Below are 576,716 nucleotides of genomic sequence, written 5' to 3' on the forward strand. Positions count from 1 at the left end.
GAGAAAGGGAGCGCACACACTAACCTCTTGCAGCTGCAGCAGGCAACCCATCAACTGTTCTGATGGGGCAGGCACTTCACTGCGGCGGGGCTTCCATACAGCCACTGTCGGGTGAATCTCAGAGGCAGTGAGACTGTCACTGCTGTGAAGCTCCCGGGACCGGAAGCTGGCCAGGGAGAGTAGCCAGGTTCCAGTCATTATACAGGTCAGTGTGGGGGCCCCCAAGGTGTGGGGGCCCCTGGACAACCGCCCCGATCGCCCCTCCCATAATCCGGCCCTGGTACTAAAAACATATAAGTGGGAATGAAAATGCTTGGTTCCTATGACCCCATACCCAATAGCATTTGCATTTCCATGCCATTATTGATGCTGTCTGCTTTATTTATATGTGTGCACTGTTAGCAAACACATTAGGGCCATACATGCCTACCCTCCTGGAATGTCCCAGGAGGCTCCCAAAAATCGAGTGGTGCTTCACGGCTGCCCAGACAAGTTTCCCGGGGCTGGAGCCACCCAGCTGCTGCCGACCACGAAATGGCACAGGAGGCGATGACGCGTTGAATTGTGTCATCTTGGCTCCACCCCCAGCTTCACAATGCCAGTAGTCGTGGCATTGCATATCGGGGTGGGGCTATGATGACACGATTGCATCATCACACCCCCAGACCCGCCTACCTCCACTGAGCCCCGCTGCCCGCAGTGCCGACCTGACTGCCTCCTCACAGAGGAAGTAGCCAAAAGGTCGGCAAGTATAATTGGGGCTGATTTTGAGTTGGGTGCAAAGCAAAAAAATACAAGTAACATTGTACCTGGGTTATACCGTGTTACACTGAAGGTGGTGCAGATGTAACATGTACAGAGAGATTTAGATTATTGTCCAAACTGAAATCTAAATTGTGTAAAAATAAAGCTGTCCAGCATATGTGGGCTACATGCAGAAACAGTCAGTATTTGCCCTGCATGCAAAATAAATAAATGTATGTGCACCCCTTACATGGCAACTTAGTTTGCTCAGGTACACAGTTTTTTGCTTTTTTTTCCCTTTGCACCCACCTTGGAATCAGGCTCATTCTATTCATGGAAGCGTCCTGTGTTGGCACGCCTCTGAAACAAGTACAGGTTACAGCCGCCTGATGTCAAACATGTGCTGTCTCTGGATTTTAATCAAATTCCATTGAGTAACCAGCATAAGGCAGCGAAATGGGAGATGGAGGAGCCCAGCCAATAGCATGGGAGGGTTAGAGGGCTGCCTGTGATCAAGCTCTGGACCTCATTCAGAGTCCCTCGCTAAATGCGATTGCTCGCCCCCAGCGTATGCAAATTTGTCAAAGTGACGCCACGGGAAGCGATCGCTCGCCAAGGCATAAGTACGCCCACCATGTCTTAGCGAGCGGCCAGCGTACGCCCAATCGCACAGGCAGAGCCGCCCACCAGTGCACGTCATCTCCAGGAAGTGTATTAAAACATTGGTACATCGTGGACAATCGGAAGCGATCGCAGCGCTTGTGGTTGCCTTATCCTACCGCAAGCACTGCGAGGACTTCAGTGTAAAAACCAGGCATGTGACGTGTACTATGACACTGCGTGTTAATTATGCACACCTCTAAAAGAGCGTTGAAACACTCAGGCACGCCTGCGTTCGCACCTCCACTCCCCCGTTATTAGTGTCCTGCCCCTGTTACCACCCACAAACGGCCTATCCTGTCACTCATTGCACTGGGCTGTCTTTGCTGGGCGAGTGAGCGGCCTGCGATCGCACAGAGTAGTTTGCGCACGCTCAGAACAAAGCGTACGCATGCGCGTACGCAAACCATTGGAATGCTTGCGAGCGCACAGCGCTAGCGAGAGACTCTGAATGAGGTCCTGTGTCTTATAACATGTGTGAGCGCAGTGCTGTCTGATCAAAGAAACAGAGAAAAAAATTTCAAAATATAATTTCTGGTTTCAAAAATGCTTTCTCTTCACTCCTGGTATTATACTGACACTCAGTGGCATGATGTGGGAAAGGACAGTTAATTTTCTCAGTTCCAAACTGCCATCGGATTTGGTTTCAAACCCTAATCACAATTTTTATTAATCAGGTTTTAATAGTGCGTCCAATGTGTGCGGGTTTTTACAAATTCAAATCTCATGCAGATTCCTGGTCTCTCCTCCTCTATTTCACCTGATTATTTTCCCTTTGAATGTTCAACAAGTCCAACCAATTACACATCTCCGCTCTACATTCTGACTAGCTTTTATTGGCTTAGCCTTAGCAGGTCCGTCAGGGGTTCTCAACTCCAGTCCTTAAGTACCACCAACAGATCATGTTTTGTGGATTTCTTTAATGATGCACAGTTAAGTTAATCTAGTTTTCTGAGTCAGTAATTATCCCACCTGTTTCCACAGAAAGAAATCCTCAAAACATGACCTGTTGGAAAAACTTGAGGGTTGAGGTTGAGAAACACTGGTGCAGACTGTCTATCTCACGTCTGCTTGTTATTTTATATTTTGTATTATTTATCATTCTGACTCTCTGGTTAATAGGATTATAGTGGCACCTTGTAAATAAACAATGCTGATGTTGTTATGCAAACTGAACATCAATCTCACATAGTTTTTATTTTACATAGTATGTTAAATATATTTTAAGTAGAGATGTGCATTGACCCCTGTGTTTTGGTTTGGGTTTTGGATCTGGATCTCCACTGGTTTTGGATTTTTTTCCTTGGTGTTTTGTTTTTAGATTTTGGTTTTGGATCTGTATTTTTTCCAAAAAATGATATAAACAGCTAAAACCACATAATTTGGGCCTATTTTTGTTCCTACAGTATTATTAACCTTAATAACAATCATTTTCAGGCATTTCTAGGCATTTTTAACCACCTCACAGCTCACAATATTGATTTCACTATTTTTCACCAATACAGGCCAAAGGCTGCAGCGAGCTGGCTGGCTAAAGTAAGCAACAGAGCAGCAGCACAAACGCACGGCAGTTTAAAAAAATATCAATCTATGAAACATTGCCACACAGCAGGGGCAGACAGGATGGCAGCTTAATAAACTATAATAATGTCAGTCGGTAATGCCCCAAATTGTGCCAAATGTAAAGGAAAAACGTGCAAGATTGAATTGTCCATCCCACCCACTCTTATGTGGGATTTTAAAAAGGACATGCACAATTTAACAAACCAAGCACTTTAGCCACTAGGACTGACACTTTCGTGGCTGAACTCCTTGGTTTGTTTGGGCCCCCACAAAACACTTTTTGGAAGGACTACCTTCAATTATTAAGGAGGAGGTTGATGATGAGGGTGTTGGTGGTGGAGATTACATGTTATGGTCCAAACTGCTGGTAGCTGATACTGGACTGCTTGTTATTAATTTACAAATTATAATTTTGTTAAACAAATTGCATGAACTCGCTGCAAATGACGTAACAGGGAGGAGGTGCCTAGATGGTTAACGTCCCTTCCTCTACTCATTTTGGCTTTACAAATGGAACAGATGCCTTCACAACTGTTGTCAGAATTTAGATTAAATTATTCCACACGTTGCTTTTCTGGCTTTCTTTTTATCATTAGCAAGAACTGCTGCCACCGGTGGCTGATTTACGCAAACCACATCCTTATCATCAACATCCACATTAGCGTCAGATAGGACACAAATTTCCCCCTCATCCTCCTTCTGCACTTCCTCCACACTATCATCCTCATTTTTTTTTATTTCCCCATCTAATACTAGCACAGCCGCCATGGCATCAGTGATCCGCTGTGAAACTGGGTGAGAGCTGTTATACTTACTTCCTCTATCAAAGGACTGTTTAATAGTCAATAGTTTTTTTAAATTACTTCCGATCACGATTGAGGATGTTGATGATGATGCAAGTGTTGGAGATCGAAGGCGCTTCGATCTAACAGAGAGGGAGCAGGTAGGTGACACTAGACTTGTTACGTTTTGAGTTTTGGAACTTGGCGACATACACTTTGATATTTGATGAATGCGCTCCAAGTGACGTAACAAGGATGAGGTTCCTAGGTGGTTTAGGTCTCTCCCTCTACTCACTCTTACATATGGCTTGACAACTGTTGTCCGGATTGGGGTGGAAATAATTCCACACGTGAGAAGTGGATTTTTTTGTCTTTTGCTCCGGCATGACAACAATGGGCTTTGGCTTTTTCAATCCATGGGCAACAGCTGTTGCCTTACTTACACAAAGGACATCCTCGGCATCAACATCCTCATCACCAACATCTTCATCATCAACATCCTCATCATCCTTAGCACCTTCAACTACCAAAATATCCTCCTCCTCCATGTGCAATTCCACAGAAGCATCCTTACTGACTACGTCTGCAAGATGTTGACTGTTCTTCCCCATATTTACAGAGGGCACACAAATATTGGAACTTGGAGGATCCTCCAGTACACTAGTATTTAGGTCTGGCTCACACATGGCAACCGCAGATACACTTGCACTCTCCTCGGGGATTTGTGATTTAGTTTTCTCAGGGCACACAGTTGTTTTTTTCCAAAGGGCTATCAGAATCAGAACCAGCAGTCTTCATAAAGAAAGGCCAACGCCGTATCCTTTCCTTGCCACTTTGTGTACTGAATGGCATATTGCCAATTTTTTGTTTATCTAAAGGCAAATTTCCTTTCAATTTTTTTTCTTAACTTCAGTAAAAGTAGCTTTACCATATCGATGGTGTGACTTAAGCCTTGGGGAATGGGCCTTCATAGAGGACGAGGAAGTTGATGGCCTTGCACTGCTGGTGGCAGCTACAACATGTGGTTCTTGGCCTTGCTCTCCCGTCATGTGACAGCCCTCCATAATTTCTGCGATCTTGGAGCAGTGTCACAAGCACCAATAGTGTAGCCAAGGTACGGTTAAAAAATTCACACATGTGCAGTCGTGCGTACACAGAATTTTTTTTTACAAAAGAGCACAGATTGATGATGACTGGAGTCGGGCAGCACTAGTTTGCGTTGCCGACTTGCTAGATCTTGTGCAGCTAAGCCTAACACGCACAGACACACAGACAATTATTTGGAAAAAAAAGACAATATGTTTTTATTTTTTTTCCAGCTCCAGAACTTGGGCTCAGAGCACAGATTGATGACAACTGGAGTCGGGCAGCACTAGTTTGCGTTGCCGACTTGCTAGATCTTGTGCAGCTAAGCCTAACACGCACAGACACACAGACAATTATTTGGAAAAAAAAGACAATATGTTTTTATTTTTTTTCCAGCTCCAGAACTTGGGCTCAGAGCACAGATTGATGACAACTGGAGTCGGGCAGCACTAGGTTGCGTTGCCGACTTACTAGATCTTGTGCGGCTAAGCCTAACACGCACAGACACACAGACAATTATTTGAAATAAAAAGACAATATGTTTTTCTTTTTTTCCAGCTTCAGAACTTGGGCCCAGAGCACATATTGATGATGACTGGAGTTGGGCAGCACTAGGTTTCGTTGCCGACTTGCTAGATCTTGTGCGGTTAAGCCTAACACACACACACAGACAAATATATATTACACAAAAAAAAATATTTAAATTTTTTTGTGCGGTCCAGAACGGGCCCAGATGGACGCAGCAGACAGCACCAGCCCAGATGGATCAGCAACAGCCCAGATGGACACAGCAGACAGCACAGTGACAGCAGTAGCACCAGACCTGATGGATCAGCAACAGCCCAGATGGACACAGCAGACAGCACAACAACACCAGCCCAGAATGGATCAGCACCAGCCCAGCACACAGCAGATAGAACAGGACACAGACAGAAGAGCACATCACCTCTCCCTAGCCCTACACTACCCACCCTCCCTGTTCAGTCTCCACAGCTGGAGTGAAATGGCGCCCGCCACGTCCCTTATATATAGAGATGAAAGCTTGCGACAGGATTTCTTCTCTATGGTTTTGCCTCGATTTGAGAGATCCGAGTAAGGCGGGAACATCCGAGCTGGCTTGGATCCAACTCGGATCTGCTAAATTCGGGTGGGTTCGGATCTCTGAAAACCGAACCCGCTCATCTCTAATTTTAAGCAATCACCTGATAGTCATTTGTCTGAACTATCTTCCTACAAATCTTTTTTTTATTTTAAATCTCTCTGGATTGCATACATGTATGGTTATCAGACACAGATACCATCAGCTTGGTGCAAAAACATGCTCACACTCAGAATGTCATGTGATGGAAAGGGGGAGAAGTGGAGCGCATGTTCCAGTGAAGATAGAGCTCAGAGGGGCGTTCCAAAATCTCTCTTCTCACTGAATCATGAGCCATGTGTCTGTGGTTGCCATGGTAGTCTACATTACTTTTGTAAAATTATAAATTATTAATAGCGGCCTGAGAAAGGAAACCAAGGAGTAATTATGGATAGGCCTTCTACGACTGGCTAAAGAATGTATTCTACTACTCATTCAGGCATCACCCACAAATCAAATGGAAATATGGAAAATGTTAACCAATCAAATTGATTCTACATATTGTATGCCCAGGAAAACATTTACTATATTTTTGTATGGGGGAATTGTCACAGAACAACCTGGTCAAAAAACAACAGTAGTATCCCTTTTATGTTTTGACTATGTTTTCACGCGGCTGTCATGCTGTTTTGCTATGCACCCTGGGGTCTTTTTACAGACAAGCATGTACTGAATCTGCAGGGACTGTGGAAGAGGCTGCCGGAGCAGCTAAAGATGTTGGTAGCTAATCAAAAAAAGTTTGTAGAGCAGCGGTAATGGGATGAGGCAGTGATTTGTCTTCTGGATCATTTTTTTTGCATAAGGCCCAAGTTTGAATGAGGACATCTTCAAGGTGAATTTTGAGGGTGGTATTGCCAAAACCAAAACACAACGATGATTAGTACCAAAACACTGGGATCTGTATACATTTCTATGTAACATAAAACTACTACATTACTTCTGGATGCTCCTGGTATATCAAATCTCCCTTCTGAAGCCAGTGGTGAAGAAAACTTTACCAAGACAAAATATGGTTCCTCCTCCTGCAGTAGAGTTAGCACTGGGTGGATCTATCAAATACAACTACAGTTGGCAGTTCATTATCTACACTGACAACTGAAATATGTGTAGATCCACTGCTGCTAACAAATAACCCAAGCCCAATACCTGCAGGTTCCAGGGGCTACAGTAGAGAAAATGCTGATATCAAAACAGATGCTCAGAAAGTCTTCTTCCACTATCACAATGGCTGACCTGATGGATAAAGAGGACGTGACCAGATGTGAAGCCTTTAACTATTAAGGAGCAAAATGTTATGAAATAAGGAGGACAGACAGATGTATCAGATTATAGTGTCATTCAAATTCTTTAGAGAAGACTCATTAGCAATGAAGTTAAGGTGATTGACCAGAAAGAAGTTATACCAAGTCCTAACTGTCATTGTTACCATTCCAAGTAACCTAAGAGGAAAGTGATGGAGACTAGAAGTGCTTCCATGGAAAATTCAAAACCTTACTCCAAGTCAACATCAGAGCATCCCAGCAGAGTATTACCCTCTACTCCAGGACTTGGGGAAAGTTGAAGCTAGCTGGCCTACCAAGAGGGCCAGTTCTAGTCAGAGTGAATGGTTCTACTAGATGGTAATGAGGAAAATGCTGGACAAACTAGGTAGAACTACTAGTGAGAGGGTACACTTTCCACCTGGGATGGGGTATCTTTTACCGCTTTCACATCGCAATGCCGGGTCGCACCCGGGATTTTGCACATGGGTCCACCCGACTGACACACCTTTCAGATTGGCAGCCTGACCCGGCTTATTGCTGGGTCAATGACATCACCAAAGGCATGTGCCGAGCCGGGGCTTAGAGATGAGATCATCTCCAAGTGCCGGCTCTTCCAATGCTGTGGGTCGCATCGACCCGGCTCACCTGTTCAAACTGCTCTGCGAGCCGTGTTGAACATATGTTCAACCCTGCTAGTTTCAAGTTCAACTGGGCCCTTTTACACTGCACAGTAACCCGGGTTGCTGCACGTTCACATGCAATAACAATAGGTTATTGCTGGCAGTGTGACGGGTATTTTACTCAGAGACCAAACCCCATCAAAGCTGGACAAGAGGTATATGAGTCTTGGACACAGGATTAGCAATTTTTTAAGCTGACAAAGAATTGAGGAACTCATGTAATGGAGATAAGACAGTTGGTACGGCAACAAGAAGTGCTACTTTGCAAGACAACATCAGCCAATGGAAGATGTGATAGATTTGGTGTATCAGCGGAGAACCATGCCCCAATAAAAGTAGTGACATTTTGGGACTTGTTAGGACTGCATATAGATTATCAAACCCATACATGCAGAATTTAAACTGTCTCTAAAATTTAAACCCTACAAGAGAAAAATTAATTCTGGTGGCAAGTGCACATTCTCGACTCTTTCCTTTCATTTCTGTGTTTATGCTGTCTACCTTGTATGTCCTTATGTAGTACTGAGGTATCTCACAAATCAACAACAATAATAATATACAGCCTGTGCAAGTGACTAGTATGTAGTACAGAAACCATTTGGTGAAAAGCTTACAAAACAACCCCATTCCAGTGACTAGTATACAACAAAGAGCTCATTCATATGAATATAGTATACAAAGTAGAGTTTATTCTGGGAGCACAGTGTATAATAGAGAGACAATCTTCAACTTGATGGCTAGTGTGCAAAGAAGAGAAACCGAATGATTGCATAAGAAAATAGGTGTTTTAAACCTCTAGGATGGGGGCTGGCATGTATGCAAATCACTGGTTGTAGATAGCCTATGGCAAGCAGGGGCAGGTTTTTAATAGGGACATTATATAAGGGGCTAAAAGTGTGGACCAAAGCCTCTTTGTTCCAGATTTCTGGTCAGTAACAGCGATTAGCATTGTATAGTGTGTGCTGATTGCATTGGTACTGTTTATTGCTTTTCTTTTCTTTCCCTCTTACTGCATATCTCTCTCCCTACTGCATATCTCTTTCCCTATTCTTCTGTCATATTCTTTCTTCCCATTCTATTCTTTTTCCCTCACTTTCCTTGGTGTCATTTTTGCAGTAAAAATTGTCCCTGTTGCTGGCCCCGTCCCTCTTACCTGGGATCAGCTGTGCGTGCCCTCCTGCCCGCTTTGCGCATCCTAGTGAGTCAGGTGCCTCCGTAGCGGTGCTGGCCGAGGAGCAAAGCCCACGCCGCCATCGTGGAGCGGCCCCTGCCGCGGACGTGGCGGATGCTGCTTCCGGCACCGTAGTAGCTGGGGTGTGGGGTCCACGCCAGCGTCGTGGAGTGGCCCTTGCCACGGCGGATACCGCTTCCAGCGCTGCAGCGGCTGCGGAGCAGAGTCCGCGCCAGAGCCCGGCAATGCTGAGACCGGGTCCGGCCGTGGCTGCCGCTGGCGCAGTTGGTCGCGGGTGGGAGCGTGCCACGTCAGCTGCCCGCGGGCACGCTCTCTCGTCCAACCCACAGGGCACAGCCTCTGGTAAAAGGAGGAGGTCCCGACGGGGACAAAGCACCATCCAGGGTACCTGATGGTCTAGACCATCGCGACCATCATCCTGGCCGCTCGCATTAGCTGTGGGTGGCAACCAGGAGGCCGCTCCATAAAAAAAAAAGACGCCCTGATTCAGAGCGAGCGCTCTGTCAGAGCGTCCGGCTCTGAATCAGGGCCTCTGTTCAACCATTCACATATGTTTAACAGACACAATTTCCCAGACTATACCCTTCCAGCACCTGAGAAAATCTTGTTCTTATAATATACCCCTCGGTAGGTCAAGTTGTGAGACCCCTATTCTCCTGTGAGTACAGTTTTGGGTATTCCTTTGGCGCATTACATACAGTACGTTTTGATTTGACTCATTTTATATAATGCCATCCATAATATGGGTAACTCATTGGTTAGCATTGTGTAAACTTTAGGATTTCTTTCTCTGAAGCTCAAAGGGTAAAAAGTTCCACTGAAATACGTAATAGGGTGGAAAGGTCACACAGATCTTTTATGTAATGGCACATATACCTGTCAGGTTGCCGCCTAGGATCGGCCGTTACTCACCACAGCACCGGCTTCCCCTGATCCCTTGGGTGGTCAGACGTCAGGTGTGGCGGCGGGGGACGTGCTGAGCATTAGACTTAAGGCCATGTGCTGTGCCTTGGTTGCTGCGGTTGTGACAGTTCACACCACCTGACTACCCTTTGCCCAATGGTAGCATGGTGCTGGTCAGCTGAAGCTGTCCACCAATGATCTGCTACTGTACCTTAGGGTATAAAGCCAGGCTCCGGACAGAAGATAGTTGCTACCTTGTGTATACTTGCTGTTACCTCGTTCCAGGTTCCCTGCGTGATTTCCTAGAGTCTCAAGTGCCAACTCCTTGTGCAACAGTGCCTCCGAACATCTTGCCTGTGTGCGATACAAATGCCAACTCCTTGTGCAACAGTGCGTCTGAACATCTTGCCTGTGTGTGATACAAGTGCCAACTCCTTGTGCAACAGTGCGTCCAAACATCTTGCCTGTGTGCGATACAAGTGCCAACTCCTTTTGCAACAGTGCGTCCGAACACCTTGCCTATGTGCAATACAAGTGCCAACTCCTTGTGCGATAGTGCGTCCGAACATCTTGCCTGTGTGTGATACTCCTGTCGCAACATTGCGTCAAGTACCCCTTTCCAGTGTACAGTTACAAGTGCCACTCCTTGGCACAACAGTGCTTCCAGGCACTTGCCTACATACCAGTACAAGTACCAGTTTCCTGTGCAAACGTACTTCTTTTAGAAGTATGGCCCTCATTCAGACCCACTCGCTATTTGCGGTCGTTCGTTCTAAAACAAGGGGTGGCTATTCAAATGAACCGTTCGCTGTTTGCGGTCTGTTCACGCCTCTAGGTCTGAACGAGCGAACAAAACTTGCGTTCGTTTTTTGGGAAACTACGCCCCCTGGCCGCCCGCATCCTACGTCATGTCCGCTATTTATTAGATTAATCGAGTACATCGACCAGGGTATGAACTGCTCGCTATTCTTGTGGTTGGTTTTTGCTACCACAATTTTGCGAGCAGTTCTGGCTATAAAATAACCCAGTGACGTGGTCAATGACGCTGCTGTTTTAACTATGCACACCCATAAAACGCCCGTTTTGACCTTTAAGCACGCCTGCGATCGGATCTCCACTCCCCGTTTTCAAGCACCTTCCCCTGTTACCACCCACAAACGCCTCTTTCTGTCACTCAAATTATCAGGCATTCGCTATTTTGCGAGCACATGAATTTCGGCCGCACTGACTGGTTCGCGCATGCGTATAACGATCCGTACGCATGCGCAGATGTGCGAACATCGCTCTGAACGAGCGTACTGCCGCTAGCGAGTGGCTCTGAATGAGGGCCTATATCTCTTGGGCCATTGTTATATTGTCTCTATCCCACGGTATCAGACACCTGTTCAAAGGGCTGCGACCTGCCTGCTGGGTGCAGCTTAAACCCATATCCAGCTTGGAGGGGTCACTGGTGAACACCTCCCAGCTGGTTAGACTCCGCGCCTTTGGACAGGTCTCGACAACGTTTGATATTCGTGGATGAGGAGATCATATATACGCCTCCGACTTCTCTCTCCTCCAGGGACCTCAGCTTCCCAGTAGAGGATTTCATTAAGCCAAACATGACAATACCTACCATTATAAGAACAGTGGCAAGTACCGTTCAGCCATGCGAGGGAGATATCCCAGAGGGGGGAAAAAATTACATCCATGTCTCTGCAGTCACAAAACAGAGATTGCAATTTCATCTAATTAATCATTGATGTTATAGTTTTGTTCTGCAATTGCTAAGTCATGTGTTTTCTGCAGTTGTCATTTAAAGGACAGAATAGTACTTTACTCATTACTTTCGTACAGTACATCAAGAACATTTGGGCTGCCAGATGTACAGTACCTGGTTTAGACACTCATGTGTATTACAGGCAAGGCTGCCAAGAGTTGCAACATGCCCCAATATTGGGTGCATGTTGGAATAGGCAAGACCAAGCGGGGAGTGTGGCAACATGCCGTCTGGTGCAAAGTGCCCCAAGGAGGGTGTGCCCCATTTTAGGAGGTGTGGCTATACCTCCCTGCAAGGTTGGGCCCGATTATATATATATATATATATATATATATATATATATATATATATATATATAATCTTCTAGAAGGTGCAACAGTAGATAAATGATTGGTTGCTATGGGCAACAATTCCACTTATTAAAACCCGCACATTAGTAAATATACCCCGTATGGTCAGTGGAAATAGACATATTTATAGTTTGTTTTTCTTTCATTTGTCACCCGGAAAGAAGTGAACATTTATATAGTACTTTTTATTACATGTAGCTGTTATTTCTGCATGTTTGCTTCAACTGTGGCGTTTGATTGTGGATTAGCATGTATTACATCTTATGTAACATTTAACATAACTCATCTCCATAAAATATGTAAAAACTCAGAATGTGGTATTAATATACAGGTTTTCTGCTGATCAGGAATGGTGCTGTCCCCAGAGCTGTAAAGGCCTGTTATTATGAGACCTGTGAGTTCACAAGAGAATAATATTCAGCTTCTTTTGCCAGTAGCTGGTTATGAGTGCCATGTTCTACCACTTTCCCATTCTTCATTACGACAATGACATCAGCATTCTGTACTGTGGTTAGCCGGTGAGCAATCACTATGCAAGTCCTGCCATGCCTTGCCTCTTCCAGGGCTTCCTGCACAGCCTGTTTAAAATGAAAGTTTCACAATATGACATTAGAGCATTGTTTATAACTGTAAGAAGGTCACACCAGAATGTAAGGTTCTGTGTTATATAGTCCAATTGCATGTTCTGCATTGATAGCAAATAAATACAAACATTGAAAGTACTGTATCTTCTTAAAGCATTAGTCATTTTATGTAAAAAATAGGAAAATATAAAGAATATAGCAGCTCTGTTCTTCCTGTTTAGATTTCTTTACCAAAGCTTCCAAACGATTTCTAGGAAAAGGGTGTTTATATATCTATCCAAATAAATGCAGATCCAAAAAATACTCCGTATTAACAATCCTTTTATTATTTCCAAATCATTGTATAATAAAAAAAAATCTTTATTAAAAAGCATTTCTTCTTAAAAAGGTGCATGTGCTGTATATTGACCAGTGTTTATATCAATCAAAAAGATGGTATATGGAGCTCACTGGACCTTCTAGGAAGCCGACTTCATGCGTTGAAGTGCATCCGCCTGTTTATGGATGTTACTCAAGACCCTCTATAGTGTGGTTGACCGCTGTATTCACCCACCCATAGGTAGCTGTCCTCCCAGAGTTTCTATGCAACTCCCACCTCTGGTCTTCCTGTGGTCCCGCTCCTGGCATATAACCTGGCATATAACGCACCACTAACTCTGCTGTTCCCCCGGCTCGATAATACAACACCCAGCACCACCTTCTGTTAAAGCATTCTGTCGCTTACACCTGCTGACTAGTCATTTTATGTCTGTCTGTCTTACATTCATCCATTACTCATTCATCCCTTTTCCACTCAACTATCCATTTAATGTCCATTCATCTCATATACAATAACCTACTATCTATCTATCTATCTATCTATCTATCTATCTATCTATCTATCTATCTATCTATCTATCTATCCAATGTCCATCCATATCATATACAATCATCTACTATACATCCATCCATCTCATATACAATCATCTACTATTTATCCATCCAATGTCCATCCATCTCATATACAATAATCTATTATCTATAATTCCAATGTCCATTCATACTGTATCATATACAGTCATCTTCTATCTATACATTAAATGTCCATCCATATCATATACAATCATCTACTATCCATCCAATGTCCATCCATTTCATATACAATAATCTAATATCCATCCAATGTCCATTCATCTCATATACAATCATCTACTATCTATCCATCCAATGTCCATCCATCTCATATACAATCATCTACTATCCATCCATCCAATGTCCATCCATTTCATATACAATCATCTACAATCCATCCAATGTCCATCCATCTCATATACAGTCATCTATCCATCCATCCATCCAATGTCCATCCAGGTCATATACAATCCATCCAATGTCCATCCATCCATCTCATATATAGTCATCTATCCATCCATCCAATGTCCATCCATTTCATATACAATCATCTACTATCCATCCAATGTCCATCCATCTCATATACAATCATCTACTATCCATACAATGTCCATCCATCTCATATACTGTACAGTCATCTACTATCCATCCATTCAATGTCCATCGGTCTCATATACATTCATCTACTGTCCATCCAATGTCCATCGATCTCATTGGAAATAATCTACTATCTATAGCTATACATTCACTGTCCATTCATCTCATATACAGTCATCTATCTATCCATCCAATGTCATCCATCTCATACGCAATCATCTACTATCTAGGCATCCAATGTCCATCCATGTCATACGCAATCATCTACTATCTAGGCATTTAATGTCCATCCATTTCATATACAATCATCTACTTTCCATCCAATGTCCATCCATTTCATATACAATCATCTACTATCCATCCAATGTCCATCCATCTCATATACAGTCATCTACTATATATCCATCTAATGTCCATCTCATACGCAATCATCTACTATCTAGTCATCCAATGTCCATCCATCCATATACAGTCATCTACTATCTATCCATCCAATATCCATCCATCTCATATACAATCATCTACTATCTATCCAATGTCCATCCATTTCATATACAGTCATCTACTATATATCCATCCAATGTCCATCCATCTCATATACAATTATCTGCTATCTATCCGTTCAATGTTCATCTATCTTCTTCGTTGCCAATCATGCACTATTATATCTATTAACTGTACACCCATCAACCAATAACTATCCAACTCATAATCATGCAGTTATCCCTCTATCCAGTCAGTGTCCATCCAACCTATATTACCATATTTTTCATTCAACCATTCCATATCAATTCATCCATACCATATACCTATCAACTAACTATCTTTGATTAGTTATCCATCCAATGACTACCAGGAACTAATCTAGCTGCTTTCTATATCAGCAGTTTCTGACACCTTGGGTTACAGTGTGGGATTTAAGAAGTGGAGATGTTGCCCATAGCAGCCAATCAGATTCTAGCTATTATCTTCTATAAGGTGCTAGATGAATGTTAAGTAGAATCTGATTGGTTGCTATGGGGAACACCTCTAATTCTATAGACCTGTACTTTAGTAAATATACCCCCTTTAGTTTTGGTATTTCACCAATATCAAGGATAGTGTCAGGAGCGGTGTTTATATTTAGAGGCAGCAACAGACTCAATCATAATGTGCTCTCACCGTGGTAACTTTAGTCTAATTGAGGAGCTGTTCTTTGCCTGGCCAGATACTGACTTCTGTAGTCTAACCCACAAAGGACAGATATTGATCTTATAACTGCTCATTTCCCATCCATCTGCCCATTTCACAATTCTTCATCCCTATTCATCCATCCAGTGCTGTCCATTTTATATCTTCATATTATATCATCTATTTGCCCAATGCCAATCTATCTTGTATCAATTAATCCTATATCTATCAATCAATTTAACCAAAGTTCATTCATTCCATATTCATTCATACATTCCACATCTCTTTATGTATCTCATAATTAATTTTCAACAATCTATACATCCAGTGCTACATTATTTTTCATCAGGAACAAGTAGGAACTCAGGGCCTGATTTAGAGTATGAAAGAGCGCTCGCTCTGAATCAGGGCGTTTTTTTTTGAGAGGCCTCCTGGCTGCTCGCATAGCTGTGGGTGACCACCCACAGCTATTGCGAGCGGCCAGGATGATGGTCGTGATGGTCAAGACCATCGCGACCATCGGGGCTTGCGACGAGACCCTTGTGGTAGGGTCTCGTGGCCACAAGCCCCAGAGAGCTTCTAGCTCTAATAGAGCCGGAAGCTCTCCCACTGACATCACTGGTGATGTCAGTGGGGCTGCCCACATAAACGGCAGGCGTTCGCATGGGAACGCCTCAGTTTGTGAAGCCACCCCCCCGCCACGTCTACAAAATGGGGCGAGCTGTCGATCAAAATCGACAGCCGCCCCTTTTGTAGTGAGCCACGGAGCGAGTGCTTTTTGCGCTCGCTCCGGGGCTCACGCACGCCGCGCGTGCCTACTGGGCCACCATCGACCCGCTTGCGAGCGCTATGCGCTTGCGAGCGGGTCTGAATCAGGTCCTCAGTTCTTGAATCTCTCATCAACTATGACGTAATGTCCTGGGCCAAAATGTATTTTCCATAAGATAAGTTTTATTTTAAAAGCCCTTTGAGTGCCTTATTTTCAAAATACAATATATATATATATATATGTAATTATGATATATATATATATCATTGTTTTTCTATAGCTCTACCCACAGTTCCTGAACCTCTTTTTCCAGAAAAATAGCCCAATGCATCCAACATATGTCCGAAATGTATTAATCCCACAACAATCTGCTCTTACTGTAACATATTAATTAGTCCAATTTCTAAATGTTTTAATGTTACTCCAAATCACATAGATTAATTACTTTATATTGATACAACTCTGTTAATCTCCTGTCCATTGATCCCACATCTAGTCATACAATGACAATTGATTCTATTTTGAGTTATCCCATATTTACCTGTTTGATGTCCATCCATTCCAAAATCATTCTTCCTCAACCCACACATCTATCATATAGCATTGCTTATTCATATATTCTAAAGCCATTCCATGTCCTTCCAACTTCATCCAATATCATTCTATCCATCACTACCATATGTAGTTACCCCATGTACATTACTACATCCAAATCTTTCCACCTGTAAAAAAGCCATTAAATATATTATTTATATAATAACCATTGTTCATACAGAGCTTTACAGAGAACATCTAGGGGTCTATTTACTAAGTAGTGTTAGGAGACAGAGTGAAAAGTGATAAGGTGCCAGCCAATCAGCTCCCAACTGTCTCTTTTCAAACACAGCCTGTGAGATGACAGTTAGGAGCTGATTGGCTGGCACCTTATCACTTTTAACTCTGTCTCCTAACACTGCTTAGTAAATAGACCACCTAATCATTCACATTAGTCCCTGCACCAGTGGAACTTACAATCTACTTCCCCACCACATGGACACACACTAGTGTTAATCTTGTCTGAAGTCATTCAACCTACACGTATGTCTTTGGATTGTGGGAGGAAACTGGAGAACCCAGAGGAAATCCCCACATACATGCTTAGAACATATGTAAAAATTACAACAAATACAGTATTACACTGAATATTTAATTGATCTTCTTCATTAGCTATATTGCATTTATTGTTAATCAGGCTTGGACTGGGCCACTGAGGATTCAGTGAAAACCCCGGAGGGCTCCACTGATTTGTAGCCACATCCCCTATCGCAGGAGGCCGTGGCCTACGGTGCCATTTGTAATTGTATGGCAGGCTGCAGTGCAGCTGCTTGCTGGGCAGTCATCAAGGCTTTGACTGACCTGGCCGGCAGCTACACGCAGGGGACTGGAGCACAGTGCAGTCACTCAGACACTGCTGTGCACTACTGGGTAATAAGTCCCAGTAGTCTCTGCAGTGGGGTCAGAGGAACATGTGCTGAGCTCTGATTGGAGGAGCTCATCACATGCTCCTCTGACCTGGAGTATAGCAGCAACGCAGCATCATGGGTGTGTCATTGTGAGGCCAGGGCCGCAACTAGGGGGGGGCTGGAGGCAGGGCCGGATTAAGACCCACATGGGCCTGGAGCTGAAAATGTTCAAGGGCCTATACTGAGAAGGGGAAGAGCTGTGATCGGTGCTGTGTGGGTGTAGTCAGAGTCACCCTGGTTTATACACCCCCTAAACTATGAACCCAATTTCTCCCTAACTACATAGAAATAGAAAAATTTCCTAATTTATTTATTTTTGGAAGGAGGGGGGACTAGAAAAACTATTTTAATACTTAAAATGTGTGGCCAGTTAGGCAGCTGGTAATCATGCTGTCATGTTGATGTGCCTATTTTTGTGTGAAGGCCTGGAGCTGTAGCTCCATCCGCCCCATTGTTAATCTGGCCCTGGCTGGAGGTGCACGTGCACCGGGTGCGCCGCTGCACCCGGCGCCAGTGTCCTCCAGCCCGTCGCCGCAGGGAGACTCCAAACCGGACGCCCGCTGAGATGTTATTATCAGCGGGAGCCCGGCTCCTTCTCTGCAGCGCCGTGCTAGCTGGAGGCTGGAGTTCTCTCCTGAACTCTAGCTTCCGGCTCTCCCCACAGGCACTATGGGAGAGACATAGTGACGTCTCTCCCATAGTTCAGAGGAGCAGCCGGGCGGACCCGACGGCGGCAGTCACGGGAGCGGGGTTTAAGATAAGTATTTATTTTGTGTGTGTGTGTGTATGTGGCACTACGGGAGCATTAATGGGGCACTACAGGGAGACTACAGTGGCATTACCTACAGGGGCATTACCAGTGGGCTCTACAGGGGCATTACCAGGGGGCACTACAGGAACATCACCAGGGGGCTCTACAGGGGCATTACCAGGGGGCTCTACAGGGGCATCATCAGGGGGCACTACAGGTGGCATTACCAGGGGTCTCTACAGGGGGACTACAGTGGCATTACCAGGGGGCTCTACAGGGGCATTACCAGGGGGCACTACAGGTGGCATTACCAGGGGGCTCTACAGGGGCATTACTAGGGGCCATTACTATTGGGTCACTACAGGGGCATTATCATATGGGAACTACAGGGGCATTACTGTCGGGACATTACCATATGGCCACTAGTACAGGGGCATTACTATAGGTGCACTGCTGAAGGGGGCATTACTATGGGGGCACTGCTGCAGGGGGCATTACTATGGGGGAATTACCGGAGGGGGGGGTATGCACCAAATTACTGTCTTGCCCTGGGTGACAAAAACCCTAGTTTCGGCCCTGGTGAGACTGTGACTGCTGCTCTGACGGCTGCCTCAGGATGCTGTTGGTGAGAACACTGTTTGGAGACTACAGGTGGCATAATGTGTGGGGATTACAGTGTGACATAATGTGTGGGCAATACAGGTGGCATAATGTGTGGGGACTGCAGGTGGCATAATGTGTGGAGACTATAGTGTAGCACAGTGGCAGATTCAGGGGGGGCACCCAGGCACGTGCCCCCCCTGTCGTTTAGGAGAAGTTTCTTTTTTTACTGTACCTGCTTCACAATGTGTGGGAACATCGGGTGGCATAATGTGTGGAGACTACAGTGTAGCATAATATGTGGGGACTACAGTGCAGCATAATGTGTGGGCACTACATGTGGTATAATGTGTTGGGACTACAGTGTAGCATAAAGTATTTGCACTACAGGTGGCATAATGTGTGGGGACTACAGTGTAGCATAATGTGTGGTCACTACAAGTGGCTTAATGTGTGGAGACTACAGTGTAGCATGTTGTATGACATAAGTGGCATAATGTGCGGAGACTACAGTGTAGCATAATGTGTGGGCATTACAGTGTAGCAAATGGATGGGCACTACAGGTGGCATTATGTGTGGGCACTACAGGTGGCATAGTGTGTGGGTACTACAGGTGGTGTAATGTGTGGGGACTACAGTGTAGCATAATGTGGGCACTACAGTGTGGCATAATGTGTGGACACTACAGGCGGCATAATGTCTGGGGCACTACAGTGTGGTATAATTTGTGGGCACTACTGGTGGCATACTGTGTGGGGACTACAGTGTAACATAATGTGTGGGCACTACAGGTGGCATAATGTGTGGGGACTACAGTGTAGCATAATGTGGGCACTACAGATGGCATAATGGGTGTCAACTACAGTGTAGCATGATGTTTGGGCACTACAAGTGGAATAATGTGCGGGGACTACAATGTAGCATAATGGGTGGGCACTATAGGTGGCAATGCGTGGGCACTACAGGTGGCATAGTGTGTGGGTACCACAGGTGGTAATAATGTGTGGGGACTACAGTGTAGCATAATGTGATGGTACTACAGTGTGGCATAATGTGTGGACACTACAGGTGGCATAATGTGTGGGCACTACAGATGGCATAATGTGTGGGGCACTGCAATGTGGCATAATGTGTGGGCACTACAGGTGGCATAATGTGTGGTGACTACAGTGTAGCATAATGTGTGGACACTACAGGTGGCATAATGGGAGGGGACTACAGCGTAGCATAATGTGTGGGCACTACAGTGTAGCATAATATGTGGGCACTAGAGGTAGCATAATGTGTGGGAACTACAAGTGGCATAATGTGTGGGGACTACAGTATAGCATAATGTGTGGGAACTACAGTGTGGCATAATGTGTGGACACTACTGGTCACGGCATAATGTGTGGGCACTACAGGTGGCATAATGTGTGCAGCCCTACAGTGTGGCATAATGTGTGGGACACTACAGTGTGACATAATGTGGGGGGCACTACAGTGTGGTGTAATGTGTCAGGCACTATAGTATGGCGTAATATGTGGGCACTACAAGTGGTATAATGTGTGGTGCACTACAGTATGGCATGTTGGAGGCCTTATAGTGTGGTATAATGTAGATGCACTACACTGTGGCATAATATGACGGGCACTACAGTGTGGCATAATGTTAGTACATGTGTAGTGGTCTCATTTACCCACAACTAATCAGCATTGCAAAGGTTACTGGGTGGCTTACCACTACCTCTCTAATGCATTTGTGCTTACCACTACCAACCTGACACCTCCATACTCACCACTACCAATCTGCACTACCTCCCTGATCCCTTGAAACTCACCACTACCTATCTCAGGGCCGGATTAAGGGGGGGGCGACAGGGGCGGTCGTCCCTGGACCCCCACACACAGAGAGGCCCCCACTACCAGCGGTGCAGCCGGTAGCTTCACCCGCCGCTAGTGTAGTGTACACCGCGCAGTGAGCGCGGCCACACTACACAGTGACAAACACACAGCCGCCGGCGGCAGCTGTGTGTTTGTTACAGCAGCCGATGAGAGTCACACAGACTCCCATTGGCTGCTGCTTCAACGGAGGGAGCCGGCTGGAGCTCACTTTTGAGCTCCGTCTTCCGGCTCCTCCCCGGGTGATGATGGGAGTGACGTCATGACGCTGACGTCTCTCCCATACTGCAGGAGAAGAGGAGCCGGAGCGGACAGCTGTGGTCGCGTCAGGAGCGTGGATTCAGGTAAGTTGTGTTTTTTTTTGTGTGTGTAAGGGGCACTGCATAGGGTGGGCTGCTTCATGGGGGCACTGGGGGCAATGCATAGGACAACTACTGGCGGCACTGAAAAGGGGTGGGCTACTACTGGGGGCAGTGTATAGGGGGGGACTACTTCTGGGGGCAATGCATAAGGGGGGACTACTGGGGGCACTATAAAAGGGGCATTGCATGGGGGGGACCACTACTGGGTCTTTGGGCACTGTATAGGGGGACCACTACTGGGGCATTATATAAGGGGCACTTCATAGGGGGGACCTCTAGTGGGTCTGGGGGCACTATATAAGGGGCACTACTGGGGGTACTGAATAGGGGGACCACTACTGGGGGTACTGCATAAGGGGCATTACTACAGGGGACGGTGGTATATAGGGGCCCCCACAAGTTTGTTGCCCAGGGGCCCCCACAGACCTTAATCCGGCCCTGACCTATCTGCACTACCTCCCTGATCCCTCGATACTCACCACTACCTATCTGCACTACCTTGCTGATCCCTCCATACTCACCACTACCCAGTGGCGTAACTATGGACGGTGCAGGGGTGCAGTTGCTATGGGGCCCAGCAGCTTAAGGGGCCCGCCGGCCCAGCAATCGCACCCCCTGCACCCTCATCCCGCATCAATTTGCTGGGCACCCGCTGAGATTGTGTTACCAGCGGTCGTCCGGCTTCTTCTCTCCCCCCCCCTCCGGCGCCAGTAGCAGCGACAGCCGAAGGACGGAGCTCACTCCCGAGAGCTCCAGCTTCTGAGTCCCGCAGTGCACTATGGGAGTGACATCATGACGTCACTCGCATCGTTCCAAGGAGCGGGCGCCGGGGACGGACGGACAGCAGCAGGCACTGGAGCGGGGTTTAAGGTAAGTATTGTTGTTGTTTTTTGTGTGTATGTCGGTGTGAGGTGGCTTACTATTGGGGGTATAATATGGGGGCATTACAGGGGCCTGCCTTACTACTGGGGGCATAATATGGGGGCACTACAGGGGGGCATTACAGGGGCCTGCCTTACTACTGGGGGCATAATATGGGGACACTACAGGGGGGCATTACAGGGGCCTGCCTTACTACTGGGGGCATAATATGGGGGAACTACAGGGGGGAATTACAGGGGCCTGCCTTACTACTCGGGGCATAATATGGGGACATTACAGGGGCCTTACTACTGGGGGCACTACAGGGGGCATTACAGGAGCCTTTCTACTGGGGGCATCATATGGGGGCATTACAGGGACCTTACTACTGGGGGCATCATATGGGGGCACTACAGGGGCCTTACTCCTGGGGGTGTCATATGGGGGCACTACAGGGGCCATACTACTGGGGTCACTATTGGGAGCATTACAACTGGGGGCACTACAGGTGCAATTACTACTGGGGGCACTTCAAGGGGCATTACAGGGAGCATTACTACTGGGGGCACTACAGGGGCCCTTACTACTGGTGTCACTGCAGGGGGCATTTCTACTGGGGGCACTACTACAGGGGTCATTACTTTTAGGTGCATTATTACCAGGGGGCATTGTTACCAGGCGCATTACTATAGGGGGTATTATTACTACTGGGGGCACTGCGTAAGGGGCACCATTACAGTGGGCATTGCATAAGGGGCACCATTACTTTGGGCATTTAATATTTTAGGGGAACTACTATGGGTATTGTGTAAGACCTAAGTTAGGGGGGCCCCCTAAAAATGTTGCTATGGGGCCCAAACAGTTCTAGTTACCTATCTGCCACTACCTATCTGCACTCAGGGCTGCCATCAGAAATCGTGGGGCCCGGTACTGACAAAATAGGCAGGGCCCCCCTGGGGGATGGCGCAGAGGTGGGCGGAGCTGTGTATAATGTGGGTGGAGTTACACTGGGGGTGGGTGGGACGTCAATTGGTGATTAAACCAGTTTAAAAATTCTCAAAGTATGGGGTCATGAAGGAAAGATGGACATGTGGACACACGGCTGCGAAGCCTGGACTGGGAGGGCACAGAAAAGGCTGAACTGGGGGTGCACAGGGCAGGGAAGGCTGGATCTTAATTGGGGAGCACAGGGCAGGGAAAGCTGGCTGGACTAGAGGGGGGCAGAGCTGGGAAGGCTAGGTGTACTAGGGGGAGGCAGAGGGCAGGGAAGGCTAGGTGTACTAGGGGGGAGGCACAGGGCAGGGAAGGCTGGCTGGACTAGAGGGGGGACAGGGCACGGAAGGCTAGGTGTACTAGGGGGAGGCAGAGGGCAGGGAAAGCTGCACTGGGAAGGGGGGACAAGGCAGAAATGACTGGCTGGATTAGAGGGCACAGGGCAGGGAAGGATGGCTGGTTTAGGGTGAGCACAGGGTAGGGAAGGCTGGCTTGATTAGGGGAGCACAGGGAAGGCTGGTTTGATTAGAGGGAGCACAGGGCAGGAAAGGATGGCTGGAGGGGGGGGGCACAGGGCAGATAAGGCTGACTGGACAAGGGGAGCACAGGGCAGTCGAAGGCTGGCTGGAGTAGGGGGTTAGAATAGGGGGTTAGGGTAGGGAAGGCCAGCTGCACTAGGTGGAGGGACATACGGCAGGGACTCAGAGTCCTACCTGGTTTCTCAGCGCCAGTGGGCCCGACCCCGGGAGACAGTGGCGCAGATATACAACGGCAGCCTTGGAGAAACAGCACAGCGTTGCCGGCGGTATTTCAAATATGTTGTTGGCCACGAGCCAATCACAGCTCACGTACCAGCAGCCAATCAGGAGCAGCCATCGCAGCCACTCCTGATTGGTCGCCGGTCAGCGAGCTGTAATGCTCGCGGATGGTGCCATTTTTCAAATACAGTCGGTGGCACTGCGCTGTTTCTCCCAGGCTGCCGAAGCACGATTCATATCTTCTGCCCTGCTGTCACCGGGCCCCCCGCTCTCTTCGGGCCTGGGACTCCAGGCACGGCAGACCCCACCTGATGGCGGCCCTGTCTGCACTACTTCGCTGATCCCTCCATACTCACCACTACATATCTGCACTACCTCGCTGATCCCTCGATACTCACCACTACCTATCTGCACTACCTAGCTGATCCCTCGATACTCACCACTACCTATCTGCACTACCTCGCTGATCCCTCGATACTCACCACTACCTATCTGCACTACCTTGCTGATCCCTCGATACTCACCACTACCTATCTGCACAACTTCGCTATCCCCTCCAAACTCACCACTACCTATCTGCACAACCTCGCTAACCCCTCCATACTCACTACCGATCTGCACTACCTCCCTGATCCCTCGATACTCACCACTACCTATCTGCACTACCCCAGTCCCCTCCATACTCACCACTACCTATCTTTACTACCCCCTGACCACTCCATACTCACCCCTACCTATCTGCACTATCCCCGACCCCTCCATACTAACCACTACCTATTTGCATTACCCCCTGACCTCTCCATACGGGATGTAATCGGGAGACCGGCTGTCTTTATCCCAACAGCCGGCTTCCCGACTGCTTTATCCTGGCGAGGGTTAAATGAAAGGCGTATATATCTAGACACATGTCATTTTCCCGATCGAAGGGATGCAGGGCGCCGTGAGAGGACAGCCGCAGGGGGGGGGAGGGTTAGGTTTAGGGCACCCGGTGGGGACTTAGGGTTAGGCTAGGGGGAGGGAGGGTTAGGGTTAGGCACTCCCCGGGGTACTTAGGTATAGGCAGCGGGGAAGGGGGGGGGGGTTAGGCACTTAGGGGGGGATGTTAGGGTTAGGCACCCCTAAGGAGGGTTAGGTTAGTTTTTACTTACCTACGGACGATCGGGCTTTCCAGCGCTGTTGGCTTTCTGCTGCCGGGATCTCTGCTTCTGTCGCCCTGCCGCTGCCGGAATTCGAACTGCCGGCCAGAGGGCCGGCGGTATTTCATACTGATTCCCTCCATACTCACCACTACCTCTCTGCACTAGCCTATCTCTGCATTTTCATTCTAAGATGCCATGAGTGCCACACCTTTACACTGTATGTTCTTTATGTGAGGGCACCGGCAGCAGTTAAACTATCGTTATTGGGAGTTCCAGGCCAAGGACGGATTTATATATATAGATAGATACACCCCTCCAGTGACTGGCCACACCCCTTTGTGGGCCTCTATTATTGCGTCCTCCTGTGGGCCCTTCGTGATCCAGTCCGCCACTGTTGTTAATGCATTTCCAGTACCCTCTATTGCACTTTCTGATAAATGCCTATAGATAGATACTTTTACTCCTCCCCATTCTTTGTATTTATTAGGGGTGAGCGGGTTCGGATTTCTGAAATCCGAACCCCCCCGAACCCCCCCCGATCCGAGTCTGATCCGAGTCAGGCTCGACTTTTCCCGCCTGACTCGGATCTGAAATCGAGGCAAAACGTCATCATCCCGCCTTCCGAGTCTCGCGGGTTTTGGATCCTATATAAGGTACCCGCGTCGGCGCCATTTTCTCACTCGGCTGTGGACAGTGAAGAGGGAGGGTGGGAGTTAGGGCTGTGTAGTGTAGTGTAGTGTAGTGCTGCTGTTGTCCACTACTTCAAAGTCCATAGGGGCTGGCTGTGTTGTGCTGTGCTGCTGTTGTTAATAGGGGCTGTGTCCACTACTTCAAAGTCCATAGGGGCTGGCTGGACTGTGTTGTGCAGTCAGTTCTCCATAGGGGCTGTGTCCACTCCAAAGTCCTGTGCAGTGTCCCAGTCCTAAAGGAGTGCTGTAGTGTTGTCCAGGGGGTGCTCTGTCCATCAGGGGTGCTCCCCCCAAGTGCTAAAAAAATAATATATTTTCTGTGTTTGTGAATTGTGTGCGCAGTAGCCGCACGTGCATCAACAAAGTAGTGCCAAGCGTGCGCCTGTGTCATAAGTAAAGGGCCGGCTGGCTTGACCGTTAAAGGGTGCTGTAACCCCCGAAAGTACACTCCAGTCCAAACCAAAAAAAAATTATTTCCTGTGTTTGTGAATTGTGTGCGCAGTAGCCGCACGTGCATCAACAAAGTAGTGCCAAGCGTGCGCCTGTGTCATAAGTAAAGGGCCGGCTGGCTTGACCGTTAAGGGTGCTGTAACCCCCGAAAGTACACTCCAGTCCAAACCAAAAAAAAAATTATTTTCTGTGTTTGGGAATTGTGTGCGCAGTAGCCGCACGTGCATCAACAAAGTAGTGCCAAGCGTGCGCCTGTGTCATAAGTAAAGGGCCGGCTGGCTTGACCGTTAAGGGTGCTGTAACCCCCGAAAGTACACTCCAGTCCAAACCAAAAAAAAAATTATTTTCTGTGTTTGTGAATTGTGTGCGCAGTAGCCGCACGTGCATCAACAAAGTAGTGCCAAGCGTGCGCCTGTGTCATAAGTAAAGGGCCGGCTGGCTTGACCGTTAAGGGTGCTGTAACCCCCGAAAGTACACTCCAGTCCAAACCAAAAAAAAAATTATTTTCTGTGTTTGTGAATTGTGTGCGCAGTAGCCGCACGTGCATCAACAAAGTAGTGCCAAGCGTGCGCCTGTGTCATAAGTAAAGGGCCGGCTGGCTTGACCGTTAAGGGTGCTGTAACCCCCGAAAGTACACTCCAGTCCAAACCAAAAAAAAAATTATTTTCTGTGTTTGTGAATTGTGTGCGCAGTAGCCGCACGTGCATCAACAAAGTAGTGCCAAGCGTGCGCCTGTGTCATAAGTAAAGGGCCGGCTGGCTTGACCGTTAAGGGTGCTGTAACCCCCGAAAGTACACTCCAGTCCAAACCAAAAAAAAAATTATTTTCTGTGTTTGTGAATTGTGTGCGCAGTAGCCGCACGTGCATCAACAAAGTAGTGCCAAGCGTGCGCCTGTGTCATAAGTAAAGGGCCGGCTGGCTTGACCGTTAAGGGTGCTGTAACCCCCGAAAGTACACTCCAGTCCAAACCAAAAAAAAAATTATTTTCTGTGTTTGTGAATTGTGTGCGCAGTAGCCGCACGTGCATCAACAAAGTAGTGCCAAGCGTGCGCCTGTGTCATAAGTAAAGGGCCGGCTGGGCTTGACCGTTAAGGGTGCTGTAACCCCCGAAAGTACACTCCAGTCCAAACCAAAAAAAAAATTATTTTCTGTGTTTGTGAATTGTGTGCGCAGTAGCCGCACGTGCATCAACAAAGTAGTGCCAAGCGTGCGCCTGTGTCATAAGTAAAGGGCCGGCTGGCTTGACCGTTAAGGGTGCTGTAACCCCCGAAAGTACACTCCAGTCCAAACCAAAAAAAAAATTATTTTCTGTGTTTGTGAATTGTGTGCGCAGTAGCCGCACGTGCATCAACAAAGTAGTGCCAAGCGTGCGCCTGTGTCATAAGTAAAGGGCCGGCTGGCTTGACCGTTAAAGGGTGCTGTAACCCCTGAAAGTACACTCCAGTCCAAACCAAAAAAAAAATTATTTTCTGTGTTTAGCCGCACGTATATATCAAATCGATATAACATAAATGGAGGACCAAACTTTCTCCGATAAAAATAAAATAGAGAAAGATCAAGAACCACTTCCTCCTAGTGCTGAAGCTGCTGCCACTAGTCATGACATAGACGATAACATGCCATCAACGTCGTCTGCCAAGGCCGATGCCCAATGTCATAGTAGAGGGCACATACAATCCCAAATGGCAAAGTTCAGGAAAATGACCTTGAAAAAGACATTTAAATCAGCTGAAGAGAAACGTAAACTTGCCAATATGCCATTTACGACACGGAGTGGCAAGGAACGGTTAAGGTCGATCCCTAGTATGTTCATGACTAGTGGTTCAGCTTCACATGACGATGGAAGCCCTCCTCCCACTAAAAAAATCAAAAGAGTTAAGCTGGCAAAAGCACAGCGAAGAACTGTGCTTTCTAAGAAGATATCACAAATCCCCAAGGAGAGTCCAAGTGTGGTGGTGGTTGCGATGCCTGACCTTCCCAGCACTGGACGGGAAGAGGTGGCTCTTTCCACCATTTGCACGCCCCCTGCAAGTGCTGAGAGGAGCACCCACAGTCCACTTGCTGATATGCAAATTGAAGATGTCACTGTTGAAGTACAACAGGATGAGGATACTGGTGTAGCTGGCGCTGAGGAGGAAGTTGGCGAGGAGGATTCTGATGGTGATGTGGTTTGTTTAAATCAGGCTCCGGGGGAGACAGTTGTTGTCCGTGGGATGAAAAAGCCCATCACGGTCATGCCTGGGCAGAAGACCAAACATTCCACCTCTTTGGTCTGGCAATATTTCTATCCAAATCCGGACAACAACTGTCTTGCCATATGTACCATATGTAAAGGTGAAATAAGTAGGGGTAGGGACGTCAACCACCTAGGAACATCCTCCCTTATACGGCACCTGCAGCGCGTTCATAAAAAGTTACTGTCAAGTTCAGAAACTTTGGCTAAGACCGTAAGCAGTCCAGGGACACCTAAATCCCGTTGTCCTGTTGTATCCAAGCGCCTGCAAACCACACCGTCAACTCCCTCCTCGTCAATTTCCTCCTTAGTCAGGATCGGAAGTAGTCCTGCAGGCCATGTCACTGGCATGACTGACTCTCCTATCCGGGATTCCTCTGGAGGATCCTGCATTGCTACGCCTACTGCTGCCGCTGCTGCTGTTGCTGCTGCTGGGAGTCGTTCATCATCCCAGAGAGGAAGTAGGAACACCACTACTTTTACTAAACAATTGACCCTCCAACAGTCCTTAGCGAGGAGGATGAAGTACGACAGCAGTCATCCTGAAGCAAAACGTATAACTGAGGCCTTGACTGCTATGTTGGTGTTAGACGTGCGTCCGGTATCCGCCATTAGTGCAGTGGGATTTAGACAATTGATGGAGGTAGTGTGTCCCCGGTTCCAAATCCCGTCTAGATTCCACTTCACTAGGCAGGCGATACCGAGACTGTACAGAAACGTCAGAAAAAGTGTCCTCAGTGTCCTGAAAAATGCCGTTGTACACAATGTCCACTTAACCACGGACATGTGGACAAGTGGAACAGGGCAGACTAAGGACTATATGACTGTGACAGCCCACTGGGTAGATGTATCACCTTACGCAGCAACAGCAGCAGCGTCACCAGTAGCAGCATCTCAGAAACGCCAGCTCGTTACAAGGCAGGCTACGCTGTGTATCACCGGTTTCAGTAAGAGGCACACCGCCGACAACCTCTTAGAGAAACTGAGGGAAATCATCGCCCAGTGGCTTACCCCACTTAGACTCTCCTGGGGATTTGTGATATCTGACAACGCCACCAATATTGTGCGGGCATTACATCTGGGCAAATTCCAGCACGTCCCATGTTTTGCTCACACAATAAACTTGGTGGTGCAGAATTTCCTGAAAAGCGACAGGGGCGTGCAGGAGACGCTTTGGGTGGCCCGAAAAATTTCTGGCCACTTTCGCCATTCAGCGACTGCGTGCCGAAGACTGGAGCGCCAGCAAACACTCTTGAACCTACCCCGCCATCACCTGAAGCAAGAGGTTGTGACGCGGTGGAACTCAACCCTCTATATGCTTCAGAGGATGGAGGAGCAGCAAAAGGCCATACAAGCCTATACATCCACCTATGACATAGGCAAAGGAGGGGGTATGCACCTGACTCAAGCGCAGTGGAGAATGATTTCCGTGTTGTGCAAGGTTCTCCAGCCCTTCGAACTTGCCACACGTGAAGTCAGTTCAGACACAGCCAGCTTGAGTCAGGTCATTCCCCTCATCAGGCTTTTGCAGAAGCAGCTGGAGAAAGTGAAGGAGGAGCTAAGACGGAGCGATTCCGCTCGGCATGTGGGACTTGTGGATGAAGCCCTTCATTCGCTTTGCCAGGATTCCAGGGTGGTCAATCTGTTGAAATCAGACCACTACATTTTGGCCACCGTGCTTGATCCTAGGTTTAAAGCCTATGTGGTGTCTCTCTTTCCGGCCGACACAAGCCTGCAGAGGTGCAAAGACCTGCTGGTGAACACACTGTCAGCTGAAGCGGAACGTGACACGTCAACGGCTCCTTCTTCATTTTCTCCCGCAACTGGGGCTGCCAGGAAAAAACTTAGGTATCCTAAGCAACCCGCTGGCGGTGATGCAGGGCAGGCAGGACCAAGTTTGGACATCTGGTCCGGACTGAAGGACCTGGCAACAATTTCTGACATGTCTACTGTCACTGCATATGATACTGTCACCATTGACAGAATGGTGGAGGATTACATCGGTGACAGCATCCAAGTAGGCATGTCAGACAGTCCATACCTGTACTGGCAGGAAAAAGAGGCAATTTGGAGGCCCCTGTACAAGCTGGCTCTATTTTACCTGAGTTGCCCCCCCTCCAGTGTGTACTCCGAAAGAGTGTTTAGTGCAGCCGGGAACCTTGTCAGCGAAAGGCGTAGGAGGTTGCTTCCACAGAATGTGGAGAAGATGATGTTCATCAAAATGAATTATCAGCTCTTCCAGGGAGACCAGCCTCCAGAAGGTACAGAGGGACCTGTGGTGGTGGATTCAAGTGGGGACGAGTTAATACTTTGTGAGGATGAGGATGTACACACTGAAGAGGGTGAGGAATCGGTGGATGAGGAGGATGAGGATGACATCTTGCCTCCGTAGAGCCAGTTTGTGCAGGGACACATTAATTGCCAGCTTGTTTTGTGGGGGCCCAAACGAACCAATCATTTCAGCCACAGTTGTGTGGCAGACCCTGGCGCTGAAATGATTGATTTGTTAAAGTGTGCATGTCCTGTTTATACAACATAAGGGTGGGTGGGAGGGCCCAAGGACAATTCCATCTTGCACTTCTTTTTTTTCTTTGCATTATGTACAGTTTGGGGCCTAGTTTTTCTAACTGCCATCCTGTCTGCCACTGCAGTGTCACTCCTAGATGGGTCACGTGTTTGTGCCGCCCACTCGTGTCACTTAGCATAGTCATCCAGCTACCTCGGTGCAACCTTTTGGACATGAAAACACTATTGTGAGGTGTGAGGTGTTCAGAATAGACTGGAAATGAGTGGAAATTAAGGTTATTGAGGTTAATAATAGCATAGGAGCAGAGAAACCAACAAATTCTGTGATTTTAGCTGTTTTTATGCTTTTTTAAAAAAAAATACAGATCCAAAACACAAAACCCAGAACCCAAAACACGGAAGGGTGGTTTTGGCAAAACCAATCCAGATCCAAAACACGAAGAAAGATCCAGATCCAAAACCAAAACACAAAACACGAAAAGTGGCCGGTGCACACCCCTAGTATTTATTATAATATTGTGTAATGCATATTCAATATAATTTTTTTATATCATAGTGATAATTTCCACTTTATAATCAACTATCAATTATGTTTATATACCTTTGGAATTGCTCTTTATATGGTTAGATATGCTTTGTTTTAATTTGTCATGGCGGTTCATTATGTTTTACTGTATTAGTTTTGCTAAATGTTTTGTACAATATACTTAATATAATAGAACTTTTTTGAGACTATGAGGCTCATGGTGGTTTGGAAGGAATTTGCTTCTAAATCACAAGAAAAGAGGCCCATTTTGCTTAGCCTGCAATGGAGACTGCGGGCCTGATTCAGCATGGAACGCACGAATGCAGATGCACGCACCCGTCCGCTGCGAGTATATGCTAATAAATGCATACGCACGCAGAATAAGCAGACGCCTAGTACTACACAATACCACCCACTTCCCGTAACGTGCGTCCTGTTATACCTCGCAAGACAGCAGAAACATCGGTGACATCGAGAACCATTGAACACATTAGTATAATAGTGTTTGTCCTGACTCCACGCAGGATTTGTGCCGCTTCTTGCAGGCAACTAGACCTCAGGCCACGTCTGTCGCCGCAAGGGATTAACTATGCAAGCTCCTAAAACGCTGTCCAAATGCACAGGCATGCCTGCGTTTGCCAGCCCCCCCCAAAAAAAACGTCACTTCCTGTCAAACACTTTACTCTGTGTCTGCGTAGCTTCTGCACACGCAGTTCGCATCGCAATAGCTGTTTCGTGCACGCGCATTGCGATGCATACGCATAGCTAAAACATTGACCGATTGCGTGCATCTGCATCTGTGCGTTCCTTGATGAATCAGGCCCTGTATCACAAGATATACTCAGCTCGGCAACAGTAGCATATGCGCCTGCTTTATACCTGGAGTAGACAGTAGTCTATGCATCTAGTTTACTCCAAGAGAGAACAGTAGTATATGTGCCAGGGTTACTCCAGGAGTGGACAGTAGTATAATTGGGTGGGGTACTGGATGCTGGTGCTCAGGATCCCGGTGGTCAGAATCCCGATGCTGGCATCCCTACAGGGTTAGGATACTGACACCTGTCGGGTAAGTATCCTCACCCTACCCCTGCTCCTACCCCTTACCCTAACCCTCCCTAAACTAAACCTCCCCCCTAGTGCCTAAACCTAACCCTCCTCTCCTAGTGCCTAACCCTTCCTCCTGGTGCCTAACCCTAACCCTCCCCCTAGCGTCTAACCTTAACCCTCCCCCTAACCCCACCACTTACCATCTGGATGCCGGTGGTCGGCATGATGGCACCAGGATTCTGATTAGTGTCGGGATTCCGGTGCCAGCATTCTGAGTGCTGCATCCCGTATATGCACCTGCTTTATTCCAGGAGAGAACAGTAGTATATGCACCTGCTTTGCTCCAGGAGAGAACAGTAGTATATGTACCTGGTTTACTCCAGGAGAGAACATTAGTATATGTGCCTGGTTTACTCCAAGAGAGAACAGTAGTATATTCACCTGCTTTACTCCAGGAGAGAACAGTAGTATATGTGCCTGGTTTACTCCAGGAGAGAACAGTAGTATATGTGCCTGTTTACTCCAGGAGAGAACAGTAGTAAATGTGCCTGGTTTACCCCAGGAGAGAACATTAGTATATGTGACTGGTTTACTCCAGGAGAGAACAGTAGTATATGTGCCTGGTTTACTCCAGGAGAGAACAGTAGTATATGCGCCTGGTTTACTCCAGGAGAGAGCAGTATATATGTGCCTGGTTTACTCCAGGAGAGAACAGTAGTATATGTGCCTGGTTTACTCCAGGAGAGAACAGTATATATGTGCCTGTTTACTCCAGGAAAGAACAGTAGTAAATGTGTCTGGTTTACCCCAGGAGAGAACATTAGTATATGCGACTGGTTTACTCCAGGAGAGAACATTAGTATATGCGCCTTGTTTACCCCAGGAGAGAACAGTAGCATATGTGCCTGGTTTACTCCAGGAGAGAACAGTAGTATATGCGCCTGGTTTACGGCTGTAGATTTGGCTTCACAGCGGCAGTAGCACTTTAGTCCAGTAAATGCCAAAATTTAAGTACGCTATTCATAAGCAATATACTGTAGTACATGTTTGGACAGTGTTTTTAATAACTGTTAAGGTAAATTAGATCAAGACACAGACTGAAACCATTAACTTCAAATGAATGCACATACTTCTCTTTTAAAAGATACATTTGAATCTGCTGGTTTGCTGCTTACTTATTGTAATTTGCAAATATCACTGTAATAATGCAAACAGATTACAGTAACAACATTACAATCAGCTCACAGTTAGTACCAGGGTTCAAGCACCCACAAGTGATCTGCCTCTAAACAGATGCAAATGTATTATGCGCAAATACTCCCTTACTATATATTGGCCGTGTTTACCTGCACCTTCCAACCACAGTTCAGCTTCAGTAAGCCCTATAGATGGGTAACAGTGGTGTGTGATGGAGGTCAGTCGACACAATGAATAACAGGTTTTGGTTTATTAACCAGCAAGAATGGGTTGCTGAATAATACAGTGTTAATGCAGTAGGCATATATTCTACAGTACATAGGTTCAACAGCTACAGCTGAAATTTGCGGGGCTTTTATACAGGTGGTGTGCTGCTTAGTGGGGCACACAGCTGCACTAACACACACTGGTGGCAGTGTCAAAGGTTGTCAAAGGTCTCGCAGAAGACCCTAAGATGCATCATAGGGTCTTCTGCGAGACCTTTGACAATCTGAGTAACCCTGACGGTTACTCATATTGACCCTCGCAGCTCCGTAGCTGAGGCCAGAAAGTCTGCACTGGCAGACGCAGACCCTGTTCTCGGCCCTCCCAGAAAATGGGGGCGACACGCCATCGTTTTCTGGAATGGAAGCCGGTCCCACGCAAACCCTGCCCCCAAACTGACACAGTATGTCATTCAGGCTACGGCTTGGGGGAACTGCTAGCAATCTTGCAGAGGGAGACCTCCACATGCACAGTACAGATCCTGTGCATGCAATGCTTAAAGTGGTCCTAGCGAGGTGGTGGAAATGGAATCGGTATGATTCAAATCCCAACAGCGGCTGCCTGAACAGGCTGAAAATCCTGATCGTCCCAGGTAAGTACTTACTAACCTAATTCTACCCCCTAACCCTCCCTTAGGGGTGCCTAACCTTAACTTTCCCCCCCAGTGCCTAACCCTAATCCCCCCTCTAAGTGCCTAAACCTCACCCCCCCTTCCCCACCGCCTAAACCTAAGTTCCATGGGGGTGCCTAACCCTAAGTCCCCCAGGGGGTGCCTAACCCTTCCTCTCCCTAGCCTAACCCTAACCTCCCGGGGGGGTGCCTAACCCTAAATCCCCCCCGGAGCCCTAAACCTAACCCTCCCCACCCGCAGCTGTCCGCAGCGGCGCCCGGCATCACTACGATCAGGATGCCAGGCACCGGGCTCCCGGCGTCGGTAAAATGACAGGCGTCTAGATATAGACGCCGGTAATTTAACCCTCGCCGGGATTAATCAGTTGGGAAGACGGCTGTCGGGATTTGGTCCGCCGGCTTCCCGACTGCATACCGGTGGAACTCATTCCCCCCCCATTCTCTGTGCTATCTAAATAAAGGGACAGCGCGCGCCATTGGAATGGGCTGCAAAAAGGGGGCATGGTCTCAAAGAATGAGGCGTGGTCACACAATAGTATCCCCAATTCAAATTACGCCACACAGTAGCACAATCTTATTCACATTACACTGCACATAGTGCCACTGATTCACATTACACCACATAGTAGTGTTCCTTATTCATGTTATGACACACAGTAGTGCCCTTTTACACAATGCCCACATTAGTGCCCCCTATATACATAATGCCCACAGTAGTAGTGCCCCTTATACACATAATGCCCACAGTAGTAGTGCCCCTTATACAATGTCCATATCAGTAGTGCCCCTTATGTAATGCCCACTGTAGTGGTGCCCCTTATGCACTTTCACCCCGTTCTGGCCCACTTTAACCCATGTGTGTATGTGCAGGTCTCTCACAATCAGTGCTGTACGCAAACCATCGGGCCCACAGTGGCACTTGCAACACTGAATCAGGCCCACAGTGGGACAGTTTCTCTGGTGTAACTCACGCTCTCCGCACCGGGAAGACCCACATCAGCGCGTCCTCCAACAATGGAGGACGGAGCTGAAGACGCATGGATAAGCCACTCATGCACATTAGCACATCTAGCTGGCCTGGTTGGAGGTCACGGTGACGTGGCTCTGGCAGTACAAGGTCTCGGAGGTTCAGAGGAGACAGGGCAGAGCGCTCTCCTGTAACAAGCTCACATGGTCGTAAGCGATAAAAAGTTTTACCAGATGGCATGGAAAATTCTGTAGTGAAACTGTGTTTGCCTCCAACTCTGCATGAGCCCTTATTTATGTTGATCGTTTATTATTTTCAATTTAGCTTGTCTTAGAAAATAATACAATGTTAGATTTATTTACAATTTAAATATTTCTGTGAAAGTGAATAAAATCTTTTTCTGGTAACTTTTTTTTGTGCTCACCTGTGTGATTCTCCAGTGACTCCAACCATAAACTCAGTAATGCTTATTTTCTAGCATTGTTCAAATGTAAAAGTGCATAGTAATCTATAAACACATAAAAGCTAACTGCCAATTGGGTTACTGAACATTTTTTTTGTTAGCAAATAACCCACCGACAGATGTTATCTTCTTGTCATGTTGATACATTTTTTGATGTTGTCAATTTATATATGGTTTAGGCTTTTGTAATTAACACAAATATAAAAATTAACTAAAATGTTATGGAGAGGAGAATTTTTGGCAATTACAGACGCAAAAGGTTAAGTGGAAAATTGTTTTTTTCTTGCTGCAGATCTCTGATTAATTTAAATGTGTTTGTGCTGAAACATAAATTATAGCAAATAACATCACGTTCCATAGTGTGCTGTTTTGGGTTGAGGATGTATGTTAATTGGAATGAGTTTTGGGCATTTTTGAACATATTTGAAAAGTATACCCTAGTACTGTCTGTTACGTATATAAAAGTGTGGCTGTAACCGAGCATTGTGAGGTTCTGGCACTCAGGATCCCGGCTATCAGAATCCCGGCGCCGGCATCCCGACAGAGTTAGGATGCCGACACCTGTCGGTAAGTATCCTATCCTTACCCTTCCCCTCCCTTACCTCCCTGTAGCCTAAACCTAACCTCCTCCCTGCAGCCTAAACCTAACCCTCCCCATAGTGCCTAACCCTGACCCCTAATCCTCCCCCTAACCCCACTACTTACTGCTGGGATGCCGATGCCAGGATTCTGACCAGTACCAGGATTCTGACCGGTGCCAGGATTTCAGCTTCAGCATTCAGAGCGCTGGCATCCTGACAGCCGGAATTTACAGTACATCCTGTTCCTGCTACTCCGAGGTACCAAGACTTCCAGTAGACCCAGGAGGGACATGACTACAGGGTATCCGGATTAAAGATCGACATGGTCTAGATAGACACTTAATAGGTCGACACCATATGGTTGGCAGGCAATAGGTCAACAGGGACAAAAGGTTGACTGACAAATGGTTGACAATGCAATAGGCAGACAGTGCCAAATGGTCGACAGGGACAAATGGTTGACACACAAATGGTCGACACAAACATGGGGAACACGTTTTTTCATGTTTTAAGGTTAGAGTTAGGGTTATACACTTGCTGAAGTTTTAGGGTTAGGCTGCGGAAGGGGACAGTTAAGGTTAGGCACTAGTGGGAGGATTAGGGTCAGGTTAGGGTTAGGTTTAGGCACTTGGGGGACAGTTATGGATAGGCACCAAGGGGAGGGTTAGGGTTAAGCACTAGGGCAAGGGTCAGGGTGAAGAGTAGGTTTAAATTACAAAAAACAATGTATCTTTATGTTGACCATTTGTCCCTGTTGACCTTTTTGTACCTGTCAACCATTTGCATTATCGACCATATGTGTGTCGACCATTTGTACATGTTGATCTTTTGTCCCTGTCAACCTATTGTCTTCTACCATCTGTTGTTGATCTATTTAGTGTCTATCTAGACACTGTTGATCTTCTATACCACACCCTGACCACAGGCAACTGGTTCAGTATGTATAGGCGTGGTCATGGCATAGTGGGAGCATGGTCATGCCACCCTTGCTATCTCGGGCTGTACCTTCTTAGCGCTCCTGCTGCTACTGGCATCACACCACTACAGACCATCAATGTTCAAGACCCAGGACTATTAATTATCACACTGGGATGCCAGCATCCGGAAATGCTCAGAATCCTACTTGTAAATCAGTCCCTCCTTTTGTGATGGTACAGTTTTACCAGGCGCATGAACAATGCCGGGTAAAGGTGTTCCTGAGGAGAGTTACCCACAATGGTGCATATTAAAAAAGAATGTCAAGGTGGCAGAATTATCCTAAGTGTTACTCATGTTTGTAGATCATCCTCAATTGCTTTTGTTCTGTTTTTATGTATGACATGTAATATGTATAATTTGTTTATACAGCTGGTAACTGTGGGGTTTTGTGGCACCTTACAAGTTAATGATGATTATGTTAAAACTGTATAAGCTTTTACCTTCTCGCATTCAGTATCAAGAGCAGAGGTGGCTTCATCCAGGAGTAGCACTTTTGGCTTGCGTACGAGAGCGCGGGCAATGGCGATCCTCTGCTTTTGTCCTCCTGAGAGTTGGGTTCCCTTATCCCCAACAGGTGTGTTATATCCCTGGGTTGAGACAATTAAAGAGGTTTGACTGTGAAAAGTCAAATGGTTTCTATTTCACTGATAAATGCTAAATAAATTACTTCTGGCAAACTCTCGATGAAGGTGTGAATGTTGGCTAATGTAGCAGCTTCTATGACCTCCTCCTGTGTAACGAGTCTACTGTTGTCACCATACTGGATGTTTTCACCGATGCTGCAATCAAAAAGCATTGGCTCCTGCAACACAATGCCTAGTTGCGACCTCAGCCACTTCAAATGGAGAGTCTTGGTATCAATCCCGTCTGCAAGCTGAAATATAGCAAGATAGAATCTCTTGTTCACTATGCATTTTAAATATATAGAAAATGAACGGGTTTAGCGCTAATTTGATGTATATAAAAATTATATAATAATGCTATTTACTACTATTACCAAATTTGTCAGGACCAAATAAGATCAAGACGCCAGAATAGTTTTAAATATATTTATAGTAAATAATCTAATCCATAAAAAACATAAAAAGCACACATATTCAGGTGTACTATACACTATAAATGCTAAACTATCTGCACAATTTTAGGTAGAGGTGGGTGCATCCAATAGCCGGTTCTTTTCCGCAATACAATGTTAATGGAGCAAAGTATGTCCCTTTAAAATTTTTATATACATCAAATTAGCGCAAAACCCATTCATTTTCCAGTGATTGGCTTTGTAGTTTTTTTTTTTGTGAACTTACACAGGTTCACATGTGGGTTTCCAGCTTCATAAAATTAATTTGTGCACTAAATATATTGGTATACATTATTTTAAGTATTAGCGCCCTGCTAATTAGTGTGTTATTTTAAATATATAGTAGCGTAAAACAAGCAGAGGTAGGAAAAGCATGCCTGGAAAATAGAAAATTGTACTGCTCAGTTGAAAATAGGTTTAAAAGATGAAATAGCAAAGCATGGTATGTTGGTCGTTCTTGTTATAATTAGAGATGTATGTGGACCCCCGTGTTTTGGTTATGGTTCTAATTCATCACATGTTTTGGTTTTGTCAAAAATCTGGTTTCGCTTTTAGTTTTGGATTCCTTAAAAATCGATAAACAAATCGATAAAACAGCTAACTTGTAATTTGGACCGGTTTACATGCAATCCAAAACCCAAGTTCGTTTTTAAATCAGAGTTCTGATCTGACAGCAGACCCGAGACGGGACTTGGATCCACTTGGAACCCCAAAGTGATTTCGAACTGGGACTCGATTCGACTCGGATCCCCTAAGTTCGGGTGTTTTTCGTATTTCAGGAAAACCGAACTACACATCTCTAGTTATTAAGGGGGAGATCTATCAAACCTTTGAATGAGTACAAGTGGAGGTGTGGACTGTAGCAACCAAACCTATTCTACCTATCATTTATGTAGTGTATTTTATAAACAAGATAAGTATATTTTATGACTGGTTGACAACTATCACTCTCACGGTCTTGTCTGCAGTTTTTAAAAAAAATATTTATGGAACTAATGAGTTTATAATTAACTCTTTTTACCTCCCCAACTTCCTCCCTATGGCAGATTAGAAAGGAGATTGTAGAGGAATATGAAAATATGATTGGCATACCAACATACAAAAGTAAACAATGCTGGAATAAATGTCTTGTATAAAATGTACTTGTCTTGTGTGATGTTTTAAAGATGTAAGATCCAGTAAATAGTAATTTTCTACATGTATAAAATAAATATAGTTTACCACTTGTCCATGCACAGGGTCATAAAACCTTTCCAGGAGCTGAATCACTGTACTTTTTCCACAACCACTGCTGCCCACCAGCGCGAGGGTCTGACCTTTAGATACTTTAATGTTGAGTCCCTGTAGAACCTGAGCATTTGGTCTCGTTGGGTAAACAAATTTGACGTTTTTAAATTCGATATTTCCTTCCATTTCATTCTTTAAAGACATGAACAGAGATGCAGAGTATATTAAGATATTATATGTATCAATCATTTGATTGTGAAAAATTGATACATGGAACCTGTATCTGATTTGTTTGGAACCAGTTGGTTTCGAGGTTCAATGGTAGATGAAAATGGTGTATGTTACTTATCCCAATGTATAGCAGGAAAAGACACAATTCCTCTGGCTGTAGTTAAAATACAGCTACTGAAACAAGCTAAATAGGGTTTTAGCTGCCTACAAATTAAAATTCTACCAATTGTCTATTTACTCCACTCAAAGACTAGCTAGCTTCTTCTCCTCAAAAGCCGTAGGTAGGGACACTGAAAGACACTTGTCAAACCCCTTTCTTTTACAGGATATTACAAGGCTAGATAAAACATTCATAGACGAGAGAATGGAAGGTCAAATATGGCACAGCATTTCACCATTTTGTCCAAAATACCCCATAAAGAGTAAATAAGAGTTGCCAAAATATCCACTTTTATTTACTCTTTTTGGGGTATTGGACAAAATGGTGAAATACTGTGCCGTATTTCACCTTCCATTCTCCCGTCTATGAATTCTTGATCTCTCTCCACTAATATCAAATTTAAGCTTAACTAATTAATCTATCCAAGGCATAACCCCAATATATGTATCTGGAAGCAACATTGGTTACCACAATTCTCTACCAAATATCTAGCAGAGAATGCTAGGAATTATAGCTGAGCAGTGTTGAGAGTTTAAGGTTGCCTACCAAATATATCAAATGTATTTTAATATGAATGGCATTATGCTTATTACATTCTCTAAGGGTGAAGGAACATGATCTTTTAGATGAAAAGCCATGAGAATTGGTGCTACTATGGACAGGGAAATTCTGTTTGCTGACTGAGCTAAAACAAAAGCACAACCAACACCACAGGACATGGAAAGCATCTGGTGTCACCTTAGAAGTTATGCTCCTCTATGTTATGTACTGTTCTTGTCATGAAAAATAATGATCATATTGATAGTTAAACACTTTTCTCTTCCCTGTGACAGAATTTAAAACTTTCTTGTCTGTAATCACCACTTAAATTATATGAACTTGTAGTTCAATGAGAATAAATGTCTGTTCCCAGAAAGTGCTTTATTAATTTAATTTTTCTTTAGAAATATTTTTATTATTTTTATCATATAGTTCAAATATATATATAGGTACAATGAATAAATGTCAACCTTCCTATCTCGTTTAACTTCTTCTTGCCAGGTCAATGAAGGAGTCTGAGGGAGATCCTAAAAAGCTGTAGCGGCGGGTTGCAGGTACATATTGAAAACGGAACCCGAAGTCAGCGTAAAGCACGCCGGGATTTACACTGACTGCGGGTGCCGTTTTAAATATGTACCTGCAAACCGCCGGGAAGTAGCTGCTTACAGAAACCTCTTTTCACCAAGAAACCATATTTCACCAATTCATAAAATTATTGGTGCCAAATTAGCTGAGTTTGTATTATTATTTATTGTTTTTTAAACGGTGCCTTATGGAAGAAATAAAGCACTTGTTAAAGCAGTTTATCATTAGGTTTCCTGGCAGTGTAGCACCTGTCTGCCTACTGTCCAGCCACTTTCCCTGGTTATGCAGGCATAGACAGCATGTGAAATACAAGAAATAGAACAGTGCGCTCCACTGATGGGATATTTGATATACTTATAGTCCTCAATGTCTGTATTTCTTTCTTCAGTTCTAAGGTTCTTCTTTAGATGTCGTTTCAAACACTCTCTCCGTGCATATGAAGGGAGAAACAGAAGAAACAGAATAGTGTAGTATGTATATAACTATATTGTCTATACACTATTATATGGGGTCGAAATAGTCCAATCCACAAAATAATGGGATATGTGTCAATCTATTGGTAACAGGTCACCCACGTGTGAAGGCATATAGTAGGATGCTGACAATATTGCTTACATCCATCAATATTCACCATACATATAATGGTATCTTTAAGCTTCTTTTTTCCTTGGTATTTGAATAAATAGCTCTCTTTGGGGGTCATTCAGACCCACTCGCAAGCGGCAGTACGCTCGCAAGTGGGTCGATGGTCCCCACTGCACATGCGCACGACGGAGGGAGCTCCGTCGTGCGCATGCGCGAGACCCGGGCTGCGACAGCCAAGCTGACGCTCCGGGTCTCGCACCAAAGGGGGCGTGCTGTCGATGGTGACTGACAGCACGCCCCCTTTGGTGGGCGTGCCTGCCAGACGGAGGCGTTCCCATGGGAAAGCCTACCATCTGAAGCCGGCCCCACTGACATCACTAGTGATGTCAGTGGGAGTGATTTTGGCTCTGATAGAGCCAAAATCACTCCAGGGCTTGTGGCAGGGAGACCCTACCGCAGGGTCTCCGTCGCAAGTCCGATGGTCGCGATGGTCAAGACCATCGCGACCATCATCATGGCCGCTCGCATATGCTGTGGGTGGTGACCCACAGCTATACGAGCGTCCAGGAGGACGCTCCATTTTAATGGAGGAGGGCCCTGATTCAGAGCGAACGCTCTGGTCAGAGCGTCCGGCTCCGAATCAGGCCCTTTATCCTTAAACACCACGTGCAATTCGTACTTTTATAACGTGCTTACATGCATGCTTACACGTATATTGTAGTGGAGCCTCATATAGCAGTTTCTTTTAGTAGTAATCCCTTTAACTTTGTTTATTAGATGGATAACGACTTCTTAGTAAAAAATGTTGATAATAGTGTATGAACAATATAGTTATATACATACTACACTATCAGCTATTCTGTTTCTTCTGTTTCTCCCTTCATATAGACGGAAAGAGTGTTAGAAACGACATCTAAAGAAGAACCTTAGAACTGAAGAAAGAAATACAGACATTGAGGACTATAAGTATATCTAATATCCCATCAGTGGAGCGCACTGTTCTATTTCTTATATTTCATTGTGATTTGTTTAGGTATTGATAACACCTATTTTTAACCTGTAGCTGCTCCTCTTCTGCGCACGGGGGTGTCATTTATATCTATATATAGACAGCGTGTGACCTGAAGAACTAGGAAGTAGAGTAAGGTGCGGGCATTGGCATGGAGGGGAGGAAGTAGTGATGTGGATGGCTGCATAACAGGCAAGGGCCTCCTGTAAAAGCCTCATTGTCACTACAAAGAGTGTGCCATGCCCATGCTACATAGGACACTCCACTTTAGTGTGTTGCAGGCATCACCAAAGCATTCACAGCAGTCTTGGGTTTTGCTACACAAAATACTGAAATTAAAATGCTTTCAATTAAGTATAAGTATATTTACTAGTTGGCGCATCCCTGACCAATTCACTACACCAGACCTTGGCAGTATGTCTAGTATCGCATAACTAATTTAATTCTAGATCACACTTACAATATGCTGGGTACACACTGACTGATATATCGGCTGCTCAACTGTACGGCCGATATAACTGGGGCTTGTTGGCTTGTGTGTTCCAGCGATATGTCTGTGAGCGACGTCGTTCACAGACATATTGCATCGGCTGTGTAGCACAGGCAATGGCTGGTATATCTGCAGATACTGTATATCGGCACATTGTGTTGTGTGTACGGGTGGGCAGCCGACCACCCGTATACTTGCTACAGAGGCTGCGGAAGACTGACATCACAACTGGGAGGGCACATGGAAATGTCTGCCCAGTTGTGAAGCCAGGCATGACACATCGGGTCAATGAGTGGTAACTGTGTACGCACTTACCAATCGTCAGAAAGGATGGCGGATCGTCATCCTAATGTGTACCAAGTTTTAGATATCCTCTTATTAAACACTGGATTACACTGGATATTGCATCTCACTGCTGTTAAGGTCTGAAAGCCATATCCAATGTGCGGCAGCTTGCAAACTGCATATAAGTATAGTAAATCTCCTTTCAGGACTTTCTTTTTTTCAATCATTTGAGCTAAAATATTTCTATTGCATGAAAATCTTCAATCAATATCTGTTTATGTAGTTCAAGGACCACTGCATCTATGAAGTAGCCATAGAAGAGGGAGTACAAAGGAGCCTAATCATGATTTTGATAAAAATGGAGGTTAGGTTAGTAGCGTCATTTAAGTTGGTGACATCCAGTGTGACACTTACTGACCCCGTCTCTTGCGTGCGCCAAAGGCCACGCCCCCTGGTGTGCCATTTTGGGGGCCTGACCACGTGTCATGTCCCATTTTCATCACAATGGGGGGCTTGCCCAGCGCTGCAGGGAAGACCAAGAGCACAGTGTGAATGACGTGTGCATGTGTGCGTTGACCATCACTTCTGCAACACTGTTCGGTGACACCATCCGACGGGATGACACCAGGGACGTAACTAAGTATTTGAAGGTCCCATAGCAGAAGTTTGTGAGGGCCCCTATGTACCCAATGGTGAAAAATTTATATTACACATGTAACTTTGATAAGGAAGCTGCCCCCCCTCTGGGCCCCATAGCAGCTGCACACCTTGCACCTATGGTAGTTACGCCCATGGGTGACACCCAGATAGCAGAGCAGCTCCGCTATTTTGGTGTCACTTACTTGGATGGTGTGACCCAGTGTAGCCCGCACCCCCCTAGTGATGCCACTATGTGATTATTTTTATTTTGCTTATTTTATTTATACATATTGAAAGTATATCAAAAAGTAATGTCAGTGTCTTATTAGGTCAGTATCCAGGTACCGTATTGCCATAGAGATTCCTCCCCCAGGGCTGTAACTTGTGGTGTGTGAGCGGTTCAAGGCCGAGGGGGCAGCCCTGTTGCTTCCCCATGGCACCGGTATTTGGCTTGCAGGGTGCCTGGAATGGCAATCTGTAAATCCGCCAGAGTGTTACCCTGCTCATCCTCAGCATCCTGGTGCATGGCGTGGTGGGGACACCTAGCTACGGCTCTACCCTCACCACTTCACTACCCAAAATGCTCCAAAGTAAAGAAAACCCATTGCACAAACACTAATGGTAATTTCCAAAAATTGATTAACATGCAGTCAAAAAAACAGTTTGCGCTTTGGAGCATGGGTACATCCAGCAAACACTTTCTAGTTTAGGAAGTTGACCTGTGGAACAGCACATTTAAAATACAGCTGTTCATTTAACACTTATGACTAGATGCATCTTTTACAATCTAATTAGTGTGTAGCATACAGTGGCGGAAGTTCATCACAGACGTCCGGTGGCAAGTTATAATTTGGTGCCCCCCCACTCCTCCCCGTCACAGCCGCTGATACTGTAATTTAGCAATTTGTATGCAGACAGGCTATAGATAGATGAAGGCAGCAGCTGATGGTCTGACATGGAGCTCTCCACTAATATATGGTGGCTTCTCAGGTGCCGGGAAGGGGTGCCATGTATTGGGCGGCTGTGACATTATACTCCTGGTACATAATTACAGCCCTAAGTGCGGTGAATATGTTGTGGACAATGGAGGAGGTGCCCATTCAGAGCTGGAGCCCGGGGGCAGGCACCTCAATTGTCTCCCATAGTTCTGCCCCTGGTAGCATAAGTAGTGATATGATAGAAAAAAGCAAAACAAATAAATTGTTTACCAAAGTTTCTCCTTCTTCGCTGTAGCTGTCAATAACTGGATTTTTGTCCAAAAGCTTAAATATACGCTGAGCTGAGACCTTTGCTGTTCCGAAATCTTGTGCAGTGGTATTGGACCGTCCCACATTATTAGCAGATAAAACAATGACAGAAACTATTCTAAAACAAGATATAAGTGTTAAAAAATATATATCATTAAGCAATAGTGATGGTGAAATAATTGTTATCACTGTATTATAGTACTGGTAGCAGGCATCCATCTACATTTTACCAGTTCTGCTAACCCCAACTGGCCACCGGTCAACTACAATCAGAATTTATTTTGGGGGGGAGAAATCAGTATTTGTCTTGTACATATGAAATTATCTACAGTATACAATTAATGTTACTGGGAATAAAACAGTGTCAGTGTGCAATCAAGTGATGTTACAGTAAGTGCAGAATATATAATGAGAAAGCAGATCACCTAAAAACAATGATATTACAAATAGTTCTGGGAGTGTACATGGTGGTGGCCTCGGAGCTACCACTCTATCAGAACCACAAATTGTGCTCCACATTAAGATCACAGACTATAGGGGAAATGTACTAAACTTTGGAGAGTGATAAAGTGGAGAGAGATAAAGTACCAACTAATCAGCTCCTAGCTGTCATTTTTCAAACACAGCCTGTACAGTGACAGGAGCTGATTGGTTGGTACTTTATCTATCAAAACTTTATCACTCACCAAGACTTAGTACATCTCTCCCAAAATGAGAACAGAGGCTTTGAAGAGCCTTTATGGTCCCTGTAGACCAACCATATACCTGACATTGACTGCATTGGCCATAAAGCAAAACATCCACATGGGATCACAATAGTCTATAATGCGCAGACTAGCGAATGTTCCCTCCATAGCCAGGGGCAATAGAGAAGCACGTCTACCAGGGGCATATCTAGGAATTTGTGTTTCTCATAGTAAGGGATGCCCATTGTGAGGGACAGGAGAGACACATGTTTGGGGGGAGGTGTGCATGGAGGGACTCATATTAATTGCTCTGATTTATAAAGTATTGGGGGGGCTGCTTAGTCATTCAATTACCAGATCCTTCAATGAATATCAATGTACAATTAGACTGTGAGATATAAACATTTTCAAACTTTTCTATCAAGGAGAGGGGAACCAATTCTGATGAGTGGCCCTGCTCTTAGCTCTTTTTTGAATGGCCTTTGAAGAGTGACACAGATGGGGCATGAGTAGGGTTTCCTTCCCCTCTGTGTAGAATGTAAGTTTGGAGACCCAGAATGCTGACTCGTGCATCACCAATTCCCTGTTGTTTCAGGGTCACACATCAGGGAAGTCATCATTAAGCTCCCTCCTGACCATTGTGAAATCCTATTCTAAATCTCTGTATGACTGTTGATGCTATGTGGATGCAGCTTGCGTATGGTGATACGCATATGTGAATGCACGGTGTACGCAACGTGTGATGCATGCACAATACTTTCCTATACTGTAACACTAACAGTATGCATAATAATTGCTATTCACATCAAAATACAATATGAATTACAGTGCAATATATATCACAGCATAATAACCTTATGTGAAAGCAAGTGAACACACACACACAGTTTCTGTGGTCCAACGCAGAAAAGTAATTATTGTATTGAAAGAATATATGACATTATTATTACAAGTAATACAGTGGTACAATACAGTTCAAGAAAAGGGTCAGAGTTACAAACCAGTATACATACATTCACATGCGCGTCCCTGGATCCAGAGAGTGCAGTCATCACCAGATGACAGGTAGAATACTGCTACTGGTCTCTGGATCAGGGGACGCCATTCTTATACAGTTAAATTATGGGTGTGCATAATGGCAAGTTGTGTCTCTTTCCATTGGACCATGGGCGGGATGTCTCCAGTTCACTGGGGGTCATTTGCTGGCTCAAACAGTGGGCGATGCCTAAGCTTCAGGTTGCAGTTTCATGATCTTTCTTCTGGGGTCCCTCCAAAAACTAGCTCAAGATCTACCATTGGTATATGCTATTATTAAACAAAAACCTGACATTGCTAATAACTGCTTGCCGCAATGTTCCGACAATCTATTCGCCTCCATCGGATTACTGCTACCATAATTCTGCACAATATGATCCTAAATATGATCTTAATATGTGGTTCCATTCCTGGACTATGGTCCTCATTCAGACCCGGTCGCAAGCGCTAAGCGCTCGCAACCGGGTCGATGGTTAGGCCCTGCGCATGTGCAGCGGCCGCACTGAGCGTGCGCAAGCCCCGCAGCAAGAAACTCTCTCGCTCTGGAGCTCACTACAAAAGGGCCGCCTGTCGATGTTGATCGACAGCTCGGCCCATTTTGTAGGCAGGGCAGGGGGGTGGTTTCACAAATGGAGGCGTTCCCTAAGGAACGCCTGCCATTTTGTGGGCGGTCGCACTGACATCAGCAGTGATTTCAGTGGGGAGCTTTCTGCTCGATCAGAGCAGGAAGCTCCCTGGGGCTTGCGGCTGCCGAGACCCAACCTTAGGGTCTCGTCGCAAGCCCCGATGGTAGCGATGGTCAAGACCATCAACCTGGTCGGTCGCTAAAGCTGTGGGTGGTAACCCACAGCTTAGCTAGCGACCAGGAGGCCGCACTTAAAAGTAGAAGCGGCCACCCTCATTCAGAACCAGGCCTCTGAATGAGGGCCTATATGTATTGTGTGAGCCCCGAACGCTGGGATATATATAATACATTGGACATGTAATATAAATGTCTAATTCATCCTATATACATATATACTGAAATTACTAAAGGGTTAGATAAAATTAAGTTTGGTTTGGAGAAATGTCTCAAAGAAGATTAATGTGTAATCAAACCAATCTCTCACGGCCACAAGGGGGAGCATTGTTACTGCAGCTAGCAATCAACTGCAAAATTAAATATACTTGAATAACACTAGGATTAAAAGAGAAATTGTTTAAATTAATATACCATAATGATTAAAAGTGGTTTTCACCAAGTATATATATATTTTGTAGCAAGAAGTTCATATGTGTTTGTATGTATGCATGTATCAAATAGGGAATAATATATTAGTTTGTTAGGGAGGCAGTTTGAACAAGTTTTCCTGCTTATGTCCTAAAACAATGGGCTGAGCACTCGTGTGCACAGGTGTGTGTAGGCGATACATATAATTAAGATCAAATCTCAGTGCAGCAGACCTGGGGAGGTCATTAAACCAGTTCATCCATTGTCCAGTGAGGGTCAGATAAGGAGTCATATATATATATATTGGTGCCAAGAGACCTCAGGCATCACATGCTTGTTTGTACATCAAACACAGGCAAATGTTGGTGAATAGAAATTCTACATTTTATGACACCATGCTTGTTTGAGCAGACCTATTCAACCTGGGCCAGCAAATATGATTTACATCTCCTTGGAGGTTACTGGCTAACCTATAATTATCTATTGCATTTGGAATCTGTGAGACCATGGCAGCCATTGCATAAGATTTGGGACATAAGGCATTATATTTGTATTTAATATATATCTGACTTTGACACCTTGGACACTGCACTGTTTTCTTATGAGTGCAGGAGGAGCCAAAGCTTCATGGTGGCAGCTACACCCAGTCTGGCAGCTGAGGGGCCCCGCAAAACCATCATACAAGTTGGGCCCCGTAGCAGCTGCTACCGCAGCAGCTATTCCCATGACAGCTACCGTTTAGGAAATAATTGCTGGACATTATTGGCAAGAAAGTACCAAAGTTGATAAATCAAATACTTACATAAATATATTTTCAAAGTGCGTGTAACAATGTGCAATGAGCCAGGCCCCGAACTTAAAGATAGCTGCATTCAGAAAGTAGTTTATTGACTGAGCCACTGCATATGTCAGTGCATAAATAGGTGCTTTCCTAAGGGCAACCCTAACAGAAACAAAAAAATATTAAATTTACTGTATTTTGGTGGCATTTGATATCACAATAAATGAGAATAAATAAATAAAATAATTAACTCATATAGTAGGTAATTCATTCACAAACCTTTTCTTAAATGGGTCAAACAAAAAGTTATTTTAAAACCATTTACAATGGTATAATTTATAAATTTTTGTACGCTTTTTTATAAATTTTTTAATTTTTTTCCCCCCAACTTCAATTTTTTTATTTTTAAAACCAGTCCCTTTCAATGTCTAGAAACATTTGGATGAATACCATAGTCTTCTTAGATTACCTCCCTGATGTTGACTGCTTTCCTAACACCACAGTACTTCTAGAACAACTCCATAAATGTTTTGTGTGAATCGCAACTGATGACCTTTATAAAGAGTCAATAGTCCACAACAAGCTTTACCCGTTAGGTTTTCCTGGAACTACTTATTTTTTTTTTTTTTAAATCTGTTTATTAAGATTTTTTTCTATTTTTACAGTGAACATTTAAACATAGAGAATATAATAGAAAAATTGCATTGGGAGATAGGGCATTGGTATCGATATATGAGATACAAAGAAGCCATGACCTAAGGAGGTAGTTAGATAAACATAAAACATCAAAATATTTGAAAATAGATTATTCGCAAAGTTATGTCAGCATATTGTAAATAAACCAAGCAATCTTATCTATAACTCGGAGTGAGAATACATATTTCTATTAATACAGGACGAGGCTGGGGTGTAACTAAGTATTTGAACGCCCCATTAGAAACAGTTTTTAAGGGACCCTGTGTACCACCCAATGGTGAAAAATGTATGTAACACATGTAACTTTGACAAGGAAGATTGTTCGCCCTAAGCTCTAGGCCCCATAGCAGCTGCACCCCTTGCACCTATTGTAGTTACGCCCAAAAGAGGAGGAGGAAGTAAATGACAAATGTATATATAAGGGGAGGGGAGAATTCCTGCAACTTCTTCAACCGATACGTGAAACAATGTGCTCTGCTATCTGCTGTTACAGTAGGTCAGTAGGAGGAATGGAGCCGGTGTTTGATGGAAAGAAAATTGAGGTGACCATTGCGATCGCTGGGAGCATTCACAAGACCACTAAAAATTATTAAATCTATCCCTACAGATTTTTATGCCGTCACATCCAATTTCATTCTGCTGGGCATTTTATTTATCCAAATTATTGAAGTGTATAAACATAGTAACCTGTGTGGTCCTCTTAAGCTGGCGTCGTATTTTTCATAAAATGTATCTTCTTTTGTTAACGACACCAATGTCCTGATATTTTCAACAGCCTCTGTTGATATCTGGTGAACAAGTGGGAAAATGAATATTAAACTGATCAATGAAAATTAGATATTGTGAGATATGATGTAAATGACTAAAAATTTTCTGTAAAGCGCTGTGGTATATGTGTGCACTATATAAATAACTGGTAAAAAATAAATAAATAATATTCTAACTGGACAGTCACAAAATTAATGATCAGCTCACATAAGTTACATAAAGGCTCATTTCTATTAAGTTAGGGCCTGATTCAGAGCCGGACGCTCTGACCAGAGCGCTTGCTCTGAATCAGGGCCCTCCTCCATGAAAATGGAGCGGCCTCCTGGCCGCTCGCATAGCTGTGGATGAACACCCACAGCATATGCGAGCGGCCATGATGATGGTCGCGATGGTCTTGACCATCGCGACCATCGGACTTGCGACGGAGACCCTGTGGTAGAGTCTCCCTGCCACAAGCCCTGGAGTGATTTTGGCTCTATCAGAGCCAAAATCACTCCCACTGACATCACTAGTGATGTCAGTGGGGCCGGCTCCAGATGGTAGGCGTTCCCATGGGAATGCCTCCGTCTGGCAGGCACGCCCCCAGCACGCCCACCAAAGGGGGCATGCTGTCAATCAACATCGACAGCACGCCCCCTTTGGTGCGAGACCCGGAGCGATGGAAAGCCTGTCGCTCCCCGGGTCTCGCACATGCGCACGACAGAGCTCCCTCCATCGTGCGCATGCGCAGTGGGGAACATCGACCCGCTTGCGAGCGTACTGCTGCTCGCGAGCGGGTCTGAATGACCCCCTTAGTCTCTAAGGGGTATATTTACTAAATGTCAATTTTGATCGATTTAAAATCAATGAAAATCGATCAACATCGACATTGTGTTCCTGGGGCTAAATCACACATTTACTAACAGAAAATTTTTTATTTGTTTTTTGAAGTATTAGTAAATGTGTGATTTAACTCCGGAAACACAACATCAATGTTGATTGAAATCGACCTTTAGTAAATAATATAAATTAGCCATAAGGGGCCTGAATCAGAGTTGCATGCGATTCCGAATATGGATGGATCTCATGACACTTAGAAAACTGCGCTATGCGTCACGGCCTGTATGCGCAACTTAGAGCAATTATGAGTCATTCGGAGTCATCTTGGTCACTTCTCACATACTTTTGAATAGGCTTTATCGGGTGGCAATAGGGCACTGTGGGGCGCTCACACACAGATGAAGCTTCTCGTGGGCATGTAGATGCATGCTAATGAGAGGTGAACATATGCAGAGATCTTTTACCAATAAATGTAAAATTCGGACGCAATAACCAGCACTGATCAGCTTAGAGTAATAAACAAGCAGCTCCCATATGATAACCTGGATTGTTATCCTTTCAAAACTACTAATTAATAACAATATTGCTATTATTACGAAAAGGGAGTGCTTAGAAGTATCAAGTAAAATATTATTTCATTACATATTGCAATTTACAATTAAAACACAAACATTCATATGAAATATTATGCTGCTCAGGTATATTACCTTAAGGTCACAATTAAGTGAGGACGTGGGACGATTTCTTAAGCAATTAATTGTGACACTAATGTAATATACCTGACCAGCATAATATTTTGTATGATTTTTTGTGTTTCTATTAATGTTTGTGCACATTGCAATAATATGCAGGGCTATTTTTCAGCAGGAACAAGCAGTAACTCAGTTCCTGAACCTCTCAGTAACTATGACGTAATGTCCTGGGCCAAAATGTATGTTCCATAAGATAAGTTTAATTTTAAAGGCCCTTTTGAGTGCCTTCTTTTCTAAATACTATATATTTATATATATATATATTTATATATATATATATATATATATTTATATATACAGTCGGGTGCATAAATATTGGGACATTGACAGAATTTTCATATTTTGGCCTCTATTCACCACCACAATGGTTTTGAAATGAAACAAACAAGATGTGATTTAACTGCAGACTTTCAGATTTAATTTGTGGGTAATTACATCCAAATCAGGTGAACGGTGTAGGAATTACAATGGTTTCTATATGTGCCTCAAACTTTTTAAGGGGCCAAAAGTAATGGGACTATCAACTCAAAAGCTATATATATTTATATCATTGATTTTCTATAGCTCCAACCACAGTAGCTTCGCCCACAGGGCCTGATTCAGAGCCGCACGTAAGTGGCCGCTCGTTCGCTCCGAGCGATGTTCGCACATCTGCGCATGCGTATGGGTTGTAGTACGCATGCGTGAACCAGTCAGTGCGGTCGAAAATCGTGTGCTCGCAAAATAGCGAATGCCTGCTAATTTGAGTGACAGGATGAGGCGTTTGTTGGTGGTAACAGGGGAAGGTGCTTGAAAACGGGGAGTGGAGATCTGAACGCAGGCGTGCTAAACGGTCAAAACAGGCGTTTTAAGGGTGTGCATAATTAAAAAAGCAGCGTCATTGACCACGTCACTTGGTTGTCTTTTAGCCTGAACTGCTCGCATGTTTGCGGTAGGAAAATGCTACCACAAGCACTGCGAGCAGTTCATACGCCTTTCGATGTACTCGATTAATCAAATAAATAGCGGAGATGACGTATGATGCGAGCGGCCAGGGGGCGTTTTTTCCAAAATAGCGAGCGCATGTTTCGTTCGCTCGTTCAGATATAGAGGCATCAACAGACCGCAAAGAGCGAGCGCTTAATTTAAATAGCCAGCCCCTTTTTCTGAACGAGCGTCCGCAAATAGCGTCCGGCTCTGAATCAGGCCCACAGTTCCTGAACCTATTTTTCCAGAAAGATAGCCCTGATGATATGTGATTAAATACAATTTTACTTGATAATTTTAAGTGATCCTTTTTGCATTAATAGAAATAATGTTACTAATTAGTAGTAATATGCAGAGGTCTGTCTGATTACAGTCACATCTCTTACAGCAAAGATGGGGCTGGTGCAATTGCAGATAATAGTGATGGCAGCTACTATTTTTTTTTAACACTAGTACAAGCATGTACATTGTATGTGAATGGAATCCATTGGTTCTTATGACCCCAAACCCACTTAGCATTTACACTTGTGTTCGGGAGCTTTTGCATTTAAAGGGTGTTTCTTAAATTCTGTCCTGTCTATTTACTCACATGCAACTGAATGCCTTAGGACCACTGTAGTATTCACCTTTGACCAGGACCATCTCTTCCATTGGGCTTGTTGGGCAGTTGCCCAAGGGCCCGAAGCTTGTAGGGGCCTGCCAACCCACCCCCCTGCAGCCGCGGCCAGTTGGTAAATTTGTGATATTTTTATAAGCCGGCCGCCGGTGCACTGTATTCTGATCTAACCTCCCCCACCCCATCCCCCCCACGGTGACGAGTACTCACCTCAGTCCCAATTTCACTTCATCTGCCAGCGTCAGACAGAGTCTCTCTGCATGTGTGGGAGGTCTGATGGGCATGCAGGAGGGTTTAATTTTATTGACCATTTAAATTTTTTTCCCGTGAATGGGTGGGTAGGGGCCCCAGTGCATTGCTTTGCCCAGGGCCCACACTGCTGTTAAGACAACCCTACCTTTGACCCGTTTCTCTCCCAACCGCAAAAGCTCATTAACCACCGCATGTAAAATGTGATCATATCTGATATATGGGCTCACGGACTTTTAACAGAGCACCAAGGGTTAATCAGACTAATGAACGTATTTGGGATTTGATAACTCCAATTTTTATGTTTTCAAACTTGCTGGATTGAAGTCTGTTTCAGCTCACAACTAAATAGATTAGGTGTTACTTTACTATATGTTTATCTTTCTGTAACAAAGCAAAACAACAATTAATAATTTGAATTCATTTCATAATTTTGGGGAAATTGGCGGCTATGAGTCAAAACATTTTTTTTCAGAATTCTCTTTAACAAGCAAGACACAAAATAAATATTTACATTTCCAAATGCTTAATTGTAGAGTAAAGGTGCCTACACATGGTACGCTATTTTAAATGATATTGGCGTTTTTGACCGATTTGAACGACAAATCGTTTAAAAGTGCCGTGTGTAGGCATGATAACATGCAGAAAAATCACGACTTGTCTTTAATGATTTGCCATACATCGAACGATTTGTCGTCACTTTTCCTGGCCACGCCACTCCACTCCACCATTTTGTGCCAGCACTCGAAGAGACAGAAGATGCATCATGAGGTTGTTTACTACCAAACGATATATCGTTTACTATTTGCGAGTTGTTAACGACCCACCTATAACGTTTGAATGTTTGTACAATCATTCCATGTGTATGCACAATATCGTTTGTCCGAGAGTGTTCAGGAGTATTAATGAGATCTTATTGTTACCTACATCGTTCCGTGTGTAGGGGCCTTTAGTGAAACCAGTCCATAATTAGTTAGCACTTAACAAGCTATAGGGCGGGTTTGACTGCATTTCTCATATGCACCAAGCCCCAGAATGCGATGCACTCTGGTGTTTGGTTTGCGATGGGTAACGCCATCTTCCTGATGGTGTTACTCATAGAAGCCTATGGGCTTCTATCGGGACGAGTGCTGAGAGACGGATCCAATCTGCATGCGCAGAAGGAGCCTTATAGACCCAGAAGTCCCTCCATCGCAAAGGGACGCTCTTACCGGGAGAGCAGTCCTTTGTAGTGCATCCCTCCCATTGTCTGCTTCATAAATAGTGCAGTGTATGTAATACTGCAGACACCTACACGTCCAGCAAACACATTAAGCCAGAGATTCCCAATCTCCGCCATTACAGTCCAGGTTTAAAGGCTATCCATGCTTCAGTCCAGATTGTTAAATCAAATTGACTGAGGTACAGTACTTGATTAAGTTACCTTTGCTGAAGCATGGATATCCTTAAAACCTGAACTGTAACGGCTAGAGATGTGTGGTTCAGGTTTCCAAAAATACGAACACACCTGAACTAAGGGGTCCCGAGTTGAATTGAGTCCCGGCACGGGTCTGCTGTCAGTTCAGAACTTGGATTTAAAAACTGGACTCGGGTTTTGGATTGCACGTAAACAGGTCCTTTTAGTTGTTTTTATAAAGGAATCCAAAGTCAAATCTGAACCAAAACACTTGAGGATGGTTTTGTCAAAATCAAAACACAATTATGAATTAAAACCAAAACCAAAACACGGGGGTCCGCCCACATCTCTAGTAGATGCGGATTTTGGAAACATCTGCCTTAAGTCATTAGATGTGGCAGTGGAGCCAGCCTGTCTTACCTGGACATATGCAACAGCTTTATTCCATCCCTTATACTGTACGTTGTACCTGCAGCTCTAGTAAAATCGCATTTCATATACTGTATTACTAGCTGATGTACCCAGTTTTACTCAAGTAGACCTTAGATATTTCCATTTCCTTCATCTCATCTAAACATATGTTATTTATTTTTATGCCTTTGGGGTAATGTCACTTTAACTCCCCTATTTGAATATTTTGGACTGCACTGCAGCCCCACCTCTGGAGCCGCTACTCATCCCAGACAATGAGCTTGACAGCTCCTGCAGCACTTGGGCCATGATGCTTTGTCACCCAATCACCTCAATGGGGAGGAAACATTTTAGCCCTTTTCACCCCCTTAGGGGTCCAATTTAAAAAAATCCCTGGTTAGTGGGTGCTTATGTCATGGAAGGAATATATTACCCGAATTACATGTTCCTAGGTCCAGGGGTTTGGGCTAGGTGTGGATGAATCAGTCAGGACATTGCACAGGGGGATTAAACATTTTAGCCCTTTTCACCGTCTTAGTAGTCAAATTTTGAAAAATCCCTGCTTAGCGGGAACCTACGTCATGGAAGGCATATGCTCCTTGTATGTCATGTTTCTAGGTCAAGGGGTGTGGGCAGGGTGTTGATGAGTCAGGCAGGACATTGGACACGGAAGGAAACATTTTAGCCCTTTTCACCCCATTAGGAGTCAAATTAAAAAAATATCCCTGCCTAGTGGGTGCCGATGTCATGGAAGGCATATACTCCAGGGGTTTGGGCTGGGCGTTGATGAGCCAATGAGTCCGTCACTCAGGACATTCTTTTTATATATATAGATTGCTATTGTGATCATGATTTGAGCTGCTGACCAGGCCCGGGAAAGGGGGGTTTCTGGGCTATTGGAAACCCCTGAGTTGGCCTATGCTAACATTACTAGGATAAACTCAAACTGACCATAGACATGGTTCTGAAATTAGGAACTTTAAAAATATGTTACTGGTTAAATCATGATAAAATAAAATACAGACACTATGTAGAAAACTGAGAATATTATTATTGTCATTCTAGCACGTCCGTAGCTAGGGTAGTGCGGCCGGTGCCATCGCACAGGGCACCACAGGTCAGGGGGCGCTGTTTGGGCCTGTCAAATTTCTGTTTATTATCATTCTTGCTTGTAGTTTCCTCTTATTTCATCCCCAGCATCTCCTGGCCTCTCCTATCTCTTCCCTGGCCCTTCCCCCATGAAGCCATGGCCCTTTTTTGGGTGCATTATGTCCCTTTGAAAAATGAGGGGGGTGCCAATGCTTTTTCTGGCACAGGGCACCAAAAAGTCTAGTTACGGCTCTGCATTCTAGTTGTAATTCAGGAGTATATCCAGTTATACAGTTACACAATAATGAGATTCCTTTGGTTCAAGTTATTTTTATTACACAACTTGGGAAAACACCTATGTGGGACAGTATAATCTGTCATCACATTGGGGCCTATGTATCAAAGCTGGGAGAGAGATAAAATTGTAACAAATAAATTACCAATCAACTCCTCATTTTATAAACACAGCCTGCAAAATGTCAATTGGAAGCTGATTGGTTAGTACTTTAACTCTCACAATTTTATCTCTGCCCAGCTGTGATACATACAGTAGGCCCCATTATATGGTCAATTTAGGGGTATATTTACTAAAGTGAGAATTTTAGAGAAAAGTGGAGATGTTGCCCATAGCAACCTATCAGATTTTACTTAACTTTTAACTAGCACCTTCTAGAAGATAATAGCTAGAATCTGAAGGGTTGCTATGGGCAACATCTCCACTTCTAAAAACTCTCACTTTAGTAAATATACCCCTAAGTGTTAACAAGTGTATGTATGTGTGTGTATGCCTGTGTGTGGATGCCTGTATGTAATCCTGCTTGTATGTGTATGTATGTATGAATCTATTATTTATGTACATCATGTAATTCTGACTTTATAGCTTACATTCTGGTTTAACTGGGAGATATTTAACTGGGAGCTATTTAAATAGTTATGTAGTCATTATGTTGACATTCAGATTATCGAAACCAGAATTTCAAAATGGTCTGAATCAGAGGCGTCACTTACCTGGGTGACACACGGTGCGGCAGCTCTGCTGGTCGGAGGTTTTCCATGCGCCAAAGAGCCGTGGCTTAGCAAAAGAGGCGTGGTGTTGCTTCGTGAAGCCACACCACCTTATGTGTACCGATCTTGGGGGCGTTACGGCCCCCCCATTCTTGGCACACAGTGGGCTTACCCAGTGCTCCAGCAGCTGCTGGGGCAGCCCACAGTCTATCTGCCTCTCTCGGAGTTCTGGCTTTTCGGTGACACCATTCGACGGAGTGACACCAAAATAGCAGAGCAGCTCTGCTATTTTGTTGTCACCCCCTCGGATGGTGTCACCAGGTGCGGCGCGCACCCCCCTAGTGTAGACAGTGGTCGGAATGTCGACATGGTGGAAATGTTGATGGTGAACAAGCTGACATTCACAATGTTAACCTGAACATAACATCAACACATTCTGCATACCTCCCAACATGACCCTCTCCAGGAGGGACACAATGCTCTGGTCCTGGACTTCTCTGGTAATTTATGATTGGTGGCGGCTCCAGGGGTGGGGCTGCAGTACAGTCCAAAATTCAAATAGGGGAGTCACACCAACTGCCAGTGAGTCCCAGCCAGTGATGTTTGGCAGCGTGTGAAATGACAGTTGGTGTGGTTCCCCTCTTTGAATTTTGAACTGCGCTGCAGCCCCGCCTCTTACCAGGGAAGTCCAGGACCAGAGCATTGTGTCCCTCCTGGAGAGGGTCATGTTGAGAGGTATGCATACTTGCCAACTCTCCCTGATTGTCAGGGCAGGGGCGTAGGGAGGGTGGTTCCACCGGAGCATGAGCTCAAGGCGCCTTAGTTGCCAGAGGGCGCCCTGAAGTCGTATTCCGGAAGCAGCTGTCAAGTAGGTGCTGTGGATACAGAGCAGCAGCAGCATCCTGTCCTGCCTTCCTGCTGCTCTAGTGAGAGACTCCGTGGTCAGAGGAGCTTATGCTGAGCCCTGATTGGTGGAGCTCAGCACATGTTCATCTGACCACAGCAGAGGGCGGGGCTACAGCAGCATGTCGAGGAAGAAGCTGCAGGGTCCACATTAAGGTGAGAGAGGTTATACCCCAGTTATGTCTATCACCCTCCCTGCCTGTATGTGTGTATGTGTAACACTTTATGTATGTATGTATGAATGTGACCCTGCCTGTATGTGTGTGTGTATGTATGTATGCAGACCCTCCAACATGACCCATTCCATTAGGTACAAAATGCTCTGCTCCTGGACTTCCCACCTAATTTATGATTGCAGACACCTGTGTTGAAACACACCTTCTCATCAATTTACTAGTTCAACACAGCTGACTGCAATCATACATTAAGTGGGAAGTCCAGGAGCAGAGTGTTTTGTACCTAATGGAATGAGTCATGTTGGAGGGTATGATGTATGCCTACCCTCCAACATGACCCCTTCCATCTGGTACAAAATGCTCTGCTCCTGGACTTCCTTCTTAATTAATGATTGCAGACACCTGTGTTGGGCTAGGTAAAAGATGAGACAGGTGTATCACCACAAGTGTCTGCAATCATCAATTAAGAAGGAAGTCCAGGAGCAGAGCATTTTGTACCGGATGGAAGGTGTCATGTTGGAGGGTCTGTGTATGTATGTATGTGTGACCCTGCCTGTATGTATGTGTGTGTATGTATGTACATTATGTATGTATGAATGTGTGATCCTGCCTGTATGTGTATGTATGTATGAATGTATGTGTGAACTTGCCTGTATGTATGTATGTATGTATGTGTATGTATGTGAATGCATGTATGTGTGATCCTGCCTGTATGTATGAATGTATGTGTGAACTTGCCTGTATGTATGTATGTACGTGCAACCCAGACATGCATGTATGTGTATATATAAATATATATAACTATATATATATATATATATATAGCGGTTATATTGTATAGCACACTCTTTTTTTTGGGGGGGGTGCCATAGCACGCTCGTGCTCCGAGCGCCATGGCCACATGCTACACCTCTGTGTCAGGGAGACTCCCTGAAGTAGCAGCAATCTCTGTGACTCCCTGAAGAATCTAGCAATCTCTCTGACTGTACCATACCCACATTATGAAGCTGTTATATATATATATATAAAATTGTGCTATATATATATATATTATATACATTTAAATAGGATAATCCCATTTCCGTGCATTGGCTATAAGGCACAATGATCCCTATGGCCACGTGTTTTCAAATAAGGTTTTCATGGCCACTAATATGGAACATACTTGCCTACTTTTGAAACATACTTTCAGGGAGATTGCAGCAGAATGCGCCGCACGGTGCGTCGTTGAGGGGGCATGGCCTGCCCAAAGGGCGTGTCTAGCTCCACCCATAGGTGTATATATTCCTATAAACTGACACCCTAGCTCCCCCACTGACATTAATATATCTCTGCCCTACCACATTCACATTACTAGATGCCCTACACACACATTCACACACACATACATTCACACACATACATTCACACACACACACATCCACACACATACATTCACACACACACACATTCACACATACACACACACACACACATTCACACATACGTTCACACACACACATTCACACACACACACACACACACACACACACACACACACACACACACACACACACACGCACACACACACATTCACACATACATTCACACACACACACACACACACATTCACACATACATTCACACACACACACACATTCACACATACATTCACACACTCACACATTCACACATACATTCACACACTCACAGGTTAGTGCACTCACCTTGGGCCCGTGCACTTCTCCAGCCTCTCCACCGAACAGCGCTGTCTCCACCAGACCAGAGCTACAGGCTCCGCCCGCCACCGCTGTCGTGCCCAAGCACACTCTGTGTGCGCACTTCTCACTAGCGCCGGCCACCGCTACCCATAACCCCGCGGTGGCCGGCTTTTAAGTAAAATATTGTGCCGTAATGACGTCCCCCCGCAGGTCCCGCCCCCAAACCAGGAGTTCAAGTATACTTTGCGGGGGAGAAGGAGGCTTCATTAAAAACCGGGAGCCTCCCGCTAAAATCGGGAGGGTAGGCAACTATGATATGTAACCACTTGTAAAACACAATACATGAGTAAGCCCTGAAAACAATCAGTGTGTTTTCATCAACGAGAAGATCTTACACGCTGCGCTCATAGTTGCTGCTTTCATAATCTCCCTGAAATGCTTTTTCAAAAGTAGGCAAGTGTGCATTTACATGTTTATTATGCTGATATTGTGATTGTTTACAGTCACAATGTCAACAGCGGAGGTTGGCTGGCAACTTATAGCCCGAGGAGCAGACGCAAGCAAGTGGCCGGATTTTCTGCCAGCACATGGTTTGCCAAATGTCAGTGTGGATTACATAGCAATTGAAATATATGAAAAATTGTTATGACAAAGAGCTATGAACAAATACATCCCCTACCAGCCCCATCTGACTAAGCTGAGACTATCCAATGCATGAACAATTATAATACAATGCATGAATCATTATAATATAATGCAGGAACCATTTTAATACAATGCAGGGATCATTTAATACAATGCAGGGACCAGTCTACTCCATATGCAAAACACATATAAACTGACTCGACTGCTTACCGCTGCAGTTGTTTCTATAGGTCAGAGCACTCCTATCTGACAGGGCACATCTGAGTCATTCTACATGACTGAAGGAATATATATATATATATATATATATATATATTGTGACACAGTCAGATTAGGGGTTCCCTCTCCTGGGTAGAAGGACTCCTTTCTTACACACACCCACAGCAGCAGGGAAGCAGCACACCAGTCTGGATGCGAGTACAAGCTGGTCGGCGCCAGTCTTTATTGTACAATGTCAGAAATAACATAAAGAAAACATAAACATAAACCCTAGCCCTGTCGGGGCACTAACTTCACAGGTGGTTCCCTCACTACCAGAACCTGGCAGGGCCTAATGCCCTCACCAGCAACAAAGGCACAGCACAACACTCACAGTTTAGGTTTTCAAGTGTCTCTGAGCAAACTCCCTGCCTGCTTTCTCAGGTGAGACACTCAGCCCTAAACACACTAGGCTTATATTGGCCACTCTCAGGTGGAAACCCTAACAAGCCTGTTACCAGGCTGCGAGAACCAAAACCTGGAGTGGCCGTGGGTGGAGCCCTCCCTCTCCTCTCACCCACAACCCCCAGGTCCCAAACCGGCTTTTCAAAAAGCCGAGACTCAAGCCTGCTACACTGCAGACTTTCTCCTGGGGGTTTTAAAACACATAAGACAGGAATCTGGGACAAATGTACCTGCCACAGACCACTTTACCAGTGATCCTATCACATATCCCCCCCTTTGTTTCGACCTGTGGGGCGGAACAACTGAAGCCCCCAAACAATGAACGCGTGACAACGCGTCTGCATTGGCCAGCTGGCTTCCTGGCCTGTGTTCCACTGAAAATTTAAAAGTTTGTAACGCCAAGAACCATCTCGTAATTCTCGCATTACTGTCCTTATTTTCGGACATCCACTTCAAAGGGGCATGGTCAGTGATCAATTTGAACTTTCTTCCGACCAAGTAGTACCTGAGAGCCTCTAACGCCCACTTTATGGCCAACGCCTCCTTCTCCACTGTGGCATAGTTTCTCTCATGTATATTCAACTTTCTGCTTAGATAGAAAATAGGGTGTTCCTCACCCTCCTTGTTCTGGGACAGGACCGCTCCTATACCTACTTCTGATGCATCGGTTTGTACTATGAATTCCCTGTCAAAATTCGGAGTCATCAGGACTGATTGGGAACACAACGCTACTTTCAACTCCTGAAAAGCTTTTTCTGCCTCAGGACTCCATTCCACCATGACTTTTTGTTTGCTTTTGGTCAGGTCAGTCAGTGGGACTGCCATGGTGGCAAAGTTGGGTATAAACCTCCTGTAGTACCCCGTAATTCCCAAGAAGGCTCTCACCTGCTTCTTATTCAGAGGCCGTGGCCAGTTTTGTATGGCATCAACCTTATTGAGCTGAGGCTTTATCAGGCCTCTGCCAATGGTGTATCCCAGATATTTTACTTCCTCCATGCCTAGACAACACTTTTTCGGGTTGGCTGTCAAACCTGCCTTATAGATGGAGTCCAACACTGCTTGTACCCTGGGTAAGTGAGACTGCCAATCAGGACTATGAATGACCACGTCATCCAGATAAGCAGCCGCATACCATCTATGGGGCCTTAGAATCCTGTCCATCATTCTTTGGAAGGTAGCAGGTGCCCCATGTAGCCCGAAGGGCAACATCTTGTACTGAAACAAGCCCTCTGGCGCTGAAAAAGCTGTCTTTTGTTTGGCGCTCTCGGTTAACGGTACTTGCCAATACCCTTTGGTTAGGTCAAGAGTGGTTAAATACCTTGCCGTCCCTAGTCTCTCAATCAGTTCATCCACTCTTGGCATCGGGTAGGCATCGAATTTTGAAACTCTGTTCAACTTTCGGAAGTCATTGCAGAAACGCACACTCCCGTCGGCTTTGGAATCAACACAATGGGACTTGACCATTCACTATGTGATTCTTCAATAACCCCTAACTCTAGCATATTTTTAATTTCTTTCGACACCGACTCTCTTTGTGCTTCTGGTAACCTATAGGGCTTTAGATTAACTTTAACCCCTGGGTCAGTGATTATGTCGTGTTTAATGACCGAGTTTTTCCCAGGTACGTCAGAGAACAGCACCCTATTTCTAACCAGAAACTCCTTGACCTCTTGTTGTTGAATTGCTGACAGAGTTTTTGCCACTGTCACTTTGGGAATTAAGGGCCCTGGATTTACTGGAGGGGCTCGGACGGCCGACAGTACCGTTCTATCTTTCCAGGGTTTTAACAGATTTATATGGTATATCTGTTCCGGCTTTCTTTTTCCCGGCTGGTAAACTTTGTAATTGACCTGTCCCACTCTTTCTAAGATTTCAAAGGGCCCTTGCCATTTAGCCAAAAGTTTATTTTCCACAGTGGGAACCAACACTAACACTCTGTCCCCAGGAGCAAAGCTGCGTAACCGAGCATTGCGGTTGTATACCCTCTGCTGTGCCTGTTGAGCCTGTTCCAGGTGCTCTCTCACTATCGGCACTACCGCAGCAATTCTCTCCTGCATTTGAGAAACATACTCAATCACCGTTTTGTAAGGACTAGACTGCCCCTCCCAGGTCTCTTTGGCAATGTCTAGTAACCCCCTTGGGTGTCTCCCATACAACAAGTCGAAGGGTGAAATCCTGGTGGAGGACTGGGGAACCTCTCTTATGGCCAACAATAAATACGGAAATAAGTAATCCCAATCCCTACCATCCTTGTCGACCACTTTCCTAAGCATGTGTTTTAACGTCTTGTTAAACCTCTCGACCAGCCCATCAGTTTGGGGGTGATAAACCGAAGTTCTTAACTGTTCAATTTTGAACAGGCGGCATAACTCTTTCATGACTTTTGACATAAACGGTGTACCCTGGTCAGTTAGTATCTCCTTAGGTATACCCAGCCTGCTAAAGACATGAACTAGCTCTCTGGCAATGGTCTTGGTTGACGTATTGCGCAACGGGATCGCTTCCGGGTACCTGGTAGCGTAATCCATTATGACCAGAATATACTGGTGTCCCCTGGCAGACTTCATTAAGGGTCCAACCAAATCCATCTCTATTCTTTCTAATGGCACCTCTATAATAGGCAATGGAACTAGTGGATCCTTAAAATGTGGCCTGGGAGCATGATACTGACACTCAGGGCAGATTGCGCAAAAGTCAGATACCTCTTTATGAAGCCCGGGCCAGAAAAACCTCTGCATTATTCGCTCAGTGGTTTTCTCTACCCCTAGATGGCCTGCCGTTATATGACCATGGGCCAGATCCAACACTGTTCTTCTGTAGGCTTTGGGAACTATTAGTTGTTCCACAACATCTTCCCCCTTCTTAGTCACCTGATATAACAAATCCTGACACATTGCAATGTGGGGATAGGACAAAGGACTATCGGGGTCTATGGGTTTACCATCAACTACTTTTACATTCTCCCTGGCTTTTACCAAAGTAGGGTCATTCAACTGCTCCACGGCAAAGACCTCTCTTCTGACCTCTAAATCAGGCAGACGATCAACTGGCCCAACAACACTTCCCACCTCAATGGGAGGCACATCAGTTGGCGGGCCACCGTCATGCTCCGCATTCTCTAGTTCGCCAATCATAGTAGAAAAAGGGAATAACTCTGCCTCAGAAGAAACTCCCTCCTCCACTACATCGACAACCTTCTCAAATGGATCGGGGTTGTTCACTTCTGGAACAAAACGGCTTTCCCACAACTTCCAGAAGTGAGCAAAGTCTCTCCTCAATATTGCATCGTACATCAGACCATGCACCAAACCCACAGAAACTATAGCAGAGCCACATGGTGTCTCGATGTTCACCTCGGCAGTAACATAATATCGAGTATCCCCATGTATGCAGGTCACACCAACAGTTTTCCCCTTACGCCTCAAGGGGTTCACCAGCTCAGCTTTTATAAGTGTCACCAAGCTACCAGAGTCTAACAGTGCCTCTACTCGATTGCCATCTACAGTGAGTACACACATGTGCTTATCAGTCTCAGCCTGCCGGTCAGCCGTACAGGCTGTCTGTGCAAAGAAAGACCCCCTGCGGTAGACATGAGCAGTATCACATTGCATAGGTTCAGTTGTAAGTGAACAATTAGCGGCAATATGGCCGAAGCCACCACATCGGAAACACTGAGTCATATTAATGTCTAGTCGTTTACGGGGCAAGAACCTTCCTGGCCTGGCAGGCCTGTCTCCAGGTTCTACACCCTCAGTCTTTGGTACATTCCACCGCCCACCACTCTTCTCCCCTGGAACAGTCTTACCAGTGTCTGTGGGAGTTCGCCGGTGCGCCAGGGGCATACTCCTCAGCTGCCACGTACCTCTCCACCAGCTCGACCAACTGGTCCGCGGTCTTAGGGTCTGTATGGCTCACCCACTTGCGCAGAGTCGCAGGTAACGATCGCAGGTACCGGTCCATCACGACCCTTTCCACGATCTGTGGTCCCGTCAGCGTCTCGGGCTGTAGCCATTTTGAGGACAGATGGACGAGGTCATGCATCTGCGAACGTGGAGGCTTGTCCATATGGAACTCCCAGCGGTGGACCCGTTGGGCACGAACAAAGGTGGAGACTCCCAAGCGAGTTAGGATCTCCTGTTTTAGTTTTTTATAGTCCTTGGCATCAGCCAGGCATAAGTCGAAATAGGCCTTTTGTGGCTCCCCAGACAAAAAAGGTGCCACCAGACTTGCCCACTGCTCCTTGGGCCAACTCTCCCTTTCGGCCGTTATTTCAAATGCGGTGAGATAGGCCTCCACATCATCGCCCGAAGTCATCTTTTGGAGGAAGTGACTGGCTCGTACGGAGTGAGTGGTGGTGGGAGGACCCGTATTAACATCTCTGGGCCGGGCGACCAGGTGCTGTACCACCTCTTTTATGGCCTGGCTGTTTTCCGCTAAGGCCTGGCGGGTTTCCTCGATGGCAACCTGTTGTTGCCTCTGGGCTGTCTCCAAGGCCAACAGTTGCACCCTGGTGGATTCCTGCAGAGCCCTGGTAGATTCCTGCTGAGCTGCTGTAGCTTGGAGCAAGGCCTTAATAATGTCCTCCATTTTGTCCTGGGGTGTAGGTTGGAAGCTGAACCTTGCCTCTCTGAGCATTGGCTGACGCCTCCTCTATGGGACTCCAAGGACACAGCGTTATTTCCACACTCACAAATTGGGTGTCTGTCCCTTTAATTTTTAAACGGAAAGTTTTCCTCTTGCTGCAACTTCAGTGTGTGTGGGTGCCCGCATTCTCCACCATATTGTGCCACAGTCAGATTAGGGGTTCCCTCTCCTGGGTAGAAGGACTCCTTTCTTACACACACCCACAGCAGCAGGGAAGCAGCACACCAGTCTGGATGCGAGTACAAGCTGGTCGGCGCCAGTCTTTATTGTACAATGTCAGAAATAACATAAAGAAAACATAAACATAAACCCTAGCCCTGTCGGGGCACTAACTTCACAGGTGGTTCTCTCACTACCAGAACCTGGCAGGGCCTAATGCCCTCACCAGCAACAAAGGCACAGCACAACACTCACAGTTTAGGTTTTCAAGTGTCTCTGAGCAAACTCCCTGCCTGCTCTCCCAGGTGAGACACTCAGCCCTAAACACACTAGGCTTATATTGGCCACTCTCAGGTGGAAACCCTAACAAGCCTGTTACCAGGCTGCGAGAACCAAAACCTGGAGTGGCCGTGGGTGGAGCCCTCCCTCTCCTCTCACCCACAACCCCCAGGTCCCAAACCGGCTTTTCAAAAAGCCGAGACTCAAGCCTGCTACACTGCAGACTTTCTCCTGGGGGTTTTAAAACACATAAGACAGGAATCTGGGACAAATGTACCTGCCACAGACCACTTTACCAGTGATCCTATCACAATATATATATATATATATATATATATATATATATATATAAAATCTCCCTGGTGTACATCCATTCATGTGGTAGGGCTAAAACTATTGATCACACCATCGACATTTGCACCAGCCCCATGATAGGTGCAGATTCTCCGTCTGAGTATGGCATTAAATATGAGCAATTAAGCACCTGAGTTTGCAACCAGTTCAGTGACACTCTCATAACATGCCTATAAGATGGACCATCATTGGCAGAAACCAGTGGGACCCAGGTGCACCCATATACTGTTTGGAGAAATCTGTCCAGAAGTGGTCTTCATGGAATAATTGTAGCCAAAAGCCAGACCTTCCATGTGGAAACAAGGCCAAGCTACTCAATTATGCACGAAAACATAGGAACTGAGGTGCAGAAAAATGGCAGCAGGTGCTCTGGACTTATGAGTCAAATGTGAAATATTTGGCTGTAACAGAAGGCAGTTTGTTCGCTGAAGGGCTGGAGAGCGGTACAATAATGAGTGTCTGCAGGCAACAGTGAAGCATGGTGGAGGTTCCTTGCATGTTTGGGGTTGCATTTTAGCAAATGGAGTTGGGGATTTAGTCAGGATTAATGGTGTCCTCAATGCAGAAAAATACAGGCATGTACTTATCCATCATACAATACCATCAGAGAGGCATCTGATTGGTTCCAAATGTATTCTGCAGCAGGACAACGACCCCAAACATACAGCCAATGTCATTGAGAACTATCTTCAGCGTAAAGTAAAACAAGGAGTCCTGGAAGTAATGATATGGCCCCCACAGAGCCCTGATTTCAACATCATCAAGTCTGACTGGGATTACATGAAGAGACAGAAGGATTTGAGCAAGTCTACATCCACAGAAGATCTGTGGTTAGTTCTCAAAGATGTTTGGAACAACCTCCTTGCCGAGTTCCTTTAAAACTGTGTGCAAGTGTACCTAGAAGACTTGAAGAATTGATGCTGTTTTGAAGGGTGGTCGCATCAAATATTGATTTGATTTAGACTCCTGTTCTGATCCCTTGAAGATGGATGTTCGCCATTACTGACATGACATTCGTGAAAACACGTGGAGCTGTCGATAGACCAAACAGTAAGGGTTGAAATGATAAGAGAAAATGTCAAAACTGTGTATGGTCCTCATGAATGGGAATATGTAAATAGATATCCTTAATATTCAGGGATGCCATGAAATCCCTCTGCCCAAAAGCATGTATTATAGACTGGAAGGACTACATTGTGATCTTGGGAACTCTGAGAAAGATGCTGAGTCAATGCTTCTGCCAGGAAATTCGCAGTGGTGGAAGGTAAGGAAATAGACTCCTTCTGATTTGTGCTTGAAAAAGGACGAATCTTGACGAGGGGTACAATCTGAATCTTTAATAAGTAAAATGGATTTAACTAAAGCGAGCAATGCTCCACATTTACTGGGGTAGGCTGTTCATCACCCTAATTGGGAGATGACTCTAGATCTGAGTTCTGTGGAAAAAAAAATTCTGAGAAGGATGAAATCTCTGAGTCTGATTCATTTATACCCTGACTGTAGAAGAGTAGAGCTCAGATGCTTGGAAGATGTCTGAGTGGCCAAATGTTTAAGCATCTGCTGAAGATGTAGAAACTTGTACCAGGCCCTGTACAGACTGGGACAAACCCTGTACCCATGGAGATTAAACCAGTGTTAGATGGACTGCTATCAACATGTTGTAGGGTCAGCAGAAGGTTCATACCCAGGGGAAGACCTGGAACAGGCTAAACCTTTTGCAACCTACAACATGGTCTGGGACAGGTTGAATACTCACGATGGTTCCTGCAGGGGTCCGCCACCAGGGAAACCAGTTGTTGTTCTGTGAAAGCACTGCCCACAATGCCCCATGTGATCCTGTGCTGAACTAGACAATCTTTCATGACAGTTTCTGCAAGAATTTACCCTCAGCACAGAAGCACCCCTCACCACCTGTGAGAGGCTGATAAAAGGTGTGTCAGTTTCTCTGGGCAGTCTCTCAATACCTGGGGAGCAGGCTGACAGCCCTGTTAAGATACAAGTGCTGTATTTAAATGATGTTTTGTGCGAGTTGGACATTAGGTCCTCTCACCCTTAGAGGGAGACTTGTACAGAATATAGGTAGTTCTGGATAGGCCAGGTTCTATATTTATGTTTTGTTTATTTTGTGCTGTGAAATAAAACTGGCTGCGGATACTTGTACAATAACACTGGACTGGTGTGCTATTAATCGGCTGCTGTGCTACTGTTTTCTTCAGGAGATGACACCTTTTGATGTGATCTTGTGAAAATGGGCCTGATTCAGAGACGGACGCTAATACGATCGCAGCTGCGATTTCATACACGTTGCAGCTGTGAATAAAGCTCACCGCTCACTGCTGCCTTCTCATATGCATGCAACATCACTTACATGAGTAAATATCGGTAACATTGACACACATCAAGCAGCCATCTCGCTTTTGCGGTAGCCTTGGGAGCTCTCCTGATATGCAGAGCTGCGTAGGAGATTGCATGGGCTAATTTATGCATGCCACCCCCCCAAACGCTGATAGCCTGTCACTCACTTTGCAATGGATTCCTTTGTGCATCCTTAGTTGCAATGCGATCGCTGCTCACGCGTAGTGCGATTTATACACATGCGCAATGGCAAACAATCGCTCATTCTGATATATATACTGAAGAAAACAAAACTATGACAGCCTAAAACCTGACACTCTGACATGCATGCAACAACGAGCACACAAGAAAAAGTTCAAGTGCTTAATATAATATTATTGTTAATATTAACAGAAACTTACAACTACACTATCACTAAAGGTGAGGTAGGGAAGGTAAATTATAACCTGACACCCGGCTGTGAGGTATAGGGGAGGCAGGAGTAAAGTCCTATTAGGTAGGCTGTGCAGCAGAGAGTTGTAGAATGGCTGCCTGGCGTCCGTGAGGAGAGATGTAGAATTTGCTGGGCAGTCTAAGAAGGGGTGCATCATATGTTAGGGAGTACTAGTCAAAGGATTCCCCCATGACTGACCCGACATTGTAAATTATGTTTCTGGTAGTCCACTGGCAGTGGGGGAGCAGAGAACCAGGCCGCTACAGAGTCATCTTCCAGCAGCCTCCCCTGCCAGGAGTGATATCACTGCTGTGTCTTGGCTGCCCCAATACTCCAGGGGGAACCGCCGCTTACCTGCTGTCCCAATGTACCAGCTGTGTCCCCACTTTGAGCTACGTGGAACAGCTGATGTCACTGACCCAGTCGCCAGTGCTCCTGTCACTGGAGCAGGGTCCTGGTGAAGCAACCAGTGAGAGCCTGGCAACTGCAGCTGCACCGACGGCCGCTCAAGAGAAAGTACAATTTTTAAAAATTAAAAATACAGCTGCATAATTGCAGCTAAGAATAATGTACCCAGCTCCTTGGGCACCAAAGAAAAACTGGCTGTGCAGGCAGGGGTGTGGTATAGGGGAGGAGGAGCCTGCGCTGTTTCAGATGTCAACACTTTGGTGCCCTGACTCCTCTAGCTCCAGCTATAACTCACGGTTCTAGTGTCCCCATGAATGAAAGAGAAATATTATGAAGTTTTGTATTTTACCAGAAACTGTTATTTCCAATGTGAGATTGCAATAAACATACTCTTCCAGCTTCTTCCAAGGCCTTCTGATCTTTGGATGCATGACCAGCAACAGCCTTGATTTTAATGAAGTTGGCTCCAGCCAGTAATGGAATACACGCCAAGATAACCAACGTCAGCTGCCAGCCATATATAAAAGCAATGATGACCGCGGAAAGCAGAGTGCACACTGTCATTGCGAGTAATCCCAGTTGACTTCCAGTAGCCTAGAAGGGGGAAGGGGAAACGATTTTAATGCAAAGTCTATAAATCTCCAAAGAGTACGTTACTTCTTATATCAACTGCCAAAGACACATCAGAACTCTAATATCCCAATATTTTTTTCAGTAGCTGTATCACTGTCATAACAAACAGAAAACTTGATTTGATCAACATGTGTTAAAGGCATAGGTGGCACTATACATATGTCATATGTATAAGATTAAAAACAAAAATCTTCAGTTGAATATGAAATCCATAAATAATGACTTTAAATAAACCAGAGGATATGTAATGCAGGTAATATAAAAGAAGCCTACTGTGTCACACATATCCCTCATCACTAGACCATGAGCCTAAACAATTGTATTTTAAGAAGATTTTCATACTTCAATAAAATTGGACAGGAGAGCTATGGCAGGAGATAATGTGAATATAAAAAGAGAAAACCACCAGTGGCACCTGCCAGGAATGGTTGGCTCTGCTAGCAGAGTTACTATAACACAAGCTAGGTAAAGTTCTTGACCTTAGTATATTTGGTACTCAGGGTCCCGCGGAGAGTGATTAGAGATCGGGTACTAATTACCCTAGCTTAGTAGAGGAGCCCGGCGGGGGCCTGGGTCAGCCGCCCACCCCCCCCCTTACCTGTCAGCGGCATGATGCTATGTGCTGGGCTGGGGTGGAACAGGGAGGCTGCCTATCATAAACATGTTTCAGCAACATTCTTTATAAACATGATGCTTGCGGCAGCCACGGATCTTAGTAGCCGCAGCCGCTACTATGAGCACGGTAGTGGATAGATCCCCTTCAGTATTTTTACCCTGATGTCATCAGTTTCTATCCAACATCATTCCTTACTATCCATGTGAACATGGTGGGGGAATATAAACTGTGGCGAGCAAAGCAAGCCACCATTCTTTATGGGCATGGAAACGCACTTCTGCCCTCACTCCACATCACTTCCAGGTACAAATACTGAAGGGGATCTATACACAACCCTACTAGCACACATTACCTCTGCTTCCGGGGCCACCACAGCACTGACAGTCACATGACTGACATGGCATGTGCTGTGATGCAGCCATAAATGGACTCTGCTAGCTCCTTCCCTTCCTTGCCCAAGTTGCATAGTCTTATTGGCTGCTGCTTCAGCTCCCCACATTGAACATCTTCATGATGGCTGGTCTATCCCCTGGGATCAGTTATATAATCAAATGTGCTGACACATCCATCCCCTAAATCTCCTCACCTCCCTCCATAATCTCTCTTCTCAGTCCCCGTTCCCTACACACACATCCATCTGTTTGGACATCCACCAGCCCCTATGACCATGAGAAGAGACAAAAGAATGGGATGGCAAAGGGATCTCCCATATATTCAAGAGGGGTATTTCCGGTGGTCTTTCTTCCTCACAAGCCTGGAAGGGCTTGTTTTATGTTGCTGCTGAACTGGCAAATGCACAGGGTAATAGTGGTGACACTACAGAGAAGATCAACAACAGGTAAGGAACTGGGAGGGCAGGGGTGGTCGTAGTTCAGGAATATAATATAAGTATAACATGTAAGCTAAATGTACTTACTGTAATTATGAGAATGAAAGGGGTTTATGATGTAGTATAGAGAAGATGAATAATGGGTTAAGAAGTGGTTGAAAGGCTTAACAAATATATATGTAATTAGACAAAGATGTGGAGGTTAATGAATATAAAGGGGCTAATAATGTTGAATGTACTTATTACAATGATGCGGAAAGAGAAGTGGTGTACTAGGGGGGTGCGGACCACCGTGGGGCGGGACACCAAAATTCCAGTTCCTCTGTGACGGGAGCCGATTGATGCACACTAATATCACAGTGAAGAGAGAATCTCTGTGGGCAGCCTAGCATCTCCAGGAGTGCTGGGCACCCCCCCAGAGTGATGAAATGATGGGGGGTATTGCGTGGCACACCTTCATTTTGGGCTCACTCGGGGGGATTTCTGGCTGCCCTGGGTGTCAACAACCCCAATGCCACCACTGTGAAAGAGTTAATGATTTTTGTGGAGGGTTATTTAATGATGACATGATATTGTATGGCGGTCACAAAAATGCACTCTGTATTGTAAGGCGTTCACAGAAATGTTCTTGGTATTTAATGGTGATCACAAAAGTTTTCTCTGTATTATACTGTGAAAAAACAAATTGTCTTTGCATTGTATGGAGGTCATTAGTATGTTCTCGGTGTATAGCAGGCTCAAAATGCTGTTTGTACTGTGTGTCGGTCACAAAATGTCCTTTGTATAGTGTGGCCAAAACAATATTATATCTTGGTCAAATCAACTAAAATATGTCCTGATGGACTGTACATTTGCTTTAATGTTAGCAGACTAATAGGATTATGTCACATTGCAGACTATGAAGAGGAGCCAAAAGGAGACAGAGAAACGCAGATGAAGACAAAGAAACAAAGAAGTCAAGATGTAGAGCCTCAGGGAAAGTCAGTAAGTACAGTACTGCTGAAAAGTTATCAAAGAGAATGAGAGAAGAGGGATGGGGATGGTCCCAGGGGGTGGGAGGTATTTTGTGAGAGCGCATTGTGCTGGTGCCCCCATCATATTTTTTTCTGGATCTGCTAGAAAAAAATGTCAGTGTATGCGTACAGTGAGAAAAGTTAAAATTTAGCAGACTGAGGGGTAAATTTACTAAGAATCGAGTCTGATCGAGATGACAATCTCTGGTGAGTTTAGGCATGTTTTTCATCTCGCAAATTTACTAAAGGCAAACTGGTGAGTTTGGGAGAGAGCTCTCTTTTCTCACTTGTAAAACTCAGGTGAGATCGCAAACTCGAATCTTATCACCATCGGGCAAACTCGGAAGTACTTTTCACCTAACATATACATCTCGCAAAATTACCAAGAATCAAGATGACAATCTCGGGTGAGATGACAGCAAACTCTCTGCCAAATTGAAGTTTTAAACACTCACCTCCGGAGCTGCGAGTTTTGCCAGAAACATACACAGACCAGTGTGATTTGTGTATGTTTCTGCCTGTAAATATAAAAAATATGGTTCATTTTTTTTTCTAAATGATGTAGGGTTTCCCCCAAAAGCATAACCAGCCTCAGACTGGTCAGACAGTCCTGGTTCCAAAAATTACGGGGAACAAAATGAGTAGGGTTCCTCCGTAATTTAGGAACTAGCACCAGGCTGCAGGGCCAGTCCTGGTTTTAAATATAGGGGAAACAAATTGCGTAGGGGACCCCCTATATTTAAAACCAGCACCGTACCCAAACCAACTGGGGTGTAATGCCACAGCCAGGAGACCCTATCACTGGGGCTCCATGGCTAAAGCATTAACACCCCAAGCCGGTCAGGCCAACCCGGGGATCTCAGGGGAGGTGGGGACCAACTGTAAAATAGTTAAATAAAGACACAACACACACACCATATACAGCAAAATTTTATTACATACCTACCTATCCCATTCACACATACTTACCTGCTGCCAGATGTTCACGTCCACTTGTCCCATGTAGAAATCCATTTGGATGTACCTGCAAAAAAGATCCTATACTCACCTCCATCCTTGCACTGGTCTCCGTAGCATCCAGGGGGGTCTTTGCAAAAAAACAAACCTGCACCCGATCCATATACTTACCATTAGCGGTGTACTGTATGTGTGTGACCACATACACCACTAACCGGCTCCCGATTGATCAGTGAGTCAATGAGAAAACACTGCAATCTCGGGTGAGTAAGCTCCTCTAAACTTGCTACTCAGGGGAGATATCTCGATCTGCTTCACCATCGGGAAACTTACTTTTACCTAAACTCACTTATTAGTAAATTTGAGAGATGAAAAACGGGGAAAATCGCCTGTTTTTTTTAATCTTAAATCGAAATTGAAAAAAACAAAACTCGACCAAACTCGATTCTTAGTAAATTTACCTCCGACAGTGACACATACTGATCATTCTGAGCTAGGCAACCTATGTCTGGTTCTCTTATTCAAGCACTCATGCTTGAATAAGAGAAGCACAGAAATAAAAATTTAATTTCTTGTGTGCAATTCTTCAAGAATGTCCAATACAAAGTGTAAATGTTGCTACTTTGTTTTAGTGTTGTTGATAATTGTAAAAATAAATCTAATGATATTTTAAGCAGTCACGTTTGTATGTGAGGGACTGGGTGGAGGGTAAGGGCCAGGAGCGTATCTATAATGGGTGCAGGGTGTGCGGGGAACACGGGCCCCTGGGTCCAGGGAGCCCCCGCACCGCACACCCTGCACCCAAAATATTACTTACCTCTCCGGAGTCCCACATCGGCGTGGGCATCCAGCGCTGTAAAATGACTGGAAAATGGCTGCGGCGGCCATTTTCCCGTCGTTTGCGCATGCGTAGTACAGGGAAGATGGCCGCCGCGGCCGTTTTCCCGGTGACCTGTGCATATACTATAGACTCTGGGCACACTGTAGTGCCCAGACTCTGGGCACACTCTAGTGGCCAGAGTCTATAACTCCGGAGCTGGCTGCGCACAGCTCAGTGCTCTGCCGGCCGCCGGGCGGAGAGGAGGGGGCTCGTGTTGGAGACTGCACACGGGCCCCCTCCTCTCTAGAAACGCCCCTGGTATGGGCGGTATTATGTAGCTTTGCCTAGGGTGCTTAGAAACCTTGCAACCCTGCCCACTGTGCACACACACACACACAGAAAACCAGAATCTATGCTAAATATATAGGGAAAGCAATGTTGATACTACATAAATATAAACTGGAACCACATAAAATACATTGAAAAAACGGATCCTCATAAAATACATTGAAAAAGCAGGATCCTCTTTAAATACAATGAAATAGCCAGATCCATGTAAAATACACTGAAATAGCCAGATACACCTAAAATACATGGAGAAAAGCCAGAACCACATAAAATACAGTGAAAAAGCCAGATCCACCTTAAATACATTGAAAAAGCCAGACCCACATAATATACAGTGAAAAAGTCAGACACACAATAAATACACTGGAAAAGGAAGGGGAAGTGCTGGACAGGGAGGGTTAGATCTTTTGGGGGCACAGGGATGGCTAGACATAGTGAGGGGACAGAACAGGGCAGGACAGGCTGGAACTTATTGGGGGGCAAAGGATAAGGAGGCTGGCTGGATATGAGGGGCACAGGACTGGGAAGGGCACAGGGCAGGGAAGGTTGGCTGAACTAAGGGGTGGGCACAGGGCAGGGAAAGCTGGCTGAACTAGGGGGGCACAGGGCAGTGGAGACTGGCTGTACTAGGTGGCACAGGGCAGGGAAGGCTGGGGGGCACAGGGCAGGGCTGGCTGGACTAGGGGGTTGGAACAGGGCAGGGAAGGTTGACTGAACTAGGAGGAGCACAGGGCAGGGCCAGGAACTATTTACCTGGTTTCGGCGGCTGGCTCAGCCAGCCAGGCAAGGAGAAACATATTACAAATATGGCACAAACTAATTACAGCTCGCGCACCGACAGCCAATCAAAAGTGACTACTGCAGCCGCTCCCGATTTGCTGCCGCTCCGTGAACTTTGATTGGCTCGCAGCCGGCACCATATTTGAAATGCCACTGGCGCGGCTTCTCCCTGGCTGCTGGTGCAATTCGCACTGCTGTAATCCGTGCCCTCCTCTCTCTCCGGGCCCAGAACTCCAATATTGGCAGCCCCCCCTGATGGTGTCCCTGTTGAGAATAATAATGAGCTTGTCTAGATTAACCAGATAAATGACTACTACGTACCCCTTTAACCTGAGAAGCATCTGACGCAAGTCTTGTCAGCAGGACGCCAACTGCATTTTCATTAGCATCAAAATAGCCAATATCCTGTAAGAATTTTATTACACAAATGTTAAACTGAATTTTGTTTTATAAGTTGATGGTCTGTGAATGACAGCCTGGTGTATATACGGTATAGAGAAAATGATTTAAGGATCATGATTATTTCTCTTTTGTGATCACTTTATTTAATGCTGTCTTTATTTTTGCTGTTTGCATTTCACCACAGAGATAACCATAATCAAAAAAAAGAGGGTCAATATTAGTATTTAGGCTACACAATGCCCCAACCTGGATATCCTGTATTTATATAGGATGATCTGTTTACATTCCTATGAGTTTAGAAATCTATAAATAATAGCATTTACTATATACAATAATTATCATAATCCTGCAATCCACTGATGATTGATTGTGGATGGGACAAAGTTGTTTATATTTAAACTAATTTTCTATTACATTTTTCTATTACAATTTTATCTCTTAAAAATAAAATAAAAAAACAATGTTTTGCTAAATCAAGACCAAGGGGTAAATGTAATAGAGTGCGACTTTTAAAAACGTGCGAGTTTGCAGCAAAAAACACGCGAGTTTGCTATCCCTGGATGTAATAGAGGAGCTAATTCAGCATTGCATGTATGTGCAATGTTGAACGCAGATTCACGATTATCGAATGCGCATGAGCTGTTCTACGATTGTGCAGAACGGGTCCTGCTTGATTGCCAGACAGAAGCAGTTAAGGGGCGATGCGAGGACGGGGACAGCCAGCTTTCCCAGACACGGGGGCATGTCCACGGACACAGTTTCCTGGCCTCGCAAGCCGCCCAGCCTGAGTAAGCTGACGGCCTGGTGCCGTCCATCATCGCGGTGATCCCAGACGGGATCACAAATGCAGCAGGGGGTGTCATGCACCTCCTGCTGTATTTGCATATTAGCAAGGAGGGAATTGCAAAGCTGCCTGCGTGCAGCTTTACAATTCTGTCCTAAGCTGAATCACCCCCAGAGTGCAAGAAGGTGCAAAGTCACATAAAACTTACATCAAGCATTCTGAACTCGTCCAAAGTCGCATCTAGATGTTTTCCTATGTAAAACATAAAACTCGCACAATGTAATAGGGTGTAAGTTTAAAACTCACACACAACTAGTTAAAAAAACACAAACTAATAGACCTGCTTCAGGCTAGCGAGTTTAGCCTGAGCAGCAGCTTGTATAGCAGAAGTCTGCACAGATCAGTGAGATCCGTGCAGGCTTCTCTGTGTTAAAGGTGTATGAAACTGTAAAACAAAAAAAAAGAAAGAAAAAATTATGTGGGGTCCCCCCAAAAGCACAACCAGCACCACCGGGCTGTGTGAGCTGGTATTGGATGTGAAAATGCAGGGGAAAAAGCTGAAGTGGTCCCCTATATGTTCATTAGCCAGCACAGCTGGTTGTGGAAATACGGGGGACAAAATGAGTATGGGCCCCTCGTATTATCCATAACCAGCACCGCTCTTACTAGTAGAGGTATAATGCTGCATCCGGGGGACACACTTCACGGGATGCCCTGGCCAAAGAATTCATCACCCCATACTAGTGAGCTCAGGACAAAGATCCCTGGGGAAATGGGAACCCCACCAATAAAGGGTGTCCCCACCTCCCCAGTCTCTCTCCAGGGTCACCCCAGCTCTCTCAGCCAATAAACGCTTCGTCCATAGACTTCAATGGTAGGAATGAACTAGAATAACCATGCGCTTCCCACCATTGAAGTCTATGGGGGAAGAGTTGAATGGTGAGTATGAATTTTTTTTACAGCAATCAGGGATTCTACTGGACAAGGGAACAGAACAGTGCAATGGACAAGGTAAGTATGTAGTGTGAGTGCGGGTGAGAGTGACTGAATGAGTGAGTGTATGGGTCATAAAATAAATCAACCTACAGAGTGTGTCATGTCATTATTTCAATATTTCTTTTGCAGGGGGACTAGAGGTACCACCGGGCCCTTAATGCCCCACATGCTGGTACTTTTGGTTCTCCATATACCGGCATGCGGGGAGGGGGGGGGGGCTTGCTGGGACCTCTTGTCCCCCTGTAAAAGACAATATTAGTTTATAACTATTATTTAACACCATTAACCCTGCCAGGGATGCGGGAGATAGCTCCGGGCTACTGAATAAGTGCCCCAGGCTGGGGCTGGCTGACTAGTGTGGGGTGAGCAAAGCTTTGGCGGAAGACCTTGCTAAGCATGACCCTCGGCTGTGATACTACAACTCCGCTGGTAAGAGCTGGTGCTGATTGTGGATAACATGAGGGACCCCTACTCATTTTGTCCCCCATATTTCCAAAACCAGGATCGTCTCACAGAGGCTGGTGCATATTGACAAAAATATGTGGGACCCCTATGTCTTTATTCCTCTGTATTTTCACAACCAGGACTGGCTCACACAGCCTGATGGTGCTTGTGTTGTTGGGGGGAGGGGGGGGGGGGGGGCGTAATTTTTTTTTGTACTTTTTTTTTGTACACTTTCCTACACTTTTAACACACAGAAGCCTACATGGATCTCACTGATCTGTGTAGGCTTCTACTAAACTCTCACCTTGTAATGAAACTCACATTACAAGTTGTGAGTTTTCACACAGAAAAACTCTCATGGACTCGAATTTCTCAGACATTCGCACACTACAATTCACAAGCTATTACATAGTGTGAATTTAAGAACAAACTCGCGTCATAGTCTCTGCAGAATGATGCAAGTCCAAAGTCGCAGAAAACTCAAACTCTATTACATTTCTCCCCCAAGTATCAGTGATAGCAATAGTAATATCTTAAGGGCTAATTCAGCGTGCACTGCTGAACGCAGATTCCCGATTATCGTGAATCTGCGCATGCGCAAGACCAATTCTGCGAATATGCAGAATGGGTCCTGCTAACACGCACGCAAGCCCTTGAATACCTCTGCCTGATTGACATGCAGAGTAATTTAAGGGGCAGTGTGGGGGCGCTTGCCATTCCCGGAAATGGGGCGTATCCATCCTGTTTTCTGGGAGTGTTCCGTTGATCAACGCAGAATCCTGGGCTCACAAGCCGGCCAGGCTGAGTAAGCTGAGGGTTACTTAGCTGGCCGGCCGCCCGGCGCTGTCCACCATCGCGACCATCGACCATTGATGGTCGCGATGGTGATCCCAGCACTGCAACCTCCGTCACGGTACTGGGATGCAGCAGAAGGTGTCATACACCTCCTGCTGCATTTACATTATTGCAGGGACGCAATTGCAAAGCTGCCTGTGTGCAGCTTTGCAATTGCGTTTCTTGTTTAATCAGGGCCGTACGGCCTGATTCTGACAAGCGGGTCGATGTTTGGCCCCTGCGCATGCGCCGCCTCCGGCGTATGCATGCGGGAGCCACAACAAGCGACTGAAGTTCAGTCGCTCCGGGGCTCACTACAAGACGGGGTAGCTGTCGATGGTGAGTGACAGCTCACCCTGTTTTGTAGACGGGGAGGGGGGGTGGCTGCACAAATGCAGGCGTTCTCTTAGGAATGCCTGCCATGTGTGGGCGGCCCTACTGACATCACGAGTGATGTCAGTAGTGGACTTCCTGCTCTGTTAAAGCAGGAAGTCCACTTGGGCTTGCGGGAGCCGAGACCCTACCACAGGGTCTCGACGCAAGCTCGATGGTCGCGATAATCGTGACCATTGTCAGGCCACTCGCACTAGCTGTGGGTGGTCACCCACAGTTTTGCGAGCAGCCTGGAGGCCGAAACAAAACAAAAAAAAAAACGCCCTGATTCAGAGCGAGCGCTCGCAAACAGCGAGCACCTCTGAATCAGGCCCTTAGTCTGAAACTAATAAAGTAGATTATTTTAACAGCAGTTACAATCCTTGGTGCACTGCCATTAAGAATGATTTTTCTTTACTTTCCTTGGTTTAGTTAAGTGGTCATGTCAGATCATGATGCACCAGCATCCACTACAAGTGCAGAAAGGAGATGAATCCCTTATTTGCAAATGTGTGAAATATGGTTAGATTATGAAAGATGGACCGAAAGACTGCACTGGGGTACACAGGCCTCTACCAATGGCGTAAATATATTCTAGCTTATAAATCAGTAAGTACTGTAATGCACCTATAGTTTTATAGAACATTTGTTATTTAAGCTGATTTCCAAAATAGGCAGGGTAACTGAAATATCAAATAGGAAACTTTTACAATACCTGACGGAGCAATGCTTTAAATGAATGAGATCGTAGCCTCATGGTTACATTTTCTCCAGACATTCCAAACATGAATCCCTAAAGAGATACAAAGTAAGTAAAATGTGTATATTTAAACTCATTTAAATGGAAAGCCTTTATTAAATAATCAGATGTCTAATAGGAGGGACATATGACGGAAACAGAGTAGGATTATCCATTAGGCATGCTACACTTTTTTAAAGAAGGAAGCGGGCAAGGGGCCCTAAAACAGTATCTTGACTAGGGGCCCGATTCACTACCGATCGCAACTGCGATTAAGCACGCAATCGGCGATTGTTGCGTTCTGCGCATGTGTATGCATTGCAGTGCGCGTGCACGATCCAGCCACTGTGATCGGGACAGACCCACCGCAGAGTGATTGACAGGAAGTGCCATTTGTGGGAGGTGACGGGGGGCTTGGTCGGCAAAACGCAGATGTGCTAGTGCGTATGAACGCTGTTACAGGGGCGTGCAGAAATTATCCACTGCGATGCCTTACGCAGCCTGAGTACTCTTAGCGTGTGATGAGGTTAGCAATTCCTGTCTGAGGGCCTGATTCAGAACCGGACGTTCTGACCAGAGCGCTCGCTCTGAATCAGGGCCCTCCTACCTAAACTTGGAGCGGCCCCCTGGCCGCTCGCATAGCTGTGGGTGACCACCCACAGCATATGCGAGCGGCCAAAAAGATGGTCGCGATGGTCAAGACCATCGCGACCATCGGGCTTGCGACGAGTCCCTGCGGTAGGGTCTCGCTGCCGCAAGCCCTGGAGTGATTTTGGCTCTGTCAGAGCCAAAATCACTCCCACTGACATCACTAGTGATGTCAGAGGGGCTGGACACAGACGGTAGGCGTTCCCATGGGAACGCCTCCGTCTGGCAGCCACGCCCCCGGCACGCTCACCAAAAGGGGCGTGCTGTCACTCACCATCGACAGCACGCCCCCTTTGGTGCGAGACCCGGAGCGACGGCTTCCCCGTCGCTAGCCGGGTCTCGCGCATGCGCACTAGGGCACCATCAACCCGCTTGCGAGCGCCCAGCGCTCGCGAGCGGGTCTGAATCAGGCCCTAAGGTCAGAGCTTTTGCAAATGTGCGTGAGGCTGCGATGGTACTTGATGTTACCGATGGATTCGCAGTCTTACAAAGGATTACGGATGTGTGCAAGGTAAGGTGGGCGTCCTTATGTTGTATGGCATAGCGATCGCAATGGATTAGCATACTATTGCAGTGACACTGTGTGCGTAATCGCAATTGCGATCCGTAGTGAATCAGGCCCTAGGGCGCTACTGGGTCTTAAGCAGGCTTTGGTTTGAAATAATAACAGATTTATATCAGAAATACTACTTTATGTTTGTGGGTGCTTGGTGACGAACGAGGTCTTCAACAGTATTTTGATAATTTTATGAGATCTCCAGGAATGTCTCTAACATATTTTTTTTTGACTTAGGGTAAGGGTTCAAAGTAATGCTTGTCTTAAATTTTTAAGACAGGCATTGCATGAAATCTAAGCCAGGTTCAACTGTCTGGCTGCTTCATGGCCCATTAGGGAATACTGAAATTACATCATTGTTACTCTATAAAGTGAGCAGAGCAGAGGTGGCCATTTAGTGAATTGAATCAATAAATATGCTAGTGGCTAATAACAGTGTCTTGTCACGCCTGAGGGTTGGAGTTGGTTGAAACAGGCGTGAGATGCTGAAGTGGAGACTGAAGTGAAAAACTGAAGAGGCATGGATGATAGTGGGTGGTTTGAGCTAGGACTTCCTCATGCATTGAGGAGAGAGAGTGAATGCAGTGGAGCTGCTGGAGTTGATTGGCCCGAAGGCAAGAACAGATATAGAACAACTTTATTACTCAGTAGATTGAATTGAGAAATGTGGTAGATTATATCGGACTGGGACCTATGATACAGAATTGATGAGTAGAATCGGATTGGTTCGATGATGTAGAATTGATCAGTAGAATTGGATTGGACTGATGACAAAATATTGATGAGTAGAATCGGATTGGACCAGTGTTTGGAGATATCGGATGGAACCGATGTTTGGAGATATCAGATGGGACCGATATTTGGAGATATCGGATGGAACCGATGTTTGGAGGTAGGAACAAGTCTCTGTGGAAATCCAATCTGGAGTTGTTGGAGCCCCCAACCCTTCGCCCCTCAGCCTGGGGTAGATCCGGGGGTGGTGCGATCAGTGCAATTGCTCCCCCCCGCATCAGCATCTTACCTTCCTCTGGCAAGCTGGTCCTTCCCCCGTCACGGCACCATCTTCCCAGTAACATCTTCTGGAAGATGACACCGCACAGTGAAAGCAAAGCTCTCTAGTACACATGCACCATCTTCCCTAATATCACTGGGGACATGGTACCGCCAAGGAGGAGGGACCCACTTGCCGGAGGAAGGCAAGATGCTGATGCAGGGGGGAGCAATTGCACTAATCGCACCACCCCCGGATCTGCCCCAGGCTGAGGGGCGAATTGAGCCCGCCCTGTGCTGCGCATACTATTTTATGTGCTATTATTGATGATAATAAATCTATAGGTACAAAAACATTTTTTTTTGTAGGGGGCGTGACCATGGCCCGATCAGGCCAGGCCCCCTAGAGTACCCCGGTTTCCTGTGGCCCGCTTATCTGAGACACAGTTGATACATTGTAGTATTGGCCTAACACATTTAGGAAACAAACTGTTACTTATTTAACAATCAATGGATTGAGATAACCAAGAAACATTTTGTTACTTATTAACCACTTGTTTTAGAAATTAATATTCAGTCTCAGGATAGAGGATATACCAACAACAACATGATTATTATCTTCATAATAGTATATAACAAACATTAATGAGAGAAAGAAGATAATTTACTATATTCAGTGAATACGGATAGATTGTCACAATAATAGGTACATGTATAGACATGACAGCAAAATAATACAATATTATCATATTCAACTAATTTAAATTTTTCTTAAAGTTTACTATAAATTCATTTTTTTTTCTTTGTTCACTTAGGGTCTTTGGGTTTATATTTAGCTTTATTTTAGTGTTCATAATTATTGATGTCAGCAAGAATGAGTTCTTATTTTAAAGTACTCTATACCAATAAAATGTATGATTTTAACCAATTAATATAGAGAGTGCCCTTTATGGAATTTTCTTTTTTAGGGTTTGGAATCTTTTCCATTACAAGTATTTGTGGATAACACGCTTTATATATTCAAAATTACCTTTAGACTAAGGTCAGTGATTCATGATTTATTGGTACTTTTACTCAGTGTGGTTATAATCTTCTCCTGTGTACTTTTCTATAATATCCAGCAGTAACTTGTTTTCATCAATTTGTACTACAAATAGCCCATCTGTGGGATAAAACCAGACGGGGTAGCTAACGCTCCCCAAGCCCATCAAAGAGCCTTGGGCACTCATGACCTTGTCGCTGCTTCAGCAACTGGTAAAATGATATTATTACACATTAAAGGGCCACAGACAATAATTGAAAAAAATATTATATTACTTATAAAGGAGACACAGATATTATTAAAATTAATTCAGTTGTTGATATTTGAAACATATTAACACAGGGCCACAAATATGATTAAAAAAGTAAGAAGACCAGGGGCAGCTTAAAAAAGGAGGGGGCCTGTGTGCAGTTTCCTTGTGGCTCCCCTCCTCTCGCTGGTTTCCACAGTTGAGTAGGCTCTGTCACTGTGCCACAGTATACTGTGCATTTGCAGCTTTCTGGGAACATGGCACCTCGCATCATGTACCTGATGATTTTTCTGCTGTGCATGCACAAATATCTGGGAAAATGGCCACCAAACAAGATATATACTAATGATATATACCACATGATTTTTTATATCTTACCATGATAATATGTGTCATGCAATTAATTAATCCCAAAACAATCATTAGTATTGCAAATAATGAAGCTTTCTGGTTCCTTTTTATGATATCTTGTTCTTGAAATACCTGTAAAAGCCAAAAAAAACATACATTAAATTATGCAAGAGATGGTATCTTTTAATTGAATTTAATTTGCTACCATAAAACTTATAGGCTTGTCCATGACCACATAATTCAAATCTGCTAAGCCACTGCTTTCCAGCCAGTTACTGGGCACAGCATGGTGTAACTGCCCAGGTCAACATGTGTTGTGCCTAGACGCCATGTTCTTGGATTTCTCTGAGTCTGTCTTTATTAGAGATAAGTGGTTCGGTTTTGCTGAAAACCTGAACACACCCAGACTTTGGGGTTCCGAGTTGAACCGAGTCCCAGCTGGGATCACTTTGGAGTTCCCAGTAGAACAGAGTCAGACTCGGGTCTTCTTGCACGTTCGGAATTCAGATCTAAAAAATAGATCTTGCACATTTTGGATTGTATTTATGTCCCTTCCCCGTGATATCAGGTGCTGTGAGGTGGTCAAAATTGACAAGAAATGACTGGAAATGAATGTTATTGATGTTAATAATACTATAGGTACTGAAACAAGTCCAAGGTACATGATTTGAGCCGTTTTTATAAATTTTTAAAGAAAAACAAAACCAAAACACTTGAGAGTGGTTTTGTCAAAACCAAAACACAAAGATGATTTAGAACCAAAACACGGAGGTCTGCGCACATCTCTAGTCATTATAGAAAGCACTTCGCAGACAAATAATGTCTGAATGTGGGCTCCAAGCCCAATTGTCCAGGGACATTACTGGAAATACGAGCAGGTCCTTAAATATTTATAAATACATGTACATTCATTTTCAGATTAATGATTTTGTGTAATGAAATAATAAAAAAAATTGTAAAACTGTACAAATTATAACTTAAATAAATCAAGTCTGCAATGTATCACAGTTATATTAGACGTGAACAGATCCAATCTGATTTTTAAAAGAGCACAATACATAGGAAGAAAGCTAACCAGAAGAAAGGAAATACCTGATATGCAGTAAAGTAAGACAACCACAACCACTCATATGGTAAACATGGCGGTGGTTCCCAGAGCTGTAACTAGATTTTTTGGTGCCCTGTGCTAGAAAGAGCATTGGCGCCCCACTCATTTTTTAAAGGGACATAATGCACCCAAAAAAGGGCCATGGCTTCATGGGGAAGGGCCAGGGAAGAGATAGGTGAGGCCAGGAGATGCTGGGGATGAAATAATATTATAACCGGGATGTAATCAATATTATTGTCCAGGAGTTCAAACAGTTGGCGGCGTCCCGCACTGTTGATGGGATAGGCTTACCTACCAGTAGGTGAAGTGTGGTCCACGGTTGGAAGCAGTTGTTGCTCTGATCCCAATGGCTTGGCCAGGGGTGTGTGTTACATCCGTTGTCCTGCGGGGTACCTGGTGGATGGGCACCCGTTGGTGTTCAGCTGTTGAAGTTGCTGGGTGGCAGTAACTGTGCGGTATGATGATGCGGAGAGCCACGATGCGACCCCACGGTCCCGTGGGGTCAGTGTGGAGTCCCTAACAGGACGGACAGGGTCTGCCAAATGGGTGGGTGTACAGTGCATCCGGAAAGTATTCACAGCGCGTCACTTTTTCCACATTTTGTTATGTTACGGCCTTATTCCAAAATGGAATAAATTTATTTTTGTCCTCCAAAATTCTACACGCAATACCCCATAATGACAATGTGTAAAAAGTTTTTTTTGAGATTTTTGCAATTTTAATTAAAAAAAACATTAAGAAATCACATGTACATAAGTATTGCCATGAAGCTCAAAATTGAGCTCAGGTGCATCCTGTTTCCACTGATCATCCTTGAGATGTTTCTACAGCTTAATTGGAGTCCACCTGTGGTAAATTCAATTAATTCAACATAATTTTGAAAGGCATACACATGTCTATATAAGGTCCCACACTTGACAGTGCATGTCAGAGCACAAACCAAGCATGAAGTCCAAGGAATTGTCTGTAGACCTCCGAGACAGGATTATCTCGAGGCACAAATCTGGGAAAGGGTACAGAAAAATATCTGCTGCTTTGAAGGTCCCAATGAGCACAGTGGCCTCCATCATCCGTAAATGGAAAAAGTTCAGAACCACCAGGACTCTTCCTAGAGTTCCTAAACTAAGCGATCGGGGGAGAAGGGCCCTAGTCAGGGAAGTGACCAAGAACACGATAGTCACTCTGTCAAAGCTACAGCATTCCTCTGTGGAGAGAGGAGAAACTTCCAGAAGGACAACCATCTCTGCAGCAATCCACCAATCAGGCCTGTATGGTAGAGTGGCAGACGGAAGCCACTTCTTAGTAAAAAGCACATGGCAGCCCACCTGGAGTTTGCCAAAATGCACATGAAGGACTCTCAGACCATGATAAGACAAAGATTGAACTCTTAGGCGTGAATGCCAGGTGTTATGTTTGGTGGAAACCAAGCACCGCTCATCACCAGGCCAATACCATCCCTACAGTGAAGCACGGTGGTGGCAGCATCATGCTGTGGGGATGTTTTTCAGCGGCAGGAACTGGGAGACTAGTCAGGATAGAGGGAAAGATGAATGCAGCAATATACAGAGACATCCTAGATGAAAAACTTCTCCAGAGTGCTCTTGACCTCAGACTGGGGCGACGGTTCCTCTTTCAGCAGGACAATGACCCTAAGCACACAGCCAAGATATCAAAGGAGTGGCTTCAGGGCAACTCCCAGACTTGAATCCGGTTGAACATCTCTGGAGAGATTTGAAAATGGCTGTGCACCGACGCTTCCCATCCAACCTGATGGAGCTTGAGAGGTGCTGCAAAGAGGAATGGGCGAAACTGCCCAAAGATAGGTGTGCCAAGCTTGTGGCATCATATTCAAAAAGACTTGAGGCTGTAATTGCTGCCAAAGGTGCATCAACAAAGTATTGAGCAAAGGTTGTGAATACTTATGTACATGTGATTTCTTAGTTTCTTTTTTAATTCAATTTGCAAAAATCGCAAAAAACTTTTTACACGTTGTCATTATGGGGTATTGTGTGTAGAATTCTGAGAACAAAAATGAATTTATTCCATTTTGGAATAAGGCTATAATATAACAAATTGTGGAAAAAGTGACGCGCTGTGAATACTTTCCGGATGCACTGTAGGTCATCCCGGTTTCCTAAGTCTGTAGACCATAGGTCCAGCAGGGGAATGTGCAGAAGTAAGGACCGCATGTAAAGGAGCCCCCTGAAAGGGTCTACCCACTGCCCAACCGAGGTTTGTACAGAGACAGTATCTATACTATTCTACAAACTGAACTTATCCACATTCAACTGAACCACCTAGGGAAGCATTGTGTCTTGCCCAATAAATAGGCTTGGATTCTACAAGTTTTTGTAAGTCTCTTCATTCACTCACCCACATCCGCTGACTCAGACCTTCATACACCTCAACATCACAACCCTCCCCCCCATCCCCTCCCCCCCCTGCCCCCTCCTACACAAAACACAGGAGCGCACGTATACCCCCATCTATACTTATTTAAACCAGCAGTTCTTGGTACTCCTGCTATACGTTGCAGCACCCACCCATTCCCTCTGTCCCCCGCCACCCCCCCAAAACACATAGGATCTTGAATCCCACCCTTCACGACTTGAAGCGCAGCCCATATTTATCTTTCTATGTGTTAGGTGGCACATTACCCAATAAGTGGAATTTACAGCTCCTGAGTGCGCAGAAGCTCTTCTTCACATCTTACTTACAGTAGGATATAAGAAGGCAGCAGTGGGCGTCCCTATGCTCGGGAAGCTATAGAAGTCATTTCCATATTTTAGCAATTGCGATCAGTGAGAGATTCCAGTTGTGATTGCATCAACGGAAATTTGGGAATCAGGACCTGTGTTTGTAATAAATGTTCCAAAATAACTGTAACAAATCGGGATTTTAGTATCCCAGACAGATTGAAATACTAATTCATTTCTGTGTTCAAAACACCTCAGAGATGTTTTCCTGTAATTGCCTGATGCACCTGTGTGCTCACCTGCTTAGCCAGGCCAATGACATTTCACCACTCCTAATTTAATCCAGCCCCTGGATTCAACCCATGGCCTGAACAACATGTTCCTTCCCAGGATAGTTCTAGGCTCCAGGTCTCACTCCCTGTGTCCTGTTATCATGTCTCCAGTGACTTCTATTTGATCCATCTCGGGCTATGAACTGTTTACCATCCTCAGCTCTCCAGTGCTGCTCTCTATGAGCCATTACCTGGTTTCTATCTGCCGCTGTGTATCACCATCATCTGCCAGTGCTGCAGCTTCCACGCTGCATACAGGCTTGCCCTCCTGCTGCTCCATTACCGAGCCGGCATGTGCATCTGCGGCTCATCCCACCTGCTGCTGTTTCTCACCACTTGTACCATTTCCGTGGATCCCGCGCTACGTTGGTGCTGCTGGCTGCTACCATTGGGACAGTGCATGCAAGTTACCTGTACTCTATTACTCTGCGCATGTTGTTCACTTCAGGTTGTGCTATACTATTGTGCTGACCTTATATTGGTTTCCCTGTGCTGTGTACTATTGTCTTGGGCTGGTTCTGAGTAGGGTGCAGGTCCCAGGGCTAGGAGTCAGTGTGCAGTATACAGTCTGTACACTGAGGTGTCCAGTAAGCTGTATTACCTATCTTGACTCTCAGTACCTGAGTTCCTTACTGGGTTCCAGTTCTTGCGTTGGAACAATATCAGTGTTTTAGCTTCCTCAAGCTCTACCCTGATCACATAAGACTCTGATTCCTGGCCTGAGTTCAGAGTTCCGCTCTGCAGGTACTGTAATATATTGTTCTGTGTCCCAGAGGTCACCCTTGTCCCTGGAGTGTGTCTCTGGTCTTGCTGTCCTTCTTAGGTCACTAGGCTAGGGGTTGCTCAGAGGATCTGGACTGAGCACTCTGGTTCCAGTTCTGTATCCATGCATATCATCAGTCCGTGGATTCAACAGTCACTAGTCTGCCTATTCACCTGTGTAGTATCATGAGTCAGAGTATCATCAAGCCTCGACGTTTCAAAGAAGTTGTGTTTTTCCTGCGCGTCATAACATTTTTTAGCTCAAAAGTAGAGAAAGTCGAAAGCAAATTTGTACAGACATTTTGGAACAAATTCAAGTGGATTCACATTTTTTAGATAAAGCTATTATCTGTGATAAAACATGGATCTTGCTGTACGATCCTGAGACAAAACACCAGTCCATGCACTGGAAAATTATCACCAAGAATGAAGCACGTCAAAGTTAATCCAAATTTAAAGCCATGTTAATTGTTTCCTTTGATATCAAGAGTGTTATTTTGGGAGAGTGGGTACCAGAAGGCGAAACAGGGAATCAACATTACTACAAAAATGTTCTAGCAAATTTGCAGGAAAGAATCAGAATTAAGAGGCCAGAGTGGCAATATGGTTTCATCCTCTATCAGGACAACGCACCAGCCCACACAGCGCTCTCTGAGATGCAGTTTATTGCTGAGAAACCGATTGCAGTGCTAGAACACCCTCCATACTCGCCAGCCCTGGCACTGTATGACTAATGTATTTTCCCTAGCGTCAAATCTGTACTCAAGAGAACCCATTTTGCATCAGTTACTGAGGTAAAGAAGAAAATGATGGCGCTGTTGAAACAGCTGACAGATGAGCTACAGCACGGCATTGACCAATGGAAAATAAGAATGCAGCAGTGTGTGAATGCAGAAGGGGGGTACATAGAAGGGGAACAGAGTTAAAATGTACTTAATATAATTAAACATAAATTATAGCATCAGTCTCGTTATTTAGTAGCCACACCTCGTGTACATATATTGGTGTAAATATGTGATATTATTGTGAGAAGTGGTGGACCATTGAATTACAACAGTCACATTTTTATATTTCAGTAAACTGTTACATTATTTGTGAATTATATTTGTAAACATTTACTGATTGAATTTCTGTATTTGTTATAAAGTTGTTTATGTGAGTTTTACTATGCAAAACTATCCAAAGAATAATTTCCTTGAATAAAAGTGTCCTCATTACCTCTCTGGTGGACTAAGAAGACAAGGTGAACCGAAACAGCGCAGAGGAACTTTCTCCTAATCAGTACGTGAACAATTCACTTTCACACTCCAATACACCACCTGTCAGAGTAGTACATATACATATATATATATAGAGATAGAGAGAGAGAGAGAGAGAGAGAGAGAGAGAGAGAGAGAAAGGAGGGGGTCCAGACAGAGACTGCACACGGGCCCCCTCCTCTTTTAATACGCCCAGTATATATAAGACATCAGTTTTAGTTGACACCTACACCAACAAACTTTCCAAAAATGACCCCAAATGAGGGATATATCGCCCCATTGATTGCAGCAACTATTATTCCAATCATAATGTATGGCCATTCTGGTTTGTTTAGCTCCATAATTCTTCTCACAGATACTTCAGGAAGAACTTCAATCTCCTAGGGGGGGGAAATTGCATAATGAATTCAATGAAATAAATAAATACTGTAGTTCACTGGTTATGGTGTTGATTGACATTAAGATACTGTATGCACATATGGAATATCACTGCTAGTTATAGATCTTGGACAAGCAACCATTGGGTACATTTACAAAGCAGCAGCTATTGCGAGCCACTTTGTGGTGGGTTTATGCCCAGATGCTAAAATGGCAATCATAGTAAAAGCAGTCTAGTGTGTTTTATTTTTATTATCATTGTCATTTTAAGTTTCATGTTTAAACATGAGGAGAAGCTGCAGATTTTAAAATAGGATACTTAGTAAATTTGTCTCACTGTATTTCAGATATCAAAAACCATATTTTAAGCTCAATTGCAGAGAAAAGGTGATTTGGAATCGGATGCAGGTAAAACATGAGGCTCAAACACCCAAACCTTTCCCTCTGCGCATGCATCCGAGATGCATGGTACGTGCGTCCTGATGTTTACTGTCGGGGGCTGCAGATCGAGATTGCATGGAGATCCACACAATTTCAGTAGGCGTTTCTGGGTGGTAACGGGGTGGGTACAAGTCGCAAGAGTGTTGGGGGTGTGTTGGGAATGTCAGTGACACTGAAGGCCATGGTGAGTCGGATATTCTGCTCCTGGTAAAGTCATGTGCAATGTCTGAAGGCTAGACTGAAGGTCCTCCTTGTGTGCCCATTGCTTATTAGCAATGGTATTACCATAAAGATGCAGTAGAGGCTGCGCAAAAAAGACGCAGCTACTACGGCAACTACGTCCAGCCCCGAATCACCCTCTGTGTCTGAACAATTCTGTTTGTACATCTCCATATAAACTTATGTGTCCCTCAGTAAAATCAATAGACAGTGTTGCAGCTTATACGTCTGTGTATGCCAGGCCCGGCCAAAACGTCAATCACGATCTACCGGTAGCTCGTGGAGCTCCTGACGGTAGATCGAGACCAACTTACTTACAGTAACTGGGAACACTGGCCTTTTAAGCGATCAGTGGCTAAAGAAGCCACTGATCGCTTCAAAGCCAGCGTTCCCAGTGATGCAGTGCGCGGGTGTGGGGTGATGTGAGGAGCCTGTGTGCCTGCTGGATCCAGTTAGATCCAGTCAGCAGCAGTGGGAGTGACAGCGGGAGCCCTGACGGTATGGAGCGATGCCAGCGTCAAGTCAGGTTACTACTGTGTGGGGTCTGTTCTGCACTGGGAGGGGGAACTAGTGCATAAAGTAGTGCATAAGGGGCACTACTTTAGGGGGCACTGTTTAAAGAGCACTACTGGGGCATTTGCATAAGCAGCACTATTACTGAGGGCATTGCATAAGGGGCACTACTAAGGGCATTGCATAAGTAGCACTACAAGGGGCATTTTATAAGGGGCACTACCACTGGGGACATTGTATAAGGGGCATTACTACTAGTGACATTGCATAAGGGGCACTAATACTGGGGGCATTGCATAAGGGGCACTACTACTGGAGGCATTGCATAAGGTGCACTACTACAGTGGGAACTGCATAAGGGACACTACTACAGTGGACATTGTATAAGGTGCACTACTGTGGGCATTGTGTATAAGCGGCACTACTGTGTGTCGTAACATGAATAAGGGACACTACTATGTGGTGTAATGTGAATCATGGGCACTCCTGGCCGCTCGCTAAGCTGTGGGTGACCACCCACAGCTTTTGCGAGCGGCCAGGTGATGGTCGCGATCGTTGCGACCATCGGGCTTGCGACGAGACCCTTGTGGAAGGGTCTCATCCATCGCAAGCCCCAGTGGACTTCCTGCTCTAATAGAGCAGGAAGTCCACCTACTGACATCACTAGTGATGTCAGTAGGGCCGCTCACAAACGAAAGGTGTTCCCTCGGGAACGCCTCCGTTTGTCCAGCCACCCCTCCCCTGCCCGCCTCCAAAATGGGGTGAGCTGTCAATCACAATCGACAGCCACCCCATTTTGGTGCGAGACCCGTAGCTACGAAGCGTCCGTCGTTGGCCGGGTCTCGCGCATGCGTATGCCGGAGGCGACGCATGCGCAGGGGTTGAACATCGACTCGCTTGCGAGCGCATAGCGCTTACGAGTACTTCTAAATCAGCCCCTATGTGCGGTGTAAAGTGAATTCTGTGTGGCATCATTTGAATTGGGGATGCTATGTGTGATTTTGGCAGGACAGACCTCGCCCCTTGCTGCAAAGTTACACACCCTTTTTGCATGCCGCGTCCCCTTATTCGGGCTCAGTAGATCACAAAAGGTTTTTAGCTTTAAAAATAGATTACGGAGTAAAAAAAGTCTGGCCACCCCTGGTGTTCGCACAGAAACACACAAATCACAGGTGCACAACTCCAAATTACTGATTATATATAAATACATTATGCAATAAAATGTTGCAATCAATAGAGGTTTTTAGCATAATCATGGCCAAGGTTATGGGACTACCCACCATATCCAGATAGCCTCGGTAGGGTAGGTCCCTAACATACTAGGGTTCAAATCCAGAGCGCAGGATACGTGACCTGAGTTCATGCATGTGCACGGCCACAGTATGAAGGCGGCAGAGGGATCAGATTGGGTCCCTCTTCTCAACTCCGGACCTCCTTCCCAGTTTTCAGAATTTGCTGAATACTAAGCGGCCCCATCGGGCCCTAATAATTCATGAGCCCATTACTAAAAAACAAGAGATATGGTAAGAACTTACCTTTGTTATCTCTGTTTCTACAAAGTCCATAGGGTCCACAGGGTTGATCTTGTGGTATAGGTTGGAAACCAAATCCGGGCACCACGCAGTTAAAGCTTTTAGCTCCCAGGATGCACTTGGGTCCACTCTCCCTATAACCCCACCCCCAAGCCAGAGGCACCTCAGTTTGTAAGTAGCCAAAGGCCGGAGGAGGAGAGAAAAAGAGAGAGAAAACTGGAACACTCAATAACCATACTCACAGAAATGGGAGACGGAAAACCGGTGACCAGCCACACAGCCCATATGAAGCCAGGTGTGTCAGGGCGGGCGCCCTGTGGACCCTATGGACTTCGTAGAAACAGAGATAACAAAGGTAAGTTCTTACCATATCTCTTGTTTTCTACTTCAGGGTCCATAGGGGGTCCACAGGGTTGACCTTGGGGATGTCCCAAAGCAGTTCAATCAAGGGTGGGGATGCTCCTGTGCTGAGAGGAGAATCCGTTGCCAAAAAGGAAGCATCCTGAGAGGCAAAGGAAACCAATTCCTAGAACCTTAAAAAGGTGTGGACAGAAGACCATGTGGTCACCTAGTAAGGCAAAACAGCCGAGGCGCCACAGCGAGCCGCCCACGAGGGTTACGTGGCCCGTGAAAAAACAAGCCTCAATGACAGAAAGGCCTACCCATGGGTAGGCCCCTGAGGAAGACATACGAGGCCATCCAGCCAACATTTGATTATAGGCCGACCATCCTTTCCTGTGAAAACCAGAAACCGCAGACCACCAATAAGGAGTCCGATTTCCGTAAGGAACCTGAACGGATCACATAAATCCAAAGAAGCCGGACCACAGTCAATGAGGCCACACCAGCCGAGAGGACTGGGGACTGAATGGCCGTACCATAAGTTCCAGAATAATATGGAACCTAAAAACCACTTTAAGAGGAAACACAGGGCGAGAGCAACTCACACCCTGACATGATGCCCTCCAGAAGAGGGAGCCACATGAGAACGCTCCCAATTCAGACACTCTCCTGGTCGATATAAACACCCTGAGAGAAAGAGAGAGCCTAAACAATAGACCATGTAATGGCTATCACAACCAGCGGTTCCATTGACTGTCCCCGGAGGGAACGAAGAACCACTACTAACTCCCAAGGAGTCCCTAGGGAGGACAAATGGAGGCATAATCCAGAAAACACTCCAAAGGATGAACTGGATACCAGAGTGGAGCAATTCCATATCTTAACCATACTGACAGTGTAGAGATCCGCACTGTCAGGAAGGCCATGCCGAGGGTGAAACCCAAGCCAGCCAGAAGGAATGCCAGAATATCTGGAGATCCTGGACACCGGAGGATCGTATCGACAGGTACAATACCATAAGAATTATGGCTGCCACAGTTTGTGGTAGGTCCCAGCAAAAGCTGATCTATGTGCTCTAATCATTCCAACGATGACAAAGCCAGGGAAGCCGTAAGACCACTGTAGGGATGCAGTCAAAGACAAACGACCCAGGTCCAAGGCAAAACCAAGGACCCTGAGACAACAGGTCTGGGCAGTGAAGCATCAGGAATGGAGTATCGATGGAGAGACTCCGAAAATCCAAGTACCCCTGACATCTGGGGCAATCAGGAGCCACCAGCAGGAAAGCATCTCCGTCTCGATTGAAACACTTCCTTCGAGGAAGAAGGGAGACCAGAGAACACAAGTACGCAAAGTGGAAGGACCACTTCACCGACAAAGAGTCACTGAAGGTTGCTTCAGAATCCCCAGAGCGTGATATCACACCATAGTGTGATAAAGTCAGAAGGCCATGAGGGTCACCTCAGGGGGGCCCCCCCTGCTCACCAGGAGATGAAACCTCTCTTGGGGAAGAGACTAGTCCCCGGGATGCACGTCGTGACGGCTGAGGACTCCCGCTTCCCAATGGAGAGCTCCTGAAATGACCGCTGCCGAGATGGTCGGGAGGAGACCCTCGGACTATGTCCGAATGTGTGACATACTTGTCATTGCCACCCAACGAACAGTGTTGCTAAAAAGGAAGCCACTGTCCTGACCCTGTCGGACTGAACCTTTTCAGGTTCACCGGGAAACAAGAGTTATGCCAGAGTGAAGGCCCAAGACAGGCTAAAGTTCCAACAAGTTAATTGACAGGGTGGAATCGACAGACGTCCAACTGCACTGAAATGGATGCGAACCAGACACTGCCCATAGCAAAGAATACCCTGGACGAGATGGCCATAGCCACCCGGAAAGGGACCGACTTGCCTCCGGAGAGAGCATCATCGTTTGAACAGTGATCCGACAGAAAAACTCGTTCCATCTGGAGATAAGCCAATTATGGAAAGGCCTGGAATGGAACTGAGCCCGTTCCACCCTTCCAAAGGTAGACACTGAATATTTGACCATGCATCCCAGAGTGTAAAGACATATGTCGACTGCGTAGACATCCATATACTCCTAATGGAAGAGTGGAGATTCCGTCTTACGCCAGAAGAATTCTCAGATTCTGAGAATCCAGCAGGGCTCCTAGATGAAGAATACCCAGAGAGGGATGCAGGGAGGACTTTTTCCCCGTTGATTAAACGTCTGCACCCTGAAGAAGCCACGGTCATCCTGACCTGGCTGTAAAGTACCCCGGTGATCCTGCTAAGAGCAGGAGGCCGTCCAGGTACAGGAGCATTGGGATATACTGAACAGGAGAACTGTCAGAAAATCCAAAATGCTGGTAAACCCCTGTGGGGCTGAGGACAGTCCCAACAGGTAGAGCCCGAAAAATTGTAAGTGTTGCTGTGATACAGCAAACCTCAGTCCATGCTGAGGAAAGGTCTCTGTAAGTACCCGTAGGCACACGTCCTGTATATCCAGTGATACCATAAAGTCCCCAGGTTCCAAACATAGTATGATGGAGCATAGGGATTGCCTCCTGAGCCCAGGTAGCTTTAGGAACTGGTTCAGGGAATTGAGACAGAGAATAGGCCAAAGAGGACCATTCAGCCACCGCACCAGAAAGAAAGCAGAACAACCAGTCCCTCGCTGCGAAAGTGGGGATGGCCTAATTAGCTCCACTTACCGCAACAACTGTATAGCTTTCTGGATTTGTAAGGCCCTGTTCGGGTCTGAATAAGGGCCCGCGTACCATCACATGTAAAGAGGCCGCCTGAGCAAAGAGAGGGCGTACCCTCCTACCCACGTAGCCACGGCAACTTGACACTAGTACCGGGCGAACTGAGAAAATCGATATCTCCCAGTGGTAGGCCTGTCTCGTCAGGCTGAAGATATATCCGTAGGTTCAGAAGCAGGATCGGCTGGCAGTCCAGGCCTGCTCGGTACTGGATATGTGGGCCCTTGTAGAGGCCGACAGTCTATGAAGAAACCGAACCGACCTTTAGGCTGACCCAGAGGACAAAAAGACTTAACAGACTTAGTCTGAGGCCTTGTAGTGGGCATAGCTGAAGGCGGTAAACTTGTCGTTAGTAATACTACCAATGTTACTACAATCTTGTCAAGGTCAGGACCAAACAAGATCTACCCTATAGATGGTATCTGCACCTCTGCATTCCCAGAGCGCAGCCATAGGGTTATTACGGAGGATACCGTCGCAGCCGGAACTCTAAAAGTTAGGAGACTGGTATCCAATATAGGCATTTCCACCTATGACAACTGCATATATTACGTGAGCGACCAAATACATTTGAACCCCAGACGTGTTGGAAGGGAAAAAACATTACAAATGCATCAGCTCAGTATGCAATAGTATTAACCAACCATGCTATAGCCATGGTAGGATGGGTAACAACCCCTGAAAGCGAGTATACTGATTACCACCTACGGATCCGAAGAATCCGACCACGCAGGAATGGGAGGCGTAGTAACGTCTGTAATGAGACGAGTAACACGCCCATCCATCCCAGGAGGGGCTCGTGATGACCCTCAGGGGATTTGGGACAAACACTGTTGTAATACCTCATATCTGGCAACAGCCAGAGTCCCGCCATGCGATCCACCCGCTAGTCAGCAACAGGGAACCCGAAGGCACGTAAGACTGAGGGTGTATGATACAGGCACAGGTCAACATTCAGTCTAACCAGAATGAACCTGCTACCAGCCCTAAAGCAGGGATAATAATACCTGAAATAGGCTTCCCCCCGTGTAAGAGGGAAAGAGCCCAAAACAGTATCCAGTTCACGGCAGAGCCAACTGGGAATTAACCACAGGGCGTCAACCATGCCACTTTGCGTTTCGTAGAAAACGACATCCACCCAGGGTGGCTGTGGTGATCCCTGTAAGGGGAATGACAGACAATTGTGGCACCAGGGGGAATTCATATACTGCGAAAAACCCCTGTAGGGAGTGGTAGTCTGTGTCACAGGGGAAGAGTGCAAGAAACTGCGAGATACCCTGAGATGAAAAGGGCAGTATGGTGAAGTAACCCCAAGTGAGGTACAACAATGGAGCCCGCCCGGCGATAAGCAATTGAGAGGATCCCGAGAAAACAAACCGCCCAAGGGGGTCGTGAAAGGAGCCGGCACCAGATGACGCCACATACAGAACCCTTTATGAGTCAAATCCTCCGCACTAACCCCTGCAGCACATGACTTGCAGGGTAGTAAAAATGGGTGCAGTATAACGCTCTATCTCCTGGTCAGACATATCTGACCAAGCTTGGCGGAAATATCAAGCAGCGCTATACTGATCCTGACTGATGCCAAAATTCGCTGCAGGGACCCATTTTCAGCGTATGCAACACACAGTTCCATCTAAAATATGGCAACGTGCAGCACGCAACAGTATGTGACAAACCTCACAAATATTAACAAGTATATAAATGTGAGGTCTCAGAACCACCCTAAGTACAGCTGAATTAGGTCAGATAAAGAAAAGGGATAGATATATACTGACAGGTGAGAGAATAAAGTACAGACAGTCAGCACTAGCATAAGTCACATACCATGCAGATATATACATATATACATAAACATGTCATATAATATACTGCACTATGTCACTGCATTCAACTTACCCAGATTCAGTGTCTGGGAAGGGTACAGCGCTGTGTACACTGACCCGATGGTGAGGTACGCAGGGGGACTGGACTCACTGCCATCTCCGGAGCTCTGCTGCTGCACATAGAAAATGGGCGTCTGGAGACCTCAGAAGAAGCGTGGCCCACGGAGGAGCAGCTCAGCAACGCCAGACTATAATACTGAAAGGCGCGCTGAGCTGAGGGGAGGAGCCGCTGTAACAGGGAAGGCTTGCTCCCCTGGCTGGCTATTAACCCCCTGGGACGCCGGCTCCCTGCGCCGATCGTTAAGTCCTTGGTGGTCTAGTGGACACACGGGGTATGGGGGGCCCGCCGCCACTGCCGGCGCCATCAGAGACCGGAGGCACAGGACTGCATTTGGAATGCGCGGATCACCGCTTGCCTGCTCCCCGTGGATCCGGCAGCAGTCCTGGGCGCCCACAGAGTCCGGCTAGTACAGACTCTGGGGACCCGCTGAGATCCCCAGATCTGTACTGGCGTCTCAGCACCAGCGGGGTGACAGAGCGGCAGCTTAGACGTCCTTTGGACAGTCCGACGCTGCCGCTCTGAAGAGTCCAAAGTTGAAAAAAACTTTGTCCCTAAAAAAAAAAATATAAATAAAATAAGCTTAGGGGCTGCTAATCAGCTCCCCCTGCGCTAACGGTGACCCAACTCCGGCCGGGCACCAACTTAAACTGAGGTGCCTCTGGCTTGGGGGTGGGGTTATAGGGAGAGTGGACCCAAGTGCATCCTGGGAGCTAAAAGCTTTAACTGCGTGGTGCCCGGATTTGGTTCCCAACTTATACCCCAAGGTCAACCCTGTGGACTCCCTATGGACCCTGAAGTAGAAACATGTGTAATGGACCCATAACGCATGATGAATAGCCCCCTTTGTGTTTTGCTAGGATATGTAAACATTCATTGCAGTTATGTCGACATCCTACCTCTTTTTTTACTTCAGATTTTTTCTTGCTAGATTTTGTCTTTGACTTTGTTTTTTTAATTTTTCTTTTAGATTCTTCTTGCAACTGTTGACGCCTAACTGACGTCATCCTGTTTTCAGCATCTTGTAAGGTCCGGCTGGCTTCTTCTACATATTGATTTCTGTCTTCCTCACTTTCTTCTTTAGAATCTGTATTACCATTGGAACTACTTTTACTCTCATCTTCTTTTCCATTTGTGTCTTGATACTATGGGTTATGCAGAACTTTATGAGATTTTACTGTAAAAGGCAACATAATTTTAAACAGTAATTGTTATCTGACACTTTGGGCCTGATTTCGAATAAGCTTACATTTTGACATCTGAATGTCAGCGTAAGTTGGAGCCTTATGTGTGGGCATATAAAGTTGCATGTAAAATACAGTGGATACAACTGCATCAAGATACTCACTGATGGGCTAATTTATACTTACGAGCAAATCCATGGGTGCAAAATCTGTACCTGGAAATAATATTTCAAACAACAAATAGACAACCTGATTTATATATGTCGGGGGTGGTGGGGGGGGGGGGTTGGCGTGTCATAGCCCGACTGTAAAATGGAATGTAATAATAGAGCTGTTAAGAGTGTGTGCAGCATGCAAAAGCATACCGTATTTGTCTTGTATCCAATCAACAAAAGTATAACATGGTTTGTTCTGCTCCAAAATCTAAACCCAATGAAAATTTGCACCCACAGTACGGCTAAATAAGCTCCTTGGCATAAGAGAAAAGATACAGAAAACTGATGATGATGACTGCTTTATCTATAGTGTGGGGTTATCCAGCAACTATGGGTTGTGTGCATACTGTGACAAAAACACTGGATAGATCTGTCAAGGGAAGGTATATATGCCCCAGGTTCTGGTAGACAGAAGCTGTTTATGTTGAAAATATTGTGTATAATGTTGGCAATGGTATGGCAGAGCAATAGTACACACCAGCAGATCTTCTAATCACAAGGCAGCCAATGTTTAACCAGTGGGGTGGTTTATTTAACAGTAATCTGGATGTACAGTTGTACACACAGTTTAGTATGTAACAGATTCTTAGTATGGAGCAGAGCATGAGCTGAATGTAAAAGCCTCAAGCAGAGACTGTACTGGGGTAGCGGCACAGGATACAAGTGATAACAACTGGTATGTAATGCAATAATGGCAGGATCTCACATTGCTAGGTGGAATACATCCGTGTTCCATTGTGGCGCTCTAACACAGTGACATGATGGTGCCGCTTATGCGCAGAAGACTAAACGGTGGTTATCTTGGTTAGGGAATGAATACTTCCAGATGGAACCAATATGGAGACTGCAGTGCAGTAGCCCCCTCCAAGTTCAACAATTAGCAGCCTTGATTGCCAGACTACCTGTGAGAGCCTGATAAAGGGTGTGTCAGTCTCTGTAGTCAAACTCTCACTGTCTGGGGAACAGGTCTGAGGTCTGCTGAGAAACACTGTGATAACTGAATGTAAGTGCTGTGCTAAAGACTTCTGTTTTGTGGTCCTTCCACTCTGAGAGATGTAATTATTTTGTGTAATTAGAGCCGGACAGGCCACAATTTACTATTATATTTTGTGCTGCTAATAAAACTAGCTGTAGATACTGGACTACTGTACTAGTACTTGGATTCTGCATGACAAATGCAACCATTTACACTAGAATATTGTACCCTTACCTTGATCTTGCTACCGGTGGTATATTTATTTGGAGAACAGCAACACGTTTCAGCCACTGCTGTGGCCTTTTTCAAGCTGGCGGACATGTGCTGACTATGTTCCCAAGGCTGACCGGGACTTGCTGACTATATCCCTAAGGCTTTTCGGGACTTCTGTAAAACGCGTCATTCCTTCATGCTGTTTCTGACCAAAAAGAGATCGGAGAGATGTGTGCCACTGGCCTCTATATACTACACGCGGCACCAGTCAGACACTCAGTGTAAGGCACACAGAGCTCCCAAATTAGCGGCCGCTGCAAGACGGAGCCTTTGACTAGCCGTCCTTCATCTTTCCATCGAGTCAGTGTCTGAGTAAGGGAGAGAAAGTGCCTATACCTAAAGAAGACCCTATACAAAAGGAAACCCAAAGGAGTGTTCGGGTCTGTGGGTAAATACAAGTGTGGTCATCGTTGTTTTAGTACAATCAAATCTCTATCTCAGCCTGCTAAATTGGACCATTTTTTAAGAGCTCTAATTACATTCTCAAGGGCTGGATAAGCATCATAACAAATGAAGATATTTCAAGCCCTCCACTATTAAAAGTGCTCTCAAATCACAGGACTTTGATTAGATAAATAAGACCGTTTGTAACTAAAGGCATTTTTATACCTCTATACAGTATATTCTAATGATTATGCTCTTACTGCATGTGAATTGTTAGTCAATGCAATTTTTGTGAGCAGCTATGAATGGAGGTAGAAGTGCAATAATACGGTACAATGCAACTGAATTGGATTATGAGTATATTACTTTGTACTGTATCTAATTGAAAGCTGGTACTGATATTATAATACAGATTTTTTAAATGCTAAACTTATATGAAGTTAGGATATAGTATTGGTATGTGTACAGTTATATGTGTATGATTTTTTTATTTATTAATTTAATAAATATTATAAAATATTTTCTATAAATATATACAACATATGAGTGGTATTTTTATCACACCAGCACTGTATTTATTTTATTAAGACTGTTCCAGGGGAAAAAGTGCTGGGCAGGGGAATGATCTTAAAAATCCAGACAGTTTTGGAACCTGCAGTCTGGCCAGCGGTGTCAAGAAGCATCCTCCCTTATTAAAGACTTGATAAAAATGTGATCAGGTGTTTTAGATGTGGTGGCCCGGGCTATGTTGCTGCTAATTGTCCAATTACCTCTGAACCTATGTAATGTGATGTTGCTTAGGTAAATAGCAGAGTATCTTTCTTTTCTGCAGACCGACAGTGTGAGCCAGAAATGGGTAGAGGCTCTGTTAGATTCCCAGTAGCCTGGTTACTTTAGTAAACGCCAGGTTGTTGAGCCCCTCCATACGTCAGTGAAAAACTGCTGGTGTAACCTGTATACATAAGGTTATTCAGTATTATGTTACTGCTGAATTGAACATACCAACACAATGTGGTCTACCTGTAGTTACTGTGGGATTATTTCTTGATTTTATGTACAGTGATGCTATAATGGTGAGAGAGGTTTTGCCACTTCTGGAAAATTCGGGAAACCCGATATGTTACAGAAGTAAATAACCCAGACCCGTTTGTTAATGCTACTGATACAGTACTAGTGGGCGTGTCCTCCACATTTTGTTAAGCATGATTAGGGCGTCAGAGAATGACGAAAGCAGCAATGGGGTGCAGAATGGTGTACCTCCTCCTGAAGTAGAAAATGTAATTGATCTAGTTGACTGTATCCTGATCTTGAAGGTAGAAAAGATATCTTCTGCAATGATTTCTGGACATTGAATAATGTGTCTAAGGTTGATACCTACCAAGGTCATGTGTGGATGAACTAATTGTAAGGCTGGGAACAGCACTCTATGTAATCACTCTAGGCTTAACCAAAGGGAACTTACAAGAGCCACTGACATACATTGCTAAAGAAAAGACTGCTTTTTCTGCACTAGAAGAATTGTTCTAATACAAGATGTTGCCATTTGGGTTACATGGGGCACCCACCACTTATAAGGGGATGATGGATAAAATTCTAAGGCCCCATGGACAGTATGCTACTGCTTATCTCCATAATGTAGTCATCTATAGTGCAGATTGGCAATCTCAATTATGTAGGGTACAAGCAGTGTTGGACTCCATCCGTGAGGCACGATTGAGAGCCAACCCTAAAAAGTGTTGCTAGGGATGGAAGTGTTAAAAGGGGAGTGCACTGCTGTGCAGACTCCATCTTAGTGTCCCTGCAGGGAGACTTCTTTCCCTATAGCGAGATGGTCGCTGTAGTTAGTACTGCACATGCACAGGAGCCATCCTGCCACTGTGTAGAGTGACAAGGTGGGAGACGGATGTCTCCTACTTAGCTCATGAGAGACCTGGTGTTATACCTTCATTAAACAATTCATTAAGCATTCTGCACAGCTACCCACGAGTGTCACACACTCACTGGCTGGTGAGCTGTATGAAACCCCGCTGTGCTCAGCTTCGCTCCATCACCCGTGTATATGTAACAGTGAATACGGTCGTACCTGCTACTTATCAATAATCCAACACAATTGGTTAAGTACAAGGGCTGCTCACAGTTTGAGTCAGCCGCAGGTGTGTGCGTAACAACTCTACATATTATATCACCTGTACATAATTTCTGACAGGAAGAGGTGAAGTGTCTGGGAAAAACCACAGTCAGAGGTTTGATAAAGCCTAAACTTGATCAAATTGAGGCAATACAAAATTGGCTATGACTCCTAAATAAGAAGCAGATGAAGGCTTTCTTTGGAATCATGGGATTTAAGATTCATACCCAAATTTTCCACCACTGCTGTCACTTTGACTGACCTTACCAAAGTTAAACAGTCAGTTATGGTTAAGTGTAAGAATGCTTTGTACAATGTCTTTTGTTTGGGGGCTACAGGTGTTCCCCACCACATGTCAAAACAGGAAGGGGGTGCGTATGTGTGACAAAACACTGGAAAGGTTGTTAAGAGCTAGACAGAACATGTTTAGCAGCCTTGATTGTCAGACTGCCTGTGAGAGGCTAATAAAGGGTGTGTCAGATTCTGTAGTCAGGCTCTCACTGCCTGGGGAACAGGCCAGAAACTTGTTGAAATACACTGTGATTATTGAATGTAATTTTGTGCTAAAGACTTCTGTTTTGTGGGAAGGACGTTAGGTCCTTCTTTTCAGAAAAATGAAATCATTTTGTTTAGTTAAAGCCGGAAAGGCCAGGATTTACTTTTATGTTTTGTTTATTTTTGTGCTGCAAATAAAATCTGTGGTGTACTAAGGCCCTGAACTGGTGTAATACTACTTGGCTGCTGCAATTGTTTACCACAGGAGACAGCACCCTTAGCCTGATCTTGCCACAATATCTTATATGGAATATTTGTAGTTCTCACAATATGATAGAGATGTTCTGTTGCTTGTTAATTCTACTGGCATTATATTTGCATTTTTACTTCTTGTCAATTACAGTACTAATTTCGTATGCTAGCTGTGATGAATAAATGTACAGTGGATGCTATATTATTTATTGCCATCCAATGCTGTAAGTCACATTTCAGATAGCCACCTGTCTTTCATAAGGGTCCTCAAAAAGTACAATGATTTGCTCATGCTTTCTCAGGTTGTATTCAACAACGTATTTTATTTGAAAAATGTTTTTGACAGTAGCAGTTTTTAACCCATCCCCTGAACCACGCTATTAGAGCTGTGACTAGACATTTCTGGGCCCCAGAGCAAAACTTGTAAGGCTGCCCATGTTACACTTTCATGCACCAATTCCTGAAGGAATCCCATTGAAATAACATGGTCCATTCTCGGATTCAGGCCAGTGTTCCTACCAACTCCATTCGTTGGATACCCATGATACTAGAGTACACGTAGAGCTTATTTTGAGTTCCATAGCTGGAATTTAAAATTCACTAAAGTAGAACTTTACAGATTGAAACTAAATAAAATATAGTCAGTTGTTCCAATAATGTGTTTGAACTTATTTCTTTCATTTAAATTTTTGATCAATTAAACTAAAATAAACTGTAGAGTTTCACCATATGACAATGTAAATGTGAAATACTCTTCCAAACCTCCCTGTAGGTGCTGCGCAGAAACCATTACCTGAAGCATCACAAGAGAATGGTAGATTCCCTCCTTACTCATGAGCTCATCATGTGTTCCTTGCTCCACAACCACACCTCCATGGATGGTGGCGATGATATCAGCTGTCCTGATAGTAGACAATCTATGGGCTATCATAATAGTGGTCCGGTTAGCTCTGGCCTTAAAAGTAATAACAAAACAAGAATGACTAATCCACTGTATTATACAATTTATCTGGAAGAGTATATTATAATGTTTATGTATTATGTTACCATATCTATGGCAGCTTGTACTATTGCTTCACTTTGTGTGTCCAAAGCTGATGTCGCTTCATCAAGAAGCAGAATTTTGGGATTTCTTATGAGAGCTCGGGCTATAGCGATCCTCTGCTTCTGTCCTCCACTCAGTTGGGCTCCTCTCTCACCCACCATTGTATTAAATTTCTGCAGAAAGAACTTTATTTAAATAGGTTTACTATTTCCTCTAGTATTACTCGGTAACATAGGACCAGAACTTACATATAAGCATTGGGATGCATCTTTAAAGTATTTTATACCAAACACAAATATAATGAACAGCATTTGTTTTAGTATGATTTTATTGTTAGACTACTTTTCTCTGAGAGACAACCTACTGTATATGATTATTACAGAATCATAATGGTGGTGGGTAACGATTCTGAATGACTCTTTTATGTTATAAGCTGCCGTCAAGGACGGTTATTGACCTGGCTGAGTCCAAGCCAAAAATGTGTGACCCTTTGACCAGTTTAAAAAAGTTTGGAGTCTGTGTAGCCCACTTTGGATCTGGCACTGGTGGGGCCCTTTAAGCAGCTAAAGTCTCATATTTTTATACAACATAAGCCTGTATCCAATTAGCCCCGATGCCTGCACTTTTCGGGGATTTTGTTTTGCCTGCCTCAGGAAGGCTAAACCAAATCCGTGATAAGAAGCCATTTTTCTCCCGATCGAAGCAGTGAAAATACAGAGGTCCTCAACTTTCGCGGATGCTATTTGTTTTCTTGAGAAAAACAGAAATTTTTTGCACGTAAAAAACGGGGTTTAATTGGATACCATGGAAAAAAATCATTGAAAAACCCTGAAAATTATCCAATACACCCACTTTTTTTGCATACGAAAATTTTTTGCTGCTAATTGGATATCGGCCATATACTTCATGTGAATATAATAAATTACTATATTCTAACTTCGAGTCTCATGGCGAAGAATACAAATTTTAATTAGTTAGAAATTTTGTGCACTTCAAAAGTTGGGGACCAAGGCAGCTGACTCCGGTGCCTAGGCTTAAAGCCTGGACCTGATCAGTCCTGGAAAGGGGACTAGTAAAGACTTATGCTGGCCATACACGCTGCAATTATCGTGACGATCCGCACGATATTGGCGGATCGCCGCGATAATTGTAGCGTGGGGGGGCCACCGAGGGTTAAATATTGCTCGGTCGGGCATGCTGGATTGTCCAGCATGCCCGTCCGATGCGATATTTACCCGGTAACCGTCGGCCACATCGGGCAGTGTATGCCCAGCGCGGCCGACAGACAGACATTACCTGTGTTCCTTCCTACGGAAGGAACAGGGAAATGTCTCCTCCCCTGGGGGCGGAGCGCAGATGTCGGGCTATACACTGTGAGATTTCTCTCACAGTGTATGCCGCGGACATCTGCGGCTGGCAGCCGGCCAGATAAAATGTCTGTCGGTCTGACAGACATTTTATCTTGCCGTGTATGCCCAGCATAAGGGACACAATAGTATTTGTGGAAATTGCCAGATACAGATCATCCTATATTGCCACATTTTGAAAAGAAAAAACTCCTTGGCCCTGTATCAACAGTGGTGAATTTCCCATTAGGCACATGCCTATGGATGCCAGTTGCTGAGGGCAGCGCTTGTTTTATTGCAGTCAGAAATTTACCAGTAACTGCTAAATATTTATGTTGTACCATACCATACACCATCTTGAATGAAGTGTGAACAACTAGGACATGCCCAGACTGCCCCTGTAATCTGTCCTACTAAACAAGTATGTATACATAATTAAAAATAAACAAACATGTCAAAGCTCATGGGATGCATTCAGGAAGCCGACGGTCGCAATGCCGACCGCCGGCTTCCCGACTGTCAAATCCCGGCAAGGTACTAATGACAGGCGTCGAAATCCTGATGCATGTCAATAGACCTATGCCGGGAGCCCGACACCCGGCATACCGATCGAAGGTAAGCCGGGCGCCGGGCACGGACATCCGTGGGAGGAGGGGGGGGGACTTAGAGTTAAGCAGCCCCCTGGGAGGGTTAGGCTAGGGGAAGGGGGGGTTAGGAACCCTCGGGGGGAGGCTAGGGTTAGGCACCCCCGCGGGAGACCTAGGTTTAGGCTGTGGGGAAGGGGGGTTAGGTTTATGCACTTCGAGGGGGCCAGCAGTATATCATACTGATTCCAAGCTCATGGCTTGTTTTATTATTATATTATATTAAACTGACATTCATCAAATATAGGCTTACTGTATATCCAAACAATGAAAATAATAAAATTGGGTGGTGGAGAGTGGGCATTACTGTTGTGTGTAGGGGCACCCTGACGCCTGAATACACCCGTGTATCAAGTATGAAGAACAAGGACAGTCATGAGAAAAACAGCTGTTTCAGCTAAGAAGTCCTTTGGGATCCCAAGTGGACCGCATGTCTTTCACAGATGCTGATAAGTTTCATCTTGCACTGCCCCATATCCGTTCAGATCTCTCTATCTCATGTGTAGTCTCCGTTAAAACGCCTGCAAAGCCTGCTAACGCCATCTGAAGATGAAGTTAGCTAGTGATCTCAAGCTCAGAAAAAAAATCTATTACTTATACTATGTGCTTCTGTAGGAAGCACTCAATTAGAGATTGTAAATGCCTTTACATAGGAGTCTCATATTAAACCGGGAATGACTGAGCACTTGATCTTCTAAGTCTAGCAGCCCTGAATAAAAACAGAATTATAGAAGGGATACATAAATTATGATGTATCTTATTCAAGTGATACTGTACATTCAATGCAAATGTGTAAGCAGTCCCAAAATTGACATATAAAAAATGTTTATAGGAACAATCTTACCATAAGAAGCAAGTGTGGTCTATAGTGATGTGTGTCCGTCCTTATTCTTAATGCATGGTGGTTGTAAATTAATGTAAAATACAGCGTCCGGCAGGGAAATGTATGTTTTTCAGTTGTTTAAAGACAGTAATGTTGTCTGCCAGCAGTACTCGATAGGTTCCCCATTTACAGTGCTGGGTAGAGATGGCTTGGAATGCTGATATATTGGCAGTAGTAGTGCCGTTCCTTGGGGGAGCAGGGGCTGGTAGATGTACCTGCCATAAGAGCTTGGCCAGGTAAGATGTATTCTGCAGTCAGCTGGATAAGGCTGTTACCGCCATTTGTATGAAAATATATTCACAGGTTGAAATGTTACAGTAGCAGCTGGTATTATAGCTACAGTATACTATGCAGACAAAAGTGAATGGACACCCCCCCACAAGTGAAATGGTCCAATGCATATCATTGCCCTCAAGTTCCAAAAGGCACTATCGTGGCAGTTTTAACAGATACACTTTACAGGGAGGCCCATGCACTTGCAGTTCTATGGAAACAACGAATGTTATCAGGATGACAATGACACCTGTCATGTTTCCACGGCGACGCTGGACTGGTATACAGAAAATTTGGTAACCCAGATGGACCGGCCAGCTCATAGTCCAGATCTTAACACCATTAATAACCTCTGGGACAAATTGAGTGACGGGTGCATTCGAGGCCAACTCGACCTTCTTCAGTGTCACAGTTGGTCACTGTACTTATTGTGGAATGGCAAAACATACCGCCTGCTATTGTCCAGGAACTTGTGGACAGTTTGCAAAGAAGGGTGTCTGCAGTAATCACTGCACGTGGTGGACCTACAAAGTACTGACGTCAATGAAATCTTGTTGATCTGTCAGTGTCCAATCACTTTTAAAAAGAAAGTAGAAAACACCTGGCACTAATCCTATACAGATTTAAAAAGGATTATATTGCTGATTCTGCAGCTCTTTACATTGGAGATCTACTCAAACATCTCCTATCATAAACCAGAGAATAGAAAAAAAGAGGAAAAGAGCGCTGAATACAGCAATAATATTTATTGACAATTTAATAGTATATGAAAATTATTAATATATAAAATCTCCAATATAGACAATTATGTACATATATAACAACAATTGCCGGGCAGCAAAATTTAAATCCTAATTGAATAATTCAACACACATATATTATCCACACAAAAAATACAATTGTATAAATGTAGCACATAAAAATAAAATTAAATAAAAAATCTCCCTTATGAGGAATACTGAGCAAATGGTTGGATTTAAAAGTCTCTCTTGTTATAGAAGATAGTATAGCTTTTCCAGGATTGACACCAATAAGATTGTATCAAGTATCAACAAAAGTTGCAAAAAACTATATAGCCCAATAAGGATTCTTTTTCATTCTAAAAACCCTTACGGCAGAGTTGTAGAATCCTGCAATTCTAATCAGGTGTAGATTTCTTTTGATAACGCTTGTTCTTTGTTTTGATTAGTTCAACTGCTTCACCTGTAATTAGCTCAAGGCAGCTTGTTGATTTTTATATAATGTTTATAATGCTGCTGCCCTTTAGATTTATAAATCTATTTTGTTGTTACATATGTACATAATACTTTATATTGTAGATTTTATATATTAATAATTTCCAATCACTTTTGTCTGCATAGCTTAGGAGTGTTCCGTATGCTGGATCGTGTGCTTGCGGCCAGGTGCATTCACCAAATCATCAGGACTGGAACCTGTGATTAGGTATATGGGACTGGAAAGCTGGTCGATGGTTTGAATAATGCATTTCAGCACATCTAGGCGCTTTCATCAGAAGCAGGCCGGATAGAAAACAGCAGTTTTCTGATGTTCAGCTCATGGTACTTGGGTAACAGAATTGAGTTAAGAATTAAGTCAGGCCTTAGGAAGGGAGTATTCTCCTTCCCGAGAGCAGAAATGAAGAAACCTAGTACATGGATCAGCAGCAAGAGAGGAATTCATAGATGCAGCTACCACTCACCAATGCTTATGCATGCAAGAGATATGGCTGATCTGATAGTTCTGGTAAGGCTCTCTTCCATATAGTAGATATAGTTGAAGTAGTCAACTATGAGTTGTTATAGTATGGATTGTTCTGGAAACTATATGTCAAGAATAGCCTTATAATCATGGTCAGGCTCCTGTGTTATATTGCAAAGTCTTAAATAAATGTTTATAACTGGTTTACCTGTCTACGGGAGGTGGATGCTATGCCGATGATCACTGCAGTTTCTTGCTACTGCACATGTGTGAAGAACCCAAAAAAGTCGCCCTGAGCATGCTTCCTGATGGTGTGTCTACAATTATGCAGAGGCACTTCAGGCGCATGCATGAGGAATTGTTTAGGCAATGTATGGGGCGGTACTGGACGGTGATTGGGAGGCTACAGGGAGAGGCAAATCCGGTGCACGCAGATATAGCATAATATGGGTGTGTTATGGGAGTGTCGCTGAATGTGACCGCGTACACAGACGATCAGATGCTTACATAGGAATCTATACTCTAGACTGAGAAACTGCACCTACTAAAGGTTTGGTGCAAGTTTCGATGATGTGACCAATATTTGCGTCTTTACACACCAGATGGTAATGCAGCATGTATAAACACTGAAAGTGGTCCTCCCAGTCCTTGCACAGTCACATGAACACTTGTACACCAGGGAAGGGATTTGTAGTGGCATTAGCATAAAACCGCAGGCGCGAATATGGCAAAATCCGATAAAGCAGGTGCTTCTGCGTTAGCCTCTGAATCAGGCCTTAGGTGTGAACTTTTGTTGCACATAGTGCGGTATCCAATGGGGGTGGCGGTTGTCACCATAATCCTCATACATGGAGTTCCTGAAACAGGGGTGTCCTACTATAATACTCCATGGTTGTGCAAACAGGGTTAGACAGAGCCTTTCTCTTGGCCTGTAGCACACAGTACAAACAATAATACTTACATCAGGTAATGTTATTATAAATTCATAGGCACTGGCTTCTCTGGCTGCCTGCTCAATCTCTTCTTCAGTTACTCCATCTCTGCCAAAGCGAATATTTTCACCAATGGTTGTCCCGAATAAGACAGGTTCTTGACTAACCACACCAATATTATCTCTCAGCCACTTGACATTGAGCGAACGTACATCGTGTCCATCCAATGTAATCTAAACATTGACAATTAGTACAATTAATATTGACACTAGTACAAAATCATATGTGACCACTTCCCAAGTCTATACACCCCTATTATTATCACTGGATCTAAATTGTTGTTTTTTTTCCCCTCAAAATGACTGAGATTATGTAGTATAAAATACAGCACCATGCTGAGAGCAGTATAGCCCCTTAGCCATCATTATTCCCTGCACAATAAAAAAGTGGTACCATCACATTGCTCCAATTATTTTTCCAGCCAATTGGAATTCTGTGAGCTTCTGTGAAATGTGATTTTCTGCTGGAGTTCATCAGGGACAGATTAAGGCTTGTGGGGTCCCCAGGGCAATTATGTTGTGGAGGTCCCCACCAATAATATTGACCCCCCCACCAACACACCTGCCGCCATGTACCAGGACCAGGAAGGCTGTAGTAGTTCTTCTTTTGGAATCGGTATGACATACCGCCGGACATGAGGATGTAATACCGATGCCGGAAGACAGAAGAGTGAAGATCCCGACAAGTGAAGTAACTATACTATCCCTAACATCCCCCCCCTAACCCTAACCCTCCCTTAGGGGTGTCTAACCGTAACCTTCCCCCCAAGTGCCTAACCCTGACCTCCCCCCAGGGGTGCCTAAACCTAACCCCCCCCTCCCCGCACCCTAAGCCTAACCCTCCCAGGGGGGTGCCTGACCCTAACTCACCCATCCCCTAGCCTAACCCCTCCGGGGGGGTGCCTAACCCTAAGTCCTCCCAGGAGCCCCTAAACCTAACCCTCCCCCCCTGTGGCTGCCCGCCTCCGACGCCCGGCTTACATTCGTTCGGTATGACGGGCGTCGGGATTTCAGCGGGTGGATAATGATAGGCGTCGGGATTTTGATGTGTCACATAGGTGTAGTAACAGCATGGTGCAGCTAGCCACTGATGCTGGTAATTGGCCGGCGGAAGTAGCCAGAGGGTAATATTTGGGGCAGTGTGTGAGCTCTTGAGTGATAGCACTGTATGCTCCTTCCATAATCCAGCCCTGGAGTTCATTAATTAAAGTAAGCAAGTAATGAAAATGCAACCAGTGTTGCACTTCCACAACACGTGTGCGTGTGCCATGCACAGAAGATAGGGCAAATAGATATCCATGTACTGTGTGTGTATATATATATATATATATATATATTTTTTTTTTAAATGAAAATATATATGAATAATAAAGGTAAAATAAGCTCCTACTAGTGTAATATATTAAAATACAATGTTATAGACCTTTAGCCCTTTACATATATGTGCGTACCAGACATACACTTATAGGAAAGCTTGTCACAAATATTTTAATCTTCAATCAGAAGTAGATTCTGGTGTTCAGATTTGCTGCCTAAAGATGGTTCAACCAAACTGCTCACTGGGCCTGATTCAGAGCCGGACGCTCTGACCACAGCGCTCTCTCTGAATCAGGGCCCTCCTACCTAAACTTGGAGCGGCCTCTTGGATGCTCGCATAGCTGTGGGTTACCACCCACAGCTTATGCGAGGCCCTGGAGTGATTTTGGCTCTATCAGAGCCAAAATCACTCCCACTGACATCCCATGGGAACGCCTCCGTCTGGGCAGCCACGCCCCCGGCACGCCCACCAAAGGGGGCATGCTGTCAATCACCATCGACAGCACGCCCCCTTTGGTGCGAGACCCCGAGCGATGGCTTCCCCGTCGTGCGCTTGCGAATATGGGTACCATCGACCTGCTTGCGAGCGTCCTGCGCTCGCGAGCAGGTCTGAATGAGACCCACTGTCTCTTAAAGGTAAGACATCCACCAAGCATATGTAGAAATGCTTGGTGGATGTCTTACCTTTAAAAGACAGAGGGCCTGATTCAGAGGCGCTCGCAAAAAGCGAGCGCTCACTCTGAATCAGGGCGGCCGCTTTTTTTTTTTAAACTGGCCTCCTGGCCGCTCGCTAAGCTGTGGGTGACCACCCACAGTTTTTGCGAGCGGCCAGGTGATGGTCTTGCGACGAGACCCTTGTGGTAGGGTCTCGTCCACCGCAAGCCCCAGTGAACTTCCTGCTCTAATAGAGCAGGAAGTTCACTACTGACATCACGTGTGATGTCAGTAGGGCCGCCCCCAAACGGCAGGCGTTCCTTCGGGAACGCCTCCGTTAGGCCAGCCACCCCCCCCGACCCGTCTACAAAACGGGGCGAGCTGTCGATCAACATTGACAGCCACCCTTTTTTGCTGCGAGCCCCGAGCGAGTGAAGTTCTCACTCGCTCCAGGGCTCGCGCACGCGCAGTGCACACTCCACGTGTGCGCACTGCCCGGCCATCGACCCGCTTGCGAGCACTATGCGCTTGCGAGCGGGTCTGAATCAGGCCCAGTGAGCAGTTTGGCTGAACCATCTTAAAGCAGCAAATCTGCCCAGAAGAATCTACTTCTGAGTGAAGATTTAAAGATTTGTGATAAACTTTCCTATAAGCATATGTCTGGTACGCACATATTTATAAGGGGCTGATGGTCAACTATAACATTGTATTTTAATATATTACACTAGTTGGCACTTGCTGTTATCTTTATTATTCATAGATTTTTATACTGAGTTATCAATGAGTTATTTGAAGAACGAGCAGACACCCAGAAACAAGAGATTGGGGTAGGGTGTTATTTTTCTCCCTTTTGGGGAACACTATTTATTGTATTTCACCTGATTGTAAATTATTGGACTTTTACACTTGAATTTGTTTTGTGTAGTGCTAAAACTGTTTTTTGAGGCCTATGTATCAAAGCTTAATGAGAGATAAAATTGTGAGAGAAAAAGTATTAACCTATCAGCTCCTAACTGTATTTTTTAAACATGTAAAGGTGCCCACACACATAGCGACATTTTAAACGATTTGGCCGATTTCGACGAATCGTGACGACGAATCGGGTAAGAAAAGTACAAATCGTGAGTTTATACTCACGAGCATGATGCCGATGCGCGTCCCCGCTCGTCGTACATCACATCTTCTGATCTGCCGTGCTGTAGGGCAGATTAGCCAATCTGGGATACAATGCATTGGCTGCAAGATAGATCTTTAGTCAGATTGGACATTTTTAACTCCAAATCATGATCACGACAGCAAGGGAGCTCCCGTGAAAGTTCATGAGGAAATTGGCCATAAAATCGTATCGTGAGGACATCGGTATGTGTGTGGGCACCTTAAGTTAGAAGCTGATTGGTTGGTGATTTATATCACACAATATTATCTCTCATCAAACTTTGATACATAGGCCCCATTATATTTATTCTTTGACTGCATATCTGCAACAATGTCATTTTATCCCTGACTCCTGTCTACATTACAATTCTAGAAAAAGGGAAAGAAAGTACTCTCTTTTTTGGGGCACAAGAATCTACCTTGGATAGTAAAACTTAACTTTAAATGTTTTGTCATAAAAGAATCATAGGAAACGAAAAACTTAAATTATAAACACACAATAATTAACGTTATATTAAAAAAGCGAACACTTGTATCATATCAAACAGCACATCAGAGAGTGGTCAAGATTTATGTAAATAGATTTAATAATCCAAGGTACCAATACCACAATACAAAATGTAAGGGAAACCACCCCTAATTGGTTCTGATGCAGCTGTAGCAAAGGTGAAGTTTTAAGTTTGTATATATATTTTATACAAGGGAAAAATATCCCAATATCTGTAAGACAAGCACAATCCAACTACATATGAATTAATAGCAGATGATTAACAGTTTATAATCTATAATCTTCTGAGGAGGAAAAAAAGCAAACAAATGAATATTCAGATCACAGCAATTTCCTCATATATCAATCATCTCAACATAGTATCTTTTTTATGCATCTGTAAAGTAAATATTCTTTCAGACTAAGGGGCATATTCAATTAGCCGCGAAAAGTTGGCCAAGTTTCCGCCTATATCGCGTGTTTTTGGAGAAAAGAATTTGCGCGCGCGTGGCTGCTTTTCGCCCTATTCAATTCCAAAGGATGCGAAAACGGGACCCGGCGAAACTCAAACAGACGAAAAGTGCTGTCAGATTTGGGGAAATCAACCTGACACCCCCCAGAAGATGCACTAACATTGGGGTTCACTATGGATACCCCCGAATAGCCCTGCTGAAGGTATTTGGGGTACTTAAATGCTCTCAATAGCTTCTAATTAGCGTCTTTGCACAAGTGGTGAAGAATAGCATTTAGAAGGTTTTTTGGAGAAAATAACTAGTCCCAGCAAATTGGGGTACATGAAAATGGGTGCTAGCATATTTTAAAGTTACTAATGTGAAGCTTTAAAAATCGTTAAAAATCCACCTGCCGCAACCACCTGCAATCTTAAAAACACCTGGGGCATACTTGGGGTCCCCCCTGGAGTCTATTTCGCTAATGTTTAAGTTTGTCCCCCAATTTTGTACTTTTTCGCCCCCAAAATGAAAGGACTTTTTTGGGGTGATCTTAAGTTTTTTTATGTTTTATTTTTTTTACACAGTTTACATTTGGGGGGCGGTCCCAAGGGTGCAGGGTGGTTCCCACAAGTTTGCACCCCAAAACCCCAATTCTGCACTTTTTTCTGCCTAGTTTCATAGGTAAATCTTTTTTGCCTATTCCAATGCGTTGACTTTCCGCACCGGCGAAAAGTCTTTGGAATTGAATACGGGGATAAGTTTTTACCTGGCGAATTGACGTTACCTGCGAAAACTTTTTGCCGAAAATGGCTTATTGTGGCTAATTGAATACGGGTCTAGGTGCAAAATATCTATGTAGGAGTCGAATTGTGGATCAATGTAGTTTCACTAGTCTGGATTGTTTAAGGCAGGGGAGGGGAACCTTTTTTCTTCTGAGGGCCATTTTGATAAATATAACATTATTTGCGGGCCTGGTTCAGGCCATACCCCCTCCGTATGACATCACACGGGGGCAGGGCCACAATCGCCGCTGATTACAGCAATGCCTGGAGCATCCTGAGGATGCTCCGTGGAGCTGTAAAGGCAGCGGTGTGACTGTCTGAAGTATCCTTAGGATGCTCCAGGTGGCAATGCTGCATAGATTCTGGCTGCAGTGTTCTATTCTAGACACCATGCTAGCCAAATAAGGCTAGTAGAAAAAAGCTCAGAGGGCCAGACCAAATGATTCCGAGGACCTTATAAGGCCTGCGAGCAGGAAGTTCCCCATCCCTGGTTTAAGGTGTGGTAAAGGCAGTATTTAAATACCACAGTAATTAGTATCAGGGGAGTACCAAAGGGATAGTGAAAAAAATATACTGTTCAGTATAGTATGGTGCAAGTGGCTGCTGTATCCCATATACAGGTGTAGTTAATGGGGTATGAGCGGACCTGCCTCCTATACCCTGGTAGTATGAAGAAAGATACTGCCATATGCTGTTTATCCGATCTACCTCACTGGGAGTCTGGTGCTATCAGTGCAGGCTCCCTGGTGCAGCGTTCAGTAAATGAGAGTGCCATATGTATAAGAAATAAACAGAAAATCATGAGGAGGAGGACATCCTGAATGCTGCTGCCCTATATGTGAGATATAATCTCAGAGAATATGAGGTGAGCGGTTCAGGAAGCTTCAATCCCAAAAGAAGATAGATATGGGGATAGAGCTGGTGTGTATAGGTCACTCTCACCCCACTGTTGTGGAGACAGCGCAGTGGGTGGCCCAAAATTAGTGAGGTGATAACACCCAGCGAGCCCCTGAAAAGAAAAAGGTACCTGGTGTTGAGTCTGCTATAGTGGTGGTGTGCTGTGCACGTGGGGACTCCATTGACAGCACACCACCACTATAGCAGACTCAACACCAGGTACCTTTTTCTTTTCAGGGACTCGCTGGGTGTTATCACCTCACTAATTTTGGGCCACCCACTGCGCTGTCTGGGTGAGAGTGAGCTATACACCCCAGCTCTCTCCCCATATCTTTCTTCTTTTGGGACTGGAGCTTCCTGATCCGCTCACCCAGTAGCGGAACTAGAGAGTGGTGAACCCAGGTGCAAGAATATGCTTTCTTATGCAGTGCCCCACGTAGTGATAACCCTATGCAGTGCCCCCAGTAGTGCTCCTTATATAGTGCCCCCAGTAGTAGTCCCCCCTATGTGCAGTAACCCCAGTAGTGCTCCTTATATAGTGCCCCCAGTACTGCTCCTTATATAGTGCCCCCAGTAGTAGCCCCCCCCTATGTACAGTAACCCCAGTAGTAGTCCCCGCTATGTGCAGTGCCCCCAGTAGTAGTTCCCCCTATGTGCACTGCGCCCAGTAGTAGTTCCCCCTAGGTGCCGTGCCCCCAGTATTAGTCCCCCCTATGTGCAGTGCCACCAGTAGTAGTTCCCCCTATGTGCAGTGCCCCCAGTAGTAGTTCCCTGTAGGTGCAGTGCCCCCAGTAGTAGTTTCACCTATGTGCAGTGCCCCCAGTAGTAGTTTCATCTATGTGCAGTGCCCCCAGTAGTAGTCCCCGCTATGTGCAGTTCCCCCAGTAGTAGTTCCCCTTATGTGCAGTGCCCCCAGTACTGGTTCTCCCTATGTGCAGTGCCCCCAGTAGTAGTCCCCGATATGTACAGTGCCCCCAGTAGTAGTTCCCCCTAGGTGCAGTGCCCCCTGTAGTAGTCCCCCCTAGGTGCAGTGCCCCCTGTAGTAGTCCCCCCTAGGTGCAGTGCTCCCTGTAGTAGTCCCCCCTAGGTGCAGTGCCCCTTCAGTGAGTGCTCATTTACTGAACACTGCACCAGGGAGCCTGCACTGATTTCACCAGACTCGCAGTGAGGTACTGTAGACCGGATAAACAGCAGATGCCAATATCTTTCTTTATACTGCCAGGGTATAGGAGGCAGGTCTTTAACTACACCTGTATATGGGATACAGCAGCCACTTGCACCATACTATACTGAACAGTTAATTTTTTTCCACTATCCCTTTTGGTACTCACCTGATACTGATTACTGTGGTATTTAATTACTGGCCGTTACCACACCATAAACAATCCAGACAAGTGAAACTACATTGATCCACAATTTGATTCTCACAGATGTGTCCACATACATCTAGCTTTGCGAATCTAGCTTTGCGAATAAGACACATTTTAAGGGAAAAACTCACATGAGGCGCTCAGCGCTACCGAGTCGCACCATGGCATAGACCTACTTGAAGGGCTGTTTTAAGCTGCATACACACATAAAGATTATCTGTCAAACCAACCAACTAGTTGATTGGTTGGAATGAAAATCTGGTAAGGTATGAAAGCAAATGACAATCAGCAATTTGCTCCCAAATGCCAGAAAATAGCCAAAAACTGTTGTTTGAACAAATTGTTTAGATCAAACATTTAACAAACTTGTCTGAATGACCATTTTCATCTATTTTCTGGCATTTAGGAGCAAATTGCTGATCATCATCTACTCCCATACATTACCAAATTTTCATTCCAACCAATCAATTAGTTGATTACTTTTTTTGTGTGCGACACCATATGCATATGCATGCAAAATGCTACGTTTCATTGTCAGCGCCTGTGACACTGTAAGGATCATTTTAATGAGCATAAACTGCTTTGTGTCTTATTCACATCGCTTTGCAAATAAGACACATTTTAAAAGAAAAAAGTTGCACAAAAGACGCTCTGCTCTACCAATGGCGCAACTAGAAGGACTGTTTAACGCGCATGGAGGCTAGATGTAAGTGGACACATCTGTACATAGATATTTTGCATCTAGGAGGGGGGGAATTCAATTAGAGGCGAAATCGGATGAAATTGGATGACCGATCGGGCGATATCACGGCTGATATCGGCTGCGACAGCGAAAAAACGGACGATTTTTGCCTAAAAAGTGGAGAAAACTTTCATCCTGCCTAGGGCAGGCGAAAAAAATTGGAAAAATGCCTATTTTGAGGTAAAAATATGGGGATTTCTTTCAGAACCCTTTGGACAGCCCCCCTAATGCTATTTTAGTGACAATATTTTTTCGCAAGTTGCGTACTTTGGCGAAAAATGAACGCTGAAATTTAGGTAAAAATATATATTTTTTCCATGAAAAATGCATTTAACATATTGGGTCTGGTATTTCGGAGGGCCATGTGAAGGTCTGGGTTTGTTGTGGACCCGGAGTGGTGACAGGAGCAGACACAGAAGCAGATTTAAATAAAAAGGTGGAGTTTTTAATACATGATTTAGCAGACATGGGAATGGCAAAAGAAAAAGTCCAGGTTTAGCACTAAAGTGCACTTGATAACTGTGGTGAAGCAAATGGGAGAATGTCCAGATAGTGACAGGCAGGAAATGTCCAGTATGCAGGTTTGGTGAGCTGTAAAGAAGTGCAAGCAGAGGTAATGAAGTCCAGCTGGGAGTTAGAGTGTGAGGCAAGGTACAGGGAAACAGCAGGTTCAGGTACTCAGGCAGGGGAAATGTAAATGGAGGATGCAGGGTGAGTCCAGCAGGTTTGGAGCAGGCAAGGTAACAGGCTAGTAGCGCTTCCAGGCAGACAGGTAAGGCACAGGTACTCTCTCTCAGCCGCAGCTGAGAAACACGTTGCACTGGCAATGAATGAAGGCTCTGGACCTTCCTAAATACCAGGTGCCACGCTGTGACTGGCTGGAAAGAGCACATGACCCACCAGGATTGGACAGCTTGAATCACATGACCTGAGGCAAGATGGCGGCGCACATGCCAAACAGAACGGAAACACCACCAGGCCTCAGTGACAATGTGCCCGCACAGAACCACGTACAGCCAATGCCCCTCGCCAAACGCCAGCACCCTGCCAGAGACCCCTCGCCACATTGACCTCACAGGTAATATCCGGTGACCGCCATGCCGAGAAACCCTGGCCGTGACAGGCTATAAGGATGCATCAAGTGTTTTATTGCACGTGGCTGGCGCAGGTCGTTTTTTAAAACCGCTAAAAAATTGCCTTCGCCAGCCATGAGCGATGTTTAAAACACATGACACTTCCTTATGGCCCTCCAAAATACCAGACCCAATACATTAAATGAATTTGTCACAAAAATAATAAAATTGGACCGAAATTTCAGAGATCGTTTTTCGCCAAAATACGCAACTTACAAAATTTTTTTTTGCTAAAGTATCATTAGTGGGGCTATCCAAAGGGTTCTGAAAGAAATCCCCACACTTTTACCCAAAAATAGGGATTTTGCTAATTTTTCACATTTCTCAAAATGGAGAAAAGTTTTCTCAATTTTTTCAATGAAAAATTGTCAATAAATTATCGCATGTGCTATAATATCGCCGGTATTTGAATCCGGCCCCTAGTCTGAAAGAATATTTACTTTACAGATACATAAAAAAGATACTATGTTGAGATACCAATTAGGGGTGGTTTCCCTTACATTTTGTATTGTGGTATTGGTACGGTACCTTGGATTATTAGTAAATCTATTTACATAAATCATGACCACTCTCTGATGTGCTGTTTGTTATGATACAAGTGTTCACTTTTTTTAATATAACGTTGCACAATTATTGTATGTATATTATTGTATGTTTATAATTTATGTTTTTAATTTCATATGATTCTTCTATGACAAAACATAAAAGTTAAGTTTTACTATCCAAGGTAGATTCTTGTGCCCCAAAAAGAGAGTACTTTCTTTCCCTTTTACTATATGCTGTTCTTACTCTAATGGGTGCACCTCATACTTGCCTACTTTTGAAAAGGCATTTCAGGGAGATTGTGAAAGCAGCACCTATGATCGCAGCAGTAAAGTGGGCGTGTACAGCTACATCTGAGAGGCGTGTCATAAATTGCTTTACATCCAAACGTAAACGAGCCCCAAAGCAGTTAGTAAGATTTTTTTGTTGATGAAAACACACTGATACTTCTCAGAAAATGCATGTAGCCATAGGGATTATTGTACCTTACAACCACTGCAGGGAAATGGTACTAATGATCCCATTTGAATGTAAATACCTCTGTTTTTTTTTATAATATAACAGATTCATAATGGGGGTAAGGTGCAATCAGGGACATTGCTGGACTCTTCAGGGAGACAGAGGGATTCAGTGGCGTAACTATGAATTTTGCTCTCCCCTGCCAAAAAATTTCTGGCGCCCCCTCCCTCCCCCCCTCCCCTCAAAAAAAAAAGAAGAAGACGACATATAAAGATTACATATTTGTTATGGTTAAGAACTAAGTACATTTAAAAACTTTGCAAGCCTCATACATTATGATGCTGCTCGTGGGAATAGCAGTGGGAAGCAGGGGGCAGGTTGGGAGTAGCAGTGGGAGGCAGGGGGCAGGATGGGAGTAGCAGTGGGAGGCAGGGGGCAGGATGGGAATAGCAGTGGGAAGCAGGGGGCAGGTTGGGAGTAGCAGTGGGAGGCAGGGGGCAGGATGGGAATAGCAGTGGGAGGCAGGATGGGAATAGCAGTGGGAGGCAGGGGGCAGGATGGGAATAGCAGTGGGAAGCATTGGAGTGGAAGGACTCGCTGGGAAGGTCACACACAGTATGCTGAAGGAAAAGCTATGGGGGTCACCTCATCTCTGCTGCTCCCAGATCCCAGCCGCTATCTCTCCATCCATGAACAGTGCTGACTGCAACAGCCGCCCTCACCCAGAACAGACAGTGTGACTGGAAAGCAGCACCTGGCGTTTCCTGCTTCTCCCATCCACACCGCAGCATGCCAGCTCCTACCCCTCTCCTGAGTCTGCTCCCCCACTGCTCCTTGCGTGGTTCAGCGGACCTCCAGGGAGCAGCTCTAGAGTACAGTGCGACCCATTACATAGGTGGGTAGGCAGGCAGTGGAGGCTGAGGGAGGGAGACACTGCTTAGGATAGCTATCGGGTTGTGCTCCACAGGCGAAAGCAAATCCCCGGAGCGCACTGGCTGATATAAGATCCAGCCTGTCATTGTGCCATGTAGAATGTACATTGCACTGGTGTAGCAACGGGCCTGCGCAGGGCCGGTGCTAGAGTTTTCGGCGCCCCCCTGCAAACTATAAATTTGCACCCTACCACCCATATTCTATAAAGGTACAGCGCGCCCTGAAGAACTGTGGTGTCACAAGTAAGGAGCTTGATGGCGCATTCGGACCCCCAATTTAAATTACGCCCCATGCAGCACAATCTTATTCACATTACTCCACGTAGTGCCCGACTCACATTACACCACATAGTAGTGTCCCTTATTCATGTTACGCTACACAGTAGTGCCCCTTATACATATGCCACAGTAGTAGTACCCCTTATACACATGCCACAGTAGTAGTGCCCCTTATTCATGTTACGCTACACAGTAGTGCCCCTTATACATATGCCACAGTATTAGTGCCCCTTATACACATGCCACAGTAGTAGTGCCCCTTATACACATGCCACAGTAGTAGTGCCCCTTATTCATGTTACGCTACACAGTAGTGCCCCTTATACACATGCCACAGTAGTAGTGCCCCTTATACACATGCCACAGTAGTAGTGCCCCTTATTCATGTTCCGCTACACAGTAGTGCCCCTTATACACATGCCACAGTAGTAGTGCCCCTTATACACATGCCACAGTGTACTTCCACAGCATTGCAGCCTTTCCTACCATTTACATGTTTGTTGCCCATGATGGCTAGATTACCAAATAAATATACTTAAAATAAATGTGTCAAAGCAATACAGGAGGACAATTTGGTAACATTGGTTAAAATATGTGACAGCAGGGTGTTTAGTGGTCAGTCTAGCAGAGTTTTACTGGGGCTCATAGACCTTCACTTACACCCCTAGGAAGCTACTTCCATTATCAGTAAAATAGGTTACAAATCGGTAATGGGGGATAGTCTACATTTGGATCTTCTATAAGAGCTTGACCTCCACCTACTCTGTGCCTGGTGGAATGGCTGCTACTTACAGTAACACAAACTACCAGGAACACTGTATCAGAAACACATACAAAAAATAACATAATGACAGCTGCATTATTCCATTTACCAACATGGCAGAAACCATTTAGCATTTAGCAGAAAATAAAGTAGAATATTTGAATGAAGTTACCGTCAGATAGTACAGGAGATATCCCAGTGATCACCATATAATGCAGGGAACATCGCAGTGACCGCCAGATAATGCAAAGAGCATCAGAGTGACTGCCAGATAATGCAGAGAGCATCGTAGTAACCGCCAGATAATCTAGAGAGAGTTGTAGTAACCGCCAAATAATGCAGAAAGCGTCATAGTAACTGCCAGATGATGCAGAGAGTCGCAGTGAATGCCAGATGATGCAGAGAGAGTCGCAGTGAATGCCAGATAATGCAGAGAGAGTCCCAGTAACCGTCAGATAATGCAGAGAGAGTCCTAGTAACTGCCAGATAATGCAGAGAGAGTCGTAGTAACCGCCAGATAATGTAGAGAGGGTCGCAGTGAATGCCAGATAATGCAGAGAGAGTCCTAGTAACCGCCAGAAAATACAGAGTCGTAGTAACCGCCAGATAATGCAGAGAGTCGCAGTGAATGCCAGATAATGCAGAGAGAGTCACAGTGAATGCCAGATAATGCAGAGAGAGTCGTAGGAACCGCCAGATAATGCAGAGAGTCGCAGTGAATGCCAGATAATGCAGAAAGAGTCGTAGTAACCGCCAGATAATGCAGAGAGTCCTAGTAACCGCCAGATAATGCAGAGAGAGTCGTAGTAACCGCCAGATAATGCAGAGAGAGTCGCAGTGAATGCCAGATAATGCAGAGAGAGTCGCAGTGAATGTCAGATAATGCAGAGACCATGATTGACCCACATATCACATATTACAGTTAATATGAATACACCCTTACACATACAGACACACAATAATTAAACCCACGCACATACATTAATACACTATCCCCAGCATAGACAGTATTACTTCCCCAAGTAAAAAACAAATACACTCTTCCCCATTGAATAAGTATACCATCCCGCTAGGTCTGATGGGCAATGTCGCTGACGAAGTGCAGGAGCCGATGTGCCCGATATGTACATATCTTCTAGTGTACTAGGCATTAAGTTTAGGGAGGGAGAGGTTAGGTTTAGGCACTACGGGGGAGGGTTAGGCACTAGGGGGGAGGGTTAGGGTGCGGGGAGGGGGAGGTTAGGTTTAGGCCCTAGGGGGAGGGTTAGGCACTAAGGGGGGAGGGTTAGGGTTAGGCACTATGGGAGAGGGTTAGGCACTAGGGGGAGGGTTAGGGAGCAGGGAGGGGGAGGTGAGATTTAGGCACTGGGGAGGAATGGTTAGGGGTAGGGAGAGGGAGGGTTTGGATACCGACTGGCAGGTGTAGGTATCCTATCCCTGTCGAGATGCTGGCGTCAAGATTTTGACCGCCAGAATCCTGAGAGCTGGCATCCCTTACCCGTCCCAAAGGAAATGCTAGGTTAGGTAAGCAAGACATAGTAAAGGAGAAAGGGAATGAAAACGAACTCTGCACAGACCAGGCAGTAAGGACAATGCGAATAAGCCATGAATTTTATATAAAAAACATAACTGACAATATTTATTCTCCAGGAGCAATTAAAAAGATTTAGTTTAGATAACTTGGTAAAACAATGCACCACTAAATAGGGCGACCCTGTGACTAAAGTTACACAGCCATCCGAGAGATAAAGCATAGGGCGAACACAGCCCCTGCGGGCACAGGTATAATGGACACACACACACAATGGGGCCCATTTATTAATGATCGCATTTTGCAATGCAATCAGGGCATCCAGTACCGCCCATGATCGCATTGCAAAATGCGATCATAGCGGCTGAATGTATGTACCGGCTCATGCAGGGAGACGGGCTCTGAAAGAAGCCCGTCCCTGCGATGTGGCGGGAGTGCATGCGGGGCTGCTGCGCATGCGCAGTCCCGCGGACTGCACATGAGTGGCGCCCAATGCCGGCGGAGGTATCTCGGAGATCCCTCCGCTGGCTGACATTTGGTAAGTCCCCATAGACTACAGCGGCTAACGCTATCTTCAGATGGCGTTAGCTACTGGGGCCAATATCGGGAATACTTCGCAAACCTATGGGGGAGGCGGCTACCGGCGGCAATGGAGGGATCGCAGCAGGTATTAGTATTTCAGGTAAACCCCCGAAAACAGGCGTTTTTGCCTGTTTTCTGGGAATTTACCTCAAATGAACTTTGGTAAATGGGCCCCAATGACAGGTAATGCTCCCCCCCCATCTCACCTCCTGCTCCCTGAATTATTTACTTTCCATTACACGGTCACCTATACATCCATAATAGACAATAGTTACTGTACTCACTGCAGTGCTGTCTCCCAGTCCCTTCTCTACATTTTCCATGACTGGGAGCCGGAGGTCAGTAGTCACGCTGGGAACAAGCAGGGACAGTGTATAAACTACTGGCCACTATTCAAGTGTAATCAACAGAGTGTTAAATTGAATACACTTGTAAACTGGCATATATTTTGCAGACTGTCTCTGCTAGTTCCCAGCGGCAGCCTAACGATCTTTCAAGCAGGGAACAGGAAGAGAGGGACTCACTGAAGAGAGAGAGAAGGAGCAGATGCTCAGCTGCCATCCAGGCATCCACCCCGGCGCTTCAGTTCAGGATGATCGTCTTACAGGTACTGTAAGCTAGTCAGCCCCCTGCCTCTGACGCCCCCTCCCATGGATGGGACTGTATGAAGAGCGCTGCTCAGCCGCACTTTTCTCCACAGTAGGCTGCCGCTGGCTGTTTCAGTGTGACAGGTGCAGTGGCAGCTGGCAGAAAACAAGAATTGTATCAGCAGCTGCTGCAGTGAGAGCTCCTCTCCAGCCTGGTGCCTCCCTGCAGTGCAGGACCTGCTGAGCGGTTTGCGCTGTCCCTGGCCCTGCGCCTCCCACCCTTAATCGCCCCCAAGCCACTGCAAGGTCTGCGTGGGCTGTTGTTACGCCACTGGGGAGATTGCTACTATTTCAGTGAGTCTCCCTGACACTGAGGGAGAGTTGGAAAGTATGGTGCACCTCCATAAGGATAATATATCCTTGATACTACTATCTGCATTTGCATTTTTATTTATTTGGAGTAATTCTACCTTCATCTTAATTTATTTGGCACCAGTGCTCAGAGTCTCCCTTTTCCCTTCCATAATATTACATACACTACAATTCTGTATTTTGTATATTTTTTTTCTTCGCCTTTTCTCTCCCTCCCCCATAGCCTTTCTTAATCTAACTTCATACTAACACACTGGGCCGAATGTAATAGGGTGAGAGTTTAGAAAATGTGGGAGTTTAGCAGTAAACTATCACACTGTTACATTGGTCGAGTTGTATTTTCAAAATGGGAAAACTTCTGGATGAGAGTTTAAATCGTGAGAGTTTTTTGAGTCTGAGTTTGCCTGTTGTCGGGATGGCAAATGTATCCCATGTATATATATTTAATATCACGACCATATATGTATATAACAGGTTAGCCCCTTACCAGGATGAAGGCAGCAGCAGGGAGCTGAGGTGATGTGGAGCGCTGGGATCCAATGAGAATTAGATGTATCTGCCTGAGGATGTCCCATCCCTGGGCAACACACTGGCTTTGGCTCTGGCAGGTCAATGCACATTGTGCTGGACAGACTGATCCGAGTGGGGGGGGTGGGTGAATGTCGCCAGCACCGCTACTTACCCCACTCTAGGTGCCCAGAGGAGCTTGTGGTTCACTGCATGCTGGGAATTGTAGTTTACATTTGAGTGCTGCACTATGAAGCGGCTGTGCTGCTTGTTTCAGCGCTGGACTGCTGTCCCTCTGGAGTCTGGAGATAAGTAGTGAGGAGCTGGGCGCATCACTAGTATAACATTGCAGCGGGCGCCCGGCAATATAGTTTGCAGCAGCGGGGGGTAAGAACAGTCAGTTTTGGCCGTGGGGCATTGATGGTGCCGCCCACAGAGCCAAGTGCTCTGTGCGGCGCACTGTTCACCCACTCCTAGTTATGGCCCTGGTGCTGGGTTCCTTCTATTCTCCTATAAACTCATTCCCTCTAATCCATCCCTCACATTCTCTACATTTGAGGCTCATGCTATATATGCCTCTTCCAACCTGTTCACCTTCAAGTAGCTGTCATATACCATCCCCCAGGCTCTTGCTACAAATTCCTTGACAACTTTTCTTCCTGGCTCCCTCACTTCCTCTCTTCAGATCTTCTCTCAATTATCTTAGGTGACTTTAATATCCCTATCGATATCCCCACAGAATCCTCTGCTTACCCTCACATCATTTGGTCTCTCCCAATGGACCTCCTCACCCTCCCATGTGAGAGGGCACTCATTTGACCTGATTTTCACTCACATTTGTGATATCCCTAATTACACAAATTCCCCATTCCCCTCTCTGACCATCACCTTTTTCTCTTTTCACTTATCCCTCTCACCTTCTCCACCTCTGCCTCCTAAGGCTACAATCGATAAATGTAACATTGAGGCTATCGACACCTTTGAGGCTTCCGTATCTTCCCTGCTCGACTCATTTCTCTCCCCTATTCTGGGTCTTTCCTGCCCTGAACATGGTGCTTCCCTATACAATGCCTCCCTTACTTCTGCTCATGACTCTGATCTGGCAATCACTACTCACCCTCGCAGCTCCACACCTCTACCCTGGCATTCTAAATGCACCAGATACCTACAAAAGTGTTCACAAACCGCCAAGCAACAGTGGAGAAAATTACACTCTAAGACAGACTTCCTCCACTTTAAATTTATGCTCTCATCCTGCCCTCTCAGTCTCTAAACAGTCATATTTCAAAAACATCATCTCCTTCCAGTCCTCAAACCCCAGGCATCTCTTTGCCACTTTCAACTCCCTCCTCGGCTCACACCGTCCTCGCTTCCCCTAATCACTCTCTGCCCTTGACTTTGCCACCTACTTTACATCTAAAATGTATTCCATATGTCTGGACATCATATACCACCAGACCCCCAACTCCCCACCCCTTCCTTTGCCAGCCTATCCCTCCCCATCCATCTTACCAACTCTGACCTTTTTCTCCCCTTTATCCATAGATTAAGTTATGGCCCTCATCCAATCTTCATCCCCTCCATCTCCCCCCTTGATACTATTCCCTTCGGCCTCCTCCACTACCTCTCTCCTGCCTGTTCTCATCTTGCCCACCTCAATCTTTCACCTCTCAGCAGGCACTGTCTCCTCTGCATTCAAACATGCCCTTTTTTACCCATTCTTAAAAAACCTACCCTTGATTCTGACACTCTCTCCTACCTTTTGCCTCCAAACTCCTTGAGCGCATTGTTTACAACTGCCTTACCACCTTTCTTTACTCTCACTTCCTGATTGACCCATTTCAGCCTGGCTTCTGTACTCTCCACTTCACTGAAACTGCCCTGACAAAAGTCAGCAATGACCTCCTTGCTGTCAAGAATATTGCTATCTGCTCATTCTTCTCAACTTCTCTGTTGCTTTTGACACTGTGGACCACCCTCTTATCCTTAAAATCCTTTGCTCCCTTGGTCTACATGATACTGCCCTCCTTACTACCTCTCCTTTCATGACTCTACTTCCCCTGCACTTACACCAACAGTAGGTGTCCTCCAAGGTTTTGGTCTTGGACCTCTCCTATTCTCCATCCTCATTGGGTGAGCTCACCAGTTGTTTTGGTCTCCAATATCATCTCGTTGTTGATGATACACAGATCTACCTTTGCTCCCCTGACCTCTACCCCTCTCTCCTCACTTGCATTTCTTGCTCCTCTAGCCCCCAAGTGTGCTGTCTTAGAGTTATCCTTGACTCCTCCCTCACCTTCAAACCTCACATTCAGCACCTCTCGCAGTCCTGTCTTTCCTATCTCAAAAATATTTCCAGGATCAGACCCTTTCTCTCCATTTATGCTAGCTACTAAGACCCTCAACCACTCACTGGTTATCTCCAGATTGGACTACTGTTACCTCCTCCTATCTGGCCACCCTGACTCCTGTCTTTCTCCACTTAAATCTGTCCTCAATGCTGCTGCCCGTCTCATCTTCCTCTCCAAACATACTACATCTGTCTCCTCTCTCCTACATGCCCTACATTGGCTCCCCTTCCCTTTCAGAATCCAATTCAAGCTTCTCACTCAGTTACAAAGCCCTCACCCATTCCTCTTGCAGGTACATCTCTGACCCAGTGGCATAACTAGGGCAGGGCGAGTGGGGCACGTGGCCTGGATGCCGTGGCAGGCCCAGCAGAGGAGGGTGCGGCTGGCCAGGACATTGTACCCGCACCGCCCCCCGCCACCATTGCACCCGGTCTGGATTGTGTGAAGACTACTGAACGAGCAGGCAAGTGTGCCTGCTGGTGCTGCTGGGGAATGTAGGGGGAGCTGCAGCAGAAGTGCGCAGCCCCTCCTAGGCAGTGTTGCCATTCAGAGCTGCTACCGGAGGCCGGGATGATTCTCTTTCCCCAGCGCTGTCTCTGCTCGGATCAGCCACTGCAGCCAGGTAAGTAAGAGGGGGTCGGACTGTCGGGGAGGAAGAGGGGGGGGTCGGACCTCTGGGAGGGGAGGGGGGGTTGGACTGCCGGGAGGGGGAGAGGGAGAGATGACATTCAATTGATGTCAGCCATATTTTTACTTGGCTGGCTGCATTTGTGTGAAAGGTGTGTGTGTCTGTGTCAGTGTGTGTATATGTGTGTCAGTGTGCATGTGTATGTATGTGTGTCAGTGTGTATGTGTATATGTGTGTCACTGTATGTGTATCTGTGTCAGTGTGCATGTGTCACTGTGTGTGTGTATCTGTGTCAGTGTGTGTGTCAGTATGCGTGTGTCAGTGTGTGTATGTGTGTCAGTGTGTGTGTTTGTGTGTCAGTGTGTGTGTCACTGTTTGTGTGTTTGTGTGTCAGTGTATCTGTCAGTGTGAGTGTGTCAGTGTCAGTGTGTCAGTATGTGTGTGTGTGTCAGTGTGTGTATGTGTGTCTGTGTCAGTGTGTGTATCTGTGTCATTGTATGTGTGTCTGTGTCAGTGTGTGTGTCTATCTGTGTCAGTGTGTGTGTGTGTATCTGTGATGGTGTGCTAAGAGACGGCATGGAGAGGAGGCGATGGTGTGGCTGAGAGATGATACAGTGGGAGGAGGCAATGGTGTGGCTGTGAGACGATGCGGGGGAGAGATGATGGTGTGCTGAGAGACAATGCTGGGGGGGAGATAATGGTGTGGTGAGAGACGACGCAGGGGGGTAGGCGGTGGTGTGGCTGAGAGTCGACGCAGGGGGAGGTGATGGTGTGCTGAGAGATGGCGCAGGAGGCAGGTGGTGGTGTGGCTGAGAGATGATGCAGGGGGGGAGGTGATGGTGTGCTGAGACGACGTAGGGAGGGGAGATGATGGTGTGTTGAGAGACGATGCAGGGGGGTAGGCGGTGGTGTGGCTGAGAGATGATGCAGGGGGAGGTGATGGTGTGCTAAGAGACGAAGCAAGGGGGGAGGCAATAGTGTTGCTGAGAGATGACGCGGTGGGGAGGTGATGGTGTGCTGAGAGATGACGCAGGGGGAGATTGTGTGACTGAGAGACGCTATTGTATGATGATGACCTTGTTAATATTCTTACACAAACAGGCATCTTTCGGACAATGTGACCTACAGTACATGAAAAGTGAATACCGACTGAAGACGCCATCGTCCCAGGGAGGATACATCTCTTCAGAGGTACCACATTGTGAGAAACCACCGTATAGGTAAGGTGCATATGGAATGTAAAAGAATGTTCCCAGAGTGACGCGAAAAGGGTGGCGTGTCATGTTGGCACATCCCATTTTCAGTGACCACACCCCTTCGGTTTGTTACCACGGCCATTTTTTTGCCGCGCAACATTTTTTTCCCTGTGTGTGTGTGTGTGGTGGGGGTGCCATTCTTAAACTTGCCCTGGGCTCCAAGAACCATAGTTACGCCACTGCTCTGACCTTATCTCCCTACACACTCATATCCGCCCTCTTTGCTTCACTAATGAAAGCTGCCTCTCCTGCCAGCTGATTACTTCTTCCCAAGACTACCTCCAAGATTGTGCAAGTGCTGCTCCCTACCTCTTCTCTACCTCTCCGTCAGACTCTCCACCTCTCTGAAAAACTTCAAACGGGCTCTCAAGACCCATTTCCTTATCAAAGCCTTCCATCTCTCATTCTAACATTTTGAACCATACTCACAACTACCTGGTCTGTTTCATACCTGTCTGTCTACCCTTACCCTTTAGCATGTAAGCTCTAAAGGGCAGGGCCATCTTTCCCATGTGCTTTTCCTTTCCTTACTATTACATTCAGCACATAACCCTTGACTTCTGCCACCATACTACTTATAAGTCACAGTTCTCTTGTTCTGCTCAATTGTTTATGTACTTTGTTAGGCACTGCGGAGCCCTTGTGGCACCCAGAGCCAGATTTAGACCTAATGGGGCCCTAGGCAAGATACAGTTTGCGGCCCCCCTCCCTCAAACAATCCATAGCACTTTATTTGCATTCCTGATTCATGCAAATCATCCCTACCCTAATCCTGACCCTAACTGAACCCTAAGCTCAAACCTGACCCTAACCATAACGTCTAAGCCTAATACCCTAACCGCTAAACCCTACATCATCCCTAATACCCCAACTCAAACACCTAATCTGACCCTAATACCTAATTTGACCCCAATACCCTAACCCAAACTGATACACCAACCCTAATATCTTATCCCTAATGCCATAACCCAAACTAAACCTAATACCCTAAGGTTTTACTCCTCATTATCCATTAAATATATGACATAAGCCTGCGGAGTGCTAAGGATTAGAAGGTAGCTGCGAGGTGGCATCTGCAGTGGGGGTTGTGGTGTGGCCATGCCCAGTATTGTGTGTGACTATTCTCAGCTTAGTGCAATGATGGGGATGAGTCATCATCATTACACCCCCCCTTTTTTTGTAAGTACACTACAGGATTTATTTTTTTAATGGTAGGTGGGGAGTGGACAGGACTGCGTTATAGTATAGTATATTACATACAAGTACCTAACATGAAAATACCATCATCCTGGATTGATGTACTAATAATACTAATAATATCATGATCATCATAATGTATATTACTATATGCTTGTAATATAAGGCAGTCCTGTTCACTTCCCAGACCCCACCTACCATAAAAAATAAATACTACATAATTCAATCTATATTAGAGTAGTTGAGAATAGCACAGTACTTGACCATACCTGTCTGGCTGCTGTGATTCCTTGAGATCTGGATCCTCGGGCACTGTCTCACTCGTCCAGACTGCCTTGGCCTGTCCCTCTGCTCATCGCTGGGTGCCACCGATGAGTGCTGCTGGTGGCAAGCTGCAAGCCTGGCAGTCAGTGGCAGAGGGTGCTGGGGTGGGCTGGAGCTAGATGGGGCTGGTCGGAGGACCCGTTGACCCTCCTCCTCCCTCTTATGCACAGTCACTCTGTGACAATGCAGACAGCGGTGCAGCAGCGGGACTTCTTAAGCGGATCCTCGTGACATCATGATGTCACACGGTACTTGTACAGTGCTCCTCTGGGACCATTTTGACCGGCCAGATTCCTTGGGGAAAAGGGGCCCATCTAGGGCCCGGCGAGTCAAAAGGGTCCCATTCAACGGGCCCCTTGGAACTCGTGGGGCCCTAGGCGAGCGCCTAGGTTGCCTTGTGGGAAATCCGGGCCTGGTGGTACCATGTAAATAAAAGATAATAACAATAACAACAATATTTATACATGAATGACCATCTAGTGATGGTCATCTAGCAGATAGTGAGTCCCATGAGAGGCACTATGGTGGGGTATTCAATAAGCAGCTATGTTAGTTCGCTTTGTGTGGTTGACCACATCACTGCTAATTATTGTAGCCCAACATCTCAGATATTCCTGTGCAGGTAATAATCTGTAATGTTGGTGGCCACAAGATGCAAAATGGTTGCATTTAGTGGCGTCTAGTCCTTTACTTTGCCAGGGGCCGGTTGCTGGGAGAAATGCATGTTCTGAGTCTCCCCCTCTATGGTAGGGAATGAGACCTTCAGGCAGCTGGACACACTCATTCGGATTAATAATGGGGCTGATGGAGCTACAGCTCCAGGCCCACCATCAGAATAGGCCCACTGCCTTCTGATGTGTGTGCGCTGCTGCAGAAAGGAATATTTATTTCATTCTGCAGCAGCCTGAGGGCCGACCATGCCCCCCCTTCGGCCGCGCATAATGCAAACCACCCCTCCCTCTCCTCTCCCCCCGCGCCGCCGTAACACCGGACCGCCGGTGAATAACCTAACCATAACGGAGCGCTATGGAGGGCTGTGCTTCTAATGCCCTCCCAGCGCTAGTAACAGCCAATTGGCAGCGGCGGAGCCTCCATGTCATGTGAATGCAGATGGACAATGACCCGAAGCATACTGCAAAAGCAACCAAAGAGTTTTTTTAAGGCTAAAAAGTGGAATGTTATGCAATGGCCAAGTCAATCCCCTGACCTGAATCCGATTGAGCATACATCTCACTTGATGAAGACAAAACTGAAGGGAAAATGCCCCAAGAACAAGCAGGAACTGAAGACATTTGCAGTAGAGGCCTGGCAGAGCATCACCAGGGATGAAACCCAGCGTCTGGTGATGTCTATGCGTTCCAGACTTCAGGCTGTAATTGCCTACAAAGGATTTGCAACAAAGTATTAAAAAGTGAAAGTTAGATTTAGGATTGTTTAGTTTGACCCATTACTTTTGGCCCCTTAAAAAGTGGGAGGCACATATAGAAACTGTTGTAATTCCTACACCGTTCACCTGATTTGGATGTAATTACCCTCAAATTAAATCTGAAAGTCTGCAGTTAAAGGACATCTTGTTTGTTTCATTTCAAAGCCATTGTGGTGGTGAATAGAGGCCAAAATATGAAAATTCTGTCAATGTCCCAATATTTATGCACCTGACTGTATATACATATATATATATATATATATATATATGTGTGTGTGTGTGTGTATATGCGCAGTTTGTATACATGGTCTATATATACACTGTGTGTGGACTACTCCTATTCCTGGGCCATAAGGAGGGCAGTGTGGCCGGTGCCTTTGCATAGGACGGGATGCCCAGGGGGCATAACCAGCCATACTCACCTGCCACCGCAGCCCGTGCCCTTCTCTGTATTCCAGTCTACCCCACTGTATTGTAACGGTGGGATATGTACTGCTGCTCAGAGTGCCCTTAGGAAACCCCAAGCAGCACCCTGGTTACCTGAAGTGGCATGGGGCGCAGAGTTATAGGTTATGATGGACTGGCACTCTGTTAAGGGGCTATTCATTTCTATAAAGTGATATCATAGACTGTGTTCTTATCCTATATGTTTACTATGCAGGTCAGTGCTGTTGTTGTCTTCTTGAAGTATGTCCCATACACATGCTGCTGCTATGCAGATAGTAATTAATCTACCTCATCCTTACATGCCGTATTTTGATCTCCATTAAAAAAAGACGGACCCCAATAATTAAGTATTCAACTTGCTGCAAGTTGCAGCGGTGAATATTTAACCACTGGAGCTGTCCTTACACACTGCATACTCTGACCACCCGATACAGTATGTCGTTCACCGGTACCATTGACCTTGCAGGCATCGGCAGCTGGGTTGCTTCACCGTCCCTGCACTAACGCAGGATTTCTAGAGGGGGGTTTCCAAATGCTTGATTGTAGAGTGAGTGTGGCCAGTCCATGAAGAGGGCAGAATTAGCACTTATCCAGCTTTAATATGTGTCATACAAAGTATATTGTGTGTCATAATTCCAGAATACACAGGACCAGCGATCACAGTAAGCTATTACATGCGGCAGTAAGGCCATCCTGCCTGAGCAGAATATTTTTATTTTAGAAGTAGGCACCATTCCAGAGCATTAGAGCAAGTCTGGCAGTCAGCAGGATAACCTAGCACTGCACTGCACTGCCCTGGACATATATGTACATAGTAGGCTCTATAGCAGCACATTCCTAATGCTGGCCATACACGCTACAATTATCGGGGCGATCCGCCTGATATCGGCGGATCGCCCCGATAATTGTAGCGTGTGGGGGGGGCGACCGAGGGTTAAATATTGCTTGGTCGGGCATGCCAGATTGTCCAGCATGCCCATCCGATGCGATATTTACCCGGTAAACTGTCGGCAGCATCGGGCAGTGTATGCCCAGCCGCGGCCGACAGACAGACATTTCCTGTGTTTCTTCCTACGGAAGAAACAGGGAAATGTCTCCTCCCCCAGGGGCGGAGCGCGGATGTCGAGCTGATACACTGTAAGAGATATCTCACAGTGTATGCCGGCGACATCTGCTGCTGGCAGGCTGCCAGATAAAATGTCTGTCGGTCTGACAGACATTTTATCTGGCCGTGTATGCCCAGCATTACAGTGAATGTTTTTCAGATCTCGTAGTTGGTGCACAGGTTATTTATTACTGGCTGATACATGTTAAAGAGCCACAGGTGGTGCTAATTATTTCATTTGTGATACTGAAAAGAACATGCAGCACTAGTAAAATTCTATTCTATTACTATTTCTATTGTGGTCATGGTCTGGGGTGGGGAGTTTCCAGGCAGATGGAAACCCCCCCTGCGTTTGCCTATGCTGCATGCATGGACAACGGGGGTGCACAAAATGGGTACACATTAAACAATGTGCCCGATATGTCAACCCACCTTTACACTACCCCGGTCAACCCAGCTGACTGCAGCTGTGACCTGAGGTCTTACAGTGCAGAGGCGGACTTGCTTCCCATGGGAAAGATCGGGCCTCCAGGAATCAACGCCATCGGAAGAGGTTGTTGCTTCCCACAAGTAAACAAAAGTTTGCTGAATACTAGGCGTACTAATAATAATGGGCTTGTTACAGAAAACATGCGGAAACTAGCGTTTCCACATGTGTAAAAGGTCTATAAGGGATAATGAATAGACCTCTAAACACCTTTTCAATTTTAAAGTTAAAGTCTGCCTTAAATGTGTATGCAGCTTCAATAATATAATACCAGTGTGGAAACTTTAGCAAAAGGCGCAAGACATTATAAACTAAGTGAAAACTGCTTTAGAACTAATCAGAGTTAAATAACACAAGCAGTCATTTAATTTGCACAAAATGCTGCTTATTGTAACATACCTCCATATTACATTGTGTTTAGACCCTAAAACAACTCAGTGGGATGAAAGCCATTTATATAAAATTCACCTTCATTGTACCTCCACTATGAACACATGCACATCTGCAAAGAAGTAGTTTAACCCTTACTGCCCTGATCCAGTATTGTGATTGTGGCTTTTTTTTTTTTTTTTTTTTTTAAAGGCTACAGCTAAGAAGGCAGATTATTTATTAATTTACTACAGTGGCTAGGGATGTGGGATGAACATTTAGAGAAACATGGCAAGACACAGTGAACAATAATTTATTCTTTAATAACTCAAACTATTCTAGCACTCAAGGAAAGGTAGACAATATGGGGCCTGATTCAGAGACAGTCGCAAATGGCGTTGCAGCTGCGATCCCGTACGCAACGGATGTGCAAAAATTTGCAAATGTAGCAGCCTCCAGGATTTTACTGAGACGCCCACAGTCGGCATCTCAGATCCACCGCTTGTGCATGAAGATGCAACAATCGGACACACATTGACCGATCATTGAACGTCCGAGTAATCCTATGGTCGCACAGAATGGCTGTAGGAAGAAGGACACCAGAGCCATTTTTAACTGTGTAGGGGATCACAGTCACAAGATGTGACACGCCATTGCCATCCTGTCTGTCATTTACTTTGCAAAAAAATCCTCACTGCGATCACAGGACCATATGACATATGCATGCGCAGTAGAAAAAGATCATCCATTTGCAAAAACATTGGCATTGCGACCGTCTCTGAATCAGTCGCAACCCTTTTACAAAAAAGACATTATTTTTGTTATAGCTCCACTATAAAATGGGTGAAAGGTAGGAGCTAGCTATGCCCTCTGTGAAGTTAGCCAGACCTCATGGCACAGGCCACACATCCTGTGCAAACCACACTTCTAGTTATGCACCATCATCAATAGTCACAATGCACAGCGCTGGTCACACCCCTGGTAGCAGCACACAATAGGCCCTAAATAAATGTCAGCTCCAGGCCCATTTGGACCTTAATCTGGCACTGGACACACTGCACATGTACCTCGATCATTGGGGATACAGGTACTCATGGCCCCATTTATGTATTATTTTCCTTATTCCTGATTAGGTCATAATAAAGTTATTATAATTACATAAAAAATATATCATACCTCCCCTTCTATTGAATCATAGAACCTCTGTAATAACTGAAGGGTTGTGCTTTTCCCACAGCCACTCATGCCAACTAGAGCGATGGTCTTTCCAGCCGGTACCTTTAGGTCCAGACCACTGAGAATCTAAAAATATTAATCAATGTAGACATTTGATGTCATCTTATAGTTCTTATTAATAAATGTGAAAATATTGTTTAAATACATACTTGTACATCTGGACGACTAGGGTAAGCAAAGTGAATGTTTTTAAATTCAATATGACCAATCAATTTGTCTGGCTTGTGTCCCTCTGTGGATTCACTATCGATTAGGCGAGACTGATATAAAAAAAAAGGGCAAAAAATGTATAAAATAATATGAAAAAGCCTATATAGAGTACTATGCTGTAAAGTAATACAGTAATATACTAATAATGACAAATTATACTTGACAACTCACAATGTAACACCTTTTTCTCTTTACCAAAGTTAGTTTTTTTTTTGCTGTATTATATGCTATGCTAATTTTCATTTTTGATTGTAAAGTACATTTTATATGCTCAGTATACTAAGTATGGTCTCTGAAATACATTGAGTAAAAACAATTGTGTTTCTGAAGCTTGTACAAGGTCATGTTCATAATGTAAGCATGTTTTGACTTAATCATTATTCTTTCCATGTAAATGCAAATCTATGTGACGAGCAATAACGGTTTTTCATCTTTAACAAAACACAGTTAAAAATAATTTTCTCTTTATGCAATATTAATTTGAGTAATTTCCTTTTTACTTTTTTGTAATTATAATATCTGGTGTATAATCTATAGCTATTTAAAAAGTTACAATTATTTCTCAACTCTACTTGGATAATGACCAATATTTCATAGAGACTGGCTCACATGAAGTTTGAGGAGACACCTACAAGGGATTGGCTAGTTGTGGCTCAGGTGCCCTCTTGTGCCACCTACTCCTGTGTCAGATTGCCATGATTTAAAATTTTACACAACATTTGACCTTTTACCACAACCAAAAATTCTCAATTAATCTATATATTTTTTATTTAGTGACACTGTCTCTAAGTACACTACAGTAACTTCATCATAATGCAATAATAGGAAAAATGAAGCAAGTATATATGTAGTCACCAGGGAGTAAAACCTGATTATTCAGTTCTGGATATGGAGAACACCCTTCCTGCTTGTAGTCCCTGAGAATGGCATAAAACAGTAACTTTGAGATTGTACATAGGAGTGGTGTAATTCAACAGCACCCAATGGTTTCCCTGTTAAGGCTGTTGGGGAGACCCTTTCATAAAACTTAACTTGTACGATAACCTGCATACAAGGCTGCTATTTAGTCCTTTCTTGGTTAAAGACATACATTTTGTGTCATCCCTACAAGACCGTAACAAGGGTTGTGCGAGTGGTGCCATCACCCGAAGTTCAGTACCCTGTGAGTGGCACCATCACTGCCCCATGGCACCTGCATTTGGATTACAGGGCACCTGGGATGGTACCCTGCTGACAGTAGTACTGCTGCAGAGTTAGCTGCAGCCTGTAGAGCTGCCTGAGGTGCCCTAAGGATGCTCTAGGCAGTGCTCTATTTCTTGGTGCTGGAAATCTCACCCCCTCTGTGTAACATCACACGTTCGGGGTTGGGGCTAGGACAGGGCAGCACAGAGCCCTGCTCCGGGAATTCATCCCCATAATTTACTGGGGCAAAGTTAAAATTATACCAGAGGTCCTAACTTTTGAATGTCTATAGTATACACTAGAGATAAGCGGTTTTGTTTTGGCTTGTATCTTTCCGCCAATTTCGGATCCCAGGCAAAACGTCATCTTTCAAGGACATCACAGCACAGATGTCCATGAAAAATGATGTTTTGTCCGTGAAAATAATGGTTTGTCTCGCTCTGAGATCCGAACTTGGCGGGAAGACCCGATCCAAAAGTGAACCGCTCATCTCTGCTATAAATAGTATCCAATAAAGTTTCACTAAGTCTTTCTCTTTTCAAGTCTTGTTATCATTATTATTATTATATTTATAAGGTGCCACAAAGACTACCTAGTTCCATAGAAGAGGATAAAACTGACAACAAGATACATAGGTGAAGTCTAGAGTTGAGCACTTTAAATTTGCTTGGAAAGGCTCAGGTCTAAAAACAAGGCAAAACATCATCTTTTTGCCATGGGAGTTCCAAAAGGTCCAAATCGTAACTTGCAATAAATTGGCGGAAAAAAACAAGTCAAATCTGAACCACTCATCTCTAATACAAACTAATACAGTATGTAAATTCACATAAATACATAATTACAGTATGCAGTAAGCATACTGTCATTTTAACATGTAGAGAGAAACAGGGTAAAGGGCATGTTTGAGTAGAGAGAAAGAGACTGCAGAGTTACGAGGGGGGCTGGTAAGCGAGAAACAATGATGAGTTTTAAGGGCACATTTGAAGGCTGAGAGGCTTGATGACTATCTAATGGAGAGAAACAGGACTTTACGGTGGTTAGAAGCAGCCTGGGAGATATCTTGAATGCGAGAGTGGGAAGTGGTGATCAGATAGGAAGTGAGGCAGCAGTCGGTAGCAGAATGAAGAGGGCAGGAGGGAGTATATGAGGAAATGGTATAGGGAGATAGTGGAGAGGCTGGAAGAGGGCAACAGAGGTAGAGCAATGAGAGGGAAAATGAGGGCAACAGAGGTGAGGATAAATAGGAGAGGGGAAAGCAGGAGTTAGGATGCCAGAGAGGAGCAGATTACAGTAATCATGGCGGGAAATAATGAGAGCTTGAAAGCAGTGGCATAAGTTCATCCCAGACGCCCGGAGGCAAGTTATAATTTGGTGCCCCCCTGACACAGCCACTGACACTACTGTAGCAATTTGCATGCAGAAAGTCTATAGATAGATGAAAGCAGCAGCTGATGGTCTGACATGGACCTCTCCACTAGTGTATGGTGGCTTCTCAGGTGCCGGGAAGGGGTGCCATATATTGGGCGGCTGTGAGGATACACTCCGAGTACATAGTTACAGCCATAAGTGGGGTGAATATGTTGTTGACAATGGAGGAGGTGCCCATTCAGAGCTGGAGCCCGGCGGCTGGTGCCTCCATTGTCTCCCATAGTTCTGCCCCTGCTTGAAAGACAGTTTTAGTAGCTTCCAGGGCCTGATCATGGAAATATTTTGCAGGTGGAAACAGCAGAATTACGAAATAAATAAACTATGTGGGGAAGAAATGAAAGGGCAGAGATAAGGGTGACACCTAGACATCGGACTTCAGGAACAGAGGGTATGGTTTTGAGTTCAGTTTTTGAACTTCTAATTTTTAAATGACTATAAATAGTATTTAATAAAGGTTCACCATGTTTTCCCTCTTCAAGTCCTTTACCTGCTATTACCTTGTCTATGATTTTGTATATCTCAAAAGCTGCTACACGCGCAGTGGTAATGCTTTCTAAGTTTGGAGATGCCAGTCCAAGTGAGAATGTGCCGATCAATACTGAATAAAAGACCTTGTGAGAAAAAGAAAAAACATGAAAAGAGCATTAAGTGTCACAGGTATGTAAAACAAATGCAAAATCTGTATTACTAACAAAATATGTTGTTATTGTTCCCAGTGGCGTATTAACAATGGCTGCAGGTAGGTATGCTGAAAGTGAGTACTAATTACATTAATTACATGGGCTCGGGGTTGTTTAAGGAGCCTGGTACAGCTGTATGGAAGATCACCCCCTCCTCGGGGGTGCACATAGTAGTTTTATTTTTTTCCAGGTGGCTATGGCCAGGCCCCCAGGATTTGGTCATTCCTTCCCATCTCCTGGGCACGTCATTGCTCTCTTTGGCCAGAGTACAGGGTGTGTAATGCACATGGGTACCTAAGCCTTGAGGGCCATGCTTCCCAACTTTTTTAAAACCCCTTCAGGGAGAATCTCGGAGAGGGCAACCTTGTACAATGGTTGGGGAGGCAGGGGGCCACAGTTGCGTCACCCTAACTTTGGTTTAAAGTCTTGATTTGAGGCATTTTACAGCGGGAGTGGAGATATCTACCATTAAGGCCCCCCCTTCATGGTTCAAAGCTGTGACTCACAACATTTTGGAGCTGGAGGCAAGGTTGCAATGGCGTGATCCAATGTGTATCACATCGCCTAACCTCCGGGCTACCCACCTCATTTGTCAGTTGGAAAGTGGACTGCAGCGGGAGACTGGCCAACTGTGTCAGGAGCCCAGGACAGCCCCCTCTAATCTCCCAGACATTTAGGGAGAGTTGGCAAGTATGGGGAGGTACCATGCTGACCACCCTGCAACCAGCATCTGCAGCAGACAAAAAGTAGTAGTGTTTAATGTGCAGAGGAGCAGCAGAAGAGCAGAAAGAGTTCTTTAGAATTGCTGTCCAGACTCCAGTACTCAACTGCATCGATGTGGCTTTTGGCTGTGCTGTGTCATTCTCTGTCACTCTCAGAGTTCTCTGACAGGACTTCATTCATAATTCATGTTTACACTACAGATAATATATAGCACAGTTGTTAAATTGATTAGGGATCTGGACACTTGATGTGATGCAGCGGGCTGGAATTGGTGACATAAGGTGTGAATGTGAAGTGCATTAAAACAATGGAGACATAAGTTGTTACTGCAGGCACTAGAACTGGTTCATAGGGTTGCACACCGTAGGGTCCACAGTAGGGTCCATGGTGTGCCCAGGCACACCCTAATGTCAGATGGCATATCCATGCTTGTCATCAAAATGACCAATAACACGAGCATTCTGATGAGATGAGAGTGTCAGTGAGTGAGTCACCCAATGACACAAAACGTAGCACTGCAGCATTCTCTTTCCTTCACTTCAAACAGCTAAAATCATGTTATTTGGAACTGTTTACATGCAATCTAAAATTGTTTTTTAAAACCGAGTTCCGAATTGTGAGGACCCGAGCCAGGTCTTGGTTCCACTCTGAACCCAAAAGTGATTCTGAACTAGGACTCTATTCGACTCGGAACCCCTACGTTTGGGTGTGTTCCTATTTCAGGAAAACCAAACCGCACATCTCTAATTGTGATATGATAATATGGGTGAAAATTGGGTGGTGCATGATGGATGGAGATTGAAATAGAGACAGACATGCTCTTTTCAATGGTGCTAGATGCGCCCCAAAGTGCAGACCATCACTCTCTAGATTTTCATTGTTGCTCACCCTAATTAATTGAGCTGTGCGCGCCAATGGGCCGAGTAATAAACTCATCTGATAACTTATTTCAGCTGCTGCAGTCAATGTTCTGGAATGAGGTTTCCCTTATTTAGCTGTGTGGTTGTTCCATGTACATACACACACCAATAGTAAACGTAAACATACGTAAGTAACGAAGAAAGTACATTCTTATGACTTCATCTTTAGGTTACATACTGTACAGGCAAACCCACATTTTCTCAAAGTTTTTAGTTTCCCAGATGTCACACAGAATATGTATATTATACTACTTTTCGTGGCAATAAGAAACTAAGCACCGCCTGAAAGTATCATTAAACACATGCAGGGACAGGGGTAGATATTGGAGCCTGTCCCTGCGATGTGGTCGCATTAGCGATCATTTTGCTTTCATTTTGTAGTGGCCACCACGCTCCTCTGTATTTGCAGTCTGCTGACTGCACATGTGTGAGTGGCGAGTGCTGATCCCTCGCCCCCTACCTTTTGCATACTGTGGCCTATAGGAAGCACTGGCTAATGCCAAGTTCAGATCGTGTTAGCCACCGAGGCCAAGCTTCAGAATGTGAAGCATGATATATTTGCCAATAAAACAACTCTGATTTTGCAGTCGAAAACGGGGGACAGCAGCAGATATCTCTGCCTATTATGTACAGTTATCCCACAAAAAAACACAAATATTAATTGGTAAATGGGCCCCATAGTATATTGTACTGTTTAGTTGTTTTTTATGTTGTGTATTATTGGAAGTGTTCAGTCTACTATAGTGAATAATGTATTAATAATATAAGAAAATCTTTCATAGTTAATAATGTGTCTGCAGAGAATCTTGCGACAGTGTGGATAATCAGTCTGGAATGACCTCACTGAGCACCATCATGGTGACAGAGCATGACGACAGTCCCTGGACTATAAATGTATGAATGCAGGAAAAGCAAGTTTATAAGCCCTCGTGTAAAGGGCTCCCACACTGCGAGGGGGTATGCGGTCAGGAAGCTGGCGGTCGAAATGCCAATCGCCGGCTTCCCGACTGTCAAATCCTGGGAAGGGACTAATGATAGGCGTCAAAATCCCAACGCCTAGCATCAGGCCCGCCAAGAGCCACGGCGGGCACGGTTAACAGGGCGCGTGGCCCAATTGTAGGGGCGTGGTCACGCCCCCTTCACAAAAAAATGAAGATTTCCAGCGCGCCGAAGCGATGCTGCACGCTGGCGAGGGGGCGCTCTAAGCCCCCTCAGACCGGCGCAAAGCCAGGGGGGGAGCGATCAGTGTGATTGCTCCCCCCCACAGGCATAGGAGACTGCTGCTCAGCAGCCACAAGCAGTCTCCACTGCAGCTCAGCACTCGCTGTGTGCTGGGCTGCGCTCCCCCCCCTCTCAGTGCCCCTGCCTAGCATTATCCACCCACCAAAATCCTGACACCCGGCATACCGAACGAAGGTAAGCCGGGCGTCGGGAGTGGACAGCCATGGGGGGGAGGGTTAGGTTTAGGGGCTTCTTGGGGGACTTAGGGTTAGGCATTCCCCTGGGAAGGTTAGGGTTAGGCTAGGGGAAGGGGGGGTTAGGTATCCCCGGGGGGAGGTTAGGGTTAGGCACCCCCCAGGAGGGTCAGGTTTAGGGTGTGGGGAGGCAGGTTAGGGTTAGGCACCCCTAAGGTAGGGTTAGGGGGGGAGAAAGTTAGGGATAGTATAGTTACTTACCTTGTCGGGATCTTCACTCTTCTGTCTTCCGGCGTCAGTATGACATCCGCCGGGCTCACGTCCGGTGATATGTCATACCGATTCCTGTGAGGGGGTAGGGTCACATCGTCACTGTGATATAGCAATTTAGGTACAGAATTGAGTTACTGGTTAGGGCAACCTTCCCAAATTGAGCATGACAGTCCTCATTTGAGCGATTGCTCGATTGCTGAGTTGGGCGATAAGTCCATTAATTGCTGCTCTGCACAACAGTGGCATAGTAAGGTATTTGGAGCCCAGGGCAAGTAAAAAAATGGAACCCCCCCTCAAGCAGGTGCGCACACCGTAGGTGGGCATGGTCACATGCCACAAGGGGCGTGGTCACTGGAAAATGGGGGCATTGCAACATGACACTACACGGTTTCTCGTCACTCTGGGAACATTCCTCTCCATTCCATATGCACTTTAATGCCCCAAGTAGTAGTGTGCCTCTTACAATGTCCACTGTAGTAGTGCCCCTTATGCAATGTACCTAGTAGTGCACTCTAATACAGTGCCCCTAGTAATTCACCCTTATACAGTGCCCCTTATGCAGTGTCCCCGTAGTGCTCCTTATGCAGTTCCCCCAGTAGTGCCACTTATACAGTGCCCCATATAGTGTCCCCAGTAGTACCACTTATACAGTGCCCCCAGTAATGCCCCTTATACAGTGCTGCTAGTAGTGGTCCCCCTATGCAGTGCCAGACAAAGACACACACAAAAAAAACAAAAAAAAACACTTACATGACTCCCCGCTCCTGCACCCGCCGCTGTCCGCTCCTCCGTCCTCCCGGGCCGGTTTACTCTGCATTATGGGAGAGATGTCATGACATCTCTCCCATCACCCACTGTGGGAGCCGGAAGATGGAGCTCATGAGTGAGCTCCAGACCAGCTTCGGCAATGGACGCAGAAGCCAATGAGAGTCTGTCTGACTCAAATTTGCTTGCAAAAACAAACACACTGCCGCCGGGTAGTACGAGTGTACTAGTCGGGCCGATGGTGGTGTTTGTTACTGAGTGTGTAGTCCAGCCCGCACTACACTGACCAGTGTTCTGGACCACGGATGGGGACGCCCCCCGCGCTGCCGGTCCGTTGGCGCCTAGGGCACGAGCCCAGCTCGACCCCCCCTTAGTTACGCCACTGCTGCACAACAGAGTAGTAGTGTAAAGGTGTTGCAGGCATCTGCCGTTTGTGCATGTGGCAGTGAAAGGTGGTAGGAGCGGACGGAAGAGGGATAAAAGCCAACCTAGTGTTTTCACCATATCCATACTTCCCTCACATCCAGTGTTGGGAAGTATGGCTTAGAAGATGAAAGTAAGAAGTTGTAAGCTACAAGAATATAGCATTTAACATCTGTTAAAGAGCTGTGCTGGTGGAGTTATAGTATTTATAATCTACATTTAATTATTTTGCTTGTGTAGAAGGAGATGGACATGAAGGACCATACAGTATGTAATAGTCTATGGCTAGATACACACCTAAAGCTGGGTACACACGTAAAGATTTTCTGTCCAACCATCCAACTAGTTGATTGGTTGGAATGAAAATCTGTTAACGTATGGGAGTAAATCATGATCAGCAATTTGCTCCTAAATGCCAGAAAACAGATGGAAATGGTCGTCAGACAAGTTTATTAAATGCTTGATCTAAACAATTTGTTCAAACAACAGTTTTTGACCATTTTCCGGCGTTTGGCAGCAAATTGCTGATTGTTATTTGCTTTCATACGTTACCAGATTTTCATTCCAGCCAATCAACTAGTTGGATGGTTGGACAGAAAATCTTTACGTGTGTATGCAGCTTGAGATTTGCAGGATTCCTGTGATTTAGCCCATAGATTTAAAGTGGCAATAAACCAGGTTGGGTTTGCCATTTAAATTGCTTCAGTTTTAAATCTATGGGCAACAGTAAATTGACGTAATTGTGCTGATCTTTTCTAACTCACAGCTATTTCTTATGTGCCTGAGAGTATAGTATGTTTGCTATTACAAACATTAAGATCTCTGTGCTGGAAGAGAATCATATAAATAAAACAGTTTAGTTTGCATAAAAGATTTAAAAATACAGCTGAGTCAACAGGACAAAAGACATATTGTGGGGAAAATGTGCATCTACCTTCTGAGGAAACCGTCAGACCAATTTGGACGGAGAAATGCATTAAGGGATTACAAACTTACCTGCTCTGTACTGCACAAGTGTTTTGGAAACCGGATTCCCCTATGCTAACTTCTAAGTGACGAGGCAAGTGTGATTTCAGCTATACAGCACAGCTAATTTGCACAAACAACTAAAGCTAACATTCAAGCAGAGATACTCTGCAACAGACCAGCTGCTGGCTAGTAGTCGCGGAGCAGAACGACCAAGCTGGTAAATATATCGGGACTGTCCATTAGCCCTATGTGGGCGCATGCAAATTACCTATTGAACTGCTACACAGTGCCACACTTGCAGACTACGTCCAGAAGTTTTGCTCTCTACATCTTTGGAGGGGACTATGGTAAATCATGGTAAATTATTTATATGTAATAAATTGTTCACCTGCTTTTACATATACATGTGATGTGTTCCTAATTTAAAGCGCCCCCTTAGACTTATCAGTCTAAAAAACTTTTTATTTAGCATTTTACATTTAAGTTCAACAGTGAAGGTCCTGTATGTCCTACTGTATGAGTGAAGGGCCTATATGTCCTACTGTATGAGTGAAGGTCCTGTATGTCCTACTGTATGAGTGAAGGTCCTGTATGTCCTACTGTATGAGTGAAGGTCCTGTATGTCCTACTGTATGAGTAAATGGCCTGTATGTCCTACTGTATAAGTAAAGGGCCTATATGTCCTACTGTATGAGTAAATGGCCAGTATATCCTACTGTATGAGTAAAGGGCCTATATGTCCAACTGTATAAGTAAAGGGCCTATATGTCCTACTGTATGAGTGAAGGCCTGTATGTCCTACTGTATGAGTGAAGGTCCTGTATGTCCTACTGTATGAGTGAAGGGCCTATATGTCCTACTGTATAAGTAAAGGGCCTATATGTCCTACTGTATGAGTGAAGGTCCTGTATGTCCTACTGTATGAGTAAATGGCCTGTATGTCCTACTGTATAAGTAAAGGGCCTATATGTCCTACTGTATGAGTGAAGGTCCTGTATGTCCTACTGTATGAGTGAAGGGCCTGTATGTCCTACTGTATAAGTAAAGGGCCTATATGTCCTACTGTATGAGTGAAGGTCCTGTATGTTCTACTGTATGAGTAAATGGCCAGTATATCCTACTGTATGAGTAAAGGGCCTGTATGTCCTACTGTATGAGTAAAGGGCCTATATGTCCTACTGTATGAGTAATGGTCCTGTATGTTCTACTGTATGAGTAAATGGCCAGTATATCCTACTGTATGAGTAAAGGGCCTATATGTCCAACTGTATGAGTGAAGGTCCTGTATGTCCTACTGTATGAGTGAAGGGCCTGAATCAGATATAGGGTTTGTGTACATCTCCAATTATCTGCGCATGAGCAGGACTTGTTATGTGCATGTGCAAAAGGGTCCTGCACCCTCACACGCTATGCTCCCAAGCCACAGCATGATTGACATGCTGCAGCCATTTGGGTGCAGAGCGTTGGCGTTGTTGACCTGTATTTCTGGAAATGGGGGCGTGTTGCCTCAGTTTCCTGGGAGGATCAGGGTGTGCGTCTTCCGACACTGACCTCATGACCCTGGCTGAGCAAGTATATTGTCCATATTGAGTAAGCTTCCATATGGGCGATTGCTGAGGCCCATTGTGATCCGAGGCTGAGTCTTCGGATGCAGCAAGAGGATCATAGATGCTGACAAGAGGTGTCTTTCTCCTACAGAGACCTCCTGCTGCCTTAGAATATTAGTTGGATTGTATTGCACAGTGGCTTTGTAATACCGTCCATCTCTGAATCAGGCCCTAAGTAAGAAGAACTACCGCTCACTAAGTCACAATTGACTTAGTACTCATGTTTTCTACTTATCTTAGTGATAATATCACAAAATAAAGATGTGTTATTAGTTAGCTTTGCTGAAATCACACTAAAAACTCCTCTGTCTTATGGTGGGTACACACTACACGATATGCTCCCTGAGCGATATCGTGTAGTATTGTCCCCGGCAGGCTGTGCTCAATGTCGTTCATGACATTGAGCACAGCCGCTGAACGATATCATTAACGATATCGTTCAGCGCCGGGCTCTCTCCCCCATTCCCTGACATGCAGCAACCTGACGAGATCGTCAGGTTGGCCTGCATGTCAGCCCGATGAACGATAATGACGAACGACCCGCGGGAACGCGCGTCGTCGTTATCGTTCATCTTTTTGGGGTTAAAAATGGGCGATAAAGTGGAAGACTGAACGATATCGATATCGTTCAGTCGTCCACTTTATCGCCCATTGTGTACGCACCTTTACGCCACAGTGATGGAAAACTGCAATGTATAATATAACCACAAGGTGGCCACAGTGTACTGCTCAGTCTGTTGATTCATTACTGCTAACACTCATAAATGCGAGTGTCGAGGGATGTTGAATCTTCTAGGTTCTCAGTTCTGCTTATACAGTTGGACAACACGGAGCAACATCTTAAATTAGATATAATAATAATAATTTTTTATTGTTTGTGGGCTCTTCTTATTGAGTTCTCTCTTTGTTAGGGGATAATACACAGAGAATAGTGTGAATTAATTTGTGGGCACTACCCTAGGAATGAACAGAAGTGCTGTGATTGATCAGAGCCCTATGATCTTACCAATCACAGTGCTTAGTTATTTTAATGTCAGTGTCTAGTAGTTCTCTATTAGAGAAATATTGCAGTGTTTGACTCTTTTTCCAAATGGATGTGGACTTCTTCAGTACCTTTGGAATAGGTAAGTATTTCTTAAAAAATAGCTGAAAGTAATTTGTCTTTAATTAAGTATTTCCATTTTCCTTGGTGAACTACATGTCCTAGATGGCCCTGGTGCAAGGACAAGCTGGCACTTTTAGTTCTCCAAGTGCCAATAGGCTGTGGCAACCATGTTTAGTAACGAGGCCATGCCGGGATTGGAAGTTCAAGTATGAAGTGACATTTTTACCAGTCTGGCAATGCCTAGTGCTGGCTAATGGAAAATCGAGGGGATCCCCAGCTCTTTGTCCCCCTGATCTCTTCACTACCAGCCCAGACTTAAAGGTCTTGGGCTGGTTAAGAATTTGGTGGCAACACCACAGATTTTTAATTTTTTTAATTATTTAATTGTATTTTTTGTTATGCAGTACAAATACTGTTGGCAGACATCAAGGCATTTATTTATTTTATTTAGCAATTTTGCGCATTATATTAAATATTTTAGTTACAGAGTCTGGATACATAAATATAAAGCAATTGACTGTGCATGCTGAATATCTTTCCATTTTGTTTTAGCCAGGTGCTAGTTTGCTTTTCATATTCAAAATGTCCACCTCATCTGCTTTACAGAAAGTGTCACTAAACTTAGCCAATGATAAAAGCACTGTACTAAACTAAGGAGAGTATTTTAAGTTTTATTTGATAGTCGCCAATAGTAAATAGAAAAATTTGTATTCACTGAAAAAATTGTATCCATATTAAATTACAACCAATCATAAAAAGCATAATTAGACTTAGATCTCAATGTATAAATATACTTACAGCTAATACTTTGCCAATGCTATAATTTTCAGGATCTTCTCCAATGAGCTTTGTTCCATACCAAAATCCTAGGCTATAGATTCCAAATATTATGCATTGGGTTGCTCCCACTGATAGGCTCAAAGTAACAGACTTTTTTAATCCAACATTTCTTGCCTCAATTAACTTGGCATCATAGCTGCAACAGAAGTATATATATTAGAAGGGTTCTCCTATGAGACCATGTACTGCATGACCCCATTTTTTTTTTTACAAAGATGTGCATGAATTTACTGGCCATAATGGTCAAATCTCAGATCTTAGGTGTTTTGGACTGCATTTAAGAGCTTTCGCTGATCAGGCGCCATTTCGCACAAGAGAACGCATGAAGGGGTGTGGGTTATTGTTGTGCTGCAAACAATACTAAAATTGCCATTAGAGAGAGTACATGGAGAGAGTGTGTGGGACATAATTGCCTACCCCCCTGAATGGCCGAAAGACTCAACAATCAAGTGCTGTTCCCAGCCACCCCGAAAGGCATACAAGTATCCCACAGTTCCCCCCATCCACCCGGTGCTGGCCACTTCCCCAAGTAAAGTGGGCAGACTGGGTGGCCGATGACACGATTCGTGCTGAATCGCATTGTCATAGCCGCAGCTCTCACTTTACAATGTCATTACTATTAGCATTGCAAAGTGGGTACATGGCCACGATGACGTAATCATGCTGGCACACCCCCCACACCACCCACCTGTGCTGCACCATGCCCACTTACTCTCCTTAGCTGTGCCTACCTGTCTGCCTCTCCCAGAGGGGGCAGCAAGAATGATGGTAAGTATGGTGTGGGCTGTAGTTGTCCTGCAAGCAGCAATACTATTTGCCATTAGAGAGAGTTGTAGGTAGACGGAGTGGGTGTAATAAGACTGAAGGCATGTTTGTCACTGTGTATGAGTTTATTAGCTAGCAACTGCAATCCAGTGCTGCAATCGGCAAACAGGTAACTATCACTGTGTACTGTATTTGTTTGTCAGACAGTAGAAGCACCTGCCATCTGCTGTAAGCTCTTGTGTATATTTGCTAGAAGTAAACTTAAACAAGTCAGCTGCACTTACAATTGTTATTTTTTTACAAGGATATCTATATACACTGTTGTATATGAGGGCAGAGACAGTTATTTTAAGCTTAGCTGTCCAAAATATACTGTGCTATGTCTGAGTGAGCTTCACCCCAAAGACATATTTTACTATTTAAAAGAAAAGCTCAAGTCTTTTATAATTCAATTTAAATCATATTTCAAGAGTAGATTGTGTTTTTGTGAGGCGGTGTATATGACTGTATTTTAATGGGTGTGGTATTCCCGTCAGCAGCACCCCAAAATAATCAAAGTGAAAAAAGGGTTTGTTTTTTTTCTGGTGTCAAAAAAACATTTTTAAGACTTTTATAATTTAATTTAAATCATATTACAAGAGGGCAAAATAAATATTTTTTTTTCCTGATGTCTAACCTCATCTTATATAATTCAATTTAAGAGTTTGGGATTTTGAGAGGCAGCGTATATTACTGCACTTACTGAGTATAGTCATGTCCAATTTAGCTGCACCCAAAAATAAAAAGTGCAAAAAAATAAGAAAATTTCTAGTGTCAAAAAAATATTAAGTCTTTAATAATTCAATTTAAATCAAATTTAAAAAATGTGTGTTGAGAGGCAAAGTATATTACTGTACTAACTGGATATGGTCGTGTCCCCGTCATCTGCACCCCAAAATAATAAGTGCAAAATAGATTTTTTTTTAAAATATGTCATAAAATATCTCACATCTTTTATAATTCAATTTAAATTATATTTTAAGAGTGTGGGTTTTTTTTTGTATTACTGTGCTTACTGAGTGTGGTTGTGTCCCTGTCAGTTGCACCCCCCCCCAAAAAAAAAGTGCAAAAAATACTTTTTTTTCTGGAGTCAAAAAACATCTGAAGTTTTTTAAAATTCAATTTAAATCACAAATGTGTTTTTGAGATTTTGAGAGACAATTTTTATTACAGTACTGGTGTCAAAAAACATAAGTCTTTATAATTCAATTTAAATAATATTTCAAAAGTGTGTTTTTGAGAGGCAAAGTATATTACTGTACATACTGGGTGTGGTCATGTCCCCATCAGCTGCACCCCAAAAAATAGAAATAAGTGCAAAAAATAAAAAAATGTCCTGATATCTAAAAAAATCTCAAGTCTTTTAATAAAACTGCATGGTACAGGTAAGAGTCCCTCCTTTCCCTATCTCATTGTATGTTCACTTGGTATAATGGCAGTTAAGTGCAACTACAGTAGCTTTACTCCTGTCCTGTTGTAAAACATAATATCAATCATGGTTCAGTCAATTGAAGTACAGGAGCAAAATAGAGTGCTAGTGCTGGCTATCATAGTACTTCCTCAACATCTAACTTTACAGAAGGTCAAGAAGAAGTTGTAAGAAAGGGTACATTGTTTGACAATCTTTAAGAAAACATCACCTCTAACAATGAAGAGAAAGTTACTGCTGAAAATGTAAAACTGCCAACATGCCACACACTACATGCAGTGGCAAGCAAAGGCTCAGACTATGGCCTTTCTTTGCTAGTGGGGGTCCTGCTAATGCTGTTTCATGCACTAGAATGCCATTTGCTAAAGCCGGGACCAAACAGTCAGGCATCTTCTGTAACCTCGCATGCACCACCTCCTTACTATGAGTTTAGATGTGTCACCTTTAAAACAGGTAAATTAGTGCACAAAAAGAACACTAAGGTGGAAGAGCAACTTCACAGATCCCTCAGAAGAGTCTAAGGGGTATATTTACTAAATTAGAGTTTTTAGAAGTGGAGTTGTTGCCCATAGCAACCAATCATATTCTACTTAACATTTAACTAGGACCTTCTAGAAGATAATAGCTAGAATTTGATTGGTTACTATGGGCAAAATATACACTTCTAAAATCTCTCATTTTAGGGTGTGAGTGCTATGTGGAAGTCTGATATTTCTGATTCTGGCAACTATAGTTATAAAGAACAAACCAGAAGGGTCTCTGGCGCTTCCTGTGATTCCCGTATATTAATGAGAGTGAAAACAGTGCAATATGTAAATACTATGTATAAGTAGATTTAATATGTATCACAGTAAATATACAATGAATGAATAATAATAAAAATGGCTATTACTATTAATCGGTAATTCTTGACTGGAATGTCTGCACAGGTTTTGTATTTGTTTTTTGGGGGGTTTTTTTGCAGCCAGGGCAGTTCAGACAAAAATAGAAACCTTTATTTGGTGGATTGGGTTTTTCTTGTAATGGAAGGTAGCTTCATGTGAGATGTTGTTTTAGGTTCTTCGCTTTTTGATGAATCACTTTTGGTTTTGACGGAATCTTCTTTTTCAATTCTTCATTGAGTAGCAGTATGTGCCAATGTGTGTTCAAATTTGTAAATTTTTCAAAAGTTCTTAAAGTTGCCATTATATTGGGTGATGAAAGGGACTTGATCGTCCAGTTGTGATGAATTCTTTGGTTTATAGGTGATTCGGTCTTTTCAGTTTAGTTTTGTGACTTTTTCCAGCGGTTCTTGTAGGAATGGTTCTCTGTAGCCCTTTTGTATGAACTTCTTAATTTCCTTGCTTTGTTCCTTGAAAATTGGGTCCTCTGTATAGTTTTGTCTTAGCCATTGAAATTGTCCTCCAGGTCTGTTATCTATCCAATGTCTGTGGTGGTTGCTGTTGTATGCCAACATGTATGCTACCATTTGCCTTTTTAATATGGGTTCTTGTGTTGATTTTCCTGTCTTTGATATATATTTCGAGGTCTAGGAATGCCACCATTTCTGCTTTGTGGGAGGTCGTAAATTCTAAGTTTAGGCAGTTATTATTCATGTGTGCAATAGTTTATTAATTCTTCCTCTGAGCGATTTCAAATAAAAAAGAGATCGTCAATGTAGTGATGCCAGCTGACAATTTGCGCGCTGTACCCGTCATTGTTCCAGATGTTGCAATCCTCCCACCATGCTACAAACAAGTTGGCACAGCTGGATGCGAAGGGCCTGCTCATTGCTGTGCCGCGTTTCAGCAGATAGAAATCTCCCCCATACCAAAAGTAATTGTGTTGTAAAATAAAATCTATATTGTCCATTATGAAGTTGATTTTACTTTTTGATAGGTTGGTTTGATTTGATAAATAATGATGAGTTGCTTTTTATCCTGCTACATGATCGATCACCGTATATAAGGATCTTATGTCGCTTGTGCAGAGAGTGTAGATGTCTTGCCATTCTATATTGTTCAGAACCTGTAAGATGCTTGTTTCCCAACCAGGTCTTGTAGAAAATAGATATATTTTGAAGAGTTTGCAGTGATTGATCCAATCCCCGAGACTATCGGTCTCCCCGGTGGATTATTTGTATCTTTATGTACCTTTGATAGATGGTATAATGTTGGATACTTGGATGTTCTATATGGATGTACTGGTATCCTGTTTTCGTTAGGATCCCCATTTCCAAGCCTTCTTGTACTTGTTGTGTTAGCATAGTTTGGAATTCATTTGTGGGGTCTTTCTTGAATTAGGTAAATCTTTTTGTCGCTTAGAAGTTTCAGTGCCTCTTGTTCATACTTCTCTTTGTCTTGGATGACAACTCCACCGCCTTTGTCTGCAAGCTTTATGACTATCGAGAGGTCATTCTTTAGATCATTTAGTGCTCTCTTTTCTCCTACCGTAAAGTTGTAACTCATTCAAACTATATTTATTCTACTAAATCATCCATGAGTTGTGACAGAATACTGTGGCATAAAAAAATGGATGCCACTGGTAACCCCTTGTCATGTGACCTGTTAGAGAATTTGATCAATCGAGTGGAGAAGAAAGAACAAGACTAGGCTCAAATCATGCAGTGCTTGCACACATTAATGCAACAAGTTGGCAATCTGCGATCTCCTCCTGCACAGCCGGAATTATCTCCTATGGTGCCTGTTCCAGCTGCTGGGTCATCCACACCATTGCAAATTCCAAACCCCACCAAACATAATGGAGATCCCAAAAGTTGTCAGGGTTTCTGAACCAGTGCTCAATTCAATTCGAGATTCAGGCTGCAAATTTTTCATCAGAAAAAACCAAGGTGGCCTACATCATTTCCTTTTTGTCCGGACAGGCTCTAGCCTGTGCTTCTTCATTGTGGGAAAGGAATGACTCCTTGGTCAATGACAACCCTACATTTTTAGAAGCCTTCAAAAGGGTTTTTGATGAGCCTGATAGGATATCATCAGCAGCATCTGCAACCCTGCAATTAAAACAAGGCAGCCAGACTGCAGGTCAATACGTGGTGCAATTTCGAACCCTTTGCTTTCGAACTGGGTGGAATAATGAAGCCCTGGTTTCTACCTTTATGCAAGGACTTTACAAGTAAATTAAATACGTCTTAGCATCCTGAGAGTTGCCCATGTCCTTGGACAATGTATTCTCCTTATGCATCCAGATAGACCTGTGCTACAGTGAGAGAGTACGAGAGCGGGAACAGTTTTGGCTCTTCAGCTTTAAGCTTTAATGGATTGGCTGTTACCTACAGCAGGAAGATTCCCAGTGAGCTGATTGGGTTGTGGGGCCGCTTGTCACCTGTGGCCCCGCCCCCTATACACGTCACCCGCCCAAAGCTTAGTAGTCTCTTTCTTGACAGGTAGCCCGCCGGCTGCCTGTCACAACTAGCAGTGCCGAGGCCCGGCCGCTGATAGTGTAAGAAGTGGAGAGGCCCAAGGACTGGCAGGAAAGGTAAGTTAAGCAGCAGCACGGGTTCGGTACATCGCCCCGCCCTCCTCCCCTACTCGTGCATTGTGCAAACAAGGCCAGCAGGTGCAGCAAGATGTCGGGAGGCTGCTCAAGCACCCCTGTGTGCCCCCCCTCTCTCTGAAGGGTCCCCCAGTCTTTGATCGCAGCTACAATCTGAAATTAATTGAGAATGGTGGAGGTGGAGTCAGAGTAGGGGCGGAGCTACATGGCACTGCCTGAAGCCAGGGTCAGGAGCAGCATGGATGGATGGGAGCACTGAGAGGAGGAGGAGCAGCAGCTGCAAAGTGTAAGGTAAGTGGGACACTATAGTATTGTCTAAGTGTATTTGTGACGTGTGTGACAGTATGTATATGTGTGTGATTGCATATGTGTGTGTATGTGACTGTGTGTCTGTATATATGTATGTATGAGTATATGTGTGTGACAGTATGTATGTGTACAATATGTGTGTGACAGTATGTATGTGTGACTGCATATGTGGGTGTCAGTATGTGTATGACAGTATGTATGTGGGTGACAGTATGTGTATGTGGGTGACAGTATGTATGTGTGACTGCATATGTGGGTGACAGTATGTGTATGACAGTAGGTATGTGTGACTGCATATGTGGGTGACAGTATGTATGTGTGTGACTGCATTTGTGGGTGGCAGTATGTGTATGTGGGTGACAGTATGTATGTGTGTGACTATATAGATGTGTATAAGTGTGACTATGTGTCTGTATATATGTATGAGTATATGTGTGACTGCATATTTGTGTGACAGTATCTATGTGTGTGATAGTATGTGTGAGACAGTATCTATGTGTGTGACAGTATGTATGTTTATGTGTGTGACAGTATCTATGTGTGTGACAGTATCTGTTTATGTGTGTGACAGTATGTATGTGTGTGACAGTATCTGTTTATGTGTGTGACAGTATGTATGTTTATGTGAGTGAGTATATGTGTGTCACTGCATATGTGTGTGACAGTATCTATGTGTGTGACAGTATCTATGTTTATGTGTGTGACAGTATCTATGTGTGTGACAGTATGGATGTTTATGTCTGTGACAGTATGTATGTTTATGTGTGTGACAGTATGTATGTGTGTGACAGTATCTGTTTATGTGTGTGACAGTATGTATGTTTATGTGAGTGAGTATATGTGTGTCACTGCATATGTGTGTGACAGTATCTATGTGTGTGACAGTATCTATGTTTATGTGTGTGACAGTATCTATGTGTGTGACAGTATGGATGTTTATGTCTGTGACAGTATGTATGTTTATGTGTGTGACAGTATGTATGTTTGTGTGTGTGACAGTATGTATGTTTGTGTGTGACAGTATGTATGTTTATGTGTGTGACTGCATATTTGTGTGACAGTATCTATGTTTGTGACAGTATGTATGTTTTTGTCTGTGACAGTATGTATATTTGTGTGTGACTGCATATGTGTGTGACAGTATGTGTGTTTATGTGTGTGACAGTATGTATGCTTATGTGTGTGACTGCATATGTGTGTGACAGTATCTATGTGTGTGACAGTATGTATGTTTTTGTGTGTGACTGCATATGTGTGTGACAGTATGTATGTGCCAGTATGTATGTTTTTGTGTGTGGCAGTATGTATGTGTGTGACAGTATCTGTTTATGTGTGTGACAGTATTATGTTTATGTGTGTGAGTATATGTGTGTGACTGCATATGTGTGTGGCAGTATCTATGTGTGTGATAGTATCTATGTTTATGTGTGTGACAGTATCTGTTTATGTGTGTGACAGTATGTATGTGTGTGACAGTATGTATGTTTATGTGTGTGACAGTATGTATGTTTATGTGTGTGAGTATATGTGTGTGACTGCATATGTGTGTGACAGTATCTATGTTTATGTGTGTGACAGTATCTATGTGTGTGACTGCATATGTGTATGACTGCATATGTGTGTGACAATATCTGTGTGACAGTATCTATGTGTGTGGCAGTATGTATGTTTATGTGTGTGACAGTATGTATGTTTATGTGTGTGACTGCATATGTGTGGGACAGTATCTATGTGTGACATTATCTGTGTGACAGTTTGTATGTTTATGCGTGTGACTGCATATGTGTGTGACAGTATGTATGTTTGTGTGTGATTGCATATAGGGGGCATATCCATCAGCTCATGTAGCAGTGGGCATGCCCCCAGCATAACAAAAATGGGGGGGAGCGGCCTTCAGGAATTTCACATAAGGCCACACCCCTTGCCACACCTACTTTTTCGGATGCGCACCTTCAGCGCGCACACATGGGGCCACTTTAAATTCCCAATCCGCCCCTGGCCATCCATCATCATCTACTCATCCAAACATATATATAACTACTCATCCATTTCCTGAAGCTTTTCTACAGATACAGAGTAGTATTATTAAATCATATAATTATTCATTATCGACTTCGACTAGGCTGTTACTCTGCTTTGAATCTTTTGTATTGTTCTAAGGCCTTTGATTTGCTGTTTGGATTCAGTTTCCAGTTTAAATATCTCACTGAGATTTTGCAAGCTTGTTTTTTAAGATTTGTGCCATGTCTCTGATTACATTTCTTTATTAGTATTAGTAATCAAACAATCAAAACTTTATCTGGCTTCCACTAAATACTCCACCTCCATATACATGTGCTGACCTCTGGCCTCTTATCTAGTTCTTGATTAATGAAAAAACATTCTATAGGATTGCATAGTTTTTTTAAAATGCCATCCTGTCTGCCACTGCAGTATCACTGTGTTTCGCAGATGTGCTACAGTATATTCTTTTAAACTGCCACATGTTTGTGTAGCTGTTCTGATACTTAGTTGAGCCAACCAGCTTACTGCAGTCTTTGGCCAAAATGGGTGAAAACAATATTGTGAGCTGTGAGATGGTGAAAGTTGACTGGAGATGACTACAAATGAATGCTAATGATGTTAATAATACTATAGAAAGATAAAAAGGTCCAAGTTACATGATTTTAGCTGTTTTTATAAATTTTCATTGAGACACTACTTGTCAAATTTGGAATGACAGGCACTAAACCACTCAGTACACAAAATTATAACAGTTTGAAAATATCAAAAGTTAAGTGTTCAGCAACAGAGGCACAGATAGAGGACATGAGAGGAGTTGCTTATCAAAGTGCCATTGGGATTATAATGTATGCAAGCCTCTCACTGACAACAGGTCTTAAAAACTGTCTCTTGACCCACATACTTTGGACTGCTGTCATTGTCATGATTCTTGATGTCTTTTGACTCCTACATCTTGAAAAGCCACTTTTCTTACTTTGGTTTTCCACTCACACAGATGAGAGACTCAGTTACATACAGATATACAAGTGTTGCATATCAAATTAATCAATGCAGTCTCCTAGTGCATCCTAGTCACATCACATTGTAATTAAGACACATTTCAGCAAAAATGCAAAAAAAGACGCCCAGCGCTAGCAGAGTAGCATGGAACCCAGCGCACGGAGAGGAGCTGTTTGGTGCGACTTGTTTGGTGCGACAGTGAGTATGAAAATACATCTGTATGCTTTACACCCATAGACAGGGACATGATAGACACTTAGCTTCTTCTTGGACCACACCTTTTAATGGTGTTTCAATTTTTGGGGTACACTGCAGTTAGGCCTGCCTCTGCCTAAAATCTCTCTTCCACACCCACATCACTTAGCATAGTCCGTGCTCTTCCAACAATTGTTCTATTTGAGCCTTTTTCTTACGCCGCTGTGTTCTGGTGTAGGCAATTGACAGTCATTTTTAGAAAGATAGGTACGTCTCTCATATTCTACACTGTTATCAGACCATAGGATCTTAGGTTTCGGGCCTGTTTGGACTTCCACCAGATTTTTGTGTTCTGCAATTTTACTGGTTACATCACTTTTGGCTTTAAAGAAGTGTAACTATGTCATCCTTGTAGTGTCATCTACTGTATAAGCGCCATTAAGTATTAATTTCCGCTCATTGACCACACTTTCATAGGTCCACACACATCTGTGTCTACTAATGTCAATTGTGTTTTAGCTGTAGACACTGACTTTGGAAAGGAGAAACCCATTTACACAACTTTCACACTCTGTTCTCTTTGGGTTGTTCATGAAGCTTCTGTACATTTTCATACCCTAGATGACCCAATCTCTTGTGCCACAGTTCCATGGACAGGTTGGAGTCAGAGGCCATCATCGCACAACACTCCTCAGTGTCTAGTGTATACAGCTGTTGGCATCAGGTTGATGTTGCTATAACAGGTCATCTTTTGTTGTGCACAATACACTGGCCCTCTGTGAATTTGTCCTTGTGTCCCTTCTTCTCCAGTACAGTGATGACATAATTATTCCTAGATCTGGCACAAATACTTATGATAAGTATTTGTTCTGACTTTTGTTGCATTTAGTACTTTATCTCCTATGTCCATGACATTTACAGGTTTACATGAATTTAATGACTTCAACAAACTTTTGTTTCTGCTGAAGTGTCCGGTAGCTCCTGAGTCCATGTACTAGCAATCTTTACAGTTCACTTGCTCTGCATTCTGAGGCCTTATGTTCTACCTTGTGACACTTTTACTTGCGTCTTATTGGCGCAAGTAAAAGTGCCTCAAGTACAATCTCTGCTGATAGCTTCATAGTGCAAAACTTCAAATCCACTACTAGGAAATCATATTCTCACATAAGATTTTGCAGTGTTGCCATTGCAACCTCCTCATTGGCTACTTGGATGCCTACTGATGTTAATTGCTGAGAGATATACAGCATTTTATATACAGTATGTAGTAATATTCTTGCACGCACTCATCTTACTGCCATATAAAGTATGCCTCAGGTTGATACTTCTTATTAAACCTTGTCTTCATAAGACATCTGCAAAGCCACCCACTTATCACATTTAGATGTTTTCCTGTGGATAATGGAATATATGTGCTGTTGCAAAGCTAAGCCTATGGTCCCGATGGCTTTATCTACATAATCTGGTTTGAAGGTGCTCCCCAGGGCCACTGGTAACTTATCTGGACAAAAATGTGGCCATTGATCATTAGCTACTAATTGATTGAAGTGCATGGTCCTAAAATTCTTTGAAGTGATGTTTTCAGTTTTTCTACTTTGTACAAATCCAGTCTGACCCCTAGTGATGTAAGAGTAGGTGCAGGTTGAATTTCTGAGAGAATTTCCCAATATCAGGATGTGGACATCAGACCGAAAATTAGGGGTGTGTGAGCTGTGCTGCAATCCACGATAACACAAAGCCACTTGGCACATCCTTAGGCCTGGGTGTACTATTGCCATCTTACGGCCCTGGTGGGCATACTCATTTATGTGCTAAGGGTAAAAGCAAGCTCTTTATCATGCCGCCAACTCATAATGAAGACACATAGGGCCTGATTCAGTGCTGCACATAATTGTAGTGCAAGTTCAATGTTCACGTAGTTGAGTGATTATTTGCAGAGTTCTGGAAACATCTGGAAACACCTACGACAGATACGTTACACAGAGTTTACACTCAAAGATGCTGTTACAATTGGGACAGTCAGTATCAGAAATGGGAAGGTTGCCTGAAGTGAACGCAAAAAAGTCTGTCTAATGGGCATGTTATGGGCATGTCAGTGAAAGCAGCTGCGATCCCAGATGCACAACGACAGCCACAGGGACCATGTTCAGACAGAGAAGCTGGACCTGCCATAGGGCAGGTATAAATGTCGATGGTGCACGTGAAAGTGACATTTCAACAATCACCAGCAGTGTTATAGTGTGCAGAGATGCTGAAAGTTGGCATCTCAGTGCTTGCACATTCAGATGCAGGCTACTACACCAGGGGTAGGCTGAAACTAGCTTTTGCATGTTTTCCCTGCCATAACTCCGGCACCAGATGCAAGAGTGGACACAGCCGCAACAGGCCTATAATACTGTATAGTTATCCATGCATTAACATAAGCCCCTAGTTTATAAGCTCTCACTCACAGCATGGTTGCCAACTTTCTGGCTGCCCCTTCCGGGAGGGAGCAGCCACATCGGCAGGGCAGGGGGGCGCATGGCCGGCACAAGTGGGCGTGGCTGTAAAGATGATGGCCATATGTGGGCGGGGTCACACAATCACGTCATTTTGGCCCCACCTCGCTACACAATGCCGATATTACAGGCACTGTGAAGCAGGGGGCGTGGCCAAAATGATGCGATTCAGCCCCCCCCACTGCGCCGGTTTCACAGGTAATTGCGTGGGGGGTCAGTGGGGGGCTGCGGCCGCAGGGAGGCTTGCCTGCCTTTCCGGGGGGCCGGCAGTGGGATCCGATTTTCGGGAGGCTCTCGGCCAAATCGGGAGGGTAGACGAGTATGACTCACAGCTCCCTCTTGGTGCTCATCTTGCACTATCATTGTCTCCAGTGTGTTCACACTCACAGTCAGCGACTATGATCCGTTCTGTCTGTTCTCCAAGCGCACTGAGTCATTGGGTGCTACTGATAAAAACTGTTTCTCAACTAGTTGTATAATTATCTGACTATTTTCTTTTTTCCCAGTATATTGTTTTTTTAAACCTATTTATATTGTATTATTTGTTTGTGCTATTGTATTTTCCCCTTTTTCAGCACTACACACACATGTAAATAAAATATAACAATAATAACTAATAATTAGAGATGTGCGCCGACCCTGTGTTTTTATTTTTTGTTTGATTTCGTCGTCCATTTTGATGTTGCCAAAATTGTCCTCACGTGTTTTGGTTTTGGAATTGTATATTTTACAAAAATTCATAAAAACACTAAAATCAGATCATTTGGGCCTGTTTTTGTTCCTTTGGTATTATTAACCTCAATAACATTAATTTCCAGCCATTTCCAGTCAATTTTGTCCACCTCACAGCTCACAATATTGTTTTCACTTTTCAGCAATATTGGCCAAAGGCTGCAATGAAATGTCTGGCTAAACTAAGCGACAAAACAGCGGCACAAAAAGGAAGTTTAAAAGAATATTCAGTAGGACATCTATGAAACATTGACACAGAGCAGTGGCAGACAGGTTGGCAAAAATTTTGTCGTCTATGCAAAAAGACTGTAATGTCCCACAAGGCGTAATAATGCAAAGAACAGAGGTGCAAGATGGATTTGTCCTTGGGCCTTCCCACCTGCCCTTATGTTAAACAGGACATACACAGTTTAACAAACCAAACACTTCAGTGACAGCCACTGGTGGCTGAAGTGATTGGTTTGCTTGGGCCCCCACAAATCAAGCTACCAATGAGTAGCTGACATTGATCTCTATGTACAGACTGGCTCTACAGAGGCAAGATGTCGACACCATTATCATCCTCACCCAGGGGCGTTTCTAGAGAGGAGGTGGCCAGTGTGCAGTCTCCTCTGTCCGGCGGCCGGCAGCGCACCGAGCTGTGCGTGGCCAGCGCCGGAGTTATAGACTCTGGGCACTAGAGTGTGCCCAGAGTCTATAGAGCATGCGGCGGCCATTTTCCCTGTACTGTGCATGTGCAAACGACGGGAAAATGGGCGCGGTGGCCATTTTCCAGTCATCTTTACAGCGCCGGACCACGGAGAGGTAAGTAATACTATACACCCTGCACCCATTATAGATACGCCCCTGTCCTCAGCCTCATCAGTGTGTACATCATCCAGAGGCTTCACTTGGCCTGGTGACACCTGGTGTGCACCCCATAGATGACCTTGGGCGTAAGAGACACGCACAACCGTAAAGGGGGAGTGACCTAACATAAGGGGGTGTGGCCTATCAGGAAATCCCGATTGCATCACTCCGGAGATGCTGAGCTGCCCCTGCAGGATAATGTCACACTTCAGCACCCGGCTCCAGTCACTGAGGAGGAGCCGGCATTTTGGTGTTGCCCCCTCAAAGGGTTACACTCTGGTGCGGCCCGCACCCTCCACACCCCCATTCTGACGCCACTGCTATCACAATATTAATTCATCTCCGCTGGAATCCACCATTACAGGCGCCTGTGGACTTTTACAAAATTGGCAGTAAAGATCTTCCTCATAGAATTTGTAGTTCATTTTGATGAACATCATCTTTTCCACATTTTGAGCAAGCAGTCTCCTACTCCAATCACTGACAAGGTTCCCGGCTGTACTGAAAAATCTTTCTGAGTACGCACGGGAGGGTGGGCAGCTTAAGTAAAGCAAAGCCAGTTTGTACAAGGGCCTCCAAATTGCATTTTTTTCTTGCCAGTAGTCAAAGGAATGGTCGCCAAAATGTATTGATCTGATTTCAAGATACTGACAACCCTTGGATCCTGGCAAAGCGAATAAAGGAGTTGATCTACAAGTCTGACATACTTAGTGGAATGGTTTCATTTCATCTCCTCCTTCATTTTCTCAAGCTGTTTCTCTAGTCTAACTAGGAATCACCTGACTGAAACTGGCATTGTATGAACTCACTTCACAGGTGACTACTTCAGAGGGTTTCAGCACCTTGCACAACACGGAAGGTATACTCCACTGTGCTGGAGTAAGGTACATTCTCCCTATGTCATGGCTCGTTGTGTACCTTTGGATTGCTTGTTGCTGTTCTTCCATACGCTGAAGGATATAAAGGGTTGAATTCCACTTTGTTATTACCTCTTGCTTTAGCTGGTGGCATGGTAAATTGAACTGTTCTTGCAAGTCCTGCAATCTTCTACATGCATCTCCTGAATGCCAAAAATGGCCTGAAATATTTCGGCCCACAGACAGCATCTTCCGCATGCCCCTGTCATTTAATAAAAAAAATTCTGCACCACCAAATTGATTGTGTGAGCAAAACATGGGACGTGTTCAAAATCTCTCAGCTGTAATGCTCTTTAATATTTGTGGCATTGTCAGGAATCACAAATCCTGAGGAGAGTCCAAGAGGAGTAAGCCATTTTTCAATGACATCCCTGAGATCTTTAAGAGGTTGACACTGGTATGCCTGTTAGTGAAGCTGGTCATATAGAGAGACGCCTTCCTCTGAATGAGCTGGCATTTGTTAGATGCTGCTGCTGTTCGTGCTGCTGAAGGCAAAACACCCACCCAGTGGTCTGTCACAGTCATGTAATCAATAGTTTGGCCTGTACCGCTTGTCTACATATCTGTGATTAAGTGGACAGTGTACAACGCCATTTTGTAGGCCACTAATTACATTTATTTTAACAACCATGTACAGGTGGGGAATTGTTTTTCTAATTAAATGGAATCTAGATAGGATTTGTTAGTGGGGCACAGGAACTCAATTAACTGTCTAAAACCTACTGCATTAAAGGCAGATAATACTTGCATAGCTGTTATGGTGTCAGTGATCTGCCGTGCAACTGGGTGACAGCTGTCATACTTGCTTCTATCAAAGGACTGTTTAACAGTCAGTTGTTTTTTTAAACTACTACTGGTAGTCTTCTTGGTCCCCTTCTGGGATAAAGCAGCAGCAGCAGGCCTAGTGTTCAAGGATTCCTCTGAGGAATACTAGATAAGGGAGGAGTCAGTTAGCTTTATCTAATTGGATGCAGGACTACTTCTGATCATTATTGAGGATATTTATGTTGAAGGCTTTGGTGGTGAATATTGCAAGTTTTTGGATCTAGCTCACGCTTTTTTAGCTTGCTGACGCTTTTTTAGCATAAGTTTCTGATTTTGCTGCAAATGACATAACAGGGAGAAGGTTCCTAGAAATAACCAAACGTGAATAAGAAACACTGGCCCTGATTCAGAGCCGGTCGCTCTGACAGAGTGCTCGCTCTGAATCAGGGCCGGGCTATTTTTTATTAGAACGGTCTCCTGGCCGCTCGCATAGCTGTGGGTGACTACCCACAGCTATAGCGAGCGGCCAGGAAGATGGTCGCGATGGTCAAGACCATCGCGACCATCGGGCTTGCGATGAGACCCTTGTGGTAGGGTCTCGTTGCCGAAGGCCCCAGAGAGATTTTGGCTCTAACAGAGCCAAAATCTTTCCCACTGAAATCACTCGTGATGTCAGTGGGGCCGCCCCCAAACGGAGGCGTTCACATGGGAACGCCTCCGTTTGGGCAGCCACTCCCCCGGCCCGCCCACCAAAGGGGGCGTGCTGTCACTCAACATCGACAGCATGCCCCCTTTGTTGCGAGACCCGGAGCGACGGAGTGACCGTCGCTATCCGGGTCTCGCGCATGCGCATGACGGAGCCGGCTCCGTCGTGTGCAGGCGCACTGGCCCACCATCGACCCGGTTGCGAGCGCACAGTGCTTGCGGCCAGGTCTGAATCAGGCCCACAGTCTTTGCATGCGCTCATATAGACAAAAATAAGGTAGAAGGTCCGTCTGAATACAAAGACAAATTCCTAGTCACAAATTTTTTCTCTCTTGTTCTTGTTGGTGATTTTCGTCCACTCTCCCGATATACATAAGAAAAGAATATAGAGAGAGGACACAATAGTGTAATATGTTTTTTTCAAAGTTCCTATTTTTTGTCTGTGGTTTTCTTTTTCATCTCTAAATATCGGAATATTTCGTACCATACTCATATCACTGTGGTATGTGTTCCGCCCATAAAGGTTTCTTTTCTTGTTCCCTTCTCGTTCTCTTTTGTTTGGGTGTTGTGTTGCTCTTCCAATGGGAGTCCAATGCAGACAGCTTACAGCAAGTGCAGGATGAAATAGGATCTGTCACTTGCGTTGGACTCCCATTGGAAGAACAACACAACACAAATCAAATCATTTATTAATATTACTAATAGTAATAATAATTACTTGTGTGTTGTTTTAAAAATTAAGTGTTTTGTTTGTTAAAAAAATTTCTGTCTGTGATACTGTGATAATACATAACAGTAATGGTCAGTAGGTCATGGGCCACCTCCTTAATAGTATCTGCGCAGTGTGTCGCAGACAGTGGGCAGGTTTTTTTTTTTGTTAAAAAAAGTTGTTTTTGTTGAAAAAAACCTTCAGGCCGTGATACTGTGACAGTATATAACAGTAACGGTCAGTAGGTCAAGGACTACCGCCTTAATATTATCTGGGGAGTGTGTCGCAGTCAGTGGTTGTTTTTTTTATTGACTTGCTGAATACCTATTCAAAAAACTAGCTTGGCCAATATTACCAGTAGGGGACTCATGTGGGTGGAACTGCTCATCAACGACATTGTTACTGAACCTGTCCTGAACTGTGCCTGTCTCACTCTCTACAGTATCCTAACTAACTACCCTAATCTCCTTCCCCTCCCGCGGTCCTGAGACAAATGGTACCGAATCACAGCGGGAGGGACTTAGGGCCTGATTTAGACCCGGATGCTATTTGCGGCCGCTTGCTGGCTAAAAGGGGCCGGCTATTTAAATCATGTGCCAGCACTGCGTCACGTAAAGCCGCCCACTAAGTAATAGCAAGCGGCCACACTATGCGCTCGCACCTGTATAAAGACGCCCCTTTGCCACTCGCAACACACATCATCTCTGGCAGTTGTAGGATTAATCGGGAACATCGAGAGCCATCGGAGCTGCTCCCAGCGCTTGTGGTAGCCTTTTCCCCCCACAACATTGCGAGCAGTTCTGGGTAAAATACAACCCAGTCATGTGTGTAATGACGTTACTTTGCTAATTATGCACACCCATTAAACGCCGTTCTGACGGTCGGGCACGCCTGCGTTCGCACATCCACACATCCGTTTACAAGCACCTTCCCCTGTTACCACCCACAGCACTATCTGTCACTCAAAATAGCGGCCCGACTGCGGGCTACAGGCGAACACTTTCCCATGGCAATGACTGGTTCGCGCATTAGCATTGCGACTCATACACATGCGCAGATTGCGTAAAATCGCTCAATGTGAGCGAGCGCAGCATAGCGTCCGGGTCTGAATCAGGCCCTTATATCGGATCCAAAACAGGTGAGATCCAACGCTGGGAAGATGACATGGTGCCTCGTTTTGTAATACAAAAATGGCGCGGAGATCCCAGCAGTGGTTCGGATCTGCTCGGTACAGGTAAGTTTGGGCAGGTTTGGTTCCAGGAAACCGAACCAGCTCATCTATACTAATAATAATAACACAGTGGATAAGATGAGTGTCATTGCTATAGGGAGTGCTGCCCCACGTAAACCAATTGTGGCTCTCCAGCTGCTCAGTGAACCAAATGTGGGCAAACAGTAGTTTGCTATGAATCAACTTGCCCTTCAGTGGATAAGATACAGTAGGTACATCAGAGTGCTCCATAAACAGTACCGGTTGGCTGAGCATGCTAGGCTTTGTCATTTCACAACAGCCAAAGACCTAAACTTTGAGGACACACATTTAATAAAACAAAATGTAGCACAAAAGTTCTATCAGCAGAGCAAGCATACTTATCCACTGCTTTCTGTTGTCCATTAAATGCAATAACTGTTCTAATGGCGGTCATAATGCTCTCGGCAAATGCACCAGCCTTTGCATATGCACGCGACTCTTTCAAGGCAAATGTTGCAAGAAGCTGGAAAATATGAGAACAACATTACTGCACTGTACTACTGATTAATTATAAAGACATACTGTACAGTAGGACAGGTTTTATTACCTTGGTACACATTGCTGTTGATACACCAAGCAGTGGACTGAGTGACAAGATCACTAGTGCCATCTTCCAGCCATTTAAAAATGCTGAGATTATGCCTGAGACAAAGGTGGAGAGAACATGTACAAATATGGCAAATTTATCACCCAGACCTTCATGTATAGTACTGATGTCACTGAAAAAAAAAAAAAAAATAATAATATTTTTCTCAACAAAACTCTCCAGACCGAAGTGTTGATCTTTCAAACACAACAAAAATAAGTACTGTACATTATACAATATGCTACATGTAATAAGGCCTGGACTTATCACTTGCACTCATCTGTGAAGTAGAACTGGGGGGATATTCACTGGAGAGTGATAAAGCATACCTCCCAACTATCCCGCATTCAGCGGGACAGTCCCGTTTTTTTGGAACTGTCCCGCTGTCCCACGCGCAGACCACAGTGTCCCGCGATGGGGGGAGGATAGGGGGAGAACGCACTGCTGCTCTGCATAGCAGAACAGCGGGTAAGCAGTGAGAGAATAGATGCCGTGCGCATGTGCACAGCATCTATTCACAGTGCAGGAAGGAATCCAGTGGGCAGCCCAACATCTTGGAGATGCTGGGCATGCCCATTAGTGATGCAAAAGGAGGCGTGCCACTAGACCATGCCCCCTTTTTGGGAGCTCGTGTATTCGGCACGCTGAAGTCCCTACCTCGAAGATTCAAATGTTGGGAGGTATGATAAAGTAGAAAGTGAAAAGTAGCAACCAATCAGCTACTAACTGTAATTTATGACTCTCCACTTCACAACATGTCTGGGGCTTTCTCCCTACAATATCTGTTGTATTTATATTATATTTATGTTTCTATGCTTTTTTATGTAGGGGTTCCTATTTATTAAACTGGATATCGTTGTTTGCATTATCTGGGGATGGCCTATCTAATGCTGGGCATACACTACCAGATAAAATGTCTGTCAGACCGACAGACATTTTATCTGGCCGGCTGCCAGCCACAGAAGTCGCCGGCATACACTGTGAGATTTCTCTCTCAGTGTATTCGGCGGATCGTCCCGATAATTGTAGCGTGTATGGCCAGCATAAGTAACAATAATAATAATAAATATTAAATATGTTAGATTAAAATACTATATTGTTACTGTTGCTATTTGATATACTAGACCTATATGAGCTATGATTCTATATAGGATTGCTATTAGCAAGTGGGACATACTTTACAGGGGTTTTTCTACTGGCAATTTGTGATTACTACTATATATTGGTTTTTCCACTACCTTTTCTTCTTTTTTCTCTTTTTTTTTCTCTTGTTCTCTTATTCTTTTATTATCTACCTCTGTTACAAAATTTTCATTTACTCTTTTCTACACCATTGAGCTGGTGTGTTTTAGAATAATAAACCCATTAGGAGCTATATAGATATATGTGAAACTAACCCTCTCTTTATAAATGTTATAGGTAACTATTTTGATAATGTTATGTCATATTTTTTGTTGGGACATTTGGTTAAAATAGCTATTATTTATATATGCTGTTTTTAATTTATATATATATTTAAAATATGTGGTATACTAATTAATCATTACACTAAAAGATTATCTATGTATAATTAATTTGTATGTTTTATTGCATACTGCTATGAGAGAGATATATACTGTCTGTTTAAAACAACTTAGATCAGTTGAACTATTGTGGTTTCAGGTTAAATTAGATTGATTAGGAGCTCTTCAGCTGAGTATTTCAGACCACTGGTGGTTAAGTCTGATTAACTAATTTTCCAATCATCTCTGTCCTTGTGCTATTTAAACTGCATAATGGATAGAGGTGAGCATTCCAGCTTGAAAAGGGCTACGGCGGTAGCTTAAACGCGTTGCTGCTCTCTGACAGGAACACCGGAGATTCGACCTGTGTCCAGCTGCCTACTACTTACTAATATTCGGCAATTGACAAGTGATCATCACAAGTTAACTACTCACTGCATAAGCTATACTGTCAGGCTGCTGTGAAGACAGGAGCCGACTGTGACAACAGCGTTGGTACACGTGGTCACTGACTGCTGGCCATTACCCGTTTCATCATCCACGTCACAGGCAAACACAGGAATTTTAAAGGGGGGTTTCCAAACTGTTGATTTTTTTTTCTTTTTAAAAAACAAATATATATATGCTGTATATATTGTATCCCCAGCAGCACATAATCTGAGATAGTGGCTAACTCGGACTTCAAGCAAGAGGCTTTTATTGCACATAAACAACAAATCAATAATATTCCCCACTACTTCTTTCCTCTGTCACATACAGCAGCAGCACACACACTGTGTCACACACGGCAGCAGCACACACACTGTGTCACACACGGCAGCATCACACACACTATGTCACACATGGCAGCAGCACACACCCTGTCACACACAGAAGCACACACCCTGTCACACACAGAAGCACACACCCTGTCACACATAGCAGCAGTGGCACACACACCCTGTCACACATAGCAGCAGCACACACTCCCTGTCACACACACAGAAGCACACACACCGTCACACATAGCAGCAGCACACACTCCCTGTCACACACACAAAAGCACACACACCGTCACACATAGCAGCAGCACACACTCCCTGTCACACACACAGCCACACACACAGAAGCACACACACTGTCACACATAGCAGCAGCACACACTCCCTGTCACACACACAGAAGCACACACACCGTCACACATAGCAGCAGCACACACTCCCTGTCACACACACAGCCACACACACAGAAGCACACACAGCCACACACACAGAAGCACATACACCCTGTCACACACAGAAGCACACACACCCTGTCACACACAGCCACACACACAGAAGCACACACACCTTGTCACTCACAGCAGCACACACACCTCTCTGTACAAGTGACTTACTTCCTGCATCCAAGGAGTTAATCATCAGGAGTCTGAGGCAGTAGAATAATATGGCACCTGCATTAAAAAAAAAAAAAATTGGGACTCCCAGCCCCCGCCGCCTGCCCGCCCTCCCCACAGCAGTAGAATAGCAGTAGCAGTAGAATATGGGAGGGGGAGGGGGGGACGGCGGGGGCTGGGAGTCCCAGTATTTATTTTTTTGAATGGTGCCGACCATTCAAAAAAAAAATACTCGGACTCCCAGCCCCCGCCGCCCGCCCGCCCTGAAGATCCCCGGCGCTCCCCCGACACATACTGCAGCTTGAACAATTCGGCGGCCACTTACATCTTGCAGCCCGGCCGAACTCAACAGCTCCGGAGCGCCGCTGACAGCTGCATGAGAGGCGCTGATGTCACGGTGCCTGCCTGGGAACTGGCTGGGAGGGGCTTGCGCGCTGCAGCTCCCCCTACAGCCAGCCCAGGCAGTGTCAGAATTTCTTTAAAAAAAAAATTGTTAAGCAGCGCTGCTCGCCGGGTCGAACAGGGGGGGTTTCCAGGGACTCGGAAACCCCCCATGCGTGCGCGGGTGCACGCAGCCCTAACAACTAAGAGTACAGGCCCGCCCTAGTCACTCAGTGTAGTGCAGACCACAGTGAGTGTGGTACGCACTACACCGTTACACACACATCGCCGCCGGCACTGGGTAGTACACTCGTACTACCTGGCGGCGATGTGTTTGTTTCAGCAACCAAAGAGAGTCAGACAGACGTCTCTCCCATAGTCAGGGCCGGATTAAGGTCTGTGGGGGCCCCTTGGCAACAAACTTGTGGGGGCCCCTATATACCACCGTCCCCTGTAGTAATGCCTCTTATGCAATACCCCCAGGAGTGGTCCACCTATCAGTGCCCGCAGTACTGCCCCTTATATAGTGCCCCCAGACCCAGTAGTGGTCCCCCCCTATGCAGTGCCCCTCATATAATGCCCCAGTAGTGGTCCCCTTATACAGTGCCCCCAGACCCAATAGTGGTCCCCCCCTATGCAGTGCCCCTTATATAACTCCCCAGTAGTGGTCCCCCTATACAGTGCCCTCAGTAGTGCCCCTTATATAGTGCCCCCAGACCCAGTAGTGGTCCCCCCATGCAGTGCACCTTATATAGTGCCCCCAGTAGTGCCCCCTTATGCAATGCCCCAGAAGTAGTCCTCCCCCCTATACATTGCCCCCAGTAGTAGCCCACCCCTATTCAGTGCCGCCAGTAGTTGTCCTATGCATTGTCCCACTCCTGACGCGACCGCCGCTGTCAGCTCCGGCTCCTCTTCTCCTGCAGTATGGGAGAGACGTCAGCGTCATGACGTCGCTCCCATCATCACCCGGGGAGGAGCCGGAAGACGGAGCTCATAAGTGAGCTCCAGCCAGCTCCCTCCGTTGAAGCAGCAGTCAATGGGAGTCTGTGTGACTCTCATCGGCTGCTGTAACATACACACAGCTGCCGCTGGTGGCTGTGTGTTTGTCACTGTGTAGTGTGGCCGCGCTCACTGCGCGGTCTACACTACACTAGCGGCGGGTGAAGCCACGACCGCCCCTGTCGCCCCCCCCCTTAATCCGGCCCTGCCCATAGTACCGAGCGGGACGAGAGGACGAAGGAGCAGACAGCGGTAGGAGTGGGGATTCAGGTAAGTCAGTGAGTGTATTGTGTGTGTATGTCATGTCTTTGTCTGTTTTGCAATACTGGCCAGGGGCACTGAATAGGGAGGACAACTATGGGGGCACTGCTTAGTGGGGGATCACTACTGGGGGCACTGCATAGGGGGGATCACTACTGGGGCACTGTATAAGGGGCACTACTGGGGGCCTGCATAAGGGGGACCACTACATGGGGTACTGTATAAGCTGCACTACTGGGGGCCTGCATAAGAGGGACCGCTACTGGGGGCCATGCATACTGGGGGTACTTTATAAGTGGCACTACTGGGGGCCTGCATAAGAGGGACCACTACTGGGGGCATGGCATAGGGGGAATCACTACTGTGGGCACTGTATAAGGGGCACTACTGGGGACCTGCATAAGGGGGACCACTACTGGGAGTACTGTATAAGGGGCACTACTGGGGGCCTGCATAAGAGGGACCACTACTGGAGGCACTGCATACTGGGGGCACTGCATAGGGGGAATCACTACTGGGGGCACTGTATAAGGGCCACTACTGGGGACCTGCATAAGGGGAACCACTAGTGGGGGTAATGTATAAGGGGCACTACTGCGGGCCTGCATAAGAGCGACCACTACTGGGGGCACTGCATACTGGGGGTACTGTATAAGGGGCACTACTGAGGGCCTGCATAAAAGGGATCATTACTGGGGGCACTGCATACTGGGTGTACTGTATAAGGGACACTACTGGGGACCTGCGTAAGAGGGGCCAGTACTGGGACACTGCATAGGGGGGGACTGTATAAGGGGCACTGCATAGGGGGGGCACAGGATAAGGTTGTACTACTGGAGGCACTGTATAAGGGTGCACTACTGGGGTAACTGTATAAAGGGCACTACTACATGGGGCACTGCTACTGGGGACATTGCATAAGGGGCACTACTACAGTGGGCATTGTAAGAGAGGCACTACTACTCAGGGCATTAAGGTGCATATGTAATGGAAAGGAATGTTCCCAGAGTGACGAGAAAGAGGTGTGTGTCATGTTGAGACGCCCCATTTTTCAGTGGCCATGCCCCTTGTGGCATGTGACCACGCCCATTTTTGCCTGCGCACATGGGGGGGCTCTGTTTTAATTTTGCCCTGGGCTCCAAATACCCTAGTTACGCCACTGATCAATAACATTAATTTCCAGTAATTTCCAGTCAATTTTGACCACCTCACAGCTCACAATGTTGTTTTCACCAATATTTGCCAAATGCTGCAGCAAACTGGCTGGCTAAAGTAAGACTATAGCAGAACAAAAAAACAATAATGGAAGTGCATAGTCAATAGGCATATGACAATTGATAAATAAATGGATTAATACATAGTTTTAAAAATTTTTATCAAAACATTTTTTAATACACTAAAAATGAATAAACATAAGATCAGAGATAGGAAAAGTAGTCAATGTAACATGTAAAAAAGTGATCATATATACATAATAAAACATATAATAAATGCATATAATGAATATGACAATAATCGAAAGAAACTTGCCGCCCACTTCTGGTGATGAAGTGGTTAGCCAAGGGCTACAAAATATCCTCCTAAATTGCAAGAGAGGGACCACATGTATCAACCTAGAAGTAAATGTAACTTCTTATGAAACAATTAATAACAAATACAGCAATTATTAAATTGTCTCTATTAGAGATCCTTATTGAAAAGTAATGAAGCTTGAGAAAGATGTAACTTATATTGTAGCAATTTAAAAAGTAGCAAAAATAGTGACAGATCTGAATTGTCTAATTGTCTCTAAATAGAAATCCTTAATTGAAGGCCCTCTAAATAGCAGCCAATAATTGGATAGTGGAAATTATCCCAAAAATCCTTAATGGTCTGAACACCCGGTGTGCCACAAAACACCGAAAGTAACCACCTTGGTAAGAATGAGGACCTCATTCAGAGTCGGTCGTTGCGGCCGCATGGTCGTACGCCACCGACGTTCGCTAAACTGCGCATGCGTAAAATTCACAATGCGCGTGCGCAAACTAGCTGTTACAATCGGAAATAACTCTCTCCTTGAACTTGGCCAGGTCGTTAGTGTGAGTGACAGGATGAGGCGTTTGTGGGTGGTAACAGGTGAAGGTGCTTGTGAACAGGGGAGTGGAGATCCGAACGCAGGCGTGCCTGACTATGCAAATGGCGTTTTATGGGAGTGCATAATTAACAAAGTAGTGTCATAGCACACGTGACATGGGAGGATTTTACACTGACTTGATCGTAGAGCTTAAGAGAGGGTATGGTCAACCTTAAGCTCTACGACCAGCTCCGATGGTTCCCGATGGTCTCGATTAATCCTTATATGCCCGGAGATGACGTGTAATGCAAACGAGAAGGGGGCGTAATTTTAGTCTTACGGCCGCATCCTCCTCTTGGTCGTCCAGCTAACGATCCCATCTTAACAACGCAACTTGCGAGTGCATCATTTGCATATCCGGCCCCTTTTCCCTTACGACCGTGCGGCCGCAACGACCGACTCTGAATAAGGTCCTCAGTCTCACAATGGTCTGTCAGTTTGAAAATCCCAACAGATGAAGTAAGAAAATTTGTATATATTGTACTCACAATTGGTGACAGTGAGAACTGCTCAAAATGGCTTGAAAGAGTCCTGGTGTTTAAATGATATATGCTCCTCAGGAGATAATGAGATCAGGTACCTGAGAGGAGACGGCATTTATTTGTCAGGTCTCCGGATCTGAAAAGCATGGATCATGTGGAGCCCGTGTGGATATAAGGCTGCTGGGACTCAGCGCTGGGCAGATGCACCTGGATGTGCGTGCTGCTAAGTGAGCGGACTGATCATGCTCATTTTGTGGAAGGAGCCACCGTAGTCAGAGCCGGCACCTAAAGTCCGTGTGCCCGGCAAAGAATCCACACAGTGGTGAGTGGCACTAGGTGGTGAGGTAATGGAGTCTCTGGAGTGGTGACAGCTTTGAAAAAACGTCTTGTGCCGAGAAACGCGTCAGTGACACACCCCCAGTGATTTCGGAGGCTCCAGCTGCACCACTCCAGAGACTCCATGTGAGTAGAATAGAGGTTTTGGTTCTAAATCTTTGTCATGTTTTGGTTTTCACAACATGTCTGGGGGTTTCTCCCTACAATATCTGTTGTATTTATATTATATTTATGTTTCTATGCTTTTTTATGTAGGGGTTCCAATTTATTAAACTGGATATCGTTGTTTGCATTATCTGGGGATGGTCTATCTAAGTAACAATAATAATAATAAATATTAAATATGTTAGATTAAAATACTATGTTGTTGCTGTTGCTATTGGATATACTAGACCTATATGAGCTATGATTCTATATAGGATTGCTATTAGCAAGGGGGACATACTTTACATGGGTTTTTCTACTGGCAATTTGTGATTACTACTATATATTGGTTTTTCCACTACCATTTTTTTCTTTTTTTCTCTTGTTCTCTTCTTCTTTTATTATCTACCTCTGTTATTAGAACGTTTTTTATAGTAAGGGTACCAAAACAAATAGTGGGTGCCCTTCAAATCGAGTCCTTAAGCTCCTTCTTGGTTGTTGAGGCTTATAATAATATTAGTACTGACCGCGCCCGCTCTGAATCAGGGCGGTTTTTTTTTGTTTTTGGTGCGTCCTCCTGGACACTCGCATAGCTGTGGGTTACCACCCACAGCTTATGTGAGCGTCCATGATGATGGTCGCGATGGTTAAGACCATCGCGACCATCGGGCTTGCGACGAGACCCTGCGGTAGGGTCTCGTTGCCGCAAGCCCTGGAGTGATTTTGGCTCTATCAGAGCCAAAATCACTCCCACTGACATCACTAGTGATGTCAGTGGGGCCGGCCCCAGACGGTAGGTGTTCCCTTGGGAACGCCTCCGTCTGGCAGCCACGCCCCCGGCACGCCCACCAAAGGGGGCGTGCTGTCACTCACCATCGACAGCACGCCCCCTTTGGTGCGAGACCCCGTCGCTCGCCGGGTCTCGCGCATGCGCACGACGGAGCTCCCTCCGTCGTGCGCATGCGCACTTGGGCACCATCGACCCGCTTGCGAGCACTCGCGAGCGGGTCAGAATCAGGCCCTATGTTAGTAGAAATTAAAAAGTTTTTATGTAAGGGGCACATCCACTAGATGATCTACTCCCTGTCCAATCTCTAAACGATTTTCCCTTGATTTTTTTCCCTTGAAATTTTATCTTTCAGTCTGAACGATTGCAAACGATCTTTAATAGATCAAGTGAAATTTACCTGCATGTTCGGTCGACTGACGAGACGATCAAACGACCAGCGGGAGTGTGCATCATTGATCGCTAACGACCAAACACTGCACGATTTATAAACGATTTTTAAACGATTGAACGATAACGACGTCGTTATCGTTCAATCGCCTGCTAAAATCGTGTAGTGGATGCCCCCCTTTACTCTCTTCTACACCATTGAGCTGGTGTGTTTTAGAATAATAAACCCATTAGGAGCTATATAGATATCTGTGAAACTAACCCTCTCTTTATAAATGTTATAGGTAACTATTTTGATAATGTTATGTCATATTTTTTTGTTGGGACATTTGGTTAAAATAGCTATTATTTATATATGCTGTTTTTAATTTATATATATATTTAAAATATGTGGTATACTAATTAATCATTACACTAAAAGATTATCTATGTATAATTAATTTGTATGTTTTATTGCATACTGCTATGAGAGAGATATTAAATCTCACACTAGTGTGATGCCATGGGACGGTTCTGCTGGGTTGGCCTGGGGGGTCCCGTGCCCTATATTTGTTCCATAGGAGTGTTAGGGACCTGCCTGATAGAGGTCACCTGGACGCGGTGGGCAGGCCCATAATTATGGCCATTATTATGCAAAGAACCTCTTTGATGCTATTTAGCAATTATATTATTAGGTTCCGCATGGTTAGAGTGTGCACTTGCATTTGTCTCTTTATGCTTGCAGCACTACAAGTCTCAGCAGGTAGCACCTCACACTGTGCTTAGGGTGTGCAATCTAGGGCCCCTCCCCCTATGTATTATGAGAGAGATATATACTGTCTGTTTAAAACAACTTACCGTATATACTCGAGTATAAGCCGAGTTTTTCAGCACATTTTTTGTGCTGAAAAAGCACCCCCTCGGCTTATACTCGAGTCATGCCCTCATGGTACGCAGCTGAGTAGCGTACCATGCGGGCCGCGGTGCAGACTGTGGCCCTGATTCAGAGCCGGACGCTATTTGCGCTCGCTCGTTAAGAAAAAGGGGTTGGATATTTAAATAGAGCGCTCGCTCTTTGCGGTCTGTTGACGCCTCTATGTCTGAACGAGCGAACGAAACATGCGCTCGCTATTTTGTAAAGACGCCCCCTGGCCGCTCGCATCATACGTCATCTCCGCTATATATTAGATTAATCGAGTACATCGAAAGGCGTATGAACTGCTCGCTATTCTTGTGGTAGCATTTTCCTACCGCAATCATGCGAGCAGTTCAGGCTAAAAGACAACCAAGTGACGTGGTCGATGACGCTGCTTTGTTAATTATGCACACCCTTAAAACGCCCGTTTTGACCGTTTGGCACGCCTGCGTTCGGATCTCCACTCCCCGTTTTCAAGCACCTTCCCCTGTTACCACCCACAAACGCCTCATTCTGTCACTCAAATTAGCAGGCATTCGCTATTTTGCGAGCACACGATTTCCGACCGCACTGACTGGTTGGCGCATGCGCATTACAACCCATACACATGCGCAGATGTGCGAACATCGCTCGGAGCGAATGAGCGGCCGCTTACGAGCGGCTCTGAATCAGGCCCAGTGTCTCTGTGACACAGCTGCAACGCGTGTGTAGCGCTGACCGGACGGAGTTCGGTCAGCACTACACACTGCCAAACACACAGCCGCCGGAGCCGGCAGCTGTGTGTTTGTTGTAATCAGCAGCCGATGAGAGTCTGTCAGACTCTCATCGGCTGCTGCTGCTCCCACTGCGGGAGCCATCTTCCGGCTCCCGCAGTGGGTAATGGGAGAGACGTCGTCATGACGACGTCTCTCCCATAATGCAAAGCGGCCGGAGGAGCCAGTAGCAGCGTCGGGACCAGGAGCGGGGTTTCAGGTAAGTGTTTTTTTTTTATTACATCTCTCTCTACTGGGGGGGCTACTACTGGGGGCAGTACCAGGGGGGGGATTACTACTGGGGGCAGTACCAGGGGGGGGATTACTACTGGGGGCAGTACCAGGGGGGGGATTACTACTGGGGGCAGTACCAGGGGGGGGATTACTACTGGGGGCAGTACCAGGGGGGGGATTACTACTGGGGGCACTACCAGGGGGGGGATTACTACTGGGGACACTACCAGGGGGGGATTACTACTGGGGACACTACCAGGGGGGGATTACTATTGGGGGCACTACCAGGGGAGGGATTACTACTGGGGACACTACCAGGGGGGTGGATTACTACTGGGGGCACTACCAGTGGGAGATATTACTACTGGGGCACTACCAGGGGGGATATTACTACTGGGGGCACTACCAGGGGGGATATTGCTACTGGGGGCACTGCTAGGGGGGTGGATTACTACTGGGGGCACTACCAGGGGGGGGTACTACTGGGGGCACTACCAGGGGGGATATTACTACTGGGGGCACTACCAGGGGGAATTACTTCTGGGGGCACTACCAGGGGGGATTACTACTGGGGGCACTACCAGCTGCTGCATTTTCCACCCTAGGCTTATACTCGAGTCAATAAGTTTTCCCAGTTTTTTGTGGTAAAATTAGGTACCTCGGCTTATATTCGGGTCGACTTATACGCGAGTATATACGGTAGATCAGTTGAACTATTGTGGTTTCAGGTTAAATTAGATTGATTAGGAGCTCTTCAGCTGAATATTTCAGACCACTGGTGGTTAAATCTGATTAACTAATTTTCCAATCATCTCTGTCCTTGTGCTATTTAAACTGCATAATGGATAGAGGTGAGCATTCCAGCTGGAAAAGGGCTACGGCGGTAGCTTAAACGCGTTGCTGCTCTCTGACAGGAACACCGGAGATTCGACCTGTGTCCAGCTGCCTACTACTTACTAATATTCGGCAATTGACAAGTGATCATCACAAGTTAACTACTCGCTGCATACTCTATACTCTCAGGCTGCTGTGAAGACGGGAGCCGACTGTGACAACAGCGTTGGTACACGTGGTCACTGACTGCTGGCCATTACCCGTTACATCATCCACGTAGCCCTAATAACTAAGCGTACAGGCCCGCCCTAGTCATTCAGTGTAGTGCAGACCATGGTGAGTGTGGTAGGCACTACACAGTTACACACACATCGCCGCCGGCGCTGGGTAGTACACTCGTACTACCCGGCGGCGATGTGTTTGTTTCAGCAACCAAAGAGAGTCAAACAGACTCTCATTGCTGTTGCGCCCACTGCCAAAGCCGGGCTGGAGCTCACTCATGAGCGCCGCCTTCCGACTCTGGCAGTGGGTGATGGGAGAGATGTCATGACGTCTCTCCCATAGTACCAAGTGGGACTGGATGACGAAGGAGCAGACAGCGGCAGGAGTGGGGATTCAGGTAAGTCAGTGAAAGTTTTGTGTATGTATGTCTTTGTCTGTTTTGCAATACTGGCCAGGGGCACTGAATAGGGAGGACCACTACGGGGGCACTGCTTAGGGGGGATCACTACTGGGGGCACTGCATAGGGGGGATCACTACTGGGGGCACTGTATAAGGGCACTACTGGGGGCCTGCATAAGGAGGACCTCTACTGGGTGCCTGCATAAGAGGGAACACTACTGGGGGCACTGCATACTGGGGGTACTTTATAAGGGGCACTACTGAGGGCCTGCATAAGGGGGACCACTACTGGGGGTCTGCATAAGGGGGACCACTACTGGGGGTACTGTATAAGGAGCAATACTGGGGGCCTGCATAAGAGGGACCACTATTGGGGGCACTGCATAGGGGGAATCACTACTGGGGACACTGTATAAGGGGCACTACTGGGGGCCTGCATAATGGGGACCACTACTGGGGGCACTGTATAAGGGGCACTACTGGGGGCCTTCATAGGAGGGACTACTACTGGGGGCACTGCATACTGGGGGTACTGTATAAGGGGCACTATTGGGGCCTGCATAAGAGGGACCACTACTGGGGGCACTGCATAGGGGGGATCACTACTGGGGGCACTGTATGAGGGGCACTACTGAGGGTCTGCATAAAGGGGACCACTACTGGGGGTCTGCATAAGGGGGACCACTACTTGGGGTACTGTATATTGGGCACTTCCGGTGGGCCTGCTTAAGGGTGTCCACTACTGGGGGCCTGCATAAGGGGGACCACTACTGGGGGTACTGTACAAGGAGCACTACTGGGGGTCTGCATAAGAGGGACCACTACTGGGGGCCTGCATACTGGGGGCACTGTATAGGGGGGTCACTACTGGGGGCATTGTATAAGGGCCACTACTGGGGACCTGCATAAGGGGGACCACTACTGGGGGCCTGCATAAGGGGGACCACTACTGGGAGTACTGTATAAGGGGCACTACTGGGGGCTTGCATCAGAGCGACCACTACTGGGGGCCTGCATAAGGGGGACCACTACTGGAGGTAATGTATAAGGGGCACTACTGGGGGCCTGCATAAGAGCGACCACTACTGGGGGCACTGCATACTGGGGGTACTGTATAAGGGGCACTACTGGGGGCCTGCGTAAGAGGGATCATTACTGGGGGCACTGCATACTGGGTGTACTGTATAAGGGACACTACTGGGGACCTGCATAAGAGGGACCACTACTGGGGACACTGCATAGGGGGGACTGTATAAGGGGCACTGCATAGGGGGGCACAGGATAAGGGTGCACTACTGGGGGCACTGTATAAGGGTGCACTACTGGGGGCACTGTATAAAGGGCACTACTACTCAGGGCATTAAGGTGCATATGTAATGGAAAGGAATGTTCCCAGAGTGACGAGAAAGAGGTGTGTGTCATGTTGAGACGCCCCATTTTTCAGTGGCCATGCCCCTTGTGGCATGTGACCACGCCCATTTTTGCCTGCGCACATGGGGGGGCTCTGTTTTAATTTTGCCCTGGGCTCCAAATACCTTAGTTACGCCACTGATCAATCACATTCATTTCCAGTAATTTCCAGTCAATTTTGACCACCTCACACCTCATGCTATATTTGTTATTTTTGTAATTGTTTCATAAGAAGTTACATTTACTTCTAGGTTGATACATGTGGTCCCTCTCTTGCAATTTAGGAGGATATTTTGTAGCCCTTGGCTATCCACTTCATCACCAGAAGTGGGCGGCAAGTTTCTTTTGATTATTGTCGTATTCATTATATGCATTTATTATATGTTTTTATTATGTATATATGATCACTTTTTTACATGTTACATTGACTACTTTTCCTATCTCTGATCTTATGTTTATTAATTTTTAGTGTATTAAAACATTTTTTTATATAATTTTTTAAAACTATGTATTAATCCATTTATTTATCATATGTCATATGCCTATTGACTCTGCACTTCCATTATTGTTTTTTTGTTCTGCATTATTTGTATGAGGTTCAGCTCCTCATTGGGAGCAGCGGGACTCTAGACATATCCAAAGACACTTTCTGCAAATACACTTATTTTAGATGATCAATTTTTATTATTATTTTACATCTACTCTGATTAGCGCCCTATTGTCTTTGTCTTCTTTTTGATTAAGACTATAGCACATCAATGACATGTAGTGGCACAGTAGTGGCAGACAGGATGGCAGTTTAATAAACTATACGACCCTATAGAATGTTTTCATTAATCAAGAATGAATAGCCTGAAGTAAAAGCATAGTGGAAAATATTACCAATACACTTCTCAAAACAGCAAATCACAGGCTTCTGGCCAGTACAGGTAAATGTAGATGTAGTAACAGGCTAGTAGTCTTTACATCAATACAACAAGGTGGGCAAAGCAGACAATGAAAAGTAGTGCATGATGAGATTGTCTTTGGGCCCTCCCATCCACCCTTAAGTTATATACAAAAAATAAAGATGTGCGCGGACCCCTGTGTTTGTTTTTGGTTAAACCACTCTTAAAGGTTTTGGATTTCTTTAAAAATGTATAAAAACAGCTAGGATCATGTACCTTGGACATGTTTTTGTTCCTACACTATGATTAACATCAATAACTGTCATTTCTAGTCAATTTTGACCACCTCATAGCACCTGAAATCATGAGAGAGGGACTTAAATGTAAAACACAATGGACCTGATTCAGACCCACTCGCAAGCGGCCGCTCGCTCGTTTGCGGACGATATTTCCAATCTGCGCATGCGTATGCATCCCAATGCGCGTGCGTGAACCACTGCGAGTGGTCTGGAAGGGCTTGTTCAACCAGCATAGACAGCCCATCTGAATGAGTGACAGGAGAGGCCGTTTGTGGGTGGTAACAGGGGCAGGGCTCTACTAACGGGGGAGTGGAGGTGCGAACGCAGGCGTGCCTGAGTGTTGCAATGCCTTTTCAGAGGCGTGCATAATTAAAAGGCAGCGTCATAGTTCACGTCACTTGGTGGAATTTCACACTTAAGTGCTTGCAGTGCTTGAAGCAGGGTATAGTCAACCTTAAGCGCTGCGATCGCATTTGATGGTGCTCAATGTACCAATGTTTTTAAGCACTTCCAGGAGATGACGTACGCAAGTGGGCGTTTTAAGAATGGATAGTGGGCGTCTACATACACAAAGTGATTGCACGCCAAGACATAGTGGGCGTGCTTATGTCTTGCCTTGCGATCGCTTGCCTTGCTGGGTGTGTGCCAGATATGCATAAGCTAGAAGCGGGCAATCGCATCTGGCGAGTGGGTCTGAATCAGGCCCAATATCCATGAGATCTCATTTCTTAATATGAATTGTGAGAAGACAAGAGTTGGGACTCAGTACTGCTCGGAACACCAAAGTAATTCCGAACTGGGACTCAGTTTGACTCTGAAATCCCCAAAGTAATTCCGAACTGGGACTCAGAACCCCAAAGTAATTCTGAACTGGGACTCAGTTTGACTCAGAACCCCAAAGTAATTCTGAACTGGGTCTCAGGGCCTGATTCAGGCCTGTTCGCTAGTTGCGGCCGCTCGCTCCCAGCATATGGAAATTCAGCTAAGTGACGTCAAGACAGCCGCTCGCACGGCAAGGCATAAGCACGCCCACTATGTCTCGGCGAGCGATCACTTTGTGTTTATGGACCCCCTTTAGCCTGTCTTTAGCCGCCCACTTGCGTACGTCATCTCCAAGAGGTATATACAACCATCGGTACATCGGGTTCCATCGAATCTGACAGCAGCACTTGCGGTTGACTGTACCCTACCACAAGCACTGCGAGCACTTCAGTGTAAAAATCAGCCAGGTGACGTGTACTATGATACTGCCTGTTAATTATGCATGCCACAGAAATGGCATGAAAACACTCTGGCACGCCTGCGTCCGCAACTACACTCCCCAGTTACTACTGGCCTGCCCCTGTTACCACCCACAAACGGCCTCTCCTGTCACTCATTCCACTGGGCTGTCTTTGCAGGGCGAGCGAGAAATTTCCGATCGCTCGTACAAGTTTGCGCACACGCACTACACGCATGCGCACATTAGTGAACATCGTCTGCAACGAGCGGCCGCTTGCTAGCGACCGGCTCTGAATAAGCTCCTCAGTTCGACTCGGAACCCCAAAGTACCTTTTATACAATATGCAATCTAATCCTCTCCTGAGTATATAACTATTACGGCCTAGCATACAACTGAGACCCCACAACCAATCATTGCTCATGCAACCACCATCGAGTACTGGTCTAAGATTACTCAATGGGGATGTTGGTTAGTTCAATTGCACATTTTTTATTTTTAAGTCATGCATACACAGTGTACACTATTATCTACCCTTTTCTCTTTTTTTCGATACAACATTTGAATCTCTTGAACTTCCACTCTCCGATAAGAAACTGATGTTCTACAAATTTGGAGAAGCACCAAGATCATCCCCTACAATTGCATTTATATGGAGAACTTTGTTTCTGGCTGCATACTTCTACATCCAGGAAATATATTTCCCTGGCATGGGTCACCATCCATTCCAATACATCTGTATTAACAACTGCATCCTTCTGCTATTTGGCAATGTCCCCATTTTAATCCATCTTAACTGCCACTATAAAACCAATCTTTCTTGCTTATTGCACCGCTTTACAAATCCTTACACTGAGTCATTGTGTCCTTCGGCATCCAATTTTAATTACTTACCCTTACCTACAAACCACTCAACAGCTCCAGCTGTTCATACATCTCAAATGTCATATAAATACTCTTCCTCCAGATCTCTTATTTGTACAACTGTCCTGCACCTTGCCACATCCCTGGTAACCAATCGCGTGCAAATTTTTCTGTGCTGCTACCCACTTATGGAATTCTCAACCGCACCAGACCAGACCCTCCGACAGCCGTCAAATCTTTAAATGCCTTCTGAAGACCCATCTATTTATTAGAGATTACTTTTCTTCAGTGCTATTTTTATAGAAAAATAGGTTCAGGAACGCCTGTGAGAAGGAGGGGGAGGGGCAGAGGTGGACGTCGATGTGAGTGATGTGGGCGGTGCTACAGCAGGGAAGGGGCATCAGTTGGTGCATAAAACAATTTTTTTTTTTTAAATTTCAAAGTTTGGGTTGTGGGGTGGTGTTGGGTGTTATTATGACATGTGAATCTTTAATATATAAAACTATACAAATACAGAAATATAAGAGAGAAAACTGCTGTAAATTTGTACGCACACACCAACAGCAAACCAGAACCCATACTAAATATTAGAGATGAACAGGTCCAGTTCTCCGAGAACCGGACCCACCCGAACATAGGGGATCAGAGTAGGATCCGAATCAGTCTTGGGTTTTCCCGCCTGATTCAGAATTCAAAATGAGGCAAAATGTCATCCTTCCACTGTCGGATGCTCGCGGGTCTTTGATTGTATATAAGTTCCTCCCCACTGTGATCAGCGCCATTTCCTTGCTGAGTCTCGGGTTGTTGGGCTGTGCTGTGCTCAGTCCAAGGGGGGCTATGTGACATGGGGACTGTTGCAAGGGGGCTGTTGTTCAATCAGGGGCTGTTGTCCAATGCATGGGTATGCTGTCGCTGTGCTCTGTCCAGGGGCTGCTTAAACAGGGGTGTGCTGTGCTCTGCCCAGGGAGGGTTGCGCAATCAGAGGCAGTGTGTCCAATCCAGTGGTGTGCTGTCACTGTGCTCTGACAGCGCTTCTGTCTAAAACAGGGGTGTGCTGTCAGTGTGCTCTGTCCAGGGGGCTGTTTAAAGAGGGGTGTGCTATGCTCTGCCCAGAGGGGGGGGGGGGCTGTTCAATCAAGGGCTGTGTGTCCAATCCAGGGGTGTGCAGTCACTGTGCTCTTGCATGCTGTGGTGCTGCTGGCCATAACGCAGTGTAATATTCATAAAAAATATTGTGACGCTGTAGGTCAATCATACCGCGGTGGAATATTCATAAAAATATGTTGGCGCTGCCATCCATACTGCAGTGTAAAATTCATGCAAGTATTCTTGTAGGCTGTAGGTTCATCATACCGCACTGTAAAATTCATACAAGTATTGTGAGTGACGCTGTAGATTCATCATACCGCAGTGTAAAATTCATAAAGTATTGTGAGTGACGCTGTAGGTTCATCATAGCGCAGTGTAAACTTCATAAAGTATTCACAGTTTAATAATATCAACAAATCACTATAATAAATATAAATATTGGGGACACGCATCGCATCGTGATCGTGAGTTAGGACTCACGATTTCCTCACGATTTGGCCATATTTTACACGATCTGTCGTCACGATTCGTCGGAATCGGCCAGATCGTGTAAAATATCGCTATGTGTGTGGGCACCTTAAGTGTAGTATAGGCTTAGGTCGGAATGGTATGCCGCATTCAATAAGTGTTTTAGAGGCGTGCATAATTAACAGGCAGCATCATTGTACACGTCAATTGCCATTTTTTTACACTGATTTCCTCGCAATGCTTGCGGTAGGGTAAAGCTACCTCAAGCATCCGATGGTGCTCGATGTACCAATGTTTTAATACACTTCCTGAAGATGACGTGTTGCTGGTGGGTGGCTCTGCCTGTGCGATTGGGCATATGCATACACAAAGTGGCTGCTCGCTAAGACATGGTAGGCGTGCTTATGCCTTGGCGAGCGATCACTTCCCGTGGCGTCACTTTGAAAAATTTGCATACGCATCTAGCGAGCGTACGCAGATAGCCAACGGGTATGAATCAGGCCCAAAGTTTGAAATGTGTGCTGTGTTGATATGGAGAACAATCAGTTGAGAGTAGAGCAGGAACCACATACTAGCGCTGGAGCTGCTGCCACCAGTGACGATAATAGTCCGTCAATGTAATCAACTAAAACCAATGCCCAAGGGGGCTTAAGTCAGGGCATCTAAAATCAAAGAATCAATCTTTTACAGTTGTAAAGAAAAAAAAATCAAAGAGAAAGTTAACTACAGAAAGAAATAAAATTGGCAAAATGCCTTTCACCACACAAAGTGGCAAGGAGAGGCTAAGCCCTTGACCTATATTTATTATGACTGGTGGTTCTCCCTCTTGTGATGATATAAGCCCTTCTTCCTTTAGAAGTTTCAAAAAAATTAAAATCATTAAGGCCCAGGAACCAACTATGTGCTCAGAAATGTCACAAATCCCTGAGGTAAGTCTAAGTGTGTCCACGGGTGCCATGTGTGAGCCTGACCTTTCCAATACTGTACTCGAAGAGGAGCCTCCTTCCACCATTTTTGCGCCCCCTGCAAATGTGGGGATGAGCAGCACAAGTCAAAATACTGACATAGAAATCGAGGATGTTGTTGTGGAAGTGCACCAGGAAGGGGCAGGATAATTGTGTAGTTGACGCTAATAAGGATGTCGATGATGAGGATGTTGAAGATGAGGATGTTGATGATGAGGATGTTGTTGATGAAGATGTTGTTTGTGTAAATTAGGCACCAGTGGAAACAGTTGTTGCCCATGATAAGGAAGAGCCCTGTCATGCCTGGACATAAGACAAAAAATCCACTTCTTATTCTTGGAATGATTTCTACCCAAATCCAGACAACAATTGTCAATCCATCTGTACCCTTTGTAAAGCCAGAGTAAGTAGAGGTAGGGACCAACCAAAGTTTTGCCAAATTCAGAAACTTTGGCTAAAAACGTAACAACAAGCAGTCCAGTGTCAGCTAACTCCCTTCATTCTGCTAGATCTAAGCACCTGCCATCTTCATCAACAATATCCTTAATCATGATTGGAAGTAGTCCTGCATCCAATTTGATTAGGCTAACTCAGTCCTCCCCTATCCAGGATTCCTCAGAAGAATCCTTGAGTGCTACGCCTGCTGCTGCTGTTAGTGGATCTTCATCCCAGAACGGGCCCAGGAAGACTACTAGTAGTAGTTTAAAAAAACAATTGACTGTTAAACAATCCTTTGCAAGGGGGAGCAAGTATGACAGCAGTCACCCAGTTGCACAGCAGATCACTGACACCATAACAACTAAGCTGCTATTAGATGTGCATCCAAAATCCACCATTAATGCAGGGGGTTTTAGACAGTTAATTGAGGTCCTGTGTCCCTGCTACCAAATCCCATCAAGATTCCACTTCACTATAAAAGCAATTCCCAGCCCGTAAAGGGACTTTTAAAAAAAACGTAATTAGTGTCCTCCAAAATGCCGTTGTACCCACTGTCCACTTAACCACAGATATGTGGAAAAGCGGAACATGGCAAACGCAAGATTACATGATTGTAACAGCCCACTGGGTGGGTGTATTGCCTTCAGCGGCACCAAAAGCAGCTTCGAAGAAACAGCAGCTCATTCAGAGGCAGGCTACTCTGTGTTTCACAGGTTTCACTAAAAGGTACACCACTGACAACCTTTTAGAAAACTCAGGGAAGTAATTGCAAAATGGCTTACCCTGCTTGCACTCTCTTCTGGATTTGTGTTTACTGACAATGCCACCAATATTGTGAGACCTTTGCAGCTGGGTGAATTCCAACACGTCTCATGTTTTGCTCATACAATTAACTTGGTGGTGCAGATTTTTATTTAAATGACAGAGCCATGCAGGAGATGCTCTCTGTGGCCCGAAAAATTTCTGGACATTTTCGCCATTCAGCAGGTGCATGTAGAAGATTGCAGCACCTGTAAGAAATTTTTAAATTGCCCTGCTACCAGCAGATGGAGGAACAGCAAAAAGCCATTTAAAGCTATAGAATGAACTATGATATAGGAAGAGGAGGGGGAATGTACCTTACTCAAGCTCACTGGAAAATACTTTCCATGTTGTGGGAAGTGATGAAACCTATCGAAGTAGTCACCTGTGAAGTGAGTTCAGACACTGCCAGCTTGAGTCAGGTAATTCCCCTAATCAGACGATTGGAAATGCAGCTATAGAGACTGAAGGAGGAGCTGAAACAAAGCGATTCTGCTAAGTATGTCGCACTTGTAGATCAAGTCCTTTATTCTCTTCACCAGGATCCAAGGTTTGTCAGGACCTTCCAGTTGGATCAATATATTTTGGCGACCGTGCTCGATCCTAGGATTAAGTCATATGTCATGCCTTTCTTCCCAGTGGACACAGATCTGAAGAGATGCAAAGATCTGTTGGTAAGCAAATTGTCAGCTCAAATGGCACGTGATGCAGCGATGGTTCCTCCTTCAGTTTCTCCAGCAAATGTGGCTGGCAAGAAAAAAACTAAACATTCCCCAAAAAATACCCACTGGTGATGCAGATGAGTCAACACAAGTTTTGACATCTGGTCGGATCTAAAAGAATTTCCTACACTTAATGAGACCTCTACCGTGACTCTGATATAGTTACCATTCAAAGAATGGTTGAGGACTATTTTATTGATAGCGTCCAATTAGGCACGTTTCACTACTGGCAGGAAAAAAAGGCATTTGGAGGCCCTTGCACAAACTGGCTTTGCTTTACTTCAGCTGCCCACCCTCCAGTGTGTACTCAGAAAGAGTTTTTAGCACAGCCGTGTACCTTGTCAGCGACCGGCGTAGGAGGCTACTTCCAGTGGCGTAACTATAAATTTTGCTCCCCCCTGCCAAAAAATTTGATGCTGGGGCGAGGTTGAGAGGAGTGTGAGAGGTCGAGAGGTTGATTTTTTATATATATATATATATATACAAACATTCATCCCACAATGTACTTCTACCTTTTACCTTCAGTCACACAGTATTATTCAGTAGATGTATATATTATCTAATATATCTATATATTATGTACACTGTATACAGTGTTAGTCAGTAAAAGTGAGATGTACATATGTATATGTGTGTATATATATATATATACAGTGTAAAAATTACTAACACATGTACATTACAAGTTGCATGTACAGTGAAGAGATTATATAGCTTATTTGTCCCTTACCGCCTCCTCCTTATCTGTTGCTGAGTGACACTGGTAGGAGCGGAATGGGTCTGGGCCCGGGATGCCAGCTGGACTCGGACCGATGGTGAGGTGAGGTGGCTCCGCAATGGCCCATGGGAGGAACTGCTGTAGCCTGGCATGCGCAGCAGCTCCTCCTTGGTCATTATCCTTTTGAAGGATTATTCAGACAGCATTCATCCAGCTGGCAGTCCTGTATCACTGCCAGTAATTAACCGGCTCGCGACTCCCACGCTCCTGCAGGTCGCCCGCAGTCCTCACCTCAGGATTGATTAGCACAGGTGCAGCCACTGCTGGCAGCCCTGTATCACTGCCAGCTCGCTGCTCCCACGTACCCGCGGCCCGCCTGTCAGTTACTCCGTGCAGGCACAGCAGACAGTGAGGCTGCCTCTCTCCCCTCACTTCATTGATGCCGGCACCTCCCTCATTCGGCATCGCCCCCAAGCCACCGCGGGGGCTGCAGGGGCAGTAGTTACGCCACTGGCTACTTCCTCAAAATGTTGAAAAGATGATGTTCATTAAAATTAACTACAAATTCCACAAGGTAGACCTTTACCACTAATTACGTTCAAAAATTACAGAGGCACCTGTAATGGTGGATTCCAGTGGGGACAAATAAATATTGTGTGATGATGATGTACACACTGATGAGGGTGAGGAATCGGATGATGATGGTGACAACATCTTGCCTCTGTAAAGCCAGTTTGTGCATGAAGAGATCATTGCCAGCAATGTCAGCTACCCATTGTTAGCTTGTTTTGTGGGGGCCCAAACAAACCAATCGCTTCAGCCACAATTGGCAGTCCCTGTCGCTGAAGTGATTGGTTTATTAAACTGTGTATGTCCTGTTTAATATATACAACATAAGAGTGGGTGGAAGGGCCCAAGCACAATTCCATCTACACCTCTGTTCTTTGCATTATGTGCTGTTTGGGGCATTGCTGCCTGACATTTTTAATTTTATGGTTTATTAAACTGCCATCCTGTCTGCCACTGCTGTGTGGCAAATGTTTCATAGATGTCCTATAATTTTTTAAACTGCCGTGCTTTTGTGCCACTGCTCTGATGCTTACTTTTTTTTTATTTGTTTTATACTGTATTTATTTCAACTAATATCACAAATAGGTATACTTGCAAATTTCTCTTATGCCATTTTTCAACCTTGATTTGTAGATACCAGCCTGGTGGGCTTGGCTTTCCTTCATCATAACAGCCATGTTTGGTGAGATGCAACTCAAGCACCAAATGGAGAGGCTATTTTGTGATGGTATCTGGAGATGTTCTCCCACCTCCCCTCGCAGCCTTCCTATACATAATCACAGAAGCACAATGATAACATATTTTTAGTACTAGACTTTTAAATCCCTCTGCCCCCTTCCTGTTCAGTGCTTCCATTATGTGTGCTGCCACAAACAGCATATCTTGCATGCCCCTCTTATTTTTTTTTTAAATGCGGATCCATCAAAGAGCTCAACTGGGGCAAGGACTGATGTTAATGAGTAAATTTTTTTTGTAAATGACTCCCCTCCAACCTCATAAATTTGCTTTGAAATCCAAAACTTAATTTAAATTTACTACGAATTAACCCTTCCTTTCCCTGCCTTTAACAACATATGTACTCCATCACCCTCAGGCCTTTTGATTAATGAAAGTCGTACTGCCACAGCCGCTGAAATCTTCTACCTGCGGTTGATACATCCCAAAAATGTCCAAAAATGTTATGGCCACAGACACCATCTCCTTTATGCACCTTTATTTTTAAAAAAATATCTGAACCACCAATTTAATCATGGGGTGGGCAAAACATTGTAGATTTTCAAATTTACCCAGTTTTTTTAATTGCTCCCCCCCAACTCCAACAGGTTGCCCCAGGACCCTGGTGAATTGATAGGCTATTTTTATAAATAACGGTTTAGCTCAATAAACACCTGCCTCCTTTGTATGTAGGTAATTCTAAATGGAACAATTGGATCATGTAGATGGTGGGTGTCATGCGAGAGAACAGAAATATGAGCAGCAACACTGAGCATATTCCTGCCAGGATATGTGCAATAAAGTGAAAATACGTTTAATACAAAACTTAGTTGTGTATATTGGTCACATACATACATATTTACATGTTACATACAGTGCGTATTGCAGGCTGAGGTAACCTGAGGCACGCCACCCATTGTTGACAAACAACTTTCAGTAAGCCCAGCACGGATGCTGGGAGTTGTAGTTCAGACGGAGAGCTACAGGCTGCTTTCCTCTGAAGTAAACAGCAAGTCTTGGTCCCATTATTCCTAACAACCTCCCTGAGCACAAAGAAAACATCTGTTTACAGTGTGTACTATTTAGCAGCACCACCACAAGCAAGGCCACCACATTTCTATTAGATGTATGAAAAACCTCCATATCAAAGATGTCTTTCAGGAACTGAAGTACTTGATCCTACATTAATTCTCCCTCATAAATTTTCTTAAGAATCAAAACATTAAAATAAATAAATTAAAAACTAATCAATCCTTCCGTCCTTTCCCTGTCTTCAGTCCACAAACATATTCCAACTCCCTCGGGTCTCTGACCTAGTTCTTGATTAATGAAAACATTCTTGGTTTTTAAACTTCCTATGGGGTTGTATAGTTTATTAAACTGCCATCCTGTCTATCACTGCAGTGCCACTCTGTACCATGTTGGAAGCTGAACTGCCACATGTTAGTGCCGCCCACTGCTGTCACTTATCTTAGTCTGCCAACTAGCTTGATGCAATATTTTGGCCTAAACTGAATTAAATCAATATTATGAGCTTTGAGGTGATCAAAAATTACTGGAAATGACTGCAAATAAATGTTATTGAGGTTAAAAATACCGTAGGAACAAAAACAGACCCAAATTATGTAATTTCAGCTGTTTTTATGATTTTGTAGAAGAAAATACAGATCCAAAACCAAAACCAATATACGGAAGGGTGGTTTTGGCAAAACCAAATCCAGATCCAAAACACGAAGGAGATACAGAACCAAAACCAAAATACCAGGATCGGCTCACATCCCTACTAAATATATAGGGAAAGCTACATTGATTCTACATATAGGAAAATCAGGATCCATATTAATATTGAAAAAGCCAGATCCATATAAAATACATTGAAAAAACAGTCCCACATAAAATACATTGAAAAAGCCAGATCCACATAAAAAAACATTGAAAAAGCCAGATCCACATAAAGTACATTAAAAAAGTATGATCCACATAAAATACATGTAAAAGTATGATACACATAAAATACATTGAAAAAGTATGAGCCACATAATATACATTGAAAATGCCAGATCCAGATAAAATACATTGAAAAAGCCAAATCCACATAAAATACTTTGAAAAAGCATGACCCACATAAAATACATTTTGAAGGGGCCTCAATGCTTTTAAAAAAGAAGGACAATTGAGCTTACCTGCCATTTGTATGTTCAGCTATGAGGTGTTTATGTTCAGTGTGGATGCCGCCTAGGGTTACCACAGGCAGTGTCCGGACAGCAAGGGACTATCTGGTCTATGTACTAAGCCTTGGAGAAAGATAAAGTGGACAGAGATAAAATACCAACCAATCAGCTCCTGTCACTTTACAGGGTGTGTTTGAAAATTGACAGTTAGGAGATGACTGGTTGGTACTTTGTGCCTGATTCAGACCCGGTCGCAAGCGCTGAGCGCTCGCAACCGGGTCGATGGTGGCCCAGAGCGCATGCGCACAATGGAGCCGGCTCCATCGTGCACATGCACGAGACCCGGATAGCGACGAGCACTCCGTCGCACCGGGTCTCGCAACAAAGGCAGCGAGCTGTCGATGTTGAGTGACAGCTCACCCCCTTTGGTGGGCGGGCCAGAGGGGTGGCTGCCCAAACGGAGGCATTCCCATGAGAACGCCTGCCGTTTGGGGGTGGCCCCACTGACAAGTGATGTCAGTGGAGAGATTCTGGCTCTGTTAGAGCCGAAATCTCTCTGGGGCTTGCGGCCACGAGACCCTACCACAAGAGTCTCGTCGCAAGCCCGATGGTCACAATGGTCTTGACCCACAGCTATGCGAGCGGCCAGGAGGCCGTTCTAAAAAAATAAAAACCTGGCCCTGATTCAGAGCGAGCGCTCTGTCAGAGCGACCGGGTCTGAATCAGGCTCTTTATCTCCAACAACTTTATCTCTCTCCAAAGCTTAGCATAGACCCATCTGTCTTGCAAAATGAACAGGTCCCGCAGGGTAGTGGCGCTGTAGTGGCTGTGTAACCGTGTCCCCATACCATCGTTTGGGGGACAGTGGAGGAGAAGTCAGGCTTTTGGCACCCTGTATTCAACTGCCGATGCAGTGCTGCTACTCACTGCTATTTTGACAGTGGCTGCTGCTATTGCTGTACAGTGCTTTTAAGTAGAAGTATGAAGCTGTTCGTCCCTCTGATAGCGGTGCCAGCATCGGGCTCTGTGTTACAAGGCAAAGCATTTTACCCACATCTGCTCCTGAACTCTCATCCAATGCCACCAAGCTATACATATCTAACTCTGGGCTCTATTCAAAATAAAAGCCCTGCTTTTGCGGTAAACAGGGATTTTCTCTGCTTGCTGCTATTCACAGAGCTGGTTTCCATGGAGAAGTTCCTGACGTGGCTGAATCGCATCACCATACTTTTGTATGGTGAGTGCGTTTCATAAAAGAACGAACAGCTCTGCTTTCTGTTCCGCTGCTGTGTTCAGATTTGCCATCTCAGGATAGCGTAATCTGAACTTCAGTGCGAAATGGGCAGGGCAGTTGCTTACTTCTCTGCCTTCTGCCCGTCACCCGTTCTGGCTCCACACCTTAATATCCCAGCAGCCACTGCAACCTCCCCTGAGATCAGCTGCCGGTGCATCCGCTGGAAGAACCTGCCTTCGCCTCCACACTTCTCACACCGGACCACAGCTGAAGACAGGACCGCCAGAACCGCCGGAAAAGTAAGTATTCATGAATTACTACATAACAAAGCTATATATCGCATTGAACCGATGCAATATATAGTGAAAAGTAACAATTTTGTTTTCATTTTCTTAATGAATAGACCCCATGCCGTGGGGCCCCTCTGATTGCCCTGTATGAGAGAAGGGGGCGGAGAGGATTGGGAAGAGGCAGGAAGACAGCTGTCTTTCTTCCCACAGGGAGATGGTGAATTTTTTTTTGAGAAGTGAAATGGAAATCTGAGCTTTCCGTGCTTCTATGAATCGCTCTCCCCATACTACTACATGGGGAAGTGATATCTCCACTAATCAGGGGCACCGCTGGAGAAATCTGAGCTTTCTCCACGGTAACCCCTTCTCTGAATGGGGTGAAGCAGTGAAAAGCCCTATTATCTCTGATAAAGGAGTTTTCACTGCTACTGTACATGAATAGACCCCTAAGCGTTTTCAAACATTCACACCTCTGCGCTGCCTGGAAATAGAGTTGAGCAGGTCTGTTCATTGGTGAACACTGTGAGCTAAATGCGCCTCAATTTGTGAAAAATGTTAGAAAATTTCAATAATTATGTAAGGCGTTGACAATAACTTAAAAATATAGATGGAACTACAGTTAAAATCCACAGCACACCCAATTCCCTTTTACCTCCCTCTTTTTCACCCATCAATCTCTGTTACCTCCTCAGCATTATATCACTGCTCACTTGTTTCCTTTCTCCAATCCATTGCCCTTTCATCACTATAAGTAACCCTTCCTCCCTGCATCTTAATAAACCCCTTCATTTTGCATCACTATTACCCCTTCTTCAGTAACCTACCCTGTACACTACCTCTATCATTAACCCCTCACCTTCCCACGTGCTTCTGTTCTGAATTTACTCAAAGTGCAACTGATCGCACATCGGTGACTCTGGGCCTGATTCAGAGCCGCTCGTAAGCGGCCGCTCGTTCGCTCTGAGCGATGTTCGCACAACTGCGCATGCGTATGGGTCGTAATGCGCATGCGCAAAAGTCATTGCGATCGGAAATCGTGCGCTCGCAAAACAGTGAGGGGCTGCTAATTTGATTGACATAATGTACCGTTTGTGGGTGGTAACAGGGGAAGGTGCTTGAAAACGGGGGAGTGGAGATCCGAACGCAGGCATGCCTAACGGTCAAAAGGGCGTTTAATGGGAGTGCATAATTAGTAAAGGAGCGTCATCGACCACGTCACTTGGTTGTCTTTTAGCCTGAACTGCTCGCAGTGATAGCAGTCAGAAAAACCTACCACAAGCACTGCGAGCAGTTCTGATGCCTTTCGATGTACCCGATTAATCAAATAAATACCGGCGATGACGTGTGATGCGATCGGCAAATGGGCGTCTTTACAAAATAGCAAGCGCATTTTTCGTTCACTCGCTCAGACATAGAAGCGTCAACAAACCGCAAAGAGCGAGCGCTCAAGTTTAATAGCCGGCCCCTTTTTTGGAACGACCGTCCGCAAATAGCGTCCGGGTCTAAATCAGGCCCTCTGTTCCGTGCCTCCAGCATGTGTTCGCCCAATTGATCAGAGAGGATCTGATATGTCAAATAGAGGCTGGTGATTAGTGCAGAGAGAGCATTATGTTTACAGTATTGGGCCATACTTGCGTCAGTCTGTGGTGGATGCTGCATGTGATACGAATCTGATATCATAAATTCGGGAAGCAGTCGGGAAGCCGACGGACGGAATCCCGACCGTCGGCTTCCCGACTGTCTAACCCAACTGTCTAATCCGGCAAGGGGTTAAATGACAGGCGTCGAGATCCCGACGCCTGTCATTTTCCCTACGCCGGGAGCCCAACACCTGACCTACCGATCGAAGGTAAGCCAGGCGCGGGCAGCCGCAGGGAGGGAAGGGTTAGGTTTAGGGTTCCCGGGGGGGACTTAGGGTTAGGCACCCCCCCGCGAGTTTAGGGTTAGGCTAGGGGAAGGGAGGGTTAGGCACCCCCGGGGGGAGGTTAGGGTGAGGCACCCTCCCGGGGGACAGGTTTAGGCGGCGGGGAAGAGGGGGTTAGGATTAGGCACTTAGAGGGGGGATTAGGGTTAGGCACTTGGGGGGGAGGTTAGGGTTAGGCACCCCTAAGGGAGGTTTAGGGTTAGGGTGTAGAATTAGGTTAGAAAATACTTACCTTAGACGATCAGGATTTTCACTGCTGTCGGGATGCCGCTGTCGGGAATTGAATTCAATCATACTGAATCCCATAAATTCATGTCTTATTTTTTGTACTGTGCAGACCAATGTGTGTTTTTTTTGTGTTCCAAAACATCTTGCACAGACCTGGGACTGGCCCTGCTGTGTGCCTCTTATTACAGTGTAACCAGCACTGCATGCTGCACTGTAAGGAAGTTCTAGAGTGCTGTTCCGGATTATATCATTTGTCAGAAGACCTTTCACAACGGTGTTCCGGTGCCTTTTACCTCCATGTGTACTACCACACTAATTCATCATCACAATAGTTAGAACCTCCAGTCCAAATGTCACTCGCTCCTCTTTTTCAACTATGTTCTCTCCCAATTAGAATGTAGGCTCTCTCATGAGCAGGGCCCACCTTAGTCTTTGCTGTCATGCCTGCATTTATTTTTGCCTTGTATGCCCTTGTGTTATGTATGGCCTCTACTGTCCGGTGTTGTGGAGCATTGTGACACCTTATAAATATACGATAATACATCTTATTCGATCCAATATGTGGATTCTACTTACTTTGTTAGTCTGTAATTCAAAGTCCCAATCTGGTTTGAATCAAAAAAAGACATATCCTGATGAAGTATAGCATTGAAAAACTTCTGCCGAATCCTCCTTATTTGTCTTGTTGCAGAGGCCAGAAATGTCCATATTTGTAAAACAGTCAAAACAAATACAGAAAAACCAATTCCAATAAAGCAATAGGCAAACCTATTAGAATGGAAAAAATAACATAATGAAAATATATTTAGGTCTCCATAATTTGCATAGATTGTACTGGATCACGCAGTCAAACACATCTATAATCCTGGCCAACTAGTAATGTTCCAAGACGTTTATTTTATTTTAAAAACCTGTAGCAATTAGTATAAATAAGTAAGGACTAGGGGCCTGATTCAGTACAGGACGGAATTGAGAAGTCGCATACAGTACAAGCAGCTTTGCAATTCCGTCCTTGTTATTATGGTAATGCAGCAGGAGGCATCCGTGCTGAGTCCGGCTCTACCATTAGGCAGCTTCCTAAGGGTCCTGGATACTGGAAGACGCCACTGAGTCCACAAATAAAATAAAAGAATCCGGGATGACTCTTTCAGTCCATGCAAGGCTCGTGATCTCCCCCAGGCACTGACACGGCACTCTCATGAATCAGAACCAGCAGTGGTGGCAGCCCTTTTTCCATACTTCCCAACATTTGGCGAGGAGGAATCTGGAACTACGGCGTGCGCGCCCAAAAAGGGTGTGGCGTGACTTGATGACACGCCCCCATTTCCATTACAAAGGGGCGTGCCCAGCAGCTCCGAGATGCTGGGCTGCCCCAAGGCTTCCCTGCCGTACGTGAATAGATGCTGTGCGCACAGCATCTATTCTCGCTCTGCATAGCAAAGCAGCGTGTGTATGCTTCCACCAACTTCCCTCCCACCGCGGGACACTGTGGCCCACGGGTGGGACAGTCCCAGAAAAACGGGACTGTCCAGCTGAATGCGGGACAGTTGGGAGGTATGCTTTTTCACATGTGCATTCCCCTCTTTCCCTCTGGTGCTGCTAGTCAGTCACCCACATAGGAAGATCCGCCCCCCTAAGCAACTCTAGGAACTGCTGCTGCAGCTGAAAGGAGCCAGGTAAGGTGTCTGCTATGCTTGTTTATGAGGGGATAGAGATGCAGAGACAGAGAGTGTGCGTGTTTGTGTGTGTGAGATTAATGAGTGCTGGCAGGGTTAATTTGGGTGTGGTTTAATGAATGCTGGAAGTGTGTGTATTTATGTGTGGATTAAGGAGTCCTGGCCAGGTGAGTGTGTGTGTGGTAGGGTGGTTAATGGGTGCTAACATACAGTATATTGGGGTAATTATTGCCCTTATATTTTGTATTTATTGCATGAGGCAACATCATACATTCTCCCGGAAGGAGGGAGCTGAATGTCTTCGCACAGCGGGGGGTGTGGGCAGGTAATGCCGCATTGGGGGTGGGGGCAGGGCCGCACACGTCATCGTAGCCACGCCCTCTCTTTACAATGCCAAAAATATTTATGAAGCAGGAGGCGGAGCCGCGATGATGTGATTCAGCGCGAATCGTGTCACCGGCCCCCTCACTACGGGGGGAGCGGGCACAAAATGGGTCCGCGGACAGTGGCTGCTGTTCCAGCCAGCGGGCCCCATAGCGGCCGCCCAGCCCCAAGTCCCATTGAAGCCTGGACCGGCAAGTGCTGGGCTCTTACAGGTGGCTCAGCTGCGGCCCAGGCCTGACCTTTAAGCAACGTAGTGGCGTGACGTCATAGGTCACATTGCCGTACGTCAGGCAAAAGCTGCAGTGTGGAGGGGTTGGTAGAAGAATAGGGGCTGCGGAAGGGGAAGATGTTGGGAGTGGGACCTGGATACGGATAGGGTGAAGAGGGCATAGGAAGCTGATAGGGGCTGGGGGCAGAGGAAGGTGATGGAGGCTGGAGGTAGAAGGTGACACGGGCTGGGGCAGAAGAAGGTGATGGAGGCTGAAGGTGACATGGCATGGGCTGGGGGCAGAGGAAGGTGAAGGGGGCTGGGGGCAAAAGGTGACATGGTCTGGGGGCAGAAGGTAATGGGAGCTGGGGACAGAGGAAGGTGATGGAGTTGGGGGTAGAAGGTGATGGGCTGGGTCAGAAGGTGACATGGGCTGGGGGCAGAGGGAGGGGAAGGGGGCTGGGGTCAAAAGGTGACATGGTCTGGGGGCAGAGTATGGTGACCAGAGGCTGAATTTGAGAAAGGTGATGAGGGACTGAGAATGGCTGGCTGCAGACACCATCCCTACTACCCCTGAGGCATCCACAGCACTGTCATCAAGAAGACCTTGCAAGAGATGGTAAACAAGAACTACAGCCTGCATCAAAAAGTGACAGAGAGACAGTGTGGTAAGTCATAGTGTATTTTTACTTTATGTAAAGGCTGGCATATCTTTCAGTTAACATTCTCATGCTTCACATATCACACATGCAGGGGAGGGATGTGCGGGATCCGGGGTGGTGGTGAGAAGGTGGGGCCCCAAGAGACATCAGTGTACTGGGCCCCGAGATTTCTGTTGCCGGCCTTGCTCTCCAGGACTGTGCATACATCATACATGCCTACCCTCCCGGGTTTCGCAGGAGGCTTCCGATTTTTTGGGTAACCCTCCACACCCCTGGAAGGGTAGGCACTTCTCCCGCATTCTGCCCACTTCCTAGTGAAGTGGGCAGAATGGAGAGAGTTTCCGCGGTGATCGCGAGTCCCCGTGTAGGGGGCGGGGTTTAATGTTGCGATTCTAAATTAATTGCATCATTTAGCCCCACCCATATTTAAATTTAAGCCAAATTGTGTCAATTTGCCGCAATAGGGGCGGAGCTTAATGACGCAAACCATCAGGCCCCGCCCCCATCACAGACCACCTACTTCTCCTACCAAGGCTTCTCCTGGGGAGAAGCCAAAGATAGGCAACTATGGCATACATCACCCTCTCACCTGTGGTCCAATGCTTTGTAAACCATAAGGGGTTTAAGGGTATAATTATTGAAATTCTATTTGTATTCATTGTTTATTGATATTATTGTCAAAGAGTGCCCCTGAAAGTGTTTTTTTTGTATTTCTATTTCATCTAATCTATGTAGTTCATGTCTACAAAACTTCTGGAAGCACCAAACATTGTGTATGGTCCAGCATTTATTTGCATGTGACACGTCTGTACATTGGTCTACATCAGGGGTTCCCAACCACGGTCCTCAAGGCACATTAACAGTCCAGGTTTTAAGGATAGCCATACTTGAGAACAGGTGTCCTAATTAGTTCCTCAGTTATTTTGTTTTAATCATCTGTGCTTAGACATGGATATCATTAAAACCTGGACTGTTAGTGTGCCTTGAGGACCGAGGTTGGGAAACACTGGTCTACATACTCAATTATTTTCCTACTTACTAGTCGGATCCAATTCCTTTGGAATAATATATTGGGGCACAGATACGTAGAATAAATATGTATTGTGGCACTGATGTGTGGCGTAGTGTATTGGGGGCACAGCTGCATGGCATATAAATAATTTGGGGCACATATATTGGGGCATTGTATGGCATAAATCACAGTTGAGTGGCATATAATGAATTTGTGGTACAGCTGTGTGGCATATTATGAATTGGCAGCAGGGAATCGGTATGATTTACCGCCGGACCTATGCCCGGCGGTTGGAATCCTGACACCAGCAGTCCGTCAGAGGAGGAAATCCTGATCGTCCTAAGGTAAGTATAAACTAACCTAATTCCCCCCCTAACTCTAACCCTCCCTTTGGGGTGCCTAACCTTAACCTTCCCCCCCAGTGCCTAACCCTAATCCCCCCTGTAAGTGCCTAAACCTAATCCCCCCTTCCCCGCTGCCTAAACCTAAGTCCCCCGGGAGGGTGCCTAACCCTAACTCCCCCTTCCCCAAGCCTAACCCTAAGCTCCCGAAGAGGTGCCTAACCCTTACTCCCCCCCGGGAACCCTAAACCTAACCCTCCCCCCTGCGACTATCCACGCTCGGCGTCCCTTTGATCGGGATGCCAGGCGCCGGTCTCTCGGTGTCGGTAAAATAACAGGCGTCTAGATTTAGATGCCTGTCATTTAACCCTCGTCGGGATTAAGCAGTCGGGAACCCGGCTGTCGGGATTAGATCTGCCGGCTTCCCGACTGCATACCGGCAGCAGTGTTATGAGGTACATTATGATTTTAGCGCTCTGCTATGTGGTATATTCTATATACTGTAGTATATTGTGAATTTGGGACACTGCTGTGTGGCATATTATAACCTGGAGACACTGATGCATGGCATATAATGAATTGGAGGGAGCAGGGATGGTTGGTGAAATGTTGCCTAGGACACCTGGAAACCTTGCACCGGCCCTGGACACAGCATCGGATCATTTGCGTGATCCTCGGCTGGCTGAGTGCCCATGAGGTCACGCAGGCCGAATATCGCAGTTTAGGAAAAGAGGGCAGGAAATCTCTGTCACCAGACGGAGATCCTGGTCTCTTCCCTCCCCCCCCCCCCCCCCCCAACGGCAGCGACACGCCTGTTTTGGGAAATGGAGGCTGCCGCCCCCCCTCCCCATTCAGAAAAGGCAGCAGACTGTCACTCACTGACAGTCTGCTGCCCGACTGCGATCATGCAGACCCGTATGCACATGTGCAGTATGGGTTTGGCGCATGCTCAGATTCCTGACCATCAGGAATCTGCAATCAGGAGCTCACTAACATGCTGAATTAGCCCCTAGGACAATTAGGTCACCATAATAATGGCTACTGGTGTGTACTCACTAACTGAGGATCCATGTGCAATAAGGCGCAAGACGCTCTGCATGACTGAGGCACACCGAGAGAAGTAACTTGCTGCATTTTACTTTATATTTTGCCTCTTAGTCGTATTGCAGGTGCAGTGTAAACAGACGCTAGCCTACGATTTTAACCACAACATGAATTGATTTTATACACATATAAAGTCACAAATGTCTCTCCCATAGTTCTGAGGAGCAGCCGGGCGGACCAGATGGCTGCGGACGTCAGAACGTGGTTTAAGGTAAGTAATGTTTTTTTTTTTCTGTAAGAGGCACTACAGGGGCATTTCTATATGGGCACTACAGGGGCATTACCATATGGGCACTACGGTGGCATTACTATATGGGCACTACAGGGGCATTACCATATGGGCACTACAGAGGCATTACCATATTGGCACTACAGGGGCATTACTTTATGGGCACTACTACAGGGGCATTACTATATGGGCACTACTACAGGGGCATTACTATATGGGCACTACTACAGGGGCATTACTATGGGAGAATTACTATATGGCCACTACTACAGGGGCATTACTATGCGGTCATTACTATATGGCCACTACTACCGGGGCATTACTATATGGGCACTACTGCAGGGGCATTACTATGGGAGCATTACTTTATGGGTACTACTACAGGGGCATTACTTTATGGGCACTACTACAGGGGCATTACCATATGGGCACTACTACAGGAGCATTACTATGGGGGCATTACTATATGGACAATACTACAGGGGAATTACCTCGGAATCAGTATGATTTACCGCCGGCCGCATGACCGGTGGTTCAAATCCCAACAGCGGAAGCCCGGCAGTGAAGATCCCGACAGGTGAGTATTTTTTCAATTTACTAGCCTAACCTCCCCCCTAACCCTAACCATCCCTTAGGGGTGCCTAACCCTAACCTTCCCCCAAGTGCCTAACCCTAACCCCCCTCTAAGTGCCTAAACCTAACCCCCCATTCCCTGCAACCTAACCCTAAGTTTCCCAGGGGGGTGCCTATCCCTAACCTCCCCCCGGGTGTGCCTAACCCTAACCCCCCTTCCCCTAGCCTAACCCTAACCTCCCGGGGGATGGCTAATGAGCCCCTAACTTAACCCTCCCCTCCGCGGCTGTCCGTGCCCGGCTTACCTTGGATCGGTAAGCCGGTTGTTGGGCTCCCGGCAGAGTCTAATGAAAGGTGTCGGGATTTCGACGCCTACCAGTAGACACTTGCCGGGATTAGACAGTCGGGATGCCGACGTTCGGCATTTAGACCGTCGGCATCCCGACTGCATACCATTACCTCAGGGGACATTACTATAGGTGCACTGCTGAAGGGGGCATTACTATGGGGGCGCCAAATTACTGTCTTGCCCCGGGTGACAAAAATCCTAGTTTCGGCCCTGGTAGGGATCCAGGAAACCAAATCCATAAAGAATCTGAAACAGGTGATCATGTCACTTAGTCATGTGCATTTTCAGCACCAGGAGAAAGCAGAAACTTGGGATCCTACTGTCAATAGCCCTCCAAGGACTTTATCACTGACAAAACCTTCCTAATACTCTCTACTGAATTGCAACCCAGGACGGGTGTGGATCATTAGGTCTACAGTAAAAAGGTAGACAATGTTTGGGTAGGCAATACAAGTAAAGCTGGGTACACACGTAAAGATTTTCTGTCCAACCATCCAACTAGTTGATTGGTTGGAATGAAAATCTGGTAACGTATGGGAGTAAATGATGATCAGCGTTTAGGAGCAAATTGCTGATTGTCATTTGCTTTCATACGTGTGTACCCAGCCTTAGACAGGAAATAGGCCGACAGGGTCTGAAGGTCGACACACTAAAGGCCGACTGGTAAGAAGGTCGACAGGGACAGAAGGTTGACAAGGTCATTAGGTCGACATACAAATGGTCGACATGTTTTTTTTCTAGCCCTAATCTTCACCCTAATCGTTACCTTGGTGCCTAACCCTAACCTTCCCTCCTGATGCCTAACCCTAACCGTCGGGGTAGGTGCCTGACCCTAACCGTCCCTTCTAGTGCCTAACCCTCTGGTAAGTGCCTAACCCTCCCTCCTGGTGCCTAACTCTAACCGTCGGGGTAAGTGCCTAACCCTAACCATCGGAGTAAGTGCCTAAACCTAACCCTCCAGTAAGTGCCCAACCCTAAAAAACATGTGTCGACCATGTCTGTGTTAACCATTTTTGTCGACCTAATGACCCTGTCGACATTCTGTCCCTGTCGACCTTCTTACTAGTCAACCTTTAGTGTGTCGACCTTCAGACCCTGTCAACCTTCAGGACCTGTCGACCTATTGCCTGTCTAACTTGTATTGTCTACCCAAACATTGTCAACCTTTGTACTGTAGACCTAATGACCGGATACCACCCAGGATGTATCCAGTTTGGTTGTGATAAATAATAGATGGAAGAATAAACCTGACCCATTTTTCTTCAGAATTAACTGACTTACTAAACATGCAGTGCCCCTAACTCTGCCCATGTCTCCAACATGGACTTAAATTGAAAAGAAGGTGCCAATTTAGAAGGAAACACCTACAGGTTCTACAGAAAACTCTAGGACTGCAGACAACCATGACTCAGAGAGTAGAAAATAATCCAATCTGGAAAGAGTCATCTGTGACTGAGTAACAGCTGTATTCTAGCTCAATTGGATGGCATGATTTCCATATAACCAAGAGCCCCAACTGAGAAGAAACATCAGCAATGCCAACATCAGCTTGTCTTGAGGTAGTGGCAGTAGAACCTTAGTAGTCAATCAAATTAGGTACGAATGGTGAGATGCAAGGTGCGAGTTGCTATTTTCACTTTGAATTCGCATAGCGTTGCAAACCAACTAGCAACTCACACTGAATTAGTCAGACTGACTTTGCAACTTTCCACTCGCACCTCCCTGAGAGGGTGAGAGATGGAAAGAAGGAAAATCTTTGTTTTAAGGTTAAAATGTGGGGATACTGTGCTGAACCCCCTGGACACCCCCCCCCCTAATGACTATTTAGGCATTTGGAAGTTTCCAATTAGCTTAATTAGTCCAATAATTACATGTCATTTTTGGGGGTAAAAAGAAACATCCTCATATTACCCCAAAATCAGCTTTATCGTTAGTTTAGGCACTCCAAATGTAATCGCAATAATTTTTTAGTTGAAAAATAGTTGTTTTTATCATTTTTTTTCAATTTTTCAAGGTGCCCTCAAAGTACCCCTTTTTCCTAGTTTTTTTTTGCATTTTTCATTTAGTTTGAGATTAAACGAAAAGTTTTTTTTAATCTTTTTGTTGCATTTAAATAAAAAACAAATCTGCCATTTGACACAATTAAAAACCTACAGTACCTTCCGAATGCCCACAAACAGCCTTCTATGCGATCCTGCTAAAGGAATTAGCCATTTTGGGGGGTCCAGGATGGTCTCCTCACATTTTCATGCATTTCTCGCAAATCTCATTTGCAATCAATTCACACCCCTCCGCTGTGAGTAGTGCGAATAGGGATTTTTAATTGGATTGGAGAATTCTCAGGAGCACGCTTCGGTGCAAAGTGTGCGATTTTCAAGAAACAAACTCGCTACTAGCCAATCGCACCTAATTGGATTGAGCCCTATATGTCCATCTACTGTAGGATTAGTGGCCCTGATTCAGAGCCGGGCGCTCTAACAGAGCGCTCGCTCTGAATCAGGGCCGTCCTTCTTAATTTTTAGAGCGGCCTCCTCGCCGCTCGTATAGCTGTGGGTGACCACCCACAGCTATAGCGAGCGGCCAGGAAGATGGTCGCGATGGTGAAGACCATCGGGCTTGCGACGAGACCCTTGTGGTAGGGTCTCGTTGCCACAAGCTCTGGAGTGCTTTCGGCTCTATCAGAGCCAAAAGCACTCCCACTGACATCACTTGTGATGTCAGTGGGGCCGGCCCCAGACGGTAGGCGTTCCCGTGGGAACGCCTCCGTCTGGCCAGCCACGCCCCTGGCACACCCACCAAAGGGGGCGTGCTGTCACTCACCATCGACAGCACGCCCCCTTTGGTACGAGACGCGGAGCGACGGCTTGCCCGTCGCTATCCGGGTCTCGCGCATGCGCACGACGTGCGGGTCTAAATCAGGCCCAGAGTTTATTTATAATTTCCAGAAAGAATTTATGTACATATTAGGGCCATTAATGTTATTCCTAGCAGCATCAATCATTACATCTATAAGGACATACCTGCCATAAGGACATACCTGCCATAAGGACATACCTGCCAAAAGAATGGATTTCATAGGGAGGGCCGCAAGGGCTGCATGGCTGATCGATGTTACCAATTTCTGCGCTGGCACGCGACATAGGACACAGATGAGAAGGTAGCGGTGGGCGTCCCTATTTTTGTATAACCTTTCAAACTATTAGCATATTTTTGCAGCTGCAATTTCGCATGGAATGCAGCTGCGAAAATATCACATTAGCGCCCATCTCTGAATCAGGCCCTCTGTTTGCTCACCCACTTATTGTGTGTGGGCTCACTCGACTGAATTAACTACCCCAGCCACTGTTCATTTGTCTGACGTGGGCCCATATTCAATCAGTCACAAAAAGTCAGAATCCGCTAAAAAGTATCGCCGATTGCGACTTTTTGCCAGGCGGAAACTTATCTCCGTATTCAATTGCAAACACTTTTCGCGTACGCGAAAACACAATGCAATGTAATAGACGAAAAATATTCGCCTATGAATAGGTGGAGAAAAAAAGTGCAAAATCGCTATTTTGGGGTGCAAAGGTGGGGAAACCACTCAGCACCCTTGGGACAGCCTCACAAAGGATAACTGCATAAAAAAAAAACCTTCAAAAAAATTAACACCCCAAAAAAGCACTTTAAAAATGGGGGCGAAAAAGTGCAAAGTGGGGGTATAAACTTAAAAACTAGTGAAATAAACTTTTGGGGGGTTTGCAAGTATGGGTGAGGTGTTTTTTTGATTGCAGGTGCTTGCTTCAGGTGCGTTTTTTAAAACTTTACTTTATCGACTTTAAACTATGCTTCCACCCATTCTCAAGTACACCAAATTGACAGGACTACTTATTTTCACAAAAAAAAACCTACTTAATGCTACTCTTCTCCACTTGTGCAAAGGCGCTAATTAGTAGAAATTGACACACCTTAAGTACCCCTAATAGCTTTATTAGGGCTATTCGGGGGCATGTACATTGATCCCCAATGTTAGGGCATCTTTTAGGGGGTGTCAGGCTGATTTGCCCAATTCTGACAGCACCTTTCGCTTGATTTGCATTCGCCGAATTGCGTTTTTGCGTCTTTTGGAAATGAATAGGGCGAATCGCGGGGACGCGCGCGATAAGTTTCTGCGGCTAAAATACGCAATGTAGGCGAAAAGTCCGGCAGGAAAAATGTATCGCAGTTGCAAAACTAATTGAATACAGGCCCTGATCTGTGATGTTTTTTTTTTTTTTGAGTCTGGCATTTTTGATTTGTGCTTATGTTATGGCTGACCTTATGTGCGGTATTTCTGTCTTGTTTCCATGCTCCTATTTTATTAGATCTCCTTGGTGCAGCGCTGTGTACTCTTTATGGCACCTTTACCAATAATCTTGATGATATTAATAATTCATTAGTTTCATATATTGGCTACGCTCCATTGTGTGCAGTTTTAGAGCGGACCTCAGTTGTTAGAACAGCGTAAGACAGCTGCAATCTGACTGAGCTAGGTTAAACCCCGAGGTTGTAGCAGCACCTTTAAGAATTATGTGTTGTTGGTGTCAGGCTTTTAGAGTTAGCTTATAGCAGAGGTTCCCAAATGCGGTCCTCAAGGCTCCCCAACAGTTCAGGCTTTAGAGCTATCCATGGTTAAGCACAGGTGGTTAAATCAAATTGACAGAGTACTAATTAAATCACCTGTGCTCAACCATGGATATCTCTAAAACCTGAACTGTTGGGGAGCCTAGAGGACTGTGATTGGGAACCTCTGGCCTATATCGTTCTTGGAAGGGAGGGGGGTGTATTTGTTCTAATATTAGAGCTGGAAAACCAGGAAATCAAGTTTATTTGATTCTGGAAAATTTCCAGCACGGGAGTCAGGGAAGTGACCTGTATATTTTGATTGTATAATCAGTGCATATTTCTCCTTTCTTGCCGCTATAACGCTTCCCGCTTCGCCTCTTTACCGAGGCGAAGCAGGAAGCACTACCGATGAGATGTATGAACATCTCATCAGCCGGAGAGGGGGAGCGTTAACTCCCCCCTCCGGCGCTACCCGCTAGTGACCACAGCGCATCAGCCTAGTGCTGATGCGCTGTGTGTCAGTCCCGGACGGCTCCATTAGGAATGCGCGGGATCTCGCAAGTATCGCGAGATCCCCGCGTGCAGCCTGGAGCCGCCACAGCAGGGACAGCGCTGTCCCTGTTGTGGGGATAGGTAAGCGCCAGGCTGTAGCTGTCGATAACGACAGCTACAGCCGGCCGAACGGTCATGCGTTATGACCGTTCATACATAGCCCTGGTTATCGGCACTGCTATCTTGTAGATAGCAGCGCCGATAATGACAGGGGCGTCATTTACCGCCCAGACCCCCGATCATACATCGGGGAGAAGTGGTATCAGCTCACATAACGTGCGCTGATACCGTTTCTGGGCTTCGTACATCTCCCCCCTTGTCTCCTAATCTGTTACTTCGTTCTGTACTAGTTTCCCTCTTCTTTATTTAAGCTTTATTATCTCTCCTTTTTTCGTTTGTTGATTTATTGCTCACCCCTCCTCCCCCTTTCTTTGCGCCCCATTTACCATTATGGCTCTACAATGCCCTGCCGTTCGAAGAAGCGGCCTTCCAGCTCGGCTTCTGCTGCCAGAGAAGGGCCTGATTACAGCCGTGCGCTGGCGGTCACGTGGGTCGCCGCTAGTGATGGCAACGCCAGGGCCAAAGGCTGCTTCAGCAGCCCTAGCTACCGGCAGTGTAATACAACGTCGTCGGCCCCCGTCGCGCCGGACACTCATGAGAGACGTGGGCCCGCAATAGCACAGCAGCGGCGTGTTCGGCGGTTTTTCCACTTGTCCCCGCCGCTAGTGCATGGCATGTTTATGTGTCCGTGGTCGCCGCTGACTCTGGCCAGGGTCAGCGGGGGTTCGGGGCGGGGCTTAATCGCGCGTCCATCTCGGTTCCCAGGGGCTCCAGGGCAGGGAGGAGGAGTAGTGATGCCTTACATGTCCCTGTGCAGCAGCATGCATGCCCAGCTGGCCTTGTTTCCCATGTGCAGCATGCTTCTGCTTTACCTGGGGGGGGGGGCAAGGTCCCTTTACAGTTGGTGGGCTTACACTGCCCTGCTGTATAGTGTGGTGGCATTTGTGGGGAGTGCAGCGTTTGGTGGGGGTCACTTGTCTCAGAAATATACGTACACTACACTGTTAGCGCGTGTGGCGGGCACACATGCATGATTCACGTGTTTTTTCCCAGACGGCTTTTGTTAGGTAATACTGCACCTGTAGTGCTTCAGGTTACCCCCCCCTGTAATACCAGATGCCGCGCATATGGTGGTCCCTCCTATGTTGCCACCTACCCTACCTTCGGCAGCCTTGGCAGGTGCTTTGACACCTCTGTTAGTGGCGCAGTCAGTGTTGGCACAGGCTTTCCTCCGCGACGACGCAGTTGCATGTACAATTGCTGGAAGCTATGCCCCCCTGACGGGGCAGCTTCTGCGCGCTTTAGATTTGCAGGGGTTTTCAAGCCCTGCTGCTGCGTCGTTGGCTTCGACTCTTACAACTGAGAATATGGCAATGGATTTTGTGCCTGTTATTCCTCTTTCCTCCTCTGCAGGTGTTGCTGTTGATATGTCATCAGCTTGCCAGATTGCTGACACAGTGACGCGGGAGGGCCGTGATCCACCTGGGAATTCAGGTAAGTCGGCAGTTGGGGCGGCCACGACAAAAGCGACTAGTTCCTCCTCCGCATCTTCTGGCGATGCTTCCTCTTCATCTGAGGTGGCGCCTAAGCGGGCGAAACATACCTGTAAGTCTCGGCGCAGGTCTCGTAAGTCCAGCTCTGACTCTTCTAGTGAGTCGGAGGCCAATACACAGCCTAAAGGTGGCGTGGTACATTGCGGCACTACGGCCATATTGCGCGGCTTGCGCAGGCGTGTACGTGACTGTATTACTAAACTAAAATACGTGGATGTATTGACGCTAATGTCTAAGTCGAAGAAGGAGTTTAGAGCCGCCAAGCGGAAAGGGGGGCATTGGGGAAGAAGTGTTTTCGTTCTTATACTAATTGGCTGGCAGGGATGCTATGTTTTTGCTTGCCATTTAGACACTAGGCCGACAGAGCACCCGAATGCACTTAAATATTTGCACATGATTCCTGGGATGTCTCTCCTCTATAAAGGGTCCATGTGGCGCACGTATGATGTGGAATTCCGAAAGAAACAATCAGATTGGCCATCATAGACTTTGTGTGTAAGGATGTTGAGGTTTGGATGGAGGTTACTCAGCCATATTCAGGATCCGCGGGAGGGGGGGCAGTGTCGATATTTCACCTTATGTTTAGCACCCAGCTAAATATTGCAGCAGGGCCCCGCCGGCCGACGGGTGGAGCTAAGTAGGGCGTCGTCCCCGATTCATTGCACCTTTGTTAAAGTTCTGGCGTTGTACCCAAACCGCAGCGAGGCAGGATTTTTGCGGTTTGGGTTTTTGGTAGGATTTCGTCTCCCTATCAGTCAGTGTAGTTCCGATGAGAGCTCAGGGTACATACTAGTTGATTCAGCATCTTTCTTTTCCTTACGGCAGCTCGGTCAACGACGCCATCCCGGAGGAACTGGCTAGTGTGAAGTATCAGTTTTTTGATGATGCCGTTGGGCTGGTTCGTTCATTCGGTGTCGCAGCCTTACTTGCAAGGATTGATGTTTAGTCAGCTTTCTGCCTGTTGCTCCTGCATCCGGGGGATGTTTTGTAGACATATGTTTGCCGATGGGATGCTCCATCTCCTGTTCCTTTTCAAACGTTGCAGCACATTTCTACATTCGTGCTTTCCTGCCGGCATAGGTGAAATGGGTCTGGTCCACTACCTGGATGATTTCTCCTGTATTGGTGCCCCCCCCCTGCCGTGTGTACATGGTTGGTGGGGGTGACTTTCTTCTCTAGCCTGCTTGGTCTGCCTGATCCCACACTGAGTTTTCTAGTTGCCAGGGCGCTTCAGGGATGGGCAAGGTCTGGGCCGGTTCGAGATGATCGTCAGCATCCCATTGATATTATTTGGTTGCCACATCTATTTACGGCGGTCGTAGGCGTGTGTTACTCGATGGTTTTTCAGGTTAGTGAGTTGGTAGCGCCGGCGTGTGATACTGCGGTGGCTCTTCTTCATCGGGACGTCTTGTGCGATTGTTAGGTTCTGTTGTGCTGTCCTGATTAGGCGGGGTCATTCAATATCTTTGCGCTAAATTTCTGGATAGCCGGTTCTGCTCAATGTCTTTAGCGCATGCATATTTGGTGTGGCGTCCTGCGCATGGGGTAGCGTGGCTTATGCAGACGGATGGTTCCCCAGTTACTACGTACCAATTTGGTCAGGTCTTGAAACTATGTATTGTGGCTCTCGACCTGCCATTGCATAGATATGGCATTCATTAATTTGAAATTGGGGATGCCACTTCTGCCGCGTAGTCCGGATTTTTCACCATCAAAGATTTGGGCTGGTGGTAATCTGGGGCTTTTTGTCATTATGTGCGACCCGGTAAGGTGATTGCTGGCACTTTTTCAGCATGCTAACCAGAGGTTTAGACTACTTGCTTTTTAGGGGTCTGGAGGGATTTTTGATTTTCCCTATGGAGGCATCAAGTAGATTTAATACACAAATATCGAAAAGATCCTAGTAGGTTTTGCTTTTTACCTCCAGTCTGGCTTTCATGCTTGTGTTTGTCACTAGCATTGTTCTTGTTGTCTTCATCTTCGTGGTGAATGTGGTTCCTGTGTGAGGATGGTGTGGAAGGGTGTGATGCAGGTTCAAACAATTTATTTGGCCTATTAGTACTTTGGTTTGGTCTGCGATTATTCCTCGCCATAATTGGCGTTCCGGCTACCTGTGTATGGTGATGGAGGAGACAAGGCGAAAGTGCATGCTGCAGTGGCTGATTTTTGTTATCAGTGGGTGACTGAGTTGTGGTCCATAGCACGATTCGGTTTAATGACGTGCATTTGTTTAGGCCTGATGGAGTACATTTGACGAACGCCGGTCTGTTTTTGTTTGTGGAGGTTTTGTTTGGGTGTTGGTGGAGTTTGTTTAGTTTGTTCTGGTGGTGGGCAGCGGCTTTAGTGGCCTTGCTTGACGGAAAGAACGGTGTGTGCTTTTTATTTAATATTAAGTTAGATGGGTGCGCTCTCCTGATTCAGATATAGGACATATCGTCCCTACAGGAAAATGACACAGCCCGTCCGGGTGTGCTTTGCTGGAGAGTTGCACACCAACGAGTGATGTGTTTAGTTTGCATGTGTTTGTTGGAGTGTCCATTCTTTGTTGTCCAACACCATACTAACTTTCAGTTCATAACAATTAATTTCAATTGGAAATACCTAATTCGATGATTAATTCAATAATCAATAAATTAATAATAACCTTATGTCAAAATAAAATTTGACCTTATTTAGATTCCAACTCCCGTTGTTCGTGTGTTTTATTTTAGATACATTTTAGTTGTGATAAGTCTTTAAGGTGTAATGCTGATATCAACCATTAGGGAGTTTATGGCTGCTCTGGTCATGATGTGGGTTCTTAGTAGGGAATAAAAAGTAGATAAAAAGTTTTAAAAACAGCTAAAATCGTGTAATTTATGCAATCCAAAACCCAAAATTTGGATTTAAAATCCGAATTTCGAACCGCAAAAAGATCAGAACTGCGATCCGGATTTACCCGGAGGTCCTCTGGAGATTAAAACCGTGACTCGGATTTACCTGGATTCATGAAATTCGGGTGGGTTCGGATTTCTGGAGAACCGAACCGCACATTTAGCCCGGGTCCAGCGCCGTTCCCCCCCCCCCCTCCCTCTTACATCAAAGCAGCCCAGCACATGCTGCTGTGTGCTGGGCTGCACTGGGAGACTGCTCGCAGCTGCTAAGTAGCAGCCACAGCAGTCTCCTATGTCTGATCGCGCCCCCCGCTGGCTATGCACTGGGCTGAGGGGCTCACAGCGAACGAGGTGTATCCGAGGCACCCTTAGTGTTAGCAGCGGGGGGGAGGCTTATGTTTAGGGAGTGTAGCGGGATTAGGTGTTGGAGGAGGGCGGTTAGGGTTAGGCACTAAGAGGGGAGGGTTAGGGTGCGGGGTGAGGTGGGTTAGGGGGGGAGGGTAAATATACTTACCCGACCCCTGTCGGGATACCAACCATCTGGATGCCGCTATTGGTATTCTGACAGGAGGCATCCTGCAGACGGCATTACATACCTATTCCGTCTAAAGATTGTCTGCATTTCGCATGTGGTTTAAGTATTGTGAGGATCTGGTATAGGCATGTGGTTGATTGTCTTCAGCTTGATGTAGTTTAATCCCCAGTCCTGCAATTTTTCCTCTTCAGGCTCACAGATGCTTCCTATAAGGTTTTCTTGACTCGTGTTTTTGCGCAGTTGAACTTTTCTCTGAACAGATTGGAGTTTAGCTGGGTTCTATTTCCAGGAGTTAACCCTAGTTACAGTAGCTGCATTTTGCTAATTGCTGTCTGACGTGGCACACATTACGTTATTCTGTTCATCTTTCCTTTGCAGTGTGCTGCATTTTTATTTAACTTTATTGTGGGTCAAGCTGGTATTTAGCCATTTTGCCAGTTTTAGCTATGTTTTCCCATGTCCATCCCTAGCACCTAAGCTGCTTCAACTTATTTCCTTGACTGATGTTGTGTCGGTAGCTACTGTTTTAACTAGTTCCATGGTTTCCTTGTGTTTACTTCTAAATTCACTTGGGTTCCGCTTGGCAGTTATGTAGACATTTTGACAGGAAGCTCATATACGGGTAGCATAGTGGTTTGTATTATCGCTGTTTTTTCTAATTTATCTTTTAGGTGTGGTTAATTGTCATGTCACTTGAGTATGGTTGAATTGTCATGCCAGTGAGGTTTTTAATTCAGGTATAGGAAATGTTAATGCGCTCATTTCTTGAGGCGTTGCAGGTGTACAGACATGGCCAAAAGTTTTGAGAATGATACAAGTTTTGGTTTTCACAAAGTTTGTGGCTTCAGTGTTTTTAGACCTTTTTGTCAGCTGTTACTATGGTATACTGAAGTAAAATTACAAGCATTTCTTAAGTGTCAAAGGCTTTTATTGACAATAAACTCACTAATGTGTATTATCGTGTTACCGATGAGCGACTGAGCTTCAGTTGCTGCTGGGCTCGCTACAAGACGGGGCGGCTGTCGATGGTGAGTGACAGCTCGCCCCGTTTTGTAGGTGGGGAGGGGGTTGGTTGGGCAAACGCAGGTGTTCCCAAAGGAACGCCTGCCGTTTGAGGGTAGTCCTACTGACATCACTAGAGCAGGAAGTCCACTATCTTGCGGGAGCCGAGACCCTACCACTGGGTCTCGTCGCAAGCCGTTGGTCGTGATAATCACGACGAACTCCAGGCCGCTTGCACAAGCTGTGGGTGGTCACCCACAGCTTTGCGAGCGGCCTGGAAACAAAAAACAAACACGCCCTGATTCAGAGCAAGCGCATGCCAGCAGCGAGCGGCTCTGAATCAGGCCCATAGACAACAGTGCTGGCGTTTGAAATTGTTTGTCAACTTTATTGCTGACAAGTATTACATTTGACTATAGTAATGATAATGGTGCTGGCACAAAAAGAACGCACAGGACATCAAACAAATCAAACAGACACACACAAGCCAAGCATTGGTGATCAACTCTTTACCACAACTACCCGGTCAGGTGTTATAGCCATTTCCTGTTCAGGACAATTGGCTGTCGCCTTACTCCACTTCAAGGAGAGCGCACACAGTAAGCCAATAAAAACTATTAATTAAAGCTGCCATTCTTTTCCGCCAAGCGAGGCCTAAACCAATGTGCCACGACCATAAAAAACACACACACCTTACAAAAACACCTCAACCAACAGAAAAATTCCTTCTAGGAAAATCGCCAAACCAGCAGGACTTAGATGCACTCCATCTCCGCGATACAAATGGGCATCATGGAATTGAATCAAGACATGCTCCACCACCACACCGCCAGTCTCCACCATGTACCTAGCCACTGCAGTATTGACTTTCCTCCTAGCCACATCCATCCACGCACCAGACCCAACATTCCTCCACACATGCCTGGGGACTATGGCCCTGATTCAGAGCCGCTCGCTCTGCCTCTTGGCCGCTCGCATAGCTGTGGGTGACCACCCCCAGCTATTGCGAGCGGCCATGATGATGGTCGCGATGGTCAAGACCATCGCGACCATCGGGCTTGCGACGACACCCTTGTGGTATGGTCTCGTGGTCGCAAGCCCCAGAGAGATTTCGGCTCTAACAGAGCCAGAATCTTTCCACTGACATCACTTGTGATGTCAGTGGGGCCGCCCCCAAACGGTAGGCGTTCTCATGGGAACGCCTCCGTTTGGGAAGCCACCCCCCCGGCCCGCCCATCAAAGGGGGCGAGCTGTTACTCAACATTGACAGCACGCCCCCTTTGGTGCGAGAGCCGGAGTGACAGATTGCCCGTCGCTATCCAGGTCTCGCGCATGCGCACGTCGGAGCCGGGTCCGTCGTGCGCATGCGCTCTGGGCCACCATCGACCGGTTGCGAGCGCTCAGCGCTTGCGACCGGGTCTGAATCAGGCCCAATATCAAACCACCCAAAATAACACAGCCAGAAACAGCAAGCCCATACACACCATACAACAAAGGGCAGGGGGGATTGGGACAACGTAGCCAACCGGACTTGAGGCAAATAACATAAAACCCCCAGTAAACTAATAATCACGCCATATAATATAATTAAGAAGCCAATTGGGCCCCCGGGGGGGAAATAAAAAATTCCTCATAGACTCCAATAGTATGTCTGTGAGTGGTTAGGCCTGCGGTGAGCTACCTCCTGGATAAAGGCTTAGGCTGAAACGCACTGGTGAAAAACACACACTACCAGCTACCTTCCCCACCCAGGCACCAGCACTCGACCCCCGGAGTCAGAGCTGACTGTTCCGTGACCCGCTCCCCTACCCAGCACCATGCCAATACTCACCATCAAGGGAGGTTGCCAACCAAGGGACGCTCACCTGTCAGGGTTACCTGCAGCACCTTCAGCCACTGATACAACCACCCTAAGCAGGCACCAGGGCACACCCCAGACAACCATCCTCTACATCGGTGATTTGACGTCCGGCACAAGCTATAAAGACAGCACATGCCCCCAGAGGAGAGGTCGCCACACACCGGACCCCAGTCGCTCACCACCAGCGAGCTACCACACCATTTCGTCCAGGTGAAGTGCGGACACCACACCCACCTTTGCTTCCACACGATCTGCATCACCTGTGTTCCAACCATCGAACCAGCAGACCGAGCCAACAAAGCGGAAGGGTACGTACCCATGACATTTCCGGCCACAACGTTAAACACACGAACAACCTAGCGGTAGGTATTTCAAGGAATTTGAGACATTATTTCCAAATCCACCGTGCGAGACGTCGCTGGCACGAACTGCCACCCCACACCAACCCATCCGATTTTACAATCTCAGCTGGCTCCCCAAGACTGTAGACCATAGGTCCAGCAGGGATAACGTGCTAGTGAAGAACCACACGGTAAGGAGCCCCCTGAAGAGGTCCCCCTACTTTCCCACCGGAGTTCAGCTCACCACACCCCTCCCACCATATTCACCCCTCCACCCCACTCCATCATCCACCTCCGAAACCCCCCCCCAGGACCACATTGGAGTAGCATTGTGCCTCAATAAATGATTTGGCCCCACCTCTTGGTTGTCTGTCATCTTTTACGGCACTACACACCCCACTCTTCGTCACACACATCTCACACAAGACTACCCCCGTTTCATTACACCTCAACTCTCAGCAAACGCACTACCCACAAGAAGAGCGCACCCGACCTATAACTAATGACTCTACCATTATCAGGACCTGGTACTCCTGTAAGATGGTGCAGCACTTTACATACCCTCAACCAAACTACCCCACTCACAATACACACATTCCCTCACCCACCTTTCTGCTCCCCAACCGCCCCCACCCCACATACCCTCCCCATTATACTTTGTACATTGGAGCAAACACAGATAAACCCAGACGAATGTAGCGACTGAAAGCAGCAGAATGGATAAGCCCGCAAAAGCCGCAGACATAGCAGCCCCAATCCGAAACAAATGAGTACCAAACTCACCCGGCAAACTGGTATTTTGTAACCTGAGACTCATCTGCGTGCATCAACCTTGGCCCGGCCTGCGCACCTTGAACCTGCATGAAGATATGCCCCAATGCCACTGGACACACCTCAGGAACGGGACAAGGTTGAAGGGAAAGCCAACGCCCTCTTCCAGCCTGTTTCAGTCTTGGAATGCTGTATATGGCATAGCACGGTGTCTGGTTGCACAATAACAACAGCAGTGGTGAGAGGGGGATCAGTCCTCTTGGAGGGAGCTAACAATTTGCAGATCCGAAATGTGCCATGAAACGCCATGGAGAAAAATTACTGAAAAAGCAAACTTTCAAATGCAGAAAAACAAACTGAGGGGGCCGCGGCCAACAAGTGGGGCAACAGGGAGCTATCAATGAGGCGCCTGTAGTCAACCACTGTAGGGGCTAATCTGCAACAACCCCTCAAAGCCTTTGACACTAAGATGGACCTCGAGGGGTCAGGCCTGTCATGCAAGGTGGAGAAGTACGACACCCCGGCTAAAATACGCTGCACTACTGCAAGCGAGCGACCTTGAATGTACAATTCCCAGGCAAAAGCTAACATGATTTGCCGAGAGCTCTTACCTACCTGAGCCACCGAGGCCTGAAAGCGCTCCCATTCCATCCAACCAACCTGGTAACAATGCAATGTCCTGGGGGCAATGGCACGCAATGCTAATTCCTCCATGCCGGCTTCATGATCTGCCAAACATAAGGGGGACACGGATCACTGGCAAGCTCAGCCTGAGGAGACAACTCCCTAAACTGAGGTGAGTTGAACTGCGACAGTGCATCTGCAACAACATTTTGCACCCCAGGAACATGTCTGGACACAAAATGGATGTTAAGCATTAGGCAACGTAGAATGAGTCTCGCCAACAAACGAACAACCAGCAGAGAATAAGCACTCTGACGATTGATCGCTTGCACAATGCCCAGGTTGTCGCACCAAAAACAATGCTAGTGTTACGCATACGATCACTCCAAAGCGACTAAGATGGGAAACAGTTCCAGCAACAGCATGTTTTTTTTTTTTTTAAACCGTCAGCAGTCCAATCCATAGGCCAAAGTGCGGCGCAGCACGAGCCGTTGAGAATAGAGCTAAAGCTAGAAGCTCCAGCGGCCTCTGTAAAGAGCTGAAGCTGCGGGCTGCTGCAGGACAGGGAGGGCCAGATACAAAGGCCATTGAAGCGGGAAAGGAATATGTTGCAAACACGAAGGTCGCGCTTGACTTCAGCCGACAGATGCACAAAATAATGGGGGCGGAGAATGCCGGCTATGGACCGCTCCAATCTCCTGCATCCCCATGGGGATGACCCTGCAGGAAAAATGGATTGCACCTGATGCAGGGTGAGTTTTCCCACGCCCAAAGCTACCGCTATCACCCCGTGCAACTTGTTCAACTTGTCCTGAGGTAAGCGACAACAACCTGCCAAGGTATCGATCTCGATATCCAAGAAGGAGTGCCGCGTCACGGGCCCTTCAGTTTTTTCAATCGCAATAGGGACCCTGAAAAAGGCAAACAACGACTGCATTGAAAAGAGAAGGGTTTCGCAGCGTGAGGAATCAGCTAGACCAATGCACAAGAAATAGTCAAGGTAGTGAGCCACCCCGACCTCCCCTGTGCCGGCAACAACACGCCAATGCAGGAATGTGCTGTAACACTCAAAATAGCACATGCTATAGAACATCCCATAGGTAAGCGAAAACCCATGAATCTAAAAGATTCCGGGTGCAAGGGTAAGAGGCGAAAGGCAGACTCCACATCAATCTTAGACAACAAGGATCCGTTGCCAGACGCTCGTACCAAGTCCAATGCCTGGTCAAACGACTGATACTGCACATGACACAATTCTGGGGGAATAGCGTCATTGACCGAAGAACCGTGCGGGTAAGACAGATGCTGAATCAGCCTGAATTTTCCTGGCTCCTTCTTGGGGACGACGCCCATGGGGGAAAGGACCAGGTCCATTAACGGAGGAGTGGAAAAAGCCATTCTACTGAGCTTCACCTCCTTCCGAACTTTTTCGCGAACTACATGCGGAAGCTCTAACGCTGATTTCAAATTTTCGGGGAACCTATGGGAACAGACCCAAAAATCGGAAGGCGAAAACCGTCACGACAACCCCAAAACAAAAATTCAGCTACGTCCCTGTGCGGATATATCTTCAACCAACGTAACATCCAACCAAGATTCACTGGGGAAGTTGCCTTAATTAGACCCACCCCCTGCTGCAGGGTGGCTGGTGGACGGACCGACCTTGGCACGGAAGCAATTCTTTGCGGTGTGAGGGCCCCCACATCAGAGGCAGGCATGTCGGAACCTGCAACGGTTACCAGCCGGACAGCTGGAACCATTGAAGGCATAACACCTCCCCAGGTTGGGCGACGTGGGGGCCCCCCGAAAGGGAGGTTGGAAACGCCAAGGAGCAGGGACCACGGGACTGTGGGCAGGCTGTTACCTCCAGCCAAACCTCCACATCCTTGCAGCTAAAATCAAAGACTGAAGTTCACGACTTTTTGCGTCGGAACTCCTCGTCATAGATACGCCAGGAAGAGTTATTCATGGACCGGAACATTGAATGCATCAAATGGAGGTATCTGATGACATTCAAATGCTCCTGAGGGTGGGTTTTCAGGTAGCACACAGCAAATATAAAGAATCCTGCCTGCCAGTTGTGATAGGAGCAATAGGCCTCTTCACCCGTTCCCCCTCGACGCTTGGCCGCCCTAAACTCCTTTTTAGCATTGGAGGTGAGGGTGAAACTGTTAACTTACTTCCCTTTATCAATTCTGTCATGGACCCTACGAAGTAACCCTCGCAGAATGGGCGTATTATTGCAGTGCACAACTCCACCACCCCCGGGGAAATCGAACTATCCTCGCTAGATGAGCGGCACCGTCTAGACCGGTGCCGAGAACGGCACCGATGTGACCATTTCCTGCCCTATCCCCAGAGCTAGAGGAAGAGGAGGAAGAACATGCATGCTTGCTGCACTTACGTGCAGGCGTAGTGGATTCACCCAGAGAACCTGAACAGCTACCATCATCCAACACATCTGCTGTCAAAGGAGTGCCTGTAGGAACATCATCAAAACCAGAAGACATGGGAGCAGCAAAAGACACCACAGGCATTAGGGTAACAAGAGGAGGAGGCACAGGGGTCTGAACACCCAGAGCGGAAAGAAGCTGTCCAGCCAAAGGGCCCAGTTGTGCCAGCACAGGGGAAAGCACCCGCTAGTGACCAGTCTCCTGAGGATCCTGCCGTGGAAGATCGTGAAGTGAGCAAAAAGGGGTCAATGTGCCAGCCAGAGATGACAGCGTCCATAGGGCAGCAATTGCATCAGCAGGATCAAGGTGGGAGCTTGCCGCAACTGAAGGAGCAGGGGCAGTACGTGCAGGTATGACAACAGAAGGTGCACTGGACAGCCGTTCAGGCAGTACCCTGGAGTGGCGGAGTAATGACCGCCAAGCTCTACTCAGGGGAGACAGAATTCCTGCCTGTGCAATAACCGAGGAAGTGACACCACGGCCTCACGGAAGCTGGCACAGCCACACCCAAAGGTGGGGCCAGCCTGCATTAACTGGCCGGGCAACCCCACCTGCCCTGGCCTGTAAAGAGGAGTTGTGCCCCAGAGCCATCATCAATAAGGGGCACGAGAGGCTGAGGAGAAGAACCCCTCCTATGCCTATTATCCCCCACCAGCAATGCTGCAGCCAAGGGGGAAGGGGAACAACCAGACTGGTACTACTCTATCCAAAAAAAACTGGAACAAAGACAGTTTCTTGCCCTTCACTATTCCCTCTCTATGCCCACTTGGATGGTAGGGAATGACGTTGGACACTGGCTGATTATGTCATCATACACAATGGAAGGGGATCTATCTCATTCCCACTAAGTACACCTTAAACCCCACCCCACTACCAGTCATTGCCTATACAAACAAAATTAAAAGGGACACTACCAGCACATTATTAAAGTGGCAACACTCTAAACCCTTGTGGTTCAATATTTGCAGTTTTGACCCTTCATTTTTAAGACCTCTGCAATTCACCCTGGCATGCTGTCATTCAACTTCTGGGCCACTACTGACTGATGGCTGCCCATTCTTGCCTAATCAATGCTTGGGAACATATTCAGTTGGGTGCGAGAATAGCAAAAAACCCGCACCTGCGAGGTTTTTCCTGCAGGTGCGTTTTTTTTTTTTTTCACGTCGGGAGGTTTTTTTTCACGCACCTCCAGAGCAAGCATGATTTTTCCTAAAATCATTATTTTTAGGAAAAATCTGTGGAACTTGATCTGGCACCCCAGTGGCACCCCCTCTTAGGTCTAATTAAGCAATTAGAAGTTTCCAATGAGCTTAATTACACCTTAATTACTTACCTTCTGCAGCACTGTCTTTTGCATCCAACATCGGGAGCCGGCTCTTCTGTAGTAGGGTGAGTATGTCATTGTGTGCGGTTTATGTGAGTGTGTATGAGTGTGTGTGTGATCCCCACTGCCAGTGTGCCTCCCCAGTGTCCGTGTGGCCCCCGGAATGGGCGCTGGGAGAACTACATCTATCATCCCATGCCCCTCCCACCAGCCCCTGGAGCCTCCCGGGAGTCCCCGAGACTCCCAGCAGCCCCCTCTCCAGTAAGAAGAGAGAGGGGAGGCCACCGGGAGCCGCAGAGACCACTGGAGACCCCCGGCCAGGTAAGTGAAGAATTTATTTTATTTACGCGGTGCAGGGTTTTCAGAGCTGAAAACCCCACGACCACTATTTTTTTAATTGAATACCGCGGGTAGTGGGAGCGCGCATACCCGCGGTATTTCTAAATTGGGGATGAGGTTTTTTCCTTGCTAAACCTCGCACCCGATTGTATATGCCCCTTGGAGTTTGTCAGAATTTGTGGGTTTTTGTTTGTCCACCCACCTCTTGAGGATTGACTACACATTCTCAATGGATTAATGTCTGGGGAGTTTCCCGGCCATGTACCCAAAATTTATACAGTCAGGTGCACAAATATTGGGACATTGACAGAATTTTCATATTTTGGCCTCTATTCACCACCACAATGGCTTTGAAATGAAACAAACAAGATGTGCTTTAACTGCACACTTTCAGATTTAATTTGAGGGTAATTACATCTAAATCAGGTGAACGGTGTAGGAATTACCTTGCCTCAAACTTTTTAAGGGGCCAAAAGTAATGGGACTATCAACTCAAAAGCTATTTCATGGACAGGTGTGGGCTATTCCCTCGTTATTTCATTATCAATTAAGCAGGTAAAAGGTCTGGAGTTGATTCTAGGTGTGACATTTGCATTTGGAATCAGTTGCTGTCGACTCAATATGAGATCCAAAGAGCTGTCACTATCAGTGAAGCAAGCCATCATTAGGCTGAAAAATCAAAACAAACCCATCAGAGAGATAGCAAAAACATTAGGTGTGGCCAAATCAACTGTTTGGAACATTCTTAAAAAGAAAGAACGCACTGGAGAGCTCGGCAACACCGGAAGACCACGGAAAACAACTGTGGTGGATGACAAAAGAATTATTTCCCTGGTGAAGAAAACCCGTTCACAACAGTTGGCCAAATCAAGAACACTCTACAGGAGGTAGGTGTATATGTGTCAAAGTCAACAATCAAGAGAAGACTTCACAAGAGTGAATATAGAGTGTTCACCACAAGATGTAAACCATTGGTGAGCCACAAAAACAGGAAGACCAGATTAGAGTTTGCCAAACAACATCTAAAAAAGCTATTACAGTTCTGGAACAACATCCTATGGACAGATGAGACAAAGATCAACTTGTACCAGAGTGATGGGAAGAGAAGAGTATGGAGAAGGAAAGGAACTGCTCATGATCCAAAACATACCACCTCATCAGTGAAGCATGGTGGTGGTAGTGTCATGGCGTGGGCATGTATGGCTGCCAATGAAACTGGTTCCCTTGTATTTATTGATGATGTGACTGCTGACAAAAGCAGCAGAATGAATTCTGAAGTGTTTCGGGCAATATATACTCATATTCAGTCAAATGCTTCAGAACTCATTGGACGGCGCTTCACAGTGCAGATGGACATTGACCCGAAGCATACTGCAAAATCAACCAAAGGGTTTTTTAAGGCTAAAAAGTGGAATGTTATGCAATGGCCAAGTCAATCCCCTGACCTGAATCCGATTGAGCATGCATTTCACTTGATGAAGACAACACTGAAGGGAAAATGCCCCAAGAACAAGCAGGAACTGAAGACATTTGCAGTAGAGGCCTGGCAGAGCATCACCAGGGATGAAACCCAGTGTCTGGTGATGTCTATGCGTTCCAGACTTCAGGCTGTAATTGCCTGCAAAGGATTTGCAACAAAGTATTAAAAAGTGAAAGTTAGATTTAGGATTGTTTAGTTTGTCCCATCACTTTTGGCCTCTTAAAAAGTGGGAGGCACATATAGAAACCGTTGTAATTCCTACACCGTTCACCTGATTTGGATGTAATTACCCTCAAATTAAATCTGAAAGTGTGCAGTTAAAGCACATCTTGTTTGTTTCATTTCAAAGCCATTGTGGTGGTGAATAGAGGCCATAATATGAAAATTCTGTCAATGTCCCAATATTTATGCACCTGACTGTATGTTTTGTTCCCCGAACCACTTAGTTATCACTTTTGCCTTATGGCAAGGTGCTCCATCATGCTGGAAAAGGCATTGTTCGTCACCAAACTGTTCTTTGATGGTTGGGAGAAGTTGCCCTTGGAGGATGTTTTGGTACCATTCTTTATTCATGGCTGTGTTCTTAGCCAAGGGAGTGTGCTCACTCACAATTTTGCCTGAGAAGCAACCCCACACATGAATGGTCTCAGGATGCTTTACTGTTGGCATGACACAGGCAAGATGGAAGCTCTCACCTTTCCTTCTCTGGATAAGTGTTTTTCCAGATGCCTCAAACAATCTGAAAGTGGATTCATCAGAGAAAATAACTTTACCCCAGTCCTCAGCAGTCCAATCCCTGTACCTTTTGCAGAATATCAGTCTGTCCCTGATGTTTTTCCTGGAGAGAAGTGGCTTCTTTGCTGCCCTTCTTGACACCAACCCATCTTCCAAAAGTCTTCGTCCTGTGTCATGCTAATAGTATTCATGTTGCTTCTCAGACCATTCATGTTGCTTCTTAGCCAAGGGAGTGGGCTCACCTACAATTTTGCCTAAGAACATGCATAAAGAATGGTACCAAAACATCCTCCAAGAGCAACTTCTCCCAACCATCCAAGAACAGTTTGGTGACAAACAATGCCTTTTCCAGCATGATGGACCATCTTTCCATAAGGCAAAAGGGAATGTTGGGTCCATGGCCAGGAAACTCCCCAGACCTTCATCCCATTGAGAACTTGTGGTCAATCCTCAAGAGGCGGGTGGACAAACAAAAACCCGCAAATTCTGAAAAAATCCAAGCATTGATTAGGCAAGAATGGGTGGTCATCAGTCAGTATGTGGCCCAGAAGTTGATTGACAGCATGCCAGGGTGAATTGCAGAGGTTTTGAAAAAGAAGGGTCAAAACTGCTAATATTGACTCTTTGCATAAACTTAATGTAATTGTCAATAAAAACCTTTGACACTTATGAAATGCTTGTAATTTTGTTTCAGTGTACCATAGTAACATCTGACAAAAAGCTCTAAAAACACCGAAGCAGCAAACTTTGTGAAAACCAATACGTGTGTCATTCTCAAAACCTTTGGCCATGGCTGTAGGGGGGAGTTCAGCTATTTGTTTTTATGATACAGGACAATGAGATTTGGTCAGGGCAATGGGTGTAGCTGGTTTGAGGATAGTCAGTTTTTTTGTGGTTGCAGGTCTTGCTTTAGTTAGTTTGGGGGAAGTAAGTTACTTTCGGGTGGTGGGCCATGGTTCTTTGAACCAGGATTTGGCGGAAAGCAGTGCTCATTGGCGTCCTCTTGTAGTGCAATATCAGTTGGCTGGCACACCCCCTTTGAGAGCGGCTGGATGGTCTCTGCCTCAGGGGAAGACCTGGTCTTCATCTCAGGGAGGGATTAATGAATTAAGGGGGAGTGGTACTACATGGGCAAATGCACACACACATATGTGTGTGTGTATATATATATATACACATATATACAGTAGATATGCACACACATATATACATACATATGTCACACATACATTAAACACACATACATATATACATTACACACACACCCTTACACACACCCTTACCTGGCAGGCTGACACCATGTCATTGGGCTCCTCCCGCTAATGTGAAACTGCCGTGATTTGTGGGTCAATATGGAGGGGCGGAGCCAAATCATGCAATTCTCATGGAATTACCTCCCAAGTGACCCGCAAATTGCTGCATTTTGCCGTGAGGAGGCTGGGCTTAAGAGCATGATGCCTGCTCTCGAGTCTGTCTGGGGGGGTTTCTGTGTACTCAGAACCCCCCCTGTGTGCGCTACTGTGCTAATTTTACTCCAAATCCTAATTATCACATATCTTTAGTAAGTAGATCGCATTTCCCATAATTGTAATGGGAAATGTGATCTGGCCAGAGTTACTAAAAATAAAATGTAAAACAATACCAGGGGAAACCCTGTAATAATAACGCCACCTGGAGATGGCGTTATCCAGGGTTTCCTCGGGTTCCCTGACTCCTGCTCTGCTCTAACAGGCAGAGCAGAACTGGGAGCTGGGCCCCAGTGATCGGCTGTGTGGTCTAAACAGACCACAAGCTGATCACTGCAAAAAAAAAATTGTAATAAAAAAAAAAAACACAACTCTTACCTGCATCCATGGTGATCGAAGCTCAGTGATGTCCTCTGGGGCTCTGGTCAGCTGATCCCCCAGCTCCTGCGCTGTGACCCTAGTCAGCTGCTGCATAGAACAGCTGACCAGGATCACAGTGCAGGCCGGGAAACCAGCTGACCGGAGCCCCAGAAGACATCACCGGAACACCGATAATCGGAGGTAAGTGGGTTAGGTGAGCTGGTTGGCGCATGAACGGGCACCTTCCCCCTGTGTGTTTTGCGGAAAATACAGTGAAAAGACTGCGGAGGGGATTTGCAGGGACAGACTTTATCGCAAGCTCTGTCCCTGCAAGGGATTTTTGATAAATCCCTATAATATTTTTTACATTTGCAATACAAACTTAGGCAAAAATATCACACTACAACCACATTTTAAAGACGGGTTTTAGTAAATAGGGCCCATAAACTTAGTAAATGATGTATAATATAGAGAAGAAATCCACAATATTTTAGAAACAAAAACAATGAATAAAAATGGCATGCAAAGATAATATGCAATTTCTGGTGTTAAATCATTTACAAAACGAAAGGAAAATTGGTCAATCCCACACTCTGACTTCTGGAAGTACCTACAGGTTCGCCACTTTTTGACTTCCGCAGATAGACTTAAAATTTGTAAAAGAGACCTTACCCCCTTTGAGAGACTTTGCATCTCACCAACTTCTCCCTCCCACCCACACAATTTCTGCCATATACCAGATTCTCTTAACCAACCCTTCCTCTTTTATCCCTCCTTGGGCTAAAAACTGTGAACTAGATTTGGGTATTTCCCTTACGGAACAAGAGTGGCAGACTATATTTCTTAAAACTCACTGTAGCTCAATCTGCGCGACTATCAAGGAAACCCAATATAAGATTTTAATGAGATGGTACAGACACCCTACTTCATGCCATGTTCCCAACCAAATCTGACTCCTGTTGGAGATGTCTCAAAGCTCCAGGATCACTACAGCATATATGGTGGGATTGCCCTCAGCTATCTAAATTTTGGTTAGAGGTTATCTCCATTTTATAACAAATTTTAGGCACCCCTGTCCCTAGAGATCTGGCATTCTGGCTACTTAACCACTCACATATCTCACTAGGATATTACAAAAAGTCCTTGCTGCGCCATTTGAGTAATGCAGCAAGAGCAGTCATTCCGATTTATTGGAATTCCTGCAACCCCCCCACCCGTAAAGATTGGTTCCAAAGAATTGACCAATATATGTCCATGGAACACCTTTTGGTCTTTTCTACCAATAGGCCTTCTAATTTCGCTAATACTTGGTTTTTTTGGCTAGAATATAAGTCCTCAACGGAATTTAAAAACTATATGTCTTCCAATGTTTCAACCATTTAATATAATATGACTGGTTTGTCTTTGGCTAAAGATTATATGCTAATACAAGAAGACCCTTCCCTGTCTGATATTCCTTTTGTTTTCTTTTTCTTTATTCTGTTTTCTTGTATAATGTTTCTTATATATATATTTGAAATTTGGATTCCAATATGTATAGATTTTGATATGGATATGTTGGTGTTTTTTTTTCTGCATCTGTATGTCTCTACGTTTTCTTTTTGGAACCCTTAATAAAAATATATTGCATAATATGCAGTTTCTATGAAATAGAAAAGAAACATATCGACAGGCACCACGTTGACATGTTCACAATGTCGATATCTGAAATATTGACATTCCCAGAATGCTAATGGTTAAGGTTAGATGCCCCCAGGAAGGTTAGGGTTAGGCTGTGTGGGGGAAGGGGGTGAGGTCAGGCTTGGGCACTGGGGGGAGGGTTAGGAATAGAGCAGGTTCTACATTATACTGTACATCCCACTTTTTGGGAAAAATAAATAGGAGCAAAATTCCTGTGTGACTTTTTTTAGGATCCTCAAAAGGACAGTCATGTTTTCTGGTAATATAATAGGTGACAAATATAACAAGTTATGGGCTCTATTTACTACAGTCTGCATTTGTAATGCAGATTGTAGTGTGATATTATCAAATTAATTCGCATTGCGAATTCAGGCAATATCACAGGGATTTACTACAAATCTCTTGCAGGGACAGAGCTTGCGATAAAGCTCTGTCCCTGCTAATCCCCTCCGCATTCTAGTCACGATATTTTCGCAAATAAAATGCCGTGACTAGTGCCCCACGCATGCGCCGACCGGCCGCCGCTGCTACCCCCCCCAGCGCTAAGCCCCACCCTGTCATTAAGCCCTGCCCCGCGCAATCGCGGACCCCCTTCCCTTAATAGCACTTACCTGCAGTCATCGGTGCTCCGGTGATGTCTTCCATGCCTCTGGGCACCTAATATCTTATACTGCACTGGGACCCGATCACCTGATTACCAGGCCGCAGTGCAGTATGGGAGACCAGCTGACCGGAGGGGAGTCATCACCGGAGCCCCGACCACCGTTCCCTGGAGTCAGGTAAGTGAATTTTTTTTTTGACTATTTTTTATTTTTTTTGTTAGCAGAGATCAGCTTGCGGTCTGTTTAGACCACACAGCTGATCACTGGGACCAGCTCCGGGCTCTGCTCTGCCTTTTAGAGCAGAGTAGGAGTCCGGTAACCGGGGGAGATTCTGGATAACGCCACCTCCAGGTGGCGTTATTATCACAGGGCTTTCCCCGGTATTTTTTTACAATTTATTTTTAGTAACTTTGGTCGGATCACATTTCCCATTACAATTATGGGAAATGCGATCTGTTTACTAAAAATAAGTGATACTTAAGGGTTGGAGTCGAATTTTACGAATTCTACTCCAATTGCCCTGTAATAACTATAGGTGATACTAAAATAATGTGAAAAGGGTGTGAAAACACCCTTTTTCACTTTATTTTAGTAAAATAATGTTAATAAATAGAGCCCTTTGTGTGGAACAAAGGGCCTGAATCAGCAAGGAACGCATGGATGCAGACGCACTCAATCGGCCAATGTTCGCAGTCTGTGCATGTGTCTGGGTCACAGTGTGTGTCCGCGAACCACTCACTGCATCCGAAAAAGCGAGCGCAGTGAATACGCAGACCTAGGAAAAAGTGATTGACAGGAAGTGCTGTTTGTGGGTGGATACGGGGAGTGGTCAGCCAAACGCAGGCGTGCCATTGCGTTCGCACCCCGTTACAGGGGCGTGCATAAATTAGCCTCTGAGATGCCGGATGCAGCCTGGTATCCCTCTGCGTGCAGGAAGTCTCTCACCTCCTGCGGCAGGGTCAGGTCTACCTTTAGTCTGCGTGCTGCTCTGATGTTGCCGATGTTTTCTCAGCCTTGCGCATCAGTACTGACGTTAGTGGAGGGTAAAAGGGGCGGCATTATGTAGTGCTGGGCGTCTGTATCCTTTTGCTGCGATTGCCGCGCGTATGCATTCATTAGCATATTCTTGCAGCTGCTGGATACGTGCGTCTGCATCCCTGCGTTCCTTGCTGAATCAGGCCCAAAGAACAATGGGTTAGAACAATATGTCATTACCTACCAGGAAATGTCAGTTTCTATAGTAGAGATGATACAATCAGAACCATTTCTTGATGCTGCAAGAAAAAAAAAGCATCTTATGCAGCTATATTAGAATTTCTAACAAATTCACAACAAAATTAATTTCTAAAATCAATTTAGTTTTAAACAACATAATATAAGTATTTTGTAGTGTGTTTATTGTGAAATATTTGCTGTCTCAAAATTATTTATTTTTGATTCTATAACAATACATTTATTTTCATATAAATGAATCAAAAATATTCAGTCCTAATAAAGCTGGAATGTAAATAAAAAAATGGTGCTGAACAGACACAGGGGCCCATTTATCAAAGTGAATTTGAGGTAAATTCCCCCGAAAACAGGTGTTTACCTCAAATACTAAGTATCCCCCGGATGTATGGAGGAGGGACCGCAGCAGCTATCTCCGATACCTGCTGCGATCCCTCCATTGCCGCCGGCAGCCGCCTCCCCCATAGGTTTCTATGGGGGATGCGATGCTGCAAAATGTATCAATATCGGGAATGCGAAGCATTCCCGATATTGGCCCCAGCAGCCAATGCTATCTGAAGACAACGTTAGCCGCTGTAATCTATGGGGACTTACCGTATATCAGCCGGCGGAGGGATCTGTCAGATCCCTCCGCCGGCAATGGGCGCCGCTCATGTGCAGTCCGCGGGACTGCGCATGCGCAGAAGCCCTGACTGCCCTCCGGAGACATCGCAGGGACGGGCTCTTTTCGGAGCCCATCTCCCTGAATGTCCCGGATAATACATCCGGCAGATAGGATCGCATTTTGCAATGCGATCAGGGGTGGTACTGCATGCCCTGATCGCAGTGCAAAATGCGATCATTAATAAATGGGCCCCACAGGGAGATGTATCAAGCCTTTGAGAAGACATTGCCAAATGCAACCAATCAGCTTCTGTCATTTCATAGACTGTGCTAGATAAATGACAGAAGCTGATTGGTTGATTTGAGCTACTTCCCCACTTTTTTTTCTCAGTTGGGGAGATGTATCAAACCTTGGAGAGAAATGAAGTGAAGAGAGATAAAGTGCCAACTGTTGATATGTGTGTTATTTGGTGCAAAATTACAGATACACTAAACAGTCCAGGTGCTTAGCCAGGTGTCAGGTCTATTGAAGTGTAGTAGTTACTGGTACAGCCGTACTCACAGTTACATTCTTGCTAATCTGGTTTGAGCGGAACATATAGCTGCTGATGATGTATGAAGGTAACTTTGCAGGGATACGCAGAACATACAGTAGATATATATATAAGATAATGTGGCAGTGTCCCATTGTGACGCTCATACACAGTGATGAGATGGTACCGCACATGTGCAGAAGACCAAACGGTGACTATCTTGGTAAAGTAGAAAGTAAGGAGCATTCAAGGAGGTAGCACGTAGTGCACTCCATATTTCAACAGCAACCAATCAGCTTCTAACTGTCATTTTTACAACACAAGAGGAGATGTAAGAAGAGGTGGTAAGTGTCAAATGCGCTATAACAATTCTATTTGACACAACAAACCTCGGTATGTATGAAAGCAGATAACATAGAGAAAATTATTTCTCTACATTACCTGCAAACATCTAAAGATTTCGATGTTCCCATACTATTATATGGAGATGTTAAATCATTCAGATGTTATAAAAAAAAACCCAATAAGCACAGTTTTGTGGCTTATCGTTTTATCGCATTTCAGCAGAATTACCTTCCAGTATGTGCTGCGCACGAGACCTTGCAATGTGGGGCCGGCCGGAAAGTACGACACAGCACATAAGCACTAGGCTGATGCGCTGTGGGTCTTGCGCGGATCGCAGGAGGGGGGAGTTTTCTTTCCCCCCTCTTTGTGTTTTGGTGTTATTGCTTCTTGCTTTGCCATGATAACAGACAGACCAGGAAGAGCTATAGCGGCAGGATAAGTGATCCTATAGTACACCTGCCCCACAGTCTGCAAAATGGCAGTTAGAAACTGATTGGTTGGTACTTTATCTATCATCATTTTATCTCTCCCCATGTCCTGATAAATCTCCCCGAAAGAGAGTGAGAGAGAGAGTGTGTACAATTACTTCTAGTAGTTATTCTATGTGTATACTATAATTAATACAAGCTTGCCGGCATTCTGGCTGCCCCCTCCGGGAGGGAGCAGCCAGGTCGGCATAGCAGGGGGTGTGGCTGGCATAGGGGGGTGCGGCCAGACATATTACCTGACATTTGCAGGCGGAGCGGGGGGGGGGGGTTGGGGCGTGGTCACATGATTACGTATTTTTGGCCCCACCCCCGCAACACAATGCCGAGATTACTGACATTGGGTCGCCGGGAGGCTTGCCTGCCTTTCCGGGGGGCCGGGAGTGATTTAATAACAGTATGAATTAATAACAGGTATTAAATAGCAGAAGAGGGTGCCTTATTTACTTGGATGGCAGGCAACTTTTAGCATGGGGAAAGTAGAACTAAGCGGCACATATTAGGATAACAGCAGCTAAATGTTTATAGTAATAGTTATTTGAGAAGCAATAGAAAGATAACTAACCATAATAAGTATGTTCTCTTATACTATTGTTATTGTTATTCTCAGGAGCATGACAAGACATTTGTTGGTCCATTAGCAAGATGTTGAAAGAGCTCCATATACATGGAAATTACTCACCTCCTCTGGCTTACTGTAGCTCCCTGTACAGATCAGTTTGTGGCTGTTGCTATAGTAACCAATAGGAAGCAACAAACAATAGCCTAATCACTGAAGGGAGCATCAGTAAGACACAAGGGAGGTAAGTACTTGAACTAGTTTGCAGTCTCACTACTGGGCTTTGGAAGGGAAGGTAGCTGTCTGCAGGACGCATGGCATCTACACTTGCAACTGAAGAGGCGTAACTGCGCTGTAAAATAGCGTTCTCAGGTAAGCAAGGGTGTGGTTATGTTCTCATGTCGACATGCATTGGGTCGACATGAGGATGTGGAAATGGGCGAATTATCAACATACTTACCTTGTCAACAGTGACCATGTCCAACATCCATCATGTCTACACTGATGACATGTCAACATGATAGAATGTCGACCTAACGTTCCTGGTGGCCCAGCGGTTACTTACCTGGTCCCGGCGGCAGCTGCTCCTACAGAATCTTCTTCCAGTGTCTTCTAGGTACTGGCGGTCATGTGCCCCAGTTCCGGCGGTGTAATGTGATGTGCCAGCATTCCGGTAGGTATACCCGCTCTATCCCTAACCCTCCCCCTAGTGCCCAAGCCTAACCTTAACCTTCCCTGTGGCCTAACCCTTCTGGGAATGTCAATATTTAAAATGTTGATATTGTGTACATGTCAACCTGATGCCTGTCGATATGTTGAACCATGTTGACAATTCTAGTGTTGCCATTGTAATGGCGACTTTGTGAATGTCAACATGGTAAATGTCAACCATGTGGCTAGATACTGTAATAAATGTTCAGCAAGGGCATGTTAAAGAACTGCTGAACCCCTGCTACCATATTATCCACCTCTGGAAATTACTACTATCTCTCTCCTAAAGTGAATGAAATCCAGCATACAGCTACACAATCTTATTTGTGTTATACAGGCAATGGAAAGCCTACATAAGTCAGAGACTATAGTGACAGATTTGCAAGGACATCAGATTGCCTTTTGCTTAAGTATCTTATCACAAGAGCCATAATAAATAAGTTATTTTAATTACTAGTAGAATTAATTTATTTCTTTTATAAATCTAATGTATAATTATTGGAAGCAGAGTTATGATCTCCATTGGAAGAGAGGCTTCGGAGCAATCAGTTTAACAAAACTGGCCAATAATATCATAGATATAAACCTGGAATTGGTGCTGTATACAGTGACTGTTCACTTCTGAAGTAACAGTGAAGGCATAGCATCAACCTGAACATCTCATAACTAGCAGCCATCCTTTGTAAAAACAAGTTTCTGCTAGGGAAGAAGAGGTAGTTACTCCTTTGGCCTCCCCATCTAGACCTACCTTGCTGTACGAGTTTTTGCAGGTTACACAAGGGCAAATTGGTTACAGATGTATCCTCCTACACTATTGCTGCAAATTGCCCTTTTTTGGCGTGCCAGGTCCCGTGCAACTCGGCTTGCGAGCAATATACAAGGGTCGCGTATCAAATGAATCAGTGCAGTCTCATGAAGCAGTTTGTCTCATCCGATTTCGGATGAAAACGGCACTGAGCGCACGCCGAGCCACACAGGACTTGGCGGCCCACTCACGTCAGACGTCTCGTGCTGCATGGAGTATTGAGGCTAGGCGTATGAGGACACATCTGTAAGTACTACTTTCTACCTTATGTTCTATTTCAGTGCTTCTCAACCCTCAAGTTTTCCTAACAGGTCATGTTTTCATAATTTTTATTTGTGAAAGCAGGTGGGATATTACTGACCCAGCAACATGGATTAATTCACCTGAGCATGATTAAAGAAATCCTAAAACCATGACCTGTTGGTGGTACTTGTGGACTGCAGTTGAGAAGCCCTGCTATACTTCATAACCCATTTGAAAGCTTAATTTTCTAAGGAAAATGTATATTTTTTCCTTGTGCTCAGATGTTTTATATCTACTTAATTCCAGTGTTATTGTTTGGTAATATCATGTGTGTGTTTTGGTACCATATCTATCCTCTCATATGTGATAACAATGGGCCTGATTCAGCTTTGGGAATAGAGTGAGAAATAGCACTTAACTGTGAACCTGGACAAACAGGGCTCACTGCCCTGTTATGTTAGTGTATTACTGACTAATGGCCGGCCCCTGTGTAAAGTCCAAGCGGAGGCCGCGGCACTTGTAAAGGCAGCCGCAACCACCGCTATGTCCAGGCACACAGTGTATTACTTTAATGGTCTGGCTGCCCCTGTAATGTCTGAGCGGCGGACGAGACACTAATAAAGCCGGCCGTGGCCGTCAGGCTTTGTCAGGGACAGGCAGTGTGATTGCAGCGTCAGTGCTGCACACTGTCTGCCCGCATGTAGGGTAAATACTGGCTGCTTCTGCATGTAGACCACAAATAATGCACAGCTTTATTAATACTCTACAATTTAGATGTCAATTTTGACACCTCCCTCCCAAATCTAAATCTCTCTGCACATTTTAAATCTGCCCCACCTGCAGTGCAGCATGGTGTTACCCAGGGCCGTAGCTAGGGTAGTGCGGACGGTGCCAACGCACAGGGCACCACAGGTCAGGGGGCACTGTTTGGGCCTGTCATATTTCTGTTTATTATCATTCTTGCTTGTAGCTTCCTCTTATTTCATCCCCAGCATCTCCTGGCCGCACCTATCTCTTCCCTGGCCCTTCCCCATGAAGCCATGGCCCTTTTTTGGGTGCATTATGTCCCTTTGAAAAATGAGGGGGGCGCCAATGCTCTTTCTGGCACAGGGCACCAAAAAGTCTAGTTACGGCTCTGGTGTTACCAAGATGATCAGTTGAGTGAGATATCTCACTCTATTTCCAAAGCTGAATCAGGCCCTATGGCCATTAGGAGGCACTATTCTATTGAAGTCTCTCAAAAACATATTATTCTAAAGGGATTATTCTGAAGGATATTTACCATTTGTTCCAGTTTTCATAAAGGTGTCTGTCATTTCTCCAAATAAATTGATGAGGAGTGTCTGCCCTGTGCCGCTGGCAGCAGCACAAAGAAGTCCAATTATCATAAGGACGATATCCAAAGCATCTGCATAACGCCACTAGAAACACAAATGAAAGGAACACATGACACGTATCCACAACTGGAGATTAGTGCATGATGCACACTTGCTTGTTGGTTACAGACAATATATATATATATATATATATATCAATGCAAAAAGATCATGTTCTATCAAGGAATATTCTATTATTGCGTACCATATAATAGCAATGTGTATTGCTATAAGAAGTGGTTGCAACTTGCAAAGATTATTATTTTTCTAAAATTATATCACTATACCATAGAAAGGCAGTGTCTGGCAGTGTCGGACTGGCCCACAAGGGTACAGAGGAAATCCCTGGTGGGCCCCACAGCCTGGGGGCCCACCCCCCTTTTCAGGTTCCAGACTGTGCACTCAAATTATACTTTGTTACTCGATTAGAGGGTCAGTTACCTGGTAGAGCAGGTTCACTAATGAACATGGGTGCTTGGTTCGATTCTACAGAAACTACAAGATTCACCCACCTGCCGATCAAAGTTCATGGTCACGATACACCCCTGTACCCTCCTCTTGTTGGCTGTGGGCATTAACATATTAAATAACGTTCCTGTCAGTGTATGGAATAGCACTGTACCTCTGCATTCATTCACTAACCAACAATTAAGTCATCCCAATGGTAAGTGTTTAGATACGTAGTTCTCATTGAGTAGACACTGGCTGGTAAGTATCAGGATCCCCTATCATATGTACAATGCATTGTTTATATAGACAGGATCACCATCACGTGCTTAAATATTACAGTATATATATGTTACATTTACATAAAATCAGTTGTGGATCTACATTTTTGGGGCCCTGAAGCTTGAACTGTTATGGGGGCCCCTTTGCAATCAGCATCAATAGGGCAACATCCAACGGGCCTTGCTGCCATTGCAAGTACCTTGAGGCCCAAATGACGGAGATGTAGAAACTCCCCCATAGAGTGAGAGACTGTAGATAGATAGATAGATAGATAGATGTAGAAATCCCCCAGAGAGAGAGAAAGACTGTAGATCGATAGATAGATGTAGAAATCCCCCAGAGAGAGAGACTGTAGATAGATGTAGAAAAGTCCCAGAGAGTGAGACACTGTAGATAGAAGAAGAAACACCCCAGAGAGAGAGACTGTAGATAGATAGAGAAACCCACCAGAGAGAGACACTGTAGATAGATGTAGAAACACCCCAGAGAGAGAGACTGTAGATAGATAGAGAAACCCACCAGAGAGAGACACTGTAGATAGATGTAGAAACACCCCAGAGAGAGAGACACTGTAGATAGATAAAAAAAAAAAACCCAGAGAGAGAGAGAGAGAGAGACTGTAGATAGATAGAGAAACCCACCAGAGAGAAACACTGTAGATAGATGTAGAAACACCCCAGAGAGAGAGACACTGTAGATAGATGAAAAAAAACCCCAGAGAGAGAGAGACTGTAGATAGATAGAGAAACCCACCAGAGAGAAACACTGTAGATAGATGTAGAAACACCCCAGAGAGAGAGACACTGTAGATAGATAGATGATAGCATTTCAGGGTGAATGTGAAAATAACACCTTCGAGCACAGCGAAAAAGTGGACGTGTATTGCTACAATGGAGAGGTGTCATAAAATTCACTTACATCCAAAAGTAAACGAGCCCAAAAGCAGTTAGTAAGATCTATTTGTTAATGAAACCAATGCAGGGAAATTATACTAATCCCATTTGAATGTATATATCTCTGTTTTTTTATATAACAGCTTCATAATAGGGGTACGGTGCAATCAGGGAGATTGCTACTCTTCAGAGAGACAGGGAGATTGCTACTATTTCAAGGAATCTCCCAGATAATGAGTGAGAGTTGGCAAGTAATCTGTAGATACTGTAGATACATAGATAGAGAAATCCACCAGAGAGAGACACTGTAGATAGATAGATAGATAGATAGATAAATAGATAGATATAGATACCCCAGAGAGAGAGAGACTGTAGCTAGATAGATGTAGAAACCCCACAGAGAGAGAGAGACGGTAGGTAAGTAGATAGATAAATAAATAGATGTAGAAACCCCCCAGAGATTGAGACACTATAGATAGATAAATAGATGAAAAAACCCCAGAGAGAAAGAGACTGTAGATAGATATATGTAGAAACTCACCAGAGAGTAAGACACTGTAGATAGATAGATATAGACTCCCACCAAAGAGAAACACTGTAGATAGATGTAGAAACCCCCCAGAGAGTGAGACACTGTAGATAGATAAATAGATGAAGAAACCCAAGAGAGAAAGAGACTGTAGATAGATAGATAGATGTTGAAATCCCCCAGAGAGTAAGACACTGTAGATAGATAGGTATAGACTCACACTAAAGAGAAACACTGTAGATAGATAGATGTAGAACTCCCCAGAGAGTGACACACTAGATAGATAAATAGATGAAGAACCCCCAGAGAGAAAGAGACTGTAGATAGATAGATGTAGAAAAACCGAAGAAAGTGAGACACTGTAGATAGATAGATATATGTAGAAACCCCCTAGAGAGAGACAGAGAGAAAGACTGTAGATAGATAGATGTAGAAACTCCCCAGAGAGTTATAGAAAGCCACCAGAGTGAGACACTATAAATAGATAGATGTAGGGAATCAGTATGATTTACCACTGGCCGCATATCCCAACAGCGGAAGCCCGGCAGTGAAAATCCCGACAGGTACATATTTTTTCTATTTACTAACCTAACCTCCCCCCTAACCCTCCCTTAGGGGTGCCTAACACTAACCTTCCCCCCAAGAGCCTGACCCTAACCCCCTCTAAGTGCCTACACCTAACCCCCCCTTCCCCGTAGCCTAACCCTAAGTCTCCCGGGGGGTGCCTAACCCTAAGTATCCCCGGGAGCCCCTAGCCCTGCCCCCCGTGGCTTATTGACGGTCGACATTTAGACCGTCGGCATCCCGACTGCATACCAGATGTAGAAACCCCCAGAGATAGAGAGAGACAGTGGATAGATAAACAGATAGATGTAGAACCCCTAGAGAGTGAGAGACTGTAGATAGATAGACAGACAGATAGATATATGTACAGTACAAACCCCAGAGAGACTAGATAGATAGAAACCCACCAAAGAGGGACACTGTAGATAGATTTCTTTATATTCAGTATAGGGGCAGCTGTGGCTGGTTTGGCAGCTGGGGTTAACAGCACCAAGGGCTATATTTACCACAATCCGCATATTGAATGCAGATTGTAGTGTGATATTACCTACTGAACTCGCAATGCGAATTCAGGCAATATCACAGGGATTTACTACAAATCTCTTGCAGGGACAGAGCTTGCGAGAAAGCTCTGTCCCTGCGAATCCCCTAGTCATGGTATTTTCGCAAAAAAATACAGAGACAAAGTGCCTGCGCATGTGCCGGCCGCCGCTGCTACCCCCTTCCCCCCGGCGCTAAGCCCCACCCCATGGCGCTTAGCCCCACCCCCGCGATCGCAGACCCCCCCTTGATTACACTTACCTGCATGATCCGGGCCTCCGGTGATGTCCTCTATGCCTCCGGTCAGCTGATATCCCATACTGCACTGGGACCCGATCACCTGATGACCGGGCCACAGTGCAGTATGGGAGACCAGCTGACCAGAGGGAGGACATCACCCGGAGCCCCGATCACTGATCCATGGAGTCATGTAAGTTCATTTTTTTTTTACAATTTTTTTTTTTTACAGTGAATCAGCGTGTGGTCTGTTTAGAACACACAGCTGATTACTGGGGCTGGCTCCGGACTTTGCTCTCCCCATTAGAGAGAGCAGAGTAGGAGTCTGGTAACCGGGGGAGACCCTGGATAACACCACCTCCAGGTGGTGTTATTATCACTGGGCTTTCCCCGGTATATTTTTACAATTTATTTTTAATAACTTGGCCAGATCACATTTCCCATTACAATTATGGGAAATGCGATCTGATTACTAAAAATAAGTGATACTTAGGGGTTGAAGTAGAATTTTACGAATTCTACTCCAATTGTAATAACTATAGATGATACTAAAATAATGTGAAAAGGGGGTGAAAACACCCTTTTTCACTTTCTTTTAGCAAAAATAATGTTAATAAATAGAGCCCCAAGTGTTAAATGCACCAAGTGTGTTAACATACCAGTTAATCAAACGGTTGTCCTGCATGAATATGGACTAATCATCTGTTAATTTAATTTCATCACTTAGGTATGTGACAATCTCTCATCCTACTCACTGCATCTGTACTGTGCATCTAGACCTTCCTGCAATCATGTGTAGTTTTAAATGTATGTGACAATCTCTCATCCTACTCACTGCATCTATACTGTGCATCTAGACCTTCCTGCAATCATGTGTAGTTTTAAATGTACAGTATGTGACTTAGGGGCCTATTCATCATACCTAAAGTTTCTCAGGAGGTAATTAGGTTTAGAACTCGCATGGAGTTCTACCTAATTACCTGAGGAATTCATCATTCCTCCTCCCCATAAATATCTATTCCGAAAGTCATTTTTGCGATGACAGCTTTTCAGGAAATAGATAGTTATCCCTGCCTGCTCTAATTTACCGCAGTTGGAAACGGTGCTGTGCATGCGATGTTACATCTGTAAAACCAGCACATGTGCAGCACTGCCTACACCTGCGGTAAGTTTGTGTCCCCCCCTCCGCTCACCTGTACAGTTATATAAGTAAAACACATAACATTCCCGTACAGCATATAATAAAATTTTGATACCATACAAAATTCCAACAGTAAAACATAACACATAATTTTGACAGTTTAAAATTTTTTATTGTTTTTTGTTTTGTAGTTTCCATACTAGCAGATTACTATTATTAAATCTTGCCTCCATGCGGATAGGGGCCCCCCCCTTTACATCAATATCGGCGGGTCATTATCCACCATTCTTAGTTCGAACCATGATGTAGGAGAAAAGCATTTGTGAAGCAGTTGCCTTGTACTCAATGGCAGAGTGGTCACATAGCTCTCCCACATTTCAAAAAATCTACCAACCCTACTCTCCCTCTCCAAGGATGCCTCTATCCAGTCCATCCTGAAAAGATAAAACAACTTCTCTTGAAACAGACTAAAAGGAAGGGTTTCTGGCTGAATCCACATCTGAAGGATAGTTTTCTTTGCTGCGGCACTTATTGCCAAAAGAAGTTTCCGCCCTCCCCTAGATATCCTCTGATCTGCTGGTAATATGCCCAATATGGCCCACTCCGCAGTAATGGGTAAAAAGTTCACTAAGTGGTCAATTGCAAATTTCCTGACACCCAACCAGAAGATTCTCACTAGAGGGCACGCCCAGAGACAGTGAAATATATCTGCATTGTCTTCCTGGCATCTATGACATCTGTGTGAAGAAGAAGACCCCATCAAAAAGCTTCTGTGAGGGCTTATATATGTCCTATGAAATATATTCAAAAATAATTCTCTGTAAGAGCTAGCAGGTATGAGGTAACAAGATTTTTCTAATGCATTAAGTAAATCATCAGTTGACAGTTCCGGAAAATGGTCCAACTAGATAGCCCTGTTTGAATATACTCATAATCAAGCTTTACTCGTAGAAAATTATAGTGAATAGAGATGGCCTTAGAAATGGTTGGAGGATTAGCCAATAAGGGGTCTAAAGCATTGGACCAATCTTGTGTAGAAAAAAACCTAATAGTTTCACTAACGTAATGTTGGGCTTGATAGTATGCAAATGGAAAAGATAAGAGAAAGCCATATTTCCCCACCGCCTGTTGGAACTTGAGAGGTCTCTTTGTATCATAGTCTAATAAACATCCAACTGATCCAAGTCCGTTGGACGCCCATGTGGTAAATGGGTGGCCATCCTGACCCTGGCTGAAACTCAGGATTAAGCACAAAAGAGTTAAAAGTTGATCTGTTAGCATTTAAATTTGATTTGTGTCTCAAAATACACCACAGTTTGCGCGTGCTCCATAGAAGAGGATTTTCCCTCAAGTTGGGAAGAATATCATGGTCTGATACTACACATTTCTTTTCATCAAAACACACCTTTGTATTTTCTCTAAGGCTATAACATCCTTAAAACTGGCCACACACTAGACCAACTTACATCCAACCATCCAACCAGTTGATTGGTTGGAATGAAAATCTGGTAAGGGATGAAAGCAAATGACAATCAGCAATTTGCTCCCAAACGCCGGAAAATAGACTAAAAACTGTTTTTTGAACAAATTGTTTTGATCAAGCATTTAACAAACTTGTCTGACCGACCATTTTCATCTGTTTTCTGGCATTTAGGAGCAAATTGCTGATCATCTTTACTCCCATACGTTACCAGATTTTCATTCCAACCAATCAACTAGTTGGATGGTTGGATGAAAGTTGGTCTAGTGTGTGGCCAGCTTTACTCTCTGCAACTCACCTCCCTATTCTCATTGCAGCCCTATTGATTCGCTCACCTCATCTAAAAACTCATGAGCTTTCTTTTTATCATACATTGACTATTACAACCTTATTGTGTCACTATAAAAAAACTTTTACACACCACCTACAACTATATCTACTTCTCTATCCTCCTGATTTTATTAGTTGGTGACATATCACCAAATCCAGGCCCCACACACATACAGATGATTTACTATGTAATAAATATCCTGCAAACCTCACGTGTCCATCACCCTCCAAATCAATAAATGTGCCTTATGGAATCCACACTCAATCACAACTTATCATTATTTTACATCTGAACATCTCTTTACAACAAGTACTTTCACAAGTTTCTACATTTACCTGAGACTGCTGGTTCACACCTTAACCAAACTCTTTAAATAGCCCTTGATGAAGTGGCTTCAGCTACTCATCAAACTTCATGTAAACTGAAATAACAACTGTGGCTTTCCACAGATGCCTACAAATACTGTCACGTAAAGTAGAATATCAGTGGTGTAAATCTTACTCCAAATAACTTCCTCACATACTGTAAAATAGGAATCCACCCATCTGTCATCCTAACCCTCTGTCCGCCCCATCTGTGTCACCCCTGTCTTTCTGCCCCTCCCCTTTAGAATGTAAGCGCTCACGAGCAGGGCCCTCTTCCCTCATGTGAGTTTTCTGCCTTTACTTATATTATCTACTCTATACTCCTTACAACAGCACCTAACTCTTGACACCCTGCTACTGTTGCAGCAATGTTTATATGCCATGTACTTGTCTTGTACTGTATGTCACTGTTTTCTTGTTTTGTTCAATTGTTTCTGTCCTTTTTTTCTGTCCTTTGTTTCTGTCCTTTGTTTCTGTCCTTTGTTTTTGTACTTTTTGGGGGGTGCTGCAGAACCCTTGTGGTGCCATATAAATAAAGGATAATAATAGATATAGATAGATAGATATAGAAACCCACCAGAGAGAGACACTGTAGATACTGTAGATATCTATCTATTTATCTACAGTGTCTCTCTCTGGTGGGTTTGTATATCTATCTATCTACAGTATCTCTGGGGTTTGTACATCTATCTATATATCTACAGTCTCTCACTCTCCAGGGGGTTCTACATCTATCTATTTATCTATCCATAGTCTCTATCTCTCTCTGGGGGGTTTCTACATCTATCTATCTATCTATCTATCTATCTATCTATCTATCTATCTATCTATCTATCTATCTATCGTGTCTCACTGTCTGGTGGCTTTCTATATCTATCTATCTACAGTCTCTAACTCTCTGGGGAGTTTCTACATCTATCTATCTATCTATCTATCTAAAGTCTATCTCTCTGTCTCTCTGGGGGGTTTCTACATATATCTACAGTGTCTAACTTTCTTGTTTTTTTTTACATCTATTCTATCTACAGTCTCTCACTTTCTGAGGGGTCTCTACATCTATCTATCTATTTACAGTGTCTCACTCTCTGGGGGGTTTCTACATATATCTATCTATCTACCTACAGTATCTCACTCTCTGGAAGGTTTCTACATCTCTGCCATTTGAGCCTCATGGTCCTTGCAAGGACAGCAAGGCCCTTTGGACCTTGTTGGATGTGGCCCTATTGTTGCTAGTTGCAAAGGGGCCCCATAACAGTCAAGCTTAAGGGCCACAAAAATGTAGATCCACCACTGGATAGACAGATGTAGAAACCCACCAGAGAATGAGATACTGTAGTTAGATGTAGAAACCCGAGAGAGACTGTAGATAGATGTAGAACCCCCCCCCAGAGAATGAGAGACTGTAGATAGATGTAGAAACCCCCCAGGGAGTGAGAGACCATAGATAGATAGATGTAGAAACCCCCCAGAGAGTGAGAGACTGTAGATAGATAGATAGAAACTCCCCAGAAAGAGAGTGAATGTAGATACTGACACTGACAGCAGCTCTCTGTTCTGTGCTCGGCTGGGTCATAAGAGCCATCCTGTGGTCGGAGATGTAGATTGAGTGTCTGCCGGCCAGTACTGATCAGGTGGGGTTTCTGGGTACCCAGAAACCCCCCTACATGCTCTACTGTAGAGCATATTCTAAGGTCAATAGTAAGTACTTCAACCCATTGGCTTATGATTCTATCACTAAAATAACCTTACTTTAATAACATTCACTTAAAAAACTCCATTGATTTTTTTGAAAAATTGTGTGCGTCCACATCTGAATTGCTTCAGGGCCTCTCCGGGGTTAGGGGCCCTGAAGCTTAAGCTTAATTAGTTTCACAGTAGATCTGCCTCTGCATACAATGCATTACCAAGTTTGTGGATGGTGGATTACCTACAGTGCATTGCTGTTATCAATTTAGTACGTGATCATGCATGCACTATCATTATTTACTATATTTATTTAGAAAGGGACCCAGACCATGGCATGGACTCTCCAATGGTTAGCCAAGCCTCTGTGGTTACTGGCCACGTCCCTTCTGATGGCTGACCACACCCTTTAAGCATGGGCCCCTTCCACTGCATCCCCCCAGTGGGCATTTCATGCCCCAGTCTGGCACTTGTGACTGAGAGCCTGATTCAGATATGTACGCAATGCCAATATTTACACAGATTGAGCCATTGTTTGCCATTGCACTTGCATGAAAGTTGCACTGCACATGTGCATGGATTGTTTTACAATTACGCTCACATAGAGGAGTCATTCGCTAAGTGAGTGACAGGTAGTCAGCATTTGGGGGAGGTAATAAGGGGGTGGTCATAAAAACGCAGGTGTGTCGGACCGGTTAAAGACAGTTTTCTGGGGATCCATAAAGTAGTCAGCTTACTGATCTACGTTCGATGTTTCCAGTTTTGTGCATGAGCGGCAGACGTGAGATGCTTTCAGTGGGCATCTGTAAGCACTTGGCGGCGAGTGAGTCATTAGCCTGAGATAATGTAGCTGCAATGGCATTTGCGTCCACATCTGAATAAGGCCCTGATTTCATTAAAATAAGCAATGGATTTCAGTAAAGGCATCCACAATTCTGTCCTACCCATTATACAGTACTGTATATAACATTGTTTCCCAGGAGAATGCTACAATTGCACTAAGGACCATTGCTAACCACTACACTTGTTATTACTTCTATACAGATTACTTCTTCCTTTAGAATGTAAGCTCTCACGAGCAGGGCCCTCGTCCCTCATGTGCTTCTCCTCCCCCTACTTATAGTATAATTTACTCCTAACTCCCCACAATGGCACCTAACACTTGTTTGCTAATGTCCTGCTGCTTGTGTTATGCAGCTATGTCTATAAACCATGTCATTGTCCTGCATTGTATTGCACGGCTAATAACTGTTTTTCTTGTGTGCTCATTTATGTACTGTGTAAGGCGCTGCGGAACCTTTGTGGCGCCATATAAAGGATAATAATAAAAATAGATGCACAAATTCTCTGGAACTCTCTGGGGTAAATTTACTAACCATTGGTTTTGGGTGCTTGGTCGATTATCTGTCAAATTTACCAAAGGCAAACCGACAGAAAACTAACCAAATGACTGATTTTAGAACACTTAAGAACATTGGACCAACCTTCAATATTTCTGTTGAGATATGTTGCGCACTACTGCCCAACCTCAATGATGCTCCTTATACTATTAAAGCCTGCATCCATACAGATGTGTCCTCGCTCATCTTTGCTGCATTCATGTGAAATAGCCTCTCGTTGCCTGACTGGTCAAATGAGCCTCTGCTAGCGCCGGGTGTCTGCAAGTACCTGGAAACTATGCTATTAATTTGATATGTGACATCTGTCTCAGTCAGCATGCAAAGTGCTACGATCCAACGGCCACAGCTTATTTCCACGCCAATTGCCATTTTCATTATCAATTGCAAACTGATATACAAGTGTCCCATATCAATTTAATCAGCACAGTCTTCTGGTGCTTCCTAGTTACATCACATTGCGACTTAGACAGATTTTCAGCACAAAAAGATGCCCAATGCTACCAGAGCTGCATGGGACCTGACGGCTCACTCACGCCAGGCATATCGCTCGCTCATGTCAGGCATATTGAGGCTAGATGAACAAGGACACATCTGTATATCTAAAGACTGCATCTAAATACTGCTTCTGCATCTATATACTGTAAACCAGCGGCGGCTCCCACCCTCTTAGATGAGGGGGGCTGCCGCGTCTGAAAATGAGAGGGAAGGAGGGTGCAATTACTCACCCACTGCTCCCGTCCTGGCCGGGTCCTGGCACCTGTGCAATCGATCTGTTAGGGACCGGCGCATGCGCACTAGCGGCGATGATCCGCGTATGTCACCGGCATCCAAAGGGCTGAATCGTCTGCAGCCCCTAGGAGCCGGTTAGGGCTTGCAGAAAGGCAGAGTAGGGGCTTCCCCCTGGAAGCCACTCTCTGTTAATAGCAGTCCGGACTGGCAGTCCCACGGGGAGGAGACACCTCCCCCTGAGACTGCTTGTATATGTAACTGGCAGGTAGCGCTTCCAATAGGAAGCCACTGGCAGTCACACAGTGTAGCCAGTGCAGTCACGGACTGCACTGACTACACCGATGTGGTGGATTTTACTGGGGGGGGGGCTGCAGCCTTGCAGCCCCTAGGCAAACTCCGCCACGGCTGCAAACCACAGTATCTCAACCGATACTGTTTATTATTCAATTGCAATCTGCAATCTGTACCCAAAGGATTTTTACTGCTGTTCTGCAGGGCAGATGTACTAAGCTCTGGAAAGTGATAAATTGGAGAGTGATAAACTACCAACCAATCAGATCCTAAGTCAGTTTTCAAACACAACCTGTAACATGAAAGTTAGGAGCTCATTGACCGGTAGTTTATCACTCGCAAATGTATTACTTTCCAGAGCTTAGTACATCTCCCCTATGTCCCTTGTTACCTGTATTCACCAAAGACATTTACTGTTCTCCTCCTATTCTGTCAGCATGCCATAGACATTTGCTGTTGTAAAATAAACCTTGTATGCACCTGCATCTGCTTATGAAATCAGTATTTGGTTTATGCACATTGTATGACCAGCCATACTAAAATGGAGCCTGCTGCAGTCTACTTTGTTCCTGCTTCTTGTCAGCTATGCAACAGTGAACTTTTCAGACCTGCTCCTTTAAATTTGGAGGCACCTTCATTACAGGTCCTGCTGCTGGAAATGGTTCTACTAAGCTCTCATATAGCACAATTGGTGAATTGAATGCCAGTATTGCTGAAACTCCTTGATTCTCCAATCTCCTACCTCAGATAACAACCCCTTGTCAGCTACATCTGACATAGCCCTTCATCTTTAGCTGGGTGTTGCTGAGTAGGGAGAAAAGGCCATGACTTGTCTGCAGTGGTTCCCAGTGAATGAACTATTGTGGGGTGTTCTACTCCTTCTCTGTATTTTGCTGAGAGCACTTAAACATGTACAGGTCCAGACATGTCAGCAGGCCACATCCTTATTTGTCAGAGGAGGAGCACTATTGCAGAAGGAACTCCAGACTGTGTTCTACTATGCCAGTTCTGAACATTATCTTTTGCAATGTCCTCTACGAAAACCTTTCCCACTTGCTAAACATTCCACAATCCGTGCCGCTCAGCCGGCCACCAAAATGAATGCCTTTGCCTTTGGACATGAGGTTCTGTCTGCCCTTGCCTCTGGGCATGAGGAAGTGTTCATCTTGCCAGAGGTCAAGAGGTGATCATTTTGCCAGAGGTCTGACAGGTGACTGCCCTGAGACAGAAGTCCAAGTTGTGTCTGTCAACTTGCCAGAAGTCTGAGAGTTATCTGCTGCCTTGCCCTAGGTCTGAGAAGTGTCTTCTGCCTTGCCAGAGGTCTGAGAGGTGATTGCTTTGCCAGATATCTGAGAGGTGATTGCTTGGCCAGAGGTATGAGAGGTGTCCATCACCTTGCCAGAGGTCCCAGGGTGTCTACTGCCTTGCCATACAGTAGGTTAGTAGATCTATCTGCCCACGCTTCTGGGCACAATGTTCTGTCTGCCCATGCCTCCGAGCGCAAGGTTCTGTCTGCTCAGTTTAAGGTCAAAAGGATGTCTGTTGACAGTCCAGTGCTTCTAGTCTTGTCTGCTGCCAGTCCGGTGGTTCCTGTATCTGCCCAGCTTTGTGTCCAAGGGAGGTCTGCCACTATTTTGAGGGTTTCTGCGCCTGTGGTCCAACCTTTAGTATGGGGATGTGGAAATTGTGTAATTCATCAAGTTGTATCACTTTTCCTGAAGGTGGCGTTACCCACTAGGACGAAGCGGTGCTTAGTACATTTGGGGAATGCGGTAAAACCCCCGAAAATAGCATTTTCGGGGGATTTACCACATCCAGCCCATTTCAGGGGATTTACCGCATCCCGCCCATTGTATTAAACAGAAATGTATTTGTACATTAAAATGTTAATATATGTTTAAAATTAAGACAACATCCATATATACATTGTCGAAGCTGGATTATTGGCTGAGACAAGATCAGTTTAAAATTGAATCGCAGCGACACCATCTTGCGACTGGCCGCAAGACGCCATTTTGCGAATGGCCGCCTAAGCGCCATTTTAGATAAACTCACACTTTAGTACATGTGGCGATAATACTATTGGCATCATGCGATTGCATCTGTGACCATCGCCATAAGTTACGGTGATTCACCAAAAGCCCATTTCATGACTTTACGTATTTTTTGTGCTCTGGATAAAGGGCCTCATTCAGAGGCGGTCGGAGGATGCAAGTGGTTGCTCAGAAACTGGGCGGCCACTTGCATCCTGACCACCCGCCTCTGTTGCGGTCGTTAGGCTGTGGGTTAACACCCACAGCTCTAACGACCGCTCGGGTGATGGTCGCGATGGTCAGAGACCATCGCGACCATCGGGGCTTACGACGAGACCCTAGGGTAGGGTCTCACTTGTCGTAAGCCCCGGAGAGCTTCTGGCTCTGTCAGAATGGGAACGCCTCCATTTGGGCTGCCACCCCCCGGCTCGCCTTCCAAACAGGGCGAGCTGTCATTCAACATCAACAGCTCGCCCCCTTTGGAAAGAGACCTGCTACAACCGGCGCTGTCGATCGTAGCGGGTCTCACGCATGCGCACGAGGGAGCCGGCTCCCTCATGCGCATGCGCACTGGCAAAACATCGAGGCGGCCGTGCGGTCGTAGACCGTACGGCCGCCTCTGAATAAGGTCCAAAGTGTATATTATTATAATTCCCCTAAAGGATATTTTGCATTAGCTAAACAGAGCAAATGGCCACGTGATAACTAGCCTGTGTAGACAAGTTTCCTGGATAACGTCTGCTCTCACTCCAGGTGGCCCGGCTCAAATACACACCTTACATTAGCAGGCTTCCTGCAATAAAATACCTTCAAAGCCAAGAGCGTTATCTTAGGTTTGGGTCTTGTAGCTGGGCTAATTTGTATTCACACAAGAGTCTGGGAGAACAAAGGACTTTTTCTTTTGAGCCTGGGAAGGGTAGGGGCTGCTGAGAGAGGGGGCATGTGGAACTATAAGGCTCAGCATTCCACACTGCTAGGTGTTCACTCAGTAAGTGAGATTTAAGTGCACCATTTCTCATACACACATTAATATGCACAATTGCACTGGTAACAAATCGCATATTAGTGAATGCATAAGATCCTATATGAAAACGCTGGTTGTTAGCTTCATGCACATGCATCTGCCCCAAGTTAACTAGCGTCTTTACATCACACCCCGCATACTCACACATTACATATCCACATAAAAGGTTTAATAATCTTTAAAGGTATAAGATTTAAGTTTGTTCAGTTAGTATAAATGCTGTGAAATAAAGATTATTTGGTAACTAAGGTTTTATACATGCTAAGTAAGCCGTGTTTGGTTTTGTACTGATGCATACTCTTTGAACAGAATTCCGGTATTATCGGTGTGGAGATCGCATCATGCATTCTCAACTTATGGACCGCAGAGACTTCAAGCAACAAAATGTATATTATATGAACAACTGTTAGGATGTTGCATGGGGCGGGAGGGCAGAGACCCCCAGTTGTTGGAGGCTGGGTTGAGTCTGTTTGAATCAGCCTGTTAAACGCTCTGTAACAGATGCTTCCCCTTGGGAACCAATGGCATAAGCAACAAACTTCTCTATTGTTCTGTCTATTCTGGGGGGGGTATAAATATGTGTGCTCCAACACTGGGTTTTTAGTCTTCTTCCTGAATGCTGACTGACGAGGGGTTTCTTGCCGATGTCTAACATCTGGACCAGAGAGCACTGCGTATGTATACTGTATTTGGGTCTGTATAATTCCTTTGCGCCGAATTGTGTATGGATCAATAGTGTGTAACTGACTGTACTTTTACTTGAATACTTTGTGCTTTGGAACCACACGTTCCAAGTCTGGAGTCTTTATTTACTGTATGACTGCGTACGCAAAATAGCATCATCCTTAGAGGTTTATAGGTAGGATATTAGAAGGTATAGGCAGGGGTATATAGAGGTTAAAATATAGATTTCTTAGTTGGGGGCTCATCGTGAAGTCACTTACCTACTCACATGGCACATACGGTTGTCGATATCTCAGCAAAGGGTGGAGTGGCCACATGCAGGGTTTACCTGCAACCGCTTTGTGCTGAAAGATCGCTATCCATTTTTGTGTGAGCCAAGGAAGCTGACTAGAATCCAGGGACAAGAAAGGAAAAAGTTTATTTTCCTTTGTTGATAGAACATAACGTTTAAAGGGGTGCCGCAGTATTGAGTACGCGGCTGAGTCGCAGTTTTTTGCGCACAGCAAAGACGCACTTTTGTGTACACAGTTAAAAAAAAAAAAGTTGTCATACGGTTGTGTGGTAGTTGCATTATTGTGTATGCGACTGGTCGCACAATAGCGTATACGTACTTCCGGTTGTGCTGCCACGTGTTTAAACAAAGCCGTTGAGGTTTACATTTTTCAATTGTTATCAATATCTGGGTTAACATTTATTTTTCTGCGCAGGAAAAAGTGTGTAACAGTGAGTATTTGTTGGACAAGGTTAAGGATATCGTATGATCCTTAAGGGCTAGGTGCAAGGGTTAAACAAGAAGAAATGTTCCCATGCGCTCCAAATGGGAATAACTTTTGCAAAAATGTTCTCAATATTTCATGAATAAACAAATCCAAAGCAATGAAGCACTTATAATGTCACTGTGCAAACAATCCACTGGTATACATAGATGGCCAAAATGTCCAAATGTGAAAAAATGCAAATCCGAATCCTCAAACAATAATCAGTCACCATAGGTCTTTTTACTCCAGTAATCCTTGTGTATATTCCTTAATGGTGGTTTCTCTTTAGTGTGGTGGCATGCAAGATAAAAAAGAGAATTGCCACCATAGCATAAAATCTTTTTAAATTTTATTAGAATATACAAAGTAGACAAATGGAAGCGTACCTTTTGAGAAAGGTACACGTTTAATACATATAGGGGTATTATTGTGCTCCCCCTATAGAGCGTTACCTTCCTGATCAGCGTGCGCTTCCCAATATGTAATCACCAACGCGTTTCAACCGCAGTATGGGTCTTTGTCAAGGTGTACTTTAGACTGGAGTGACTGAATATTTATAAGATAAGTAAGCCCGCCTTATGTGTTAATTGGTATTAACCTATTTACCTTAACAGCATGGAGCTGTCTGTCATCCTGTAGGTGCTGATCGACGGTAATCCCCACTACATAGAGCGTTCCACGTGGCTTACACCGTAATGCGGAAGCGCCCTGGTGTGTCACGTGATGCGTTCCATGTGCAGCTAATCTAGTAGGAAAGACCAGAACGCACTACATAGATTATTACATGGCACACATTGGGATATGATTTGAACCCAGAACGCGATGCGGCTCTCATTCTATTGATTTACCCGCAGCATAGTAACTGTGAACCGCCGCTATATATATGCAGCGCATAGCAGCACCATGTGATGCTGAAAAGCAGGGCTAAGTCATTCCTCAGCGTGTGGAACGCATAGTCGCATCACGTGACACGGAAGGCAACACACGTGGATCTTGATTGTCTTTTCACCAGTTTAAATCTTTATTGAAAAGCATAGGATTTTGTCTCAGAATAGGAGCTGCGCAAACAGTAGAGATGTTAGACAATGATGTGCTGCTAATGGAGGCGCCGATCGGATCGGCCCATCGTATTATGCATACTAAGTACGGTACTTATGCAATAAGGTATTGTGATATATGGTTTAAAATGACGATGAAGAGTGTTAGACCGTTTCCCAGAATTGGTAGTTTTGATAAGGATGTATTAGATAATGTCCGGGATCACATCAGTTTGATGCGCTCCTGAGAGAAAAAGGTAAAATATTATGAAGGTTTAAAATTGTGGCAGCATGAAGGGGATGCTTTTGTTTCAAAATTTTGCCTTGTGCTATCATGGCAGCTTTCAATTAAGGCTATAAAAAGCCTAGTTAGGTGTGGCTAACAGCCAGCCCTGTATAGATGTGTCCCTCTGTATCTAGGAGGTGAGTACATTTAACTGCAATGTAATGATGTGCTAGGCACATATGCTAGTGTTAGGGACCTGCAGGAAAATGGGGTCCCTTGATGCTGGGCTGCAGGCTTAAATGCTTTGATCAAATCATGACAAAATCCCCTTTGTTTTATTTGCTGCACACACATAAATTTGCAGTATATTATTGTTAGCGCCGATAGCAAAAGTTTTTCTGTTTTGTATGAAGGGGATGCGTGGCTTAAAAATGTGCAAGCAATGCAAACTAGTGTTGCGAGCGCATTGCCAGAAAATACATCCGCGATGCTAAATTGCAATACGGGCGAGCCGCAAAATGGCGCGCATGTGCAGCAAGGTAGCGTTGTGGAGAGTATTGCCAGCCGTTCACGCTCACCTCCCCCACCTTATGTGGATGGAGGTGCAAGTACAGTTACCAAAAATACCCATAAAAATGTAACAAGCAATTTGTACCCTCTCTTAAGCAACCATAAAGAAAATGTTTATGATGTGGATGATGAGCCTATTGTAATGTCTGCCATTTTCCATGCTGTGCAAATGATAGATGCTGCATCACCACAATCACGAGTGGTGCCGCCATCTTCATCGGTAACAGCAAGGGAAGTGTTAACACACTCTGCACCCGTAGAGGAGTTGTTAATACCATATGTAGCAGCAGCAGATTAAACCCCCAGCCAGGTAACCAGGTCAAAGGTAGCAGCGCTACCGGTCTGCATCCCATTCGGACTATAACTGTTCCGAATGGAAATGCAGATGCGAACGGTGTAGTACCCATGAGGGAAGTAGTAATGCATTGTCCTTGGACAAGAGCAGAACTCAGGCCCTCATTCAGAGCCACTCGCTAGCGGCAGTACGCTCGTTCCGAGCGATGTTCGCACATCTGCGCATGCGTACGGTTTTTAGTACGCATGCGCGAACCAGTCAGTGCGGCCAAAAATCATTTGTACGCAATATAGCGAGTGATTGCTATTTTGAGTGACAGAATGAGGCGTATGTGGGTGGTAACAGGGGAAGGTGCTTGAAAACGGGGAGTGGAGATCCGATCGCAGGCGTGCTTAAAGGTCAAAACGGGCGTTTTATGGGTGTGCATAATTAATACAGCAGCGTCAATGACCACGTCACTTGGTTTTTTGTAACTCAGAACTGCTCGCAAAATAGCGTTGAAAAAACCAACCACAAGAATAGCGAGCAGTTCATATCCTGTTCGATGTACTCAATTAATCTAATAAATAGCGGACATGACGTATGGTGCGAGCGGCCAGGGGGGCGTTTTTATCAAATAAACGAGCGTATGTTTTGCTCGCTCGTTCAGACTTAGAGGTGTGAACAGACTGCAATGTGCGAACGGATCATTTGCATAGCCACCCCTTGTTTTTGAACGAACGAACGCAAATAGCGAACGGCTCTGAATGAGGGCCTAAATTCCATCATAAATGATTTCCCCGATCCCAAAAAGGAACTAGCCAAATGTCAAAGATTTTTGATGAATTTGGGTAGTTCACATGAACCAACTAATAAAGATTGGTGTGTGGTGTTAAGTTCCTGTCTACCACGCAATACCGACGTGACAAAATTTATCACGGATTGTGTATTGGATGGTGACGTTCCCTTAACAGACCAAGTAAACCAAGGTAATATTTCCTGCATCATAACTCAATTGGGTATATATTTTCCAGTAGTAGTTAACTGGAACAAAATTTTCACCATTAAGCAAAAGGAGAGTGAATCTGCAGAGGATTATTGCGACCGGGCTCTGCAGGCTATCATCCAGTACACTGGGATAGAAGATATTAAAGATAGCACTCACCACAGGGGAATGATAGTCACGGTACTCATGGACGGTCTGAAAGATGACTTAAAGACTCGGGTTCAGACCTCACAACCTGGCTGGAGGGGAGTCACAATAGATAACCTCATAGAATCTGCCATAGAACATGATAAAAATATCACAAAGAAGAGAGTGACCCAGAGCGAAAAACTAATGGCTGTCAGTATCCAAGCTCTGGAAGGAATGACAATAACATCACAGCCAACCGACAAACCTGCACCCACACACACCTGCACCTGAACAATTACACGTCCTCACCAATCCCACACCACAGCAAATACATCCTTACCTCACATATCCTTCACAACCACAGGCCTCATACTACCCACAAACTTCATACCTCCCACAATACCCTTATCCTTCACATCCTTACCCATACCCACCATCTTTTCCTCTTGCTCAACTCCCACAACAATCCTTTCATCCAACCCTTTCAAAAATATGTTTTAACTGTCACCAAGTGGGACACATAAGTAAGAACTGCAAAGTGAAGAACACCACACATGAACACGAGTTTCCCATGGGTTCATAGGTAACCCCAGTATCTTCTCCCAGGCCTTATATGACTGTTTACAATCTTTTCAACCTTTCAATGGATCTGTTCTAATGTAAAATGTGGACGATTTATTGTTGTATTTTAGGTCATGTTTAAATGATATTAAACTGTTGTGTTTTATCTCCCACTCACAGGACACAAGGTTGCTAAAGATAAATGGCAGCTATGCCAGGCTAAGGTCGAATACTCAGAATACTATCCAACCCAGTGGTCCAGGCATTATTTAGAGCAGTAGCTATTAATAACAAGATTTAATTGCAGGAACCTGTATGCAGATACTATATCCCTAGAATTATTAAAAATGATGGGGGGACTTATTTTACAGGTGACGTTTCCAAGAACATGTGTAAGGTGATGGGTAACAACACTAAGATTATCCCAGACTGTCTTTTCCTATATTTGCCCCCCTTTGAGATACTTTTCAAACAGGCAGCCTCATGTGAAAATATGATAATGAGGTTACTGTACAGGGTCTCACAAAGATGAATGCGAATAACAGAAATTGAAAGTGTTATTAACTAACATGTTTAATGCAAACTGTCATGATGTCAAACCTGGAGAATATGTTATGATCCAAATTTTTTTAGCTCAGGTTGTTTGACTGATCGGTGGAAAGGTCCGTATCTGACAATACCACTTCCTCAAAGGGTGGCCGAGGAAGATACATGGGTCCATTCCACTCACTATAGGGAGATTAACCAACCGGTGGAGATACAAGGCGGAGACAAGGCCGATAACGTGGACCTGTCGATTGCGAGCTTGTGCCGGAAGGATTAAAAAGGTGACGGTGAGATATCTGAGCTAAAGAAATGTGTAGATCAGTGCTTCCAGCAATGGAGTGGTCTGCTGTGGTCATCCTAGTTCTTTCTTCCAGAAGTTTCTGTCGTGATTCTGTTTGGGGATACCCAGTTTCTGTGATGGGGGACCGATAAAGGAAATGTGAGCTGAAGGCAGAGCTGATGGAGTGGAGTCAGGAGGAGGAGTGCTATACCAATATGTATTATTGAAATGTTATTTTTAAAACACCTCAGATAATGTAAAGTCTAAATTCCCCTTCAAGACTGCTTTTATAAGACTGGTGCATCCCCACACCTTTCACATGATCTTCCAAGATCTGTGGTGTGCGTATAATAGTAGTTTTATGTCCCCACTCAGAGACACATTATTGATGGATTAAGAACCACCTTGTGCCATCCCATAATAACACTAAATAATATGTAAATGTAAGCCTAAATTAAATTCTAATAGCAGATTGTGATAGCATGTTGTTCGCTATCAAAGGGACTGTCGAAGCTGGATTATTGGCTGAGACAAGATCAGTTTAAAATTGAATCGCAGCGACACCATCTTGCGACTGGCCGCAAGATGCCATTATGCGAATGGCCGTCTAACTGCCATTTTAGATAAACTCACACTTTTGTACATGTGGCGATAATACTATTACCATCATGCGATTGCATCTGTGACCATCGCCATAAGTTACGGCGATTCACCAAAAGCCCATTTCATGACTTTACGTAGTTTGGGTGCTCTGGATAAAGTGTATATTATTATAATTCCCCTAAAGGATATATTGCATTAGCTAAACAGAGCAAATGGCCACATGATAACTAGCCTGTGTAGACAAGCTTTCTGGATAACGTCTGCTCTCACTCCAGGTGGCCCGGCTCGAATACACACCTTACATTAGCAGGCTTCCTGCAATAAAATACCTTCAAAGCCAAGAGTGTTATCTTAGGTTTGGGTCTTGTAGCTGAGCTAATTTGCATTCACACAAGAGTCTGGGAGAACAAAGGACTTTTTCTTTTGAGCCTGGGAAGGGTGGGGGCTGCTGAGAGAGTAGGCATGTGGAACTATAAGGCTCAGCATTCCACACTGCTAGGTGTTCACTTAGTAAGTGAGATTTAAGTGCACCATTTCTCATACACACATTAATATGCACAATTGCGCTGGTAACTAATTACATATTAGCGAATGCATAAGATCCTGTATGAAAACGCTGGTTGTTAGCTTCATGCGCACGCATCTGCCCCAAGTTAACTAGCGTCTTTACATCACACCCCGCATACTCACACATTACATATCCACATAAAAGATTTAATAAGCTTTAAAGGTATAAGATTTAAGTTTGTTCAGTTAGTATAAATGCTGTGAACTAAAGATTATTTGGTAACTAAGGTTTTATACATGCTAAGTAAGCCGTGTTTGGTTTTGTACTGATGCGTACTCTTTCAACAGAATTCTGGTATTATCGGTGTGGAGATCGCATCATGCATTCTCAACTTATGGACCGCAGAGACTTCAAGCAACAAAATGTATATTATATGAACAACTGTTAGGATGTTGCATGGGGCGGGAGGGCAGAGACCCCCAGTTGTTGGAGGCTGGGTTGAGTCTATTTGAATCAGCCTGTTAAACACTCTGTAACAGATGCTTCCCCCTTGGGAACCAATGGCATAAGCAACAAACTTCTCTATTGTTCTGTCTATTCCGGGGGGGTATAAATTTGTGTGCTCCAACACTGGGTTTTTAGTATTCTTGCTGAATGCTGACTGACGAGGGGTTTCTTGCCGATGCCTAACATCTGGACCAGAGAGCGCTGCATATGTATACTGTACTTGGGTCTGTATAATTAATTTGCGCCAAATTGTGTATGGATCAATAGCGTGTAACTGACTGTACTTTTACTTGAATAATACTTTGTGCTTTGGAACCACACGTTCCAAGTCTGGAGTCTTTATTTACTGTATGACTGTGTACGCAAAATAGCGTCATACTTAGAGGTTTATAGGTAGGATATTAGAAGGTATAGGCAGGGGTATATAGAGGTTAAAATATAGATTCCTTAACATTAACACCTATAGACAGGGTAACAATGGTTTATCTGCATGATTCTCTATTACCTCTATACCTACATATAATCCCCCCAATATTTAAATTTAACCCCCACATAAATAAATCCACCCAGGATACGTAAGGTTTCCCTTAGTTACAATAATCAGCACTGCAGATGTTAATCGCTGAGCATGGCACCCTTCTAAATATTTCAGCCATCCCTGGCCTAAAATGCACAGAGGTTCTTGAAACACTAATGCATGAGGATGAATTACAGCTGGGTATAATGCATGTAAGTAGAAGGACACGTGAGCTTCTGTACCTATACCATCATGATGTAAGGGTACATTACTAATGTGTGGTTTGTGACCAGCGTCTTTGACTGATGGATTTAAAGAGGCAACAGAAATAAATACTAAACCACTTTTATCTAGCATTACAGTAGTTTCTGTTGCCACTCTTTAATTAGAAACCAAACAACACCCACACTTATGGGTTCCAAGTCAAACTGAGTCCCAATTCGGAATCACTTTGCGGATCCTGAATCAGGTATTCTCGCAATTCGGAACTCGGATTTAAAAACCGAAGTTAATGTTATTAATGTTAATAATACAAAAGGAACAAAAACAAGTCCAAGTTACAGGAATTTTTAAAGAAATCCAAAATCGAATCCGAACCAAAACACTTGAGAGTGGTATTGTCGAAACCAAAACTTTACAATGATTTAGAACCAAAACCAAAACACAGGGGTCTGTGTGCATTCTCTACTTTAAATCCATCCTTCAAATCCACTGATCATTGGCAGCTTTGACAAACCGCCAGTTATCAAATAGACCCCAGTGAAATGGGCATATAAGACACTTCCCGAAGATCCTGATGGGTAACTTTCCTCTAGTTCATTGAAGCTTGGTCAGTAAAGGTAGGATATAATAATCTCAGTAGTTACAATTAAATGCATTTGCATTGTCTGTCATGCATGATACAAATAGGTAGTGGGTGAAGAAAGTGAATATGTGCACAAAAAAGACCCTTGCACCAGGTAAGTGATTCTCTAATAGAGGTATCCCCACACCTCCACCAATGTACAACAGCAAAAAGAAAATAGAGAGTCACATAACCTGCGCTTGGTTACAATCCATAGATAAGGGAGAATGCCCCTAAAGTTATCCCATGAATCAACAGGGAACTGAATAGGGGTGCAGTTGATAACCAGTCCCTCAGTAAACCTGTAGGTATATGCTCATGGGCACAACAATAGAAAGAAAAGAAAATGTGCAAATAGTGAAGCACAGTTTTAATTAACACATAACAATATATAAATTACACAATAACAGCATCCTTGGATGGAAAATCCCCAAATGGCAGAGGTATGTAATTACCAGAAGGCTGGGAGGTATAACCTCAAATGAGGGTCTAGTGTGTTACTCCAGCATTAGTCCCGGGCACTCTGCTGGTAAACGATCATGTCCACAGCCACCAGGATGTAAACAACCTCCGTCAGGAATGGGTATCCACCTTCTCTCACCGACGCGTTTCGACCCCTAGTCCGGTGGTCTTTTTCAAGGTGTCCAGAACGTGGATGCTGCTCCCACCCGCGGCAAGCCTTTTAAACCCCCCTTATCCAATCTAAACACCGCCGGCGCAGCTAATCTCTATACAGAGAAAAACTACATTGATACAAATGTCTATAAATTAATTATTTGTAAATAATTTTAGACATACTAACCAGTTCCAGAAATCCCACCATTTCCTTAGGAGTCTTTGTACTGGAATATATAATAAAAGGAGGCAAAATATTTATTAAGATACACCTACTTACATAAAAATGCTTCACTACATATAATCTTCATCAGTATTATCAGTTTATTTTAATTTTAAATATTTAAAAAAAAAATTATTTAGCAATTATTAGAATTATTTTTGTATCACAATAGAACAGAATTTTTTATAATTTATGAAATTGTTTAATGATACTCAAGGGATTTTAAACTATGTGTCCAGTAAATGAGTTCCTTGTACAGAGTAAATTTGAAATATCACCTTAAAACACATATTATTTCCATAATATTTAATAGTTTTATTTTTATCCAAATGTTTGATTTTCACATAATATTGCACTGGAAAATAAAGTCATGTAATGGATATGAAGTGGATATAAAAGTATACCCACCTCTATTCAAATTCAAAAATTCTCCGTGCTATAATATAGCATAACTATTAGTTAATGGGGTGTGTATATTTATGCAACCACAGCATTGTAGCTTTTGTATTTGTACCTTTTTAAAAAAAATAAAATACATGTCTGATTGCTTTTCACTTGCATTTTGTCAGGTCACATTAAAAGTGCAGAAACATCTGACAAAATTATGTAATTTCAGGCTGTTAATGAATAAAGCTTATTTATATAGAAGTTCGTGCCACGATGTAATGATAACTCAAGTAGTCTTAGCAGATCATCTGACGAATCAGGTACACATAATAAACTCATGTGCACCAGGTCAACAAGCCATTTAGATAAAATAAACAATATTTAGCAACAGGGATAGTACAAAATACAACATATTTGTACTTCTAAAGTTGTAGATATATTGTTCGTTCAAACGACAAACGAAAAATCAGTAGCGCATCGGCAGGTGTGTACACCCGATATGTCTGTGAACAAATTCTGTAAGTATTTTTTATCGTGTGTTTTGGACACGGAAACTTATCGTGTGCGTCACCGCTATTCACCATATTCAATGACAAACCACGCGAAAACGGCAAGCAACAAATTCAGAACAGGCGGAAAGTGCTGTCAGAATTGGGGAAATCAGCCTGAAATCCCCAAAAAGATGCACTAACATTGGGGATCAATGAAGATGTGTCCGAATAACCCTACTAAAACTGTTTGGGGTACTTAAGTTGTTTCATTAGCTTCTTATTAGCGTCTGTGCACAAGTGGTGAAGAATGCCATTTAGCAGTATTTTTTGGTGAAAATAAGTAGTCCTGTCAAATTTGGGGTACTTGAAAATGGGTGCTAGAATATTTTTATGTATCTAAAGTGAACATTTAAAAAATGTGAAAAACCACCCTCATACATGCACCTGCAATCCCAAAAACACTTGGCCCCTCCTAGCACCCTAAGAAGTCTATTTCGCTGGTTTTTAGGCTTGTCCCCCACTTTGTACTTTTTTGCCCCCAAAATGTAAGTACTTTTTTGGGGTGCTCTTATGTTTTTCCACGGGATTTGTGACACAGTTGTCCTTTGGGGGGCTGTCCCAAGGGTTAACTTCTGAGTGGTTTCCCCATGTTTGCACCCCAAACTAAAAAAATTGCACTTCTTTTCTCCTGCTATTCTTAGGCAAACCTTTTTCGCCTATTACATTGCATTGACTTTCTGCGTAGGTGAAAACCGGCTGGATTAGAATTTGGAGATAAGTTACGACCACGCGAAAAAGCCCCGATCGGCGATACTTTTTTGCGGATACCAGCTTTTCGCTTCTAATTGAATACAGCTATTAGTGGGACTGACTCTGCAAACTGCGCATGTGCCGTAGAAAGCAATCCCAGATTATGCATAGGCAGGGCCGCCATCAGGGGGGGACTGCCGGGACTAGAGTACCGGGCCCGGACAGAGAGGGGGCCCGCCCGCAATGCCAGTGTCCCCCCCCCCCGCCTCCGCCTGCCAATCCATTGCCCCTGCGCTGCTAAACGAGTGGGTTTTTTTTTCTGTGAGACGGAGATCCTTGTCTCCGTCTCACTGGCGTTCCGAACAGGCTGCTTCTCAGTGAAGGGAGCTACCGCGCATGCGCGGTAGCTCCTTGTAGCCGCACTTAGATGATATTGCAAGAGTGCGGGAAGCCGATGCCTCCTCCTAGGCAACTCGCGCGGTCATTTCATCGGTGGTTACTGTACTCCAGCTGCAGGTAGGGCACCTGCTACACCTTCCAGTGGGAGATTGGGCTGTGTGTTGTCACATGTTGGGGGAAATCTTCAGAAACCATAACTGGGCAGCATGTGTATGTGTATATATATATATATATATATATATATTACACACACACTGTATATATATATATATATTTATATATATATATATATATATATATATTATAGTGTGTGAGACACTATAGTGTGTATATATATATATATATATATATATATATATACACACACACAGTGTATATCTGTAAGCAATAACTTGGCAGTATGTGTGTGTGTGTCTGTATATATATATATATATATATATATATATATATATATATATATATATGACAATATCTGGGCAGTATGTATAAATATATATATATCTATACTGTAGATGCACATTATATATACATACAGTATATCTCTACGGCATCATTCACAGGTACAATCACCATTTCAGTCCATCCAGATTTTCATTAAGAACATTGGGCCTGATTCAGAGCCGGACGCAATTAGCGCTCACTCGTTCAGAAAAAGGGGGTGGCTATTCAAATGAACCGTTCGCTCTTTGCAGTCTGTTCACGCCTCCATGTCTGAACGAGCGAACAAAACATGCGGACGTTTATTTGAAAAATACGCCCCCTGGCCGCTCGCATCCTACGTCATGTCCGTTATTTATTAGATTAATCGAGTACATCGATCAGCGTATGAACTGCTCACTATTCTTGTGGTTGGTTTTTCCTACCACTATATTGCGAGCAGTTTTGACTATAAAACAACCAGGTGACGTGGTCAATGACGCTGCTGTTTTAATTATGCACACCCATAAAACGCCCGTTTTGACCTTTAAGCACGCCTGCGTTCTGATCTCCACTCCCCGTTTTCAAGCACTTTTCCCAGTTACCACCCACATACGCCTCATCCTGTCACTCAAAGTAGCAGGCATTCGCTATATAGCGAACAAATGTTTTTCGGCCGCACTGACTGGTTCGCGCATGCGTATTATAAACCGTACGTACGTATGGAATGAAACATTGGACAAAGACACTGTTTGTAGTTTGAAGTCTTGCCTGAAAGTACCCATGAGTGATGCCGTCCAATACTATATATATATTATATATATGCACACACGCACACATATATATATATATATATATATATATATACAGCCAAGTTATTGCTTATATATATACGCATATATAAATAAAATAAATATATATAAATAGGAAACCCCCTCTTGCAAATCATGCATTTGCCCCTGCAATCCCACTGCCCGCCCACTTTGCCACCTGTCCACATCCCCACCCATCACACCGCGCCTCTGAAAGGGAGGAGCGCGTCGCATGAGGAGTAGGTCTTAGAGCAACAAGACCAAGGGGCTGGAGAGACAGAAGGTGGGCTGGCTGGAGACACAGCAAAAGGGGGCCAGGATGGAGACAGAGAAGGGGGGCTGGCTGGAGAGATACAGAAGGGGGGGCAGCTGGGGAGACAGAAGAGTGGCTCACTGAAACTGGAAAGACACTGTATGGTAGGAGTTGCAGAAACATGGGGGGCCCTGCCTATATTGCCAGTGTCGGGCCCCACAATTTCTGATGGCAGCCCTGTGCATAGGCCCCACCGTGCACACACACAGAAGACGGTCCAATCCATCTGTTAAAAGAAATGGCCATTTCTGGGCAGCAACCAGGTGGTGACCATGCAATCACATTGAACTGATCCGTCTCTTGCGAGTGCCATGGGAGTGTTGTGGGCATGAATGTTATTTCCGTACAAATGTGGAGCGTGCTGACGGAGATGGGATTCCTGTTTCACACAGAACTTTTGGACCAGTAATTGCTGATAATAAAGATGATGGCTGTGGCTGCAGATGGAAAAACAGTGGTCAGACAGTCCACCTGCATGAAAACAGATGTATACTCGGCATAGACCGGGTGGATAATCACATTGGCATAAGATGCCCTGGCCATAAGGAAAAGCAGCCTTAGATGTGTCTGACTCACAATGAGGCCCAAAGTTGGTTTATAGAAAAACTCACACACTGCCTATGCATTCCAATGCACTAGAGAACCAAAGCAAATGTTAGCCCTAAAAGGTTGTACAAATACATTTTTCTGCTATTTCCATGCTTTTAAAATGTTTATGTGATAAATCTGTCTCCCCATCTCAGAGTCACCCTGAGATATCTAGAAATGTACGTCCCCTACTTTACAGTTCACTGGAAGAGGCCCTGTCATTTTAACAACACCTCTGTGTGGGCATCAACAACGAAACCTTATCACCTGGTGCAAAGACACGAGTGCAGGCGTTACAAGGATATAGCTGCTCTTGTTCCTATTAGAGATGTGCGCCGACCCCCGTGTTTTGGTTTTGGATCTGGATCTCCCCTGGTTTTGGATCTGGATTGGTTTTGACTAGAGATGAGCGGGTTCGGTTCCCAGAGAACCGAACCCACCCGAATGTAGCATATCCGAGACGGTTCCAAGCAGGCTCGGAGGTTCCCACCTTACTCGAAACCGAGGCAAAACGATAGAGTCTGAAATCTCGTGGTTTGCAAGCTTTCATCTCTATGATCAATGCAGTATATAAGGGACCACGGGAGAGTGCTGGTGCTATCTGCTGTGTCCTGGGCTGGTGCTGATCCATTCTGGTCTCTAGTCATGGTGCTGTCACTGTGCTGTCTCCTGATCCATTCCGGTCTCTGGTCACGGTGCTGTCACTATCACTGTGCTGTCTGCTGATCCATTCTGGTCTCTGGTCACGGTGCTGTCACTATCACTGTGCTGTCTGCTGATCCATTCTGGTCTCTGGTCACGGTGCTGTCAATGTCACTCACTGTTCTGTCTGCTGATCCATCTGGGCTGTCTGCTGTATCCTGGGCTTGTGCTCTGTCCATCTCTGGGCCCAAGTTCTGGACTCCAAAAAAAGTAATAAAAAAAAATTCTAAGTGTATTTTATATTTTTCTGTGTGTGCTCATGGGTGTTAGGCTTAACTGCAGAAGCGCACAAGAGCCAGCCAACAACGCACGCAGCCTTGTGCTGTCCGACTACAGTCGTGCTCCAAAAAACCCCCAATAAAAGTGTGTGTTCATGGATGTTAGGCTTGACTGCAGTAGTGCACAAGAGCCAGCCAGCAACGCACATTGCAACAACCTTGTGCTGCCCGACTACAGTCATGCCCCCCCCAAAAAAACAATAAAAGTGTCTTATATGTTTTTCTTCTGTGTGTGCTTGTGGGTGTTAGGCTTCACTGCAGTAGCGCACAAGAGCCAGAAAGCAACGCATGTTGCAACAACCTTGTGCTGCCCGACTACAGTCATGCTCCAAAAGAAAAATAAAATAAAAGTGTCTTATATGTTTTTCTTCTGTGTGTGCTCGTGGGTGTTAGGCTTAACTGCAGTAGCGCACAAGAGCCAGCCAGCAACGCACATTGCAACCTTGTGCTGACCGACTCCAGTCGTGATCAATCGGTGCTCTGGGCCCAAATTCTTCTGGAGCTGACAAAATATAAAAATCATCACTTGTCTTTTTTTCTAATATTTTTGTGTGTGCGCACGACTGCACGTGGGTGAATTTTGTAACCGCACCTTGGCTACACTATCGGTGATTGTGACACTGCTTCGAGACTGCAGCAAATATGGAGGACTGTCACATGAAAGGAGAGCAAGGCCAAGAACCACATGTTGTAGCTGCCACCAGCAGTTCAAGGCCATCAACTTCCTCATCCTCTATGAAGGCCCATGCCCCAAGGCTTAAGTCATGCCATCGATATGGTAAAGCAAGTTTCACTGAAGGTAAGAAAAAAAAGGATATTTGCCTTTAGATAAACAAAAAATTGGCAATATGTCATTCACTATGCACAAAATTGGCAAGGAAAGGATAAGACCTTGGACTTTCTTTATGAAGACTGCTGATAGCCCTTCTGCTTGTAGTAGTAGTGGTGGTGCTTCAATTAAAAATGGGAAAGTTGTCAAGACAGCTCCGGGAAAACCAACTTTATGCCCTGCGAAATCAAAATCACAAATGCCCAAGGAGAGTGCAAGTGTGTCCGCGGTTGCCATGTGTGAGCCCAACCTAAATACTAGTGTACTGGAGGATCCTCCAAGTTCCAAAATTTGTGTGCCCTCTGTAAATATGGGGAAAGGCAGTCAATATCTTGCACACGTAGTCATTGAGGATGCTTCTGTGGAATTGCACATGGAGGAGGAGGATATTTTGGCAGTTGAAGGCGCTAAGGATGATGAGGATGTTGATGATGAAGATGTTGGTGGTGAGGATGTTGATGCCGAGGATGTCCTTTGTGTAAGTAAGGCAACAGCTGTTGCCCATGGTTTGTAAAAGGCAAGGCCCACGGTTGTCATGCCGGGACAAAAGACAAAAAAATCTACTCACGTGTGGAATTATTTCCATCCCGATCCAGACAACAGTTGTCAAGCCATATGTGCCCGTTGCCATACAAGAGTGAGTAGAGGGAGGGACCTAAACCACTTAGGAACCTCCTCCTTGTTACATCAATTGGAGCGCATTCATCAAATATCAAAGTGTACGTCACCATGTTCCAAAACGCAACAAGTCCAGTGTCACCTACCTGCTCCATCTCTGTGAGATCCAAGCGCCTTCAATCACCAACACCTGTATCATCAACATCCTAATTCATCATCGGAAGTAGTCCTGCTGCATCCAATGTTGGTATTCAAGGCATGATTGACTCCTCTCCTATCCGTGATTCCTCAGTAGGATCCATGATGACTACGCCTGTTGCTGCTGCTGTTGCTGTCAGTGGATCTTCATCCCAGAAGGTGATCAGGAAGAAATCTACTTGTAGCGTATCCTTCAAAAAACAATTAACTGTCAAAAAATTGTTTGCAAGGGCAAACAAGTATGACAGCAATCACCCAGTCAGATTACTGATGCCAAAACAGCTATGCTGGTATTAGATGTGCGTCCAGTATCTGCCATTACTGCAGTGGGTTTTCAACAGTTAATTAAGGTCCTGTGTCCTCGCTACCCGATCCCTTCTAGATTACACTTTGCTAGAACAGCAATTCCAAGTTGGTACAAGGACATTAAAAAAAACCTTATTAATGTCCTCAGAAATGCTGTTGTACCCACTGTCCATTTGACCACTGATATGTGGACAAGTAGGACAGGGCAGACTAAGGATTACATGACTGTGACCTTGGGTAGGTGTATTGCCTACAACAGCAGCAGTAACATCTCCCAAAAGACATCTGATACAGAGGCAAGCTACTCTTTGTATGACTGGTTTCACTAAGAGGCATACCGCTGAGAACCTCTTAGAAAAACTCAGGGAAATCATTGCTAAATGGCTTACCCCACTTGCACTCTCCTCAGGATTTCTGATTTCGAACAGTGCCACCAATATTGTTAGAGCATTACATATGGGCGAATTCCAACATGTCCCATGTTTTGCTCACACAATTACTTTGGTGGTGCAATGTTTTTTAAAAAGTGACACGTTCGTGCAGGAGATGCTCTCAGTGGCCCGCAAAATATCCGGACATTTTAGACATTCGGCGACCACTTGTTGAAGATTGCATGACCAGCAGGTACTGTTAAATTTGCCCTTCCATCAGCTGAAGCAAGAGGTAGTAACTCGGTGGAATTCTACCCTCTATATGCTTTAGCGGATGGAGGAACAGCAAAAGGCCATCCAGACCTATACAACGGACTATGACGTAGGCCGTGGAGGGGGAATACACCTTACTCAAGCGCAGTGGACAATAATTTCCATGTTGTGCAAGGTTCTCAAACCCTTTGAACTTGCCACACGTGAAGTTAGTTCAGACACTACCAGCTTGAGTCAGGTCATTCCCCTCATCAGTCTTTTGCAAAAACAGCTGGATAAACTGAAGGAGAAGCTGAAACGGAGCGATTGCGCAAAGTATGTTGGACTGGTGGATCAAGCCCTTGATTCACTTCACTAGGAACCAAGAGTCGTCAATCTAATGAAATCTGAAAAATATATTTTGGCCACCATTCTGGATCCTAAGTTTAAGTCCTACCTTGTGAGTTTTTTTTCCAACAGACCAAAATCTAAAACTATGCAAAGAGCTGTTGGTCAAAAAATTGTCAGCTGCAGCCGCACGTGAAACGCCATCATCTCCTCCTTCAGTTTCAGCAGCTGCCAGGAAAAAAATAAATTTTCCTTACAGAATGCCTGCTGGTCATGCAGATCGTTCACCAAAAAATGACATCTGGTTGGGCCTGAGAGTACTGCCTACTAGTGACATGTCTTCTACCGTGACTATGTGTCATACGGTTTCCATTCACAGAATGATGGAGGACTATTTCAGACATAACATCCTATTAGACATGTCAGACAGTCCCTTTCAGTACTGGCAGGAAAAAGAGGCAATTTGGAGTCCCATAAACAAACTGGCTTTGCATTACTTAAGTTGCCCACCCTCCAGTGTGTACTCTGAAAGAGTTTTCAGTGCAGCTGACAACCTTGTCAGTAATCAGCATAGGAGGTTACTTCCTCAACATGTGGAAAAGATGATGTTCAGTAAAATGAATTACAAATTCCACGAGGAAGACCTCTACCAACAATTACATCAAAAACTTACAGAGGCGCCTATGGTGGATTCCAGTGGGGACAAATTTAATATTGTGTGAAGAAGAGGATGTACACACTAATGGGGATAAAGAGGATGAGGATGACGACAACTTGTAATATAAAGCCAGTTTGTGTATGGGATAATTTTCATTTCCATGTCCAATGCACATTGGTAGCTTGTTAATGGGGGTCCAACAAACCAATCATTTCAGCCACAATTGCCAGTCTTTGTCACTGAAATGATTGGTTTGTTAAACTGTCCTGTTTCGTATATAACATAAGGGTGGGTGGGAGGGCCCAAGGACCATTCCATCTTGCACCTTTTTCCTTTCCATTTTGTGCTGGTTGGGGCATTGCTGCCTGACATTTTAAATTACTGTTATGATTGGTTTAGGAACCAATGATTTATTTTTAAATTAATTTATGATCAATTTAACAGCCAGGGGCTGCACCCAATGAATTGTTTTTAAATTAATTTATAATCAATTTAACAGCCAGGGGCTGCACCCAATGAATTGTTTTTTAATTAATTTATTATCAATTTTACACCTGGCTGTCACTGTCATCGGCGTAGCTGCGCAAGGGTGCTGTGCTCCTGTCTGTCGAGAGGCTGCTGCCCAAAATAATAAATAAACACATTTTTTTGTGTGCATGTCAGCCATACCTGTCATCGGCATAGCTGCGCAGGGGTGCTGTGCTGCTGTCTGTCAAGGGGCTGCATGAATATTGCAATGAAAACTTTTTTTTTTAAGTTATTGGGTTACAAATATTTTTTTTTAATCTTAAACATAGCAGAAATGTTATCCTAACAGCTTATAAAGTTATATATGCTCTAAAAAAACTAAAGCCTATATTTGTAAAAAACGAAAGGCTAATTCTGCCAAAAGAGAGACTGACACCACGGCTAAACATAAGAGTCACCTTCTGTATGTGAATTGTCTAATTTGCATGGGGAAAACCCAACCCTCAGATGAGATGGATCTCAGCCAGTGGACAACATTGAAATCACCATACTAAAAAAAGATGCTCTAGGTACTGAACTTCAAGGGATTTCTCCATCATGTTCTGCAGTGTGGAAAGGTTTCATTCACATGTATTCTATAAAACAGTGCAAAGTTACAGCCTTCAAAGTGTCTGGCTATAACACCCACCTTTGCCAGGAATTACCAAAGATTATTACAAGCAAAGGATTCATCTATCCGGAATGTGTCTGGGAATTCATGGATCATATTTGGCCTGAATGCACTAAGACATCCAGTGATTCTGTCACTGTGTTCTGTAGCCGACTTTATTCCTACCTGAATCGCAAACTGAAATACGGAATAGTAAGCACAGACAACATGGAGGCCTTTGTTATTACGCTGCCTGCATGCCAACCAATACCTCCCAGACTACACCCACTGGGGGGACCAGGTCTCGATAATGACCATCCCCATCTGTTGCTAGGCCTTCTTCTTCCAAACCATCCATCCTGGACTTCCTATCCAAAAAGGTTAAGCAGGGTACAGAAAGAGAAGCTAGATGTCCCCAATGACTTTTTTTTCTCTTCTATCATAGATGATGTGGAGAGATAAGAGCTTCAGATGTTGGACTTGGAACAGGGGCTCCCACCTATTTGGCTTCCATGCAGAGAACATAGCTCTGTTCCTCAGGAACTGCCTATGCCTGAGCTGATAGGTAGGTAGTCTCTGTCTGTTGGTAAACACCCTTCAGGAGATGACAACCCAGAATAACAACAACTATAATGTGTTCACTGATAATAACCAGTCTGATCCCTTAACAGCAACATACACCATATGGCCAACTCATAACATGACACCCAGTTTGCAGCCTCCTCTTCCTTATGACACTAATCCAGTCGCCATGGTTGATCAATCAGCCATGTGTGGTCTACCCAATTTTTGGCCTTCCACATTCATTCATTTCACATATCTAAGAGTGGGACAGTGGGAACAATGGCAATTTGAAGGCCACTAACTAACTTTTTTTTAATGTCCCTGTACAGGTTGGGAAATTCTGTTACAGAACAGAAGGTTTGCAAAGGATTATTTAAGTCAATTGTCTATTTATTTTTGGAAAGCATGCTTCCTGGTTCCGTTCTGGGATGAAAAAAATCAACTCCCAGCAAGCAGGCATGGCGCAGACACAACGTAATACTTAAACCTTAGGTCTGAAATGTTCCACTTGTTCACAATATGGACCTCATTCAGAGTCGGTCATTGCGGCCCCACGGTCGTACGGGAAAAGGGTCCGGATATGCAAATGATGCACTCGCAAGTTGCGTCCTTAAGATCGGATCGGTAGCTGGCCGACCAAGGGGAGGAAGCGGCCGGAAGACAAAAAAATACGCCCCCTTCTCGTACCCATTACATGTCATCTCCGGGCATATAAGGATTAATTATGACCATCGGGAACCATCGGAACTGGTCGTAGAGCTCAAGGTTGACCATACCCTCTCTTAAGCTCTACGATCATGTCAGTGTAAAATCCTCCCATGTCACGTGTGCTATGACACTACTTTGTTAATTATGCACCCTTATAAAATGCCGTTCGCATAATTAGGCACACCTGCGTTCGGATCTCCACTCCCCCGTTTTCAAGCACCTTCCCCTGTTACCACCCACAAACGCCTCATCCTGTCACTCAAACTACTGAACTGGCTGTGTTCAAGGAGAGAGAAATTTCTGATCGTAGCAGCTAGTTTGCGCACGCGCATTGCGAACTTTACGAATGCGCAGTTTAGCGAACATCAGCTGCGTGCGACCGTGCGGCCGCTACGACTGACTCTGAATGAGGTCCTATATCATATGGTTAAGTGGACAGTGGGAAAAACGTCAGATTGAAGGCCACTAACTAACTATGTTTTTTTTATGTCCCTCTACAGGTTGGGAAACGCCTTTATAGAAGATTTGCAAAGCATTATTTAAGTCAATTGTTTATTTATTTTTGGAAAGCACGCTTCCTGGTCCCCTTGTGAGCTGTGAGGTGGTCAAAATTGACTGGACACGGGGGGAAAAAATGTTATTGAGGTTATTAATACTGCAGGAACAAAAAAAGGCCCATTTTATGTGATTTTAGCTGTTTTTTACATTTTTTAAGAAAAAATCCAGATCCAAAACACGAAAATAAAACACAGAGGTGAGGCCAAATTCCAGATGGTGATTGCGCTCAGTCACTGTAGATAAAACCTCTTCAACGCGTTTCACTCCTCTCTGGGAGCTTTTTCACGATCTGCATGACCAGCAGGCATTCTGTAAGGAAAATTTAGTTTTTCCTGGCAGCTGCTGAAACTGAAGGAGGAGATGATGGCGTTTCACGTGCGGCTGCAGCTGACAATTTTTTTACCAACATCTCTTTGCACAGTTTTAGATTTTGGTCTGTTGGAAAAACACTCACAAGGAAGAACTTAAACCTAGGATCCAGAATGGTGGCCAAAATATATTTTTCAGGTTTCAATAGATTGACGACCCTTGGTTCCTGGTGAAGTGAATCAAGGGTTGATTCACCAGTCCAACATACTTTGCGCAATCGCTCTGTTTCACCTCCTCCTTCAGTTTATCCAGCTGTTTTTGCAAAAGTCTGATGAGGGGAATGACCTGACTCAAGCTGGTAGTGTCTGAACTAACTTCACGTGTGGCAAGTTCAAAGGGTTTGAGAACCTTGCACAACACGGAAATTATTCTCCAATGCGCTTGAGTAAGGTGCATTCCCCCTCCACTGCTTATGTCATAGTCCGTTGTATAGGCCTAGATGGCCTTTGGCTGTTCATCCATCCGCTGAAGCATATAGAGGGTAGAATTCCACCGAGTTACTACCTCTTGCTTCAGATGATGGAAGGGCAAATTTAACAGTACCTGCTGGTAATGCAATCTTCGACAAGCGGTCGCTGAATGTCTAAAATGTCTGGATATTTTGCAGGCCACCGAGAGCATGTCCTGCATGACCGTGTCAGTTTTTAATTGTGTGAGCAAAACATGGGATGCATTGGAATTCGCCCAGATGTAATGCTCTCACAATATTGGTGGCATTGTCCGAAATCACAAATACTGAGGAGAGTCTAAGTGGGGTAAGCCATTTTGCAATGATTTCCCTGAGTTTTTCTAAGAGGTTCTCAGCGGTATGCCTCTTAGTGAAACCAGTTATGCAAAGAGCCTGCCCCTGTATCAGCTGTCTTTTTGTAGATGTTGCTGTTGTAGGCAATACACTGGGCTGTCACAGTCATGTAATCCTTAGTCTGCCCTGTCCCACTTGTCCACATATCAGTGGTCAAGTGGACAGTGGGTACAACGGCATTTTTGAGGACATTAATAAGGTTTTTTTTAATGTCCTTGTACAGATTTGGAATTGCTGTTCTAGCGAAGTGGAATCTAGAAGGGATTTGGTAACGAGGACACATGACCTCAATTAACTGTTGAAACCCCACTGCAGTAATGGCAGATACTGGATGCACATCTAATACCGCATAGCTGTTATGGCATCAGTAATCCGCTGTGCAACTGTGTGAATGCTGTCATACTTGTTTGTCCTTGCAAATGATTGTTTGACAGTTAATTGTTTTTTGGAGGATACACTACAAGTAGTCTTCCTCCTGGTCCCCTTCTGGGATGAAGATGCACTCACAGCTACAGCAGCAGCAACAGGCGTAGTCATCAAGGATCCTTCTGAGGAATCACGGATAGGAGAGGAGTCAATCATGCTTCCAATACCAACATTGGGTGCAGCAGGACTACTCCCGATGATGAATGAGGATGTTGATGATGCAGGTGTTGGTGTTGGAGATCGAAGGCGCTTGGATTTCACAGAGAGCGAGCAGGTAGGTGATACAGGACTTGTTACTTTTTGAGTATTGGAACTTGGCGCCAAACACTCTGATACTTGATGAATGCACTCCAAGTGATGTAACAAGGAGGAGGTTCCAAGGTGGTTTAGGTCCCTCCCTCTACTCACTCTTGTATGGCAACGGTCACATATGGCTTGACAACTGTTGTCTGGATCGAGGTGGAAATAATTCCACACGTGAGAAGTAAATTTTTTTGTCTTTTGCCTCGGCATGACAACAATGGGCTTTGGCTTTTTCAATCCATGGGCAACAGCTGTTGCCTTACTTACACAAAGGACATCCTCGGCATCAACATCCTCATCACCAACATCTTCATCATCAACATCCTCGTCATCCTTAGTGCCTTTCTCAGGGCACACAGTTGGTTTTTCCAGAGCTGTCTTAACAAATTTCAAATTTTTAATGGTACCGCCACCACTACTACTACAAGCAGAAGGGCTATCAAAATCAGCAGTCTTCATAAAGAAAGGCCAAGGCCTTATCCTTTCCTTGCCACTTCGTGTAGTGAATGGCATATTGCCAATTTTTGTGTATCTAAAGGCAAATATCCTTTCAACTTTTTTTCTTAACTTCAGTAAAACTTGCTTTACGATATCGATGGCGTGACTTAAGCCCTGGGGCATGGGCCTTCATAGAGGACAAGGAAGTTGACGGCCTTGCACTGCTGGCGGCAGCTACAACATGTGGTTCTTGGCCTTGCTGTCCTGTCATGTGACAGCCCTCCATATTTTCTGCGGTCTTGAAGCAGTGTCACCAGCACCAATAGTGTAGCCAAGGTGCAGTTACAAAATTCACACATGTGCAGCCGTGCGCACACACAAAAATATTAGACAATAAAAAGACAATTGATTCTTATTTTTTTTCAGCTCCAGAATTTGGGCCCAGAGCACTGATTGATCATGACTGGAGTCGGGCAGTACTAGGTTGCAACTTGCGTTGCTGGCTGGATTTTGTACGGTTAAGTCTAACACACAGACAGTAAGAGATAAAAAAAAAAGACAACTGATTTTTATTTTTTTTCAGCTCCAGAACTTGGGCCCAGAGCAGTGATTGATTACGAGTGGAGTGGGGCAGAACTAGGTTGCAACTTGCATTGCTGGCTGGACACGCAGATAGTAAAAGATAAAAAAAAGACAATTAATTTTTATTTTTTTTATTCTCAAGAACTTGGGCCCAGAGCAGTGATTAATCATGACTGGAGTCGGGCAGCACTAGGTTGCAACTTGTGTTGCTGGCTGGATCTTGAGCGGTTAAACCTAACACGCACACGCACACAGAAAAATATTACACTAAAAGACACTTTTATGTTTTATTTTTTTACAATAAACAGAACTTGGGCCCAGATGGACGCAGCACCAGCCCAGATGTATTCTGCACCAGCCCAGATGGACACAGTAGACAGCAGAGCACCAGCCCAGAATGGATCAGCACTGCAGCACCAGCCCAGGACACAGCAGCCAGCAGAGCACCAGCCCAGAATGGATCAGCAGTGCACCGGCCCAGGACACAGCAGACAGCACAGCACCATTTTCCCAGCCCTACACTACCCACCCTCCCTGTTCAGTCTCAACAGCCGGAGTGAAATGGCGTCCGCCGCGTAGTCCCTATATACTACATTGATCATAGAGAAGTAAGCTCGCGAACTGCGTGATTTCCGACTCTATGGTTTTGCCTCAGTTTTGAGATCCGAGTCAGGCGGGAAACTCTGAGCCTGCTTGGATCCGACTCGGATCTGCAAAATTCGGGTGAGTTCGGTTCTCTGAGAACCGAACCCGCTCATCCCTAGTTCCTATTGTACATTCAAAAGATTTTCTTTGACAAACTTGCCAACTAAATCTAGACCATTGTGCATATTCATAACATAGCAAATTACATTCTCCCCCTCTACTGGCTGGTCCTACCAGGTATCCTGAAGTAGGTCTAGAAAGCCCTAAGGCTTCCTACTAAAAAGAAGCTCAAACAGTGAAAACCTGCAGAAGGCCGTGATACCTCACAAACACTGAATAGTAGGTAGGGTGGATTTTGTCCTATCATTTTACAGTTTGAATATAATGTCATTACATTGATTTTAGAGTGAGATTGAACCTTTGGACTAGACTGTCCGTCTGCGTTTGGTAGACCGATGTACTCACAGAGGTCTGCTGCAACAGCTTAAGGACCGCTTGTAACAACTGGGACATAAAATTAGTAACCTGATCCATAAGGATAACCTTTGGGAAACCCAAACGGAAGGATACTTCCTTTAACATTGGCCACCTGTTTGGTTGTGGGGACAAAGAGGGAAAATGCCTCTGGACACTGGGTGGCGCAGTCTACTACTGTATCAGTAAAATACACTTGTATTCTTTAGAGCACAGGTTCTCAAACCGGGGGCCCTGGCCAAGACTGCATAAGGGCCCCTTCTTCTCTTATGCCCTGGCAAGTTGCACTAAAACTAGACACCTGGCCTAAAAATCCTAGCTGTGATTCTATCCAGTTTTGCGCAAAATATAGTTTTTGATACAATATATATATATATTTTGATACAAAGACGCATTTTTATTAAGATTATTTTCACGAAAATAATGTGAAAATGGGTGTTTTCACACCTGTTTCACATTATTTATCACATGAATGTATTAAAGGGCAATTGGAGTAGACTTCGTGAAAAACGACTCCAGTCCCTTCAATTCACATATTTTTAGTAAGCAGATTGCATTTCCCATACCTGTAATGAGAAATGGGATCTGCTCAGATTCACTAAAAATATATTGTGAAAAAATACCTGGGGAACCCTTTGGCCATGCACGGGGGGTGGAGGTGGGGGGCTGGATTGCAGGGTGTAGTGGTAGCTGTGGCACATGTGTAGACATCTTTTCATGGTACTTTGCGAGAGGATTTGCAGGGACAGAGCTTTATGGCAAGCTCTGTCCCTGAATGCGGATGTTGGTACATCCAAGTGATATTTCCTATATTCGCAATACGAATTTAGTCAAAAATATCACACTACAACTGTATTTTAAGTGCAGATTGTAGTAAATAAGGGCCAACATATCACTGAAAGATTACCTGAGATCTTTAACATTATGCAATAGCTGCAACATTTTCAAAAGCAGTTTTAGGCACTGGGGACCTCATTCAGAGTCGGTCGTTGCGGCCGCACGGTCGTAGGGGAAAGGGGCCGGATATGCAAATGAAGCGATCACAAGTTGCGGTCCTAAGATGAGATCGTTAGCTGAACGACCGAGGGTAAGAAGCGGTCGTAAGACTAAATCACGCCCCCTTCTCGATCACAACACACGTCATCTCCTGGGATATAAGGATTAATCGCGACCATCGGGAACTATCGGAGCTGGTCGTAGAGATTAAGGTTGACCTTACCCTCTCTTAAGCACTACGATCAAGTCAGTGTAAAAACCTCCCATGTCACATGTGCCATGACACTACTTTGTTAATTATGCACTCCCATTAAATGCTGTTCGCATAATTAGGCACGCCTGCGTTCGGATCTCCACTCCCCCATTTTCAAGCACCTTCCCTTGTTACCACCCACAAACGGTTCATTCTGTCACTCAAACTAACGACCTGGCTGTGTTCAAGGAGAGAGAAATTTCTGATCATAACAGCTAGTTTGCGCACGCGCATTGCGAACTTTACGCATGCGCAGTTCAGCGAACATCAGCTGCGTACGACCGTGTGGCCGCAACGACCGACTCTGAATGAGGTCCTGGGTCTTCCCATTAAGGCCACCCTAATATCATCATTGATAGTATGCAAATCCTTCTCATTAATACTAGGAACCACAGCTGGTTGCATACCGTACCCCTCACTCCCACCCAGAACTTCTCACAGAATTCATTCTTTACAATCCTCATTTTTTGTTTATGGATTCTGAGATTTTTACCTAGGATCACATCAGAAATAACAATCTCTTAAGATAACTTAGTCTTTCATCCCAATAAAACAGGAGCAGGTAAATATAAGCAAACCCCCACCCTCAAAGTAGCAGAATTTTACCTGATGCTTAGGCAAACTATGGTAGTTGGATAGGATCAGACATCCCCATGCTGAAAACCAATAGTGCAGTGCTGAGAGACTTTCTCTGGTGGGAGTAAGCCCTGTAGAACCAACTAACATATTGTCAGATCCTTAGTCTACTATGCACTTAACTATTTTACTCTCAATTTGCATCTGTACCTGAATTACTGGTATGCCTAGACTAACAGGAGCTGTAGCCAGGGGCATTTCTAGAGAGGAGGGAGCCTGTGTGCAGTCTCCGACAGCACCGGCGTTTTAGACTCTGGGCACTAGAGTGTGCCCAGAGTCTATAGTGTATGCACAGGCGGCCATTTTCCCTGTACTGCGCATGTGCAAAGACAGGAAAATGGCCGCCGTGGCCATTTTCCAGTTGTTTTAAAGCGCCGGACACCTGCGCCGATGTGGGACTCCGGAGAGGTAAGTAAGATAATGTGTGCTGGGTGTGCGGTGCGGGGCCCCCCTGGACCCAGGGGCCTGTGTTCCCCGCACACCCTGCACCCATTATAGATACGCCCCTGGCTGTAGCCAACACCACCTTAGTAAATAGACCCCTGTGTTTTGGTCATCAAATGGATTTGGAAATTGGTTTTAGAGACTCAGGACTGATCAATGGCTATGCATTGCTGGACTCTAGAAATCACAAGACCAAACCCCTACCAGCGGATCCAGAACTTTGCCATAGGAAATCCTTTCAGGCAGGTAAGTGAGAAGTAGCAGAAGAGGCTTACCCAGGATTGATGCTTGCTGGGATGTAGGGCCTAATTTTGGTACACAAGGCTGCGTTCGCACACACCCGCTCGCTGTGAAAATATGCTAATGAATGCAATCGCATGGCAACCGCAGCTCTATACCAAGATGCCCACCACTGTATAAGCTACCCACTTCCCATGACATGCATCCGCAAGTCAGTGAAAAATTGGTAACATCGGAACCATCCGCACAGTTGTGGTTGACCTGACCCTACCGCACAAACTAGACCTCTGCCAGCATATGCTATCGCAGGGGCTTATTAATGCATGCCCCTGTAATGGTGTTTAAATGCCCAGGCACGCCTGCATTTCTCTGACCACCCCCCATCAACACCCTCAAATGGTCACTTCCTGTCAATCACTGTGTGAAGACTCTGCGTGCTCATTGCGATCACTTCCTGATTGCAGTGGCCAGTTTAGGCATGCACAGAATGCAAACAATGGCTGGCTGTGTGCGAGCGCAGCCTTGTGATCCAACCTGAATCAGGCCCTTAGAGCCAAGTAACTGTCACAATCTGGTGCAAGAGTTCCTCTGTGGAGGATGGTGAGCTGGGGGGTTCGGATGACTAGGGAACAAGAAGGTGAGTGACAGCTAGGTCTCCCTATTGTGGTCAAAACCCAGGTTTGGCTAGACCCGCCCAGAGGCCCAGAGTCTAACCCATTTGGTGGTCTTCACCAGTGACCCCTCCAGTCGGGATTTGGGTTTTGCTGCACCAAGTGGGCAGGTCACGACCCTCTGGGCAGGTACCTGGGAATGGCAGAAAGATTGGAACTAGATTAAATGAATAGTATATAAACTAATACTGGAATACTGAAGATGAGCTGGATACTTGAATATTGGATATGCACAGAATACTTGAAGACTGGAAATGCACTGAACACTTGAACACTGGATATGAAATAAATACTTGAACACTGATGAATGGAATACTTTAACACTGGTGATTAACTAAATACTTGAACACTGATGATTAACTAAATACTTGAACACTGGTGATGAACGGAATACTTGAACACTGGTGATAAATGGAGTACTTAAACACCGGTGATGAACAAAATATTTAAACACTGGTGATGAACTTGAGAATGTAGATATCCTAGTCACAGGCTTTTTTGAAAACACACGGAAATGTACTGGGAACTGCTACAGATTCAGGTGCTGATTTGCACAGAGAGACACAGAGAGGAGTGGACACAGGCATGTACTGGGGATTGCTATTGATCCAGCTGAGAACTAACTAGAAATTAGCAGGAAACCTGACACCTCAGTAACACAGGGAAGCTGCAGTAGAGCTAGCAGCACAATACAAGACACAGGAAATACAACATAAAACACTGAAGTTCTGAGAGAGAGAGAGCTATTTCAGACTGAGAAATAGCATGGAAGCTAATGCAAGAAATACTGGAGAACTGTGAGTATGCTGAAGCAACACTCTAAAGGGAATAACACAGAGCAACACTGGTGAGTATCATAGTCACTGGAACAGCGAAGTTGAATAGCAGTTTCCTGTTCCTGGAGTCAGACATAAATACCCCTGGGTAGCTGATTATTGGATCAGAGGATCAGCTGAGTGACCACAGGACTACCATTGGGAGAGACTAGTCAGGTGATATGGACCAACATGGCTGTGCCCATGCCCGGCACACCAGAAACCAGGACGCACACACGGAAACCCTAGCAGACCCCAGGGAGAATACTCAGTCACCACTCACCTCCACTCCCAGCAACTGAACACCTAAGCCCAAGAACGCTGATGCAGAGGTGAGTAGCGGCCAATCCCAGGCCACATCCTGACAGTAACAAAGCTATGACTCCTGCCTCTGATGCCAGTTTCCATAGGTAAAATGGTGCCAAAACCAGCTGAAGACAATCCAAGGTGGCCATAAATAGTAATTGACCCCTCTGTCTGCTACCAAGGCTCTTTCCACCAAGCAAATAGCCTGCGCCAAACTCTGTCCTATAAATCCGGACCAAGCAAGCCAAGTCTGTTGTAGAAGACAGATAAACACTTCCAAGATAATGGCTTCCACTACATGGACAGATGTAAAGTTTCTGTGCCACTGCCCAGAGCCTGATGGCAGGTTCATAACTCTCTGACCATAATCGCTGTCTGTAAATCTCTGGATTGAGGGTGAGATGGTCACAGATGTCTGACTTTACCTTTTCATAGTTAGTAGCGTCTTCATTGGGGAGTGCTGCATAGAAGGGCAAACCTTATAGCGCAAAAGTCTTTTGGTCAATTTTGAGCGGTGGCCCCTGCTCAATGGAAATTGTAAAGGCATCCAACACATCCAACTCTCATCTGGGAAATAAAAAGGGATAAAGGAAGGCTGCCAACAGCAGCTTTCACCCTAGCTTTCAAATTTGTCATCCCCTCTTTGTGAGCAGATCTCTCCTCTCTAAACAACATCAGTAAGCCTTCAGTCTCTTGGTCATTTGCTCCAACTGTGTTTACTGCAGCTTTTTGAGGTGCACCACCAACTCCTGCATAAACTACTCCATGTTGACTCACTGATTATCTCCATGATGGCTCTCCAAATATCTCCTATAGTTCAAGGAACTTAACATCTCCTTAACTTGTGGCAGTCTCTAACCTGCCTTGACTATAACAAGAAACATATTTCCAGCACAGCCTATTTTTGCTTCTCTACATATAGAAATACTGTACAACTGAGCAGGGGCCCCATGTACCCTCAATGGTGAAAAACATTGTGCCACCAAGTTGCTGGGAGCAGCATGGCAGCGCAGTGATTAGTTTGCTGTCTCACAGCACTGAGGTCTTAGGTTCAATTTACACTAATATCCTTCTGCACATGACATCATTACATTGCACAGAAGGGGGCGTGACTGGAAGCTCCGGTAAGTGCAGCACTGACTGGCTGATATATACTGTGCATGGGGCTTATCTGGAGCATCCACAGGATGCTCTACAGGTGCTACAGCAGCAATCCTGTCTGCAAGGTGCTGTTCCAGGCACCCTACTAGCTGGTGGCAAGGGCCTTTGGGGCAGCAACAGTGTCACCCACAGAGCCTCTGAGCTCTCTGCGACGGGACTGGTCGACCATAGCTATTTATGGCCCTGCTGATGTGAATGACCAACTATTCTCTGTAATGTGCTGCAGAATATGTGTGCGCTATATAAATAACTGAAAATACATATATACATATGAGACATTGACAGGGAAGACTTAGCTGTGGATTCCATAGCAGCTACACCCACTGCACCTGGCCACACAGAGGGAAAGACTCAATTAAGTAAAAGTTCTTCACACATGCTTTTAACCCAGGTAAAATGCTGTGAGCAATTCAGTTATAAGTCCCATGATCAACATTGCTACCTGGAAATAATATTGTCGAAAAATGACACTGTCCGCTAATTAAAATAATAGGCCTAACAAAATAGTGGTCAATAATGACGCCTTGCTGCAGCAGCTCATAATAGGGGAAATTTGTTAACCCCCAACAACCCCCCCAATATTACAACCAGAAAATGCACAAAAGCTATATGAAGGGAGGATCTACAATGACTGTAGGCCAATGAAAATAAATTCAATAACTCATATGAATAATAAAGCAATAAAGTGTATGAGATACACAAAATGTAGCGCAGGTCTCATGCATCAGTCAAGATGCATTTTTCTCATCTGTAGATTGTAGGACTGATCCAGTGTTGGACAAATCTTGTGTCTCGAATGGAAATAACTTGTTTTAGTATACAGGGTATGTGCAGAAGCAAATGTACGCATCTTTGCATATCTGCGTCTGATTCGGATTAATATTTGCCAGATCTTGCTATGTGTGAAATGCACCCACACATACAACTGCATTTGGTTGAAGGCAGTGGCGTAACTACCATAGGTGCAGGGGGTGCAGCTGCTAAGGGGCCCAGACTGACCTGGGGCCTGGCCCTCCCCATCCCCCTGCAAATATAATGCCAGGCTTCGGTCTGCGCCCCCCCTCCGCACTCCCCCCCGCACCATTCTCACTCCCCTCTACTCCCCTTACCTGCTCTGTGGTCGCCCCCCCCCTCCGTGGTCACGTCCTCCTGGTCGGCTTCGCCTCCGGCTCTCCTCATTGACAGATACGGGGAGGAGGCGTGGCCACCTCTTTCCAGCATCAGTCAGTGAGGAGAGATGGAGCCGACCAGGAGAGGATGTGTGCCTGCCCTGCGCAGCGCGATCACGAAGCAGGTAAGTCGAGGGGAGTGAGGAGGGTGTTGGGGAACGTGCAGAGGGGGGGGCATGGACAGAGGGGTCAGGGGCCTAGGGGGGGCCCGTGAAAATGTTGCTATAGGGCCACTATAGGTATAGTTAGGCTCCTGTTTGAAGGTACAAGTCTGCAGGGTGAAATTAAGGTTGCTGCTATTTCCAAGTTGGAGAAAGGACCTCTGTGACGTAGACACCACGTGACTGCTGCAGGAGGCTGGACCGCTCCTGCGTTACCATCCACTAGGGCATAGAGGGGGAACATATATTTGTGGTGAGCGCAGCGAGCCACCGTGCCCGAAGCGTGGCGAGCGTAGCGAGCCCGCGAGGGGACACTTTTGGTCCCCCGTTACCATCCCCGCCCCTCCCCCTTTCAGGCCAAGTCACATGGGTGTGACGTCACAGGGCCATCAGCCCTGTACAGTCTAGACCTAACCGTGAAATTATTCCCGGTCACATGTGCAACATAAAACCCACTTGCTCCCACTACTGCACTAAAACTAATGCAATAGAAAATGTATAATCATTTTTGTTTTTTGTTACCTTTCTTCACTTTTTTCAGAGGCTTCATCATGTTTTGTTTTCTCATAATACTGAAAATCAGGACTCTTGGCGTCTTCAGCATAAATAGGAACATCTGTAATATAAATTAATAGAAACAATAAATCCATATGCGCATTGTTTGGTACAGTGTAGTTGTAAGATTTTATTTCCAGGAAGATGTTGGGCCCCCAAAAGTGATCACATATTTATAATGTGATAATTATACCAGCAATTCAGTATCTCATATCTTAATTAACTGGGGCTAGTGAGAGATCTCAATGTACCGTAGGTGGGGGTGCATGGGCTATTAATTTACTGGTAAGTGTGCAGGATAATCATTTAATAATGAGTTGCAGATATTAATTTATTGTAGGAGGATGGTAAGGAGAATTCATTGTAAAGTAACATCATGTTGTTGTCTATTATTATTATTATTATTACCAGTTATTTATATAGCGCAAACATATTTCGCAGTGCTTTTACAGAGAGAATATTTGGCCATTCACATCAGTCCCTGTCCCAGCGGAGCTTACACTCTATGGGCCTGATTCAAACCCGCTCGCAAGCGGGTCGATGGTCGGGCAGTGCGCACTCGCGAGCCCCGGAGCGAGAGAGAAATCACTCGCTCCGGGGCTCGCAGCAAAAACGGGGCGGCTGTCGATGTTGATCAACAGCTCGCCCCATTTTGTAGGCGGGGAGGGGGGGTGGCTGGCCAAACAGAGGCGTTCCCGAAGGAACGCCTGCTGTTTGAGGGTGGCCCTACTGACATCACCAGTGATGTCAGTAGTGAGCTTCCGGCTCTATTAGAGTCGGAAGCTCACTGAGGCTTGCGGCAGATGAGACCCTACCACAAGGGTCTCGTCGCAAGCCTGATGGTCGCGACTATTGCAACCATCACCTGGCCACTCGCAAAGGCTGTGGGTGGTCACCCACAGCTTAGCGAGTGTCCTGAAGGCCGGACCTAAAAAAAAAAAAAAACGCCCTTCAGACCTGCAAGCGGGTCTGAATCAGGGCCTATATTCCCTACCACATGCTCACACACATATATATACACAAGGGTACATTTTTGTTGGGAGCCAATTAACCTACAGTACCAGTATATTTTTGGAGTGTGAGAGGAAACCGGAGCACCTGGAGAAAACCCACGCAAGCACAGGGAGAATATACAAACTCCACACAGTTAGGGCCATGGTTGGAATTGAACCCATGACCTCATTGCTGTGAGGTGCTGCCCGAATTAAGGTGGGTAATTGAACTATTTATTTAATGCTGTAGTGATTTTGGGGACTATTATTTAAATGCAGGGCTGAGTTTGAGAGGAAAAAAGGCTATTAAGTCAATATAAATGCTAATTATTTAATGTCAGGACATGCTGCGGTGAAAAAGATCTATTTGATAGGTCTCAATGCTATTCATTTAATTTCAGTGCTGGTTTTGGGACATAGGCCAATTTATTATATGTGAATGCTATTAATTTAATGTCAGGGCTGGGTCGAGAGGAATAAATACTAAACAAGGTGCTTTTGATTTAATATTGGGGCTAGCTCTGTGGTGTAAAATGGCACAGCGCTACATGGCGTATGGCTTGGCTCCACTGGGCATGCGCCACAGATGCCATTATAACCCCTCCACTGGGCATGCGCAAGAAAGCCCATTGCAATCCCTCGGAGCTGACAGCCACCACAGCGTAGACATTGATGCAAGTTTGCACTTTTTAAACGCACAATCAGTTTGTAATGTCTTACTTTTAAGCAGCCTTTTAAACAACAACACTACAGTATTACAGTACAACACTACTACAGTAGTTTCACTATATTGTCCAGAGCCGACAGTGCCAAAAAAAAAAAATATATTTTCCAGGGCTCAAACCCGAGACCATCATTCTTACAAAGCGATCACCTAACCACTAGCCCACACGCCAGCTACAGTATATTAAGAACCGCACAGAGCGGCCTCATCCTTGTGCACTCCATCCACCCGCTGCTGTTTTTAATAATAAAAAAATTGTCTTCCTTTCCAAATATTATACAGTACTCCACTATTAGATAATAATTCATCCCATCTCAGTGAAAGCTGTACGTGCATCTCATTAATCTACAGTATCGGTTATACCATGATAACAACTCGGGCAACTTCACTACTGTACAGTTACTGTATGTACAATACTGTATGTATACTGATTTGTGTCCTGTTCTAAGAGCTTACTGTATGTACAGTATGTGACATTAAAAATATTGGTTGTGCGAACATGCAAATGCTGTGAATGTGATATCCATCCAATTTAAGTTTAACAGTATGGCATTCAGTACAAAATACAACAGTGGAGCACTCGCCACCCAGCGGTTAAGCGCTGTCTTACATGCCATAGCATATCCTTAGTTTAAGAATACCACAGTACGCCACAAGTCCAGCCATCACGTAACGTTCCATGGCGCGACTCAGAGGCCTGAACGCCACGCCATGAACAACAAAATAGCTGGGCAGATCTGTATTAATGGAATTTGGTTTAAGTGAAGGCTGTTAACCACTTGCCTGGCACAGTCGTATCAGATACGACCATACCAGTCTGGGCTTTAACTGACATGGTCGTATCTGTACGACCAGTCAGAGATGCCCACTGGGCGGCTGCGGGAAGCTAATCTTCCTGCGGCCTCCTATATCAGAGGGACATGCTGGTTCCTCTGCATCCACAGCTGCCCCTTCCATGTGTCCCGATTACTGCTGGTCACAGTGATCAGGCACCCGGCAGCACCTCCCTCCCGCACGGCTCCAGTGTATCCCGATCACTGTGGCCAGCAGTGATCGGGAAGCCTGCATGAGATTTCCCCTGGCAGCCAGTGCCATTTTATCTACTCTGTAGTTGGGTCCCTTTCCCCCGGCGCTTCAGTGTCCCTGGGCCGGGCCACCCTTTACTTCCGGCGCTGCACTGAGTCCCCAAGCCAGCCCATCCTCTCCTCCCTGCGCAGCTGGGTCCCCTTCCCCCGGCACTGTAGTGTCCCCAGACCTGCCCACCCTCTTCTTCCAGGCGCGGCGGCGGAGGCTGCTGAAGTTTACTTACTTCCTCTTCCCGTCCCGTCGGCAGCTGCTGGGTGTGTGCGTGTGTATGTATGTATATATATATATATATATAAAATATGTGTGTGTATATATATATTAGGGGTGAGCGGGTTCGGATTTCTGAAATCCGAACTCCCCCGGGCCCCCCCGATCCGAGTCAGGCTCGACCTTTCCCGCCTGACTCGGATCTGAAATCGAGGCAAAACGTCATCATCCCGCCTTCCGGATCTCGCGGGTTTTGGATCCTATATAAGGTACCCGCGACGGCGCCATTTTCTCACTCGGCTGTCGACAGTGAAGAGGGAGGGTGGGAGTTAGGGCTGGCTGGGCTGTGTAGTGTAGTGTAGTGCAGAGTAGTGTTGTGCTGCGCTGTGCTGCTGTTGTCCATACGGGCTGTGTCCACTACTTCAAAGTCCATAGGGGCTGGCTGTGTTGTGCTGTGCTGCTGTTGTCCATAGGGACTGTGTCCACTACTTCAAAGTCCATAGGGGCTGGCTGGACTGTGTTGTGCAGTCAGTTGTCCATAGGGGCTGTGTCAACTCCAAAGTCCTGTGCAGTGTCCCAGTCCTAAAGGGGTGCTGTAGTGTTGTCCAGGGGGTGCTCTGTCCGTCAGGGGTGCTCCCCCCAAGTGCTAAAAAAATATTTTTTTTCTGTGTTTGTGAATTGTGTGCGCAGTAGCCGCATGTGCATCAACAAAGTAGTGCCAAGCATGCGCCTGTGTCATAAGTAAAGGGCCGGCTGGCTTGACCGTTAAAGGTTGCTGTAACCCCCAAAGTACACTCCAAACCAAATAAAAAAATATTTTCTGTGTTTGTGAATTGTGTGCGCAGTAGCCGCACATGCATCAACAAAGTAGTGCCAAGCGTGCGCCTGTGTCATAAGTAAAGGGCCGGCTGGCTTGACCGTTAAAGGGTGCTGTAACCCCCAAAGTACACTCCAAACCAAATAACAAAATATTTTCTGTGTTTGTGAATTGTGTGCGCAGTAGCCGCACGTGCATCAACAAAGTAGTGCCAAGCGTGCGCCTGTGTCATAAGAAAAAGGGCCGGCTGGCTTGACAATTAAAGGGTGCTGTAACCCCCAAAGTACACTCCAAACCAAATAACAAAATATTTTCTGTGTTTGTGAATTGTGTGCGCAGTAGCCGTACGTGCATCAACAAAGTAGTGCCAAGCGTGCGCCTGTGTCATAAGTAAAGGGCCGGCTGGCTTGACCGTTAAAGGGTGCTGTAACCCCCAAAGTACACTCCAAACCAAATAACAAAATATTTTCTGTGTTTGTGAATTGTGTGCGCAGTAGCCGCACGTGCATCAACAAAGTAGTGCCAAGCGTGCGCCTGTGTCATAAGTAAAGGGCCAGCTGGCTTGACCATTAAAGGGTGCTGTAACCCCCAAAGTACACTCCAAACCAAATAAAAAAATATTTTCTGTTTGTGAATTGTGTGCGCAGTAGCCGCACGTGCATCAACAAAGTAGTGCCAAGCGTGCGCCTGTGTCATAAGTAAAGGGCCGGCTGGCTTGACAATTAAAGGGTGCTGTAACCCCCAAAGTACACTCCAAACCAAATAACAAAATATTTTCTGTGTTTGTGAATTGTGTGCGCAGTAGCCGCACGTGCATCAACAAAGTAGTGCCAAGCGTGCGCCTGTGTCATAAGTAAAGGGCCGGCTGGCTTGACAATTAAAGGGTGCTGTAACCCCCAAAGTACACTCCAAACCAAATAACAAAATATTTTCTGTGTTTGTGAATTGTGTGCGCAGTAGCCGCACGTGCATCAACAAAGTAGTGCCAAGCGTGCGCCTGTGTCATAAGTAAAGGGCCGGCTGGCTTGACAATTAAAGGGTGCTGTAACCCCCAAAGTACACTCCAAACCAAATAACAAAATATTTTCTGTGTTTGTGAATTGTGTGCGCAGTAGCCGCACGTGCATCAACAAAGTAGTGCCAAGCGTGCGCCTGTGTCATAAGTAAAGGGCCGGCTGGCTTGACAATTAAAGGGTGCTGTAACCCCCAAAGTACACTCCAAACCAAATAACAAAATATTTTCTGTGTTTGTGAATTGTGTGCGCAGTAGCCACACGTGCATCAACAAAGTAGTGCCAAGCGTGCGCCTGTGTCATAAGTAAAGGGCCGGCTGGCTTGACAATTAAAGGGTGCTGTAACCCCCAAAGTACACTCCAAACCAAATAACAAAATATTTTCTGTGTTTGTGAATTGTGTGCGCAGTAGCCGCACGTGCATCAACAAAGTAGTGCCAAGCGTGCGCCTGTGTCATAAGTAAAGGGCCGGCTGGCTTGACAATTAAAGGGTGCTGTAACCCCCAAAGTACACTCCAAACCAAATAACAAAATATTTTCTGTGTTTGTGAATTGTGTGCGCAGTAGCCGCACGTGCATCAACAAAGTAGTGCCAAGCGTGCGCCTGTGTCATAAGTAAAGGGCCGGCTGGCTTGACAATTAAAGGGTGCTGTAACCCCCAAAGTACACTCCAAACCAAATAACAAAATATTTTCTGTGTTTGTGAATTGTGTGCGCAGTAGCCACACGTGCATCAACAAAGTAGTGCCAAGCGTGCGCCTGTGTCATAAGTAAAGGGCCGGCTGGCTTGACAATTAAAGGGTGCTGTAACCCCCAAAGTACACTCCAAACCAAATAACAAAATATTTTCTGTGTTTGTGAATTGTGTGCGCAGTAGCCGCACGTGCATCAACAAAGTAGTGCCAAGCGTGCGCCTGTGTCATAAGTAAAGGGCCGGCTGGCTTGACAATTAAAGGGTGCTGTAACCCCCAAAGTACACTCCAAACCAAATAACAAAATATTTTCTGTGTTTGTGAATTGTGTGCGCAGTAGCCGCACGTGCATCAACAAAGGAGCAGCGCCAAGCGTGCGCCTGTGTCCCATAAGTAAAGAGCCAGCTGGCTCATTTCTTAAAGGGTGGTGTAACCCACAAAGTGCACTACTCTCCAGCAAAAATAAAAAAATATTTTCTGTGTTTGTGTGCGCCTTAGCCGCACGTATATATCAAATCGATATAACATAAATGGAGGACCAAACTTTCTCCGATAAAAATAAAATAGAGAAAGATCAAGAACCACTTCCTCCTAGTACTGAAGCTGCTGCCACTAGTCATGACATAGACGATAACATGCCATCAACGTCGTCTGCCAAGGCCGATGCCCAATGTCATAGTAGAAGCCACATACCATCCCAAATGACAAAGTTCAGGAAAATGACCTTAAAAAAAACATTTAAATCATCTGAAGAGAAACGTAAACTTGCCAATATGCCATTTATGACACGGAGTGGCAAGGAACGGCTAAGGTCTTTCCCTATGTTCATGACTAGTAGTTCAGCTTCACATGACGATGGAAGCCCTCCTCCCACTAAAAAAAATCAAACGAGTTAAGCTGGCAAAAGCACAGCAAAGAACTGTGCGTTCTAAGAAGATATCACAAATCCCCAAGGAGAGTCCAAGTGTGGTGGCGGTTGCGATGCCTGACCTTCCCAGCACTGGACGGGAAGAGGTGGCTCAGTAGGAACACCACTACTTTTACTAAACAATTGACCCTCCAACAGTCCTTAGCGAGGAGGATGAAGTACGACAGCAGTCATCCTGAAGCAAAACGTATAACTGAGGCCTTGACTGCTATGTTGGTGTTAGACGTGCATCCGGTATCCAGCATTAGTGCAGTGGGATTTAGACAATTGATGGAGGTAGTGTGTCCCCGGTTCCAAATCCCGTCTAGATTCCACTTCACTAGGCAGGCGATACCGAGACTGTACAGAAACGTCAGAAAAAGTGTCCTCAGTGTCCTGAAAAATGCCGTTGTACCCAATGTCCACATAACCACTGACATATGGACAAGTGGAACAGGGCAGACTAAGGACAATATGACTGTGACAGCCCACTGGGTAGATGTATCACCTTACACAGCAACAGCAGCAGCGTCACCAGTAGCAGCATCTCAGAAACACCAGCTCGTTCCAAGGCAGGCTACGCTGTGTATCACCGGTTTCAGTAAGAGGCACACCGCCGACAACCTCTTAGAGAAACTGAGGGAAATCATCGCCCAGTGGCTTACCCCACTTAGACTCTCCTGGGGATTTGTGATATCTGACAACGCCACAAATATTGTGCGGGCATTACATCTGGGCAAATTCCAGCACGTCCCATGTTTTGCTCACACAATAAACTTGGTGGTGTAGAATTTTCTGAAAAGCGACAGGGGCGTGCAGGAGACGCTTTGGGTGGCCCGAAAAATTTCTGCCCACTTTCGCCATTCAGCGACTGCGTGCCAAAGACTGGAGCACCAGCAAACACTCTTGAACCTGCCCCGCCATCACCTGAAGCAAGAGGATGTGATGCGGTGGAACTCAACCCTCTATACGCTTCAGAGGATGGAGGAGCAGCAAAAGGCCATACAAGCCTATACATCCACCTATGACATAGGCAAAGGAGGGGGTATGCACCTGACTCAAGCGCAGTGGAGAATGATGTCCGTGTTGTGCAAGGTTCTCCAGCCCTTCGAACTTGCCACACGTGAAGTCAATTCAGACACTGCCAGCTTGAGTCAGGTCATTCCCCTCATCAGGCTTTTGCAGAAGCAGCTGGAGAAAGTGAAGGAGGCGCTAAGACGGAGCGATTCCGCTTGGCATGTGGGACTTGTGGATAAAGCCCTTCATTCGCTTTGCCAGGATTCCAGGGTGGTCAATCTGTTGAAATCAGACCACTACATTTTGGCCACCGTGCTCGATCCTAAGTTTAAAGCCTATGTGGTGTCTCTCTTTCCGGCCGACACAAGCCTGCAGAGGTGCAAAGACCTGCTGGTGAACACACTGTCAGCTGAAGCGGAACGTGACACGTCAACAGCTCCTTCTTCATTTTCTCCCGCAACTGGGGCTGCCAAGAAAAAACTTAGCTATCCTAAGCAACCCGCTGGCGGTGATGCAGGGCAGGCAGGACCAAGTTTGGACATCTGGTCCGGACTGAAGGACCTGGCAACAATTTCTGACATGTCTACTGTCACTACATATGATACTGTCACCATTTACAGAATGGTGGAGGATTACATCGGTGACAGCATCCAAGTAGGCATGTCAGACAGTCCATACCTGTACTGGCAGGAAAAAGAGGCAATTTGGTGGCCCCTGTACAAACTGGCTCTATTTTACCTGAGTTGCCCCCCTTCCAGTGTGTACTCCGAAAGAGTGTTTAGTGCAGCCGGGAACCTTGTCAGCGAAAGGCGTAGGAGGTTGCTTCCACAAAATGTGGGGAAGATGATGTTCACCAAATTAATTATCAACTCTTCCAGGGAGACCAGCCTCCAGAACGTACAGAGGGACCTGTGGTGGTGGATTCCAGTGGGGACGAGTTAATACTCTGTGAGGATGTACACAACATTGAAGAGGGTGAGGAATCGGTGGATCAGGAGGATGAGGACGACATCTTGCCTCCGTAGAGCCAGTTTGTGCAGGGACAGATTAATTGCCAGCTTGTTTTGTGGGGGCCCAAACGAACCAATCATTTCAGCCACAGTTGTGTGGCAAACCCTGGCGCTAAAATGATTGGTTTGTTAAAGTGTGCATGTCCTGTTTATACAACATAAGGGTGGGTGGGAGGGCCCAAGGACAATTCCATCTTGCACCTCTTTTTTTTCTTTGCATTATGTACAGTTTGGGGCCTAGTTTTTCAAACTGCCATCCTGTCTGCCACTGCAGTGTCACTCCTAGATGGGTCACGTGTTTGTGCCGCCCACTCGTGTCGCTTAGCATAGTCATCCAGTTACCTCGGTACAACCTTTTGGACATAAAAACACTATTGTGAGGTGTGAGGTGTTCAGAATAGACTGGAAATTAGTGGAAATTAAGGTTATTGAGGTTAATAATAGCATAGGAGCAGAAAAACCAACACATTCTGTGATTTTAGCTGTTTTTATGCTTTTTTAAAAAAAAATACAGATCCAAAACACAAAACCCAGAACCCAAAACACGGAAGGGTGGTTTTGGCAAAACCAATCCAGATCCAAAACACGAAGAAAGATCCAGATCCAAAACCAAAACACAAAACACGAAAAGGGGCCGGTGCACACCCCTAATATATATATATATATATATATATATATATGTATATATATATATATATATATATATATATATAATGTGTGTGTATATATATATATATATATATATATATGTGTGTGTGTATATATATATATATATGTGTGTGTGTGTATATATATATATATATATATTTATGTGTGTGTGTATATATATATATATATATATATGTGTGTATATATATATATATATATATATATGTGTGTGTGCTTTTATATATATATATATATATATATATATACATGTGTATATACATATGCATGAATGTATATATATCTGTGTATATATGTTGTATATATACATATGCGTGTATATAATATACATATGTGTATATATATATATATTAGGGGTGTGCACCGGCCACTTTTCGTGTTTTGTGTTTTGGTTTTGGATCTGGATCTTTCTTCGTGTTTTGGATCTGGATTGGTTTTGCCAAAACCACCCTTCCGTGTTTTGGGTTCTGGGTTTTGTGTTTTGGATCTGTATTTTTTTGAAAAAAAGAATAAAAACAGCTAAAATCACAGAATTTGTAGGTTTTTCTGCTCCTATGCTATTATTAACCTCAATAACCTTAATTTCCACTCATTTCCAGTCTATTCTGAACACCTCACACCTCACAATAGTGTTTTTATGTCCAAAAGGTTGCACCGAGGTAGCTGGATGACTATGCTAAGCGACGCGAGTGGGCGGCACAAACACATGACCCATCTAGGCGTGAAACTGCAGTGGCAGACAGGATGGCAGTTTGAAAAACTAGGCCCCAAACTGTACATAATGCAAAGAAAAAAAAGAGGTGCAAGATGGAATTGTCCTTGGGCCCTCCCACCCACCCTTATGTTGTATAAACAGGACATGCACACTTTAACAAAGCAATCATTTCAGCGGCAGGGTCTGCCACACAACTGTGGCTGAATTGATTGGTTCGTTTGGGCCCCCACAAAACAAGCTGGCAATTAATCTGTCCCTGCACAAACTGGCTCTACGGAGGCAAGATGTCATCCTCATCCTCCTCATCCACCGATTCCTCACCCTGTTCAGTGTGTACATCCTCATCCTCACAGAGTATTAATTCGTCCCCGCTGGAACCACAGGTCCCTTTGTACGTTCTGGAGGCTGGTCTACCTGGAAGAGTTGATAATTCATTTTATGAACATCATCTTCTCCACATTTTGTGGAAGCAACCTCATACGCCTTTCGCTGACAAGGTTCCCGGCTGCACTAAACACTCTTTCGGAGTACACACTGGAGGGGGGGCAACTCAGGTAAAATAGAGCCAGTTTGTACAGGGACCTCCAAATTGCTTCTTTTTCCTGCCAGTACAGGTACGGACTGTCTGACATGCCTACTTGGATGCTGTCACCGATGTAATCCTTTAACAGACAGACGCATGCTTGTCGCTGCTGCTTTGAGGATGCAAGTGCGGCTACAGCCCACACAATTCACAAAGACAGAAAAAAAAAAAAGAATATTTTTATTGTTTGTGGAGCGCACTTTGAGGGTTACACGACCATTTAACAGACAGATGCACGCTTGTCGCTGCTGCTTTGAGGATGCAAGTGCGGCTACAGCCCACACAATTCACAAAGACAGAAAAAAGAAGAAGAATATTTTAATTGTTTGTGTAGCACACTTTGAGGGTGTCACCACCCTTTAACAGACAGACGCACGCTTGTCGCTGCTGCTTTGAGGATGCAAGTGCGGCTACATCGCACACAAGTCACAAACACATTAAAAAAAATAGTTTTTTATTTTTTGGAGCACTTTGAGAGTTACACCACCCTTTAACAGACAGACGCACGCTTGTCGCTGCTGCTTTGAGGATGCAAGTGCGGCTACAGCCTACACAATTCACAAAGACAGAAAAAAAAGAACAATATTTTTATAGTTTGTGTAGCACACTTTGAGGGTGTCACCACCCTTTAACAGACAGAGGCACGCTTGTCGCTGCTGCTTTAAGGATGCAGGTGCGGCTACAGCCCACACATTTCGCAAATACCGAAAAAAAAAGAACAATATTTTTATTGTTTGTGTAGCACACTTTGAGGGTGTCACCACCCTTTAACAGACAGACGCACGCTTGTCGCTGCTGCTTTGAGGATGCAAGAGCGGCTACAGCCCACACAATTCACAAAGACAGAAAAAAGAAGAAGAATATATTTATTGTTTGTGTAGCACACTTTGAGGGTGTCACCACCCTTTAACAGACAGACGCACGCTTGTCGCTGCTGCTTTGAGGATGCAAGTGTGGCTACAGCCCACACAATTCACAAAGACCGAAAAAAAAAGAACAATATTTTTATTGTTTGTGTAGCACACTTTGACGGTGTCACCACCCTTTAACAGACAGATGCACGCTTGTCGCTGCTGCTTTGAGGATGCAGGTGGAATCTAGACGGGATTTGGAACCGGGGACACACTACCTCCATCAATTGTCTAAATCCCACTGCACTAATGGCGGATACCAGACGCACGTCTAACACCAACATAGCAGTCAAGGCCTCAGTTATACGTTTTGCTTCAGGATGACTGCTGTCGTACTTCATCCTCATCGCTAGGGACTGTTGGAGGGTCAATTGTTTAGTAAAAGTAGTGATGTTCCTACTTCCTCTCTGGGATGATGAACAACTCCCAGCAGCAGCAATAGCACTAGGAGGAAGTGGTTCTTGATCTTTCCCTATTTTATTTTTATCTGAGAAAGTTTGGTCCTCCATTTATGTTATATTGATATATACGTGCCGCTAAAACGCACACAAACACAGAAAATATTTTTTTATTTTTGCTGGAGAGTAGTGCACTTTGTGGGTTACACCACCCTTTAAGAAATGAGCCAGCCGGCTCTTTACTTATGGGACACAGGCGCACGCTTGGCACTGCTCCTTTGTTGATGCACGTGCAGCCACAGTGCACACAAGTCACAAACACAGAAAATATATATTTTTTTGGTTTGGAGTGTACTTTGGGGGTTACAGCACCCTTTAACGGTCAAGCCAGCCGGCCCTTTACTTATGACACAGGCGCACGCTTGGCACTACTTTGTTGATGCACGTGCTGCTACTGCGCACACAATTCACAAACACAGAAAATAATTTTTTTTTTGGTTTGGACTGGAGTGTACTTTCGGGGGTTACAGCACCCTTTAACGGTCAAGCCAGCCGGCCCTTTACTTATGACACAGGCGCACGCTTGGCACTACTTTGTTGATGCACGTGCGGCTACTGCGCACACAATTCACAAACACAGAAAATATTTTTTTTTTTTGGTATGGACTGGAGTGTACTTTCGGGGGTTACAGCACCCTTTAACGGTCAAGCCAGCCGGCCCTTTACTTATGACACAGGTGCACGCTTGGCACTACTTTGTTGATGCACGTGCCGCTACTGCGCACACAATTCACAAACACAGAAAATAATTTTTTTTTTGGTTTGGACTGGAGTGTACTTTCGGGGGTTACAGCACCCTTTAACGGTCAAGCCAGCCGGCCCTTTACTTATGACACAGGCGCACGCTTGGCACTACTTTGTTGATGCACGTGTGGCTACTGCGCACACAATTCACAAACACAGAAAATATTTTTTTTTTGGTTTGGACTGGAGTGTACTTTGGGGGTTACAGCACCCTTTAACGGTCAAGCCAGCCGGCCCTTTACTTATGACACAGGCGCACGCTTGGCACTACTTTGTTGATGCACGTGCGGCTACTGCGCACACAATTCACAAACACAGAAAATAATTTTTTTTTTGGTTTGGACTGGAGTGTACTTTGGGGGTTACAGCACCCTTTAACGGTCAAGCCAGCCGGCCCTTTACTTATGACACAGGCGCACGCTTGGCACTACTTTGTTGATGCACGTGCGGCTACTGCGCACACAATTCACAAACACAGAAAATATATTATTTTTTTAGCACTTGGGGGGAGCACCCCTGATGGACAGAGCACCCCCTGGACAACACTACAGCACCCCTTTAGGACTGGGACACTGCACAGGACTTTGGAGTGGACACAGCCCCTATGGAGAACTGACTGCACAACACAGTCCAGCCAGCCCCTATGGACTTTGAAGTAGTGGACACAGCCCCTATTAACAACAGCAGCACAGCACAACACAGCCAGCCCCTATGGACTTTGAAGTAGTGGACAACAGCAGCACTACACTACACTACACTACACAGCCCTAACTCCCACCCTCCCTCTTCACTGTCCACAGCCGAGTGAGAAAATGGCGCCGACGCGGGTACCTTATATAGGATCCAAAACCCGCGAGACTCGGAAGGCGGGATGATGATGTTTTGCCTCGATTTCAGATCCGAGTCAGGCGGGAAAAGTCGAGCCTGACTCGGATCGGACTCGGATCGGGGGGGCTCGGGGGGGCTGTGTGAGGGAAGAGAGAGCAGCAAAGGGCAACCTGTGTGGGGTGAGAGGTGGAGGGGGTTGGGTGTGCTGTGAATGGGGGGAGATTAGATACGACCATACCAGACTGGGCTTTAACTGACATGGTCGTATCTGTACGACCAGTCAGAGATGCCCACCGGGTGGCTGCGGGAAGCTAATCTTCCTGCGGCCTCCTATATTAGAGGGACATGCTGGTTCCTCTGCATCCGCAGTTGCCCCTCCCATGTGTCCCGATTACTGCTGGTCACAGTGATCAGGCATCCGGCTGCACCCCCCTCCCGCACGGCTCCAGTGTATCCCGATCACTGTGGCCAGCAGTGATCGTGAAGCCTGCGTGAGATTTCCCCTGGCAGCCAGTGCCATTTTATCTACTCCATAGTTGGGTCCCTTTCCCCCGGCGCTTCAGTGTCCCTGGGCCGGGCCACCCTTTACTTCCGGCGCTGCACTGAGTCCCCGAGCCAGCCCATCCTCTCCTCCCTGCGCAGCTGGTCCCCTTCCCCCGGCACTGTAGTGTCCCTAGACCTGCCCACCCTCTTCTTCCAGGTGCGGCGGCGGAGGCTGCTGAAGTTTACTTACTTCCTCTTCCCGTCCCGTCGGCAGCTGCTGGGTGTGTGCGTGTATATGTATGTATATGTATGTATATATATATATATATATATATATATAATATGTGTGTGTATATATATATAATGTGTGTGTGCGTATATATATATATATATATATATATATATATGTGTGTGTGTATATATATACATGTGTATATACATATGCATGTATGTATATATATCTGTGTATATATGTATATATTTATATGCGTGTATATATACATATGTGTATTAGGGGTGTGCACCGGCCACTTTTCGTGTTTTGTGTTTTGGTTTTGGATCTGGATCTTTCTTCGTGTTTTGGATCTGGATTGGTTTTTGCCAAAACCAGCCTTCCTTGTTTTGGGTTCTGGGTTTTGTGTTTTGGATCTGTATTTTTTTGAAAAAAAGCATAAAAACAGCTAAAATCACAGAATTTGTAGGTTTTTCTGCTCCTATGCTATTATTAACCTCAATAACCTTAATTTCCACTCATTTCCAGTCTATTCTGAACACCTCACACCTCACAATAGTGTTTTTATGTCCAAAAGGTTGCACCGAGGTAGCTGGATGACTATGCTAAGCGACACGAGTGGGCGGCACAAACACGTGACCCATCTAGGCGTGAAACTGCAGTGGCAGACAGGATGGCAGTTTGAAAAACTAGGCCCCAAACTGTACATAATGCAAAGAAAAAAAAGAGGTGCAAGATGGAATTGTCGTTGGGCCCTCCCACCCACCCTTATGTTGCATAAACAGGACATGCATACTTTAACAAACCAATCATTTCAGCGCCAGGGTCTGCCACACAACTGTGGCTGAAATGATTGGTTCGTTTGGGCCCCCACAAAACAAGCTGGCAATTAATCTGTCCCTGCACAAACTGGCTCTACGGAGGCAAGATGTCATCCTCATCCTCCTCATCCACCGATTCCTCACCCTCTTCAGTGTGTACATCCTCATCCTCACAGAGTATTAATTCGTCCCCGCTGGAACCACAGGTCCCTCTGTACGTTCTGGAGGCTGGTCTCCCTGGAAGAGTTGATAATTCATTTTATGAACATCATCTTCTCCACATTTTGTGGAAGCAACCTCCTACACCTTTCGCTGACAAGGTTCCCGGCTGCACTAAAAACTCTTTCGGAGTACACACTGGAGGGGGGGCAACTCAGGTAAAATAGAGCCAGTTTGTACAGGGACCTCCAAATTGCTTCTTTTTCCTGCCAGTATAGGTATGGACTGTCTGACATGCCTACTTGGATGCTGTCACTGATGTAATCCTTTAACAGACAGACGCACGCTTGTCGCTGCTGCTTTGAGGATGCAAGTGCGGCTACAGCCCACACAATTCACAAAGACAGAAAAAAAAAAGAATATTTTTATTGTTTGTGGAGCGCACTTTGAGGGTTACACCACCCTTTAACAGACAGACGCACGCTTGTCGCTGCTGCTTTGAGGATGCAAGTGCGGCTACAGCCCACACATTTCACAAAGACAGAAAAAAAAAAGAACAATATTTTAATTGTTTGTGTAGCACACTTTGAGGGTGTCACCACCCTTTAACAGACAGACGCACGCTTGTCGCTGCTGTTTAAGGATGCAGGTGCGGCTACAGCCCACACATTTCACAAAGACCGAAAAAAAAACAACAATATTTTTATTGTTTGTGTAGCACACTTTGAGGGTGTCACCACCCTTTAACAGACAGACGCACGCTTGTCGCTGCTGCTTTGAGGATGCAGGTGGAATCTAGACGGGATTTGGAACCGGGGACACACTACCTCCATCAATTGTCTAAATCCCACTGCACTAATGGCGGATACCGGACACACGTCTAACACCAACATAGCAGTCAAGGCCTCAGTTATACGTTTTGCTTCAGGATGACTGCTGTCGTACATCATCCTCATCGCTAGGGACTGTTGGAGTGTCAATTGTTTAGTAAAAGTAGTGATGTTACTACTTCCTCTCTGGGATGATGAACAACTCCCAGCAGCAGCAATAGCACTAGGAGGAAGTGGTTCTTTATCTTTCCCTATTTTATTTTTATCTGAGAAAGTTTGGTCCTCCATTTATGTTATATTGATATATACGTGCGGCTAAAGCGCACACAAACACAGAAAATATTTTTTTATTTTTGCTGGAGAGTAGTGCACTTTGTGGGTTACACCACCCTTTAAGAAATGAGCCAGCCGGCTCTTTACTTATGGGACACAGGCGCACACTTGGCGCTGCTCCTTTGTTGATGCACGTGCAGCCACAGTGCACACAAGTCACAAACACAGAAAATATTTTTTTTTTGGTTTGGAGTGTACTTTGGGGGTTACAGCACCCTTTAACGGTCAAGCCAGCCGGCCCTTTACTTATGACACAGGCGCACGCTTGGCACTACTTTGTTGATGCACGTGCGGCTACTGCGCACACAATTCACAAACACAGAAAATAATTTTTTTTTTGGTTTGGACAGGAGTGTACTTTGGGGGTTACAGCACCCTTTAACGGTCAAGCCAGCCGGCCCTTTACTTATGACACAGGCGCACGCTTGGCACTACTTTGTTGATGCACGTGCGGCTACTGCGCACACAATTCACAAACATAGAAAATAATTTTTTGTTTGGTTTGGACTGGAGTGTACTTTGGGGGTTACAGCACCCTTTAACGGTCAAGCCAGATGGCCCTTTACTTATGACACAGGCGCACGCTTGGCACTACTTTGTTGATGCACGTGCGGCTACTGCGCACACAATTCACAAACACAGAAAATAATTTTTTTTTTGGTTTGGACTGGAGTGTACTTTGGGGGTTACAGCACCCTTTAACGGTCAAGCCAGCCGGCCCTTTACTTATGACACAGACGCACGCTTGGCACTACTTTGTTGATGCACGTGCGGCTACTGCGCACACAATTCACAAACACACAAAAAATATTATATTTTTAGCACTTGGGGGGAGCACCCCTGATGGACAGAGCACCCCCTGGACAACACTACAGCACCCCTTTAGGACTGGGACACTGCACAGGACTTTGGAGTGGACACAGCCCCTATGGAGAACTGACTGCACAACACAGTCCAGCCAGCCCCTATGGACTTTGAAGTAGTGGACACAGCCCCTATTAACAACAGCAGCACAGCACAACACAGCCAGCCCCTATGGACTTTGAAGTAGTGGACAACAGCAGCACAGCGCAGCACAGCACAGCACAACACTACTCTGCACTACACTACACTACACTACACAGCCCAGCCAGCCCTAACTCCCACCCTCCCTCTTCACTGTCCACAGCCGAGTGAGAAAATGGCGCCGACGCAGGTACCTTATATAGGATCCAAAACCCGCGAGACTCGGAAGGCGGGATGATGACGTTTTGCCTCGATTTCAGATCCGAGTCAGGCGGGAAAAGTCGAGCCTGACTCGGATCTGCCTCGGATCGGGGGGGCTCGGGGGGGTTCGGATTTTAGAAATCCGAACCCGCTCACCCCTAATGTGTATATATATATATATATACACTCACATATTTACGCAAATACTGTTTGTTTGTGTGTGTATATAATATATATATAGATATATATATATATAGATATATATACGCATATATACTGTATGTGTGTAGTTTGTGTATGCAGCCCCCCAACCAATGTCAAGGAAACATCGACGGCTGCGGTCTGAAACAGTCGACTTTTTATATCGATTGTTGAACGCATCGGCCTTCGATGGTACAGTTGTCAATGGCCATCACTACAGTATACCATAAAAAAATTTATTTTTATGATATATGGTGTTTTATAAAAAAAAAAATTGCATTGGAATAGTTTTATAAAGATGTTCTTGACCTAATTCAATCATAAAAAAAAACGAAAATTTCGGAGCAGTTTTTGGAAATTTTTTTTGTCAGTTAAGTGGTTAATATATTGTATGGGCTAAAACCGGCAGTGCCACAAATGGTGGTGGGGGGGGGGGGGAGTTTGGAGCTGTGTGAGGGAAGAGAGAGCAGCAAAGGGTAACCTGTGTGGGGTGAGAGGTGGAGGGGGTTGGGTGTGCTGTGAATGGGGGGGAGGAGTTTTGAGCTGTGTAAGGGGGAGAGAGAGCAGAAGAGGGGAATACTGGTGTGGGTGGAGGTGGGGATGGTTGGGATGCTGTGAATTGGGGGGAGTTTGGACCTGTGTGATGGGATAGACAGCACCAAAGGGTAACCTGTGTGGGGGGGAGGGGGGCGCCGTGAATGGGGGAGGAGTTTGGAGCTGTGTGAGGGGGGAGAGACCAGGAGAGGAAGAACCTGACAAATGGAGACTGCGGTGGTGGCCGATTTTGCCCCCAGGGCATCCTGTGCTCTGTGCGGTGGCCTCGACTACACCGCCCTAGTTATGGCCCTGTGGTTATGGCCTTGTGAACTGTATCTGCTCTCTTTACATTGCAGTCTCAGATTATGTGCAGCCTCCGGGTGGGGAGTGCCGCCAGGCTGTCTGATCACTGTGGCCAAAAGAGCAGTGATCGGGACACACAAGGGACGGAGTTGTGGGGGAAGATGGGCTGTGACTGCAACTGCCCCTTCAGTGGCAGAGGCCACGGCCACCCCTCCAGCCATCCTCCTCCACATTAGGGCATCCCGAAAACTATTGTTGTTGCCAGGGCACATACCCAGAATCTGGTACAATCTTGGTAAATTGTATAGCCTAGTACAGAAGTGGCCATAGCATCGATCGTGATCGACTGGTCAACCACAGACACTCGAAGAGTAGATCGTGTTGGCCCGTCCAGCAGCAGTTTGCAGCGTCCAATAAGAATCAGTGTGATTCTTTTTGGCTGCTGCGCTGAAATCACAGGTGGGATGCTGAAGCTGCAGCTGCCATACTCACCTCAGGTATCCATCAGCAGCTAATAAGAATCAGCAGCCAATGAGAAGGCTAGCTCAGCTGTGCCATACTGAAGCCATGGCTAGCTAAAGTCGCACTGTCTCTTACAACTGTCACTGTGACAGCTTTAGCCAATAAGAATCAGGCTGATTCTTATTGGCTGAGGCTGACACAAGTAACAGCCTCCATTGCTCCGGTGCCAGAGCCGGGTTAAGGGGGGCACGAAGATAGGGTGGGCTTGAGAGCGTCAATCCCTAAAGGGAGTGCTGTGCAGCAGCCTGACCCGATCAAGATTGGCGGGCCTGTACTGAGGTTGCTGCTAGACTGTTGGTGAAGCTCACAGCTAAGGGCAGGGATCTCCTCTCTCTCAAACAGATCAGATTTTTTTTGGGGGGGGGGGGGGGGCTGGGGAAATTAATGTATGTTTATTTTTTAGGTAGAGGACAATGTTTTGTTTTATCCTGCGGGGAGACATTGGGCCTGATTCAGAGCCGCTCGTTAGCGGCTGCTCGTTCGCTCCGAGCTATGTTTGCACAACTGCGCATGCGTACGGATTGTAATACGCATGCGCAAACCAGTCTGTGCGGCGGAAAATTGTTTGTTCGCTAGATAGCGAGTGCCTGCTATTTTGAGTGACAGAATGAGGCGTATGTGGGTGGAAACAGGGGAAGGTGCTTGAAAACGGGGAGTGGAGATCAGAACGCAGGCGTGCTTAAAGGTCAAAGCGGGCGTTTTATGGGTGTGCATAATTAAAACAGCAGCATCATCAACCACGTCAGTTGGGTGTCTTTTAGCCAAAACTGCTCGCAAGATTGCGGTAGGAAAAACCAACCACAAGACTAGCGAGCAGTTCATACGCTGTTCGATGTACTCGATTAATCTAATAAATAGTGGACATGACGTATGATGCGAGCGGCCAGGGGGCTTATTTTTCAAATAAACGAGCGCATGTTTTGTTCGCTCGTTCAGACATGGAGGCGTCAACAGACCGCAAGGAGCGAACGGTTCATTTGAATAGCCACCCCCTTTTTCTGAACGAGCGAGCGCTAATTGCGAGCGGCTCTGAATCAGGCCCATTGTGTTTGGGTTTTTTGCAGTGGGGGCCAATGTGTCTGTATGCTTTATTTTTTTCTTCCTGTGGGGGCCAATGTGTTTAATTTTTTTTTTCTGAGGACCAATGTGTGATTTCTGGGGGACAGTCCCTACGCTCCTTGCTGCTAAATTATGCCTCTTCTTGGCAAGCCATGCCCCCTTTTCGGCCATGTGCCTGCGGCTCGTGCAAATGTAGATATTTGGTAGATCACTGGAGATTTTTAGCTTCGAAATTAGATCACTGAGTCCAAAAGTCTGGCCACCCCTTGCCTAGGAGTTATTGTCTGGTGATCATCTGTCTTTTCCATATATAGGCAAGAGGGCACTCTGTACCCTATCATGCCCATAGTTGTCACATAGACAAGAATATTCAAACATGCACCTTACTGAATGTGTCTAGCAGCTGGTAAACTAAAAGGGAATAGACTCTTCCCTACAACAACTTATTTAAAATAGAAAAAAAGAAAACCAGCGCTCCATTCACTTAAAGGTGTATCATAATCAAACTTAAATATGCAAAGCAATGTCTCCTGCTATTGGCCTGATTTTTTTTTTGTCCCTCTCGTTTCTTTGGTCTCTCACAGAAAGCTGACACTTACATAAAATTTCTGGCTCGCTTTCACATCAAGCTATCTTTCAAAATGGCAGGTGTTTCACATTACTAGAGATGAGCGGGTTCGGATCTCAGAGATCCGAACCCACCTGAATTTTGAGATCTGGGGCGAGAACCGAACGTGCGTTCAGTTCCCCCACCAGCCCCAGATCTCAAACCGAGGCAAAACCATAGAGACAAAATCCTTGTATATAAGGGACCACGTGGCGGCCACCATTTCACTCCGGCTGTGGAGACTGAACAGGGAGGGTGGGTAGTGTAGGCCTGGGAGAGGTAGTACTTACCTGTGCTGGTGCTGTGCTGTGCTGTCTGCTGTGTCCTGGGCTGGAGCACTGCTGATCCAGCTGGTGCTGTCACTGATGTGCTGTCTGCTGTGTCCATCTGGGCTGGTGCTGTTGCTGATCCATCTGGACTGGTGCTGTGCTGTCTGCTGCATCCATCTGGGCTGGTGCTGATCCATCTGGGCTGGTGCTGTGCTGTCTGCTGCATCCATCTGGGCCCAAGTTCTATATATATTGTCTTTTTATTTTTATTCTGTGTGTGTGCATGTTAGGCTTAGCCGCACAAGATACAGCAACGCAACCTAGTGCTGCCCGACTCCAGTCATCATCAATCTGTGCTCTGGGACCAAGTTCTGGACCCCCCCCCCCCAAAAATAGTGTCTTTTGTCTATTTTTTTTCTGTGTGTGCGTGTTAGGCTTAGCCGCACAAGATACAGCAACGCAAGTTGCAACCTAGTGCTGCCCGACTCCAGTCATCATCAATCTGTGCTCTGGGCCCAAGTTCTGGACCCGACAAAAAAACAAAAACAAATAGTGTCTTTTGTCTATTTTTTTTCTGTGTGTGCATGTTAGGCTTAGCCGCACAAGATACAGCAACGCAACCTAGTGCTGCTCGACTCCAGTCATTATCAATCTGTGCTCTGGGCCCAAGTTCTGGACCTGAAAAAAAATAAAAATAAAAATAGCGTCTTTTGCCTATTTTTTTTTCTGTGTGTGCGTGTTAGGCTTAGCCACACAAGATACAGCAACGCAAGTTGCAACCTCGTGCTGCCCGACTCCAGTCATCGGGAATCTGTGCTCTTCTGCCCAAGTTCTGGACCCGAAAAAAAAATATTGTCTTTTGTCTATCTTTTTTCTGTGTGTGGGTGTTAGGCTTAGCCGCACAAGACAGAGCAGCAATTAAAGTTGCAACCTAGTGCTGCCCGACTCCAGTCGTCATCAATCTGCTCTGGGTCCAAGTTCTGAACCCCCAAAAAAACAAACATATAGTGTCTTTTTTTGTTAATTTTTTCTCTGTGAGTGTGAGTGTTAAGCTTAGCCGCACAAGAACAAGATACAACCAGCAACGCAAGTTGCAACCAAGTGCTGCCCGACTCAAGTCGTCATCAGTCTGTGCTCTGGGCCCAAGTTCTGGACCCGAAAAAAAAAAATAGTGTCTTTTGTCTATTTTTTTTCTATGTGTGCACGACTGCACGTGTGAACTTTGTAACCACACCTTGGCTACACTATTGGTGCTTGTGACACTGTTTCAAGACCACAGAAATTATGGAGGGCTGTCACATGTCAGGAGAGCAAGGCCAAGAACCACATGTTGTTGCTGCCACCAGCAGTCATCATGATAATGCAAGGCCATCAACTTCCTCGTCCTCTGTGAAGGCCCATGCCCCAGGGCTTAAGTCACGCCATCGATATGGTAAAGCTACTTTTACTGTAGTAAAGAAAAAAAAATCGAAAGGCAAGTTGCCTTTAGATAAACAAAAAATTGGCAATATGCCATTCACTACACGAAGTGGCAAGGAAAGGATAAGGCCTTGGCCTTTATTTATGATGACTGCTAGTTCTGATAGACCTTCTGCTTGTAGTAGCAATGGTGGTGGTACCATTAAAAAAATTAAAGTTGTTAAGAAGAGTAAGACAGCTCTGGAAAAACCAACTGTGTAACCTGAGAAATCGAAATCACAAATCCCCGAGGAGAGTGCAAGTGTGTCCGCGGTTGCCATGTCTGAGTCAGACCTAAATACTGGTGTACTGGAGGATCCTCCAAGTTCCAACATTTGCGTGCCCTCTGTAAATGTGGGGAAGGGCAGTCGGCATCTTGCAGACGTAGTCAGTGAGGATGCTTCTGTGGAATTGCACATGGAGGAGGAGGATATTTTGGTAGTTGAAGGCGCTAAGGATGATGAGGATGTTGACAATGAAGATGTCGGTGATGAGGATGTCCTTTGTGTAAGTAAGGCAACAGCTGTTGCCCATGGATTGAAAAAGCCAAAGCCCATTGTTGTCATGCCGGGGCAAAAGACAAAAAAAAAACACTTCTCACGTGTGGAATTATTTCCACCCCAATCTGTTGTCAAGCCATATGTAACCATTGCCAAGCAAGAGTGAGTAGAGGGAGGGACCTAAACACCTAGGAACCTCCTCTTTGTTACATCACTTGGAGCGCATTCATCAAATATCAAAGTGTATGTCGCCAAGTTCCAAAACTCAAAACGTATCAAGTCCAGTGTCACCTACCTGCTCCCTCTATGTGGGATCCAAGCGCCTTCGATCTCCACCACCAACACCTGCATCATCAACATCCTCAATCATCATCAGGAGTAGTCCCGCTGCATCCAATGTTGTTATTCGAAGCATGATTGCCTCCTCTCCTATCCGTGATTCCTCAGAAGGATACTTGATGACTACGATGACTACACCTGTTGCTGCTGCTGCTGTTGCTGTGAGTGGATCTTCATCCCAGAAGGGGACCAGGAGGAAGACTACTTGTAGTGTATCTTCCAAAAAACAATTAACTGTCAAACAATCATTTGCAAGGGCAAACAAGTATGACAGCAATCACAGAGTTGCACAGCGGATTGACGCCATAACAGCTATGCTGGTATTAGATGTGTGTCCAGTATCCGCCATTACTGCAGTGGGTTTTCAACAGTTAATTGAGGTCCTGTGTCCTCGCTACCAAAACCCTTCTAGATTCCACTTGGCTAGAATAGCAATTCCAAACCTGTACAAAGACATTAAAAAAACCTTATTAATGTCCTCAGAAATGCCGTTGTACCCACTGTCCACTTGACCACTGATATTTGGACAAGTGGGACAGGGCAACCTAAGGATTATATGACTGTGACAGCCCACTGGGTAGGTGTATTGCCTACAACAGCAACAGCAGCAGCAACATCTACCAAAAGACAGCTGATACAGAGGCAGGCTACTCTTTGTATAACTGGTTTCAGTAAGAGGTATACCGCTGAGAACCTCTTAGAAAAACTCAGGGAAATCAGTGCTAAATGGCTTACCCCACTTGCACTCTCCTCGGGATTTGAGATTTCGGACAATGCCACCAATATTGTGGTGCAACATTTTTTTTAAAATGACAGGGGCGTGCAGGAGATGCTCTCGGTGGCCTGCAAAATATCCCAACATTTAAGACATTCTGCAACCGCTTGTCGAAGATTGCATGACCAGCAGGTACTGTTAAATTTGCCCTGCCATCAGCTGAAGCAAGAGGTAGTAACTCTGTGGAATTCTACCCTCTATTTGCTTCAGCAGATGGAGGAACAGCAAAAGGCCATCCAGGGCTATACAATGGCCTATGACATAGGCCGTGGAGGGGGAATTCACCTTACTCAAGCGCAGTGGAGAATAATTTCCGTGTTGTGCAAGGTTCTCAAACCCTTTGAACTTGCCACACGTAAAGTTAGTTCAGACACTGTCAGCTTGTGTCAGGTCATTCTCCTCATCAGACTTTTGCAAAAACAGCTGGAGAAACTGAAGGAGGAGCTGAAACGGAGTGATTGCACAAGGTATGTCGGACAGGTGGATCAAGCCCTTGATTCACTTCACCAGGATCCAAGAGTCGTCAATCTATTGAAATCTGAAAAATATATTTTGGCGACCATTCTGGATCCTAGCTTTAAGTCCTACCTTGTGAGTTTATTTCCAACAGACCAAAATCTAAAACTATGCAAAGAGCTCTTGGTAAAAAAATTGTCAGCTGCAGCCGCATGTGAAACGCCATCATCTCCTCCTTCAGTTTCTGCAGCTGCCAGGAAACAACTCAATTTTCCTTACAGAATGCCTGCTGGTCATGCAGATCATTCACAAAAAATTACATCTGGTCGGGCCTGAGAGTACTGCCTACTAGTGACATGTCTACCGTGACTATGTGTGATACGGTCTCCATTCACAGAATGGTGGAGGACTATTTCAGAGATAACTTCCTAATAGGCATGTCAGGCAATCCCTTTCAGTACTGGCAGGAAAAAGAGGCAATTTGGAGTCCCCATACACAAACTGACTTTGCATTACTTAAGTTGCCCACCCTCCAGTGTGTACTCCGAAACAGTTCTCAGTGCAGCTGGTAACCTTGTCAGTGATCGGTGTAGGAGGTTACTTCCTCAAAATGTGGAAAAGATGATGTTCATTAAAACGAATAAGAAATTCCACGAGGAAGACCTCTACCAACAATTGCATAAAAAATATTACAGAGGCGCCTATGGTGGATTCCAGCGGGGACAAATTAGTATTGTGTGAAGAAGAGGATGTACACACTGATGGGGATGACGAGGACAATGACAACTTGTAATGTAAAGCCAGTTTGTGTATGGGATCATTTTCCTTTCCATGTCCAATGCACATTGGCAGCTTGTTTATGGGGGTCCAAACAAACCAATCATTTCAGCCACAACTGGCAGTCCTTGTCACTGAAATTATTGGTTTGTTAAACTGTGTATGTCCTGTTTCGTATACAACATAAGGGTGGGTTGGAGGGCCCAAGGACTATTCCATCTTGCACCTTTTTCCTTTCCATTATGTCCTGGTTGGGGCATTGCTGCCTGACATTTTAAATGAATGTTATGGTTGGTTTAGGAACCAATGATTTGTTTTTAAATTAATTTATTATCAATTTTACAGCCAGGGGCTGCACCAATGAATTTATTTTTATTAATTATTCAGCCAGGGGCTGGACCCAATGAATTGTTTTTTACTTTTTTAATTACATTATTATTAATTATTCAGCCCGGGGCTGCACCAATTAATTGTTTTTTAATTAATTTATTAGCAATTTTACAGCCATGGGCTGCACCGATGAATTGTTTTTTAATTAATTTATTATCAATTTTACAGCCAGGGGCTGCACCAACTATCAACTATCAATTCTTCAATCCTAAAGGGTATCCCAACCATCATCTTTGCACAGTCCTCAGCTCTATTAACAATTATATCAATCAGTTTTGAGCCAGCAAGCTGGATGCAACCTTTTGGCCCTTTAACTACATGAAAAAAATCAATATTGTGAGCTGTGAGGTGGTTAAAATTGACTGGAAATTAGTGGAAATAAATTTTATTGAGGTAATTAATACTGTAGGAACAAAAAAAGGCCCATTTTATGTGATTTTAGCTGTTTTTATATTTTTTAATAAAAAATCCAATTCCAAAACCCGAAAACAAAACACGGAGGTGAGGTTTTGGCAAAACCAATCCAGATCCAAAACCTGGGGAGATCCAGATCCAAAATCTGAGGAGATCCAGATCCAAAACCAAAACCAAAACACGGGGGTCGGCACACATCATTGTAGTTCTAGCAGGCATTCAGGTAAAGGTTTCAATGTAACTCGTTCCCTTTTTGTGTTTGACACAATGTAGCGGGAATTAATTAAGTTGTAAGCCCCTTAAAAAATCCTTACAGATATAAAACCTCAGAGTCAGCTTTCTAAAGCTGGATACACACTAGACGATTTTTTAAACGATATGTCCTTTTCCAACGGATCGGAACGACAAACCGTTCAAATCCTCCAGTGTGTACGCACTCTGCGCGCTCCCACGGGGTCGTCGTCGCATCCTCAGATCTGCCGTACATGCTGCTCAATCTGAGGATCTGACTGATGACTCCATACACTTGGAGTGGAAACGACATATTGTCCGGTCGTTTACCAGATGTTGCGGCGTATACAGTATGTATCGCACGACAGTAGTGGATTTACAGCTAGGCAACATAAGCAGCCGCCTAGGGCCTGGCGGGTCCCAGAGGGCCCGCCGGCAGGGCCATATAATGTATGTATAAGAGTCTATATATAATACGTTACCGGCCCCGGCGGACTGTCACCACATTGGACAGCTGCCGGGTGCCGCTCTGGCTCTCTCTCTCCTCTCCCCTGCTCTGTGTGCTGCGTGTGATGTCACACACACAGAGAGAGAGAGAGAGAGGAGAGGAGCCGAGAAGATGCTCCAAGAAGGAGAAGGGGTGCGCGTCTAGAGTGTCCCATATTATATGGTAAGCCTCGTGCTTCAGCAGTCAGGGGGGAGGCGGGTGCCGTCCACGGGGGGTGGGGTTGGGGCCGAGGGGGGGGGGTCGGGTAGCTTCCAGCACTACAGACCAGTCCGGTGGTAGTGGGGGTGCCGGCCGCACGGGGAGGGGGAGGAGGTGCCTGCCACAGGGGGGTTTCTGTGTACCTACAACCCCCCCTCTGATGGACCGATGCCCTGTACACTGCCTGTCGTGGGGGCAGAGCCAATACAACAAGCCCCGCCCCCATCTCCTCCCGCGAATCGCGGCATTACATTGTGAGGGGGCGGGGCCTAATAGTGCAAGGTGTCCGCCCCCATTAGCAACCTACAGGAGCTTCAAAAATGTATGTACAGTGTATACAGTATGTGTATCTCTATTAGTGTAGCTATGTGCTACTGCATATGTGTTAGTAAGTGTGTACTATGTATGTGTTAGTAAGTGTAAACTATGTATGTATTAATATGTGTATGTGTTAGTGTACGTATATATGTACATGTGATAGTGTGTATGCATGTGTATCTTGTGTATGTGTTAGTGTTTTAATATACAGTGTATATATATATATATATATATATATATATATATACAGGTTGAGTCTCCCATATCCAAATATTCCGAAATACGGAATATTCCGAAATACGGAATTTTTTTAGCATGACTGAGATAGTGAAACCTTTGCTTTTTGATGGTTCAATGTACATTAACCTCATTTACAGCACAAATTATTACAAATTTTGTATACAATTAACTTCAGGCTTTGTGTATAAGGTGTATATGAAACATAAATGAATTTCATGTATGTACACAAACATTTCTTGAGCCACAACATTATTGAAAATATTGTATAAAATTACCTGCAGGCTGTGTGTATAAGGTGTATATAGAACATAAAAGCATACTGTGCTTAGATTTGGGTCCCTTTCCCAAGATATTTCATTATATTATGCAAATATTCCAAAATACGGAATATTCCGATATCCAAAATACCCCTGGTCCCAAACATTTTGGATATGGGAGACTCAACCTGTATATATGTAACACTCTCTAAGGGATGGTATTTGTAAATACACCCCTCTCAGTGTTAGAGCTTGCTTCCTGTTGTAGATATTACATGCCTGAGACCCGGAGAAGTTTTCAGGTAAAGGAGGGGCTGGAGAGATAGACACGCAGGGGTGGGAAGACTGGGTGTGTAGCTGGCAGAGCAGGGGGAGGAGGGGGAGAGAACAAAGGGAGTTGAGAAGAAGAATTTGAGAGAGAGGAGACATCTTTGGGAAGCTTCAGAGCTGGAAGCAGAAATGTAGCCCTCGTGCTCCCCTGGCAGGGGGAGATTGGCGGGGCCGTGGTGACTGCCACGATGCCCATCCAACGCCAAAGGAGAAATAGGTCTGGAGTGAGACCACTGAGATAAAGTCTGTGAGAGACCACAGAGAAAGAGCTGGAAGATTGCAGTGTGAGCCGCTCAGTGAAGTGTTCAGCACCCATGAGAGGGGTAAGAGACGCAAGTATATGTGTTGAAGAAATGGGGAAGAGGAATTTCCCAGGAGCTTTTACGGTTAAGGTACCAGAGGAGTCCCTTATGCATAAAAGCCCCCCAGCAGCCATTAAAGGGGGCGTCACTGTGGTAGCAGTGTGGCTATAGGAGCCATTCCTGTAGGATAGGGATGGGCGGCAGCTGAGAGTCTGATAGCTGCAATAGAAAAGTCTGTATATTGCTGTCCCATGTGATAGAGAAGGGGAGCAGAGAGAGGCAGACTGGGTATGAGACACTCTGTATATTGTCTTAGAAGAGACAAAGGAGAGGCAGAGTGCAAAATAAGTTATGTGAGATGTGTGTGAAGCTGTGGAACTACAGGCACCAGCCAGCATAGGGCCAGGTGGACCTGCATGTATGAAGTGGAGAACTACAGGCACCAGCCAGCAAAGGGCTAGGTGGACCTGCACGTATGAAGTGGAGAACTACAGGCACCAGCCAGCAAAGGGCTAGGTGGACCTGCACGTATGAAGTGGAGAACTACAGGCACCAGCCAGCAAAGGGCTAGGTGGACCTGCACGTATGAAGTGGAGAACTACAGGCACCAGCCAGCAAAGGGCTAGGTGGACCTGCACATATGAAGTGGAGAACTGCAGGCACCAGCCAGCACAGGGCCAGGTGGACCTGTGTGGGTAAAATGCAAAGCATTCATTGTGACTGTGCTTAAAGACTGTGCTGGTGAAGAAGAGTGTGATGTAATGTAACCATATCCATAAGATTGTCATACACCATCTGACATGCCAAGTATATGAGCTGGAGGGAGAGGAGAAGCTGCTGTAACCATATTCTTGTCCTGTAAAGTCATGTGCAGGAGGAGAGAAATAAATTGGTTTATTTTTATAAGAGAAGGTCTGGCGCCCAAGTTATTCAATAGAACTGTTGCTGCATGTGTCTATCTATACCTGTATCTACATGTGTGACTGTTATAAAGCCTGCATGGTCAGGGACCCCCTTCTCAGGTATTGCCCACACCCTGGAGAGCTAGCCTGAGGCAATAGGAGGTGTATCACTCCAAATGCACCTATGTACCACACCGCACACTGAAGGGGGGTTACATATATATATATATATATATATATATATATATATATATATATATATATATAATTATATATTTATTTCATGGTCCGGCACTCTCACTGATATAATAGCTTGACCAGCAGGAAACCGAGAGTGGGGGGAGCGGGCTTGCTGAAGGGGCCCAGCGGGGGCCCAGGTCCAGCGTTACCCCCCTCTCTCTTCACAGCAGCTCAGCCAGCATGCTTTGCTGTGTGCTAGGCTGCAGTGGGAGACTGCCCACGGCTGCTGAGCAGCAGCTGTAGCAGTCTCCTATGTCTATGGGGGGGTGAGTGATCACTCAGAATGCCCCCCCCCTCCCCCACACCTCCCGCAGTTAGGCCACGTCTCCCTTCCCCCGGGCCCGACGCTGCTCTCTGCGCCCCTTTTGACCAGGTGCCCTCAAAATAACATGCAGATCCCCAAAGGTGCGGAACCCTCTGATTATATCGCCATTATTTGGTGAGTTATTATTATTCCCTACCCCTAGCAATGCCTTTCCCAACCCCATCCTTGCCCCCCAGTACTGCCCCAGCTGTAATCTACCATTACCCCCCCTCCATCCCTCACTATCCCCAGGGGTAGCTACCCCCATAACTGCCTTCCCCTAACCCCCTCCTTACCCCCCAGTACTGCACCAGCTGATATCTACCTTTGCCCCCTTCCCTACCCTGAGCACTGCCTGCCCCTAGCCCCCTCCTTGCTTCCCTGCACTATAGCAACTGCTGACTGCCATTACTGTCCTCTATCCCCATCTCTAACCCAACTTCTCCCTGCCTTTACACCAGTCCGGGCTGCAATTAGTAGAGAGTCGCTTCAAGTGGAAGTCGCTGCTCTGCCTTTGGGGCAGCCCTACACGGCTTCTAGGGGCTGCAGTCGATGCAGTCCCTAGAAGCCGGTGTTATGCCCAAGTGCGCATGCACCTGTCCCGGCGCATGCCAGTTCCATTGCGCAGGCGCCGGGACCTGGACGATTGGACCAGCAACAGTGGCAGCCACCCTCATGCAAGAGGGTAGGAGCCATTGCTGCTCCCAACTGTCCTGATTTTGGCAGAATAGTCGTGAACTGATAAAGTTTTAAAAAGTTGAATATAAGGGAAAAAAACAACAAATAATGTCAGGAAACACTTATAGATTGTCTGAGGAAGGGGGGGGCCCAAATCGGTGTCTTGCTTAGGGCCTCATAAGGTCTAAATCCGCCTCTGCCGCACGATATGTCTTTCGTCGCATCTGCCGTCATCTGGGAACACACTTTATCTAGTGTGTACCCGGCTTTACGCAAAAGAGCATTTGATGACAGCCTGCTTTGTTAAAGATACCTTTATGTGAACCCAAGGAGGAATTCATATCTGTCAGTCCTTTTGATGTGAGAGACCAAAGAAAAGGTACAAAAAATGGCCATAGTTGGACTTATATATGTGAGTGGTGTACCCACATATGACAGCAGAGGGGAGTCCCTGTGGTCATCAGACTATATCATCCAACAATACAGTAAATGTTTTTCTCTGCAGATGTGGGGGGTGCACATTGTGCTCTATCTGCCCCTGTTTGAAAGAGGGGAATTCCTTCTAATGATTTGCCCTCTTAGTAGTTATTGTCTGGCTATCACCAGATAATGACTGACACAGTGGGCCTGATTCAGACCCGGACGCTATTTGCGGACGCTCGTTCTTAAAAAGGGGCCGGCTATTTAAATTGAGCGCTCGCTCTTTGCGGTGTGTTGACGCCTCTATGTTTGAGCGAGCGTCCGAAAAATGCGCTCGCTATTTTGTAAAGACGCCCCTTTGCCGTTCGCATCACACGTCATCTCCGTTATTTATTAGATTAAACGGGAACATCGAAAGGCATCTGAACTGCTCGCAGTGCTTGTGGTAGGATTTACTTCCCGCTATCACTGCGAGCAGTTCAGGCTAAAAGACAACCAGGTGACGTGGTCGATGACGTTCCTTTACTAATTATGCACTCCCATTAAACGCCGTTTTGACCGTTAGGCACGCCTGCGTTCGGATCTCCACTCCCCCGTTTTCAAGCACCTTCCCCTGTTACCACCCACAAACGGTACATTCTGTCAATCAAATTAGCAGCCCCTTGTTGTTTTACGAGTGCACGATTTCCGACCGCAATGACTGGTTTGCGCATGCGCATTGCGAACCATACGCATGCGCAGTTGTGCAAATATCGCTCAGAGCGAAAGAGAACCGCTTACGAGCGGCTCTGAATCAGGCCCAGTATACAAAAAATAACATTTCCCACAGATGGACGAGGGGGGTGATCTAAAGCTTCCCTATCTTGTGTCAAATAAAAAAGAGGTCCCTTTATTAATTGAAAAATGGTTAAAATCAGCAAAAAAAATGCCTGATTTTTTTGGTAAAAACCTGTGTGTATAATCCTGCTTTTTGCTACTTTGGAAAGGTGATTTAATACCGAAGTATTTGTAAGAAAAAATAAACATGTTTGAAATTCTTGAAAATGTAATAAAAATATATATATTTTTTGGTTATTTTAGTTACAGTAAATGTTAGTTGATGTGTTGAATGAAAATAGATGCTTTTGCTCGCTCCCAGCGTATGCAAATCTAGCGAACGCCCAGCAAGGCAGGGGATCGTATGGCAAGGCATTAGCACGCCCACTATGTCTTGGCGTGCGATCACGTTTTGTATGCAGATGCCCACCAGCCATTCATAAGACGCCCACTTGCGCACGTTGGGCCTGATTCAGAGCCGCTCACAAAAAGCGAGTGCTCGTTCTGAATCAGGGCGGCCGCTTTGTTTTAAAAAACCCGGCCTCCTGGCCGCTCGCTAAGCTGTGGGTGACCACCCACAGCTTTAGCGAGTGGCCAGGTGATGGTCGCGATGGTCACGACCATCGGGCTTGCGACAAGACCCTTGTGGTAGGGTCTCGTCTGCCTCAAACCCCAGTGAGCTTCCGGCTCTAATAGAGCCGGAAGCTCACTACTGTCATCACTTGTGATGTCAGTAGGGCCGCCCACAAATGGCAGACGTTCCTTCAGGAACGCCTCCGTTTGTCCAAACGCCTACAAAACGGGGCGAGCTGTCGATCAACATGGACATCTGCCCCGTTTGTAGCGAGCCCCGGAGCGAGAGAGTTTCTCTCTCGCTGCAGCGCTTGTGCACACTCATTGTGCACGCCGCGCGAGCGCAATGCCCCACCATCGACCCGCTTGCGAGCGGGTCTGAATCAGGCACATTATTTCCAGGAAGTGCATGAATACATTGGTATATCGCGCTTGAGGTTGACTATACCTTGCCACAAGCACTGCAATCACTTCAGTGTGAAATACAACCAGGTGACGTGTACTATGACGCTGCCTGTTAATTATGCATGCCTCTGAAACAGCGTTGAAACACTCAGGCACGCCTATGTACGTACCTCCACTCCCCTGTTTCTAGTTGCCTGTCCTTGTTACCACCCATAAACGGCCTCTCCTGTCACTCATTTAGCTGGGCTTTCTATGCTGGGTGAGCGAGCGCTTCCTGATCTTTCGCAGTGGTTCGCACACGCGCATTGCGATGTATACGCATGCACAGATTGCAAATATCGGAGAGCTACGAACGATCGCATCCTAGCGAGTGGGTCTGAATCAGCTCCTCAGTCCAAGTAGCTGCAGAGAATAGTCAAAGCTGCAAAAACAGGTGACTCACCTTCAATGCTACATAGCCACACCCCATGCAGCAGTACCATACCACCTTCTCTCGTGCACGCACAGAGGGTCTGATTCAGATTTGCACGCAAATGCTGATGTTTACGCAGATTGAGCAATTGTTAGCCATTGCGCATGTGTGAAAACCACACTGTGAATGCGCAGCGATTGTAGTGCGATCACAGTCTCACAGGGAATTCATTTGCAAAGTGAGTGACAGGTAGCCAGCGTTTGGGGGAGGAAACGGGGGGCTGTAGAAATGCACAGGCATGTCAGGACCATTTAAACACTGTTATCTGGGCATGCATAAATGAGCGACTGCGTTCTTGATCCCAGTAGGAGAGCCCTCTGCATGTCTGGTGACCCGATGTATCTTCAACTGCATAGACTTACTCAGAAGCTGCGTGGCTGCCAGATCTGCGTCAATGTTCCCGAATGTCACGCAGTTGCACGTCGTTGAACGTATATGAGAAGGAAGCAGTGGGTGCTCCTATGCTCGGGTGAGCTTTGAAGACATCAGCATGTTTCGCTATTGCAATCCGTGAGAGGTCGCTGCTGCGATGGCTTTTGATGGCTTTTGCGTGCAAATCTGAATCAGGTCCAGACTGTCCCGATTCTTCATTCAAATGTTAGAAGTTATAATGGGCCTGATTCAGCATAGATTGCCAGTCGATGTTTGCAAACTGCACATGCATCGCATTGCCCCTGCATGAGCCAGCATCTGCAATCAGGAAGCGATCGCAGTGAGCACGCATAGGAATGGCAGAGTGATTGACAGGCAGTGACCGTTTGGGGGTGGTGACAGGGTGTGGTCAGAGAAACGCAGACGTGCCTGTGCGTTTGAACGCCATTACAGGGGCGTGCTTAATTCAGCCTCTACGATTGCATACGCAGCCTGAGTACTCATTGCGTGCAGGAAGTTTGTGCGTGTGGGTTAGTTCAAACCACAACTGTGTGTATGGCTTTGATGGTTCTCGATGTTACTGATGTTTTCGCTGTCTTAATAACTAATGTAGATGTAGGTAAGGTGTAGGGGACGGCTTTATGTAGTGCTGGGCGTCTGTATCATGTGCATACATTCACAATGGACGGACGCTACGTTGCGATCCATGCTGAATCAGGTCCAGTATGGGAGGAAGCAGTCATTTCTCACACATGCCTATTGATTTCCTAAACGTCCCTGGCACCAGAATCCAGTTATGAAAATGTCACTTGTCTCTATTACACCAGTTCTCAACTGTAAGAATAAAATATATGAACTGTAACGTAATTAGTGTGAAAAGAAAATATGGTAGTTAACAATACACACTCCAAACTACAATACTTGCAATATACTGTGACAACATGATTTAATTATTTTGACTTTGGCAACCATTTCTAACTTATTGTTTTATTTTTTTTCCTATGTACTAAATTTCTTATATTTGTTTTCAAATTACAGTTGTTTTATATCTCTATTGTTTACTATTATTAATTGCTATATTATATTTTGTTTTCAGACAGACTACTCTACAATTCTTACAATTTTTTATGCAGTGTCTATATTCCCCCCCCCGTTAAATGTTTTATGTGTTTATGTACTTTGCTTAGTTTTAGATGTTCATGTAATATAATAATTAGTTTTATTAAAATTTATGTGTGCTGAACTTTATGCAGCAATCTTTTTTTAATACTGTATGTAACTGCCGAAGGCACTTTTCTGTGATCGCTATTACCAGTGAATGATATAAAATGTATCATAAATATAATAACATAGAAATGCTTACCAGACATATGCATAGTATTTCCTTCACTCATGCTGTGAGAATGTTCCCCGAGCTGTAAATGTTGAATAACTGCATTTAGTATTAGATTATGCAGACAAATTTGTACAAATTTACTTTTGCATTTTTTAAGAACCAAAACATTGTTTCCGCTATGACCAATGCTCAGATATTTCTTTTTTGTTTATAAACTATCCAACTGTAGAATTCAGATACAAACAGGCACAAAATGGAGTTAAATCAGAGTTGCATGCAATAATATTTCTCTGTATACATGCATCTATATGACAGCACGGAATGGGTATGTAATGCCAGCTATCGGGAAACCTCCTGACAAAATACCGACAGCGGCATCCCGATGGTTGGTATCCCGACAGGGGTCGAGTTTACGCTCCCCTCTTCTCCCACTAACCCTCCCTTCTTGTAGCCTAACCCTAACCCTCCCCATCCCGCACCCTAACCCTCCCCGTTAGTGCCTAAACCTAACCCTCCCCTCTTAGTACCTAACCCTAACCCCAACCCCCCAGTGGTGCCTAACCCTCCCCCCTTAGTGCCTAACCCTAACCCCAATCCCCCTGTGGTGCCTAACCCTAACTCCCCAAAACCTAACACTAACCTCGCTATGCTACCTAAACCTCCCCCCTAGGGGTGCCTTACCCTGACCTCCCTCCCAAAACCTAACGCTAACCCCGCTATGCTACCTAATCCTAACCCTTCCGCCCCCCCCCTCACCCCGCGGCTAACAGCTAAGGGTGCCTTGGACTTACCTCGTTCGGGCTGGCATCCTTTTGGATTCTGGCGTCGGGATTAAGATAAATTCCTTGTCGGGCTACCTGCTGCCAAGGAATCGCGGCCACCAGTCTCATATCTACATCTCAACAGCCAGGACCAGCTCCAGCCCTAGCTACGCCCTGTGCGGCGAGGGACCCCTACACCCCAACTCTCGTGCGCGGCTGAAAATGGCTGTGGCCTAATTAATATAGGCCACACCCACTAAATTACGGGGTTTTTTAGGGGTATGCCCATACGGCACACCTCCCATTTATTGTCAGGCTGGGGGCGAGCCCATATGTCAGTAACTGGGCTGCCCCCAGCTCTCTCCCTGCATTGAATAGATGCCGCGCGCATGCGCGCATCATCCATTCTTGTTCCCAGGTGCTGGCACCGCCGCACATCCCGACAACCCACGGGACACTTCGTCCCGCAGGTAGAAAACTGGGACAGTGCCTGATAAACGGGACTGTCCCACTGAAATCGGGAATGGCTCTATGGGGTGGCGCCCCTGTTCAACCGCACTGGTCAAACATGCCTCGAGCCGGCCCTGCCAACAGCACTACCTCTATCCATTTGCTTGCAGAAGTAGCTCTCAGCACAATCAGGACGCCTTTCTGTCAGCCCTATACTTGATGCAAGAGATCCATCCAAAATCAGACAGATGTCTGCATACGCTCAACTTAGCATAGGGCCAGAGATGTACGCTAATGAAACTGCATCTGCGATTTTGCACTGCGAAAATATGCTGATGCTGCCAAAGCTTATCTCAATATAGGGACACCCACTGCTGCCTTCTCATATCCATTCAATGTCACATACCAGCTTAACCATTGGTAACATCGACGCAGATCAGACAGCCTTTCAGCATATGCGCTAAGTCTGACCTGTCTTTCCTGACACGCAGAGAGCTTTCACGCTGCGAAGGAGATAGCAATTGCTAATATATGCACACCCATGAAATGGTGTTTAAACTGCCAGACACGCCTCCGTTTGCATAACCACCCCTCCGGTTATCTCCTCCCAACTGCTGACTGCTTGTCACTAACTTTGGAAAAGATGGATCCTCTGTGCTGGAATATTTGCAAAACAATCGCTGTGCATGCGCAATGGCAAACAATAGCTCGATCTGCGAAAAAATCAGGATTGTGTACATCTCTGAATAAGGCCCATAGTCTGTAATGCTACCTTAATGCCAAAGACACAGCCTCTGAACACTTGGCCAACATGCATTGTCCCATTGCGCCCAGTTAACCCTAACCCTCTCTCTTTAGTGCCTAACCCTAACCTCCCATCTTAGTGCCAAACTTTAACCTTCCCCTGCCCGGTGCCTAAGCCTAACACTCCCCCTAACCCGCGATACTTACCTTCGAGATTTTGATCAGCGGCATCCTGCACGCCGGGATGCTGACTAAATCCCGATAGAGCGTTCCTTTGCTGCACACCACATTAGACATAACTTGTGAATAATATTCACCAGACAGAGTTATAGTGGACATGCTGCCTTTTATCTGGCCATAAGGAGGGGTTGCAAACATTGTCATCCAACAGCCAGTGGATATTAATATGGCCAACAGGAATAGAGACTTAAATATATTGGAGGTGAACCACTAACAAAGAAGTCTCTTTACAAGTGAGTACCATGTATCTGTTGGTAATACCAGAATACTCTCCTGCAGTTAACGTCAGTGCAAGCTAGTAACAAACAAGGGTTCAATTTAGCTACTTATAATTAAGCAACTAACAAAATAGTATGCAGTTATATTTTCACTACATTAATAATATGTACATTCTTAAGCAATAATAATAATAATTCCAGAATGATAATTCAATAAACATAAGAGTAATTGCAAAACTCAGTAATTTCTTATATACAGCAAATTGCAGGATAAGACATTTCAAAACACATGGACTATTCAGAGTAGTATATCAGCCAGGTGTATATCTGCTAGCAATATGTAATAGAACGTATCCAGGATACTTAGCAGATGAAGAAACCAGCAATCCTGCCTAGGCAGCTTGCAAACAGCTAGAACCAGGGACCAGACAAGACATGGAATCCTGTGGGAGACTCAGCCAGAACAGAACAACCCACACAGGCCCAAGAGCCTGCACCTGATTAAAACTGCTGGCAAACCAATCACAGTCGACCAGGCCAACGCCCAGGCTGACATAATCATAACAGGTGAACAAGTCATCAACCATTCCAATTATTCAGTCCAGGCTTGACTGGCTGAGTACAGATATAACATTACCCCCCCTCAAGGAAGGTTCAAGAGACCCCAATAACAGGGTTTATCATGAAACTTTCTATGAAAGCGTCTCATCAAAGCCTCAGCATGAAGATCTCAACCAGCCACCAAGGAACGCTCCTCAGGTCCATATCTCTGCCAATGTACCAGGCAATACACCTGTCTCCATATAATCTTAGAATAAAGGCCCTGATTCAGAGCCGGACGCTCTGACCAGAGCGCTCGCTCTGAATCAGGGCCCACCTCCATTAAAATGGAGCGTCCTCCTGGACGCTCGTATAGCTGTGGGTCACCACCCACAGCATATACGAGCGTGCAACAAGATGGTCACGATGGTCTTGACCATCGCGACCATCGGACTTGCGAGTGAAACCCTGTGGTCGGGTTTCTCAACCGCAAGCCCTGGAGTGATTTTGGCTCTATCAGAGCCAAAATCACTCCCACTGACATCACTACTGATGTCAGTGGGGCCGGCTTCAGACGGTAGGCGTTCCCATAGGAACACCTCCGTCTGGCAGGCACGCCCCCGGCACGCCCACCAAAGGGGGCGTGCTGTCAATCAACATCGACAGCACACCCCCTTTGATGCGAGACTCCGAGCGAAGGAAAGTCCTTCGCTCGCCGGGTCTCGCGCATGCGCATGACGGAGCTCCCTCCGTCGTGCGCATGCGCAGTGGGGAACATCGACCCACTTGCAAGCGTACTGCAGCTCGCGAGTGGGTCTGAATGACCCCCAAAGAACCCTCTCAACTACAAATACCTGATGACCATCCACCAGCACCGGGGTTGGTTTTCTGGTAGGCCTAACTGGAAAAATTCTTGACCTAAAAGCAGTTTTATGTGAAGAGCAATGAAATGAGCTAGAAATTTTCAAAAAGGGTGCTAACTTCACACAAAGCATACAGCATTACTTTAACTGCAAATTCTAAATGGTCCAATATATCTAGAGACCCAAACCATGTCTCCAACCTGAAAATTGTTTGGCCTCCTAAGTTTATTGACTGCTATACAAGCACTTTCCTTAGCTCTATCCAAGGCCACATGAGGAGTCCCCCCGATCTTTTTAAAACGTGCAGCCAAACCACGAATCTCATTAATGCAAATGCTTTGGGATTAAGGGCCCGATTCAGACCCGCTCGCTAGGCTGCGTTCGCATTCAGCCAGCCAATTTTTGCAATCTGTGCATGCGTACATATTGCAGTGCGCATGCGCGCACCAGTGCGAGTGATTGGGAAGTGTACGCTCGCTGCACATAGACTTTTCGGCTGACTGAGTGACAGGAGAAGCCTTTGTGGGTGGTGACAGGAGCTGGCCACTAGAAACGGGGGAGTGGAGGTGCGAACGCAGGCATGCCTGAGTGTCTCAATGCCGTTTTAGAGGCATGCAGAATTAAGAGTACACGTCACTTGGTCGTATTTCACACTGAAGCATTTGCAGTGCTTGCGGTAGGGTATGGTCAGCCACAAGTGCTGCGTTCGCTTCCGATGGTACTCGATGTACCGATGGTTGCATACACTTCCTGGAGATGACGTGCATAAGTGGGCATCTTAAGACAGGCTGGTGAGCATCTGCATACACAATGCGATTGCACGCTAAGACATAGGGCCATATTCAATTAGCCTGCGAAAAGTCAGAATCGGCGATGACGTAATTTTCGCATGCTTCAATTATCCCCGTATGCAATTACAAAGACTTTTCGCCGGTTCGAAAAGTCTTTGTAAAAAAACTGGAATATGTTTTCACCATGTTTTACATGGCGAAAAAAGTGCAGAGTTGGGGTTTAGGGGCGCAGGTTTAAAAAATATAGCCTGCACCCCTGGGAATAGCCCCTAAAAACGAACTGTGTCAAAAAAAATAAAAAAAAAATTTAGGGACCCCCCAAAAAAATAATTTCCATTTTGGGGTAAAAAAAATAATAATGGGGAACAGTGTTTAAAAATAGCGATATAGGTTCAGGGGTATTCTGTAAGTATACGGCAAGTGTTTTCTAGAATAGGCTATTAGCAGCAGGTGCATTTTTGCAGAATTTTTTTAAAATTAGTTTAGGGACTTAAAAATATGCTAGTACCCATTTTCATGTACCCCAAATTTGATGGGACCACTTTAAAAAAAAAAAAAAAAACCTAAGTGCTCTTCTGCATCACTTCTTCAATGTTGGGAAAAAAACACCTGCTGCGGCTATTTAAAAATGTAGAACACATTCTGCAGGGCTAAACGGTGGTACCCACAGTGATCCCCCATGTCTGGACATCATTAGGGGGGTCCCAGGATGAATTCCCGAAAATTCCCCTATTTTTCCCGATACTTACCTTTCCACAGGCTCCTGTTTTCACCGGCTCCAAATCGAATACGGGGATAAAGCGTGCATGCACCCGATACTTTATCCCCAGAAAAGCTCCGATGTGGAGCGAAAAGTCCAGCACGGACTTTTCGCTCCATTATTGTATACGGGCCTTCGTGTGCGTGCTAATGACTTGCCGTGCAATCGTTTGCCATGCTGAAATTTGCATACGCATCTAGTGTGCGAACTCATCTAGCGAGTGGGTCTGAATCGAGCCCTAAGACCATAATTGCACAAAAATTGGGAAATCCCTGAAGCAGAGTGAACCACATTATTATACGCAAATTTTGCCCATGGTAACAAACCAGGCCAATCCTTTTGCTGCTGACCCACATATAGTCTTAAGAAATGTTCCAAAATCTGCTAACTCCTTCTGTCCGTCCATTCGTCTGGGGATAGTAGGCAGTAGAAAAACTCAACTCCATCCCCATCAACAGACAAAACAACCTCCAGCAGCTAGCCACAAATTGTGACCCTCTATCAGACATGATATTACTGAGTATACCATGCAAATTAAATAATCTTGCCAACTGCCTGGCAGAAGGCAAGCCAACCAAAAGAACAAAATGTGCCATTTTCGAAATCTATTCACAACAACCCAGATAGCAGTAAATCCCATGGATTCAGGTAAATCAATAATAAAATCCATGGATAAATGCATCCATGTTTGAACTGGGATAGGTAACAGAGTCGGAGGACCTACAGGTTGACCTCTAGGGACTTTCACTCGACCACAACCCGGACAAGCCTGAACAAATTCCCTAATGTAATTTTTTATAGAAGGCCACCAGACATACCTAGATGACAATTTACGAGTCTAAAAGGGGTCCTAAAACCTCACTACAATGTACCTCCTGCAAAACTGCTCTCTGCAAGGAGTCAGGAACAAACAAATAATTGTCCAGTAACTCAGGAGGCACCTGACTCTGTAATGATAATGTCAGTTCCTAATAATGTCAGTTTCTATAATATTGGTGGGTTGTAATGTTATGATACCTGGTGAACTCCTGCACTATCAAAACCTAAACAAAGTGTCCTTTGCCAATAACAACACCCTTTCCTGGAAAACACACTTGTTCGTAGGTACTTAGCTGCCGCATGGGCTTTGCACTTAAAGTAATAACAGTGCAGAAAGCACAGGTATCAAAATGTAGACAAAGGAATGTGACACTATAAAAACTCTTATAGGGAACTACACCTAGATTATCAGGAGGTCTCCCATCTAGGTATAAACCCATGCCCTTACTGCTTAGCTTCCCAAACTAGAAAGAAGTCTGTCTAAAGCACTCCCAATCAGTGATTGTCATACTACTTTCACTTCACTTCAAGCTAGTACCAAACAAGGGTGACGTTTAGCTACTTTTAATTAAGCAACTAACAAAACTGTATGCAGTTATATTTTCACTACATTAATATGTACATTCTTAAGCAATAATAATAATTCCAGAATGATAATTCAATAAACATAGAGTAATTGCAAAACTCAGTAATTTCTTTAGATATACAACATACTACAGGATAAGACATTTCAAAACACATGGACTATTCAGAGTAGTATATTAGCCAGGTGTATATCAGCTAGCAATAAAAAAAAATAATGTATCCAGGATACTTAGCAGATGAAGCAATCCTTCCTATGCATCTTGCAAACAGCTAGAACCAGAGACCAGGCAAGACATGGAATCCTGTGGGAGACTCAGCCAGAACATAACAACCCACACAGGCTCAAGAGCCAGCACCTGATTAAAACTGCTGGCAAACCAATCACAGTCGTCCAGGCCAATTCCCAGGCTGACATAATCATATTAGGTGAACAAGTCAGCAACCATTGCAATGATTCAGTCCAGAATCAACCAACCGAGTACAGATATAACATATTGTCCACATTAATTGATACAAAGAATAAAATTCACCTAGCTTCGGGGTGCTCGTTACTTTTCTTCTCAAATTCAAAACATGGAAAACAAGACAAATTGGGCACATGTATTGTTAATCAAATTTTTTATTATACCTTTCTATCATGGTGTTAACAAAGGACTTTTCACCTGAATGTATCAAAGTGAATTGAAATTTGAAAAGTGTATTTTTAGCATAAAGTAAAAAAAGTTGAAAAATGGCTTCAGCATAGAAAAACTTCTATAGCAAAGATGATTAAAAAGCAATAATTATAAATATTTTGAAACCATTTTAAAGCTATTATATTATTAAAAAAATGATGGACATAGTACAGAATTATTTTCAGCACCAACTGGGAACAATAATAAACAAACTATGAAAATGGACTGACTTATGGGCTAAACTTAAATTTTAGACAGTTATTGGGAAAAATATTTTCATTAATTGTATTGATGCACCTGGATATGATAAATAATAAATTAAAGATATCATATACAGTAATCAAGTTAAAATGAGTAGTGAAGTAACTAGCGGGTTATGGGTAGGCAACCTGTGGCACTCCAGCTGCTGTGCAATTACACAACTAGCATTTCCTACCACAGTAACTAATGAGGACAGTGTAAGGTTAGCTAAAATGAGAGTAGATGGGTGTATAGGTATCAGATGCTTTGACAAGTAGAGAAAATCTATTCAATCTTCTGTTGTCAAAAAGATATGCTCCCTGTGCTGGGAGAGGAGGAAAACAGAGATTCAGGGGACAGGTGGTAAAAGATTCCTTTCACCCATGCATTTTCAGGAAATTCTACTTAATTCGCCATAAAAAGATGCCGAAAACCAAATTAATCAAATTAAATTTTTTTTTATTATTTCTGTGCCTGCTACATTCAAAAAGTATCACTGTATAAAAAAAACTGCCATGTTTGGCAATATTTTACAGTGTGAAATTTTTCATAGCAAATATCTAATGTCTTAACAGTTTAATACATGTGTAGAAAGTGAAATTAGATCAGAGCTCCTAAAGTGCCTATATTAGTTAAAGTGCTTAATCGTGTAAAGTGCAAACATTAGATATATCCAGCAAGCAACCAGTTAAGGGTTTCTAAACCTTTCCTTTATAACCACAAGTATATCAGCAGAAGGTATAAACTGGGAAATGTATTTTTCACACAGATATTAATAAATATACAAAAACAAGACATAAAATATTGCACACTATAAATACATAGAAAGTACATACAATAAAAACGCAACTATTTCAAAAGAGGTAAATGTACAGTATGAGCACAAAATTAAAAAAAAGGTCCTTTAAAAACAAATTCATAAATATCTCAATTTGAGTGGTCCATGGTATCATGATAGAAGGGTAAAGGCTCCCAATGCATTTCGTCCTGGTAAAGACTTCTTCAAAGGGATGTCAGTTTAATACATAGTATGAAAAATAAATTAGCATGAAAACAATGCGAAAAGTACCAAAATGTTTACAAAAATTGCCTTGGCACATCTACCCCAAATAAACAAAACATAGTGCACTCTGTGGGATTTACATCTTGCAATAACACAAGTGGACATACTGTATGCTTCCCTGATATAGGTGAGGATAAAGCCTTAGATAAATTTATACGGAAAATTCACCTCCATTTAGATAATTAATCAAAAAGATATGCTCAAATAAAAAAGAAATATGCATAGTGTGGATTTCCCACAAAATTTAGAATATTCGATGAGGTGGAAATTACACGCATCATGAAACCATCATGTTTAACACCTTTCTATTAAATTAGATAATGTCTTGATATTAAATACATTTATTTTCTAAATAAATAAAAGCATATTATTTTGAATCATGAAATAACATAAGAAGAGGAAGCACTCACATTTGGGTGAATAGAAGCTCGTTTTCAGATAAAAAGAAGAACCAGTTGCTGTACCAGTAACTGCAAAGTTCCAGATTCCTCACAAACACTTCAACACATTTCCCAGTCAGCTGTCTGCTTCATCAGGAAAATGGTGTATAATGATTCAAGCTTACTTTAAGAGTCCCTTGGGCTCTGTTTGCATTAGTCAATGCAAACAGAGTAGTTTTATATAAACTTTAAATGCAGAAACATAAAGAGCATGCAAAGTATTTTAGCAGAATATGCGTCTAAATCATAAGAGCAAAATGCACCCATGGAAAGAAACCTTTATCTTAGCTTGCAGAGCTAGCGGTGGTAGCAGGCTGTAGCAAACCCTTTTAGCAGTCGCCTGTGTTTATGGATAGATAGTTATGACCTACTGTATGAAGTAGTGACCTTATTATATGGGTGGTGTTATATGGGTGGTGTTTTAGTGTTGCTCATGTTCTGTCACCAGGCACTGGGTCTTTTTCTTTTTGAAAATTTCCAGGATATGTGAGCTGGATCAGCACTGCTTGTTTTGTACTTGCTTTATACAATTTGTGTTTGCTTTTATTATTAAATTTTTACTGACTTTATCTGAATACATTTTTCTCTTCTCTTGTGCTTGTCTCATTTTACCTTCATCCTTTGTCTTTCCCCTTCTTTGTTTCCACCTTTTTATTTTTTTAATCTGCTTTATAGATTTACTATCTTTTTCACTATGCCATGTCCCCATTGCTCTGCTAGCCTGTCTGTCCATTATGCAGAGTGTGTCGGGGCTGGTGCCAATACTGTGCCTGTGGCCCTTAGTCCATGCCAGTAAGGTACGTTTGTGGGTCCCTCCCCATGCATCACACTGTATTCCAGCTGGAGTACCAGGGACAGGTGTTAAAATGCAGTAGTCCTTGCCTATGGTTGAGGTGCCAAGCGGTGTTGCTGCCGGTTTAACTGTAATGGATGTGCCTGCTGTGGCAGAGGCCATTCTGTCCCTTGTGGGAGCTTTGGCCCCTCTTCTTATGGGCATGTGGTTCCAAGGTGTTATGGCTTCACCTGGCTCCTCTTCGCCTGCCGGACTTACTGCTTGGCATTAATTACAAACAAAATTGACTTTGCTTACAAACAAAATTGATTGTGCTTACAGCTCACTGTAAGCAGCTGGTTGTGCAGTCCAGGACTCAGCCAACTGTGGGTACAGTGGCGTCCCTCCCCGTGATGACACCTGGAGTGGGGTGGGTGTACTCCGGCAATAAGAGGGCGTGGCCTCACAGGCAGTGGGCATAGTCTCACAGGCAGGGGGCATGGCCTCGTGGCCCAAACCCCTGTTATTATCACTTCGGGGGGTCCCAGAGGTGTGGACTTTCCCCGGGAACCATTCTTTGTGCAGTGCCTGTAATGCTACAGTGCAGCACCCGGCTCCTGTCATTGAGTTTCACCCCTCGTCAGGTGACAACCAGGTGCAGCCCGCACCCCCTTTGTCACTCCACTGCGTGGGTGCATCTGCCTCCTTGGCAACAAGTCTTTTAGTTCCTACTAATACCAGAGCTACGGCTGTATGGACACAACCCTCTCCTTCTTCTCTGTCTGCTGCTTTGATTACCAGAGATTTGCGTGTGGTGTCTTCGCCTATGGTTTCTTCGGCAGATATTGAGATTGAGGACAACCTGGATGACCCAGAGCTCGGTGATGCTGCTTTCTCAGGAGGGGAAATCTATGGGTCTTACTCAATGTACTTCTGATTAGTTTGATACGGGAACTGATCCTTCTTGGAGGGATAGTCTGTTGCCTGTGCATGCTACAAAGGATGTGACTGCATTTTTGCATGTGTGTCGGGTGTCAGTTTCAAGATAATCATGTATTGGGGGGTTCCAAACCACTTTAATGTGGGGGCCATGTCAACATTGATGTCATGGTATCCTCATCATTTGGAGACAAAAGACTTGAGATGGGCTTTTGATATGTTTTTGACTTGCTGTTAGTGGTCAGTGAGAAAGTAACTAATGAGGTGTGGCTGTGGTGCATGACTGGGCCTTATGCCACTGGAACTACTCTCTCTACTGTAATGCACCATCTAGAACTAGCTTATCTGTGCCCACACCAACATTCGGAGTACAACATACTGTATACTGTACACACACCTTTATACAGATTACCTCCTCCGCTTTTGTTATAGTAGTATATTGTGCTATTAAAGAACTCTCCAAACCATGACGTGTTCCAAGGAATCAATCCTAGTAATGAGATGTATACAGTCAGGTCCATAAATATTGGGACATTGACAGAATTTTCATATTTTGTCCTCTATTCACCACCACAATGGCTTTGAAATAAAACAAACAAGATGTGATTTAACTGCAGACTTTCAGATTTAATTTGAGGGTAATTACATCCAAATCAGGTGAACGGTGTAGGAATTACAATGGTTTCTATATGTGCCTCCCACTTTTTAAGGGGCCAAAAGTAATGGGACAAACTAAACAATCCTAAATCTAACTTTCACTTTTTAATACTTTGTTGCAAATCCTTTGCAGGCAATTACAGCCTGAAGTCTGGAACGCATAGACATCACCAGATGCCGGGTTTCATCCCTGGTGATGTTCTGCCAGGCCTCTACTGCAAATGTCTTCAGTTCCTGCTTGTTCTTGGGGCATTTTCCCTTCAGTTTTGTCTTCATCAAGTGAAATGCATGCTCAATCGGATTCAGGTCAGGGGATTGACTTGGCCATTGCATAACATTCCACTTTTTAGCCTTAAAAAACTCTTTGGTTGCTTTTGCAGTATGCTTCGGGTCATTGTCCATCTGCACTGTGAAGCGCTGTCCAATGAGTTCTGAAGCATTTGACTGAATATGAGCATATAATATTGCCCGAAACACTTCAGAATTCATTCTGCTGCTTTTGTCAGCAGTCACATCATCAATAAATACAAGGAAACCGGTTTCATTGGCAGCCATACATGCCCACGCCATGACACTACCACCACCATGCTTCACTGATGAGGTGGTATGTTTTGGATCATGAGCAGTTCCTTTCCATCTCTTCTCTTCCCATCACACTGGTACAAGTTGATCTTTGTCTCATCTGTCAATAGGATGTTGTTCCAGAACTGTAATATCTTTTTTAGATGTTGTTTGGCAAACTCTAACCTGGTCTTCCTGTTTTTGTGGCTCACCAATGGTTTGCATCTTGTGGTGAACCCTCTATATTCACTCTTGTGAAGTCTTCTCTTGATTGTTGACTTTGATACATATACATCTACCTCCTGGAGAGTGTTCTTGATTTGGCCAACTGTTGTGAAAGGGTTTTTCTTCACCAGGGAAATAATTCTTTTGTCATCCACCACAGTTGTTTTCCGTGGTCTTCCGGGTCTTTTGGTGTTGCTGAGCTCTCCGGTGCGTTCTTTCTTTTTAAGAATGTTCCAAACAGTTGATTTGGCCACACCTAATGTTTTTGCTATCTCTCTGATGGGTTTGTTTTGATTTTTCAGCCTAATGATGGCTTGCTTCACTGATAGTGACAGCTCTTTGGATCTCATATTGAGAGTTGACCGCAACTGATTCCAAATGCAAATGTCACACCTAGAATCAACTCCAGACCTTTTACCTGCTTAATTGATAATGTAATAATGAGGGAATAGCCCACACCTGTCCATGATATAGCTTTTGACTTGATAGTCCCATTACTTTTGGTCCCTTAAAAAGTGGGAGGCACATATTGAAACTGTTGTAATTCCTACACCGTTCACCTGATTTGGATGTAATTACCCTCAAATTAAATCTGAAAGTCTGCAGTTAAATCACATCTTGTTTGTATCATTTCAAAACCATTGTGGTGGTGAATAGAGGCCAAAATCTGAAAATTCTGTCAATGTCCCAATATTTATGCACCTGACTGTATATGTGCATCATGTGTATCAAAACAATAATTGTAAATATTTTGTTTATAAATTAGTGTTTCCACCTATTATTCCGGTGTCACGGTGCACCAGGGAATATTTGATGTGTTCTCCCATTGTATATGCTGGTACTGAACTTTTTTTTTTTTTTTCTAATCCACAATTTCATTATTTTGGAAATGATTCTGAAACTAATATAACAGGAAAAGTTCAAATATGTGACACTTTGCATTTTTATTTTGTGTTTATCATAGCTTAGTACTATTAAAATATAGCTAAATTAAAATACAGAATATTTACTTTTGACAAGAGCAGTCTCTGCACCATGTCACATGCAACAGGAGTCAGCGGTACTTATAGCTGATAAAACTATTGATTTACAACATATCATTGAATGTGTATAAATACTCCTTCTGTAGGTTATTTTCATGTATTTATGCCTATCATATGATGAATTACTGTGTGTTTCTGTCATTTTCTTGCCTGGATTTTCATGTTCTCACCATGTGATTATAGTAGATGTCTATGTCTTTTCTCCCCCATGTAATTCCCACTGTTCCCAATCTAATCTTTTTCCTCCATTTCTCCATTAACTCACCAGAACTTTTCAACACTTACAGTCTTCCCTCCCTTATACTAGATATTAATGTCAGGACCCTGTACACATTTTCCATGTTTAACATGATTTTCATGACTTAATTGCCTATAGTTGCCTAAAATATGTAGGTATCTCCATCATTAACCCATTCCTTCCATTACCACCTGTCATGTACTGTACATAATCATTAATTGAACATAACTCCAGGCATTTTATCCTGATCTAGGGTAATGCGAGCAGAGCTAGATTAAGACTTTGAGGGGCCCAAGGCATATAAAATTCAGGGACCCCCTATGGTTGAAAATTAAGAGCATAGTGTCATAATGCACTAAAGTTTTGAAAGCAGGTGGTAAATTTTAATAATGTAGTATCATCAAAGAAATATATATTTTACATATCCCCAAATCATTGTTTTAAAAATACAGTTTTGTTCCCGCACCAGTCACTCACTTATCTTATAGTTTTATAAGTGGTGTTATGGGTATATTCCCTGTTATATTAGATAGGTTATTATTTGTTAAACCTTCAAATGGATCCTGTTACCATACAGGAGTGCCACTAATGCCCCTTTATATAATTATTTCAAAGACAAAAGAAGAAAAAAAGAAAAGGGGTTTGCTTCTATAGTGCACTTGTCCCCAAACTGCATACAAATACTGTATAATATATCTATTCAAATGTATTATTGTACAAACATAAAACATAACTTTTATTGCTGTAATTTATTCAAATAAATTGTTGAATAGCAGCAAATTATTAAAATGATAATAGTGTATATAGAATGTAAATAGTGTTTAAAATCTTCCACTAGGGAGGAGTGCCCTCACGTTCCTTTTTAATGGTATTCCTATAAGAGATAATTATTTTAGTGTTTATGAGAGATCTTATTATCTCTATCAGTTTAATTACTCAGGAATTAAATATTATTCCTTTGCTTGTCTGAGCTAATATTTGATATCCCCAAATCATACATGCCTACTCTCCCAGGAATCGCGGGAGGCTCACGATTTTTCGGGTAACCCACCGCACCCTCTGAAGAGTAGGCATGTCTCCAGCATCCCGCCCACTTCCTAGTGAAGTGGGCAGGATGGAATTTACCTGGAATTTTCGGGTCCGTAGGGAAGGGGCGGGGCTAAATTGTATGAATCGCGTAATTTAGCCCTGCACCTCCTCACGGACCCACAAATCGGGGAGTTTTCCTGTAAAGGGAGTGGGTCCTAATGATGTCTATTGCCTGGCCCCACCCTCCTGAAGAGGAGAGCAGCAGGTCCCCTCCTGCTGCTTCTGGAAAGCTGCCCAGGAATGTCGGTAAGTATGCCCCAAATACTATATAAATACAGAGAACATCCCAATGACTGGCACACAATACACAGATCATTGGAAGGAATTTCAGTAGATGTTTGTGTGCACTGGTTTGTGTTATGTTGTGTTGGAGGTGTAAGTGTGTAGGGGGCTAATCTACGCTGTAGAATCACAATTTAGGAACATGTCAGTAAAAGCTTTACTGGGGTACCAATAGGCAATTAGTCATTAATGGTATTAGTCATAGACGTCTACTGATACCCAAGTACTACTACTACTTACTAACATATTCCTGGATTGTGGTTCCAGGAATACACAGAGCACCCTAATGACATTCTTACAATGCAATGCAAATACAGTACACAGAGAACACCAGTGACTACAGTACACACACAACATCCCAGTGATACCATACAGTACACAGAGAATCCCTGTGACTGCCATACACTAGTAGCACAGACGGTGTAATGGTTAGCATTACTGCCTCACAGCACTGAGGTCGTTGGTTCGATTACCACTATGGCCCTAACTTTGTGGAGTTTGTATATTCTCCCTGTGCTTGCGTGGGTTTCCTCCGGGTGCTCCGGTTTCCTCCCACACTCCAAAAATATACTGTTAGGTTAATTGGGCCCTAACAAAATTATCCCTAATGTGTGTGTATGTGCGCATGTGGTAGGGAATATAGATTATAAGCTCCTCTGGGGCAGGTATGGATGTGAATGGCCGAATATTCGCTGTAAAGCGCTGCAGAATATGTGTGCGCTATATAAATTACTGGTAATAATAATAATAATACAGTACACAGAGTATCCCACTGACAACAACTGAGGGCATCCCTTTGACCACCATACAATACACATACACAGTGAAAGCCACACAGTGCACAAAGTATCCCAGGACAGCCATAATAGAGATTTTATATGTGTACCATACAATTTCATTCTCTCATCATTACTTATCCCCTCCTCAAAAATAGTGTACTCCTTCTGTCACAAAACGAAGAACACAACATGTCTGTCTGTTCTTGGTTTACTTGTAGCTTTCACATTCTCCCTGTGTTGCAAGTGTTATTTCCCTCTCCTATAGGGATGGCACTTCAAAGCACCACTGATATCACAGAGGCGTCCTATTCAAATGAAAGTAAATTCTACTTTGAGGGATTATTTTGACTGGCATGAGATTCATGAGCAATTCCCACTCCTGGTGGGGTGGCAATCTTTCTTTTCTGTTTGCTAAATACACCAGAAAAGGACTGATTAGGGAATGGAATAGAACGCTTGGAAGAGGTGGATGAAAATGTGACTGATTTACTGGGCTTACTTTCACAAAACAATTGAAATGACAATGAGGTCCCCAGGATATATATGCCAAGTTAAAACTGGATTGTGCTGTGAGGCCAGGGTATTCCCAACAGAATGAAACTGGTTGCTGATGGTATCACTAAGAAGGGTAATTCCTGTTTATGAACAGCACCAACCTTCAAAGTCAACAGAGTAGTCTGGAAACTAACAGTGCAATCTTAACTTTAATGTCAAAAATACCAGTGAGCATAAGGCAAGGCCGGCTCCAGGGGTCGGACCACCCTGTGCCGGCTCTATAAATAGCGCCTCCAAGTCGCATGTGGAAAATGGAGGTGTGGTATAATTATCAGAGGCCACGCTCCTATGTGACGATACTTGGAGGTGTGCCTGCATGGCACGCCTCCAAATAACGTCAGGCTGGGGGTAAGCCCGTCACTAGCTGGGCTTCCCCCAGCCCTCTCCCGGCACTGAATGGATGCTGCATGCATGTACGCAGCATCCATTCAGCTACTCCAGTGGGGGTCCCCAACCACCCGACTTGACCACACGCGGGCCACTTCGGCCCACGGGTGGAACAGCGAGACAGTACTGTCCTGCTGAAATTGGGATGATGGGGAGGGGTGCGCCCTCAATGGGGTGGCGCCCTCTTTGACCGCACTGGTCGAACACCTCTAGAGCCGGCCCTGGCATAAGGAGACTGGCCAAGGGTATCATTGGGAGCCTCAGTTCAATAAATTGCACAAGGGTTTGTAAACAATGCATTATTTGTGTTTAATAATTCTTGTGTTTCTCAACTTTAGACATCAGATGCTGCAGAAGCTCTGGAAGAAGGACTACAGATGTGTCCTCATTTAACTATCCTTACGGCTAGACATTTGCGTGGCTTTGTGTGATATGCTAGACAACTCGTGATAAGGTATGACAACTCATGATAAAGTGTCACAATACAATAGACTCCTATAGAAAACTAGCTTGTGAAAGAGTATCATGAAACCTACTGGTATCAATGCCACACAAGAATGTGACTTAGACTCCTCAAGCAAGCATTCATTTCTGCACCTACTCTAAGACACCCAGGCCTAGCATTGCACTTTTTTCTTGACGTTGATATCTCAACCATTGGAGTTTAAGATGAGTTGAATAAAAAATATTTCTGAGGGAAGTTGCATGCATGCAAGTGACAAGGAGTTACTAGCAATCAAATTGATGTTTAAAGAATGGCGATATCCACTGTAAAGGGACAATCATCCAGTGGCAATCTTCACAGACCACAAGTATCTTCTGTATCTTCAATGCACCCAATGTCTCAAGCCTCTATAGGTCTCTGTTTTTTTGGAAAAGCAGGTAAATTTATATTGTGATAGAAATATTTTCGCTTTTGCAGTATAAACCTTTTTACAATTTGCCACTTCTGGATGGTCATTTGTTTTTTATTTATTAATGCTCCATATATATTTTAATATTTATATACTAAAAGTAAAATTTTACTAAAGTCTATCCCCTTAAAAGTGTGCCCCCACAGAGAGTTCTTTTTTCTTTCTCTTTCCTGTATATAAATTTGACAATAGCAATTCTGGGGAGCACCACTGGCTAGCCAATTCAACTAAAGTATACCATACAAGATCCATAAGTAGGATGGAAATATTCCCTGACAGTGGGTAATTGTTTGCCAGTCACAAGGGAGATAGACAAATAATATTACATGGTATCATAGTTTATTCTTCCCAAATATTCCACTGTGAGGTACTGCCCCCCCCCCCTTTTTTTATAGTACCGTTGCAGAAATTGAAAGTCTTGTCACACGCAGAGGGTACTCAAGCTGCATAGGTCCTCGCAGTGGCTAATTTATGCACGCCCATGCAACTTCGTTCAAATAGACAGACACGTCTGCGTTTCTACAACCACACCCCCGTCACCACCCCCAAACGCTCATGGCCTGTCACTCACTCTGCGATGGATTCCTATCTGTGTGCGTAATCGCAGTGCGATTACAGCACAGGCGCAGTACGGTGCATGCGCAGTACTGAACAATGGGAGTACATAGTTACAATTGCGTACATTGCTGAATCAGGCCCTGTGAGTTTAAGAATTCCGAATTTCCCACAGAACTGTGACACCTCCATGCTCCACCTTAAACCCATATTCAACATAATTATTCTCATCAATTTTGTATATTTATTAACCCATAATTACCTTGTTAATTAACCCATTTAAAACATCAACCCCTTCACCCTCATAATCAAACCCAACTATCCTAACTACCCCATATTCTAAACACTTAGTGTAAACAATAATTCCCCATAACTATATCCCTCCTCCCCTACAGCCCCACTCACTCTTTTCCAGTCTTCCTGTTTGTGGTGCTCCCACAGCCATAGAGCAGAGTGGGTCCCGATGCCATGTATGATGATGATGAAAGGCAAGCAGAGGAGGTAGGGCCACACCATTGGCAGGGGGGGGGTTGTATTCCAACAATTAGTCCTAGACCACGTGATGAGGGCCCGGGTTTATATACATCACTCACAGCCAGATTAAGGGGGGGTAGGGGCATGGGTGTATGTGGCACCTATTACTCCTTAATCTGGCTGTGAGTGATATACATTTCATCTAAGATGTAAGACAGTGGAAATCTATCCATTAGAGAGGAGTCTAGGCAAATAATAGTATGATCTAGGAATGTCACAGTACACACACTTGAAAGGATACTCCCACTAAGGAACAGCCAGTGGAACATGACCACAACTGGGAGCCTGCTAACAGTTCTGCCACTGCACTGAAAGCAAGTGATGTTTCACTGGTCCAGGATGCAGACCCATAACCTTTCATTGTGACTGGATCTCATGGCATTTAGGCTAATTCCTTGGAGGAGAAATGGAGGGGAGCCCCATTTCCATGGCTGAATGAGCATATTTTACCAGCAGGTGTGTGCGCTCAACACCCCTCTTTCCAGTTACACAGAGGGGGCTTGCTAGCTGTACCTGGAAAAGGGGTGGTAGTGTGCTTTGATGGTGGTCGTGAAAGATTCCCTTCCCAGGGATGTGGTTATTACACTCTGCATATTGTTGTCCTAGGGAATGAAAATGAGGTGAATTGGTGGAAGCTCCTGATATCTGTGATCTAGGGAGATGGTAGATGGGCATAGTCAGTGGCGAATCTACATTTTTGGGGCCCTGAAGCTTGAACTGTTATGGGCGCCCCTTTGCAACCAGCAATAATAGGGCAACATTGAACAAGGTACAAAGGCCATTGCTGCCCTTATAAGGACCTTGAGGCCCAAACGGCGGAGATGTAGAAACACCCCCAGAGAGTGAGAGACTGTAGATCAATAGATAGATAGATAGATAGATAGATAGATGTAGAACCCTCCCAGAGAGTGAGAGATTGTAGATAGATGTAGAAACACCCCAGAGAGTGAGAGGCTGCAGATAGATACTGTAGATAGATAAATAGATGTAGAAACCCCTCAGAGAGTGAGACTGTAGATAAATAGATAGATAGAGATATATAGATGTAGAAACCCCCCAGAGAGTGAGAGACTGTAGATAGATGTAGAAACCCCCCAGAGAGTGAGACACTGTAGATAGATAGATCTAGAAATTCCTTATCGAATGAGAGACTGTAGATAGATAGATAAATAATGTAGAAACCCCCAGAGAGTGAGACACTATAGATGTAGAAACCCATCAGAGAATGAGAGACTGTAGATAAATAGATAGAGTTAAATAGATGTAGAAACCCCCCAGAGAGTGAGATACAGATAGATAGATAGATAGATAGATAGATAGATGTAGAAACCCCCCAGAGAGGTCAATGGCTGGGGAGGTACACATATCTTCTTGTATTATTCTAATATAACTCTGGAGCATGACAGTGAGTATGAAAGGGGAGGGAATATGGCAGGGGAGGCCTGGTAGAAGCCCCCAAAAAGTGAGAGACTGTAGATAGATGTAAACACCCCCAAAGAGTGACACACTGTAGATAGATAGTTAGTTAGATGTAGAAACCTCCCAGAGAGTAAGACGCTGTAGATAGATAGATAGATAGATGTAGCAACCCCCTAGAGAGTGAGAGACTGTAGATAGATAGATGTAGAACCCCCCAGAGAGTGAGACACTGTAGATAGATAGATCTAGAAACTCCCCAGAGAGTGAGATACTGTACATAGATATATAGAGAGATGTAGAAATCTCCCAGAGACTGAGACACTGTAGATAGATAGATAGATGTAGAAACCCCCCAGAGAGTGAGAGACTGTAGATAGATAGATAGATAGATAGATGTAGAATCCCCCAGAGAGTGAGAGACTGTAGATAGATAAATGGACAAACCCCCCAGAGAGTGAGACACTGTAGATAGATCTAAAAACTCCCCAGAGAATGAGAGACTGTAGATAGATAGATAGATATGGAAACCCCCAGAGAGTGAGAGACTGTAGATAGATAGATGTAGAACCCCCCAGAGAGTGAGAGACTGTAGATAGATAGATGTACAAACCCCCCAGAGAGTGAGACACTGTAAATAGATAAATCTAGAATCTCCCCAGAGAAGGAGAAACTGTAGATAGATGTAGAAACACCCAGAGAGTGAGAGACTGTAGATAGAGTAGATAGATGTTGATATATCATCCCTGTTGGCCCAGCACTCACTGATGGCTGCAGTGATTCCAGCACAGCTTCCGGGTCCCAGCAGTCATGACCTCTGCTGCTCCAGCTTCCGGTGAGTATTCACCCTCTATCCCTTACCCTAATCCTTACCCCTACCTTATAGTGTCTTACCCTAACATCTTCCTCCCGTACCTTAAACCTAGCCTTCCCCTAGTGCCTAACCCCGCACCACCATGTAGCCTAAAACTAACCTACCCCTAGTGCCTAACCCCCCACCCCCATGTAGCCTAACCCTAACCATCCCCTAGTGCTTAACCCCTCACCCCCATGTAGCCTAACCCTAACCTTCTCCTAGTGCCTAACCCCCCCCACCCCCATGTAGCCTAACCCTAACCTTCCCTTAGTGCCTAACTCCACACGTAGCCTAACCCTAACCTTCCCTAGCACCTAAACCCCCACCCCCAGGTAGCCTAACTCTAATGACAACATTTTCAAGTCAATACTATGAATAAAGTTGATATTATCACTGTCAATATATCACACCACACCAGCTTAGTCCTTTTAAGTGTGCCTAAAGCCCCTGTACCCTCCCAATTTACCACTGTATGTGTGTGTGTGGGTGGGTATATATATATATATATATATATATATTAGGTGTGGAAAGAGTGGCACTCTCAGTACAAATATCCATCCATTGCTGGGGTGCCACTAACCAGAGATATCCCAACTTCCACTGGGATCCCAATAATAGTATACAAAATTGAGCACACTCACCAGGCTTGTTAGAAGCAATAGTGTTTACTCACAGCAAATCAACAGGGTACATGTGCAGGGTCGACGTTTTGGTCCATAACAAGACCTTCTTCAGCAGTCAAGGTCACAAACTAGAATGACTGTCCAAGTGGGACTATAAGTACCTTACCATGAACACTTCCACTTAACCACCCCAGGGCACCACACAAAATAAAAAAAAAAATAGCAGTGTGCAGTTTGGCTGGGGTGGTTTGGGGTGCCCCACACCCCAGGCACGAATCCCCATAGTGTTAGGGACTTACCTGATGAGGTTACCTTGAGGATGATGGGTAAGCTTATAACTTTGGCCAAATTTATGCCAAAAACCATGCATATTATGCATAATTATTAATTGTTGTATGGTGCATCTGGTTTCTCTTTTTTCTATGTTGTAATATGTCTCAGCTAGGTAGCACATCCCATTAGAAAGAGCTATGGTGTGCAGTCCAGGCCCCCTTTCCCCACAATATTTAATATATATATATATATATATATACATACACATATATACACAAGTACATACACACATGAAGGCTGAGACTCCTTCAATCTGGACTGGCACCCCACCCACCTGCCTCTGATGTTTTTAATTAGGGACCCATCATTTACGGTATGAAATCGGGAAGCCGACTGCCTAAATACCGGCAGCCGGCTTCCCGACTGTCATATCCCGGCAAGGGTGAAATGCCGGGCGTCTAGATGTAGACGCCTGCATTTCCCCGACGCCGGGAGACCGGCGCCCGGCATCACGATCGTAGTGATGCCGGACGCCGCGAGCGGACAGCCGCAGGGGGGAGGGTTAGGTTTATTACATCCCGGGATTAAAGCTTCTAATCCCAGGATTTCGAGACTAATGTTTTCATGCGCTATTTAGTATTTTTTTAATTCTGGGCAGCACTAGGCACCTGCAGCACTTGCTCAGATACTGCCTGGCTGCCCCGGTCTTGGGCTGTGCACAGCATGATGTGATGTCAGAGGTCACGCTGCGCAGCCCCATGCAGGGCCGGATTATAGGCAGGGCAACAGGGGCGATCGTCCCGGGGCCCCCACAAATCGGGGGCCCCCACACCATGTCCCCTGCCACTACTACTTAGACCGGCGGAGTACAGCATTTAGCTGTCTCCATTGCGGTCCGTTATTGCAGCCAGGCAGTGCTCACTGAGCACTTGGGCTCAGAGCGCGGCGCTGCTCCGGCCGGCAAGCAGGCTATACAGTGGGGCTGTAAGACAATGCAGGCGTGACGTCAGAGGTCACGCTGCGCAGCCCCACGCCAGCCCACCACCTCAACATCCGCGTCTGAAGCCCGCAGAGTTGAATAGACAGGAGCCACAGCTGTTGCCTCGGGACTCACTGCTCCTGTGTTATTGCCTCGGCTTGGAGGGTAAGTCCGTTAATGTTTTTTTTTTTTCAAGTGTGGTGCTGCTGGTTGGGGGGTTGGGGGGGCACACTGTGTATGTTATTTGTGGGGTTGGGGGGCATACTGTGTGTGTTATTTGTGGGGTTGGGGGGCACACTGTTATTTGGGGGGGCACACTGTGTGTGTTATTTGTGGGGTTGGGGGGCACACTGTGTATGTTATTTGTGGGGTTGGGGGGGCACACTGTGTTATTTGGGGGGGCACACTGTGTGTGTTATTTGTGGGGTTGGGGGGGCACACTGTGTGTGTTGATTGTGGGGTTGTGGGGGGCATGTATGTGTGTGTGTATATATATATATATATATATATATAATTTTGGATCACTGATAGGGGCCCCCACGAGTTTGTTGCCCAGGGGCCCCCACAGACCTTAATCCGGCCCTGGCCCCATGCCAGCCCGCCCCTTCAACCGTGCCTGCACACCCCATTGACTAACGCAATTCCGGGTATCCCGGGAATCCCTGGATTGAGCATTTTTGAAATGCGGGATTGGCCTCCCTATTGTTATCTCTAATTTCTATTGAGAATTGCAAAGCATGGTCACCTCATGCATCATACTATATTATTTTGGGAGCATGACTCTATTGTGCAATCAGTTTTTGTTACATTTGTTATTGCAGGAAGATATTTATGGAGATGTGTTTCTGTAGGAAGCAGACTGTTTTTATCCCCCAATTTTTATACATGAAATAAGATCTGTAACCACGATCTACCATGTCATGTGGCACCAATCTCTCGTCCTCCTCATGTAACACTGCACTAGCTCTAATTGTCATTAAATCATTTAGCTACAGTGTCCTTTTTGTTCTCTGCATAATAAAATATAAAACAACCTAGTAACAACATTAAAATAATTCACTAAACAAAAACATTTAAAAGATACCAACACTGGGAGGGGGGGAGCAGCCCTGCTTGCTTTTAAGAAACATTGTAAGTATTATTTACATTTTTTATTGTCTTTTGTATAACTCTGAGAACGTTCTTATTTGAAATGGTCCTTTTAAACAAAACTACAAGGCGTCCTTCATAAATCTATGTCCACACATACTAATGCATAAATCACGTCTTTCTTAAACAGCAATACATTCCTCACCTCCCACACATCTTCCACCCCACAACTCACAAGAAACCAGAGAACTGTTATGTTTCCCTCCCACATGAGAGACTAAAGAAACAAAGATTAATAAGTATATACCGGTCATGGGTCTCCCATTATTTTATCAGGCAAACTAAATGCTTAATTGTACTCTCCAGTCAATATGCATCCATCTTCATATACCTGCACCTAGAATTGTTACAGACACCTGTATCCAAGATTTGTTCCGAGACCCCATAGCAGATGTAAACTTCTTTATTTTTTTTAAATTTATAGAGTGTCAAACCATCTAGTGGGCGGAGGCTTACCTAGTGGTGCAGATAAAATCGAATGAAAAAAAAAAAGATTCGCTGGAGTTCTATCAATAGATGGTTCATCTACGTGATATAACAAAACTGTACTTTAAAGCATTAATTTATCAAAGCTGGAGGCTTATGACAATTTACATGCTCTCTTTCCCATTCAGCTCTGACATCTTATGTGTCAGAGAACAGAATAAAACTTACGCTGGATGGCTGTTGTATGATACTAGTGATCTCCAGCATGTCAGGACTGGTATTGTCCAAGCCAAGATATTTATCAGAACACCTTCCCATCTACACTCACTATACTGCCTCCACTACACAGTCCCCTCCTCACTGTACCCAGTACACAGCCCCCTCCTCCTCTCACTGTACCCAGTACACAGCCCCCTCCTTCACTCACTGCCTCCAGTACATAGCCCCATCTTTTCACTTACTATCCCCAATACACAGCCCCCTCTTCACTCACTCTCCCCAAAACACAGCCCCTCTGCACCCACTCTCCCCAAAACACAGCCCCTCTGCACCCACTCTAACTACTACACAGCCCATTCTTCACTGATATGCCCAATACACAGCCCATTTTCATTCACTATCCCCAATACACAGCCCATTCTCACTCACTATCCCCAATACACAGCCCATTCTCATTCACTATCCCCAATACACAGACCATTCTCACTCACTATCCCCAATACACAGCCCATTTTCATTCACTATCCCCAATACACAGCCCAAAATCACTGACTCTCCCCAATACACAGACCCAATAAACCGCTCATGGTCCCCAATACGCAGTACCTCTCTTCACTCACTTATTCTCCCCAGTACATAGCTCCATCTTGCTCATTGTACACACTACACAGTCCATTCTCTTCACTCACTCTCCCCAATACACAATCCCCTCACCAGTCACTCTCCCCAATACACAGCCCATTTTCTTCAATCACGCTTCCCAATACACACCCCATTCTCTTCACTCACTTTCCCCAATACACAGCCCATTCTCTTCACTCACTTTCCCCAATACACAGCCCATTCTCTTCACTTACTCTCCCTAAAACACAGCCCATTTTCTTCAATCTCTTTTCCCAATACACAGCCCATTCTCTTCACTCACTCTCCCCAATACACAGCTCATTCTCTTCACTCACTTTCCCCAATACACAGCCCATTCTCTTCACTCACTCTCCCCAATACACAGCTCATTCTTTTCACTCAATCTCCCCAATACACAGCCCATTCTCTTCACTCACTTTCCCCAATACACAGCCCATTCTCTTCACTTACTCTCCCTAAAACACAGCCCATTTTCTTCAATCACTTTCCCCAATACACAGCCCATTCTATTCACTCACTTTCCCCAATACACAGCCCATTCTCTTCACTCACTTTCCCCAATACACAGCCCATTCTCTTCACTTACTCTCCCTAAAACACAGCCCATTCTCTTCAATCACTTTCCCCAATACACAGCCCATTCTCTTCACTCACTATTCCCAATAAACAGACTCCTCTTCCCTCACTCTTCCCAATACACAGTCCATTCTCTTCAATCTCTCTTCCCAATACACAGACTCCTCTTCCCTCACTCTTCTCAATACACAGTCCATTCTCTTCAATCACTCTTCCCAATACACAGCCGCCTCTTCACTCACTCTTCCCAATACACAGTCCACTCTCTTCAATCACTCTTCCCAATACACAGACTCCTCTTCCCTCACTCTTCCCAATACACAGTCCATTCTCTTCAATCACTCTTCCCAATACACAGCCTGCTCTTCACTCACTTCCCAATACACAGTCCATTCTCTTCAATCACTCTTCCCAATACACAGCCTCCTCTTCCCTCACTCTTCCCAATACATAGTCCATTCTCTTCAATCACTCTTCCCATTACACAGCCTCCTCTTCCCTCACTCTTCCCTATACACAGTCCATTCTCTTCAATCACTCTTCCCAATACACAATCCCCTCTCCAGTCACTCTCCCCAATACACAGCCCATTCTCTTCACTCACTCTCCCCAATACACAGCCTCTCTCTTCACTCACTCTTCCCAATACACAGTCCATTCTCTTCACTCACTCTTCCCAATACACAGTCCATTCTCTTCACACTCTTCCCAATACACAGCCTCCTCTTCCCTCACTCTTCCCAAATCACAGTCCATTCTCTTCAATCACTATTCCCAATACACAGCCTCCTCTTCACTCACTCTTCCCAATACATAGTCCATTCTCTTCAATCACTCTTCCCATTACACAGCCTCCTCTTCACTCACTCTTCCCTATACACAGTCCATTCTCTTCTCTCACTCTCCCCAATACACAATCCCCTCTCCAGTCCCTCTCCCCAATACACAGCCCCTCTCTTCACTCACTCTTCCCAATACACAATCCCCTCTTCATTCACTTTCCCCAATACACAGACCACATATCACTTATGCTCCCCAATGCACAACCCCCTCATCACTCATTGAACCCAGCTCATTCTCTTCATTCACTCTCCCTATACATACTGTAGACCAACTCTTAACTCACTCTCCTCAATACACGTCCCCCTCTTCATTCACTATCCCCAATACACAGACCCTATATCACTCATGCTCCCTATTACACAACCCCCTCTTCACTAACTCTGCCAAATATACAGACCCTACAGTATATCACTCACGCTCCCCATTACACAACCCCATCTTCACTCACTTACCCCAATATACAGAACCCATATCACTCATGCTCCCCAATACACAGACCCATTCTCTTCACTCTCTCTACCTAGTACACAGACAACATATTACACACTGGGCCTGTTTCAGACCCGCTCGCGAGTGCTGAGCACTCGCAAGCGGGTCGATATTGCCCAAGTGCGCATGTGCATGACGGAGGCAGCTCCGTCGTGCGCATGCGCGAGACACGAATAGCGATGGCCAAGCCATCTTTATGGGTCTCGCACCAAAGGGGGCGTGCTGTCGATGGTGATTGACAGCACGCCCCCTTTGGTGGGCATGCCGGGGTGTGGCTGCCCAGACGGAGGCGTTCCCATGGGAACGCCTACCATCTGGGGCCGACCCCACTGACATCACTAGTGATGTCAGTGGGAGTGCTTTTGGCTCTGATAGAGCCAAAAGCACTCCAGGTCTTGCGGCAGACGAGACCCTACCTTAGGTACCTGTACCCTAGTTACTTATGAACAAGGTTGTGCACAGTACCCACTGAGATATTCAGTTTGTCAGCAATATCACTAACTCAAATGCGTCTGTCCTCCTGAATCAGACCTTCAATGCGGCAAATTGTCATCTGTGGTGGACGTGATTGGCCGGCAACATCACTTTGCATCTTGAATTTCTGTCCTGCCATTATCAAAGGCAGTGCACCAAAACCTAACTTGTTTCCGTTACATGACGTTATCACCGTACACTTCGACAAAATGACGATGATTTTCAGCTGCTGATATGCCCTTTAGACCCAAAAATCTGATCACACTACGCACCTCAGTGTTTGACCATGATTCCACCAACCCCTACATCTTATAACTGATGTTGGGAAAGTATGGGGCAAATTCAATTAGCCGCGAAAAGTGCTGTCTGGCGAAAAGGGGAATGAATGCGCCTCAGTCGCCTGTTTTGCCGCGATGTTTTCTCCATGCGCGTCCCCGTTTTTTGCCCTATTCAATTGTTAAACAGGCGAAAATGCGGCTAGGCGAATGTTTTACAAAGCAGAACTAGTGGAAAGGACATCGTTTTTTTTGGGAAATCAGTCTGTACCACATATAAAGCTTCAGTGACCCTGGGAATCAATATAGAATAGTAGTAGCCCTAATAAAAGTATTTAGTGAACTCATTTTGAGGAAAAAGGACTGTTATATGCATATTTGCATATGTGTGGATAAATAATAGAAAGCAATATTTTTTCAGTAAAATAAGTACCGTAGTTAAATTTGGGGTACATGAAAATGGGTACTAGTATATTTTGATGTCTCTAAAATGAAGATTTAAAAAAACGTAAAAAATACACCTGCTGCTGCCTCCAGCATTCCCAAAAACACCTGCCTCATCCATATAGCACCCCAAAATACCAGTCCCGCCACTTTTTACCCATTTTCCAACAGTTTTTAAATTTTTGCCCCAAAAATGGGCTGTTTATACCTATTTTTTTTTTTACTGACTAGTCATTAGGGGGGGGGGGGGGGTGTCCAAAGGGTTCTGGATCAATTCCCCACATTTGCACTCCAAAATAGCGATTTAGCACTTCCAATTCGTCTGCCTATAGTTTGCACTTCCAATTTGTCTGCCTATACGCCTTCGGCGTGCGCATGCGCGAGACCCGTACTCTGATGGCAGTCTCGCTACAAGACGGGGAAGTTGTCGATGTTGATTGACAGCTCGCCCCGCTTTGTAGGCAGAAGGGGGGTGGCTGCACAAACGCAGGTGTTCCCTTAGGAACGCCTGCCGTTTGTGGACAGCCCTACTGACATCACTCGTGATGTCAGTAGGGGACTTCCTGCTCTATTAGAGCAGAAAGTCCACTCCGGCTTGCGAGAGCAGAGAACCTACAACAGGGTCTCCTCGCAAGCCCGATGGTCACGATAATCGCGACCATCGTCAGGCCGCCCGCAAAAGCTGTGGGTGGTCACCCACAGCTTAGCGAGCGGCCTGGAAGGCGAAAAAAAAACCCCCACCCTAATTCAAAGCGAGCGCTCGCAAACAGCGATCGCCTCTGAATCAGGCCCTCCGGCCCTTAGTAAACAATCACAGCTGTTCGAGCGTACTGCACCGCTACCCACTACATGTATAATCTCACCGGCTGGTGAGCTGTATCACACCTCACTCCCCTCCATTACAACCAATATATCACAGAGTATATGGCTGTACATCATCTATCTTCTCAAAAACCTTCCCACTGGTTAAGCAACTGGACTGTCTGTAGTGATAAGGCATCTGCTGGTGTGTATATAACTCTGCCATTCCACTGCACCTGTACACACATATTTCCAACAATTATGACCCCAAAATATGAATTTTTCTGACCTCTGATTGGGAGGATATATTCCTGTTGTTGTAATCTAACCCCAATGTTCCACTCAACTTAAATACCCCAACCAAAAATAAAAATATAAATGGGGCCTATTCATCATCACTTAATATCTACAAAAGCAGGTGAAAATGAACATTTTCACCAGCAATTGTAGAAATTAAGTTATCGGGTAAAGCAGGAGAGATCACAGATATCTCCTGCTTACCTTCCTCTCGCGGAATGGTACGCTGTCCCTATACACTAATACATACCCTCCAACATTTCACAGGGGAAACTCGGTACAGGGGCGTGGTCCCATTCAAAAGGGGGCGTGGTTACATATAAAGGGGCGTGTCTACGGGGCTGTGCTCTATTGACTGTTTGAATACAGAATCAATGGCTCGGGACTCTGGGAGAAAGGACACACAGCGAGTGACACGCTTACCTTACCTTACTCGCTCCTTCCATCTTCTGTCTGCTTCGAGCGACTCCTCACATGACACCACACGCCCGCTGCGGCTCCTCTCTCTCATTCAGCGTGCCCTCAATAAAGTTTTCCTTTGATCGCTGAAGCCGGTGCGGCGTGATCATGACGTCACACCGCACCGGCTTCAGTGATCAGAGGAAAACTATATTGAGGGCACGCCGGCCAATGCTGTGTAGGTAAGGAATGAGGCGGAGAGGGAGGGCGACTGAGTGAGAAGTGACTCATGACGAGTCACTTTACTCACTCTATTGTGCAGCGGCGGGGGTGGGGCTGTCACTGTCTGCATGTCAGGGGGGTAATAGCGGGCAGTAGTGGCAGTGACGGACGGGTCCCCTTAGTGTCCGGGCCCGGGACACTGGCGGCCCTGCCCACCGGTACAAAACGGTACAGCCCGTTTGCCAGTACAGACCTTTAAAAAATGGTACTGTACAGGCTAAATCGGTATAGTTGGAGGGTATGCGAGTATGGGGACAGAACTCATCAAGCTCTGAAAATACAATATTTTCGGAGCTTGATTGCGGGAGCATTCACATTGATTGTGGGAGCATTCACCATCTTCAGATGGCGAGTCCGTCAACTACCCACTCCTTCCATATGGATCCCTCCGCCTATGCCCGGTTCCTTCTACCGGACGTCGGGGCTCTTGTACGCATGCGTGACCTGCTCCGGTCCCCTCTCCCCCTCTGATGGGCCGCGGCGCCTGACATTTACCGGCGGCTCTGACGACCGCGATTGGGCAGCGGCAGTGAGCTTCACCGCGCATGCGCAGAAGCTCACCTAGAAGACGAAAGTAAAATGGCCGCAGGAGGGCTGCTGCGCATGCCCAGCCGCAGCAGCTCCTCCCATCCTCCCATTGGCCGTTGCGGAGCTCGTGAGTGACAGCTTCCTACAGTTTGAACAAAAATGTTTAGTGTGCTGTGTGTGCATGACAGTTATGACTTAGATAAAAAAAAATCAACATCACATGCGACATAGGACTCCTTTAAATATATATCTATATATATATCTATATATATATATATATGCATATATAGTGTGTGTGTATATATATATATATATATATATATATATATAGATAGATAGATAGATAGATAGATAGATAGATAGATAGAATATACATATACAAAGTTGTTTTTATATGGCGTGTTTATTTCTACATTTATGTGTACTTCTGCATTTAATATGGATGGTGTTGGTGCTAGGCCAGACAGCGGTTTCTGCATCAGAGTTTAGCTCCGATCGGGCAGCAGTCTTAAGCTTTTGCTCATTCGGGTTAATAACTGGTGCCTGTGTGCTTAACTGTGTATGGCCTGGTGTAGGAGTCTGACATAAAGTAAATTTGCAGGGCTTCTGGCTATGAATAGGTTAAAAAGACTGGTGTAATGATGCTGATGTGGTCTGGTTGCTCCCTGAATACTGTGTACTGCTATTTAGTCTCATGCCCTTGGCAGTGAAGAGGTTATTATTACTATTTTTATTTGTGTTTAAACTAGGGGTGAGCGGGTTCGGATTTCTGAAATCCGAACCCCCCCGAGCCCCCCCGATCCGAGGCCGATCCGAGTCAGGCTCGACTTTTCCCGCCTGACTCGGATCTGAAATCGAGGCAAAACGTCATCATCCCGCCTTCCGAGTCTCGCGGGTTTTGGATCCTATATATGGTACCGGCGCCGGCGCCATTTTCTCACTCGGCTGTGGACAGTGAAGAGGGAGGGTGGGAGTTAGGGCTGGCTGGGCTGTGTAGTGTAGTGTAGTGCAGAGTAGTGTTGTGCTGTGCTGTGCTGTGCTGCGCTGTGCTGCTGTTGTCCACTACTTCAAAGTCCATAGGGGCTGGCTGTGTTGTGCTGTGCTGCTGTTGTTAATAGGGGCTGTGTCCACTACTTCAAAGTCCATAGGGGCTGGCTGGACTGTGTTGTGCAGTCAGTTCTCCATAGGGGCTGTCTCCACTCCAAAGTCCTGTGCAGTGTCCCAGTCCTAAAGGGGTGCTGTAGTGTTGTCCAGGGGGTGCTCTGTCCATCAGGGGTGCTCCCCCCAAGTGCTAAAAAAAATAATATTTTTTGTGTTTGTGAATTGTGTGCGCAGTAGCCGCACGTGCATCAACAAAGTAGTGCCAAGCGTGCGCCTGTGTCATAAGTAAAGGGCCAGCTGGCTTGACCATAAAAGGGTGCTGTAACCCCCAAAGTACACTCCAGTCCAAACCAAAAAAAAAATATTTTCTGTGCTTGTGAATTGTGTGTGCAGTAGCCGCACGTGCATCAACAAAGTAGTGCCAAGCGTGCGCCTGTGTCATAAGTAAAGGGCCGGCTGGCTTGACCGTTAAAGGGTGCTGTAACCCCCAAAGTACACTCCAGTCCAAAAAAAAAATATTTTCTGTGTTTGTGAATTGTGTGCGCAGTAGCCGCACGTGCATCAACAAAGTAGTGCCAAGCGTGCGCCTGTGTCATAAGTAAAGGGTCAGCTGGCTTGACTGTTAAAGGGTGCTGTAACCCCCAAAGTACACTCCAAACCAAAAAAATATATATTTTCTGTGTTTGTGAATTGTGTGCGCAGTAGCCGCACGTGCATCAACAAAGGAGCAGCGCCAAGCGTGCGCCTGTGTCCAATAAGTAAAGAGCCGGCTGGCTCATTTCTTAAAGGCTGGTGTAACCCACAAAGTGCACTACTCTGCAGCAAAAATTAAAAAATATTTTCTGTGTTTAGCCGCACGTATATATCAAATCGATATAACATAAATGGAGGACCAAACTTTCTCCGATAAAAAATAAAATAGAGAAAGATCAAGAACCACTTCCTCCTAGTGCTGAAGCTGCTGCCACTAGTCATGACATAGACGATAACATGCCATCAACGTCGTCTGCCAAGGCCGATGCCCAATGTCATAATAGAGGGCACATACAATCCCAAATGACAAAGTTCAGGAAAATGACCTTGAAAAAAACATTTAAATCAGCTGAAGAGAAATGTAAACTTGCCAATATGCCATTTACGACACGGAGTGGCTAGGAACGGCTAAGGTCGATCCCTAGTATGTTCATGACTAGTGGTTCAGCTTCACATGACGATGGAAGCCCTCCTCCCACTAAAAAAATCAAAAGAGTTAAGCTGGCAAAAGCACAGCGAAGAACTGTGCTTTCTAAGAAGATATCACAAATCCCCAAGGAGAGTCCAAGTGTGGTGGTGGTTGCGATGCCTGACCTTCCCAGCACTGGATGGGAAGAGATGGCTCTTTCCACCATTTGCACGCCCCCTGCAAGTGCTGAAAGGAGCACCCACAATCCACTTGCTGATATGCAAATTGAAGATGTCACTGTTGAAGTACAACAGGATGAGGATACTGGTGTAGCTGGCGCTGAGGAGGAAGTTGGCGAGGAGGATTCTGATGGTGATGTGGTTTGTTTAAATCAGGCTCCGGGGGAGACAGTTGTTGTCCGTGGGATGAAAAAGCCCATCACGGTCATGCCTGGGCAGAAGACCAAACATTCCACCTCTTTGGTCTGGCAATATTTCTATCCAAATCCGGACAACAACTGTCTTGCCATATGTACCTTATGTAAAGGTGGAATAAGTAGGGGTAGGGACGTTAACCACCTAGGAACATCCTCCCTTATACGGCACCTGCAGCGCGTTCATAATAAGTTACTGTCAAGTTCAGAAACTTTGGCTAAGACCGTAAGCAGTCCAGGGACACCTAAATCCTGTTGTCCTGTTGTATCCAAGCGCCTGCAAACCACACCGTCAACTCCCTCCTCGTCAATTTCCTCCTTAGTCAGGATCGGAAGTAGTCCTGCAGGCCATGTCACTGGCATGACTGACTCTCCTATCCCGGATTCCTCCGGAGGATCCTGCATTGCTACGCCTCCTGCTGCCGCTGCTGCTGTTGCTGCTGCTGGGAGTCGTTCATCATCCCAGAGAGGAAGTAGGAACACCACTACTTTTACTAAACAATTGACCCTCCAACAGTCCTTAGCGAGGAGGATGAAGTACGACAGCAGTCATCCTGAAGCAAAACATATAACTGAGGCCTTGACTGCTATGTTGGTGTTAGACGTGCGTCTGGTATCCGCCATTAGTACAGTGGGATTTAGACAATTGATGGAGGTTGTGTGTCCCCGGTTCCAAATCCCGTCTAGATTCCACTTCACTAGGCAGGATATACAGAGACTGTACAGAAACGTCAGAAAAAGTGTCCTAAGTGTCCTGAAAAATGCCGTTGTACCCAATGTCCACTTAACCACGGACATGTGGACAAGTGGAACAGGGCAGACTAAGGACTATATGACTGTGACAGCCCACTGGGTAGATGTATCACCTTACGCAGCAACAGCAGCAGCGTCACCAGTCGCAGCATCTCAGAAACGCCAGCTCGTTCCAAGGCAGGCTACGCTGTGTATCACCGGTTTCAGTAAGAGGCACACCGCCGACAACCTCTTAGAGAAACTGAGGGAAATCATCGCCCAGTGGCTTACCCCACTTAGACTCTCCTGGGGATTTGTGATATCTGACAATGCCACCAATATTGTGCGGGCATTACATCTGGGCAAATTCCAGCACGTCCCATGTTTTGCTCACACAATAAACTTGGTGGTGCAGAATTTTCTGAAAAGCGACAGGGGCGTGCAGGAGACGCTTTGGGTGGCCCGAAAAATTTCTGGCCACTTTCGCCATTCAGCGACTGCGTGCCGAAGACTGGAGCGCCAGCAAACACTCTTGAACCTGCCCCGCCATCACCTGAAGCAAGAGGTTGTGACGCGGTGGAACTCAACCCTCTATATGCTTCAGAGGATGGAGGAGCAGCAAAAGGCCATTCAAGCCTATACATCCACCTATGACATAGGCAAAGGAGGGGGTATGCACCTGACTCAAACGCAGTGGAGAATGATTTCCGTGTTGTGCAAGGTTCTCCAGCCCTTCGAACTTGCCACACGTGAAGTCAGTTCAGACACTGCCAGCTTGAGTCAGGTCATTCCCCTCATCAGGCTTTTGCAGAAGCAGCTGGAGAAAGTGAAGGAGGAGCTAAGACGGAGCGATTCCGCTCGGCATGTGGGACTTGTGGGTGAAGCCCTTCATTCGCTTTGCCAGGATTCCAGGGTGGTCAATCTGTTGAAATCAGACCACTACATTTTGGCCACCGTGCTCGATCCTAGGTTTAAAGCCTATGTGGTGTCTCTCTTTCCGGCCGACACAAGCCTGCAGAGGTGCAAAGACCTGCTGGTGAACACACTGTCAGCTGAAGCGGAACGTGACACGTCAACAGCTCCTCCTTCATTTTCTCCCGCAACTGGGGCTGCCAGGAAAAAACTTAGGTATCCTAAGCAACCCGCTGGCGGTGATGCAGGGCAGGCAGGACCAAGTTTGGACATCTGGTCCGGACTGAAGGACCTGGCAACAATTTCTGACATGTCTACTGTCACTGCATATGATACTGTCACCATTGACAGAATGGTGGAGGATTACATCGGTGACAGCATCCAAGTAGGCATGTCAGACAGTCCATACCTGTACTGGCAGGAAAAAGAGGCAATTTGGAGGCCCCTGTACAAACTGGCTCTATTTTACCTGAGTTGCCCCCCCTCCAGTGTGTACTCCGAAAGAGTGTTTAGTGCAGCCGGGAACCTTGTCAGCGAAAGGCGTAGGAGGTTGCTTCCACAGAATGTGGAGAAGATGATGTTCATCAAAATGAATTATCAGCTCTTCCAGGGAGACCAGCCTCCAGAACGTACAGAGGGACCTGTGGTGGTGGATTCAAGTGGGGACGAGTTAATACTTTGTGAGGATGAGGATGTACACACTGAAGAGGGTGAGGAATCGGTGGATGAGGAGGATGAGGATGACATCTTGCCTCCGTAGAGCCAGTTTGTGCAGGGACAGATTAATTGCCAGCTTGTTTTGTGGGGGCCCAAACGAACCAATCATTTCAGCCACAGTCGTGTGGCAGACCCTGGCACTGAAATGATTGGTTTGTTAAAGTGTGCATGTCCTGTTTATACAACATAAGGGTGGGTGGGAGGGCCCAAGGACAATTCCATCTTGCACCTCTTTTTTTTTCTTTGCATTATGTACAGTTTGGGGCCTAGTTTTTCAAACTGCCATCCTGTCTCCCACTGCAGTATCACGCCTAGATGGGTCACGTGTTTGTGCCGCCCACTCGTGTCGCTTAGCATAGTCATCCAGCTACCTCGGTGCAACCTTTTGGACATAAAAACACTATTGTGAGGTGTGAGGTGTTCAGAATAGACTGGAAATTAGTGGAAATTAAGGTTATTGAGGTTAATAATAGCATAGGAGCAGAAAAACCTACAAATTCTGTGATTTTAGCTGTTTTTATGCTTTTTTCAAAAAAATACAGATCCAAAACACAAAACCCAGAACCCAAAACAGGGAAGGGTGGTTTTGGCAAAACCAATCCAGATCCAAAACACGAAGAAAGATCCAGATCCAAAACCAAAACACAAAACACGAAAAGTGGACGGTGCACACCCCTAGTTTAAACACAAGTATGTTAAGTATTAATTTAAATATCATGGGTGCATCTGCATTCTTATATAAATATATAGTCTGCCTGAAAAGCGATATGGCATGCTGAATAAACTTAATGGGTGGACATCGTAGCTGGGGTGCCGCATTTATTATTTATTACCAGTTATTTATATAGCACACATATTCCGCAGCGCTTTACAGAGAATATTTGGCCATTCACGTCAGTCCCTGCCCCAGTGCATCTTACAATCTATATTTCCTACCACATGCTCACACACATACACACTAGGGTTATTTTTTGTTGGGAGCCAAATTATCTACCAGTATATTTTTGGAGTTTGGGAGGAAACCAGAGTACCCGGAGGAAACCCACACAAGCACAAGGAGAATATACAAACTCCAGACAGTTAGGGCATTGAATCTGCGACCTCAGTGCTATGAGGCTGTAATGCTAACCATTACACCATCTTTGCTGCCCCGTATTCATAATTCACGCCAAATACCGGCGCCAAAATGCCGGCAGGTCGGGATCCTAGCACCAGTATCCCGACCGTCGGCATCCAGAAGGTAAATATCGGGATGTTAGGGGGAGGTTAGCGTTAGGTAGTGGGGTTACGCATTAGGGAGAGGGTTAGCGTTAGGCACCAGGGAGGGAGTGTTAGGATTAGGGTGCGGGGAGGTTAGGTTTAGGCCCCACAGGGGAAGGTTAGGTTTGGGCACCAGGGAGGGGGTCTTCGGTTTAGGGTACGGGGAGGGGGAGGTTAGGTTTAGGCATCGGGGAGAGTTAGGGATAATACTTACCTTTATATGTGTATAAAAAAATCTGGTGTGACGTTCACCATAAAGTTACACCAACTGCTAACCACTAACTTGTTAATGTCAGGCAGAATGTTTTCTAATTAATTTTTTGGCAAAGTTTTTATAATTAGTGAGATCAGCAGATAGAAGGGGAGTCACAGTTATGTACATATGCGTGATCCTTTTGTAATAATTTTATTTAGCAATGGCATAGTGGTTTGTGTACAACATTATAGGCCTGATTCTTAGTCATATACAGTTTCATTGTTGGACGTCAGTGGAGTAGTGTTTTTCGTCTGCGTTGCATCATGCATACATCCTGATGGTGTTCATACAGAGTCGCAGTTCTTATTCAGACGCAAACATGAAGATGTGAATTAGAAATGTGTTGGGTGTTCTTGGGTGGTTAGAGGAAGTTGGCTATTTAGACGCAGATGTAATGTAGTATCAGAGTGTTGCGCAAGGAAGTCTGCGACTGTGTGCAACTCAGAATCAGACTGACTCCACCCCCTCAACAGACCCCGCCTTCATTAGGGCTGTTTCCTGAAATTTCCCGGGCTGGTTTTCCATCCCAATCCGCCCCTGAATAGACCCCTTGGTGTTTTTACTCATTCCAATAGCAGCTAATGCATCTTACGGTGTCCTTGGCGCTTGAAACCCATTATTACTCTAAAATAGAATGCTAAAGGTTACGCATGTTATTGTAACAAAGTCTGTGATGCTCATGGGAAAATAAAGGCCACATATGACAACCATGGTTTATATTCTGCATGCTCAGATGCTGCTGACCCTATTGCGTAACGTGACGAGACAAAAGAGTTATCTTTGTCTGCCAATGTGATGATTGCTGTATAAAAAATAAGCTTTGTTTACAACAGAAAACCCTGTGAATGATTGCAGCCGACTAAGAAAAGGCGATTTGCTGTTCTGAGCACTGCATCATGGGACCTGGCTGCAAACTGCCTCAAATGTGCTTCAGGCTTCATCTCTTCCTGTTCTGCAACGTTTGTTTACATTTCTCAGACTCCCAAAGGACTAATATTCTGGCTAAAATACTTCAGTTGCTTTTAACCTTTTTTTCATGTTTAAATTATAGCATGTGATGCTGCAGGTTATTTATTTTATATGATGCATTGTTTGTAAGCATTACACTTAAGTGGCTATACTATATCACATATTTAACCCATGTATGACATGCATAGAATATTTTCTTTGTTTAAATGACTTACTAAATGTGACAGCTAGATGTTAAACATGTCTTATTAATGGATGATTACTCCCCAAAACCCAGCCCTCTGTAGACCCCTCCATGCCCCTGACCCCTGCAGTTTGGGAGAGCTCAATCCTGCAAACGTACCTAAAGTACATGCTTCTCCTAGCACTGACAACCTGGGTCAACTGACGCCCAAATGGCGCTGTCAGGGTATGGAGTCAGGATGTCGACGGTCTGAATGTCGACCGTTGGCATCCTGACTGTCTAATCCCGGCAGGGGTCTAATGAAAGGCGTTGAAATCCTGATGCCTGTCATTTTACCTACGCCGGGAGCCAGGCATCCCCATCGAAGGTAAGCCGGGCGATGGGCGCGGACAGCCACGGGGGGGGTAGGGTTAGGTTAGGAGCTCCCGGGGGGGGGCGGACTTAAGGATAGGCACCCCACCCCGGGAGGGTTAGGGTTAGGCTAAAGGAAGGAGGGTTAGGGTTAGGCACCCCTGGCGGGGGGAGGATAGGGTCAGGCACTCCCCCAGGAGACTTAGGGGTTTATTTATCAAGCAGTGAAAAATTTAGTGAAGTGGACCAGTGGAGAAGTTGCCCATGGCAACCAATCAGCTCCTACCTATTATTTTATAGACTGTTGGTTGCTATGGGCAACTTCTCCACTGGTCCGCCTCACTAAGTTTTTCACTGCTTGATAAATAAACCCCTTAGGGTTAGGCTGCGGGGAAGGGGGGGTTAGGTTTAGGCACTTAGAGGGGTTTAGGGTTAGGCACTTGGGGTGGAGGTTAGGGATTAGGCACCCCTAAGGGAGGGTTAGGGTTAGAGGGGTTAGAAAGTTTAGCGATTATTATCCTTAACTTAAATTACGCATGCGGACGGCGGTAAATCATACTGATTTCGCTGTCAGTTTATCATTTCTAACACAGTGGGGAGATGTAACAAACCTGTGAGAGATAAAGTGGAGAAGTTGCCCATAGCAACCATTCAGCTTCTAACTGTCATAGACTGTGCTAGATAAATAATAGCTGGACTGGTTGCTATGGACTGCTTCTCCATACTCAAAGGTATGATACATCTCTCCAGGTGATCTGAGCTACAGTACTTGCAACGTCTAATGCTTGTCAGAGAAGGATTTTCAAGGCTTACAGCACTTGTGGGGGGGTGTTCTCCTGGCCTGCAGGGGCCCTCAGCATTGGACCACCACAATACTGCTAGCTGAGCTAAGACTAATGTTAACAAAATAATATTTTTGGGTGGAATCATCCTTAAAATTGGAATACGAATACCGTCATGGTTCTGGACTTCTGTCATTGATATTGAGTTAGGAGTCTTAGCAGATATTCCATTGAAAAAGATTTGTACTTTTTACACTTAAAACTAATTTTCATTTTTGATTTAATTAAGAATTACATACGTTTATAACTTCCAAACTTATACAACCTTGATTAGCTTACTTAACCTTAACTACAAATAAAGACACAGACACCATAGCTTGGCTAAAAAAGGTCACAGCTTTTATTTATAATTGAATCAATTAACCTAACCAGGGTGGCAAAGAGACGCTGCAGACTCAGTTCTAGCTTTTTAACTTACTCCAAAATACTCAGGGAACGCCTAAACCGTTCCCCCTTTCAGACGCACTTAAACCGTGAGGGTCTCACTTCCCTCCTGGGCCAATCCGAGGCGTTTCGTGCAAAAACGCCCGGGTCCCCCCGTGCGGAGCAGGACAAATCCGCCTTGTACATCGAGAGCAAGTGCTCCCACAGTTATCTTGCGTCCCATAAAACCACTGAGCTGCAGCGTACTCCCGCCAAAGCCAGGCCCTAATAGAGACTGGCCCGCCACCCAAAAGAACTAACCAAGAAACGAAAACAAATCCTGAACAAAAAGATTCATACCCAGTCCGTTCAAATGCACGCCATCATGACGGAAGAAACGTACAAGATCACCCTCAAAAAAGCCATGACGCACCACCAAGCCACCTATCGACACGACATGCTTAGACACTGCCACGTTCACCTTCCTCCGTGTTCTTTCCAATGCCCCAAACTTTCGCACTCCTCTCCACGTCAAGCGGGGTGTCATCTCTGACCACACCATCTGAATGGATGGCCATTTTGTACGAATCGAATCCACAATCTCACGCAGACTCACGATTAAACCCACGCCTGTCAGCTGACCAACATCATTGCCACCAACGTGAAGCACCAGCCATTCGGGCATTCCCCATTTTGCTACCGCAGAAACAATCAGTGCCAAAACACCGTCCACTCGCAAACCTCTCACTCCAATCCAACGCACTTTCCGACTACCAATTGGCAAGCCACTAGTCCGACCCGAGACATGTTTTTCCGCCCAAAAAATGTAGGAGTGGCCAACCAACCACACCTGCCCGTCTTCTTTTGTCAACACTGCAAAAGAAGAAACCCTAACATGAGAAACCACACCCAACCTGGATCAAAACGACACAACTTAGAACAAAACAGAGCAACTAACTAGCAGGGATGCCAAAAAAGGGGGAAACAGGAACCCGAGTGAAGAAGAAAAAACCAAAAACCTACCCGTGAACCAAATTGGGCCAGATCATGGCTAACGGGAGGAAAATTAAAAAATCCCCTCACACCCCCAATTGTTGAACGCTAACCGTTCAACGATTGGCAGGTAAACAACGTTTTCGGGTTATCGCAGGGTGCGCACCTACAACTTGTCGCAGCGAACATACTTCTTATAACACCCTGACTTCCAACGCCCCACCTTTTGAATATCCGAAGGAGATGCCCCTGCAAGCGCTGCACAAGTGGCTGCCCCTATTCGAAAGGAATGGGTGCCATAATCTGTATGATCTAAACCCAATTCTATTAAACTTCGCTTAAATAACGCAGTGAACTGAAACTTTGTGAGAGGCTTAGCATCCGCATGAACCAACCACTGAATCCCCCCAACTGGGCGCACTAACATGTATTGCGATGCTAAATGAACCGGGCAAATATTACAATCCTGCTGCTGCGCAAGCGTGACCCATTTACCCCTACCTGACTGATCCGTTTTAGAGAGACGGAGCTTACAAAGCACCGCCGCATCTCTAAAAACAATGTCCTTATACAACAACCCGGAGGACTCAGATAAACTATTAACTGCCACTAATTCGCTAACCCTGAAAGCTCCAAAAAACGCAGCAGAAAAAGCTAAACGAAAAAGAGCAGCCTCAAACGAATCAGAAGCTACCTTCTCCATAACCTTAAGCAATGCTGCCAAAAGCTGGGTGTCCACCGGCCGACGGGAATCGGCGTGAACAGGAGCTTGCCTAGCCCAACCTTTTAGAGCCTTAGCAAGAAGAAAAGACCTGGTTGGGTCAATCAAACCTTTTAGTTTGCAAAAAAAAGAGACTCCCGCAAGCGCCGACGCCACGTAGGCCCTGGACCTCCCCTGCTGATATCTCTCCCACACAAAGGATGACAGCAACTCCTTCGGAGACTTACCCTCCGAATCTTGGCGCGCGCAGTGACTGCTCCAATCCCGCCATGCGGCCGAGTATTTGCGGAGAGTTGATGGAGCGAGCGATTGCATCGCCAAAGCCTCTAAGCCGGCCTGATTATCTGCCACACAAACGGGGGGCATGTCAAACCAACAGCAGAAGCAGACGGTGCAAGCGCCCGAAAACGTTCAAATTGAAAACGAGACAATGCGTCTGCAATCTCGTTAACAACACCCGGTACATGACGAGCTCTAAAACGTATGTTGGCCTCTAAACAGCGCAAAATTAAATGACGAAGCAAACGCAAAACTAACGGAGAGGATGATCGCTGATTGTTAATAGCATGCACCACCCCCAAATTGTCGCACCAAAAAATTACATGCCGGTTACTCAGACGCGCTGACCAGAGTTCCACAGCAACGACAATTGGGAACAGTTCCAAGAGCAACAAATTACTAGTTAAGCCTTTGTCGTGCCAAACTAAAGGCCAAGCAGTAGCGCACCATTCCCCATTGAAAAAAGCCCCAAAACCAGATGATCCAGCCGCATCAGTATACAGTTGCAATGACCCATTTGCCACTGGAGGCGCTGGCCAAATACGTTCGCCATTGAACTGAACCAGAAACTTGGCCCAAACCCGAAGATCTTGCTTAATCTCTGACGACAAACGAATATGATGATGCGGCTGTCTCGACCCAGCAGTGGCCCTCTCCAATTTCCTACAGAAAACCCTGCCCATGGGAATTATGCGACAAGCAAAATTAAAGGAACCCAGCAGTGACTGAACTCCACGTAATCTTACCGTGTCCACTGCTAAACAACCCGCAATCTGTTCTAACAATCTAGCCACTTTGTCGCTTGGTAACCTACAACAACCCGCAACCGTGTCTATCTCAATTCCCAAGTACGACAGACAGGAAATGGGACCCTCCGTCTTATCTTGCGCAATGGGAACTCCTAAACTGCGAAACAGAGCTTGAGCGGAAAACAGGAGGTCTGCACAGACGTCGCTCTCCCCTGGACCTATGAAGAGAAAGTCATCTAAATAGTGTGCCACGCCCGCTTGTCCTGTGCCGGCATGAACACACCAGTGTAGAAAAGAGCTGAATTTCTCAAAATAGGCACAGGAAACCGCACAACCCATAGGCAAACATTTGTCAACAAAGTAACCTGACTCTAGTTTGAATCCCATAAACTGCATAGCGTCTGGGTGCAACGGCAATAAACGGAAGGCTGACTCAATGTCTAACTTAGGCAGCAGCGCGCCCTGCCCAAAACTGCGCACTAAACCTAAGACTTCATCAAAACTTTGATATTTCACTCTACAAAAACTATCAGGAATGGCGTCATTCACCGAACGCCCATCAGGATATGATAGGTGTTGGATCAAACGAAACTTCCCAGGGGCCTTCTTGGGTACCACACCTACCGGAGAGATACAAAGATCCTGCAACGGAGGAACAGGGAAAGGACCCTCCATCCTCCCCAGCAGCACCTCAGCCCTAACTTTCGCTTGCACAACTTCTGGGTAGTCCCTGGCCGAGCGCAAGTTACGGGGAGACCGGACCCATAAAGGACCCACTATTGGCAGAGAAAAACCGAACGAAAAACCTTCTAACAAAAAAGAAGCGTCCTCCTTATGAGGATATAGACCCAACCAGCGAGCTAGTGCAGCTAAACAAATAGGCGAATGAGCCTTAACCAGCTCCTTTTGACCCTTCACGATCCTGGGTGGCACTAGCAGACCCTCTACGGCAATCCTTGGCTGGATGTTCCCCCCCGCAGAGACGACAGGAGTGACGAAAACGACAGGACGACCCCCGTGTACACCGGGAGTCGTTGAAAGCAAACACTTGCCCTTCATAACTCCCGTCGCCCCCGTCCTGCCACTAGCATAACCCTTGCGAGGATGCATCCCGTCCAAAGGGGGCCTACGCTGCTGCGACACCTCTAACTACACCTCTACGTCTTTTGCTCCGAACGGAATAATCTTGCTGCCATCATGCTTTCTTCTAAATTGCACGTCGTATTCCCGCCATGCCAAGGCCCGCGAACGGACAAACATGTCTAGCACTAAAAAAATATATCTCACTATGTTTACATGTTCATCCGCTCGCGTCTCCAAATAGCACGCCGCAAATACCAGCATGCCCTTCAACCAACTGGTGAAACTACAGAAAGCCTCCTCGCCCATACCCCCCGCCTTCTTAGCCTGACCAAAAGCCTTTTTCATATCTTCGGTAAGCGTAAAGAAGTCGACAAATTTACCTTTACGAATTCTCCCCCTCACACTCTTTCGCAGGCCGCGAAGAACGGCGGTGTTCGCACAATGCACTGAATCAGCCCCTGCCGCCACTGTAGCTAGCTCCACACTAACGCCCTGTGCAGCTGTACTCACTGACTTCTTGGCTAAACGCCTGGCAACCATTTTGGCTATTTTACACGGGCGCGCAGGGGAACCAGAAGAATGAGAAGAAGAGGAGGAGTCAGACATAGACGAACAAGAAGACTCATGCTCACCAGCACCAGATGGACCCGGAACAGCTCCCTCGACTTGCTCATTCGTCGTGGCCGAAGACTCGCCTGTCGTCCCTTTCTCCGCGCACACCGGATCAGCTGCTGCAACAGTGATTGGTTCGCTTGACGGAGCCTCGATCGCCCTCCGATTATCTGCAACCGGGGTAGACTGGTGAACAACAGGACTGGAAGTCACTACCATCTGCGCGGGGGGGGTGGGAATGCCGGGCGTAGGCGGAAGGGGTGCAGGCGCGGCTAACAGACGAGCCGGAGGCACCAGCGTGAAGTCGGGCGTCGCGGACAAACTGGTGGAGGTTTGACTGTACATGACAGGAGATGCGGAAGGTAGCATCGGCATGGGAGCCGATGATGCGCTTTGCTGCGAAATTGGCAAATAAGGGAAATAAAGCTGCGGATGAAAACCTGAGAAAGGGTAAGGTCCAAAAGTGGCCCCAGAGTAGTTGGGATAAAAAGGCGGAGAGGACACAACTGAGGTGGAGGGATAAATGGGGGGGGCCGCCCCGGAGCTCCATGAAGCCTGACCCCAGGATGAGCCGACTGACAAGGGGGGCGCATTATAAATGGGAGGTGGGGCACTGTTGGCGGGGAACCATGGATTCTGATAGGTGGAAGGGACAGCTTGCCTAGGCCAAAATTGGGCAGGTTGACTAAGCATGGGGCTGATAGACCCAGGGGTGCTACTCAAAATGGCCGCCGGGGTTAAGATGGCCGCCGGGCCCGACGTGCAGACCAGGCCTGCGGGACCCCCCGCTCCCCGGGGACCTAAACCTAATGACCCCACGTGACCCGTGACGCTAACCGCCGGCGGGCCCAATGCAGAGTAACCAGCGGGAGGCGCGAGCACTCGCGCCCCCGCCGGTGCAGCGTAAGCGGCAGCCGCCGCGTGGCTGGTGGGCGCCGGCAAGGAGCGTCCATCGGGCGCTCCCGTCGGCGGACCCGAAGCAGAGTAACCAGCGGGAGGCGCTAGCACTCGCGCCCCCGCTGGCGCAGCGGAAGTGCCAGCCGCTGCGCGACTGCTGTGGGACGGCGAGGAGCATCCATCGGACGCTCCCGCCGGAGCCGCGTGGGGAGTGAGTCGGCCCGGGGAGGTTGCCGAGTGCACAACCTCCGCCGGGGTAGTAGGACCCGCATGATGCGCTGGTGCAGCCGCACCAGCGTGCACGGGAGGAGGGGGAGCCGATGGGAAGGACGGCAGTATCAGAGGTGAGGTGGGGGGGGAAGGAGGACGTGGGGACAGCACAGGTGGGGAAAGGGGGGGGCGCGGATGCACAGGGGGCAAGCTGAGGGGGCTAGCATAATCAGCTAGCTGACGGGGTGGGGGAGCAGAGCGACGTGGGCGAGGCATGATCAAACTAAGCTGCTTGGGCTATGGCACAGGGGCACTGGTACTTAGCTTTCAAAATTTCTTTCAAAGAGGCTGATCCCAAGGACCACAGGCTCCTATATAGTCCCCTATAACCACTCCCCCAAACTATATGACTGGCCCTTGGAAGCAGCTGATCACACCCAAACTAATACTCAATTTACCCAGCAACAAGGCTGTCATTCAAAACACACTGTCAGTAAAAACTAATAATCTTAACACTCCTCAATCCTATTCATATTTCGTCATTCATTCTCCTTTAACAGAAAAGTCATCGGCACTGTATGAAAACAAAGCTCTCATGGTACATGAGTGGGTGTCTCCTATTTTAGCGACGTGTCAAGGATGGGTATTGGATGTTTACTCACCTTTAGTAATTACTATAGATATTTTGCACCTTAAATAACTGAAAGTAACATATGTGCGGTGGAATTAAGGGTTGATTCATACATTGCGGTTAAGCTATGGTATGCCTTTCTAGAGTGTGCTTGCATGAAATATTAAGTTCGCTTTCAAACTTCAGGTGGTCCTTCCGACTTGGTTTTTCCGACTTGATTGCTGCTCAGCAGACACAGGATATTTCATAGTGTTTGTGTTTATTTTTAGTTACAATAATTCAAGTGAGGCAGCATTGCTCATAGGGAATAATGATCCCTACAGACAGGGGCTGGCTGGCAACTTTTAGCCTGGGGGGCAAATGCATGCAGGCGGCCCTGGCAGAGGAGTAGCGTGTAGCCAGGGTGCCCGAAGAACGTGCGTGCTACAGCGCCGCCCCCCAGTGTTTCATGGAGGAGGCGGGTCCATATGGGATTAATGTAAGGTAAAAATAAAGATTAGGGGCAGCCCCCTGTCGTAGTGCCCATATGCAGTGCCCCCGTGTGCCACAGGAGATAACACCCTTATGCAGGCCTCCAGTAGTGCCCCCAGTAGTGATCCCCCCCTATGCAGTGCCCCTTGTGCCGCCAGTAGTGGTCCCCCCTGTTCAGTGCCCCTTGTGCCCCCAGTAGTAAGCCCCTTATATAGTGCCCCCAATAGTGGTACCCCCTATGCAGTGCCCACAGTAGCAGTCCACCCCCCCATGCAGTGCCCCCAATAGTGGTAACCCTTATGCAATGTCCCTTAAATAGTGGCCCCAGTTGTAGTCTCCCCCCTATGCAGTACCCCCAGTATTGCCCCTTTATATAGAGCCCCCAGCAGTGGTCCCTCGCAGTGCCCCCAGTGGTAGTCCCCTCCCTCTATGTAGTGCCCCTAGTAGTAGTCCCCTCCCCCCTATGCAGTGCCCCTAGTAGTAGTCCCCTCCCCTTGTAGTGCCCCCAGTAGTAGTAGTAGTCCCCCCCCTTGTAGTGCCCCCAGTAGTAATCCACCCCCCTGGTAGTGCCCCCAGTAGTAATCCCCACCTGGTAGTGCCCCCATAGTAATCCCCCCCCTGGTAGTGCCCCCATAGTAATCACCCCCTTGGTAGTGCCCCCAGTAGCCCCCCCCCCCCAGTAGAGAGAGACTTAATAAAAAATAAAAAATAAAAATCACTTACCTGAAACTCTCGCTCCTGGTCCCGACGCTTCCACCGGCTCCTCTGGCCGCTTTGCATTATGGGAGAGACGTCGTCATGACGACGGCTCTCTCATTACCCACTGCGGGAGCCGGAAGATGGCTCCCGCAGTGGGAGCAGCAGCAGCCGATGAGAGTCTGACAGACTCTCAGTGGCTGCTGATTACAGCAAACACACAGCTGCCGGCTCCGGCGGCTGTGTGTTTGTGCTGTGTAGCGCTGACCGGACTCTGTCCGTTCAGCGCTACACACGCGGTGCAGTCTGTGTGCACAGTCAAGGGCTGGCTGGCAACTTTTAGCCTGGGGGGCAAATGCATGAAGGCGGCCCTGGCAGAGGAGTAGCGTGTAGCCAGGGTGCCCGAAGAACGTGCGTGCTACTGCACCCCCCCCCTCAAATGTTTCAGGGAGGAGGCGGGTCCATATGGGATTAATGTAAGGTAAAAATAAAGATTACTGTCGTAGTGCCCATATGCAGTGCCCCCGTCACAGTGACACAGACTGCCCGCGGCCCCCGGCCCATATGACGCTGCGGCCCGGGGGGCACATGGCAACCTGCCCCCCGGCCCAACCCGCCACTGCCTACAGACACCAATACATTGAAAGCTCATTTTATGTGGAGACTGGAGAATGCATGCAGGGGGCTCTAAGAGTGTGACACCAGCTGTATGCCAGCTAAAGGGGATAAAAACCCCAAATATTTTATTATTATTATCCTTTATTTATATGGCGCCACAAGGTTTTGAAGCGCTAATATTAACTCACCCCCTCCGCAGATTGCTGCAGAATCCTACCCCTCATGTCTTAATATGCGCTGCAGTTAGAGTAGATTGCATTGGCATTGGCAGGAGCATCTCAAGCTAATTGGTTACTATGGCCAACTTCAAATTGGTATAATTGCTAGCTGTGTTCCTCTATTTTCCATTGTTGGATTTAACATTAAACATTAGAGAAGCGTGTAATACACTTAATTCACTCATAAATAGTGTGAGAAGAGGTGAGGGGTGAGTGACAACAGATCAATAGGGTTCTAATATGGAATAAACCCAAATATCATATAAACCATGCCAGCGCTTAGAATACCGATGCCGGAATCCCGACAGCTGTCAGATTCCCGGCACTGGTATCCAGACTGCCGGCATCCCAAAGGTATGTAGCGGGGTTGGCTAGAGGGTTAGGGTTTGGCACTAGGGGGGAGGGTTAGGCACTAGGAGGTGAGGGTTTGGTTTAGGGTGCGAGGAGGGGGAGGGTAGGTTCAGGCACCGGGGAGGGAGGGTTAGTGTTAGGTTGGGGAGAGGGGGAGTTTTAGGATACCTACTGACAGGTGTCGGTATCCTAACCATGTCGGGATGCCGGCATCAGGATTTTTACCACCAGGATCCCAAGTGCCGGTATCCCGTACCCATCCTGGCTGAAGAACCAGTGAGACCCACTTTACAAACTTGCTGGACAATAAGAGTCGCTGTTCCTGGTTAGTGCTATTCACAGAGAGAAATGTATTTCAGCTGGTATACAAAACTGCTGTAACCCACAGCACAATATAAGAAATGAAGGCAATGTCTGGTTGCTATAGGTTACATTACTTTTTGCACATTAACCTGTAATCCAAAACAGTTACTCACTGAACCTCATGTCCCACGTTCAGCACATAATACCCTGTTTTTCCACTGGTGTGCCTACTGCTCCACCCTGCGCACATTAAACCCCTGCCATTTGTAGACTTCTCTGCCAGCTAGAAGTACATCTACTATAAGTGTGCCGAGAAAGGTGATGAAATCTGAAATGATGAACTGTGTAAATGCAGAATTGTCACATCAAAACAAAGTCCAACCTACAGATGTGTCCACATACCATGCTTGCCATAGATATATAGCCCGGGGAGGAGAAGCGGGTGGGTTGTGATGGGGGCGGGGCCTGATGGCTCGCTTCATTAAGCCCCTCCCCCTTCACGGTAAATTTACGCATTTGATGCAAATTTAAATAGGGGCGGGGCTAAATGACGCGATTCATTAAGAATCTGGTATTTAAGCCCCACCTCCTACACGGGGACCCGCAATCGCCGTGGAAATTCTCCCCATTCTGCCCACTTCACTAGGAAGAGGGCAGAATGCGGGAGAAATGCCTACTCTACCAGGGGTGCTACTCTACCAGGGGTGCGGTGGGTTACCCAAAAAATCGGGAGCCTCCCGGGACTTCCGGACTTCCGGGAGAGCAGGCATGTATGCCACATACACCTAGCCTCAACCCGCCATAAGGCCCGAGATGCCTGGCACAAGTGAACCGCCAGGTCCAATGCGACTTGGCTTCTTTTTCGCCCACTTAGGGGTATATTCAATTAGCCGCGATAAGCTGTTTTTGTCTAAAAATATCGCTGATGACGTAATTTCGCCAGGCGAAAACTTATCCCCATATTCAATTCCAAAACTTTTCGCCTACGCGGAAAGTCAATGCATTGGTATAGGCCACGGGTGGGGAACCTCGGGCCCGTAAGGTGAAATAATCCGGCCCGGCCAGCTGTCAGTGGCAGCAGCAGAGTCAGCGTAATGTAGCTGCATCCAGGGCTCTTCTGTCAGTGGCAGCAGGTAGCACAGCGGGGGAGAGGGGATGTCAGGATTGTCATCGGCGGCTGGTAGCCGATGACAGCCCTGACACACCCCTTCCCCCCACTGCGCTATCAGCGGCAGGTAGCACAGCGGGGGGAGGTTGTGTGTGTCAGGGCTGTCATCGGCTATCAGCGGCGGTAGGTGGTGCAGCTGTGGAGGGTGTCAGGGGTGTCATCGGGCGGATTAGTGCAGGGGCTCTCTCCCTATCAGCGGCGGCAGGTAGCACAGTGGGGGATTAGGGTGTCAGGGCTGTCATTGAGTGACATGCAGGGCTCTCTCCCCACCAGCGGCGACAGGCAGGCAGTGCACAAGGGGGGGGGGGAATCAGGGCTGTCGTCTGGCTGCCATTGAGCTGGTTAGTGCAGGGGCGTGCAGCGTCTCACCCTAACAACGCGGGCAAGCAGGCGGTGGTGGCACAGCAGGGAGTGTGTACAGTCAGTGCGGTCATCAGGCTGGTTAGGACTGAGAGGACCCCAGGGCTGCCTTATCAATCTGCCTGTCACACATCCATAGGGACTGCCCCTCCAGACTCTGCCTGGCAACATACCAAAGAGAAGCAGTTACTTATAGCCATCGCATTAAGCGTGAGTTAATAAAGTTTTTAACCAAATGTAGGAGGCAAATTTTTAAGTTAATAATTATGTATGGCCCCCGAATGATTTTCTAAAAATCCAAATGGCCCTTGGCAGAAAAAAGGTTCCCCGCCCCTGGTATAGGTGAAAAAGCTTTGCCTATAAAACCAGGTGGAAAAAAGTGCAGAATTGCGGTTTTGGGGTGCAAAGGTGGGGAAACCTGCACCCTTGGGACAGCCCCCCAAAGGTTACCTGCGTCAAAAAAATCCTAAAAAAATTTGAAGAACATCCCAAAAAATTACATTGAAAAAGGGGGTGGAAAAAAAAAAGTTGGGGTACAAACTTAAAAACTAATGAAATAAGCTTTTGGGGGGGTCTGCAAGTATGGGGCAGTTTTTCTTTGATTGTAGGTGCTTGCTGAAGGTGCGTTTTTTCAGTTTTTAAAACATCACTTTTTCAATTTTTAACCATGTACCCCAAATTTGCTGGGACTATTTTCTCAAAAAAAACTGCTAAATGCTATTCTTCACCACTTGTGCAAAGACGCTAATTAGCAGCTATTGAGAGCATTTAAGTACCCCAAATAGCTTCAGTAGGGCTGATCCCCAATGTTAGTGCATCTTTTCAGGGGTGCCAGGCTGATTTCCCCAAATCTGACATGACTTTTCACCTGTTTGCATTTTCGCTTCCTTTGGAATTGAATAGGGCGAAAAGCGGGGCCACGCACAAAATGTTTCCGCCTCCAAAACATGCGAAGTCGGTGGAAAGTACGGAAGGTGAAACCTTTCCGACTTTTCACGTTTAATTGAATATGCCCCTTAGTCGGAATCACATGTGACAAACTAATTCCTGGGACTGCACTGATTGATTTGATACGCGACACTTGCATATCTGTGTGCGCCTGAATCTGTATACCAAATACAATGGAACTGCATGATAACACTGAGTATACAGATTCAGGCACACATATATACAAGTATCAAATTAATCAGTGCAGTCTCGTAGTGCATCTTAGATGCTTGGCACAAGCACAGTCGCTTGGGACCTGGCGTGCTGAGTCGGGCTGTTTGGTGCGACTGCAGCAATAGTGTATGAGGACACATCTGTACTATTGTATAACTATAACAACCCCATTCATTCTATTAAAGTGTTCTACATTACTTCTTGGTTAGCCTGTTAGTAAGAGTGAGGAGGCATTGATTCGTTGTTACATTTGGCACACTTGTGTGCATGAAGCTTATTTAAATTGGGCATAGCCCCTATAAATGCGCTTCTCCGTGAACTACCACTGGGAGGCGCACAATGCATTCATTGGAAATATAGGACAAGAATCGATTTCCTCTGCACACTGCTTTTGAGCAAATCTAATTGTATTTGTGCAAATCGATGAAGACGGCACTACCAAAGGGAATTTCGCGTTGCGCCGCTCCCGTTTTGATCTTTGTAAGTGAAGCCCACCATCTCCCCTGTGTAAAAGTAAAGTGGTACATACAGTATGTTTTATGTTTGTAATAATATACTGCCACCTAGTGGCCACAAACTGTATACAAAAATGACAGTTAAAAAAACCCAGCACGTTTATTATAAAAAAATAAACACTATGTTCTACAGTGTAAGTTCATTAATAAATATATTAACATACAGTTTAGTAGTCATTAAATTAACAAGTAGACTAGCTTGTAATTCTAATATATACATGAATAAAAAAAAAAAAATTCCAGGACAACATCAGAATACAGATGATGATATAAACAACGTTTTTATCCACAAAATGTCTGATAGCAGTGAAAATTAATAAAATCATTATCTGGCACTACACAGCCACTGTCACAATCCTACTTATAATAAACTCTAGTAATTATTTCAAAATTATTTATTTATTTTTTTATTTTAAAAAGCAAACCAGTTAAACTGATATTTTAATAAACCGATTGCCTGTTCCATGGGAAGTCCAATCTGGCCTTTTTTCTGAGCTCAATGTTAAGATAATCTCTTTTAATGCTGGTATGGAAAATATATCTTAAGAACTACTTTTAAAATAGATAAGGTGGTTCAGCTTTTAATTGAGAAGAAAAGCAGACCTGAAGTGGGTTTTGTTTGGTGAGAGAATAACATGTTTCACAAGAAAATGTAGAAGTTAATCTATTCAAATAATGCTGTAATAGTGTTTTAAAGGTGCCGTCTGACAAATGACCATAGGAAATATCATTTTTAGGTTAAAAAACAATAGTACAGGTGACAGGTCCTTTAAAGTAATGCAACAATGTGGAAAATATTCAGTTGATCAAAATAGAGAATGTTTTTGTATCTGAATGTATTTGTGGATGCATAAATATGCGGAAGTCAATTTAAATTATGTGAAGGAAACAGGTAAATTATACACAGCATAACAAGATACAATACAAGATACAATATTAGTTTGCATGGTACGTGTCTGGATATAATTAGAAGCACATTTTGTACTCTGGAAATATGTCTTAAAAAAATAAATAAAAATATTTAGTTTGGAAATTAACAGGAAACTATTTGAATATGATGTGAAAGCATTGAGTATACACGCCATTGAAATCTCATGGCTCTGATGTAATTACCCCAATGCTGCACATCCATATTACTGTTCCAAGAAGTAAAACCGAGAAATGAACCATAATTTGTGATGCAAATGAAACCATGCATTATCCCAGTCCAGTTTAGTCCCCATCAGGACAGAGAAAGTCCAGGTTTATTATTATTATTATTATTATTATTATTATTATTATTATTATATTATTATATAACTCGGGGTGGAAGACGTTATTAAATCACCTAAAGAGGCAAAGTGGAGAAGTTTCCCATAGCAACCAATCATTTTATAGAATGTATTAGGTAAATGATAGCTAGGATCTGATTGGTTGATTTAGGTAACACCTTTACTTGTCCTCTTTAAAAGGTTTGATCTTATAAACTCCAAATCTCCCTTAGACTATGATTTCACAAACTGTAAAATATTGAGAATTAAACTGCAACTAAACTTCAGAATCATATTTATATTTGACCCATGCTATTTGCTTACCAGAGAGTCACATTTTCTGTTCTTAACCTAATCCTCAAAAACTTCACAAAGGTCTATTTCATATTCTCAACACTTCCCCATTGTGGCAGTCCCTAATGTTATAAAATGGATTTGGGATTTGAGCCAGATTATATTCAAAATGAAGTTGTTCTGCAAATAGATATTCAGAAATGGACAGCTGCGAGTTTCATGACCGGCAACTAAAGCAGTTATCTGACTTAGGGTGGGATGTACTATCACTGAAATGCGGTCAAACCTCTGATAACTGCAGTTTTCTAGGGTTTGACCGAATAGCCCATATTTAACAAACTTCCAAAAAGCAAATCATTCTGGGGCTTGTACCTGAAAGGCAACGCCATCTACAGTATATATGTCGTTGCCTAATAGAATCATTTGTGTTTCTTTTCACATCAGTCCCCAAGAGGGGTCCAAAAGGTTCCCTCCCGGGGTCCTCCGCAGCTCGCACATATGCAGAAGGACTCACGAATCAAAAACCCGGAATAATTATGATAACGTGAAAGCAATTTTAACTCATGGGGTACATTTTATTACAATGGGAAAGTGCTCGATGTCACTTCAGCCATATTACATGTTATTCAAACACAAAATATTTGTATCTTGATGGCATTTCATTTATTATAAAGTTTTGGGACACCCTCTTTACTGATTTACGCAGTATACAAAAGCACTCGCAGAAACAATAATATCCTGGCTACCTGTAGATGCTGACATGTATTTTGCCATTCATATAGGAATCAAAAAATAAACTCACAGACACCCCTTCCCTTAAAGACAGCCAAGACAAAACTCTGCAAACCAACACACTAAACAAGAAAAAAAGTCACAATCACAATAATAATGTGTTTTTTGTTTGGAATGAAATTGGTTATACGTTCCTTTGTACACAAGAGTAAAAAAAATAAGATATGATTTGAATCATACTTCAACTCTGACAATAAGAAGTTCTTCAAAAAAGTATTAAGCTGTCATTTTATGACATTTCAAAAACAGCCACAAACTACTGTCATACAGCATAGTCAGTCTGGAGACAAAAAGTCTAAAACTGTCAATGTGACATAGACAACTCATAGGGTTTATTTTGGCTTTTCAGGTCTATTCCGAAACTGCTTTTTCTGCTCTCTAAGTCAAATCTATTTACTTTGTAACTCAGAGAATAATATTGATAAGCAGGGTTAAAACATTACGTTACTGATTCAGAGGTGGACAGTTTAGATTCGGCCGCAACCGGCCAATGTTTTGTGGTCTGGGCGTGCGCCTGAGCCGCACTGTACATGTATCGTGATGGTCTTCAGGCACAGTTTGATTGACAAACTGCAGGCATTAGGAGGCGGTGTAGGGAGGTGGGTATAAAATGCAGGCCTGTCGCTGGAATTTTGGGGGCGTGCTGAAGCCAGTGACAGCGTCTTCGGACGCAGAGGCACAGATTCACTGGCCTCAGCAGCTTAGTTGTGGCGGGCATTCTGAGCATCCGTGGCGTGGCTCAGATGTCCGGCGGTCCTAGCGATGTTCATCCTATGCTGTGTTCTCAGATGCATGCAGCAGGTCTGAGAAGAAGGAGGTGGGTGTCTCAATAAAGAAGACAGCACCTGCAGCATTTGCACATGTTCTCAGATCCGCTGCGAGCGAGGATGCAGCACCGCCCTATGAATGAGGCCCTATATTATACATGCTATGCTAGCTATATACTCAGTATGTAGGAGTGGTCTACTGCTAGCTTGTCAAATTAACACAGATGATAGCTCATTTCTCCACAACCGATTCAATTAAAAAGCAAATATTTTCTCAACTCAGAATAAATAGTTGTCATTTTTCTGTCACTCGGGAAAAAGAATGTCTGTGTGTGATGGGTGACAGCGACTGATCCTTTGTCTGTTACCCTATAATTCAGAGAAGGAATGTTCTAATGAAAACAATGATGGAAGCAGATATGCACAAAATTAAACAATGTTTTTTTGGCTACTTTGTATTCCCCAGACTATTTCTTTTTTTTCTGTAGCACATAGATTACACAGATTTGAAGTTAGTTGATAAGAAAGTTTTGCTCTACCGCTGACTTGATTACTGTATAGTCTTCCTTGTGAGAAAAGACTTTAACACAGACCAGATATAAGGATTTGTCACCCGCCAGGAATTCCATCTGCCTCGGCTTCCTGACTTCTGTCTACTATTTGGAATGAAAGGGATCGTTTTTTCCTGTCCTCACACAGCACTAGGAATGCGCTGATCAATTTTATAAAATTCAATTAAACAATAGCTTAAATATGAAGAAAAAAAACCCTGCTTTTGTCATGTTACAGTACCACTATTCACACAGCGATGACAGCAAGTGTATCGCGTAGCCTTTACAGACCTGCCAAGCTGGACTTTTTACACTGTGTGGCTGTTTGGTTGCCCTGAGGAGTGATTGCCTCAGCTGACCTTGTGACACGGCCCTAAACCGGCTGTGGTTTTGGTTGGCAGCCTGTATGAGTGCTATGCTATCTGCAGTCTGGCACACAGCAAATAAAGGAAAGCCAATTCCTGGGATGGTCCAGAATTTATATAACGCACCTATCATTATACTATGTAATATACACCATATCCTAATGGGCTGCACTTTGTGCAGGTAACATGCAATTCACTAGCAGTACATAACAACACGACAGCAGTTTCAACTAATGTAGCAATATAACTGGATCACTAATGCATGTGTGGCAGGTTACACATCCCAAAGGGAGCTTATATATGATACATGGAAAACATCTTGCAAATGCTGATTGGGGGGTCTACTCTACTGTTGTCAGTGGTTTTCGTGATATCACTTCCAGGGGGAGATGTATCAAATCTTTGAGAGCGATAAGGTGGAGAAGTGGTGCACACAAATCAATCAGCTTCTAACTGTCGTTTATATAACACAGTTTATAAAATGACAGAAGCTGTTGGTGGTTATAGGCCACTTCTTCACTTTGGAGTACATTTAATTACCTGCAGTGTTTACCCCACAGGTAAAGCTCCAGGTCTAACGCCGCCAGCTATTCAATTAATAGTCAATTTCCCTGAGTGGAAAGCCCATTGGTAACATGCGTTAACCCATAGATTCCCTGTTGTGCTGGAATCTATTGGGTTTCCTGAGGCTGCGCCCTCTGGGGCTTAACACACGGGGATACAGCAGTAATTGAATAGCGCTGGGCTGACAATTAGCTGCAACAATGCAGCTAATGGAATCCGCCCCTCTATCTTTCTTGAAGGTTTGATACATTTCCCCCTACTTGAGTGATCTAGCACACCGTGCACTGAGTAACTAGCAACAGGCTGTATGTTATAATGTTAAGAGGACAATAATAAACCTTTGCTTGTAGATGGAATCACTAACACATAATTAGTTCCACAGATACATTTCCATATGTTAAACCGGGTACACACTAGATGGCATGTGTACCCAGGAGCTGTGCGGTCCATACACACCACGCCATATGGTGACCGACCGCACAATATGTCGTTCCCCAGCCGCATCCAGATGCATGGGGTTGTCAATCAGATCCTTAGATTGAGCAGCACGTACGGCAGATCTGAGGATGTGACGGGCGACCCCGCGGGAGGGCGCTTAGTGCGTGCACACTGGACGATTTCAGCTAATTGTCGTTCCAATTCGTCAGGAAACGACAAATCTTTGAAAAAAATCGTCTAGTGTGTATCCGGCTTTACTACTAACTGCTCACAGTAACTGTAGTGTTCAGTTCAAGGGCCACCAAATGCTATCAAGCAAATGAATGCCATATATAGTTTAGAAAGACAGAAGACTGAGGGGTCTATTTACTAAGCAGTGTTAGGAGACAGAGTGAAAAGTGATAAGAAAGTAATAAGGTGCCAGCCAATCAGCTCCCAACTGTCATTTTTCAAACACAGCCTGTGAGATGGCAGTTGGGAGCTGATTGGCTGTCACCTTATCACTTTTCACTCTGTCTCCTAACACTGCTTAGTAAATAGACCCCTGAGCTTTTACTTCCCCCTTCCCTTCTTATCCACTGCAATATAAACTGCAGTCAGTATTATGGTCATTATTGTATTTTGTTAAAGTAAAATTGCTACATCAGTAAAACAGAGACCTATTGCGCTACAGAGAAAATGATAAATTTAAAGGGCCCATTCGTTATTCCTTAAAGTAGGTGAAAAGGTTTCACCTACTTCTTAAGGAATAAAGTAACGGAGCCATTCATTATGAAGGTAAGGCAGGAAGTATCACTGGTATCTCCTAGCTACCTTTAATCCCTGATCCAGTGCCCAGTCCCATGCACAGGTATGGGGACCTTCCTTCATCTAACTGAGAGCTGTTGGCATTTGATTACGGGAACGTATGCCATCTTCAGATGGCATTCGTTCCCATAGCCCCAAACCTTACTAAGGAGAGGAAGTCCAGGTTTACGAAGAGGGATCCAGTAGGATACCTTTGCCCCATCTGGACGTATGCCCAAGCCAACAGTACGCATGATCACAGTACACAGATGTGCACTAACCAAGCATTGTATTATTCTACCACTAGTCATTAGCGGCGGAATCAGTAGTGTTAGGGAATTGCGGAGACAGCGGCTTTTCAAAACAATATTGAATTGTTACTTGTGGTGAGTCGGATACATTACTAATGCGGCACTATGGTGAATAGGCCCTTCAATCTTGTCTTGTAGACTTGCGAAAGTGACAAGTATACTACTGGGCACTAATGATATTATTGGGGGCACTTATTGCTACTTGTTTAGGTACAAAAACATATTTGTTAAAAGGTCATTTAGGCGAAAATGAAAACATGTCAATGTGTTATTTTCTGGAATACCTCTTCTACAACAGTAGCATATTTTGAATTGCTATAAATTAATCAATCTCTACATGTTATGATGTGAAAAGTCTGAAAGATGCATTATGGGTACGCTAAATAGGAAGACATATTTTTTTAGTTTTATAATTCAAGGAAAATAGAATGTATCAAATAAGTCAAAATAAGAATCATTATTATTTTCCCTGAGTACAATTCACAATGGCAACGACAACAAAACAAACAAAACATAAATATCCCCGTTTAAACAAGTTAGCAAATCTGGTTTTGGTTTAATACTTGGCGCACGTATTTCTGCGATACAAACGCCACATAAAAGTTATTTGGCCAATGCTCTTTTTGTTTCTGCTGTTAAACTGCCGAGTTGCTTAATATTAACTAGGATTTAAAATGTTCAGCGTTTCCGTATCTGTTTTGCTCAGCAATATAAATATGCAAATCATACACAGATGATGACTTTGTGGTCCTCTAATCATTCCCTGAGTCCTAATAATGACCCTGTCACATCGTAATCTTGCATTTTAATTTGTTGGGTTATAATTTGGTCATTAAATTGTAAAGTTTTCTCAATTTTATCCCCTAAAACACCTAAAAAATAAATTGTATATTCAAGATTTTGTATTCCTAATATCTATTTGTGGGTACCCACTGTTATCAGGGAGTACCTGAAAATATGAAGGACCCCCCTGGATTTAATATGGCGGTACCGCAGCAGATATCTCCAATATTAGCAGCGGCCTCTCCATTTCTGACCGCAAAGTAGCGCCATTCTGTGGAGGTTGCTGTGCTGTCAGATTTACCAAGCTTTGGATTCCAGAGCTTGGCTCCGATAGCTAACGCCATCTGAAGATGGATTTAGTCTAAAGCAGCCTATGGGTTACTGTATCTGGGTTTTTTTCAGAGAGAGATCGTCTAGATCCCTCTCCGTTGCCCCCCCCCCCACTGGCACATGCGATGACCGAGCATGAGCAGAGATCACCCAGAAACCGAAATAACTTATGGTGGAATGATACAGTAGCATAGTTATTACTCTAGTTCCTGCTCTTCCCCAGCCCATCTCCCGGTGTGAGATTATTGCTAAATTTATGGTGAAATTGTACATGAATTTAGGCGTAAAATATTCATCACATCCGCATTAAAAATGTGGACTGTGATACTTATGCCCCTTTAGCACCCAAATGTCATAATCCAATTAACCACATAAGGGAGTTCAAACAAAGTGTTCCCTCTCCTGATTAGGCAAAATGTGTAATGATAGTGCTTATGGATGCATGTGTGAAAACTATCCAAAGAGAACAATATTTGAATTGCAATTTAAAAATGATCAAATCCTTTTTCCAGCCCCGGTGACTACTGCTGTAAAAAAATACTCTAGAATTTTGGGGTAGTCTACACTAATACTCCAATAGACACAGTATAAGACTGTAAACATATATATTACAACTTTGTGATCTAAAGTAGTCATGACTTGGAGACCAAAGATAATCAAATAAATAAAGTCTTATTTAATCTCCAGTTAATAATATACTGGAAACACCTCTAAACGTCTTTTTGGCAATCTTACACTACCAACAGAAAGGCAACAGGAGTAAATCAGGTTGTTGACATTACCGAATGATTGAATCTGTACCTAACATGACTGCACATATTACGGCCAAATTGGTAAATTTTAATCCTTCAGTAGGTTAGGCTAAAAAAACTAATAAACAGAAAAAAAAACAATGGTCCTATACCTACAGTAGCTGTTAGAAAAACCTTAGTCAGAATAATATTTGGGAAGCTGTACCTCTATATTTTCATCTGACTACTTCACTTAGGTCTAATTTGTACTCAACTGACATGACAGTATAATGTTTTACATTTTTAAATTATTTGTACAAATAATATGTATAGCTATTGAATTTGTTTTTTATTTTTCAGTATAAATTGGATGACTATTGAACTGATGTCATGAATTGACAATTTAGATATGTATAAACTTCATGACTATTTATATATGTATAAACTTAACAGTATTTTTTTTATTTTTTTATTTTTTTTTACTGAAGATGCAATTTCACTTACCAATATCTAAATGTTAGCACCCTAAAGTTTTTCTTTTTCAGGAAATACCATTAAATTGAAAAGGTAATAAACCTCCCCATCGAGTGCATATAAATTCTCGCTAAAGTGTAATCAGTGCTTTGCTTTAAAAAAAAAAAATCCACAAAAATTAAATAAAGTGCTACATTCATACTTCCATGTACCATACAGTAGTAATGCACTTGGTTCTGTTAGAGCAGCTAAAATAGTAAAAACAATCACTACGTAGTTGAATTACCATATGTCGGTTCCCAAATCTACCGACCAAAACACATAGAGAAAGAAACATGATGTAGTGTAAATAGACTATTGTGTGTCATTATTTCCAGAATGTCACCGTCCTTTGTTTTCCTGTCTTTTTCGCTAAGAAAATAAACATCCATTGTTGTGTCCACTTAAACGCTTGCCTGGTGGCTTCCCCCATTTATGCGACTTTATTCATTTGAAAGACTTCTACTGCAAAATGCTTATTAGTAATTGTATCCAAAGCATGCCTTGCGATGAGGGCCACCTAGCATCAACATTTTGTTTTCTTAAAACTTGTACTTGAAAGCTTCATGTACTGCCAGTTTTCCAATGCTGATATTAATGTCTTCTGGTTTTTCCCGGGTATAAGTTACTGTCCTAGCGTACACATTGTGCAAACCATTTTTATCCTATGGGGAAAAGATGATAATATTAGTATGTATTTTAAAAATCAAGACAAAGTAAAAAAAAACAACATAAATAAATGTAGATTTTATGTGAATTCTTACCTTCGTTGATGTAGACACCCTATATTCAGATGAAGAGGTTTTCCTGTTATTTCTACTTTGCAGAATAATGAATCTAATTATAAGTACAAAGAGAAAACCAAGTAAGAATGTTGCGGCAAAGATGATAAAAAATATTTTCAGGATCCGGGGGTCCGAGAAGCATTCTGGGGAAAAGAAGATGCAGACAGTTAACAATGGCAAGTTATTTATTATTTATTTAAAAAAAATATATATGTTAGATGTAATAATCTAATGTCAAAATGATAATAACATAACCATGACATTATAATGACTTGACTCAAAATAAATGCTGTGAAAATGTTATTTTGTAAAGTAACCAATACTAAGTTCCTTTGCTGATTACCAAAGATATGTATAATCAAGCAGATAGGAAAATACTTGTAGAATGAAACATAAATGTAGGCACAATCACATGAATCTCTTACACACCTATTCAATCTAGACAGGGCCTCGTTAAAGCAATGCACTAATCACCCATTCACGGGAATAAAAATGTAAACAGTCAATAAAATTAAACCTTTAACTCTATTGGTACTTTCAACAAAATCAATGTTTAAACATAAAAAAACATGATGTAAAGTGAGGATTATGGAATCCACATCCCTCTTCTCTTCTCCAGCGGACGGTGAGCATTTTTCTCTGCCTGTCTCTCAGATCTCTGCCCTATGCACAGAGCGAGCGGCCGCACAATCCATGAAAATGCCCTCTGGCTTAGCCCGCCCCTGCTTGCAGCTACTCAGTGTGCCTATACGTTAAGATGGCCCTGATTCTAGAACAACATAAAACAATGCAGGTAAGAAAAAAGGAATACAGAAATCTGGGTGGCTGTATCCGAGTATGTGAACTCTACAAAAATAATGGGATTGAGAAAGTCAGGAGGGCAATGGATGATCCAAGAGACAGGCGTACAGATTCAAAGCAGCACAGGAACAGGAGTGAGCAGAATAATGTATGGGCATAAAGGGACTATGGGCCCGATTCAGACCCGTTCGCTAGATGCGTACGCTCGCTCCCAGTGTATGCAAATTCAGCAAAGTGACGGCACGGCAAGGCATAAACACGCCCACTATGTCTTGGCGTGCGATGGCTTTGTATAGGTAGACGCCCACCAGCCTGTGTTAAGACGCCGATTTGCGCACGTTATCTCCTGGAAGTGTATGTAACCATCGGTACATCGGGTACCATCGGATGCGATCGCAGCGCTTGAGGTAGACCCTACCTCACCGCAAGCACTGCGATCACTGTTGGCTGAAATAAAACCAAGTGACGTGTACAATGACACATCTTTGCAAATTATGCACAGCCATAAAACGCCGTCAAGGCGCCCAGACACGCCTGCGTCTGCACATCCACTCCCCCGTTCCCAAGAACCTTCCCGTTACCACCCACAAACGGCGCTGTCACTCAAATTAGCATCCAGTCTGTGTTGTACGAGCGCACAATTCCCGACCACAGTGAGTGACGCGCGCATTCGTACTTTGATGCATGCGCAACCTAGCGACAATCGCCCATAGCGTGCATACGCAGCTTAGCGAACGGGTCTGAATCGGGCCCTATATACACTATAAGAATAAAGGAGGACTGAAATAAGCCTGACGGCCCTTAAACCCCAAAGGTTGTGGCAGATGGTGCTCTAAAAGACAACTTCTGACACTGTGGTCTCCATCTTGTAAGTTAATTCAAAAGTGATAGAGATAGAGCTTAAGGTGTGTTTTGTGAATTTATATTGTGTTCCTTAGCTTTAAATCAGTTTCTTTGTTTCCTGAATATACCACCCTCCCTGTTTGTTAATTATGTTGACTTTATGAGTAGTCGGTGGGAAAGAATGGCAATCTAGGAGATTAGGTGCGCTCCCCTTCAATACACTGGGCAGGTTTATTTCACCCTACCGTGGACAGCGTTACCACCCTGCCGATTGGTAATGGGAGATGGATACCCATCACTTCACTATAATTGTTGAGAGGTCAATTGGCTTATATAAACGTTGGAAGCAAATTAGCTGGCTGTTCTGCTACAGTAATATTTCCAGTTGAAGCCACTCACCCTTAATTTTTACAAAAGTAAGGGAAAATGTTAATTTTCACCCAATTTTGTAGAAATAAAAGGATGATGAACAGGCCCCTTAATGTCACATAGTTATATCACTTTCTGAACACATGTACACATACAGGAATTGGATTAATTTTAAGAAACAAGTATTTTCAAAATGTAAAAAGAAAAGAAAAGAACACAACTTTCACATTATTATAATTTATCATACTCACAATAAAATAAACAAAATTAAAAAAATCAGAACCTGCCCCAAATATATTATGTTAATAAATGAAGGTAAAATAAAATTTGGGTGCAAATGTGCAGTAATTTCTAACAACAGATCAGTGCTTTCACGGTATAGATTACAGTAGATTGATCAAAGCTACTGTAATTGCTATGTGGTTATGGATTGCTGCACATTTACGCTTTTATTTTCAAAATAAATCTAAAAAAAACGAACATCATGAGTGTTATACAAATGTGTGGAGGTCTTAATATTTTCAGAGATAGTTTAACTGATTTACAGTATCATATTCTCCATAGGTCCTTCACTTGGTAGCTCAGTAGTTCGTAATTGCTCCTACTACAACTAGTCTCTTAGGGATACGGAAGGCTGCACATTATCAGTCATCGGATTTGTAAGATTATAATTACTTCTTCTAATTCCCCTGACTTCCTAAACACAATAGAATGTTGTTAATAAACTGAAGGAGGAATAGTCTGGCTGACACCACAAGACCTTTTGATAACCTTAACATATTTGGGATAATGAAAAATTGTTTAGTTGTAAGGCTACAAATTACTAGGCTCTCCGTTTATCAGACTGCATGACCTTGCAGTTGGTGATGACCTTCTGTAACTTTGAAGTGTGTTCATGTGGTCTGGAATTCATCTCGACCTAATCATCTCTTAGGCTACACTACCGTCTTGATGTTAAAGAGCGGGTAAACACAGCTTGCTTCATTTTCTCCCTGTCACAGGGTATGTCAAAGATGTTACTGAGCAAATCCTGTCCTGTACTGGCTTTACCGAAAGGGCAGCTAACACCAGGCCCCAGATTAAGGTTTGGGGCAGCCCCAGGCCAACTAGCTTGTTGGGACCCCTAGGCAAACTTATTAAAAAGTATAATGTGTAAATACTCCCAGCACCACAAATGTGTTAAACATAATGTAGTGTTCCCAGTTCCCATTATGCCACAGAGATACTCCAGTTCACATATGTCACAGTGCCCTCACACTGGTAATGTAGCTATGTGTGGGGGGTTGCCAGTCTTCTACTGCCCATCGGCAAGTGTATACACGCGATATGTCGGTAAATGTCGTCGTTCACCGATATATCGCATTGGCTGTGCTGCAGAGCTGATGGACAGATATGTCTGCAGTGCTGTGGCGCCAGCCAATCAGCGGCGGCTTCCATTAGTGGTCGCTCATTGGCTGGGACACACGTGGAGGAGCCACTCATTGGCTAAGCCCACGTGGGTCCCAGCCAATGAGCGGCCGCTAATGGAAGCCGCCGCTGATTGCCTGGAGCCACAGCACTAATGATAGCTCAAGGCCGGAGCTGTCATTAGCGATACTGTAACAATATGCTGTAGCTTCTTGTTACAGTGTGTCCGGGGGCCCTCTTTGGAATACTGCGTGGGACAAAAGGTGAGTATTGGTTCTTTTTTTACAGGTACAACCATGGAATACTTTACGTTGAGAAGGGGAGCAGGTAAGTATGTGTGTGTATGTATGTAAGTAATAAATCTTTATTTTCAAGATGTGTGTTGTGTTTTTTACACATTTCTTTACAGGTGAACTACAGGTACCAGTGGACCCTTAATGCCCTGCATGCTGGTACTGGTGGTTCTCCAAGTACCAGCATGTGGGGAAGGCTTGCTGGGACCTGCAGTTCTACTGTAAAGACAATGTTGATAATTAAATTTTGAACACTACACCAACACTATCAACCCGCCACCCACCACCCAGGGGTGGGGGGATAGCCCCGGGCTATCAGCCTAGGCCAGGGGTGCCCTGGAGAGGAGGTCCCCTTTATTGGTAGGGGTCCCCGACTCCCCAGGGATCCCTGGCCTGGGCTGACTAGCGGTCAGGGCTGATGCTGTGGCTGGGGGCCCGGTGAAAGGGCACCACTAGCTGTGGCATCAGTCCCCCCATTAGAAAGGGTCCAGTGCTGGTTTTAATTTTAGGGATACCCCTACATCAAATTTTCTACCCCTAAAATTAAAACCAGGACTGGCCTGCAGCCTGGTGCTGGTAGGTAATAAATGGAGGAACCCTACTCGTTTTGTTCCCCGTAATTTTAGGTACCAGGACAGGCTGGCAAGTCCGGGGCTGGTTAAGCTTTAGGGGGGAACCTACGTCATTTTATTTTTTAAATTATTTAACTCGTTTTTTACAGGTATTAAAACACAAGCAGCTTACACATATCTCATTGATATGTGCAGGCTGCTTGCTCTGTGAGTTTTGCAGAGAGAAAACACTGCAATCTCCAGTAAGTAATCTCATCTAAACTCTCATCTAAACTCTCCTTAAACTCACCTCTAAACTAGCAATTTGGAAGAAAAAAGTCACTTTGCTTCACCATCGAAAAACTCACTTTCAGCTAAACTCACTTTGTAAATTTGCGAGTTTGATAAGGAAAATCTCACCCGAGTTTTCATGAAGCAAAGTGAGTTTAAAAACTAAAAAAGTCGACCAAACTCACTTCTTAGTAAATTTACTCCTAAGGGCATAGATTTGTTTCTATTACTATAGGTACTTTCTGATCTGGTAGAGAGTATAGCAGGTCTGCGAGAACCCCAATTGCTCTTGTTAATAAGTGTCAGTTTGACTGCAGTATAAAACACCTGAACACCATTTCCAATAAACTCAGCCCAGACTAGCCTAATTTCAGTTTCAGGAGAAGCACGTACTTATGAATTATATAAAGTACTCGAGAACCAAATGCAGTTAAAAATATTGATGGAGCAGAATAAGACATTGTAAATAAAAAATATTACATATTATAAAGCAATTTCCAAACATATAGTAACTTACCTGAGGTCTGGTCAATATAGTACACCAGTGTGTTACATTTAGTTTCAAATGGTTTCATTGAAATGACAGATTCATTTAATGAGCCATGAGAGTGCTCACAATTCCTGTGTATTACACAAACAATGTGTGTTATAATAGCCCATCATACAGTACATTTAGAAGGCTAACATCTGATGAATACATGCACGACAGCAGCCACTAATAATAAAAAAAAGTAATGAAATTCTTCAAACTTTACTCTTTGCTATTCATTGTTAGGTAAGTGTCAGTCTTTTATTGTCATTCTTTTGGTCAACTGAATGTTATTTTTGCAAGTACTGAAACTCAAGAGCAGCAGCAATGTATCTGTATCACAACCAAGTGCTTTATGTTTCAATTTGACAGACTGAGATTGAGAGTTGGGTACGTGATCCCAGCGCACACAATGCCAGCGGTCAGAATCCCGGTGACGGAATCATGGTGGTGGAAATCCCGATGCATGCAGGTAAGTCATACAACCCTTCCCCTCACCCACCTTTCCTGCAGCCTAACCCCAACCCTCCCCTCCTGCAGCCTAACCCTAACCTTCCCCCCCACAGCCCAACCCTAACTCACCCCTCCCACAGCCTAACCCAATCTCTGCCCCCGCAGGCCAAACCCTAACCATCCCCCTAGTGCCTAACCCTAACCTAACACCTAAACCTAATACTCACCGCCGGGATCTGGAGCTGGGATTCTGACTCCTGTTAGGATTCCTGGCACCGAGATTCTGAGCGCCAGCATTGTGTGCACTGGGATGCCGACTATATCCCCATGGAGATACCAGTTGATGGACTACATACTAATCAGACAGACTGTCATTGGTTTCATTTATAAGTCTAGTTATACTTTTACATATGTCTAATGAAAGTAACATTTTATCTAGTGTGTCCCATATATTCAATTGTTACAGTTACTCATCCTCTCATTCTTCCTACCCACCCAGCAGTCATATAGTCCATCCATACTCCCTACCTCCACGACACAGATTCTCCCCTCCTTTCCAATATATCATAGCTCTTGTTCCTTATTGCCTGTGACTCCAGCTGTTTCCCCTGTCCCTGTACTCATTACAACTCCTCCTGTCCCAATTTATTCTTCCCAAAACTCCAGTACTTGCAACTGCCCCATTTCTATCATTAGTGCAAAACATTTCAATAAGTACATTTCTTAGTTCCCTGTTGCAAAGAATATTAGATCAAGATAAAATAGAATGTACAAACTAAAGATAATAATGAGAAAGAGAGAACACTAATACTGTATATGATTACTATGTAGACATACATTGTCTATGTTCATGTAAAGCAGTGCTGTGTGGATGTATAATAGGTACCACCATTTGTTGAGAAGATAAAATGGAAGTATCACTGCATAAACAATGCTCTCATATTCTGTAAGGGACATGAACTGTACAAGCTTTCCATAAGTACTACAAAAACATCTTCTGCATGCTGGATTGAAGGGAGTATCTGTATAAACAGACGGAGCCTGTGATTTGCAACACAGCTTATAAGCAAACAGGATAGAATGCTAGCATGTTTAATCAAATAAAAAACCCGTAAAAGCCACAGAGCTTATAAAAAAATAAAGAGAATTTTGCAAATATTTGGTAAATCACAGTGTCAAAGAATGCAGTAATGGGGGAAAAAAACAAATGTAACTTTCTGATGTCCATCTGAGATTTGAACCATGTCTTATCCAGAGAGAATGCAAAGAATGAACTATACATAATTTGATGAAAAGCACAAAAGCCAGAAAGATATAACCCAGTGAAGTCATCTTATGTTGGTAAAAAAAAAGGGCCTGGCACCTAAAAGGAGATAGGACCATTATAGAAAGGAAGACATCAACTGTGTATACCATACGTCACTACTCTCCTGGACTGTCCGGAGACTCCTTAACTTTGGGTTATTCTCCAAAGCCCCCGGGATAACAGTGCTTCCTCATGTGTATGAGGCAGGTGTTTTATAACGTTATTTGCATCAGTATAGCAATGCACTTTGCTGTATGATTCTGAAAATCATTGGCACTGTGCAGAAGGAGTTGGACCATGGCCCATAATGGCACCACCATGCCACTTGTACCTCCCCCTCCAGTTCTCCCAGAGGAGAGGTCTCAGAAGTAGGCAAATAAGGTATAAATAAATGGGTCGGTTCACATAAGCATAGAGTGCCACCATGGCATGCTTACCGACTTTTGTTTTCAACCCTTTAGGAGAAGCCCAGAGGGGAAAAGCAGTTGACTGCTAATGGGGGCGGGGAAACAGGAGCTTTGCAATTTTTTGGCCCAGCCCCTTCGCTGAATAATGCTGTGAATCTAAAGAGCATTATTTACATTGAGTTGTACATTGGCAATTGCATATTTATCTCTTTATTTTGGCTTTCAACTATAAGGGGGGATATTCTTTCACAGACAGCAGATGGTATTAAAGACAACACAGATGGTAAATGCTGGGTTCACTTTTTTAGGTTCTCCTTTATGGCAATGGGTAGGTCTCTTCTTTGACCACAGAACAGTCTGAATTCTTCATAGCACGCATTCAGGAAGGTGCTGGAAACGTTCCTTAAGAGACTTTGGTTCTTGTTGACATGATAACATGACACAGTTGGTGCACATTCATGTTGTAAATCTCCTGTCCCCCCAAATCCCACCAAAGGGGCTGTATTGTACTGAGACCTGGTGACTCTAGAGACCATTGGCATAGACAGAACTCAATGTCATGTTTACGGAACCAATTTGAGATGAAATGTGCTTTGTGACATGGCGCCTTATCCAGCTGTAAGTGACCTTTAGAAGATGGGGGAGCTGTGACAATAAAGGGATGCACACTGTTAGCCACAATGCTCAGGTCGGCTGTGGAAGTTAAATGATGCTCAGTTTGAATCGATGACACAAGGCAGGATGATGCCTAGAATTCAAGTTGTTGATTCCAAATTCTGACCCTACCATCTGCATGACTCAGCGGTAATCAGATTAGCCAGACCAAATTGTAATTGTCCATGAAACTATGCTTTTAGATTTGAGTGGACTGAACGATGTGTAGCCAGCCGACCTGTCGTGCAACGGGACACAACGGGGGTCCTGGCATCACCAAGTGCATACATACTTGCCGATGTTGGGAGAGACCATGCGATGGCGGGGACCATGCTGCATTCGGCAGCATGGCCCTCACTGACGATGTCACTCGTCGGACCTGCATGCATGCGATGTCGCTGTACACGATACAGTGCGTACACACTAGACGATGTGAACGATATATTGTACAATTCGGCCAATATCGGCCAGATCAGGAGCTTTGCAATTTCTGTGCCTAGTAGTAAAGTAACCAGGGTATGGCCACAAACTGCATAGTTTGTTTTATTATTTAACACAAAGTCACTGAAAGCTCAGAACAGCAGTGTTTCAATTGTAAAAGCAGTTGATAATATACCACGTACCAGTTGTCCGTGCAGGTATTGCTACATCCAGAGCAGTATTGGCACAAAGGGCCAAAACCTTTGTCGTCGGTGCACTCGCATTTCCCACATGTGCAGGTTCCTCTCCCACTGCAAACAAGTCCATTAGGATTCATACAGTGTATCTTTGATGAGGAACATTGACAGCGGTCACCTTCCCAGCCATTGTGGCATTTACACTTTCCATTTTCACATTCACCATTACCTACCACACAAAAAGTAAATATTGTTTACACATCACAGTAGTTATTGTTTTTATTTAACAGACACAACTTCAAAGAGAACATTTTGCTGTTAGGTGACGTTGACCATTTTACAAAACGGGGAGTGTCGCCTCCATTTTGTAGGCATGTTGAGGCCAGGGTCTGCTTCTTCTGACAGAGATTTCCTGGCTCCGGCAGAGGAGTTCCAGCGGCCATTCTGCGTGAGCTTAGGCTTACTCAGATGGCTGATGGCTGGCCGACTGTGATCCCATGCTGCGCCTTCGGACGCAGAACTCGCATCTGCAATGCCAGCAGTGGGCACTGCGAGTGATCTCGTAGACACTATTCGGCAAGGGATGTAGTTATGAGCAGCCCCTGGTCTGAATACCGACATTCGTCCAAAGAGGCAGCAGCGGTGCAAACATTGTACAATGCTGAATAAGGCCCCATGTGACTACACACCGCACCGCGGGAGGTGGTGGGCAGATCAGCAGAATGAGTACACTGCAGTCATCTCTCCGCTTTCTCCGAATCCTAACGGACTGACAAGGCAAGTGCAGTTTTTCTGCATGCCGGTCTAAAATAAATTAGTGAAAATTATTTGTTTATTAATGGCCATTACTCGTGAGTGGGTACTGGTTAATACCAGTGAAGGGGGAGTGGTGGCATGTAAGTGGTTTGAGTGGCATGTGGAAAAGTTAAAGGAGTTTTGGATTACACGTGGGATCTGAGAGCAAATGGGGCATTTTGGGATTAACAGCAGGTCTGAGTGGATTGTGGGGCTATGAAGAGCAGGTGAGGGCATTGTTTTCATGGGGTCTGAGTGCATTTCAGGGTGCAAATGTGATTTGGTGACTTTTTTTTACATTTTCAGAAAAAAAATCTTTAGTTTTAGGGGCAGCAATTAGGGCAGTGGGAGGTTTGAAGATTACCGGGCTGCACATTTGGCAAACAGCATCATAGGCACCTCTAGTAGTTACTATAATCTATTGAGAACACAGAATCTATAATTTATAATCTAATTGTACACTTTTTATTATTTTTTTTATTACAGTCCTTCATACATTCGACTTGTATATGTATTTCCTAAGCCAAGAACATTCCAAAGTAGATAATCCTGTTCTAGGGGTGCCTAGAAAAAAAAACATTCCAAATTGTAATGAAATTCAGTGGTGTTTTTAATGGCTCCCCTGCAACGGAATTTATTCTTACAATAACAAACACCAATAATAATCTGCAATACAACATTTTGCTCTCATAGTTTATTCCTTATGGCACGCTGTGAATAATATACACGTTTACAGCGCTTAGAGGGGGGAGCCACGGGCACCAGACAAAATGCAATGCTTTATATCCTTAGAAGATGCAACCTGCAAGCCATAAAGGACAGTTCCCTTCTACGCTCCATTTCCGATGTACTTGTGTGATAAGGGGTGAAGTCATTGCTCTGTGTTTCTATGTGAGCCAGAAACACACAAAGTAATGCGTAACTCGCATTATTCAGTGAGTCAGAAGTCGTACGAGCAGCTTAAATCCATGTAGAGCAGTAATTATGATTTGAACTGTCTTTTGGAACTCAGAACTACTTTACTTGGGAGTGAAGCTCATTTATTGCTTTGGGAGTGTGGAATCTTTTCAACATTTTGGACCTGATTTACATTTGGACATTTCGTAAAAATGTGATTTGTTTTACTGAATGGAATTTAAAGCTAAGCACTTATTGGGCCTGATTCAGAGCCGGACGCTACTTGCGGTCGTTCGTTCAGAAAAAAGGGGTGGCTATTCAAATGAACCGTTCGCTCTTTGCGGTCTGTTGATGCCTCTATGTCTGAACGAGCGAACAAAACTTGCGGTCGTTTTTTGGAAAACTACGCCCCCTGGCCGCTCGCATCCTACGTCATGTCCGCTATTTATTAGATTAATCGAGTACATCGACCAGCGTATGAACTGCTCGCTATTCTTGTGGTTGGCTTTTCCTACCACAATCTTGCGAGCAGTTCTGACTATAAAATAACCCAGTGACGTGGTTAATGACGCTGCTGTATTAATTATGCACACCCAAAAAATGCCCGTTTTGACCTTTAAGCACGCCTGCGTTCTGATCTCCACTCCCCGTTTTCAAGCACCTTCCCCTGTTACCACCCACATATGCCTCCTCCTGTCACTCAAAATAGCAGGCATTCGCTATTTAGCGAACAAACGAATTTCGGCCGCACTGACTGGTTTGCGCATGCGTATTACGATCCATACGCATGCACAGTTGGGCAAACATCGCTCGGAACGAACGAGCGGCCGCTTACAAGCGGCTCTGAATCAGGCCCATAGTCCCGTATGCCTAGAGAGACAAGGTCATGCAGATAATGGATGCCCGGGCTTGTTGGGAGTGGGACTTGTAGTTTCAAAAACTAAAGGAGATGCATTTATTGACATTAATTAAATATGGGGTGGGGGAGTGGGTTTATAAAGAAATTCAGTTTTTCTAGATTCTTCCCAAGTGCTGGTTCTTCTAGTGCTAGTTTGCAGGCTCTTCGGGGTACCTCGGATTACTGTAGGACCTAGAATATCCTCTCAGGATGAGATATTACTCAATCTTGTCACTCTTTGTTTGTGTGTTGTGTTACTGTTATTTCATGTGAGTACTTTTTGATTATTTTTTATTAATTACATTCAAAGTTAAGTTTTAGCTATATCATATTATTTACGATTTATTCATTTATGATGGACTAGTGCCCCACCAAGGAGAGTACTGTCTTTCTTTCCTTTTATCTCCATACCTTCTGGTAACTTAGCTCTCATTTCTGTAACTTCTGCATTGTATTTACCAATAGAATAGCAGCTATTTTTGTAACTGGTTTACAGCAGTGTACCCTAGAATATTTCTGTGTATGGCTGGGTACACACTGGAGCAATGTCGTTCCGATTTGCAGGATTTGGCCAAATCAGAGCGACAAATCGGGCCTATCGTTCAGCGTGTATGTCTGATTTGCGGGCTCCCGCGGTCGCATGCTATGTCGTCCGGTCGGCTGTGCTGCACAGCCAATATATCAAATGCGATGACGTGCATATTAATGAAGGACGGAACGAGTGATCATTCTGTCCTTCATTACATCGCTGTAATGTGTACTGGCAATCGTGCAATGTCCAGGCGTGATGGGTACGGGATGCCGGCGCTCGGGATGCTGGCTGGCTGACCCGCTGGCCGCCATATGACCTTTCCAATCCCGACACCGACATTGTGACCGGGTTAGGATACCTGTCGGTAGCTATCCTAACCCTCCCCCTCTCCCTACCCTAACCTTCCCTTCCCAGTGCCTAAACCTAACCTCCCCGTACCCTGAACCTAACTCTCACCCCTTACTGCCTAACCCTAACCCGTAATGCTAACCCGCCCCCTAACCCCGCTACTTACCTTTGGGTGGTGGGGTGCTGGTGCCGGGATTGTGACAGGTGTCGGGATTCCGGCACCAGCATTCTAACTGCTGGAATCCCTGCGGTCGGGATGTTGACCACATTCCTGTCCAGAGTGCCCCTGGACATTGGCATGATTGTGGGTCAATCAAGTGTGTACCCAGCAGAGGGAGGGTTAGAGAGCTCTGATCTCAACAAATGAATTGTCACAGTGTAAATGTGATGTAATGACAAATGGGACTGATAAGAGGCAGAGGTCGATGCATGCTGCTGATTCTTCCAGCTCCTATGGATCTGGCGATGTACGAGATGTTTAGGAAGATGCAGATGTGCAGATCTCCCCTCCAGCAGGAAGTCTTCATTTTGAATGGTCATCTGGCTACAGGCGGGATCACGGTCACTTTTCAATGATCGAGTGTTTTTATATAAGATTTACATATATGACCTCATATCATATGGCATGAAATGTTTTTGTTTTCTGTACTGTGTACTATTTTCCTCAATTTTGCAACAATTTCCTTAATTTTTCATCTTAGTTCACATATAGTGTATACTATGTATTTAGGATGACTTTTTTCTTGTTGCAAAGGAATTAATGTAAAGTTGCAGGTAAAGCATAAGATGCATGGCAGAGGTTCCTCGTATCAGACCTGTATTTCGCCTTCTTACACTGACTGCATTCTTTTTGCTCAAGTTGAGCTTTTCCCTCAATTTTGCATCTTACTTTGCATACAGGGCCTGATTCAGACCCGCTCGCGAGCGCGTCGATGGTGGCCCAGTGCGCTTGCACGCGAGCCCGAAGCGAGTGAGACCTTCACTTGCTCTGGAGCTCGCAGCAAAACGGGGCGGCTGTCGATGTTGATCGACAGCTCGCCCCGTTTTGTAGGCGGGTAGGGGGAGAGGCTGAACAAACGGAGGCATTCCCAAAGGAATGCCTGCCATTTGTGGGCGGCCCTACTGACATCACTCGTGATGTCAGTAGTGGACTTCTGGCTCTAATAGAGCTGGAAGTCCATTTGGCATTGCGAGTGCTGAGACCCTACCACAAGGGTCTCCTCGCAATGCCGATGGTCACGATAATCGCAACCATCGCCAGGCCGCTTGCACAAGCTGTGGGTGGTCACCCACAGCTGTGTGAGTGGCCTGAAGGCCGGAATTTAAAAAAACAGGGACGCCCCGATTCAGAGCGAGCACACGCAAATAGCGTGTACCTTTGAATCAGGCCCATAGTACACTAGGATTAGTATTTATGTTCAAAGGCATTGGTATAATGTTGCAGATTAATGATGCATAGCGTGGGTCACTGGACCTGTTGTCTGCCTTTTTATTCTAGATTGTGTACTTTTTCCTCCATTATGCTACTTTTTTCTCATGATTGCATCTTAGTTTGTGTATAGTGTATTAGGTACTTATGACTAGTGTTTTGGCACAGCTATGTCGCAAAGATTGTGGCACGCTATACGAGGCTATTTGGCGCGATTAAAGGATATGTGTATGTGGACACATATGTATATGTAACGAGAGTTGTTTTGGGGAATACAACCTACCGTATAGACTTTGATGTCAGAAAAATCCAAATCTAGAGCCATGTAAAAACATGCCAGATGAAATAAGCAATAGAATATCTGGATCTTACCTTGCTCAAGTATGAAACAGTGGTACAGAGTATTACAGGTCTGCTATCGCTATTTACATGTGGGCTGAGGGCACAAATACTACACACTGAAAGCCGACAACACAATAAAATAGGCTTCCTCTCTAAAACATGTAATTGCTGTACTACTTACCAGAACATAGTTTTCCACGGTTGTATGAACAAGAAAAGTCGTCCATTTCACAGTATTTCCCATATAATTTTCCCAGTTTGGATTTATAACAGTAGCATTTCCCACACAGACATGTTCCTCGTCCGCCACACTCAGGCTCTAACGGAGATCTCTTGCAGCTGTCCGGTAGATGAGCCCTCTCGCCCAGGCTACAGTTACTGTCTCTGCACGGAACTCCCGGACAGTCCGGACTGACCTCCGTTACACATTTCTCCTTAGGCCTTAAAGGACTGTTACACTGACACGTGCAGCTTCTGTGTATCTTTATTTTAGCGGTTTCATTGAAACCAATTGGTTTAAGAATTATGTAGTTCTGTCCTCCTTCGAAATCACAACTGTCCATTGTAATTGTTACATTAAACAGAACCTAAACAATAGGAAAACATTGACATTAATGCACATTGTAGCATATAACAATAACAAGTGGTATATATGTACATTGTATCAAAAGTTAAAACCAGCAACCATGGATATTCCAGTCTAGTATCAAAATCTTATCTGTATTCTACTCAGCTGTTTATTTCTTTTTATTGGAATATTCACATTTGAACACTGACTTTATAATGTATCATTTATAGTCTGAAAATAGAAAGCTGAAATGTCAAATTTCTTTCTCAAGGGAGAGCAATGAGTTTCCATCTCATACATATATACTATATAAAAAAAAAAAAAGAGAAGAGAAATAATAGGCTGGATTTCATAAACATTTATACGATGGGAGATGTTGGACTCCTAACAAAACACTCCTGAACTGCTAACATCTCCCTTGGCTAGGGAAGACACACACACTATTCCATGTAAGCCCCTGGCTTAGCCACATTCTGTCCTTTTGGCAGAACAGCACATGGAGATTTAAATGTAAACCATTCTGTTTTATTATATCCCATTCATTCTGCTGCTTAGTTTTGGCTTTGGAAGTAAAAATTTAGACATATAATAAAACATGTTAAATTATGTTAGCTGATCTCTACAAACTAATAACACTAGTGAGGGAAATATCCGTTACCAATCTACATGGAGTTGATAGGAGGAACAAAATCACAACCAAGTATAGAAAGTGACAAGCAAATGAGAGCTCACAAGGGTTAATCAAAACTGTATTTAACTTTGCTCTTAAAGAATAAACACACCCTTAATTTTTTAGGTAATGTATACAATACACTCAAAAGATCTATGTTGTAAAAAAAAGTGTCTGTCCCACTTTACCATTGGCAGGAAAAGCTAATTGTGTCAGTGATTCTAGAGCTGTGTACACACCATATGATGTGTAACCTGGCGATGGCGAGATACATTGCGCATACTATATAATACTTCACTAGAGGGACAACATATGTCTAGCTACTACAATAACCCCAATTTTTTAGGGACAACTACAGGTTTTAAAGTTGGGACTGTGCAGCAAGTATTGAATGTGCTTGCAATGTGTCTTATAAATATCCTCAGTGTCCGCAATATAACCTTACATTGCAAAGTACAGTATCTCTTGGCAGCGGAGAGTATTACACATGTGCTGTGTCCATTGAATAATTTGAGAGAACATACAGCAGAAACCAATAGAGGCCAATTAACATTCCTGATCTACTTTTAAAGCATTATAGAAACTGTTGTCCATCACTTGATGGCTGTCAGGAGATGACCAGAGCAGTTGGAAAGCCACCTGGTGCCAAAAGGGTCTTGTGTGCCTGTAGCTCTGACAATCAAATCTGTAACACCTTTCAGTGAGACTGCAACTCACTACCACACAGAGCTGGTCTGTCTGTCTTTCTAATCTATACAGCATGAATCATTTATCTATGTCTATCTATTTATCTATCTATCTATCTATCTATCTATCTATCTATCTCTATCTTTCTAGCTATCTATCTATATCTATCTATCTATTTATCTCATATCTATCTATCTATCTATCTATCTATCTATCTATCTATCTAATATCTATCTATCTATCTATCTATCTATCTATCTATCTATCTATCTCATATCTATCTATCTTTCTATCTCATATCTATCTCTCTATCTATCTATCTATCTATCTATCTATCTATCTATCTATCTATCTATCTATCTATCTATCTATCTATCTATCTAATATCTATCTCGTATCTATCTATCTATCTATCTATCTATCTATCTATCTATCTATCTATCTATCTATCTTTGTATATAGGGCCTGATTCACAGTTGTACACTCATGCTGCTGCTGCGATGCGAAAATATGCAAATTTGGTAGCCTCTGGGAGATGTATTGGTGCGCCCACCTGTGGCTTTGCAAATCCAAATAGAAGACACTGCATCGGTCACAGACCATTCCTTGTTAGGAAGCCTTGAGAAACTCTGGACCTCATTCAGAGGTGGTTGTTAGTTGCAAGCGGTCACACTGAATCAGGGCGGCCGCTTGCATCCTGAACGACCGCCTCCTTGTCGATCGCTAAGCTGTGGGTTAACACCCACAGCTCTAGCGACCGACATGGGTCATCGGGGCTTACGACCAGACCCTAAGGTTGGGTCTGGGTACTCGTAAGCCCCAGGGAGCTTCCTGCTCTGATCGAAAAGGAAGCTCCCCACTGACATCAGCAATGATGTCAGTGGGGCCTACCCCAAACTGCAAGCGTTCCGGCGGAAACGCCTCCGTTTGGGCAGGCACGTCCCCTGCCCGCCTCCCAAATGGGGCGAGCTGTCACTCATCATCGACAGCTCGCCCATCTGCTGCGAGACCCCTAGCGACGGAGTGTCCATCGCTAGCCGTGTCTCGCGCATGCGCACGATGGAGCCGGCTCCGTCGTGCACATGCCCAGTGGGGCAACATCGAGTTACCAAAGCGAGCGCTCAGCCCCCTCTGTGCTCACGCAGCATGGCCATCTGAACTGAGACGCGGAGTCACATTTTGTACCAGAGAGCAGACGCAGGCAGCGACACGCCCTGGAAACGGAGGCGACACACCTGCGTGTCTGGCGGCACTCCCCTTTACCTCCCCCCAAATGGCCTTTAACTGTCAATCACTCTGCGAGTAAAGAGTCGCTACTTGCCACTAAAGTAATAGACTTTGACGTATGCGCAGTACCACTCAAACGCATGCGCAGATACCCGATATTCGCTTCACTGCGAAAAACACTGTCATTGCGTACAACTCTCAACCAGGCCCATAGTGTATATACACAGTACTCTTCTACAGTTACAAGTTGACACAGGATATACAGCAGCTTCCACACCCTGGGCAAGTCTTCAGACACTATTAATATCTGAAATGACAGCACAGCAGTGATATCTTACTGTTTCCTGAACTAGTTATACAAATAACAAATTATACTGAAAAAAGGTGTCGCTGCTGCATGAGTGCCATCAGCAAAAAGCACCACCAATATATATATAAAACCTATATAGAATATATTATTTTTATCCTTCATAAGTCTCCTACATGTTCCACAGTGCTATATTTACAGAGAGAAACTGACGCAGTAAACATCTAACACATCATCATAATAGAGGAAGAAGATCCTGCTTGCTACAGTAGATGTATGGGATAGGTAGTGGAGAGTGTAGCAGCATTAGTAGAATGCATCTGACACTGAGACAGTGCCAGTTAGGTTGATAGAAGTGCAGAGCCGGCCTTAGGCATAGGCAAACTAGGCAAATGTCTATGGCATTTGGGATGCCTAAGGGCATGCATACCAAGCCTTGGGCCAGCTCATCTTGACAGCGGGCATCAGCAGGAACAGGACGGGTGGACGTTGCTGGCGGGTCTGCTCTGGCTGCCCTACCATGATCGAAGCCTTCAGCTCCGATCGAGTGGCAGCTCATATAGCTGGCTGCAGCGGGAAGCAGAGACAGTGGGGGCAGTGGGCAGTAACAAAAATGGTGGCTGGAGGAGGGCTGTTGTGCATGCCATGTTGAGCCTGTCTGCAGGAGACACATAGTGCCGAGTAGAGGATAGAGTGAGGATACTACATATCTTGTGTGAATAAGGTTGCACTACTGTGTGGTGTCAATTTAATTGGGGGTACTATTGTGTACCACTATTCTTTTTTTGGGTGTGGGGGCGCCAATGCTCATGCTGGCACAGGGCACCAAAATATCTAGTTACAGCTCTGTGGATGAGGATTGCTATGGGTGAGGGGTGATGGGTGTTGCTGGCTGCTGCTGGGATCTGTGCTGTTGGGCGATGGGTGCTGTGCTGGGAGAGGGGTGCTGGGTTACAGGTAGAACTAGCGGCGGTGCTAGGGGGCAACAGTTCAAATCTTGTTTGAGGCATCAAATAGGTTAGGGCCGGTTCTGTAGAAGTGTGACTGTCACAGAGTTAGAAGAATGATGGGAAATGATGAGTGCATGTGGGGGGGGGGGGTGCCTAACCCAAAGTCCTCCCCGGGAGGCTTAAACCTAGCCCTCCCACCCCCTGCCACTTCGATCGGGATGCCGGGCGCCGGTCTCCCAGCGTTGGTAAAATGACAGACGTCTAGATTTAGACGTCTGTCATTTAACCCTCGCTGGGAATAAGCAGTCGGGAAGCTGGCTGTCGGGATTAGGTCCGCTGGCTTCCCGACTACATACCCATTTTATTATACAGATGAACTGGCAAAAACAGAGATTATCTATAGCTTCGCGGTGCCATATCTTGTATTACTGCATTTGCTTAGAGCTATTCACTGTAGATGAAGGTGACAGGCTCTTCATGTCATTAGGCCCCACCCCTGTTGCGGGAAAATTATCAAATTGCGAGACTGTGCGTAGGGGGGTCGGGGCTAAAATGACGCAATTCTTCTAGAATATAGTCATATTGGCTCTGCCCCTTCCATGCCAATCCGCGATTCTCGGTATTATTTCCTCATCTTGCCCACTTCACTAAGAAGTGGGTGGGCTGTGGGAAATCCGCCCACTCTTCCAGGGGTTCAAGGGACTACCCAAACAATCATAACTCTCACGGAGATTCCAGGAAACTGGAAAGTATTACTTGGCTCCCCTGAAATACATCCCTCCATCTCCTTCCCGCCTGTATATAACATGCTGAGAGTCTAAGAGCCTTTGGACCTCATTCAGAGTCGGTCGAAGCGGCCGCACGGTCGTACGGGAAAAGGGGCCGGATATGCAAATGATTCCTTCGCAAGTTGCGTCCCTAAGTTCGGATCGGCAGCTGGCCGACCAAGGGGAGGAAGTGTTCGGAAGACAAAAAAATACGCCCACTTCTCGTACGCATTGCACGTCATCTCCGGGCATATGAGGATTAATCGAGACCATCGGCAACCATCGAAACTGGTCGTAGAGCTTAAGGTTGAGCATACCCTCTCTTAAGCTCTACGATCATGTCAGTGTTAAAACCTCCCATATCACATGTGCCATGACGCTACTTTGTTAATTATGCACTCCCATAAACCGTATGCACTCCCACAAAATGCCGTTCGCATAATTAGGCACGCCTGCGTTCGGATCTCCACTCCCCCATTTTCAAGCACCTTCCCCTGTTACCACCCACAAACGCCTCATTCTGTCACTCAAACTACCGACCTGGCTGTGTTCAAGGTAGAACTAGCGGCGGTGCTAGGGGGCAACAGTTCAAATCTTGTTTAAGGCATCAAATAGGTTAGGGTCGGTTCTGTAGAAGTGTGACTGTCACAGAGTTAGAAAAATGATGGGAAATGATGAGTGCATGTGGGGGGGTGCATAACCCAAAGTCCTCCCCGGGAGGCTTAAACCTAACCCTCCCACCCCCTGCCACTTCGATCAGGATGCCGGGCGCCGGTCTCCCAGCGTTGGTAAAATGACAGACGTCTAGATTTAGACGTCTGTCATTTAACCCTCGCTGGGAATAAGCAGTCGGGAAGCTGGCTGTCGGGATTAGGTCCGCCGGCTTCCCGACTACATACCCATTTTATTATACAGATGAACTGGCAAAAACAGAGATTATCTATAGCTTCGCGGTGCCATATCTTGTATTACTGCATTTGCTTAGAGCTATTCACTGTAGATGAAGGTGACAGGCTCTTCATGTCATTAGGCCCCGCCCCTGTTGCGGGAAAATTATCAAATTGCGAGACTGTGCGTAGGGGGGTCGGGGCTAAAATGACGCAATTCTTCTAGAATATAGTCATATTGGCTCTGCCCCTTCCATGCCAATCCGCGATTCTCGGTATTATTTCCTCATCTTGCCCACTTCACTAAGAAGTGGGTGGGCTGTGGGAAACCCGCCCACTCTTCCAGGGGTTCAAGGGACTACCCAAACAATCATAACTCTCACGGAGATTCCAGGAAACTGGAAAGTATTACTTGGCTCCCCTGAAATACATCCCTCCATCTCCTTCCCGCCTGTATATAACATGCTGAGAGTCTAAGAGCCTTTGGACCTCATTCAGAGTCGGTCGAAGCGGCCGCACGGTCGTACGGGAAAAGGGGCCGGATATGCAAATGATTCCTTCGCAAGTTGCGTCCCTAAGTTCGGATCGGCAGCTGGCCGACCAAGGGGAGGAAGTGTTCGGAAGACAAAAAAATACGTCCACTTCTCGTACGCATTGCACGTCATCTCCGGGCATATGAGGATTAATCGAGACCATCGGCAACCATCGAAACTGGTCGTAGAGCTTAAGGTTGAGCATACCCTCTCTTAAGCTCTACGATCATGTCAGTGTTAAAACCTCCCATATCACATGTGCCATGACGCTACTTTGTTAATTATGCACTCCCATAAACCGTATGCACTCCCACAAAATGCCGTTCGCATAATTAGGCACGCCTGCGTTCGGATCTCCACTCCCCCATTTTCAAGCACCTTCCCCTGTTACCACCCACAAACACCTCATTCTGTCACTCAAACTAGAACTAGCGGCGGTGCTAGGGGGCAACAGTTCAAATCTTGTTTAAGGCATCAAATAGGTTAGGGTCGGTTCTGTAGAAGTGTGACTGTCACAGAGTTAGAAAAATGATGGGAAATGATGAGTGCATGTGGGGGGGTGCCTAACCCAAAGTCCTCCCCGGGAGGCTTAAACCTAACCCTCCCACCCCCTGCCACTTCGATCAGGATGCCGGGCGCCGGTCTCCCAGCGTTGGTAAAATGACAGACGTCTAGATTTAGACGTCTGTCATTTAACCCTCGCCGGGAATAAGCGAGGGTTAAATTGCTTAAATCTGATCGTAGCGGCTAGTTTGCGCAGGCGCATTGCGAACTTTACGCATGCGCAGTATAGCGAACAACGGTGGCGTACGACCGTGCGGCCGCTTCGACCGACTCTGAATGAGGTCCTTTGTGTGGCAGCTGAACTTGTTTGCCCTTCAGAGAGATTTTGAAATGAAGATAACGATTTATAGGAGGCTAAGAAGCTAAGAAGAATGACGTATGCTTAAAAGGTACCTAACTTGCTCTTTAAAGGGGAAAAAAACCCTTTAATGTGGAATTGCTGTTTTAAGTACACCACAGTTACTTGATGTATATTTTCAGCTCAATTTTATACAGCTTTTGTACAGTATACATAAAGGTCAGATACTGGCTTTGATTGCTCTTTAATTCCTAGATAAGCCCTGTGACCATTGGAGAAGCAAATGAAGGTCTCTCATATAGATATGATGGGCACATTTGCCCCAGCACACCCATGATGAGTCCATTTCTGAGCACATTCCAAGCCACAGCCATATTAGACACAATATGAGTTATATCTGGGGTCATAAACAAACACAAGGTTGTACAGTAGACGTAACTGCTAGTACTTTGGACCCAAGATTCCCTGGGTCTCCTCTCACACCCTCTCTCATCCCTAGCTGCGGACTGCTTATAGCAATCTAATCCCCGACCTTGACTTCTGTATGTTCCATCCATTGCAGCAACGGGAGCCGTTGGGGTGGTGCTTCGGCTCCCACTGTGCATTACAGAGAGGAGGGAGATCATTCAAGATTATATTGTACATGGAAAATACATGCATTTACATTACACCTGTATTTACTTTATTTCCAAAATATATTTTTCTAGTTACACACAATCCTTCATTTACAGAGCATCCACAAAGCAGACAGCAGAATGGCTTCTAGCTCTCTCGGTAGATGCCTCTGCAACCTAGTAGAGCCCCTTCGTGTGTACAGAGGTGATAAAGACTCAAGAAGCACAGTGAACACAAGTGTAAAGAGCACATGAAAGTCCAAGATACCACTTTGCCAAAACAACTTTCATTACATAAATCTTAATCATTTTTCTTGTAACATCCTGCACATTTTTGCCTCATTTACGGCTTACACCAGTGATGGGCTATCTGACACCCCTTAGGGGATCAGATACAGCACCAGACACCTGCCCTCATTTATCAAACCGCATTAATCTCACTATGCATAAAGAAATATTGTTTTCACAACGAACACCTCCCTTGGCCTATGCAGAAATCCACAAACCTGGAGGAAATCAATATCATTTTCACATATCTAGACGCCATGGCGTAAGCAATGCTGGGTTTGCACCGCACAGCAGAAGCTTTGATCTTTGGAAATTACTATAATTTACAATGTAAACAGTTAGAGAAGAGACCAAATTGTAGGTGACAAAATAAACTCTAAAACTATTTGTTTAAAATCGTTTCCATTGTGCAGAGATTCATGGATTGACCTTTACAACGTTTGCTAGGATCGGAGCCGGGACATGGTCAGGAAATTTGGCAACAGTGAGTAATGCTGAAAAATGTAACTGAAGGTGGAAAGTGCATGTGGAATAGTTTGACGCTTTTAATCTACCGTTTGTGCAATCATTTCCCATAACAGATGTGCGGGTCATACAGGGGTCAAATGTGCCATGGAAGCTTGTAGAGGTTACATGGACTCTCCACAAGGAAACTACACTTTGGTTTTAGCAGGAATTATGGACTCTGAATTCATACTTGTGATAAAACCAAACTCCCTCAGACAGACTGCAGGTGTAATTCAACCTATTCAATTAAACTCAATTTAACAGACTTATGTATCAGTAAGTAATAAATCATATTTTTAGGAAAATTAGTGTGGTCTTTCGTAGGGGTCTATTTATTAAAGGTCGATAGACATGGTCGATCTTTATTCATTTATTTAATTACACCATGGGACATGAGACGCCTGGCGTGAGTGAGCCAGCCCCATGCAAGTCTGCTTGAGCCAAGCGTCTTATTCGCCAGAAAGTGTCTTGGTCACAATTCGATGCCACTAGCATGCACCAGGAGACTGCACGGATTCATTTGATATGTGACACTTGGATATCATTGTTGTAAACGAGTCAGCAAACGAAGCACAACAGAACTTGGCGTGGAAAAGAAGTTCCGGCCGCTCCAATATTGCACTTTGAATACAGATTCAGACTCGGTCACACATAGACATACAATTGTCTCATATCAAATTAATCAGTGCAATCTCCTGGTGCGTCTTAGTTGCATCGCAACAAAGGCGCATTTCGGGTGAAAAAGAGGCAAAAAAGACACTCTGCGCAAGTAGAGTTGCATGGGACCTGGCGCACTGTTTGGCATGACTGCAGCAATAGTGTACGAGGATACATCTGTATATATATACATGTCCAAAAAAGAGGGCACTCTTTCCAAATGCTGACATTTTTTAATCTTTAATTATTCCATAGAATCATATAAAAAAGCTCTTCATCACCACCCAGTAAAACAGCCAGTTTCCAACTTCTAGCAATTGATGTTATTCATGGTGTTGAATAACATCAAGGGTTAATAGTTTATTTTTATCAATTAACAAAATGCAAAGTGAATGAACAGAAGACAAATCGAAATCAAATCAATTTTTGGTGTGACCACCTTTTGCCTTCAAAACAGCATAGATTAAATACAGGATGAGTCTCCCATATATAAATATTCCGAAATACGGAATATTCCAAAATACGGAATTTTTTGGGCTTTACTGAGAAAATGAAACCATTGATTTTTGATGGTTCAATGTACACAAACTTTGTCTAAGGCACAAATTATTAAATGTTGTATAAAATTACCTGCAGGCTGTGTGTATAAGGTGTATATAAAACATAAATGCATTCTGTGTGTATATTTGGTTTCCATTCCCAAGATATTTCATCATGATATGCAAATATTCCAAAATACGGAATATTCCGTTATCCAAAATACCCCTGGTCCCAAGCATTTTGGATATCGGAGACTCAACCTGTATATACACTTTATGGGGTGCCTTGAATATACTGACACACAATAGCAGGCATTTGGCAAACATTTACCATCATAAGTGGTTACATGATACAAAAAAGTTGAGAAACTCTACCCTAGATAGTGCATGTAAAGATATCAAAAATAATACAAACAAGGTAAAGCTATATACTGGATACACTGTAAATGTAAAGTAACTATAGCATAAGAAATAGTTACATGCTTATAGCAGTGTGTTTCATTTTTTACGCAGGACTGTAGTATCCATAGCAAATCTCCCAGAACTTTAGGTATAACTTTCATCTTCTGACAGTTCTGGCAACATAAATGTATATGCATTGTGACAATTGACTAACAATGATTTGCAGCAGGTTTGTGTGCACCTTAGTAACACAGTGTAGTGTACACTAAAACAAGTGCAATAAATCACTTTCTTTAAACTATGTGACTTACAGCTGTATCATGTTAACACTCAGGATGAAAGGTGTCTGTGGCTATATATCAATTTATCATGCCGACAGTCAGTCCTAAAAGAAGAACTAAGTACAAGAAAATGTACCGTACAAAGCTGCCACGCTCGTATCTCCCAAATATATCTTATGGGTAGGGAGGGCCCTGCTCATGAGAGAGCTTACAATCTCATTGGAAAAGGGCACAGCTGAATCAAGAGGAGACTCCACTGACTCCATTATCCTGAATATTATATCATCCCTCCACTGTCTATGTTGTCAGTTCAGTGATTTGTAGTGTCTGGATCTTTAAATTATTAAGCTGTGTTTTATTCTAAATAGAGATGAGCAGATTGGTTTTGTTGAAAACCAAACACACCTGAACTTTGGGGTTCTGAGTATAACAGGGTCTCGATTCTGGACTTCTCGCAAGTTTAGAACTTGGATCTAAAAAATGGATCTTATGTATTTTGGATTGCATTTCAATCTCTCCCTCGTGCAGTGAGGTGGTCGGAAATTACTCTAAATGACAGTTATTGATATTAATAATACTTTAGGAACAAAAACAGGTCCAAATTATGTGACTTTAGCTGTTTTTATAACATTTTAAAGAAATTCAAAACCAAAACTAAAATCGAATGAAAAAACATGAGGATTGTTTTGCCAAATCCAAAACCAAAACAAGACAATGATTTAGAGCCAAAACCAAAACACGGGAGTCTCTGCGCATCTCTGATTCTAAAGTATATCACGCTTGCTTATTTTTTTCCCCCAAGTGGGAGATCTTGGGGGGAAGTCTAAAGGAGCATACAAACGGAATGATATGATGATATATCGTTACGATATGAACGTTAATTATATCGTTCAACGATATATCGTTCTTATCGTTCCATGTGTATGCAATGAACTTCCAACGATGCGTGCTCCCGCTGGACGATAACGATGTCGTCCATCGGGCATGCATGCAGGCCAATCTGGACGATATGGTGCATTTTCCACAGGGGTTTGCGATTGTTGGTCGTTCAACGTTGGTGATATCTTCAGTGTGTGCATGAACAATATCGTTCATCCAGCACACCAGGAATTTCAAGGGAGATCATTCAGCGATATCGTTCGCTGAACAGATCGTCCCGTGTGTACCCAGCATTAGTCGGAAATGCATGAACACAGTGACATGAATCAAACAATAGGTACCCCCTCCCCATCGATGCGTAATGCGTCAAGTTGCACAGAATGAAGCCCACAGGCCACACAATTCATTAGAGAAATTCCCAAAATTCAAGAGTTTCTGTATATTCCGGGGGACCATGCATGTGTGAAAGCACGAATATAATACAATAGAATTTCTGTGTGTCAGGTTTAACTAGGATTTTTTAGGCATTAACATGACGTGAGAGAAAATACATAGCTCTTATTTGTCTAGCTGGTTTTAGTGCAGATGAGTTTAAAAATAAAATTTTCAAGAGTATAAAACAATGGCCCCCTCCCCACACACCTGACCAGGCACCTGTGTAAAAGGTTACACTTCTCTCTGCCAGAGACAGTGATGGCTGCAGCAGCTACGCAATCAGTGCACCCACACTCAGGAGTTATTCTATAGAAATGGTGGAATTTTGCCTCATATTGGCCATCTTTGTATATTGTAGCCCAGTGGTTCCCAAACTGTGCACTGTGGCACCCTGGGAACCCTGTCTTGCACCCTGCCTTGGGAAACCTAAAGGGGTGCCAAAGGTTGGTGGTCCAGCACTAAATCAAATTATTTATGGTCAATGTAATGTAAATATGTGAACAGACAGAAGCACAAACCTGTCCCCCACCACACAACTGAACCTATGGATGACAGGTCAGCACAATTTACTGCACTTTACTGCTTTTAATTTTTTTTCTGAATTTCTCAATAACAGACTTTTGGCTTAGGGGTACAGTGAAAACAATGCTGATACTCTAGGGCGCCTTGGTTCAAAAAAGTTTGGGAACCCCTGCTGTAGCCTTTAACATTAGATCACCATATATTCAACCGCTTCCTCTTTTGTTAATGAGTAAACTGTGGGCGTGACATAGTTAATGTCACAATGAAAATGTCACTTTCATAGAACACATATAGGGGTGCATTCATTTAGGAGAGATGTAAAATTGTTTGGTCCGGAGTGATATGCAGGCGATGTGCAGTGTACACCAGTGGTTCCCAAACTGGGTGCTGTGCCACCCTGGGGTGCCTCAGAGAAATTTCAGGCGTGCATCGGGTTAGTGGTCCAGTACTATATAAACTTATTTTTAGTCAGTGTGTTCGGCAGAACCAGTGCTGCTAATGGCAACCAATCAAAAATATGTGGACAAAAAGTGCAGCCCTGTGAACCAATACATAACTGTACCTAAGGGTGACATATTAGTACAATTTACTTCATTTAATGTTTGCTGAATTTCTCAATAAGAAACTTTTAGCCCAGAGGTACGTGGACAAAATGCTGATACTTTAGGGCACCGTGATTTGAAAAAGTTTGGGAACCCCTGGTGTACAAAAATCTCATACATGGCTTACTTTGTGCACCCCTATTTGTCTGCAAAGTACAATGCACAATGTAAAAGTGATGTACGGATGATGTAGGGTGCCACCGCCAGCACGCACAAGCAGTCACAATGGCACTTTGCCCGTACATTGCTCCTAATTTTGTTAAAATATTTTATGTAGTTGCTCTTTTTACTATTTTTTTTTTCACTAAATCAGCGTGATCTTATAGAATGAATATGAGAGTGTCTGTCTTCTTGAGAAAGCACAACAACAAAAAAATTAAGTAGTTTAAGAATATGGTATAAAATAACAAAGTAGTTAAATCAAAGATACTTTTAACCAGTTAACTGTCTAATGTTTTTTTTTTTAAAGAACGCTCAGAAACTGCATGTTTTTTATGATTGAATTAGGACAAGAACATCTATTCAAAACTTATCCAACACAATATTATGAAATTCTTTATTGAAACACATAACATTAATATTATTGATTGTTGAAGTTAAATATTGACTGGCAATATATCAGAATAATGATCATTGTAACATTGCGACTTTACACTTCCTGCAGAGAGGAGCAGCTGCCAGGTGTACACTGGGGGGCTGAGGGCTATCGCTGAGGGCTAGTTCATTTAGGGGGGGGGGAACTGTCATGTTGCCAGTACGGCAGACACTGGTGGAGGGAGCACGGATGCATAGAGGCAGGAAGGTCCCTCTACCATAATCTTCTAGCAGCCGCCCAGTGGGCATTTCTGACAAGTCAGGTAACGCACAGCATGGTGTGGTCGCAAACAATGCAGCCACGCCTGGGGAAGTGATTCCGAATTTTTTCAGATTCTTCCACTTTTTTTAAATATCCCCCAATGTGATGCTACAGAGTACACTCAACTGAGACATAAGAATTACACTTATACTGTAGATGCACTTACAGGGTTTCCAGACATGGCACCTATGCCAGTCTGATAGTTAGGGTGGTGATGGCATTAACATTGAAAATTTATTATGGGAGACATTTGAATAACTTCTCCCACACATATTAGAAATGGGATCCGGTCAAAATACCGACAGTCGGGATGCCGGTGCTTAGAATGCTGGCGCCGGAATCTCGACACCTGTCAGAATCCCGGCACCAGCATCCCGACAGTAAGTACTGGGGTTAGGGGGAGGGTTAGGCTTAGGGGTTAGGGTTAGGCACTTGGGGGAGGATTAGGGTTAGGCACTAAAGGTGGAGGGTTAAGTTTAGGCTGCAGGGAGGGGGAGGTTTGGTTTAAGCACTAGAGGGGAGGTTAGGGTTAGGCACCAGGGAAGGAGGGTTAGGGTTACGGTAGGGAGAGGGGGAGGGTTAGGATACTGACCGACAAGTGTCAGTATGTAAACTCTTTTGGGATGCCGGCTTCGGGATTATGACCGCCGGTATCCGGGTACCCAACCCATTAGAAATAGATAGCACATATTGGGGCACATTCTGAGATGGAGTAAAGCAAGTAATGGGACTCATACATCTACGGCCCCAATTCCTTGTTCTGCCAATCAGACCCGATCCACGAACCAATCCGCACATCGTGGCCATCGATGATCCACAATCTGTCAGTGGATTGAGGAAATTCAACATGTAAAAAAATCCCTGACTCTGATTCTGAACATCTTCAGTTCGGAATTGGGGATTTTTCAGCATGTTGAATAGCCCTGATTCCCTGCCATCATCAGAAAGGAGAATTGCCGCACAGCGGCTAGATGTATGGGGCCGTTAACTTTGCACCTCAGTAACACCACACTGCACTGCAGGTAGGGCAGAATTAAAAATGTGCAGAGAGATTTACATTTGGGAGGGGGGTGTCCAAACTCAAATCTAAATTGCAGTGTACAAATAAAGCTGCCCAGCATTTCTGAGCTACATGCAAAACCAGTCAGCAAATGTGTTTGCACCCCTTGTATATAACCATGGTTTGTTATAGATACAAAGTTACCTGGTTTTTTTTGCTTTGCTTACAACACAGAATCAGCCCCAATCGCTCCTGGCTTCAGGGACCAGATACGGGGTAAGTGTCCCAGATGAGGGAAAAGGTGCTTATATTCCATATATCCCATGGCGTGATCACCCCACAAGACACATGAGGCCATACTTGCCAATTCTCCTAAAATGTCTGGAACATTTTGAGGAGCTCTCCCAGGCTACCAGAGGAGCAGACCACCCTCCCATATTCTGTTCACTTCTGCATTGAGGTGGCGGCCATGAGATGATACAATTCCATGTGTATGTTTCATTTTTCAATGTGGGATGGGGCCGTGATAATGCGAATTGCTTTACCACATCCTCTCACTTGCCCTTGAAAAGTAGGCAATTATGAATAAGGGGGTATACAGTACATTAACGACTGTGTAATTTGTACTGTAGGGCTCGACAAATCCCGGGGGCCAGGTCGTCATGGCTACCAGATTTTGCTGCCTGGCTACTAGATTTTGCAGTAAGGGAGGAAGCAGATCCTCATCAGCTTTGGCGGAGATTCGTGCCTATAGTATTGCGGTGTTCATATCATGCACAGGAGTGCATGTGCTGAGTGTTGCCTGCGGTGTCTGCTGTGCCTCTGTCCGTCCCCGGCCTGCATTGACAACTCCTCTCCATCCTGGCCTGCTCTGATTCCTGCTATCTGTCCCAGTCTATGCTGATCCTCCTGTATGTCCTGGCTGTCTACTGTCTCCTATCTCCGGCTGCATCGAGCTCTTCGGTAGTAGGGTCTATGCATGGCCAGGGATTGCGGAGCGGCTTCAGAGGGATAGTGGTGCGACCATGAGAGCCATGAGAGGAGAGAGGGTTTTGTTGTACTTTCTGGCACCATTATTTTATGTGAAATATTACTGGAGGGTGGGGGGTGGAGCAGGGGAGCTGTGCAGAGCAGTGAGGGGGGCTCCTTTTTACTGTATCCATTCAACTGTGACCATTTTGTGGACTACTATAGTGTGTATAACAGTTGCATAACACACAGAGCTGTGCTCCTCACTCACTCCTGTAATTTCTTTGGGGGGGGGGGGGGGCCGTGGTCTGGCTCCTACACTTACAGCCTGGCTCCTAGATTTTAGAAAAATTTGTCAAGCTCTGTTGTACTGTGTTACTATAATGGCTGCAATGGGATAATAATTATAGTAACAGGACCTGGTATATGGACAAACGACTGGGGCAATACATGACTGAGCAGATACTGCAAGGAACACATTTATTCATGACTGTGCAAACATCTCAGATATAATTGATGTTCACAGCTGCAGAGGATATTCCAGAATACTGTACCTTGTCATTACTCTTTACATTATGACATCCTTCCATCCCGGAATGTCTGCTCCCATCCGGACATAGAGCCGTAATATTTACATAAATACCCTTTGTAGGATTATCCACTTGAATCTTCATTTCTGAGAGAAGTGCCTGGAAGAACACATCAAAGTTCACTCTACGTTTTATTTACAAAAAACATCCATGTTCTTCTTTCTGCTGTAAAATGAACAGCTTATTTGTCTGGGTTTGTCTGAATAGATGAATTGTTTCCTATGCACAAAGAGTGCTCTGTAAGTTATATTCACCAGCTATATGGAAAAACCTACTTTACAAACTGCAGAATGACATTTGCTGGAGGGGAAATTTACTGTATCCCTGTCAGCTAACAAAGGGCAAACGTAGCCTGCTCTACAGTGCTTTAATAGCAATATATTACTTAAGTGTCAGGTTGTACCGGTCATCTGCACACAACAGAGCCAGACATTTGTAAGACAAAGAAATATTCATTGGCAACCAGATCAAGAGGAGGAAATAATATCTATCTATTTAATTTAATTAATTGGTGCACCAATGTTTTGGGAACTAGTGTATTCAATGAAAATGTATTTAAAAATTCTGTATTATTTTTAATGTTTCAGTATAATCGCCAGGGGTTTTCGGTACCCCTGGCTACATTTTAACATACTAGATGCCATGCCAGTTGTCACAGTTTGTCCATGTTGCTCCTCCACATAGAGGCATCAGGTCTGTGCTTTTCATTATAGTAGGGGGACACTCCAGGTCTTGTTTTCGGTATAGTAGGGGAACGCCAAGTTTGTGCTCTCCTTTTGGAAACCAGGGTCCTTTTGCTTAGACCACAGATGTTGTCATCATTATAAGCACCAGCATCTGTCATTCGTTATGAAATGTGTTCCTCACTACAAATGTACAATGACTCAACAGCAAGTCGTGTGGTAAGACCTGGTACTACCAGTAAAACATATACATTTTTTGGCGTTTAAGGAAAAAAATCTTACTGTAATACCTAGATGACGGCATTTAAACATAGTCTGATGTTTGCTCCATGTGTGCCACCACCCTTTTCTAAAGTTGGCCCCCACTTAAACGTGGCAGTGGTCACGTCATTCATACTGTCAGACAATATGTAGAGAGTGAACCACAGAACAGCAGATGATGGTAAATGCAGGTGAACCTTGCTAATACAAACCGCAAGGAATGTAAGCGATTGTCTCAGGCAAGCTAGGCTCCTAAAGCACTTGTGCCATACAGCGCTTAACCTGTCAAAAATATATCCTCATTCTTCAATGTGCTTTATCACTATAAAGGGGGATGTATCAAGTCTTGGAGAGTGATAAAGTGGAGACGTTGCCCAAGGCAACCAATCAGCTTCTAACTGTCATTTCATAGGCTTTCCTAGATAAATGACAGTTAGAAGCTGATTGGCTGCTTTGAGCAATATCTCATCTCTACTTTATCTCTCTCCAAGGCTTGATACATCTCACCCTAAGTCAGGAGGAATGTGTCAATAAGTTAAGAATAAATGAACACTATACAACAAGTAATTATTTCACAAAAACTGTGATAAACAACCTGTCTGTAGATAAAACTGACCTGATAAGCCTCAACCACCACATTATTAATATTCGATGCTTCGGCGTCCAGTTCCTTGGCAGCTGTCCCTGGCAGCAGTGGTAAGAGATCCTGGGAAGGTGAAATTCCAAATGTTATTCAGAAGATAAAATCCCTGGTGCACAAAAGAAACATTATCTATACAATGGTGTTACCTTGTACCAATTAAAGGAGCTTTGCTTCACAGCGAAGATCCCATAAACATGGTTCTCTACTAACTTTTCTCCAAGCAAGCCTAGTGATGGGTTCTCCTGTTAAGAAATAAGGCTATAGTCACTACTAAAAATACAATGATAACATTTTATCTTTATATCAAAACTGTGTATACAGGAAATATAAGGAAATAGAATGCACATGATATTATAGGTATAAACAAATAGGAAACAAATAACTGGAAACATGGGGGGAAGTTCATTAATATAATTCTGTCACTAATATACTGTTCTACACCACATTCATTAGAAACAATTTGTGCATGACAAAATATAATTATTTGTAGTATTTGCATGTATTTATGGGAAAAATAGTAAATATATATATATACAATGCTGGTCCTGAATAATGCAAGTCCTCAACCTGCTGTGGTAGTGGCAATAATGTAAATAACATTACATTATTGCCACTACCACAGCAGCTTGAGGACGGGGTCCGAAGGGATCCAAAAACATTGCTATCATGCTGTGAAATGATTGGATGTAGTGAACTGTACTTTATATAAAAACTTTTTAATTAGTAGTGCCGTGCATGGACTTGCATTATTCAGGACCAGCATTGTATATTAAATAGCACGAGCACACAAAGTTGCACCACAGCAAATGAGTGCCGGATTTTTGGAATATTATATATATATATATATATATATACACATATATATTTATTATATAATGCCCTAAGCTGTCCCATCTATGCCATGCGCAGTGGGAGATGGGGCGCACTCCACACTCCAACCACTCCCAATACAGTAATGGGACAGCCCAGATAGACGAGCCCTGAGGACTGACGTTTTCGGGGGTTTGCCTCAATCCTCATATGTATTAAGCTCCGGAAAGCAAAAGTATCCAGAGCTTGTACCCGATAGGCAATGTCACCTAAAGATGGCATTGCATATAAATTCTTTTCACACAAATCCTTGGAGACCTCTCTGTCTCCCCGGCAAACTCGGAAGTCCTCACAACACAAGTGACAGCTCTTGTCGGTAGAGCGTAATTATTCGCAATTATTCATGCATATGGCATTAATAAACACAACTATGCATGTGATAAGAGGCGGGATGTATCACATAGAATATACGATGCTGCCTCTTTATAATTCCATTATAACACACAGGGCAAAACTGACACATGGCCACGAACCCTAAGTGTTCACACACACACGCACACCTGTCCTGCTTCACCGCAATAAAATGTTGGGACGTATGATTAATGACAGCAATACAGAAAATGTTTTCAAAAGCCAGATTACGTTATGTAGAGTATATTTGGAGATATTTATGAAATCTGGTCTTAAAGTAACTGTGCAAAACCGATTATATACAGTAAACCACAGCAACCAATCAGACATTTGATTACTTTTTATAACCAATACTTGAAAATAGCAATTCAAATATGATTGGTTATATAAAAAGTACGGAGTGTGTAGGAAATGCAGTACATTGAGCTTTATAGAGAAGCCTGTCTAGGTCCTTCTGCATGTGAGTGAGGTCGTTGTGGGTCTAATAAACGGAAATAAAGTGCTTTTAACTTATTCCACTGAAGTCTCTCCTACAGTATTTTATGCTCAGCAAACATCAGAAATAGTTAAATTGGAAACAAGCAGTTGCAGATTATGGGAGGTTGTGTCCTACATCCACATTATACCCATGATCCCAACATTTTATGGAGACAATGAACAATGTAAGGTTGTGTTGCAGCAAAGAAAACAATGCAGCATTTAAACATATGCGTCTAGGGAACTGCTCCTAGTGGCTAATGGGTTAACCCTCAGTGCTACATAACCATTATGGTTAAATGATGGCATTATGCACTAAAAGCACATGTATAAATGCATCAACGGTTATTAAAACTGTGGGCCTGATTCAGAGCTGGACGCTATTTGCGGACGCTCGTTCAGAAAAAGGGGCTGGCTATTTAAATTAAGCGCTCGCTCTTTGCGGTCTGTTGACGCCTCTATGTCTGAACGAGCGAACGAAACATGCGCTCACTATTTTTAAAAAAACGCCTCCTGGCCGTTCGCATCATACGTCATCTCCGCTATTTATTTGATTAATCGAGTACATCGAAAGGCGTCTGAACTGCTCGCAGTGCTTGTGGTTGGATTTTCCTACCGCAATCATGCGAGCAGTTCAGGCTAAAAGACAACCAAGTGACGTGGTCGATGACGCTACTTTGTTAATTATGCACACCCTTAAAATGCCCGTTTTTTACCGTTTGGCACGCCTGCGTTCGGATCTCCATTCCCCGTTTTCAAGCACCTTCCCCTGTTTCCACCCACAAACGCCTCATCCTGTCACTCAAATTAGCAGGCATTCGCTATTTTGCGAGCACACGATTTCCGACCGCACTGACTGGTTCGCGCATGCGTATTACAACCCATACACATGCGCAGTTGTGCGAACATCGCTCGGAGCGAACGCTTACGAGCGGCTCTGAATCAGGCCCTGTGTTCCTTAAGTGTGGTATAGGCAGTGAAAAGGTTAAACTCCCACTGCTGTGTGTCAGGAGTGAACTGGAGACCAATATACATTATGTGCAGCACTGCATCCCCGGGACAATGCTGCAGAGTTAAGGCCCCCCACACCAAAGTATCTATAATATATAGCTGCTGTGGGACTACATATCCCAGCATGAACTGCCACAGTTTTAGCATTCCTTAATAGCAAAACTCTGGCAGTAAATGCTGGGATATGTAGTCCCACAGCAGCTGGAGAGCCAGGGTTCACCACCACTGATATATATAATGCAAATAAACAAAATGTGATACAAAGTGTTACATCACAGGGCCGGGAGCATTACGTTTTTCACGGCTGTGTCATAATGGTGAAAGCTTGTCCATAATTAAAATGTATTAAATGCATATTTAAGAACTATAAACTGTATCCCTGGTAGTCTAGGAGGATCTGTATAAGTGTAGGGTGAAAGAATACGGGTCATCAGCTGAGATTTCCGCAGTAACACACCCTTACCATATCGGTAGCTCTGGTGTAAACATTGTCTTTCAGATGACAGTTGCCATCATTCGGAGTGACTATTCCGGCTAATTTACTATCAAGGGCTAAATGAGAAGTTTGATCTGTCATTAAAATAATTAAACGCTTTGCTTCTTTTCGCCAGCCAATATCTTTCTGAAACATAAAAAGAAATACATGACAAAACTGGTTATGGTTAAACTTAATGTTTTTCAACACCTACAAAGAAAGATTATGGTAATAGACTATTGGTGATACACTATTAATTTCAAACATAGGGGCATATTCAATTAGACGCAAAAAGTCCCGTACTTTTCGCATGCCGGACTATTCGCCGACATCGCTGGTTTTCCATGCGAAAAATTATCGCGCTCGTCCCCGCTCATCCCCGTATTCAATTAGAAATCGGCAAAAACGGGACCCGGCGACTTCGGACTTGGTGAAAAGTCCTGTCAGATATGGGGAAATCAGCCAGACACCCACAAAAAGATGCACTGACATTGGGGATCACTATAGATACCCCCCAATAGGCCTGCTGAAGGTATTTGGGGTACTTAAATGCTGTCAATAACTGCTAATTAGCGTCTTTGCAGAAGTGGTGTAGAATAGCATTTAGCTGTTTTTGGGGTACACAGAAGTAGGTGCTAGCATATTTTAAAGTTGGTAAAGTGAAGTTTTAAAAAACGTAAAAAATCCACCTGCTGCAACCACCAGCAAATTTAAAAACACCTGGGGCATACTTGGAGACCCCCCTGGAGTCTATTTCGTTTTTAAATTTGTCCCCCAACTTTGGACTTTTTCACCCCAAAAATGAACGTACTTTTCTGGGGTGATCTAAAGTTTTATTTAAATTTTATTTGACGCAGTTTACCTTTGGGGGACTGTCCCAATGGTGCAGGGGGGTTTCCAAAGTTTGCGCCCCAAAACCCCAATTCTGCACTTTTTTTCGACACCTATTCATAGGCGAAACTTTTTCGCCGGTTCCAATGCATTGAGTTCCGCACCGGCGAAAAGTCTCCAGAATTGAATATGGAGGAAACTTTTCGCATGGCGAAATGACGTCACTCGCAAAACTTTATCGCCGAAAACGGCTTTTCGCCGCTAAATGAATATGGAGCATAGTATACTACAACGTAACTAACACCTAGGAAACGCTAATATAGCAAAGTATCTCAAGCGGTGAGATAACAAAAACTAATAGAGTAGTACTGTCCATGTACTGCAGAGCAATAACAGTAACAGAACAGATGAAACACCTGTCACTGGGACACATTGGAGCTGATTCTGAGTCGCACGGACCTCTCTTCATGAACGCAAGTGGCAAATTTTTGCGTAGTTTTTGCAGATGCGAATTTATGCATCTTTGCGTATGTCCTTCATATTCTGAGTCAGACGTCACTTGGATGGATCTGTCTATCTGTGACATAGGGTGTTTTGGGGAGGAAACTGGGCAGTAACATACTACGCTGACTCGTGGGAGTGTCATAGACATGTAACAATAATGCTGTGATATTCAGAGTCAGGTGTAGGGGGAACGGGGGTCTGTTCCAGCATTTGGCTGGTGCAAGTGCAGATATTAATGTTGATTGTCGCGGTGGTTTGCGTCACATCAATGGGCGGCTCGGCTTTCCGTACACATGTACAAACCCTTGTATTAGTTGAACAGATCCTCACAATAGCATCATTTATCAGGACAATTCTGTGTCACAGGGATCATGGCCTGGGTTAATTCCAATGTGTCCCACTACTGCTATTTAGCATCTGGTGAACTTCCACTCTGATCCGAATGTTCCGCTTCATACATATACTCAAGAGGGTGTGATACTGGCTGACACTAAAGGCAACTGCTAAATTCACTGCCCTGTAGCCAATCCAGCCTTACTGTCTGGGGACATTTCTGTACATTGTACATTGTTAACACCCAACAGGAATGACTTTGATAGATCCTGCTCCTCTCTCCAGAAACACAAACAGGGATTCACACAAGGAAATTATTTTCAATCCTCCAATAACAGAAGTCTAGATTTCTTGGCTCTATTCCTTGGCTCGTCACAACAGTACATTCCCTTATTTTGCAGTGTAGCTGCTGCCGTACCCCGCCCATGATAGTGTAAAAAAGGTTGTGTGTACTAATATGCCTCTCTTAGAATAACTAGTGTGCTGAGCTGTGAGCACACATGTTCAGGGTTGGACTGACCCACAGGGATACAGGGAAAATCCCCGAAGAGCCCCACTGCCAGACTGTGTACTCAAACTATACATTGGATCCAGAATGTGTACTCACACTATACATTGTTACTCTATTGTGCTTAATTATTATACACATTACATGATACTGCATTTTCTAGTACTATGGTGTATTCACTACAGTGCATTGCTGTTATCAGTTTGGTACATTATCATGCATGCACCATCAGTATTTACTATAAATATTTATAAAGGCAATCAGATCATGCACTTAACCAAACCTCTGTGGTTAGCTGGCAACAAGCCTTAAACATGGGTCCCTACCGCTGTATTTCCCCGGTGGGCTCTTCATGACCCAGTCTGACACTGCATGTGTTACCTGACGGACTATAACCACCCTACTTCTCTGCAAAAGTTGTCTGAGTCTCCGTCATTGCATCAATGGTCTACAGTCATGACCACTGTAGACTGTATGTTGTTCAGACAGTGACCCAATCGCTTCACACCCATGACGCTGCTGTATGTGAGGACACACTGTCTATGATACACTCTGGGTGATGAATTATGCTCCCACTACCCAAAATATTTTAACCATCCAGTGGACCCTGCTAACCTCTCCATTGACCATACACATGTACAGATATGTAACTCTAGCACAGTCATGTGCAGCTCTAGTAGTAACATTATAAGGCACATAAAATGTAATAGCACATACTCACATGACAAACCGCTGCCTGCAGCATAGCATCAAAGGCACATTCTGGGTTATCTATATTTCCAGCTATTTTCTGCTTGCCAACAATTTGTTTGAATTGTGTAATATTGTTTGTTAAGGGCAGAACATGAATGAATCCATGAGCTGGCATGCAGAACTCATAGTAATCACTGTAAGAGATATAATTCATTAATAGAAAATAATAGAGACACAGTCGCACAGAGATTGCAAAAACGGACTGAAGACAATTTAGTTCCATCTTTTCAGAATGGGCTAAAACAGTGGTTCCCATACTGGGTGCCATAGAGCACTTGCAGGGGTACCACCGGTTGGTGGTCCAAAACCAGATCAAATTATTTATGTCACACTAATAGGCAAATCCAGTGCTGGTGGCTACCAGTCATAATAACAGAAGCACAACCCTGTTTACAACGACATAACAGAACTTAAGGATGACAGGTAAGCATTATTTACTTATTATTTATTAATCATTTGGGCTGAATTTCTTATTGAGAAACTTCTGTCCTACGTTTGCCCGGGACCAAATGCTGATACCATATGGGCACCGTGATTAAATAAAGTTTGGGAACCACTGGGCTAAAAAGCAGCAGCCAAACAACCTTACCGGATGAAAAAAACAAACTTAATAATCTAAGGAATAGATATGTTATTTACTAAATAATGTAACAATTTTATTTTTATTTGAAACCGTAAATGCAGGCAATTTGATTTGTTGCAGAGTTCCCCAAATCTACTGCATTTTTGGATATTGAAAGGTTGTAGTCTGCAAAAGGTGGAGTATCAGAGGATGCTTTCCATGTTTAAAACTTAGGGGGAGATTTTTCAAATCTTGGAGAAAGATACAATGGAGAGAGATAAAGTACCAACCAATCAGCATCAAACTATAATTTTGCAGGCTTTGCTAGAAAAATGATAGTTAGACGCTGATTGGTTGCTATGAGCAACTTCTCCACTTTATCTCTCTCCAAGATTTGATAAATCTCCCCCAATATCTTCATTTACAAATAAAAAAGAGAACATCTCTAGAACTTTTATGTTTCTTGCTGGAAGACCAGCCAAATAGCTTTGGCTCCTTATAAAAGTGACATGGGCAGCAATTAAATTAAGATAGTGCTTTCTTTTGAATCATTAAATATATATAGAGCTGAAGAAATCATCTAAACAAAATATTATACAAAAAATGATTGATAATGCTTAGTACACATAACAACAGACAAAGGAAATTGTTATGTCATGTATGTTAAATAGCCATGTAAACTCCGACTGCAAACATTGGTATGACACAGATAACCCATACATGCCGACTTTGCTGCCCCCTCCTCAGGGAGGAGGCAGCCAGGTCAGCACAGAGGGGGCATGGTGTCTGTAAAGGTGGGCTGTTCAGGGGGAGTATCGTGTCATTGTGGCACCACCCCCTGCTATACAGTGTCAAGAAAACAGGCAGTGTAATGCGGGGACGGAGCTACGACGATGCAACTCAGCGCGAACTGCCCACTTGTGCTCTATAAGTGGATGGTCCCAGGGGGGGGGGGTTAGGGTTGCGAGCAGGTGGAGGGGGGTGTGCCGCCGGCTAGAGGGGGGCACAAGAGACTTGCCCACTTTCCAGGTGGCCAGAGTCACCCCCTGATTTTCAGGAGTCATCATGGGCCAAAATGACATGATTCGTTGTCCACGCCCCAGCTCTGTCCCCATTGCAGTGTAGTATCCCTGGCCATGCCCCCCTCTTCCGCGCTACACTTGGAGGGGGCAGCTAGAATGTCGGCAAGCCTGGACTACATATATATATATATATATTGTGGCAGGGTCAGCATAATTCCACATGAAGTGAATGCGGAATGTCCAGATATTTCAGGTTTGGTAGAGCAAAAGCAGTAGGACTGAAGGGTCCAGTTCAGGTGTTGCCACAATCAGTTGTCATCTAATTAATTAAACTCAGTGGTGTCACAAGGGGGATGTGGTGGGTGCGGGCCGCACTGGGTGTCACCCTCCAAGGGGGTGACACCAAAAGCCACACTTTTATGCCCGCACCCCCGCCCCTCCCCCACCCCCCCGCCACACAGCTGCTAGGGCGGGAAAGCCCTGCAGGATCCACCCACTGCCTACTTCTTTTTTTTTTATTTAAAGAGAGCCGTCAAGAAGGTAAGTGAAGTGAGAGGGCTGTACTGGAGACAGAAGGTGAGCAGGCTCTCTGGGACACAGAAGGGGGTGCTGGCTGGCTAGGGACACAGAAGGGGGAGCTGGCTGGCTGGGGACACAGAAGGGGGTGCTGGCTGGCTGGGGACACAGAAGGGGCAGCAGGCTCTCTAGGGACACAGAAGGGGGTGCTGGCTGGCTAGGGACACAGAAGGGGGAGCTGGCTGGGGACACAGAAGGGGGTGCTGGCTGGCTGGGGACACATATGGGGCAGCAGGCTGTCTTTGGGACACAGAAGGGGCAGCGGGCTTTCTGGGGACACAGAAGGGGGTGCTGGCTGGCTAGGGACACAGAAGGAGGTGCTGACTAGCTGGGGACACAGAAGGGGGTGCTGGCTGGCTGGGGACACAGAAGGGGGTGCTGGCTGGCTGGGGACACAGAAGGGGTGCTGGCTGGCTGGGGACACAGAAGGGGGTGCTGGCTGGCTGGAGACACAGAAGGGGGTGCTGGCTGGCTGGGGACACAGAAGGGGTGCTGGCTGGCTGGGGACACAGAAGGGGGTGCTGGCTGGCTGGCTGGGGACACAGAAGGGGGTGCTGGCTGGCTGGGGACACAGAAGGGGGTGCTGGCTGGCTGGGGACACAGAAGGGGGAGCTGGCTGGCTGGGGACACAGAAGGGGCAGCAGGCTCTCTAGGGACACAGAAGGGGGTGCTGGCTGGCTAGGGACACAGAAGGGGGAGCTGGCTGGCTGGGGACACAGAAGGGGGTGCTGGCTGGCTGGGGACACATATGGGGCAGCAGGCTGTCTTGGGACACAGAAGGGGCAGCGGGCTTTCTGGGGACACAGAAGGGGGTGCTGGCTGGCTGGGGACACAGAAGGAGGTGCTGGCTAGCTGGGGACACAGAAGGGGGTGCTGGCTGGCTGGGGACACAGAAGGGGGTGCTGGCTGGCTGGGGACACAGAAGGGGTGCTGGCTGGCTGGGGACACAGAAGGGGGTGCTGGCTGGCTGGAGACCCACAGGAGAGGGTGCTGGCTGGCTGGGGACACAGAAGGGGTGTTGGCTAGCGGGGGGCACAGAAGGGGGTGCTGGCTGGCTGGGGACACAGAAGGGGGTGCTGGCTGGCTGGGGACACAGAAGGGGGTGCTGGCTGGCTGGGGACACAGAAGGGGGTGCTGGCTGGTCCAGTCCGGCAGACCGTCCTCTTCTCTACTCAGAATGCAGGACGTGACGTCATCACATCCACCGGGTGTGTCCGCCATTCTGGGAGGAGCACTGCAGTGTGAGGGGGGAAGGGGTGTCACCATGAGTTACAGCACCAGGTGACACCAACCCTAGTGATGCCTCTGATTACACTGCACCTGTAATCAGCCTTTAAGAATGTGTTCAATGCACAGAATGGGGCTTCTGACGGTGACTAGCATCCAGAAGGGGGTGTGGGATGTCAGGGCCACTGTTCCTGTGATATGATCCTGTACTGCTATGCTGATATACTGACATGTTCCTGTGCAACTATGAGCTGATATGAACCTGTACTGCTGTAACATATGCTGTTAGGAGAACTGCCTAATAACCTGAACTGCAAGTCTGGTGTATGAAGCTGTAACCTGCCTGTGCTGGTAATAAAGAGTGTTGAACTTTCATCCTGTATATGTGATTTCTTGTCACATTTGACACCGAATGTGGGGCTCGATTTGCTGGACGCTACTATGCAGCAAAGGACCCAAGAGAGAGCGAAGTCTGGCAGTTTGGTGAGTGAGCACACTGTACAGCAGTTACTGATTTCTGTGTATAGGGTTTTGAGCCTAGGGAATGATGTGCAATGTTAAGCATAATCAGCAGGGATAGTGTGCTGGGACTCTGGCATTCCCTAGTTGGCTGGTCAGGCTTGCTACGCTTGTGTACAAGCAGCGGGGAAATATGGAAGAAGGTTTTAAGGTGTTTGCTGAATTGGTTGCACGCCAACAAAAACTGGCTACTGAGCAGCAAACCCAAATCTGGCTACTGCATGAAGAGCTGAGGGAAATTAGAAAAGGTGGGCAGGATTGTGAAGTTTTGCAAAAGCTCACAGCTTCAGATGATGTTGAGGCATTCATGTGCACTTTTGAACATACTGCTGCCCAATTAAAGTGGCCAGAGGAGGAATGGGCTGCCCAGTTAGCTCCCTTTCTCACAGGAGAATCACAGTAAGCCTATACTGACTTGACGGTAGCAGAGGCTAGCTCATAACCTCATCTAAAGCAGGCTGTTCTCAGCAGGGTTGGGGTGACCGGCCCCAGTAAAGCCCATCAGTTCCATGATTGGCGGCTGAACCCCTCTGAGCCTCCCAGAGTTCAACTGGCTAAGCTAGCCAGATTGAGTAAAGCGTGGTTACAGCCAGAGAAACATGCAGCGCTACACATAGTAGAAATTGTTGCCCTAGACCACGCTATACGGGTATTAGAACGTGGGGTACAAAACTGGGCCCTGCAGGCTGACCCCCAGACATTTGAGGAATTAGCGGTGGTAGTTGAGCTGCACTCTACCTTCGGTAAATTAACCAAAACTAAGCAAGGGTGGCAACCAGTGCCAAAGCCAAGAACCCAGGTACCTGTTGCTAAGAACAAAACCCTGCTTCCTGTGGAGTGTTTCAACTGCAGTGAGTCCAGTCATATACAGCAGGACTGTCTGAAACAGGTTGAACCGATGGATTGCAGCGCAGGGAAAGCAACCCGACCTATGGTCAGCATGCATGGTTGCTGAGACCATCTCTCCGGCAGAAACCACCCTGTTCCATATGATGGTACAAGTGGATGGCCGGGAGATCTGGGCACTAATTGATACTGGTAGTGCCCTCACCAATGTCGCCGCTAACTTTGTACCTCCAGGGGCTGACCAGGTTTTACCCCCTTCAAAAATCACACCGTGTCAGTCCCGCAGCGCTCATATTTAAATGTCCAATATTTCTTTGAATGATGTTAAAACCTTTACCATGTTACAATGTTGCAATTGGTTCGCATTAAACAAATATAGATCAACACCGAGTGAATATATTGACTCCTTTTACATAAGGATAACCACTCATAATTCTCTCAGAAAAAATATATATATTTCCAGTGACTTAGAATTTTTAAAAAAAAAAAAGTTTATGCATTCAAATTTCTCCATATGTCAGTCTCGAGCGCCACATATATATCAAAGCCAAGATAAATGTGCAGAAAAAAGTATTAAAAACAAAAGGTTCTAAAAAGTCCCTAAAAAGGAATCCTTGTTAAAAAACACATATGCAGGTAATCAGGTATATGTAGAGCTTACCGGACCTGCGGGAACCCCGGAGATGTATTGCAGAAAAAACAGCAGAACCCTTTAGCGATGTCAATATTATCCTGTTTCAACACCTATAACACCCAAATGTTGAAAAAATGGGATGGTCACTATACCCTCCTGCGGTGCCCAGTAAGGTGGAGGCGGTTTTCACAAAGCCTAAACCCAAATGTCCCAGCACAGAACATTCCTTGGCCTAGTGGGTCACTACCGCAGATTCATTCGTGATTTTGTCACTAGGGCAGCATCATTAACTGAGCGTCTCAAAAAACAGTTCCCAGACAAAATAGTGTGGTCTAGACCAGCAGAAGCTGCATGGCTGGATTTGAGGTGCGTCTTGTGTGCACAACCTGTTTTGCAGGCTCCTGATTTCAAGAAGCAATTTATATTGCAGACAGATGCCTCAGGTACGGGATTGGGGGCAGTCCTTTCCCAAGTGGTAGAAGGGGAAGAGAAACTTATGCTCTACCTCAGCCGAAAATTTGTTGGGCCCGAATCTCCAAACAACCCTATGGTGAAGCTAGGGGAGGAGGAAGAGGGTGAAGATGGCGAACTTTGGAAAAAGGTAGAGAGTTGTGTGCCCGGACGGATAGCACAAATAGATGTGGGCGAGACAAATACAGTAGCTCACCTGAAAGTTTCTTAGCTTCACCAGGGTGGTTGAAGCTAAGGGGGGAGGAGTGTGGCAGGGTCACCATAATTCCACATGAAGTGAATTTGGAATGTCCAGATATCTCAGGTTTGGCAGAGAAAAAGCAGTAGGACTGAAGCGTCCAGTTCAGGTGTTGCCTCAATCAGTTGTCATCTAATTAATTAAACTGCACCTGTAATCAGCCTTTAAGAATGTGTTCAGAGTAAAGAATGTGGCTTCTGCCGGTGACTAGCATCCATTAGGGGTGTGTGGGATGTCAGGGCCACTGTCTGTGATATGATCCGGTGCTGTTATGCTGATATACTGACATGTTCCTGTGCAACTATGAGCTGATGTGAACCTGTTTTATATATACAGTACCAGTCAAAAGTTTGGACACACCTTCTCATTCAATGGTTTTTGTTTATTTAAATTATTTTCAACATAGTAGATTAATACTGAAGACATCAAAACTATGAAAGAACACATATGGAATTATGTTGTAAACAAAAAAGTGTTAAACAAATCAAAATATGTTTTATATTTTATATTCCTCAAAGTAGCCCCCTTTTGTTTGGATGACAGATTTGCACACTTTTGGCTTCTCTCAATCAGCTACATGAGGTAGTCTCCTGGAATGGTTTTCCAACAGTCTTGAAGGAGTTCCCAGAGGTGCTGAGCACTTGTTGGCTGCTTTTCCTTCACTCTGCCGTCCAACTCATCCCAAACCAGCTCAATTGGGTTTAGGTCGGGTGATTGTAGAGGCCAAGTCATCTGACGCAGCACTCCATCACTTTCCTTCTTGGTCAAATAGCCCTTACATAGCCTGGAGGTGTGTTTGGGGTCATTGTCTTGTTGAAAAACAAATTATGGTCCCAGTAAGCGCAAACCAGATGGGATGACATGGCGCTGCAGAATGCTGTGGTAGCCATGCTGGTTAAGTGTGCCTTGAAGTTTGAATAAATCACCAACAGTGTCACCAGCAAAGCACCCCCACACCATCACACCTCCTCCTCCATGCTTCACAGTGGGAACCACACATGCAGAAACCATCCGCTCACCTTCTCTATGTCTCACAAAGACACGCTAGTTGGAACCAAATATCTCAAATTTGGACTCATCAGACCAAAGTACAGATTTCCGCTGGTCTAATGTCCATTCCTTGTGTTTCTTGGCTCAAACAATTCTCTTCTTCTTGTTGTTCATCCTCAGTAGTGGCTTCTTCGCAGCAATACGACCATGAAGGCCTGATTCACGCAGTCTCCTCTGAACAGTTGATGTTGAGATTTGTCTGCTACTTGAACTTTGTGAAGACTTTATGTGGTCTCTAATCTGAGGTGCTGTTAAGTAGCAGTTTCTGAGGCTGGTAACTCTAATGAATGTATCCTCTGCAGCAGAGGTAACTCTTGGTCTTCCTTTCCTGGGGCGGTCCTCGTGAGAGCCAGTTTCATCATAGCGTTTGATGGTTTTTGCAACTGCAATTGAGGATACATTCAAAGTTCTTGAAATGTTCTGTATCGGCTGACCTTCATGTCTTAAAGTAATGATGGACTGTAATTTCTCATTACTGAGTTGAGTGGTTGGTGCCATAATATGGATTACAACAGTAGTCAAATAGTGGTGTCCACTGTGTACTAACCCTACTTCTGCACAACACAACTGATGGTCTCAAACACATTAAGAAGGCAAGTAATTCCACAGATTAACTATTGACAAGGCACACCTGTTAATTCAAAACCATTCCAGGAGACTACCTCATGAAGCTGATTGAGAGAATGCCAAGAGTGTGCAAAGATGTCATCCAAGTAAAAGGGGGCTACTTTGAGGAATCTAAAATATAAAACTTATTCTGATTTGTTTAACACTTTTTTGTTTACAACATAATTCCATATGTGTTCTTCATAGTTTTGATGTCTTCAGCATATATATACATATATATTTGAACCTGAAATTCCAGATCTTTACAATTGCTTTAAAATGTAATAAACTGGAATTTCAAGTACAAATAAATAAATACATATATATATTGTATATGTAGCTACAGTGTCTGTGTGTGTATGTATATATATATATATATATATATATATAAATTATTTTGTAACATTGCTAATATATCACTTTAATAATGTTGTTGATAGGGGCCCTCACAAGTTTGTTGCCCAGGGGACCCCACAGACCTTAATCCGGCCCTGAGAAGGAGCAGATTGATATTAATGTGGTTAAATAGGTTGTTGTCACATTGTTAACCCTTTCTTGACATATTACACATATTTAACCACTCTCACTCCAAAAGTGGTTTTGGGACTCAAGAGCGACTAGTATGAATGGCAAGTATGAAACTCTCAGAGAAGCTGTGGAATCGAGAAACCAGCTTCCAAGGCTGATCTTCTGGACCATATCCAAGCCTATTGATGAAATATTGCAGATAGCAATAACATATCACAGAATCCAAAATGGTGTCAATTCACAATTTCCCTTCATAATACACCAAGATAGTCGGGCTGGGGGATCGAGGGTCAAAAGAACCCTGTGAAATTTTGGATCAATTTTTAAAGGAATGAAGTAGAGTAAGCCTGGAGAATTCAGTTGAACAATTATCCTGAGTGCAGGGGGAACTATAGTAGAAAAGCTTTTAATACATCTATGAAAAAATTTCGAGACTCTCCACTGAGGCTCTCTGATATTTATGGAGGACAGTTTAAAGTGATTGAGGAAGAGATGTATCAATTTTTTCTTTTAGAGACAAAGTGTAGAAGTTGCCCATATCAACCAATTAGCTTTTACTGTCATTTTGTAGACTGTACCAGATAAATGACAACTAAGAGCTGATTGGTGGCTATGGGAAACTTCTCCATTTTATCTATTCTCGAAGGTTTGATACTTGTCAATGATCTATTTGAAGCAATTGAAGAGAAATTCTATAACTTGGGAAGTGAATGTGATCTTATTCAAATTCACATTTCTCAAGCTTTGCGCAGACGTGTGAATATGTTCCAATGCTTTTTTTCACATGGGAATCATGTAGTTTGAGACCTGAAGATGAAAGTAGGACATTGTCCAGATATACCATGACATACCGATCTAGTACATCCCAATTAAAGTGTAATTGACAAAATGTTGGAATATTGCTGGGGTGTTGCATAATCCGAATACCATTACGCAATATTCAACATGTGATTTCTAATATCTCTTTTCCGCTAATTCTCCTTTTGTATACGGACCAAATTATAAGTAATTTTCAGATCTAACATTGTAAACCATGTCGATTTAAAAGTGCTGGTATAAACGGAAGAAGATAATGAGTTTTTATTGTGATGTTATATAATTCCTGATAATTTATACATGGAGGAAGGAACTGTCCTTCTTGGCAAAAAAAAATGCAGCCTTAGCTAAAGCTGAAGAAAATGTAAAAAAACAACAACATTTCTTAAGGTTTCCATCAATATAACATCTAAAATTACAAGGCGGAATGGGAATAAATGTGACCATAAGGTATCTGGGATTCCACTGTAGCCCAATCCAATTTGTCAGTACTCTGCTTACTGAGGACAACTCCTTATGGTTGACATTGCTAAAATAGAGGCTCTTCTCTGGAATGTCCTGATGAGGTAACAAAGCAGGGCAGATAGAGAAATTATCTTGACAGATTTTATATTGGAAAGTTATCTGCCCCCGGGCCCAGACCATTGGATCTTCGGGGCATTCAGAGAAGGGACGTGCAGTCAAGGGAGGTAGAGCCTCCCCTGTCATACTCCGTGTCAGACTGCAGAGTTTTAAATATAAAAATGATTAGAATAATACAAAGAAGATATTTATAACTTTTATAAATATCTTCTTTGTATTATTCTGATCATTTATATAGGCAAACTCAAAAAAATTGCAGCACTCCCTGGAAATATAGGGAGAGATGAGAGATGAGGCAGTAAGAGCTCAGCCTCACCCCTGATAGCTCAGACACTGTCTGGACCAGGGGGGCTGGTCCTCAAAGCAGCCAATAAAACACAGAGATCAAAAGGTAATGGAGGCATGCCTCACTGTGAGGGGGCGTGCCTTGAGCTGTGATGGACACCTCTGACGATCAGATGACCAATCCAGGAAGTACTCAGGCATCGGAAACCTAACCATCGAAGCTCAGCAGCAGCAGCACAGAGGAGGGAATTAGGAGAAAAAGGTGAGAAGGGCTTGCTGTGGACAACAGGACACTGTCTGGGGGCTTGTAAATAACCAACAGGATAGGGGGTTTCCCTTCAGACACCAGTAACTGGCACCTTATCAATATGCAGGGCCCGGCACCTTCTGTGTATAGCTGGGTACACACTACACAATGTGTACCCGCATGTCCCTGATTCAGAGATAACCATGGAAACTCCAGGACTACAGGGAAGATAGATGATGCCAGAGGATAGAAAAGGATTTGCTCAACAGATTTATTACAAGGAAGCTAACAATGATACAGCAATGGTCTTTACAGCCAGTTACAAAAGCATTTTCTACAGGAACTCCAATCGATTCAAGTTTCTCCACTATCAGAGCAATCTTTCTCTCTCTCTCTCTCTCTCTCTCTCTCTCTCTCTCTCTTTGACAAAAGTGAGTTTCTTTTCAGATTTTCCTGTTTAAATTTGCTCTTACTTTTTTTTGTTATGTTTAACAGATTACCTTTATTCGTTAGAAACCGTGGTCCGTTTTCAATAAGAAGTGAAAAGCTGAGATCCGCAAAAAAGTATCGCTGATTGCGACTTTTCGCCTGTCGGAAAAGTATCGCCGTATTCAATTCCATCTGCTTTTCGTGTATGGGGAAACTCAATGCAATGTAATAGGCAAAAAAGATTTGCCTCTGAAAAGGTGGAGTAAAGAAGTGCAAAATTTTTGTTTGGGGGTGCAAAGATGGGGAAGCAACTCAGTACCCTTGGGACAGCCCCCCAAAGGACAACTGCATCAAAAAAACCCTAAACAAAATCCCTCAAGAACACCCCAAAAAAGTACTTTGAATTTGGGGGCGAAAAAGTGCAAAGTGGGGGACAAGTTCGCAAACTAGTGAAATAAGGTTCTGGGGGTGCACTAAGAAGGGGTCAAGTGTTTTTAGGGGTGCGGATTTCACTTTATTTAAAACTTCACTTTAGAAGCATTAACAGATGCTTGCACCCATTTTCAGGTTCCCCAAATTTAATATAAATTAGACACAGGTTATCAATAAGCGCAACAACTGCAGCCAATCGGAAACTCAAAAGAATCCTTATACAGTATATCCTTTATAAACAGTCTCAATAAAAAGTGTTCTAATCAGGCGCTGTTGATGTTCACAGTGAGGAAAAAACATCTCTTACTTTTTCAATAAATATACATCCAAACAATGTTCTTGTGTTAAATTTCCTTATAGAAAATTTTCACTCTGTTATTGCTTTTTTTCTCCTTTTCTCTTTTCAGGAATCATAACCTTTAACTTCTTAGATAGGATTCTCAAAAAGAGAGGGAGAAAGAACACATAGTGCAGCTCTGTTTGGTATACAGAATAAACTATACTTTTATTTACACTCACATGGTATCCAAAAATTAAAAACATATAGCGTCGCCAAAATGACGCAACAGAGGAGGGATCCAATGGAAAAGGGTACCAGAAGGTTGAGATAGTACACAGCAAAAAAAGTGGGGGTCCCGGACACCAACCCACTTCTTACACCGTCCTTCAGTACACAAGTCCACGTCCCACAATGTTCTCACCCGCTTAACGCGTTTCGGACCTGATCGTCCTTCCTCAGAAACGTGGTGAGAGAATAACTTACCCAGTTTAAATACTGGTACCAATCCCCAACCCTCCTCCCCTAGCATGACGCATATTGTGGGTTGGTGTCCGGGACCCCCATCTTTTTTGCTGTGCACTATCTCAACCTCCTGGTACCTTTTTCCATTGAATCCCTCCTCTGTTGCGTCATTTTGGCAACACTATATGTTTTTAATTTTTGGATACCATGTGAGTGTAAATAAAAGTATAGTGTATTCTGTATACCAAACAGAGCTGCACTATGTGTTCTTTCTCTCTCTCTTTTTTTGAGAATTCTATCTATCTAAGAAGTTAAAGGTTATGATTCCTGAAAAGAAAAAAGGAGAAAAAAAGCAATAACAGAGTGAACATTTTCTATAAGGAAATTTAACACAAGAACATTGTTTGGATGTATATTTATTGAAAAAGTAAGAGATGTTTTTTCCTCACTGTGAACATCAACAGCGCCTGATTAGAACACTTTTTATTGAGACTAGGTACCCCAAATTTGACAGGACTACTTATTTTCAACAAAAAATACTGCTTTATGCCATTCTTCACCACTTGTGCAAAGACGCTAATTAGTGGCAATTGTGCTAATCGGGCACTACTACATTGATCCCCAATGTTTCTGCATCTTTTTGGGGGGGTTCATGCTCTCTTCCCCGATTCTGACACCACTTTTCGCGTCTTTGATTTCGCATTGTGTCCGTTTTCGCGTACTTTGGATTTGAATATGGCCAATGGCGGGGGCATGCACGATAAGTTTCCGCAACTAAAAGATGCAATGTAGGCGAAAACTCCGGCAGGCGAAACTTTATCGCGAGTGCAAAACTAATTTTATACCGCCCCTAGTTGTAAATTAAACTGGATTATACTGAGTATATTGATTATATTAAAACAATTCTAACCAATGTAATATTGTAACAAATGTTATTTATAATACAATGTATTGTCGCAGTTAGAATAAATGATATTGAAATACCGTGACTCACAGCTACTGCGGTTTTGATTGCAGTGAAAGATCGAACTATTTATTGTCACAATTGACAAAGAAAAAAATTAAATGTAAGGCCAGAATGGTGCTTGTTCTCGGATTCCCACTCCTTCCTATTATTATTATTATTATTATTGTTTATTTATATGGCGCCACAAGTGTTCCGCAGCGCCTTACAAGGTACATAACCAGAAAGTGACTTACAGTAAAATACAATGAATGACAAGGACATGGATAATATACATTGATACATAGGTGGCCATAACACCCACATAAGCAGCAAAGCATAGGCACCAAGTGTTAGGTGTCCTAGTGGTGAGTAAGAAGTAGATGAACATAAAGTAAGGAGAAGCACAAGAGGGTAGAGGGCCCTGCTCACAAGAGCTTACATTCTCAAGGGGAGGGGCAGACAGATGGGCATGATACAGATAGGGAAGACAGGGAGGAGGGAGTATGTAGTAGCAAGTTAGGATGAGAGCTGGAAAGCATTGATGAAGTAGTGGGTCTTGAGAGCCCGTTTGAAGGATTGTAGAGAGGTGGAGAGTCTGATGGGGAGAGGGAGAGAGTTCCAGAGGTGGGGAGTGGCACGGGCAAAGTCTTGGAGGCGGGAGTGGGAGGAAGTAATCAGTTGGCATGAGAGGCGGTTGAACGAAGAGGGGGACAGGAAAGTGAAGGGAAATGAGGTCAGAAATGTAAATGGGAGAGGAGTGTGTGAGGTCTTTGTAAGAGAGTGTGAAAACCTTGAATTGGGCTCTGAAGGGGAAGGGGAGCCAGTGGAGGGCTTGTAGGAGAGGGGAGGCAGATGTAGAGCATTTGGAGAGGAAGATAAGCCGTTCAGCAGCATTAAGGATAGACTGGAGAGGAGCGAGATGGGATTTGGGGAGGCCAGATAGGAGAAGGTTACAGTAATCCAATCTTGAGATGACCAGTGAGTGTATTAAGGTCTTAGTAGCATCCTGGGTGAGAAAGGGTCTGATCCTGGAAATATTTTTAAGATGGAAATGACAGGACTGTGAGAGGTTCTGGATATGTGGTTTAAAGGAGAGGGAGGAGTCCAGGATAACTCCAAGACAGCGCACTTTGGGGCTAGAGGAGATAGTTGTGCCATCAATTGATAAAGAAATAGTGGGAGGTGAGGTTATGTGGGAGGGTGGGAAGATGATCATCTCAGTCTTAGACATATTAAGTTTAAGAAATCACTGGGACATCCAAGGAGTTCCGTAGACGTGACGAGGGGTCCAAGGGGATCCATCCGCTGCCACCTCACTACCTCCCCGGCGGCTGTGTGTATGTATCAACTTGGGTCACGCATGCTTAGCCGTCACGACAGGGAGGAGGTAAGTAATGCAGCCACTTCTGTAGCTGTGATACTAACTAAGGGGACAGCTGCTTTTCGTAGCAGCTGTCCCCGCACCGGAGCAATGATGAATTGCTCCGATGTCAAGTTTCACCCGCTGCGAGTTGTATACTTAAGTATCCCTCGTAGCGAGATCAATACTTAGTCATCGGGGGCCATACGGCCTCCGATGATGAATAGGCCAGTCTTTTACTAATCGCAAAAACCACAGACACACAATATATTTCTATTGAGCCCAATGCAGGCAGACACTTATAGGGGGTTTTCCATTGCCCAGAACCACCGCCACTTTGCCCAGTAACTGTGTGAGCATAGTTCATGCAAAAGGAGTCAGCTATTTGCTTAACATTTTTTGAGTGTCTATTGCACCTGACAGATCTGCAGCTCAATGTTGGCATAGAGTAAAATGTAGACTCACCTGCACTGATTTTTTATTTTCTCAGGATGAACACTAATATACGGTGATACAGGCTTATCAACAAATGACCCAAATCCAAATCGAATGTCATTAGAAAAGGCTGCCATTTTTTGAAATAAGTCAAATCCAATGGAATTAAGTTTTTTTATACTTTTTCTCATTGAAGCAGAGACGTCGACTAAATAATAGATATCCACAGGATATTTCTCCAGGCGGTGCACTTTTAGCATGAAGCTTACTTTAGTACCTGTTAAAAAGAGAAAAGTACAATTTAGGCAAAAAAATACAAGTCAATATACAGAATATTAATTTATAATAATTTTAATAATATAGCACTCATGATTTAAGGTACCTTAGCTGTAATGATTGTACAATGACTGTAAGGATTATTTACTAACATTGCTCAAAACTGCAAGCCTGTTTGGATGTAGAGTTTTAGGGTAATATTTACCAATTATCAAGTCCTAGACCCCATAATTTTAATTTCTTAATGTCACTGTTCACGGGAATAAGAAATAAAATTCTGCTGGGATGTACTATTATACACTCCATTAGAAGCCCGTCCCTGCGATGTGTAAAAGTAAAGTGCTTGCATTAGCGATTATGTTATCTTCACTTCCCGGCGGCTACTGCACTAAAGCACATGTGCGGTCTTCTGACCCTGCATGCGCGAGTGGTGAGTGCTAGTGTCATGCTCTACCTAAGATGATTCCACAAGATTAGAAGACGTGGACCCAGGTTGAGGAGGGAACAGGAGGCGAGGGGCCTGGGTTAGTGTCTTCCATCCACCAGTTCTGGATGTTGGCGAGACCTGACCAAAGGCGCAGAGTCCAACCTACTGGGAGGTGCTTCTCAGTGACCCCTGCAAGCGGGATTTGGGCTTAAGCTGCACCCACTAGGCAGGTCGCAGTCCTTTGGTCAGGTATCCGGCATAAGTGGGAAAAAATACAAGAACAGGGCAAGCACAGGAGAAAGATATTAGAGGATTGTACTGAAGTTATATACAGAGGGCCTGATTCAGACCCGCTTGCGAGCGCTGAGCGCTCGCAAGCGGGTCGATGTTGCCCAAGTGCGCATGCGCACGACGGAGGCGGCTCCGTCGTGCGCATGCGCGAGACCCGAATAACGACGGCCAAGCCGTCGTTAAGGATCTCGCACCAAAGGGGGCGTGCTGTCGATGTTGATTGACAGCACGCCCCCTTTGGTGGGAGTGCCGGGGGCGTGGCTGCCCAGACGGAGGCGTTCCCATGGGAACGCCTACCGTCTGGGGCCGGGCCCCACTGACATCACTAGTGATGTCAGTGGGAGTGCTTTTGGCTCTGATAGAGCCAAAAGCACTCCAGGGCTTGCGGCAGCGAGACCCTACCACAAGGGTCTCGTCGCAAGCCCGATGGTCGCGATGGTCTTGACCATCGTGACCATCATTTTGGCCGCTCGCTATAGCTGTGGGTGGTTTACAATAGTTTACTTCTGTTTTACACTTTATTACCCCCGTACCCACAGCCCAGGGGTGCAGGGTAGAGCCCCAGGCTTCACACTAAGCCTGGGGTTTTGGGAGAGGGGGACCCCTTCTTGTGCGGGTCCCCACCTCCCCTGAGATCCCCGGCTTGGGGTGAGAATGCTTTGTACCTGGAGATCCGGTAATAGGGTCTCCTGGCTGTGGCATTACACCCCGGTCGGTTTGGGTTCGGTGCTGGTTTTAAAAAAGGGGGGATCCCTACGCAATTTTTTTCCCCCCTATATTTAAAACTAGCACTGGCCCTGCAGCCTGGTGCTGGTTCCTAAATTACCTTGGAGCCCTACTCATTTGTTCCCCGTAATTTTCAGAACCAGGACTGGCTGACAAGTCCGGGGCTGGTTATGATTTTGGGGGGGGGGACCCCACGTAATTTTTTTTACAATATTTAAGCCTTCTTTTACAGGTTTTACACACAAACAGCCTTCACATATCTCACTGATATGTGCAGGCTGCTAGCTCGGGAGAGATTTGCAAAGATAAAACACTGCAATCTCGGGTGAGTAATCTCATCTTCACTTGCAACTCGGGGGAGCTATCTCGATCTGCTTCACCAATGACCATCTCACTTTCAGCAAAACTCACTTCTTGAGAGATGAAAAACGGGAAAATCACCTAAGATTCGGCGATGCAGATCGAGATGAAAAAAAAACTAAACTCGACCAATCTCGATTCTTCGTAAATTTACCCCTGTCATTTAATAGACTGTGCTAGATACATGACAGTTAGAAGCTCCACTTTATCTCTCTCCAAGGCTCGATACAGCTCCCCCTGATTCTATTGTTTGGCTCTTGAGCCATGCGGAAAGTCGACTGGGGGTGAGCTGCATAAGCAGTACTGTATATATAAGATTATCATTCTGTGGATGTCCAGTTGTTATAGAACTATCGTTAGAGCTAGTCTCTTTGTAACAGGAATGCCAAGCTCTCCTAGGGACGGTCAATAAAAATAAGTCAATATTTTGGGGACAAATCCCCTATAGATCTGATTACTAACCCCAAAATTAGCCAGTCTGAGCTGATTATCACAATAATGGGGAAACCAGGAGGTTGAGATCCACGGTTATTACCAGACTAGTCAGCACAGGATAGGGATTTAAACAATTGTATTGCTCCCCTCCTACACATTACCAGTCTTTTGCTGAAAAGCAGAATAGGCAGTGAGGGTCTACCTAATGAATTAGCGGGACCCATTCTTAAGAAAATGCACATGGACAACTGTCACGAAAAAAATAGGTAAATTGAACAATTTGCCCAGTGCTATAAATATGAATCATTATTATGAAAATGGCATCATACCTTCCCACAAATCAATAACAGATTATCCAAAAACATTACTTTACCACTTTTCAATAACAAAATAAAAAAACAATCTTAATCTGATGTAGAGAAAATAAAATACTGGAAAGATTCCCATAAAAGTCAGTTCTCTGCATGGAAGTACTAGGTTAGCCAAGATTGTTTTTGCTATTTATCAACCATTGACTCTTAGCAGCTGAACAGCTGTAACACTAATAAACCCAGCTATGCACAAACAAAGGATAACCTGAAAATGTTCATTGTGGAGTGGATGAAACCCATGGAATGTTGGGGTACATAAGGAGGCCTTTCAGAGCAGATGATTGAGAATGTTAGAAAGTTCCACCTGAACTGTGCTCAGTCGCTATGGGAGAGAATTATATACATAATTAAGGATCATTCATCCCTAAGGAGAAGCATCTATGGAGTTTATGCGATGCTGGATGGAACAATAAGCCGATTATTAGATGTTAATGCTGCACTTATCATTGGGCTGAATTCCAATGTGCCTGGAACTCTTGTGCCCGGAACACTGGAGGTAAAGGTAGGATTTATACACAGGGTGGATTCCAACTCAAAATATTAATATTCTAGATATGTACACTCACAAATACTACATACAGCATATATACAGATGTGCCCTCGCTCATCTAGCCTCAATACGCCTCGCAGCACATAATGCCTGGCCTGAGTGAGTCGCTAGTTCCGTGCAACTCTGCTAGTGTTAGGTGTCTTTTTTTGCTGAAAATGCAACATGACTAGGACACGCCAGGAGACCGTGTTAATTAATTTGATATGCGACACTTGCATATCTGTGTGCGACAGACTCTGTAAACGGAACTTGGCGTGGAATATGGCTGCGGCCGCTGCATTCTAGCACTTCGCATGCCGATTTCAGGAAGGCACTAAGGGGGGAGGGTTAGGGTTAGGCACTAAGGGGTTAGGGTTAGGCACTAAGGGGGGAGGGTTATTATAAGAGTGTAGGAAAAGAGGGTTAGGGGGTGAGTAGGACAAAGGAACATTACTTACCATTACACTGTCGGGATTTGAACCATCGGGATGCTGCTCATTGTACTGACAGCCGGCATCCCGTCCATCAGTATTTCATACCGATTCCCTGAAAAGGGTATGGACCAATCTGTCTTGCATAGGGGTGTCACTTTACTGTACGATATGATTATGCAGAGAAGCAGACAGTTTTGCAGAGTTGCAAAGTTCTGGTGATACAAACTTCAATCTGATGTTGCTTTGCCATTCCGCAGTGTATTTGGAATTTCAGCAGAAAAATTATAATTATAAATAAAGCTGCAACAATGACAAAGTCAGTTCATTCTGCCCTGTGGTGTGCTAGAGGTAGGACACTTATGGCCAAATTCCCTCCAGATACATCCCACTCAAATACATAATGAGGTCAATACAGTTTTAAAATTGTGCCCCCATAGTATGTGAATAATGGAGAATCATAAATTATTCTGTACAATAAGTATCCTGTTGTAAAGATTATATATCTTCATTTTATATAGTATAATATTATTATTATTATTATTTTTATTATTATTATTATGTGTCAGAACCCACAGTGCACTGTGAAGCTAAACAGAGTATAATGTACATAAATCGAAGATAAAATATATGCAAACATGAAAACAAAGGGGGGGACGGGGGGCTTGTGGGAGAGCTTACAATCTACAGCTCGTACACACGGATAGCAGAATTAAGTAATGAAACTATGCTCTTCAACAAAGTCTATTAAATGCTCTTGGTGCATTGTGTCACATCAATTTCATGTTGCCTACTGTGTTCACAATCATCAGTTATTGGTAAAATATAATGGGGTTCATGGGTACACTTACCTAGTGCCTGAGAAAACACTATAGTACATTTTTCTGTAGTGTATCCTTCAAACACGTTCATAAAATGCATCTTTAAATTGAGGTCAAATCACTTGTGCTTTAATCAGTGTTGTCTTCCATCGCCCATGTGTATGTATTAATGGGCAAATCATTTTTGCTATTAAAAGTTACTCCACAATTATGCAGCAGTAAAAAGGCGTTCGTAGTTATCAGCCCGGTGGACGGGATGCCGCCGGTCTGAATCTCGACGCCGAAAGTCCGATTCTGACTTAAGATACCGATTCTGTTCCAAACTCTGGGCCTGATTCAGAGCCGGACGCTATTTGCGGACGCTCGTTCAGAAAAAGGGGCTGGCTATTTAAATTAAGCGCTCGCTCTTTGCGGTCTGTTGATGCCTCTATGTCTGAACGAGCAAACGAAATATGCGCTCGCTATTTTTAAAAAAACGCCCCCTGGCCGCTTGCATCCTACGTCATCTCCGCTATTTATTTGATTAATCGTGTACATCGAAAGGCGTATGAACTGCTCGCAGTGCTTGTGGTAGCATTTGCCTACCGCAATCATGCGAGCAGTTCAGGCTAAAAGACAACCAAGTGACGTGGCCGATGACGCTGCTTTGTTAATTATGCACACCCTTAAAACGCCCGTTTTGACCGTTTGGCACGCCTGCGTTCGGATCTCCACTCCCGGTTTTCAAGCACCTTCCCCTGTTACCACCCACAAACGCCTCATTCTGTCACTCAAATTAGCAGGCACTCGCTATTTTGCGAGCACACGATTTCTGACCGCACTGACTGGTTGGCGCATGCGCATTACAACCCATACGCATGCGCAGATGTGCGAACATCGCTCGGAGCGAACGAGCGGCCGCTTACGAGCGGCTCTGAATCAGGCCCTCTGTACATATTTCCCATTGATAAAAATAGTTCTGCCTTTCTGATGTAAAGCTACATGTCAGCATGCCCTGCCACATACTGTAGTTCCTCAATGGGAAACGTACTACAGGGCGCAAACGTCTGCTGTATAAAGATTTAAATACTGCATAAACCTTTTAGCTGAAACTTCCACTGCTGCAAGACTGAATATCTATAAGATGCATTACAGATGAACGTAAAGCAGAGCAAAATATAATTAAATTAAAATGGCATTTGTACATTGCTGGTTTTAACATTAAGAAAGTTTGCACATAGTGGAATTTTAAACTGGGCATCTGATTGTGGCTGAAAGCAGAGTGTTTTTACTGGCAGTGAAAATAAAGCTATTTTAACATAACTGTTGAATTGCATCACTGAACACCTGGCAGTCTAGCTTTCAGTATGCATATAGTCAGAGAGTAGTTTTATTTCAAAGAGATTTGTAGTCTTTTTCAATCTGATAAAATACACTGACCTGATATTGTTAATTCTATGGAAACCTTATTTCGCAATGTAACTGGGGTCACCTGCAGAGCATATTAAAATAAAATGTGAAGAGGCTGACTGTTTGGGCACTGATAATATACTGTCAGTTTCTTTTTGCCAACGTACCCACTCATGCGTTTCAATAGCACTGGGCATAGCACTTTATAATTTGGCCCCAAAAAGTCTAGACTTTTCATTACCTAAAGTACACAGCGTTTTCAGCTATAGAAGACTTAAGAGAATAATTTGAGTGAATATTTTCCATTATTTCATTGACATGTTATTTTAGGACTTTTAATAGGTTGTTTTTATGATGTCATATTCCTTTAAGCAATTAGTCGTGTAAGTGTAAATTGCTAACTGGGCAGTGCCATTATTAGCTCTCTGGAGAGCTTAGAAATTGTACCTTGCTACACAGCAGTCATTACATACATATGGGGATTTGGGACTGATGCAGCGTTATGTAGTGTACCTTGCACCGTGCCTGACCTAGGACAGTAGGCACATGGATGTCTGTCTATGCATGTTTGTGTGATTCTGCCATGCACTGTACACCTGCTTCTTGCGCCTGGATAGGTAAGTCGGAGACATCCTAAGTTAGGCCAAATATAGCGTGGTCATTTAGCGGATGATGATGGTAACCAGTCCTAGGGAACCATTTCTGATTGGCAATATGCTAATGCTATGGTGTTGCTGATTGGTTATTTCTGCTTGGATCAGGTACATATTATGCTTAAGAGCTCGTGTTCAAGCAAAACGTTTTCTTCCTTTCTGCTGTATTAGAGAGTTTTAGTCATTTTCGTTAAAGACTAATATCAAAAGAGTTTGTTTCAAATTAAATAAAAGTTTAAAAATATGGACACAACTGGGATGTGAGCTTTTCTAACTTTGCTAAGCGGAATGCACTTTATGATAGTGCCTGCAATTTGGGGTCCACTCTGCATTAGTCCTTTCCTCTGTTAGCCCTAAAAAATATGCAGGAAAGCATGTGGGCCAGTTTATCAAAGTGTTGAAATCCCTGTTGTTGGGGGATAAATGGTGTTTTCAGCCACAATAAGAAATTTTTTTGCTTCTCCCTATGGGCCCTATTTACCACAATCAGCATTAAAATGCAGATTGTAGAGTGATATTACCAACAGAATTCGCATTGCGAATTCAGGCAATATCACAGGGATTTATTAAAAATCCCTTGCAGGGACAAAGCTTGCGATAAAGCTCTGTTCCTGCGAATCCCCTCCGCAGCCTTATCACTGTATTTTTCTCCAAAAATACAGTGACGAGGTCCCGCACATGCGCCGACCGGACGCCGCTACCCCCCCGCAATCGCAACACCCGCCTTCCCCCCAACGCCCCCCCGCTACCCACCCTTGTAGTCTGTTTAGATCACACAGCTGAACACTGGGGCCGGCTCCGGGCTCTGCTCTGCCTGTTAGAGCAGAGCAGGAGTCCGGTAACCGGGGGAGACCCTGGATAACGCCATCTCCAGGTGACGTTATTATCACAGGACTTCCCCCGGTATTCTTTCACATTTTATTTTTAGTAACTTTGGCCAGATCACATTTCCCATTACAATTATGGGAAATGCGATCTGATTACTACAAATAAGTTATACTTAGGGGTTGGAGTAGAATTTTACGAATTCTACTCCAATTGCCCTTTAGTAAATTTAAGTCAAACTAAAATAATGTGAAAAGGTTGTGAAAACACCCTTTTTTACTTTATTTTAATAAAAATAATGTTAATAAATAGAGCCCTAGGAAACAAATGGTTACTTAATTCTGTTATTGCCAGAGGTACAGACCTGAGGGGTTACAATATTTTGATGATGGCTTTTGCATGGGTAAGATATATAAATTGCATAACAGTGGCACTGGTATTGCCTCAATAAATGTTGTGTTAACTCCAACTCAGAGTGGTAAGCAGGCTCGGACTGGGCCGCCGGGAATTCAGTGAAATCCCAAGTGGACCCCACTGATTTGTAGCCACGTCCACTATCGTGGGAGGGCGTGGCCTATGGCGCCGTTCCAATGGCAGGTGCAGTGTAGCTGCTTGCCGGGCAGTCATCAGGGCTGTGACTGAGTCAGCCGGCAGCTACACGCAGGGAACTGGAGCACACTGCAGTCAGACTCAGCACTCCAGTGCACTACTGGGTAATAAATCCCAGTAGTCTCTGCAGAGGAGCATCTGCTGAGCTCTGATTGGAGGAGCTTATCACATGCTCCTCTGACTTGGAGTTTAGCAGCTTCATAGCCTCATGGTTGTGACTTATTGTGAGGCTGTGACTGCTGTGAAGGTTGTTGCTAGATCCAAGTTGGAGAAAGGACCTCTGATGTCACAACCATGTGACCATAATGGCAGGGCTGGTCAGCTACCAGTGTTACTATCCACGTGGGCATAGAGGGGAATATAAAGAAGGGAATATAGACCTGAAGCGTAGCGAGCAAAGCAATTCCGCGAAGGGACACTTTTGGCCCCCCGTTCTGAACCTTGCCTTTCCCCCTTTTGTGACGTCAGAGGTTCTTTACAGAACCTCGCCCTAGACCTAACCCTGCTGTGACTGCTGCTCTTCTGGCTGCCCGAGGATGCTGCTGGTGAGTACATTGTGTGGGCACTACAGGTGGCATAATGTGTGGGCACTGCAGGTGGCATAATCTGTGGACACTACAGGTGGCATAATGTATGGGCACTACAGGTGGCATAATATGTGGGCACTACAGTGTGGTATGTGTGGGTACTACAGTATGTAATAATATGGGGCCTCTATAGTGTGGCATAATGTGTGGGCACTACAGTTAGCATAATGTGTGATAACTACAGCTTGGCATAATGTGAGGGGTACTATAGTTGGGCATAAAGTGTGGGCACTACAGGTGGCATAATCAGTGGGTACTACAGGTGGCATAATGTGTGGATACTACAATGTGGCATAATGTGGGGGGCACTACAGTGTGGTATAATGTGAGGGGCACTACAGTGTGGTATAAGGTGTGGGCACTACAGGTGGCATAAAGTGTGGACACTACAGGTGGCATAATGTGTGGACACTACAGTGGTATAATGTGTGGACACTACAGGTGGCATATAGTGTGAATACTACAGTTTGGGATAATGTGTTGGGCACTGCAGTGTGACATAATGTGTGGGAACTACAGTGTGGTAAAATGTGTCGGGCTCTACAGTGTGGTAAAATGTGCCGGGCACTACAGTGTGACATAATGTGGGGGCATTACAGTGTGGTACAATATGTCAGGCATTACAGTGTTACATAATGTGGGGGGCACTACAATGTGACATAATGTGTATGCACTACAGTGTCTTATAATATGTGGGGTGCTATAGTGTGGCATAATTTGGGGGACACTACAATGTGATATAATGTTGGGAGCACTACAGTGTGGCATAATGTTAGTACATGTGTAGTGGTCTCACAACTGACCAGCATTGCAGGGGTTACTGGGTTGCTCACCACTACCTATCTGCACTACCTTCTGACCCCTCCTTACCAAAAACTCTCTCTGATCGCTCCTTACTCACCACTACCTATCTGCACTAGCTTATCTCTGATCTTTCAAGATGCCATGAGTGTCCCACTGTACATCCCTTTTGCGAGGGCACCAGCAGCAGTTAAACATTGTTATTGGAAGTTCCAGACCAAGGACGAATATATATATATATATTTTTTTTTTTTTCCACATTATAGTTGGCCACACTCCTTTGTGGGCTTCTATTATTCCCCTGTAGGCCCTTCATGCTTCAGTATGCCCTTCAGACCCTGACCATCTCCCCCTCACACACCCCGTTTGTGGCCAACATCCCAGATACTAAGCACTGTGACTCTAATGTATCACAATCACCAATAAACAATTTACCCCTGCATAATTGTGACTCCTCTTTAATTTAGACATACCCACACGGACACATAATCAGCTACACAGGTGACATATAGCAAATAACGACCCGATAACACCACACCTGCCACACATCATTTATAGAATTAATTATGTAGTGCTGTGCCATTTACCGTCTATAGACTTTCAAGAGACTAAGACCCCTCTAGACACAGTTGCGCATGATCCTCATATACAGGTTGAGCATGTCATACATATTGATTCTACTATGTGAGGTTTTCGGCTGTCGGGAAGGGGCACTGGTGTAGTCTACTCAGCATGGCCAATAAGCCATATTGTGACTTAGTAGGTCTCTTAATGTATACACTGTACTGTGATGGCACATTAAAGTATAGGTCATAAACATTATGACCCATCTTTAGTATAGAACGTAATAATATATCATAGTTAGCTGAAAAGTTCCATGTATAAATACAACAGCTTACAACCCGGACTGGGGATCTGTTAATTTCTAGTGCTGAAGGTGTAATATTTATAATAAGACAACATTGCAAAAGGAAATATCGGAACACAAAATAAAATAGGTAATCGCCGATAAATTCATGCTACACCAGTCTGCTGAGCTACCACATGACAACGAACACATAATTTGTCTGTGGGAACTTTGAACTGTGCAGTAAAAATAGGGATTATTGGGCGATAATAGAATACATAAAAAATATTTATGAAAATATCCATGAAAGTGTAATGTGGAAAATGTTTAAGTTATTATTATTATTATTATTATTATTATTATTATTATTATTATTGTTATTATTATTATAATTATTATTATTATTATTATTACTTAATACTTTGCCCATTTTATGTCATCTGAAAATTCTAAACTTTGGCGATTTTCTTCTTTACATTCCTCTTTTTTTTGTCAATTAAAAATAATTGGCGTCAAACCACTAAACAGTAAAAAAAACAAGAACAAAAGTTCACCTAAGGATGACTATAATGCTTACAAAATATCTTCAAAAGTAACATAAATAGTGAATCTACAAAACATGGGCACTTGGCCAATGTGAGTGAGGAAATGGTTATGAAATCTTTCATTTAAAAAATACATTAAAATTAGAACCTCACATTTGTAATAAAAAAAACCAATAATAATAATGCAGTAAGCGAGTATGAAATGAAAACAGAACATAAATCTTAGGCCATTTAGAGAATTAATTACTGTGTAATTGAAAACCTCAGAAGTGCTGAATTAGTATTGAGTCATCTCTTTTGAAATAATATTATGTTTCTCTCTGATTTAATCTGCAGACACCTACCAGTAACAACTATTGTTTGGGTTCATTTATATGCTAATATTAGGACTGCTGTTTAATGTTGAAAAAAACACATGCAAGCACTCACACAAATGCCAAATGCCAACATGATGATGGAAACTGCAGTTCATTTGATGGAATTAGTTAATTGTTTCCATGTAATATTTTCAATTTTGTATACCAGCTTTACCAATTATACAGTGATTACATATATTTTTTTTTCATGCCGCCTTTGGGTTTGTGATGCAATATAATCTATGCTCAAATAGTTTCAATGAGTTAAGGCACATTAATCTAAAGGCTCTGAAGCTCTGTATAATCGAAGATTGTTGATGTTATTGAAGGTTATACAGTGGTATGGTAAAGTGTATAAAGAAGTTTAAAAGGCTATAGCAGGAAAACTCCATTTAAAATGATTATACATAATTACAAATAATCATATGCTGGGTATTACAATTTACTGGAATAATTCATTATACTTGATGCATAACTTCTGCCAGACATTGACTGCTGAAAACTCAGAAAAACACTCTTGCTCTTTTTTTTCATAGCTCATGGACAACTGATCTTTCAAACCTACATCTGTAACCTTGGAAACAAAGAACTGGACTGATTGTTTCCATAGCTGCAAGGTTTGCCAAGGAGAGTCATCAGCAACATTACTTTTCTTACATTTTGACAGGCAGTTTCAGACACAAATTCTGTTTAAAGATTTTAGGAGTTATACCAGGTGTAATATCATACAGGATAATCATTTCAAAATGGTAAAATCAGATTTCAGTGGAGTAACTCTTTAAAAGACCAGAACGATATTATTTTTATTTGACCTCTATGCACACATAAGATGCACCTGATCCTCCCTATGTGCGGGGCTACAAAGAGGCTCTGATGGAGAAACACCACTGCTTCATTATGGTCACAAAGTGCCCATGTTTATGTATGCAATTACTGAATGAAATGCCCTGTCACAAATATTCCTACATAATGCTGATGGCGGCCACAGACCTTATAAGCACTTATCTCTTTTCGCCTGCTCTCAGTGCTCTTGTCTGGCCGCCACTGACGTGCCTGGTGCGGGAAGCCAGAGGCTCCCAGTGCTCTAGTCTGGCCACCACTGACGTGCCTGGTGCGGGAAGCCAGAGGCTCTCAGTGCTCTTGTCTGGCCACCACTGACGTGCCTGGTGCGAGAAGCCAGAGGCTCTCAGTGCTCTAGTCTGGCCACCACTGACGTGCCTGGTGCGGGAAGCCAGAGGCTCTCAGTGCTCTTGTCTGGCCGCCACTGACGTGCCTGGTGCGGGAAGCCAGAGGCTCTCAGTGCTCTAGTCTGGCCACCACTGACGTGCCTGGTGCGGGAAGCCAGAGGCTCTCAGTGCTCTAGTCTGGCCGCCACTGACGTGCCTGGTGCGGGAAGCCAGAGGCTCTCAGTGCTCTAGTCTGGCCGCCACTGACGTGCCTGGTGCAAGAAGCCAGAGGCTCTCAGTGCTCTAGTCTGGCTGCCACTGACGTGCCTGGTGCAGGAAGCCAGAGGCTCTCAGTGCTCTAGTCTGGCCGCCACTGATGTGCCTGGTGCGAGAAGCCAGAGGCTCTCAGTACTCTAGTCTGGCCACCACTGACGTGCCTGGTGCGAGAAGCCAGAGGCTCTCAGTGCTCTAGTCTGGCCGCCACTGACGTGCCTGGTGCGGGAAGCCAGAGGCTGTCAGTGCTCTAGTCTGGGCGCCACTGACGTGCCTGGTGCGAGAAGCCAGAGGCTCTCAGTGCTCTAGTCTGGCCACCACTGACGTGCCTGGTGCGGGAAGCCAGAGGCTGTCAGTGCTCTAGTCTGGGCGCCACTGACGTGCCTGGTGCGAGAAGCCAGAGGCTCTCAGTGCTCTAGTCTGGCCACCACTGACGTGCCTGGTGCGGGAAGCCAGAGGCTCTCAGTGCTCTAGTCTGGCCGCCACTGACGTGCCTGGTGCGGGCAGCCAGAGGTGCCCGTCCCCTTCATCTCTCCACCTTGCCTACCTGACAGTCAACCAGACAAGAAGCGCCGCCTCCTACACAAAATGAGGATGAGCTAAATTGAGCTTGGCAAGTGATTTTTTATTTTTAAAGGCTTATAGGTGGGGTTGATTGGGTTAATGGGTGATAGGGGTGAACGGGTTAATGGATATTTTAGAAGGAATTGATGGGTGCTGGGTAGGGGGGAAGATTAATGGGTGCTGATAGCGTGGATGAAAATGGTAAAAGGTGCTGGGAGGGTGAACTGATTGATGAATTATTGGAGAGGAACGGGTTAATGAGTGCTGGGGGGGTGAATTGATTAATGGATTGAGGGGAATGTGTTAATGGGTGCCGGGTGGAGAGAAGTTAATGGGTGCTGAGGTGAATGAGTAAATGCATTCCTGGGGGATGATGGGGTAGAGGTGAATGGGCATATTGGACACTCTGATTCTACAATAATGTTTAGTAGATTTACAGACAGGATGTGTGCTGTGTATATGAGAAATGACTCCCCCCTGGACATAGACTTTGGTTCTGATAAACTACTGGCACTGCGAGGTATAATTATAAATGATTTCCTTATTGTCCGAGGTCGGATAATACATAAATGACTTTTCAATAATATTAATAAACTTATCTGAAATAAAGACACAAGACAAGAATGTGGCGTTCAAAAAATGGTCAGCTATTTTTAATAAATGCATGGAGGCAGAAGAAAGAACAGCCAGCTATTCAGTGACCAACCACAACTTGCAAGGGTCATCCGTTCCTTTCTAAGCAAAAGGGAGGTATCTGTCATCCATAACAGTGCACGGGCAGGGCCGCTCAGACAAGAGGTGCACCTGACCCCAGTAGGGTAAAATCAGCCGGAATTGGTATGAAATACCATCGGCCGCATGGCCAGCAGTTGGATTCCCGTCAGCGGCAGCCCGACAGAAGCAGAGTGCGACGCAGCTGAAGCCCGACAGCGCTGGAAATCCCGATCGTGGATAGGTAAGTATCCACTAACCTACCCCCCTAACCCTAACCCTCCTTAGGGGTGCCTAACCCTAACTTTCCCCCCAAGTGCCTAACCCTAATCCCCCCTCTAAGTGCCTAACCCTAACCACCCCCTTCCCCGCTGCCTAAACCTAAGTTCCCCGGGGGGGTGCCTAACCCTAAGTCCCCCCCGGGTGTGCCTAACCCTAACCCTCCCTCCCCCTAGCTTAACCCTAACCCTCCTGGGGGGGTGCCTAACCCTAAGTCCCCCCCGGGAGCCCTAAGCCTAACCCTCCCCCCCCGCGGCTGTCCGCTCGCGGCGCCCGGCATCACTACGATCGTGATGCCGGGCGCCGGTCTCCCGGCATCGGGGAAATGCGGGCGTCTACATCTAGACGCCCGGCATTTCACCCTTGCCGGGATAAGACAGTCGGGAAGCCGGCTGCCGGTATTTAGGCAGTCGGCTTCCCGATTGCCTCCCAATCAGCCTACCCGGTGTATTGTAGGGTAGCGCACCCCCAGACTTCCCACCGTTAATGAAAATAGATGTCCATAGATTTATACAGTTAAAAAGAAAATGGTGGCCAGCAGCAGGCTGGGGGGAAGGGTGGGGGGGAGCGACGGGGGGGTACAGCACGGAAGCTGCTGGAAGATTAGCTTGGCGTAGTCACATGAGACCATGCCATGTAAGGGGTTAATATAATTTACTCTGCTATGGCGACAGAGAGGGCAATCAAGCCTAGTTGCCAATACAGATTTCAGTCGGTAGACTCAAACATTTTTATAACATCTTTTATTTTTAATAAATCTTGCATTGTTGCATTGTTATTAAATACTGTGCTGTGAAAAGAGTGAACGTTGCATTCTTTATAAAATAAATCTTCTCCACTTTGCATTCTCTAGAAAAACCCTGCAGCTGTGTATTCATAACCTCCATTCAAGGTAACTTCCGCCCTCTCAAAGAAGTGTTTAGTAGCTCTCCTCAAACTGGGGCTAGTGAAACAAAATATAAGATGTTAGTGCTGGTCTGGCCAACCCAGGTGCTGGGGAAATACCCGGTGGATACCACTGCACACAATAACTACACAAATATTGTGCCCATATCAGTGTGATTTTATGTATATGGTTGGGGAGAGCAGGGGCATTAGTGTGAAGCAGGCTTGCCTACCCTCCCGATTTAGTTGGGAGCCTCCCGAATATAGTGTGCCGCTCCCGACCCCCCGGAAAGGCAGGCAAACCTCCCAGCTGCGGCCTGTCCCCCCGTCTACTAATAGAAATCCCCGCAGCGGCGGGGGGGACGATGACGCGATTCGCGCTGAATTGCGTCATTGCAGCCCCGCCCCCTGCTTCACAATGCCACAATGCCTTTAATTTTGGCATTGTGAAGAGGGGGCGGGGCCACGATGGCGCAATCGTGAGGCTCCACCCCCAATCCGGCATCAGTGTCTGGCCACGCCCCCCACAGTATGCAGGCATTCAGCTCCCTCCCGGAAGGAGGGAGCTGAATGGCGGCAAGTATGGTGTGAAGTTTTGCTTATAGCGCTAAGAAACCCTGCTCTGATAATACAGGACACTATCATTCAACAACCAGAAACGTTCTGTGTTTTAGCACAATTCCCCTGTCCTGCCCTGACCTGCCAAAAAAATGAAGCTTTGACCAGCATGACTAATTTAGGGGAATTTAAATGCAAATCAGCAAGTGTAGAATGACTGTTTAATGCTGTACAGATAAGTAGTGTAAAAAGTCCCGTTAACACCAACAATTTAGCAAGAGATCAGACATACAATATAAAACATATTCAGGAATAAAGGTTACACTGCAGCACTAACCTGGTCTAAGGTGAACAGACACTTCTGCTGGTGTCACCTGACTGCTTGCCTCCTTGCTACTCACAACCTGTAAATGTACTGACGGACTTTCTATCGAATCTGCTCTGCAACTCTTGGATTTTAAATTCAAAACAGTGTCGCATCTTTCGCTCTCTGCTGAATTCGCCATAAAATCCTGTTAGAAGACAATGAAAAGAAAAGCAGTGAATAAGCAGATGGGTTTTCAAACTTCTCAAAGGGCTGGCCAAGCATGCTGCTTCAGCAGGAAGCATTAATGTTTAATATCATTAATTACAAAACAGATTTTGTAGTTAAGATTTTATTGCAATACTAAATAAAGAAGCTTGGGCTCTGCGGTTAATTGTAATAATGAAACAATTATATTTAGTAACATTTTGCTGCTGGTTAACATGGACTACAGATGGAAAACCATTAATAAACTGATAAGCAGAATAACTTGTATCCTTTCCTTGAATGTCAGAATGAAGCCCTCTTTACATTCAGGAGTTGGTCATGGATTGCTGCCATATTTCTAAAAATATCTGCACATCTGAAGTTAATTTGTGCCTATGTAGCGGTAGTGTATATCACAGTATTTTTTGTTTTATTCATATTGCATTCAGACATTTATAATAAAAAATAAAATAAGGGGGAGATAAATCAAACAGTGTAAAAAGTGAAGAATTGGTGAAGTCCCTATAGCAAGAAATCGGCTTCCCTTATTATTTTCTAGAATGTACCTGATAAATGACATTTAGAAGTTGATTATGATATCATATGCTCCATACTGTCTACAATGGCATCTAACCTTTGATTTCTGCAGCCCTGCTGCTTACTTGATGTATTATGGAGCTGATACAGACCCGCTCGCTAGATGCTTTCGCTCGCTCCCAGTATATGCTAATCTAGCGCACGCCCAGCAAGGCAGGCGATCGCTCGGCAAGGCATTAGCACGCCCACTATGTCTTGGCATGCAATCACTTTGTGTATGTAGACGCCCACCAACCATTCATAAGACGCCCACTTGCGCACGTCATCTCCTGGAAGTGCATGAAAACATTGGTACATTGAGCACCATCGGATGTGCTCGCAGGGCTTGAGGTTGACTATACCTGGCCGCAGGCACTGCGATCACTTCAGTGTGAAATACAACCAGGTGACGTGTACTATGACGCTGCCTGTTAATTATGCATACCTCTGAAACAGCGTTAAAACACACGGGCACGTCTGGGTTTGCACCTCCACTCCCCCGTTTCTAGTGGCCAGCCCCTGTCACCACCCACAAACGGCCTCTCCTGTCACTCTTCAGCTGGGCTGTCTATGCTGGGCAAGCGAGCGCTTCCCGATCTTTCGGAGTGGTTTGCGCACATGCATTGCGATGCATACGCATATGCAGATTGCAGATATCGGCCAGCTATGAGCGATCGCATCCTAGTGAGCGGGTCTGAATCAGCTCCTATGACCGCTGATGCAGCAATGTTTATAATCCATGTCCTTATCCTGCGATGTTTTGTACTGTAAGTCACTGTTTTCTTCTATTGTTCATTTTGTTTATGTACTTTGTAATGTGCTGCGAAACCCTTGTGGCGCCATATAAATAGAGTGTAATAATAATAATAATTGCACATTGATAATGATGACATAATAATGATGATGATGATGATGATGAAACCAAGCGTGTTGATAGGAACGATGCATGCAATGTACAGTAGGTAAAATTATGCCCGACTTCATCCGCCCTAGTATGTTTACAGAGATGTCCAATGATATTAAAAAATGTTTCTTATTTCTGATATTTTGTTCTTTTGGGCTTATGGGCCGTATTCAATTAGCCGCGATAAGCCGTTTTTGGCGAAAAGTTTTCCCCATATTCAATTCCAAAGACTTTCCGCCGGTGCAAAAAGTCTGCACTTTGTAACCAGTGGAAAAGTTTCGCCTCTGAATGCAAGCGAAAAAAAGTTTAGAATTGGGGGTTTGGGGTGCAAAGTTGCGGGAACACCCCTGCAGCCTTGGGACAGTCCCCCAAAGGTAAACTGCGTCAAAAAAGTAAAAAAAAATACTTTAGATCACCCAAAAAAATTACTTTTGTTTTGGGGTGGAAAAAGTTCAAAGTTGGGGGACAAACTTAAAAACTAGCGAAAAAGACTCCAAGGGATCCCCCCAAGTATGCCCCAGGTGTTATTTTGATTGCAGGTGTTTGCTGAAGGTGTTTTTTAAAACCTCACTGTTTAACCATGCTTGCACCCATTTTCATGTACCCCAAATTTGCTGGGACGACTTATTGTTGCAAAAAAACCCTGCTAAATGCTATTCTTCACCACTTGTGCAAAGGCGCTAAATAGCAGCAATTGAGAGCATTTAAGCTCCCCAAATACCTCCAGCAGGGCTATTTGGGGGTATCCATAGTGATCCCCCATGTCAGTGCATCTTTTGGGGGGTGTCAGGCTGATTTCCCAAAATCTGACAGAACTTTTCGCCTGTTTGAGTTTCGCTGGGACGTGTTTTCGCGTCCTTTGGAATTGAACAGGGCGAAAAGCGGCCGCGTGCACGGAGAGTGTTTTCTCCTAAAACACACGATGTAGCCGGAAAATCCGGCAGGCGAAAAGGACTGGACTTTTCATAGCTAATTGAATATGGCCCTTAGTGAGAGGACAGGAGAGGAAAAGCCACTACTTCTATCTGGACTGATTATCTGCTTATTGTCAGCCCAGTTTTCATCCAAATTATGTGATGTCGTCCAAATCCATCCAGTGGAAGGCCCAGAACAGGCTCTGTGGGTCAAAGTTCTGCCCGGAGTACTACACCATGAGGTGCGACAGGACCCCAACCACTTTATTAGACATCCCAGACCAATTGCCACCCCCTCTGTGAAACTTGCATCCAAAATCCATCCAGTGGAAGGCCCAGAGAAGGCTCCCCAGGTCAAAGTTCTGCCCAGCTTACACCAAAGGGAGGTCCAACCAGGCCCTTAACCCCCTAGTATATCTTCTGGGATCCAATGTTACTATGTGAAGTTTTTGTCCAAATTATGTAATGTCGTCCAAATCCATCCAGTGGAAGGCCCAGAACAGGCTCTCTGGGTCAAAGTTCTGCCCTGCGCATTCTGACGTGAAGTCAGACCGGGACCCCAGGCCAATTGCCACCTCTCTGTGAAGTTTTCATCCAAAACCATCCAGTAGAAGGCCCAGAATAGGCTCCCCAGGTCAAAGTTCTGCCCGGTGTTCCTGGGTCAAAGTTCTGCCCAGGAGGTCCAACTAGGAGCTTAACCCCCTAGTATGTCTTCTGGGATCCAATATTACCACTCTGTGACGTTTTCGTCTGAATCCATTCAGTGGAAGGCTCAGAACATGTTCCCTGGGTCAAAGTTCTGCCCAGAGTACACCGAGAGGTCCGACTGGTACACGAATGCCCCTAAAACCTGGCTAGGATCTAATTGGACCACCTTGCGTTGGTTTCATCCCAATCGGTGCAGGGGTGTTCAAATGCATAAACAGACAGACAAATAAACAAACAATCAGACCAATGAATTTTATATATAAGATAATATATCCTGTAATTGATATTTTTGGGAAGAGGAAGGAAGGGAAGTGATAAATAAAAGCTTTCACTAAATGAGTTTTTTGCTCTGCTCAAGGGATTGTAGATGTTATTTAAACACAAATGAAGATGTCTAACAAATACAATACCTACAAATATGTCAACCACAACCATCTTTATAAATATGGTTTCATGCATTCAATTCCTTACTTACACTGTTTTTTACATTAACATATAATTAAGTTGAATTAAAAAAAATGGTGCTTTAATTTTTTTTATTAATAAACCAAAATTTCAAAACGTATCATTTTGTGGGTTGAACCAATATTCAACCTATCAGTTTACTAGAATCTAGAGTTATCACAAAGGTGTGAGTGATGTCAGATGAAGTCAGTCTGCATTCTCATGAATAAATATCAATTCCCTAAATGGCTGTTGTCACTATGTGTGTGTGTGTGTGTGTGTGTGTGTGTGTTTGTGTGTGTCATACTTATTGACTTTGTATAAGTGCTTTCCAGGAGCATCCCAGAGAGTTGCTGCTGCAGGCCAGTTCGGGGGGCGGAGCCGCACTTTTGCCGGGTTCGCGAGGAGGGGTGCACCGCCCCTCCTAGTGAACCCACGAATTCCCCAATAAATCTGCCCATCCTGCCTGCTTCACTAAGAAGTGGGCAGGGTTCAGGAGATCTACCTACACTTCGGTTGGCGCGCGGGGCTACCCAAAAAATTGGGATCATCCCGCGACTTCCGGGAGTGTAGGCAAGTATGGTGTGTGTGTCATTAAAAACTGAAAAGTACACAATAACTTTTTACAGTTAGCAAACAAAAATAAGTCTAAAACTAGCACACCCCCCAGAGAGAAATGCTTCCAGATTCTACACCTGTTCCACATGTGACCATCTGAAAGTCAAAATGATTACAAAAACATCTGTGTAAGTACAAATACAGGACACAAGTACAGTACAGTATGTGTCCTTTATTGAACTGCTGCAGCACAGCCCTCACTAATTTGTGGCTGCATTTTGTCAAACACCGCACTTTCGTAAAACTTCACAAACTATAATGCCTGAAACCGCTGGAATAAGTCACAGCTACAAGGTGTCAAAAAGCCACACTATAATTTAAAAGGACACTTACATCATTATACAGGTGCTAATGTAAAACAATGCAGTGGAATGGGAAAATGTTTTGTTTTTGTTTGAATTTTTTAATTTACATTTGTTGTCTAAAACCACCATGAGGCAGAAATTTGTCACAAGCTTACATTTTATAGTTTTCTTATTATAGAAGTTAGTACGCGTCTCATGTTTTTCAAAGATATTCTCATCTCATATTACACTTGTCTAGGTAGCAGAGTGACTAAATAGGCCGACAAGCAACTAAATGATAGGGAATGAAGAGTTACCCTAACTCATGTTCCCCCAAATCCGTACTGAAATCCACACATACCAAGGGTCTCAACTCGTGGTACACCAAACTGACCTAATTTTTCTTTTAACTCTGCCCTTTCACTTGCAAAGTTACTTTATGTCCTTAATATTCACCAGGTTTTCATACCCCTGACACATCTTTGCCAACTGGCCTCTCTGCCCACCTGCTCCTCCTCCCCCTTCATCAAAGAAAACCTCTACACAAGTCAAGAAGATATTTCCTCATGGCAAATCCTACACATCCCACCCACCTTCTCCTACTCTCCCCAGTACAACCTCAATTCATTCTTTCCCATATCTGAGGACGATCTGAGGACGATGTCTTGGCACACATCCAGGGGTGCCGAGAGGGGAGGGGGAGCGGGTACAAATTACCCGGGCCCAGACTTGCTGCAGGGGCCCGGGTCTGGCACTGCCCCCCTCCCTTCTACATCACAGGAGCCCTGTGAACTGGGCTGCAGTGGGAGACTGCTCGCAGCTGCTAAGCAGCAGCTGGAGCAGCCGCCTATGATATGGGGGAGCTGCTAAAATGTTTTTTTTTCTGTTTTTTTTCCCTAAGGGTGCGTGGCCATGCCTCCTGCAATTAGGCCACGCCCCCTGTCAACCGGGCCATCATCTCACTCTACCACCTGCCCTTTCCTATTGCCTCCAAACTTCTCCACTCAGTCTGTCCCATGCATACCCACCTCTAGTTCATCCCTCCACCCACATATCTCCACATTCCCATCCCTACCAATCATAAAAACAATCATGTGTCACCCTTGTCTATCTCTCTAACTAGCCCTAATTTCTCTCCTCCCCTTAGTCTCCAAGCTACTTGAGCAACTTGAGTACAAACGCATATCTCACTTTCTAACTTTTCGCTCCGTTCTCGCCTCACTCGAATCACTTTTATTTATGCTGATGACAGGCAAGCCTTACTCTCCTCCCCTGACCTCACCACTTCTATTTTACCTTGTGTAACCAGCTCTCTCTTTGCCATCACTACATAGATGTGCCAATGTTACCTAACGCTCAACATGTTCAAAGCACAGCTTCTCATCTTCCCTGCTCCCAGAGACACCATCTCCATTCAAATTGCCAGAATACGCCCTTCTCTTGCCTAAAATGCTACTAAAACACTTATCCATTCTCTCATCATCTCCCACCTTGATTGCTGCAACCTCCTAAGTGGCATTCCCCACACCCACCTATACTCACTTCAATCCATTTTAAATACAGCATAACAATGTTCTTACTCTCTATTTGCTGCACCACTGAGCAAATCCCCACAACAGCTTCAAATAAAGGGGGCTGTGCAATGGGGATTGACCATGTAGTCTCTTTACAGTGTGGATAAAAATCATTTGACCTCTGTATACTGTGGTTGGTGATTATGGGATCTGTGGTACTGGATATGGATAGACATCTTAAAGCCTCTGTATGTAATATACTGGGCAGATTATATTGCCCAATATACAGTGTCTTGTAAAAGTATTCACCCCCGTTGGCTTTTTACCTTTTTTGTTACATTACAACCTGTAATTTTTTTTTTTTATCTGAATTTTATGCGATGGATCTGCACAAAGTAGTCTAATTTGGTGAAGTGAAATGAGAAAAATATATATAAAATAGAATCTTTAAAAATAAAATTCTAAAAATTAGCATGTGCATATGTAATCATCCCCTTTGCTATGAAGCCCCTCAAAAGTTCTGGTGCAACCAATTACCTTCAGAAGTCACATAATTAGTTAAATGAAGTCCACCTGTGTGAAATCTAAGTGTCATATGATCTGTCAGTATAAACACACCTTGTCTGAAAGGCCCCAGAGGCTGCAACACCACTAAGCAAAAGGCATCACACCATTAAGACCAAGGAGCTCTCCAAAAGTGTCAGGGTCAAAGTTGTTGAGAAGTACAAATCTGGGTTGGGTTATAAAAAAATATCCAAATCTTTGATGATCCCCAGAGCACCATCAAATCCATCATCATCAAATGGAAAGAACATGGTACCACAACAAACCTGCTAAGAGAGGGCCGCCCACCAAAACTCACAGACTGGGCAAGGAGGGCATTAATCAGAGAGGCAGCACATAGACCAAAGGTAATCCTGAAGGAGCTGCAGAGTTCCACAGCAGAGACTGGTGTATCTGTGCATGTGACCACAATAAGCCATACACTCCATAGAGCTGGGCTTTATGGAAGAGTGACCAGAAAAAAGCCATTACTTAGTGATAAAAATAAGAAGACATGATTTGAGTTTGCCAAAAGACATGTGGGCGACTCCCCAAATGTATGGAGGAAGTTGCTCTGGTCAGATGAGACTAAAATGTAACTTTTTGGCCACCAAGGAAACGCTATGTCTGGGGCAAACCCAACACATCCCATCACCCCAAGAACACCATATCCACAGTGAAACATGATGGTGGCAGTATCATGCTGTGGGGATGTTTTTCAGCAGCAGGGACTGGGAAACTGATTCAAGTCAAGGGAAAGATGGATGGTGCTAAATACAGGCATAATCTTGAGCAAAACCTGTTTCAGTCTGCCTGTGATTTGAGATTGGGACGGAGGTTCACCTTCCAACAGGACAATGATCCGAAGCATACTGCTAAAGCAACACTCGTGTGGTTTAAGGGGAAACATTTAAATGTGTTGGAATGGCCTAGTAAAAGCCCAGATCTCATTCCAATGAGAATCTGTGGTCAGACTTGAAGATTGCTGTTCACAAGCGGAAACCATCCAACATGAAGGAGCTGGAGCAGTTTTGCCTTGAGGAATGGGCAAATATCCAGGGGCAAGATGTGGCAAGCTCATAGAGACTTATCCAAAGCGACTTGCAGATGTAATTGCCGCAAAAGGTGGCTCGACAAGGTACTGCCTTTAGGGGGGTGAATAGTTATGCACGCTGAAGTTTTCTGTTATATTGTCCTAAATGTTGCTTGATTCACAATATAAAAAAACACAACTTCTCAATTGTAGGCATGTTCTGTGAATGAAATGATGCACACCTTCAAACAATACATTTTAATACCAGATTGTGAGGCAACAAAACATGAAAAATGCAAATGGGGGTGAATACTTTAGAAAGGCACTGTATAATATAGGCAGTCTAGACTATCATACAGACGGAGGATGCTGGGGAGTTGAGGTTGTGTTGATTAGGGGGCTCTGATTCAGATTCTCCACTGAAGCGCCTCTATCAAGGTCTCTGATCAAATCACAAAGAAGTTTTCTTTCTAAAAATGTTTAAAGCTTAAGGGGCCGATTTATTAAGCCATAAAATTCAGTCAATCTTCCAAAAAGTGTCATTCTCTGAAGACTGATGCATCTCTGAGCATCAGAGTTATTTTAAAATAAGAGATACAGCAGCAGATAACCTCTCTTTACACGTGCAAAAGCAGTTCCCATAGTGGAAAAATGCCCAGGTTGCCAAGCTCTGAGAAGCTTAGATGTTCACAGTTTTGCCCCATTAGCTAACACCATTTTTAGAGGCAGCTACATTATAATAATAATTTTTGTAAACTAGCGCATGCACATGTACAGCCTGATGGCCGCGCATTCGCATTAAAGAAGACAGGCCTGAGTCTGGAAGAAAAGTAAGAGATGGGCGTTTTGAAGTTTGCGTTGCATGAAGTTGAGAAAGCTGCGTGGCAGAGTTTCAAAAGTGTCTGCACAACAATATTGGGGAATTGCAAGGCCAAAAACTAATCAGAAATAGCGGGCGATCTTCTTACGTCTCACAAAGCAATGGGGTGCAATATGTCATCAAAGGTTCATTACCTGGACTCTCTTTTTTTTCCAGAAAACATGGGTAGCGATGAACACAGTGAGCACTTTCATCAAGATATTTGTAACATGGAAAAGCATCAAAAAGGCAAGTGCAGCCCCAATTTGCTGACTGACTACTGCTGGACTCTTAAGCTGGGTACACACTGACAGATATATTGGCCAATCATTTGATCGGCCAATATATCTGGTGCCCGTTGGCCAGTGTGTACCAGCTATATGTCTGTGAAGATTTATGTCTGCAGATATATCTGTCCATCTGGCAGTGTGTACGGGCGGTCTACTGACCGCCCGTACACATGCAGCAGAGGCCGCGGGGAGGAGGGCAGGACACACCCCCTGGCCAGAAGCAGATGATGGTCATTCCGTGTGTATGAACGACCATCATCTACAGATCTATCTGCAGATCACTCGATCTGCAGATATATTTGTGCAGTGTGTACCCACCTTTAAGAGACATTTCTGAGGCAAAGTACAGCAGAACATCAAATGAGGCTACTTTTAACATTACAAGTTTTGATCAGCTTTTAACAAGTATTTAAATATCTGTTTTTGATTATTTTGTTTTCTTTAACTTGCATGTTAGTCAAAAACATTACCTGATAGAGAAATGTCACAAACATATTTGAATTCAGCACAATACTATAAGAATCACACAAAAAAAGTTCCCAGTAAATAGCTCCCCAAAAACATTCCAAATTGCCGCAGTAGACGCGATATAGAATGCAAATTTTCAGCGCTTTAACTTAATAATAAATATGCCTCTAAAAATGTCATTGTAATATAGATGGAAATCCCCATTAACTTAATAAATAATAAAACATCTGTGGTGAAAAGAATTAATATGAAGATAGAATGAAAGTTCTTTGTGTTCGTTGCACACTACAAATATCTGCTCCATCTTACGTAACAGGATAACTGACATAACAGTGTTAAAAATAACATACGCTCAGTAACAAAAATATTTCCCAGAGGCAGCTGTTCCAAAACATGACCTCACTGTTTCTAAAGAAGAAAGTAGTGCAAGTTTAATATTGAAACTAGATGATAGTATAAAGATTATGGTTTCATGTGAAAAGATAAAGAACATCAGTTTTTCCACATGTGACTGATATAACTATATGTAAATAAGTAAATGACCTCTGGCTGCACTTTGATAGTGAACGCTTAGAATATATATTGTAAAAAAAAAAAGAAAAAGAAAAAGAAAAGAACAAAGAAAATTAATACAAAGTAAACGAGGGACTGCCATTGTTATTGCTACTGCGCAACTGTTCATTTTTTGTAAATATTTATATATAACAACATGTTTTACAAAGAAGTGAGAAATAAATCACTGAAAAGCCCCTAATTAATGTGCTCGCCTGTTTATGACATCTGTGCATTTTTAAGCTGGCTTTGTACAAAAGGAATCTCAGACGCAGCGCTACTATGAGGTGAAAATGATAATAGTTGTGACTTTTCCTGCAATGTCCATGCTTTATTTAAAGGCTATGTTACTGTATAGTAGTAATGACATATTTTTATTGTAGTTTGTGTAACTCACAGTTAATTCCTTTGTTCTGTTGTTGATAGTATACAGGAGGGGTGGAACAAATCAATCTATTTGCTTAGGAACCTCAGAATAATAGGGCAGCCCCTGCCTGTCTCCAATACACAACAGCGCTGTCCATATTACAGTGTGAATGAATATTATTCAGTACAGACTGATCCATGAGGCATGTCATAGGTTCCTGGTAAATTGCAAGTCTACATTCTCATGAAGATACCATCCTCCACTGTGTACTGATGATCAGTGCACTTTAATGCTGGGTATACACTTAAATGACAGCTGATCCGCCATCCAAGAGGCTGATTTGTAAATTGTAAGCTATACAAACTTACCAATTGGCTATTCGATATGCCTGGCCTGCAGGGCCGGTGCAAGGTTTCCGGGCACCCTAGGCAACATTTAACCAACCACCCCTGCTCCCTCCAATTCATAATATACCATGAATCAGTCTCCGCAGTTAAATAACATGCCACACAGCAGTGCCCCAAATTCATAATATACTATATAGAATATTACACAGAGCACCAAAATCATGTACCTCATAACACTGCCACAAATTCATTATATTCCACTCAGCCATGAATTATGCCATTCTTTTTTTTTGTGGACTCAGCGGCGCCCTTCAGTGGCCGGCACCCTTAGGCGGCTGCCTAAGGTTGCCTAATGGTAGCACCGGCCCTGCTGGCCTGACATCACAACTGGGAGGTGGGTCGTACCAATATCTGCGAGATATATCGGTATCGGCTGTGTTGCAGGGCCGACCTGATATGTCTGTGATCAACATCGTTCAAAGACATACCGGGAGTACACATCCGCTGATGAACTCGCATTATATTGTTCGCCAATCAAGTGAACGATATATATTGATAAGTGTGTATCCAGCTTAAGTTTAATGTTGTCAGATACACATAATTGAGAATATTCAATAACACTGCAATAGGTAACAGGGGATACTTAAGATTACTGTGAAAAGGAAAAATTTGCATTACAGATGTATATTTACTAGTCAACCAAAAGTGCAACCAAACAGGCTGAGCTAATTGTACATGTTCAAAGCAGCAATTGCATTGTATATTTTGTTTCACAGGCCGCTGTAATAGAAGTTGCTTCTACTGTATATGAGTTTAGCAGAGATGTAATGTGTATGTCTTTAGTGACAAGCACTGTATGTAGACTCCTGTATTGTATAGTGCTGTAGTATAAAATATGATGCGGTTAGGATCCGGACAAGCAGGATGCCGTCTGCCGAGACCCCGGCAACGGAATCCCGATCACAGAGACACACCGGCGCCGAAATCCCGACATCGGGATCCCGGCAGACGGCATCCTGATCGTAAGGACAACGGGGAAAGGTAAGTACCAGCCATGGGGGGGGGGGGAAGGGGTGACGGGGACATAGTTTTAGGCACCCCGGGGGGAGTTAGCGTTAGGCTGCGGGAGTGGGGAGGTTAGGGTTAGGCTCCAGCAAGGGGGTTTAGGTTCAGGCACCACTGGGGGGGTTTAGGGTTAGGCACTAAGAGGGGAGGGTTAGGGTTAGGCACTTACCGGGAGGGTTAGGGTGCGGGGTAGGGAGGTTTAGTATAATATGACTGGATCCCCCTTAAATATCAGTGAGTTACACTTACAAGACTACGAAGATTAATGTTTCATTTGCATTAGTACTAATTGTATGGTCCATTCATCATGTTAATTATCAGGGATCAGATGGCCTCCAATAATTAAGTATCCAACTGGTTGCGAGTAGCAGCTGTGGATACAAACTCACCGGAGCAATTCAACATTGTGGAGATGGCTGATCCGAAAATGAAATGTCTCCCCGATCTCCTTCACTGCTACTTCTGTGACAGTGAAAATTAGCACTGCCGAGTCTGATTTGGCAGTGCTAGGGCCCCTGTGTGAACTGGGCTTCACGCAGGCACACAAAGCCCTGGCCTCCGGTGGAAGGAGCCAGGCAGGAGCGGAGTGATCCTAAAAGATCCCTGTTCGCAACCTGGGACTTCTTCCCATAGGGAAGGTGCAGGGGTGCGGGAGCAAACGCCATCTGAAGATGGGGACAGCGAGTCAGATTGGAACTGAAAGGTAAGCAGGAGATACGAGTGATATATCCTGCATTATCTTTATAATGAATAGCCCCGATCTTTAATTTCTACAAAGTAGGCGAAACCGTGAAACTATTAATTTTCACCTGCTCTTGTAAGAATTAAGTGATGATGAATAGACCATATACTCATTAGAGCAGTTGACACTAAAACATGGACAATGAAAAATAAAATTTTGGTGACCAACACACAGGGGTGCCAAGAGGGGTGGGGAGCGGGTACAAATTACCCGGGCCCGGGCTTCCTGAGGTGCTCGGTGGGGGCCCGGGTCCGGCGCCGCTCCCCCTCCCTCACAGCAGCCCAGCACACAGCGTGTGCTGAGCTGCAGTTGGAGACTGCTCGTGGCTGCTGAGCAGCAGCCACAGCAGTCTCCTATGCCTGTGGGGGGGAGCGATCACACTGATCGCTCCCCCCCCCTGGCTTTGCGCCGGGCTGAGGGGACTCAGAGCGCTCCCCTCGCCAGCACGCGGCGCTGAAAATCTTTACTTTTTTTTCGAAGGGGGCGTGGCCACGCCTCCCACGATTAGGCTACGCCTCTTGTTACCCGGGCCTGCCGCGGCTCTTGGCGGGCCTGCCAACACATAGAAACAATACATCTTAAACCAGAACAATCATTAATAGAAGAAACACAGAAAGCTGATATTCTAACAGCAGTTACAGATATGCATAAGAAGGAATGACCTGTTTGAAAAAAAGCAAGTGACTCCTATCTTTCAGAAATACTTGTTACTGCGTCAGTCACGTTTAGCATCTGGCCACCAGGTGATCGAGTTGTGATTCCAAGAGGCCTGAAATGCACTCACGACATAATATTCATATGCACACTGCTTTCAGTGACTCAAGAGCTACAGTAGAATGATTATATGTTGACCTGGCATATCCAAGGCCATTGAAGAAAAGGTGGAAAACTTGGTGGTTTACCAAGAAAAGCAATCAACCATTCCAAACTAAACTTTGTTATCACATGAGGACTTGGCACAACTTAGTAACTGCCAGTTATTATTTTAAGGGACTTGGGAGTTTTTGTTGATTGTGAACTAATTTTTAAACATCCAGAAATCCTCAAATGACCAGATTGAACATTCCATACGATTATAACAAAGTTTAGGGCCTAATTCAGACCCGCTCGCAAGCGGGCTGATGTCCGGACAGTGTGCACACGCCGAGTGCGCGAGCCCCGGAGCAAGTGAGAAATTCACTCGCTCCGGGGCTCGCTACAAACAGGACGGCTGTCAATGTTGGTCGACAGCTCGCCCCGTTTTGTAGGCGGGGAGGCGGGGTGGCTGGTCAAACGGAGGCGTTTCTGAAAGAACGCCTGCCGTTTGAGGGCGGCCCTACTGACATCACGAGTGATGTCAGTAGTGAGCTTCCTGCTCTATTAGAGCAGGAAGCTCACTGGGGATTGCGCGAACAAGACCCTACCACAAGGGTCTCGTCGCAAGCCCGATGGTCGCAATGGTCACGACCATCACCTGGCCGCACGCGAGTGGCCAGGAGGCCGTTAGTTTGTGTAGGTAAGACATGGCACTCCAAGGGAGACAGTTTCCATGCCTTCTTCCAGTAGATGGGTAAGTGTATCTGCATGAGAGTGGGACATGTAATTAGCTACTTTCAGAACTGAATGCCCCCAGTGAGCAGGTAAATTGAGCTTATGATTCAGTGGGGCAGATGTATCAATAATCGCATTATTCACATGCAAATTATCACTTTTTCGCGCGATAATAAAGGGCTTTTCCCTTGTATCAAACTGAATTCAAATTTAAAATGTGTATGTTCCTGCGATAAGTCCAAAAGTCCACAAACCAGCCTCAGCATTAGACCAAGAAAACTATAGCAAAGGTGAATATAATTTAATAAACACAATAATTGTAAAATATATTATGGACATGGTATTTTACAAGACCAACTGTGGACAATAATTATCAAACTGTGTGAAAATGGGCTGACCTATGGGTCAAACTTAAATTTTATACGGTTATTTGGGTAATATGTTTTTCATTCATTTTACTGATGCACCTAGATATGGCAAATAACAAATTAAGGACATCAAGTGATTGTGTGAAAATGGGTAGTGAAGTCACCAGGGAGCACAGTGTTAAATTTAGCTAAAATGAGAGTAGATGGGTATTTGTAGGGTATATAGAATATCAGATGTTTTGACAAGTGTAGAAACTCTATATAATTTGCCATTAAAAGATATCAAAAATGAAAGCAATCAAATTTGAAAATAAAAATCCTTTTCTGTGCTTGATACATTTGAAAAATATCACTTTAAAAACAAAAAACTAAAAACACTGCAATGTTTGGGGATATTTTTACAGTGTGACAGAGATTTGTGATATCTAGGGACATATTTATAAATTATTGTGTTTTAAACATGATAATTGTAATTTCTTATCACTGCTATTTGCGCCAATTAGAATTCTATTTTTGTCCAAATGTACTAATATACACATGCAGGGACAGGGGCTTGGAAAGGAGTCCGTCCCTGTGATGTGTAAGAAGTTAAATGATCGCTACTGCAAACATTACACTCCTCTTTCATACTCCTGCGCAGTACTGAGCAAGTGCGGTCTACTGACCACGAATATGCGGCGGCTGTTGCCAGGGAGGGTTCCGGAGGAACCCTCTCCCTTTAATTGTGCAAAGTGTAGTCTACAGCAGCTAATGCCCTCTAAAGATGGCGTTAACTGCCAGGGCCAAGCTTGGTAAATCTGACAGCTTCGCTGCCCGCATAGAGAGCTATGGGTGTTGCAGCTGCTGTCGGAAACGGAGGGACCTTTTATGGTTCATTGGGGATCATTAATATTTGTGGATATCACCCTGAAAATGGCTGGTTTTGGGGGATATCCTGCAAATTCTGTTTAAAAAAACTGCATTTAATGCCTTAACAGTTAAATCATGCATATAGTGCTGTTTTCACAAAATTATCACCAAATGGCCTTGATACATATGTCCCACTGAGAGATCTGTTAGAAAACTTCAATACTATGTTCAGCCAAACATTAAGAACTTCTATAGTAATGAAGTCATGTTATAGTTGGGGTTCAGGTTATATGCTCTCATGTATGTACAATCCTATATGGTGTAGTATATTAGACAGGACCTGCTTACATGGTTTTGGCTTGTGACGCTGATACATTTGTTGTATGATTCAGCTGATTGGACTGGATCCATTTTGGGTAATTCTTATTCTACCATTGTACAAAGCCTTACGTACAGTATGCTCATTCCAATTCTTCCAACTGTAGAGTGGACCTCACCTCTGTGACGGACAGCCAACAAAACAAGGCCACACCTACTTTTTGTTGCTCCTCCTTTATTCTACACAGCTAACATTTCCCTGTGATATGTATAACTATAAACACACATGCTCAATCTCCTTCTGCACCCCCCCCCCCCCCCCGGAGGACAATGTGGCTCGCCATTATTTACATGTAATCACAACTGTCCCTGGACGAAATGCATTAAACACAATTTAAACATATTTCTGTATGTTCCAGTAAATAATGAATAGACAAATTACACACCTCTTGAGTACACCATCCACACTCTGGGCCAAGTGCAAGGCATTTTGTGCATGAAGATGCGTTTGCAGAGGAACACTTGTTTTCGGCTGCAAGAGAAAGAGTGGAAATGAATGTACAGTATGGAGTTTATTTGTATAAAGGGTGTCTGTTACAATAACAGCCATTGGAGAACATTTGTGAAAACCGACACATAGATAAAAGATGTTGTTTGTAGCAACCAATCAACCAACCAATCAGATGTTTTCATTGTCTAAACTTCACTGGATAAACTACAGAATACTGTACATCTGACTACAATACCCCTTTATCCTTCTTACCACACAAGTCTCCTATATAAAATCCACATCATTTATTCTAAATTTGAAACTCTGTGTTTTACCTTGTTTAGGACAGTTTTAACAGAAATTTGGCCACACTTAGGCGCGATTTGCCAGTATGGCCGATAGTGAGCCATTGATACATCTATGGTATTGCTCCTGTTTTCTGGCTCTACCAGCTGTGACACTGGACCAATTGCCAAATATTTGCTGAGCTATCACAGTGGGTTGGGCATGTAATACCGACCCTAGAAGCCCGACAGATCATAATCCCGATGCCGGCTGGTAAGTATATTTAACCCTCTCCTCTCCCCCCCTAACCCTCCCTTGGGGGTGCCTAACCCTAAGACTCCGAGGAAGATGCCTAACCCCAAGTCTCTCCCGTGGTGCCTAACCCTAACCACCCTTCCCGCATCCAAAACCTAACCCTCCCGGGGGGTGCCTAACCCTAAAATCCCCCTCCGGTGGTGCCTAACCCTAACCCCCTTCCCCTAGCCTAAACCTAATCCTCCCCCCCATGGCTAACAAGTCTCGATTCCCGGCTAACCTACGTTAGGTATGCCGGGCGTCGGGATTTCGGTGTGGGGCTAATAATAGGCAACGGTATTTAGACATCTATCTTTAGTCCCATGCTGGGCCTTCAGTGTCGGGATTCTGGCGGTCGGCATTTCGGCCGCCGGTATCCTTCCTGACTACATCCCATCACAGTGTGTGACCAGTATAAGATGACTCAAAACAGGAAACACTCATTTGCACTCAACTATGTAATAAGATTAACAGCTAAACATGCTTACGTACAAACAACATATATACCGTTTTAAATGAACAAGAAAAAAAATATACCAGCCTTTGTAAACTTAAATATGCCATTAATTTAACAGAATACATCATGCACATAACAATATGTTGTGGTGTTTCTTGTAAAAACAACATTTACAATTATTTCAATTGTTTCATTAAAAACGGAATACCTATTAGACGGCATATTTTCATCTACTGACAGGAGTTAGGGCTACCACACTGCATGCTTAGAATACCACATTTATATTAAAATAAACACATGCTTAAGTGTAACAAGTAATTACTGGTGAACTAGGCATATATGTATATTTTTTTAATTTGCTGTAAAAATGCTTTGTATTTAAAATAATTAGGGCCTCATCCTTAGGTGGGAGTAAAGCAAAAAAAGCAAGTCACTGTGATTCAGAGGTGGGCAATATTCATGTGCGGCTGCTATTTCTTATGGATTTGCATGTTGCAAAGCATTGACCAATGGACCAATTGTCAAATATTTGCTGAGCTATCACAGTGGGTTGGGTATGAAATACCGACGGCTTAAAAGCCGTCCGGACCCCTTTGGTCTTGTGCAGTGATGTGCGATGGACTGAATAAACCCTGCGATGCCCACTTTGCATATCTGAGCAATACTGAATTTCAATAGTGGATCCGATCTCTTCACACCAACGCACCATCGGCTGGAATATCGTCTCCTCGAGTAACCCCTGGCTAGTGCAATCTTACTTTTCATTTTCTCAAAATATGGCCAGTGTGGCTGCGGTGCTGCAAAAGAGAATGCAGCCGCATGCATGTACACGCCCATTGCGCTCTCATAACATGCCCATTAAACGGCCTCTTTCTGATTCCACTTCAGGTCACCTCCCAGTCGCCACCCTGAAACGCCCATAGATCGCAGGTGCCGTCTCTAAAATAGCGATATGTACCCAACTGCATACGCCATCGTACACCTAGTTTTGCGCATGCGCAGTAAGGGCTTCCTCAATTTTTTGCGCAAGCGCAGTAGCAAAAAATTGCTCAAGTGAGCAAATATCACCCCTTCGTGTACCTCTGTTCTGTGCGCAAAGCCATGTTGCACCAGCACCACAGGCTGGGCAGATATAAAATGCATAGAGAGATTTACATTTGGTTTGATTTAACCAACTTGTCTGGATAACAGTTTTGGCCATTTTCTGGGGTTTGGGAGCAAATGGCTGGTTGTCATACATACAGTACCAGATTTGCATTCCAACCAACTAACTGGATGGTAGGGTGAAGGTTGGCGGGCCTAGTGTTTGGCCAGCTTCAGTCTTATTTGTATAGTTGTTTTCGTGGTCCAATCTAATTCTCCTTCACTGTTAGAGAGCCTTTAGGTCCTCTAAATGGGATATTTGAATAAATAACAAAGGCAAATCATATAGGCCCATGGAATGTACTATACAGATAAGCCTAACCTTTACTTATCTTGGTACACATGCACTTGGCATTTTATATATATAAATGTATTTTTCTCTAGTTACTACACTAGTAGGAGCTTGTTGTTTTAATTTCTAATGATTTATTACATCAGATGCATCACCTGTTCTTCTAAATAAGAGACGCCACTTTATTGCTATAGGGTAGGGGCAGCAGTGTGCTGTACTCCAACTGCTTTGGAGCGACACAGATGTGTATTTCCACAGTAGCCAGAGTGCCAGACATTGCCTAGCCCTGCTATGGGTAGTGTTTGTTAGGCATATACTGTAAACATGTTGGTATTATATACGTATACTAGCTGATGTACCCGGTTTCACCCGGGTAGACCTTAGATATTTTCTGTTTCCATTTCCAGCTCATCATTCCAATAACACATTAATGTTTCACCTCTACAGGAATGCATCACTGCTATAATAAGACATTACCTTCCCTCACCTGTGTACTAACACATTCTACTCCCTCACCTCTATAGTAACACATTTCCCTCCCTCACCCGTATTGTAACACATTCAACATTCCCCTCCCTCACCTGTGTAGAAATACAATCCCTCCCTCACACCTGTTGTAACACATTACCCGCTCTCACACCTGCTGTAACACATTGCCCTCACTCACACCTGTTGTAACTTATTCCCCTCCCTCATATCTGGAGTAACATATTCCCCTCCTTCACCTCTGTAGTAACAATTACCCCCCTGCTAACCCCTGTAGTAACACATTCCCCTCCTTCGCCCGTTTAATAACACATTACTTTCCTTCACCCCGCAGTAACAATTTGACATTCCCCTCCCTCACCTCTGTAGTAACACATTTCCTTTACTCACTATTCAAATACTGGAGCCACACCAACTGCCAGTGATATTTGGCAGCACTTGTTGGTGACAGTTGGTGTTTGAATATGAACTGTACTGCAGCCACAATGAGACAGTCAGTGAGGACATTGCACATGAGGAGGAAACATTTTAGCCATTTTTCACCCCATTTGAAGTCGAATGTCGAAAAATCCCATCTTAGTGGCACCTACGTCATGGAAGGAATATACTCCCGGATTTTCGTGTTTCTAGGACCAGGGGTTTGGGCTGGACGTTGATGAGTCAGTCAGTCAGGACATTTAATTTTATATAAATAGATTGTATCGGTCGCAAAGACATAATATTATCTGAATAGCACTTACTGTATTATCAGAGTATAGTATTTTCTATATACAACAGTAGACATACCTGTTTTTCTGCTAACACTAAGGCAAACATTTGCAATGACAAATTTGCAGCACATAGACATTCAATGAGTATAAAGGTTCACAAAAATAAATAGTAAAAGTCCAAGCAGTGGATCAGTGTGCAGAAAGCCTAATATATACTAATCCTTCCTCAAGTGGAATCATATAATAGCTTTTAACTTGGCTCCATGCACTTACAGGGCAGAACGCTCTATTGCCAGCGGCATCTATGCAGTCAGGCAGTTTAACAAGTATTTCTTGCTGCCAGTAGAATGAGACAGGAACTACAAAGAATTGGCTGTGGGTTTCTCAGTACCACTTTGGTTTCATGGGTTAGAAAAACAAACAACCATCAACGTCATAGGTGGCACCTTGCTGCACTGATCAACCTGGGATAATAAAGAGGATGGTACAATGTTTACAGTACACGAGGCTGGCCAATGACTATGAGCATGGCTTATATAACGGTATGCGTTCGGCATCCCGGCGGTCTGGATGCCGATGCTCCAATTACCGGTGCCGAAATTCCTAAGCTGGTCAGAAGCCCGGCACCTTCATCCCGACCGCCGGGATTCCGAAGGTAAGTATCGGGGTGTTAGGTTTAGGGGGTGGGGTTAGGGTTAGGCACTAGGGGTAGGGTTAGGCACCAAGGGGGGGGGTTAGGGTAGGGAGAGGGGGAGGGTTAGCATACCTACCACCAAGTGTCGGTATGTTAACCCTTTCGAGATGCCGGCATCGGGATTCTAGAACTGGGATCCCCAGCGCCGACATCTCATACCGATTCCTATATAACGTGGCCATGGCTCTACACAACTTGAAGAGCTACAATCAAATACAATGTCGTCTCATATGATTGTTCAATGCAGCAATCTAGTGATGACCAATTAACAATACACAGAGCAGTCTTGTGAATTCCAAAGATATTTCATTGAATTATTTTATGTATCCATTTAACATTTATTTATATGGCACCAACATATTTAGTGGCACTTTAACCTTGGGAACAAAAACGGTAATAAAGGACTGTAATAAGTAACAAACAGGGAGGTAAGAGGCCCTGCTCGCAAGCTTACAATCTACAGAAAATAGGAATAGATACATGAGAAAAGGGGAGAGATTTATCAAAGCTTGGAGAGAGATAAAGTAATAACCAATCAGCTTCTAACTGTCATTTTATAGGCTGTGTTTGAAAATGACAGCTAAGAGCTGATTGGTTGGTACTTTATCTCTCCAATTGTTGATAAATATCCCCCTATGTGTGTGGCCAGTTTTCCTTCAACAGAGTATAGCAGCAGTTTTCCACTATAATCCTATAGTAACCCCAACAGGTTATGTTTTCTGTATATCTGTCTGTGGAAACAGACGGGATGATTACTGAACCAGCAAAATAGATTAATTAAGGAAATCCATAAAACATGAGCTGTTGAGGGTACTTGAGGAATTGATTTTGAAAACCACTGGAGTAGAAAGATGTTACAGAGGCAGAATAGGTTAGAGCAGTGCTTCTCAAATCCAGTCCTAGGGACATACTAACAGTGTATGTTTTCCAAATTTCCTTGTGGGTGCATAGGTGTATTAATTACAGACTGACACATTTTAAAAGTTCAATAAGTGAACACACTGGGCCTGATTCAGACCTGGTCGCAAGAGCTGTGCGCTCGCAACCGGGTTGATGGTGGGCCAGTGCGCATGCGCACGACGGAGCCGGCTCCGTCGTGCGCATGCGCAAGACCCGGGTTGCGATGGGCACTCCGTTGCTCCGGGTCTCGCAACAAAGGGGGCGTGCTGTTGATGTTGAGTGACAGCACGCCCCCTTTGGTGGGTGGGCCAGAGTGGCTGCCCAAACGGAGGCGTTCCCATGTGAACGCCTCCATCTGGGGCCGGCCCCACTGACATCACGAGTGATGTCAGTGGGAGAGATTTCGGCTCTGTTAGAGCCGAAATCTCTCTGGGGCTTGCGGCAACGAGACCCTACCACAAGGGTCTTGTCGCAAGCCCGATGGTCACGATGGTCTTGACACCCACAGCTATGCGGGCAGCCAGAAGGCCGTTCAAAAAAAAAAAATAGCCCGGCCCTGATTCAGAGTGAGCGCTCTGTCAGAGCGAGCGGCTCTGAATCAGGGCCACAGTCTGTCACCATAAGTGACTCAAATATCAGTTATCTAATTCAAAAATACTAATTCTAATCCAAGCATGGTCTTAAGAGATTGGTAAAAAAAATTTTTTTCAAAATAAAGGACACAGGGGGAGATGCACTAAGCATTGAAGAGAGACAAAGTACCAACCAATCAGCTCCTAATTGTCATTTTTCAAACACAGCCTGTAAAATGATAGTTAGAAGCTGATTGGTTGGTACTTTATCTCTCTCCATTTTATTTCTCTCCAAGGTTTGATACAGCTACCCCTGTCCAATTGCAGACTATTTGAACATGATAAACACAACTATAATAAAGAATGATTCCCATTATGACCACGGGGAGTCTTATTGTATAAATAACCTATCCGCTTGTATCAAATATTGAATCAGGAGGAATACATAGTTGGAAACAAAAGTATCAAGTGAAGCACCACAAGAATTACATCCTTATACAGAACTGATTGAAAGACATTGCTTTAAATCACACACGTGTTCTGTCTCAATTTGCATATTTAAGCGTCTATTACACTAAATATAAGATACACACAGGTACATAGTAGAACCAAAAGTTTTTAATCAGCACAGATGGTGTAATGGTTAGCATTACTGCCTCACAGCACTGAGGTCATGGGTTTGATTCCCACCACGGCCCTACCTGTGTGGAGTTTGTGTACTCTCCCTGTGCTTGCGTGGGTTTCCTCCGGGTACTCTGGTTTCCTCCCGCATTCAAAAAATATACTGGTAGGTTAATTGGCTCCCAACACAAATTAACCCTAATGTGTAAGTGTGTGAGCATGTGGTAGGGAATATAGAGTGTAATCTCCACTGGGGCAGGGACTGATGTGAATGGCCATCTATTCTCTGTAAAGCGCTGTGGAATATGTGTGCGCTATATAAATAAGTGGTGATAAATAAATGTATCCTTTTATTTCTCCACACGTCTTTTGTATGTATTTTTATGGTCCAATTATTTTGTTGATGTTTATTAGATTTATCTATATATTAGTTTGCTAAGTAGGAGCCGAGTTCGAGCGCCACAGGTGTGCGTCCTCCCTCCAAAGGCTCCTAATGCAGCAAACGACGGAACAGACCTGAATGAAGAACCATTCTGCACTGGGAATGGCGGGGATGGAGAGACTAGTGGGCAGTACAGAGTAGCGGACTGTGGTGACCTGGCATATGCCGAGTTCGATATACTAGTTTTAAATAAAATAATAAAGGTTATATTTAATTAAAAGTGCAAAACGCATCAACAATTTATATTCTCTTCTCCTTGTTGATTGCTATTACAGATGTGTCCTCATACATTATTGCTGTCCCACTAAACAACCCCTCTCAGAGCACCAGGTTCCATGTGACTCTGCTGGCACCAGGCGTCTTTTCTACATCTTTTTCTCCCGAAAATGTGTCTTAGTGGCAATGCAATGCAATTAGGATGCACCAGGTGAATTCACTGATTAATTTGATATGTAACACATATCTGTGTGCGACTGAGACTTAATCTGTATACGAAGTGCTACAATGCGTCGTTGTGTCTTTTTTCCACGGCAAATTCCATTGTGCTTCCTATACAGACTCAGTCGCACACAGACCTACTAGTGTCACATATCAAATTAATCAGCGCAGTGCCGTGGTGCATATTGCTGCATCTCACTGTGACTAAGAAGCATTTTCAGGTGAAAATATCACAAAAAATACACTCAGAAACAGGAGAGGGACCCATAGATCTAAAAAGGGATGTGGTCACATTGGCGGTCTGGCTAACACTTCTTTAATCCTGCATGTTACAAGATTTATCCACCAAGCTGGTTGTTGTAAGTGCCTCATAGTGACCCCATATTTCCCATATTAGTTCATCTCACTAGTTATATAAATCAATTTTGATAGTAAATTTCATCATTAATGTACCTCTCTCTTTAACAACTGAACCATCTGCCACGCATCAGCGATCAGTACAAAGAAATTTTATATATGAGACTTCAGAAGTGTTATAAGTACCCTTTGTACATTTACTACAAAGTGTAAAATTACCGGCTTTCCATCAGACATTAGTAACGTGCTAGTTACCTGTAAAGGAAATGTGAAGGTTCTATTCTAGCTTGATCAGCGCATGAATGTCGGTATAATGTAACATTTCCTAATAAATGTTTGATATGGAAATACAAACAGAAAGCAGTCACCATATAATTTTTGGAATGTGTGAAGTTACACCTACTTTGCTGTATGAAATACTGCTTTCCTGAAACTATTTTCCATTTTCCCAAACACAATAATAAATGTCTGAGAAATATGGAAACTTTTAACTGAACCCAACTAACCGGTGTATTGTTTAATCCATAGTTTTATATCTAAATCATGGGAGTATTTTGCTCCAAAAAAAAGTGGTTTATAGAGGATCGTACAGTCCTGAGTTTATTTGAGCTCTTTTTGGTAGTATACTCAGTGGGCCTGCAAAAGTCTTCAAATAAGTGATTTTGAGGGCATTATTTCAGGACTTCCATATAGGTAGCTCTGAGTTTTCAGCCTTCAAATTCAAAAACAACCAAATTATGGGGGGGGGGATGTAATATGTTGCGCATATTTTTACAAGGTACCAATGCTATTCTCCTCCATCGTGTGGTCGTGATCTAATCATAGGGCGTTTACTGTCAGAAACCATGCAATGGATGTTATAAGTGGTTGCTGTGATATTAAGATGCTAATTTATTTGCACTCCAATTTGATGTAATTAAGCACTAAATTGTATGCTCACATTTTGGGCCTCATTCAGAGGCGGTCGGAGGATGCAAGCGGTCGCTCAGAAACTGGGCGGCTGCTTGCATCCTGACCGCCCGCCCGCCTCTGTTTTGGTCGTTAGGCTGTGGGTTAACACCCACAGCTCTAACGACCGCTAGGGTGATGGTCGCGATGGTCATTGACCATCGCGACCATCGGGGCTTACGACGAGACCCTAGGGTAGGGTCTCACTTGTCGTAAGCCCCGGAGAGCTTCTGGCTCTGTCAGAGCTGGAAGCTCTCCACTGACATCACTAGTGATGTCAGTGGGGCCTCCCCCAAACAGCAGGCGTTCCCATGGAAACGACGACATTCTGCAAAATGACATCATTAAGGTTAGGCTGAGGCAGCGGAGAGTTTGGGTTTCCAGTTGATCCCAAACTTTTTTGAACCACGGCGCCCTAGAGTATCTGCATTGTTTTCAGGGCACCCCTAAGCCAAAAGTTTGTTATTGAGAAATTTTGATTTTTTTTTAAAAGTATTAAAGTGAAGTAAACTGGGCTAATCTGTCATCCTTAGGTTCAGTGATGTGAGGGTGGTGGACAGGTTTGCGCTTCTGTTTGTCCTTATATTTACATTACATTGAACAAAAATAATTTTATTTGGTGCTAGACCACCAACCTGAGGCACCCCTGCAAGTGTATTGAGACACCCCAGGGTGCCAAGGCGCACAGTTTGGGAACCAATGGGTTAGGCACTCAGTATTCCACCATGGCAATTTAACCTGAATACTGAGGTTTTCGTTTAGAAAATACAACTCATACATTAATATCTTTTGTCGTAAAAGAAAAACACAAAGACAGAGTTTTCAATGATACAAACAACTTTTGTGCCCAAATCATATAATGCCCCATAGTTGTGCCCCCAGTTCATGTTCTGCAATATAGTTGTAATTATTATAGTTCATGTTCTGCAATATAGTTATTAATATATTATGCCCCATAGACATCTATACAGCCCCATCCCTAGTTAACACACACACACCCTGCTCATCGCGCCACAGCCCCCGCACCGTCCCTCCGACCCGCACTGACCAAATTGACTTGAAAAAACAAATAGCGTGGCCTCAGGCCTCCGGCCCCACAGCACCCATAACCCGAGACCACCAACCTGGTCCGGAGACAGATGTCACCTCCTGTGCTGCTTCCCTCAGCCTGTGCTGTGTAGAGTGCTGGCTGGATGTCTTTAAGCGCGCGGAGGGGAGAAGCCCGCCCCCGCTCTGTGCTGTGCTGGGGGGACGGCGCATGCACACAGAAAGGGCTCTGAGTGCCCCTCTGGAACGTGTGCCATAGATTCGCCACCAATGCACTAGGGGGTTACAGTTAGGCTAAAAGAGAGAAGGGTAAGGCGCTAGGGGGTCAGTGTTAGGCTACAGGAGGGTGCGGTTAGGCACTAGAGGGTTAGGCTGCAGGAACAGAGGGTTAGAGTTAGGCATTAGGGGGGGTTAGGGTTAGGCTGCAGGAGGGGAGGGTTATACACTAAGGGGTCAGTGTTAGGTCGTAAGGGGGTAGGGTTAAGCACTAGAGGGTTAGGGATAGACAGCGGGATCAGAGGATTAGATTTAAGTACTGGGGAGTTTAGGGTTAGGCTGCAGGAAGGGAGGGTTAGACTTAGGCACTAGGGGGTTAGGGTTAGGCTGCAGGAGGGGAGGGTTAGGCACTAGGGGATTATGGTTAGGCTGTGGGAGGGAGGGTTAGCGTTAGGCACTAGGGGGAGGGTTAGGGTTAGGCTACAGGAGGGGAGGGTTAGGCACTAGGAGGTTAGGGATAGGCTGCGGAAGGGGATGGTTAGGGTTAGGCACTAGGAGAAGTGTTAGGGTTAGGCTGCGGGAGGGTATGGAAGGGTTAGGGTTAGACACTAGGGGGTTAGGGTTAGGCTGTGGGAGGGAGGGTTAGCGTTAGGCACTAGGTGGAGGGTTAGGGTTAGGCTACAGGAGGGGAGGGTTAGGCACTAGGAGGTTAGGGATAGGCTGCGGAAGGGGATGGTTAGGGTTAGGCACTAGGGGAAGTGTTAGGGTTAGGCTGCGGGAGGGTATGGAAGGGTTAGGGTTAGACACTAGGGGGTTAGGGTTAAGCTGCAGGATTAAAGGGTTAGGCACTGGGGGTGGCTTAGGCGGCAGAAGGGGGGGTTAGGCACTGGGGGGAGGGTTAGGCTGCAGGATTGGGAGGGTTAGGCACTATGGGATTGGGATTCGGTTGCGGGAGAGGAGGGTTAGAATTAGGGATGTTACATACCTGACTGCTGGACCCAGAAGACAGAGCTGGAAACCTGATAGCAGGTAAGTGATTGCAGCACTACCAGGACTGTTTTGTCAACTTTGTAATTGTGATGTCAGCATGATGAATGTAGACATGCTGCATCGACATTATAAGTGTCAGCATGATGAATGTCAACAAAATATACCAAACCCTTTTTAAGCAGGCCCCGATATGTATCAGTGTGTTGCAAAGTTCTTATCTATTCCTTCAGGTGGCACAACAGCTTGGAAACCTCTCTGCAGAACATCATTGAGTCTGTCCTAGTCTTACACCTAATGCTTACAGCTGTTGGAAAATGTGGTCGCCCAGACGTCATTCTGAACTGTCACATTTATTTGTTATAGCTTGTAACACATATCCCATCTTTCTTTGATTAAATGTGTTGTTGAAATTAAAGCGTCTATGTGCTCAGTTTTTTATCATGGATGTATTTAACACAGGAGGTATCATAGAGAGCCTGTGCTAAACTACAATACCACTGGATACCGCAGTGCGCATTGTCCTGTATGGGAACAATAGTACAATCAGAAATTATTATTTAAAATGTAAAATAAATGTGCTTGACTATTCACAATGTGGACAGTTATGCAGTTATGATGTTGACATTGTTACGTCAACATAGAACAGAATATCGACATATAGAAAATGTAGACATGTGAAATGTTGGCATGTATTTAACACAGGACGTATCACAGAGAGCCCCTGTGCTAAACTCAAGTACCACTGGATACCGCCATGCTCATTGTCCTGTATGGGAACAGCAGTGCAATCAGTTAAACAAATTCTCAAAAGTTTAGCATTTTCGAAGCATGTCTCCCATAGCTAGCCCCATCTACGTATGGTGTTATCAGCTCTGTCCTATGGAAAGTCCTATTGGAGAGTGAAGCTTGTCTCCTATAGCTAGCCCCATCTACGTATGGTGTTATCAGCTCTGTCCTATGGAAAGTGCAATTGGAGAGTGAAGCTTGTCTCCTATAGCTAGTCCCATCTACGTATGGTGTTATCAGCTCTGTCCTATGGAAAGTGCTATTGGAGAGTGAAGCTTGTCTCCTATAGCTAGCCCCATCTACGTATGGTGTTATCAGCTCTGTCCTATGGAAAGTGCTATTGGAGAGTGAAGCTTGTCTCCTATAGCTAGCCCCATCTACGTATGGTGTTATCAGCTCTGTCCTATGGAAAGTGCTATTGGAGAGTGAAGCTTGTCTCCTATAGCTAGCCCCATCTACGTATGGTGTTATCAGCTCTGTCCTATGGAAAGTGCTATTGGAGAGTGAAGCTTGTCTCCTATAGCTAGCCCCATCTACGTATGGTGTTATCAGCTCTGTCCTATGGAAAGTGCTATTGGAGAGTGAAGCTTGTCTCCCTATAGCTAGCCCCATCTACGTATGGTGTTATCAGCTCTGTCCTATGGAAAGTGCTATTGGAGAGTGAAGCATGTCTCCTATAGCTAGCCCCATCTACGTATGGTGTTATCAGCTCTGTCCTATGGAAAGTGCTATTGGAGAGTGAAGCATGTCTCCCATAGCTAGCCCCATCTACGTATGATGTTATCAGCTCTGTCCTATGGAAAGCATGTCTCCCATAGCTAGCCCCATCTACGTATGGTGTTATCAGCTCTGTCCTATGGAAAGTGCTATTGGAGAGTGAAGCTTGTCTCCCATTGCTAGCCCCATCTACGTATGGTGTTATCAGCTCTGTCCTATGGAAAGTGCTATTGGAGAGTGAAGCTTGTCTCCCATAGCTAGCCCCATCTACATATGGTGTTATCAGCTCTTTTCTATGGAAAGTGCTATTGGAGAGTGAAGCTTGTCTCCTATAGCTAATCCCATCTACGTATGGTGTTATCAGCTCTGTCCTATGGAAAGTGCTATTGGAGAGTGAAGCATGTCTCCTATAGCTAGCCCCATCTACGTATGGCGTTATCAGCTCTGTCCTATGGAAAGTGCTATTGGAGAGTGAAGCTTGTCTCCTATAGCTAGCCCCATCTACGTATGGTGTTATCAGCTCTGTCCTATGGAAAGTGCTATTGGAGAGTGAAGCATGTCTCCTATAGCTAGCCCCATCTACGTATGGTGTTATCAGCTCTGTCCTATGGAAAGTGCTATTGGAGAGTGAAGCTTGTCTCCCATAGCTAGCCCCATCTACGTATGGTGTTATCAGCTCTGTCCTATGGAAAGTGCTATTGGAGAGTGAAGCTTGTCTCCCATTGCTAGCCCCATCTACGTATGGTGTTATCAGCTCTGTCCTATGGAAAGTGCTATTGGAGAGTGAAGCTTGTCTCCCATAGCTAGCCCCATCTACGTATGGTGTTATCAGCTCTGTCCTATGGAAAGTGCTATTGGAGAGTGAAGCTTGTCTCCTATAGCTAGCCCCATCTACGTATGGTGTTATCAGCTCTGTCCTATGGAAAGTGCTATTGGAGAGTGAAGCATGTCTCCTATAGCTAGCCCCATCTACGTATGGCGTTATCAGCTCTGTCCTATGGAAAGTGCTATTGGAGAGTGAAGCTTGTCTCCCATAGCTAGCCCCATCTACGTATGGTGTTATCAGCTCTGTCCTATGGAAAGTGCTATTGGAGAGTGAAGCTTGTCTCCCATAGCTAGCCCCATCTACGTATGGTGTTATCAGCTCTTTTCTATGGAAAGTGCTATTGGAGAGTGAAGCTTGTCTCCTATAGCTAGCCCCATCTACGTATGGTGTTATCAGCTCTTTCCTATGGAAAGTGCTATTGGAGAGTGAAGCTTGTCTCCCATAGCTAGCCCCATCTACGTATGGTGTTATCAGCTCTGTCCTATGGAAAGTGCTATTGGAGAGTGAAGAGGGATTTCTTAGGATCTCCAGGCTCCCTGCTCCTTATGTGTCATTTTGTGTGTTAAAGTGCAATGTAGCTGTGGCAGGAACACATACTTACATGTCCCTATACTACATCTCTATGAAGGTGTAAAACAGACCTCTAAGAGTAATTAGTTAGGCTCTGTAGCACGCTGTTGACCACTAGTGTTACTCCTGCTGCCGTGCGGCTAATCCTTTAAACAATTGGCAGCTTCCCTCTGCTAGCTGGACTTATAGTCTGTAAGCATAGTGTGCAATTCTGTAGTCTATCAACCAGTCACTATTTTATGGCAGGTGCTAGAAAATGGCCAAACAAATCTTAGGTCATAGTATAAGAGATTAAAGGAAAAACATCATAAACTTCTTTTACACAAATGATTAATGTTATTGAGGATTCACTTATGGTTATTTAAATATATGACAGTAAATAGTTAAAAACCTGAAGTTTAGCGGTCACCTACTCACATCTCAGGCAGCCATTTTATACACTGACTCAAAAGTAATTCACTAAAGATGTTAATGGCTCCTAATGAATCCACAGTCTGCATTACCTTGAATATTCGCCCCCCTCAATTTGGTTACCTCATTGCGCGTTTTTTATGTACCCTACAGGGGATCCAGGAGGCAGACACAGGGGGGTAATTATTATGGTGCTGCTCTTGCTGCTCACATTGGAGCAATTAGTTGCACTGCCCAGGAGTGCAAGGCCATAGTGACATAATTCACGAATTGCATCTTAAAGTCTCCGACCACTGCACCCCAGAAGTGAGTGGGACGCGGGAGGATGGCATGCTCTGCCCGGAAAACTTCTGCAGTCTGGAGAACTTCAGGAGAACTTCTGGAGTCTCTTGTACATTCTAGGAGAGAATGTAAGTATGACTCTAAAGCCGCCCATACACGGTGCAATATGCACCTTGCGACGCGACCTGCAATCCGACGGCTGACGTATCGGGCGATCCCCACACAAGGAGCGATCGGGTGGCCGACCACCCGATATGCTGGCACCCCCTCCCCCACCCACATAGCACTGCTTGGGATCATACATTGCATCCCCAGATCAAGTGAACAAGCAGTAAGATCTGGAGGTGCGATGTACGACCCCTCCGGAGCGCGCACTGGCCGATATCATGCCCATACCCGGTATATATATAGCAGCGATATCATACCAATCTGTCGAATCGGCTGCTATGTCGCACCATGTATGGACATCTTAAGACAAGAGCAGGTGCAAAAATACTGGAATACTGGTATGGATATATAAAATGCTCAATTGACAGATCCTGAAACTTTTTAAAATATCTTTTTTTTTTTTTTTTAAACATCTTTTTATTAAGCGAATCACAATATAAAGATACAGACAAATTTCCAAAGCATTAACAGCTTAAAATATACTTATAATGAAAAAAACTGTATCAAGTCATACAGGTTGAGTCTCCCATATCCAAATATTCCGAAATACGGAATATTCCGAATTACGGAATATTTTTTGTATGACTGATAATGTGAAACCTTTGCTTTCTGATGGTTCAATGTACACAAGCTTTTTTTAAAGCACAAAATCATTAAAATACAGTATACAATAACCTTCAGGCTGTGTGTATAAGGTGTATATGAAACATAAATGAATTTCATGTATGTACACAAACTTTTTTTGATGCTCAAAATTATAAAAAATATTGTATAAAATGACCTGCAGGCTGTGTGTATAAGGTGTATATAGAACATAAATGCATTCTGTGTTTAGTTTTGGGTCCTATACCCAAGAAATTTCATTATAGTATGCAAATATTCCAAAATACGGAATATTCCGTTATCCAAAATAACCCTGGTCCCAAGCATTTTGGATATGGGAGACTCAACCTGTACCACAATATACAGTGATTAAATTTTAAATACAAAAAAATAAATTACAGAAAACTAGAAAATATCTAGCAGCAATGGTGTGCCAACCGTCAAGAAATACAAGAAAGAGTAAAACAAAAAAAAAATTAGACAAATTCCCCTCAAACTAAACATGATAAAGAAAGAAAGAACATTCCATCTCCATTCAGCCTTTAAAATATCTGAATAAAAACATTGGACACTCACAATAGAGTGGGAGGGACATTCTACCAACATGGCAAAAAGAGATGTTAGCTTATCAATTTCTGAGAGAATAAATAGACTGATAATCAAACTATTCCAAAAGAGAGCAAGCAGTTAGAAAAAAAAAACAATAAAAAAGTAAAAAAAAAACAGGTAATAGCAACAAATTTGTTAAAAATGAAGTGTCTTATGTCCTGTGTTTGGCACGTCTGTATTTAATATTACTAAACAAACCTAAGCTGTTTTGTAGGGAAAGCAATATTTTCCCATATAGTGCCAGTATTGATTCACTGTTGATGATCATCCAAGAAATTCCTGAACCAAATGTTTGGCAACAATCTGCTCTATCTTCCGCATGCCATACACTGTAGACAAACTATCAACGTGTCTGATGAACACCGTGCAGGACCTGTTACACAATGACTACAACACACACTTTACCCTGCAACAAAGGAGACACAGACTCCGACATTCATAACAGAATTAGATAATAACAAACCTCCACCTCAAACGTGGGAATATAGACACACACATATACAGTTGCTTAGCAATACAACAATGAATGTAGCTTGTTGATTTTTTTTCCTTTCTGAAAAGTATGCATTTCACATATGTAGCCATGACAAAAGTAAAAGTGAATCGATCTACAAAGAGATGAGCTTGCATGCAAAAAAAATTAAAAAGTTTTGCCTCATTTAACATCTGGCAATATTTTGCACATTCCACAAGAACTTAGTGTTACCAGTCTTATGGGGCCCGTACATCTATGCTGTATCGGGACAATTCCTCGGTCTGCCAACACCAGGGACAGGGGATTGATGAAATCCAACATAATGGACAATCACGATTCCCTGATTCTAACCCAACAATGGTCAGAATTGTTGAGTCTGGGATTTTTAACATGTTAAATATTATCCCTGTTTCCCAGACGGAATGCCGATCATTGATCATTTGATTGCCGACTGGTGGATCGTATCTGTGTCGGCAAATTGGGGAATCAGGCCGTAGATGTATGGCCGTATTACTCAAACCACACAACTGAATGAAGTAATTGTCTCCACTCTATTCATAACTATGATGAGAATGTATAAAGATCGGTCCTGTGCTATTCCCAAAATAGCAAATCTAACGCATTTTGTTGTGAGATAACCCACAACTTCATCAGATGGAGCAACCTTTGTTCTTAGTTGAATATGTGGTTTTGATGTACTCATATCCGTATATACTGGTACAATACTGCAGAAAAAAGAGCATTAAGACCCTAAGTGGTATTTGTAACTTCTTACATCACACTAATTGTCCATATTATAACGGTAATTTCTTAGTCATCACCATGAATACAACTTTCCTGTAGGTCAGCTATGACTCGTTGTGAAAGGGTCAGCTGCAGTATTATATCTCCATTGTAATTGTTAGCTATAGCCACATAAATGTAATCCACAAAACAGCAACCCACTGACTGTACCGAGCACTAGCTATTGCAATCTATGAACAATGCTGTATTTCATACTACCTTCCAGTTTGATAGTGTGTCTCATAAAATGTAAGTATGACATCATTTTCTTCCCCCATAACAGAAGTGTGAATTAAGAGCACTTCATGGAACAAGGTTTCCAGATTTCAGAAGTGTCAGCTCAGTTTGTACAGCGATCTGACATGACTTCAGCCCCGGACCTGACCTTTATTTGGCACAATATTACCGAAAGAATCGCAGTAATTTTCCTGTTCTAAGCTATGTTATCTAAGGAATTAATTGGAATATAAGTGGACTCTATAAGGTATATTTACTAAAGTGTTTTTAGAAGTGGAGATGCTGCCCATAGCAACCAATCCGATTCTATTTAACATTTATCTAGCACCTTATAGAAGATAATAGCTAGACTCTGATTAGTTGCTATGGGCAACTTCTCCACTTCTAAAAACCTGTACTTAGTAGTAAATATACCCCTTTTAGTGGGACAAAAGCTTAAACCAGAACACAACATTATTTATTAGATATGCAAATCAAACATGACAAAAGAAAATATAACTATAGATGTACAATTTAGCCAAGGCAGCTATAAAACAGGAATTGGATATGAACTCCCAAGTAAATAATAATATCACTGCCAGGTATGGATGTGGTGCATTAAATACACAGTAATAAATACTTCCTAAATGTTTTGCTTGTATTTTGTTTTATTCTTTTAACGTTGACCTGAGTTTAATTTGTGATGATGCGTTACACGGGTCAATGGTTTTTCAAATAAAAAAGATGACAGTATTACGGTGGAAGAAAGGCAGTAGCCTTTGAGCCATGCAATGTGCAATACAGTCTGCTCCACCTGCCTATACCCAGGATATATAGCTGCAAAAAACAAAAACAACAACAACCCACCTGTTTATGTGTCTATATGGCTATGACGACTCTTTATGAAGAAGCAGTTACAGCAAAGATTTTTACTGCTAGAAAATAGACCCAATACAATATCTTGGAGAGTAGATGTATAATAAAGGTTTAACAGGATTGTCAGGGCCACTAATGTTGTATTGAAGGAATTATGTGAAGGTGAAATAGGCTGCTGAGGTCACATACTGTAACAAAATGGGAATATAACAGAGTAATTACAGGATTCACAAGTATTTCCAAAGCAAGCAAAAGTACCGAGCCCGATTATTGTGGCCTGCTACTTCTGTAATTATGTTACCAACGTCTATGCAGCTGTGTGAGACAGTGGGGGAGATGTAACAAGCCTTGGAGAGAGATAAAGGGGAGAAGTTGCCCAAAGCAACAAAACAGCTTCTAATTGCCATTTATCTAGCACAGTCTTTAAAAGGGATCGGTATGATTTACCGCGGGCCGCATGGCCGGTGATTAAAATCCTGACAGCGGTAGCCCGGCAGAGGTGAAGATCCCGACTGCGCTAAAGGTAAGTATAAACTACCCTAACCCCCCCCTAACCCTTCCTTAGGGGTGCCTAACCCTAACCTCCCCCCCTAGTGCCTAACCCTAACCCCCCTTTAAATGCCTAAACCTAACCCCCCCTTCCCCGCTGCCTAAACTTAAGTCTCCCGGGGGGGTGCCTAACCATAACCCCCCCTTCCCCTAGCCTAACCCTAACCCTCCCAGGGGGCTGCCTAACCCTAAGTATCCCCCGGGAGACCCTAACCTAACCCTTCCCCCCACTGCTGTCTGCGCCCGGCTTACCTTCGATCGAGGTGCCCGGCGCCGGGCTCCCAGCGTAGGTAAAATGACAGGCGTCGGGATCTCGACTCCTGTCATTTAACCCTTGCCGGGATTTGACAGTCGGGAAGCCGACGGTCGGGATTCCGTCCGTCGGCTTCCTGACTGCTTTCCCTTTAAAATTACAGAAGCTGATTGGTTGCTTTGGGCATATCCAATTTCTCTCTCTCCATGTTTGGATATATCTAACCCATAGAGTCTGCAACCTACAACCATCTGGATGGATTAATTTAGCTTTATATAGAAGTTGGAAACTGTTAAAAATTTCTCTTATTCCATACTCTAGATGCAATTCTAAGCACCTGGAAACAGTATGCAGGTAACAAGCATAGCAAGCAATACTCTGCACAAGTCTTCAGATGCTTTGTTTACTCATCTCTGAAATTAGTTCACTGATTTCTTCTTATTTCTGGAACCAGTTATAAAAATTAAATACAACACCAAAAAAAAGGAACTGGTCCTGCGTACAGCTGAGTACTACAACAAATAATAAAGCTCCAGCAATACTAGTGGTGAAACTGAGATTTCATTCATGTTGAGAGTAGGGACTGTCCAGCTATGGAAGATTTTGGCACAAGTTGTCTATCTTAAAATATATCAATACATACCTCCCAACATCGTCCAAAGCTAATTTGGGACAGGTAGTGTGGGTAAAGCATGCCAGCGGTGTGTCCGCACCATATTGGTCTACGTAACACTGCCCTCTCCCGGTTGTCATCCTACCTCTCTGACCGATCTTTCCTCTCATGACTCCTCTTCCCACCACAGCCTCTTACAGTAGGTGTTCTTCAAGGTTCTGTTCTTGGACCTCTTCTATTCTCCCTCTATACTTCCTCTCTAGGTGAACTCATCAGCTCTTTTGACCTCCATTATCATCTCTATGCTGATGATACTCAAATCTACATTTCCTCCCCTGATCTCTCCCCTCTCTTCTGACTCGTATCTCCAACTGTCTCTCTGCCATCTCTTCATGGCTGTCCCAGCGATTTCTTAAACTTAATATGTCTAAGACAGAGCTGATCGTCTTCCCACCCTCCCACATAACCTCACTTCCCACTATTTCTTTATCAATTGATGGTATAAGTATCTCATCTAGCCCCAAAGTGCGCTGTCTTGGAGTTATCCTGGACTCATCCCTCGCCTTTAAACCACATATCCAGAACCTTTCACAGTCCTGTCGTTTCCATCTCAAAAATATTTCTAAGATCAGACCCTATCTCACCCAGGATGCTACAAAAACCCTCATACACTCACTGGTCATCTCCAGACTGGACTACTGTAACCTCCTCCTATCTGGCCTCCCCAAATCCCATCTCTCTCTTCTCCAGTCTATCCTTAATGCTACTGCACGGCTTATCTTCCTCTCCAAATGCTCTACATCTGCCTCCCCTCTCCTACAAGCCCTCCACTTTTCCCCCTTCCCTTTTAGAACCCAATTTAAGGTTCTCACGCTCACTTACCGAATCTTCCCCCATATACATCTCTCATCTCATCTCCCTTCACTCTCCTCTCCGCTCTCTTCGTTCAACTAATGCACGCCGCCTTTCATGCCAGCTGATTACTTCCTCCCACTCCCGCCTCCAAGATTTTGCCCGCACTGCTCCCCACCTCTGGAACTCTCTCCCACTCCCCATCAGACTCTCCACCTCTTTGCAATCCTTCAAACGGGCTCTCAAGACCCATTACTTCATCAAAGCCTTCCAGCTGTCATTCTAACTCCCTGATACATACACCTTCCTCCCCATCTGTCACCCCTGTTTGTCTTCCCCTCCCCTTTTAGAATGTAAGCTCTTATGAGCAGGGCCCTCTAACCTCTTGTACTTCTCCCTACTTTAGTTTCATCTGCTTCTTACTCACCACTATGGCATCTAACACTTGGCACAAGTTGGCACTTGGCTGCTTATGCTCTGTTGCTTATCTGGGTGTTATGGTCACTAATGTAGCAATATATATTATCCATGTCCTGGTCCTGTATTGTATTGTTCTGTAAGTCGCTTGTCTACAACTTGTTTATGTGCTTTGTAAGGCGCTGCGGAACATTTGTGGCGCCATATAAATAAATGATAATAATAATAATAATAATAATAATATTGGATGTAGCTACACCCCCAATCAGCGTTTTCCACACCCAACCACCTGCAAATCGCGATGATCAACACCACGGCAGGGTGACTTAATTGGGGCGTTTGGGAAATATGTCAATATATGGAACTAATATTTTCTAGTTTTCATATGGAGAGTACTTTAAAGTAGCTATAGAAAACATAAAAAAGTGGCAAAAGAAAAAAATAATTTTGTGGCTAAGTTACCAACATCACTGCACCTGCCGCAAATCATAGCCTTACATTTCATTACATTTGGCCCCAAGTGTCCTTTAATATTGCCAACTGTGAGTGCAGAGGATCATTTCTTTCTAGTTTGCAATATGTGGCCACATCTTTTTGCATCATAATTTTGTTTTAACGGCTGTGGATAACACAACAAATCCCTATTTTGGCAACGAAGAGTCCCTTAAAATATTTTAAGATGTTTGTAACTATGAGGGGTGTCTTTCAGTTACGGGAGAGCTTTTTCCCTTCTGTTCCATGGGAGGTTTCTGTCTTCCATGAGCCTAACTTAGGACCTCTGCGTTACGATTTGTCAGATGTACTGCCCAAGTTAAACTCCCCACCAGCGATGAGTGCAAAGACTTGGGGCTAAATGTAATTGTATTGTATTTATGCGAGTCTCCCTGTATTTTTAAAGTGGCAATCATTTTAAAGGCTAAACCAAGCTGGTTTAGCTTTTAAAATGACTGCCACTTTAAAAATATGAGGAGACTCGCATAAAATCCCTGCGGCGGTGGAATATCGCAAACTATTACATTTAGCCCCTTGTCTTCAGTTACCGGAGAGAATGAACTGAGGTTGGATTAGCAGCAATGAAATCCTGGAAAGTATTGTAAGACATTGGCTACTATGAGAGGTTCCTTTCTCCACTAAAGATCGTTGCTTTTGCTAAATTTTGTGTTTCATCCTAGCAATATGCATGCTCTATTATACTACAGTTTACAAATTGTTTCTAGCTGTTCCTTTGAAGTGCACATTATCAATCTATTCCTTCCTCTCTAGGTTCATACAAATTCCATGGCAACTCAAATTATTAATTTCTCTCCTCTCATTCCATTCTCGACTATATTCAATCAGGCTTCAGCCCGCATCATGTAACTGGCATTGCACTCACAAAACTGATCAATGATCTCCTTACTGCACCTCTCCATACTCATACTCCTGTACTTTTATGTTGATTTCAACACTGGTGCCCACACTCTTCTCCTACACACCTTTAACTCCATTGGCCTTTGTGAGACAGTTCTTTCCTAGGTTGCTTTCTACCTATCAAACCCGTACTTGCACATCTGGCACAAAACCCCCACCACGTTACGGTCTGTTGTTGTCCCACCAAGCTCTGTTCTTGGCCCTTTGCTTGTCTCCCCATATGCCTCTTCCCCTGATCTCTCCCCTTCTATACTATATAGTGCAACGACCTGTCTCTCTATCGCCTCATGGTTGTCCCAAATCTAGTTAAAGCACAACATGTCCAAAATAAAGCTCATGATATTCCCTGCTTTCAGAGTCACCACATCTGGTCACCTTAAATAACACCATCAATTTCCTCAGTCTCCCAACTCTTTGCCTTGGTGTCACACTTGACTCTACCCTCTGCTATATACTTTACATCCAGTCTCTATCCGGGTCTTGTTGCCTCCACTTTAGACATATTGCCAGAATATGCCCTTTTCTTACCCAAGATGCTACAAAAACTTTTATCAACTCATATTGACTACTGCAAACTCCTTCTATCTGGTATTTTCATCATCCACGCTCTATCAAGACTGATCTTCCTCTCTCATCAGCATATCTGCTGCACCACTTTGCTATTTTTTACACTGGCTCCCAGTGTCTTCCAGGATCCAATTCCAATTACTAAACCTTACTTTACAAGCCTGCAAAACCACCACATCTTCATACATATCAAATCTCATCTAAAAGTACTCTACTTCTCACACTCCACCTAGTTATGACCTGCACCTCATCTTGTCCCTGGTAATCACTTCTCATTCTTGCCATAAAAGACTTCTTGTGTGCAACTACCCACTTAAGTAATTGTTTTACCACACCTGATCAGACTCTCACAGCTACAAGAGCATTAAAAATCCATCTCACTAGACTTTAAGCTTCTTCCACCTATACTACACATACTAAATCTCCCTCATATCTACCTTACACCTATACTATTCACACTAATGCACCCTCACAAATACCCTACTCCCACCTATACTACCCACACTAATGCACCCTCACACCAACCCTACTCCCACCTGTACTATCCAAAGTAATATACCCTCACACCTACTCTACTCTCACCTATACCACCCACACTACTACACCCTTACACCTACCCTACTCCCACCTATACTACCCATACTAATGCTCCCTCACACCTACCTTACTTTGACCTATACTATTCACACTAATGCACCCTCACACCTACCCTACTCCCACCTATACTGCCCTCACTAATGCACTCTCACACCTACCTTACTCCCACCTATACTACAAACACCAATGCACCCTCACTCCTACCCTACTTCCATCTATACTACCTACACTAATGCACCATCACACCTACCCTACTCTCACCTATACTACCACATTAATACCCCCGCACACCAACCTTACTCTCACCTATACTACCGACAGTAATGCACCCTCACACCTACCCTACTCCCACCTATTCTACACATACTAATGCTCCCTCACATCTAACTTACTTCCACCTATACTCTTCACACTAATGCACCCTCACACCTACCCTACTCCCACCTATACTGCCCTCACTAATGCACCCTCACACCTACCCTACTTCCACCTATACTACCCACACCAATGCACCCTCACACCTACCCTACTTCCATCTATACTACCCACAGTAATGCACCCTCTCACCTACCCTACTTCCATCTATACTACACATACTAATGCACCCTCACACCTACCCTGCTCCATGTATACTACCCAAACGAATGCACCCTCACACCTACCCTACTTCCATCTATACTGCCCACACTAATGCACCCTCACACCTACCCTACTTCCATCTACACTACCCACACTAATATACCCACACATCTACCCTACTTCCATCTACACTACCCATACTAAAGCACCCTCAAACCTACCCTACTTCCATCTATACTACCCACACTAATGCACCCTCACACCTACCCTACTTCCATCTATACTACCTACACTAATGCACCCACACACCTATCCTACTTCCATCTATACTACCGATACTAATACACCCTCACACCTACCCTACTTCCATCTATACTACACACGCTAAAGCACCCTCACACCTACCTTACTCCCATCTATACTACCGACATTAATGCACCCACACACCTACCCTACTTCCATCTATCCTACCCATATTAATGCACCGTCACCCTCTACTCTTCCCTATACTACCCACACTAATACACCCTCACACCTACTCTACTTCCACCTATAAGACTCACACTAATGCACCCTCACACCTACCCTACTCCCACCTATACTACCCACACTAATGCACCGTCACACCTACCCTACTTCCATCTATGCTACCCACACTAATGCACCCTCACACCTACCCTACTTCCATCTATACTACACACACTAATGCACCCTCACACCTACCCTACTTCCATCTATACTACACACACTAATGCACCCTCATACCTGCTCTACTTCCATCTATACTACACACACTAATGCACCCTCACACCTACCCTACTTACATCTATACTACCCACACTAATGCACACTCACACCTACCCTACTTCCATCTACACTACACACACTAATGCACCCTCACACCTACCCTACTTCCATCTATACTACACACACTAATGCACCCTCACACCTACCCTACTTCCATCTATACTACACACACTAATGCACCCTCATACCTGCTCTACTTCCATCTATACTACACACACTAATGCACCCTCACACCTACCCTACTTCCATCTATACTACACACACTAATGCACCCTCACACCTACCCTACTTCCATCTATACTACACACACTAATGCACCCTCATACCTGCTCTACTTCCATCTATACTACACACACTAATGCACCCTCACACCTACCCTACTTACATCTATACTACCCACACTAATGCACACTCACACCTACCCTACTTCCATCTACACTACACACACTAATGCACCCTCACACCTACCCTACTTCCATCTATACTACACACACTAATGCACCCTCACACCTACCCTACTTCCATCTATACTACACACACTAATGCACCCTCATACCTGCTCTACTTCCATCTATACTACACACACTAATGCACCCTCACACCTACCCTACTTACATCTATACTGCCCACACTAATGCACCCTCACACCTACCCTACTTCCATCTACACTACCCACACTAATATACCCACACATCTACCCTACTTCCATCTACACTACCCATACTAAAGCACCCTCAAACCTACCCTACTTCCATCTATACTACCCACACTAATGCACCCTCACACCTACCCTACTTCCATCTATACTACCTACACTAATGCACCCACACACCTATCCTACTTCCATCTATACTACCGATACTAATACACCCTCACACCTACCCTACTTCCATCTATACTACACACGCTAAAGCACCCTCACACCTACCTTACTCCCATCTATACTACCGACATTAATGCACCCACACACCTACCCTACTTCCATCTATCCTACCCATATTAATGCACCGTCACCCTCTACTCTTCCCTATACTACCCACACTAATACACCCTCACACCTACTCTACTTCCACCTATAAGACTCACACTAATGCACCCTCACACCTACCCTACTCCCACCTATACTACCCACACTAATGCACCGTCACACCTACCCTACTTCCATCTATACTACCCACACTAATGCACCCTCACACCTACCCTACTTCCATCTATACTACACACACTAATGCACCCTCACACCTACCCTACTTCCATCTATACTACACACACTAATGCACCCTCATACCTGCTCTACTTCCATCTATACTACACACACTAATGCACCCTCACACCTACCCTACTTACATCTATACTACCCACACTAATGCACACTCACACCTACCCTACTTCCATCTACACTACACACACTAATGCACCCTCACACCTACCCTACTTCCATCTATACTACACACACTAATGCACCCTCACACCTACCCTACTTCCATCTATACTACACACACTAATGCACCCTCATACCTGCTCTACTTCCATCTATACTACACACACTAATGCACCCTCACACCTACCCTACTTCCATCTATACTACACACACTAATGCACCCTCACACCTACCCTACTTCCATCTATACTACACACACTAATGCACCCTCATACCTGCTCTACTTCCATCTATACTACACACACTAATGCACCCTCACACCTACCCTACTTACATCTATACTACCCACACTAATGCACACTCACACCTACCCTACTTCCATCTACACTACACACACTAATGCACCCTCACACCTACCCTACTTCCATCTATACTACACACACTAATGCACCCTTACACCTACCCTACTTCCATCTATACTACACACACTAATGCACCCTCATACCTGCTCTACTTCCATCTATACTACACACACTAATGCACCCTCACACCTACCCTACTTACATCTATACTGCCCACACTAATGCACCCTCACACCTACCCTACTTCCATCTACACTACCCACACTAATATACCCACACATCTACCCTACTTCCATCTACACTACCCATACTAAAGCACCCTCAAACCTACCCTACTTCCATCTATACTACCCACACTAATGCACCCTCACACCTACCCTACTTCCATCTATACTACCTACACTAATGCACCCACACACCTATCCTACTTCCATCTATACTACCGATACTAATACACCCTCACACCTACCCTACTTCCATCTATACTACACACGCTAAAGCACCCTCACACCTACCTTACTCCCATCTATACTACCGACATTAATGCACCCACACACCTACCCTACTTCCATCTATCCTACCCATATTAATGCACCGTCACCCTCTACTCTTCCCTATACTACCCACACTAATACACCCTCACACCTACTCTACTTCCACCTATAAGACTCACACTAATGCACCCTCACACCTACCCTACTCCCACCTATACTACCCACACTAATGCACCGTCACACCTACCCTACTTCCATCTATACTACCCACACTAATGCACCCTCACACCTACCCTACTTCCATCTATACTACACACACTAATGCACCCTCACACCTACCCTACTTCCATCTATACTACACACACTAATGCACCCTCATACCTGCTCTACTTCCATCTATACTACACACACTAATGCACCCTCACACCTACCCTACTTACATCTATACTACCCACACTAATGCACACTCACACCTACCCTACTTCCATCTACACTACACACACTAATGCACCCTCACACCTACCCTACTTCCATCTATACTACACACACTAATGCACCCTCACACCTACCCTACTTCCATCTATACTACACACACTAATGCACCCTCATACCTGCTCTACTTCCATCTATACTACACACACTAATGCACCCTCACACCTACCCTACTTCCATCTATACTACACACACTAATGCACCCTCACACCTACCCTACTTCCATCTATACTACACACACTAATGCACCCTCATACCTGCTCTACTTCCATCTATACTACACACACTAATGCACCCTCACACCTACCCTACTTACATCTATACTACCCACACTAATGCACACTCACACCTACCCTACTTCCATCTACACTACACACACTAATGCACCCTCACACCTACCCTACTTCCATCTATACTACACACACTAATGCACCCTCACACCTACCCTACTTCCATCTATACTACACACACTAATGCACCCTCATACCTGCTCTACTTCCATCTATACTACCCACACTAATGCACCCTCACACCTACCCTACTTCCATCTACACTACCCACATTAATGCACCCTCACAACTCTCCCACTCTAAACACTTACTTCTCTTATTTCAGCTGTGTACTACTTCAATTAGAAGTGGCCTTCTCTACTGTCTACACTTATTTTGTCTACCTTGGAGAGTATGTACATTGTCTGCTTACACACAGATATCCTTTGGGGCGGGGGAAGAGTAAACTAATAAGTTTTAATAAGTTTTCAGACCTCAATGTAATCTTGTGAAATGATTTCAGTGTGACAGCAATCCTACAATCCTACAAAAAACTTACTTAAATTCCCAAATACCAAAAGTAATTAATAAGCAAGAAACATTTTTTAGCATTGTACTTGATTCAGCAGCACAGTGCACATATGGTTTTCCACGTAGCTTAAGACAGTAATTTATGTCATATGGCTAGATGCTGATTTGTAAGAAGTGAATATTAAACTATATATCAGTTGCAGTCCTGTTATTTTTATATGGACTCTTATTATTGAAAGAAATATTAATATCTCTTCTTAATATATATCCATCACAGCGATACATTTTATGTTTACAGTGGACAGAATGACAGTCTCAAGAGAATTAAAGCCCCAAGGTTGAACCGTGCAATTAAACATCTAACTTGGCTGGATTAGAGAGGGTTCATATTTTTCTAGTCAGAGTTTGACAATGTATCTGGTCAGCTAATTGGAATGGGGGATGTTGATTGGTCCTTTGGCTATATAAGTAAGGGGCTGGCACCTCTGAGGTCTCGCTTTTCCGCAGACAGCACTTACGGGTGCCATATTTGAGCAAAGCTTTTTGGGATAGGAGCACTATTTGGCGACCAAGTTGCACAAGGGTTAGTGTTATATATTATAACCCCACTATTAGTCGTTGATGATTATTTACTCATGTACTGGGCATGGTGGTTATTACTTACCTGTTTTGCCTGAGCTTTAGTTTGCAACTAGTTGAGTATTTTAAGTAAATTACTTAATTGATAAAATTTCACCAGACTTGAGTGTCCTTGTTTTTATTATATTTAGAGTGGATACATTTATTGTTTAACAAATGTGTCCAATGTTCGGTTTAGTTTTTTAGGTTTATGTTGCCCAGGACAAATATTTTCTGATTTAGGTCTATAGTGATCAATTGATTTAAGCTGTCTCCACCTTTTTCTATATTTTATTTCCTGTTAGAGAGTGGATGAGTATAACTATAGCGTAACAAAATATGGCCACTGCCAACAATTCCTCTCTGTCATATATAATATAGGAAACTTTGGAAGTTCAAGGTAACAATATCTCTGTGACAGCAGACTATTTATATACAGCTGTCCTTGTGCTCAGCATGGTGAGGTGGCATTGTCTACAAAAGGATCACGTTTCTGCTCCTTACAGTAGACAGCGCTGGCCATATTGTGGAGGGTTTAGAGAATTGACGAGAATGGAGCTCCCAGCCTAACTAAGGTGTTCCCAGCCTAACTAAGGTGCTCCCAGCCTAACTAAGCCATTTTAGTATTTCCAAACAAGTCAGAATTTATACCACTTTGAATTTAGAACAACCTTTGTGCCCTTTAGGAGGACTTAATAGAGGAAGTGATTTATTATAAGCTCCAACAATAAGGGTTGGTCTAAATGTGACAACAAGTCCCACCCTGAGGCCAAGTTGCACACATGTGCAATTCTGTCACAGACCAAAAATCCGAAACACCAAAAAAGTTGCCAATATTAAAAACAAAAAAATGCAATATGGAATATGCTGCAGAGTATACCTACTGTGACAAAAATAAGCTACAATAGCAAATAAAAGAATTAAGTTGGTTAATAAAAGTTGATGAAGTCCATGTCAGTGATGTAGCTGAAGGCTTGCCTTGCTTTTAGTCACACCTGTCCTACTTCTGGCTGTCATTTGTCCCATTGTCTTATAGCTACCCCATTGTTTTCCTGATCACAAGTACTAATGGCTGCAGTTTCACAATTAGCTGCAATTTCCTTTCTATTTCTAGCACTGTGTTACCTGTATTAATGAAATGCCTGTTGCTAAGCACTATTTGATATGCTCCCATAGTGTAGGCTGCGTTGCGCAAAGAGTAATACAGATGTGTCCTCTTGCATTTTTGCTGCTCGCGCTGCAAATGTGCGCACGTATCGCACTACTTGATTAGCCGTGGCTGCGTGCTTCATGGCACGCCACGCCGTGCACTGCGTTCACACAATGCAATCCTATGGAGTTGTGGGTGTGGACGCAATGCACGTACCCGTTCGCGGGTGCGCGACTTGCTCCATGCGTGGTTTGATTGTCCGCACAATCGGCAAAGATGCAAGAGGACATATCTGTAGAAGCAGCAGGGAGGATCCGTGTAAGGAAGACCACCCCTCAGTGTAGCAGCCCTTCCCACCTTCTGCCGACATCGCCATCTTTGCAATGAGATGTTCAATAGAGGATACATGCCCAGAAAATAAGAGTCTTTGCAATCACTTGTGCTGGCGCCATCTTTCTGAAGATATAACTGGAAACATATCAGATTACATAGGGGGGAGATGCTCTGTATGCACACTGCAGATTCTGTTATGGTAGGGGCCCGTGTGTACCGCACCCCCATTATATGCTACTGGCTGTAACTGTAGCTGGATATATAGTTTCTGCTGTCCAAAGTGAACTAACTCATTCTGGTGCTATACAATCCCTTATCACTGCACTTTACCAAAAGAAAATCACCAGTGCAGCTGGGCAATACTTAGCTGCCTAACCGATACTGGCCCACAGCAATACGGCTTAACTACAGCTTCACTGGACCAGTCTATTCAGATATGTGCAATAGAGCTGGAAACTCAGATTTGTGCTTTCAGTTCAACTACAGTAATATATAAAAGACAAAAATAATAAAAAAAAAACAATATAACTAAAACATATTTTAAAAACCTTAAAACTGCTTTTGAAAAATACGTTCTGTTTTTAAATATTTTTCATCTGTTTCTGCCATTCTTTCATGTATTGCATACAGACATGTCTTCTCTCTCTGGGGGAGATGTATCAAGTCTTAGAGGGTGATAAAGTAGAGAGGTTGCCCAAAGCAATCATCAGCTTCTGTCATTTATCTAGCACAGTCTTTGAAATGACAGTAAGAAGCTTGGTACATCTCAATGTCTGTATTTAACTATATTATACGTTTCTTGGCATTTCCTTATTGTCCTCAGAACACTTTATAGCTTTCTCTCATGCCTCACAGCCGGTCAGTGACAGATAACTTAACTTTTAATCTCTATCTCATTTTTTAACACATACATGGCTTTTCCTATTTCTTACTGGTGTTGTTCTTCCCCTTACTACACAGCAAATGACACCCCACTCCTTTATACATTTGAATCCCTGCACATCATGCCCCTTCCCTTAGCAGAATCAGGTGCATTACTATGGCCATCCCACATTATCCAACAGAAAGTCATGATATGCCCATATCTGATCAACTATTGGAGCAGGTTCCCTTCCCACTTATCTGGTAATGGGGCTACTGCGGCTCCGGCGATGGTTTTTGGGTCCGGTGGTTAGGTGATCATGTCATGTAGCGGTACAGGGGGCCAATAACCCTAACCCCTAACCCTTCCATCCCGCACCCTAACCTTCCCCAAAGTGCCTAGCCCTAAGCCTTTCCTTAATGCCTAACCCTAACCCTCCTGTCCTGTAGCCTAACCCTAACCCTCCGCTGCTGCAGCCTAACCCTATCCCTCCCAACCTGTAGCCTAACAATCAGCTGCTGAAGCCTATCCCTAACCCTACTGTCCCATAGCCTAACCCTCCTGTCCTGAAGCCTAACCCTAACCCTCCACTACTGCAGCCTAACCCTCAGCTGCTGCAGCCTAACAATCCTGTCCCATAGCCTAGCCCTAACCCTCCAATGCTGCAGCCTAACCCTAACCCTTCTGTCCCATAGCCTAACCCTCCCGTCCTGAAGCCTAACTCTCCACTGCTGCAGCCTAACCCTCAGCTACTGCAGGCTAACCCTCCCGTCCTGAAGCCTAACCCTAACCCTCCAATGCTGCAGCCTAACCCTCAGCTGCTGCAGCCTAACCATCCTGTCCCATAGCCTAGCCCTAACCCTCCAATGCTGCAGCCTAACCCTAACCCTTCTGTCCCATAGCCTAACCCTCCCGTCCTGAAGCCTAACTCTCCACTGCTGCAGCCTAACCCTCAGCTACTGCAGGCTAACCCTCCTGTCCTGTAGCCTGGCCCTAACCCTCCACTGCTGCAGCCTAACCCTAACCCTCATGTCCCATAGCCTAACCCTAACCCTCAGCTGCTGCAGCCTAACCCTAACCCTCCACTCCGTGCACATTGTGAACATGTCAACATTCTGCAGATGTTGACATGTTCTATGTTGACATCCTAACAATGTCAAAGTAGGGTTTTGTGTCCAGCGCTAACCTTGTGAGTATGTGTGTATTTAGAGAGAGATGGTGTTTTACAGATGTACATGAAAACGTTATATATATAGAAAGTAGGTATTTAATTTGATTTATTTATAAAGTGGAGTCACAGTGCTCCTGTTGGTAAAATTACTGTCCAAAAAACAATAGTACTCTCCTGTTATTGATTATGGCTCGTATTGGATGAGGTAAGCAGGCTCCTTTAGGGTGCCTCTTTCCATATGGCAAAAATTTGTGCCTACGTCTCCCTATAGCCAGATATTGTACCAGTAAATTGTGTATTTGGAATTACCCAGAAAATGCCAGTCCTTTCTTACACCCTGGTTGCAGGTTACATAAGCAGACTCCTTTAGGGTGTCTCTTTCTGTACAGCACCTTGTGTCTACGTTTCCCTTTTAACACTGTATGTGACAACCTGAATCAGCTAATACAATAGTTGTTTGGTCTCCAATGAGTAACCCTGCCGTACGGAAAGAGACACCCTAAAGGAGAGTACTATTGTTCTGTGGATTGTAATTTTACCGAGGAAGCACTGTGACTCTTCTTTATAAATAAATCATATTAAATTAAATACCTACTTTTTATATATATAACGTTTTCATGTACATCTGTAACAGACCATGTCTCACTAAATACACACATACTCACAAGGTTAGCGCTGGACACAAAACCCTACTTTAATATACTACTTACCTCCCAAGTCTGGACAACTCGTGTGCCCAGCAGCTTCCGAGACAATTAGTGGAGACACTGTAGCGCTTGTGTACTAAAACCCTGGAGAATTATCTTAACAATGTCGACAATATAACTGTCGGCCTGATGTTGACTGCATCCCCTTTTCAAGACGTGGGTACATAACTCTAAAGCTGCATACACACGTAAAGATTTTCTGTCCAACCATCCAACTAGTTGAATGGTTGGAATGAAAATCTGGTATGGTATGGGAGTAACTGATGATCAGCAATTTGCTCTCAAACGACAGAAAACAGATGAAAATGGTCGTTCAGACAAGTTTGTTAAATGTTTGATCTAAACAATTTGTTCAAACAACAGTTTTTGTCCTTTTTCCGGCATTTGGGAGCAAATTGCTGATTGTCATTTGCTTTCATAACTTACCAGATTTTCATTCCAACCAATCAACTAGTTGGATGGTTGGACAGAAAATCTTTACGTGTGTACCCAACTTCAGTTTTAGAAATAAATACAACTAAACAACTTTATTATACACATGCTTTCCCAAAACTTCAAACAAGGGATCTCTGCTAACTCAGATTTGTGACTATCCTAAAAGGACTCAATGCCAAGCTATTTTTATATTGGGCAGTTTTGGGCTGGAATAAAAAACAGTTTACTTACTTTCAACCACAAAGATCCAAGGCCTGTGTTTTAGCACACTACTGGCTCAAACCCAGGGAAAAGGTTACATTACATTGTTTAAACAATATTACTTTCTTTGCATATCCTTATACAATATATGCTTGGTCACTCTCATTGGAGCAAATATCCCATAACCCGGTAAAGGGTGAATGCTAACGTGCTATCTAAATGTCACTTGGCATTGTTAATGTTTTAGACTCTTTTGCAGGAATACTTTGAAATGTAAGCAGAGCACAATTTTAACCAGTAGTGGGTTTTTCTGAAAAACATCAAAACTTCCGGGAAAACTATTTATTTATTTTATTTATTTATTTATTTGAGGTTTTTTTTTTGCTCTTTAGGTAACGATATAGGAGGCAAAAAACTAAAGGTAGATGTTTACATCTATCATGGCTTAAAAGAAAACAATATAAATGAAATGTTTTTTCTATCCAGAATTACTGTTGAATTAGGACCATGGTAGCTCATTCAGATCCGCTCGCTAGATGTGTTCGCTCGCACCCAGCATATGCAAATCCTGCGTACGCCCAGCAAGGCAGGCGATCACACGACAAGGCATTAGCACACCCACTATGTCTTGGCATGCGATCACTTTGTGTATGCAGGCGCCCACCAGCCATTCATAAGACGCCCACTTGTGCACGTCATCTCCAGGAAGTGCATGAAAACATTGGTATGTCGACCACCATCGGATGTGCTCGCAGCGCTTGAGGTTGACTATACCCTGCTGCAAGCACTGCGATCACTTCATTTTGAAATTCAACCAGGCGACGAGTACAATGATGCTGCCTGTTAATTATGCATGCCTCTGAAACGGCATTGAGACACTCAGGCACGCCTGCGTTCGTAACTCCACTCCCCTGTATTTATTATCCTGCCCCTGTTACCACCCACAAACGGCCTCTCCTGTCACTCATTCAGTTGGGCTGTCTATGCTGGGCGAGCGAACGCTTCCCGATCTTTTGCAGTGGTTCGCACACGTGCAGATAGCAAATGTCGGCCAACTATGAGCGAACGCATCCTAGCAAGTGGGTCTGAATCAGCTCCATAGGCCTGCCAAGCTTTAGCAAATGTTTTGGGGAAACACTGTGTTACTTTTTTTATGAGTACAGTATATTGATTATTAAAGCAATATGTTTATGCTGTTTCAGCAGAAGATAATACAGCTGACATGGAAGGGGTTAATGAGCAAATTCTAATTTCTGGTTTAATTCACAGCTACTTTCAATAAATAGCACATGCCTTGTCTTCAGTAAAATAATACAGGTCTGTGACAGTGATACAAACCATGCCTGTATGTAAAAAGAAAAAAAAAAGGTTTCTATACTTAAATTGTAAACACTTCAAGCTGCTCAGTGATCAGATAGAAAACTAAAGCTCCAGGCCAGATATATTTTGTTTGATGGTTTGTTTGCTGCGTATTTCTATAAATTTAAAAGACAGCATTTCTGTTATCAAAACCAGCGGCAGCCGAGCAATCACATTAAAAGTACTTGCACTAAAAGCAACTGAGGGTTATTTACAAGCACCTTGTGCGGCTGCTCTTATATTTGTACACAGAATAAATACTGTGATTCGGTTTCATGGCTCAGGTGTTCTGTGTGATCACTAAAAGATGTATCATGCTATGTTACTTCTTCCGTACATGATGCTTAATTTATCCTGATTTTATATAAGAAAGGCAAAATAACACTGGGGGTGCCTGTATTCCATATGCTTTACATTTACATTCTATTTTAAATAAATTAGTTTACATGCATAATAATATGTACCTGAAAAGCTAAATTAAAAAAAATAAAATAAAATAGAAGCGCAAGGTAAAGTAGTGTAAAATGCCTACACTTTAGAAGCCTCTTGGCCTGATTCTAGGGGGTATATTTACTACAGTGTGGGATTTTAGAAGTGGAGATGTTGCCCATAGCAACCAGTCAGATTCTACTGAACTTATATCTAGCACCTTCTAGGAGATAATAGCTAGAATCTTATTGGTTGCTACGGGTAACATCTCCACTTCTAAAAACCCGCACTTTAGTAAATATAGCTCTAAGTTGCATGGTACCCTTCCCCTGGTGTAAACCCTGCATCTGATTGTGCAAACACTGAGACGCCAACTTTGAACGTCTTAGACGATGTAATACCGCTTGGTGCACTACCATTGGTAGCACTACTGACACTTACACCAGCCCTTTGGCAAGTGCAGATTTTTCACCTGAGTATGGTCCTCAATGTGAGCGATTAGGTATCTGTGTACACAACCACTTCAGCAACCCACCGTTAATAAGCCCATAAGACGGACCATTTTCATGCATCTGAATATCCAATACCCAGGAACGCCCAGCACATTTCCAATACAATTATGATACCGTGCGTCCATGTCAGATTAAGACTTGTGGGGGCCCCTATCCAATAACATTGACACACACAGTGCCCCCCCTTGTATGCCCCACAGTGCTTCCCCCCAATATGCCCCAAAGTGCTCTTGTTTGCTAAACAGCAATGCCACCACCACTATTACAGTGTGGGGGGCCCCTATGTGTTTGGGGACCCGGGGTGACCTCCCCTGACACCCTCCCCTTAGTCTGGCCCTGCCGTGTGTCTCAATCACAACTGTGCCGCTGTGCGTGCATACCGTGGAACACAAGCACCGTATGAGTTAGTATGGATTTTCGCATACACGTAATAACACAAACGTGAACATCGAACATCAGCATTGCGCGCGACTCAGAATCAGGCAGTATGTCTTCTGTATAATACGCTCTGTAAAATTGGTAATGCCTACAAATCTATATTATGCATTTCCATTGTTGCTGAAGTCAAATCCAGATTTAGGGCCATATCCAATTAGCCACGGTAAATTACTGCGGCTAATTAGCTCGCCCGGGGCTCGCTCGGGGCTATCCAATTAGCCCTGCAGTCGACCTGACAACGGCACTTATCAGGGTTTTATTTCGGGACCTGATGTGTCCCGAAAAATAACCCACGATAAAGGGCAAGAACACATAGGTCTGCGAGCTTATAGCTGCTCCTATGTGTTAACAGGCGAACTATAATAGGAATAATAGGAAAGGGAGAAAAAAAATATCGGTGATAATCGGCCAAAAATCCCCATTTTTCGCCGATTGCGGGGATCAATCAGCGCCCGAACAGTGTTCGGGGCCAATTGGATATGGAGCTCATTTGAAGTAGGTCATTTTCCAAAATGCACATATTTTTTTTCTAATAAATTATGAACAAAAATGATGGCCCCTACAAAAGGTACAAATCTGCCGCACAAAGGTACTGTACTAGATAGTAAAATGTTATAATTAGCTTTTGCAAGACTTAAACACTTTGCCAATTGATTAATGCCACTGTTTTATTGGGTCTATTTATCAAGATGCACTAATACAAAGGATCTCTCACCACAGTTTAATAATAAGGGAGTGACACCATAGCCCCCAACATTTGGGAGATTAGAATCTGAACTGCAGCATGCTGACGGGCGTAACTGTGACATAACGGGCATTGCCACGCCAGCAATAAACGTTTACAGCAAATAAACGCCATTTGCAGCTGAATACTCCCCAACCCCTCCCTCATAAATTGTAACAAACATCTTGATCATGGGACAGTCCCCACAAATCTGAACAGCCCCACCAAAATCTGAAATGTTGGGACAGAGGTGTAACTAGGGTCCACAGTGCTCAGGGTGAATAAAAATGGCACCCCTTGAAAACTGTTTTTTAGAATTCTTATATTGGTACTAAAATAAACACACACTGGAAACAAATTGAAGAGCAGGCAAAACATCAATAAGACAGCGATGAACACCTGTGCGTATACATATTAGCTATTGTGGAATGAACTTAATAATAGTGTAAGTTGCGGGTGCCACCATGCTCTCAGGACCAGGGTCGCCAAAAGGGGGGAGGGGGTACTGATCGAAGGACCTTAAAACATTCTTCTTCATTGTGATGTTCAGCTGCTAACATATTTGCCCATTACGGTATCTACAAAATCGCTAGTTTTCCTGTGTAACTCTATGCGATGCAAGAGATAACTAGTGATGATTCTGGGCGAGACATGCCATTCCAGAATGTCACATTGTGGCTATCATATATAATTTAATTACACTGCACCCAACGACTGTGATCCATGCCCCTGGCCTCTGAAGTCCTCTAGATTTATAATTTCAATATAAAAATGTTAAGTCATTCCAGCGACTTTAGGGCCCCCTAGAGCCATCCGCATGCAATGCATGCCAAGTCACGTCTATGTACCACTTGTCCTACCATTATTACGCCTTAGAGTAAGAATGTATGTAATAGTCAGCAATATTAGCTTGCAACTGCGCATGCATGAGCAAGTTTCTACAGTTTACACAGAAAAATAAATGATAAAAAAAGTTGTATTACCAAAATGCTTCATTTCCTGATATGGCAATAGCGTTACAAGGTTTGCAGGGGTACATGAAAGTACAAAGAACAACAAGAGCAGAGATCACTACACTATAACATTCCAATGCAGCAGATTTGTTGCTTGTTTAATGGCCCACATATTAGACCCAGGGTATATATGGGGTAGGCAGTGTGTGTCACTCCAGCTGCTGTGGAACTACACATTCCAGCATGCATTGCTACAGTTTTCGCATGCTCTAACAGCAAGACTGTTGCAGGGCGTTCTGGGATGTGTAGTTCCACAGCAGTTAGATTGACATGCGTTACCTTCCCCTGGTGCATAAGTTTCTATGTAGGGTTTATATTATCTGTGATTGTAGAATTTATCAATGAAAAATATAAGTTATCCTACACAGAACTCTCTTCACATCTGTACATTCACTAGCAATGTGTGAGTCAGCGTAATGCTTACCACGCTGAGGTGAAATTAATATAATCAGTTTGGAATACACCAGTACTGCAAGTAGCCATTGTACTATGTGAAATAAAATAAGCCGGATGCATGAAGCTTGCTTCATTTGATGCCACAATCTTCCGGCCCCAGTTTAATTGGAGCCGGACATTACTATTTCATGTAATTGGGTTTGTTATCTTGTTAGTGTATGTACTTCTTTGTTTTCTTTTATACTACAAGAAAACTACCTTGTCACTCATATCTATGGTTCCCATCCTGGAGATTTCAAGCTTCTGGCATTACAAACCTGACACTTGCAATGCTTATTTTTGGAGAAGTCAGACTCAAATTACACCTGGATTGATATAAGTGAGGATATGTTACAAAAAAACGGTTAACTTTATTTCACGAGTTTCACAAGACTATAGTAACTTATTTGTTCCAGGCCTAACTGTGAAGCAAATTTCAAAATGGCTGCAACATCATAAACCTGTGTATGTGATCATTTGAACGAGTGCAGCTGAAGCACAGAACACACAATATTACAGAGTGATGCCGGGTACACAGTGCACAGATATATCTGTAGATGATGGTCGTTCATATACACTGAACGACCATCTTCTTCCAGGCAGCCACGGACCACGCGACCCCTCCCCACGGCTGCCGCTGCATGTGTATGGGAGATCGGCTGATCGCCCGTACACACTTGCCAATGGACAGATATGTCTGCAGATATATCTGTCCATCAGCTGTGCAACACAGCCGACACGATATGTCTTAGAACGACGTCGTTCACAGACATATCGCAGATACACACTCGATGACAAGCACCCAATATATTGGCCATTATATCTGCCAGTGTGTACCCAGCTTGAGTGCATTGCATCTTTGGAAGCAGCTGCAGTGTGTAAATATGCCAATGCTGCAGGAAACGTCTTGTGTTAAAAGATGCCTCCTCTGTGCTTGTGTGATCCGCTGTTGTCTCACATCCGTTGCCGAGGCCAGTAAATCTGTGTAAGAAGATGCAGACACTGGCCTCTGCACTCCCAGAAAATGAGGGAGACATACCCCTGTTTTCAGGAACGCTGCTTGGTGCCACCTCCTCCCCGCCCCCAAACAACCGCAGCCTGTCATTTAGGCTGTTGGCTTAGGGGGTACAGCGTGCAACGCCGTAGGACTCAATTTGCACATGTACACAATGGGTCATGCGCATACACAGTTCCCCTCCATCTGAGTTGTGCGCAAACCATCGAATCTTCGTGGAACTCTGAATCAGGCCCACAATCATTGTTGACACAATGGGCTAGATTTACTTCTCTGGTGGTTTTATATGGACATTTAAAATGGCAATAATATTAAGTGCATAACTTGCACTGCTTTTCACTTAATATTATTGCTGCTTTAAATTTTCCAGGTCATACCCGCTGAGAAGAGGTGCCTTGCAAAAGCTGCTGATTTGTAAATCTAGCACGTTACAGAATGCTGAATATGTTACGTACAGTAGTTAGTATCGAGATAACAACATAGCAAAGAACTATGGGATTCTGATTAGGACTGAATACAATCAGTGTTTGTTTTGGAATTCAACCATATAAGAAGTGTTCTTAGTAAGACTGACATTTTGCCAAACCCACAACAGTCTGAACCTTTTAGGTAAACAAGGTACATGTCTAGGGCATCACAGTAATGTTTCAAATCATTTTGTTTATTTAATATTCTTATTTGCTACTTTCTTTCGCTAGTGTAGAAAAGCATTTTGAGGCCTCTTCATAGTTGCACACAAGCCAGCACTCGCACTACATACACGGAGCTACTGTAACTGCGGACGTTTACCCATAAGATGAATTCAGCTGGGTACACACGGTATGGTGTGCCCAGCAATGCGATCCACGATCCGACGGAGGACATATCAGGCGGTCCCCACACACAGAGCGATCTGATGCCCGACTTCCCGATATGTCGCCCCCCCCGCATGAATCAGCATAGAATCGTACATCGCTTCTCCAGATCTCTTCTGCCTGCAGAAAGAGCTGGAGGAGCTACGGACGACCCCACGGGAGAGCGCAGCGGACGATATCATGCACACACACGGAACGATATAGCTGCGATATCGTTCCAATCCATCAGATCGGCTGCTATATTGCTCCGTGTGTGGGGGCCTTAACACAAATGGGACCGCACCGTAACCATCCATGTGCTTGTGTAATTAGCTTTCAGCATTATCAGCATGGACTTGCACCAGCCTTATACGTGGTGCAAGTGCGTATTAAATCAGACGGATCCCTGCACACGCACAACTCAGTTAAGCCCACAATTACATCTACATGCCTTCGACAAGCCCTCACTAAATTTAGCCTAATCAGAACCACCCGGTTGTCACTCAGTTAGGGCCATTCAGGTGCAACTGGAGTTACTACAGCGAAGAGTACAACTTGGAATCACCCATAGAGGCGTGTGCACGGCTAGGAAGCATGGGCAGTACTACAAACCACAAGATCCACCCGCGTAACGGACTTGCGTGCAAATCTGAGTTGTGCACAATTGCTAATGATGGACATTTGCCCTCACAGGGGCTGATTCTGATTCGCAGGGATCTTTGTTCACAGATGCAATGGTTATTGCAGACAGCGCACGGGCAGATACAAATGTACTTGTCTTTCCATATGTCCGTGCTATTCTGAGCTGGACGCAACTGGCCTGAGTCTGTCTTTCCATGAAATAGGGCGTTTTGAGGCATGAACTGGGCGGTAACAATGTCATCGCACATAACAACGTTGACTTGTGGTTGTGTCGTGGGCATGTATGTAATGCTCTGTGCGATGCTGCGGAGTGTGTACAGGTAAGGGAAGCCTGTTGCTGACGGATCTCTTGCACGGCGCTGGTGCAAGTGGAGATTCTAATGACGGCGGATTGCGGTTGCCGGCGCAATATCAATGGGTGGCAGAGGTTTCCGCTTCCACATGCACAATCCCCCGCGTCAGTTGAATGGATTCTCGCGTTAGCATACATGGCTGCCCACAACTACAGCCACTATGCGTGTAACTCAGAATAAGCCCCACAATGTCTGGAGCAACAGCAACTGTAAATATAGCTTTGAACTAACTCTTAAGGTGCCCACACACATAGCAATCTGCACACAATCAGCCGATGTGTACGATTTCCCTTGAAACTCTCCCCGGCAGCTCTGCACACGATCTGCACACGATTTGGTGTCCAATCTTCATACAATCTCTCCTGCATCCAGACTTTCACAGTACATCATGTCCTAGATTGTCAGACCTGCCCTACAGCACTGCAGATCTGACGATGCGATGTGCGACCAGCGGGGACGCGCATCGCATCGTGATTGTGAGTGGGGACTCACGATTTACTCAGGATTTGGCCATAATTTACATGATCTGTCGTTTCAAAGTGTCGGAATCGACAAGATCGGGTAAAATATCGCTATGCGTGTGGCCAGCTTTACAATGGGGCAGCCAAATCTAAATAATGATTCCTTATTTGTTTATTGCTAACTGCAGCTGCAAAAAAAAAGATGTCATTAGTTAGGCCCCTCCTACTTTATTTCCATATTCTATATAGAGCAACAGGATTCAGTATTGGACAATTGAAGTTCTGCAAATATTGAGCTAATTGCAATAAATGCCTGGGATTTGTGCGGGGAACAGAGGGCCTGATTCAGACCCGTTCGCAGCCGTCAGCAGCCTGAGTATGCAAATCCCTCGATTGCTAGTAAGACATTAGCATGCCCACTATGTCGTGCCGTGCAATCGCTGTATGTATTTAGACACCCACCAGCCTGACACAAGATGCCCACTCTCCCTTTGTAACATACATCATCTCCAGGAAGTGTATTAAACAATCGGTAACATTGAGTAAAATCGGACCCATAGGCAGCACATGTGGCTGGCCATGTGACGTGTATGCTGACGCTGCGTCTTAATTATGGACGCCCCTGAAACGGCGTTCAGACGTGCCTGCGTTCGCATCACCACACCCCAGTTACCATCGACCAACCCCTGTCACCACCCACAAATGGTTCGTCCTGTCACTCATGCTAGCGGAGCATCTGTGTACAGGGTGCGAACGCTTTCTGATCGCATGGACTAGTTCGCATACGCGCACTGCGTCTTGTACGCCTGCACAGATTGCAAACATCGGCAGGCTATGTGTGAAGCCTAGCGACCAGGTCAGAATCAGGCCCAGAGTTCAATAATCATGTATACACTCACAATTAAACAGCGCCAGAACTAAACCTGCCTCCAACAGCTACTAAACTTAATTTAACTCAGTAGCATTTTTTTTTTAAATTCAAACTGTGGAATATCTCTTGTTTATTTCACTCCATTTATATCAGGGCCCTCGCAGGAGCTTTGTAAGTCACCAGAGGCCTGTATGAATATAGTTTTACTGTCACGTGTGAAAAAACACAGGCACTTCAGTCGTTTGAAAGAAAGAAGAGGAAAAATAAAAGTGACTGAGAATGTGTATGTAAATAGAGAGGGCTATATATTCCATAAATGTCATTTTAGAAAAACAAGGAAGTGCATTCAACACTGGGCGTAGACAGGGCAAGAAAGATACCACTGAGAGTTAGTGGGTGGCTGATTAGTATCTGATATGGCATATGTAAAACAAATCAATGCAGCTCTGCAGTACAAACAGACTTCCACTTGGATCATAAGCGCGCTCCCTAAATAGCACATTCTTTAGGAACAATACTGAGTCTGTATTAAGGCGGAGAGCAAACAGCACTGAAATGAAACACTGCAGACTTGACAAAAGTGGCAAAACCCCTCAAACTACTGTAAATACTTACAGTTGTTTCAGACATTTCACAGCCAATAACTTTATGATTGGAAAGTAAACTTTGACTCATTTTCTGTGTTCAAATTGGGATTGTTTTCTTGCAGTTTATAATGTATCTATTATGATATCATTTACTATAACTCCTTTCCACAAATGGTGGAAAGTATTATAGCACTCAGTAACAATCATTAAAGTACAAAAAAAATATCTAAATTTAGAATGATAAAAGTTATGTGCATGAAATGACAATTACGTTGAAAACTGATCATTTTAGTTTGGGTGGAATATCCTAAATTAAACCCAGTCCCAAAAGCTTACTTACCTTGTGCCTGGCATTCAGGCTATTCAACGCTGAATGTCTGAAGACAGACTGAATCAGTAGCAGCAACAATGGGAGAGATGTATCAAAGCTTGGAGAGAGATAAAATTTTAACCAGTGACGGCACCAGTGGTGTGGCTCCCCTATTTGATTGTTGGACTGTGCTGCAGCCCCCCACCTCTGGAGCCATCACTGGACTTTCAACCCTCAGCTACTAATTGTCATTTTTTAAACACAGCCTGTAAATTAACAGTTAGGAGCTGATTGGTTGGTACTTTATCTCTCTCCTCTTTACTCCCTCCAAGCTTTGATAAATCTCCCCCAATGTCTTTCCGCATAAAAATATTGTTTTGCCTATAAATAATATGGTTGCTTTAAATTCCGCTTCAAAATCGCAGAAAACTCAGACCCTATTACTTTGGTCACATTCCCTGTTGTCAGACAGGCAGCATAGTGTCCACTGTCAGCGGCAGCTTCTAGAGCAAATGGGGCAGCAGCTGGTCAGTTAAGTAACATTTTGGGCATCCATCCCAAGCTTTAATTTTAAGATTGATGTAATAAGGTTCTGTAGGACATTGCTGGCATGAACAAAATTCTCTTAACTATAGAGAACTATAAATGGTCTGGGCTCTATTCAACACGTGGTGAAGAGCTGTAGTGCCAGCATAAACCACAGCAAAAGGCTCAGTCACCACTTAACAGAGAGTTAACAACTGGAGAGGTTTGTCTGGCCTTACTCTACTTTCCACACTTTACCGCAGTCCCTATAAACCTCTATGGGTACGGCGGCTTAACTCAATTTCTCATGCAACAAAAAGCCTAGCTTTTATTCCACTAAATCATACCTGCCAATTCGGGACCAGTGGTCAAAAATTCTATCCGCAGAATTCTAGGCAACTGGCTGTTCATTTGCATATCACTGACTCCTTCACCAGAGGTTTCGTCACTTAAGCTGGGTACACACTACACGATATTGCTAACGATGTGGCCGATTCTGAGCCGGATCGTGTGTCGCATCGCTGGGTACACACGTCGTTTAGTGTGTACCCAGCTTTAGGAGCGCAGATTTCCCCTGGGAGAGGCAAGGAAGAGGCATGTTCAACTCCTCCTCCCCCTTCTCTCCTTTATCCTTTATTTATGGTCTTAATATAATCAATAGGGTCCATTAGACTCCTGTTATTATTATTATTAATAATAATAATAATAATAATAATAATCATGCATAACTTTTAAATAAACTTTAATTTAATAAAAGGCTTTTCATGCCAAATATTTAATCTTATTTTCTTCTTTCTTCATTCCTATCCCACTATAGTCCAATCAGGAAAGAATAAAACGCACATGAAAAAAAAGTCACGTACACACACTAGTGCTGCCCAACGCTAAATGACCAAAGGACACCTAGTTCTGCCAACCAATCCCCACACTGGTCATTTTGGAATGACTATAGAGGTAGGGAAAAACAAACAACAATTCTATGGACCTCCATTCAGTTCATCTGGCCCATTCACCTAAGTGGGGTTTCTACATTTAGTGCACATATTGGAAAACACTATTAAAATAAGTTGAAATGTATAACAAAAGCTTTGATATTTAGTGAACATCACATTTTTTAAAAATGTACCCAATATCAAATATAATCAATCACCCATTATTGCTTGATTTTGGAAGAAACTTGCCATTTGGCAGATAAGAGAGTTTGAACAATTAATTCACCTTTTTTGGCTGCAGAGAGACAGAAAAGAATATATACAGTAGTACATTATCTATCTAGTGCAAGTTAAACATGAAAGCAAATATTTAATTGGATGTTGCAGTTCAGTGTAGACCGTTATCTTTGAGCAATGTTGCTAAATATATTCAGATGTATGCGAGCCAACTTTTAAAATTGATGCTTTGGCCATACGTTCCAACTTTCTGCAGGGAGCGCCACCCGATTTTCGGGAGCTTCCCTCCCGTTCAGAGAGAGTAGGTAAGTATGGCTTTAGCCCCCCCTTACCCCACACTCCCAAAAAAACTGAAAAAGCCATGCATATTAATAGTTATTCACAGCTGCAGCACAAACAATCACAAAAGCGTCTCCTATTTCCCCATACCTATGTACTAAGCAGAGTGCACGTTTAAGACTTTATTATTAGTGGTTCAGGGGTTTACTCAGCATTGATTTTTTTTACAGAAAAAATAGGGAATCTATGATTTCCGGATTTTTTAATGTAAATCCCCTATTCAGCAATGGGATAATGGAAAATATAACGCAATTATCTTCTCCACTAATTCCCATCTCGCTGAATACCGCACTGCAGGGATCAGCCATTGATCTCTACAGTGCTTTAACGTTTTTTTACTGTTCAGCATAGCAAAAAGTGTTAAATCACTTGATAAATTACTTTATATAACGCCATTTTAGAATGGCGTTATATGAAGAAAATGCCTTAAATATCCCGAAAACTGCAGAGACAGAGGGAATATTTCCCATAAGTCCATGCAGCATCTTGTAAGCCCGCCCAGTCTCCGTCTGAGCTTCACAATGATCGCCTGCAGGTAAGGCCAATCAGAGCCTTTTAAACCTGCCGAAATTGATTGACAAGTGTATACAGGCTTTATACTAGCCTGTATACATGTATATTTATGTGCTATTATATTTAAAATCTATATATACATTTTAAATATAAAAGCACATAAATATACATGTATACAGGCTAATATAAAGCCTGTATATACATGTCAATCAATTTCGGCAGGCTGGAGCTGTACTTACCCCTCCGTGGTCACCGGGAAGCCAGGACAGAGACTGTTCCTGAGCACATGACTGACCGTGTGCAGAGGAACAAACAGAAGGGATTGTTTTCGGGATCTGTCGTTTACAAGCTAAGGGGGAGATGTATCAAAGCTTGGAGAGAGATAAATTGGAGAGAGATAAAGTACCAACCAATCAGCTCCTACCTGCCATTTTAAAGGCTATGCTAGAAAATTTACAGTTAGAAGCTGATTGGATAGTACTTTACCTCTCTCCACTTTATCTCTCTCCAAGCTTTGATACATCTCTCCCTTAGCTTGTAAACGGCAGATCCAGAGTCTGCATGTGCTTCATCCCATGATTGATATTACAGGGATGATTCTGAGCCGGACGCAGATTTTCCGTACGGCTGCGGAAGCCTGCTTATTAGTTTATGCTAATGCGAGAAATCATCCATGGATACTAAAAATATGGGCAACTGCATGTGGAAGCCTATCCTACCTGCTATACTTACGTCTATAGCCGCAGCCCTCAGCATTCGTATAGGGAATGCACCAGCCGCATGCTAGGTGATAAACATTGGCAGAAAAAATGGCCGTCCAATCCCCACCCTCATACTATGATCGAGCAAGGATGTTGGCTCACACGCCTACGACACTATCATGACACTCCCACAAGACAGAAGAGTTTGTGCAATCGCATGGTAACCGCCCAGTTACCATCTAGAAAAGCCCATTTCACAGAAAGTGTTGTCTGGCGACCAACAGATCAATCCGTATGCGCTAGCGTTCTCTGTCTGTGCTGAAGTCCGCGAGGTCCATGTGCTTTGTAACTTGCGTGTGACTCAGACCAAGCACCTATGCTGTTCCTGTTTGGCCCAGTCACCAAATAGAAAGTAAAACTGGCTGTACAGTAGTTAAGTTCAGTACTTCAAATCTGACCCAGAATGCATTACACTTCTGATAAACTGCACAGCTTTACAGTAAAACTGTATCAGTGTCACAGAAAAAAAAAGCTTAAGTGTTACATGTATAGCTTCACTATCATCATTCATCATAGATTAGTGCAGGTAATGTTATTATAGGACAGCAATAGGAACCTGAAAACAAATCAGCTCATGCTACTACTGTACAGCCACACAGCTAGGACTATTCAGTCTCCAGAAACATTTATCCTGTGAACAGTAATGCTTTTATAAATCTAATTACAATGAAAAGGCGTGCTTTATGTTTTTATCATCAAAGATGAAAAAAGAAATAGTGCAATCAAGTAGGACACTGGTCTCAAGCATAGAACTATTTATCATAGTGCAAGTTATTTGTTAAGCACCATAGATGGGCACTGCAAAGTGTCTCAGTTTTGTACCCATGCGGCTTCCCTCTGCAATCGGGAGCAGCCTCCAAGCGTAAATGCAGAGCCGGCCCTAGGCATTGGCAAACTAAGCAAATGCCTAGGGCATTTGGAATGCCTAGGGGCTTTCAAGCCCGCCTAGGGCCGGCGGAGGTTTGGGGCAGGTATGGCCGGGGCACCTGCTGCCGACTGGGCAGAGACTCTGAAAGCTGCTATTGCCGCTGGGCAGCATCCACAATCGGGCTCAGAAGCAGCAAACCTTCTGTTTGGCCACACCTCTTTTCAGGATCCCATGGAGGGGGGCACCACCCAAAATCTTGCCTAGGGCACTAATTTGGCTAGGGTAAGTGCGTAAATGTGCACTTCATTGTGTGTATAGGTGCAATAATCTCCTTTAGTATCGGGCCATGCCTAGAAAAGCACTTCTCTGACTAAAGCTGGCAGAGACTTAGGTCCGTATTCAATTAGAAGCGAAAAAGCCGAGATCCGCGAAAAAGTATCACCGATTTCGCCAGGCGAAAACTCATCTCCATATTCAATTCCATCCGCTTTTCGCGTACGCGGAAAGTCAATACAATGTGATAGGCGAAAAAGATTCACCTCTGAATAGCAGGAGAAAATAAGTGCAACATTTTTGTTTTGGGGTGCAAAGGTGGGGAAACCTCTCAGAACCCTTGGGCCAGCCCCCGAAAGGACAACTGCGTCAAAAAAAATCCTAAAAAAAACACCCCCAAAAAGTACTTTAAATCTTGGGTCAAAAAATCACAAAGTGAGGGGACAAGTTCCAAACTAGCGAAATAAGGTTCTGGGGGAGCTCTAAGAAGGGGTCAAATGTTTTTGAGATTGCAGGTGCTTTTATGATGGTGGAAATTCGCAATTATTAAAACTGCACTTTAGAGACATTAAAATATGCTTGCACCAATTTTAAGGTACCCCAAATTTGACAGGACTACTTATTTTCTCCCCAAAATACTGCTTTATGCTATTCTTCACCACTTGTGCAAAGACGCAAATAAGTGGCAATTGTGCGAACCAGGAGAGGTAAGTAACACAATGGAGGCACTGGGCTGGCAAATAAGTGTGTGTGTGTGTGTGGGGGGGGGGGGGGATTCTGGGCTGGCACATAAGGGAGGACTCTAGGCTGGCATATAAGGAACATGACTCTGGGTTGGCACATAAAGGAGAACTCTGGGCTGACACATAAGGGGGGGACTCTGAGCTGGCACATTAGGGGCAGGGCCGCAACTAGGGTTGTGTGACCTGTGCCATGGCATAGGGCACCGCTGGGCAGGGGGCGCTGTTTGGGCCTGTCAATTTTCTGTTTCTTATTCTCACTTGTAGCTTCCTCTTATTTTATCCCCAGCATATCCTGGCCTCTCCTATCTCTTCCCTGGCTCTTCCCCTTGAGGTCATGGCCCTTATTCGGGTGTGTTATGTCCCTATGTAAAAAATGGGGGAGGTGCCAATGCTCTTTCTGGCATTGGGTACCAAAAAGTCTAGTTACAGCTCTGATTAGGGGGGAACTCTGGCCTGACATATAAAGGAGGGACTCTGTTGGCACATAATGGGGGGGGGGGGACTAGGTTGGCACATAAGGGGGGGACTTTGGTCCAGCAAATAAGGGGGGACTCTGGGCTGGCACATAAGAGGAGGACTCTGGGCTGGCATATAAGAGGGGGGCACTGAACTGGTGCATAAGTTGGGGGACTCTGAGCTGGCACATAAATTGGGGGACTTTGAGCTGGCACACCAGGGGGGACTCTGGTCTTGCACATAATGATGGGGGAATCTGGGCTGGCACATAAGAGGAGGACTCTGGGCTGGCATATAAGAGGGGGACACTGGACTGGTGCATAAGTTGGGTACTCTGAGCAGGCACATAAGTTGGGGGACTCTGAGCTGGCACACAAGTGGGGACTCTGGTCTTGCATATAAGGACTTGGGAATCTGGGTTGGCACATAAGGGGAAGGGACTCTGGGCTGGCACATAAGGGGAGAACTCGGCTGGCACATAAGGGGGGAGACTCTGGGCTGGCACATAAATCTTCATTTACTGATTGCAATCCCATACTCAAACATTACATACTCAGAAACTTGGAAACTTCTGTGTATCTGTATTAAAACAAAGACAGCATGCAGTTAGAGTTCTCATACAATATAGATGTCGAACATGCTGTAAACACATTCAGTTGTTGGTGTTGAGAAATTAGGTATGTTATACAAACCTTGCATGGATATCTGGCACAGAGAGAAACATAAAGCTGTCAAACATAATACTTGTTTTCCACCTCACTGCACCCTGCAAAAATAACATGACTATTATGTTGTTAAATGAGCTCCATGAATAGAGGGAGGTGGAAAAATCTAACCTTTCTACCGCACTGAGGAATTCTAATGGCAAATGCTTTGGTCTTTATCACAGCACAGTTTCGTAAATGGTTACTCTGTTCTATGACATTCCAACTTCATTCAATAAATGTATTATTATTACTATTGTGAGGCCTTGGTTTCATCTGTCAAACAGAACTATAAAATTAAGTTGAGCGTTATGGCCAGGATGTAAAGGAGTACGGATTTGCTGCGACTTATAAGATCCCACAAAACGCTGTTATTTTCTATGGAGTATTGGCACCCAAATCGGCAGATGTTATAGGCAGCGATTTGGAGGTTGAGAAGGCAAGCTGCCGGCGTCTTAACCGAGTTTCAGAGTGTTTTCCATGATTGTTTTGAAAACAAAAAATATATTTTTAAAAAATAAATAAAAATGCCCCCCCCCCTCAACTACCACCACCACCACCACCACCAAAATAGCACAACCTAAACAGAAGAATGAGACTGTAAAGGAACCACACAAAGAGACTAAAAAATCTAAACACGTAAACAAAAGCATATACTCTATGAGTAAGGAAAAAAGGGAGACAAAGAAATAACACACACGATGGGGGATGGGGTAAGCTGGGGAGGGTTAGGGAAGGGTGAAAAAAAAAGAATTCAGACAGCCTAAACAGGTGAAACAGACTAAAAGCATATTGCTGTGAACGTGGCGCGGAGGAGGCGGGCGGGTCTGGAGTCATGACGACGCAATCACGTCATTGTAACCCCACCCCGCTATACAATGCCGTGATTACCACCGTTGTGAAGCGGGGGCAGAACAACAATGACGCGATTCACACGAATGGAGTCATCGGCCGTGAGGCTTGCCCATTTCTCTTCGGGCGGCCAGGAGTGCCACCTGGTTTACATGAGCTTCCTGGCCATTCTGGGAGGGTAAGCAAGGATGACTAGAAGAGAAAAAAGAAAAAGAGAGTTCATCTTGACCCTAGCCAACCTCTGTGTAATGGCACCAGATTGGTTGTAAAGCTATTGACGTCAAGGTTGGTTGACTGTGAAGGATCTTTTAAGGGTATAAGTGTATTTGTCCCTAGATATGTAGTGGCTCCAAGTGACCCTGACCTACCATTTACATTAAATTGAAAACAATATCCTTTTAGACTTTCGTTCACGATAATCAAAAATAAAAGCCATGGTCAAACTTCTACGTTGGCCAACATGTACCATTTCCAGTATTTAGTCATGGACAACACTATGTTGTCTTCCCCCCCCCCCCAAAAGAAAATCTGTTCAGCAAACCAAAGTTAAAGTTTTGCCAGTTGATGAACATGTCATGCTAAAATTGTCATATCTTTACACAGTAACACAACATCGCCAAAGAGCAGTAGCTTTAGAAAATGTGTGAACCTTGTGGGGCAACACACGGAAGGGGGTCCACATCCCCCTGATCCAGCGAATGATGAGTATTACTGGTATTTACTATTTACAATACATATATTCATAAAAACTGAACTATGGGATCATGAAGCTGTTTCACAGACTGTTTTCTGGCACTCTATCGCTTTTTTTATAATTGATAAGTAATGCTGTCCCAATGACCATCAGTAAAGGGCATAACTTTACAACTCACATTTTGTGAGCAGCAAAACTAGCTTGTAATGCTATTTGTAAATAATATTTCTATGAATTGGGATTAATCATGTCCAGGGCCAGCCTTCAGGGGTAACAAATATGGCAAGACACAAGAGCAACTAGAACAAGTCATTTGTTTTGTGTATTCCTGTGCGTGGAATTCCGATTCGCTGCCAATGCTTACTGCAGGTAAGGCAATCTCAGCCAGTAGACCAGTGGCCAGTGGTCCAGATTATTTTGGCTCATAACGTTTGGAGCTGGTTCTTATATTTGAGACATATTTGTTGCCACCTTCTCATGTTATAACCAGAGCTTGGTGCTTGTTGTACCACAAAGCTACTGAGCAGCATTATGCAATCTGATTGAGTGACGATATAGCCAGGGGTTTTCCACAAAACACTCAAGGTGTGGTCAAATAGCGCCATGGTGACGGTCTATCGCTTTTATCATTTACATTAATGGTAACTTATTGTGATTTAACACCTGTTAAAAATATAAACTACAAACATGTATTTTTAGATGATGCTTTTTGCCACCATCAATCTTACAGCCACTTGTATGATCAAGAGCTTCATTGATTAATCCATACACTGTGTAAATAGCTGCAGGAATATAATGTTAGGCACATGTGCCATAGTGCACACAGCTCGCTGCTATGACTACTGTAACTTTATTCAGCATTTTTACCAAGAAAAAATGTTAGGAACAATTGACTGTGACTTTGCCTTTCTTCCAGGGACTTCCAATCAGTGGAACAGTCATAGTATTTTATATTATATTATCATCATATTATTCATTGGACAACTAAACATTATTTAGATATCATCAATAAGATGTACCTCTTTACACTCTTTTTTGAACACCATGTAAACAGGCAACTTCTCAAGATTCTCTAGAAAAAATAAAATACTTACACATAAAACTATTAACCAAACCATTCAACATACATCTCTTCACTTATCTGAAAATATCTCCCAAACCATCATCTCCGCTCTGCACAAAATCTGCGTCTCTCATCTGCACGCATTACTTGTTCCCATGCACGGTTACAGGACTTTTTTCAGGCTGCACCCACTCAGTGGAATGCCCTCCCATGCACAATAAGACTTTCCTCCAGTCTCCAAACCTTCAAGCGTTCCCTAAAAGCTTGTCTGAAGCGTTCTACCTCTTCAGACAAGCATATCAGATTCTAGAACAACCAACATAACCTTCACTATCTAATTACATCCCTTCTTACAATCCACACATAACCGCACATATTTTTTCTTTCTTCACTTTCACATCCCCCTAACCCTAGGCCAACTTTCCTGTGTGACTAGATCATACAGCTCACCAATAACCTCTGCAATCTGGCTGGATAAATTTGCAATATGTAGCACCTATCCTTGTTTATCAACACCTATTTCCCTACAGCTTGTAAGCTTGCGAGCAGGACCCTCTTACCATTATGTCTGCCTGTTACTACCTAGATTTTTTTCTATAAATGTTTCCAATTGTAAAGTGCAACAGAATATGCTGCGCTATATAAGAAACTTTTAATAAATAAATGGTGGAGGGCGTTTAAGTTCCCGAACCAAATCTCACCCAAATAATTAATATAATTATTGGTATGGTTTGTCTTAAAGGTTCCCCAAAATGTTTTATCTGCTCTATTGATAGAGATTCAAAAATAGGTCCTATCCTATATATAGGAGTACCCCATATTTGTCACTGTATCGCTTACGCGTGATCGCATGTAGCCCCACCCCTTAGCTGCAGCATGACTGACATGTTGCGGCATTTGGGGGGCGGAGACCAGGATCATCCTACAAAACAGGGGTGCATCACTCCCGTTTTGTAGGCATGCTGAGCCTAGGGTCTGCGTTGTCGGACATAAACTTCCTGTACCTGGATGACCAGTTCTGACAGCCAGTCTGAGTAAGCTTCGGCTTACGTGGACTGGCCAAGGGCTGTGACCCTCGCAATGGTGATCCGATACTCAGATTGCAGATGCATGCAAGAAGCGTCTATTTCCTATAGATGCCTCCTGCTACATTTGCATTTTAGTTGTACGGTATTGCCCGGATGCTTCCAATACCATTCACATCAGAATCAGGCCCAATGTTTGGCTGAAAAAGTCAGTAATTGCAAACAAATAAATATTATACCAGGAGTCAGCACTCCCCCAAACATTATTGGCAACACTTGTACATTGTATGATATAACAGATATATATTTTGCCAAGATAATTTAACACAACTGTCAATAATCAAATATGGAAAAAAAATTGTTTTGAAATTTGAACCGCCATGCCGAGACAAGACCAGTACTCGGTAAAAAAAAAAACAGGTAAGAAGACTTTGCCAGATCTGAAACAGCTCTTTTTTATTTGCCCATAAGGCAGATTTATATGTATCCTTTTACTCTTGGTACAGCACATATATGGAATCTTCTGATTCATGTGCATTTAACAATCTCACACTTAAGCAATACATCTAACACCCCACTGAATGGTAAGAAAAAATTCAGATGTCTGTGGCTAAATACACAGTCATAAAGATAGTTACTGTATGAATGCCTCCGTTCTAAGCAGATAGGGAGAGTTGTATAACACCAATCAGTTTCTAGCTTTCATTTTAGGGTTGATACATCGCAGCTGTTGCCTGCAAAAGGCTAATCAGCACTTCATTTTTTAGCTTCGAAGGTTGATCCAGTAGGGTAACGTCATCTTCAGATGGCGTTGACCGTTTTGTGCTTCTGGAGGTATTCCTATAGGAGCCTCCATCTTTCTCTGAAGTTTACCCTGCCGCCTAACCCAAAACCCTCCCCCCAGCAGTCTAACTGTAATCTTCCCCTCCTGCAGCCTAATCCTCCCTCCTCAGCCTAACCCTAACCCTCCGCCTAGTGTCTAAGCCTAACCCCTAAACCTAACCCTAATACTCACCAAGGGGATATCAGCGGTTGGAATTCTGGAGCCGAGATTCAAACTGCTGTCGGGATTCCGGCGCCAGGATTCTGATCGTAGCATCCTGACTGTCAGGATGCCAACTACTTCCCCCCGTTTGTGCCTGTATGTCATTTGCAGGGACAGCACATTCCCGCAACCGCTGTCCATGCATGATAACCTTAATGCATAGGCGGGATATTTTGATAAGATATGAAAAAACATGCCTGAATATAGACTAACAATTGCAACATGGAGCCCTAATGCTGGGTATATACTAGACAATATGTTGTCCGATCCGGCAGATTGGAGCAATATATCGGGCACATCGTCAAGTGTGTACCCACTATGTAGCTGCCGATACGTGCTCCCGCACATCGTAAGCAACATCCTCCGTCGGCTCTACATGCAGGGCCGACAGGGGATAGCGAGGGCCTTGCTGACGAATGCAGCATGGCCTCGCCGTTGCTCCGTCGCTGCCCGCATCGACAAGTGTGTATGCACTTACCGATGCCGGCTCTCCCGCCGGGTCCCTTCACTGCCGAGGTCAAGCAGGGTACTCATCGTCTAGTGTGTACCCAGCATAAGTCATGGCAATAAAGGGATGTAACTGCTGTGCTTCAGTCAAGTGTTAGATATTTCTACATGAAAGTTTTTGTCTATGCAAGCATCTCCACATAACATGCAATTAGCACAAAAGAAGCTCAGATAGCTTTCCCAAATGGTTTCTGACACCTTCAGATCCCTCAGAAACAGCTGAACTTGTTTTCTGTAGATAAGCGGGATGGGTACAGCATGATGAGGTCAACATACCCAGTGGTGACATTGTCACTGCTGACCTCCGGGCGGCATAGCCTCCTCTCGGGGACAATGCAAAGAGCCAAGCAAGCAACATTATAAATGCACTGTATGCCTTTTCAGTTCAATTAATTTGTAGAGTGACTCATATAAAAAATAACAGTAAAGTTAGCTAGCCACGCCAAGCATACTGAATATTATGTATGTCTTTGCAATTGCAATTGTGTTTTCACAATTGAAACAATTTTTTCACATCCACAGGGTGCCAGACCCTTATAAAACGTAATAAAATAGTGTTTTATCATTTGCATAAGGCATGTAAATGACCCTAAAAACGTACATGTATTTTTAAGCCTCAATTTTACTGCAGCACCCTACAAATGTGCACAATGGGCCTGATTCACTACGAATCGCTATTGCGATCGTAGCTGCGATTATGCACACAGGTCTGCTGTGAAAATATACTAATGAATGCAATTGCAAAGCTCTCACACAACCAGCATAGAGATGCCCACTACCTCTCTCACATCCGTAATACCTCGCAGTCCTGCGTATACATTGGTAACATTGAGTAACATCGGCCCCTTACGCAGAATTACAGCAGCCCTGACCTTACTCAGAAATTGCTAACCTAGTTGTACACAGTGAGTACATATGCCTTCGCATTGGCTAATTTATGCAGGTCTATGCAAAGGTGTTCAAATGGACAGGCAGGCACGTCAGGGTTTCTCTTACCACTCCCCCATCACCACCCCCAAACGCTGACATCTCGTCCCTCAGCCTGCGATGGCTTTGTATTTGCGTAGGTAATTGCAATGTGATCGGAATGCTAACTCACGCACTGCGGTGAGGAAACGGAATCGGTTTGAATCACTGCCGGACCTGAGCACGGCGAATGAAATACTGACACTGGAAGGCTGGCACTGAAGATCCCGACTAAGGTAAGTAACCCCCCTAACCCTCCCCTCTCTCCCCCTAACCCTCCCTTAGGGGTGCCTAACCCTAACCTCCCCCCCAGTGCCTAACCCAAACCCGCCCCTGGGGGTGCCTAAACCTAAACCACCCACCCTGCATCCTAAACCTAACCTCCCCCCCCCCCGGCGGTGCATGACCCCAACCCTCACTTCCCTTAGCCTAAACCAAACCCTCCCGGAGGGGGGGGGGCAACCCTAAGACCCCCCAGGAGTCCCTAATCCTAACCTCCCCTGGCTAAGCGCTCCCGACACCCGGATTACCTGGAGGCGGTATGCCGGGCGTCAGGATTTCAGCGTGGGGCTGATGATAGACGTCGGTATTTAGACGCCTATCATTAGTCCCATGCCAGGATTTCGCAGTCAGGCAGACCGCCTGCTTCCTAACTACATCCCGAGTACACACCTTTGGCCGATCTGTGTACGTGGTTGCAGTTGCAATCTGTAATGAATCAGGTCCTGTATTACTGAGGGATATTATTATTAAGGCGCATTTGTACTGCAGTACTCTACAAATGTGCACAGTACTATAGTGAGGGATGTGCGCAGTATTACTGAAGCACAGTATTACTGAGGTACATTATTACTGAGGCCCCCCACAAATCTGCATAGTATTAGTGAGGGATATTATTATTAAGGCACATTATTACTGAGGCACTCTACAAATGTGCACAGTATTAGTGAGGTGTGTACAGTGTTACTAAAGGGACAATACTACTGAGACACATTATTACTATGGCACCTACTACAAATGTGTACAATATTACTGAGAGACAATACTACTCAGACACATTATTACTGAGGCACCTTACAAATGTGCACAGTATTACTGAGGGACAATACTGATGAGACACATTATTACTGAGGCACCTACAGATATGCACTGTATTACTGAGGGACAATACTACTCAGACACATTATTACTGAGGCACCTACAAATGTGCACAGTATTACTGAGGGACAATACTGCTGAGACACATTATTACTGAGGCACCTACAGATATGCACTGTATTACTGAGGGACAATACTACTCAGACACATTATTACTGAGGCACCTACAAATGTGCACAGTATTACTGAGGGACAATACTGCTGAGACACATTATTACTGAGGCACCCTACAAATGTGCTGCTGTGCACAGTATTTTTGAGCACCATTATTACAGGGAATTGAAGTACCCTACTAACGTGCACAGTATTACTGAGGGACAAGTACATATGTGCACAGTATTACTGAGGCACATTATTAATGAGGCACCTTACAAATGTGAACCATATTATTGAGGACCATTATTACTAATGTACATTAGTATTGAGGTACCCTGCACATGTGCACAGTATTAGTAAGGGACACTACAAATGAGCATAGTATTACTGAAGAACCCTTTAAATGTGCACATTATTACTGAGGCACACTACAAATGTGCATAGTATTATCAAGCACCATTATTACTGAGTATTAAGGTATGCTACAAATGTGCACAGTATTACTGAGGGACATTACAAATGAGGATAGTATTACTGAAGCACCCTTCAAATGTGCACATTATTTCTGAGGCACCCTACAATGGTGCTTGTGCACAGTATTATTTAGTACCATTATTACTGAGTATTAAGGTACCCTACAAATGTGCACAGTATTACTGAGGGACATTACAATCTGCACATTATTACTGAGGCACCCTACAAATGTGTAACAGTATTACTGATCCACATTATTACTGAGGCACACTACAAATGTGCACAGTATTACTGAGGCACATTACTGAGGCACAGTACAAATGTGTACAGTATTACTGAGGCACATTATTACTGTGGCACACTACAAATGTGTACAGTATTACTGAGGCACATTATTGCTGAGGCACACTACAAATGTGTACAGTATTACTGAGGCACATTATTACTGAGGCACACTACAAATGTGCACAGTATTATTGAGCACCATTATTACTGAGTATTAAGGTACCCTACAAACATGCACAGAGGGACATTACAATATGCACAGTATTACCTAGAAACATTATTAATGAGTCTCCGTACATATGTGTACGAGGCACACAATTCAATATATGCCATGTTTTACATTTTTACAGGTGTTTTTTCAAATGTATTACACTTCCCATACTTTTGCTTTCTGCATCTCACCCATACCACTACAATAATTATCATTAAATAAATATTAGGGCACTAATCACGAAGGCAAATATGGTTTAAGGCTCATTGCTAAAAGGTACTTGATATTTGCATTGAAAACACTGAATTTAATTTTAACAAAGTGTAAATGGACAAGGGGTATATTTACTAAAGTGAGAGTTTTTAGAAATGGAGATGTTGCCCATAGCAACCAATCATATTCTTGCTATTATCTTCAAGAAGGTGCTAGTTAAATGTTAAGTAGAATCTGATTGGTTGCTATGGGCAACAACTCCATTTCTAAAAACTCTCACTTTAGTAAATATACCCGTAGGAATCATTAGCTGCTACACCACAAACATCTGTGAGAACAGTTTTTATAGGGATCAATAATCTTTTACAGTGCTGCTTGTTTGGGATGCAGTATACAAATCCAAGTCCATGACTTCTAAGTCTCAAGGTTCAGTACAGTTTAATCAAATGCGTTCAGTTGTGTTAAACAATACACCTAGTACTGTGCAAAATAGCTTCTCTATGCAGAAATGCTAATTCCGTAACATCATTATTAGTGTTCCATTAAAAATAAAGATCATTTTGAAAGCAATGTGACGTGAGCTGTATAAAAGTCCCCACTACCACATTCATTTACACCGAGGTCTATGAGAAGTCTGCTAGAAAATGACAATTCCAAGATATCCACTGAATCAGGACTGTCCTGTTTTGGATGCCTCTTAGATTATGTATTAGAAATCCCTTTACTGGAATAGTAGGTTCTGCCCAATGTTCCATTAGTAAGTACCTGTTTCTGTATACTCCCCCTATGAGACACCGAGGAAATGTCAGAAAATTGGCATATGAAGATTATTGTTACAGCCTCTATGAAGATTTGGGAAATCACAGGAAATGGATATGTACAGGGCTTAGAGTTCCATCTGTAGGTGAGAATCCTTTATGATAAAAAAAAACTGACAACACTGTATTAAAATAATGGGTTTTCCTATGGAATAAATAAAGCCTATAAAATAAACTACACTATGGAGTATGGATTCTAGTAAATATGACAGCACAACAGCATGTGATTGCTATTTTGCCAATTCTTACTCACACTTTCATTAAAGGGTTTTCTTTTTTTGTACTAGCAAATCACAGTTCAGTCCTTGTGCTCTCAACTAGTAAACTCTGTCTACGTAAGTGACTAATGTTATTATGCTGAGAAACGATAGGCACCACATCAAATGTACTGTGGAAAGCAGTGCTGGGAATCTATCCTAATCCACGTTACTGTACATATTCCCTTTGTTGTACTGTGTCCACCAATCAGAACTTCCACAGTCCTTATGTAGACTCTCCTTTTAATTTTGCTACATTTTGCCATGTCAATGTGTTACTTTTGCAACAATATCAATTGTATGTCAGATGAAATAAACAATTACATTTGAATGCGTACATTTTTAATTTCTCAATGGGAATGTTGAAAGTGTTTAATGTTTTATTGTATATAGATCACCTAAGATCGTTTTTTGTGACCTGGTTGCTGGTCTATCTTTTGATTATGACATAAATAAGCGTATCTTTACATGACAAAAAAAGAAACAATTATGAATTATATACAATAATCTCTGAGCAACCTACTGCGGTCATTCATACCGATACCGTCCGCCGGTCATTCATACCGATCCCGTAACAGACAACTGGAATACTGGACACCTGTTACTCTGGCATCCATAATTCCATCTCGCCCGCATAAGTGCCCGCAGTAGATGGAAAAGGGATTGAACTCACCTGACTGGCAAAGTCCCAAGAGAAGAGAGAGGAGCCAGAATGCCAACAGGCTACCGGGTGCCCTGCTGACCAGGCAACGGGTGTTGGGGGCAGAATTGGGGGCTGGCACCGGTGTCAGCATAGTGCAGATCAGGCAGGGTCTGGGGGCAGAAGGCAGAATGTGGAAGACAGTCTCGGGGATCCCAGTGACGGATTGCAGGGGATAAGATGCCGTGCATAGCGCCTCATCCAGATGATCGGGATCCCCAGCCTCCTCCTCTATGGCCAGCATTTGCCTCTAGCCAGTCAGTATATAGGGGGGCTACTGCCAGACTAGTGTGAGCGCTTCCATAACCCCGCACAAAGAGCCTGTTCTTCTGCAGCTCTACGCTGGGGGGTCGCCGGGCTGCTGGGTGCACTGCTATGATATCAGATACTGTGGCAGGCTCACACAGGTGGGCAGTTTATAACTCTGCTCTCATGCGCTTCCGCGCATGCCCACAGTCAGGCATCATTAGCATGTTCGTTGCCACATCCCATGCCAAGGTGAAGATATGACTGGTTCTGCAGCCTGTGTGTCCCCACTGCTGCTCTTCCTATGCTGGACTGTCACACAGCTCCCTCTCCTCAGTGCGGTGCCTGGGACGTGATACAGAGACTCGCAGATGGAACGTTATCAGCATTCATCCCCCTGCCTGGGCTTCCAGAACACTGTGCTGCTGCTGGTGCTGTGCTGGCTCCAGGTACGGGAGTTGCTAGGAGACCGGCGGGATCCCATACTATGCAAGTCCTCTCCCGGTTCCCTAGCTGAAGGCAGCAGCGTGGGCGGGACATCGCATTGGTGAAGCATGATGTCACCCGGCCGTCGCCGCCGCTCTCTCTCCCACTTCTCTTTGTCTGCTCCAATGCTCCTGGCTCGCTCTCACTGGCTCCCTTGTTCTGGCCGGACCCCCTTCTGCATTGCAGGGAGGGGACGGGAGCACCCCCTTCTGTACTGCAGGGACGGGGCGGAGGGGGCAGGAGCACCCTCTTGTGAACGGCAGGGACGGGGGTGAGGGCAGGAGCACACTGCGGGCTAGTATTGTGGGGTCATACCGGCCATGGGAGATGGGACACTTGCAGCGATGCTCATAAGGGGAGAGATGCAGATCTGTGGCTGTCACTTAGCATATAGGTTATTCTGTAACAGCATGGGTCTGTATGAACAGCATGGGTCTGTATGAACAGCATGGGTCTGTATGAACACTCTATGAAAGTAGTACGAGGTATTTATCAAAGACTGGAGAGAGATACAATTGTGAAAGATAAAGCACTAACCAATCAGCTTCTAACTTACATTTTACAAGCAGAATTTGAAAAATGACAGGAACTGATTGGTTAGTACTTTTTCTCTAACAATTTTATCTCTTTCCAGTCTTTGATAAATATATATATGAACTACTTTTAAATAGATAGCGATAGATAAAGATTGTTTATAAGCAAAAGGCATTATTCTAATGGACAAACTTATTGTTTAGCTTCAGATATGGAGTGCTGTCAATGTATTCCTCTAGCACCCATATACAGCCGTGGCCAGAAGTTTTGAGAATGACACAAGCAGGGTCGTAACTAGGGTAGTGTGACCTGTGCCATGGCACAGGGCACCGCAGGGCAGGGGGTGCTGTTTGGGCCTGTCAATTTTCTGTTTATTATCATTCTCACTTGTAGCTTCCTCTTATTTTATCCCCAGCATCTCCTGGCCTTTCCTATCCCTTCCCTGGCCCTTCCCTATGAGAAGCCATGGCCCTTTTTTGGGTGCGTTATCTCCTTATTTAAAAAATAGGGGGGGCACCAATGCTCTTTCTGGCACAGGGCACCAAAAAGTCTAGTTACGGCTCTGGACACAAGTATTGGTTTTCACAAAGTTTGCGGCTTCAGTGTTTTTAGACCTTTTTGTCAGATGTTACTATGGTATACTGAAGTAAAAGTTCAAGCAAAAGGAAGGTAAGTAGGAGATATCTGTGATATCCCCTGCTTTACCTTCTTGATGAATGTCCCGATAACTTAGGGACCGATTCAGACCCACTTGCTAGATGCGTTATTTTGCACCCAGCGTATGCAAATTCAGCTAAGTGACCGCACTTTAGGCGATCGCACGGCAAGGCATAAGCACGCCCACTATGTCTTGGCGTGCGATCACTTTGTGTATGCAGATGCCCACCGGCCTGTCTTAAGCCGCCCACTAGCGCACGTCATCTCCAGGAAGTGTATGCAACCATCGCTACATCGGTTACCATCGGAAGCGAACGCAGTGCTTGAGGTTGACTATACCCTACCTCAAGCACTGCGATCACTTCAGTGTGAAATACAACCAGGTGACGTGTACTATGACGCTACCTCTTAATTATGCATGCCTCTGAAACTGCGTTATTTCGGTCAAGCACGCCTGTGTTCGCACCTCCCCTCCCCCGTTTCCAGTGGCCAGCCCCTGTTACCACCCACAAACGGCTTCTCCTGTCACTCACTCTGGTGGGCTGTCTATGTTCGGCGAGTGAGCGCTTCCCGATCTTTCACAGTGGTTCGCGCACGCGCACTGCTATGCATACGCATGCGCACAATGCGAACCATCGGCAGCTACGAGCGAACACTTCTTAGTGTCCGGGTTTGAATCGGGTCCTTCATTTTTACAATTGCAAGTGAAAATGTGCATTGTCACCTGCTTTTGTGTAAATTAAGTGATGATGAATAGGCCCCTATAAAGGTAATTTATGAATAGAGATAAATGCTGCTTTACGTAACTATGAAGTCCATGGGGCTCATTTATCAATAATCACATGCTCAATGCGATCTGGGCGCGATATTAGCACCGAAAATTGCATTGTAGTATGTGTCAATACCGCCCAAATGTATTAAAAAGCACACGCAGGAACAGTGACTCCGAAAGTAGCCCGTCCCTGTGATGTGCTCGGGGAGAAGTAGGGATGGCCATCGACCACTGGCGTTCCCAAAACATCGATTGTCAGGACCTAGTGGTCGATGGTTTTACCATCGATGGCGGAAATACAAATGGTTATCAGTTATCGATGACGGGTGCCGATTGCAATGTTTTTTTTTATTTTCAATACATTGACACTGCGCTGCTGGCTGCAGTGCAGCTTACAGACGTGTTCTGGCCAAGTTTCGCACGTTAATAATGAGCGCTACTACAAGGTGTTGTCACTGTTGAGTCGAGGGATGAGCCGCAACAGAAGCAGCTGCCTGCGGACATGCAAGCTATCAGTCATAACTCAAAAGGCCCATTCTGTCCTGCCTCTCCCCGCCCACTGTAATAATCACTCTACTGGCAGGCAAGGCAACTAGAATCTTGCCCTGCCTAATGTGGGAGCGCATGTGATCAGCGGCACCTGGGTAGGAGGAAACTCGTCATAAGTGACACTAGTCTGTGTTTGTCTCTCTCACTCTCCTCTTGTCCTGACCCACAGGGAAAATTGTGGAGGAGCACAGCTTTGCCAGCTGGTATGACTATGTAATGGGTGTACCGTGTACGGCTTTGCTGCTTGCCTATGCCCGGCTCCACTGTAGCGTAGACTAGAGTTACTCTCTAGCGTTGCAGCTGTGCTGCTGGCGTGGCTGCCCCGCTGCTGCTGATGTGCGCATGCGCAAGCATTGCATCAACATGGCAACCATCACAATTCGCAACACCGCAGTCACAGAGTGCACATACAGCAGTCAGCCACCGGGGGAGTCACGCCGCGCATGTGCAGAGGAAACTTTGCCCGACGCGGACGCTATCCAGCAAAGCCTCTTCTACGCATGCGCGGCTATTCGTTAGCGGGAACCATCGATGGTAGAATACTTTTAAATCATTAACGGTTCCTGTTAAAATAGCCATCGATGGCAACCATTGATGGGTGATGTTCCGATGGCCATCCCTAGGGAAAAGTATTCACTCCTCTATTGGGAATCCTGCGCATGCTCGGTCTTCTTACCACGTATGTGCGGCAGCCATTGCCAGGGAGGGTTCCGGAAGAACCCTTTCCTGGTAAATTTTGTAAACTGTAGCTTATCGACTACAGCGGCTAACGCTGCAGGGTCCAAACTCTAGAATGCTTTGCATTTCGAAGCTTGGTAAATCTGACAGCTGTGCAACCCCATAGAAACCTATGGGGGTTGAAGCTGCTGTCGTAAATGAAGGGACCACAGCAGATATCTGCTGCGATCCCTCCCAAGGACATCTGGGGGATACTGAATATTTGCAGGTATCCCCCGAAATGGGTCTTTTGTGTGATATGCCGTAAATATTTAATGATAAATAACCCCCTATGTATTAATAATTACAGCAGGTCCACAATTGTTTTAGTTGGTATGTGTAAAATGTTTTAACATATTCATCCCTACTAGGTATTACAAAGTCATAAAGGGACTGCGCTTTTGAAAAATGTATGCAATGACATGCTGTCCCCTGGGTCATCAAGAGCTCTAATGGGCCCACGTACTGGGGGTGTGGCCAAATCTGGGTGGCATGGCCGCGTCCCTTCCACCCCCAAAAAAACTGTAGAAACCAGCATGTGCGCTCAGCACAGAGGCTTGGCTTCAGAGGGAGGAGGGGGAATGGGCGATCAGTGCGATCACCTCTGCCCACTACTGCAGACTGCACTAGTATATCAGTACAGCTGCTGCGGCACATCAGCCTTTGAGAGGAGTCTCCGCGCTCTCACTCCCCGATGTACCGCTGCGGCTGCACAGTGGAGGCGATCACTGACCACAGCCCGGGTAAGTAGTACCTGCTCCAGCCCTCTCTGTACCCTTGGTTGTCCCTGCACAATGCAACTCGATACAAAGGAGAAGTCTTTCATTTTCTATAGACTCCTCCTTACCTTCTGACACTGCACATGTGCGCATTGTCATTTTCCGAAGAACTTTGGAGAAAGACAGATGCTGCAGCAAGGGGATCACAAGATCCTTCTTCTGTGAGAATGCCTCCATAGGCACAAAGTGGTAGTGTTAGCCAATGGGGCCGAACGCTTTTTGGAGTTTAGTACATAGGTTTAGACAGCAGTCATTATTTAGAATAATGGGATCAGCAGTCTGCAGCACTAATTAGCTTTTTGCATTAGATATCTGTGATTGCCCCTGCAATAGTCAATTACTAGATAGCCCTAATATTTCAAATCATACGGAAACTGCAGATTCTTGATACATAGGGGTCGATTCAGACCTGGACGCTAAGCTGCGCTCTCTCGCAGCCAAAGGGGATCGGGTATGCAAATTCCATGATCGCACTGTCTGGTGTAAGGCCGCCCTCTATGTCTTACAGAGCGAATGCACGCCGGTCTAAAGACGCCTACTTTTCTTTCTTAACACACGTCATCTCCAGGAAATTTGTGATTAATCAGAACCATCGAGAGCCATCGGAGCTGCTCGCAGCGCTTGAGGTAGACTCTACCCCACCGCAAGTACTGCGATCACTGCAGGCTGAAATACAACCAAGTGACGTGTACAGTGACGCTTCCATGGTAATTATGCTCATCCATAAAACTCCGTTTTGATGCCCAGACACGCCTGTGTTCGCAGCACCACTCCCCCGTTCACAAGCATCTTCCCCTGTTACCACCCACAAACGGCGCTACCTGTCACTCAAAGTAGCATTAAGTCTGTGTTCTGTGAGTGCACAATTCCCGAGCGCAGTAAGTGACTCGCGCATGCGCATATTGATGCATGCGCAAACAGGCGATTATCGGCCATAGTGTGAGTTCGCGGCTTAGCGTCCGGGTCTTAATCGGGCGCTTAGACCTCTAAAGCTGCACTTGCTTAGGGATCACTTACCAGTTTGATCACTTTAGCATGAGTTGTGCTTAGTTGATTGATGCTGGATAGTGTTGGTTAAGGGATGAGCAATGGTTATATGGTATGGACAGAGGGCCTGATTCAGAGCCGCTCATAAGCGGCCGCTCGTTCGTTCCGTGCGATGTTTGCACAACTGCGCATGTGTACGGATCGTAATACGCAAGTGCGAACCAGTCAGTGCTTCCGAAAATCGTTTGTTCACTAAATAGCGAATGCCTGCTATTTTGAGTGACAGAATGAGGCGTATGTGGGTGGTAACAGGGGAAGGTGCTTGAAAACGGGGAGTGGAGATCCGAACGCAGGCGTGCTTAAAGGTCAAAACGGGCGTTTTAAGGGTGTGCATAATTAATACAGCAGCGTCATTGACCACGTCACTGGGTTATTTTATAGTCAGAACTGCTCGCAAGTTTGCGGTAGGAAAAACCAACCACAAGAATAGCGAGCAGTTCATACGCTGGTCGATGTACTCGATTAATCTAATAAATAGCGGACATGACGTAGGATGCGAGCGGCCAGGGAGCATAGTTTTCCAAAAAACGACCGCATGTTTTGTTCGCTCTTTCAGGCCTAGAGGCGTGAACAGACCGCAAAGAGCGAACGGTTCATTTGAATAGACACCCCTTTTTCCTGAACGAGCGAGCGCAAATAGCGTCCGGGTCTGAATCAGGCCCAGATTACGCAGTTCAATATCAAATTCAGGATATCCATAATAATGTCTGTGCTATGTGCAAAAGACAAAAAAATTTTCTTTGTGGCTGATAATATGGTACATGCTAAATATACAGGCACCACTTGGCACAGAGGATGCCGCCAGCTGTTAAGAGCATCATGATCAAGGTAATCAGATGAGATGGAGCAGATTTGCCGCATTCATGTTCAGTGAGAATCAATAGAGTTTTAGATGCTGCACAAAGGGGACATATTTTATCTCTATTGAGATGTCATAAAAAGTATAAACATGCAAATTGTGATTGTTACTAGTTATAAATTAAACAATATAAAAACATTTGGATCACTTTAGTTATTTTTTTTATTATATGTATATGTGTTGTATTTTTAGATGGCGCACATATCCTTAGCCCTCAACTAAACTGGCATACACGCTAAACAATAAAGTGAATGATATGGACGATAACGACATTGTTATCGTTCATATTGTTGAAGATCAGCCAGTGTGTATGCACGATATCGTCAACGAATCGCGGGAGCACGAATCGTTAACGATATCTTCCATCGCCTGAACTTGCAGGCCATTCTGACGATATTGTCAGATTCTGCAAGTTTGTGGATGTGACAGCATGACGTCACTTAACGATATCTGTCGTTCAGTGTGTATGGTGAAATCGTTTGCCCGGGACAGCCCAGGAGTTCAAGGCCAAACACTAGACGATATCGCTCATGGAGCATATCGTCTAGTGCAGTGGTTCCCAATCTGCACCGTGGCACGCTGGGGTGCCTCGGGACATTTGCAGGGGTGCTTCAGGTTGGTGGTCCAGCACCAAATCAAATTATTTAAGATCAATTTAATGTAAATATGTGGAGAAACAGAAGTGCAAACCTGTCCACCACCACATAACTGAACCTAAGGATGACAGGTAAACACAATTTACTTCACTTTAGTACTTTACTGCACTTTTTCGGAATCTCTCAATAACAAAATTAAACTTAGATGTGTCGTGATAGCAATGCTGTTACTCTAGGGTGCCCTGATTCAAAACATTTTGGGAACCACTGTTCTTGTTTGAATGAGCCTAAGGGTGGGTACACATCAGAATATATATTGTCCGACCCTGTGGATTTTAGTGTCATATCGTACACATCATCTGATGTGCACGCACTACCATGCGCTCCTACCCTCCAATATCGGGGTCGTCCCATCTGCTGTGCTGCACGGCAGTTGGGACAACCCAGTGGCAGACATCATACAGCTGAATGCGGCCATGAACGAAATAGGGCGCGATCGTGCGCTATATCATTCAGTGTGTACAGCCGATCACATCTCGTCCAGCCGGTCGAGATACACATCGTTCTGATGTGTACCCGGCCTAACACAATCCAGCTATCAAATCGGCCAGCTGGTCCGACATCAATAAGCCCACCCACAGGAGCTTAAGCTCCACCCCAGCTCTCTCCTAATTGTCTGGCATTGGACCCATGTTTTCGTTTCTTTGAGACTTACAGTTTCCTGCTTCCCTATATAAAACATGTCTCTAGAGACCTGTCCTGTCAGGGCTCTAGAATTGGTTGAACTCAATTCAGGGACTGTTGGGGTGGGTTGAGTGTGAGTGGAGTATAGCAAGCTTGGGGATTTTAGGAAGCTCCTCCTCATGAGAGAGAACAGATGCATATATTACTGGTAGTAGGCGGATCAGCTGTAGATCCACAAGAGTCAGAATAGGTTATGGTTACAGATATACTGAAGAGGCAGACCACACTTGGTAGTGGATCACCATGGGAGGCAGCAGGCGGAACTCAGGATTTCTCTGAGTACTTTAGAGTGAGCTCACACAGCGGCAGACAGGGTGGGTATAGATGACAGTGCTAGAACTAGAAGCTATAGCAGAGTTAGTACTGCAGACTGTGCTGTAAGTTTGAGACAGCGCTGGAAGCTGTTGCATCGTTGAGTACTGGAGACTGCACCTAGAGTTGGAGACAGCACTGGAAGCTGTAGCAGAAGTGAGTACTAGTGCCTATGCTGGGAATGGGAGGTTGTGCTGATAGCTGCAGCAGAGGTGAGTACTGCTGTCTGTGCTGGGAGAGGCAGTGCTGATAGCTGCAGCAGAGGTGAGTACTACTGTCTGTGCTGGGAGAGGCTGTGCTGATAGCTGCAGCAGAGGTGAGTACTGCTGTCTGTGCTGGGAGTTGGAAACAGAGCTGATAGATGCAGCATAGGTGAGTACTGCTGTCTGTGCTGAGAGTTGGAAGTGCTGATAGCTGCAGCAGAGGTGAGTACTGGTGCCTGTGCTGGGAGTTGGAGACAGAGCTGATAGCTGCAGCAGAGGAGAGTACTGGTGTCTGTGCTGGGCGTTGGAGACAGTAAAGATAGCTGCAGCAGAGGTGAGTACTGGTGTCTGCTGGTAGTTGGCGACAGAGCTGATAGCTGTAGCAGAGGAGAGTACTGGTGTCTGTGCTGGGAGTTTTAGTCAGAGCTGATAGCTGCAGCAGAGGAGAGTACTGGTATCTGTGCTGGTAGTTGGAGACAGAGCTGATAGCTGTAGCAGAGGAGAGCACTGGTATCTGTGCTGCGAGTTGGAGACAGAGCTGATAGCTGCAGCAGAGGAGAGTACTGGTGTCTGTGCTGGGCATTTGAGACAGTAAAGATAGCTGCAGCAGAGGTGAGTACTGGTGTCTGTGCTGGTAGTTGGAGACAGAGCAGATAGCTGTAGCAGAGGAGAGTACTGGTATCTGTGCTGGGAGTTGGAGTCAGAGCTGATAGCTGTAGCAGAGGAGAGCACTGGTATCTGTGCTGAGAGTTGGAGACAGCTGATAGCTGCAGCAGAGGAGAGTACTGGTGTCTGTGCTGGGCGTTGGAGACAGTAAAGATAGCTGCAGCAGAGGTGAGTACTGGTGTCTGGTGGGAGTTGGAGACAGAGCTGATAGCTGTAGCAGAGGAGAGTACTGGTATCTGTGCTGGGAGTTGGAGTCAGAGCTGATAGCTGTAGCAGAGGAGAGTACTGGTATCTGTGCTGGGAGTTGGAGTCAGAGCTGATAGCTGTAGCAGAGGAGAGTACTGGTATCTGTGCTGGGCGTTGGAGACAGATGCAGCAGAAGTGAGTACTGGTGTCTGCGCTGATAGCTGCAGCAGAGGTAAATAACAGAGCAGAGCTGTGAGCTGAGACCACACCGGTGAACTGAACAGAAGAGAACTGCAGGGCTAAAAGCTGAGACTGAACTAATGAGCTGAGCAGAAAAGAACTGTAGGACCTAGTTGGTGGAAAAGGCATCAGCCAATGGATGGGGGATGGAAGGTGTCATTCAGAGGAATCCTGCCCTTTTATTGGCTGGCAAACACACTCCAACAAAGGGGGCAGACACCAAATGGGTTGAAAATTATGCCCACCAAAAGTGCGCGAACCTACTTACCACACACATACCACGCCTACCTCACTTCAGGAAGTCCCCACGTCTGCCCCCACACCCATGTCCATTCTCACATATGGCAGAACTGTTTTTATTCACACTGGTCGGCAGAGAAGGTGGGAGGAGTGGCCATCACAGCGGTGTGAGCGGCTGAGATGTGAGAGGGGGGAGTGAGGGGGACAGAGAAGGGGAGGTAGAGGGATAGTGATGAGAGAGGGGAGTAAGGGGGACAGAGGTGAGGAGAAGGAGAGGTAGAAGGATAGAGATGAGAGAGGGGAGTGAGGGGGACAGAGGTGAGGAGAAGGAGAGGTAGAAGGATAGAGATGAGAGAGGGGAGTAAGGGGGACAGAGATGAGGAGAAGGAGAGGTAGAAGGATAGAGATGAGAGAGGGGAGTAAGGGGGACAGAGGTGAGGAGAAGGGGAGGTAGAAGGATAGTGATGAGAGAGGGGAGTAAGGGGGACAGAGGTGAGGAGAAGGGGAGGTAGAAGGATAGAGATGAGAGGGGAGTAAGGGGGACAGAGGTGAGGGGAAGGAGAGGTAGAAGGATAGAGATGAGAGAGGGGAGTAAGGGGGACAGAGGTGAGGAGAGGTAGAAGGATAGAGATGAGAGGGGGGAGTGAGGGGGAGGTAGAAGGATAGTGATGAGAGGGGGGAGTGAGGGGGACAGAGGTGAGGAGAAGGAGAGGTAGAAGGATAGAGATGAGAGAGGAGAGTAAGGGGGACAGAGGTGAGGAGAAAGAGAGGTAGAAGGATAGAGATGAGAGAGGGGAGTAAGGGGGACAGAGGTGAGGAGAGGTAGAAGGATAGAGATGAGAGGGGGGAGTGAGGGGGACAGAGAAGGGGAGGTAGAAGGATAGTGATGAGAGAGGGGGGAGTAAGGGGGACAGAGGTGAGGAGAAGGGGAGGTAGAAGGATAGAGATGGGAGAGGGGAGTAAGGGGGACAGAGGTGAGGAGAAGGAGAGGTAGAAGGATAGAGATGAGAGAGGGGAGTAAGGGGGACAGAGGTGAGGAGAAGGAGGTAGAAGGATAGTGATGAGAGAGGGGAGTAAGGGGGACAGAGGTGAGGAGATGGAGAGGTAGAAGGATAGAGATGAGAGAGGGGAGTAAGGGGGACAGAGGTGAGGAGAAGGAGAGGTAGAAGGATAGAGATGAGAGAGGGGAGTAAGGGGGACAGAGGTGAGGAGTGGTAGAAGGATAGAGATGAGAGGGGGGAGTGAGGGGGAGGTAGAAGGATAGTGATGAGAGGGGGGAGTGAGGGGGACAGAGGTGAGGAGAAGGGGAGGTAGAAGGATAGAGATGAGAGAGGGGAGTAAGGGGGACAGAGGTGAGGAGAAAGAGGTAGAAGGATAGAGATGAGAGAGGGGAGTAAGGGGGACAGAGGTGAGGAGAGGTAGAAGGATAGAGATGAGAGGGGGGAGTGAGGGGGACAGAGAAGGGGAGGTAGAAGGATAGTGATGAGAGAGGGGGACAGAGGTGAGAAGAAGGGGAGGTAGAAGGATAGTGATGAGAGAGGGGGGAGTGAGGGGGACAGAGAAGGGGAGGTAGAAGGATAGTGATGAGAGAGGGGGGAGTAAGGGGGACAGAGGTGAGGAGAAGGGGAGGTAGAAGGAAAGAGATTGGAGAGGGGAGTAAGGGGGACAGAGGTGAGGAGAAGGAGAGGTAGAAGGATAGAGATGAGAGAGGGGAGTAAGGGGGACAGAGGTGAGGAGAAGGAGGTAGAAGGATAGTGATGAGAGAGGGGAGTAAGGGGGACAGAGGTGAGGAGAAGGAGAGGTAGAAGGATAGAGATGAGAGAGGGGAGTAAGGGGGACAGAGGTGAGGAGAAGGAGAGGTAGAAGGATAGAGATGAGAGAGGGGAGTAAGGGGGACAGAGGTGAGGAGTGGTAGAAGGATAGAGATGAGAGTGGGGAGTGAGGGGGAGGTAGAAGGATAGTGATGAGAGGGGGGAGTGAGGGGGACAGAGGTGAGGAGAAGGAGAGGTAGAAGGATAGAGATGAGAGAGGGGAGTAAGGGGGACAGAGGTGAGGAGAAAGAGGTAGAAGGATAGAGATGAGAGAGGGGAGTAAGGGGGACAGAGGTGAGGAGAGGTAGAAGGATAGAGATGAGAGGGGGGAGTGAGGGGGACAGAGAAGGGGAGGTAGAAGGATAGTGATGAGAGAGGGGGACAGAGGTGAGAAGAAGGGGAGGTAGAAGGATAGTGATGAGAGAGGGGGGAGTGAGGGGGACAGAGAAGAGGAGGTAAAAGGATAGAGTTGAGAGACGGGTGTGAAGGGGCAGAGATGAGATGCAGGTAGATGGGAGGTGTGGGGGACATGGAAAAGTGTGGGATACAGAAATGAAAGAGGGGAAGTGAGGGGGATAGAAATGAGAGATGGAATCAGAATGGGGGGACATATTGGCAAATAGTAGGTGTCAGCAGTGTGCAAGGGTGGTTAGTCCACATGGCAGATATCTTAAGCAGGGATTGGTTTATTAACCAGCAGAAAACAAAATAACACAGGGTTAATCTTTATGCAGCGGGTACACAATGCAGTATTTCCAGGTGCACCCAGTAACGTATGTGGTTAATGCAGGCGTTGTAGCACATACCTGTATGTGTATATACAGTGGTGGCAGCAGAGTATATTATAGATAGATAGATAGATAGATAGATAGATAGAAGATATATAGATAGATAAAAGAACAGAACATTTCTGATGTAATAAAGTTTGTTACAAGTACCCTGAGTGCCGCATCTGGATGATAATATATATATATATATATATAGAGAGAGAGAGAGCCTGTAGGAAGGCACTCCAAATCTTCTTTTTCATGACATGGTGCACAGCATAAATAACCATATAGACAGCAGACAAGCGGCACTCAATCGGACTTTATAAGAATACACTACAACAAGGATGACTTCAACGTTTCGGAATTTAATCCGTCTTCAGGAAGTATACTTCCTGAAGACGGATTAAATTCCGAAACGTTGAAGTCAACCTTGTAGTGTATCCTTGTAAAGTCCGATTGCGTGGCGCTTGTCTGTTGTATATATAAATATATGCTGATGTCAGTGCGGCCGCCCACAAAACAGCAGGCGTCCCATCAGGAACGCCTCCGTTTGTGTAGCCACCTCCCCACCACGCCTACAAAACGGGGCGAGCTGTCGATCAACATCGACAGCCGCCCCTTTTGTAGTGAGTTCCGGAGCAAGAGAATTTCTCTCTCGTTCCGGGGCTAGCGCACGTGCAGGGCCTTAACATCGACCCGGTTGCGAGTGCTCAGCACTTGCAACCGGGTCTGAATGAGACCCCAAGTCCTTATCACAAAAAATGTATAGGAGAAAAACTCTGGGGTGCACTCACCAGTCTTCTAAAATTTAACTTTTATTTAGATATCCATAATAGGTAGATACAGCAAATGAAGAATCAATGTTTCAATTTCAGTCCTACAGCATGGACCTTTATCAAGATTAAAGATATATATATATATTATATATATATATATATATATATATATATACCATACATTTTTGTGCAGGTGGTGCATTTGCACATTTCAAGGAAAGACAGGGAAAAGAGCTATTAGAAACTTTCTGTTCACAGGTCCTGATTCAGAGCCGGACGCTCTGACCAGAGCGCTCGCTCTGAATCAGGGCCGTCCTATTTAAATTTGGAGTGGCTTATGCGAGCGTCCATGATGATGGTCGCGATGATCAATACCATCGCGACCATCGGGCTTGCGACGAGACCCTGCGGTAGGGTCTTGCTGCCGCAAGCCCAGGAATGATTTTGGCTCTATCAGAGCCAAAATCACTCCCACCGACATCACTAGTGATGTTAGTGGGGCCGGCCCCAGACGGTAGGCGTTCCCATGGGAACGCCTCCGTCTGGCAGCCATGAACCCGGCACGCCAACCAAAGGGGGCGTGCTGTCAATCACCATCGACAGCACGCCCCCTTTGGTGCGAGACCCGGAGCGACAGCTTGGCTGTCGCTATCCGGGTCTCGCACATGCGCACGACGGAGCTCCCTCCATCGTGCGCATTTGGGTACCATCGATCCGCTTGCGAGCGTCCTGCGCTCGCGAGCGGGTCTGAATGAGACCCACAGTTCCGGTGTAAATGCTGCCCAATTGTAAATGCAGTTGAGGCAGACAAACCTTTGTTAAACACATAAATGCATACTGTGAACCAATAAATTTACATAAAAGGAACTGTAGTTCAGTGAAGTAACAAAAGACTCATTGGATACATGTTACTAAGCGACATAGGGCCTGATTCAGACCCGTTCGCTAAGCTGCGAACGCATGCTATAGGCGATTATCGTACATTTGCGCATGCATCAGAGTACGCATGCGCAAACCAGTCACTGCGGACGGGAATCGTGCGCTCGTAGTACACAGACTGGATGCTACTTTGAGTGACAGATAGTGCCGTTTGTGGGTGGTAACAGGGGAAGGTGCTTGTGAACGGGAGAGTGGGGCTGCGAACGCAGGCATGTCTGGCCGTCAAAACTGAGGGCCTGATTCAGAGCCGGACACTCTGAATGAGCGCCCGCTCTGAATCAGGGCGTTTTTTTTTTACCACTCACAGCTTATGCGAGCGTCCATGATGATGGTGGCGATGGTCAAGACCATCTCGACCATCGGGCTTGCGATGAGACCCTGCGGTAGGGTTTCGCTGCGCTGCCGCAAGCCCTGGAGTGATTTTGTCTCTATCAGAGCCAAAATCACTCCCACTGACATCACTAGTGATGTCAGTGGGGCCGGACCCAGACGATAGGCGTTCCCATGGGAACGCTTCCGTCTGGGCAGCCACGCCCACCAAAGGGGGCGTGCTGTCACTCACCATCGACAGCACGCCCCCTTTGGGGCGAGACCCCGAGCGACGGCTTCCCTGTCGCTCGCCGAGTCTCGCGCATGCGCACGACGGAGCAGCCTCCGTTGTGCGCATTTGGGTGCCATCGACCCCCTTGCGAGCGTCCTGCGCTCGCGAGCGGGTCTGAATGAGACCCTGAGTTTTATGGGTGTGCATAATTAGCATGGAGGCGTCACTGTACACGTCACTTGGTTGTATTTCAGTCTGCAGTGATCGCAGTGCTTGCGGTGGGTAGGGTCTACCTCAAGCGCAGCGTGCAGCTCCAATGGCTCTCGATGTCACCGATTAATCACACACTTCCTGGAGATGATGTGTGCTATGAAAGAAAGGTGGGCGTACGCTCACTGCCATCGCTCTCTAAGGCATAGAGGGCATCCTTTCACCAGACAGTGCGATCGCAGCATTTGCATACCCGGCCCTTTTTAGCTGTGTGAGAGCGCAGCTTAGCTTCCTCATCTGAATGAGCTCCATAGTTATCACAAATTCGCATCTCAGATGCAGATTGGCTGTGATAAATTTGCCCAATATCGCAATGCGATATTTGAATACATCACAAGGATGTATCAAAAAGCACATGCAGGGACAGAGGGCCTGATTCAGACCCGGTCACAAGCGCTGAGCGCTCGCAACCGGGTCGATGGTGGCCCACAGATCATGTGCACGATGGAGCTGGCTCCGTCATGCGCGAGACCTGGCTAGCGACGGGCACTCCGTCGCTCCGGGTCTCGCAACAAAGGGGGCGAGCTGTCGATGTTGAATGACAACTTGCCCCCTTTGGTGGGCTGGCTGGGGGGGGGTGGCTGCCCAAACGGAGGCGTTCCCATGAGAATGCCTGTCATTTGGGGGCGGCCCCACTGACATCACGAGTGATGTCAGTGGAGAGATTCCGGCTCTGTTAGAGCCGAAAACTCTCTGGGGCTTGCGGCCACGAGACCCTACCACAAGGGTCTCGTCGCAAGCCCGATGGTCGCGATGGACTTGACCATCGCGACCATCACGGCCGCTCGCTGTAGCTGTGGGTGGTCACCCTCAGCTATGCAAGTGGCCAGGAGGCCATTCTAAGAAAAAAAAAACATGCCCCTGATTCAAAGCGAGTGCTCTGTCAGAGCGACCGGTTCTGAATCAGGCCCGGAGCACCGATCCCCAGTCCCTGGATGCAGGTGTTTTTTTTTTTAACTATTTTTTTTTGCAGTGATCAGACCACACAACTCATAACAGGGGCCGGCTCCTGCCTGTCAGAGCAGAGCAGGAGTCTGGGAATCGGGGTAAAGCCCCAATAACGCCATCTCCAGGTGGCATTATTATCACAGGGCTGCCCTTGGTATTTTTTCATAATATATTTTTTGTAAATCTGAGCAGATCACATTTCCCATTACAAGTATGGGAAATGTGATCTGCTTAGTAAAAATATGTGAATTGAAGGGATTGATTGATTCACGAAATTGCCCTTTAATACATTTATGTGATACCCATTTTCACAATATTTTAGTAAAAATAATGTTAATAAATATGCCCCTAAGAATGACTGTATAGAAAAAGGCAGAATTTCCTAAATTTAAAAGTGAGAGTCAAAAGGTGCAGATTGAAGTAAAAGTGAAAGATGAGAGTTGGTTCAAAGAAATTGGAAACGTTATCCAAGCTCTGATAGGAATAGCTTTAGGATGCGAGGTGCTGTATTTACACACACAGGTAAAATAAGTAGGGAAAAACTCTAATGGCCCAGCAGCTGGGCTGGGAAATCCCATACTGGTGTTTGAAATAGGTTCTATTGCATGATGCAACATTTTATTTACAAGATAAAAAGATGGGCCTCAGCTAAACTGCAGCTTTCCACAGAATCCAGATAAGCTAAATATATATATATATATATATATATATATATATATATATATAATTGACAATGGGAGAAGTATATATTAAATATACTGTAGGTTTACAATTGTATGTCAAAATATATATACGAGGGCGTGTGTCAAACACAATGGTAGATATCAAAGTAAATGAGTTAAAAGTTAAACCAGTAGACAGCTCTCTCTCAAATTCTGTAGCAGCCTAAAGCTTACAGGTATACATAGTGATGGCATAATAGAATAACTGAATTAACTGTGCATGAACTCTTATGAGAATATTCTATTAACTCATTGAGTAGCTGTCTAGTCATTAACTTTAGATCGTATATTTTCTATTTTTAGACAATTTATGAATATAATCTCCATGATTTATTTACGTTCTATGTATTTGCTTTATTTTTGTTCATTTAAGGCAAGAGATCTCTCTATTTCTATTTTGTTACAAACTGGTGTTACTTAATTCTGTCCTTAAACATGCAGAAACAGCCTTGGCGCTACTTAGAGCTTTGCTCCCGTGATTAAAAGCATGTTAAAGTTCTAACACCCGCACAGGTGAAAGGCTGTAAGTAACACTTTAGCCATGTTATGATCCTGGCGCCGGCATACTCAGGTCGACATAGTCTTGGGCAGATCTACACTATGTAGACAAAAGTGATTGGACACTTACTGCAAATAGATCAACAAGATTTTATTAACGTTGGTACTTTGTAGGTCCACCACGTGCAGTGATTACTGCAAACAGCCTTATTGGTAAACTGTCCACAAGTTCCTGGACAACAGCAGGCGGTATGTTTTGCAATTCCGCCTTAAGTACAGTGACCAACTGTGACACTGAAGAAGGTCGAGTCGGCCTAGAGCGCACTTGTCGCTCCAATTCATCCCAGAGGTTCTCAATGGGGTTAAGATCTGGAGTCTGAGCTGGCCAGTCTGTCCGAGTTCTTGAATTGTCTGTATACCAGTCAAGCATCGCACTGGAAACATGGTAGGTGGCATTGTCCTGATAAAAACATTTGTTGTGTCCATACAACTGTAAGTGCATGGGCGTCCATACGAAGAGTTCTTGTCGAAATCGTCACATTAGTGGCCATTTAGAACTCATGTGCAATGGTATGCATTTTGTTTGCGCAGGGTGTCCAATCACTTTTGTCTACATAGTGTATAATGGGTGCAGAGTGTGTGGTGCAAACAGGCCCTTGGGTCCAGGGAGGCTTACTCTGCGCATCCTTCTCCCATACATTATACTTACCTCTCCAGAGTGCAGCACCGGCACTGTAGAAATCACCAAGAAAATGGTACTCCCAAACACCAGCAATATCATTCATGCTGCAGCTTTCAGGGACCAACGTCGCAGGACCATATTTACACAAGCCCATTGTATTGGAGATATGTGTGAATATCGATACAACGTATATCTCTAAATCAGCCCCTAGGTGCAAAAAGCAATAGAGCTTATTTCAGGACAGAGTTTCAAAGGTACATAGCACCAGTTTACAAGAAGATCTCAAAAGACAATTGGATGTTGAAGATGCCACCATTTCCTTATCGATCACAGGATGTGGCCCCAAACAGCATTTAAATCTAGGCCAAATTGTGTAGTGTGTGTCTTTTTAAAAGCAGCACTCTGATGTGTGACCTTTTAATTTAAAATTATTAAAAGAAAAAAAAATGAAAATTATGTGTTAATATATATAAATAGACATGATTTAATTAATGTAAGTAATTAACTTTTGGGCAGAAGCGTTGGATGGAAAGTTAATCATATAATGTTTTATTTTTAACAAACAAACTTGGACAGCAGATTAGTACATAGAAACTAGACTTTAGAAGAAAATTAGTACAAATACAAGTTTGTTGAATTCTTTATAGAAATTGGAAAAAGGACTCTGCACTAATATCCACTATTTCTAACTTAGCATGACAGATATTAAACCATCAGGACACCGTATTAATCTAAAGATGATTTATTCCTCTTAAACAACTGTTATAATACCATTCAAATTTCAACCTCAAATGCATAATTAGTATTGCACATACCCATTTATACTTCGCATCAATAAAACATACAATGTACAGTATATTGTAGTAAAACAGGCAAAAATACTCTGAACCCAGAAAGATTGAAAGGTACAGAATATATTAAGTCCAGAGTTCTCTTATTTATAGATAATATATCACTATTTTATCCGTTATTTAAACGAATTGAGAGTCAGCACTGAGTATACTGCCTGTGAAAAACAGACAATCAAGTCCCTGGGGTCTTTATTACCAGTAAATATTCCGGCTTAACCATGTTTGGGGCCCTAGTTATTAAAATCTGCAATTTGGGAAAAGAAAGATAATTAACGCATAGTGATCATTTAAATTATCCCATTGACGTATGATCATCCGCATGCCGGGACAGAGCTTGCGATAAAGCTCTGTGCCGGCGAATTCCCTTTTAGAAAAAAATACAGTGAGAAGGTGTTTGTATATGTGCCCCCCGCAGACTGTCTTCCCCGGCTCTCCTGTTATTGCAGCTATCTGTCTCCTCTCCTGTTCCCACTAGTACCTGCCTTGGCCACCCTGCTGCTGCTCGGCTCTGCTGCCCTCATCCCCTGCTGCTCCCCCCCCGCCACTGCTCCCCAACCACTGCTGGCACTCCCCACCCTGCTGCTGATGACACTGCCCCCCCCGCCACTTCCTTACAACCCCTGCTGCCGCCCTAGCCCCTGGTGTGAATAAAGAAGATAACACCTACAATGGGGGCTGAGCGGTGGTCTCCTCTGACCGACAGATCAGCTGATGCTGCTGTCAGCTGAGATGCGGGAAAGTGCAGTTTACTGCCTCTCAGATGACACCAGTCGCCAGCTGATCTGTCGGTAACAGGAGGTCAATGATCGCCGGTCCTGGTGCAGATTTTTTTTTTTTAAACTACAGAGTTTTTTATTACAGCGGTCGGCTTGTGGTCTACTTAGACCACAAAGCTGATCACAGAGGCCGGTTCCTGGCTCTGCTCTGCCTGTCAGAGAGAAGCAAGAGTTGGGGAACTGGAGGAAAGCCCTAATAACACCATATCTGGAGATGGCGTTATTAACTCAAGGTTTTCCCCGGTATTTTTTTAAATGTATTTTTAGTGAATTTCAGGCAGATCACACTTCCCATTACAAATATGGGAAATGCGATCTGCTTACTAAGAATATGTGAATTTAAGGAATTGAAACTCCTCCAATTGCCCTTTACCAAGTTTATGTGATACTAAAATAATGTGAAAAGTGTGTTAAAACACCCGTTTTCACATTATTTTAGTAAAAATAAAGTTGATAAATATGCCTGTTAGTCTCCTACGGATTTCCTGGCTTTAGTCTTACTGCTTCTAGGACATGTATTGCAGATACCTGTCCACAGTATGGGAACGGCTCCCAATAACAGGTAGTGGATGATAAAGCTCCGGGATAACTTCCTCCACCTGCTATTGTGAATACCAAATTTGGATACCAATGAGGCTAAATCCACCTGGCCTCTTTCCTGGTGGGTCCTGGAGTTGGTGCATAGATTTATAGTGATAGCAGAAAACATAGAAAAAACTATCCACCACTGACGCATTTCACTCTGGTATAGATATTTGATAAAGCTCTCGATACCAGGAAACGAAACGCATCAGGGGTGGAAAGTTTATGCTTGTCATCAGCTGTCACTATTCAGCTATACACCAATACACCAACTCTAGGACCTGCCAGAAAAGAAGCTGGGTGTATTCAGCCTCACCAGTATCCAAGTATCCAAATTTGGTATTCACATTTGTGGGTGAAAGAAGCTATCCTGGAGCTGCATCATCCGCTACTTGTAATTTGGAGGTATCAGCAACACCTGTCCTAGGAGCGGTAAGACTAAAGACTAGAAATCCGTAGAAGACTAAACATGGTTACGCCGGAATATTTACTGGTAATAAAGACTCCAGGGACTTGATAAATTAGTGACGGCTTCTCTATAAATAAGACAAATTTGGACTTAATATATTCTGGGGATGTAGTTATAATACCGACGGCCAAGACCGTCTGTTGAAATCCCGGCGTTGGAAATCTGACCCGGGATTTAACATAGGCGGCTAAATCCCGACACCAGCCCACAGACCGACGCTGGAATCCTGGAAGCCCTTAGCTGTTGGCCCCCAGGGGGGGATTAACTTTAGCCACTGGGGGGTGGGGTTAGAGTTAGGCTTTGATGGTGAGGTTAGGGTTAGGCACCACTGGGGGGGGTTAGGGTTAGCCACCACTGGGGGGGTTGGGGCTAGGCACTAATGGGGAGGGTTATGGTGCGGAGGGTTAGGATTAGGGTGAAAGAAGGGAGGGTTAGGGGGAGAAGGGGGGGGTTAATATACTTACCCGACCCCTGTCGGGATGCCGCTGTCTGCCGGGATTTTATACCCAACCCATATACTGTACCCTTCAATCTCTCTGGGTTTAGAGTCCGTTTTGCCTGTTTTACTAAAATATATATAAACAATCTTTTTATGTATCCTACATTGTATGTTTTATTGATGCAAAGCTTAAATGGGTATGTGCACATACTAATTATTATTAGAGATGAGCGGGTTCGGTTCCCTGAGAACCAAACCCACCCGAACTTCGGGGATCCGAGTCAGATCCGAGCCGGCTCGGGTTTTCCCGTCTGGCTTGGATCTGAAAAGGAGGCAAAATGTCATCATCCTGCTGTCGAATTCTCGCGGGATTTGGATTCTATAAAAGGTCCTGCAATCGCCGCCATTTTTCATTCCAGCTGTGGAGCATGAAGAGGGAGGGAGCTGGGAGCTGTTGCTGACCCTGACCATAAGGGCTGGCTGGCTACTGTTGTCCATATAGGGGCTGGCTACTGTTGTCTATATAGGGGCTGGCTACTGTTGTCCATATAGGGGCTGGCTGTTGTCCTGTCCATTAGGGCTGGCTGTTGTCTAGAGGAGCTGGCTGTTGTCCTGTCCATAGGGGCTGGCTGGCTGTAGTGCTGTGTTGTCCAGGGGGTGTTTTGTTCTTCAGGAGTGCTCTGAGTCTTCACACACCCCCAGTGTGAAAAAAATATATTTTTTTCTGTGTGCATGTTAGCCACACCAGTCATCAGCGTAGCTGCGCAGGGGTGCTGTGCTGCTGTCTGTCAAGGGCTGCTGCCCAAAAAATAAAACCAACAATTTTTTTTGTGTGGTGTTAGTCACACCTGGCTGTCACTGTCATCGGCATAGCGGCGCAGGGGTGCTGTGCTGCTGTCTGTCAAGGGCTGCTGCCCAAAAAATAAAACCAACAATTTTTTTTGTGTGCGTGTTAGCCACACCTTTCATCGGCGTAGCTGCGCAGGGGTGCTGTGCTGCTGTCTGTCAAGAGGCTGCTGCCTGTTTCAGGGGTTCACCCCCAGTGTGAAAAAACAAGAAATTTTTTGGTGTGTTCGTGTTAAAAAATAAAAAAAAAATTATTGGTTGTGTGTGTTAGCCACAACTGAGCTGCACTATAATTGCTTGGTGACACTGCTATAAGACCGCAGTGAGTATGGAGGACAGTCACAAGAAAGGAGAGCAGGATCCACATACCAGTCTTGTAGCTGCCAGCAGCAGTCATAATGATGATGCAAGGCCATATGCACCAGGGCTTAAGTCAGGCCATGTAAAAAAAAATCAACTATTACCCTGCTAAAGAAAAAAAAGCTAAACCTAAGTTAGCTTTAGAGAAACAAAAGATTGGCAATATGCCATTCACTACACGAAGTGGCAAGGAAAGGACAAGGCATTGGCCTGTATTTATGACTGATGGTTCTAATGATAATTTAAGCCCCTCTGCTTGTAGGAGTGGTACAAAAAAAAAATTGTTAAGACGAGTAAGACACCAGAACCAACTGTGTGCTCGGAAAAATCATAAATCCCTGAGGAGAGTCCAAGTGTGTCTGCGGTAGCCATGTGTGAGCCTGACCCTCTAATACTGTTTTTGAAGGGGATTCTCCTTCCACCTTCTGATGTAGAAATTGAGGATGCTTCTGTGGAATTGTATGAGGAGGATGAGGAGGATATTTATCTAGTTGGCGATAACAACAAGGATGATGAGGATGTTGATGATGATATTGATGGCAAGGATGTTTGTGTAAAAACTGTAAATCAGGCAACAGTTGTTGCCCATGGTGGGAAAAAATCCCATTGTTGCCATGCCTGGGCAAAGGACCAAAAAATCCACTTCCATTGTGTGGAATTATTTTCACCCAAATCCAGACAACCTTTGCCAAGCCATTTGTAACCATTGCCAAGTAACAGTGAGTAGAGGTAAGGACCTTAACCATCTTGGAACCTCCTCCCTGTTACGTCACATGCAGCGCATTCGTCAAATTGGAAAAGGTATTTCAAATTCTAAAACTTTGAGGACAAAATACCGAATAACATTCAGTCCAGTGTCACCTAGCTGCTCCCTTCTATCTGGATCCAAGCACCTGCTATCTCCACCAACAACACCTGCATCATCATCAACATTCTCATTCATGATCGGAAGTAGTCCTGCATCCAATTTCATAAGCGTGACTGACTCCTCTCCTATCCGTGATTCCTCAGAAGGATCCTTGAGTGTTACGCCTGTTGCTGCTGCTGGGGGTGGATCTTCATCCCAGAAAGGGACCAAGAAGACTACTACTAGTAATTTTAAAAAACAATTGACTATTAAACAGTCCTTTGAAAGAGGAAGTAAGTATAACAACTGTCACCCAGTTTCACAGCGGATCATTGACGCCATGACAGCTGTGCTAGTATTAGATGGTGAAATGATAAATAATGAGGATGATAGTGTGGAGGAAGTGCAAATGGAGGATGAGGGGGAAATTTGTGTCCTATCTGACGCTAATGTGGATGTTGATGATGAGGATGTGGTTTGTGTAAATCAGCCACCAGTGGCAGCAGTTCTTGCTAATGATAAAAAGAAAACCAGTAAAGCCACAGTTGTGAAGGCATCTGTTCCATTTGTAAAGCCAAAGTTAGCAGAGGAAGGGACGTTAACCATCTAGGCACCTCGTCCCTGTTACGTCATTTGCAGCGAGTTCATGCAATTAGATTAACAAAATTACAATAATTTGTAATTAATAACAAGCAGTCCAGTATCAGCTACCAGCAGATAGGACCAGCACATGCAATCTCCACTACTAATTGAAGGTAGTCCTTCCAAAAAATGTTTTGTGGGGGCCCAAACAAACAAAGGAGTTTAGCCACGATAGTGTCAGTCCTAGTCGCTAAAGTGCTTGGTTTGTTAAACTGTGCATGTCCTTTTTAATATCCCACATAAGAGTGGGTGGGAGGGACAATTCCATTTTGTACCTCTCTGCTTTACATTTTGCACAATTTTTGGCATTGCCGACTGACATTATTATAGTTTATTAAACTGCCATCCTGTCTGCCACTGCTGTGTGGCAATGTTTCATAGATGTCCTAAATTTTTTTAAACTGTCGTGCGTTTGTGTCACTGCTCTGTTGCTTACTTTAGCCAGCCAGCTCGGTGCAGCCTTTGGCCTATATTGGTGAAAAATAGTGAACTCAATATTGTGAGATGGTTAAATATGCATGGAAATGCCTGAAAATTATTGTTATTAAGGTTAATGATACTGTAGGAACAAAAATGGGCCCAAATTATATGGTTTTAGCTGTTATATCATTTTTTGGAAAAAATACAGATCCAAAACCGAAAAACAAAACACCAAGGAAAAGATCCAAAACCGGATCCAGATCCAAAACCAGGGGAGATCCAGATCCAAAACCAAAACACGGGGTCAGCGCACATCTCTAATTAATATGCATATGAGGTAGAAATATGAATGATATTATAACAATTTTTAAGAGGAATAAATCTCTATTTTATTACGGTGTCTTGATGGTTTGATTTCTGCCATGCCGAGATATGGGATAAATTTCACAAGCATCAAACCAGTCATTCAACTAAAATGTTAGCTAGTGGCTCTCAATGTTATAGTGGTGGTAGAGCGTAAGCAAGTACAGGAACAGACTTAATGATACTCGGTTACTAGTGAGATCTATTGGCAGCTCAAGCAACTAAAGAGAGGGGCCACAATCTGTGACTTCAGAGGTCACGTATACTGCTGAGAGACAGAGGGGGAGGACACAATGAAGGGGGGGGACAGCTTGTTTAGCCTCAGATGAGGTGAGGAGAGAAGAGCCGACAATGGAGGCGCAGTTAGCGTGTTATAGAAAAGACTTAGATGGTGCAGGGAAAAGAAACCAAAGCTATATAAACATTGTAATGCAAGATAACTAAATATTGACAGAGGAAAGGCCTGGATAGCTGATCCTCCCGGAAAGACGATAAGCCCATATCCGTTCTCAATAGCGTAGAATTTATAACATAACAGTGTGTATCCACCACAAACAGTGCTCTTTATTCTAATGAAGGCATTGATAAGTTAGAAAACAGCACAAATTCAATGGCAAAATCAAAGAAAGCATTCCATTAATAACAGGTTCTTGTTGCAATCTGATTAGGATGAGGATCTCATTTTGCATGATACATTAGATCTTTAGTAGTAGTGCTAAATTACTAATATTGCCTTTATATCAACCAATCAGCAACTTTACACTTCCAAGGTAAGTTAGAAAATAAAAGTGAGTGTATGATTGGTTGCTATGGCTTAGTGCAAATTTTGGCGATAACTGAAATAAACAGAAGCGCTTGAATTGTGTTTGTATGTTGTATTTAGAAAATAACAAGTGTGGTTATGCCATACTTTAATAATATACTTTTCTTAAAATGTTCATTTTTAGGGTTGTATATTGCGGTACTGTTCGTGACTGCAAATTGGGATACTTCTTCATCGGGTTTTAAACTATTGGTCAAAGTGACTGATGATTATCAGCTTTGACAAACCTCCACAGGTATATGGGCCGAATTCAATTAGAAGAGAAAAGTCAGTTTCCACAATTTTTCGCCGATTCCATTTATCCCCATATTCAATTTGTCTGACTTTTTGCCGATGCAAAAAGTTGTCGCCTTGTAACCAGTGGAAAAGTTTCACCAATGGATACCCGGTGGAAAAAAATGCAGAATTGGGGTTTTGGTGTGCAAAATTGTGGCAACCCCCCATAAACCCTTTTTACACAACCCTTGACGCTAATTGCGTCAAAATACGCTAAAAAAAACCCCACCAACGACACCCCAAAATAGCACTTTGAAAAAGTGGGTGAAAAAAATCAAAGTGGGGGTACAAAATAAAAACTAGCAAAATAGCCTTTGGGGGGGTCTGGAAGTATGGGGAAGGTGTATTTTTGATTGCAGGTGTTTGCTGAAAGTGCGTTTTTGGCGCATTTTAATGCTGGACTTTAGTAACTTCAAAATATGTTTCCACCCATTTCTATGTACCCTAAATTTGATGGAACTACTTGTTTTCCGCCCAAAAAATTGCTAAATGCTATTCTTCACCACTGTCCCAAAGACGCTAAATAGCGCCTATTGAGACCATTCAAAGACCCCAAATACCTTCAGCAGGGCTAATCGGGGGTACCCATAGTGAACCCCCATGTCAGAGCATCTTTTGGGGGGTGTTAGGCTGATTTCCCCAAAAATGACATAATTTTTCCCTTATGTAATTCTCACCAGGTGCCGTTTTTGCCGGTTTCTAATTGAATATGGGGATAAGCGTGGATGCGCGCAATACTTTTTCGCACCCAAAACCTCAGATGACGGTGAAATGTCGGGCCTTGAACTTTTCACTTCGAATTGAACACGGGCCTATGGCCCTGATTCAGACCCGCTCGTTGCCGCAGGCAGCTCGCAGGGTCTGTGGGCGTTTTTTTTTTTTTTTTCTGTGTCTCCAGGCCACTCGCAAAGCTGTGGGAGACCTCCCACAGCTTGCGCGAACGAGCTGGAGTCCGTCACGATTATCGCGACCATCGAGCTTGCAATGAGACCCTGGGTTAGGGTCTCGTCTGCCGCAAGCCCGACTGGACTCCCTGCTCTACTAGAGCAGGAAGTCCACTACTGACATCACTAGTGATGTCAGTAGGTCCTCCCACAAATGCCAAGTGTTCCTAAGGGAACGACTGCATTTGTGCAGCCACCCCCCCTACCCGCCTACAAAACAGGGCGAGCTGTCACTCACCATCGACAGCCGCCCCGTCTTGTAGCGAGCCCCGCAGCGGCTAAAGTTCAGTCGCTTGGTGGGGCTCGCGCATGCGCACGCCAGACGTGGTGCATTCGCAGTGGCCCAACATCGAGCCACTTGCGAGCGCTGTGCCCTCATGAGCGGCTCTGAATCAGGCCCTATGTCTTTCACCTCTGTGCTTATATTGGCTCTAATCTATAATAGTGTCATCTTTTCATAGTAACTCATACTTGCCTAGTTTTGAAAAAAGTGTTTCAGGGAGATTGTGAAGGGATCATTTATGAGCGGTGAAGTAAAGTGGAGTGTACTGTTACATCTGAGAGGCGTGTCATAAAACTAATACATTCAAATGTAAACGAGCCCCAAAGTAGTTAGTAAGATGTATTTATTGATGAAAACACAGATACTTTCAGGGCTTGCTCATGTATTGTGTTTTAGAAAGGGTTCTGTATAAGTGACCAAGAGAAACCTTATATGAAGATGCATGTAGCCAAAGGGATAATTGTGCCTTATAACCAATGCAGGGATATGGCTCTGATTATACTATTTGAATTTATACTATTTGAATGTATAATTCTCTGATTTAGTTTTTTCCCCAAGTATATAACAGCTACATAATGGGGGTAAGGTGCAATCAGGGAGATTGCTAGACTCTTCAGGGAGTCAGGGAGATTGCTACTATTTCAGGGAGTCTCCCTAACAAGCAGGGAGAGTTGGCAAGTATGAGGTAACTTTTGTGGCTATAAACCCACTGCATCTAGATTCTGTACTCGTCCAGATATGATTCATGTAACAATGCATATTTTCAACTATTGTTGCATTCAAATTTGTCTAGTTTAAGGGCTCAAACTTCAGGAAATTTATTTGCAGTCAGTAAAAATTTTCACCTATCAATTCTCTGATTTAGTTTTTTCCCCAAGTATATAACAGCTACATAATGGGGGTAAGGTGCAATCAGGGAGATTGCTAGACTCTTCAGGGTGTCAGGGAGATTGCTACTATTTCAGGGAGTCTCCCTAACAAGCAGGGAGAGTTGGCAAGTATGAGGTAACTTTTGTGGCTATAAACCCACTGCATCTAGATTCTGTACTCGTCCAGATATGATTCATGTAACAATGCATATTTTCAACTATTGTTGCATTAAAATTTGTCTAGTTTAAGGGCTCAAACTTCAGGAAATTTATTTGCAGTCAGTAAAAAATTTCACCTATCAACAAATTAAAATTTACTGACCTGTATAATAAAGGTGGAGTTATTAGCCTCTTATTTACAATTTCTGAGCCTCCTAGGCGCAGATTCAATTACCCACAGTGTTTACCGCACGGGTATTATTATTAGTTATTCCACATTTTCCCCGCACAGTAAACCCACAGGTAACGCTAGCCCATAGATTCCACGTTTAGTTCTGGAATCTATCGGTTTCCCTGTACATTAAGGCCCAGAGGGTGCCTTTACACAGATAAAGGCTCCCTCTGGAGCTTAACACGCGGGGTGCAGCAGTGATTGAATAGGTCCGGGCTGACAATTAGCCAGTGGTTAAACTAATTGAATATGCCCCCTAGTTTTCCAGATTGTGCTCTCTACATTAATTAGACATTTGCATAATACATAAATAGTACTTAAATGAACTGTAGGTAGTGATTTTCATAAATGAACTGTAGATAGTGATTGAATTGGAAATTTGGAAGCAGCAGTATGGAAAATACAAGTGAATGGAATATGGTAGTATTACACTTGAAGCAGTAGAAGTATGGCTATCACTGTATACCGGCCCACTTTATCCACTGATTGGTAGAGCTAATGATAAAATTGTAAGTTACATATATATTCAAGGACGGTAATCCTGGCTACTACACCGTGTTAACTGGTTACATTAGTATATTATGGAAATGCTTGTTGAGAGATCAGTGCTCTTCGCTGGCTCTGTTTGTCTGCCATGAGCCGGCGGGCTCTAGAACCCACCGCAGCTCTCAAAGCAGGTCCATTCTGCAACACCCAGCACCACCTATATGCTCCAGGCTATGTTACTGCAACTCCACTGCTGTACTACTGCATGTTACTATTGTTTAACCCCTGCATTGCACCTGTTTTACCAATAAACCCAGTCACTTGGTGAAGGATTCTCTGTTTGGCCTAACAATCACTTTCACATAAGCTGTGCACCTATTGTGACCACTGTCCCAATAAGTTACAAATATTTCAACAGGTTATGGGCCCAGGCACCCTAGTGCCACAAGTGGGAAGAAACAGATAGTCCCTATATATGGATCAGCCTAAACAGAAAAATGCACAGAAAGTTTCTTTTTTTGGATCACCCTAAACAGACAGCTGCAAGCATGTCTTTCTCCAAAGTGAGAGGTTCAAGGAAGTATGCCATGTGGGAGGTCACTATGGAGATGCAGCTGAAGCTAGAAAAGCTGTGTAAGACCACAAATGATCCAGGTGCCAATCCAAATCCTGATGAAGTGGATACGGCCATGGGGGCTATAAGCCTAGCTATAAAGCAGCATGTGTATTCCATAATTCACGGGAAAGTGTCAGCACAAGACAAGTGGATATCCCTGCAGGCAGTGTATGAAGATAAGGGTCTAATGAGAATAAATTTGAGGCGTACACTGTACAGTACCAAACTAAATGCATGCAGAGACATGAATGAGTACATTGATAAGATGTTATCCATATCTCAGAAATTGACATCTGTAGGAGTCCAGGTGGATGGGGAGGTAGCGATGATGATGCTGCTGAATCTAATGTCTGAATTTGACTTCTTAGTGGTCACTGTAGAATCCAGTGCAACTAAGCTATCAATGGAGATTTTTAGGGCTAAACTGCAGAAATTCCAAGAACACATACTGGTTGAAACCAATGTTGAGAGTTCTGTATTACAAAGGAGGCTAAGTCTAAAAAGCCTACAGTAAGTACAAGTGGTTTGCATGTCACAAGGTGGAACATAAAGCCTCAGAATGCAAATTGAGAAATGCAAAAGGTAAGCAACAAAAGAAGTGTGACAAGAGGAACTTGTCAACTTTAAGCTCACAATCGCATATGATCCTATAACAGTCAGAGCGATTGGTCACAAAGTCCTTACAGCTACAAAATTCACGACAATCACGGTGCAGAAGGAAATAAAATGTGAACACATAGTCACAGACATCTAAGATATGTTAATTGCATCAGATTTGGGGACAAACCTTTTCCATAGGTGTCCTTGACAAGAGAAAATACATAATCAAGTTTGCAGTGGACAAGTGTGTTGTGTGAAATAAAAGAGGGACTGTGATAGCAACAGCAACCCATTGCCAGCAACTATAGGTCCTAGACACAGTAGAGTGCTGTGTGATGATAGCCTCGGTGAGCAAGGGACACAGACTATGGAACAGTAAGAATAAAAAGTATGTTTCATTGGACATGCCTAAAGCTAAAATGTTTCCTAATGAGAGATTGTAAGTATGGATGCAGAACAAACAAAAGAAAATTCCCTATGAGATATTGTAAGGAGTGTGCAAGTATCATATTCTGTGAACCATAAAATTCTCAAGGACATTGTCAACAATTAATCTATCTACCACTGAGGTGGAGTAGATGGCGATTGCAGAGAAAGCTAAAGAGATCTCATGCTTAAAAGGCACTTAAAACGTATTTGCCTTTTAGCATAGAATGTTATGACAGGTCTAAGTATGTCACTAGCAAATGTAATTCTGTCAGTGAGCTGGTAGATAGTACACTTGCGTATGACTGGCGAGAATAGTATTGTTGAATGTCAGTCAAAAGTCACAAACCTTGTGTTTCTGTGACACGAGACAGCCTTGAGTGAGGGGGGATGTTGAGAGATCAGCACTCTGCGCTTTCTCGGTTTGGCGGGAGCCGATAGGCTTTGGGACCCGCCGTGGCACTCACAGCAAGTCCATCATGCATCTTGCACTGCTGTGCATGCGTGACAATTCCACGTCTCTCTCTCCTCTAGCATATGTAAGACTTGGATGCACCCTGGGCTCCCCGAACCCTGCTACGGCCACTAGGGCTACCAAACAGCACTGAACCACCACCGCTTAGTTATATAAACATACCACTACCTGCACAGTGATTAAAAAGCCTGATGGTGCATTCTGCACCGGGCACACTACAACACCCAGCACCACATGTATGCTCCAGGATGTGTTACTGCAACTCCACTGCTGTGCTACTGCATGTAACTATTGTTTAACCTCCATTACCATGCAATTGCTATTTACCAATAAACCCAGTTACCTGGTTAAGGACTCTCTGTGTGGCCTAACAGTCACTTTCACATCTGCTGTGTACCCTATTGTGATATATGTCCCATATATGCAAACATGCATTAAATGTTTTGATTCATTTAAAGGACACGTTCTCGCATGTAGCAAGTTGGGGAATTACTCTCATTGGATTCCACCATTACTGGAAGCCCAATGCCACCAGAGGCCATTCATGCTGTGAGCTGTCAATGTGGGGAGAGTCGACTGTACTCAAACTTCCCCCACAGTGATCAATAGATTCAGTTTTACAGTGCACAGCTGGGTATAAAGCTGGGTACACACTAGGTCGACGGGTCAGCCTACCTGACGATCTGGCCTACCTAACGATTGGTAAATGTATACACAGTTTCCAATTCGTCTTCCCGATGTGCCAGGCTTGACAGCTCAAATGGGCGGGCATTTAAATCTCCCACCCAGTTATGCTGTCAATCACCGCCAGGTCCCGCAGCATGTGTACGGGTGAAAGGCGGATTGCCCGTACACACCATCAGATGACCGATACATCTGCTGTGCTGCACATAGGATATGTCTGTGCATTAAGGGCTTGATTCAGACCCGTTCGCTAGAGCGTTCGCACGCAGCCATCAGCTGGCAAAGTATGTAAATTCCGCGATCGCATGACAAGGCATTAGCATGCCCACTATGTCTTGGCGTGCGATCGCGGTGTGTATTTAGATGCCCGCCAGCCTGTCTTAAGATGCCCACTTATACACGTCATCTCCAGGAAGTGTATGCAACTATCGGTAACATCAAGTACCATCGGAAGCATACGCAGCACTGTGAGTGCTTCAGTGTGTAATTCAACCATGTGACATGTAGACATGTACAATGATGCTCAGTCTTAATTATGTACACCACTGAAACGGTGTTAAGTCGTTCAGACACGCCTACGTTCACACAACCACTCCCCCGTTTCCATTGACCAACCCATGTCACCAGCCACAAATGGCTCGTCCTGTCATTCAACCTAGCGAGGAGTCTGTGCTTAAGGGGTGATCGCTTTGCGATCGCATGGATTGGTTTGCGAAAGCGCACTGTGGTGCGTGCGCATGCGCACATTGCAAAAATGGGCAGGCTACTTGCGAACGCAGCCTAGCGAGCAGGTCTGAATCGGGCCCTAAGTCATTCACAGACATATCAGCTGTACACACCCGGCACTGCACTATGGATATATCGCCCGTTCAAATGAACAGGCTATATAGCTATCAGTGTGTACACAGCTTAAGAGAGTCAAGTGCAGTGCTTCATCTTTCTGCGATGACAGGTCATGACACAATCAGCTTCAGGTTATGGGAGGTTCCCTGTTACATGAGCTGGATAGGTACTTCTTTAAGCTTTCTAAAGTATCTTTGGAGAATACCTCTGAGTTGTATGCATGTTACCTAATCCCCTGGAAAGCACCTGGCACTTCTTGTCCTGATTATAGCACCAGCAGGGAAACTCCCTCATATGTTAGTAACCAATTATTTAGAGCTCATTAAAATAATTGCAGAGAAGTGTTTCGCTTACATGAAAGATTAGCAGGATTGTGTAAGCACCTAAACTGAAAGTGAAATCCTGAATCTTCTGTCAAGGTCAGGCTTGTATCTAGAAATTGTGTTTGTTATCTACTTTGTGGCTTCAAACAGTTACATTGCATGAATAAAACAATAATTTGTTAGTGTGCAACAGACTTTGTGAAGGTCCTGATACCAGGAAATTACGGTCTAGGAGAGGTCATAAAGGACGTAAACTACAACCAAGGCCTTTGTGTTGCATAGAAATGGAAATATTTGCTGAAACAACTCCTTGTAAAAAGGCAAAGAAATCGGTCAGTGTTTCATTTTCCGAAAGCAGCAAAATTGTCAATAAGCTTCCTGTAATGGAAGAATATTTTGACTACATAGTGATTAATTAGCACTACCTATAATTCGGCTCTAATTCTGAGTCACATGTAAATGCGAATCGTAAATCCTATCGCACTGCAGTGAAGCAGGGCCATAGGGAGGGTGGTGCGGCCGGTGCCTCTGCACGGTCACCGGCCGCAAGCTGCCCAGGTCCGGAGATCTCCATGAAGAGCCCTCCTACAGTGCTGCGCGGCGCTCGCAGAGCAATGCCGATGAAGATCCCCACTTTCTACCCATCTCCTGGCAGAAAAAGGTATGCACTCAGGGGGAGGAAGGGGCGGGGGGGGAGCGAGAGGGGCGGCAGTGCAGCACAGTGCGCACTGCCATCCTGATACGGAACTGGCTGGAAGAGCAGCTATCATCACTATTAAAAGCATTACCACGGCCCAAATAACAATGGGGCGGATAGGACTTCAGCTCCAGGCCTCCATCTAAAAATAGGCCCATCACATAGGCGTATTTATAATGGGTGCAGGGTGTGGAGAGCACACGGGTCCCTGAGTGCAGAGGAACCCCGCAATGCACACCCTAATCCCAAAGTATACTTACCTTGCTTCGACATTTGGGTCCCTGTGTGCCGTCATCTTTCCAGTGACATCTTTGGGAGGATGGCACCGCACAGTGAAAGCAAAGTCTCTGGCACTGTGCTAGAGCCTTTGCTCTCTTGTGCACATGTGCCATCTTCCCGAATATCACTGGGAAGATGGTGCCACAGAGAAGAAAGGACCTGCTTCACTTCAAGATAAGATGCAGGACCGGCTGCTCAAAGGAGGGGGCCCACTGCAAACGAGCTGGGATCTTGGGTTTGATATTGGTGCTACACCATTTGAGTTTGTATGTTCTCCTGTGATCACTGTTTTTCCTCCCACGGTCCTGGCACATAAAGGTAGACTTCTTGCGTGTATGTGGGCATCTGAGTGCCTGTAGGGAAATAAGATCCATTGGGACACTGAGACTCAGGTAAATATAGGATAATAATAGTGACAGTGTTATCCAGCCATGATTCAGAGGTGGACGCAGGGAAGAGATCGGGTGCAAGTGGCCGATTATTTCCCTCTGCATGTGCATCCCAATGATTACCACTAGGGGGCAAGACAGTAATTTGACCCCACCATAACTATAGACTCTGTCCTATCAGAAAGCCCCCCCCTTCCCATATCACTGCAGCATCCGGTATCTCTCTCCTCCATATCTCTGCAGCCTGTGTTTGTGTTACCCCTCTCCCCACTACCACTTACCTGGATCTTCTCCTTGCTCCTCCAGCCCACCCTTAACACAACGGTGCAGTGCAGGCAGTTGAATCACAGTGACACAGTCTGACTGCCATCCGTCCATCAGAGCTTACTGCATGTCGCTGGCCACGGTCAGGTGAGGGCGCCCTCCACTCTGTGGCACCCTGCTTGGACGTGTAACCAGCATATCTATAGAACCAGAGAAAAAGAAAAATCTCAGCTTTTGAGTGAACTCACTAAAAGCTAATTATCCCGGAGCTTGGTATACAGTAGTAATATATTAAATTAAAATGTAGACAAAACCAACAATGCTGCAAGTTCAAAAGCCAGTCGCTACTCTCGCAAATCTATTGGATAAAATTGTACACAAAACAAGAACTGCACCAATTGTAGGCACACTTCCATATGCTTGATTGATCAATAATAGTAATATAGGCTTCTCTTAACCATAAAAATATTTGATAAAACACAAACATATTACATACAGTATATATTGCACATAACAGTAAGTATTGAAACAATCGTGATATACCACTCAGTAAAAAGGCATCTAGTATCTATGGTATGCAGTCAGGAAGCCGACAGTCGAAATGCCGACCGCCGGCTTCCCGACTGTCATATCCCGGCACGGTACTAATGATAGGCGTCGAAATCCCGTATCTATAGCTGCTCTAATTAAGGTAGGTGCAATTAGCACTATAATAAGGAACATACACCATCCCAAGTTTCTCTTAAATGCAATTGCTTAGTTCAGTCAATGAATGGGAAACTGATAACTTAAGCTCATCGGCCAGCTCCCTAATTGGATGGAGTGGAGCTTGAACAGAGTAGGGTGTGATACAGCTTCCCAGCTGGTGACTGTGTGGTGCATGATGCTAGAACATTGGAAATTGTAGGTAATAACTCTGGGTCTGTCAGAACTAAGGGCCTGATTCAGAGCCGCTCGTAAGCGGCCGCTCGTTCGCTCCGAGCGATGTTTGCCCAACTGCGCATGCGTACGCATTTTATTACGCATGCGCGAACCAGTCAGTGCGGCCGAAAATCGTTTGTTCGCTAAATAGCGAATGCCTGCTATTTTGAGTGACAGGAGGAGGCGTATGTGGGTGATAACAGGGGAAGGTGCTTGAAAACGGGGAGTGGAGATCCGATCGCAGGCGTGCTTAAAGGTCAAAACGGGCGTTTTATGGGTGTGCATAATTAAAAGCAGCGTCATTGACCACGTCACTGGGTTATTTTATAGCCAGAACTGCTCGCAAAATTGTGGTAGCAAAAACCAACCACAAGAATAGCGAGCAGCTCATACCCTGGTCGATGTACTCGATTAATCTAATAAATAGCGGACATGATGTAGGATGCGAGCGGCCAGGGGGCGTAGTTCCCCAAAAAACGACCGCAAGTTTTGTTCGCTCATTCAGACCTAGAGGCTTGAACAGACCGCAAAGAGCGAACGGTTCATTTGAATAGCCACCCCTATTTTCTGGACGAGCGAGCGCTAATTGCGTCCGGCTCTGAATCAGGCCCTAAGTGTGAGATGTCTGTTTCCCATTGTGTCACTCTCTCACAGTACAAATAGCTGCAGTCACATGTGCAGTTGCACATAAGGTTGGAGGATGGTCCTCCCTGCAGACTCTGGGTCCTAGTGCCCAGTATGTATGCACAGTCAGGAGACAGTGCAGGAGCGCACTGCTTTTTAACAGTATACGTCCCAACTATCACTGATGACCTTCTCCACTTTCCTACCCTTGCCCTTGCTACATACAGTCTTGGTTATCTGACCCCAGCATCTACAGATCCTCTCATCTGATCCACCTGGACCATTGTTGTAACTATGCTGATAATTACACTGCTTCTTGCCACTGGAATCATTTACCATATTTGTGTGCATAATGCAGGATCCCATGAAATGGCTGGAAAATGAAAACAATTTCCCATTGTAAATGTTGCACATGTCCTAGTCCATAAATACTGCACCAGAATAAAACACTGAACCCCCCTCTAAATATTGCCACTGTGTCTCTTTGGGTTGCCCTGTAACAAGCACAATTATTTATGAAGTGGACTAGAACAGAGCAATATTGACTTTCACTTATACGGTATAGAGAATAATGAAGAAAAGTCCACAGAGAACACTGAACATGTCATACTTTTATTCTGCAGAATACAAAACTCCTAAGAACAATCTCATCAGCTTCATGTTCACGTGCTGCTGCTATGCTACCAATCTGTTCAGAGCTTTTTATTACCATCAGCTTAAAGCTGACAGTGTAGCTGTTATATAATTTTGGTGCCATCTTTGCTAGCCACACTAATAACTGAGTGACCCATTGGTGGTCTTGGTCACTGTCTCAGCAATTGGTGGCAGATTGCAAGGCGCCTACTCATCCATTCCTTGTACCAGCATAAATGCCACACTTAATGTAAACGCTGCAGATCAGTGAACTCAACTTTTAAACAGACGGTGTAATGGTTAGCGTTACTGCCTCACAGCATTGAGGTCATGGGTTCTATTCCCACTACGGTCCCAACTGTGCAGAGTTTGTATATTCTCCCTGTGCTTGCGTGGGTTTCCTCTGGGTACTCCGGTTTCCTCCCACTCTCCAAAAATATACTGGTAGGTTAATTGGCTCCCACAAAAAATTGACCATTGTGTCTATGTGCATATCATAGGGAATATAGAATGTAAGCTCCACTGGGGCAGGGACAGATGTGAATGGTAAGATATTCTCTGTAAAGCGCTGCGGAATATGTGCGCGCTATATAAATAACTGGTAATAAATAAGTAAATAAAATAAACATGTAAACGTTGCACCATTTACACGCTAAAAAATTCGTTACCTCTATTGAACTCGGATGGACTTAAGACTCCTTTATCTCCATGCTGAACCTGCAATGAAAGAATTAGGGCCATAGGAGGGCAATAATGTACCCTGGGTAACCCCACCACCGCACAAGTGACATCATGAAGTCACAACGAGGGTGCAGGGTCGCCCAGGTTAGAAAGAAGCTGAGCACCTGGAACATCCTAAGGATATGCTGGGTGGTCTGTAGTAGCTCTCTAGACGTGCTTTTAAGCCAAATACATGTAACATGGGGCAGCAAGCAGGGGCATTTTAAGAGAGGAGAGGGCCCATTGCAAACTCAGTGTGACAGAATGGCTTGGTGACAGAATCTACTGCACATGCACGGGTCTCCAGGAACATGGCAGACTTGTATGTAAGCCATCGGGTTTGCATACAACTCTAAATCAGACCCATCACACAGTAGATACAAAATTAATTCAACCCTTTGAGAATTATCACAATTGTCACTAAATCAACATGCGTGACTATACTTTTTACAATAGACAAATAATTCCATATCAAAGCATAGTATTGCATTTTTTTTACAATACATTTCTGTTTTATTTCTTATTTATGTGACCACTGTAAATTCTGCATACATGATAAATTGATGCCAGCATACTTTAATTTGACCCAAGAACCCTGTGCATTTTATTTTTAGCAAGAAGCAAGTTTTCCATAATGATCAATATATAGATTGTCTGTGATGTAAAGCTTAAAATTATGAGTGTGATAAAGGGCTATCCTGCATCTTGCCATGATGTCTATTACCAGTCAGCCAATCGTGAAAAATTTTAGAGTGGACAGATGCCTCAGGCTGGCTACTAGGTATAGAGTAATTTCTTTACCCACTAAGAATGCCTTCATGTAAACCAATTGAACAATGTTGGAAGTAATGATACCTTTTTCTGTTGCCCCTCATTTCAAGTGATTATGGATATGGGTGTCGATCCTGGCTTATGACACCACTGACTCCTGCTCAGCATAAATACAATAAGGTGAATACATCGAATGTGATAGAACACCCCTTTGACTATTGAAGAGCAAGTTCAGGTGTCTAGATAAATCTGGAGATATTTTTGGTGTGAAGATAATTTCTTCAAACAAGTGACTTGGACGGCAATGGGAAGTCGTTTTGCGCCAAGATACGCAAATGTATTTGTAGTTAAATGGGAGGACGACACCATTTGGACAAATAACCCCTTTGAAGGACACCTTGTGAAGTGGATAAGATTTATAGATAACGTCCTTTTCATTTGGGATGGCGAAATGGAAGATCTGGAAAAGTTTTTACAATATATCAACAGGAACAATTTATATTTAGAGTTTACCTCTACATTCAGCAAGGAAAAAATAATTTTTTTAGAATTAGATATTTATATCAGAGGCTAGGGAGTAAATTTGGTAAGAATCGAGTTTGGTCGAGTTTTTATTTTTTTAAACTCACTTTGCTTCACCGAAACTCAGGTGAGTTTACCCTTTAACAACTCGCAAATTTACTAAGAAGTGAGTTTAGCTGAAAGTGAGTTTTCCGATGGTGAAGCAGATAGAGTTTTCTCCCCCTATTTGCGAGTTTAGATGAGATTGCAGTGTTTTCTCTCTGACAAACTCACCTGAACAAGTAGCCTACACACATCAGTGAGATATGTGTAAGCTGCTTGTGTGTTGTACCTGTAAAAAACGGCTTAAAATATATTAAAAAAATTACGTAGGGTCCCCCCCAAAAGCCTAACCAGCGCCGGACTTGTCAGTCAGTCCTGGTTCCTAAAATTATGGGGAACAAAGCGAGTAGGGTTCCACCATAATTTAGGTACCAGCACCAGGCTGCAGGGCCAGCCCTGGTTTTAATTATAGGGGGGAAGAAAATGTGTAGGGGTCCCCCTATAATTAAAACCAGCACAGGACCCAAACGACCGGGATGTATAGCCACAGCTCATAGACCCTATTACCGTCTCTCCAGGGCCAAAGCATTCTCACACCAAGTCGCTCAGGCCAAGCTGGGGATCTCAGGGGAGGTGGGGACCCCCCAATAAAGGGGTCCCCCCTCTCCCGATACCCCAGGCTTAGTCTGAAGCCCGGGGCTCTTCCCCTCACCCCTGGGTTGTGGATATGGGGGTAATAAATTGGAGAATAGTAGTAAACTATTGGATTTTACAGTGGAGCTACAGGTGCCAACATAGCTGTCCTTTTGCACTTGTGGAACTACAAGTGCCAGCAGGCGGCCGGCACCTGTACCTCCACTGTAAAAAATATATAGTTAAATAAAGACACAACACACACACTGTATACAGTAAAAGTTTAATACACACATACCTCACTCACTGGTGGTGAGTTTTTTCGAGTTTGCAATCTAACATGAACAGTGAAAACAGAGAACTCACTTACAAACTCACTCGAGTTTGTCTTTAGTAAATTTGCGAGATGAAAAACATGGCCAAACTCACGTGAGATTGTAAACTCACCCAAACTCAATTCTTAGTAAATTTACCCCTGGAACTCACATTAAAACTAGGGATGTGCGCCGGACCATTTTTACCGGATTTGGATTTGGTTCTAATTCGTCGTCCGGCTTTGGATTTGGATTTGGATTTGCCAAACTGCGGTGACTGGCTTTGGATTTGGATTTGGATTTTTTTACAAAAATTGACAAAAAAGCTAAAATCACATAAACTGGTCTTTTTTTTCTTCCTAGAGTATTATTAACCTCAATAACATTAATTTCCAGTCAATTTAGACCATATCACAGCTTATAATATTGTTTTCAACATTATTGGCCAAAGGTTGCAGTGAGCTGACTGGTTACTAAGCGACAGAGCAGCGGCACAACGACACAGACACCACAGTATAAAGCACATCTATGACACATTGCCACACAGCAGTGGCAGAAATGAAAAGTAGTGCACCCACCCAGTGGGGTACGGCCAGCAGAGTCACAGTACTTGTTTACATAGTGGGCTATGGCCCAAGGAGTCACAGTGCACAATCTTATTCACATTACACCACACATAGTGCCCCTGATTCACATTACACCATAAAGTAGTGTCTCTTATTTATGTGCCCCTTTTACACAATGCCCACAGTAGCGGTGTCCCTTACACAATGCCCCCAGCAGTGGTGCCCCCTATGCATTCCCCTTAGTAGTAGGGTCCCCTATGCAGTGCCCCCAGTAGAATGCCCCCCAGTAGTATGCCCCCCCAGTAGTATGCCCCCATTAGCATGCCACCCAGTAGTATCCCCCCCATTAGCAGGCACCCCCAGTAGTATGGTCCCCCTAGTAGTATGGTCCCCCCAGTAGTATGCCCCCCCAGTAGTAGGCTGCCCCAGTAGCAGCCCCCCCCCAGTAGTAGGCTGCCCCAGTAGCAGGCCCCCCCAGTAGTAGCCCCCCCCCAGTAGTAGTAAGCTCCCCCAGTAGTATGCCCCCCCCAGTAGTATGGCCCCCCAGTAGCAGGCCCCTCAGTAGTATGGACCCCCCAGTAGCAGACCCCCCCCAGTAGTATAGCCCCCCCAGTAGCAGCCCCTCAGTAGTATGGTCCCCCCAGTAGCAGACCCCCCCAGTAGCAGACCCCCCCAGTAGTATAGCCCCCCCAGTAGCAGACACCCCCCAGTAGTATAGCCCCCCCCAGTAGCAGGCCCCCCCAGTAGTATGGCCCCCCCGCACCTCCAGTAGCAGACCGCCCCAGTAGCAGACCCCCCCCAGTAGCGCCCCCGGCCCTTGCACAAGTAAAAAAAAAATAAGTAAAAACTTACCTGAATCCCCGCTCCCGCGCCGTCCGCTCTGCTGTCACACGCTGAGGAGGGAGCCGGAAGACGGAGCTCATGTGTGAGCTCCAGCCGGCTCCCTCCGTACAGCAGCCAATGAGAGTCTGTGTGACTCTCATTGGCTGCTGTAACAAACACACAGCTGCCGCTGGCGGCTGTGTGTTTGTGTCTGTGTAGGGCAGAGCGCTATCACAGCGCTCTGCCCTACACAATAGGAGCCCTGATGTCGGATTCTCTAGTGAGAATCCGACATCAGGCGGCCGCCGTTCGGCCCTGAACGGGGATCCGAGTCAGGCGGTGAACACCCGAACAGGGTTCGGGTGGACTCGGATCCCCAATGTTCGGAGCGGTTCGGATTCCACAGAATCCGAACCGCTCATCTCTAATTAAAACAGTTGATTGCAACAATTATCTGATTTCGTCCAGTAATCATCACCCAAAGTGGATCAATAATATTCTGGGGGGACAGTTTCAACTAATCAGGAGGAACTGTTCAGATGAGAGCACTTTTAATGAACAAAGCGCATTATTAAAGGGGAGATTTATATAAAGAAAATATGATGAATAAAGTCTGGATAGGAGTTTATAGAAAGTAAAGGAAATGAATAGAGAATAATTAATTAAATACAAGCTCAGAGTAGAGAAGAGCCCACCTAAAGCTTTATTTATCACAAATTACAATAGCTGTACACAAGGACTGGAACAAAGTTTAAAACCCCATTGGCAGCTGTTAAAATTGGAATCAGATCTGAAGGACATCATTCCATGTAATCCGAGAATAGTCTACAAAAGGGCACAAACCCTAAAAAATGTGCTAACCAAAAGTTGTATCCCCCCAAAATTACAGACCTCAGGAGTCGATTCAGACCCACTCACTAGATGCATACACTCGCATCCAAATCCGGCCAACCCACAGCAAGGCAGGCGATCGCACGGCAAGGCATTAGCATGCCCACTATGTCTAGGCGTGCGATCGCTTTGTGTATGCAGATGTCCACTAGCGCACGTCATCTTCAGGTAGTGTATGCAACCATCGGTACATCGGGTACCATGCGATCGTAGCACTTGAGGCAGACCATACCCTACCGCAAGCACTGTGAGCACTTCAGTGTAAAATCCAGCTAGGTGACGTGTACAATGACGCTGTCTCTTAATTATGCACGCCTCTGAAATGGCGTTGAGATGCTCAGGCACGCCTGCGTTTGCATCTCCACTCCCCCGTTTTTAATGGCCTGCCCCTGTTACCACCCACAAACGGCCTCTCCTGTCACTCACACTGCTGGGCAGTCTATACGCAGTGAGCATACGCATCCCGATCTCTCGCACTGGTTCGCGCACGTGCCAGCGATGCATACGCATGCGCGCAATGCAAAAATCATCCAGCTACGAGCGAACGTGTCCTAGCGAACAGGTCTGAATCAGGTCCTCAGTGCGGACTAAAGAAGGTTTTACATATTGCCCGTGTGGGCAACAAATTGTCAGACGCACAAAACGAAAAACCGAAGATAAGAATAGGGGAACACATTAATAATATAAGGAAAGGTCTGCGAACACACAGTGTATCGAATCATCTAATTATTGTGCATAATAAGAACCCCAAAGGACTTCATTTTCTGGCAATCTAAAACAAGAACCAGGACTGGAGAGGTGGAGACTTCCTGGAAAAAATATTGAAGGTGGAAACTGAATGGATTTACAGAATAAAAACTTTACACCCAGACGGATTAAACTGGGACTTTGATCTGGGCTCATTCTTGAAGGTATAAAAATTTAAATAATCTTTTAAAATCATACTAGAATATATACAGTATATTCAGTATATTCATTAAACACCTATATAGATTCATATATATATATATATATATATATTTTACAGTTTATTTATTTATTAATTAATTTATTTTATAACTATACACACATGCAGGGGCATATCTACTCATTGGCCGGGATGGCACTCGCCAGGGGTACCATCCAATGGTGCCACCCGTGGACAAGGGGTTGATGTTTAGGACCCCTTCTGCTCCCCCACCACCACCCAGCCCCCACAGCCCACACAGATACTTACCATGTGGCTGCGGCAGGCTCCTCAGTAAGAGCAGAAATGCGGCGCGCGTGACGTCATGATGTCACAAGCGCCTTGTATAAAAAAAACTTTATGATTCCTTTGCTCGTACCAATCACCATCAGCTGCCAGTGGTACGAGCAAATGATTCATAAAGTTTTTTTCTACAAGGTTCGCGTGACATCATGACGAATGTGCGTCGCATTGCTGCTCTTACTGAGGCCTCACAACAGCGGGAAGATACAGCGGTGCAGCGGGAGTCAGCCGGAGAGGGAGCCAGCGTGGTGATGAGGTAAGTATTGGGCGCGGGGGGGGGGCACTGCATAATGGGCACTACTTTAAGGGGCCATGTGTATCGGGCACTGCATAAGGGACACTACTACTTTAGGGGACCTGCATATGGGTCAAAACAACAGGGGGCACTGCATAAGGGGCATGCTGTAAATGGGGCAAAACTAATGGGGACACTGCAGAAGGGGCTCTACTTTAGGGACACTGCATATGGAGCACAAATATAATGGGCACTGCATAAGGGTCACAATACAGATACACGTAACTAAAAATGGGGGTGTATCTCATATATATATATATATATATATACATATGTGTGTGTGTGTGTGTGTGTGTGTGTGTGTGTGTGTGTGTGTGTATAGAAACGGAGAGAGATATTTGGAACCCCCCCCCCTAAAAACCCTGCGTTTGCTCTTGCCTGGGGACAAAAAAGGGGATGGCAGGGGACACAGAAAAGAGTTGGCTGGGGACACAGAGAGGGAAAGGATAATGACTGGGGAGACAGAAGGGGGATGGCTGGGGAGGCAGAATGTAATTATTCAGAAAATATGGAGGGAGGGGGGCGCCAGTCCATTACTTTGCCAGGGGCACACAGATCCCAGATACACCTCTGCACACATGGTATATTTTTTGTTAATAGATTGTATCTGTTTTACAGTATCAGTTAAATTGTGACCACTAAAATTTGTAACATTAAAGAACGTTTACAAATCCCAGTTACATAAGAGTCTTTCAGGAGAATAAGAATTCCATATTTTTTGGAATGATTTTAAAAGTCTTCTAAAGTCTTCAAATAAATTTATTTCAATAAAAGAGTTCTCAAACACAGTCATTCGAGACAGTGCAGCACCCGGCTCCTGTCACTGAGGGGGAGTCTGCACATTGGTGTCACCCCTCGATGGGTGACACCCAGGTGCGGGCTGCACCCCCCTTGTGACGCCATTGATACAGATCCACTATTAGGCACTCATTTTGATTTATTTTATTTAGTTATTCAATTACATCTAATTTTACTTTATTTTATTAATTTTATTAATATTTATTTTTGTATTTGTATATTCATTTATTTTTATTCATTTTTTATCTACAATTTTTATACACATTCACTGACATAATATCTTCATACATATAATGCTTTCTATCTGTGTTAAATCTGGAGGTTTACTACTTTATGCTCCCAATAAAGTCAGAGATATTGTAAATGCATGCTGTATAGATCACAATATTGCCTTAAATCAAGATAGAGACAATATGGGCAATTTTGAAGCATAAAACAATTAACTATGAAACCCTTTAACATCTAATTATGTGTGGCGAATACAGACGAGAGAAGGGAGGTTAGAGAGGATCTAATCCAATACTGTTTCACACATAAGTCAATTCTCCATACAAAAATAACATTTTTTTGAGGTGTAAGTTTAGTTCTGTTTTGCAAACCATATTTTACATTATATAGGTTTTACCACTCTACTTATGGAGGTGCTGGCCTTATTATGTCTCCCTTGTGTTTGGTAAGCCTTTCAAGTTTTGTTAGCACAGATAATGGCTACAAATAGTAGAAGTTACTTTATTCATTTTTACTACTGTTACTGTAGTAACAAAGTGAATAAAGCTGCGTGAAACATTTTTGCATCTGTTTTCAATTACCTTTTTTGGAAAATGTAGGCATTTGTGAATATAAAATGTATTTATAGACATAAGGTTTATATTTCAATGTTTATTGCTCACAAATAATTGTAATAAACACAATACTTTTTTAAAGTTTTTTACATGGGTCCTCAGCCTATGGACCCTTACCCATACTTCTCTGCTGTTCTCCATGAGTCCTCACACTCTGTCTAGGCGGACTTGTTGATGTGTAGACATTTGTGGTGTTTCTGATGCTTGTGGTTGTGGTACAATCAACAAGTACAGTATGTTATGGTTTTACCACTGTACCTATGGAAGTGCAAGCCTTATTATGTCTGGAATCGGTATGAATTACCGCCGGACGCAAATCCCGACAGCGGCTGGCCGACATGGTTGAAAATCCTTATCGCCCCAAGGTAAGTTTTAACTAACCTAACCTCCCCCCCTAACCCTAACCCTCCTTAGGGGTGCCTATCCCTAACCTTCCCCCCAGTGTCTAACCCTAATCCCCCCTCTAAGTGCCTAATCCTAACCCTCCTTCCCTGCTGCCTAAACCTAAGTCCCCAGGGGAGGTGCCTAACCCTAAGTCCTCCCGGGGGGTGCCTAACCCTAACCCTCCCTTCCCCTAGCCTAAACCTAACCTCCCGGGGGGTGCCTAACCCAAAGTCCCCCCGGGAGCCCTAAACCTAACCCTCCCCCCCTGCGGCTGTCTGCAGCGGCGCCCGGCATCTCTTCGATCGGGTTGCCAGGCGCCGGTCTCCTAGCATCGGTAAAATGACAGGCGTCTACATTTAGATGCCTGTCATTTAACCCTCGCCGGGATAAAGCAGTCAGGAAGCTGGCCATCGGGATTACGTCCGCCAGCTTCCCGACTGCATACCTTATGTCTCCCTTGCGTTTGGTAAGCCTTTAATGGCTGTTAGATTTCTTTAACAGTAGATCAGAGAGCACCCAGTACTATTTTATCACTCAGTCAGGGACTGGAGACTGCCGGGACACAGTCACTGAAACAAAAAGAAGAGAGGATTCCGCAAAGAACTTATTTAGTTCAATTCAATACATACCAACCATATTGCATCTAATTAAAGCACATTATTTCATATATCGTTGTTGGTGGTGCTCCCGAAGCCCAAAACGTACCGTAAAACACCAGATAAGGAGAAAAAGTAGGGCTTATTGCTGGGGCACTCTTAACAAAGATTCACATAGAATCTATATAAAATGTAACTTTTATTATGTATAATTAAAATTGGAGGGCACCCACACTACACATGAATATCAAACAGATATTTACAAAAATAAATAACTAAAATTAGTTTCTGCATCTTGGAGGTCCGGCCAGTGCAAGAACCAGACTCCCACTCAAGTAAGCCTGGTATAGTATGTACAGTCACACCTGCTGACAGTCCGCTGTGTCTGATCATCTGTGATGCTCTGTGTATAGCAGATTATGTTTTTCTAAGGAGCATGTAAGCACTTTTACTGCTGTGATTGTGTAACATATTTTTCTATTCTAACATGGTCGGAAAAACTCTCCATCTTTGGCATAAAATTCTGACTATATGGCTATCGTGGATACACTATTGTTGTGATTATTTTGGACTAGAGTTATATATGCCATATGTTAATGCATCTTACTTTTGTTATGATCTTTTTGGACTAGAATTTTAAAACCAGATATATGCCATATGTTAATGTACCTTACTTATGCATCTAGAATCTCATAAACACTGTTAACAGACTCAAATCCACGGATTACAATCTGTGGGTTGACAGACAGTAGCAGAGATGGTCTGAGTTTAAACAGTATTTATTGTACAGAGAATAAAAGCATTTTATTTTTTCTGCTGGGACTATTCTGCCAAATATTTATGTATGAAACAACAAAAAGTATTCCCCCAGCATTCAGAATGAAATCAGCAATAAGATTTGAAAAACTACATGGTGGTAGATAATTCAGAGATCTCAGTTGCATATATTTGCAAAGATATGGCTAAGCCTCCAGGCCACGTCACGGCTTCTCTGATACTGGAGGTCCCTATCACTTGGTCAGAGTCTGGTGTGCAGAACCCCGAGAAAGATGGTGAAGGCCAGCCACCCCAGTGAAGCACACCAGTGAAATACTAAAGTGTTAGTATATGGTAATAAGAATAAAGCAAGAACTATGTGTTAGTAGGTGATACATAGGTGAAAGGTGTAATTAAAATGCTAATAAAATAAAATAAATATTATATACATATATAAATATAAACGGTGAACAATGGCGGCACTCCCCGGATTTTCAAAGAATAATCACAACCACAATTTTGTGCAAATCAACGTTTCAGATGTTATTGTACATCTTTCGTCAGGGTATAAAATACACAACATCTCTTACCTGTATTATATCACCCAGTGCATGCTTCCTACTCCGTCCGTCCACTCTCCACCTCCCGGCATCCCGCGTGCATCATGACGTCACGCGCTGTATGGAGGGCAGAGGGGGTCAGATTGTAACTATAGTGATCTATCCCCACCACCAACAATAATAAACAGTAAACATACCGATATGTAATAATACTCGCTTCTATACTTGATTAAATCAGCGCATATAGAGGGGAGATAAACATACTTACACAACATGGAAATATGCAGCAACTGCCATATCTAGCCTTTAAACACATGGCCTTCTAGTAAATGGGACATATCATATAACAGAGGAACATTCAGCTAAATTACTCTATATCAGAAAGTAGCCACATAAAGCAGGAATCTCAAATCCTCAATAAATCCCCATACTTAATTAATGTTAGATACTTGTAGCAAACCATGAGCACTTATGTTGCAAGAACACCCAAGAATCGATACAACATAAATGTTTAAAATAGAAACACATAGATACTAGCACAATACCAACAGTGTACCCAGCCTACATCAAAGAAAACAATTCAATGTTAGATTCTCATTAAGACCTGCTGGTGCCACTGTATTACAGTCAAAGATCCACTTTGCCTCCATCTGCAACTGTTTTCTATTTCTGTCACCACCCCTTACCAGAGGTGGGACATGGTCAAGCAGCTTATAGCGTAACATCGCCAATGAATGCCTCGCAGATTTAAAATGTTTGGCAACATGTTGGTCAACCTCGTTACCAGCTAAAGCAAAGCATATTGCAGACCTGTGTTGGGCAGCACGTTCTCTGAAAGGCATACCCACAAGGGCATTTAATCATGTAGAACACGTATTTAGATGTAAATGTGAGTACATGTTTAATCAAAATTTTCTTTCCAGAGTGTAGATGTGTCACCACTGGCCCTGTTTCCAGATAACGGGTATATATATATATATATATATATATATATATATACACTAAGGGGGAAAAAAAAAGTATATATAATTTGAAGGTGTTAAAGGGAATGGGTATGAAATACCGCCCGGCATCACTACGATCGGGTTGAAGGGCGCCGGTCTCCTGGCGTCGGGGAAATGCGGGCGTCTACATCTAGACGCCCGGCATTTCACCCTTGCCGGGATATAACAGTCGGGAAGCCGGCTGCTGGTATTTAGGCAGTCGGCTTCCCGATTGCTTCCCTGTTAAAGTTCTAAGTAAAGTGTTAAAGTGTGCCACCCCAGAGCAGCCCAGCCACACCAACCACGGGGAGCAATGCAACCCAAACTCATCCCCAACTATATCCAATTTGGGTCATATAATTGCCCAATATAAGGCCACATGATAATGGCACATACAAATATACCTGAATTGAGAGCCAGCTTACCTTGGAGTCACCCCTAAGTCCTCCTAATGGCACTACAAGAACCAGCAAGCCCTCCAAACGCTGGTCCCATCTTTGCCTCTCAGTACAGCAATACATGTTGGTAGCTGCTCAATCACAAAATATATATGTATGTCAGTTGCTGAGACTGAAAGGTGCAGATCTAACATGTTTCTTGAGCTGGAGAGATCTACCTATGTACAGAATGCACATAATGATGCGTATACAGTATGTTAAAATTAATTTTTATATGCTACAACTGATCCGCAAAAATTGTGTTTGCTATAATATTGATACATGGATTTAGCCATGAGATACACATTGATTTAGAGATATTTGGTCACAAAAGTGACCTATCTTGACTAAATAATATCAAGCTACAGATTGTTATCACTGCATAGACAGATTGTACCATTTATACCATTGCTATCAGAGTTTCACATATTAGAATACTATCACATACTAGAACACTCTGCATGAATTTTTGATGTATTATATATTGCTAATTATGAATCCGATATGTTTATGCATCAATAATAATTGTGATGATTTATAAGTGGAACAATTAAAGTACGCTTATGCATTACTTTATTTGAACTGTGTTTTATTTAATAAAGTGGATTCCTCATATCAGATAGTCCTACAAATCACCATTTGCCTTGTCTGTGTACCTGGGCAGTGTCATTCCCTTAACTAATATCATATCTACAGCCATACCATACTGGATATACCCAAACTCGTCTGATTTGGAAGCTATGCAGCATTAGCCCTGGTTAGTACTCAGATGGGAGACCACCTGGGAATACCAGGTGATGTAGGTTAAGACACGGACATTTTGGGGACAGAGTGGTACACAGCATAGCATTGGTTTAATCTGTTTCGATGCAGCTATTGAATAAGATTATTAGCGTATTTATTGTCATAGAGTGTTACCAGGATCACTAATATTTTCACCATACTCCTCCAGGTGTTAAATTTAAACACCTGAATAATTAATATTTAGATAATTTTAGTTATTTATTTTTGTAAATATCTGTTTGATATTCATGTGTAGTGTGGGTGCCCTCCAATTTTAATTATACATAATAAAAGTTATATTTTATATAGATTCTATGTGAATCTTTCTTAAGAGTGCCCCAGCAACAAGCCTTTCTCTTTCACTTTTCTCTGGTGTTTTACGGGACACAGCCACTGTAAGTATTATGCATAGGTAGAGTAAACACAATCTGACTGTCTGGTTGTGAACTGTAATCACTGACTAAAGTTCTTGTGAAATTTCAGGGCACAGAACTTTATATAAGCAGCACTTCACACCAAAGAAGCCAGCTTGTTCACTTCCTTCACAAACTCATTATGGGGCTCAACAATGACTACAAGAGTGGTCAGCAGGAGAGTTTTGACTGACTGCAAGCTGCTTTTGGTAAGGAAGCACTATCCCCAACCACTGTGTTTGAGTGGTTTGCACAGTGGGTCCCTGGAAGATGAGGACCTGTGTCCACCATCCACCATCACCAAGGATAATGTTGCTGCTGCATGTTATGATACTCCCAAATTATTTATATAAGACCTCTAGAGTCTCACTAGGAAGGGCTTCTGCCTATAACAACTGCCTGTTGTTACCTTAGAGTTTGATACACTCACCTGTACTTAGGATGCTGCCAGGTCTTAACCTGCCATGCAGTAGAGTCTTATATAATTATCAGATCACAGAATGTGCTGGAAGGTGAGGATTCAGAACAAAAACTGAGACAGGACTGACACTTCAATATAATTCACGGCCGCAGGACCACCAGGGCTGGACTGAGGCAACCAGACAATTGTAAATGGATGGACACATTCACTGAGCAGGGCTAATGGTGAAGTAGCCTGCAGGTGGTAATGCAGCAGGAGCAAACAGAGTAAAAGTTGCTCAGAGCCTAACAGCTATAATAAATAGCAAAGGAGACAGGGCTATAGACAAACCCAGAATGGGCTAGAAGAACAGGAGCATGAAGCAATATGAAACGCATATAGAAGGAGTATCCCAGGACACAGAGTGACAGGAACAAGACCAGCTAGATGCACACCAAAGTATAAGCTATTACTGGCAAGGGTTAGTGGGAAAGACTGCCTTTTACCAAAAACTTGCACCAATGAGATGCAGGCTGAAGGATCCAGCTCCTAGTTAAATAATAAGCAGTAGCTGCAGTGCTGCACATAGCCAGCATCTTGGCTGCTAGCCCCAGCTGGGACCAGCATTCCCCGCAGCTGCCAGATATTTTGGATGCCTAATAATGCCAGGACAAGGCACCAGTGCGGCTGGGGAGATGCGGCATCCTGGCTGCCTAGTGACAACCTGGACCCGCGTATGTAATAAGCCATGACGGTGGCTCATAACAGTACCCCCCCTTGAGGAGGGGTTAAGGACCCCCTAGAATCAGGCATATCTGGAAATTCTTTGAGGAAGGCCTTCTTCAGATTGCCCACATGTAAATGCCTTTGTAAATGATCTTTCTTCAGCCCATAGCCCTTCCAGTAAACCAGAAATGAATGACTTTGAACAGGCTTGGAATTCAGGATCTTCTCCACAACAGAACTAGAGATGGTCTCCTAGGGTGGTAGGATGATTTTTTTGGAAATGAGTACAAGTTTTAGCAAAGAACAATGGAGGGTGTTGGAAATTCTCAAGGTTTTTGGCAGTTTAAGGTAAAAGGCAACTGAATTTACCTGTTTGATAATCTGAAAAGATCCAATGTATCTAGACCAAAATTTTTGTGAA

At 44.7% G+C, this 576,716-nt stretch overlaps 2 protein-coding genes and 2 pseudogenes across 2 annotated transcripts; 2 read left to right on the top strand and 2 right to left on the bottom strand.

Moving 5' to 3' along the window:
* Positions 1–12,422: 12,422 nt before the first annotated feature.
* On the bottom strand, positions 12,423–261,031 carry LOC148476986 (ATP-dependent translocase ABCB1-like). Its single transcript, XM_088457386.1, has 26 exons — positions 260,999–261,031; positions 237,084–237,222; positions 231,507–231,561; positions 199,131–199,322; positions 169,398–169,569; positions 169,189–169,313; positions 151,147–151,324; positions 141,966–142,079; positions 138,798–138,908; positions 138,589–138,714; positions 112,249–112,452; positions 106,446–106,616; positions 106,192–106,353; positions 100,391–100,636; positions 91,592–91,741; positions 85,232–85,336; positions 81,344–81,421; positions 77,118–77,201; positions 71,191–71,394; positions 50,698–50,798; positions 49,336–49,476; positions 45,564–45,720; positions 39,826–40,023; positions 38,197–38,403; positions 37,970–38,116; positions 12,423–12,697 (listed from the first exon to the last, which is right to left on the bottom strand). Exons 1-26 carry the CDS (start codon positions 261,017–261,019, stop codon positions 12,503–12,505), a joined length of 3,783 nt encoding a protein of 1,260 aa, XP_088313512.1. The 5' UTR covers positions 261,020–261,031; the 3' UTR covers positions 12,423–12,502.
* Positions 261,032–379,902: 118,871 nt separating this feature from the next.
* Positions 379,903–525,805, bottom strand: ITGB8 (integrin subunit beta 8). Its single transcript, XM_088457356.1, has 14 exons — positions 525,535–525,805; positions 464,957–465,042; positions 449,044–449,218; positions 433,022–433,268; positions 418,407–418,572; positions 415,498–415,656; positions 412,472–412,567; positions 412,299–412,388; positions 410,703–410,837; positions 394,321–394,726; positions 388,905–389,127; positions 385,450–385,553; positions 380,357–380,520; positions 379,903–380,257 (listed from the first exon to the last, which is right to left on the bottom strand). The coding sequence occupies exons 1-14, from the start codon at positions 525,803–525,805 to the stop codon at positions 380,135–380,137; spliced, it is 2,445 nt and encodes an 814-aa protein (XP_088313482.1). The 3' UTR covers positions 379,903–380,134.
* On the top strand, positions 488,328–490,401 carry LOC148476988 (uncharacterized; annotated as a pseudogene).
* LOC148476989 (uncharacterized) lies at positions 490,940–493,061 on the top strand (annotated as a pseudogene).
* Positions 525,806–576,716: the final 50,911 nt, after the last annotated feature.

The sequence above is a fragment of the Taudactylus pleione genome, unplaced genomic scaffold (genome assembly GCF_031769625.1).
Source record: "Taudactylus pleione unplaced genomic scaffold, aTauple2 ptg000758l, whole genome shotgun sequence".
Classification (NCBI taxonomy): domain Eukaryota; kingdom Metazoa; phylum Chordata; class Amphibia; order Anura; family Myobatrachidae; genus Taudactylus; species Taudactylus pleione.

What these genes read in the sequence shown, in the direction of transcription:
- ITGB8 (XM_088457356.1), bottom strand. Translation starts at nt 525,805, where the DNA reads ATGCTGGCCATAGAGGAGGAGGCTGGGGATCCCGATCATCTGGATGAG. An exon ending in AAAATAAAAAATCAGTGCAG is followed by an intron (nt 418,573 to 433,021) that starts GTGAGTCTACAT and finishes TATCTCTTACAG; the next exon opens with TGATTACTATGAGTTCTGCA. An exon ending in AATACCTGCACGGACAACTG is followed by an intron (nt 385,554 to 388,904) that starts GTACGTGGTATA and finishes TGTAATACACAG; the next exon opens with GAATTGTGAGCACTCTCATG.
- LOC148476986 (XM_088457386.1), bottom strand. Translation starts at nt 261,019, where the DNA reads ATGGTGGGATTTCTGGAACTG. An exon ending in ATAGAAACTGACATTTCCTG is followed by an intron (nt 199,323 to 231,506) that starts GTAGGTAATGAC and finishes CCATTCTAATAG; the next exon opens with GTTTGCCTATTGCTTTATTG. An exon ending in CTAGTCGTCCAGATGTACAA is followed by an intron (nt 138,715 to 138,797) that starts GTATGTATTTAA and finishes TAATATTTTTAG; the next exon opens with ATTCTCAGTGGTCTGGACCT.